Source organism: Anguilla rostrata, chromosome 17, assembly GCF_018555375.3.
Source record: "Anguilla rostrata isolate EN2019 chromosome 17, ASM1855537v3, whole genome shotgun sequence".
NCBI classification, from domain to species: domain Eukaryota; kingdom Metazoa; phylum Chordata; class Actinopteri; order Anguilliformes; family Anguillidae; genus Anguilla; species Anguilla rostrata.
In genome coordinates this window covers 18137160-18704523 of record NC_057949.1, presented here as the reverse complement: position 1 = coordinate 18704523, position 567364 = coordinate 18137160, and the positions used below count along the sequence as shown (strand labels likewise).

General features: G+C 42.2%; 36 protein-coding genes, 5 long non-coding RNA genes and 2 other non-coding genes across 73 annotated transcripts in view; 30 read left to right on the top strand and 13 right to left on the bottom strand.

Annotated features, from left to right (window-relative positions):
- LOC135243096 (casein kinase I) overlaps positions 1-7694 on the top strand; it is an 11871-nt gene extending 4177 nt beyond the window's left edge. The window contains exons 4-11 of the mRNA XM_064314624.1: positions 386-534; positions 772-1000; positions 1719-1889; positions 2281-2429; positions 2918-3113; positions 3611-3750; positions 4082-4153; positions 5368-7694. Of these exons, the coding sequence (XP_064170694.1) occupies positions 386-534; positions 772-1000; positions 1719-1889; positions 2281-2429; positions 2918-3113; positions 3611-3750; positions 4082-4114 (1067 nt within the window). The 3' untranslated portion in view covers positions 4115-4153; positions 5368-7694. The remainder of the gene's footprint in view (positions 1-385; positions 535-771; positions 1001-1718; positions 1890-2280; positions 2430-2917; positions 3114-3610; positions 3751-4081; positions 4154-5367) is intronic.
- Positions 7695-7824: 130 nt separating this feature from the next.
- LOC135243094 (transmembrane protein 184B-like) lies at positions 7825-20708 on the top strand. 2 transcript variants are annotated; one of them, XM_064314620.1, is made up of 11 exons: positions 7825-8604; positions 8695-8771; positions 11952-12194; positions 14337-14502; positions 16092-16182; positions 16620-16695; positions 16898-16989; positions 17197-17366; positions 18098-18292; positions 19003-19029; positions 19425-20708. In XM_064314620.1, exons 3-11 carry the CDS (start codon positions 11952-11954, stop codon positions 19649-19651), a joined length of 1287 nt encoding a protein of 428 aa, XP_064170690.1. In that variant the 5' UTR covers positions 7825-8604; positions 8695-8771; the 3' UTR covers positions 19652-20708. The 2 variants fall into 2 exon arrangements, with proteins under 2 accessions (XP_064170690.1, XP_064170691.1); XM_064314621.1 differs by lacking the exon at positions 19003-19029 and having other exon boundaries at positions 7829-8604.
- Positions 20709-28297: 7589 nt separating this feature from the next.
- LOC135243845 (uncharacterized) lies at positions 28298-37987 on the top strand. Its single transcript, XR_010326811.1, has 3 exons — positions 28298-28375; positions 30484-31072; positions 34093-37987. It is a non-coding gene; the product is annotated as an uncharacterized LOC135243845 (long non-coding RNA).
- An 8724-nt stretch (positions 37988-46711) lies between these two features.
- Positions 46712-49057, top strand: LOC135243890 (uncharacterized). Its single transcript, XR_010326828.1, has 2 exons — positions 46712-47298; positions 48894-49057. It is a non-coding gene; the product is annotated as an uncharacterized LOC135243890 (long non-coding RNA).
- A 7246-nt stretch (positions 49058-56303) lies between these two features.
- LOC135243887 (GTPase IMAP family member 8-like) lies at positions 56304-64071 on the top strand. 4 transcript variants are annotated; one of them, XM_064316014.1, is made up of 7 exons: positions 56304-56442; positions 56620-56704; positions 57394-57460; positions 57735-57797; positions 58669-59316; positions 61314-61358; positions 61866-64071. In XM_064316014.1, exons 3-7 carry the CDS (start codon positions 57436-57438, stop codon positions 63260-63262), a joined length of 2178 nt encoding a protein of 725 aa, XP_064172084.1. In that variant the 5' UTR covers positions 56304-56442; positions 56620-56704; positions 57394-57435; the 3' UTR covers positions 63263-64071. The 4 variants fall into 4 exon arrangements, with proteins under 4 accessions (XP_064172084.1, XP_064172085.1, XP_064172083.1 ...); XM_064316013.1 differs by having other exon boundaries at positions 56337-56442; positions 56651-56704; XM_064316015.1 differs by lacking the exon at positions 56620-56704 and having other exon boundaries at positions 56319-56442.
- On the top strand, positions 56314-80679 carry LOC135243888 (uncharacterized). 2 transcript variants are annotated; one of them, XM_064316016.1, is made up of 9 exons: positions 56314-56442; positions 70299-70373; positions 71055-71118; positions 71784-71846; positions 72309-72377; positions 74251-74880; positions 76057-76095; positions 76783-76827; positions 77067-80679. In XM_064316016.1, the coding sequence occupies exons 3-9, from the start codon at positions 71097-71099 to the stop codon at positions 78050-78052; spliced, it is 1854 nt and encodes a 617-aa protein (XP_064172086.1). In that variant the 5' UTR covers positions 56314-56442; positions 70299-70373; positions 71055-71096; the 3' UTR covers positions 78053-80679. The 2 variants fall into 2 exon arrangements, with proteins under 2 accessions (XP_064172086.1, XP_064172087.1); XM_064316017.1 differs by lacking the exon at positions 76057-76095.
- A 549-nt stretch (positions 80680-81228) lies between these two features.
- LOC135243885 (GTPase IMAP family member 8-like) lies at positions 81229-94454 on the top strand. 2 transcript variants are annotated; one of them, XM_064316007.1, is made up of 7 exons: positions 81229-83016; positions 85145-85208; positions 85408-85476; positions 87239-87886; positions 88136-88192; positions 91729-91770; positions 92105-94454. In XM_064316007.1, exons 2-7 carry the CDS (start codon positions 85187-85189, stop codon positions 93646-93648), a joined length of 2382 nt encoding a protein of 793 aa, XP_064172077.1. In that variant the 5' UTR covers positions 81229-83016; positions 85145-85186; the 3' UTR covers positions 93649-94454. The 2 variants fall into 2 exon arrangements, with proteins under 2 accessions (XP_064172077.1, XP_064172078.1); XM_064316008.1 differs by having other exon boundaries at positions 81229-83165.
- A 2118-nt stretch (positions 94455-96572) lies between these two features.
- LOC135243892 (uncharacterized) lies at positions 96573-102303 on the top strand. The gene is made up of 6 exons (XR_010326830.1): positions 96573-96819; positions 97262-97325; positions 99226-99285; positions 99728-99791; positions 101716-101775; positions 102218-102303. It is a non-coding gene; the product is annotated as an uncharacterized LOC135243892 (long non-coding RNA).
- A 3872-nt stretch (positions 102304-106175) lies between these two features.
- Positions 106176-233157, top strand: LOC135244080 (uncharacterized). The gene is made up of 12 exons (XM_064316278.1): positions 106176-106887; positions 131464-132108; positions 147684-147797; positions 148301-148987; positions 150772-152106; positions 191585-193427; positions 205214-205296; positions 206759-206830; positions 207794-208501; positions 210441-211124; positions 212446-214052; positions 231579-233157. The coding sequence occupies exons 1-12, from the start codon at positions 106191-106193 to the stop codon at positions 231924-231926; spliced, it is 8823 nt and encodes a 2940-aa protein (XP_064172348.1). The 5' UTR covers positions 106176-106190; the 3' UTR covers positions 231927-233157.
- Positions 154618-156792, top strand: LOC135243889 (uncharacterized). Its single transcript, XM_064316018.1, has one exon. The coding sequence runs from the start codon at positions 155023-155025 to the stop codon at positions 155833-155835; it is 813 nt and encodes a 270-aa protein (XP_064172088.1). The 5' UTR covers positions 154618-155022; the 3' UTR covers positions 155836-156792.
- On the top strand, positions 158572-174240 carry LOC135243886 (GTPase IMAP family member 8-like). Of its 2 annotated transcripts, none has more exons than XM_064316010.1 (8): positions 158572-161654; positions 163142-163205; positions 163603-163671; positions 164090-164152; positions 168170-168799; positions 169576-169614; positions 170078-170122; positions 171234-174240. In XM_064316010.1, exons 2-8 carry the CDS (start codon positions 163184-163186, stop codon positions 172661-172663), a joined length of 2298 nt encoding a protein of 765 aa, XP_064172080.1. In that variant the 5' UTR covers positions 158572-161654; positions 163142-163183; the 3' UTR covers positions 172664-174240. The 2 variants fall into 2 exon arrangements, with proteins under 2 accessions (XP_064172080.1, XP_064172081.1); XM_064316011.1 differs by lacking the exon at positions 158572-161654 and adding an exon at positions 161712-162571.
- On the top strand, positions 215844-218031 carry LOC135243891 (uncharacterized). Its single transcript, XR_010326829.1, has 2 exons — positions 215844-217227; positions 217342-218031. It is a non-coding gene; the product is annotated as an uncharacterized LOC135243891 (long non-coding RNA).
- Positions 233158-233924: 767 nt separating the features above from the next.
- LOC135243882 (probable ATP-dependent RNA helicase DDX17) lies at positions 233925-246459 on the top strand. 2 transcript variants are annotated; one of them, XM_064316004.1, is made up of 14 exons: positions 233939-234065; positions 234322-234396; positions 235254-235404; positions 235819-235915; positions 236411-236544; positions 236834-236899; positions 237354-237495; positions 238304-238464; positions 238562-238734; positions 238846-238956; positions 239464-239525; positions 239772-239831; positions 243778-244020; positions 244213-246459. In XM_064316004.1, the coding sequence occupies exons 2-14, from the start codon at positions 234335-234337 to the stop codon at positions 244848-244850; spliced, it is 2100 nt and encodes a 699-aa protein (XP_064172074.1). In that variant the 5' UTR covers positions 233939-234065; positions 234322-234334; the 3' UTR covers positions 244851-246459. The 2 variants fall into 2 exon arrangements, with proteins under 2 accessions (XP_064172073.1, XP_064172074.1); XM_064316003.1 differs by having other exon boundaries at positions 233925-234396.
- A 585-nt stretch (positions 246460-247044) lies between these two features.
- On the bottom strand, positions 247045-258265 carry LOC135243883 (ADP-ribosylation factor-binding protein GGA1-like). 2 transcript variants are annotated; one of them, XM_064316005.1, is made up of 17 exons: positions 258108-258265; positions 255966-256050; positions 255477-255552; positions 255016-255114; positions 254426-254549; positions 254230-254330; positions 253938-254018; positions 253559-253696; positions 253058-253139; positions 252821-252931; positions 251903-252043; positions 251392-251465; positions 251033-251211; positions 249567-249790; positions 248963-249132; positions 248503-248613; positions 247045-248223 (listed from the first exon to the last, which is right to left on the bottom strand). In XM_064316005.1, exons 1-17 carry the CDS (start codon positions 258151-258153, stop codon positions 248113-248115), a joined length of 1953 nt encoding a protein of 650 aa, XP_064172075.1. In that variant the 5' UTR covers positions 258154-258265; the 3' UTR covers positions 247045-248112. The 2 variants fall into 2 exon arrangements, with proteins under 2 accessions (XP_064172075.1, XP_064172076.1); XM_064316006.1 differs by lacking the exon at positions 255016-255114.
- On the top strand, positions 255482-261144 carry LOC135243884 (uncharacterized). Its single transcript, XR_010326827.1, has 2 exons — positions 255482-255606; positions 260862-261144. It is a non-coding gene; the product is annotated as an uncharacterized LOC135243884 (long non-coding RNA).
- A 4592-nt stretch (positions 261145-265736) lies between these two features.
- On the top strand, positions 265737-278334 carry LOC135244079 (MICAL-like protein 1). The gene is made up of 11 exons (XM_064316277.1): positions 265737-266262; positions 266628-266815; positions 267270-268036; positions 268180-268252; positions 269033-269243; positions 276258-276377; positions 276541-276667; positions 277154-277244; positions 277586-277659; positions 277846-277960; positions 278286-278334. The coding sequence occupies exons 1-11, from the start codon at positions 265963-265965 to the stop codon at positions 278332-278334; spliced, it is 2115 nt and encodes a 704-aa protein (XP_064172347.1). The 5' UTR covers positions 265737-265962.
- A 2846-nt stretch (positions 278335-281180) lies between these two features.
- On the top strand, positions 281181-284105 carry LOC135243475 (DNA-directed RNA polymerases I, II, and III subunit RPABC2). Of its 2 annotated transcripts, none has more exons than XM_064315348.1 (5): positions 281181-281364; positions 282226-282295; positions 282444-282574; positions 283079-283150; positions 283349-284105. In XM_064315348.1, the coding sequence occupies exons 1-5, from the start codon at positions 281345-281347 to the stop codon at positions 283437-283439; spliced, it is 384 nt and encodes a 127-aa protein (XP_064171418.1). In that variant the 5' UTR covers positions 281181-281344; the 3' UTR covers positions 283440-284105. The 2 variants fall into 2 exon arrangements, with proteins under 2 accessions (XP_064171418.1, XP_064171417.1); XM_064315347.1 differs by lacking the exon at positions 281181-281364 and adding an exon at positions 281669-281805.
- Positions 284106-285562: 1457 nt separating this feature from the next.
- Positions 285563-347476, top strand: kdelr3 (KDEL endoplasmic reticulum protein retention receptor 3). Of its 2 annotated transcripts, XM_064314219.1 has the most exons (6): positions 285563-285880; positions 334065-334116; positions 343710-343810; positions 344404-344562; positions 344732-344984; positions 345914-347476. In XM_064314219.1, the coding sequence occupies exons 2-6, from the start codon at positions 334086-334088 to the stop codon at positions 345955-345957; spliced, it is 588 nt and encodes a 195-aa protein (XP_064170289.1). In that variant the 5' UTR covers positions 285563-285880; positions 334065-334085; the 3' UTR covers positions 345958-347476. The 2 variants fall into 2 exon arrangements, with proteins under 2 accessions (XP_064170289.1, XP_064170288.1); XM_064314218.1 differs by lacking the exons at positions 285563-285880; positions 334065-334116 and adding an exon at positions 342165-342705.
- LOC135242906 (transcription factor Sox-10-like) lies at positions 289382-301197 on the bottom strand. 2 transcript variants are annotated; one of them, XM_064314216.1, is made up of 4 exons: positions 301056-301197; positions 294695-295592; positions 292823-293091; positions 289382-292516 (listed from the first exon to the last, which is right to left on the bottom strand). In XM_064314216.1, the coding sequence occupies exons 2-4, from the start codon at positions 295126-295128 to the stop codon at positions 291756-291758; spliced, it is 1464 nt and encodes a 487-aa protein (XP_064170286.1). In that variant the 5' UTR covers positions 295129-295592; positions 301056-301197; the 3' UTR covers positions 289382-291755. The 2 variants fall into 2 exon arrangements, with proteins under 2 accessions (XP_064170286.1, XP_064170287.1); XM_064314217.1 differs by lacking the exon at positions 301056-301197 and adding an exon at positions 299289-299627.
- Positions 325050-338218, bottom strand: LOC135242905 (inward rectifier potassium channel 4-like). Of its 2 annotated transcripts, XM_064314213.1 has the most exons (3): positions 337725-338218; positions 330349-330510; positions 325050-329547 (listed from the first exon to the last, which is right to left on the bottom strand). In XM_064314213.1, the coding sequence occupies exons 2-3, from the start codon at positions 330384-330386 to the stop codon at positions 327957-327959; spliced, it is 1629 nt and encodes a 542-aa protein (XP_064170283.1). In that variant the 5' UTR covers positions 330387-330510; positions 337725-338218; the 3' UTR covers positions 325050-327956. The 2 variants fall into 2 exon arrangements, with proteins under 2 accessions (XP_064170283.1, XP_064170285.1); XM_064314215.1 differs by lacking the exon at positions 330349-330510 and having other exon boundaries at positions 337725-338216.
- Positions 347477-349881: 2405 nt separating the features above from the next.
- LOC135243904 (GTPase IMAP family member 4-like) lies at positions 349882-352114 on the bottom strand. Of its 2 annotated transcripts, none has more exons than XM_064316032.1 (2): positions 351785-352114; positions 349882-351340 (listed from the first exon to the last, which is right to left on the bottom strand). In XM_064316032.1, the coding sequence occupies exons 1-2, from the start codon at positions 351816-351818 to the stop codon at positions 350328-350330; spliced, it is 1047 nt and encodes a 348-aa protein (XP_064172102.1). In that variant the 5' UTR covers positions 351819-352114; the 3' UTR covers positions 349882-350327. The 2 variants fall into 2 exon arrangements, with proteins under 2 accessions (XP_064172102.1, XP_064172103.1); XM_064316033.1 differs by having other exon boundaries at positions 349882-351337.
- A 491-nt stretch (positions 352115-352605) lies between these two features.
- On the bottom strand, positions 352606-369138 carry LOC135243553 (ankyrin repeat and fibronectin type-III domain-containing protein 1-like). The gene is made up of 18 exons (XM_064315480.1): positions 368767-369138; positions 366595-366822; positions 365679-365925; positions 362151-362351; positions 361782-361895; positions 360894-360991; positions 360720-360810; positions 360509-360616; positions 360122-360221; positions 359860-359989; positions 359249-359368; positions 358591-358812; positions 356771-356937; positions 356244-356394; positions 355710-355878; positions 355272-355438; positions 354661-354850; positions 352606-354338 (listed from the first exon to the last, which is right to left on the bottom strand). Exons 2-18 carry the CDS (start codon positions 366754-366756, stop codon positions 353662-353664), a joined length of 3114 nt encoding a protein of 1037 aa, XP_064171550.1. The 5' UTR covers positions 366757-366822; positions 368767-369138; the 3' UTR covers positions 352606-353661.
- A 3715-nt stretch (positions 369139-372853) lies between these two features.
- Positions 372854-396525, top strand: LOC135243247 (meiosis inhibitor protein 1). Its single transcript, XM_064314928.1, is given in 32 exon segments — positions 372854-373520; positions 373849-373972; positions 374606-374656; positions 375085-375158; positions 375893-375998; positions 377489-377692; positions 378587-378735; positions 379970-380084; positions 380610-380726; positions 381517-381616; positions 382480-382614; positions 382694-382808; positions 383048-383139; positions 383890-384031; positions 384468-384579; positions 384928-384988; positions 385864-385961; positions 387536-387713; positions 387851-388001; positions 388393-388446; positions 388448-388654; positions 389552-389720; positions 390808-390912; positions 391427-391552; positions 391883-392037; positions 392297-392381; positions 392733-392911; positions 393499-393580; positions 393800-393906; positions 394711-394842; positions 395614-395729; positions 396296-396525. Coding segments are annotated over 32 exon segments (3876 nt in total). The 5' UTR covers positions 372854-373379; the 3' UTR covers positions 396390-396525.
- A 345-nt stretch (positions 396526-396870) lies between these two features.
- LOC135243249 (coiled-coil domain-containing protein 134-like) lies at positions 396871-405340 on the top strand. Its single transcript, XM_064314931.1, has 7 exons — positions 396871-397118; positions 399894-400027; positions 400540-400661; positions 401700-401784; positions 402356-402537; positions 402783-402854; positions 403596-405340. Exons 2-7 carry the CDS (start codon positions 399922-399924, stop codon positions 403719-403721), a joined length of 693 nt encoding a protein of 230 aa, XP_064171001.1. The 5' UTR covers positions 396871-397118; positions 399894-399921; the 3' UTR covers positions 403722-405340.
- Positions 405341-406032: 692 nt separating this feature from the next.
- LOC135243248 (GTPase IMAP family member 2-like) lies at positions 406033-411488 on the top strand. Of its 2 annotated transcripts, XM_064314929.1 has the most exons (5): positions 406033-406295; positions 406466-406612; positions 407645-407803; positions 409321-409503; positions 409593-411488. In XM_064314929.1, exons 2-5 carry the CDS (start codon positions 406477-406479, stop codon positions 410399-410401), a joined length of 1287 nt encoding a protein of 428 aa, XP_064170999.1. In that variant the 5' UTR covers positions 406033-406295; positions 406466-406476; the 3' UTR covers positions 410402-411488. The 2 variants fall into 2 exon arrangements, with proteins under 2 accessions (XP_064170999.1, XP_064171000.1); XM_064314930.1 differs by lacking the exons at positions 406033-406295; positions 406466-406612; positions 407645-407803 and adding an exon at positions 408246-408333.
- A 793-nt stretch (positions 411489-412281) lies between these two features.
- On the top strand, positions 412282-416941 carry LOC135243345 (GTPase IMAP family member 8-like). The gene is made up of 3 exons (XM_064315100.1): positions 412282-412523; positions 413813-414463; positions 414571-416941. Exons 1-3 carry the CDS (start codon positions 412505-412507, stop codon positions 415560-415562), a joined length of 1662 nt encoding a protein of 553 aa, XP_064171170.1. The 5' UTR covers positions 412282-412504; the 3' UTR covers positions 415563-416941.
- Positions 416942-418159: 1218 nt separating this feature from the next.
- Positions 418160-422277, top strand: LOC135243344 (uncharacterized). 2 transcript variants are annotated; one of them, XM_064315097.1, is made up of 2 exons: positions 418160-418321; positions 419158-422277. In XM_064315097.1, exons 1-2 carry the CDS (start codon positions 418300-418302, stop codon positions 421104-421106), a joined length of 1971 nt encoding a protein of 656 aa, XP_064171167.1. In that variant the 5' UTR covers positions 418160-418299; the 3' UTR covers positions 421107-422277. The 2 variants fall into 2 exon arrangements, with proteins under 2 accessions (XP_064171167.1, XP_064171168.1); XM_064315098.1 differs by lacking the exon at positions 418160-418321 and adding an exon at positions 418442-419002.
- Positions 422278-423014: 737 nt separating this feature from the next.
- On the top strand, positions 423015-440593 carry srebf2 (sterol regulatory element binding transcription factor 2). 3 transcript variants are annotated; one of them, XM_064315096.1, is made up of 19 exons: positions 423015-423378; positions 426755-427237; positions 427724-427884; positions 428219-428365; positions 428605-428880; positions 429615-429729; positions 430095-430249; positions 431464-431701; positions 432007-432182; positions 432501-432750; positions 433043-433212; positions 433404-433575; positions 434128-434245; positions 434356-434465; positions 434940-435072; positions 435491-435662; positions 436298-436474; positions 437621-437735; positions 437964-440593. In XM_064315096.1, exons 1-19 carry the CDS (start codon positions 423288-423290, stop codon positions 438179-438181), a joined length of 3477 nt encoding a protein of 1158 aa, XP_064171166.1. In that variant the 5' UTR covers positions 423015-423287; the 3' UTR covers positions 438182-440593. The 3 variants fall into 3 exon arrangements, with proteins under 3 accessions (XP_064171166.1, XP_064171165.1, XP_064171164.1); XM_064315095.1 differs by having other exon boundaries at positions 428219-428371; positions 437967-440593; XM_064315094.1 differs by having other exon boundaries at positions 428219-428371.
- Positions 440594-441359: 766 nt separating this feature from the next.
- On the top strand, positions 441360-444771 carry nol12 (nucleolar protein 12). Its single transcript, XM_064315101.1, has 6 exons — positions 441360-441581; positions 442002-442107; positions 442265-442313; positions 442601-442743; positions 442880-442968; positions 444136-444771. The coding sequence occupies exons 1-6, from the start codon at positions 441391-441393 to the stop codon at positions 444341-444343; spliced, it is 786 nt and encodes a 261-aa protein (XP_064171171.1). The 5' UTR covers positions 441360-441390; the 3' UTR covers positions 444344-444771.
- Positions 444772-447386: 2615 nt separating this feature from the next.
- Positions 447387-467311, top strand: LOC135243342 (TRIO and F-actin-binding protein-like). Of its 3 annotated transcripts, XR_010326613.1 has the most exons (19): positions 447387-447552; positions 449406-449545; positions 450076-450260; positions 450567-453375; positions 453643-453790; positions 454302-454379; positions 458253-458309; positions 458842-458910; positions 459197-459286; positions 459469-459578; positions 459813-460239; positions 460876-461110; positions 461792-461903; positions 463608-463767; positions 464181-464288; positions 465045-465131; positions 465310-465515; positions 465578-465726; positions 466141-467311. XR_010326613.1 is itself a non-coding variant. In XM_064315093.1 (18 exons), the coding sequence occupies exons 1-17, from the start codon at positions 447436-447438 to the stop codon at positions 465469-465471; spliced, it is 5091 nt and encodes a 1696-aa protein (XP_064171163.1). In that variant the 5' UTR covers positions 447387-447435; the 3' UTR covers positions 465472-465482; positions 466141-467311. The 3 variants fall into 3 exon arrangements, 2 of the variants coding, with proteins under 2 accessions (XP_064171163.1, XP_064171162.1); XM_064315093.1 differs by lacking the exon at positions 465578-465726 and having other exon boundaries at positions 459813-460236; positions 465310-465482; XM_064315092.1 differs by lacking the exon at positions 465578-465726 and having other exon boundaries at positions 465310-465482.
- Positions 467312-468583: 1272 nt separating this feature from the next.
- Positions 468584-470312, top strand: ndufa6 (NADH:ubiquinone oxidoreductase subunit A6). Its single transcript, XM_064315618.1, has 3 exons — positions 468584-468782; positions 469773-469888; positions 470094-470312. Exons 1-3 carry the CDS (start codon positions 468644-468646, stop codon positions 470223-470225), a joined length of 387 nt encoding a protein of 128 aa, XP_064171688.1. The 5' UTR covers positions 468584-468643; the 3' UTR covers positions 470226-470312.
- An 879-nt stretch (positions 470313-471191) lies between these two features.
- Positions 471192-473247, bottom strand: LOC135243645 (essential MCU regulator, mitochondrial-like). Its single transcript, XM_064315619.1, has 3 exons — positions 473029-473247; positions 472305-472452; positions 471192-471621 (listed from the first exon to the last, which is right to left on the bottom strand). The coding sequence occupies exons 1-2, from the start codon at positions 473185-473187 to the stop codon at positions 472315-472317; spliced, it is 297 nt and encodes a 98-aa protein (XP_064171689.1). The 5' UTR covers positions 473188-473247; the 3' UTR covers positions 471192-471621; positions 472305-472314.
- Positions 473248-473976: 729 nt separating this feature from the next.
- fam234b (family with sequence similarity 234 member B) lies at positions 473977-482967 on the bottom strand. Its single transcript, XM_064315610.1, has 13 exons — positions 482780-482967; positions 481602-482141; positions 481143-481265; positions 479573-479812; positions 478838-478953; positions 477877-478036; positions 477274-477409; positions 476859-477053; positions 476619-476700; positions 476283-476447; positions 475909-476041; positions 475554-475756; positions 473977-475060 (listed from the first exon to the last, which is right to left on the bottom strand). Exons 1-13 carry the CDS (start codon positions 482814-482816, stop codon positions 475058-475060), a joined length of 2133 nt encoding a protein of 710 aa, XP_064171680.1. The 5' UTR covers positions 482817-482967; the 3' UTR covers positions 473977-475057.
- A 1454-nt stretch (positions 482968-484421) lies between these two features.
- Positions 484422-492235, top strand: LOC135243643 (putative RNA-binding protein Luc7-like 2). 5 transcript variants are annotated; one of them, XM_064315616.1, is made up of 12 exons: positions 484422-485034; positions 485851-485891; positions 486127-486225; positions 486410-486520; positions 487046-487189; positions 487448-487624; positions 487742-487908; positions 488082-488111; positions 488249-488290; positions 488954-489106; positions 490112-490153; positions 491253-492235. In XM_064315616.1, the coding sequence occupies exons 1-12, from the start codon at positions 484974-484976 to the stop codon at positions 491485-491487; spliced, it is 1302 nt and encodes a 433-aa protein (XP_064171686.1). In that variant the 5' UTR covers positions 484422-484973; the 3' UTR covers positions 491488-492235. The 5 variants fall into 5 exon arrangements, with proteins under 5 accessions (XP_064171686.1, XP_064171683.1, XP_064171685.1 ...); XM_064315613.1 differs by having other exon boundaries at positions 485851-485945; XM_064315615.1 differs by lacking the exon at positions 488249-488290 and having other exon boundaries at positions 485851-485945.
- On the bottom strand, positions 490115-490270 carry LOC135244262 (U12 minor spliceosomal RNA). The gene has a single exon (XR_010326926.1). It is a non-coding gene; the product is annotated as a U12 minor spliceosomal RNA (small nuclear RNA).
- Positions 492236-492939: 704 nt separating the features above from the next.
- On the bottom strand, positions 492940-493095 carry LOC135244263 (U12 minor spliceosomal RNA). The gene has a single exon (XR_010326927.1). It is a non-coding gene; the product is annotated as a U12 minor spliceosomal RNA (small nuclear RNA).
- A 459-nt stretch (positions 493096-493554) lies between these two features.
- poldip3 (polymerase (DNA-directed), delta interacting protein 3) lies at positions 493555-501494 on the top strand. Of its 2 annotated transcripts, XM_064315612.1 has the most exons (11): positions 493555-493718; positions 495058-495164; positions 495780-495961; positions 496076-496195; positions 496308-496367; positions 496604-496681; positions 496840-497061; positions 497350-497427; positions 497666-497795; positions 498591-498657; positions 499302-501494. In XM_064315612.1, exons 1-11 carry the CDS (start codon positions 493570-493572, stop codon positions 499516-499518), a joined length of 1410 nt encoding a protein of 469 aa, XP_064171682.1. In that variant the 5' UTR covers positions 493555-493569; the 3' UTR covers positions 499519-501494. The 2 variants fall into 2 exon arrangements, with proteins under 2 accessions (XP_064171682.1, XP_064171681.1); XM_064315611.1 differs by having other exon boundaries at positions 495780-496195.
- A 305-nt stretch (positions 501495-501799) lies between these two features.
- pane1 (proliferation associated nuclear element) lies at positions 501800-509490 on the top strand. 2 transcript variants are annotated; one of them, XM_064314837.1, is made up of 7 exons: positions 501800-502235; positions 502420-502499; positions 503153-503251; positions 508251-508330; positions 508436-508527; positions 508696-508765; positions 508850-509490. In XM_064314837.1, the coding sequence occupies exons 1-7, from the start codon at positions 502182-502184 to the stop codon at positions 508972-508974; spliced, it is 600 nt and encodes a 199-aa protein (XP_064170907.1). In that variant the 5' UTR covers positions 501800-502181; the 3' UTR covers positions 508975-509490. The 2 variants fall into 2 exon arrangements, with proteins under 2 accessions (XP_064170907.1, XP_064170908.1); XM_064314838.1 differs by lacking the exon at positions 508696-508765 and having other exon boundaries at positions 501812-502235.
- A 1129-nt stretch (positions 509491-510619) lies between these two features.
- LOC135243199 (zona pellucida sperm-binding protein 4-like) lies at positions 510620-517697 on the bottom strand. Of its 3 annotated transcripts, none has more exons than XM_064314834.1 (12): positions 517275-517697; positions 516218-516339; positions 516032-516140; positions 515767-515901; positions 515335-515507; positions 514925-515007; positions 514564-514691; positions 514108-514291; positions 513258-513396; positions 511998-512085; positions 511003-511146; positions 510620-510920 (listed from the first exon to the last, which is right to left on the bottom strand). In XM_064314834.1, the coding sequence occupies exons 1-12, from the start codon at positions 517435-517437 to the stop codon at positions 510751-510753; spliced, it is 1638 nt and encodes a 545-aa protein (XP_064170904.1). In that variant the 5' UTR covers positions 517438-517697; the 3' UTR covers positions 510620-510750. The 3 variants fall into 3 exon arrangements, with proteins under 3 accessions (XP_064170904.1, XP_064170905.1, XP_064170906.1); XM_064314835.1 differs by having other exon boundaries at positions 512016-512085; positions 517275-517678; XM_064314836.1 differs by lacking the exon at positions 517275-517697 and adding an exon at positions 517047-517189.
- A 1473-nt stretch (positions 517698-519170) lies between these two features.
- On the bottom strand, positions 519171-527343 carry LOC135243198 (uncharacterized). Of its 2 annotated transcripts, none has more exons than XM_064314833.1 (15): positions 526646-527343; positions 526314-526484; positions 525727-525845; positions 525166-525325; positions 524824-524942; positions 523570-524659; positions 523137-523264; positions 522435-522645; positions 522073-522197; positions 521725-521821; positions 521513-521617; positions 520465-520557; positions 520166-520343; positions 519708-519854; positions 519171-519639 (listed from the first exon to the last, which is right to left on the bottom strand). In XM_064314833.1, coding segments are annotated over exons 1-15 (3357 nt in total). In that variant the 5' UTR covers positions 527259-527343; the 3' UTR covers positions 519171-519638. The 2 variants fall into 2 exon arrangements, with proteins under 2 accessions (XP_064170903.1, XP_064170902.1); XM_064314832.1 differs by having other exon boundaries at positions 519740-519854; positions 526646-527341.
- A 5822-nt stretch (positions 527344-533165) lies between these two features.
- Positions 533166-539850, top strand: LOC135243304 (epithelial membrane protein 2-like). The gene is made up of 6 exons (XM_064315036.1): positions 533166-533421; positions 533682-533726; positions 536149-536231; positions 536730-536832; positions 537041-537181; positions 537940-539850. The coding sequence occupies exons 1-6, from the start codon at positions 533169-533171 to the stop codon at positions 538107-538109; spliced, it is 795 nt and encodes a 264-aa protein (XP_064171106.1). The 5' UTR covers positions 533166-533168; the 3' UTR covers positions 538110-539850.
- Positions 539575-544355, bottom strand: LOC135243303 (germ cell-specific gene 1-like protein). The gene is made up of 5 exons (XM_064315035.1): positions 543646-544355; positions 542287-542334; positions 541884-542048; positions 541477-541588; positions 539575-540676 (listed from the first exon to the last, which is right to left on the bottom strand). The coding sequence occupies exons 1-5, from the start codon at positions 543938-543940 to the stop codon at positions 540307-540309; spliced, it is 990 nt and encodes a 329-aa protein (XP_064171105.1). The 5' UTR covers positions 543941-544355; the 3' UTR covers positions 539575-540306.
- A 2530-nt stretch (positions 544356-546885) lies between these two features.
- tcf20 (transcription factor 20) overlaps positions 546886-567364 on the bottom strand; it is a 23349-nt gene continuing 2870 nt past the window's right edge. Inside the window, exons 2-6 of one of the 2 annotated variants that reach the window (XM_064316108.1) lie at positions 551630-560633; positions 551359-551473; positions 550985-551034; positions 549954-550047; positions 546886-549675 (exon numbers count right to left, since the gene is read on the bottom strand). In XM_064316108.1, coding sequence (XP_064172178.1) covers positions 549988-550047; positions 550985-551034; positions 551359-551473; positions 551630-559339 — 7935 coding nt within the window. In that variant the 5' untranslated portion in view covers positions 559340-560633 and the 3' untranslated portion in view covers positions 546886-549675; positions 549954-549987. The remainder of the gene's footprint in view (positions 549676-549953; positions 550048-550984; positions 551035-551358; positions 551474-551629; positions 560634-567364) is intronic. The other variant, XM_064316109.1, reaches the window with a different exon arrangement.

Below are 567364 nucleotides of genomic sequence, written 5' to 3'. Positions count from 1 at the left end.
CATTATCAGTTGTGCTGAAATGAGCAGCCTATCTTTAAATGGGGAGATTGAGGCCATCATCCCATTCAGAGAGAAGGTTTGAGCATAATTGGAATAATCTTTGTGCACAAAAATAGGTCTATGAGTCTTGAACCAATTTTATGGACTTGAATGATTGGGCAGGTTGCTGTCAGTTTCTTAACTCGAGTTATTTTCAACAAGGTGGAAAGCCTGTTTTAGTCGCTGGTTTGAAAACCCGCATTGTTTTTTAGGTACTTTGGATTTAAAAGGGGTGTAAACCGCGGTCAGATATCAGTTTAATGGCGTGACTGGCGTCGGAATTCGCATGCGCGTCCTTCCTGTGCTCCGCCTGGGTTCGGACCGTGTCTGCCCCTCTGCCCTGCAGTGGGAATCCCCTCCATAAAGTGGTGCGGGGCGGAGGGCGACTACAACGTGATGGTGATGGAGCTGCTGGGTCCCAGCCTGGAGGACCTCTTCAACTTCTGCTCCCGCAAGTTCAGCCTTAAGACTGTGCTTCTACTGGCTGATCAGATGGTATGTGACCTCTTTGCGTTTAAAATAAATAAATAAATAAATAAATAAATAAATAAATAAATAAATAAATAATGTATGTAATGAGCTCCTTCATCCCCCTTGCCACATGCAGTAAAACCTTTGGTAACGCTCGACTGGGCAATGATGTGCAACTTCAGACAACTTTTACATTTCGGTTACTGGAAGAAAATCTTTACGTTCTCTGCCTTCTCTTTTATCCCTAACCACCATCCCCAGATCAGCCGCATAGAATACATCCACTCCAAGAACTTCATCCACCGGGACGTCAAACCCGACAACTTCCTCATGGGCCTGGGCAAGAAAGGAAACCTGGTTTACATCATCGACTTCGGGCTGGCCAAGAAGTACCGCGACGCCCGCACCCACCAGCACATCCCTTACAGGGAGAACAAGAACCTGACGGGCACCGCCCGCTACGCCTCCATCAACACCCACCTGGGCATAGGTATGAACCTGCAAATGCACTTGAGTCACTCTGATTGTTGCTGATCCCCAAGGTTAGGATTGGACGGGGTTTTAGTAAATGACACATCTGGCTGTGCTGTAGATTAGCCCCCCCCCACCCAGGCCATGGCCCACATGCAGCATATTTCCCCAGGTAACCAGTTGGATCTCCTTATCCACTTGCTTCCTGTAACCCAGCGTACCTGTCCAAAATATCCTTCCCTCACCCCATTAAATGCATTGCAGGCTTTTAACAGAGGCTCATATCCAGAGCCACTTTTTTACACTGTATCCATTTATGCTAAAAGCAATTGTGGTTATGTATCTTGCTCAAGGATGTAATGGCAGTGTCCTAACTGGGAATCAAACCTGCAAGCCCAGTTTCCGAACCATAATGCTACATTACCCCCCCCCCCCCACCAATCACATACTCCCTTCTGTGTCTATGAGTGTTCTATACATTCTTCTCTCCCTCTGAATATTCACATCGAACCCATTTTTGCTGCTCGTCCTCGTGGTTTGCTGCTCATTTTTGCCGATATGAACATTTTGCTTGCAAACATTTTCATAAACATGAGACATGAGACATGAAGGCCATTTTTACTGGGTTTTGGGTCTTTGACCCTGTTCTGTTGTCACATGAAGCCCTGAAGAAAAGGGTGTGGCTGTGTCCGTCTCTCAGTGACCCCCGCGCCTCCCTCTTCCCCTCCCCCCTCCAGAGCAGTCCAGGCGGGACGACCTGGAGTCTCTGGGCTACGTGCTCATGTACTTCAACCTGGGCTCCCTGCCGTGGCAGGGCCTCAAAGCAGCCACCAAGAGGCAGAAGTACGAGAGGATCAGCGAGAAGAAGATGTCCACTCCCATCGAGGTGCTCTGCAAGGGCTACCCCTGTAAGTCCGCTTATCCGTGGTTTGCCTGCCCTTCTGTTCGACTCATCTGCCCTCCTGTGTGGTTTATCTGCCCCCCTGTGTGGCTGGTCCACAGGTAGCCAGTGTGTTCCACTCCCTAGCTCCCTTCCTGTAAGGCACTATGCAGAGAGACAGTGGTCTGTACATCACTGTGCATATTAGGCATCCAACACAGGTTATTCACCCCCAGTCAATGAATGTGCCTCTTGGTCGGTCTGTGGAAGTAAACACAATGAAGGAGAGACTGATCAATTAAGAATGGTTTACTTGCATGTATAATGGGTGCAAAAAAAGAAAAAAGCCAAATGAGTAGTATAGAAGCGTCTGGAAATTCTCATGTTAAACACTCACTCTGTTGGGTCTTTGTCTGCAGCGGAGTTCTCCACCTACCTGAATTTCTGCCGCTCCCTGCGTTTCGACGACAAGCCAGACTACTCGTACCTGCGCCAGCTCTTCAGGAATCTGTTCCACAGACAGGGCTTCTCCTACGACTATGTCTTCGACTGGAACATGCTTAAATTTGTGAGTCTAATCCTAAAGAGTTTTCCGTGTAGTATAAAGGTTAGGGAACTGGGCTTGCATCTCCAAGGTTGCTGGTTTGATTCCGGTTTCAGGAACTGCCAGTGTTTCCTTGAGCACTTAAGTCCTTAACTTAAATTTTTTTTTAGTAAATATCCAGGTGCACATAGAGTTTGTATGTTAAAGAATGTGAACTGTGTAAATTGCTCTGGATTAGTGTCTGCCACTGTAAAAGGCATAATGATAACCATGTGCAGTATCTGTTTGTTAACCCTGTTTTTGGTACTTCACGGTTAGTGCAAGCGGTTAGCTCAACTGGTTAAATCTGTTGTGTTCTGTGAAGGACCCTTGACTTGGAAAGTCTTTTCCAGTGTGTGTGCTTTCAGTGTGTGTGCTTCAAGTCCTCCTTAGTGCCAAGTTAATGTTCACTCCCGTTCGGTCCGCTCTGCGTACATCGCGCCCGTATTCTGACGTTTGCCCCTCCGTTTCAGGGCGCGAGCCGGACGGCGGAGGACGGGGAAAGAGAGCGCCGGGCCGGGGAGGAGAGGGATGAGAGGATTGTGGGAGGTCCCCGGGGATTGGCAGCTCGGGCGCTGCCCCCAGGTCCCAACCCGCCGGCCGCCAACAGGGTGCGGAACGGCCCGGAAGCAGCCGTCTCCAACCCCGCTTCCCGGGTACCGCAGTCCGGTGAGTTTAGTCCCTGACGCCAGTGCGTCTCATAGCAATGCCGCCGCCTGTCCCGTTCGTGGAAACTGCGGCTTGGTGGGGTCCTGACATGGATGGCTCAGTGGGCAGGATGGCTTCTGGAAACTCAGGCTCACCTCGCTTCCTGGTGTTCTTGCAGTGCCTTTAGAAAAAAGTACCGATGTGCTACCTAGTAATGTAGAGTTTTTTTGAAGGAGAGTAGTTAAGCTGCCCTTGTATATTTTTGTACCTTTTGTTCTGGTGGGGGTGATTTTGTTGGGGGGGGGGGGTGGGGTGGACTACGCGTGAACATTGGATCGCTGTATGGAAAGTGCTGTGGCAGGGAACGGGACCCCCAGCCACACGGGGGATTTGTAAACAGGTTGAAATTCGGCCGTCGCACGGACCGCACCATGAGGTCTTGCCACGTGGTATGTGAATGGCGGCTGCCGTGTTGCTGATGCTTGTCCGCTTGACTCCGCCCTCTCCCCTGTCTCCAGGCAACGCGTCCCCCCGGGCCGTCTCCCGCGCAGAGAGGGAGAGGAAGGTGAGCATGCGGCTGCACCGCGGGGCCCCCGCCAACGTGTCCTCCTCCGACCTCACCGCCCGCCATGACCAATCCCGCATCTCCACCTCACAGGTACGCCGCCACTTCACCTGCCTGCTCTTCCTGCTTCACCCTACCACGCCCCGACGCACCTCAGCAAGTCTGAACAAAGCGTGCGCGTGTGTGTGTATAGTTTTATGTATGTATGCTTATGTATTTAAAACTGTTATTCTTCCTTGTTGTGTTGTTGTAATTGTTATCCATTAAGGGAATGCTTTATGCACTAATGGGTCTGATGCTTTGCTCAGATGTGTGTAAGCACATACACGAATGCTGACTCACTGTGCAGTTCTTGCACACTCACGTGCTCCCTGTTCTTCAGCGCTGGTTAGCTCTGTGTGCACACTTTCTCCTGTCTCAACAGGTGAGCATGCCATTTGAGCACCTGGGGAAATGATCCCTGCAGCTCTTCTCTCACCTGCTGGACACTTGACAGGTATGGATATCCCTCGCTCTCTAGCTCTCCCACCCTAGCCTGTATGTATACATGTGTTGGCCACACCCACTCTGTTTAATTGCAGTTGCACAGAAGCACTATGTTGAAGCACGCTTTCAAAAGGTGAAAATTATTTTTAAAGCTGGGAAGTTAATCTTTTGTGTCTAGTGTCTAGTAAATTGTTGATAACATGTCTTACATTCATAGCTACTGTTTTGCGGACACTACATTCTTTTACAAAATGAAATGGGTCACAAGGGAACAGACGGTTTGGTTTGAATGAACTTTAAAAGCAAGCTTGTCCTGCATTTTTGTTAACTTTTTGGAGCACATTCACGTGCCATTTGAATTCAAGCCTCTTACAATCTGCTGTCTCATGAGTTTTGTTTCACATTGGTTAAATGCTCTGTTTGCTGATGCTGAGATACGCGTTGCTGGATAAGATTGTGCTGAATCCCATAATGCCCTCAGCTCCTTTGTGGCTCTGAGTTGTCAATAGTGAATATTAAGAACTATTAGTGTGTACAAGCTGTCCATGTAGAATTAGATTAGTTATTGAATAAAATTTATTTTTTAAAAACCTGAATATCTGTAAAAAAAAAAAAAGTATTGGGATGGCATTTTTCCTTGCAGATTGTTGTTTTATCAGCAACGTACCAATAGTGAGGACACGAGCAGATAAAAAGGAATGTGAGCTTTTGTTATTTCTGTTACTGGTGTAGCACAAGCTAAAGGATTTAAATGTATTTTTATTTTATTTATTTATTTATTTATTTATTTATTTATTTATTTATTTATTTATTTATTTATTTGTGTTGTGTGTGTGTGTGTGTGTGTGTTGTGTGTGTGTGTGTGTGGTGTTGTGTGGTGTGTGTGGTGTGTTGTGTGTGTGTTTGTGTGGTGTGTGTGTGTGTTGGGTTGTGTGTTTGTGGTGTGTGTGGTGAGAGAGTGAGAGAGTGAGAGAGTGAGAGAGTGGAAGTGAAAGTGAGAGAGTGAGAGAGTGAGTGATCAATCAATCAATCTGGAACCCCAGTGTGGGTTGGAATGGGAAAAGGCCTCTGCTGCACTTCAGTTAATTGCGTTCGGAGTGCAGACAGTGGTCATTTGACTGCTGACGGTACAAAGTGAAAACTTTGTCAGGTTGAAGGGTTTTTGAACGAAAGGCAAATGATTTGATGAGTAAAAGTCTTCTCTCTGCCCTCCTGTCATTTCAGGGCTTCAAATGATACCCCATCCCCCCTTTTTTAATTGCCAATGAGACAAACCGAGAGAAAGAGACAGAGAGAGAGAAGATGGAGAGATGAAGAAAAAGCAGGTCAAACAGAGGAAGAATGGATGACGGTTAGCTGAGGACAAACATGACAGGCCCCCCGCCTCAAAAATTTGAAAGCCACAAGGAGCCCCTTCAGATCATTCCACTACCATGGTAACCCTGACACACTGCCACCCACACCCTCCGTACCCTGCCCCTGGATAGCGAAGAAGGCTTGGGTGTTCTTTATTTTTGGAGGTGGTGAATGTGGGGGTACAGTTAAGCTAAGTAGGTTGCAGTATTGCTTAAATGGAACGTCGTCATCGGCATATGCATATTCAAGTGGACGTGCAAAGTTGGATTTAATCGGAACTTCATTTTGCTTGGTTTTGTTGTGTACACAGTGGGAGCTGTGGTGTAACCATGGATGTGAAGTTAAGGGAAAAAATTTGTCCACAAATACAGATACGCACTTGCAGGTTACGGACTTCTTATTTTCACCTGCGGTTTTAAACCACCACAGCTCAGTTGCTGTGTATAAAATCATACAAATACCAGCTTTGCAAAATCCTTGTTGGGCGGTTCTTGTTTTGGGGTGGAGCTTATAAAAACGACATTGTCCTTTTAAGATTTGGTTTTATATTTGCAAAAACAAAAAAAAGAAAAAACTGGAGAGACTGTATGTGAGACCGATGGACAGATATGGAAGGTGTGTTACAGAAAGGAGAAGGAATAAGTGAATTTGAGCCATTCTTGTTTTTTCTTCATTGGCTGTTAGGGGACTAGCCGCAATACCACCGGGGGCTTTGGCTCCACTGCTGATGTCTTACTGAAGAATCTTATGTGTGTTTCTGTGCGCTAGGTCTTAGCGGCCTTGTGCAGCTGGGAGATGGTGACCACATGCTGAAGTCACAACTGAGAAAGAGAGAGAGAGAGAGAGAGACTGAGGAAGAGCGTGGTCAACCCACCCGCTCTCCTTGCCATCCCTTTTTCATCCCCCCTTCCCCTCTCCTTCTCTCTTTCACTCCCTCACAGGTGTTGTCGTTCCTGGATTTTAATAACAAATATGAGGGCTGCGGCGGTGGGGGGAGTAAAGGATTTTTTCCGTTTTAATTTCAGAAGATGCCACGTCTCTCCCGGTCTGTGGTTTCGGTGGAAAATTGGGGCTTTCTTACCGTGTCGCCCTGTGATGCCCCTTTCAGTCTGTGCTCATGGTTACATTTTTAAAAATAATTGTTCTTATTGTCAACCTTGTCATTTCAGTGCATTTTTTTTTAGTTTGGGGAGCAGTGGAGTGAGAGAGAGGTCATGGTACACAATGGATTTATGTTTTTATTTTTTATTTTTTAACATCACTGTAAATATATATTTTTTTGATTTCTGTGTAAAGCCAAAACGTGGTTGTTTGTTTTAAGTTGTAATGTAGAACAAGAAAAAAAGTAATTGCATTAAATGGGCTGGGTTATAGAGTAAAATAATAAAAACGGTTCAATACGGTGGGGATATAGATGTAGTTACACTGCCAGTTGGGTCATCCGTTCTCCTTTTTTAAATGTTAAGGCGGTAGATATTGTGATTACCTTCTAACAGCAGAATGTCTGTTTCTCTGAACAAGTGCACAGGCTGTGCAGACTCCCCCGAGACAGGTTCTCCTGATCCTCAAAATATGCATTATCAGATCCGCCTTAAGATTTTAGAGAATGCAAAAAAAAAGTCAGCAAATTCTGTGCTGATTCACTTTGGTTAATCCTCACTCTTGTTTTTACCGTCTTTCCTATGTGAATGCGCATGAGACCAGTTTTTTTTTTTTAACCAATTTGGCCCAGTTACCGATCAACTTTTTCCCAAAAATACGGGTGCTTTTGCACCGCCTGCAGTGACTTATTGTAGTGTCCACAGGTCTCTTCCGCATTACCTGTGAACTTGTGTTCCAGTACGGGAGTTGACTGACAAATTGACTGATTTCATTTGTACAGTGACATCTGGGAAAGGGATGCTGAAGTAATTGTGATGTCATGTCAGCTCCTTGTAATGATGTCATTGCTGATAAACTGGTTACGCCACACGCACGTGGTCTTTGCTTTGCTGACCCAGTGGCAGTGTGACACTATTGTGGGGAGGGTTCCAAACGGGGTGGCTTTTTTTTTCCGGGGGGGGGGGGGGGGCGTTCACTTTATGTATTGTGTACTGATATCTTGTACAGTTCTTTAACACACTTTAACTTTATTTACAACAGTATTTGTGTATATTTTATGAAGTAATAATAAAAAAAGAAAATTATTCCAAGCACTTGATGCTGTTTATGTGGATTTCATGTACATGTTGTACCATACCGTTTTTGGCAGTCAGTGTGTCGCCCTTTAACGAATACCGTTCAAAAAAACCTGATATAGTCTATTAATATAGCTAATATAGTCTACTGTATGTTCATAACAGATTCTTCAGGCTTGATGTATTATGTGCTAATGGATTCAATGTAGTTGCCACCAATCGCTCTTATCGAACTATAACTATAGGACATTTGATCTATCGGGTTGTTTAGCAAATACAGCTAACTACAATGAAGTTTTTCTGGGAGGCGCCGATGTATCACACGGCGTGTTATATACACAAGCGTATGTTCGCACAGCTGGCAGACGCATAGAGAAGGTCGATTACGTCATTTACTTGGGAAAGGAGGTCGGGCCCTGTATGCACATGCGCAGGATCAGAATCCTGGTAGCGGTACTTGCGGACAGTCTGATTTACTGTAGCTAATCCCCAGGGATTGTGCTGGGAAAGAGCGACTGCGTGGATACGCAATATAGGGTAGATGAGCAGACGGTTTTTGGTCATTTTCAACGAACTGGTTTAGGTAAAGGCTGACTGTAGATCAAGGAAGCCGGCAGAATTCAGTTTAGATAAATAACCATCAAGCTGACTACGTTAATGCTGCATCGGGAAGCAGGTGGCTAATGTTAAATAAGGGTGCCTGCGAAACGATTTATTTGTGGATTTAGGACGGCATCATTCCCTTCCATAATCTTCCAAACACAAATTCAACGCCTACAGCTCACTAACCAGAGAGTCGCTAACGTTGCATTTATTTAGTGTGTCGGGAGTGGTGAGCCTACTAGGCTACAGTAACGTTATATGCAGCGGTTGCAGAAAGCAGTTGATCACCACGCGACATCTGTGAGCAAGCAAAAGAAATAAACCTGTGAGTTTCAACGTTGTTTAATGCAGTAAATTTTGTACACTCTAGCTTGCGATGTGAATAATAAATATAGCTACATGTTTTCATTGACAGAAATCCTTGGAAGAAAATTGAATGATTGGAGTCAACCAGTCGCAACGTAAACAAGTTCACGGGCTGCTGCAAAGGAGGTGAGATGCGTTTGATTTAGGATTTCCCACGCCTTGGTTTAAAATGATTCCCATTTTTGCCAAACGTTAGCTTGCGGGTTGTATTTCTAGGGATCTCATTCGCAAATACGAATGATTACGGGGCAATATTCAAGTAGCTAGTCATACATTTTATTTGAAAATAACAGTGGATTCTTTATATTATCATGCCTATAGCTACGTGTAGTTAAGACCTGCGAATCATCAGTATATAACTAACATTAGTGTAACGTAGCGCATCCCTGTAATTGTACCACAGTTAGTTTTTCGTTTATGTTGATATTACATTTTTTACAGGTGTTAATATAATCGTGAGTTGTTTTAACGATTTTTTGAACAAGATGGTGGTATTTAGCGATTTTGACCGTGCCAGTCTCTCGATGCCGTCCAGACCCTGTGACGGACGATGCAGCGTACGTTGGGGTGAAAACATGTCAACTTCAGTCCGACACACCTCCATATTTATGAAAAAACCGACAGCAGCTATTTAAAAAAAAAAAACTACCCTATGTGAGATATTGTTGTGGTTGGTACTTTGTATCGTATCAAAAGTGCCTTTTTGTCGTGGTATTATTGTCGCCTTTAGAGCGCCGTGGCTAAATATGGTAAATTTAACATTTTTTGTTATTTAGATTAGGCCTACTGTACATACCGAGATGGCTTAATATGTAAGACCTTATAACAAATTTTTCCCTTAATCTGTACGTCTGTCTTTTTTTCAAGTCTCACTCGTTATCGACGCCCTTTACCCTTCCAGATAAAATGCGCATTTCCCACGGCAGGTAAACGGAGTCGGCGTCGCTGTCCGCAGGCTGCGTAGAATCTGAGCCTAAACCTCCGTATGTCTGGTTTAAAAAGAATAATTTTTTACACGGATGGTCCTGAGAACGGTATGCTATTAAGAGGAATATCACAAGTATTGAGCACAGATTTTGCGCTCTTGGTACCGGGTCTTCGGAGTTAGGCGGATGCAGTGTCAGATGTATTCTATAAGAAATAAAGGTCCTTGGGTCAGAATGTTCTAAGTATTGCTGTGACTGTCTTTGATGCAGAGAGCGAGTCAGGAATTGGTCGCTGTTTTTAGCCTTGAGATAAACTACATGACCAAACGTATCTGCACACCCCTTGGTCTGCCGCTGTTTTTCATGGTTTGCGCTTCACCCCTTAGTTCTAGTGAAGGCAAAACTTTAAAAAAAATCACATTTTGGATGATTCTGTGCTCCCCCAGCAGTCTTGGGAAGGCCCTTCTCTGTTTCAGCATGACAATGCCCCCAGGGCACACAGGGAGATCCATATGGCAATGTTTTGTCAAGAACGCTGTGGAAGAACTGGACTGGCCCTTACCTCAACACCATCCACCTTTCGGATCAGTTGGAAAGCCAACTGCGAGCCAGGCAAAATCACCCAATCAGAGCCCGACCTCACTAATGCTCTTCTGGCTGAATAGAATCAAATACCAGCAGCAATGTTCCAACATCTAGTATAAAGAAGAGTGGAGGTTGTTATTGTAGTAAAGGGTGGAGCAACTCTATATTAATGCCCATAATTTTGGGTGAGATGTTGGATGCCAGGTGTCCACTTACTTTTGGCTATGTAGTGTAGGTTCTTTTTTTAAAAATTATTATACATTTCTTACTCACTTAGGCCTTCTCTAAAATACAGGTTGGCATCCGTAGTTCTGGGGCAGCAAAGACATACAGTGGCTAATCTTTCAAATTGTGTGGTTCACCTTTGACTGGTGAAAGTGTACCTTAATTTACTCCTTTTTAAAATTACACTATTGTACAGACTCAAATCCTGTTGAGTGAATTGAATTTTCTCAGAGTTTTCCATGGACAGTACAGGAGCTGGTGTTTGTATGATGGAGTGCCCAGGAATCAAGACGGAAGGAAGGATGTAAGACGCATGGCCAGCGTAGGTTCAGAATGATGTATCCTTATGCTGTACCAGCATCACTAGGCCCTGGGGGCTTTGCCTGTAGACATCTGCCTGCTGCTCTGTGAGTTTCTTTCTTATAGTCAGTGAGTGTTGTGTTCGATGAGTGGTCAGTACAAAGTTTGTGTACATGTGATGATCAGCAGTCATGTGTTTGCACTTCAGTCTTCTTGATTTTGCTAAGAGTTGCAATCCTGGATCTGGGGGTTGTTTTTTTTGTTGGTTTTGCCCTTTGGTCATCCCTGATGGATTATTGGCTCTTATTAGGTGATCCTACTGATGCCTTCTGCTCTGTTGTGCCATTTTAATGATGAATGCAAACCGGCGACAAAATACTACACTCATCTGTGTGTGGGTTATCACACTTAAATGTTGACTTTGTAGATACTCATGAATGCTGTCAACCAATTGATTCTTCATGTTATTCTTGTTGTTAAACAGTTTGGCACACAGACCCATGTCTGTCTGTGGTGATTTATATGTATAATTTTGGATATAATTCCCAGACACATACACACACACACACACATACAGACATATCCTCTATCCAGTAGCACACTGTCAACTCATGGGCCACATCCTCTCTTTCTCTCCCTCGCTCTCCTTTCGTCATCTTTCTTTTTCTCTGTCTCTCTCTCTCCCACCCCCCCCCACCCCCACACCCTTCACACATGCAGCGCAGCGTGTGTGAATGCTTTCCTGTTTTTGCCTTAACTGGGCTCGGGGGCTTCCACGACAGCCGTACTAACGGGTGCTTGCAGGCGAAAGGGCGGCTGCCTTTCTATGTGCTAAATGGGGAGAGAGCGGCAAGCGCAGAACACCTACTTAAACGACCACGAAAGATGGCTGGCCGTGGAGAAATGGGTGGGCGGTGGTGGGCGTACGGGCACTCAGACTGGGGGGGTTGAATATCGTGAGCACTGTGGGGGGGTAGAGAGAGTCATCAGCGTCCTCACGCTCACCGGCTCACAGCTTGCTGAAGGAAGGGAAGTGTGTGCTCGTTAAACAGTGCATTAGCCCTGTTGAAATGAAGCCAGGGTATTAAGCACACAGACCGTGCGAATGCGGGGCTGCTAGCGAGTATGAACAGCGACTGTCGTGCAGCGAAGGAGGGCGCTGCATCCGCAGAGCTCGGATTGGTCCTTCCGGACCGGTCCTCTGGCTGACGGGAAGCGTTGGCAGTTTGTGGCGCGTGTAACTACGGAGGCGTTTCCCCCCCCCCTGCAGATGAACGGGCTGTGGAGGCGTGATGTCCCCCTGTCGGAGCGGCTGGGGAGCGACTCTCCCGCGGGAATGGCGCCAGGACCTCCGGCCACCGCGGCCCCCCCGGGCCCCGCGGGGCCCAACATCTCCTGGCTCCCGGAGGCCCCCCTGGTGACCCCAGAGCCACCCATCTTCCTCATGACCACCGCCGCTCAGGCTGTGTCCGGCTTCTTCGTGTGGACTGCCCTGCTGCTCACCTGCCACCAGGTGAGCCTGGACCCATGCACACGCACACATGCACACACACATACACATATGCACACACACACACACACACACACACATGCTTACACACACCCGTACACATATGCACACACACATAGACCCCCGCACACACACATACACATATGCACACACATGTACATAAACACACACATACTGACATCCATACACACATGCACACACACCCTCATATGCATATATACAGGCACGTAGGCATTCACATACACACAATAATATTATTTGTTTGACTTATTGCTTTATTTTATTGCCTTTGAACCTTTGCATTTGTGTTTGCATATCTATTTCCTTTGACAGTGATAATTTACAAGTATTTTTATTCAAACCCCTGGGAAGTTGTTTCCTAGTTAATTTTGGTCAGCAGACCTTATTGAAGTGGATGTTTTTAGTGGTGTTCTGCAGAGATGGGAGTTGCAGGATTCTCTTGAAAAGATTCCCCTCATTGGTACCCTCTGTCCCCTACCTGCGAGGGTCTGTCCTTCTTCTGTTTTCGGCAATGGAAAGGTTAAAACGAGCCGTCACAGGGACAACAGGTGCACCTGCTCTGCAGTGATGTCAGAACTGAGCGGGTTGCTTAGCAACACCTTATAGTTCATGGTCCCCTGTATACGCGTGTTTATTTTCGTGTTTGCTTCGCCAAAACAGTGGCGCAATTCAAGCGAGGTGATGGCTGCCCATTGGACAAAGCAATGGGGGGTGGGGGGGTAACAGGATGTCGCTGACAAAGGGTTCCGACGACAAAAGACGTGCCGATTTGAATGAGACGTAAAGCGCCCAGGGTCACGCCATCTGACGGGCGTTCGACGCTGTTGTGCGCAGCGGTCCGCAGGATGTGGGCTGAACAGCCTCAGGGCCGTGGTGCAGAACTTCCTGTTTTTCATCTCATTTGAAACATTTGCTTTTTTTTTCGTAGATGAAGGAGCCGTGTTGGTGCAGGCTCGTGTTATATTCTTATGATGTTTCCTAGTTTTCAGCGCCTCTAGTGCGGCTTACCCCTGATCGACCGCCGTAAATTATTTACGCTTTCTTCATCTCCCCCAGTTTCTGTGGAACGTCCCTTTTCTGTGTAGCTGAAACACTTGGCGTCTTAATTCCTGTCGGGTTAACACTCCCTTAAATTCACTATATTTTCCCGTTTTCTCCAAAAAGCAGAAATCAATAGCGCAGTCAAGATCCCTGTAAATAGGCTTTGCCAGACATAAGTGCATATGGTTGAATGTTGATGAATGCTCACTGCTTTGCAGTGTAAAAGTACGTTCAAATTTTAAAAAGATAAATATGAGACTTTGAGCCAACTGGGCCCTTTCCAACGGAACATAGCTGGTAAGTTTGTGAGGAGGAAAGTCAAGTTTTATACATGCAGGACATTTGTACTGCTGCTCTTGCCTTGTTATTTAATAATGAAAGTTGACAAGTAGTGTCATGTATTATATAAAACCGAAAGGGTATTAAAAATCTGTATTACAGTGTCTGAGATTCTGTTATTTTTTCATAATTTACGAATGATTGATTGAAAATCGGGACTTTTAGTATGCTCCCCCCCCTTTTTCTCTTCTCAATTTGGAATGCCCAATCGTATTCATGCTGCGACCTCCGCTGCCCAATCAGGAGAGTGCAGACAAGCGTGTTGTCAGCCGCCAGTTCTTATCATGCTGCAGCTCACGCAGATGTGATTCAGAGGATGACACTTCATATAAACTGTAGAGGCAGGCTTGCAAGCACCCGAACCACCAGCCGGGGGCGCCAACGCACGATGAAGTGCTGTCATCCCAGCCGAATGAATCCCGATGCTAGAACCAGCTGGCATTCGCCCTGCACGGCTGCCCGACACGGTGGGCACTGGCACAGTCTGGAGTCGATCTCGGACGTGGGGCCCATCCGCGCATTAGACCAGTGCCACGAGCGCATAGCTGGATGCGCACCCAAACAACCCAAAATTGGTACTTCTTGTACTCTTTTCCATTTTCAAAATGGTCGAGTGGAAGGACTTGATTATGTGGTGTTATCTCGATGGTAAATTTTAAACCCGTGCTGCTGAAAATGGCTAGGTGAGTAAATGTTTGCGGTTTGGCTAACGCGGTCCCGTGCTGGGCCTCCTCCCCGGTACAGATCTACATGCACCTGAGGTACTACAGCGCCCCGAACGAGCAGAGGCACATTGTGAGGATCCTGTTCATCGTGCCCATCTACGCCTTCGACTCCTGGCTCAGCCTGCTGTTCTTCACCAATGAGGAGTACTACGTGTACTTCGACACGGTGCGCGACTGCTACGAGGGTACGGGCCTGCACACTGCACTGCTGTGGGAATGAGTAGCACGGCCCGTATGAGGAGTGTGTGGGTACCCATGTGCAGTATATACACACACAGACACACATGCTCCCGCATGTGCAAGCACACACACCCATACACACACACACACACACACAGAAACGTGCAGTTGCACACATACGCATGCACGAGCTCACACACACACACAAGTACATATACACAAGTACACGCGTGCATGTGTACACGCATATACGTGAGCACACACACACACCTCTACATACCTGATTGAACCCCACATGAAAATGTAAAAAAAAAAAAGGATATGTAATGATGAATATGTAATGAAACACTCATACAAAATACATAAAAGTGTCACTGTAATTAAAAATACGCATGTGTACACACACATGCATGCAGATACACAGGTACACATGTACATATTACTTACAGCTGCCCAGGACTGTGTCACTATAAGAGAACCTTTAATAATGACTGTACACAGACCCTGTGATGCTAACCGTTGTGATATGCTGTAGCCGCTGCAGTGTTACACTGTGCTGCAGCTCTGCGGGAGGTGGCCTTGCTAATGCGACGCAATGTTTGCACAGCCTGTGCTCGTGTGCGTGCGCGCACATGCGTGTGTCCATGTGTGTGTGTGCGTGCATGTGTGTGTGCGTGCACGTGGGAATCTGTTCCTCCCTGATGACAGATGGCCTTCTCTCTCCCCCCTGGCTTTCTGAGGACAGCCATCTTTGTTCTGTTGTTCCAAGGCCTGCTGGGACGGCTGGGCAGGGGGATGTCGGTTGCCTGGCGACCGTGTGCGCACCGCGGCCTCGCGGAGAGGCTTTTTGAAAGCGGCTCACTCAGACAGATAAACTCAGAAATCGGCGGAGCATTGTTATCCGATCTGCTGTATTCCCATAGCAACAACGAATCGTTTCCGGACACTTCTGCAACTGCGAAATGGTTGCAGTGAACGCCTGGATTGCATGGCTAAGCTGTGAGACCATCATCTCAGGCAGTATCTTAGCACTGCCACGCCCTGCTGATGCAGATGAGTTTCCTGATCTATACAGTATGGGCAGATTCACTGTAGGCAGAGTGGGAGGTGGGGGAGTACTGACACACCGCCATCTCTGTCTGTACTGTGCAGTACATAGGGCCTGGTTGCAGATGCAGTGTATCTGCCTGGTGGTAGTTTCCGGAAGGTTCTCTGGAGATCCGAACGGATGCAGCATACATGACATAAGTAGAAGTAAGGATGATGGCGTGTAAGTGATTAGATAATTATTAAGTTTGTTGCAAGTGGGTTTTGAGCTCATAAAATCACAAAATGTGAAGGAAAGGCCTCTGGCCTATAATTATTTCAGTTAGAGATTTACGCTTGAGTGGTGGGCCTTAGGTACACTCTCCACACAGACCCACACATACAAACACACACTCACACACCCACTGTCTCTCACGGTCAGACACACACACACACACACACACACTATCTCTCTCTCTCTCTCTCTCTCTCTCTCATGGCCACGTACACACACACGCTGCATGACAGAGTGCAGAGAACTGAAATGATCTCTGGTTGTTCTCCTCAGCGTTTGTGATCTACAACTTCCTGAGCTTGTGCTACGAGTACCTGGGAGGGGAGAGCTCCATCATGTCTGAGATCAGAGGGAAACCCATCGAGTGAGTCTGCCGCTCTCAGCTGGGGGAAAACACCATGTCCTGCTTCACAGCCTGGCCTGGACAGCTGTTTCAGTTACCCAAAATCTGATTTTACCTTTAAACCACCGTGGGTTTGGAGGGACTTGAGTTCTCTTGCATCCAGCTGAACGGTCTGTTTTCTGACACTGCAGGTGTCCTGTTGGGACTGGGGTACAGGGGATCGGCGGGTACATGAGCAGCATTTGGGAAGCGGTCACGTTACACCCCCACGTTTCTAACCTGCGTGTTCTTCCATACCTGCTCAGTGGGCGGGAAGCCTGCTGAAATCGGAGGCTGAGGGGGGGAGGTGCTGATTTTCGCACTCTGTCCTCACAGGTGTGCTAGCTGGTAAATGTGTGGAAATGGGGCACAGCTGACGCGTGTGAGAGGGTATGACGGGTCTTTCTGTGTTGGGGCAGGTCCAGCTGCATGTACGGGACATGTTGTCTCTGGGGAAAGACGTACTCCATCGGTTTCCTCCGTTTCTGTAAACAGGTATGAACAGCATTCCTCCTGCTCGTCTCCCTTTCTGTCTCTCTGTCTGTTTGTCTCTGTCACACTCATTCTCTGTCTCCCTTTTCATCTGTCTCTCTTTGTCAGTCTGTCTGTCTCTCTATCTCTCTCTCTTTTGGTCTCTCTCTTTCCTGTAGGCTTGCACTAATTTCCCATCTCCCCCCTCCTCTTGTCCCTCCCCCAGGCCACTCTGCAGTTCTGTGTGGTGAAGCCCCTGATGGCCATGATCACAGTCATCCTGCAGGCGTTCGGAAAGTACAGAGACGGAGACTTCAAGTACGTCTGTGCACTGTGACACGGGGCCTGATTTATTCCAGTCTCCGTGTGCTACGTGCTACTTTAGCATTAGCATTTATTGGGCCAGTGTGTGAAGCGTGCTGTGTTCTGTGCTGAAGGGGGTGTGTGGTTAAAGTCAGTGGTGAAGATGCTGAGGGTGTTATTGTTCATGCTGAAGCTCTTCCTGCGGTCTCCTTTCCCTCTCAGCGTGGCCAGCGGGTACCTGTACGTCACCATCGTGTACAACATCTCGGTCAGCCTCTCCCTCTACGCGCTCTTCCTCTTCTACTTTGCCACCCGCGAGCTGCTGGTCCCCTACAGCCCCGTGCTCAAGTTCTTCATGGTCAAGTCCGTCATCTTCCTCTCCTTCTGGCAAGGTCGGTCTCTGTGCACACGGATTACAATTCAAATTCAAAATACGTAGGTAAATGTTGTCAGCGAAGTGAGGATTTAGCAAAATGCATTTAAATGTGTATTGATCGTGTATTTAGTAAATCCCCACACGGCAATAATTAAGGAGTTCTCTTTAAGAGAAATATGTGGAATTTACACGGGTTTTTAATGTGGTTATCTCTGCGATTGTGTTCCCCGTCACTTCTGGTTGCTTCGCCTGCTTGCCTCGCAGCATTCCCAGCATGCCTTGCAGATTGCTGGCGATGCGAGGCAAACCTGCCAAGTGACCAGAGGTGAGGCGGAACACGATGAGATAAGCAGAAGGACTCGTTAATTATTCTGTCAGGATTTCCAAAATATAAGATGGATATATGTTTAACAAACACTGTTTTTAATTTTCCAAATCCAGTGCTTTTAACTGGTAACACTCTCGTTTCATGCCTGCCTCTCTGAATGCCGAACACAAGTGCATCAAAAGTTAAAACACCTCACTTTTCCGACATGTAAAATATATTTATTTGATTTAATTTGATAATTATTATCAAATGATATCGATTATCAATTAAATTGCCAAATAACGAAAAATTGAGAATGGCATCTCTCTTTCACGCTCTAACTCTCATTCTTTCACTCTCTCTCTTTTGATGAGAGGAATCAGTGATACAGTGAGATGACCCCCCACCCCGCCCCCGCCCCTCTGTCCTCCTCCCCGCAGGCATGCTGCTGGCCATCCTGGAGAAGTGCGGGGCCATCCCCCAGATCAGCTCGGCCGAAATGTCTGTGGGCGAGGGCACGGTCGCCGCCGGCTACCAGAACTTCATCATCTGCGTGGAGATGTTCTTCGCCGCCCTGGCCCTCCGCCACGCCTTCACCTACAAGGTGTACATGGACAAGCGGCTGGACTCCCAGGGTGAGGAGGAGGGAGGGAGGGGGGGGAGGGGGAGGGGGAGGAGGGAAGGAGGGAGGGCGGGCGGAGTAGGGAGGGAGGGAGGGGTTCACATGCTCCCCTCAGCTGAAGGCGACCGTTCACCCAGCAGGCCTGCTGTGTTGTGCCCGTGTACGGAAGCAAAAGCCGTCCTGGAAAAGTGACTTTATCTGAGCAGCCGTTGTGTCCGTGCAGTGTTGCGTACAATGCCGGGTTCAGTTGTGTCCCAGCTTAGTTTTTAGCATGATTTTGTGTTTGTAAGAGACTCCGACCTTTAGGCTGTGTTCTGCCTGTGTGTCTCAAACGTGGTCAGCCCTGGTTGTTTTTATACTGGCTTTGGTTGTTATCTCTGAGTTTCTCACTCTTTCTGGTTAACAACTCTGATCTCCTCAATGATCTCTCTCTTTCTTTCCCTTTTTCTCCCCCTCCTCTGCTTTCTCTCTCCCCCTCATTCTTTCTCCAATTTCCTGTATTCCTCTGATTTTTTGTTTTTCTTTTTCTCTCTCCTCTCCATGTCTTTAACGCCTCTTTTTTCACCTCTCTACTGACTGTTTTTTTTATCTTCTTTCCTTCTCACTCCTACCACATTTTCTGTATTCTGTTTATCCCGTATCTCATACCTCTCCTTATCCTTCCCCTCTCCCTCTCTCCCTCTCTCCTTCTCTCCCTCTCTCCCTGTGTGGCGCGCTCTGAAGGGCCTGTTCCCATCTATGGACAGTACGGTGAGTCTGAGACTCCGCCCCTTTCTGCTGCTCCTCCTCTGGCCAGCCTTTATGTGCTTTCGTTTTTTTTTTGTTTTTATTCATCCCGTCTTACGTTTGAGCTCATGCTGCTGTAAACAAAAAGCCCCGCACACATTTAGGTATCCCCCCCCCCCCCTTTCCTTAGCAAGGTTCATTTCTCACACATTTCCGCTGTTTTCCGTTTGCTTATTTGCGTTTTTATTTACATTTGTGCATTTGGCAGATGGCAATGGCAGAATTTATCCAGAGCTACTTAAGAGTGTAGCCACATTCAGCCTGTTTATACTTAGCAAGTCTGTTCATTTCTCTCTCTCCCTCTCCCTCTCTCTCTATCTTTCTCTCTCCCTCACCCCCCCCCCCACCCCCCATCCCAGGCCGCTGTGCCCCCATGAAGAGCATCTCCAGCAGCCTGAAGGAGACCATGAACCCGGGGGACATGGTGCAGGACGCCATCCACAACTTCTCCCCGGCCTACCAGCAGTACACGCAGCAGTCCAGCCTGGAGCAGCGCTCAGGCCCCCCCGTGTCCCGCAGCCACAGCGCCGCCAGCGCCCGCGACAACGAGAAGACCCTGCTGCTCAGCTCCGACGACGAGTTCTGAGCCTCGTCGGGGGGTCGGTGGAGGGTGGGGGGGGGTGTGCCATGGGCGGGGCTTATGAAGGGGACACTGCGCCACAGGAATGCCGTGGTAACCTGTCTCTGAAATTAGGACTTAGATGGACACATTACAGTTACAAGCACACTGTGTTTGTGAAAAAGGCTAGAGTCATCCTACGCACGCACACGCACGCACGCACGCACACACTCTCTCACACACATGCACCCACAAGAATGCGCACACACACACGCACACCCATGTGCGCACACACACAAAATACACAGATACACTCAGCAGAGAGACTTAAAGGTATAACACATTCACACTCAAACACGCAGACATACACGCACACATTCAGTAGAGACAGATAAAATGTATAACACAGTCACTCTGTTTATTTCATGTCAGTTCTCATTCCCCTCATTCATGAGCTCTTCACCAAATTGTTGCCAAATAGTAGAATAAGGACACCTCTGTCCCCCTCAGTTTTTTAAGTATTGTTTATTATTGTTATTATTTTGTTTAATTGGGGACGATTGATTGGGGTGTCTGAAGGGGTCCTAGATATTTGCTGAGAGTTGTTACATATCACATTTGTGTGAAAAAAAGTAATAGTTTTGCGATTGATATTTGAGCTTGTGGGTGACTTTCCTTCTGAACGAAATATGTTAAGTGGTGACGTGTGGATTTCTTTCGTGCTGTAGAGGGGCAGAGGGAGGGCCTCTGTGACTGACAGCTGCCGGTGGGGCTTAGTTGAGGGGGTGACCAATTGAGAGACAAGGGCTCTGGGCTTTGGCGATGGCTATAGCCTGGAGCAGTCTGGATTATAACAGAGTAATTGGGCCGTTGTGGATGGCTATAAGCAGGACATAAGACACTACAGTGTGGCCCTTAACAGACAATGTCGGTTCAATGGCTGTACAAATAATGTAGGTTATATCTCTTGAGACATAAGCAGTGATGGAATACGAGCTGTGGTTTTATGAGAATCACTTTTATTTTGTGATGTGTAATGTGATGCAGAAGGCTTTTAACTGCATTCAGACAAAAAACTTTTGAAGCCTATATGGAAACTACAAGATAACATTAGATGAATGTTTGGTGCCAGTCTTGTCTCTTTGTGTTTTATCATAACCGTGCAGACCATGGTACGCCCCCTGTGCACTGTGTTCAAGGGACGTATGAGAGAGAAGCTGTCAGCCACAGAAGTGCCGTCAGTCGTGTGAATCCACAAGTGCACGTGGTTGTACATAGCATGTGCCACTAGGGGGCGACAGAGTGTTTATTTTTATTATTACTATTCACTTGGCTCCCAGGATGTTTCCATAGAGATATGACACTCGTACTTGTACACAGAGTCCTCAGAGTCCCATAGTAAGATGCGTGTCTGGATTGTGCCATAGTTTCCTTCATTTGGTTTGTTCCCTGTGAATGACAGTGCTCCTGTCCTGAGAATCCTGATCCAGAACCAGTGCCACCACTACATAGGCCTCTTCAGTACAAGGACAATATCACCACGGTACAATGGCTGTGATGTCACCTCAGGAGCTCCACCAATCTTAGAGTAACAACCAAAATAACAATGTTGACATGGATTGTATCCATTAGTCACCACCAGTGTTCTGTTTGTTGTAACTCTGTGATTGGTGGAGCTCCTGAGGTGACATCACAGCCATCTTACAACCATTGGACTGATCGTGCATTCGGACAGTCCTCGTCAACTCGTAAAGTCGGAAATTTATCATGTGACCAAGTCGTATTTACGAGGTGTTCGCGCTTGGGCGGTCATGGCAACTGGTAAATTTATCACATGAACAATACGTATGTCCACTAGGGATGTAAAGGAGGTGGACCAATGAGATCACCCACTGTTGGTCACATGATAAATTTCTAGTTAAAAAAAAAAAAAAAAAATATTGATCATATTTCAATGTTACAATACATTTTGTATAGAAAAATATATATTACAGTTGATCACGTTGAAAGATCATTTTAACATCTTATATTCATACATGAAACAATATCAGAATACATTTCCAGTTGTCCACCACGTGTTGAAAGCAAGGTGAGGTCAGTGAAACGTCACAACTCGTAAACTCGGGTATCATGGAACTAGCCCGAGTTTACCACTGGTATTTACCACCTGGTCGGCCGTTCGAGTGCAACTTCCTGGTGGTAAACTCGGAAATAACCGACTTTACGAGTTGAGGACCGACCGAACGCACCATGAAACTGCTGTAGTGATCCCGGTGGAGATCTGCAGTGTTTTAGCTGCGTTTGTGAGACATGAGGCTTATTAAGCAGTGAGCCTCTGTGTCTGTGGGACCACATTCACATAGCAAATAAAACTGCAGTAAACAGGTTTAAACTGTAGGAAAAAATAAACTGATTTATTTAGCTTATGTGACAACATGGCTGATATGAAAACATGTTGGCATTTGGCACATGTTAGTCACTGCTTTATTTGGAGTTCAATGTTGCAATCCGCTGCCCTATTTCCACTGAATTGCACCTGTCCTCTGAACGTTTCTGGTCAGATTTAGGTCAGTACCAAATGTTACATAAAATTGTGAGAACTAAAAGGAAAGTTGTGTGAGAGTGTGGTTGGTGGGGGGAGTGGGGGGTACTGTCCTTTGTAATACTTAATTTACATTCTCTTTCAGTTGTCTTGACAATAGTGCTCTGACTTTACTACTACCTCCCTAAGTTCTAACTCCTCCACCTCTACCCTCCAAATGTATCCGTTCTTGTCACTTGGGGGGGGGTGGGCGGGGGGGTGGGCGGGCGGGTGGGAGGGGTGTTAATGAAGGGCAACTCTTTAACTTTGCTCATCCTCTTGTTCTTTTCCCTGAACTCTGATGTTCTTAATTATTGTGATACATGAATATATTATTGCTGAATATAAAGGTTATTTGTAAATAAAGTGTAAAAGGAAGTCTTGTAAAAAAAAAACCAATAATAAAAAAAAGTCTTGTTTACCATGCTGATGCTGAGCTGAGAGGAAAAGCGCTTAGTTTTGTACTGTCGTCAGTTTATTTTTTTATTTTCACTTTTTATTTCCTTTCTTTGTATATGGACATAATGCTTTCACAGATTCAGCTTCTATTTTTCCTCATTGTGATGTTCATAGAAATAAAAGGAAACGTGTTGGAATGATGTTTTGTTTTTTTACTTCGTTGATAGCAGTGGTGGCTGCTGAGCTGAAAATTGAGAGGCTGGGAAACCTTCCCTAAAATGGATTATTGGTCTCAAACTGTTTTCAGTCATTTTCCTTGATTAACAACTTTGTCAACAATCGGAACGCCGATTTCATGTATCATGGCGACACTTTCATGATGCAGTGTGTCCTCTTGTCCAGAGTATAGTATTGTTTCGCCAGTGCTGGTTTTTGTAGATCCTGAGCCAGTCCATCTACAGTCGCTTCACTCATCCCCAAGATGTAGCTTGCATCTCGTCAGTTTGTTGGCAACCTGCTCCAACTTTCCAGCTTCAAACATCGTCTGCACATTCCATAGGGTCACATGAGATTTGGGCTCGCTGTTTAATCCTTCCATCTTCATGCCAGCAGTTTACCATTAGCTTTCATTGGTAGTCATCATACAAGTCTGAGACTCTGGGAAAACATCACATCCAGTCAGATTTTGTCTTCTTTGCTGCTGTTTCTGTTGCACAAGGGAGTTTTTACAGGATAGGGTTAGGAGTAGGGTTGCCAGCCCCATGCCTAACCCTGGGCCATTACTGCCTTTGTGATATTTTTGGGGCTGATTTGTTAGTCCTCTTCCCAAGCTGTTGGACCTCCAGGTAATGGATTACAGACTCGCACCACATGAGACCCGACAGGCTTTGAGTTATGTACAAGCTGCCCCAACAAATGAAGCCCAATCAGCTCCTGTTACTGTGTGAGCTGGGAGTTGCCACAGAAAGCCATGCAATCCACAAGGCCTCTATGCAAGCTACCACCACCAGCAAGGGGAAACGGCACTTCAAGATTGTTTAAATGATAAGATCTGCATATTGCTGATCTTTGTCATGAATAATTTGATAAATGAGTGTAAGTGCCAAAGTGCTAAGTAAGTGCTTAGCCAAAGAGTACATGCATCCACAATTTTGAGTATTTATTCTTTTTTTTGGTAAAATTTGTATTTTCTATATCTGTTGGTATTGAGTATTTTGTTACTTCATCGCTGTATTGTTAAACAAAGAAATGATTGAAAACAAGTCGGTACTAATAATCCATTTCAGAGGAAGTTTTCTGCCTCCATTTTCAGCACAGCAGTGATTAATAGGAGATTGTGTGTAAATTATCCGGTGGTGTTTATGTGATGTTAAGGGGAGATTATGTTAAATTGTTAATTGGAGGTTGTGTATGAGTTATTCTGTGTTTATATTGTCATTAATAGAAGATTGTGTATATGTTATTTCTGTGGTGTTTGTGATGTAGTTAATAGAAGATTGTCTACTGCAAGTTATTCTGTGTTCTGTTTCCTCTCATAAAGGGTATTTTTAAGGATCCTGTAGGCTGGCCAGCTAAAACATTTATCCTTGGTGATGCACCCCACCATCCAGGCTGGAATGCAGACTGAGGCAGTGCAAACTAGCTGCCCATGTTGCGTATGAGCCCATCTCCACTAGAAGAATGCGACTGTTGCGGTTTGAGTTTTAATTACCATTTGAATTAATATGTAGGTATGCATATTGTTTCTCTAGCTGTGCTGCTGTATGTGATGTCTTGTGTGTGATTGTATTGTTTTGTGTTTTGGTTAGGGCTGGAATAGTCTGGTGGGTGCAGATTTGAGTCCAAACTGCAAAAAACAGGAAAAACTTAATCCATGGAGCTGATGGGCTGTAGAATCACAGGCCTTGCTTTGAATGATCAATCTTGTGTATGTTGTGTTTGCATGTGCCTCTGGGTTAATGGTTCATCCACATTTTGTTTTATATTCAGATACTTTTCTACATTTTATTGATCTTGTCTGGTGTATTGGAACCAATGAAATACTCTCAAAAAGTGCAAACCCTGCCTTCCAGAACACGTCTCCTGTCTGTTCTGGCCCCACGATGGTGGAATGACCTCCCTGTGGAGGTCAGAACAGCTGAGACACTGACCCATTTCAAACGACGACTGAAGACTCACCTCTTCAGGCTGCACCTCTCCCCCTCCCTCCCTTCCCCCCTGTAAATGACTAAACTTAGGGTTGTAACTAGGCAGCTGTTTCGTAGGTGACTAGGTAAATGGTAAATGGTAAATGGACTGCATTTATATAGCGCTTTTATCCAAAGCGCTTTTACAATTGATGCCTCTCATTCGCCAGAGCAGTTAGGGATTAGGTGTCTTGCTCAAGGACACTTCGACACACCCAGGGCAGGGTTTGAACCGGCAACCCTCCGACTGCCAGACAATCGGTCTTACCTCCTGAGCTATGTCGCAGTGCATTAACTGTCTTAACGACTACTTGTGTTTTTTCCATAGATTGCGTTGTTGCCGTTCTCGTTGTTAGTGTTAATCAGTTTAACCATCAGGGTCCAAGTTGAACTATGCGGTTGTTCCCTGCACTTGGACCGGTACTTCTCTCTAGGGGTTTCGTCATACTTGTTCCTGGTTATGGTTATACACTTTGTTGTACGTCGCTCTGGATAAGAGCGTCTGCCAAATGCCTGTAATGTAATGTAATGGTCAAATTGGCAGGCTCAATTACACCAGGCAAGATCAATAGAACAAAGAAAAGTATTTGAATCTGAAACAAATACGTCTGGTCTGACCCAGGTCTGATATTTATATATAGTGAACTCTGTGAGTGTTTGGGAGGTGTCACAATTTTTGTTGTTTTGCCTCTGCACATTAGATTTAAAATGAAACAATTCATATGAGGTTAAATTACAGACAATCTACTACTACAAACTACATTTTTCACCAATGGTACATTATGCATCTTGTCACTCATCAGTTTAAAAAAAAAGTTTTTTGGCCCATGCAGTAACCCACCCTTACTTTTCCCCACTTCCCCTATATATGACCTCTTCACTTCCTTGATGTAGGTTTCCATTCAGTGAATGCTTAGGTTGACGCTCTCAATTCCCCTTGTTTAAATCCACAACGATACATCCACAGAACCACGCGGTAAAAAATCCAAATGTTTAATAAAACAAACTGTCAAAACAATGATTCTTCCTATGTACAGGTCGATTGTCCATTCCAATTAAATTCAGAAGAGAGAATTATCAAAAATGAGAGAGAAAGAGCGAGAGAGAGATCAAAAGACCATGTGGCTCCACTCTCTACTTGGATTTGACTAACCGGAAATTACTGCCCCAAAACCCCCCCCTTTTTTTACGCAAGACGAGCCAAAAACAATTACATATGCAAATAGATACTTGGATGTAACAGTCACAAAATCCCATCTCCAAAAGTTACAAAAGTAATTGTGAATGAGCCTTTATGCATTTTTAATTATCCGCACACATTTTAAGCACAATAAATCACATTAACTTATTGCATCATTGTAAATATGAACCGTGTAAATACATCAACATGTAAATACTCAATCAAAATATCTTCTGAATCAACCAATCATGTAAATTACTGTAGTTTTACATACAAACTTAAATTATTCTGTGCTAATTAGTCAGATCATTTACTGTCTATCAACAAACTGCATTTAGGCTTCTACACTTAATATTGTGTGGAATTGTTGGCAGCAGTCTGAAGCCCTGAGCAACACTACCTCCATTAGACACAAGAGGGGGCACAATCTCTAATTATTCCAAATGCGTTATGCCATGATGAGAAATTGATTGCAAATAATGTGGCAATCAAAAATTTAGCCCAATAAATAATCAAATGTAACAGTACAGGAGATAAAATAAGTATCAAATAGATCATGCCTGGAACTAGTTAATTAGACGTTTATTCAAAATATCAAATAAAAAATTCTAGCCGGCCTAAATATGTTCATATAATGTAACAGAGAGTGTAAATGCAGTCAGGTATGCCTATAAAAACGTAGCGCTCTGAACTACTTATTGTGATCAAGTTTTGATTATGTTTTTTGGCTCACTCATCATGTCACATGGAAAACGGAACACGGAAAACTGGTAGCCCATGGCACATACCTTTTCTCGGTTAAAAATGGAGGCCCGCATTTTGGCGTCGACAAGGCTACAATAAACAAAATTAAGAACACACTGTCACCGGCCTTTATACACAGGCTTATATCGGTAGTATTTATTAATCGTAAAGATTTTTCAGTCTTATTCCTGAACAGGTTTTTAAGGGGCGACATAGCTCAGGAGGTAAGACCGATTGTCTGGCAATCGGAGGGTTTCCGGTTCAAACCCCGCCCTGGGCGTGTCGAAGTGTCCTTGAGCAAGACACCTAACCCCTAACTCCTAATCCCTAACTGCTCTGGCGAATGAGAGGCATCAATTGTAAAGCGCTTTGGATAAAAGCGCTATATAAATGCAGTCCATTTACCATTTAAGGCGGAGTCTAAAAATTCTTTCACTTTCCATTCCACAAACTCCATTTAATGTGTTTGCTAAATAATTTCTGAAATGGCCACGATCACGTTTACTCCGCCATGGACACAGTGGCTTAATACTCAAATGACTGTTATTCTTGAATATGAGAGTGGTTATATGACAGTCATTAAAATATAGTTTTTCCATGCGATAGGCCTACTTTTTGCTTACAATTGTTGGTAGGATATATATTCCAACAGGTGTAACAGCCTAATTTGAGATCAGCTCACGATAGACGTGATAATTGAGCTTATGTTTGGACTGTGATTTGCAAATCTATTATTGCCGGACCATTTTCTTTTGCTATAGATCCACAATATAAAATACGACAACGGGTCTGTATTTATGAGGTACATTACAGAAGCCTAAAGGCGTTTCTCTTATTGTCTTGAAATATAATTTAATAAATTCAGCAGCCATTGTGTCCAAGTGAATTGCACAGTTATTTATTATACACAAAATTGACAACTTTTAATTTTCAGTTTAACGCTCACTTTTCCTCGATTGTCGACTTTAGACTATCAAACGTTTTGAGTCAATTACAACGGGCTAACAAAGAATATTCGGAAGAAAATATTCAGCCGTTTATTAATCCGTTTGAATGTTTTGGTAGCCTACGTAATATGCTGTCCCAGCACGAATGCTTAGCATTTTATAAAACGAATACTAAAGCAAGAAAAGAACAGAAGAGCACACGTTATAATTCCAAGACGTTGACAGGCTATAACCAAAAGTAGGCTACTGCGCCGCATAACATACAAGTTTGAAGTTATTATGAAAATAAATTGGTTTGCCGCTGCATAAGCCGCGTTTCCACCGCAGGAACTATACCCCGGAACTAGGAACCTTTTGAGGAACTCAGTGCGTTTCCACCGCAGGAACTAGGGTCTAAATTTAGTTCTGGGGGCTTTGTTTTACCCCCCAAAACGTTCCTGCTCGGGGGGTAGTACTTTCCGAAAGTACAGGAACCTTTTGGGTGGAGCTTGCAGCGCTGAACATTTCTGATTGGTCGAGTACTCGTAGCATTTGTGTTGTATTTATTTTCCGGCTATGGGCCAACTTCGAGGGGGAGGGGGGCGGGATAAATATATCAGCGAGAAAGTGAAACTTATGACGTATGGTGTAAATGAGCAGCTGTGTCGGCATTGTTGATGTCGGCAGGAAAGTTTGATACTTCGTCAAAGATACTTTGAAAAGCTTCTAAAATAGGTAAGTTATATTATAAAATATGCTGCAATAGACCTGTCCTATTCTAAGGTAGGAATAAATCCGTATACTGCTGCTTTGACACAAATACTGCGTAACTGCACTGTTTAATGACAACATAAGACCATATATATGTATATATATATGCCTAAATTATATGTATATGTAGGTCTACAGACCTGACTTTGCTTTATAATTCGCACCCCAGGAAGAACAATATAGATAGAATCTAGATGTCTAGAGGGTTGTAAATCTAGGTTGACAGATGTTTTGACATAAACTAGTTAGATAAGTGCAATTTCGCCCTATTTCAGCTCAGGTTTTTCACCTTTATATTGTGAAAATGTTTTCTAACTGGCTAGCACATGGCTAGGCAATATCAGGGTAAAAAACCTGAGCTAAATTGGGGCTGAATTGCGCAAAACACCCGTCAACCTAGATTTCCACCCCTCTAGACGTCTAGATATGGTCTGTATTCGAGTTTGTGCTCACTGGGACAGTTTAATAATTCCTGTGTATCTAATTATAATTAATTGTATAAATAAAACACAGATTAGTTTAAAACATTGAAAAACCGAAAGTATATAACCGAAAGTATAAAACCGAAACTAAACTTAGGGTTGTAACTAGGCAGCTGTTTCATAGGTTACTTAGTTGATGCGCCTGTCTTAACGACTACTTGTGTTTTTTCCATAGATTGCGTTGTTGCCGTTCTCGTTGTTAGTGTTAATCAGTTTAACCATCAGGGTCCAAGTTGAACTATGCGGTTGTTCCCTGTACTTGGACCGGTACTTCTCTCTAGGGTTTTCGTCATACTTGTTCCTGGTTATGGTTATACACTTTGTTGTACGTCGCTCTGGATAAGAGCGTCTGCCAAATGCCTGTAATGTAATGTAATGTAATGTAATATTTTGTGTAAAACGAAAGCTTGAAACCTTCAGCCTACATATTAAATGTGTATGAATATTATTTTTGTTTTATGTATTTTTAATTAGACGAAAACAGTAGAAGATAAATTGTTTCTAGGCCATCAATTCTCCTAGATTAGGCATCCTTCCTGAATTCCCAGTGTTACCTGTTAAGAAAGGCGCCTTCTCTTTTTCATGTTTCTAGACCTGTGATACAACATTCAATAATTATTAGGGGGCCAAGCGCCAAGGGTGCGTAGAACCCTTATTGTTTTTGCTAGAATTCTTATTCTTTCCTCTGGTTCTCCTTACATTTTCACCTCTTTCTCATGCTCAGAAACTCACAAATTTCTTATGCGTGACACAAATGCAACTGGCACTCTAGGTGGCGCTACAACACCACCTGCAAAATTGCAACTTTGAAAAAATTATTACAGCCATGCCACGTGTTTGAGTGCAATATGGCACTTAAAAAAAAAATAATAATTTGCATAGGATCCATAAGGCAAAATTGTATTCAATTTGACTTGAGCCCTCAGAAAGCTTGTCTCCAACAGTCCTGAGAAGTACCTCCCCCTATGAATATGCAAAAATTGTATAAAAGATATTTGACCATATCTACGTTAAATCCAGCCACTGTTCAAATTATGGAAATGTACAACTTGTAAAGGGACCCATGTAGATCATGTCACATTTTGTGCACCTACCACCCAATGTGGCACTACAGTCCCACTTCAAAATTGCAATGTTCAAATCATTGTTTCACATGCACCTTTACATCAAATGAAAACCAAATTTGGTACGGATGATACTTGGATAAGGTTTGCATTAGAGGATATGATGCATTTTGGCTGAACAACAATGAAGAACTCATTTCACATTGAGAGAATGCCTTCTATCTCTTCCTTCTTAGGAATATTTTAAAGATGTATTTTCATGCTGCACTTACATCTGTTTCCATTATATTTCTATATCTGTTTTATATCCATTTCCATTTTTTGGTGTTGTTTGCCACTGTTTTTGAATTAGTGTTGGTGTATGTTTGATGCCTTCCACACATGAAGTTCCTAACCAAAAAAATAAAGCATAGGCAAATATTTGTGGAAATGTTACTGAACTTAAGATGTGAAGCCACTTTAAAATATGTTAACAGCATTCATGTGCACCAACTGTTGTTATAAATTGGTGTTTACTCCTTTACAGTGATACTGGAAATACTGCCCAAAGATGGCACAAGACACATCCAAAGAATTAAGCATAGTCTTACTTGGAAAACCAGGAGCAGGGAAGAGTGCCTCAGGAAATACTATCCTGGGCAAGAATGCTTTTTTGTCTAAAAAATGTTTCAAATCCGTCACCTCAGAAATTGAAGTTGCAAGATCGTGTGTTAATGGAATGATGGTGGCTGTGTATGACACTCCAGGATTTCTTGCCACTGAAGAAGAAAATAAACTAAAATGTCAGCAACTAATCAAAACATGTGAATCTGATCTTTGTGTTCTAGTGGTGGTGAAAATAGACAGATTTACACCAGATGATAAGAAAATTGTTGACAACATTGTAGAACTTTTAGATGAGCAGTTAATGCAGAGTTGGATCCTTTTCACTGGAGGTGACGAACTTGAAGGTGAGAAAATTGAGGACTTCATTAATGAGACAGATAACCTCAAGGAAGTTGTTCAACAATTTGGAAATCGTTACCATGTGTTCAATAACAAGAATAATAATCAAGACGACGTTCAGGTTGGACTACTTCTGAACAAAGCATTCAAGGAATTCCAGATACACTCCAGTAAGTATAAACACTGTTTATTATGCACATGAGACTGTAATGCATGAATGTAGAGACTTGAATTGGTAATGTGATTGAATGTGTGCAATATTGTATAGATGCAATATATTCTAATTAAAGTTCTAATCCTCAATGCCCCGGATTAAGCTATTCTGAATTGTAAGCATTTGGTAAGTAACCATTGTGAGGATAAATAATGGGAAAACTGTATGACAATGGCAGATTTTTCTCTTTGTATATAAGAATGTATATAAGAATCCTTCAAATTTTAGGCGAACTTAATATTTCAGCCTAAATTTGAGGGGTGGGGGGCGGGGAGGGGGGGGGGGGGGTTGGATGAGCGGCAAGTGGAGGGGGAGGCAGAGATTGCGAGACACCAGAGCACCCAGCAAGAACTGCAGGTGTCTTGAACTTACAATTGAACTAGCAAGTCCAGCACATGAACAACCCACATATTCTGTCATTAAATGTTTCACATACAACCTGATGTCTCATTATCACTCAAACAAATTATAAACACAACCCAAATACTTGTCATTCCTGAACAAACAGAAAAACTGAAAGTATTTTGTGTGAAACATTCCTAGCTATAAACCGATACCGAAATAAAGATTCTCCAATCTCCAACACGGATCCAGTTCCTGCTAGATAATAATTTTCTTGGTTGCCTTCAAAGAAGCAAAGGAATAATGTAATAAAAATGAAAAAAAGTAAAAGAACTGTTTCTTGTATGTATCTGCATCTTGCATTTCCCAGATAGGTGGATGATTGAATAAATGCGGCTGGGTGTCTGTGTCACATTCCTTGCAGATCTGCCGCCAACAAAAACTGAAACTGTGAGACAAACATAGCTGGCTCCTTTGTTTTGTAAATGATTAGTGCCAAGATAGTTTGCATCAAACCAAGATAAACACTTCCCTTCAATTGGCTTGTCGATAGAGAAATCTCAGACTGGTTTAGCAACAAAGCAGCAGACTGTTCATGTAGCCACAGAACTTAGTTTCACAGCGCAATTTCAAAAGAAGTTTCCCCATGAAAGGAGAGAAAAGTTATTAATCATTAAACACCATTTCCCCTTTTTTTGTCGCCGACAACTTGGTAGACCTCAGGGGTTTAAGATCGAGGAGAGTCTCATTTAGAACCACCTATGTGCCATTCGTGTATAGCCATCTCGCTACACACTTGCTTTTGCATCTGTTCATTTTTGTCATTACATGCACTGTAAAATAAACTGCATTCACTTTAACCTGGCATTCCTTTTTAACTGTTACCACTGCACATCTAGCAGTTTCAGGGCCCTAACATAAGCATTAAACTCAGGATATCTGCACCCTGTAGTCACGTGCCTATGTACTAGTGCCATGGCAAGATACCATCTATGCAGGCTACACCTGCCAGAGGCACGTCCGCGTTTACCACAATAGATAGCAATCCATATAGAGCTACTACTGGCAGATCACTTGCAGTGTCCTTCTATGCACAACTGTTAGCATACAGGAAAGGTTAAAATGCTATTTTGGAGTCCGATAACCAAGATAAGATTAAATGAATCCTGTTTGAGTAGCAATAGGTAAGAATACACAGGTTACTTCTCCACTCAGATACTTTTTAGTGTATCTGAGGGGTTTCTTACAAAGATTATTAAGCACTTACATTTTTTTATCAGATGTTATACAAACATGCATTTTATCTTGGCCATGGCTAAAATTGTTAAACATTAAAGTACCTCACCTTCATGACGATTACACCAGTTGAAATGTAGCTATACCAAGATTTTACGAACAGTTGCTTTTCATAATGTTAAACTTAGCTTTATAGGAACTAAACAGAAATCTATTTGTAGTTTACAATAGTGCAAATGTAAATTTTAAACTTTTAACTCATTTTACACTAATTTACTAAAAAGTTAATTAAACATTTATATTATATGCATTGATGAACTCCTTTATTTCAAAAATTAGATTACAAGGACCGTAGAAATCCAACATTTTGTTTTCCTATGGCTTCATGTGTATAGAGAACATTGAACTGAATTTAGCATGATTGAAACCCATCACAGTGTTTAGCGTGCCATTTCCTCCTATTTTCTCCCCAGTTTAATCTTTATACCAATTCCCAGTGTGTATCACAGTCCTGGTCGATGCGCTATCCTCTGTCAGTCTGGGGAGGGTGTAGACTATCACATGCCTCCTCCGATACATGTGGAGTCGCCAGCCGCTTCTTTTCACCTGACAGTGAGTTGTTTTACTGGGAGAGCGTAATGCGCACGGAGGTTCTCGCTATCTCCCCCAGATCCCCTCCCTGCCAAACAGGCGCCCCGACCAACCAGTAGGAGTCGCTAATGCAACGATCAGGACTCATACCCTCACTGGCTTCCCACCCGTGAACACAGCTAATTGTGTTCGTAGGAACGTCTGACCAAGCCAGAAGTACCGCTGCCGTGGATTAAACCCAGGTCTCTGCGGTGGTAGGCGAGTGCCAAAAGGCAGATATTCTACTATATTTACCCAATCGATCAAAAGCATAGGTGTCAGTCATTCTATAAAGGAAGTTCCATTGGCAAAACCCTATATATATAGCCAGCAGAGTAGTCATTATTGCGATATGGAACCACACTAATCCAGATGATTTGATTGAAGTGCACGTGCCAATTTAAGTGCATTTCATTGCATTTGCATACCCACCAACCTTATACAGACTGAAAAGCCAAAAAACAGGACATAGTGTGGCCTGAGAATAATGGTGTCAAGTTTGGACGCAGGAGATTTTTATAGGCCAGTGAGCGAATCATTTGCAAGGAATGTGTTTACCTCTCTCCAGCTTTACAATTTGGGCTGTTTTAATGCTAAGAAGAGCATATTGCATACTCAGAGAAAGAAGTTTTAAAAAATTCATCATAAGCCATCTGGATTCAGGGGTGTAGATAAAACAAACCTTAATCCTGCAATCATTCCATCTACTTTTTTCAATCTCACAACCACATAATGTTTCCACTGTTATTTCTCTCCCTTTTTTGACAGGTTTCAACAGGCCCCAAGAAAGCCCAACACATAACCATAATCATCCTGGGAGTAGAATTGTGCTTGGGGAAACTGGACCTGGAAAGAGTGCAACAGATTACAATTTATTTCAATCTGTTACATCCATATTTCCAGCAATAGGAGGCTTTGTGGGAGAAGCATGTGGAGGAAAAGTGGGACAAGCGGTGGGACAAACTGTGGCAGGAGCATTGGTAGGAATACTGAATGCACCAGAGGGAGAACGATTGGAAGGAGCAATAAAAGGAGCAGCAGTAGAAGCAGTGGCAGCAGCTGAAGAAGCAGTGAACGGAAATGTACTGAAAGGAGCAGTGGCAGGAGCAGTGGCAGGAGCAGTGATAGGAGCAGTGAACGCACCAAAGGAAGAACAATTAGAAAGAGCATTGAAAGGAGCATTGAAAGGAGCAGTGGTAAAAGCAGTCAAAGAAGTGATGAGACCAGAGGAAAAAGTACTGAAAAGAGCAGTGGCAGAGGCAGTGATAGGAGCAGTGGAAGGAGCAGTGAATGCACCAAAGGGAGAACAATTAAAAGGCGCAGGGTATGGATCATTGAATGGAGCAATTACCGTAGCAGTGAAAGAAGTAAGGAGAAGAACATTGGAAGTAGCAGTGGGACAAGCTCCAGGAGGAAAAGTGGTAGAAGCAGCGGGAGGAGCAGCAGTGGTAGAAGCAGTGGGAGGAGCAGCAGTGGTAGAAGCAGTAGGAGGAGCAGCAGGGGGAACAGTGGTAGAAGCAGTGGGAGGAGCAGCAGGGGGAGCAGTGGTAGAAGCAGTAGGAGGAGCAGCAGTGGTAGAAGCAGTGGGAGGAGCAGCAGGGGGAGCAGTGGTAGAAGAAGTAGGAGGAGCAGCAGGAGAAGCAGTGGTAGAAGCAGTGGGAGGAGCAGTAGTGGGAACGTTGTTCGAAGCAATGGGAGGAGCAGCAGGAGGAATGGTAGTAGCAGTAGCAGTAACAGTAAAAGCAGCAACAGCAGCCACAGCAAGAAAAGTGTGAGGAACAATGGGTTGGAGTAAATAATCAATGATGGTACTGGTTCAGGCAATCTCAAGAAGGGGAAGGTTCTGCAGACTGTCCTGCTCTTGCCTCTTCTACCCCCATACTTGGTTTGTGTGGGTGCCTTTTAGCTTTGTGTCTTTGCAATTATTCTAATTCCCTGTTTCTGTCCTTTTGTATCCTGTATACTCAATTTTCAAGCTGAGCTTAGAATAAAATAATATCCCTTGTATGGATGCACAGTATAGTATGTATAAGTATGTAGGCTTTTTGGTTTAAATGTACTGTTTTGCACCCTTGAATGCATACAGAAATTGTTACATTGTTTCTGTCTCCAACAATTTCGGTGATTTAACTGTTTATGTTAAATATCTGAAGCATAATATTGCAAAACAGTAACATCAAGAAATAAATTGCATTAAATCTCAAAGATCACAGTTTAAATATGCTCTAACTTATCAGTCACAAAAAGTTCTACAATTGCAATTTGTGCACTGATATTACTGAAGTTAGTATAAAGCATCACTTTGGAGTTTGTATAGGAACAGGAAATAATTATTTAAATAAATTGACTTCAGTTGTCTGTGCAGTTTGATATTGGTCACATGAAACCCATGTCATGTGCATTGTGATTTCTTAATTGTATTGTTTGCTTGTACCAAAGGGCAGATGGTGATCATGTTGGAGGGCCAACATTTTGCTAAATCATTGTATTATTTTCTAATTGCATGTATACCTACTGTAACTATCACTGTAGAAATAAATGTGAATGCAGCATATGAATGGGTTTGCTGTATACAGCTACCAACTGTGTACTAATTACAACATTAAGCAGTTAATATATGAACTATTCAGCTTGAAATAGAATACATTTTACACAATTTTGTTTTTACAAAATGCATTTCTTAAGAGTGCATTTATACATACCTATACATGGCCAATGTTTGTGCATCTGCAAACAAGTGATGTTAATTCATTCTAATTTTGCATTCACATGAAAATATGTTATAATTTCAATATGCACCTGTATCAGACCTGGGTCAAATATGTATTTGTTTTGGATTCAAATACTTTTCTGTGCTCTGTTGATCTTGCCTGGTGTTATTGAGCCTGCCAATATGACCAAAAGGTGGGGTTTGCACTGTTTGAGAGTATTTCATTGGTTCCAATACACCAGACAAGATCAGTAAAGCGTAGAAAAGTATTTGAATCCAAAACAAATACATATTTGGTCTGACCTGTATAAATGGTTCAGCTTGAATACTAAATGTTTTGTGCTGAATTTGAAGAATTCATATGTCAACGGTGAATGGGCAATTACTAGCTGCATTGTACAATCACAATGAGATAACTGTCAATACAAATATTTTAAATTTATGTCAATTATAGCATTAACTGTAGCCTATAACACCTTCATACTGTTGAATGTATATGGAACGCATTGTCTTCATATGGGATGTCATCTGTGAGCAACTTACAGAATCAGGGAATTTTGTTATGCTAAGCAATACTTTATTTGGACTGGATTATGTAAAACAAATAAAATTGCAGTAATCCATTGGATATACACTACATGGACAAAAATATGTGGACAGCTGAACATCGCACCCATATGTGCTTGTTCAACATTTCATTCCAAAACCATGGGCATTACTATGGAGTTGGTCCCCCTTTGTTGCTAGAACAGCCTCCACTATTCTGGGAAGGTTTTCCCTTCAATTTTGGAACATGGCTGTGGGGATTCGCTTCCATTAAGCCACAAGAATATTAGTGAGGTCAGGCACTGATGTTGGGCAATAAGGCCTGGCTCACATTCCAATTCATCTCAAAGGTATGTAATGGGGTTGAGGTCAGGGCTCTGTACAGGCCAGTCAAGTTCTTCCACATCAGCAAACCATTTATTTATTGAACTTGCTTCATTCACGGGAACATTGTCATACTGAAAGGGGCCTAGCCCAAACCATGAGAAACAGCCCCACACCATTATTTCTCCTCCACCAAATTTTCTATTTGGCTCTATGCATTCAGGCAGTTAGCATTCTCCTGCCATTTGCCAAACCAAGATTTGTCCGTGAGACTGCCAGATAGTGCAGCATGATTCATCACTCCAGAGAACGTGTTTCCACTGCTCCAGATTCCAATGGTAGTGTGCTTTACACCAGTCCACCACTACGCTTGACATTGCACAATGTGATCTTAGGCTTGTGTGCTGCTGCTTGGCCTTGGAAACCCATTTTTATAAATCTCTCAATGAACAGTTCTAGTGAGTGTTGCAACCCAGAACAGACCATTTTTACATGCTATGGCACTCAGAACTCCTGTTCTATGAGCTTGTGTGGCCTACCACTTTGTGGCTGAGCTGTTGTTTTTCCTAGACATTTCTACTACACAATATCAGCACTTACTGTTGACCAGGGCAGCTCTAGCAGGGCAGAAATTTGACAAACTGACTTGTTGGAAAGGTGGCATCCTGCGACAGTGCCACGTTGAAAGTCACTGAGCTCTTCAGTATGACCTTTGCAGTATCTACTGCAAATGTTTGTCTATGGAGTTTAGATGGCTATATGCTTGATTATATGCACCCATTAGCAATGAAGTAGCCAAATCTACAAATTTGAAGGGGTGGCCACATACATTTGGCCATGTATGTTCCTTATGTGGCAATGAGTGACATAACCATGGCAAGTGTGGAATATCTGTAAAATAACACTGATTTTTTTAATGAAGAATGTTTTCATATTTGGAGCTATATAGCATCACCATGTCTTTTGATTTGTTTAATTCCTAAGGTCATGATGATTTGTGTGAAAATAAAAATTCCAAGTTTCATCACTTTGTCAAACAATTTATTATCTTGTTCTAATAAACCATTCTGACATGCAAGTTAATTGGTGTCCTACATTTTTTTGCATGGCAACTTTGTTTATGCATTCAGAGCGATTGGTCTGTCAATGTCTGCGGGTAGCGCCATTGCCTCACAGCAAGAAAGTCCTGGGTTTCAGCCTTGCCCCGCCCGGGCCTTTCTGTGTGGAGTTTGCATGTTCTCCCCGTGTCCACGTGGGTTTCCTCCGGGTACTCCAGTTTCCTCCCACAGTCCAAAGACATGCAGGTTAGGTTAATTGGCAGCCCACTACTCCTAAGTAATTTAGATGGGTTAAATGCAGAGGACGAATTTCACTGTCTGTGCATGTATATGCACGTGACAAATAAAGCCTTCTTCTTATTGATCAGACAAACAGTCTAGGAGAACGTGAACTGTGAGTGTTTTTTAATTGATTCAAAATGGTGGTGAATCCATACTGGAAGGCTGGTGGGTCCTTGAAGCAAATTTATTCAGTCTGAAAAGGGGGCCTTGTGACATTAGTTTCAGGTCCCTAAATCAATCAATAAATATATAAAGATGCTCAATCAATAAATTTACATATTCATAATGAGGCGTTAAGTTGCTGTAGCAAATTATAAAGTTCCACCCGGGCCAATTCTTTAGGGGTGGCCTCAGAATGAGAGTCAAAAGATACACCAAATTTCATCACTTCATGTCAAACCATTTTAGATTTATTCTCTTTGGTTAAAAGTCACAGCCACATGCAAACTCATTAGCTAACTGTGGGCACGTCTTCAAACGTAGAATCATAGAATCTTCGTTATACTGGGACGTAAGATATTCATGAGTAGATCCGATATTCCAAGTTGCATAAAGGGATTACTTTGTTCTTTGAGAGAAATCTAGTAAAAATAATTTTGATTCAAGGTCAATACGTTTAGGAGTTATGGACTGCCAGAGTTAGGATTTGAACAGTTTGTTGTAGCACCACCAAATAAGCCACCGCCAAGTCAGTAGGCGTTGCTGCCTCGCCCCCTAATTCATGTCAGTGTGCTCATTTAAATAACTAGGGATCAAATAAAGCTAGACAGTTAGCTACTATGTTTCCAATGCAATTACAATAACTAAGAGTAGAGCTTGCATGTTGACTGTCAGATATGCACCTTTATTAAAGAATGTATTGATTGAAATTGGAACTTCATCCGCTCAAAAAGTTTATCATATGTTGCCAACCACACATATATACACACTCACCGGTCACTTTATTAGGTACACCTTGCTAGTACCGGGTTGGACCCCCTTTTGACTTCAGAACTGCTTTAAGTTTTGACGTGTTGTGCATTCAGAGATGCTCTTCTGCATACGTCGGTAACAAGTGGTTATTTGAGTTACTGTTGCCTTTCTATCTGCTCGAACCAGTCTGGCCATTCTCCTCTGATCTCTGCCATCAACAAGGCATATTTTTGCCCAGAGAACTGCCGCTCACTGGATATTTTCTCTTTTTCGGACCATTCTCTGTAAACCCTAGAGATGGTTGTGCGTGAAAATCCCAATAGATCGGCAGTTTCTGAAGTACTCAAATTAGCCTGTCTGACACCAACAACCATGCCACGTTCAAAGTCACTTAAATCACTTTTCCTCCCCATTCTGATGCTTGGTTTGAACTTCAGCAGATCATCTTGACCATGTCTACATGCCTAAATGCATTGAGTTGCTGCCACGTGATTGGCTAATTAGATATTTGTGTTAACAAGCAGTTGAACAGGTGTACCTAATAAAGTGAGTGTATATTGCCACAGATAGCCAGAGGCTGGGACAGATCTGGCAGTCGCTGGCTAGCTATCAGGCCCTCTCTCTCACTGTGATTTAAACAGGTGTGCCCCATTAAAATCAGCCTAATGCCCATTTACATAACCGAAACCACATGTTTCCAAATGTGAAATATATTTAGACCATATACCAAATGTAGCCTAAGTAGCTTATTAAGCTATGGTTGTTTAGCTATTTTAAGCATACTCACAGCTCATTTCTCCAGAGGCAGTAGACCAAACCATTTTGAGGCAAAGGGCGGGGGGTCGCAATCTTTTGAAACTTAAAAATGCGCTATTAAGTGTCTATAATCAGCACAAGTGCTTTTATTGCGTATTATTAATATTATTGAAATAACATAGTTATGTTTACAGTGATATATTGGGGGGGACAAATCATATTTCCCCAGGATGCGGTGGCGTGTCCCCCCGCCCCCCCTGGGATTTCCGCCTATGGATAGAAGCAATCAAGGCCAATAAAAACTGGACACTTCTTGGTATTTGTCGGAATAAAGAGTTCAGAAAAACATTGTCACGGCTGAGATGTATAAGCGGCCACAGCCTAAACAGGCTAGAGCAAAAAGGCAGACAAAACGGCATCAGGCGAGCGAGATGCTCACTAACCATGAAACGAATACAAAATATTAAATCATTGCTCATCTATAGCCTACATACAAATTTACATATGTCCATAGCTTTACACACAATGAAAGTAAATGAATGTTACTTTTGACTTCAAATAATTAGTGTACGAAACAAGAGCTTAAACCATAACAGGACCCACTTGCTAGTGAGCACAATGTTTGCTATGGCTAGAATGCTAGTGATTGACAGGTTTGCCTTTCAAGTTAGCTAGCTAAGATTGGAAACATACTAACCACAAAACCATTGTTTATTTATACATAAAATATATAAATCAACATATGTACAATTACTATAAAAGTAAAGCTCATTTTGGCACCAAATAATTAGTATATGTGAAACATAAGTTAAAAAGCAGGATTCTCTCACTAGCGAAAATAATGATGGCTACAGCTAGAATGATAGTGACAAGTTCAGCTCGCTTTAAATGTGCTAGCCGGACTGAAACGAATACAAAATATAAAACCGTTGTTTGTCTATGCATAGCAATGTATAAATTACATTACAGGAATTTAGCAGATGCTCTTATCCAGAGCGATTTACATTGTATCTAATTATACAGCTGGATGTATACTGGAGCAATGCAGGTTGAGGTTGAGTACCTTGCTGAAGGGTAGGTCTTACCAGGGAATCGAACCTATGACCTTTAGGGTACAAGACCAACTCCTTAGCCATTATACTACACTGCTTCCCAGATGAACATTAAATACCATAGAAGTACAGCTAATGTTACTAATGACTCTAAATGTTAACATATTATAAAATAATAGCATAAAACCTTAGCTAACATTCAATCGCTAGCAAACATGCTAGCTATAAAGATGAGCATGAGGCCACAGCTAGGATACTAAACTATTTGGATGGAGTGTAGCACAGTGGGTAAGGAACTGGGCTTGTAACCGAAAGGTCACAGGTTTGATTCCCGGGTAAGGACACTGCTGTTGTACCCTTGAGCAAGGTACTTAACCGGAATTGCTTCAGTATATATCCAGCTGTATAAATGGATACAATGTAAAAGTTGTGTAAGTTGCTCTGGATAAGAGCGTCTGCTAAATGCCTGTAATTTGATTAAAAATAACAATGCATTTTTAACGACATTGCAACATTTTAGCTAGGTTACTGGCATTATACTAAAATGTATAAGGGCTTGTGTAACTTCTCAGCCTCGTTTAAAACCTTGAATTTTGCCAAAATTGCTAGAGCTTGCTAGCTATTTAACTTGTTATAACGAGAGGGCAAAAAAATATTTGTCTAAAATGACAACTTTAGAAATACAGGGCTGAGTCAAAGAGAGAAATTGCACAATATTCTAATTAGGAGAGGTTTTGGAGACACTTGGACCCACCTTTGGGAAAATGTGAGACAAATTTTATTGCTTTGTTATATCCATTCAAAACTTTTATCCTAGTGTTGCATACATCCTGGTGTACGATTGGAAAAATTAATCTAATTTAATTCTTACAAATAGCCCTGGGTTTTAAGTGGGGGGTTAAGGGATTAAGGGGGTTAATATGTAAACCAGGGAAGGTTCAGAATTATTGAGCTAACAGGCACCCCTGTCAGGGTTTCGGGGGGTGGAACCCAGGTGCAGAGTGAAAACTCGGAAGACTCAAATGGAAAGTTTTTAATCAAAGACTTTACTTACAAACACAACACAAACAGAGAACAAAGCAAAAGGCCACGAGGTGCAATATCCAGAACAGCTCAAAAACCAAAAACACGCAGAACTTGAGAAACACACAAGGGCCGAAAACAGTCAGGGCAGAATACAGGACAGGCAGCACACAAGGAACCAGCACCCGAGTCAGGTAAACCAAGAACTTAAATAGACAGGACAATAACCAGACACAGATGAACTCAATGCACAATCAATCCAGAGAGGGAAGGGATAACGAGACACAGACAAAAACAATGGTTGAATAAATGAACACAATAATACAATTAAACACAGGGGAAAGCAATGAGGGAAGCAAACTAAAATACAAAACTGAGAAGTGTCGCCATCTGGCGGCCCAAAAAAGGAATAACCGTAACAAATACAGAACAATGACAATCCCATAACACTTCTGAATTCTGATTACAAACTTTTATCTTCTTTTTATGCAAAGAGACTTAAGCCTGGTTTGAATGAAATCATATCTAACACCCAGCCTGGCTTCATGAGGAGCAGACATATATCTCCAATAACATATGCTTAGTCCTAGATATCTTAGAGTATCTTAGATTAGCCTAAGAGTGCATGCCATTGACCCACTGTCATTTTCAACTGTTGTGTAAAATAACAGTGGGTCAGTGGATACCCCTGAAGCATTATCATCTCGTTTGAAGGTACAGTAAATTATGAATATAATATAATCTAAATTAGTATTGTAAATGGTGCACATGTCTTGCTTCATTTAAGCCATTTTTCAAGTCTCTGTGAGGCTTACATCTGGAGTTATAAAGCTTGTAATTCCAACATTAAAATGATACAACAGTGAATCCAAATTGTTGATTTGTAGTGAAATACATGATTATGCTGTGATTTACAGCAATGCAAAATTTAGAGATTTTGGATAGATTTGTAGACACTGGGTACACTGCCAACTTTTTGATTCATAGAGCTTTAGTAGTTCTGCGTATCCACCCTTAGATTTGACACACTTGTGGTCAAGGAGTTTTTAATCCCTGACATGTATAGTTTAACCTGCTGTATATTTGCAATCTCTCTGTATTCCATTGCAAACTAAAAAAGAGAAAAATCATTTTTGATTTTATGCCTAGACAATTGCATTTGTGGCACTTTATATCTTCCTAAATTATGAGTATAAACTAATCGAATGTCTTGCTTCATTTAAGCCATTTTTGAAGTCTCTGTGATGCTCACATCTGGAGTTAGAATGCTTTTAATAGGGTACCCCCTAAATGGGCAAGGATTGGCCAGATTTGGCATGTGCACAAAGGGGTTAATTTGGTCAGGGTAAATTCATAGTTTTGAATGGACTTCAATGGAGAAATTGGCTTTTTGGCACCAGATGCTTACTAAACTGCACTACCTCCAGTAACCACTGGAGTTGATGAGCTTCACGGGGAATTGCAATCCCTGGTCCCCTGGTCAGCATTTGTTGCTCTGACCAAGTCTGAGCGTGCATGCGCAAAGGTGCCGACTGCCAGAACCGTAACACAAATACCAGGTGGAGATTACCCAAAATAAACTAGAAAAAGTTTTTTTGTGAAATTCATAACAGGACGGAGTGTGGCACAGTGGGTAAGGAACTGCGCTCGTAACCGAAAGGTCGCAGGTTCGAATCCCGGGTAAGGACACTGCCGTTGTACCCTTGAGCAAGGTACTTAACCTGCATTGCTTCAGTATATATCCAGCTGTATAAATGGATACAATGTAAAGTGCTATGTAAAAAGTTGTGTAAGTCGCTCTGGATAAGAGCATCTGCTAAATGCCTGTAATGTAATGTAATGTAATGTTGTATTACCATATTACCTGAATACCATCTGCTGTCTATCACACAACTTTATCTTTTTATGTTCACCCATTGATGTCAGAATTTAACAAATGTTATACTCCTTTACACTTACATAATCTAAGTAGTACAAGCTAAGCTGGAAATGATTCAAAATGATGTAATTGTCCAGTGCTTATAAATCTATCCCATCATTTAAAACTGTCCCTGTACATAATGCTTTATGTCTGTGTTTTTTGATTCATTAAATAATATGATTACTTGGTGCAAGTAATCATTGCACCAAGTGAAGCACTTGCCTGACAATATGAAATCAATATTTTACAATGGATGACAGATTCATAATTTCATTTGCTGGTACCACAAAGGTCCAGATGATAATTAAATTTGGATGTGCTGTCTAGGCCAAAATTGTAATAAAACACAATGCAAATCAGTCACATATGGTGAAATACACATCACAGATGTTTGGGGTCACTCGAAACTCCAATATCTGTAAGAAGTTGTAAAATTTCTTGCAGTATTTTCCGGCAGGCCAGACTGCTCAAGAATCTTTGATTGCACAGCTGCCATGATGCAAACAAACAACCGGGTTTAATCTTAGTTGTAGTCATTTAATAATTTCTTCGGTGCTTAACCAGAAATTATTCTCAAGGAAGCAGGGGTCATAAACAAGGCAGGTCAATACATGCTTTCCTCTTTATAAACACTGGAGAGTGCGCACACAGTTCTGGACCAACAGTCATGACAATTATACCAATAAATGTAGCTATGTGGCATTTTTTGTGAGGTAAAATAGCTTGGTCTCATCTAAATAAAATGACAATTTCAAGATGTAGTCTAGTCAGAGCTAAAGGCCGCTGAACTACGTAGACTCTGCTTGATGTTTTACCTCTTGCCTATGCACCCTTATTCAGTCAGGTGTCACTCCCCCCCCCAAAAAAATATAAAAATAAATAAATAAATACATAAACAAAACAAATTTTTTAAACTCCAAACATTCAACAGAGGTGCTCAAACTGCCACTTTATATAGCACTGTTATTTGGTCAAATAATGCCAGATGTGCTCAGTCACCACTGGGCCACAACATCCCTTCCCACACATTGATAAACATTTCTTAAAAGCGGTTTCATTCTTGGGCACTGTATTGGATTTAATTATTTGAAATGTATTTGATAAGTATTTGAAGTATCTGAAAACAGTGGCATCAGTTCACTAAAAGCAAAGGTATGGCCAGGTCAAATGACAACATCAACTCTGACATTATGTCACAACATTAAATATAATCCCCCAAATTCTCATTCCTGGCCATGTAAATATGTAATCTACAGTAGCCATCAAAATATTTTCTAAAACCATCGGTAAACAAGATGCCTTGAGGCATCCCATTTTGAGTAGCAGCTCGACTTGGCTGATTTAATTATTTAAACTAATATCACATGACATGTTGCCCAGTTAAAGTGCAAGCACAGCAGACAGACAGAATCAAAGACAGACAATCAAAACTCAGTCCTAAGGGACCCCTGTGTATACCGGTTTTCATTTTAACCACAATTGCAATCCTAGGATTTCAACAAGCTGTTAATTTCTCTTGATGAGGAGCTTTTCATGCTTAGAGGGATCATTTACCCTCTTAAGCTACATTATGTCAGAAATAGCTATATGCATGCCATGGTGAAAATAATTTCTCATTGTGCTTATTCTGCCATATTTCAAACAATTACAAAAAAACAAGCTAAAAATATAGCCGCAAGCAGTGATTTCAGGGTTCAAGCCAACACGGACCGTTAGAAGGTGAAAGCTGCGAAGTGCAATAAGAACTAGTCAGAATCAGAGTAATTGTAATAGTCAAGTCCATATATACATACAAGGAATTTGACTTGACACAATATGTTCATTCTCAATGAATGAATGAAAAGGTTTAATTGCACAACAAACTAACAGTAGCATAGGACCATCACCATGGCATACAAGAATTATAAGATATAGTCATAATATCATATAAGAACTAAATAAATAAATGACGGTTTGATTGTGTCTGCATGAAAATTATTTAATGATAGGTATTGGGTTTGGGAAAAGGGAGCCTTCAACACACATAATTAATGGATATATTTCTTTGTAGTTGTTATTTAGTTTACTGGTACACTTGAGGTGCCACATAATACCAGGATGTACCCATATATACTCATTTGAGCTAAATCCTGTTCCAGTTTACATTCTTGAATGGTCATTTTTAGATGTGAAGCACCTTTATGACTGGCAATGGCACTAACTCACTCAGTCAGTAACTCAGTCAGTAATTCTGTCAGTTAATTAATGGTTCTTGAGGCAAATTTGTAGAGTGAACATAGATGGATGTCTGTAGCAAGTTTTGTGTAAATCGGACTCACGGCATAGGAGTTATGACCTTCAACCTTTTCCCGTAGACTGGTGGTGCCCCCTATTGGGTTCAACAGTGTTATGAAACTGTAACCCGTTAGAAAAATAGCAACGCTTTAAAAGAGTCCTGTAGCTTTAAGAAAGGGAGGCTCCCTACCTCACTTGTTAGGAGGACTTGTTTTGCACCCCTAATTAGTTTTATTGGCTTTAACAGGCAGTAATGTCTTAAGATTATTCTGGAAAATAGTTAGCCCCGCCCACCCCAGGGACTTGGTTGAGACTGTTTGTCGCACAGGAGAGTGCATAGCAAGAAGGGAGAACGGGAGAGAGAAAAAGACGATCAGAAACAGAAAATCATAATCGCTAATTTAAGCAGTAAACCTAAAGAGTAGCTCCTTAAATGACCCAGGGACCAAATATTTTCCAGATCGCACAGTTCAATCTCTTTCCTTGGGATCTTGGTAAGTTGAAATGTTAAAATTTGCTAAAGTTTGCTAAAGTATCATAACTGTATCAGCAACACCTGTGCTATTAACTCCATGTTTCCTTGAAAATAGCATTAGCCACACGTGGCGCTTAATATTTTTCAGTTTGCACACTTCAGTTTCTTCCTTTGGGATTTCGGTGAGTTTAAATTTGAAATTTAACTGAATTGTAGCCGCAATACGTGTGTTATTAACTCCGCGTTTCCTTGAAAATAGCATTAGCCACACGTGGTATGTATAGCTATTGAGTTTCTCTCATATAAAATTGAATGTTGCTATTTGAAAGCGTGAATGGCACTGTTATAGTAGTTCTATCATACGTGTATGAATGTGCCATGCAATAGCCTTGTGTTGATTTTAAGTAGGTTATAGCTCATTCAAGGTAGCTATTAGTTGAGCCTATGCACTTTAATGAAGTTAGCTAATGCAGTACTGTTAGAAACCATGCACTAGCACTTAGCAAGTGCGCTACATTGGGGTAGCCTATATGATGTAGCCATATCTTCTATTGTGCATGACAATGCAAGAGTGTTAGTTCACATGCATTTAAATGATTTTACAATCAACTAATGATTTACCTGATTGTTAAAGGTTTATTGTCATGTATATGTTTTGAGTTCATGGTTTAAAAATGATTTGCTATAGTTACATGGAAAATACCTTGATCATAATTCATGATTAATGGTTAAAGGAGTACCATGGTGATTTTCACACTTTCTCGGTTTTATGTGCTATTTGCACAAGAGGCATTGAAGAAACACAATGAGCAAAGTATTAAAGGAGGTGGACGGAGGTGGCACAGTGGGTAAGGAACTGCGCTTGTAACCGAAAGGTCGCAGGTTCGATTCCCGGGTAAGGACACTGCCCCGGGAATCGAACCTTGAGCAAGGTACTTAACCTGCATTGCTTCAGTATATATCCTGCTGTATAAATGGATACAATGTATGCTATGTAAAAAGTTGTGTAAGTCGCTCTGGATAAGAGCGTCTGCTAAATGCCTGCATGTAATGTAAATATGTCCGTTATGTATTTTTTGAGAAATATGCGTTTTAAATTCATCGTCCTATTTTCAACCGGTTGAGAAAGTTGTCATTTTGCTACGTCACTAATACAGTAACTACTCCCATTTCCACGCCCCGTAAAGAAATCTGACAGCACACACCGTCCTGCTGTTCAGACGATGCAAATATTTGACTAACGTTAGGTTCACTTAAATTAGAGTGCCTTTAGATTATTTCTGGTTATATTCATTTAGCTAGCTGGCTAACGTTAGCTAGCTAGGAGGTTTGCTTTCATAAGACAATGTTATCGATAACGTTAGCTTGCTAGTTTGCTTTTATGAGGACGCTATAGTTGTGCTTTTATCTTAACTTGGCTAGCTAGATATCAAAAATTATAATTGGATATAAGTCAACGTCCTTACCTTAGCTATCTACCGATACTTGATATACTAGCCCTACTAAGCTAGCTAGCTTGTGAAAATTCAGTCTCCCAAAGAGAGCGCGTATCATGGGGGTAGCTATGGAAATGGGGCACGGTCTGTCAATCATAGCTAACTGACAGTTCTCATTACCACGCCCAGACGGTTCGGGTGAATTTTTATCGTGGGAAATTTAGGCTTAGAAAAATACGTTTTAAAGTGCATTGAAATGACTGAAGAATTTAAAAATTATGCACATTTGTTTTGTTGTTGCCTGAAGACAACTGGGAAGTGTCACGTTCAACCACCATGGTACTCCTTTAAAGAGTGATAGAATATTTGATAAAAGGAAACTGTACAGTTGAACATTTATAAAGTGTACTATTTGGTTTATTAGTAACACTTTTACACTTTTGAGGTTACAATGATGCCTTAAAGAAGAAAACTAAGATTGAGAAAAGTATTCAGTTGTTATAATAGCCTGTTATCATACAGGCTGGGTTTTTTTGGATACCCGAGAAGAAACCTGTGAACCTAGGATTCTCTCCCTGATGAGAGAGATGGCGAGCCGATCAACTTGATTCATCTTCATCCATTTGAGGAAGGACCCTCTGATACCCCTTGTTTCTCCCAACCCCACTCCGGTGTGGTAGGATTGTGACTGAGCAATTACATTTTATTTGATACTTTATTTTTTGTAAAAAGGGTGCACCCAACCAACAAAACTGACTTGAAACTAACTAAATTGAACTTGACTAATTGAACTGAACCAGACTGAACAGAAGACATTCTGAACTTAATGGACAGTGAATACAGTTACAACACTCAGGACATTGATATGAAAACAAATGAATGTGTTTGAATATGATAAGTAAATGGCGGCTTTACCTGTTGTCATTACATTTTCTTTAATACAGTTCTAACCATTTTGCACTTACTTTCTGGCTCCGGTTGTTCATTGTGTCCATCTCTTCATTCATAACCTCTCCTTACGAACCTAGCTTTAACCTGAAAATATTTACCTACTGCTAACTGACCCTTTAGGTGGGTTACAGAAGTAAAAACGTGGCGAGCCAGCCAGGAGAAGTTAATTAGTGTATAAAAGTTGATGATTTGGCACCCCTTTTGATATTGAAATTATCTGGACACTTTGTGAGCGATTGGAGCAGTTGGAAGTGTATTCAATACAAACTGTTTTGTACATTGGAGTATTGAGTGTTAACCCTGTTTTGCCTTACTCTGTCATAGGTATAGGTTAATATTACAACACTAGAAAATGGAGGTTAAGTCAAGTCAGAGCAGGTTAAAATTCCAAATGCAGTGTTAGTTAGTGGGCTAACCAATACTGAGATTGATGAGGAGGTTTTTGACTTCCTGAAACAGTATGGGGCAGTTGCCAGAATAATTGAAATACCTGCCTCAGGGGAAGAGCTCAAGGTCATTGTGGAATTTGAGTATGACGCTGCAGTAAAAGAACTTGAGAAACATTTTTTACCTCACCATAGACCCTGCAATGCCGACCCTCAGGTTATTCATTATATTCAGAGTCTTGCGAGTGTTTACAGCAGCAGTGTAGGCACCAGTGTCACAACTACTTACCTTACAGAGTTAAAAGATTTGGCGATGAAGAGTGGCAGGCAGTTTGAAGACATTTTGAAGGAGAAGCTAGCTAGGATTAGTGGTTCTGTTACACACGAGACCCCAGCTGAGATAAGTGAGACCCCCTTAGATCTTGAGCTATCCCTTCCACCAACTGAGCCTCAAGTCTTGCCTCTCATCTCCACCAAGGTAAGAGTGGAAGATAATCCAGTTCATCATGAACCCCAAACTCATGCAGATGCTACAGAGATTTCTTCTCAGGAAGCAGAGAGAACCAGCCCCCACCATAAGCCCCAACCTCGTGCAGCGGTCACTGATCTTCCTTGTTCGAGACCAGAAAGAACCGACTCTTATCGCTTGCCCTTAAATCAACTGAGAACCCTTGAGGTGCAACGTGTAATTGTGGAACACATTGTCAAGAGCAGTGAAATTGTGTCTCAAGTTCATTCCCCTTGCAAACTTAAACCCTTTTCAGGGAAAGTACCACACCCTACCTTTGAGGTCGACTATGATGCATGGCGCAGCAGCGTGGAATTTTGCCTGAATGATTCTTCAATATCTGAAGCTCGAGTCGTGAGGAAGATTGTTGAAAGCCTCGCACCACCAGCTACAAACATTGTCAGATCCTTAGGCCCTGGGGCCTCCCCCAAAGCATACCTGAACCTTCTTGATTCAGCATACGCCACTGTGGAGGATGATGACGAGCTTTTTGCTCGATTCTTGAATACAAACCAAAATGCTGGAGAGAAACCTTGCGATTGCATAAGGCGTTTAGCTCTGTCATCAGTAGAGGAGGCCTTGCTCTCTGTGACTCTGACAAACAGCTTATCAGACAGTTCTGCTGTGGATGTTGGAACTCCACTTTGATAAACAATCTCCAGCTTGAACACCGTAAGAATGAGCCACCATCTTTTGCTGAGCTGCTGCTGCTTCTCTGCACGGAAGAGGACAAGCAAGCAAATAAGGCCAGTAGGATGCAGCTGCACCTTGGAATCACAAAGACAAAGGTTCTATCGAATATGCAGACCACATGTATATCTTGTATGGAGGGATTTGACTCCCTCACAGAGACTAATGACCCCTCCGTTGCTGCAGCTGATCTCAGAAAACAGATTGTTGACCTTCAGACTCAATTGGCAAAACTCAAAACCAAAAGCACAAAGAAACCTGAAAAAAATAAATCAAAGAGCAAAGAACAGGAACAAAAGGCTGAAGATGGGCAAGAAAAAGGGCAGCTTCTGCAGATCACTGCAAAGGCTTCAAAGCCTAAGCCTTGGTACTGTTTCAGGTGTGGGGAGGCTTGTAGGCAGTAAGTGCACAGCTAACGTAGTTGTGGAGGGCGTGGGGTGTAATTGTCTACTTGACACAGGGTTGCAAGTCACAACAGTAGCTATGTCCTTCTACAAAGACCACTTGTCTGATCAGCCTATCAAACCCTTAAGTGACCTTCTTGAGGTGGAAGGAGCAAATGGTCAGGCTGTCCCATATTTGGGATATGTGGAAACCAGAATCAAGTTCCCTAAAGACATCCTTGAATTGGAGCCTGAAATTCCCACTATGGCTTTGATTGTTCCCGATCTGCACTCCAACTGTGATGTACCACTGTTAATGGGCACCAACACCCTGGATCCTTTGTATGACCAATATTGTGAGAAGCCCTTACCTCACCAAAACTCACCATGCTATGGCTACCAGCAGGTCCTCAAGACCCTGGAGTTCAGGAAGAAACAGGCCGCGAATGGGAAAATTGGTTGAAAATTAGTGAAACTCAGAGGTAGACAACAGGAAATTCTCCCAGCTAAACGGAAAGTGCTGCTGGAGGGCTTTGTGTGTGCCAACACAGAAAACTGGGCATTACTGGAACAGCCATCTAGTTTGTCCTTGCCAGGTGGTGTGTTTGTAGACTGCTGTCTCATATCCTTGCCTGAGCATGGCTGTCACAAACTGCCCGTTCTACTCAGAAATGAAACCAAACATGACATAACTTTGCCTACCAACTGCATCATTGCAGAGTTAGTTGCTGCAGATTCTGTAAACCAGAACACCCCGTCAGAGGATGGGGTTAGTCAGAAGTCTGCTGTTAACTGTGCTAGTCAACAGATGACCTCAGAGAAAAAACCTGATTTGAACTTTGACTTTGGTTCCTCACCTCTCTCAGAAGAATGGAAGGAAAGAGTTACCCAAAAGTTGAATACCTTCTCAGATGTCTTTGTACATCATGATCTTGATTTTGGCCATTCAACTAAAACCCAGCATCACATCAAACTCAAAGATGAGACCCCATTCAAACAGAGATCCCGTCCAATTCACCCACGTGACTTTGAGGCAGTCAAAAAGCATCTTCAAACTCTTCTTGATGCAGGCATCATCCGGGAATCTGAGTCCTCGTTCTCATCACCAATCGTGGTAGTGAGAAAGAAGAATGGGGATGTGCGTCTTTGCGTAGATTACAGAAAGTTGAATCTGCAGACAATCAATGATGCCTATGCGCTGCCAAATTTAGAAGAGTCCTTCTCAACTCTTGCTGGATCACAGTGGTTCTCTGTGATGGACTTAAAGTCTGGGTACTACCAAATCGAGATGAACGAAAGTGACAAGCCAAAAACGGCATTTGTGTGTCCTTTTGGATTCTATGAATTTAATCGTATGCCCCAGGGAGTAACAAACGCTCCAAGCACATTCCAACGGCTTATGGAGAAATGCATGAAGGACATAAACTTGAAAGAGGTTCTTGTCTTTTTAGACGATCTAATTGTGTTCTCAAGTATGTTGGAAGAGCATGAGACCAGACTCAGTCACGTACTCTGTCGTTTGAGAGAGTATGGACTTAAGCTATCACCTGACAAGTGCAAGTTTTTCCAGACGTCCGTCCGCTACTTAGGGCATGTTGTGTCCAGAGATGGAGTGAGCACTGATCCTGAAAAGGTGCAAGCCTTAAAAACCTGGCCAAGACCCCAAACCTTGAAAGAACTCCAATCCTTTTTGGGATTCACTGGCTATTACCGACGTTTTGTAAAAAACTACTCCAAGATAGTCAAACCACTTACCAACCTCGCTGCATATCCTGCAAGTTTTGTAATGAATGGACAAACAATTTTTGATTGATAGTCCGATTTGTATTATATACTTTAAGAAGGCAGAAATCAAGCCACTGCTCAAGAGGTCAAATTTGGATCTGACAGACCTGGCTAACTGTACTGTAGACCTATTTCAAATCTCCCATTTCTATCAAAGATTTTTGAGAAATGTGTAGCTCAACAACTCTTTTCTTTCTTACAGGATAACAATGTGTATGAGAGGTTTCCGTTTGGTTTTAGAAAGCATCACTTGGACAAGGGCTGTACTGAGACAGCCCTTGTCCAAGTATTGAATGATTTGTTTCTCTCCCTGATTCTGGCAGTATCTCTGTTCTTGTTCTGTTTGACCTAGGTGCTGCCTTTGATAGACCACCATATCCTCCTCCATAGGCTAGAAAATAAGTTGGTATCACTGGGCAAGCTTTTATGTGTTAAATCATAACTTGCTACAAGATCTCTGAGGCTGTGATGGTAAACAATAAGTCCTCTGAGTATTCCAGGGTAAACTTTGGAGTACTTCAAGGATCTGTGTTGGGTCCTTTGCTCTTTTCTTTGTCCCCCTTGGGGACATCAAAAGCAGTCATGGTGTTAACTATCACTGCTATGCAGATGAACTTTATATATCTTTTAAACCAGGCAAATTTCATTCACTAGCTAAATTAGAGGCTTATCTTAAAGACGTAAAGGCTTGGATGACCCAAACTTTCCTGATTTTGAATTCTGATAAAATTGAGATGAGATGCTGGTTTTAGCACAAATCTGTTTTTCCTTAAATATAAATGCCTTGTTCTGTCTTCGCCAAATTAGTTGTTAAAAACTTTGGTGTAACCTTTTTCCCACATTAATAATATCATAAGAGTGGCCTTCTCCCACCTAAAGAACATATATATATATATATATATATTAAGGATGTCCCTCCAAGATGCTGAAAAAATGGTTCATACATTTGATTACCGTAATGTTTTATTGTCATTTTGTACCAACTTGGCCCTGAAATGTCTCTAATTTGTACAGAATGCAGCTGCTGGGGTTCTTACTAGAACTAAGAAATGGGAAAAAAATCAGTCCAGTGCTCAAATCTCTTCATTGGCTGCCTGTCAAATCTAGAACTGACTAAGATTTTGCTGTTATTGTATGAAGCATTATTGCATTAAATCTGGAATCCAAAATTTTTGCCTTATATATTATAACCATATTCAGTTATGTCTATGATAATATCTTTGCAGACATTTTCCATATCTGTGCTTCTCTAGATAGATGTGTTCCTCCCCCTGTAGGCCTATTTCTTCTAAAATGTGTTTGGGATGTGTGTGGGGAGGGGAGGGTGTGGCTACGGTTTCAGCAGAGCATTTGTTGCTAGATACTGCAATGGAGGTGAAGCAGCACAAGTACAGTGAAGCGGAACGACAAGTTTTACACTCAACAGTCCACCCTGGAGCAGTACTCAGGCCCCCCCATGTCCCGGAACAAGCACACTGTATTTGTGAAAAGGCTAGAGCACGTACAAGCATGCACACACTCACTCTCACACACACATGCACCCACATGATTGCACACACATGCACACCCATGTGCTCACTTCTATTTTAATGTGATGCAGAAGGCTTTTAACTGCATTCAGACAAAGAATTTTGAAGCCTGTAAGGAAACTACAAGGTAACGTTAGATGAATGTTTGGTGCCAGTCATGTCTTTGTGTTTTATTATAACCGTGCTGACTGTGTTCAAGGGATATATGAGAGAGAAGCCATCAGCCATGTGAATCCACAAGTGCATGTGGTTGTACATAGCATGTGCCACTAGGGGAGCGACAGAGTGTTTATTTTTATCATTACTATCCACTTGGCTCCCAGGATGTTTTTGTGGAGATATGACACTCGTACTTGTACACAGAGTCCTCAGGGTCCCATAGTAAGATACGTGTCTGGATTGTGCCATAGTTTCCTTCGTTTGGTTTGTTCCCTGTGAATGACTGTGCTCCTGTCATGAGAATCCTGATCCAGAACCAGTGCCAACACTACATAGGCCTCTTCAGTACAGGGACAATATCACTGCGGTACAGTGGCTGTGATGTCACCTCAGGAGCTCCACCAACCACAGAGTAACCACCAAAAGAACAATGCCGGCATTGATTGACATTGATCTATTAGTCACCACCAGCGTTCTTTTGGTTGTTACACTGTGATTGGTGGAGCTCCTGCGGTGACATCACAGCTGTCTTACCCCTCTGTCACTGCTGCAGTGATGCCAGTGGAGGTCTGCAGTGTTTGAGCAGCTGTTGTGAGACATGGGGCTAATTAAGCAATGAGCCTCAGTGTCTGTGGGACCACATTCCCTTAGCAAATGAAACACCAATAAACAGGTTCACACTGTAAGAAACAATGAACTGATTTATTTAGCTTGTGTGACAACATGGTTCTCTTTAACGTATCTCCTCCTATCACAAGGGGTTTTTTTAAATGAAAGGAAACTGTTTAACTTTGCTCATCCTCTTATTCTTATTAATTTACCTGAATTCTGATGTATTTTATTATTGCGATATATGAATATATTATTGCTGAAGATGCAGGTTATTTGTAAATAAATTGTAAAAGGAGGTCCTGTGAAAATAGCTTTCGTGTTCACCATGCTGATGTTGAGCTGAGAAAAAAAGTGCTTAGTTTTGTACTATTGCTGTCCGTTTATTTAATTTTCTGTTTTTATTTCTTTGCTTTTTGTATATGGACTTAATGCTTTCACAGATTCTGCTTCTATTTTTTGTCATTGTGATGGTCAGATTAATAAAAGAGCAAATGTGTTTAAATTATCTTTAGTGCATTTTGAGAAGTCATTAATAGGAGATTAGAGTTTTTCTTATTCTGTGTTCTGTTGCCTCACATAAAGGGTGTTTCTAAGAACCCTGCAGACTGGCATTTCCAGCTAAAGCACTCGTTCTTGGAATCCAGATTAAGGCAGTGCTGATTGGCTGGGAGCCCTTCTGGGCAATGTAGTGTTGGCTGCTGGATATCCTGTTCTTGTTGCTCGCCAGTGACCCCTCTGGTCTCTCAGGAGCCTGCGGAGATGGGACAGGCCTACACAAATCATTGGGTATTCCAAATTGGGAGACTGGCGGATAAGGGGCAAACACGTACACTCATAATAATTTGTTACCATTGCCATGATGCAGCATGTAGGCGCTTCCTGTCCAAAATGGGGTAATGGGTGTGACCTCATCCAGAGGAGGGGAAAGGAGTCGTGGAGAAACAGGAGTTGGTGAGAGAACAACAGGTTGTGTTGTCATGGCAGGCGTTGTTTTGAATACCAGCGTTTGGCACGGGTAGACATATTTTTGGTACTGATAGTGGTTACGCATTAACGTACTTTGCGATGAGCCCAGTTGAACAGCATTTTTTAAATTTCACAAGGGAGGGCGTTGATTGGAGCTTTCCCGACAGTGGTGCATAAAATCTGTGATATGCTGAACAACAAGATAGGCAAGTTTTTTTTTTTGCTGCATGATTTTGACCATTGTTGTTTGACAAATGAAGATTGAAGTTCCCCACAGTGCAGTTGGATTCACAGTGTCCATCTGTGACTCGAACTCAGTGTAGGGGGAGCAGAGCGGGACATTATACAGAAGGACAGATCGAGAGAAGCCAAGAGTCCAGGTGAGCCTTAAGCTGGAATTTCTGCTTGGGACAAAGTGAAATGATTAAAATGTGTTTTTAATGTCAATTTTGTGTAAACGGCCACCTTGCTTTTCTCAAATAGTATTTTTGTTATGTCTTACAGAGGTCAATTGTGAAACTAATGTAAGATCAACAGATTCTGTGTTATGATTCCAGGTAATCAGAATTAAGGATTTTTTTTTTCAAGAGCACTGGAACTCACAGGAACTCTGAAGACTGAACACTGAACTTAAGCCAGTCCGTAAGTAGACTTACAAACTACAACTGAAAGACTCATGGTTCATCCCAGTTGACAATAGCTGAAGCTAGTGTTCTTGTCTTTTAATGCGTATGTGTGGCTTATGCACATGTATTCTGCTCTCAGGGAAAGTGTGTTGTCATTGGTACATTTTCATATGGATGAAAAGTCAAAAATTGTTTTTTATGAAGCTAAGCAATTTATTTAAAGGAATTGTATACATTTACAGTATACTCAAAAACTGAAAGAGTGAAAATTTGAAATATTCATACTATTTATATTTTCCTTCTTATGAACTTAATTCTGAAGTTTTTCATCTTTTGATTTCTTTTTAATATAATATTTCAAAGTTTATTCAACATTTGCAGAGTTATGAGAACTTGCATACATACATTGAGTTCCATAATGGGACAAAGACATATGTGGTTGAAGTCCACATTCTCAATTGTTATTTCAGGGTATTTTTTATATGCTTTGGTTTCACCATGTAGAAATTACAGGACTTTTTACACAGGCCATAACCCCCCCTGCCATATTTCAGGTAACCATCATTTTTGGGACATACTGATGTAATGTAAATGAAATTAAACCGTTTCTACTTGCCATTTATAACAATGCTGTGTATTTAAGGTCACATTTAGAGGTGGAGGCTTGTCTTTGAAATATTTAACTTTCAATTTTAATTCCCACAGCACCATTTTGAGTATTTTCTGTCGACAGCAAGTTTTCCTGCGATGACTACACTTTCTATTGATCCCCGTGAGTAGCTGCAGAATTGGGAATTGGCATTGTCTATGACTTGTAGGATTTTATGCAAGGATTGAAAATGAATATGTATTCACCAACAAACAAATGACAAATTAAAATAAAATAATATCTGTTTTCTGAAGATTTAGTATAGGCTAGATCCTGATTTATGATATTATTTATTTAGAGGAAAATAGGATTTTATATTTGTAGTTTCTTATGTGTATTTCATATTTTCCATTGTGTTTATTGTGTATTAAGTAATATTTCACTGTGTTATTAACAGGGGATATTAACAAAGAGAAGGATTCATGTGTAAAGCACAGCCCTGAATTTGTTCGTCCAACCAGTAAGTTAATACCACTGATCTTCACTGTACTGTCTCATGTTTACCATAAAATATGATATAAACATAATTGAAAGAGTGACTGTTTTTCTTCTGAAACATTCTGAATTGGTTTTTGAGGGTGTGAAATAGTTGGTAGGTTGTAAACATTATTTTTAAAAATTATTTTAAATTCTGGTCTTTCACATATTTCATGGAACATTATAATAATGATGAGATGAGTATAATCATATTCAAAAGAGAGCATCCCTCACTAATGGATGGATGTTTAGGGAGGTTAATTCACAAAGTGAAGTTTTATCACTTTTATCACATAAATTAATAAAGCATGAATGACTGTTCATTAAAAAAGTTCAGAGTCACTGAAACATACGTTTTCCCCTTGAGTTATTTGTTTGTTTACCTGGCGTCCTTGAATGTGGATGATGTGTTTCAATGAAAATGACCAGTTATGCAAGTCTTTACCCATAAATCTCACTGTTCTGGAGGTGCTTGTTTATGTGTCAGGATTCAAGCCATCATGAACAACAAAACCTGGATCCTGAGATCAGTCAGTTGTGCAAGTGTCATGAAATTCTATTAAAAACAAACAGTTTGTTGCAGGATGTTGAGAGAATGTTAATTTTTAAGCTGGCTGCATTCATTCAGTTTTATCAGAACAATATTCAGCTCTTTTTGTTGTCTTGTTTGATCTTTTACTTATTTCTTGATACGTCTTTACATCTACTGGCACTCCCAGGTAACTCAAGTCGACATTATCACCTCTGATGAGACAATGCCCACATGGCCATTTAACCAGTCATATTAACCCAAGTGTGTTATTTTACCTTTGACCCCTGGTCTGCTGTATTAACCTAAATGTGTTGTTTTACAGTGTCTAGAATGAGGCAGGTGAGGATTATGCTGATGGGTCAGACTGCAGAAGGACAGAGGTCTGCTGGAAACATAATTTTGGGGACAGAGGCCTTCCCAGTTTCAGAAACACTGAACAGTGAGAGGCATGATGGGTTTGTGGCTGGGAGGAACCTGGCAGTGACCACCACAGCAGATCTGTTTAACTCAAATCTCACTGAAGAGGAACACTCACTGAAGGTTGGGAAGTGTTTAAGCCTGTCTGACCCAGGACCCCATGTGTTCTTGTGGGTGCAGCAGGAGAGGAACATCACACAGGAGGACCACAACGCTTTGAGGAGGTTCAAGAAGTCTTTCGGTGAAGGAGCTTCAAGGTTCTCAATGGTGCTGTTCATGCATGAAGACCACAGGGAATATGTCAGTGTTGGTGATTCAGCTAAACTCGGTTATGATGCTCTGCTGGCCTTTATTCAAGACTGTGGGGGCAGGTATCACTTCCACAGCAAGAGAAACCATACACAAGTAACTGAGCTTCTGGAGAAGATCCAAGAGATTGTGGATGAAAATGGAGGCAGTTACTTCACCAGGGAGATCTTTAAACCATCGGAAGCTGTTCTGAAAGGCTCGGAGAGCACAAAGAAAGAAATGACTTCTGGAGAGGACCTGGAAGGTAGGAGGAATAAACTCTGAAGTAAATCATGATACAACGAGATTAAAATAGAAAGTAGCTGCTTTGGACTAACTTGAAGAACTTTTTTATTTTGACCACAAACGTCCAATTGGTCATATACCAGCCACTGTAAAGCTGACAGGTTGTCAGAAATGTCTGTAAATATCAAAAATGTCCTTCATTACAAACAAAAATCATTTGGGCCAATCAAAGACATACACTATAACTGAAACAATATCAACCCATACGAAAAAAATCACATGAACGCCCAACATGTGAAGAGTACACAAATATCCCACTTATGAGGGCAGAAAAGGGTAGTTTATGTACAAGTAATGTTTGTTTTACAGGTGAAAATTGTAGTTTGTCTGTCTGTCACACATGAAAATGTGGAATTCCCATGTGAAGATGTACATGTGATTTCATGTCCAGTTTTGTTTTTGCATGTGTACCCCTGTAATAATTGAGTCCCCCACAATCACCAACTCCCTTTTCTTCTGGGTGCCCAGTGGCTCGTCAGTCCTCCCACTCGCTGCGCTTGCGCCTTATTGTCACCCAATTATCTCTCCCTGCCTACTCTGGATTGTCCCCACTTCCCAGCTGTGGCGTGCACACCAGTTCATTAAAGGACAATGCTACCCAGTTCCTGAAACTACCGGCTGCGAACTGTGGAGTCTAGCCGGCAACGGTGCCAGACGAACTCCCCCTAGAAATCTCTTTCCAGAAGCGTCATCATCCTCCAACCCTCACACAGCTTTGGCCGTATTTTTTCAACCTATCACCCTATCTTTCCCTAAGTCTAGGCTAAGTTGTCGAGATGGAGACACCAAAACCACAACGTTAAAACACACACTTTTAACTATCTAGCTTCTAGCTATCTATCTAGCTAACTTTAAGTGTTGAATTAATAATACCAAAAAGAATTGACGGGTGTGGAATCAATCAGGTTATAATCAACTATCTTAGCTAGCTTTTACTTAATGGCAAAAACTGAAGGAAACCTAGTACTAGGTAGGCTAATAGTTTATTTATACCTTATGACAAAATACAACCAAAATTTATCCAAATAAACTACAGCTAATGTTAGCAAGTAACAATAAAAGCAAACTAATCACAAGTATATTTTATATTTTGCCCCTGATGGGGGCAAAAAACCGCACAAAAAAAACCTTCCGGTGAACAAGAAGGTGGCCGAATTAGCTAACCAGCTAGTTTGCTAACTGAGCATTTAATGGAGGAAAATTCCCCCGTCCCCTAACGTCAGCAAGGTCTTACCTTACTTATAATATTACTTTTTTTAAAACTCAAACTAATCTGAAATACACACTTGAAAGCACAATACAGTCCTGTCATAAACTTTTCCAAACTCCACCAGACTTCTTCCCCTCACGTATTCCTCTCTCTACTACAAACAGTAAGTACATGTCAGACATAAGGAATCAAGCAAAAGCAAGAGCAGCAGACCAGCAAGAGTTGAAAAAGCCATAAGGCACGGCTCTATGCAATATAACTCACAGGCCAAATGAGTTCTTCATTTTAACTATGTATGGAAATGGGTTAAATCACCACTGTACATATATGTGTGTTACATACATTGCCTTGTTTCCTTTAATGCTTAGTAGACAAGGTATTCATTTTTAAATATTGAGAAGTATAGCCATTATTATATATACATAATAAATGGTTACTACTTTCATAAATATAATTAAGTGCATATACTATATCATACATTAATTTACTACGTTAGATTTTTACTTATTTAAAAGATAATTGCAGTTACATATCCAACATTAATGCAGAAATTTCTTTTTCTGCTTTTTCCCATTTCTACCCATTTTTTGATTAGACTTTGACTGAAAGAGCATATTGGTCATTTCACACATTATCTAGTGTGTAGTAGGAGTGATAATCTGGAAAATATATATTTTATGTCATCAGTAGAAATAAGAAAAAAAACACCATATACTGCCTTATATTTTTATATTTTTAATACACAGGTCCCTTGAGGAGAGAAGTTCCTACCATACTTGGCCATTCAAGAAGTAAGTATGAGATTCCAATATATTGGAACAATAAGATACAAATGCAGTACATAAAACTCATGATTTTAAGAATATTAAAATTTACATTCTTTCAACAAAATTCAACAAACACCAAGCGACTAAGCACACCAGTGCTCTTTTTCTTCTTAATGATGTTCAAACATTTGATTTTGGTAGGCCTAAGGTTTGGCCTATGTCTGTGACTTTTTATTTATTTATTTTTTTACACAGCCTCATAAAGGCTTGACTTTAATTGGCACAACTCTGGTCCTCATTATGACTAAGGCCAGTAACACTCCAGGGGCAATCAACAGCCTAGAATCAAGACTAGATACTAAGAGCTCTCTTATATCTGCTCTAGGGAAGCAATTGACAACTGACTAATCAGAAACACCTGTCAAGTCATTTGTCCTAAATATTATGGTGCACTAAAATGGAGGGGCTATGCATAAAAGTTATACATGGGAATGCCTGAAATATGTTGTTGCAAACTTGTTTCTTTTTCAGGTATGAATTTCAAACAGGACAGCAGAGAGCGTGTGAGGATAGTGCTGGTGGGGAATACTGGTGTAGGGAAGAGTGCCACAGGAAACACCATACTGGGGAGAGAGGCGTTTTCTTCCAAGACCCAAATGAGCTCTGTGACAAAGAAATGCCAGAAAGAGACAGGAACAGTAGCGGGAAGAGGGGTAGCTATAATTGACACTCCAGGCCTGTTTGATAGCACCCTGTCAACTGAGGACGCCCAGCAGGAAATCATGAAATGCATTGGGTTGGCATCTCCTGGACCTCATGTGTTCCTCTTGGTGATATCAGTGGGACGCTTCACGCAAGAGGAGAAAGAAACACTCAGGCTGATCAAAATGACCTTTGGTGACAAAGCTGAGAAGTACACAATGGTCCTCTTCACCAGAGCTGATGACCTTGGTGATCAGTCCATTGAAGAATACATAGCAAATGGTGATCCTGAGGTCAAGAAGCTGACTGAGGACTGTGGAGGCAGGTACCATGTCTTCAGTAACCGAGAAAAGAGGGACAGTTGCCAGGTCATTGACCTGTTTAAAAAGATAGAAATGATGAACTGGGATAATGGAGGAAGCTGCTATACTCATGAGATGTTCCTGGAGGCAGAAATTGTAATGATACGAATGCAGATGTGGAAAGCGAAAGAGGAGGAGGTGAGAGACCTGGAGATGTTACAGGCTAAGTACAAGTCAGAAATTGAAGATCTAGAAAGGGAAAAACAGGAGAGAGAGAGAAATCTGGAAAAATTACAGAGGGAGAAGGACAAATTCATACAACTGGAAGAGCAGGAGAGGACAGAACGAGGGGAGCAACACAGAAAAAGTAATAACCAAGATGAAGAGCAGGGGGAATTACTGGGACACCTGGCACTTCTGGAGAAGAAAGCAGGAAATGAGGAAGGGAGAGAAGGGGCCAGTGGAACATGGAGGCCAGAGCAACATGTTATAGAGAGCCAGGAGGATGGAGAGGAGGAAGAAAAATGCAAACAAGAGAAAAAAGAGGAACAAGATGAAGAAGGGAATGAGAAACTGATTGGAGGAGAGGGGAAAGAGAGAAGGGGGAGCAAATTTAAAATATCACTTAAAATGCCTGAGAAAATGAGGAAAGCAAAACAAAAGAAAAAAAGAAAAGCTAATGATGAAGAGGAAAAGAAAACAAGCGAGACCAATAATGCAGATAAAGAGGCCGAAAAACCAATCAATGATGTAGAAGTGAGTTTGACAGAAGCAGAGTACACAAAACTCATAAATAAAATTACTCAGAAATATCAGGAACTTGCAAAGCAGCAAGCAGACGAGATTGAATCCTTCATGTTGAAATACTCAGATCATTTTGAAGCTGTGCAAAAAAAAAAGGAAAGAGGATGTGTGATACAGTGAGCAGATGCACAGCACATGCACTGCCCAGTTTCAGGAATGTGTGTTGGTGAATGTGGTGACAGCACCATTTCACTTCCAACTAAAACTGGATTTTGGAATAATGATAAAATGTAGTGGAAATCTGGAGGTGTTACGTAGAAGACAGGGATTTTTTAACATTAGCATTTTTTTTTTTTTACAAGACATTAATGCTATACTTGGCTATGTATAAAAGGTGCTGCAATTTTTAAAAGGTGAAATGAAAATGTATGAAATTACCATTTAATAAAAGTTGAGCACATGTGAACTGTTCAGTTACAATCCTCAGATTGTGAAGTACAGAGCCAAATCAAGAAAAAAATATAACTGCAAGCAGTGATTCCTGGGGTCCAACCAGCATAACAACAATTGGCAAACACAGAGAATTGATGAAGGTGGCCCTGAACCAAGAATATGGATCATGGCATCAACTTTGGCACATGTCTGACCTAACAGTTATTTTAATTGAATTTTTGAATATTTTCTTATATTTTGACCTCTAAAGCACCACCATTAGTTGGATTAAGCTTAGATACACATACCAAATTTCATAACTTCATGCCAAACTGCTTTGGAATTATTAGTTTAAGGAGATGCATTTCCAATATCATTGGCTTGTCATTCAGCCATATTTTGACACAGCTACTACAAAGTTCATGTGTGTAAAAAGGTTTGTGAGATGAGGCAAAATGTAAAATTTCATGTAAACTGGTTAATTGTTGTAGAAGGATAAGCACTTTAAGTGTTCTCATAAAACTCAAAATGGTGTGAAATACAATATGGTTCCTTGAGGCAAATTTGTTCTTTGTGAGGAGGGAATTCTACTGAAATTGTTTTCAAGCCTCCAGGTCAAACAATGCAGGAGTTATGATTGCTTAATAATTTCAATTTCAACTGATAGCACCATCAAGTGGCCAATCACCTGCTAATTTAGTATTGGGTTATTGGGTGCCACCATCTAGCAATATGCTAAGTTTCATAAGAATCAACCAAGCCTTTAAGAAAAGTAAAGAGTAAATGTTGTAGAAAATGGTTGCCGATTCAAGATGCCGCTGACCCAGTAAGCACATAGTTACGTTCTGTGTGAAAGCCACACTCACTGCAATTTCATTGGTTCATAATTCAGACATTTTTTGATAGAAACAATAGAAAAGTAATACCTGCATAAAGGTTTGTGAGATGAGCCAAGCTGTGTAAATCCAACTATTTGGATTAAGGGAGGATAAAGGGAGGAGAGTTGCATGCATTTTCAGTGTTTTTCAAAAAATTCAAATTGGTGGAAAATACAATATGGTGATCTCATGGAACCTTATGGCACATTTGTTCTTAGTGAGGAGTGACATCTACTGACTGTGATGAATAGGGGTCTAACACCACACACACACACACACACACGCACACACCGGAGGAAGTGGAAGGAGTCGTGGAGAACAGGAATTGAACTATTGTCGTGTAGAGTATAGTTTTGAAAACCAGATGTATGTTTTATGTGGTAATGGTTGCGAATGCATATAACCATGCTTTTGGGTGAGCCCAGCTGAATAGCCTTTTTTATATTTCATGGCAAAGGAGGGATAGATCAGCCATTGAGCCAGGGGGCACTTTATGGGTACAGGAGCTTGGATAGCAAAGCGTTCGTGGTCGTCTGCCATCCAAAGACACACAACTGCATTACAGATGAGATGATCCGCTCTCCTTTTCCTTGGTTTCAAAACCGCATATTTTGTGCTCATATATTTTTATTTTTTGCTTATATTTTGCCCTTTTTAAAATGAAAATGTACTGCTCCTTTAAAATGGGGGGAAAAAAACAAGAAAATTCCAGGCCCAGGGAAATGGGCTGAGGGCTGGGATGGGATGGGACTGAGGACAGCTTCCTGCAGCTGGGGTGAGTCCACCTGTGGTTTGGTTTTTCGCACATACTCCACACCTTCTCTTTTCATTTTGGCACATGTTTGGGGCCTGAAGAGAGGGATATTGCATTGGATTAAAACAAGTCTAACTCAGCACAACTCTACATAGAAAACGAACAGTATTCTGTCTTTTTGCAGGAACTCTGCAAAAAGACAGATTACTGAATTTAAATCAGACAGTAAGTAGACTTGCTGTCTGATTTAAATTCATAACCCCCAAGGATAATCACAGTTGACAACCGCTGAAGCTACAGTGTTCCTGTCTTTTGATGTGTATATGCGGTTTATACACTTGTGTCTTCTGCTCTCAAGCAAAGTGTGTTGTCAGTGATACATTTACATATGTGTTTTTGAAACAAAGAAAATCAACTGATTTAAAACAATTGTACACATTTATTGTGTATGAAAAAATGAATTAAAGAGTGAATATTTCAAATGTTTCCTTCTGGTGACCTTAATTCAGAAGTTCATCAGCTTTCTGGAGTAATATTTGAAAAACTGTTCAACATTTGCAGACGTATGATAAATCACATCTGCTCTAATGGAGAAGCATCAAGTTTGTATTGAATTAGTTGCTCTCTTGCTCTCAATCTTCTGTGTGGCTCCTGAAGGCGACTGAAAAACACTTTTCATAACATTGCTGTATTTAGGCCATCGGTGAATACCAAAGTATCTCAGTGTATATGGGGTTATTAACTATACCAACCAGAACATATTTTTAATTTGATACTGCTTATATTATTAACATTCATCTGGAAAAAGTTGTGATCTTCAATGCGAAGTGTAGGTGTCTCAGTGGGACTGGTACTAATGCCATTACATGAGTCATTCTCTTGCAATCAGGAAATCAATTTTCTGCTTTTTTCCCTCCAGTAAACAGGGTTTACTACAAATAACATACTGCAAGTGAAATTCAGACGTTTTTTAAATTGATGCAAACTTACACCAGTATTTTAACAATTACCAGCCTCTCTGGAGATAGTGTGGGGATTAACGGAGATACCATGAAGAATTGCTGATCGTATCATCAAAATTACAGTGCTGAATTTAGAAAATGAGCAAAAATCATAAATCATCAATCAGTTGTGCAAGCATCATAAAATTCTATTCTAAACAACAAGGTGCTTCGCCGCATGTTGACAAATGCTTTTTTTTATTTTTATGAGAAACACATTTGTATGTTTTAGCCATAACCTTCAAACACCATTTGCTGACCACTCTCCAATGACACCTACTGGCAGTCCCAGGAATCTCAAGCCCACATGATTACACGAGGCAGGACAAAACCCATCAGGTCAAACATTTTACCTAAATGGGCTGTTTTACAACAATGTATGTTTTTTGAATAAACAAGTAAATTTAGAAAAATGTAAATATATAATAGGACAGTTGTCTAATATTACGAAATGAAGACCTGATGGTCACATAACACGGCAACTAAAAAATGAGCTTACTGTAAATATATTATTCAAACATAGACCTTTTCTGCTTGCCAGTTGTAACTATGCCGTGTATTCTGGTGTACAACAAGAGAATGTACAGGCCTGAATGCTTGACCCCTACAGTGAGGGGGCCCAGGGGTTCTATTATGCCGTGGGGGGCATTTTCCTGGCATGGTTTGGGTCCACTCGTTCCCTTAGAGGGGAGGGTCACTGCAAATCAATAGAAAGTTATTCGGAGTGATCACCTTTACCCTTTGATGAAACATTTCTATCCCGATGGGAGTGGTCTCTTCCAGGATGACAATGCCCCAATCCACAGGGCATGAGGTGCCGCTGAGTGGTTTGGTGAGTATGAAAATAATGTGAATCATTATGCTATGGCCTTTGAAGTCACCAGATCTCAACCCAATTGAGCACCTATGAGAGATTGTTCACCACCACCTTCATCAAAACACCATGTATTTTGAAAGAACGGTATTCAGTAGATTTCCAGAAACAATGCCAATTTTTGTCTTTCAAAAAATGTTATATTGTCTTATTTCAATTTTATTCAAAATATTATATTGTCCAATTTTTTTTTTCCAAAATCACATATTGTTCTTTCACAATCTTACATTGGCATTTCAAATGGCTCAAGGAATTTTCTAATAATTATGAGATGACTGAAATGATATCCAGAAGAAAGAATATACCCTTTCCATACCACACTTACTGAGGTCAATTCACAAAAAGTGAAATTTTATCAGTCCCTATCATAATGCACAGTTGACATTTCAGAATGGCATATTAGTTATTATTTACCATTATAAAGCATTAATGAGAGTGGTTTTCATGCCATTAAAGTTCATAATTAGAATTTCAGCCTTAATTTACACTCATACAGTCAAGAAATCAATTTCCTGAATTTTTTCATATTTGTAAACAGGCTTCACTGGACATAAGTGAAACACGGTGTTTCTGCAACCTTCAGCAACTGGTGTAGCTTTACACCAGTATTTAAACATGTACTCATAACTGAGGATAGTGGTGGGATTGAGTGAGATACCATGAAGACTTTCTGATTTGTCTTATAGTATGCTAAATTAATAAAATTGGTTGGGCAATTGTGTAGGTTATGTCAGTCTGGTGCCTACGTTATTCAAGTTAAATTCAATAGCAGGCAAATGTTTCAGACCAATGAATTGTGCAAGTGTCATAAAATTCAGTTAAAAACAAACAGGTGGGTTACTGTGAGTTGAGCAAATTTTCATTTTTAAGTTGGCCATATTCATTTGATTTAGCCACAACCATGTTCAGCACTTCATGTGCTGATCACTCCCCATTGACACCAACTGACAATCCCAGGCGATTCGATCCCATTTCTAGCGGTGTTCACCAATTCGAAATGATGCACCCGTCCTAGTGTCTATGATGTGGCTGCACAATTCCAAAATGCCAAATTTAGAAGCTGGCATGGTGCAGTGGATAGTACTGTCTCCTCACGACAGGCGGTCCTGGGTTTGAATCCCGGATGGGCTTTTCTGTGTGAGTTTTGTTGTTCTCCTCGTTTTCCAAATATTAGTTTTTTTGTGGGAAAAAATCCCATAGAGAATGAATGGGGAATGAAAAATAAATTGCAACAATGGCAAATGTTGGCTGAACAGCACATGTACTATGACTCAACATTTGCTGTTGAAGGTTATTTCAATTTTACATGGAAACTTCAATCAAGGTTGAGAAGCTTTAATACATGATATCATGGAATGAAATACATCTGTGGTTCTGTGCAGTTCTCTGAAAACTGGCAGTGTACTCAGCAAGTATTATATCTCCTAGACAGACAGAAAAACTTACAGTTTTTGCAAAGAGATAAAAAACAGTAATAATAATAATCTTTCTCTAAGGAAACTCATTGAACATGGGAGATTACACATTTGGCAGCATGCCTGGACTATATGTCAGGCAGCCAGGAAACTACAATAATATTACAAAGTTAGAATGGCATGTCTAGCTTAAAAGCTGAAGGGAAGAGTAGTGTACAGAACTGTAGGCGGAAAGAAAAATAATTCTAATAATTAGAAAAACAATAATGAGTATGCGAGAAAGCAGGCAGTGGGTTGCCAAAGCAATTATCAGTTCCTGATTGGCTTACAAGAGAAACTATTTAACTTTGCTCATCATCTTATTCTTATTCATTTCCTTGAACTCTGATGTATTTTATTTTTCCGATAAATTAATATATTATTGCTGAAGATGTAGGTTTTTTTGTATATGGACATAATGCTTTCACAGATTACGCATCTATTTTTTGTCATTGTGATGTTCAGACAAATAAAAGAGGAAATGTGTTGAAACAATGTTTAGTGCTTTTACGCGAAGTCATTAATAGCAGATTGTCTATAACTTATTCTGTGGAGTTTTTGATGTCGTTAACAGGAGATAGTGTATAAATTATTCTGTGGTGGTTATGTGAAGTCATTAATAGGAGATAGCGTATAAGTTATATTGTGGTGTTTGTGATGTGGTTAATCGGAGGTTGTGTATTTTTAGGCTATTGAGTACAAGTTATTCTGTTGCCTCACATAAAGGGTGTTTCTAAGGACCCTGCAGGCTGGCATTTCTTAGCTAAAGCACTTGTCCTTGGTCCAGTGATGGGCCCCACCATCCTGCCTTGAATCCAGATTGAGGCGGCACTGATTGCCTGGGAGTCCAGCAGGGAGACATAACATTGGCTGTTGGACATCCTTACCTCATTGCTCGCTAGCGATTGTGGTTTAGCATTAATGTGCATCTGGTTGAGCCCAGTTGAACAGCATTCTTTTATTTCACTGCAAAAGAAGGAAATGACTTGAGCTTTCTCGACAGAGATAAAAATCTGTGACATGCGAAGCATCAAGTTGCAGCGTGTTTTTGAACATTATATCCTTACTGTAAACCCTTGACATATCAAAGGTTTACAGTAAGTTCCCCCAAAGGGCAGAGTCACAGAGTCACGGTGACAGTCCGTGTGACTCAAACTCAGTGTAAGGGGAGCAGAGTGGGACCTTAGACAGAAGGACAGATCAAGACAGGCCATGAGTCCAGGTGAGCCTTAATTGCAGCTGGGACAAAGTGGAATGACTAAAATGTGTTTTTACTGTCAATCTTGTGTAAACGGTGACCTTGCTTTTCTCAGATAATATTTTTGTTATGTCTTACAGAGGTCAATTGTGAAACTAATGTAAGCTCAACAGATATTATGATTCCAAGTAATCAGAATTAAGAGGCATATGAATAATTCAAGGTTTTCTTTTTCAAGAGCACTTGTAGCTCTTTTAATATGTTTTTTAATTACCAAAACAGGAAGCATTTGGGGCTTTCCTGACATTTGCATACAATTATTATTATGCTATACAGCAAGTTAGGCAAGTTTTTTTTTTTTCTCTCCCCTGCTTGTTTTCAAATGCTGTGTCCTGGTTTGACAACTCGTGATGGAACAAATTATTGGCTGTGTAGATGTGCAGAATCATGGTGTCTGTCTGTATGACTAAAGAGTGGTGAGAGTTGAATGGGCCATGAGACTGAAAGATGGGGAAAAAGGCGTGAAAAGCCTTCATTGCAGCTGCATGGGGTAATGCAAAGAAGTAAAGAAGGACCTTGCTTTTCTTAAATCTTTTTTTTTCTTCTTTATTTTTACATCCTAAAGAACTTGATCAAGGACACATGAACTCACAAGAATTCACAGGAGCTCTGCAGAAGAAAATTGAATTGAAATCCCACAGTAAGTAGACTCGCAAACTACAATAGAAAAATCCAAGGATAATTGACAACAGCTGAAGCAACAGTGTTCTTGACTTTTGATGTGTATATGTAGTTTTTACACTTGTGTATTCTGCTCTCAAGCAAAGTGTGTTGGCAGTGATACATATGTTTAAAAAGTCCAATATTGGCAAATTAACTGATTTAAAAGAATTGTTTACATTTAGGTCTAGTGCTACAGTATGCAATGTATGAAAAGAATGAAAAAGGAATGAAAGAGTTTCTAACATTTGTGTGTGTATATATGTATGTATGTGTGTATATATATATATATTCCTTTCTTAACTTAATTCTGAGGTTCTTCAACATTCTCATGTAATATTTAAAGATCTGTTTAACATGTGCAGAGGTATGATATGATTTATCTGCTATAATGGACATGAATCTAGTTTGTATTGAATTTGTTTCTCACTCTCAGCTCTCAGTTCTCTGTGTGGCTTCTGAAGGCAGCAACATTTCATTACTGAAAAACATTTTTCAGAACATTTTTGTATGTAGGCCATCAGCGAAAACAAAAAAGCTTGCTGTAAATATAATATTCAAACAAAGACATTTTCTGCTGGCTGTTTGTCACAATGCTGTGCATTCAAGCTCCTCCTGAAGGTGGATGATTGTCTTTGAAATATACTTTTCATTCCCACAGCTCCATTTTGAATATTATCTGTTAAGAAGAAATTCTCCTGAAATGGCTACAACAACTGATCCCCGTGAGTAGCTGCACAAATGTGTGTTGATATTGTCTGTAATCCGTTCCATTAAATGCAAACAATGAAAACGAGTGTCTTCACCATTGATCAAATGATACATTTAAAAAACAATAATCAGATTTTCGAAGATTTAATATAGGCTACTCTTTTAACAGAAACTGAAGATGACTTCAGACTTTAACATTTATTATAACTTGTAATTAAACAACGTTTTTTTTTCTTCTGGGTATTCATATCAGTTCATTTATTGTATGATGGTGTAGTTTAACAGTCAGTAGAGAAAGGGAGGATAAGTTGACATTTGCATTCATTACTTCTGAGAAGTGAAGAGAAGGATCAGGCTAAATGCTGAATTCATAATTAAACTAATTTAAAGAGAGAAAATAACAATAGTATTTGTATAATAATATATAATAAATATAATCTTGAGTTTAGGTACATATTGCCAAAGTGCTTGTGTTTGTTAAGTGACAAGAGACTCTGTATAGCATATATATTGGGGCAGTTTAAACAAAAATTTTATTCTGATGAAAATATTATCGGGAATCCTGATTTCACTTATTTTCAAGTGGAAATAATGTTATATTTGCAGTTTTATATGATTTGTGTAATCCACTTTTTCTATTGTATTTATTGTGTATTAATAAACATTCACTGTGTTATAGGAGATGCAAACACAGAGACGGGTCAATGTAGAAGCACCAGTTCTGAGCATGAGCGTCCAAAATGTAAGTTAATACCACTCATCTTTTTTAAATTTTGTGTAATTTTTATTTAATCAGGAAGTCCCTCCCTTCAATATTGGAAATATCTTTTACAAGGAGACCTGGGTGAGAAAGCAACTATGCAGTACAACTAAAACAAGATTGGCATTGACATACACATAGTACAATTAACATTCTGCATTCATATTTCACCTAAATCAAAGAGAGAATATATGAAGTCTTGAGTACAGGTGAATATTCAGAAGTACTTGTTCTTCAATGACTAAAAACTTTATGTAGCATGTATATAGAAATATATATAGGCAGCTAAAATAACTATATTATCCTGATAACTAAGTTATTTGATCTTGATGTAGTTTACTTGGAAAGAGAAATTATTTTATATTTTCAGTTTTACATGTGTGTATAATTTATTATTATTATTTCTGTTGTGTTTGTTGTGTTTTTAATGACTCACCGTGTTAGTGACAGGGGATGTGACAACAGGGGAGGATTTATGGGGAAATATCAGCCCTGCCTGGAATCGTCCAATGAGTAAGTTAATACCACTCATCTGTTCTGTACGGTGTCATGTTGGCCATAAAACATAATAGTGAATAGTTGAAGGTGCAACTATCCTGATTTGTTTTTCAAGGAAGGAAAATAGCTGGTAGGTTGTAAACATTCTTTCTTTTTGGGTCTTTCAAAAATCTTATATTGTCTTATTTAAATTTAGTTCAGAATCTTATATTGGTCTTTCAGACTCTGATTTTTCAAATAGCTCAATGAACATTGTAATAATTATTCAATGATTGAAATCATATTCAAAAAAAAAAAAAAAAGATTTACATTATATATAAACATACAGAACCATTTTCATACCACACTTTTATCAATCCCTATCTTCAGTTGACATTTCAGAATGGCATATTTGTTATTATTTGCCATGAATGAATGAAGCCTGAATGGGAGTAGGGTTAATGCCATTACATTTAATGATTAGAATTCCAGCCTGAATTCACTCTCATACCATCAAGAAATGGATTTCCTGCATTTTCTCCTAGCTGTAGACGGTCTTCACTGTAAATAAGTGAAACATGGTGTCAACCCTTCTGATGTAGCCTTAAATCAGTATTTAAACATTTACCCACATTTGACTAAGAATAAGGATAGTGGTGGTACTGAATCAGATTTCATGAAGCCTTGCTGAACTAATTGTCAAACTTACAGTATACTGAATTAAGAAAAAGGGTAGAGCAATTGAGTTGGTTCTGGTATTTTGGGGCCTCCTTTATTCAAATTGAATACAAAAGCAGGCAAGCAGATGTTAAAGCATTCAAGTGCTCATCAACAAAATAAGCATAAACAAAAATCCCACATCCTGGGACACGTCAGTTGTGAAAATGTCATAAAATTCTGTTAAAAACATGCAGATGGGATTTGACAGAATTTTCATCCTTATGTTAGCCATGCATGTTTGGTGAACCACAACAACTATGTTCAGCACTTTCATTTTCTGATCACTCTCCAGTGCTGGCAATCCCAGGAGACTCGATCCCACATCGCAGTGTTCACCACTTTCAACCGATGCTCTGATCCAATTGATTAAGATGCAGCTGCATCAATCCTGAAATGCCAAAATTAAGCGGGAAACCGGTCAAAAATCGATATAAAACGGATACATCTGTAAAAATAATACAGACCCTGCTTTTTTGTGCACCACTGTGTGGAAGTGGTGTTGTATTAGGCCTATTATTCAGTGTAAGTAGTGTTATTCCTTGTTTATAATGAATAATGTCACTAGTTGATCTCGACAGGGACGAGAGAGAGTGAACAAACGCAAATTTGAGCTCACGCCAGCTATTTCTAACAGCTCCTCTGACAACACAGATGTTCTTGACAAAATGCATTCTAAATTTAACTATAAGTTAATTTATTGATAAATATGTTGATGGTACTTTTATTATTGCCATATTGACAATGTGACGACAGCATCCACATGGCATTCAATGGGAAGCATGGTAAATGGCCTCTAATGAAGACAATACATGATGGAACATGTGGCAATCAATGTATGTATTGGGCTTACATAGGCTGTGGCATTTTACAGAAGGAACATGGGTACAAATTAGAGCCAGCCGAAATTGCATTTTTAATTGCATAGCTTGAATATGTATTGCAATTATTTGCATTTGTAATGTTAAAACTGAGTTATTGTGTTCCTTAAATGTAACATTAGGCCTCAGCTGTAGTTAGAATTGTTAAAAATTTACTTTTATTTTGTTATAAAGAGTTTGCAAATACAAACCAGTAACATTTTTTTTCAAGGTATGCGAAGGGAATAAATAGCATATTCCCCTATCCTTTATCCCTTGTGGGACGAGGCCCATATGATCTGCTGTATTAACCTGAATGTGTTGTTCTACAGTGTTTAGAATGAGGCAGGTGAGGATTATGCTGATGGGTCAGACTGCAGAAGGACAGAGGTCTGCTGGAAACATCATTTTGGGGAAACAGGCTTTCCAAGTTTCAGAAACACAGAAGAGTGAAAGGCGCAGTCGGTTTGTGGCTGGGAGGAACCTGGCAGTGATCACCACAGCAGATCTGTTTAACTCAAATCTCTCTGTGGAGGAACACTCACTGAAGGTTGGGAAGTGTTTGAGCCTGTCTGACCCAGGACCCCATGTGTTCCTGTGGGTGCAGCAGGAGAGGAACATCACACAGGAGGACCGAAACACTCTGAGGAGGTTCAAGAAGTCTTTCGGTGAAGGAGCTTCAAGGTACTCAATGGTGCTGTTCATGCATGAAGACCACAGGGAATATGTCAGTGTTGGTGATTCAGCTAGACCAGGTGATGATGCTCTGCTGGCCTTTATTCAAGACTGTGGGGGCAGGTATCACTTCCACAGCAAGAGAAACCATACACAAATAACTGAGCTTCTGGAGAAGATCCAGGAGATTGTGGATGAAAATGAAGGCAGTTACTTCACTGGAGAGGTATTTCAATGGTCTGATGTCGCTCTGAAAGGACAGAAAAGCAGAAGTAAAGAACTGCGAGGTAAGAGAAATAAACTCTGAAATAAATCATGATAAAACAAGAAAAAATAAAAAGTATCTGCTTTGGACTTACTTGAAATGTATTTTCTTCTTGCTTTAGACCAGTGTTATGTCATTAGGTAATAGGACATTTTTAAAGCCCCTCCCACATCCTACGTGATGCCTTTTTTCTTTAACTCTCATCTTGCCCCCCTATTGTCTCTGTGCAGCCCTCCTATGGGGCTCATTCTCTACTTTGGGAACCACTGCTTTAGACCATAAATCCCTGAATGCCCCTGTGCCAGCAACACTAAAGTTGGCCGGTTGTCAGTAACGTCTGTAAATATCTAAAATATTGTTCATTGTACAGAAATACTGTTAGGGGCAAATGAAAATCATACAATAAAATGTAATAATAAAATATCAGGAGTTCAGGGGCAATATGTGGATCAAGATGATCCGCTGTGGCGACCTCGAACGAAAGAAAAAGATAAAAATATCAGGAATTGAAATATCCCTTCAAGTAACAATGAAACAATGAAAACCAGCATACTGTGCCATCCTCAAAAACCAGGAATTTTACCTTACCAATTAACTACCCTTTCCACCTCTGAGACCTTGTCTTTGCAGCCATTTTGTATTTTCAGCTATTCATACTTGATCCCCAGGATCACTGCTTCATATATTCATATATTCCTTAAATATATTTAGTTATTTTAATTACCATGAAGTTATAACAGAGAGGAGGGTGGATCCATAATGATTCCATAATGTTTGTGTTGGGGTGCTCATAGGTTTCTATTCGGACAACTGGTAACCTACAAGCACCTGGCATGTGTTTTGGGAGGAATTAAACAGTGGTAACTCTGGGAGCCCTGGTCACCTTAAACCTGAGCTTCCTGGTGAGATGTGATCAGTGTTGGATGGGTCCCTCTAGTGCAAATTATCAGTCAGATTCTGAACTTATGGTGCAGTTCTTCATGGGCTGAACCACTTTGGATTCAGTTTTCAATATTATCTCATGAATTTGCAATCATCTAATAAAAACTGTATACAATGTAAATTATAAATAGCATTGTACAAAAGAAAAACAAATGTAGAGATGAGTTCGGGATGTACACAGTTACACACTTTTATTCATCACAATCCTGGTGATAAATAACTGCTTCCCTTCTTTTTTTTCTCTCTGTGCCTTCAGTTGACGTTAAAATGGTGGTGAGCATAGGACATGCAGAACGTAAGTGTTTTAAATTGAGCTGCCAAATTAGCAACGCTGTTATCAAACAAAAAAAAAAAAATCATCGTTTAGACTGGGCCCGGGATCTTTTAATTGGGAAAATGGGGAATTTTGTGATTTTGGAAGGGTGGGAGGTGCAGCAAAGGTTCCTCCTCTTTGTTTGCTGTCAGTGTACCTGCTCAACACAGTCAAGGAGGCTTACACCTGTTCGAAAAGCAGGCACCTCACACACAAAACTGCTTAAATTCAGCCAACTTGGAAGGTTTTTGAGCACAAACTGCTCATTCCAGATGAGTGTGAGAGACACTTCATGTGCAGCTTTAGTAAGCAGACTGGGGGCGCCTGATTTGTCTACAAAAGGTCACTGGTGAGAAATGAGGCACGGTCATCCCAGCCAACTTAATACCTCTCAGCATGAATGTATTTACTTTAAACAAAGTTTGGTAAAGTCAATAACTTCAACACACAACCTTTAGCCTTTTTTCTAATTGTATGATAATCATTCTGCTTTAGACTGCGATTGAAAGAGCATATTTGTCATTAACCATCTCACCCATTATCCTATATATAGTAGGAAGATATCCATTAAAATAAATATAAATATATCATCAGTAAAAAAGAAAAATAAGCCTGAGAAAAAAAAGCAGTATACTGCCTAATATGTTTGTGTTTTTAATACAAAAACAGGTCCCTTAAAGAAAGAAAGAAGACCTGGACTGAATCGTTTAAGAAGTAAGCATGATGCACCGATATACTGTACTGTAACTATACTATACTAATACAAAAATATGATTTGAGAAACATTATAATATGCACTCTGAACAATTGTATTGTTGTTGTTGTTATTATATTCTTGTTTACCACATAAATAAGAGGAACGTTTAGTATATTGGAAGTCATTTTCTCAGGGGAATGCTTTTAAAATAGCCTGAAAAACAATGATGCAAAGCTTTTCACTTGTTCCTTTTCAGGTATGAATCTCAAACAGGACGACAGAGATCGTGTGAGGATAATGCTGGTGGGGAAGACTGGTGTAGGGAAGAGTGCCACAGGAAACACCATACTGGGGAGAGAGGCGTTTACCGCCAAGGCTCAAAGTAACTCTGTGACAAAGAAATGCCAGAAAGAGACAGCTACTGTACTGGGAAGACGGGTAGCTGTGATTGACACTCCAGGCCTCTATGATACCACCCAGTCTGCTGAAGACACCCACCAGGAGATCATTAAATGCATTGGGTTGGCATCTCCTGGACCTCATTTGATCCTCTTGGTGATGTCAGTGGGACGCTTCACACCAGAGGAGGGCGAGACACTCAGGCTGATCAAAATGACCTTTGGTGACAAAGCTGAGAAGTACACAATGGTCCTCTTCACCAGAGGTGATGACCTTGGTGATCAATCCATTGAAGAATACATAGCAAATGGTGATCCTGAGGTCAAGAAGCTGACTGAGGACTGTGGAGGCAGGTACCATGTCTTCAGTAACAGAGAAAAGAGAGACAGAAACCAAGTCATTGAGCTGTTTAAAAAGATAGAAAAGATGAACTGGGATAATGGAGGAAGCTTCTACACTCATGAGATGTTCCTGGAGGCAGAAAAGGTAATGAAGCAATTTCAGATGATGAAGGAGATGAGCAGAGAACTGACCAAGTACAAATCAGAAATTGAAGCCTTAAAAAGGCAAAAGCAGGAAATGGAAAGAAGGCTGGAAGGAGCACAGAGGGAGAAGGAAGGGGAAAACCAGGCAAGGGCAGAAAGAGAGGAGGAACACAAGAGGACTGACCAAGATAATGTGCTGGGGGAATTATTGAGCGAGATGGAGGTTCTGGTGAGGAGACGGAAAGATTTAGAGGAATGGTTCAAGAATGAAAAGACACCGTCAGAGGACAAGCAGCAAGCAGAAGAGTTCATAAAGAAATACTTGCCAAAAAAGACAAAACGGTGTGTCATACTTTGAGCTGTTAAGAGCTCCCATTTTTCTGGCACCCTGCTGATGCACAGTACATGCACTGCCCCATCTCAGGAGTGTCAGTGGCTGTGGTTACTGCAGCATTTCACTTCCAATTCTTACTGGGTTTAAGAAAGAAAAAAAGGTGGAACTGTTGAAAAAATGTGGACATGCAGTTTTACTATGAGACAAGGACTTTTAGAAAATAATTTGCAGAAATTTATGGTAAGAGAGATGCCTGACATTCATTACATGATAACTAGAGACTATTCCTTATGAGTAATATGTGAAGCATTATGAAACAGTTGATATTTCAACCGACTTGGCACATTACTACTCCTGAACATTGAAAAATGTAATATAGATAATTTATGGCTAAATGGCATTTAAGCAACTATACTCATTTAAAAATAGAAGGCTCTTTATCCTGTTCTTTTACATTGATTGTTCCAAACTTTCATAAGTTATCTATTGTACCATACTGTGAACTATACTTCTACATCAGTTTGTTGATTTTGAACACAAATCTCTGTTCATTGCAATGTTTCATTTTGTATGTGAGATACACAAATTCTATAGATCATGAAACAAAAGGATTTTTTGAATTTTTCTCTGTTTTACATCAATGAAAGTGTATAAAATTTCACGAGTGAGCTCTAGTGTTAATGAACATCTTTCCCTGGAAGGTTGGGGCTTCGTTTGTCTCTAAAACCTTTGACACAGCGCATGGTTCAGCCCCATGGTCTGGTATCTGTTCCAGCACTGTTCTAGTGCATGGATGGACCCCATGTTCTGGTATTTGTTATGAAACAGTTCTTGTGCATGGGCGGGCCTCACGGTCTGGTATCTGTTAAGACACTGTTTTAGTACAAGAATGGGTCCCTTGGTCTGGTATCTGTTAAGGCATTGGTCTAATCCATCCATGCATGGGACCCACAGTCCCACATTCATTTCACCCATGGATTTAGAGCTTCAGAATCCGTTCTGTTTGCCTGCATTTGTCATTCTAATAAGTGTCATGTTTCTGGGCGTCACATGTTTTCTTTGTGGGCTGTATCTGTAAAGCATGTGGCCAGTAGAAGGAGAAGGAGAAGGAAAAGAGAAGAAGAAACGTGTATGGATAGGCAACAGTTTCACGTTTTTAGCTGGGTTAGTGCTGGAATGATGGGGTCACCTTGGTGTCTAACCAGTTGGCTAGTCAGCTTTCGGTGATGGGCTAGGTAGCTGTCATTATTTGCTAACTAAATTTAGGCATGATTAGCTAACATCTATATTCGGAGAGACACATTGCATTTCCCCCCCGCTAACTTCATATTTTGGTGAATGTGCGGGGGTTGCCTGATAGGCCAGAGCCTAGAGATATTGTCGGCTTCTTCCCCAATCTACTGAAGGGGGAACGCGACCTCCCTTCTAGCTACACATCGGATGAGTCAGACGATTTTGCTGCAACAAATACACGAAGATGGACTTTGTAAAATACAAAAATAAAAATTGGCAATGAATTGCGTTTGTGAGTATGCCTGCTTATGTTACCAAATTTTGCCATGCTGCCAAGCAGGCTAGCGCAGATTTAAATCTGCTGGTGCTGTGCTCGCAGTGACTAGCATAGCCCTGTTCCATCTCATAACTACCCTGCATATGACAGCAAAATGGGAGTTCTTGTGACTGCTTGACTGGTATGAATACAGAAATTGCGGTATTTTTGAAAGACATGATTCCAATAGTCTGCAATGTGAGGTTATGAAGCTACCGACATAGCAAGGCACAGAAAAATATCTAGTTGTTTTGTTGGTGATTGTGCTTCATCATCTTCGGGATGTCGGAGGGGTTGAGAATGGAGAAGGTGATTGATTGTAAACACAGGAGCAAAGCAAAGAAACAAATCCTGCATAGTATGCCTTTAAACGTGTCCTGTACCTTGAAATACAGTTATAGTCCCAATATAGGGTTTAATTCTTGTCATGGTACTGTAATCAGTGCGTCGGCTGCTTTTAGTGCTCTTGCTTTGCTCTTAAGGATTTTGGCTCCTTTCTAAAAGCAAATTTCAATTTTACTAGACATTGTCAGTGTACATTGCCTATAGGTATATGCTCCAGCTTGCACATGCACAGATACACCAACATGAGCTGTACTGATGAAAATGTTTAATAGCCTCTAAACCATCTGATTGGGGAATATTTGTGTATAGGCTGGTGAAATCCAGCATGGCTTGGATGTGTATTCTTTTTACAGTGATATTTGTCATCTTACCACCTGAAGAGAATGTGAAAACGTGTTTTTCTTCAGATTAAAAAATGCAGGGCCAAATTACTTAAAATAATTTAGGAAATACTGGGTAGCATTGCTCTGGAATACAGCTTCTTTAATTTGTGTGAGCTAAAATAGCCAATATTATTTCTTGTAACTTGGCCTATCCTGATTTGGATATCAATACATTTAATGGCAGGCCTAGATTTAGCATGTTTCAATTAATTACTTATAGACAGTGCTTTGTACCTGTGAGTAATGACATTTTTCAGATTTCAAATACGTTCTGCCATGTTCCAAATTTGATTGTGTATAAATGACCTTTAAGTAGCTGTTAAACCTAATTGAATGAATAATTTACTTGTAAATTAAAGTTACAGTCTTGAAGATCTCCCTTTTGTTCTTTGTCGGTACCAATGGCGAGAAGTGGTGTGTTTTTGGACATCACTTCCCAGAGATCCAACCGGATCCAACCAGTGCCGCCTGTATGACATCAGTCAGTTGGCACCTGGGCCACGCCAACTATTGCACTTATTATTTACTGAATAAAAAAAGTTTGCTATAAAGGTAACGTTATGTACATACTCATTCATTGTCCAACATTAAGCTAACTTAAGCTGTCTTTACACTGCCGAGCCGGGTTAAAATGCTGTAGCAGACCTGGGGTAGAATTAGTGATGATCAATTTCCACAGATGTTCTTTATCCACCTTTTGCCCGGTAGAACATCTTTTCACTGCTGAGAAGAATCAGCGGGATTCGCTGTGGCTCGTGCAATTATGTATCTCGTGCACAGTAAAAATTGTCTTTCTTGTGAATGATTGTGATTGTGAGTGATATTTTTGGAAACAACTGCCTTGCAAAATGTTACCCCTGGTGTTTCTGGTCTTACTAGCTAAACTGTTCGAGAATAAACCTGTGCTGGGTGATAAATGAGCAATCAGAACAAGAAGAATAAAACAAAAACAAAGAAGATTTCATCAAAAAAGGGCATCGAGGCTGAAGGAACATATGAGGCCTTACATTGTTACACAGAAATCAGACCCGGCTCTTCTCCACCTATACACCGGGGTTAATGCTCTGTGTAAATACGGCTTTATTCCGATCATTATAATATATTGATGAACTTGATGGCAATGTAAATAACGGTAATGTTCCAGTTCAGATCAATGATTTGTAACATGTTTTAGAATGTTACAGAGAAAATTGCAGTGGTGTGAACTGGTTAGTTGCAGAGCATCTGAAGCCGTTGCCTGGGGTCTCAAAAGACCCATCCTGTCAAATTGCCAAGTGCAGTTTTAGAACATTTACAATCAGACGTCTTGGAATTTTGCAAGGTAGCATTGCATTCGAGAGACGGTTTGTGAGGTCGGTAACGGTCGGTAGCATTAGCTAGCGTTAGCTGACATTAGTTTATGTTAATTACATTAGCTAGCTAGCTAACGCAACGTTACCTGATATGAGAGATGGCTACTCTGCGCAACGTTGTCTAAACTAATGTTGCCTTTCTTGACATGGTCCGGTAGCTATCGTTAACTGTGCAAATAGCTATGTAATTTAGTAACGTTACATTGTCATCAAATGTAATATGAAATCTACATCAACAAATAATATGACCTCTCATGTCACACAAAAACTTTAGGGTTCCATAACCCCCCCTTCTCTGTTATTGTAACGCTTGCAGACACTGGGGAAAAAAACAGTACGCCGCTCACACACAAGTGAGTTGAAGACCGAGCCTGTTGTGTTAGCTTCGCCTACCTTCTCTGGCGGACCAACCACTGATGGGTGATGGAAAACGCGTCACTAACTATGCGCCGCTTGTGATTTTTTCCCGGGAATGTCGCCACAGACACCCAGTTCTTTAATCATAAATAATAATAATAATAATAATAATATAAATTAATATAATAATAGGCTCAATCACCATTGTGTTACCTAATTTGGCGATAGATAGTGACTTAACAGACATTTCTTTTAATGAAAATCTTTGAGATTATTACTTTAACATTTAGTAATTAAAATAAGAAAAATATTGAATTTAACCAGCTAATTGTACCTTTATCAATATAAATTATTCTAAAAATAAACAATGTTATTACATTTTGTGTAATTATTTTATGTGAATATTATCGTGTGATAATAAATTCAATACCGGTGAATGAATGCTATGGTAAATATATGCTGTACATAAATACATACAACTTTTGTGTTCTCTGTATACAGTAAATGTGGTGTTGTGGTTGATGTGATAAGGTCAAGAACATATTTTACAATTGGAGTTTCATCAATAAATAATTATTTGTTTTGGAATTGTTAGTTACGTACATTGTCAGGAAGTCAAAGCTATGAATTTGTCTGATGGTTTCCTATCATTAAACATTCCAAAGCACCAGCATGATAGTTATAACCTGCAGCTCATTTAATACTGGAAATATGTTTTTAAATACGAAAACAGGAAGCAGTTGGGGCTTTCCTGGAGGTGTTTCATAACATTTTTGACATGCCGTACAGCAAGTTTGGCAAGTGTTGTTCTTTTCTTCTGCTGCCTGTTTTCTAATACTGTGTCCTGGTTTGACAACTCATAATGAAACAAATTCACTGTAGCGCAGTTAGATTCAGGTGTCTGTCCGTGTGACTAAAATGTGAGAGTAGAGTGGGACATAAGGCAAAATTGAGTAGAAAAAGCTTGAAAAGCCTTAATTGCAGCTTGGATTTCTGCTTGGGGTATGTAAAGAAGTAAAGAAGGCCTTACTTTTCTTAAATATTTTTTTTTTCTTTATTTTTACATCCTAAAGAGGCTGTTCAAGACACAGGAACTCATTAGAATTTGCGGGAACTCTGCTTAAGACAAAATACTGAATTAAAATCTGACAGTAAGTAGACTTGGAAATGAAAAATCGACAAATGAAAAATCATCAAGGATAATCACAGTTGATAACAACTGATGCAACAATGTTCTTGTCTTTTGATGTAGTTTTTATTCTCATGTCTTCTGCGCTCAAGCAAAGTGTGTTGCCAGAGATACATTTTCATATGTATAAAAAGTAAAATATTGTGTTTTTGAAACAAGGCAAATCAACTGATTTAAGAAATAGTTTACAATTAGTAAGAGTGCTTTACACTGTATAGAAAATTAATAAAAGAGTGCCGATTTCAAATAATTATACTGTATACCGTGTCTATCTATATATACATACATAGATTCTGGTGAACTTAATTTTTAAATTCTTCAACTTCCTGATGTAATATTTAAAAATTTGTTCAGCATTTGCCGAAATATGATAAATCACATCTGCTATAATGGAGATGAATCAAGTTTGTATTGAATTAGTTGCTCTCTTGCTTTCAGTTCTCTGTGTGGCTCCTGAAGGCAGGCTCATTTAATTAATGAAAAACATTTTTCAGGACCTTGTTGTATGGAGGCCATCAGTGAATGCCAAAGTATATTTAGTTATTAATTATATACCAATAGTAACATATATTTAATTTGATACTGCTTTAATTATTAACATTCATCTGGAAAATTAAACTGCAATCTTCTATGTAAAGTGTAGGTGCCTCAGAGGGAGTGATACTAATGCCATTACATGTTTTGAATTCCAGAATGCAATCCAGACATACTAGAGTCATACTCTAGTCATGCAATCAGGAAATCAGTTTCCTGCTTTTTTTTCCTTCCAGTAAACAGGGTTCACTATAAATACTGTAAGTGAAAAGTAAAACACGCTGTCAAACTTCCTGCAATGTATGCAGCCTCACACCAGTCTTTCAACGTTTACCAACCATCTCAGGAGATACCATGAATACTTGCTGATCTTATCAAAATTACAGTTTTGAATTTAGAAAATGGATCGGATAAATGGGTAGAGTATGTTACTTTGGTTATGCATTATTCTATACCAACGTGAAATCAATAGCAGGCAAGCAGATGTTTTGGCATCAACAGAATTATCATGAACAAAAATCATACATCTTAAAAACAATCTGTTGTGTAGTGTCATAAAATTCTATTATAAACAGGTTTATTGCTGCATGTTGACAATTGTTCATTTTTATGTGAATACATTCAGTAAGAGGTCACCATGTGCTTATTTATTATTCAGGCTATATGTCTAGATACAGCCAATTAACTTAGCTAAATTGTACTATATATGCTTATGTATTAACCATGTAAATATCAGATATAGAATCATGTGTGTTATTGATGAAACACTTTTTGCTTATGAAAAGCAAGGACTGCCACTTTTCTCTTCAGGTCAGGCTTGTCAGTCTTGTTGTGTGTAAGTGCCAAACTCTTTCTGCAGAATTTTTTTATATGGATATACCTCGTCATGCCTGATTATTCTAATTTTCTCAGCTCAACAATTTGGTTTAACCTCAACTTTCAACACATCATTTGCTGACCTCTCTCCAGTGACATTTACTGGCAGTCACAGGGAAACTCAAGCCCACATTATTACCCCTGGTGGGACAAGGCCCATAAGGTTAAATATTTTTACCTGAATGTGTTGTTTTTCTTTTGACCCCTGGGCTGCTTTATTACTCTGAATGTGTTATTTTACATTTGATGCAAAATTAAAAAAAAAATATATTTGTTGTATATGATTAAACCAGTAACTATTTGGAAAAAATGTAAAATATAATCGTACAGGACATACTGCATTCTAATATTGCAAAATGAAAACCTGATGATCACATAACTCAGCAACTAAAAAAGCTTACTGCAATATATAATTCAAACAAGGACCTTTTCTGCTGCCAATTGGTCACAATGCTACGCATACAAGGTCATATCTGAAGGTGGAGGATTGTCTTTGAAATATAATGCTAATTGCATTTTTCATTTCCACAGCTCCATCTCGAGTGTTATCTGTCGAGAACAAATTCTTCTGAAATGGCTACAACAACTGATCCTCGTGAGTAGCTACATAAATGTGTGTTGATATTGTCTGTAATCTGTTCCATTAAAGGCAAACAATGAAAATTACCATCGATCAAATGATAATTTCAAAAACAGTTTTCTGTATTTATTATAGGCTACTCTTTAAAACAGATCCAAAAAGTGACTTCAGACTTTTATTTTAACTGTAAATAAATGTGTTTTTGCTGTGTTAGTAACAGGGGATGTAAACACAGAGAAAGATCAACGTAGACGATCCAGTGCTGAATTAGACTGTCCAGAGAGTAAGTTCCACTGATCTTCTACAAAAAAATTGACCTTCACTTGTTTGACATTTATTTAACCAGGAAATCTCTTGAGATTGAAAATCTGTTTTCCAAGGGAGACCTGGCCATGAAAGCAATTGTGCAGTACAGTTAAAGTTTGGCAGGACATACACATGGTACAGTTAAAGTGCTGAATTCATATTTCAGTTAAATCAAAGAGAATATTATATGTAGTGAATAGAAAAAATGTAATAATAATCGCCATCATGAAATGGTCATGAGTGTAGGTGGATATTAGCTTGAGTGTAGGGGCGATATAGCTCAGGAGGTAAGACCAATTGTCTGGCAGTCGGAGGGTTGCAGGTTCAAACCCCGCCCTGGGAATGTCGAAGTGTCCTTGAGCAAGACACCTAACCCCTAACCTCTAACTGCTCTGGTGAATGAGAGGCATCAATTGTAAAGCGCTATATAAATGCAGTCCATTTACCATTCTGATATTTATTTTGATGGAGGATTATTCTGTATTTCTAGTTTCACATATGTGTGTTGCATGTTTTTCTGTTGCGTTTGCTGTGCATGGTCAGCTTTTAGATCAACCAGTCCTAGTCATAAACAAGCCAGGTAAGTTATATTATTTCGATATCCTACATTATTCAGGTTGAATTCAATAGCAGGCATGTAGATGGTTCATTATGCAGCGCAATCATAAAAAAAATGATCATATACAAAAATCCACATCCTGTGACCAATCAGGTTGCAGCAAATTTTCTGTTTTATGTTAGCCATATTAATTTGGGTTAACCACAGCCAGATCCAGCAATTAATTTGGTGACATCTGGAAATCAAAGGACACTGAATCCCACATTACTAGCGGTGTTCACCAGTTTAAACCGACGCATCTGTCAAAATGTTTAAGATGTGGTGGCATCAATTCCAAAATGCCATAATTCAGAGGGAATCCAGTCAAAAAGGATATATAAAAACACACATCTGTTATATGAACAGGACTCTGGTTAGAGAATCTGGCTCCAGAGGAGAGATATATTTATTACCATCAAGCCATGAAGAATCCAATTGCCATTAAGACACAGAGACGGGCAATGATAGGTTTAAATGAACGACAGCAACAGTGTTAGATTGGACAGTCATGTGTGTGGTCTGATACATATGGTCATGCATAATCCAATAAGGGAAAGTCATTTCTGATACTCACATAATTTGCATGAACGCACAATCAGCAAGACAAAATTCGGGAAGAAAAGTTTCTGTAAATGCCTAACGCTCAGCCAGCGCACATGCGAATGAAACAGCGATTTGAAGGAAAAACTATGGCAGGACACTCGGCGCCACTGACATGCTTTCTAACACTTCTATTATTGGAATATAATGTTGACGATAGTGTACACATGGAATTTGAAGGGAAGCGGTAACAGAGGTACATGTCGACCTTACATAGGTCTTGACATTTTGCAGAAGGAATATGGGTAGAAATTTGAGCCAGTAGAAATTTTATTTTAATTGCATAACTTGAATATTTTTAGCAATAATTTGCATTTGTTGTGTTTAAACGGAATTATTGTACTATATAAACATAAAATGTGTGGCAACTGCTGTAGTCAGAATTCTCATATATTTGGAGCTCTGTTTTGTTAAAAAAAAAGTTTGCAAATACAAACTGGCAACAATTTTTATTTATTGCACATCACCCCTACACCTCCCATCGCTGGTGGGATGATGCCCGTATGATCTGCTGTATTAACTTAAATGTGTTGTTTTACAGTATCTGGAATAAATCAGGTGAGGATTATGCTGATGGGTCGGACTGCAGAAGGACAGAGGTCTGCTGGAAACATCATTTTGGGGAGACAGGCTTTCCCTGTTTCAGAAACACAGAAGAGTGAGAAGCATTGTGGTTCAGTGGCTGGGAGGAACCTGGCAGTGATCACCACAGCAGATCTGTTTAACTCAAATTTCTCTGAAGAGGAACACTCACAAAGGGTTTGGAGCTGTTTGAGCCTGTCTGACCCAGGACCCCATGTGTTCCTGTGGGTGCAGCAGGAGAGGAACATCACACAGGAGGACCGAAACGCTCTGAGGAGGTTCAAGAAGTCTTTTGGTGAAGGAGCTTCAAGGTTCTCAATGGTGCTGTTCATGCATGAAGACCACAGGGAATATGTCAGTGTTGATGATTCAGCTAAACTCGGTGATGATGCTCTGCTGGCCTTTATTCAAGACTGTGGGGGCAGGTATCACTTCCACAGCCAGAGAAACCATACACAAGTAACTGAGCTTCTGGAGAAGATCCAAGAGATTGTGGATGAAAATGGATGCAGTTACTTCGCCGGGGAGATCTTTAACTGGCCAGATATTGCTTGGAAAGGACTGGAGCGCAAAAAGAAAGAGGTGGCTTCCAGAGATGAACTGGGTGGTAAGAGGAATAAAATCAGAAGCAAAACACCAAAGATTGTGTTACTGAGCCAATACTTTCAGACTGCACTGTAATAAAAATATTAGGACAGTTCAAGTACAAATATTATTCTGCTAATCAAATCATTCGGAATCTTGATATTATTTATTTTGAAAAAAAATACTATTATATTTGTGATTTCATATGATACATCTCTTCTATATTTTCTATTGTGTATATTGTGTATTAAATAATGACTCACTGTGTTAGTTACAGGGGATGTGAAAACAGAGAAGGATCCAAGCCCTGACTTTGAGCGTCAAAACAGTAAGTTAAGACCACTGATCTGTACTGTACTGTACTGTCTCATGTTGGCCATAAAACATAATTGTCTTCAAAGCATGACTGTTCTTTTCTGAAACATCCTGAATTAGCCAATGGTATAATATAGCTAGTAGGTTGTAAACATTATTTTAAAATATCTTTCATGTATTGTCTTTCAAATATATCAAGGAATTTTCTAACAATTATGGGATGACTGAATAATATTCAAAAGAATAGATATAGAAAACTTTCCATTCCATACTTAGTGATGATAATTGGCAAGTGAAGTGAAGTTGAAGTTTGAAGTTTTATCTGTTGCTGAATACATAGTTCACATTTCAGTATAGCATATTTGTTGTTATTTGCCATGAATTAATAAAGCATGAATGATTCATAATTATCTTGTCAATTATATTCAGAAGACCGTGGTACAATTAATAACAGGTTAAGAAGCAATCTAAATCATGAAAAACAAGATTAGAATTAAAAAGTAGCTGCTTTGGACTTACTTGAAGTGTTTTTTCTTTTGACCTCAAACCCCTGAATGTCCACATACCAACCACTGCACATCTGGTTGGTTATCATCTGTAAATATCTAAAATATCTCTTATTGCACAGAAGAACTGTTTGGGCCTATCCAAAACACTAAAACAGAACAATATCAAAACAGTGAACTATCCCTTTAAAACACCAGGAGGTGAACTATCACTTTAAGCCTGAGTAACAATGAAAACCAACACGCCGTGCAGCCCTCCAAAACCAAGGATTTAACCTTACCCAATAACCACCCTTTACTTATTCCACCTTTTACACCAGTCTCGAGTCTTTGCAGCCTTTTTTTGATGATGGCTATTCATGATTGAATCCAAGGAGCACTGCTTGGCATATTCTATATATGTATTTGGATATTTAAATTATCACAAATAACAGAGAGAAAGGAGGATCCTTAACGATATTTAATGTTCGTTCTCGTAGGCTTTCAGTTAGACAACTGGTAACCTACAGGGACCTGAAATTGGGTTTGGGGAGAAATTAAACAGTGATAACTGCAGGAGCCCGGGCCACCTTAAACATTAGCTTCCTGCTAAGATGTAACCAGTGTTGACCACAAACTACACAGTAAAATATCTGGTGTAAATTCCACTCTCACAGAGTACATATGATTCCAATAGGGACCATATGTACTCTGTAAAAGTTGATTTAACACAGAACAATTCACTGTATATCACACAAAAACTACTCTTCTGGTGATGGGCTTCATTGACTGCACCACTTGGGAGCCCTCAAAGTTATTTTCTGAGTCTGATTTAATCTAATGAAGAACTGTATATGATGTAAACTACGCAAAGAACAAAAAAAGAACATTCTATGAACAAAATAAAAACCAACATAGAGAAGATGATGATAAATAGGTTGGGAATGTACTGTGAACGTGCAAACAGGAAAAAGACACATGGAATCAGATATTTTCAGATCTGTTTTGGGCCACATTCATATGAGTAAATAAATCTAATAGGAATCGAATATCTGCCAATGCGACTCATCTAAATGCACAGATCCAGGGCTGTGTCCCAAGACACATACTTCCATGGTTCGGAGTGCGTAGTCCCAAGCATTGCCTGTAGTGCTTATTTCGGAGCACGGTAGTGTGGAGCATGGAAGTTTACGGTTTGGGACACAGCCCTGGTCATTCCGATTCTCATTCAAAATGTCATATTCTCATACTTTTTTCGCATTTGAATGACGCGTAACTTATATCGCATGCACAACCAGTCTCCGCTGGTAACGGCAGTCAAAAAAAATCAGATACAGGCAAAAAAACCGTAACTGGGCATCAAGACCTGTGGTGTAAACATAGCATTTGTCTCTGGGGGGCTCATCTAAAAGAAGAAGGGGAAGTATGTAATTCTGTACATAAGGTAGAGTCAGACTGTAAGATGGCCCAGTTCTTTTTTTATGATGTCTTTTACCCCTTATGATAGTCTGTAGCCTCCTTTTTTGGAGGCTCTTAATCTTCCTCGTCTTCTCCTTTTAACATTACTGCCCGTCAGCAAGAACCTTCTGAGCGTGTACAAAACACTGCACCTAAATCTTAAGCTTCTTTGTGATTTCTCACAGGGAATAACCTTCTTGCCACAATATGTTTACTTGGGCCTTGCATGTCTAATTCCTTCTTTGCTATTTTACTTTTACTACAGGCTAAAGCTATTATGGTACCTGATTTTCTAAAAAAAACCTGAGGTAGATAAGATTTCACTCTATTTAATTAGTAGTGGTTAGCAACATTTGCTATGTACAAGAGCACTCTGATCGATGACTCAGCTAGCCACAGGTCAGCACGGAACAAGCTTCCAGAAATAGAAAGTGGAGGAAAAAACTGTGAGAAAGCAAACAAACAAACTGCTGATTATGAGATCAAAGCAATACATTATGTTTGGAATAAAAATCTAATTTTCTCCTTGATCTTTGCATTATTTTTATGATTCGACTTTCACCCTAGGATTTTTAGGCTATTTTTCCAATCAATTTTCACCCATTTTTAAACATTCAAAACAAACACTGATAAATTCCCAGATTTTATAAATAAATAAATAAATAAATAAAAAACAAAAACAGTGAGCCTTAAAAATACTGTTTCCTATTTTCTAGTGGAAGATGTGCTGAAATGAGCTCACTTTCCCCCTGCCTGTCACCCTTCTCCTCCCTCCCCCCCCCCTTCTCCTTTATCTCCTTGCTCTCATTGCCAGCTGTGGCAGCGCTAGATCTGGAAGACTGTAGAAAATATCTGCATTAGCTATCGAGTTCACTCATCCATTGATTGAGGTCCATTGATTTACGTTTTCTCGTACGTTTTCAGTGTATGTGAAGTGGTTGCATCCCAGCTAACATTGTTCACATACTCGTCTGCTTACTTTTTGTCTGACTGGAAACTCAGGGCTTCTCTTCAAATGATTCCGCCATTCTTCCTGGCTTCCTAGCATCAGTCATGTTGTTAGGCATAAAATGTATAATGCCCCTGCAGTTTACGTGGGTATTGCACCTTACAGACGCGTATTGTTAATTTTTGAGGACGTGCACAAAGGACGCTCTGAATGACCGCTGGTCATGGTGATACGCATGACAGCCATTTTGTGTACATGTTTACGTAGTTTAAATCAAGTCTCCAGCCTAACAGTTTTAATAGCTTTAAAAGTGAACACAAAGTAAAGCGATTCAATGCAATTCCATGTTCACTGAGCTTGCACAAACGTGAGTGAGGGAAACAGTTCATGTGCAACTTTAGCAGGTTGTGGGTGAGCGATGAGGCACGATCATCCAGGCCAACTGAATCCCTCTCAGCAAGAATTTGCTTTAATTGAAGTTTGGTAAAGTAAATAGCTTCAGCACACAACATGTTGCTTATTTTTTGCCAGTTCACTCAACTATCTAGTATGTTGTGGAAATGTTGATCATGAAAATAAATATCAATCAGTAAAAAAAAGAAAAATAGCAGAACCAACTCACTGCCTTATATTTTTTTGGTTTTCATACAATCCTAGGTACCTTGTGGGCAGAACGTAGACACAGACTTCACTCACAAAGTAAGTATGATACACGGATATACTGTAACTAAATACAGTTTGCAAAGCATGATTTTAAGAATATTAACATTCGTACTCCTTTCGACAGTTTCCGAAACATTTTCTAGATGTTTAGTGTGTGTTGAATTGTTTCCTTGTAATAATATCTTGAATAGAAAATAAATGAATCATAGTTGACCATTTAAATATGTATCTTATGTATGTTCACTACACAAACAAGAACATGCAGGCATCATTTATTACCTGGTAAGAAACATTTTACATGGGAAAGCCAATTAGGCAGCCTGATAAAAAAAATTTTCTAAAAACTTTTTTTTGTTGTTGTTTACTTTAGGTTTCAATTGCAAATGGGACCACAGAGATCGTGTGAGGATAGTGCTGGTGGGGAGGACTGGTGTAGGGAAGAGTGCCACAGGAAACACCATACTGGGGAGAGAGGCGTTTGTTTCCAAGGTTCAAAGTAACTCTGTGACAAAGGAATGCCAGAAAGAGACAGGAAGAGTCGCAGGAAGAGGGGTAGCTATAATTGACACTCCAGGCCTGTTTGATACCACCCTGTCTACTGAGGACGTCCAGGAAGAGATCATGAAATGCATGGCATTGGCATGTCCTGGACCTCATGTGATCCTCTTGGTGCTCTCTTTGGGACGCTTCACACAAGAGGAGAGAGAGACACTCAGATTTATCAAAATGATCTTTGGTGACAAAGCTGAAAAGTACACAATGGTCTTGTTCAACAGAGGTGATGACCTTGGTGATCAATCCATTGAAGATTACATTGCAGAAGGTCATCCTGAGGTCAAGAAGCTGACTGAGGGCTGTGGAGGCAGGTACCATGTCTTCAATAACAGAGAAAAGAGGGAGAGACGGCAAGTCATTGACCTGTTTAAAAAGATAGAAAAGATGAACTGGGATAATAAAGGAAGCTGCTGCACACGTGAGATGTTCCTGGAGGCAGAAATGGCAATGATACGAATACAGATGTGGAAAGAGAAAGAGGAGGAGGTGAAGAGAGACCTGGAAATGTGGCAGGCCAAGTACAAATTAGAAATTGAAGATCTACAAAGGGAAAAACAGGAGAGTGAGAAAAATCTGGAAGAACTACAGAGGAAGAAGGATAACCTCAAACAACACGAAGATCAGGAGAGGACAGAAAGAGGAGGGCAACACGAAAGACGAGTAGACCAAGATAAAGAGCTGGGGGAATTACTGGGGCACTGGGCCCTTCTAGAGAGGAAAACAGGAAATGAGGAAGGGAGAGAAGGGGCCAGTGGAACATGGAGGCCAGAGCAACAGGGTGGAGAGAGTCAGGAGGATGGAGAGGAGGAAAAAAAACACAAACAAGAGGGAAAAAAGAAACAAGATGAAGAAGGGAATGAGAAACTGATGGGAATTATGTCGAGGAAAGAGAGAAAAGGGAATAAATTAGACTTTAAAATGCCATTTAAAAGGCTGGAGAAAGAGAAATTCCAAAAGACAAAAGAAAAGAAAAAAAGAGAAGAAAATGATGGAGACGAAAAGAAAAAGAGGAAGAAGAATATTTTGGATAAAAAAGCTGGAAAATCAATTAACGAGAAAGAAACTGCCAAGTTTTATGATGCTGAGAGTCAAGGGGGGCAAGACAGGCCTCTTATGGAGCAACATGATTCAGAGAAAAGACAAGGAGAGGAGGAGGAACAAGAGGGTGAAGATTCTGCCGGAGAAAATGTAGCAGTGAGATTGACAGAAGCAGAGTACAAAAGACTCATAAATGAAATTAAGAAAAATCAGGAACTTGCAAAGCAGCAAGCAGAAGAGTTTAAATCCTTCATGATGAAATATTCACATCATTTTGAAGCCTTGCAAAGAAAAGAGGGAGGCAGATGTGTGATACAGTGAGCTGATAAGAGTTCACATCCTGCTGATGCACAGCACATGCATTGCCTCATCTGAGGAATGTGTCTTAGTGAATGTGGTGATGGCACGATTTCACTTCTAATGTTTCATATTGTATTTCAGATATGTAAATCGGATTAATCATAAAAATAGTTTTTTGCGTTATCCTCTGTTTTCCTTAAATTAAGTGCTTAAAAGTACATAAAACTTCAAGTGAGTTCCAGTTTTAATGAACTTCTTTCCTTTGATCTTTTAAGTTGCATTCTGCTCCATTTGCCTCCACAAAATTTGACAGGGCATGGATGGGACCCACAGTCCATTAAGCACTGTTCTAGAGTATGGATGGGCCCCATGGTCTGGTAACTGTTAAGCACTGTTCTAGTGAATGGATGGGACCTGGGGTCTGGTAGCTGTTAAGCACTGTTCTAGTGAATGGATGGGACCTGGGATCTGGTAGCTGTTAAGCACTGTTCTAGTGAATGGATGGGACCTGGCGTCTGGTATCTGTCAAGGCACTATTCAAGAGCCAAGTCTGTAATGTCAGCACTATATTAAAAAGCATACATTTAATATACAATGCAAGATGTGATGTCTACACTACAGCTAATGTCATGTGTTTAACATGGAAAGCGAATTGTGTTAATTTATGAAAACTTGAACCAGGATGATTTCTGAAGCCATTCACTAATACCTCTATACCAGGATGGTCCCACAGGGATGTGACATTTATGTTTAGTGCTTAAGAATGTCTTAAACATGTCCTGTACCTTGAAGTAGTTATAGTCCCAATATAGGGTTTAATCCTACAACTTGTTGGTCATGGTAATCATTGCTTCGTCCATTTTCCTTGGCTCTTGCTTTGCTCTTGAGGGGTTTTTGGTATGTATATACTCCTTTCTAAAAGCAAATTTCAGCTTTACTGGATGTTAATTCCACAATGAAAGCATTCCTCTAATGACATGAATATAACAGTCTCCTGTCAGCTCAGTGATATTAATGGTAAATACAACAAAATAAAAATCATAATCATAATTGCATTCTAATACATGCTATGCATTAAATTCTAATGCATGCTAAGCAATGCATGCTATGATCTGTGTATACAAATATAAACATTGCTTAGTGTTCAAATTGTCCCCTTACAACCAAAAAGCAGATCATTCTATAAAAGTAGAAATCCTTGGTTATAATAATGCCACACCTAATCTATAATGTTCTGTCCTATATTACCCTTCTTGCACGTCACCAGCTGCAATTGCTCCACTGTGCCACCTGATTAACTCCTGTATTTGTCTCCCAGCAGCAGTACCTCATGAAACCACAGGAGGGGGCTGTCTCCTATGATTTTATCAATTTAATGTATATGTGTACAGTATACAGGAAGAACAGTTTAAAACCACATTAACACCTAAGAGTAGTTATCAGTATCAGTATCAATTTTTCCCTACAGTAAAAAAAAAAAAAGAACATTCTATAAAAGTAGCAATCCTTAAGGTTAATATTATAATACCACACCCAATCTATTAAACAATACAAATGTTAAAATCTCAAGGTAACTTCACAAATTTTAATTTTCAGGTGAACTTAAGTCAAGTTATGCCAACTTACATTCATTAGTTGTTTTGTTTGTAAAATTAAGTTTTAAGTTTTTATAACAATGAATTGAAAGTTTTCTCCACTAAATGAGAAATGTGCATAGAATGCGCAAAGCAAGGTTGGTCAGGAAACTCCATGGTCGGCCTCAGCGATCAAATACTCACGCATCCCCAAAATCAACCAATCACATACACGCATCTTTTCTAATACCCATCAAATCACATGCACACAGCACCAATGGAGTGCCTTTTTAAACCAACGCTCAGATCTCTCCTGTGCTGTGTATTGCCTGCGCTGCTTTGTTTACTATTGCACGAAATTGCACCCCAGCTACCACCTGTTGTTTGGATCTGCTTCTAGGTACTGGGGTGTTTGTGGTATCCCTCCTGTTTACATTTAAACTTATTTATTTAGCAGATGCTTTTATCCAAAGCGACGTACAAAAGTGCATATCATGGTCATTGGAAACACAGGTTAGGTAAGATTTAGTGGTGGATATGTATAGTGCTTCCTGTTAGATAGGGTAGTGCACACTGGTACGTGCGATGTAGTACCTGAAGCAGATCCATTCAGCGCCAAACCAAAAAGTGTACTTTCACATTCATTAAAATATTTTAAATACGTGAGCTGTCCTGACTCAATTAATGTTAATTGTCATAAGTTTACCACAAATTTTTTAAATCTAAGTTAATCTCAAAACTAAAGAAATAGTCAAGTGCGTATTTCAGCTCATTTTTCAGTGTGTTGTTTCCATCTTTTGGAGCTTGGCAGCGGGACCTGTATTAAACAGTGACATGGCAATTTAGAACTCGTAAACATGCAAAGTGACCTCATCTGATGGAACGATATGTTGTTACGACCACTATTGGACAGTCACAACATAGACATACCATGGTTTAAAAAGGAATAACATTGTTTATTACAAAACACAAAAATAATACACTTACAAATCAAAACAAAACTAGTAGTGAAATGTAATGGCATGCCTGGGGTGATATGCAATGTTGCCTGAATGAAAGGTCTGCAAGTAAATATTCTAAATGCATAACAAAACAATAACCCTCGTCCATTGGAGGGAGGACAGCAGGGAACCCGCAGAACCCCCGCCCCAAAAAAACAAAAACCTCACCCCCCCACCAAATCTAGAGCACCATTCTAAAGGCCTCCCAACAGCTGTCCTGAATTCAACCCAACGAGCCCCTTATCTGTCACGCCCCAACTGCACCATGCACCTCGCCTACAGGTGCAAAGTGCACACACACAAGGGTGGGGAAAAGCAATCAAAGGAGATGGGTGTAAAAGCATCAGTATATATCAAAGTTCAGATACAACAGGGAGAGACGACGAACAGAACTTCTTTATTTAGACAGTTTTTTATTTTCCTTTTTTGTGTTTTTAGTCAGATAGTTTAACTTGTATTATCCCAAGATATTTCATGTAGTTGATTTACGCAGAACACATTATAACTGTTTTCTTTTATAATCAGTTTTATAGTAATTTATTTTATTCCTTTTTTAGACATTTGATATGTAAATACATATTAGAAAGCCCACCAAAGTGTGACGGATACAATTATTTGTAAGTATGTTCTCTTTTGTATAATCTACTTGAGTGTAATCATGAAATTTGATCAAGTATAACCACTGCATTTTCTTTCTTGTATATTTTCTTCTTATGTAATGTACAATAGTACAGGAGAGACCGTATTTTAATATTACAAAAAGACATAAAAGACATAGCATAGCAACTAAAAATAAAAAGAACCTTTTTCAATTTAATAAATGCCATGAAATGAAAATGCATTATTATGTTTGTCAGTTCTGGAGAGATGTTGAATGCAAAAACGTATTTGTGAACCAATTATTTTGTTTGTAAGATACAAAAATATTTGTGAATCTAATTGTATTTGTTCAAGGGTTGTCTTATTTATGTAATGATTTATGAGACAATAATACCCACAGACAACTGAAGCTGGAGGCTTGTTTTTGAAATATGTAACTTTCATCTTTCATTCCCACAGCACCATTTTGAGTATTATGTTTTGAGAAAAAATTCCTTTGAAATGGCCACAGCAAGAGATCTCTGTGAGTAGCCATTGATATTGATATGTATTGTCTGTGACCTATGGATTTAATGGAAACATTGAAAGTTAGTATGAGTTCACAATGACACAATTGATGCAATTCAAAATATTACTTTCTTTCTGAATACTTAGTATAGACTACTGTATTTAATAGGTCCAAAAAGGCACTTCACACTTGTTTTAAATGTTATTTTGACTTGAGTTATATAACTTAGCATTATTAGTAATTAATTAATTGTGTGATGAGGTTTAACATTTGGTAGAGGGAGGAAGGAGAGGAGGACATTATATATTTATTCATTCCTTCTTTCAGTGAGGAGGCCTAAATTCTTAATTCACATTATGCTAATAATAATAATAATAATAAATCATAAATAATAAGTACTAGTTTTTATACTTGTGACCAAAGACCTTGCGTAACATCCTGATATTATTCATTTTGAAGCACAAATCTTAGAGTTTTATACAATATGTGTGTTCCAAATTTCCTATTGTGTTTATTGTGTATGAAATAATGACTCATTGTGTTAGTAGCTGAAGGACTACTTTGAATTTTTTCCACCAAAGCCAAAATGTTGCCAGAACAACCTGCTCTGTGCTTGAAGAGAGCACCAGCAGGCCCTGCCAGCCCTGGTTTAGAGACTTTGGACACTGTCATAAACATAGAGCGCGTCTTAATCAATACATCACCTATTACTACCTTTGGGGCACTGGCATTGGCCATGGAGTTTTCCAACATGCACTGTGTGTGTGTGTGTGTGTGTGGTTGTAAAAGGTGGAATCGGGTAGAAGTCAGTGGAGGGTAAAGTTCTTGAGTTCACCTTCAGATAATCTGTGACAAAAGAGCATGTTTAGAAACAACAGAACCATAAATCACAACCGGTCTTTTTCGTTTAATGTTCCTTGGTTTTATACCTTAAAAAACCTTTTCGTCTTATACCTAGACTATATTCTTTCTAAAGATTACAATACATGTTCCAGTGCTTATTTTTGCAAATATGTCAATTAAAATGTATCTTTTCAGTCATGTATTGTTTTAATATCTTTTTGCTCGTATATGAATGAAAAGATTAATTTTGGTTTTCATACATTTAGATCACAAAGTGAAAAATATTTGAAGCTTTTTTTTCCTTATTGATTGGTGTCTGCATGTAAGGGCATATGTATTGTAACCTGTATTAAACAGTGACATGGTAATTTAGAACTCGTAAACATGCAAAGTGACCTTATTTGTTGGAACGATATGTTGTCACGACCACTATTGGACAGTCACAACATAGACATACCATGGTTTAAAAAGGAATAACATAGTTTATTACAATAGACAAAAATAATACACTTACAAATCAAAACAAAAACTAGTAGTGAAATGTAATGGCATGCCTGGGGTGATATGCAATGTTGCCTGAATGAAAGGTCTGCAAGTAAATATTCTAAATGCATAACAAAACAATAACCCTCGTCCATTGGAGGGAGGACAGCAGGGAACCCGCAGTAAGTAGAAACAGCGCCCCCCCCTCCAAATCTAGAGCACCATTCTAAAGGCCTCCCAACAGCTGTCCTGAATTCAACCCAACGAGCCCCTTATCTGTCACGCCCCAACTGCACCATGCACCTCGCCTACAGGTGCAAAGTGCACACACACAAGGGTGGGGAAAAGCAATCAAAGGAGATGGGTGTAAAAGCATCAGTATATATCAAAGTTCAGATACAACAGGGAGAGACGACGAACAGAACTTCTTTATTTAGACAGTTTTTTATTTTCCTTTTTTGTGTTTTTAGTCAGATAGTTTAACTTGTATTATCCCAAGATATTTCATGTAGTTGATTTACGCAGAACACATTATAACTGTTTTCTTTTATAATCAGTTTTATAGTAATTTATTTTATTCCTTTTTTAGACATTTGATATGTAAATACATATTAGAAAGCCCACCAAAGTGTGACGGATACAATTATTTGTAAGTATGTTCTCTTTTGTATAATCTACTTGAGTGTAATCATGAAATTTGATCAAGTATAACCACTGCATTTTCTTTCTTGTATATTTTCTTCTTATGTAATGTACAATAGTACAGGAGAGACCGTATTTTAATATTACAAAAAGACATAAAAGACATAGCATAGCAACTAAAAATAAAAAGAACCTTTTTCAATTTAATAAATGCCATGAAATGAAAATGCATTATTATGTTTGTCAGTTCTGGAGAGATGTTGAATGCAAAAACGTATTTGTGAACCAATTATTTTGTTTGTAAGATACAAAAATATTTGTGAATCTAATTGTATTTGTTCAAGGGTTGTCTTATTTATGTAATGATTTATGAGACAATAATACCCACAGACAACTGAAGCTGGAGGCTTGTTTTTGAAATATGTAACTTTCATCTTTCATTCCCACAGCACCATTTTGAGTATTATGTTTTGAGAAAAAATTCCTTTGAAATGGCCACAGCAAGAGATCTCTGTGAGTAGCCATTGATATTGATATGTATTGTCTGTGACCTATGGATTTAATGGAAACATTGAAAGTTAGTATGAGTTCACAATGACACAATTGATGCAATTCAAAATATTACTTTCTTTCTGAATACTTAGTATAGACTACTGTATTTAATAGGTCCAAAAAGGCACTTCACACTTGTTTTAAATGTTATTTTGACTTGAGTTATATAACTTAGCATTATTAGTAATTAATTAATTGTGTGATGAGGTTTAACATTTGGTAGAGGGAGGAAGGAGAGGAGGACATTATATATTTATTCATTCCTTCTTTCAGTGAGGAGGCCTAAATTCTTAATTCACATTATGCTAATAATAATAATAATAATAAATCATAAATAATAAGTACTAGTTTTTATACTTGTGACCAAAGACCTTGCGTAACATCCTGATATTATTCATTTTGAAGCACAAATCTTAGAGTTTTATACAATATGTGTGTTCCAAATTTCCTATTGTGTTTATTGTGTATGAAATAATGACTCATTGTGTTAGTAGCTGAAGGACTACTTTGAATTTTTTCCACCAAAGCCAAAATGTTGCCAGAACAACCTGCTCTGTGCTTGAAGAGAGCACCAGCAGGCCCTGCCAGCCCTGGTTTAGAGACTTTGGACACTGTCATAAACATAGAGCGCGTCTTAATCAATACATCACCTATTACTACCTTTGGGGCACTGGCATTGGCCATGGAGTTTTCCAACATGCACTGTGTGTGTGTGTGTGTGTGTGGTTGTAAAAGGTGGAATCGGGTAGAAGTCAGTGGAGGGTAAAGTTCTTGAGTTCACCTTCAGATAATCTGTGACAAAAGAGCATGTTTAGAAACAACAGAACCATAAATCACAACCGGTCTTTTTCGTTTAATGTTCCTTGGTTTTATACCTTAAAAAACCTTTTCGTCTTATACCTAGACTATATTCTTTCTAAAGATTACAATACATGTTCCAGTGCTTATTTTTGCAAATATGTCAATTAAAATGTATCTTTTCAGTCATGTATTGTTTTAATATCTTTTTGCTCGTATATGAATGAAAAGATTAATTTTGGTTTTCATACATTTAGATCACAAAGTGAAAAATATTTGAAGCTTTTTTTCCTTATTGATTGGTGTCTGCATGTAAGGGCATATGTATTGTAACCTGTATTAAACAGTGACATGGTAATTTAGAACTCGTAAACATGCAAAGTGACCTTATTTGTTGGAACGATATGTTGTCACGACCACTATTGGACAGTCACAACATAGACATACCATGGTTTAAAAAGGAATAACATAGTTTATTACAATAGACAAAAATAATACACTTACAAATCAAAACAAAAACTAGTAGTGAAATGTGATGGCATGCCTGGGGTGATATGCAATGTTGGCTGAATGAAAGGTCTGCAAGTAAATATTCTAAATGGATAACAAAACAGTAACCTTTGTCCATGGGAGGGAGGACAGCAGGGAACCCGCAGACCCCCCGCCCCCAAAAAAAACAAAAACCTCACCCCCCCACCAAATCTAGAGCACCATTCTAAAGGCCTCCCAACAGCTGTCCTGAATTCAACCCAACGAGCCCCTTATCTGTCACGCCCCAACTGCACCATGCACCTCGCCTACAGGTGCGAAGTCTATACACACAAGGGTGGGGAAAAGCAATCAAAGGAGATGGGTGTAAAAGAGTCAGTACATGGTTTGTCGATCAAAGTTCAGACACAACAGGGAGAGAAGACGAACAGAACTTCTTTATTTAGACAGTTTTTTATTTTCCTTTTTTGTGTTTTTAGTCAGATAGTTTAACTTGTATTATCCCAAGATATTTCATGTAGTTGATTTACGCAGAACACATTATAACTGTTTTCTTTTATAATCAGTTTTATAGTAATTTATTTTATTCCTTTTTTAGACATTTGATATGTAAATACATATTAGAAAGCCCACCAAAGTGTGACGGATACAATTATTTGTAAGTATGTTCTCTTTTGTATAATCTACTTGAGTGTAATCATGAAATTTGATCAAGTATAACCACTGCATTTTCTTTCTTGTATATTTTCTTCTTATGTAATGTACAATAGTACAGGAGAGACCGTATTTTAATATTACAAAAAGACATAAAAGACATAGCATAGCAACTAAAAATAAAAAGAACCTTTTTCAATTTAATAAATGCCATGAAATGAAAATGCATTATTATGTTTGTCAGTTCTGGAGAGATGTTGAATGCAAAAACGTATTTGTGAACCAATTATTTTGTTTGTAAGATACAAAAATATTTGTGAATCTAATTGTATTTGTTCAAGGGTTGTCTTATTTATGTAATGATTTATGAGACAATAATACCCACAGACAACTGAAGCTGGAGGCTTGTTTTTGAAATATGTAACTTTCATCTTTCATTCCCACAGCACCATTTTGAGTATTATGTTTTGAGAAAAAATTCCTTTGAAATGGCCACAGCAAGAGATCTCTGTGAGTAGCCATTGATATTGATATGTATTGTCTGTGACCTATGGATTTAATGGAAACATTGAAAGTTAGTATGAGTTCACAATGACACAATTGATGCAATTCAAAATATTACTTTCTTTCTGAATACTTAGTATAGACTACTGTATTTAATAGGTCCAAAAAGGCACTTCACACTTGTTTTAAATGTTATTTTGACTTGAGTTATATAACTTAGTATTATTAGTAATTAATTAATTGTGTGATGAGGTTTAACATTTGGTAGAGGGAGGAAGGAGAGGAGGACATTATATATTTATTCATTCCTTCTTTCAGTGAGGAGGCCTAAATTCTTAATTCACATTATGCTAATAATAATAATAATAAATCATAAATAATAAGTACTAGTTTTTATACTTGTGACCAAAGACCTTGCGTAACATCCTGATATTATTCAGTTTGAAGCACAAATCTTAGAGTTTTATACAATATGTGTGTTCCAAATTTCCTATTGTGTTTATTGTGTATGAAATAATGACTCATTGTGTTAGTAGCTGAAGGACTACTTTGAATTTTTTCCACCAAAGCCAAAATGTTGCCAGAACAACCTGCTCTGTGCTTGAAGAGAGCACCAGCAGGCCCTGCCAGCCCTGGTTTAGAGACTTTGGACACTGTCATAAACATAGAGCGCGTCTTAATCAATACATCACCTATTACTACCTTTGGGGCACTGGCATTGGCCATGGAGTTTTCCAACATGCACTGTGTGTGTGTGTGTGTGTGTGTGTGGTTGTAAAAGGTGGAATCGGGTAGAAGTCAGTGGAGGGTAAAGTTCTTGAGTTCACCTTCAGATAATCTGTGACAAAAGAGCATGTTTAGAAACAACAGAACCATAAATCACAACCGGTCTTTTTCGTTTAATGTTCCTTGGTTTTATACCTTAAAAAACCTTTTCGTCTTATACCTAGACTATATTCTTTCTAAAGATTACAATACATGTTCCAGTGCTTATTTTTGCAAATATGTCAATTAAAATGTATCTTTTCAGTCATGTATTGTTTTAATATCTTTTTGCTCGTATATGAATGAAAAGATTAATTTTGGTTTTCATACATTTAGATCACAAAGTGAAAAATATTTGAAGCTTTTTTTTCCTTATTGATTGGTGTCTGCATGTAAGGGCATATGTATTGTAACCTGTATTAAACAGTGACATGGTAATTTAGAACTCGTAAACATGCAAAGTGACCTTATTTGTTGGAACGATATGTTGTCACGACCACTATTGGACAGTCACAACATAGACATACCATGGTTTAAAAAGGAATAACATAGTTTATTACAATAGACAAAAATAATACACTTACAAATCAAAACAAAAACTAGTAGTGAAATGTGATGGCATGCCTGGGGTGATATGCAATGTTGGCTGAATGAAAGGTCTGCAAGTAAATATTCTAAATGGATAACAAAACAGTAACCTTTGTCCATGGGAGGGAGGACAGCAGGGAACCCGCAGACCCCCCGCCCCCAAAAAAAACAAAAACCTCACCCCCCCACCAAATCTAGAGCACCATTCTAAAGGCCTCCCAACAGCTGTCCTGAATTCAACCCAACGAGCCCCTTATCTGTCACGCCCCAACTCCACCATGCACCTCGCCTACAGGTGCAAAGTGCACACACACAAGGGTGGGGAAAAGCAATCAAAGGAGATGGGTGTAAAAGCATCAGTATATATCAAAGTTCAGATACAACAGGGAGAGACGACGAACAGAACTTCTTTATTTAGACAGTTTTTTATTTTCCTTTTTTGTGTTTTTAGTCGGATAGTTTAACTTGTATTATCCCAAGATATTTCATGTAGTTGATTTACGCAGAACACATAACTGTTTTCTTTTATAATCAGTTTTATAGTAATTTATTATATTCCTTTTTTAGACATTTGATATGTAAATACATATTAGAAAGCCCACCAAAGTGTGACGGATACAATTATTTGTAAGTATGTTCTCTTTTGTATAATCTACTTGAGTGTAATCATGAAATTTGATCAAGTATAACCACTGCATTTTCTTTCTTGTATATTTTCTTCTTATGTCATGTACAATAGTACAGGAGAGACCGTATTTTAATATTACAAAAAGACCTAAAAGACATAGCATAGCAACTAAAAATAAAAAGAACCTTTTTCAATTTAATAAATGCCATGAAATGAAAATGCATTATTATGTTTGTCAGTTCTGGAGAGATTTGTTTGTTGAATGCAAAAACGTATTTGTGAACCAATTATTTTGTTTGTAAGATACAAAAATATTTGTGAATCTAATTGTATTTGTTCAAGGGTTGTCTTATTTATGTAATGATTTATGAGACAATAATACCCACAGACAACTGAAGCTGGAGGCTTGTTTTTGAAATATGTAACTTTCATCTTTCATTCCCACAGCACCATTTTGAGTATTATGTTTTGAGAAAAAATTCCTTTGAAATGGCCACAGCAACAGATCTCCGTGAGTAGCCGTTGATATTGATATGTATTGTCTGTGACCTATGGATTTAATGGAAACATTGAAAGTTAGTATGAGTTCACAATGACACAATTGATGCAATTCAAAATATTACTTTCTTTCTGAATACTTAGTATAGACTACTGTATTTAATAGGTCCAAAAAGGCACTTCACACTTGTTTTAAATGTTATTTTGACTTGATTTATATAACTTAGCATTATTAGTAATTAATTAATTGTGTGATGAGGTTTAACATTTGGTAGAGGGAGGAAGGAGAGGAGGACATTATATATTTATTCATTCCTTCTTTCAGTGAGGAGGCCTAAATTCTTAATTCACATTATGCTAATAATAATAATAATAATAAATCATAAATAATAAGTACTAGTTTTTATACTTGTGACCAAAGACCTTGCGTAACATCCTGATATTATTCATTTTGAAGCAGAAATCTTAGAGTTTTATACAATATGTGTGTTCCAAATTTCCTATTGTGTTTATTGTGTATGAAATAATGACTCATTGTGTTAGTAACAGGGGCCGTGAAGACAGAGAAGGATCGATGTAAAAGATCCAGTGCAGAATTCGAGCCTCCATACAGTAAGTTAATACCACTGATCTGTACTACACTGTGTCACGCTGGCCATAAAACATGATGGTATTTTGAAGGACTCTTTTCAAAAAGGATCATTTGCTTTCCGATTATCTATTACAGCTGACTCTTTTTAACATGTACAAAATGGAGACAATTTTTATTAATGTGGAAGAAGCACCCATGACTTTGAATATTGAAAAATTTAATATGACTGATCTGATCTGTACATTGTTATGTTGGATGTCTACTGATTCCCCAGCTCCAAGAGCACCTGAGTTTGTTTAGAAAGTGATGTCTGGGCTTTTTTCTCTGATATTTTCATTTTTAAAAATGTCCTATTTCCATCAACTTTTGACCTCTCTCTCGCACTCTTGCATTATCTAGTGTTATAGAACGATTCAGCTATTCTTATTTTATGTATTTTTCTCAACTTAATACATATAACAGACATTTTGCACCTTTGTGACCCGGTCAGGCTTCTTCAAAAGTATCATAAATGGAGGTGACAATGAACACTGATTTATTGAACACTGGGCTGCCTACTGTTACCTGCAGTTGGCTCTATGAAACATAATGCAGCTTATTTATGGAACTGTTATTCTATGAACTGAGGAAGGCCCACAGTATGAGCTGCCAGCCCAGTTAGACTTCCATAAAGGGTGACCACTGGTGCACAGGTAATGTGGTCTGATGTCATATAAGGTGCCATGGTAACGACTTGTGGGATAAAATCCTTGTACATCATCTCAGAGAGAAAATGAATTTAATCTCGTGGACATCCAGTTTGATGTGTATCAAACTGTCTGTGCCTAACACATGCTGGGTTAACATGCTTTCTCTCACAGTAACCCTGATGTCCTACTTTGCAGTGTCTGAGCTGAGGATTGTCCTGCTGGGGAAGTCTGGAGGACTGAAGAGTAAAGTGGGAAATATCATCCTGGGCAGAAAGGTTCTTTCAGTAAAAGATCAGTGTGAGAGAGCAGAAGGTCTGGTGAATGGGAGGCCTGTGGCTCTGATCAACACTCCAGACTTACTGGACCCTGAGCTCCCTGACAGGAAATTATTCTATCAGATAGAGAGATGCGTTACCCTGTCTGGCCCAGGTCCTCATGCATTTCTGCTGGTGCTGGAGAGCAGCACATTTACAAAAGAAGATAGAAAAAGACTAAAGAGAATCCTGGGCTTTTTCAGTGATCAGCCCTTTAAGTACTCAGCGCTACTGCTCCTACAGGGGATAAAAAAATCACAAAAGGATCCCATTGAGAAAGTTGTTGGGAAGTGTAGAACATCGAAAAAAATAGACAAGTGGGATAACACCCTGGTTACTACACTAATGGCGAACATAGAGAAGATGGTGAAAACAAATAATGGAGGTTTCCTCTGCTGTGAGATGTTCAAGGAGCCAGAATCAGCTGCACTAGGAGCGATAGAGGGCTCTCTGATGGGGGCTGAACAGAAGATGGAGAGGAAGCAGAATCCACAGGCACGGTCTAGAGAACAACAGCAAATGGGAAAAGGAGAAAAAGGTAAAAATAGAATCAGGGCAAGAAAAGGCATTATTAAATTAGTTTATGTGACTAATGGTGAGAATTGATTGATAGTTAAGTTAACCCTTAATGCTTTGAAACAAGATAAACAAAGATTAATGAAACCCGAAAAAAAAATCAGGCCTTTTATTGGCTACAGCAAATGTATGCACAACATTCATAACTGATGCACAAGACATTGAAAATGTTCACGCATTATTTAAAAACCGACAACTCAAGGGTGAAAAAAAATCACTGAAATATGAATACATTATTTCATATTTCTTTGTAGTGAGATGTTCAGCTACATTTTATTATTGGCCTACATTTTATTATTCACCAAAATGGCTAAAACGGCTTAAAACAGAAGGGAACTCGCCAGTGGAATTAGGCTTGTGTACTGAATAAAACTGATGATGTACTGATATAGAATCAGGGGAAGTGACTCACACATTGACAATAATAAAATAAGATAATGGTCAGAAGATAACAGACTCTTCCTCTTTATTCCAGTGGCTGAGGGTGACAGACTGAACTTGGTGTTGTTTGGGAGCAGTGGAGCTGGGAAGACTTCTGCAGGAAACGCCATCCTGGGACAGAGGGAGTCCAGTGTGGATCCCAGCTCCTCTTCAGTGTGTGAGAGGAGAGAGGGAGAAGTGTGCGGTCTCCTGGTTACCGTGGTGGAAATGCCAGCTCTGTGTGAATCACAGCTCACTGCATCCACTGTGTCTCGCCTCTGTGCCTCTCTCTGTGGCCCTGGAGTTAATGCCTTCCTCCTGGTCATACCATCTGCTCATCTCACTGATGAAGACAAGGCAGAAATTATAAAGATTCAGGAGATATTTGGCTCAAGAGTCACTGATTACATGATGGCCTTTTTTACCCATGAAAGTCCAACTGCTCAACCTGTTCTTGACATTCTGCAGCAGAATAAAGATACTTGGGAGCTTCTGAAGATCTGCAGCAACAGGTTCTGTGTTTGCAACAACCAGGACATTGTGAATAACCCAATAGTTCCAAAGCTTCTGAAGGCTATAGAGGAGATGAATAGAGCAACAGAAAGCTGTTTTTCCCTGGATATGTACTTGGAGGCACAGCTGGAGAAGGTCCAAAAGCTGGAGGCCAGGTACAAGACTGAGCTAGAGGAGAAGAACAGGAAGATCAGAGAATTAGAGGAAAATATTAGCAGTACATCACTGGGTAAGTTTAGAGGGGTTCATCATTTGTTCATAATTTATCTTATGAAAAGTATTACGTGAAATATAGTGCCCTCAGCAAAGTAACGACGCAATGCATTTCAGAATATTACTGACAATAGCTGACAATTTCACGTTGCAATTGCACTGGAATAGAATGAAAAGATAAAGCTATAGCTGTGTGGCATTCGGTCCGCTGGAGAGGTAGATTGGTCTCGGCTGTGCCGGCTGGTAGAGAGAACACACGCACCTGGGTTGTGTTAGGTAATCAGCCCAGGTGCTTAAAGGTATGCTGCTCTCCACAGGTCAGGCTCGAGACCGGGAGCTAACACTGAGAGCATAGTTATGATTTTCATTTCGTTTTATTTTGAGCACTAAAGAAAAAGAAAGCAATCCTCAGCTGGGATGCTGGAGGAGCTGGACTTGGCCGGGAAGGCGGGCCACACAGCTACAGAGCAGAGAACTGAAAAGTTGCACCTCTGTTTTACTTTCTTTTGCCTTTGTTATTTTAACTTATTGTTTTAGTTTATTGTTTTTGCCCGGAACCTGTGAGGGGCAAGGGTGAAGGTGTCCGTTTATTTTATTTCATGTTTGTGTGGGTGCGCTCTCTCTCTCCACACGACAGACAATGGTGTTCCCCGGCACTGCCGCGTCTCCCTCCCAGGGGTGTCACATTGGCGTGTGACAAGCTTCTTTCCACGTCACTCATTTGACTTTCAAATAAAAATTAAGAATTTGGTTTGACTTGACTTGTGGAAATTAACATTTTGTAATTGACTAAAAAATACAAGGTCTGGTTGTGTTTTGTCCTGACAAAGAAGTTGTCTTACATCAACAAGCCACATGTGCTGGTGTCAGTTGAATAACTTGGCAATAATTGTGACAAACCATTCAGTCACTCTGACTGCAGTGACTGCAGTTTTATCTCCATTATTGGAGGGCCACAGTGCCTGCGGGTTTAACTATAGTAATGGCGGGTCACAGTGTCTACAGGATTAACTCCAGTGCTAGAGGGCTTCAGTTTCTGCAGGTCTAACTGCAATAGTAGAGGGGGGGTAGTGTCTGCTGGAGGGTTGGCTGTTGGTGATTTCTGTTGATTGGCAGCATTCAATGTGTTTCAGCAACAGTGATTTATTTAAGTCATTTATTGGCTCAAGAGTCCACATACTTTGTTCTCAAAGTCCTAATTGGCTGCTGATTGAAAGGAATCCACAAATAGCTACAGACACTATGACCCACCAGGACCTGAGTTTGACACCCCTCAGTCTTTCATAATTTTTTTATGATGTTCTTAATTCTCTAAAGAATTATCTGTAAATTGTACTGTTTCTTCATTCTGCAGGTGGTGAGGGTAAAGATCAGAGCTCAGAATGTCTGAGGATAGTGCTCATGGGGAAGACAGGAAGTGGGAAAAGTGCCACAGGAAACACCATACTGCAGTGGGAGGAGTTCAAGTCTGAGCTCGGTTCAACATCAGTGACGACCTGCTGTCAGAAAGGAGTAGGGGAAGTAAATGGCAGGAGTGTTGCTGTAGTTGACACACCAGGTCTCTTCGACACATCACTTACGAATTATCAAGTCCAGCAGGAAATAGCCAAATGCATCTCCTTTTTGGCCCCAGGACCACACGTGTTTCTGATAGTTCTACAGATTGGAAGATTCACAAAGGAGGAGAAGGACACATTGCATCTCATTAAGACTACCTTTGGTAAAATGGCTGAAATGTTCACCATAATCATGTTCACAAGAGGGGATGATCTTATTGAATCAATTGAAAAATACATTCAAAAAGGTGACCCTACAATACAAAATCTTATTCAAGACTGTGGAAACAGGTTTCATGTCTTCAATAATAAAGACAAGAGCAATCACAATCAAGTGTCTGAGCTGCTGGATAAGATAGACATGATGTTGAGGAAGAACGGAGGTGGCTACTACACCAATGAGATGTTCCAGGAGGCAGAACTAACCATTAAGAAAGAGTGTGAAAGAATACTGAGAGAGAAGGAGGAAGAGATGCAGAGAGAGAAAGAGGTGCTGAAGGCAACATATGAAGAGGAGATTAAAAAAATGCAGAACAGAATCGAAGAGCAGAGACTTAAAGAAGAGGAAGAAAGAAACCGTCGGAAAAAAAAGCTAAAAGAAAAAGAAGAACATATAAGGAAAGAGCATGAAGAGTGGATGAAAAGAGAGCAGGAGGAAAAAGAAAGAAGAGAAGAGGAAGACAAAAAGAAAAAGGAAAGTCAAGAATTGGAATGGAGGAGCAAAATGGACTACATAGAGGAAGAGAAAAGGAGAATGAAAGAGGAATGGAAACATAAGGAAGAGGAAGAGAAGGAAAGGTTTGAAAGAGAGGAGAATCACAGGCAAGAAAAACAAAGAAGAGAACAGGAAGAATTTGAAGAAAAGCAAGCAGAAGAAAAGAAAAAGAGAGATAGAGAGGAGCACGAGAGGAAACAAGCTGAAGAGGAAGAAAGGAGGAAGTGGGAACATAAAATTAAAGAGGCAGAGAAAGAGAAAAAAGAGGTACAGGAAGAGATGAAGAAAAGAGCTGAGGAATGGGAACTGCAAACAGAAAAGAAACGAAAGGAGATGGAGATGAAAGGGAAACAGAAAGAAGAACAAAAAAGGAGAGAGTGGGATGAGGAACAAAAGAAAATAAGGGATGAGTTTGAAAAAGTATTGCAGCAAGAAAGCCAAAGGAGAGAAGAGGAAATCGAGAGGGATCTTGAAGAAAAGAAAAGGCAGTTGAGAGAACAGCAAGAGGAATGGCACAATGAAAGAAAAAATGAGATAGAGAAAAGAGATAAAGAGGATGAGCAGAGAAGAAAGGAGGAGAGGGAAAAGATAGCACAGCTGCAGGAGGAATTTGAGAGGGAACGAAATTCAGAGTGTATTCTAAAAAAGATGCTCGATCAGTCCAGGGAAAATAAATTAAAAGAATGTGAACGAATGCTGGTAATCCTCGAAAGGGAAAATTCCGATATAATGAGGAAATATGGAGAATTAGCAAGATTCTACGCAGAGATATTTGCTGCCTTTAGAATACCATCACTTGACAAAATTGTTAGTAGTTGTGCAATAATGTAATGCTGCAACAGGAATGCTGTGATAGGCATAGGAGCATACCATACAAATTCTAATATGGAATATACCATTTGGACAGAAAACTAGGTTTTAAAACATGTATATTGTGGCCTTTTAAAACATGTATATTGTGGCCTTTTACACTTCCTGGTCGAGTAACAGCTGTTTCCTACGAGCTCCCGCGGTTTTTTATCACTTTTATCTGTTACCTATTCTATCCATTTTCTATCTATTTTGTTTTGCTATTTTATTATAATTTTATTTTATTTTATCAGCCTTCTTAGCCTTTTACTTTTCACTTTTAATTTTTATGAACCTTTTATTGAAAATCAGACGGCGGTCGTCTTTAAACCTTGGTCATCTTTTACTTTATTGTTAACCGGACAAAGGCTTATTTCATCGAACATGGATTTTAAGTTGTTTTTATGAACTATTTCATAGCGGTGGTAATGCTGCTTAGCCTGGCTCGTCTTTAGCCTTGTGGCCCAGCGAACCAACATAATTAAACATGCCCGGTGAGGTCGATGCACTACTTAAAAAAGCGAATAAAGAGATTGCTGACCTGAAAGAGGATATTCGTCGGCTTTCGGATGAGCTACAGAAGAAAAAATTGCTTTTATCCAGTTACATGGACCTTGCTTCCGAACAGTCCAAGCAGATCTCCTCCCTTGGTTTAGCCGTGCAGGACACAGCTCTGTGGGACCCCCCCACTTGTCCTCGGCCTTCATCCTGCTCGACACCGAACCATCGGTCGTCCTGGGCTGAGGTGGTGGTCCGCGATCCCAGGGGGGTTACAAATGGGACCGCCTTATCCCCTCGCCTAAACCGCTCCACCCGCTATGCGGCCCTATCTGAAGATGCTCCGATCTACCCAACTGACGCTCAGGTACGCCCAGCTGATGTTCATGTCCACTCAGCTGATGCCCCGGTCCAACCAGCTGTGGCTCCTGCGGCTCCGATCCGTCCCGATCTGGACCCCTCTCCAGAAATGGCGCCTGCCGTCTCTGCAGCTTTCCCACCGCTGGTGGCTGGCAGCGTTCGGTTGGGTCACCGCTCCACAGTGTCGCCACTTCAACGGCCCCCATCCCGGGAAACGACCGCCGCCTCCCGGCGTAGGATCCTAAAGGAGGCTGTGCTCAGACGCTCTGGAAGTCTCCCGTACCCTATGCCGGTAGGGAATCCTACTCTCAGGTCTGATGTTGCCGCCTCGCCACAACACTCGCCTGCCCGGTCACAGATTCCTCGTCCCCCTTTCCCCCCGACCACTCTAATAGTGGGGGATTCCATAATCAGAAACATCAGTTTCTTCAACGTAGCCACGCACTGCTTCCCTGGAGCCACGGTCCCGGTCATCCTGGGAAAGCTCCCGGGGCTACTGCACTCACTCCCGTCCTCTATTAAGCGAGTGATAGTGCATGTGGGGACAAACGATACAGCTCGTCAGGAGTCTGAGCTGACCAAGAAGGATTTTAGCGAACTTATTAAACAGCTGTGGAAAGTCTGTTTTTATCTCCGGTCCCCTCCCTACGCTGGCCCGTGGATCAGCGCGCTTCAGCCGAATCCTCAGCCTCAACACTTGGCTCCTCTCCGCTTGCAGAACGAACAATATCGGTTTTATTGACAATTTTAATTTGTTTTGGAACCGCTTTTCCTTTTATAGGTCAGGTGGAGTCCACCCAAACAGGCAGGGTAGCCGAATGTTAGCGGCTAATTTGCAGCACGCTGTACAGTCCTCTCCATGTTACTGACTGTTTACCTCTCCTACACACACCCCCGAACCCCCCTCTTCTTCTCAGGTTTTACCCCAGGCCACTGTTTCCAGTACTAGCACCCCCTATCTGTTAGGAGTGCAATGTTTTCCTTCGTCCTCAGTGGCCTTTCCTTCTCCTCCGGTCTGTACCACTGGCTCTCCCTACTCTCGTATCCTTAAACTTAATGTTCAACAGTATATCTCTCCTCCCATCATTCCTACCCGAATCTCTGTTAGATATCCCACTCATTATCCAATCCGTGCTGTTACTGTTTCCAATTTAATTACAATTCCCCTTCAGCCTCCTATCACCAGCTCTGTTCCCATTCTATTTAATCCAACTACCTTTAGAAACAGAAAAGGATTAATAATTATTCACTTAAATATTAGAAGTTTACTTCAGAAATTAGATCATGTAAATATACTAGTCATGCAGACTGACCTGGATATACTGGTTTTAAGTGAAACTTGGCTTAAAAATAGCATCAGTGACTCAGATGTAGCTCTAATGGGTTACAACTTATACAGAGTGGATAGAACTGGTAGGGGAGGAGGGGTGAGTATATATGTTAAAACAGGTTTCTCTGTAACAGTCTTAAAAGCTGTCACAATTCCAAGAAATTTTGAATTCCTTGCACTGAAGGTTCAGCTGGGGCCTAACTCAGTAATTGTGGTTGGGGTCTATAGACCCCCATCTGCCGAGTTAGGCTCCATCGATGCAATAGCCGATCTACTGTCCCATTATTCCGATGCTGAATTGATTGTTATGGGTGATTTTAACTTGAACTGGCTGAAGGATACTTCCAATCATTTCAAGGAGGTTAGTGCTGGCCTTAACTTATTCCAACTAATAACAGAACCCACTAGGCCAAATCTGAAAGACAGCTCAAAATCTACCCTAATTTACCTTATTTTTTCTAATAGGGTTGATAATATCACTGCCTGTGGTGTCTTTGAGCTTGGAGTCAGTGATCATTGCCCTGTTGGCTGCATTAGAAGTACTCGGCTAATGAAAACAAAATCTCACAAGGTTATAAGGAGAAATCCAAGACATTTTAATTAGCAAGCCTTTTTATCTGACGTTTCCCATAGTAATATACAATACACATCTGAGATTACTGATGTCGACTTGGCTCTGGATTTCTTCACAAAGACTCTTCTTTCTGTCATTGACAGACATGCTCCACTGAAAAAACTTAGGATTAAAGATAGAGTCACCCCCTGGTTTTCACCTGAGCTAGCAGCTTTATTCAAAGAAAGGAATAGAGACTGGTCTCTTGCCAGACACTCCGGTGACCCTTCACATTGGGCAGCTTTCAGGCAAATCAGGAATAGATTCACATCTTCGGTAAGAGTAGCCAAATCCAAATATTACCTAGATCTAATTACCTGCTCCTATGCTAACCTGGCTAAATTCTGGAAGGCAGTGAACTCCATCAAAAACAGACCCACTACTTCCCTACCTTCACACATTGATTCTGGCTGACTGATCTTAATGAGGTTTGCCTAGCTTTCAACAAGCACTTTGCTGAGGCTGGGCATTTATTCGAAAAGGAATATACAGCACCCGCACTTATTAGTGATGATTGTGTATATACTATGAACCAGGCCTTTCAGTTTTCCTTTCAGCCCTTCTCTGCTAGTGTTGTTTTTGAGACCTTGCAAACCATTGATCCCAGGAGCGCTACTGGAGAGGATAAATTAGATCCTTTTTTTCTAAAAATGGCTGCTCCATTCATTGCAGAGCAGTTATCACACATATTCAATCTTTCTATTTCAACAGGCATATTCCCTAGCAGAGGTGGGTAGAGTAGCCAAAAACTGTACTCAAGTAAAATTATTGTTACTTTAAAAATAATAATGACTCAAGTAGTAGTAAAAGTAGTCATCCAAATAATTACTTGAGTAAGAGTAAGAAAGTATCTTGTGAAAAGACTACTCAAGTACTAAGTTACTTCATATAATCTGATTTAATGTTGAAATAAGCAGAGCAAGATGAACGTAAAAATCCAAATGTCCAAAATATAAAATTGTAAATGCTTGTCCAATAGAAATAAACAACATATAAAATAGCCATGTGCAAATTCAAATATGGCCTAAATCATATCCCTTTAAATAAAACAATACACAGGAGGTTCGTCAGAAGAGGAGGATTTTCGCTTTCTGTTATACTCTATTAAGTCTGTATACCTCATCAGTTTGTTGGGGTGAACCCTCCGTTGACAGAAAAAATATCAATGAGGCTACAGGGGATTTATCCATTAAAATAGACTCATCATCACAACAAAGAGGAGCCTGCTCAAATTCAAACAGAAACTTTATATGTGGAAAACATAATGCTTTGTCGCACCATTATTGTACCTTATGATGCACTTATCCACAATATTCCAAAGTCCCATGATGCCTTGCGCGGAATGTGCGCAGAACTTCCGGTTTAGCGTAAACAAACTTTATGTATGCTATGCAATGCTATGCAATGTTCCAGCGCTCACATCATGACTGTTGCGTGCTTCACAAAAACTATTACACTACTAACTAACGCTTACATTACAGTGTGAAATATCCACATTAATACCGGTAACCTATTTAAACACACTCAATTTCAAAAATAACGTATATAACCGAAGTATTTTGAACAGTAATAGCCTACTTACATAGCAATGATGAAATCTTATCTGTGTTCAGTAGATGGAGACAGAAACAGTAAATCAGCAGTTCAATCCGCTTCTGTTTTGCTCCAGAAAACGATGTCAGCTAGGTCTATCAGCAAACATGCGGCTTAGCTATGCCCAGAAGTTCTCAATAATAATAGTATTTCCCAAGAAATTACGAATAATAGTTGACCACGTTTCGTGAGTGAATGCATAAGTGAATGCGATGATAAGAAAAATTTCGGTTACGCTGACCTAAAAAACGCTATTCCAAAAGCAAAATTAGACGTTATACATCGTTAGAAAGCTTATACTCTCACCTACTGAATAAATGAATTGTAAATCACGCCAGACTGTACTAAAAAGGGCGACAACGCCGTAAACAAGGCGTGTGGTATTAAGCCGGGCACCCACCGCACGCGTATCGGCCGCGAGCGCACTACGCGCGTATTACGCGCGTAACTGAAGCGTAGTTGAAGTACTGTTATTACAACGGCAGCGGGCGACGTCGTCTCCACCAGATGCGAACGCGTCGCGTACCGGCTGCGAAGCTCGCGCGACACAAGCGAACTGAAGCGTAGTTTTTCGCTTCTGTTCTATTTTTTCGGCTTGTCGCGCGTCACGATGGCCTGTTTATACACAGAAATATGCTCTAACATGCTAGGTATACATGCTCTGATTTATATTTCATCCTTATATTACCTGGGGTGTGTCCCTAGTTACCTCCCATATATTTTATAAGCAGCTAAAAAAAATACAAGCCGTTTCGTTTTGTAAAAATAAATAAATAAATAAATAACTATTGAATGACGTAGAAGTGAATGCACCGAGCAGCCGTTTGTTAGCTCGAGTTTTGGAAGGTAGTTTTTAACCAACCATTGCTCAGCCTATTTGACTTCTCCGATGTCTTCGTTCGCCGTGCTTTCAAAAAGGGCTTGTTAATAAAAATCAGATAATCCACAGATCTTTAAAAAAATCAGATTATTTAGTGGTCTTGCCGATGAAAATGCACCTATTTTATAAATGAAGTTGTAAGCAAGCCTTTATTGCACTTTTACTTCAAAGCTTCCGGTGTTCATGGCGTTGTGTTCATATTCCTTCAAGATTAAACTGTTACTGTCTTTTTCATGATTAGCTGATTTTACTAAATCTGATCCTATAAATGTTTTGACGTGAAAGACAAGACAACACGGGAATTCCCAATGGTTGATTACGGATTATTTATTATTATTATGATCATTACATATTCTTCATGAAATTGGAACGCTTGTTAACCAAGCAAATAAATTAATACAGTTTGAGATTGATTGTTATGCAGGCTACGTTGCGATTTAAGTTTATGGTAATTCTTGAAAGCGTTTACTTTCTCACGTATTTACGAGTTAACGAAATATTACCAAATTAACAAACTGAAAAAGGTCTCTCACCAAAGTATTCACTTAACCCATAATCAACAGTCGTGAACAAACGTGAAATACACGATGTAATCCCACTGCAGACTGCGAGAGCTACTAGCTTTTACGCAAGCCTTTGCGCGACACAAACGGAACCAGTGGAGACACCCTACGCGTCGCGCCGTGCTGCTTCGCCCTGCTGTTTACGCGACGCTTACGCGACGCGTGCGGTGGGTGCCCGGCTTTAGGCACATCTATTTTGGAAGATACCCAGGCGTCACGAATGCACGTATATTTCCCAAACGGATTGTCTAAGACAATATATGACCACTCAGTCAAATAGTTAGCTATCCACAGCCAAAAACTAACCTACAACTTACCGCCACATATTTTCTCAAGTTCGAAGTTGAGTTCTTGTAGGCTGAAATGTCCACATTTCTAGGCAGACAAAGAAGGCAGCGCATAATGTAACTACTGTTTTTGGTAGTCTGTAAGTAAAACATAGTTTTATAGAACGTGAGGCCAGGGGTGTTCTGCCTCCTACGAATCACCCGCCGTTGTTTCAGCCATTGTTGTCACCCGCTCATCCTTCTGTGTGCTGTGACTGGCTACGTTTGATTGGTGAAACGGAGTCATTTGGGGCTGTGACAGAGCCAAAGCAAAGACCAGTCAGCCTCTTTGGCTGAAGTCTCTCTGAGAGAATGAAACAAACAGAACGTGCATTGAATAAAAAATGGGTAAAAAATAAAAGTGACGAGCGGAATGTAGCCGAATATAACGGAGTAAAAGTAACATTTTTTCTTCGCAAATATACTCGAGTAAAAGTGAAAAGTATGTTGCATTAAAACTACTCTTACAAGTACAATTTATTCAAAAAGACTGATTCTGCTCAGCTTGCCATTGAGAAACTGCAGCTTGCTTTTAATGCCCTTCAGGAGCCTCTTGTTAAGCTTAAGCTGGTTCTTAATGCAAGCAAAACAAAATTCATGTTGTTTACTAGGGCCAGAAGCACTGATTATGATAGTATATTTATATCCACTGCAAATAGTCCTAAAATTGAGAGAGTTTCTGAATATAAATATCTTGGCATCTGGCTTGACGAGAAATTCTCATTTAAATTCCATATAGATGATCTTGGCAGCAAACTGAGACAAAAAATTGGCTTCCTTTATAGAAACAGATCTTGCTTCCCTATGATCAGTAGAAAAAGAATTGTTGAAGCAGTTTTCCTTTCAGTGTTAGACTATGGTGACATTATTTATAGAATTGCTGCTCCTTCTTCTCTTAAGCGCTTGGACACAGTCTATCACTCTGCCCTCAGATTTATCACTGGCGATAGTTATGGTACCCACCACTGTGTCCTCTATGCCAAGGTGGGTCTGTTTTCTCTGGCAGTGAGGCGTGATAAACACTGGTTTTTGTTTATCTTTAAGGCCATTGTCGGAATGCTTCCACCTTATATTACAAGGTTGTTAGAGTGGTGCTCTGGACCCTATCAAACCCGATCAAATGGCTTGCTTATGCTTAAGGTCCCTCGGGCTCGATCAGAAATTGGGAAGTCAGCATTCCATTTTAGTGCCCCATCCTCCTGGAATGAGCTCCAACAATTGCTGAAAATCAGCTCTCTACCAACTTATGGGCAGTTTAGATCGCTTGTTTTGAACATTCTTGTCTCTGAGTGTATCTGTTTTTGATCTTATCTGTGCTGATTTTATTTATTTTATTATTTTATTTATATTTTTTTTAAATTATATTTTACTGTATTTTATTCTAGTTATTTTATTATTTACTATGTTAGTTACTGTTGCTATATTCTATGATCTTTTATTACACTTATTGTGTTTTAATTGTGTTTGTAATCTCGCTACATTGAAAATGTGGGCCTGGCCCTCAATTGTACCTCCAAGAATTTAAATAAAGGTTCTGACTGACTGACTAATGCTTTCTCCCAGTCTTCTTCCCAATTTGGATCTCTTTGGGAGCACACAGATGAGCATGTGCAATCCTCCAAAGCATGTGATGACTGCCACTGCTTCTTAAGCCTGATTTATACTTGTGTGTTGAATCTACGTAGAGACTACGCCGTAGCCTACGGAAGTGGCCTACGCCGTTGTGAGCATTTATACTTGCACGCTGGTCTGTCTGTGTCACTCTGCAATACACTGCCAAAATGCTAGTTGGAAATCCGTAGGAGGAAATGCGATGCTACCAAGCGGACCAATCACAGTTGTTGCGGTCTGCACAACGTGTAGTTACATTTCTGGGAAGGTGCACGTCAGGCTACGGCGTAGGGAACGCGGCTACGCCGTTCCTACGCCATACCTATGGCGTAGATTCAATGCAGAAGTATAAATCAGGCTTTATACTGTAGTGCACAAGTCAGGCACACAGACATGAGTCAGAGGAAGATCAGTGATTCTGCTAAGTGATTGTAATGCAATGTATAAGACACTTTACATGTGTGGCTCAACAGGTGAAATTGCTGATACCAAACCATGAACCCCATCCCCACACTAGAGCAGTTCCTAAACAGATACCAAACCGTGTGGCCCAAAACACTAGAACAGTGCCTTAACACAGTGGTTCTCAACCTCGCTCCTGGGGGCCCACTGTGTATGCTGGTTTTCGTTCCAACCACAATTGCAATCCCGGAATTTGAACAAGCTGTTATTTTTCCTTAATTAGGTGCTTCTCATGTCAGAGGGATTATTTGCCCACTTAAGCCACCTTGTGTCAGAAATAGCTATGCATGCCATAAAGAATAAAAGTCCCATATTCACATTGTGCTATATTGTAGACGATTACGTAAAGAGGTTAAAAACCTTTTAACAAATCAAAATAAAGACTGAGGCAAATCAACAGGTTCCTAATTGGGGAAAGTGTGGACACCTGGCCACTAAATGTAATCATTTGAGGGTAAATTAAGAGGGTAAATAATTCCTCTTAACATGAAAAACACCTAATTAAGAAAAATGAACAGCTTGTTAAAATTCTGAGATTGAAATTGTGGTTGGAACGAAAACCAGCATACACAGTGGGTACCCAGGACTGAGGTTGAGAACCACTGCCTTAACAGAATGAGCCACTGAACTGCCCCAAAAGATCCCATGATAAGGATGTAAAAGCTGTTTGCAAAAAAACAATGTGTGTCAGGAACACATCAGATTTTGTCAAGAATATCTACAAATTAACAAATTAATGAAAAAACCTGAGTAAATGAGAGTAGAAACATAATGAATGCAAATGCTTCCATACAGGTGTACTGCATGGTACAATTAAACAATTAACATCCCATCATACTCCGTGGCATGTATAAAAATGCTGAGCAAGCCCAGCTGACCTCAATTTTAGATCAAGATGGCAAGAGGAAAAGATCAAAGTGACTTTGAAAGAGGGTTCATCATTGGAGCATGAATGGCTGAAACTTCAGTCACAAAGACTGCTCAACTGGCTAGTGTTTCGATAGGAACAGTGACTAAAGTGAGATCTACATTTAGATCTATGGGAAAGACATCAGTAAATAGGGTTGGGAATTGTTGCCCAAAGTGTATATTCAATGACCGTGATACTCGTGCATTAGTGCGACATGTAAGGAAAAACAGAAGAGCAACTCTACTACATAGAGAGGGATATTATAGATAGGTTGCAGTGCATAAACCCCTCATTACAAAGACAAATGCATATTTCAGAGTTCAGTGGTACATAAACCATAGGCACTGGTCTCTAGAGATCTGGGAAAAAATTGATATAGTCAGATGAGTCATCCTTCACCATATTCTTGACTAGTGGGCGAGTGCACATGTGGCGTACACCAAGAGAACAGTACTGACCTGTGTTATATGACCCCTGTCGTAAGATTTGTTTACATTTGTCTCTGTTGCTTGTGTTTCATCTTTCTGGTTTGTCATCAGATTGGCCGTTTCCGTCGCTGGTTACCCATATTGAAAAAGTCGCCGTTTTCCACTTACCAGGGAGGCTAGATCTTTGAACTCATGATTGGTGTGTTGCTTCGTTTGACTTTGCGCATTTTGATTCCTGTCTAGCCCTTCTGATTTGTTTGCTGATTAGATTCATGTATAACCACTGACTTGTTCCCTTCGACTCCAATTCTTTCCTTAGCTTGTTTGACCTGTGATTTTGTGGGTCTGACCGTTTGCTCTCGTATTTGATTCCAATTCTCGCCTAGTTCCTTTGCTTTGTTTGCTGATTGGATTTCAAGTTTGATCATTGTTTCGCTTGATTTCAACCTTGACTTTCGGTTGCCCTCTGCTTACCATACAGTGCTCCGGTTAGTTAGTGTGTTCCCAGTTGGACTGCAAATCCTTCCATCCAAACAACTTTGTTATTTTGCTTTGTTATTTTTCCTTTAGAATTTTTGAAAGTACTCTGGGTTGAGCTTTAACTCTCCATTGGGGATACACTATTCAGACTTTTTGTTTCAGACTGTTGACTATCTGTCTGAAGCTCAGCGCTGAAAGCCGCCCTGCGATCAGTACCCTTCGAAGACTAGCCAGTTGTCAGTTATATTTGGATTGGCAGATAAGGACCAGAGTTACTGGTCAGTTTGCAGTACATTTCCCTTACCCATTCCCAACGCATTTCCTTTATCATTTATCCTGTTACAGTCTGACCCTAGAACAGATCGTAACACTTGAATGCTTGACCCCTACAGTGAGGAGATCCAGTGGCAGTCATGCTGTGGGGAGCATTTTGCAGGTATTGTTTGGGTCCACTCATCCCCTTAGAGGGAAGGGTCACTGCAAATAAATACAAAGTTATTCTGAGTGATCACCTTTATCCTATGATGAAGCATTTCTATCCTGATGGGAGTGGTCTCTTCCAGGATGTCCTCATCCACAGGGCACGAGGGGAGATCAGTGCCAGTTCCAGAAATGTCCAGTATGAGGGGATGCCCCACAGCCATAAGCCTCATAGTCCTGCTTCTAACGTGTAGCCTGCTGTTTGCTATGCTTGCTGTGAAGGCTCAAAATATAAACAAAGCAAACAAAATACAACTTGATTGCTTTGTCCTTTGATAATGTTAATATTAATGTTAATAATATTGATGTATAAAACAAAGTTATCATGAGAATAGAAGTGTTTTAAAGCACTGTAAACATATCTAAAGCGTTCATTCTGGCCATTGAAATTCTCCTCTGTGTAGTCCAATTTAAATTTTTAAAATATTTGCTGGCACATAACAGGTTTTGCCATTAAATATACTTATTTTCAGCATGTGAGTTTTGAATACAAATTTTAAATGGATAAAAAAAGTGAATGTATTTGCTGTTCAGCAAAATGGGAAATTTGTCCGAGGGTCTGAATGCTTTTGCAACTAAGTGTATGTAACTGACAGTATGTATATACAGTCACCTCCAAAATACTGATACCATTGATAAAGATGAGCATAACTCAGGAAATGAGCTATATTTTTTGCTCAAAATTTGGTTAAATACGTCTAAACTTTTTTAATCAGTAACAATTTATTTCACAAAAAGATAGGTGTCAAATGTATTGCAGAAAGGAAGTGTTGGTGACAATCAAGCCAGGTATGATCCTTAATTACCAATTTTTAACAGTTTTACACTGTGATACTTACTGTGATAGTGCAGGCTTTATCTTTTGGTCTATAGGCCTGGTGCATACAGTTTATTTGTACAGGAATAAATCCTTGGCCAGTCATTGACTCATGACAGTCCTTGACTATGGACAGATAATTTATGTGCATCCAACTTCCAGAATATTAAAATCACTGGATGTGGTGTGCCACTGTGCAATCCATTTTATAACTGGTGATGGGTTTCTGTCCTATCACTTTCATTTGTACTGGCTGTCTATGTCGACTAGAAGGGCCCAACATTGGTTTCTCATTACAGGATATATAACACTGTAACTTCCATTTTATTTAGCATTTCTTCTGCACCTCAAGTTTCATATGTTTAACCTGAAATAGGTCAATCAGCTTTGAGTTTCTGTGGCCCACGTTCTTGAAATGACCTTTAAATGCATTCAAATTAGGTTCCCGTGTCTTCCTTGGTCAGTTCAAGATGTTAATAAGGGACATGTATTGAGAGGTAGAAAGTCAAGGGGTCATAAAAGAAAAGGTCTGCCATGTCTTTCTTCAACCTATGAAGAATTTAGCTATTTAGAAAATCCAGGTGATTAGAACAAAATACTGTGGAAGGTCTTTATTTTCTGAACCTGGATTTTCCACTTCTGTCTGAATGCTGAAGACTGGACATCTTCATATTTTAAATGCTTTTTTTATTTGTGTAATGTATTTCAGTTAGCAGTTGTAACTTGTAACTCACATAAATTTTAAAACATTTTACAATCAGGGCTTCTCTGTAAAAAAAAAAAAAGAAAAGAAAAAAAGTCTGGTCTCAGTAGGAATATCCAGCATAAATAAAGGTTAATAAATAAATAAATAAATAAAAATCTGCCTCAATCTATCTGCCTTCTTTCCTTGCGGTTTTAAATTGGTACTTTTCATTCTATTTTCTTGTTGTAGTTTGAACAAGAAATATGAAAGAAAAGAGCTGAATTGCACTTTGCTTTGAGCTGAATGAACAACATCCACGTCTCCTGTGTACCTACGTACAATTTCCAATTTAGTCATTTGGCAAGCACTTTTGGCCAAAGCCAAAAAAATAAAGTTCATTTTACATGATAAATAAAGGCACACGAACAAGAGACAGGGGAAATTAGCATCATTGATACTGTCAAGATGCAAGCCACAAGACCTGTGAGTTCAAAGGGTGAGTTAAGCTTTAAAATACAATATTTTATTTGTTTGGGGGGTTAGGCTACACATTAAGTCCTGTCTGTGCAATATACTGTAGACCTGCATCAACAGTTAAAGCTTCTCACTTATCCAACATGTAAAATCTATTTTTATTTAATTTGTTAATTGTTATCAAAGATCTCAAATATAAATTAAATAATCAAATTTGTTGATAGACATTTTAAAATGAAATGAGATTAAAATCAAACAGTTTACTAAGTTACCAGAAGCGTTCAACAATGTTACAGACATAGACAAGTTAGTCACAAAAGAAATTAAGAAAAGAAGATACCAAAACCACAGCTTGTCTCAAGTAATCCCAAGAATGCATCAAAATCAAAGTTAAAAAACCAGCGGAAAGCAGAATATTCCACAAAGACTTGGGCTTACTTCAGCAGTAAGACCTAGAAAGCAAGACCCCACCCAAGACCGAACACCAAAAATTGACAGGTACAGATACAAGATTAAGAAGCCCGTCACCAAATGCCAGCTACCAAAGTAATGACAAACCCACATTTTAAGAGGTTGGAAAAGGGGGAGGGACACCCCCTCTTCCCCTGGCTCATGCAGACTTAATGAAAAATCAGGAGAGGATGCTTGCGCTGATTGGATGAAGCCAAGTTATGGTGTGGAAGGAGGGTGGGACAAGGACTAGCTTATCCAAAATCAGAGAAATTTACTTATTAAAGTGGCCTTGTGTTGTTGCAAGCAGAGTTAAGCACATCATTTTAATTATCAAAAGATTCATGGATCTAACTTCTCTCTTACCTCCAAAAATGTCAATTCCAAACTGGTAGGTCTCAACAAATATCTACATAGACAAAAAGACTTTCAATTGTTGAGTTCGAAGAATCCATGCTCCTTATGGTATTCTGTGGCCACACTGGCCCTGACTCCATGAATAGCTTTGTATTCTGTATCTCTTCAGAGGTAGTTAGATTCTCCAGGAAAGGAGACACAATGACACATTAGATTTGTATCCATAGATAAAGGCCTCGGCATGGCTTCTAGTTGCATAAGGACATTCATTTTTATGCCTGAGGAGGGGAGTGAGATAGAAACAGGCAGCATTCCTATGATCAATTGCATTTCGTTGCTCTGTACTTGTGACATGTGCAATGACAATAAAGTTGAATCTAAAAATCTAAATCAAGAGCTGGCCACTGAATAACAATACAATATTGCATGGACTATGAGCAAGCTTGCCATATCAAACTATGTTGTCGCTATCTGGAATTCCATATTTTGAAAACTAGATATCAGACAAAACCTTTGTTTTGTTTGCTGTGGTCCTTCACATCCCCCAGCCTCTGTTTTTATTAGAGTCATATAGAATAACTACACAACATGGATACATCAGTATGGTGATGCAGTTTATGTTCATTGTTATATAACCTACAGTCTCTTCCATTAGTAAGAAGTGTTAGATTAGCAAAAGACTCCAGAAGCGTTGTCCTGCTTCACGACTATGCAGACTATTAATGCAAATAGCCTGTGGCCAGTTTATTAGGTACCCTGTTTGTTAACGTGAATAGCCTGCTCCTCCAAACAGCAAATGTTGTGGCTACAACTTAAGTTATAAAGCATGCACACATGATGAAGAGCTTTTGTTGTTGTTTGACCAAGCATTAGAATAGGCAATACATGTGACCTAAGCGACTTTGAGTGTGGTATTATTGTTGGTGCCAAATGTGGCGACTCATTATACCATGTGATGCCAGGAAGGGAATTGTGGGCACCACCACCAGGGGGACAGCACTGGCCCTACAGACAGGTATGTCCACAGCTGCAGTTCATTGTAATCACATCAACACATCACATGTACAGTGTGATGAGTTGGTGCCAGTTTGTTTGGTTTTTGTTAATCCTTTGGTTTCGCGCTGTTTGATTGTCAGATTGGCCTTTTCTTGATTTATTTCTGTTGCACTGGAGTTTTGTTCCAATAAAAGGCAGTTAGCCAAACCATTCAGTTGTTTTTCCTGTCTGTTCACTATGTGAGCAGTGGCCACCCCCAGCCTGCCTCAAAGTCATCTCAGAAACAACTGCCCTGTTATATATATATATAAATGGTAGTGAACAAAATGTGCAGCGTCTAACGATTTTGCGTCCAAATTTGTGTTATAAGGGCACACTCACTGACTGCATAGTTAACGATGTAGGGTTGCCGTTAGGTAATAGTACGGCAGTGGAATATATAGTATACCTTTTCCCAAATGTATTTCAAGTAAACGGGCGGCGCGGATAGATTTGTGTATTGTTATTTTCTGAGAGGTCAGCAGTGCTGAGCACATATTCTTGCGGTTTGTGCACTGGGTGGCTACTACCACTTTGAATTCCTACAGCCCCATTTTGAGTATTATCTGTTGAGAACACATTCTTCTGAAATGGCCACGTCATGTTCAATTGATCTCAGTAAGTAGAAATGTGTATTGTGTATATCCCTATTGATATTGTTTGTGACCTGCAAGATTTAATTAACCAGTTATATTATATATTATATTATGTTCACAATCGAACAAACGATAGGCTGCATTTCAAAACGATTAGCTGATTTCTTTCCGAATATTTAGAATAGGAAACTAAATAGGTGACTTACTTGAACGTTCATTATTTTAACTTTATATGACGTTATTATTTGTAGTATTAACATCATTATTAACTTTAGGTATGTTTTGTCCTCGTCTTTTAGTAGGCCGATGCATTTATTATTTGAAAATGTGGTTTAACATTCGGTATAGAGGAAGAACATTTTATTTTTGTTCATTGGTTCTCAGGAGTGCGGAGATAGTTGGGAAGTGCTGAATTCATATTTTTGCTAAATCACTTGTGGGAAAAGGTGAATCTTTTCCGTAAACCTTTACAAATACAAAATTGAGCAAGTTTACCCAACTGGGATTGTTGTTTTTCATTGTGTTTTTGGATAAATCATTCTTAGACACATCCACTGATTTAGATTACTGCTTCGTGGAAACTGGTTTTAGGATATTAAACTGACCCTTTGCAAATCCCCTTTCTTTTCGCTTATCTGAAAAGTGCATGTACCTGGACGATTAGTTTTTAATCTACAAGCTAGGTAATAAAAATGAGTTCATTAAGGAAAAGAGAGCAAAATAAAACAGACCATAACCTGGGTTTATGGTTTCATCAGTCCTGCTAAATCATGGATTTTCTTATCTAACCAGCTGTGAAAATATCGAGTAGCAATTATCTTGCAGTTCTTATGTATTACAATATTTAAAATAATAATAATAATAATAATAATATTTTTTGCATTCATTTCTGAAGGGTGGGACACAGTAAATGTGTTTATTTATAAAGTGGTTGTGGAAACCACTGCCCTAATTTACAACAATTTCCAGAGCACACGTTGAGGCCTGGAAAGTTATGGAATACATTTGCAGTGAAGGAAGCATTTATGCACTGAGATATGCGTGTATGTGCTGTGTATTTCTTGCAGACAAAAATTTACATTTTAAACACCCTGTTGAACACCTAATCGTGATTAATTTGGTCTCTAAATTGTTTAGTCGTGTTTTAGGTGGTAAACCACATATGCCTATATACCACTAGCACAATAAAATGAGAATAATGATCATCATCAAGTAGATCTGAGTCCAGGTGCATATTCTCAGTTGTTCTTGTTAAGTGACAGGCGATCCCGTGTAACATATTAGAGTAGTTCATGGACCCACTTTAATTTGGTTGTCAGTGATTCGGGGGGTTGGTCCCAGGCGCAAGTAAAAAAAACACAGGAGACTCCAAAAGGAAAATTCAAACAAAGACGTTACTTAATGAAAAAACAGGGAACAAACAAAAGGGGCAAAACCACAAACACAAAAAGATACTTAAAGACTGAAAAGAATAGAACATGGGCAGAGCAGAGCACAGGCAGGACAGAATACGGGCAGGCGGAACACACACAAGCAGGAACGCAGGCAGAAACACAAACAGAAACACAAATGAAACGCAAGGACCCAGCACCCGAGTCAGGAAACAAAGAACTTAAATAGACAGGGATAACAAGACACAAGTGAACTCAAAGAGAACAATCAAACCAGAAAAGGAGGGGATAACAAGACACAGGTGGGAAAAATGATAGAATAATTAAAACCGATAATACAATTAACGCAGGGAGGGAGAACGAACTGAAACACAAGACTGAAGTGCCGCCATCTGGCGGCCACAAGGGGGAAAACAGAAACAGAAAATACAGAACCATGACATTGGTAAGCAGATTAAACTGGATCCTGGTGTTTTGAAAGAAAAATCATTTTATACTTGCACTTTTACCTGATGTGTGTATTCCATAGATATGTTTTTGGCTGTGGCAAAGGGTGTGGAGGCATAAGTATAAAAGAGACTTGCACCATCAGAAAATCAACAGAAATGTCCACAGTGTATGTACTTGCTGATTTGACAGCCATCTAACGACATCATTGACAAAATGATCAGCAAGCTCATAGAATTTGAGCTCCCTAGGTTGCAACTTGTGTACCCTTCTGTCCTGCTCTGTTTTCTGTTATTTCATTGAGATGCACCTTCAGTGTTTCTAAGGTTTATAAGGCATTTTGATACGTTTAGCTGTACGTAGGACTCCTCTTTGCTGTTTTGCTTAGCTAGATCACTGACCTTACGTGAGAATTGGAAGCAGTAGAACAGGAAGGAACACTTGACAGTGGAGAATAGCAGCACACGCATATGTCCCAGCAATCTTTGCATATGAGAAAATAACGGTAGTACGAGATAAATGAGGACAAATGATGAAATTGACTAGTTGAAACAATGTTTTTAGCAGAATGAGCATGTAGGTGAAGTCTGACATGATCACAAACTATAGTGCAAAGAAAATAAAGTGACCATGAGCGAGATGAGTTTCCTTATTGAACGGTACATAAAACAGACAGTATTATAAGTTACTAGTTTAATTAGTTGTTGAAGCAATGCGTGAAATTGCACAGGGAAACTGTTGTATAAATGTATTTTTCTCAAATTCAGTACTAGTAGTTATAATTATGAATGAGTCTTGTTTTTAAATGTAATGTTTTAATTACATTTAATTAAACAAACTGACTAGCTGGAGCGACTGGCAATTTTCTTGGATAAAAAGATATGTTGAATAATTTTGAGAGTTATCAGATTAAAAAGCATTAAGTGATGCAGGACACTTGCCAAGCCGTAATTTGTGAGGCTAATTCATGAAGTGTGTATTTTTATCAGTTGATTTTTGAGAGACAATACCTTTTTGTACTGTTATATTGAACAGATTATTTCAAGAAGAAGCCTCTTCTCGTGCAACACATATTTTCCACAAAAGGTTTTAAGCCAGCCAATAGTACTGTTACTTTATTACAAATAAAACATGATCACTGTCTGATTATTATGCATACACTATATAATCCTATAGATTTCTTGTAAAAAGCCAAATAGACACTATTCATCATGCATAGAGTTTAGGTGGCTTATTTCATTACAATATTGAACATGTGGGAGTGTGCTGTACTCTTTCTGTAGAAATAAACCTACCAAGTGTATCTCACTGTGACTGTCTGGTCCTTGGATTAGGGAAATAATTATTTGCCTGACTGTCATAATGCATTGTTCATGTATCATGGTCCTTTGAAATGCTGTAATCTGCCTGTGTAAATAATAATTTTTATAGTGAAATTCACATATTTGCATCAGCTGATGCCCAATATTTGCCCAGTTAAATATATATGATTTATGATATATATGATTAACTGGTAAAATGTATACAGAGTTCTAACAATTTATACAATATACCAAAAGTTAAATGCTTTGACCTTGTTGTAAAAACTGTGTCCAACTTTGCAGTGTCTGAGCTGAGGATTGTGCTGCTGGGGAGGTCTGGAGAACTGAAGAGTAAAGTGGGAAATATCATCCTGGGGAAAGAGGAGCCCTCCTTATTTTCAGTAACACAGCAGTGTGAGAAAGTCAAGGAACTGGTGGATGGGAGATACGTGACTGTGATCAGCACTCCTGACTTACTGCATCCCCAAATCTCTCAAAATGAATTAGATAAGCAAATAGGGCAGTGTGTCTGTCTGTCTGACCCTGGGCCCCATGTGCTTCTGGTGGTGCTGCGTCCTGGGGAATTTACAAAGGATGATAGAGGCAGAATGAAGAGGATTCTGACCACTTTGGGTGATCAGGCCTTTAACCACACAATGGTACTGATCACCCATGAAAACGAAAAAACAGATTATTGTATTGATGAACAAAATGATCCCACTGAAGATTCTATTATTAAAGAATGCAGATATTGCATGTTCAGCAACATATACAACACTGACCGCACCCAGATGACTGAATTTATGGGAAAAATGTACATGGTAGTGAACAAGAATGAAGGACGTTACCTCACCTGTGAGATATATAAGGAGGTAGAAGAAGGTACTACGTCAACTCCAGAGGACTCGCTGACAGTACATGAGCAAGATACAGAGAGAGAAAATAAATCACAGGCCTTGTCTGTAGAAGACCGGGCAGCACAGGAAGAAGAAATTTATATTTCCAGTGAGTATATGTCATTTACAAAATTATATATAACTGAATAAACATTTTTTTAAATTTCATATTATGTCTTGATGCATTTCAGGATGTGTGATACTCTATAAAATCATGTTTTGCTTGGTTGATTGTCTAACAAGTGGCCTCTATTTCCAGCTGATTTTTTCCCATTAATTTCAAACGTGGTTGTATTTTCTTCCACATACTGTGTGTATTCCAAATCTCCTCCTGTTGTAGTCATTTGTGACCTGTAGTGCATCAGACGTGGACATGCTTTGGCTGCAGTGAGGCATGTGTGTGGTGCATTAGTGAGTCAGAAACCTAATCTGAGGATTCTAGAGTGGGGAGAAAAAAAACGTGGGAGATGGTTGGGAGGGCTCCGAACAATGCAAAATAAACCAATATCTCACATATTGTACAAACTCTGATGCATTTTTTCTTTAACAGATATACCCCAGCGGAGGAGAATGAGTATTTCTCAACCCCCAACGAGTGAGTAAAGTTTGCAGAGCTACATGGCATACACACGGGTCTGTGCAGAGAACAGTCAGACTTCTTTCATAGTATCATAAATTGAAGTGACAATGACAAATTGCTTTGGATGATTTATTGAGCAAAACTGTCTACAGCTGGCAAAGGTCGCATTATATGGATACCAGTTACTGAAACAGCATTCAAGTTATTAATGGAACCATTATTCTATGAAATGAGGAAGACCCATTTCAACAGCTGTCACTCTAGGTGGAATTCAGTAAAGTATGGCCACTGATGCTGATAATGGGGCATGTTTTATATATATATATTAATTAAGATTAATGAAACCTGAAAGAAAATCTGGCCTTTTATTGGCTACAGCAAATGTATGCACATCACTCAGAACTGATTGACAAAACATTGAGAATGTTCACGGATTATTTAAAAACTGACAACTCAAGGGTAAAAACAAAGACAATTTCATAATTATTTGTAGTGAGATCTTCGGCTACTTAAAAAAAAAAATTATTGGCATTTACCAAAGTGGCTAAAACGGCTAACAACAGAAGGGAACTCACCAGTGGAATTAGACCTGTGTATTGATGAAAACTGAGGATGTACTGATATGGATTCAGGGGAAGTGACTCACAAATTGACTATAATAAAATAAGATAATGATCACAAGATAACAGACTCTTCCTCTTTATTCCAGTGGCTGAGGGTGACAGACTGAACTTGGTGTTGTTTGGGAGCAGCGGAACTGGGAAGACTTCTGCAGGAAACGCCATCCTGGGACAGAGGGAGTCCAGTGTGGATTCCAGCCCCTCTTCAGTGTGTGAGAGGAGAGAGGGAGAAGTGTGCGGTCGCCTGGTTACTGTGGTGGAAATGCCAGCTCTGTGTGAATCACAGCTCTCTGCATCCACTGTGTCTCGCCTCTTTACCTCTCTCTGTGGCCCTGGAGTTCATGCCTTCCTCCTGGTCACACCAGGTGGTCCTCTCACTGATGAAGACAAGGTGGAAATAACAAAGATTCAGGAGATATTTGGATCAAAAGTCACTGATTACATGGTGGTCCTTTTTACCCAATTAAGTCCAGCTGCTCAGCCTGTTCTTGACTTTCTACAGCAGAATAAAGATACTCAGAAGCTTCTAAAGATGTGTGGCAACAGGTTCTGTGTTTTCAACAACGGAGACATTGTGAATGACCCAATAGTTCCAGAGCTTCTGAATGAGATAGAGGAGATTAATAGAGCATCAGAAAGCTGCTTTTCCCTGGATATGTATTGGGAGGCACAGCTGGAGAAGAAGGACAGGAAAATCAGAGAATTAGAAGAAACTATTAAGGACAAATCACTGGGTAAATTTGGAGGGGTTCCTTATTTGTTTGGTCATATTAACGTAGTACTAATTATGCAACACTGACACAAAATGCAAATTCAACCAGTGGACAGAATTGGTATGGCATGAAAAAAATGCAGCTGATAACTAGTTTCCATGTAAATTCATATGATTCATGAATGACACTTTTCAATTTGCTTTCACTTATCTTATGGAAGTATGTATTTCCATATTTTACTGAGATTTGTCCTGTTAAAGCATAGCTTTATACTGTACCCAGCAAATAAGAACCTAAGAATGTAAGAACTCTTGAAAACAGGCCAGTCAGGCAGTTCAGTCCTTCTAACTTGTCATTAATCTACTGGCTTCTATCCATAGCAGTGAATTCTAACCATGCCAGTGAATTCTAACGTGCAAGTGAATTCCAGCTATGCCAGTGAATTCTACCCATGCCAGCGAATTCCTGTCCTGACTCTGACATGCAGCCTGGCAGGAAATCACAGTTTGTTTTAGCATCACCCAGGGAGTGAAAGACACATTCAACAGTGTTATTGCAGTCTTTATGAGTAAGAGCACCTCTGCTGCCTGATTGAGGTTCTGCAGTCTGTCTGGGTCAGTAGTGTGCAATATGCACTCATCTGATACTGTGATTGTGCACCTCAACTGCTGGAGTGAGTTCCACTAAACATCAAGCATTCTTTGATGGAAATTATTCACTTATTGTTAAGTGTAAGATGTGAGGGTCACCGAAACGACTTGATGTCACCAACAAACCAATTTAGCAACACTCGTCTTAGTAGGTGGTTTCCACCTGCATTTTGTCATGTTTGTTAAATGCACTGCTTACACACTCATAATGAACTTAGTATTTATTTATATGCATCCTTAATGCAGAAATTCTTGAACCTGGTAACTATATATTATGAAATTGTCTGTATAATTGTCATAGGATAGTGCAGGATTTATTTGTGATGCTCTTAACTGTCTGAAATTTCTCTGAGTTATACTGTGTTTCTTCATTTTGCAGATGCTGAGAATAAAGATCAGATCTCTGACCGTGTAAGGATAGTGCTCGTGGGGAAGACAGGAAGTGGGAAAAGTGCCACAGGAAACACCATACTGCAGAGGAAGGAATTCAAGTCTGAGCCCAGTTCATCATCAGTGACGACCCGCTGTAAGAAAAGCGTAGGAAAAGTAGCAGGCAGGCATGTTGCTGTAGTTGATACACCAGGTCTCTTTGACACAGAAGCTACTAATGAGGAGGTCCAGCAGGAAATAGCCAAATGCATCTCCTTTTTGGCCCCAGGACCTCATGTGTTTCTCCTAGTTCTACAGGTTGAAAGAATCACAAAGGAGGAGAAGGACAGATTGCAGCTCATTAAGAGTACCTTTGGTAAAATGGCTGAAATATTCACCATAGTCATATTCACAAGAGGGGATGATCTTACTGAATCAATTGAAAAATACATTCAAAAAGGTGGCTCTACAATACAAAATCTTATTCAAGACTGTGGAAACAGGTTTCATGTCTTCAATAATAAAGAAGAGAACAATCACAATCAAGTGTCTGAACTGCTGGATAAGATAGACGTGATGGTGAAGAAGAATGGAGGTGGCTACTACACCAATGAGATGTTCCAGGAGGCAGAACTAACCATTAAGAAAGAGTGTGAAAGAATACTGAGAGAGAAGGAGGAAGATATGCAAAGAGAGAAAGAGGTGCTGAAGGCAAAACATGAAGAGGAGGTGAAAAAAATGCAGAACAGGATGGAAAAGAAGAGACTTCAAGAAGAGAATGAAAGAAAACATTGGGAAAAAGAGCTGAAAGACAAAGAAGAACATTTAAGGAAAGAGCATGAAGAGTGGAAAAAAAGAGAGCAGGAGGAAAAAGAAAGAAGAGATGAGGAAGAGAAAAAGAAAAAGAAAAAACAAGAATTAGAGTGGAAGGGGGAAATGGATAAGATAGAGAAAGAGAGAACTAGAATGGAAGAGGAGTGGAAACGTAGGGAAGATGAGGAAAAAAAGAGAGTAGAAAGAGAGGAGAATCAGAGACAAGAGATGGTAAAAAAACAAAGCAGAGAAAGGAAAGAATTTGAGGAAAAGCAAGTAGAAGAAAAGAAACAGAGAGATAGAGAGCAGAAGGAGAGGAAAAACCGTGAGAAGAGAGAAAGAAGGGAGTGGGAACAGAAAATGAAAGAGGCAGAAAAAGAGAAAAAAGAGATACAAGAAGACATGAAGAAAAGAGCTGAGGAATGGGAACAGGAAAGAAAAACAGAACAGATAAAGAAAGAGGAAGAAGAGAAGAAAAGGAAACAGAAAGAAGAGCAAGAGAAAAGAGAGTGGGATGAGAAACAAAAGAAAATGAGGGATGAGTTTGAGAAAGAAAGGGAACAAGAAAGACAAAGGAGAGAAAAGGAAAGGAGAGATAAAGAGGAAATGATGGAGAGGGATTTTGAAGAAAAGAAAAGGCAGTTAAAAAAACAAGAAGAGGAATGGGACAAGGAAAGAAAACAGGAGAGAGAGAGAAGAGATAAAGAGGATGAACTGAGAAGAGAGGAGGTGAATCAAAGGCTGGCAAAGCAGCAGAAGGAATTTCTGAAGAAACGAGAAGAAGAATACCAGAAGAGAAATAAGGAAGATGAGGCCAGGAGGCAAAGAGAAGAACAGGAACATAAAAAAATGGAAGAGGACTATGAAAGAACATTTAATGAAATGAAGGGGAAATATGAAGAAGATGCAAGAAAACAAGCAGAAGAATTTAATGAATTTAAAAAGCAGCTTTCAAAATCAAATACAGAGCTTGAAATGAGACTAATCATAGAAAAGGAACAACTTGAAAAGAAACTAAAAACCCTAAGAGAGCTACATGAGAAGCTAACCGAACCAAAAGATGACCATCAGCGCCAGTGTGCCGACACAGCTGATAACAAGATAACCGAACCAAAAGATGACCATCAGCACAGTTGCGACAACAGCTGATAACAAGCTGAATTGTACAAAAGATAACCATCGTACCATGTGCCGACACACTGATAACAAGCATACCGAACCAAAAGATGACTATCAGCACCAGTGTGCCGACACAGCTGATAACAAGCTAACAGAACAAAATAATGCCATCAGCACCAGTGTGCCGACACAGCTGATAACAAGCTAACCGAACCAAAAGATGACCATCAGCACCAGTGTGCCGACACAGCTGATAACAAGCTAACCGAACCAAAAGATGACCATCAGCACCAGTGTGCCGACACAGCTGATAACAAGCTAACCGAACCAAAAGATGACCATCAGCACCATTCCCTGAAAGTTGAAATCGATCAGTTGGAGAAGAAATGTCAAGAAGTAACTAATCGGCTGACAGAATTGAGAAAAAAAAGTAGAAACTGTGTAATACTGTAATGCTGCAACAGGCATACTTTCCTGTGATAGGCACTGGGACATACCATTACTCCAGTGCAGATTAAGATCTTGACGTGGAGTGCCCCATTCGGACACAAAGCCAGCTTTTAAAAACATGAATTTCAGACATTTTTTAATTAATGCTCTTTCTCCCTCTTCCCAATTTGCCAATCATGTCCACACAGCAGGGGTTATCATAACCTCAGCCATCATTTTGGGAGAACACAGACAAACGTGCTCTTCTCTGAAACATGTGATGTCAGCTACCGCTTCTTATACCACAGTTCGCAAGTCAGACTCACGCAGACATGAGTCAGAGGAAGATGAGTGATTCTGCTAAGTGATTGTAAGGTAATGTAAAAGACACTTTACACGTGTGTCTCAATAGGTGCAAATTGCGGCCACCAGACTGTGGGACCCTGCCATGCACCAGTTCAGTGTTTTAACAACATAAGCCACCCAGCAGCCCACATGGAACCCTATTGTTAAAGATGTAAAAGCAGTTTGCAAAAAAAAAAAAAAGTGTCAGAAATACAAGATTTTAAAAAATCAATTAATTTATGCCAATCCAACCATTACTGCCCGTCACTCCTTCACTACCAGTCACAGCGAGGGTGCCCAAATTAATGTTTCTTCTGAACAGCCCCAGGACATTGAATGTGGATGGGCTTCTCCTAGGCAGTGTGTTGGTATTATGTGTACAGAGAGCTCTGTGTCAGTTTTGTTTGAGATCAGTCGCAGTGCCAGAAATGTCCAGTATGAGGAGATGCCCCGCAGATATGAGCCCCAAAGTCCTGCTTCTATTGTGTAGCCTGTTGGTTGTTTTTGCTGTGAGGGTTCAAATGCTAACAAAACAAACAAAATATAGCTTTATTGCTTGGTCATTTGATAATCTTAAAATTGTATAAATGTGACATTGATAAAGTGCATTGTTGCCTATGAAATTCACCTCTGCATGGACCAATAAAAAAAAAATGCAGACATTTAAGCAATTTTGCCTTTAAGTATAGTTGGATTAAGTATGTGCTTTGAATAAAAATATTAAATGGATAAAAATGTGAATGTGTTATTTGTAATTCAACAAAATGTGAACTGCCCGAGAGTCTGATTATGTTCCAAGGGAACGTTTTTCTGTGTATGTGTGTGTGTGTGTGTGTGCGCGCTAGGTTACATTCATTGTCTGTGCATTGCAATACACTGTAGACCATGGTGTAGCAACCTTTGTTGGATCTGCGTGTATGATTTGTTTCTATGTGTTAGTTTGTTTAGGTCCCTCACATCCCTCTCAACTTGTTGCTCAATAGTGACCACTCTGGTCATTTACAAGTCTGCAGTCAGTCTGCCTGGTCTCAGGAGTGAGAAGCAGCATCTAGCCACAGAGATGGGAAAAGACTACACAAATTATTGACTATTACAAATTGGGAGACTGTGATTAATAGGGCTCTAACACAAACAGACACACAAACACACATGCACTCTCTCTCTCTCTCTCTTTCTCTCTCTCTCTTTTATTTTGAGGAAGTGTTGCCTAAGTTTAGAACACTCAAGCACTCCCTGTCCAAAATGGGTTAATGGGTGTGACCTCTGAGGAAATTCCCTAGGAGAACAAGAGTTGTTGAGAGAAGAATGAGTTGTCTAGTAGTTGTGGAAGTTTTGAAAACCAGGCATATGTTTCTGTGGTAATTATTGCAATTGCTTAGCATGCTTTTGGAGAGGTGCAATTGAATTGCATTTTTCTTATTTCACAGCAAATGAAGGATAGATCAGCCAGGGGGCAGGAGCTTGGATAGTAAAGCATTTTATGATTGTCTGCAATGCAAAAGCACGAGCTGCATAACCCAGGAGGTGACCGTTCTCCTTTTCCTTTGTTTCCAAACCCCATGTTTAGTGTCCACAGATTTTTTTGGTTATATTTTGCCCTTTCAAAAATCTAAATGTACTGCATTAAAACAGAAAAGTAAACTGGAATATTACAGGCCCAGAGGAAAAGGACCAAAGGAGTTGTGGGCCTGTGGACAGCTTCCTGCAGCTGGGGTGAGTCCACCTGTGGTTTGGTTTTTATCACATACTTCACACCTTCACTTTTGACAGGAGACCATTTTGCCACATCTTTGGGGCTGGAATAGAGGTATATAATGCAAAAGTACAACAGTTAATATATAATAATCAAATTGTCATATACATTCCCCTACATTACAACAAAATGGAGAAATCCCTGTGCATACAGTGTACTTTATAGCAAGATATAGGCAGTGTAAGCAAAGTGAGGATTAAGTCAAATACATTTAATTTTCTGAATCCTGCAGTTTTAACAGCCAGCACCCCCATGTAATATCCAGCACTGTGTATAATGAACACAAGTGCAATATTTTGAGAATATCGAGAATTTAGTATATTTTCGCAAATTGTTGATGAGGGTGGGGTATTTTGCAAAAACTTAAATATGGACTTCAATCATGGATTAGTAAACTCGACAGTTAACGTATTTGTTTTCTGTAATCTTATTGACCTGCTGCTGCCAGAGTTTGCAAGGGGACAGCAAGGAGGGAGAGTGGAGTGGGGGGGGGGGGGGGGGGTGAGAGGGAAACCACTCAAAAGGGTAGACTCCAAATATTGAATGAAGCAGATTAGTTCTACTAGTAGCTGCCACTACATTTAACCAGTTTCAGAGTCACAGGACATGAACATACCCACACAACAACTGATATAGAAAAAATACCAATATCTTTATTAGAGGACAAAATTCATTGGAGGCAATTTAGAAAGAGGAGGTAAGGTATTTTGGGGCCATGTGGCAGGAGGCTGGCTCAATCACAGCAAATGACACACATTAGGTGCTAAAATGCAATACTCAAAGAGTGCTGTTCAATTATTATATAAGCCCACACTTTAAAATTACACACTCAAGGGTTAACCCAATATTCAATACGTTTCTCACAGTGGAATAATGCAATACACATGGGGGGGCGATAGCCAATACTTAAGACTTTTCTCAGAGTGAAAACACACGGCAGGAACCAGCCCCCTCTATGGCCTAGCTACCCGTATACCCCTCCCCAGCACTGTCCTCCCACCTCCCCTTATTAAAACAGATACATAGTTTAGATATTGTTAAATAAAAATTCATATACAGACAAGGACTATAATGTCACAATGGACATACATAGAACATAGAATGAATGATGATGATTAAAAATGTTACCCCCCCCCCCCCCCCCCCCGGGACGCAGCCACAGAGTTGTGCACTCGAACCCCACAGGCGCTCGCAGTGCAGGTGCACAGATGCAGTTCATGAGGGGTGGACTTCAACTCGGGTTTTGTGCATAAAGGAGTGCGTCCATAACAGGAGAGCAGACAGTAAAACACATACACCGAGCAAGCAGTGTGTGTGACAAATGGCCGAGGGGATTCTACACTCCTAATCAGGAGAATTATCTAACTGTCTTCAACGCCAGCACCAAATGGTAAGTCACTCGCGCCATTAAATACACCTGTGGACAAAGTCTGCCTAACCGCTCCGCTACACAGGAGTAAATAATCCTCTATAATTATCTTCACGTCGGCCACTCCTAGTGAGGGCGGACACCACAACTTAAGTGTTCCAGAAATGAGTGCAAATTCAGACCAGCAGCAGTTCCCCTCAGCTCTGCTTCTGGCCTCCATGGCTCTGCTATTTAAAGTATTTCCCCAGAGTCCAAACAGAGCCCCTGGTGAAACTGATTGCTTCTAATTTGAGAATGCTTGTTCATGTTGGCAGCGATGCTGTGGGTGGCGGTTTAGTCCAACGCCGCCACCCCACAGCTCACTACACTACTTTTAAGGATACTTTCTCCACGAGCATATAGAATGTAATGTACAGAATGTTATACCTCTAAAGATTCATAATTTCTGTTGGTTATCAAGTGTCCTTTTGGTGTCTCCAAATGGCCTTTATGGAAACTGGCCTAGATATAACTTTGAAAAAAAAACTGAATGCTGAATGTTCATTTTTGGTGGTATTGTCATCAAGGATTTCTCCAGTGTTGTGGATGTGGATCCATTGTGTTTCTAAGTCCAGCACGGATAGCCACAAGCTTCAGTATTCACTCAAAAAGAGAGAAAAAAAACTTTTAGGTGAGAAAAAAATATTCCACTGTGCTTGAGCTTCTGTTACATTGTTTCAATAATATTCAGAGTAATTCTGACTTTTGGAAAATAAACTCCCAATTGTTATCTTTCAGAAGAGACTAGGATTATGCCTGTAGTCAAAGGGGGTTTATGATTAGCAACTGCTTTATTTTGGGTATGTTATTCCCAGGCTTGTGTTAAAAAGGGGGCGCTACAGAAGAAGTTAAATGTGGTTAACTCTGCCATCCTTTCTTAACTCTGGCAAGGGCATTAACCCTAAGCACATGCACATTCACTTCAAGCAAACTCTGACACACCACAGCTTGCTCTAGCTGATATTAATTCTCGTAGGGCTGCAATCCAATCTGTGAAATGTTCTATCCTCGCAAGTTTCAAAAGCCTCTCTCTCCCCAGGATGATATTTAGTAGAGGAAAATCAATATTTCTGGATAATAGCTCTAAGGTCTAGGGCACAAGCTTTGGAGATGACCACTTCACCATAATGCACAATTGCCTCTCAGATAGAAATTTCCTCACATGTCTTGCAGCAGTAAAAAAAATAAAAAAAATAAATTCAGAATGAGCAGATGAAAAAATACCAACTCAGAACCACAGTAGCATTAGAATTCAATCTACATAGAAAGAGCAATAGTTGTTTTGATATTCTGCGCATAAAAAAAAATGCCTTGTGGCAAATCGGTTCAAGGCACTTACAGATTTCTTTTAGATGGGATGTTTAATTGAGGTTAAATATGGTTTGTTTTCCTCTAATATAATAAGATATGAAGCCATACTTTTTTGTTAACATACATCTCAAATGTGAACTGACATAAATCCCTTTCTTAATGAAATACTACAAAATAGTAATTGATGCAAAAGACGAACTTTGTATTTCTTTGTATTGTTTATGAAAAAACCGCGGACAGACAGCTATTGCATAATTGGCTAAATAACTTCATACATCAATAGAAGCAGGGACCCGCTTTTAAAAAAAAAAGATTTAGGTGTATTGTAGTAATTGCAGGCTACGTCCCTCCTCGCATTTTTGTGTTCTGTTGTACCGTGTGGCTGTTATGCAATATGTAAAATTGAATATGAGAAAGACTATATATTGTTCTGGAAAATTAAATTTTTAATAAGAAAGAAGTAGCTACTTCTACTTATCACTTCCTCTCATTTCCACCCTCTTTAAAATAAAAACGTTCCCAAACGCATTGTGACCCTGATAAAACTTCCGGATGTCAAACGAGTAACAATTAGCCGGTTAATGATTTTACATAGAAGGCATGTCAGTCGGCATGCGTGGTAAACTACATACAATAAATTAATAAAGACAAATTTGATGTAACTTCAACCTTAAGATCGCCTCAAGTCAAACCTAGCTTGCAAAGCAAATGACAGCTGCTAGCAGACAACCAGCCTGACGTAGGGAAAAAAATGAGATTAACAAATATTTTTCATAACTGACAAATAAAATTGACAAACAAATGTATCCAAACTGATTCACAAGTAAATGTAGCTGATTCACATATAAATGGAGCTGATCCACAAATAAATGTAGCGGGTTCACAGATAAAACCATTATAAAACCAACATTGTTGCACTAACAAACAAATCTCTTCCGGAAAAAGGCCCATTTAAGCACAGTCTGGCTCGTGTGGAATTGCTTGCATTTATTGTGGATTTTTGAGACGATCCTCACAGCAGGGCGTGCTGCGTGCAAATAAATCCACAGGCTTCTTCCACTGAGTCTACTCCAGCCAATCAGATTTTAAGACATGCTTTCAGCAAGTATAGAACTATCAGGTTGTTCCTTTGGAATATTTATACAAATGTATCATATGGCATTAGACAAATGCAAATACATCGACAAATGCAAGTGTATCCACAAATGCATCGCTTTGACTTCCTGAGAATGTAACTCTTTACAATTCCAAGATAAATAACTAAGATAAGTATGTTCTTGACTTTATTACATCAACAACACCACATTATGAAAAATTGGGATGGCAGGTATGCCATCCCGCCAAGTTATTGGGATGGCAGGTATGCCATCCCGCCAAGTTACACCTTGGCGGGGGCATGCCCCATACGTATACAGCACCAAGAGTTTGGCACTTTTCAGGGTTCCCCACAGAAATAACCACAACAGCCACAGACACTCAGCCCTTAAAAACATTAAATTCTGTACATTCTCACCCCATTTCAACAGACAGAATTCATAAACAACTTCACATGTCCACACAATAAAGCCCCAAACTAAGGGGATTTTGCGTTTTCTCCTTCTTCTTCTCCTTCTTCTTCTCATTCTTATTTTTCCTGCCACCTATCCCACAAACAAAATATCTCCCCGTTGGACATTTTACCGACACCAGCCAAATCTTCACCTACACGACCCAATCAAAAACTCACGTACACACGCAAAATACCCATACCTTTTTACTCAGAAACATTTCCAATTTAAACAGCTAGTCTGCCTGTGGCCTAGTGGGCAAGGTTGCAGTCTTGGGAACATGGGGTCTCAGGTTCAAGCCCAGTTAGGAACACATTTCTTTAACCTGCTTTTACCCTCACTAATAATTGTCTACTACTTCTCAATTATTGCTTTTGCACCATATCTACCTGCCGTTCATCGAACGTATACAATGCATTATGACGTACCGTCTGCATGTTCAGTTATTAACCGACTACAATATTGCAAAGCCATATGGATTCAACGGGAGCTCTTCTGTGCTTACTGGCCTGTGTTCTTCTTTAAAACCACAGACAGGTTTGCTAATGATATTTCACGCATTGCATAGCTATGTCATGGTGCTGCACTAACAAAGTCACAGACTGGTAAACCTCCAGTTGAACGATTGAATCCCGCCTCGCTCTCAGGCAGATAATTTCCTCTTTTACACTAACGTTGTCTTACGCTTATATTTGCTTTACCAAAACTCACTCATGGCCACCCATATGCATTTCATGACGGCAAATGTATTCCTTTTATTAAAAAGTTACACCAGTTCACCACTGTGCCATTTCTACTAACTATATTTCTTCACTTGGCTACCGTACAAAACCTTATCAGCAAACACCACGTTTCTACATTCATGTTACCTCGCCCTGTTTCTCTATCTAGCCACATACAAACAATTACTACGTATGTACGTTCTGCAACTCCCCATTAAAACATTACATTTAAAATCATGACTCACTCATAATTATAACTACTAGTACTGAACATGGGAAAAGCACATCAGTGCAATAGATTTCACACGTTACCCTCCACTTTATCAACTAAAGTTATATACCAAATGTTATATATACCGTTCGATAAGAACTGCATTGAATTTATTTGAATATGATAATATTCAAATACAAAAATATGAAATAACATTTTATTGCTTTTTATATTATTAATTTTATAAAAAAAGCACAATTAGTTGGATGAGCACAATTAGGCTCGGTACCAATTACCCTCCTAACCACTCCATCTACACAATCACACTAATTTTACACGGTCACAAGATTCGCCAACTGATACAAGAGTTCTCCGAGAACTGAGTGAGCCGAAAGTTAACAAGGGGTAGTCGCTGTTCCGGCCTCCAACGCTCCCTCGACAAAGAGTAAATTAAAGTGCTGATTTAAAAGCGAGCGCTGACACACCTGGCAGTGCGTTGCTTAATGTTCCGTTACCTTGTGTTGGGCTAGCGGAATCAAAGTCTAACACCTTCCCTAAATGTATTCCCAGTAAACAGACAGTGCCAGATCTGTATGTTGTTAATTCCGCAATGAGTTAGATTGTGTCGGTGTTCCGCATGAACGTCTATTATTCTTTGTACGAGGAAGACGCAGCTTGAAATATTTAACTTTCACTTCTAACTTCCACAGCATTCTCACACCATAAAATGGCCGCAAGAAGTTCGACTGATGCCTGTGAGTAGCTATACAACTGTGTACTTGTTTTGTTAGGTGTAGGATTTAATGCAAACAATTTGAAATATTGAAAATTCGTAAAGGAAACATTCATAATCAAACAAAAGATACATTACAAAAACGATTCTTTGCTCTTTAATAGCCTATAGGCTAGGCCTATTCTTTCTTTAACAGTTCCGGGTTTAAACGGTGACTTCGGGCTTATTTTAAATTCTTATTTTAACTTTCGTGCTATTACAGTTTCTCTTAGAATTTGTAGAATTTTTAATAGTTAATTTATTGTATGATGCTGTAATTTAACATTCGGTCGATGAATGGAGGAGAGGATATTTTATATTTATGAATTCAGAGACAGTTTGGGGGAAAATGTTGAATTCACAATTAACCTAAATTAAAGAGAGATAATAATAATAATAATAATAATAATAATCAAATTGTGTTGAGTGTAAGTGCATATTCTGAAATACTTGTTTTTGGTGACTAAGTACATCTATGTTATGGAAGTTTAATCCTATTCCGATAAATAATATCAATACCCCCTATAATTTGCTCATTTTGAAGGAGGTATTATATTTGCAGGTTTATATGCTATGTGTATTCAATTTTTCTATTATTGTTGTTGTAATAAATAATGATTTACTTTGTTAGTAACAGGGGATGTGAACACAGAGGATGATCCAAGTGGAAGGCACAGCCCTCCAGGGAACCGTCCAAACAGTAAGTTAATACCACTGGTCTGTACTGCACCGTGTCATGTTGGCCATAAAACATGTCTCTTGAGTAACATTTTTTTTTTTAAAGCCTGAATTGGCTTTCAATGTGTAAAATAGCTGATAGAGAGTAAATGTAATTGAAATTCTTATAATCATATTACAAATAGGACAAGGAATATTCTAACAGTTTAAAGATTAATTAATTATTACATTCAAAAGAATCATGAGATTCAAAAGAAGACATACAGAACAATTTTTGCACGACACTTAAAGTTAATTCACCAGAAGTGACAGTTTTTATAGTAAAACTTACATGAGTGCCAGAATGTGGATTTTTAAATAAATGTTTACCTCTTTATAGTTTTTTTTGTTTTGTATTTCATGATTCCCCTACTCAGAAACTAGTTGAGTTTGTTGTGGAACCTGAAGTGCCACCTGTGTTGTATCGCATTCATTTATTTATGAAAGTATTTACATCAGGTGATGCCCAATCTTTGCCCATTTAAATGAAAAATATTTATTTTTATGATATGGCAAAAATGTATTCAAAGTAACTTTGCAGTTAAATTAAAATATAAGGCTTTGACCTTGCCTTATAGCAAAGATTGTGTTTTACTTTGCAGTGTCTGATCTGAGGATCGTGCTGCTGGGGAGGTCTGGAGAACTGAAGAGCAAAGTGGGAAATATCATCCTGGGGAGAGAGGCTTTTGCAACTGAGCCCTCCTTCTTTTCAGTAAAACAGCAGTGTGAGAGAGCCAGTGGACTGGTGGATAGGAGACATGTGACTGTGATCAACACTCCTGACTTACTGCATCCCCAGATCTCTCAGCTTGAAATAGACAAGCAGACTGAGTCGTGTGTCTGTCTATCTGACCCTGGGCCCCATGTGCTTCTGCTGGTGCTGCAGCCTGAGAGATTTACAGAAACAGACAGTAACAGAATGAGGAGGATTCTGCTCAGTTTGGGTGATCAGGCCTTTAACTACACAATGGTACTGATCACCCATGATGGCAAAAAAACAGATGATTGTATTGATGAACAAAGGGATCTTATCGAAAAATGCAGAGGAAGGTATCACAGGTTCGGCAATATAGACAAGACCGACCATGCTCAGATTAGTACATTTATGGAAAGAGTTAACAGAGTAGTGAATAAGAACAAAGGAAGCTACCTCATCTGTGAGATATATAAGGAGGCAGAATCAGATACACATTCAACACCAGTGACTGGAAGTGAGCAAGATATGGAGAGAGCAAGTAGCAAGAGAGAAGACCAGAAAACCCAGGAAGAAAAAATGGACATTTCCCGTGAGTATATGTAATAAACAGTTCAGATAAAACCTAAAAAATAATTTGATTTCTGTAATATTTGGTCGATCACAGCCAGTGTCTTTCTTTATTGAGTTTGCATGTTCTTCCGTGTCTGCGTGGGTTTCCTCTGGGTACTCCTGTTTCCACCCACAGTCGAGAGATATTCAGGTTTGGCTAATTGGAGGCTCTAAGTTGCCTGTAGGTATGAGTGTGTGAGTGAATGGTGCATGTGCCCTAAATGGATTGGGGGCCGGTTTAGAATTTTGTTCCTGTCTCTCGCCCAGTGCATGCTGGGACAGGCTGGAGATCCCCCCCCCCCCCATTGATGGATCATGGATGGATGAATACTAGGTCTTGCTGAATTTCAGCATGTGTAATCTGCTATTAAATCATGTTTTGCTTGGTTGGTTTGCTAGCTGGTGACTTCTATTTCCAGGGTATTTTTTCCACTAATTTCAATTCAATTCAGTTCATTCGAATGACCACACAGGCACAACTGGTGGAATTTCCTCTTGGTACAGCATTAAAATCAAATCAGTTTCTAACAATAGACTAACACAATCTCATGACCTATATTAAACACCAAGTTTGGCTGTATTTATTTCTATACGGTGTGTATTCCATATTTTGTATTATATTTCTTGTGTATTACAACCTTAGAGTTACAAGCCCAATTCCCTACAGTGCTGCCTACCTCACCAGAGCAGGACATGTTTAGGCCAGACAGGGCTCCTCAGGGTACACTGACACTGCAGTAGTTCCTCTCCTCTTAGTTCCTGGTTATCAGTGAGAGATGCGCCTCTCCTCCTGTTGTAGTAATTTGTGACCTGTAGTGCATCAGACGTGGACATGCTTTGGCTGCAGTGAGGCACGTGTGTGGTGCATCAGTGACTCAAAAACAAAATCTGAGGATTATAGAGTGGGGAGAGAAAATGTGGGAGATGGGTGGGAGAGCTCCTAACAATACAAAATAAACCAATATCTCACATAATGAAAAAAAAAAAAACAAAGTTTGTACACTAACAGATATACCCCAGCGGAGGAGAATGAGTATTGATCAACCCCCAATGAGTGAGTAAAGTTAGCAGAGCTACATGGCATACACAGGGGTCTGTGCAGAGAACAGTCAGACTTCTTCCATAGTATCACAAATTGAGTTGACAATGACAAATTGCTTTGGATGATTTATTGAGCAAAACTGTCTACAGCTAGCAATGGTCACATTATATGTACAATATACCACTTACTGAAACAACTTTCAAGTTATTAATGGAACTATTATTCTATGAAATGAGGAAGACCCATTTCAATAGCTATCAGTCTAGGTGGAATTCAGGAAAGTATGGCCACAGATGCTGGTAATGGGGCCTAATGTTATATAATGTGCCATGGTAACAGCTTGGAGAATAAAATCCTTGTACATCATCTCAGAGTGAAAATGAACTTAATCTTAAACTCACAGACATCTAGTCATAATTTCATGTGGATAAAACTTCCTGTGGGTAACACATGCTGGGTTAACATGCTTTCTCACACAGTAACCCTGGTGTCCTACTTTGCAGTTCCTGAGCTGAGGATTGTGCTGCTGGGGAGGTCTGGAGAAGTGAAGAGTAAAGCAGGAAATATCATCCTGGGAAGAGAGGTTCTTTCAGTAAACAATCAGTGTGAGAGAGCTCAAGGTCTGGTGAATGGGAGGCCTGTGACTCTGATCAACACTCCAGACTTACTGGACCCTGAGCTCCCTGACAGGAAATTATTCTGTCAGATAGAGAGGTGTGTTACCCTGTCTGCCCCAGGTCCTCATGCACTTCTGCTGGTGCTGGAGAGCAGCACATTTACAAAGGATGATAAACAAAGACTGAAGAGAATCCTGGGCTTTTTCAGTGATGAGTCCTTTAAGTACTCAGTGGCACTGGTGAGAGAGGAGAGTAAAAGTATTTTTAACATTAAGGATACTATTTATTCAACAATTAGTAAGAGTCCTGTTCATAAAGTTGTTGAGAAGTGCAGTCACACGTTGAATAACACAGAAGAGATTAATTCCACCCAGGTTACTAAATTAATGGAGAAAATAGAGCAGATGGTGGAGAGGAATGGAGGAGGTTTCCTCCGCTGTGAGATGTTCAAGGAGCCAGAATCAGCTGCACTTGGAGCGATAGAGGGCTCACTGATGGGGACGGAACAGAAGATGGAGAGGAAGCAGAAACCACAGGCACGGCCTAGAGAACAACAGCGAATGGGAAAAGGAGAAAAAGGTAAAAATAGAATCACAGCAAGAAAGGTCATTATTATATTAGTTTGTGTGACTAATGGTGAGAACTGATTGATAGTTAAGTTAACCCTTAATGCTTTGAAACAAGATAAACAAAGATTAATGAAACCCGAAAAAAAAATCTGGCCTTTTATTGGCTACAGCAAATGTATGCACATCACTCATAACTGATGCACTAGACATTGAAAATTATTATTTAAAAACCGACAACTCAAGGGTGAAAACAAATCCCTGAAATATGAATACATAATTTCATATTTCTTTGTAGTGAGATGTTCAGCTACATTTTATTTGCCTACATTTTATTATTTACCAAAATGGCTAAAATGGCTTAAAACAGAAGGGAACTCACCAGTGGAATTAGGCCTGTGTATTGAAGAAAACTGAAGATGTACTGATATAGAATCAGGGGAAGTGACTCACACATTGACAATAATAAAATAAGATAATGGTCAGAAGATAACAGACTCTTCCTTTTTATTCCAGTGGCTGAAGGTGACAGACTGAACTTGGTGTTGTTTGGGAGCAGTGGAGCTGGGAAGACTTCTGCAGGAAACGCCATCCTGGGACAGAGCAAGTCCAGTGTGGATCCCAGCTCCTCTTCAGTGTGTGAGAGGAGAGAGGGAGAAGTGTGCGGTCGCCTGGTTACCGTGGTGGAAATGCCAGCTCTGTGTGAATCACAGCTCTCTGCATCCACTGTGTCTTGCCTCTGTGCCTCTCTCTGTGGCCCTGGAGTTCATGCCTTCCTCATGGTCATACCATCTGCTCATCTCACTGATGAAGACAAGGCAGAATTAACAAAGATTCAGGAGATATTTGGCTCAAGAGTCACTGATTACATGATGGCCTTTTTTACCCATGAAAGTCCAACTGCTCAACCTGTTCTTGACATTCTGCAGCAGAATGAAGATACTCGGGAGCTTCTGAAGATCTGCAGCAACAGGTTCTGTGTTTTCAACAACCAGGGCATTGTGAATAACCCAATAGTTCCAAAGCTTCTGGAGGCTATAGAGATGATGAATATAGCAACAGAAAGCTGTTTTTCCCTGGTTATGTACTTGGAGGCACAGCTGGAGAAGGACAGAGAGCTGGAGGCCAGGAACAAGATTGAGCTAGAGGAGAAGGACAGAAAGATCAGAGAATTAGAACAAAATATTAAGGGGACATCACTGGGTAAGTGTGAAGGTGTTCATTATTTGTTTATAATCTTAATAAGTAGCTATTGCTATAAGGTTTTTCTGGGAAAAATAGCCCCTTTTGAATCTTGACATTTGACAATCATAATGTAACCTTGGAGTAATGACCACTGGCATACTTTAGAAAATTTTACAGAAATTTTATTTATTTATTTTTTTTTACAGAAAAACTGTCTATTTTCACTCCACTTTCATATATACAAAAACTGATTTACTTATAGATTAGACCACAATAAAGCACTACAAGAATAAGAACAATGAGAACAATCATCAGCTGCTGTTCATGTCACAAAACGTAACTAAAATGTCAGATTGTGTAAATCCATCCATCCATCCATTATCTATACCGGCTTATCCTGAGCAGGGTCACGGGGGGTGCTGGAGCCTATCCCAGCGTGCATTGGGCGAGAGGCAGGAATACACCCTGTACAGGCCACCAATCTATCACAGGGCACACATACCATTCACTCACACCTATGGGCAATTTAGAGTCTCCAATCAGCCTACCTGCATGGAGAACATGCAAACTCTACACAGAAAGGCCCCAAAATTCAAACCTGCGGCCTTCTTGCTGTGAGGCAACAGCGCTACACACTGCACCACCTGAAATCCTCCTCCAGGGCCTGGGTTAAACCAAACGCCCCCCCCCCCCCCAATTATCTCAAAACAGCTTTGTAATTTTTTACAATTTCTTTTTTTATTATTAAAAAAATGTTTACCTATGTTGTTCTGATGTGTGCACTGCCAAACTACACAGTGGGGTCTCTTGTACTTTTTGTTCAACAGTACTATTAATAGGGGGTGACTGACTGATTAAAGCAAGGGGGGCAAACCCTTGGCCTGGAGCGCTGGTCAGTGTGTTGGTTTTTGTTTCAACCAATTACCTTAGTTTTAGTTTTCTGGCAGCTCTATACACTATACTTGGGCCAGATTTACCAAGTCTTTTCAGATGCAGACATGACATATTCTGCACAAGAAACTACATCTTATGTATCAAACAGGCACACAGGGCTGGAAACGAAGTATGCATGTTATCTACGTGAGTCATTGCCAGGTTCGCTTTTCTCTTTAATGCATATGCATTAAATGGAGGATCGCGCAAATAATGGATGGAGATATCATGTGTAGATGCTTATGTATTCCGCTGAATTTACAAAAGTTCACTTAATTCGGGTCAATTTTTGTGTGAAACTTCTCTGTCTCGATAGGGCTGGTATAAATCACAGCAAAACAGGGACACAGGTATAGGCCTGAAAGACGCACTAAGGGAATCTTTGCAACAAGAATCACTTCTGAATCACTTGACTTCTGAATGTGTAAGATAGGCTTCACAAATGACACACTGACATAGGTCCCTCCTGACAATGCAGCAGTAAACTCCAAGAGAGAATGAAGAGCCTTTTTAATAGACATCCATTTGAGTGCATTTGAGTAAACTATCTCTTTGACAGACAAACATACACTAGTAATTTGTGCTTTGAGAATTAATATGCCTAATAGATCTAAAAATTTTAACATTCTTTTTTATAAAAAGTTCATTGTCCAAGTACTGTTACCTTTTAGAACCACAACAGAAGTTTAGTTGCTGTCATATGGTCACCTTAAGGCCAGTTTGAGGTCTATCGACAGAGTGTCCTGAACCTGCAGGGCTTCAGTTTGAAACCCGTGAGACATACAGTCTGAAACTTTTAATACTTTTTTTATAATGCTCTTAATTCAATGAAACGTCTACCTGAATTTAACAGTTTCTTCATTTTGCAGGTGTTGAGTGTAAAGATCAGAGCTCGGACTGTGTGAGGATAGTGCTCGTGGGGAAGACAGGAAGTGGGAAAAGTGCCACAGGAAACACCATTCTGCACAGAGAGGAGTTCAAGTCTGAGGCCAGTTCAAAATTAGTGACGACCTGCTGTAAGAAAGGAGTAGGAGAAGTAGATGGCAAGTGTGTTGCTGTAGTTGACACGCCGGGTCTCTTTGACACATCATTTACGAATGAGGAGGTCCAGCAGGAAATAGCCAAATGCATTTCCTTTTTGGCCCCAGGACCTCATGTGTTTCTCCTAGTTCTACAAATTGGAAGATTCACAAAGGAGGAAGAGGAAACATTGCAGGTCATTAAGAATACCTTTGGTAAAATGGCTGAAATGTTCACCATGGTCTTGTTCACAAGAGGGGATGATCTTAATGAAGAGTTCATTGAAGAATATATTCAAAGAGGCGACCCTTCAATCCAAAATCTGATTCAAGACTGTGGAAACAGGTTTCATGTCTTCAATAATGAAAACAAGGACAATCGCACCCAATTGTCTGAGCTGCTGAAAAAGATAGACATGATGGTGGAGAAGAATGGAGGAGGCTGCTACACCAATGAGATGTTCCAGGAGGCAGAAAGGACCATAAATAAAGAGTGTGAAAGAATACTGAGAAAGAAAGAGGAAGAGATGCAGAGAGAGAAAGAGGGGCTGAAGGCAAAACATGAAGAGGAGATTAAAAAAATAGAGAGCAGGATGGAAGAGCAGAGACTTAAAGAAGTGGAAGAAAGAAACCGTCGGGAAAAAGAGCTGAAAGACAAAGAAGAACATTTAAGGAAAGAGTGCGAAGAGTGGAAAAAAAGAGAGCAGGAGGAAAAAGAAAGAAGAGATGAGGAAGAGAAAAAGAAAAAGGAAAAACAAGAATTAGAGTGGATGGGGGAAATGGATAAGATAGAGAAAGAGAGAACTAGAATGAAAGAGGAGTGGAAACGTAGGGAAGATGAGGAAAAAAATAGGGTAGAAAGAGAGGAGAAACAGAGACAAGAGATGATAGAAAAACAAATCAGAGAAAGGAAAGAATTTGAGGAAAAGCAAGCAGAAGAAAAGAAAAAGAGAGATAGAGAGAAGCAGGAGAGGAAAAACTGTGAGAAGAGAGAAAGAAGGGAGTGGGAACAGAAAATGAAAGACGCAGAAAAAGAGAAAAAAGAGATACAAGAAGATATGAAGAAACGAGCCGAGGAACAGCTGGAGAAGGTCCGAGAGCTGGAGGCCAGGCACAAGATGGAGCTAGAGGAGAAGGACAGAAAGATCAGAGAATTAGAACAAAATATTAAGGGGACATCACTGGGTAAGTGTGAAGGTGTTCATTATTTGTTTATAATCTTAATAAGTATGATAATTACATCAGAATAATGTAATACCCTTAGCAAAGTAATGACAATGCATTTCAGAGTGTATTACAGACAATGGCTGATAATTTCTCACTGAGATAGTACTGGAATAGAATGAAAAGATGCAGCTATTGCTATAAGGTTTTTCTGGGAAAAATAGCCCCTTTTGAATCTTGACATTTGACACTCATAATGTAATCTTGGAGTAATGACCATTGGCATACTTTAGAAAACATTTTTTAACAGAAACAGTCTATTTTCACTCCACTTTCATATATACAAAAACTGATTTACTTATAGATTAGACCACAATAAAGCACTACAAGAATAAGAACAATGGGAACAATCATCAGCTGCTGTTCATGTCACGAAATGTAACTAAAATGTCAGATTGTGTAAATTCATCCATCCATCCATTATCTATACCTGCTTATCCTGAGCAGGGTCACGGGGGGTGCTGGAGCCTATCCAAGCATGCATTGGGTGAGAGGCAGGAATACACCCTGTACAGGCCACCAATCTATCACAGGGCACACATACCATTCACTCACACCTATGGGCAATTTAGAGTCTCCAATCAGCCTACCTGCATGGAGAACATGCAAACTCTACACAGAAAGGCCCCAAAATTCAAACCTGCGGCCTTCTTGCTGTGAGGCAACAGCGCTACACACTGCACCACCTGAAATCCTCCTCCAGGGCCTGGGTTAAACCAAACGCCCCCCCCCCCCCCAATTATCTCAAAACAGCTTTGTAATTTTTTACAATTTCTTTTTTTATTATTAAAAAAATGTTTACCTATGTTGTTCTGATGTGTGCACTGCCAAACTACACAGTGGGGTCTCTTGTACTTTTTGTTCAACAGTACTATTAATAGGGGGTGACTGACTGATTAAAGCAAGGGGGGCAAACCCTTGGCCTGGAGCGCTGGTCAGTGTGTTGGTTTTTGTTTCAACCAATTACCTTAGTTTTAGTTTTCTGGCAGCTCTATACACTATACTTGGGCCAGATTTACCAAGTCTTTTCAGATGCAGACATGACATATTCTGCACAAGAAACTACATCTTATGTATCAAACAGGCACACAGGGCTGGAAACAAAGTATGCATGTTATCTACGTGAGTCATTGCCAGGTTCGCTTTTCTCTTTAATGCATATGCATTAAATGGAGGATCGCGCAAATAATGGATGGAGATATCATGTGTAGATGCTTATGTATTCCGCTGAATTTACAAAAGTTCACTTAATTCGGGTCAATTTTTTGTGTGAAACTTCTCTGTCTCGATAGGGCTGGTATTAATCACAGCAAAACAGGGACACAGGTATAGGCCTGAAAGACGCACTAAGGGAATCTTTGCAACAAGAATCACTTCTGAATCACTTGACTTCTGAATGTGTAAGATAGGCTTCACAAATGACACACTGACATAGGTCCCTCCTGACAATGCAGCAGTAAACTCCAAGAGAGAATGGAGAGCCTTTTTAATGGACATTCATTTGAGTGCATTTGAGTAAACTATCTATTTGACAGTCAAACATACAATAATAATTTGTGCTTTGAGAATGAATGTGCCTAATAGATCTACAGTACCCATTTTAATATTCTTTTTCATAAAAAGTTCATTGTTCAAGTACTGTTACTTTTCAGAACCTCCACAACAGAAGTTTAGTTGCTGTCATATGGTCACCTTAAGGCCAGTTTGAGGTCCATCGACTGAGTGTCCTGAGCCTGCAGGGCTTGAGTTTGAAACCCGTGAGACATACAGTCTGAAAATATTCATAGTTTTTTATAATGCTCTTAATTCTCTGAAATTCCTCTCTGAATTATGCTGTTTCTTCATTTTGCAGGTGTTGAGTGTAAAGATCAGAACTCGGACTGTGTGAGGATAGTGCTCGTGGGGAAGACAAGCTGTGGGAAAAGTGCCACAGGGAACACCATACTGCAGAGGGAGGTGTTCCTGTCTGAGCCCAGTTCAACATCAGTGACAACCCGCTGTAAGAAAGGAGTAGGAGAAGTAGCAGGCAGGCGTGTTGCTGTAGTTGACACACCAGGTCTCTTTGACACAGAAGTTACTAATGAGGAGGTCCAGCAGGAAATAGCCAAATGCATCTCCTTTTTGGCCCCAGGACCTCATGTGTTCCTCATAGTTCTACAGATTGGAAGAATCACAAAGGAGGAGAAGGAAACATTGCAGCTCATTAAGAGTACCTTTGGTAAAAACGCTGAAATGTTCACCATAGTCATTTTCACAAGAGGGGATGATCTTAATGAATCCATTGAAAAATACATTCAAAAATGTGGCCCTACAATCCAAAATCTTATTCAAGACTGTGGAAACAGGTTTCATGTCTTCAATAATAAAGACAAGAGCAATTGCACCCAAGTGTCTGAGCTGCTGGATAAGATAGACAGCATGGTGAGGAAGAACGGAGGTGGCTGCTACACCAATGAGATGTTCCAGGAGGCATAAATGACCATAAAGAAAGAGTGTGAAAGAATACTGAGAGAGAAGGGGGAAGAGATGCAGAGAGAGAAAGAGGTGCTGAAGGCAAAACACGAAGAGGAGATTAAAGAGATGCAGAGTAGGATGGAAGAGCAAAGACTTCAAGAAGAGGAAGAAAGAAACCGTCGGGAAAAAGAGCTGAAAGACAAAGAAGAATATTTAAGGAAAGAATGCGAAGAGTGGAAAAAAGAGAGCTAGAGGAAAAAGAAAGAAGAGGTGAGGAAGAGAAAAAGAAGGAAAAACAAGAATTAGAGTGGAAGGGGAAAATGGATAAGATAGAGAAAGAGAAATCTAGAATGAAAAAGGAGTTGAAACATAGGGAAGATGAGGAAAAAAATAGGGTAGAAAGAGGAGAAACAGAGACAAGAGATGATAGAAAAACAAAGCAGAGAAAGGAAAGAATTTGAGGACAAGCAAGCAGAAGAAAAGAAAAATAGAGAGAGAGAGGAGCAGGAGAGGAAAAACCGTGAGAAGAGAGAAAGAAGGGAGTGGAAACAGAAAATGAAAGACACAGAAAAGGAGAAAAAAGAGACACAAGAAGACATGAAGAAAAGAACTGAGGAATGGGAACAGGAAAGAAAAACAGAACAGATAAGGAAAGAGGAACAAGAGAAGAAAAGGAAACAGAAAGAAGAGCAAGAAAGAAGAGAGTGGGGTGAGAAACAAAAGAAAATGAGGGATGAGTTTGAGAAAGAAAGGGAACAAGAAAGACAAAAGAGAGAAAAGGAAAGGAGAGATAAAGAGGAAATTGAGAGGGATCTTGAAGAAAAGAAAAGGCAGTTGAAAAAACAAGAAGAGGAATGGGACAAGGAAAGAAAACAGGACAGAGAGAGAAGAGATAAAGAGGATGAGCAGAGAAGAGAGGAGGAGAGAGAAAGGCTGGCAAGACTACAGAAGGAATTTGAGAGGGAACGAGAAGTAGAGTGCCGGAAGAGAAAGATGGAAGATGAGGCCAGGAAAGAAAGAGAAGAAAAAGAACGTAAAGAAATGGAGGAAGACTACAAAAGCAAAATGAAAGAAATGGAGAGGAATTATGAAGAAAAAGCAAGAAAACAAGCAGAGGAATCTAATGATTTTAAAAAGAAATTTAATGACCTGGAAGAGACTTTGAAGAAGTTGAAGGAGAAAGACCAAAAAGAAATTGATGACTTGAAAGCGAGTGGCAATTGTGTAATACTGTAAAGCTGCAACAGGCATGCTTTCCTGTGAAGGGCACTGGAACATAACATTACCCAAATGGTGCATTTCACTAATGTGAAATGTACCAATTGGACAAAAAGCAGGATTTTGAAACAATGAATATCAGGAGATTTTTTTAATTCATGCTTTTTCCCCTAAATAGCTAATCATACCCACACTGCAATGCTCATCATAACCTCATCATGTCGATTTGAGAGAACTCAGACAGAACAGAACAGACACTTTCTGAAGCACGTGTTGCTGTCTTTCGGATGAGGTTCTGACTCACTGTGGTCATTAAAGATCCCATGACACGTATCGCTAAGAGTAGGGGGTTCCCCGGTGTCCTGGCTAAATCCCAGGTCTGGCTTTCACAAACTGCCACCAAAATCATCCCCAGATTTAATTGGCTAAAATATGTTCTCTCCCTCTCCACCTTCGCTAATGTGTGGTGAGCTTTCTGGTGCAAAATGGCTTCCATGCATCACCCAGGTGGGTGCTACGCAATGGTGGTGGGTGAGGTGAGTTCCCCCTGAGTGTAAAGCACTTTGAGCAATCAAAAGGTGCTATATAAATGCTATAAGGATATTGTTATTATATATCAAACCACTGCTTCTTAAGCCACAGTTTGCAAGTTGGGCTCGCTCAAACATGAGCAAGAGGAAAACAGGGTGGCAAACTTTAGTCTTATAGTGATGATAGTATAGTATAGTATTCACAGACTGGGGTGGAGTGGATGGGGGATGGTGTAAGCATGTGATCTCAGTCATTTGAGTGTGGCTCAAGGCAAATAGTTTTTAGTTTTTTAGTTTAGTTTTATTATTTTTGCACAATTTAAAAAATACACAAAAATGACAAAGATAGCAAATCATATACAGTGCAGGGAGAGGCAGAAAACCCAGTGGGCTTATTTGAAGCCTCCACCTAAATAATGTTAAAAATTCACAATATTATAAAGAACATAAACTTCACATACAGAAAATAATATTACTACATAAAAGTGGTGGCAAACTAATAGTAACTAAATATAAATAGCAACAATAACCTTGTATTCAACATTTGGGGGGCAAATATGCCCAGGGTTGGGGTGGAGAGTGAGAGGGTATTTATAACAAAACAAAAAAATCAGATGAACAAACACCTTCACCCTTCCCCCTCACAGGATCTGGGCTAAAACAATAAACTAACACAACAAACTAAAACAAAAAACAAATGACAGCAAAAACACCTATAAGCACCTGGGCTGGTTAGTTAATGCAACCCAGGTGCATGTGCACTCTCCACCACTCGGCGTTCTCAAGACCAGCTTCTCCGGTAAACCAAATGCTACACATATGTACTACAGTCATATAGTGAATGATCTGAGCATTATTTTTGGTGTGACAATCGAACCAGCTCCACTATGTCTCCTGCTAGACCTCCTGGATGTTCAAATCGGACATGACAAATACAAAAAACAAGAGACTGTTTAACATCCTGATATTTTATTTCTTTTTTTATATACATCCTTTGTGTTTTTGATCATGGACTCAGCCTCAACAAAGAAGTCTTGGTATAAGCACATGATTATACTATATTGCATATAAGGACATTATACCAAATGACCTGTGTTCTGAATTCATCCTCGGAAGTTTTCTACAGTGTATGGGATCCCTACCTGAATTTTGTTGGCCCTGTTGTTGCCACCTCACTTCTTTTAAGATTCCCCAACTCAGCCTAGTTTCTCAAACCATAGTGCATTGCTTGTATATTATTATTCAAGTAACCTGTATGTATTCCTGATTAATTAAGGCTGTCTATTCTGTTCTGTGCTACTGCATCTACTTTTTTATTTTAATGTGTGAGGGGGACTATATATATAGAAAGTTCAGTAACATCTATATGGTGAGACCTGTAGAGTAGCAATGCTTTTTTAAAAAAAATTTATTTTATTTTACATTTTAATCTCATGATCTGCGCTGATTCAAGTAGTGGCGTGATTTTATTAGCTGCATCAAATGGTTAGAAAATATGATTTGTCTATAATTGCCCTTTTCAGACAGCAGTTATTCAACGGTCAGAAATGTGTGTTGTTCACATCCCTACTTTAAATATTGTTTATTTCAGCTTGCAAGGTTTGAACAAAATGTGTACAAAATTCAGCAAAATGTGAACTGATTTATTTCCAAGGAAATGGTTATGTCTTTGTGTGTGTGTGTGTGTGTGTGTGTGTGTGTGGATGGGTGGATGGGTGTGTGTTAAGTTGCATTCATCATCTGTGCATTGCATATACAGTAGACCATGGTGTAGTAACCTTTGTAAGATCTGTGTGTATGATTTGTTTGTATGCATTGGTTGTTTGTTCGGGTCCCTCACATCCCTCTCAACTTGTTGCTCACTAGTGACCCCTCTGACCATTTAGGAGCCTGCGGTCAGTCTGCCTGCTGTCAGGAGTGAAAAGCAGCAGCTTGGCCATGGAATCAAACCATGCTTTGCTCAGAGCGTTTCAGAGATAAGACAGGTCTATACAAATCATTCGGCATTTCACATTGGGAGACTGTGATGATTAGGGGTGTAACACAATCACACACACACGCATGTATGCGCGCACCCACACACACTCGTGCACTCTCATTCTCTGTGTTTTTTTATTTTATTTTTTATTTTGAGCAAGCGTTGCCTAAGTTTACCACACTCAAATCTAAATGTATTACTTCTTTAAAAATGAAAAAAAAAAACAGTAAAATTCCAGGTGCAGAGGAAGAGGACTGAAGGCTAGGCCGGCATGGGCCAGACAACAGCTTCCTGCAGCTGGGGTGAGTCCACCTGTGGTTTGGTTTTTCTCACATACTCCGCACCTTCACTTTTCACTTTGGCACCTGTTTGAGGCCTGAAGAGAGGGATATTGCACAGAAGTAAAACAATTCAAAATAATTATTAGTCACATACATGTGTACTGTGGTCTCCATTCTCGTACAGCACAATAAAATAACACATGCTGATTAATTCAAAGGATATTTCTGAGAAAAATCCCATGCTTACATTGTATTTTATGGCAAAATATAGATGCAACTGAGGTGCAAATGAGGAAAGCAAATAATTTATATGTATTATATTTTTCTGCCATGCTAGCAATTCACGCCACAAGTTGTAAACTCTTTTGTGAATACATGTTGTGCAGTTGTTGCAAGAGATGTGGATATACCGTTTAAAGTATAAGATAAAAAATCCAAGAGGATACAAAATACACGATACCCCCAACAAAGATGGAAATGAAGCATTGGAAACTTTACGGTCCATCGAAGATTTAGTAATCAAGTAAATGTGGAGCAGTGGTGGTACAACAAATCTCACTATACCAACAAGAAATTCTCTGACCATTATCAGAGAGTTCTTTTTACAAGCAATTGAGTCAAGATTCCACAACTCTTTTGAAAAAAAGACATCTACACAAATCTTAAAACATTTCTTTATTCGGAGAAATTGGCCAAAGATGAATTTGATTTAATTTACAAATCAATTCCAATTAGGCCAGTTTTCTATACTGTCTAACATCCAGAGAGACTGGGCTCATCGCCCTGGTGCCTCATAGTGGCAGGAATTGGAAGTATCACAGAGAATAAGTAATAGTATGTGGAGTACCATATTGCCCCATTGGTTACAACTCTTCAATCATAACTGGAGGGTACATCAGATTTCTAACAAAAAATAAGGACTCCAGTTAATGCAACAGACCTACTAGTGACACTTGATGTATCTACGCTTTATACTAATATTCCCATGACCTAGGCTTATCTGCATTTTATAAATACTCTGACACGAGATGTCCATTCCCCTATCTACCAAGATGCTATTGTCCTAATCTAGTTTTGACAAGGAATTATTTCCTTTTGTAATCTAATTATTTTCTGCAAATACAGGGCTCTGCCAGAGGGTCAGCAATGGCCCCTAACTATGCCAATGTATTTATGGGCAATTTTGAAGAGAAGTATATTTAGAAAAAAGGTAAATCACTGGTGTTATCTTGATATGTTCAGGTCCAGAAGAACAACTACAGGAGTTTGTCATATTATTTGAAAAGCTGTGTACCATCAATCATATTTAGATGATTCTTCCAGCAAGGAGCAGATCTCTTTTCTGATTAAACTTTTTTTTAAGAACGGAAACAAACTCAGCACAACTCTAGATAGAAAACCAATAGTTAAAAATAATCTCCTCCTAGCAAACAGCTTTCAAGTCTTTCAAAAAAAGGTCATGTCCATCGAGTGAACAGAATCTGTGAAGAGATGAAGACTGTGAAAAACACTGTGGTGAAATGGAGCATTTTACTGTAAGTCAAGGGGCTGCCTAGAGTAAATGAACTGTCCAAAACAAAAGGTCGACTGCAAGATTAAAAATACAAGAAAAACCAAAGAAAAGGGAATTCTCAGTGATTTTTCCTGGGACATATGGGATTGAAAACAACCAGCATCTCTCTCCGCCTTCAGCGATGTGTGGTCAGTGTCCAGGTGCAAAATGGCTGCTGTGCATAACCCAGGTGGGTAGCCAAACAGTTTATTTAAGCAAATCACAATATTCAAGCGCTGAAATGTATAGGCTTTGAATCAGTTCATCTTGGACATTAATGCCAAGAATAAAGTATATAATAAACAGACAGATATGGCAGTGTAACTTGTTTCTGAATAATCAAAATAGTACTTTTGTAACTGTATAGGCTTCACTTTCTTTTGCTAAATGAAATGCGGAATGTAAATAATTTATATGTACCAAGTTTATTTTGACATCATGTTTATAGTATCAACCAAGCAGAACCCACAATTAGTTATCCCATCTTTCCCTACCTATTCATGACGTCTCTATTATCTCTTAGTATTTGCCTTATTATTGGCAGCAGTCTGAAGCCCTGAGCTGCATTACCTCAGTCAGCCACAGGAGCGGGCACAATATCCATTCATTCCAAATACATTCCACCATAATGCGCATTTGATTGCCCATAAATTACCTTTAAATAGTTTAAATAAAAAGATGTAAATTAACACTGATTAATTAAAATAAAACATAATATTAAATGTATGTACTAATTTTGCCTTTATCTATACACATTAACATAAATGCTTTTTATTTTTATTTATTTTATTTGAGTATTGTCACATTATACATTTAATGCTTTTAAATAAATGTTTGAGTAAATACGTCTTGTACAAATACATACAGCCTTTGTGTTCTATATATGCAGTAAATATTATTTTTCATAATAATATGGTGTTGTGGTTGATGTAATAAGGTCAAGATCATATTTTACAACTGGAGCTTCATGAACAAATGTTTATGCAGTTATTTGTCTTGGATTTGTAAGGAGTTACATTCTTAGGAAGCTAAAGTAATGCATTTGTCTTCTGATTTCCTATCTTTAAATATTCCAAAGCAACAACCTGATAGTTCTATACCTGCTGCTGTTTTAATAAATACATTTTTAAATTACAAAACAGGGACCAGTTAGAGCTTTTCTGACAGTGTTGAATAAAACTAATGTAATGCCATACAGCAAGTTAGGCAGGTTTGTTTGCTTATTGTTTTCTAACACTATGTCCTGGTTTGACAACTCATAATTAAACAAATTTGTCGTAGTGCAGTTAGTCATGGTGTCTGTCTGTGTGACTCAAACTCAGAGTGGTGAGAGTTGAGTGGGGCATGAACCTCAAGGATGGAAAAGAAAGCTTAAAAAACCTTATTTGCAGCTGGGATTTCTGCATGGGACAAACTGAACTGTGTAAAAAGAACTTTGCTCTACTCCTGGAATTCACAGAAACCCAGAAGACAGAACACGGAATTAAAATCAGACGGTAAGTAGATTTGAAAACTACAACTGAATGCCCCCCCTCATTCCCCCCCCCCCCCAAGGGTGTCTTGTCGATAATTCAGACAACAGCCAAAGCTACAGTACAATGTTCTTGTATTTTGATGTGTATATGCAGTTTATACACTTGTGTCTTCTGCTCTCAAGCAAAGAGTGTTGTCAGTGATACATTTTCATATTTGAACACAAAGCAAAGCGATTGATTTAAAAATAATTGTATCCATTTTGTTATAGTGCTTTACAATGTATGAAAAAAATAATGAACGAGTGTGAGAATTTCAAATACTTATTTGTATATTGAAATTAATTCTGAAGTTCTTCAGCTCTCTGGAGTAATTTTTAAAAATCGGTTTAATGATAAAGTGATCAATCATATCAGCTATAATAGAGAAGAATCAAGTTTGTATTTTCTCACTTAAGTCTGAAAGCAGCAACATTTCATTATTGAAAAACATTTTTAAAAGGATTGTTGTAATATAGGTCATCAGTGAATACCAAAGCATTTCAGTGCCTAATTGATTATTATTTTTACCAACAGGAACATATTTTTTATTTGATTCTTCTTTTATTATTAAAATGAACCTGGAAATAAATTGTAAACTTCTATGTAAGGTGTAGGTGCCTCAGAGGGAGTGGTTCTAATGCCATTAAATTTCATGTTTTGAATTCTTCAGACTGAGTCACACTCATGCAATCAGGAAATAGATTTCCTTTATTTTCTCTTCCAGTAAAGAAATAAGTGAAATGGAAAGTAAACACGTCTACAATTGCTGCAGCCTTACACCACTATTAAACATTTACTTGCTATCTCTGGATATAGTGGGGAATTAACTGAGATACCATGAAGATCTAATCATCAAAGAGTATGCTGAATGTAGAAAAAGGAGAGGACAATTGGGTTGGGTATGTTATTTTGGTGCCTACATTATTTATATCAATGTGAAATTAATTGCAGGCAAGTTTTTGGCATTAACTGCATGTTGACAAATACAAATTTTTAAGCAGATTCATATGGTTTAACATCAACTGCAACATTTAATTCACTGACCACTCTCCAGTCACACCTATTGGCAGTCCCAGGAAACTCAGGCCAACACTATCACCCCTGGTGGAACAAGACCCAACCTGAATGTATTGTTTTACTTTTGATTGCTGGTCTGCTTTATTAACCTGAATGCGTTATTTTACACTTGAAGTTAATAAGTGTATATTTGTGATTTATTAATAAACAAGTACACAACTATTTGGAAAAATGTGATAAAGTACAGGACAGACCACATTCTAATATGACAAAATATAGACCTGATGGTCACATGACACAGCAGCTAAAAAAATATGAGCTTACTGTGGATATATTATTCAAACATAGAACTTTTCTGTTTGCCAGGTGATTATACAGAATTCTTACAAGGTGAGATTTGAAGGTGGAGGATTGTCTTTGAAATATGTAAATTGCACTTTTCATTCCCGCAGCACCATTTTGAGTACTATCTGTTGAGAACAAATTCTTCTGAAATGGCAGCAGCAAAGGATCCTTGTGAGTAGCTACACAAATGTGTATTAGCATTGTCTGTCACCTGTACACAAAAAAGCAGTTCCAAAAGGCTCCTCTTTCGCCATATGAAGGTCACGGATTCTGTTGGGCAAAATGGTTATTTCTGGGAAGAACCATTTTTTCCTTTGAGGGAGCATTGAATACAAGAAATGAAAATGAGTGTATTCACCATTGATATACAAAAGATAATAATGATTATCTGTTTTTTAACAGAACAAAAAAAATATGTCAGGCTTTAACTTTTATTTGAACTTTAAATAAATTACATTTTTTATATTTTCAAGGGGAGATAATCTTATATTTGCTGTTTTATATAATGTGTGCATTCCACATTTCCTATTGTGTTTATTACGCATTAAATATTGATTCACTGTGTTAGTAACAGGAGATGTGAACACAGAGAAGGATCAACGTAGACGATCCAGTGCTGAATTTGTCCGTCCCAACAGTAAGTTAATACCACTCATCTTTAAAAAAATAAAATAAAAAATAAATCAATTATTATTATTAATAATAATAATAATAATAATAATTAACCTTCACTTATTTAACCAGGGAGTATCTTGAGTTTAAAACTTTCTTTCCGAGGGAGACGTGGCCAAGAAAACTATGTTGATTGGGATGACCTACACATAGTGCAGTTAAAATGCTGACTTCATATTTCAGCTAAATAAAAGCGAGAATTGTATAAAGTGAATAAAAAAAATAAAATAACAATAATCGCCATCATAAAATGGCCCTGGGTACAGGTGCATAGTTTTATTTATTTTGACAGAGAAAATTTTGTATTTCAGGTTTTACATATATGTATTACATTTTTTTCTGTTGTGTTTGTTGTGCATTAAATAGTGACTCTGTGTTAACAGTGGATGTGTACAGAGAGAGGGATCCATGTGGAAGAAGCAGCCCTGACTGGAATCGCCCAATGAGTAAGTTAATACCACTCATCTGTTCTGTACTGGGTCACATTGGCTATAAAACATAATCATCTTAAAAGACGACAGTTTTTTTCTGAAACATCTTGATTTGGGTTTCAATGGTGTAAATAGCTGGTAGGTTGTAAACATTCCTTCTTTGTGGGTCTTTAAAAAATCTTACATTGTCTTGTTTAAATTTTATTTAAAATCTTATATTGGTCTTTCAAAATCTTATATTATTCTTTGAAATGGCTCAAGGAATATTTATGAAATGACTAAAAAACCCGCTTATCCCTGTGACCCTGCCCAGCATAAGTGGGTATAGATAATGGATGGATGGATGGATAATTGTTATTATTTCCCAGGAATTAATAAAGCATTAACCAAGCATCAATTGGAGTGGTTTTAACACCATCAAATTTCATGATTAGAATTCCAGTCTGAAATCAATCCAGGAAATCAATCTCCTGCATTTTATCCTACCTGTAAACAGGCTTCACTGGAAAGAAGTGAAACATGGTGTCCATCCTTCTGCAACTGATGTAGCTTTACACCAGTATTTAAACATTTACCCATAATTGAGGATAGTGGTGGGATTGAGTGAGATACCATGAAAACTTTCTGATCTCATTGTCAAACTTAGTATAGTATACTGAATTAAAAATAAGGTTAGGGCAATTGGGTTGGTTCTGGTATTTTGGTGTCTACTTTATTCAAGTTGAATTCAATAGCAAGAAATCAGATGTTTCAGCATTCAAGTGCTCATCGAGAAAATAATCATAAACAAGAATCCCACATGTGACCTGGGGCCAGTCGATTGTTCAAGTGTCATAAGATTTAATTTTTAAAAAGCAGATGAGTTGAAGCAAGTTGACAGAATTTCCATTTTTTTGTTAGCTATATTCATCTGGTTTAACCAAAACCATGTTCAGCACTTCATTTGCTGATCACTCCCCAGTGATGTCTCCTGGCACTCCCAGTAAACTCAATCCCACATTACTAGCTATAAACAAAACTGAAGCATCTGTCAAAATAACATGAACGCTGCTTTCATTAGTGTGGCACTGTGTCGGAGCGTTGTTGTTTTAGGCCTATTCTTCTGTGTAAATAGTGTGATTCCTTTATACATCACCAGATGATCCCACTAGAAACAAGAGGGAGAGGGCAAACAAACCCCACTTTTTGCTCACGCCAGCTATTTCTAACAGCTCCTCTTATAAAGAGAAACTTCCCCAAAAAATGTATTCCAAATGTAATAATAAGATCATGCATCCATTAATTGGACGAATATGTTGATGGTACTTCTGTCATTGGATTGTTATGTTGATGGCAGTGTACACATGGCATACGATGGGAATAATGGTAAATTACCTATATTAGTGCAAAGATTTAGATTTGGTGGTAACGATGAATAGAAGTTAATCTGATTCCATTGACTTCAAAACCTGCAACACTGGTATGAATACAAGTTCGCATATACATGCATTGACTGGGGTGTGCTAATACAACAGGCAGTAAGACTCTGAACTTCACAGAGCAAAACTATCTACAGCTGCATTCATCTTATTGTTCTCTGACACTAAGACATTCTACCCCAGCAGGTAAAGGTGGTACTCACCCAGGAATCTTGCAAATAATGTTTCCACACCATGAAGTGACTTGTGACCTGAAAAAATGTTTGTCTGAATACCGGAACTAACCCACAGAGCCCTAACTAAGGTTCCTCCATCTGATTAGTGAGGCTAAATATCTAAATATCTCAGACCATGGCCCAATCACTATTTATATTAAATAAACCAGAATCCATCTAGACACTGAAACGAACATCCATCTCGGAGCAGCTACACAACCAGCTAGTGTAACTGTCATTATGCCCAGTGAGTAACCTATTTATGATGTTACCCCTTAAATGAGACCAATACACTGATTGTTTCTCACAGAGATGCACACTCTGGTCAATGTATATGTGAACCACATACTTTAGATGCACTAAAAGAGGGAAACATTTTATAATGACACAATATTACAGTTGGCAATACCCAAGGATGGATGGATGGATGGATGGATAGATAGCTACTTTATTAATCCCAAGGGAAATTCAGGTGTCAAATAGTTCACATTACAAAGCATAGTGCAACAATTCACCAAGAAGTAAAAAGTAAGTAAGTAACAGGGTTGGGTAGTAACAGATTAACAGATGTAATCGGGATTACATAATCAGATTACAAAAAATAAGTAACTATAATCAGCCCAGATTACATGCAATCCTGAGCAAGCCTTTCACATTGCACACTTTCCTTTGTTTGCCCAAAGAAGGTATGGACAGGAATAGACCTGTAACCACCTGCCCCACCGCCAAGAGACCCCCCCTTACTCCTCCAGGAAGAGAGAAACTCCCTCATAATCTAGAGATAGTAATAAGATGCTTTGTACCACAGTGTGTGATTTTATGATTGTACCTATCACTTGTCTAGATACCTTTCTATGGAAGTCCCTCTACAATCCAGATACTTGCGTAGGCACATGCACCTACATATAAATGTACATATGTGTGATCATTACAGCTCAGTGTGCCTGTCTGTGTATAACATAGAGTATCTCCTGCTTTTCAGTTGGTATAATTCACAGTTCACCACATTCATCCACATCTCTTCAATCAACTCTTCTCCCCAGATTCATTATATTATCCTAGATCCATTTCATTACAGTTGACGTTATGTCCCTGGGTCATCCGTCTTGAGGGGTCCTGACCCAGGGATGCCATGTGGAGATGCTGTGGCACTCTATAGCCGCTTTTCCACCGCATGGTACCGGCTCAACTCGACTCGACTCTACTCACTTTTGGAACCAGGTACTTCATTTTCCACTGCAGATAGTACCCCCGTCAATGTAGCTGGGCATCATAGCAACGCCGCATGAAACCGTCATGACGTCATCTTCAACACAACACATACAGGAACAATGTAGGCTATCGAAGGGATGTTGTTCTTGATTCTCGGTATGTGGCTGTTTGTCACAGCAAGGATACAAATTTTGTTTCAGAAGAGGCTGAAGGCAGCAAGACAAAAGAATGCTTAAAAAAACAGGAGAGTTTGGGAAATCCTACATCAAAGCTCAGACGACAAGATGACTCTGGTTGCTCGTTAGCATAAAAGGCAACACAAGAGGGTAAGCTAACTAGTGACGATTCTCTCTGACCAATCAGTGGTCTGCAGTGTTTTCACGTCACCTTTTGGTATCGCCTCAGCTCGCTTGGAACATCGATGGAGGTGATACCAACAAAAAGTACCAGGTACCAGGTACTATCCACAACTTTTGCCCAATGGAAAACCAAAAAAGTCGAGTTGAGTTGAGCTACCATGGTGAAGTGCATTAATGCGGTGCTGTATTCCCTCACTGTACCAGGTGGATCCAAGGGGTATCTGTTGAATATTTTTCATCCTATCACAGGGTGGTGCTTTATACCCATCCACGCTTTGACCCCCCCCCCCCCCACCTTGTCTCGTGGTATTGCCTTTCCAGCCATAGTTTACAACCTGTGGCAATTTGTGGGTCTACTCGTCTACAAAGTGGAATTTGGGTGGAATTCCAGAGAAAAAGAGAAAAAAGGTGCAATTTGGTTAGAACAGTCTCCATGTCATGGAGAAAATGCATGAAAGAATATATGGCAATAGAGGTATAGATTGAGCTTGCATACAGTAGGCCTTGGCATTTTTCAGGAATATGGGTGGAAATTTCTGCCAGCAAAAACTGAATTTAATTGCATAACTTGAATATGTATTGCAATAATTTTCATTTGTAATGTTTAAACTGAATTATTGTATTCCATAAATGTAACAGGGTGTCAGCTGTGGTCAGAATTCTCCTCTATCAAGAACTTTCATTTTGTTAGAAAATGTTTGCAAATACAAACCGGTATTTTTTGCAGGTAAGCGAAGGGAATAAATTGCATAGCACCCCTTTTCTTTATCCCTGGTGGGATGGGGCCTGTATGATCTGCTGTATTAACTTGAATGTGTTGTTTTACAGTGACTAAAATGAGGCAGGTGAGGATTATGCTGATGGGTTCGACTGCAGAAGGACAAAAGTCAGCTGGAAACATCATTTTGGGGAGAAAGGCTTTCCCAGTTTCAGAAACACTGAAGAGTGAGAGGCATGATGGGTTTGTGGCTGGGAGGAGCCTGGCAGTGATCACCACAGCAGATCTGTTTAACCCAAATCTCACTGAAAACGAACGCTCACTGCAGGTTGGGAAGTGTTTGAGCCTGTCTGACCCAGGACCCCATGTGTTCCTGTGGGTGCAGCAGGAGAGGAACATCACACAGGAGGACCGAAACACTCTGAGGAGGTTCAAGAAGTCTTTCGGTGAAGGAGCTTCAAGGTTCTCAATGGTGCTGTTCATGCATGAAGACCACAGGGAATATGCCAGTGTTGGTGATTCAGCTAGACCAGGTGATGATGCTCTGCTGGACTTTATTCAAGACTGTGGGGGCAGGTTTCACTTCCACAGCAAGAGAAAGCATACACAAGTAACTGAGCTTCTGGAGAAGATCCAGGAGATTGTGGATGAAAATGAAGGCAGTTACTTCACTGGAGAGATCTTTAATTGGTCAGATATCACTTGGAAAGGATTGGAGAGCAAAAAGAAAGAGGTGGGAGGTAAGGGGAATAAACTCTGAAGCAAATCATGATAAAACAAGAAACATTTCAAAATAGCCACTTACTTGAAATGTATTTTAAGTAAACCCCCCTTAGAAAATACGATATTTTTAAAGCGGCTCTTCTTCACATACACACGTATTCTAGCCTTTTTCCATTAACCATCATCAGGCCCACCATTGTCTCTATGCACCCCCCTAGGGGTGGAGTATTTGCAGCCATTTTGTATTTACAGATATTCATGCTTGAGCCCCGCTGCTTCATATATTCTTCAAATGTATTTGTTTGTTTAAACTATCACAAAGTAATTACTGAGCAAAAGGAGGATCCCATTTTGCCTATGGGGTGCTCGTAGGCTTCCAGTCAGGCAGCTGGTAAATTATGGGGACCTGGCAGGTGTTTTGGGAGGAATGAATCAGTGGTAACTCTGGGAGCCCTGGTCACCTTAAACCTGAGCTTCCTGGTGAGATGTGATCAGTGTTGGATGGGTCCCTCTAGTGCAAATTATCAGTCAGAATCGAAACTTATGGTGAAGTTCTTCACGGATTGAACCACTTCAGATTCAGTATTTAATATTCTCTCATGAATCTGCATCCATGTAATAGAAACTATATATGATGTAAATTATGTATAGAATCAAAAAAATGCATTGGACAAAAAAAAACAAAAAAACAATTGTAGAGATGACTTCAGGATGTACACAATTACAAACTTTTATTTATCATAATCCTGGTGATAAATAACTGCTTCCCTTCTTTTTTTCTCTGTGCTTTCAGCTGATGTTAAAAGGATGGTGAGCATGAGACATGCAGAACGTAAGTGTTAAATTGAGCTGCCAAATTAGCAACGCTGTTATCAAACCAAAAATCTTGGCCTGAGGTCTCCAAAGTGGTAAAATGGGGATTCTTGTGATTCTGGGGGGGGTGGGAGGAGCAGAGAGGGCTTCTCTTCTTTGGCTGCTGTCATTTAGTCTTCAAGAGGGCCTTAGGACCCGCCCCCCCCCCCCCCCCCCACCTCAGCAACTGTAATATAACTTCTACTGCCCTTTGAGTTTCAATCATTTTAATTTAGTAAACAGACTATGGGCGCCTGATTGGTCAGTAGGGGTCACTGGTGAGAAATGAAGCGCAATGATCCCTGCCAAGAGAAAAAGTGAGAATGTACTTAATCAGTTTAGTAAAGTAAAAGACTGCTACACACAACATGTAGACTGTTACACACAACAATAAAAAAGAATAAAAATAATGTACTAATTTTTATGTTTTTAATACTAAACAGGTCCCCCAATGAACGTAAGCAGACCCAAATTTATCCGTGGAAGAAGTAAGCATGATCCACAAATATACCATAACTATACTGTACAAATGCAAAAATATTATTTGAGGAACATTGATTTGCACTGTTTTTAACAGTTTCAAAAAAATCTTATCAAAATATACAGTGGGGTGCAAAATTTGGGTACCCTTGGTCAAAATGCCTTTTACAATTAATATCTAAGTGAAGAGAAGCTAACCTGATCTCTAAATGGTACAAAGTTAAACATGACACATTTCTTCTTTCTTTTAAAGAAAGATTACTATTTATTTTAATTTTTTACAGTTTCAAAAGTTTACTGTGCAAAAGTTTGGGAACACTGTTAGTTAGTACTTTGTAACTTTTCCTCGGGAAACTATAACAGCTTGCAAATGCTTCCTGTAGCCAGCTGAGAGTCCTTTGATTCTTGCTTTTGGAATTTCTCTCCTCCTGCCAGAACACTTCTAGCTCAGAAATATTCTTTGGCCTTCTTGCATGTATGGCATGTTTTAGATCTCTCCACAGATTTTCAATAATATTTAAGGGGATAATATTGGGGGCTGTGGTGGCTATTCCGAAATCTTCATCCGTCTTTCCTAGAGGTATTTCATTGTTGATTTTGAGGTATGCTTTGGATATTTGTCTTGCTGGAATACCCAACCTCTCTTCAGCGTCAATGTCTGGACTAACTTTCAAACATTAGCCTTTAGAATTTCTTGATATTTGGTGGAATCCATTCTTCCTTCCACCTGCACAATATTTCCTGTGCCCACAGCTGCCACACAACCCCGAACCTTTTGCAGAAAGGTCTTGTGTTTAGTGTTGTACCATTTAGAGTTCAGGTTTACTTTTGATCACTTAGAGTTTAATTGTAACAAACAGTTAAACCAGGGGTGCCCAAATTGTTTGCACCCCACTGTATGTATGTTGAATTGTTTTCTTGTAGAAATATCTTGGACAACAAATTAATCATAATTCTTTATTTATTTAACTACACACAACAATGTGTATTATTATTATTATTATTTTCTTGTTTACTGCATAAACCTGAACATAAGGTCAACATTTATTATATTGTAAGTAATTCTTCCTGAGAATGCATTTAAAACAGCCTGAAAAATGATGATGCAAAACTTTTCAGGTGTGAATGCCAAACGGGACAACAGAGAGTGTGTGAGGATGGTGCTGTTGGGGAGGACTGGTGTAGGGAAGAGTGCCACAGGAAACACCATACTGGGGAGAGAGGTGTTTACCTCCAGGGCTAAAATGACCTCAAATGTTACAAAAAAATGCCTGAAAGAGACAGGTACTGTACTGGGAAGACGGGTAGCTGTGATTGACACTCCAGGCTTCTATGATACCACCCTGTCTACTGAAGACACCCAGCAGGAGATCATTAAATGCATGGGGTTGGCATCTCCTGGACCTCACGTGTTCCTCTTGGTGATATCAGTAGGACACTTCACACAAGAGGAGAAAGAGATACTCAGGTTTATCAAATTGAGCTTTGGTGACAAAGCTGAAAATTACACAATGATCCTGTTCACCAGAGGTGAAGACCTCGGCGAACAGTCCATTGAAGAATACATTGAAGAAGGTCATTCTGAAGTGAAGGAACTAATTCAGATCTGTGGACGCAGGTACCATGTCTTCAATAACAAAGAAAAGAACAGACGCCAAGTCATTGAGCTGTTTAAAAAGATAGAAAAGATGAACTGGGATAATGGAGGAAGCTGCTACACTCATGAGATGTTCTTGGAGGCAGAAAAGGCAATGATGCGAATACAGATGAAGAAAGAGAAAGAGGAGGAGGTGAAGAGAGAACGGGAGATGTTACAGGCTAAGTACAAATCAGACATTGAATATATGAAAAGAAGTATGGCCGAGGAGAGAGAACTGCAGAAAAGAGAGAGGAAGGAGCGGGACAAAGAGCACTGGAGGACAGAAAGAGGGGAACAACACAAAATAAGTAATAACCAAGATGAAGTGCAGGGGGAATTACTGGGACACATGACACTTCTGGAGCGGAAAGCAGGAAATGAGGAAGGGAGAGAAGGGGCCAGTGGAACATGGAGGCCAGAGCAACATGTTATAGAGAGCCAGGAGGATGGAGAGGAGGAAGAAAAATGCAAACAAGAGGAAGAAAAGGAACAAGACAGAGAAGAAAATGAGAAACTGATGGGAATTATGGAGGCTAAAGAGAAAAAAGGAATCACATTTTTACATAAAAAAAAAACAAAGCAATCACCCCAAAAGATTAAAGAAACTAAAAAACGAGAAGAGTTGTATGATATCAAGGGTCAGAGGGGTGAAGATAGGCCTATAAGGGAGAAACGAGATTCAGGGAAAAGGCAAGAAGAGAAGGAAGACCAAGTGGTTAAAGATTCAGCAAGAGAAAAAAATGTGAGATTGACAGAAGAAGAGTACACAAGACTCTTAAATGAAATGAAGGAGAAACGTGAGGAACTTGCAAGGCAGCAAGCAGAAGAGTTAAAATCCTTCATGATAAAACACTCAGATCATTTTGAGGCCTTACCAAGAAAAAAGAACAAAAGATGTGTGATACAGTGAGCTGATAAAAGTTCAAAAGTTCTCACATCCTGCTGATACACAGCACATGCACTGCCCCATGTCAGGAAGGGATGTTCTTGGCTGTTGAGGAAATTTACTAGTAGAAGGCGTGGATTTTTTGGTATTTGAATATTTTATGGAAAGATATCTAGGGGCTATTTCTTATGAGTAACATGAAAATCATTGATTGTAAAACTGCAGATGCTTCAACTGACTTGGCACTTACTACTTATTACTACTCTTGAGCACTGAAATTAAATGGATAATTTATAATTCATTTGTATTTAAGCAACTGTACTCATTTTAAGGGCACACTATAGGCTTGCTGCGGTCCTGTGATTACAATCAAACAAGTCTACTACTCCATCTTCAACCCAGCCCACTCATCGCAAGAACCCCATTTCATGTAGCTAGGTAGATAGATAGAGGCAACATTAGTACTGTTAAATGAAGGACCATGTGCGACAGTAAGAAGGCAGATTTGATTATAGCTTAATTCATTCCATTATGTTGAACGTAAAAGTGGTTTTATTGTTGGAACTTTTATTTTGAAAATTTTAGAAGCCAAATCCACGCTGCTTTTCCTTTCCTTTTGTGAACTTCACCTGATCCCACTGAGGAAAAGCAGTTTCCTGTTTAACTCTTCTTAAATTAGCCCTGCTGAATTGTCTTTTTGCTTCGCTGTGTCTGTACTTCTTCACTAGCTAGCAATAAACTCTTTGCCACATCCACCCACCCCTTTGGTGCTGAGCAGTTTAAGGTTTTTGGCATGCAGCACCTTTTTCCATGAAACTTTTTGTTCGCGTCATGTTTACGTGCAACAACAGCCAAGCAACAGTGCTACAACCAAGCTCATATTCACAACAGGGGTCTACTACAGTGCATGCTTAGTGTATGGAAGAGTTGCTTTCAGTGTCTTTGGAAAAGACTGTGTGTTGAGCAAAGAAGATACTGCATTGTCATCACGTAACTGCTCAAACGGAAGAAGGGACCATAAATTGATGGCAGGTTCCTCCTCAACCATCCAGATGTACCTAATACTGAAACAGAGAATGACAGAGAAGGACTTGAATAGATAGATGTCTTTGCCTGGCACCACTTTTCTGACTACTAGATCCTTTTGGCATCAAAAAAGCAGGCTTGAGTTTTCATAAGAGTATTTATTTTATAGATTGAATAATCTTTTGTGGACTGAAGCCGATACTAATATAATGACATCTGAAGCATTTTCAGACATCCTTATTGCACCTCTCACTCCTTTAAATTTGTGTCCAATTCAACCTATTGTATTTCTGTTTTCAAATTTCATATAAAGATGTAAAACCTGTTTGCAAAACAATGTGTGTCAGAAATACAAGATTCTCTTCAAAAATATCTATTAATTTCTGCAACACAGCGAGGGTAACCCAGATTTATGCTTCTTATAAACAGCTCCAGGACCCTGGATGTGGATGGGCTTCCACTGTGCAGTTTGTTAGTACTATGTGTGCAGCAGAGGGCTCTGTGTCAGTTTTGTTTGAGATCAGTTGCAGTGCCAGAAATGTCCAGTATGAGGGGATGCCCCGCAGATATGAGCCCCAAAGTTGTTTGTTTTTGCTGTGAGGGTTCAAAACACTAACAAAACAAACAAAATACAGCTTTACTGCTAGGTCATTTGATAATCTTAAAATTGTATAAATGTGACATTGATAAAGTGCATTGTCGCCTATGAAATTCACCTCTGCATGGACCAATTTTTAAAAATGCAGACATTTAAGTAATTTTGCCTTTGAGTATAGTTGGTTTGAGCATGTGTTTTGAATAAAAATATTAAATGGATAAAAATGTGAATGTGTTATTTGCAATTCAAAAAAATGTGAACTGCCCAATAGTCTGATTACTTTCCAAGAGAATATTTATGTGTGTGTGTGCGCGTGCATGCGTGCTAGGTTATATTCATTATCTATGAAGTGCAATACACTGTAGACCTTTGTTGGATCTGTGTGTATGATTTGTTTGTGTGTTCGTTTGTTCAGGTCTCTCACATCCCTCTCAACTTGCTGCTCACTAGTGACCCCTCTGGTCATTCAGGAGTCTGCAGTCAGTCTGCCTGGTCTCAGGAGTGAGAAGCAGCATATAGCCACACTGACCGTGGATTCAAATCTTAGCTGGTAGCATGCAGAGATGTGACAGGACTACAGAAATCATTGGCTATTACAAATTGTATGAATAGGGCTCTAACACAAACAGACAAACGGATACACAAACATTTACATTACATTACAGGCATTTAGCAGACGCTCTTATCCAGAGCGACTTACACAACTTTTTACTTAGCATTTACATTGCATCCAGTTCTGCAGCTGGATATATTTTGAAGCAATGCAGGTTAAGTACGCTTTTGGAGAGGCAGAATAGAGTGTTACAGTGATGATGTTAGAGTAGGCCAATCCAGATGTTTCTTCTGCTATGGGTTCCCTCGGCAGTTTTCCAATGCTTTTTCCCCATAGGGATTTCGTTTTCTGCCGAAAAAAAGGTCTGCGGTTAACATTTGCTTTAAAGTTTCACGGTTGAAACAACGGTTGTCGCATGCAGGCAGGCTAGTATGGAAACTGGAGTGGCGGTTGCCAGTATGCAACTATTGTTATAGGTTCAATTTAGCAACTTGTTAGCAACTTACGTTTTAAAATCTTGTAACAGCTTCAAAATCCACCGCTGAGATATTAATGGGTGTCATTTATCTTGAGGAACAAAACGTGAAACTCTTAAGCTTACGTTCACCACAGGCCTTTTTTTTCAGCAGAAAGAAATCCCTATGGGAAAAATGCATTGGAAATTTTCTGAGGGAACGCATGGCTCAAAAATTTCATGGCAATGGAAGGATAGATCACCCAGGAGGCAGGAGCTTGGATAGCACAACATTTATGATCGTCTGCCATGCAAAGGCATGAGCTGCATTACCAAGGAGATGACCGTTCTCCTTTTCCTTTGTTTCCAAACCCCATGTTAAGTGTCCACATACTTTTTGGTTATATTTTTCCCTTTCAAAAACCAAAATGTACTGCTCTGTTAAAATGGAAAAAAACAGGAAAATTCCAGGTGCAGAGGAAGAGGACTGAGGACAGTTTTCTGTAGCTGGGGTGAGTCCACCTGTGGTTTTGTTTTTCTCACTTACACCACACTTTCACTTTTGATAGGAGACCATTTTGTCCCATCATTGGGGCTGGAAGAAAGGCATATAATGCAGAAGTGGAACAGTTAATAAATAATAATCAAATTGTCATATACATACTGTGGTATCCATTCTCCTACAGTACAATAAAATGACACAGACTAATAAATTCAAGGGAAATGCAAAGTGAGGATTAAGTAGAATATGTTTAATATTCTGAATCCCGCAGTTTTAACAGCTAACACCCTCATTTAATGTCAAGCTATCTGAAGACCGAACACAAGTGCATAAGAAGTCAAAACATCTCACTTATTCAAAATATATTTTTACATTACATTACATTACAGGCATTTAGCAGACGCTCTTATCCAGAGCGACGTACAACAAGTGCATCAGTTCAAAGTGCAGAGGTGCAGAAAAACACACTAGAGTGAAGTAAAGATCGTAGTGCCAGAGGTGACCACAGATCAGGACTCCAACCCTGTAGGGTAACCTGTTCAGCAAATAAACAACAATCCTGCCAAGTACAAAACTAGCACTGAAATCACATTTGCCTAATCAGAATCAACAAAACAATCCTGCCAAATACAAAACTAACGAGATCGCATTAGCCTAACTAGGTACATTGAGCCAAACTAGAGGCTAGGGAGGGGTGGGGAGAGGTGCAGCCTGAAGAGAAGAGTCTTTAGTCTGCGCTTGAAGATAGTCAGATTCTCTGCTGTTCTGACCGCCACGGGAAGGTCATTCCACCAGCGAGGGGCCAGGACAGACAGCAGACGCGAACGGGAAGTACAGACACGAAGAGCGGGAGGTGCCAAGCGTCCAGAGGTGGCATCGGCATAACAGTGATAAGACAAACCATGGGCAGAGATTACAGGACCAAGAGATTGGGTGTACAGGGAGAACAGGAGGGGACCAAGGACTGAGCCCTGGGGAACTCCTGTGGCAAGGGGGCGAGGTACCGATTCTGCACCGGCCCAGGCGACTTGGAAGGAGCGACCGGAGAGGTAGGACTCGATCCAGTCTAGTGCTGTGCCACAGATCCCCATAGCTGCCAGGGAGGACAGGATGGGGTGGTCGACTGTGTCAACGGCAGCAGAAAGGTCTAGGAGGATCAGGATGGACAAACGGGAGGCTGCTTGTGTGGTGTGAAGCGACTCACTGACCGAGAGAAGTGCGGTCTCTGTCGAGTGGCCAGGTCTGAAGCCGGACTGGTGGGGGTCTAGGAGGTTGTTCTGCAAGAGAAAAGAGGAGAGTTGGTTAGAAGCAGCTCGTTCAATTGTTTTGGATAAAAAAGGGAGAAGAGAAACAGGACGGTAGTTCTGGATGACGGAGGGATCCAGAGTGGGCTTCTTCAGTGGGCCAGCTTGAAGGAAGAGGGGAAACATCCAGAAGACAAGGGAGGTGACAAACGGGAGGATGTCAGGTGTGATAGTCTGGAGGAGAGAGGAAGGGATAGGGTCAAGAGCACAGGTGGTAGGGCGGTGGGAGAGTAGGAGCTGGGAAACATCAGAGTCAGTGAGGGGAGAGAAAGTAGAGAAACAAGGGGAGGGAACAGAGAGGGGGGAGTGGGGAAGGGTGGCGGTGGACGTGAAGGAGCTGCGGATGTCTGCAATCTTTTCATTGAAGAAAACCGCGAAGTCATCTGCAGCAAGGGAGGACTGAGGTTGGGGAGGAGGAGTGCTGAGGAGAGAAGAGAAAATAGAGAACAGTTGATGAGGGTTAGAGGCAGATTTATGAATTTTTGTTTGATAATAATTAATTTTAGCAGAGGTTACAGCAGTAGAAAATGCAGCTAGCAGAGACTGGTAGGCAGACAGGTCAGATGGAGCCATGGATTTCCTCCACTTCCTCTCCGCTGCACGTAGGCTGGCCTGGTTGGTTCGGAGGGGGTCAGACATCCACGGACTGGAAGGGGACGAGCGTGCCGGCCTGGAGATTAGAGGACAGAGAGAGTTAAGTGCTGAGGAGAGCGAGGAAGACAGAGCGGACGATGCAGTCAGTGGGAAGGTTGGAGAAGGATTCAAGAGGGGGAGTGAAACAGTGACACTAGAAGCGAGAGAGGAGGGAGAGAGGGAGCGGAGGTTACAGCGGACCATGACAGTAGGAGTGGATGGAGGGGAGGGAGGGAGGGGAACAAGAGGGAGGGAGAAGGAAATGAAGTGGTGGTCAGACTGGTGCAGAGGGGTCACCGTGGGATCGGAGGAGGAGCAATTCCTCAGGATGACCAGGTCTAGGAGGTTGCCAGCCTTGTGTGTTGGTGGGGAGTGCATCAGGGAGAGGTCGAATGAGTGGAGTAGGGGCAGGAAGGCTGCAGAGTGGGAGGCATCTAGGTGGATGTTGAAGTCTCCCAGGAGGATCAGTGGGGTGCCATCCTCTGGGAAGGAGCTGAGCAATATTTATTTGATTTAATTTGGTAATTATTATCAAAGACATGAATTATCAATTAAATCGGCAAATTTATACACAGAGTAAACTGTTGGATCATTCTTTATAAAATTGTACAACTAGATTAAACCAGATTAAAATTAAGGTTTTTATTAAGTTACAACAAATATAGATAGATAGATAATTTGTCCTCAAGGAGGAAATTCTTTTCCACAGTAGGTGCATACATAACACAAACAGGTAAGACATACAGAATTATACAAAATACAGGATTTACAGGAACACTTAATTACAGGGGGTCACACAAGGCATGGATTGACACCACACGCCACAGGCTGGATTTCTTGTAACTTAAGAGGAGGTTACTTATTTAAAGCTTGTACGGCTGTGGGAACAAAGCTCCTGCCAAAACGAGCCTTTCTGCACATGGGTAGTCTATACCTACGGCCATAAGGAAGGGGGGTAAAGTGCTGGTGGAGTGGGTGGTCTTGGTCATGTGTGATTGTGAGTGCTTTGCAGATCAGGGATGAGGTGACACAGTCGGATAAGCTGGGGGTGGGAATACCAATGAGTTTGCTGGCTAAATGAGTTATCTTTAATGGTTTATTCTTATTGGTGACTGTAAGCATATGGAAAAAACAGGTGGCACCATACAGAAGAACTGGCTCAATAATGCTACAGTACAGGAGGTTTCATGTCTAATCTAAAGACAAGGTTTAACTTCCTCTGCTCTGCTCTTATCTGTGTAGCCCCGCTCACCCCGCATGCTCTGGCAGTGCTGTGGACATGCAACATGATTGACAGGCAGGCAGGACAAAGAACATTCCTGACTGGTTCTTACATGTAAGATTCAGTCACGGTGAAATTTGGGGAGAATGATTTCAGAGCCTTATTGATATCTGTCAGGATGTGAAGGAAATTTTACCAAATAGGAACAAAAGAGTTCTACAACAAATTTACACAATGCACCTTTAACATAACTATGATGTTCATTTAGTTCCAAAAACATTGCACAAGTCGAGCTCTGAAGCTAGCAAGCAGAGAAGCATCCACACAATGGGAGCATTTCTATAGAGGTATTTTTCCAGCAAAAGCCACAGATCTGTAGAATGGATTCACAGATCTATAAATGGTTTCCCAAATCTGTAGAATGGATTTCGAATCTGTAAATTAATATGAGAATGCACACAAAAAGTTATAAACTTGTACAAAGATGACTCAGTAATTATCACCTGTCAAATCAACTAGAGGAAAGACAACTCAGTAATTACAACCTTTAAAATCAACCTCTTACAACCTCTCAATGTGCTAATGATAATGCTCTGGTGAGGAGGGTTTATGTCAAGCAGACAAGCTGTTTGGATATGATGCTGTACTATTACTTTTGCATTTTAATAAATATTTTCCCCAAACTTCGGGACCAAAAGAACCATTGTTTCACACACTGCTACCCATAATGCAATTTACAATCACAATAAATTTGGCTTATGAGGTACTCTTTGATTGTTAAGTCACCTTGGTTTTCTATATTTGAGTCAGTGGGTAGCAAGGTCTCTTTCCCTCAATATGCGCAGTAGAGGCTGTTTCCCATTACTTCCTAGGCTTCACCCCCTAGCCCCTCCTACCCTCTCCTGTTTATATGTAGGCTCTATGCTCATCAGTGAGGACAGGCATCATGGCGATAGGGAGCATAAAAAGCAGCAGGTGTGTGGGACGCAGTTATGGTCTGCTCCAATTAATCAGAATTTAGGAAAGATTTGAATTAATTGAATTTTCAATTAATTAATTATTAGCAATAATAAATCATCACCACTTAATATCACTTAACAGTTCAGTTGAACCCGGGTTCAATCCCCGGCAGCGGCACTTCCGGCTTGGTCAGACGTTCCTATGAACACAACTGATAGTGTTCGCGGGTGGGAAGCCGGTTGCATTAGCGATTCCTCATCGTAGCGACTCCTACTGGTCGGTCAGGGCGCCTGTTCAGCAGGGAGGGGATCTGGGGGAGATAGCGTGAACCTCCACGCGCGTTATGCTCTACCAGTGAAACTCCTCGCTGTCAGGTGAAAAGAAGCGGCTGGCGTCTCCACATGTATCGGAGGAGCCATGTGGTAGTCTACACCCTCCCCATCGACCAGGACTGTGTGATACACACGGGGAATTGTTATAACGACTAAATTGGGGAGAAAATGGCAACAACAAAAAAAACGTTGGGCACAGTGAGAAACTTTGAACTGCCACATTTGCATTACAAATAATTATTACTGTAATATTGGTGTTATCAGTGAACTTTAATCAACTACTTTATGATGCCAATGTTTTAGCCACAATGGTTCCTTATTTTGTAATGTGGTTCGGCAAAACAAGACTGGGGGGGCCTCTCCTTCTTGGTGTTTTGGAAATCCACAGACAATATGAATCAGTATGCTTATCATGGAAAGAATCCAGCAAACAAAACCCAGAGTAATTTTTAGTCCCAAGAACATGCTAACGTGGAGAAACATAGATAGAATTCCTGTTGTTTACTTAGCAATCCTCCGGAGGAATCATTATTGTCCATTGCGCATAAACACTCAAAGTATTGTGTGCAAATGAATGTTATTGTCTCTGGTTTGTATGGACTCTCTGGAACAAAATGAACCCACCTATAAGCTTCTGTGACCAGTACTGGCCAAGCATCCTCTCACTATAGCCAATTGTGGATTTTTGAGACAATCCTCACAGCAGGGAATGCAAATTAATCCGCTGTTAGGTTATTTTTTCCATTGCGTCTACTCCAGCCAATCAGATTTTAAGACATGATTTCGGCAAGTATAGAACTATCAGGTTGTTCCTTTGGAATATTTATACAAATGCATCGCATTAGACAAATGCAAATGCATCGACAAATGCACCGCATTAGACAAATGCAAATGCATCGACAAATGCATCGCTTTGACTTCCTGAGAATGTAACTCTTTACAATTCCAAGATAAATATGCTCTTGACCTTATTACATCAACAACAACACCACATTATGAAAAATAATATTTACTGTATATAGAGAACACAAAAGTTTATTTATTGTATTTATTTATGTACAGGATTATTTAATCTAACATTTATTAAACTGCATTGAATTTATTTGATAATATTCAAATACAAAAATATGAAATAACATTTTATTGCTTTTTTATATTATTAATTTTATAAAAAGCACAATTAGCTGGATGAATTCAACATTATTATTATTTTAATTATTTACTGTTAATTTACACCTTTTTATTTATTTATTTATTTATTTAAAATAACTATTTAGAGATAATTTATATGCAATAAAAGGCTCGGTACCAATTCCCCTCCTCATCACTCCATCTACACAATAACACTAATTTTACACGGTCACAAGATTCGCCATCTGGTACAAGAGTTCTCCCAGAACTGAGTGAGCCTAAATTTAGCAAGGGGAAGTCGCTGTTTGGGCCTCCAACGCTCACTCGACAATGAGTAAATTAAAGATCTGGGCTGCGTTTCCGAGTTTCGATGTACCTTAACGTTCTACGAAGGTTTCTAAGGTATACATTTAAAAGGGAAACCGCTTTTTTACGAGTGTTTCTTAGACTATACCTTAACAGTTCCCTAAAGGGACACTTCCAAAGGTACGTCGTAAGTTGGAGCTGGCCTTCACTGTGGTGCAGAAAGGTTTATCAATCGATGCCAAGCGAATCAATTGTCTCACTTGTAAAGGCTTATGAATGACGTTTTAATATAACAAGTGTTGTCATAATCATTTTACATCAATCTAATATTGCAGAAGAGGAATCTATACCTACTAAAGATCATAAGCTAATCTCTTTAAGAGTCAAGACGAGACCTTGTGATAGTTTCAATAAAGACGTGCATATAGGCTACAAAAGATAAAATAAAGAGCATCACTCGGGACATATAAGCCATAGTCTGGGACTTCTTGGAAGCCCAGTAAAAAGGACATAGGCTACATATGGGTGAATTATTTTGTTCTTATTGAAACAAAGGTCTATAATGGTCATTTGTTTTTGTCACACAATATATAATCAACTGTAGCAGCATATCCAGTGATTCCCGCGGATTTTTCTCTGCAGTGCAAAAATGATCGTAGATGAAAGACAAAAGCACGTCTGTGGAAATTGATCATGATTAATTCTATACCGGGTATGCCTTATGAATAGGCCTACCTGTTAAAGTGATTGGGTTGTTCACCGAAAATCGGAAAACAACATGGTAAGAAAGAAATGTTCGGTAATGTTGATATTTACCCAGTGCTATTTTGTTCCAATCAGATTGGTTACCGCGACGCGGCGAGGGGGTCAAAGTTGAATTTTTGCCATCTCCCCCGCGGCCTCGCCGCGCCGCCGGCAATCCCAACATGCCTTGCGGGGTCTGGCCGCCACCTCTCATTCGCTTCTGTTCTATTTTTCTGCTTGTCCCGCGTCGTGATGACCTGTTTATACACATAAATATGCTCTAAAATGCTAAGTATACATGCTCTGATTTATATTTCATCCCTCTATTTCATAGTTCCCTCCCAGATATTTTATGAGCAGCTAAAACAAATACAAGCCTTTTCGTTTTTGTATTGTCCTCGCAGAAAAAAAAACAAAAAAACTGGAACCTGGGGAAAAGGCAAACTTAGTTTCGCTATGTTATTTTGCGGAGGGGGTGGGGTAAATTTGAAAATACGCCACAGAAAGATGTAGCCTATTGAATGGTGTAGAAGTGAATGCACCGAGCAGCGATTTGTTAGCTCGAGTGTTGGACGGTAGTTTTTAACCAACCTTGGTCCTAGCATACCAGGCAGTCAAGGGATCAGCCCCAGCATACCTTCACAAGATATTCAAACCCTACATGCCAGCCAGATCCCTCCGTTCTGCTACCTCAGGACGCCTAGCACCTCCCCCTCTTCGCACCTGCACTTCCAGAACACGTCTCCTGTCTGTTCTGGCCCCACGATGGTGGAATGACCTCCCTGTGGAGGTCAGAACAGCTGAGACTGTGACTCATTTCAAACGACGACTGAAGACCCACCTCTTCAGGCTGCACCTCTCCCCATCCCTCCCTTCCCCCCTGTAAATGACTAAACTTAGGGTTGTAACTAGGCAGCTGTTTCATAGGTGACTTAGGTGCATCAACTGTCTTAACGACTACTTGTATTTTTATTTATTTTTATTTTTCCATAGATTGCGTTGTTGCCGTTCTCGTTGTTAGTGTTAATCAGTCTAACCATCAGGGTCCAAGTTGTTACCGGTTGTTCCCTGTACTTGGACCGGTACTTCTCTCTAGGCCCTAGGGTCTAGGGGTTTCGTCATACTTGTTCCTGGTTATGGTTATACACTTTGTTGTACGTCGCTCTGGATAAGAGCGTCTGCCAAATGCCTGTAATGTAATGTAATGTAATGTAACCTCAGCCTATTTGACTTCACCGATGTCTTCGTTCGCCGTGCTTTCAAAAAGGGCTTGTTAATAAAAATCAGATAATCCACAGATCTTTAAAGAATCAGATTATTTAGTGGTCTTGCCGATGAAAATGCACCTATTTTATAAATGAAGTTGTAAGCAAGCCTTTATTGCACTTGTACTTCAAAGCCTCCGGTGTCCATGGCGTTGTGGTGTTCATATCCCTTCAAGATTAAACTGTTACGCTATATTTTTGATGATCAGCTGATTTTACTAAATCTGATCCTATAAATGTTTTGACGTGAATGACAAGACGACACGGGAATTCCCAATGGTTGATTACGGATTATTTATTATTATTATTATTATGATCATTACATATTCTTCATGAAATTGGCACGCTTGTTAACCAAGCAAATAAATTAATACAGTTTGAGATTGATTATTATGCAGGCTACGTTGCGATTTAACCTTATGGTAATTCTTTAAAGCGTTTACTTTCTCACGTATTTACATGAGTTAACGAAATATTACCAAATTAACAAACTGAAAAAGGTCTCTCACCAAGTATTCACTTAACCCATAATCAACAGTCGTGAACAAACGTGAAATACACGATGTAGTCCCACTGCAGACTGCGAGAACTACTAGGAATATAGAGCTTTAAGCAAGCCTTTGCGCGACACAAACGGGACCAGTGTAGACTCGCTACGCGCCGTGCCCTGCTGCTTCGCCGTGCTGCTTACGCTACGCGTGCGATGGGTGCCTGGTGTAACACCTTTCCTGAATGTATTTCCAGTAAACAGACCTGTATGCCAGATCTGTATGTTGTTATTTCCGGAATGAGTTATGTCGGTGTATCTGCATGAACGCCCATTCTTCTTTGTACGAGGGTGACGCAGCTTGAAATATTTGACGTTCACTTTTAATTTCCACAGCATTCTCACACCATAAAATGGCCACAATAAGTTCGACTGATCTCTGTGAGTAGCTACACAATTGTGTACTTGTTTTGTTAGGTGTAGGATTTAATCAAGACAATTTGAAATACTGAAAATTCGTAAACGAAACATTCATAATCAAACAAAAGATACATTTCAAAAACGATTATTTGCTCTCCGGATATTTAGTAGCCTATATGCTAGTCTATTCTTTTTTGACAGTTCCGGGTTTAGACGGCGACTTCGGGCTTATTTTAACTTCTTATTTTAACCTTCGTGCTATTACAGTTTCTCTTGGAAATTTTTAGAATTTTTAATAGTTAATTTATTGCGTGATGCTGTAGTTTGACATTCGATGAATGGAGGAGAGGATATTTTATATTTATGAATTCTCATAAGTGAAGAGAGTTCGGGGGAAAAGTGTTGAATTCACGATTAACATTAATTAAAGAGAGATAATAATAATAATAATAATAATAACAACAACAACAACAATAATAATCAAATAGTGTTGAGTGTAAGTGCATATTCTGAAATACTTGTTTTTGGTGACCAAGTACATCTATGTTATGGAAGTTTAATCCTATTCTGATAAATAATATCAGTATCCCCTATAATTTGCTCATTTTGAAGGATATTATATTTGCAGTTTTATATGCTATGTGTATTCCATTTTTCTGTTATTGTTCTTATAATAAATAATGGCTCACTTAGTAACAGGGGATGTTAAGAGAGAGGAGGGTCCATGTGGAAGACACAGCCCTGAAAAAGAGCGTCCAAACAGTAAGTTAATACCACTGATCTGTATTGCACTGTGTCATGTTGGCCGTAAAACATAATAAGTCTCTTGAGTGACATTTTTTTTCTAACTCATCCTGAATTGTCTTTTGAGATATAAAATAGCTGATAGACAGTAAATGTAATTTATGAAAAATTATTATAATCATATTTCAAATAGTTCAGGGAATATTCTAACAATTTAAAGATTAATTATGACATTCAAAACAATCTATTTTTGCACCACACTTAAAGTTAATTCACCAGAAGTGACAGTTTTTAATTGTAAAACCAGAATGTGGATTTTTAAATCACTTTTTACCTCTTTGTATTTTTTTTTTTTTTTTTGTATTTCATATGATTCCCCTACTCAGTGAATAGTTGAGTTTGTTGTGGAACCCAAAGTGCTTCCTGTGCTGTATCTCATTCGTTTATTTATGAAAGTATTTACATCAGGTGATACCCAATCTTTGCCCATTTAAGTGAAAAATATTTATTTTTATGAACTGGCAAAAATGTATTCAAAGTAAGTTTGCAGTTAAATTAAAATATAAGGCTTTGATGTTGTCTTATAGCAAAGATTGTGTCTTACTTTGCAGTGTCTGATCTGAGGATAATGCTGCTGGGGAGGTCTGGAGAACTGAAGAGCAAAGTGGGAAATATCATCCTGGGGAGAGAGGCTTTTGAAACTGAGCCCTCCTTCTTTTCAGTAAAACAGCAATGTGAGATAGCCAGGGGACTGGTGTACGGGAAACATGTGACTGTGATCAACACTCCTGACTTACTGCATCCCCAGATCTCTCAGCTTGAAATAAACAAGGAGATTGAGTTGTGTGTCTGTCTGTCTAACCCTGGGCCCCATGTGATTCTGCTGGTGCTGCAGCCTGAGAGATTTACAGAAACAGACAGTGACAGAATGAGGAAGATTCTGACCACTTTGGGTGATCAGGCCTTTAACTACACAATGGTACTGATCACCCACGAAGGCAAAAAAACAAATGATTGTACTGATGAACAAAGGGATCCCATTGAGTTGTTTATCAAAGAATGCAGAGTAAGGTTTCACTGGTTCGGCAATATAGACAAGACCGACCATGCTCAGATTAGTACATTTATGGAAAGTGTTAACAGAGTAGTGAAGGAGGACGAAGGAAGATACCTCATCTGTGAGACATATAAGGAGGCAGAATCAGGTACACATTCAACACCAGTGACTGGAAGTGAGCAAGATATGGAGAGAGCAAATAGCAAGAGAGAAGACCAGAAAACCCAGGAAGAAAAAATGGACATTTCCCGTGAGTATATGTAATAAACAGTTTAGGTAAAACCTAAAAAACAATTTGATTTCTGTAATATTCGGTCGATCGCAGCCAGGGTCTTTCTGTATTGAGTTCTCATGTTCTTCCGTGTCTGTGTGGGTTTCCTCTGGGTACTCCTGTTCCCACCCACAGTCGAGAGATATTCAGGTTTGGCTAATTGGAGGCTCTAAGTTGCCTGTAGGTATGAGTGTGAGTGAATGGTGCGTGTGCCCTCAGATGGATTGGCGGCCAGTTTAGAATTTATTCCTGTCTCTCGCCCAGTGCATGCTGGGACAGGCTGTAGATCCCCCCCATTAATGGATCATGGATGGATGAATACTAGGTCTTGCTGCATTTCAGCTTGTGTAATCCGCTATTAAATCATGTTTTGCTTGGTATTTTTTCCACTAATTTCAATTCAATTCAGTTCATTCGAATGACCACACAGGCACAACTGGTGGAATTTCCTCTTGGTACAGCATCAAAATCAAATCAGTTTCTAACAATAGACTAACACAATCTCATGACCTATATTAAACACCAAGTTTGGCTGTATTTCTTTCTATACGGTGTGTATTCCATATTTTGTATGATATTTCTTGCGTATTACAACCTTTGAGTTACAAGCCCAGTTCCTTACAGTGCTGCCTACCTCACCAGAGCAGGACATGTTTAGGCCAGGCAGGGCTCCTCAGGGTAACACTGCAGTAGTTCCTCTCCTATCAGTTTCTGGTTATCAGTGAGTGATGCGCCTCTCCTCCTGTTGTAGTCATTTGTGACCTGTAGTGCATCAGACGTGGACATGCTTTGGCTGCAGTGAGGCATGTGTGTGGTGCATTTGTGAGTCAGAAACCTAATCTGAGGATTCTAGAGTGGGGAGAAAAAAATGTGGGAGATGGGTGGGAGGGCTCCGAACAATACAAAATAAACCAATATCTCACATATTGTACCAACTCTGATGTATTTTTTCTTTAACAGATATACCCCAGCAGAGGAAAATTAGTATTGATGAACCCCCAATGAGTGAGTAAAGTTAGCAGAGCTACATGGCATACACACGGGTCTGTGCAGAGAACAGTCAGACTTCTTCCATAGTATCATAAATTGAAGAGACAATGACAAATTGCTTTGGATGATTTATTGAGCAAAATTGTCTACAGCTGGCAAAGGTTACATTATATGTATACCACTTACTGAAACAGCATTCAAGTCATTAATGGAACTATGAAATTCTATGAAATGAGGAAGACCCATTTCAATAGCTGCCACTGTAGGTGGAATTCATGAAAGTATGGCCACTGATGCTGGTAATGGGGCCTAATGTTATATAAGGTGCCATGGTAACAGCTTGGAGAATAAAATCCTTGCACATCATCGCAGAGCAAAAATGAACTTAAACTCAACTAGCGGGCATTCTTAGTTGACAGAGGAATAGTTCCATGTGTATCAAACTGTCTGTGCCTAACACATGCTGAGTTAACATGCTTTCTCTCACAGTAACCCTGGTGTCCTACTTTGCAGTGTCTGAGCTGAGGATTGTGCTGCTGGGGAGGTCTGGAGAAGTAAAGAGTAAAGTGGGAAATATCATCCTGGGCAGAGAGGTTCTTTCAGTAGGACATCAGTGTGAGAGGGCACGAGGTCTGGTGAATGGGAGGTCTGTGGCTCTAATCAACACTCCAGATTTACTGGACCCTAAGCTCCCTGACAGGAAATTATACTATCAGATAGAGAGGTGTGTTACCCTGTCTGCCCCAGGTCCTCATGCATTTCTGCTGGTGCTGGAGAAGGTGGGGTTTACAGATGGTGATAGAAAAAGACTAGAGAGAATCCTGAACATTTTAAGTGATGAGGCCTTTAAGTACTCAGTGGTACTGCTCATACATGGGAGTAAAAAAAAAAAAAAACTTGTTAATTCTGTTAGTGGAGTTGTCCAAAAGTGTGGTGGAAGGAGTCACAAATTAATCAACACAGAAGAGATTAATTACACCCAGGTTTCTACATTAATGGAGCAAATAGAGCAGATGGTGGAGAAGAATGGAGGAGGTTTCCTCCGCTGTGAGATGTTCAAGGAGCCAGAATCAGCTGCGCTAGGAGCGATAGAGGGCTCACTGATGGGGACTGAACAGAAGATGGAGAGGAAGCAGAAACCACAGGCACGGCCTAGAGAACAACAGCAAATGGGAAAAGGAGAAAAAGGTAAAAATAAAAATAAAAATGTCATTATGAAATTAGTTTGTGTGACTAACGGTGAGACTTGATTAATAGTCACGTTAACCCTTCATGCTTTGAAACAAGATGAATTAAGATTAATGAAACCTGAAAGAAAATCTGGCCTTTTATTGGCTACAGCAAATGTATGCACATCACTCAGAACTGACTTTAATAAAATAAGATAATGGTCACAAGATAACAGACTGTTCCTCTTTATTCCAGTGGCTGAGGGTGACAGACTGAACTTGGTGTTGTTTGGGAGCAGTGGAGCTGGGAAGACTTCTGCAGGAAACGCCATTCTGGGACAGAGGGGGTCCAGTGTGGATCCCAGCCCCTCTTCAGTGTGTGAGAGGAGAGAGGGAGAAGTGTGCGGTCGCCTGGTTACCTTGGTGGAAATGCCAGCTCTGTGTGAATCACAGCTCTCTGCATCCACTGTGTCTCGCCTCTGTGCCTCTCTCTGTGGCCCTGGAGTTCATGCCTTCCTCCTGGTCTCACCATCTGCTCCCCTCACTGGTGAAGACAAGGCAGAAGTAACTAGGATTCAGGAGATATTTGGCTCAAGAGTGACTGATTACATGATGGTCCTTTTTACCCATGAACATCCAGATGCTCAACCTGTTCTTGACATTCTGCAGCAGAATGAAGATACTCGGGAGCTTCTGGAGATCTGCAGCAACAGGTTCTGTGTTTTCAACAGCCAGGACATTGCGAATAACCCAATAGTTCCAAAGCTTCTAAAGGCTGTAGAGGAGATGAAAGGAAGAACAGAAAGCTGCTTTTCCTTGGATATGTACTTGGAGGCACAGCTAGAGAAGGTCCGAGAGCTGGAGGCCATGTACAAGACTGAGCTAGAGGAGAAGGACAGAAAGATCAGAGAATTAGAACAAAATATTAAGGGGACATCACTGGGTAAGTGTGAAGGTGTTCATTATTTGTTTATAATCTTAAGTATGATAATTACATCAGAATAATGTAATACCCTTAGCAAAGTAATGACAATGCATTTCAGAGTGCATTACAGACAATGGCTGATAATTTCTCACTGAGATAGTACTGGAATAGAATGAAAAGTTGCAGCTATTGCTATAAGGTATTTCTGGGAAAAATAGCCCCTTTTGAATCTTGACATTTGACACTCATAATGTAACCTTGGAGTAATGACCATTGGCCTACTTTTGAAAAAAAAAATTACAGAAAAACTATTTTCACTCCACTTTCATATATACAAAAACTGATTTACTTATAGATTAGACCACAATAAAGCATTACAAGAATAAGAACAATGAGAACAATCATCAGCTGCTGTTCATGTCACGAAATGTAAATAAAATGTCAGATTGTGTAAATTCATCCATCCATCCATTATCTATACCTGCTTATCCTGAGCAGGGTCACGGGGGGTGCTGGAGCCTATCCCAGCGTGCGTTGGGTGAGAGGCAGGAACACACCCTGTACAGGCCACCAATCTATCACAGGGCACACATACCATTCACTCACACACTCATACCTATGGGCAATTTAGAGTCTCCAATCAGCCTACCTGCATGGAAAACATGCAAACTCTACACAGAAAGGCCCCAAGATTCAAACCTGCGGCCTTCTTGCTGTGAGGCAACAGCGCTACACACTGCACCATCTGAAATCCTCCTCCAGGGCCTGGGTTTAACCAACCCCCCCCCCCAATTGTCTCAAAACAGCTTTGTAATTTTTTACAATTTCTTTTTTTATTATTTAAAAAATGTTTACCTACGTTGTTCTGATGTGCACTGCCAAACTACACAGTGGGGTCTCTTGTACTTTTTGTTCAACAGTACTATTAATAGGGGGTGACTGACTGATTAAAGCAAGGGGGGCAAACCCTTGTCCTGGAGTGCTGGTCAGTGTGTTGGTTTTTGTTTCAACCAATGACCTTAGTTTTTTCAGATGCAGACATGACATATTCTGCACAAGAAACTACATCTTATGTATCAAACAGGCACACAGGGCTGGAAACAAAGTATGCATGTTATCTACGTGAGTCATTGCCAGGTGCGCTTTTCTCTTTAATGCATATGCATTTAATGGAGGATCGCGCAAATAATGGATGGAGATATCATGTGTGGATGCTTATGTATTCCGCTGAATTTACAAAAGTTCACTTAATTAGGGTCAATTTTTTGTGTGAAACTTCTCTGTCTCGATAGGGCTGGTATAAATCACAGCAAATCAGGGACACAGGTATAGGCCTGAAAGATGCACTAAGGGAATCTTTGCAACAAGAATCACTTCTGAATCACTTGACTTCTGAATGTGTAAGATAGGCTTCACAAATGACACACTGACATAGGTCCCTCCTGACAATGCAGCAGTAAACTCCAAGAGAGAATGGAGAGCCTTTTTAATGGACATTCATTTGAGTGCATTTGAGTAAACTATCTATTTGACAGTCAAACATACAATAATAATTTGTGCTTTGAGAATGAATCTGCCTAATAGATCTACAGTACCAATTTTAACATTCTTTTTCATAAAAAGTTCATTGTTCAAGTACTGTTACTTTTCAGAACCTCCACAACAGAAGTTTAGTTACTGTCATATGGTCACCTTAAGGCCAGTTTGAGGTCCATCGACTGAGTGTCCTGAGCCTACAGGGCTTGAGTTTGAAACCCGTGAGACATACAGTCTGAAAATATTCATAGTTTTTTATAATGCTCTTAATTCTCTGAAATTCCTCTCTGAATTATGCTGTTTCTTCATTTTGCAGGTGTTGAGTGTAAAGATCAGAACTCGGACTGTGTAAGGATAGTGCTCGTGGGGAAGACAGGAAGTGGGAAAAGTGCCACAGGAAACACCATACTGCAGAGGGAGGAATTCAAGTCTGAGCTCGGTTCATCATCAGTGACAACCTGCTGTAAGAAAGGCATAGGAGAAGTAGCAGGCAGGCATGTTGCTGTAGTTGACACACCAGGTCTCTTTGACACAGAAATGACTAATGAGAAGGTCCAGCAGAAAATAGCCGAATGCATCTCCTTTTTGGCCCCAGGACCTCATGTGTTTCTCGTGGTTGTAGAGGTTGGAAGATTCACAAAGGAGGAGAAGGACACATTGCAGCTCATTCAGAGTACCTTTGGTAAAAACGCTGAAATGTTCACCATGGTCTTGTTCACAAAAGGGGATGCTCTTAAAAATGAATCAATTCAAAGTTACGTTGACAGGAGCAATGCTACTGTCCAGAATCTGATTCAAGACTGTGGAAACAGGTTTCATGTCTTCAATAATGAAGACAAGAGCAATCGCTCCCAAGTGTCTGAGCTGCTGGATAAGATAGACATGATGGTGAAGAAGAACGGAGGTGGCTACTACACCAATGAGATGTTCCAGGAGGCAGAACTAACCATTAAGAAAGAGTGTGAAAGAATATTGAGAGAGAAGGAGGAAGAGATGCAGAGAGAGAAAGAACTGTTGAGGGCAAAACATGAAGAGGAGATGAAAAAAATGCAGAACAGAATGGAAGAGCAGAGACTTCAAGAAGAGAATGAAAGAAACCGTCGGGAAAAAGAGCTGAAAGACAAAGAAGAACATTTAAGGAAAGAGCGTGAAGAGTGGAAAAAAAGAGAGCAGGAGGAAAAAGAAAGAAGAGATGAGGAAGAGAAAAAGAAAAAGGAAAAACAAGAATTAGAGTGGAAGGGGGAAATGGATAAGATAGAGAAAGAGAGAACTAGAATGGAAGAGGAGTGGAAACGTAGGGAAGATGAGGAAAAAAAGAGGGTAGAAAGAGAGGAGAAACAGAGACAAGAGATGATAGAAAAACAAAGCAGAGAAAGGAAAGAATTTGAGGAAAAGCAAGCAGAAGAAAAGGAAAAGAGAGATAGAGAGCAGAAGGAGATGAAAAACCGTGAGAAGAAAGAAAGAAGGGAGTGGGCACAGAAAATGAAAGAGGCAGAAAAAGAGAAAAAAGAGATACAAGAAGACATGAAGAAAAGAGCTGAGGAATGGGAACAGGAAAGAAAAATGGAACAGATAAAGAAAGAGGAAGAAGAGAAGAAAAGGAAACAGAAAGAAGAGCAAGAGAGAAGAGAGTGGGATGAGAAACAAAAGAAAATGAGGGATGAGTTTGAGAAAGAAAGGGAACAAGAAAGACAAAAGAGAGAAAAGGAAAGGAGAGGTAAAGAGGAAATCGAGAGGGATCTTGAAGAAAAGAAAAGGCAGTTGAAAAAACAAGAAGAGGAATGGGACAAGGAAAGAAATGCAGAGAGAGAGAAAAGATATAAAGAGGATGAGCAGAGAAGAGAGGATGAGAGGAAAAAGATAGCACAGCTGCAGGAGGAATTTGAGAGGGAACGAGAAGCAGAGAACCGGAAGAGAAAGAAGGATGATCAGGCCAGGAGAGAAAGAGAAGAAAAAGAACGTAAAGAAATGGAGGAAGACTACAAAAGCAAAATGAAAGAAATGGAGAGGAATTATGAAGAAAAAGCAAGAAAACAAGCAGAGGAATCTAATGATTTTAAAAAGAAATTTAATGACCTGGAAGAGACTTTGAAGAAGTTGAAGGAGAAACACCAAAAAGAAATTGATGACTTGAAAGCGAGTGGCAATTGTGTAATACTGTAAAGCTGCAACAGGCATGCTTTCCTGTGAAGGGCACTGAAACATAACATTACCCAAATTGTGCATTTCACTAATGTGAAATGTACCAATTGGACAAAAAGCAGGATTTTGAAACCATGAATATCAGGACATTTTTTTAATTCATGCTTTTTCCCCTAAATAGCTAATCATACCCACACTGCAATGCTCATCATAACCTCATCATATCGATTTGAGAGAACTCAGACAGAACTCAGAACAGACACTTTCTGAAGCATGTGATGCTGTCTTTCAGATGAGATGTTAAACCGAGGTTCTGACTCACTGTGGTCATTAAAGATCCCATGACACGTATCGCTAAGAGTAGGGGGTTCCCCGGTGTCCTGGCTAAATCCCAGGTCTGGCTGTCACAAATTGCCACCAAAATCATCCCCAGATTTAATTGGCTAAAATATGTTCTCTCCCTCTCCACCTTCGCTAATGTGTGGTGAGCTTTCTGGTGCAAAATGGCTTCCATGCATCACCCAGGTGGGTGCTATGCAATGGTGGTGGGTGAGGTGAGTTCCCCCGAGTGTAAAGCACTTTGAGCATTCGAAAGGTGCTATATAAATGCTATAAGGATATTATTATTATATATCAAGCCACTTCTTCTTAAACCACAGTTTGCAAGTTGGGCTCGCTCAAACATGAGCAAGAGGAAAACAGGGTGGCAAACTTCAGTCTTATAGTGATGACAGTATAGTATAGTATGGGTGGAGATTGTTGTCACGGACTGAGGTGGAGCGGATGGGGGATGGTGTAAGCATGTGATCTCAGTCATTTGAGTGTGGCTCAAGTCAAATAGTTTTTAGTTTTTTAGTTTAGTTTTATTATTTTTGCACAATTTAAAAAATACACAAAAATGACGAAGATAACAAATAATATACAGTGCAGGGAGAGGCAGAAAACCCAGTGGGCTTATTTGAAGCCTCCACCTAAATAATGTTAAATATTATAAAGAACATAAACTTCACATACAGAAAATAATATAACTACATAAAAGTGGTGGCAAACTAATAGTAACAAAATATAAATAGCAACAATAACCTTGCATTCGACATTTGGGGGGCAAATATGCCCAGGGTTGGGGTGGAGAGTGAGAGGGTATTTATAACAAAACAAAAAAATCAGATGAACAAACACCTTCACCCTTCCCCCTCACAGGATCTGGGCTAAAAGAACAAACTAAAACAAAAACAAATGACAGCAAAAACACCTATAAGCACCTGGGCTGATTAGTTAATGCAGCCCAGGTGCATGTGCGCTCTCCACCACTCGGCGTTCTCAAGACCAGCTTCTCCGGTAAACCAGATGCTACACATATGCACTAGAGTCATATAGTGAATGATCTGAGCATTATTTTTGGTGTGACAACCGAACCAGCTCCACTGTGTCTCCTGCTAGACCTCCTGGATGTTCAAATCGGACATGACAAATACGAAAAGCAAGAGACTGTTTAACATCCTGATTTTTTATTTCTTTTTTATATACATCCTTTGTGTTCTTGATCATGGACTCAGTCTCAACAAAGAAGTCATGGTATAAGCACATGATTATACTATATTTCATATAAGGACATTATACCAAATGACCTGTGTTCTGCATTCATCCTCGGATGTTTTCTACAGTGTATGGGATCCCTACGTGAATTTTGTTGGCCCTGTTGTTGCCACTTCACTTCTTTTAAGATTCCCCAACTCAGCCTAGCTTCTTAAACCATAGTGCATTGCTTGTATATTATTATTCAAGTAACCTGTATGTATTCCTGATTAATTAAGGCTGTCTATTCTGTTCTGTGCTACTGCATCTACTTTTTTATTTTAATGTGTGAGGGGGACTATATATAAAAAGTTCAGTAACATCTATATGGTGAGACCTGTAGAGTAGCAATGCTTTAAAAATAAAATAAAAAATTATTATTTTACATTTTAATCTCATGAACTGCGCTGATTCAAGTAGTGGCGTGTCTTATTAGCTGCATCAAATGGTTAGAAAATACGATTAGTCTATAATTGCCCTTTTCAGACAGCAGTTATTCAACGGTCAGAAATGTGTGTTGTTCACATCCCTACTTTAAATATTGTTTATTTCAGCTTGCAAGTTTTGAACAAAATGTGTACAAAATTCAACAAAATGTGAACTGATTTATTTCCAAGGAAATGGTTATGTCTTTGTGTGTGTGTGTGTGTGTGTGTGTGTGTGGATGGGTGGTTGGGTGTGTGTTAAGTTGCATTCATCATCTGTGCATTGCATATACAGTAGACCATGGTGTAGTAACCTTTGTAAGATCTGGGTTTATGATTTGTTTGTATGCATTGGTTGTTTGTTCGGGTCCCGATGTAAAACCCTGTCATGACAGAGAAGGCTCCCCTGTGTGGGTGGGGATGGCAGATTTAAGCTGTGCGCAGTGATTACCTCATTACGCACAGGTGCAGCCACTCCTGTTCCTGGGTCCAATTAGCCTGGCCAATTATCTAATTATTAACCAATTATCCAATTGGCCAGGTCTAATTAGCTTGACCCAGGGCAGGTGTGGCTGCTTAAACCAGCCATCCCCACACCACAGAAGCATTGGAAACTTTACGGTCCATCGAAGATTTAGTAATCAAGTAAATGTGGAGCAGTGGTGGTACAACAAATCTCACTATATCGACAAGAAATTCTCTGACCGTTATCAGAGAGTTCTTTATACAGGCAATTGAGTCAAGATTCCGGAACACTTTTGAAAAAAATACATCAACACAAATCTTAAAACATTTTTTGATTCGGGGATCTTGGCCGAACATGAATTTAATTTAATTTATAAAGCAATTCCAATTAGGCCAGTTTTCTATACTGTCTAACATCCAGAGAGACTGGGCTTGCCGCCCTGGCGCCTCTTAGTGGCAGGAATAGGAAGTCTCACAGAGAATAAGTAATAGTATGTGGATTACCATATTGCGCCATTGGTTATGACTCTTCAATCATAACTGGAGGGTACGTCAGATTTCTAACAAAAAATAAAGCAATTGACTCCAGTTAATGCAACAGACCTACTAGTGACACTTGATGTATCTACGCTTTATACTAATATTCCCATGACCTAGGCTTATCTGCATTATAGAAATACTTTCACACGAGATGTCCATTCCCCATCTACCCAGCTGCTATTGTCCTAATCTAGTCTTGACCAAGTATTATATCCTTTTTTAATCTAATTATTTTCTGCAACTACAGAGCTCTGCCAGGGGTTCAGCAATGGCCCCGATCTATGCCATTTATGGGCAATTTTGAAGAAAAGTATGTTTACAAAGACCTCCCCTTCAAACAATACATTAGTTATTGGAGAAGATATATCAATGGTGTTCTCTTGATATGTTCAGTTCCAGAAGAACCACTACAGGAGTTTGTCATCTTATTTTAAAAGCTGTGTACCATCAATCATATTTACAGTAGATATTCCTCCAGGAAGGCGCAGATCTCTTTTTTTGATGACACTTTTTTTCAAGAACAGAAACAAACTCAGCACAACTCTAGATAGAAAACCAGTAGTTAATCTCCTCCTAGCAAACAGCTTTTAAGTCTTTCAAAAAAGGTCATGTCCATCGAGTGAACAGAATCTGTGACAGAGATGAAGACTGTGAAAAACACTGTGGTGAAATGGAGCATTTTACTGTAAGACAAGGGCCTGCCTCTGCCTAGAGTCATGAATGAACTGTGCAAAACAAAAGGTTGACTGCAAGATTAAAAATACAAGAAAAACCAAAGAAAATTGAATTCTCAGTGATTTGTCCTCTAACATATGGTCTTGAAAAGAACCAGCATCTCTCTCCACCTTCACTGATGTGTGTGCGAGTGTTCTGGTACAAAATGGCTGCCGTGCATAACCCAGGTGGGTAGCCAAACATTTTATTCTAGCAAATCACAATATACATGCACTGAAATATATAGGCTTTGAAGCAGTTCATCTTGGACATTAATACAAAGAATAAAGTATATAATAAACAGACAAATATGGCAGTGTAACCTGTTTCTGAATAATCAAAATAGTACTTTAGCCACAGGAGGGGGCACTATCCATTAATTCCAAATATGTTCCGCCTTGATGAGAATTTGATTGCCAATAAATGACCTTTAAATATTTTAAATAAAAAGTTGTAAATTAACATTGATTAATTAAAATAAGAATAATATTGAATGTATCTACTAATTTTGCCTTTATCTGTATACATTAACAAAAATAATGCTTTTAAAATTTATTTTATCTGAATATTGTCATGTTATAAATTTAATACTGTTGAATAGATGTTAGAGTAAATGCATCTTATACGAATACATACAACCTTTGTGTTCTATATATGCAGTAAATATTATTTTTCATAATAATATGGTGTTGTGGTTGATGTAATAAAGTCAAGATCATATTTTACAACTGGAGCCTCATGAACAAATGGTTATGTAGTTATTTGTCTTGGATTTGTAAGGAGTTACATCCTTAGGAAGTTAAAGTAATGCATTTGTCTTCTGATTTCCTATCTTTAAATATTCCAAAGCAACAACCTGGTAGTTCTATACCTGCTGCTCTTTTAATGAATGCATTTTTAAATTCCAAAACAGGGAGCAGTTAGAGCTTTTCTGACAGTGTTGAATAAAACTATTGTAATGCCATACAGCAAGTTAGGCAGGTCTGTTTGCTTATTGTTTTCTAACACTATATCCTGGTTTGACAACTCATCATTAAACAAATTTGCCGTAGCGCAGTTAGTCATGGTGTCTGTCTGTGTGACTAAAACTCAGAGTGGTGAGTGAGAGGAGGGTGGGGCATGAGACTGAAGGATGGGGAAGAAAGCTTGAAAAGCCTTAACTGCAGCTGGGATTTCTGCATGGGACAAACTGAAATGACTAAAATGTGTGTTTTTTATAATTTTTGTGTAAAGAACCCCCCCCCCCCCCAAAGGATGTTTACAGTTCACAGCTGAAGCAACAGCGTTCCTGTATTTTCATGTGTATATGCGGTTTATACTGACTGATTTTAAATAATTGTATCCCTTTTTGTTATAGTGCTTTACAATGTATGAAAATATGAATGAGAGTGAGAATTTTAAATACTAATGTGTATACAGTATTCCCTCAGGTGAATATAATTGTTTAAGTTCTTCAGCTCTCTGCAGTAATTTTAAAAAATCGGATCAATGATAGAGTGATCAATCATATCTGCTATAATTGAGAAGAATCAAGTTTGTATTTAATTCGTTTCTCACTTGATATCTGTTCTGTGTGGCTTCTGAAAGCAGAAAAATTTCATTACTGAAAAACATTTTTAAGAGCTTTGTTGTATGTATTGTCATCAGTGACAAAGCATTTCAGTGCATAATTGATCATTATTTATACCAACAGAAACATATTTTTATTTGATTTCTGCCTTTAATATTAACATGGACCTGGAACTAAAATGTATATTACAGTATGTAAAGTGTAGGTGCCTCAGAGGGAGTGGTTCAAATGGCATTAAATTTCATGTTTTGAATTCTTCAGACTGAGTCACACTCATGCAATCAGGAAATAGATTTCCTGTATTTTCTCTTCCAGTAAAGAAATAAGTGAAATGAAAAGTAAAAACTTTTGCAATTGATGCAGCCTTACACCAGTATTACACATTTACTTTCCATCTCTGGAGATACTGGAGAATTAACTGAGATACCGTTTTGTCATTCTAATATGACAAAATAAAGACCTGATGGTCACATGACACCGCAGCTAAAAAAAGAGCTTACTGTGAATATATTATTCAAACATAGACCTTTTCTGCTTGCCAGGTGAATTTTTATAGATTGTGTAACCTTTTCTGGACTGAAGCTGATACTGATATAATGGCATCTGAAGCATTTTCAGATATCCTTTGTTGCACCTCTCTCTCCTTCATATTTGTGTCCAATTCAACATGTTGTATTTCTGTTTTAATTTCATGCTCTTCAAGATAAATAAGATATTTCAAGACATTTAACTTGTGCTCCTGAAATTCAATGGCCAGCCTTTTGTGGCTAGCCCGTCTATTTTTCCTCATGACAAGTAGAGGCACAAACCTTCCCCCTTGCTTCTGCAGCTGGGGAAGGTAGACCATCTTACTCTTTCAATCTGTATAGATTACTAACCTCTAGTAACAACAAGGATGTTCTTTCAATGCACAGTCTAATATAGTTGGAATGAGGGAAGGAATTCTCAAAGGATGGAAGTGAATTTGGAAGGCAGTCACGTTTCACCAGAACAATACAGGAAGTATCACAGGGGAGAAAGATACAGGCAAAGTGAAATATATTCATGCACCCCACGTAGGTGTGCTTGGTCTCTCACCTGAACCATCCAAAAGGGTCATCATCTGCAACATTCTCCCAATCTGGCTGGCTCTTCATTATTCTTAACAGCAAATAATTTAACTGGTCAGTCTGTTGATTAAGAGATCCTCCACCAGTCTTTAGGCCACTGCTTTTGTCTTTTTAAGGTTGATTTTCATGTCCTTCCACAAGACCTGCATATATTTAATAAGGGTGATTTCATAAAACAGATCTTGTTTAAGTTAATGAAGATGTAACACCCATGTTAAAAAGAGTGTTAAAAGCGTATTATTGTGTGGAATTGAAGGAGGAAAATCAGACAAAACAATGGAAGCATGGGGAACAATGCTTTCCAACAACTTTGTTTGTGCATGTGTTTGTGTATCTGTCCACAGCGAATCTCGCATACTACTGGGTCGATCAGCCTAATACTTGTTGTGCATGCTGGTAGCAGGCCATGGACCCGAATTCTCAAATATTTTGCAAATCGGTCAAAGACAAGTATTTTATTTGAATTCATTTCCATCATTGTTGTTGTCCATTGAAATACATTGAGTTCTAACTCCTCACTCCTCTTAACTGACCGGTAGGGGCCGCAACTGATCAACAACTGCTTCCGTTTGGAATGAAAGACCAGTGATGTAAAATGTCTATTTCAGCGTTATAATGCCTACAAAATAATTTGCCAACTAAGGGAGTACTTTAATGTTTGAATCTGTAGCAGTTATTTTGTTGCCATTTTCACATTGAAATTGATATTTTACCCTGTTGGTCTTTTGGAATTGTTCCCGTCCAGATTTGAAATGGAAGTGCCAGACTATAATGTCAATGTTAGCTCTGTCTAACACATCGTGGCTGATATGAATGAAATTAGCTAACATGTCACCACCTTTAGCGTTACTTCACTGAATCGGCATTTTTGAGATGTTCAAATGGTAAATGGTAAATGGACTGCATTTATATAGCGCTTTTATCCAAAGCGCTTTACAATTGATGCCTCTCATTCACCAGAGCAGTTAGGGGTTAGGTGTCTTGCTCAGGGACACTTCGACACGCCCAGGGCGGGCATCGAACCGTCAATCCTCCGACTGCCAGACAACCGCTCTTACCTCCTGAGCTATGTCGCCCCTGGCACATGGTAAAAACTTGTAATATTATATTTGTCTGGTTGCATTGACTGTGTAGCCACTATTGTTGCATCAGCAAAACTAACATACGTGGTGGAGATCTGCACTCTACTGAGTGCACTCTTCTAGTTATTGAATGAGTTGTTCAGGTGTTCAAGGCGCAAGACTCATTCTTCTATGGGGTAATCTGCCCATGAAAGCACACCTGTAATGACAGGAAGATGACAGACAATCTCCTCTCAGCTCTGTGATATTAATGGTGAATAGTACAAAATAATAATCATTGCCACAATTAAATTCTCCTAGGAATTTTTCCAGGCTCTCAGACTATCCTGTTACATCCCTGCTTCAGTTGATATTGTCTTTTCAATGTTAAATCACATAGGAGTGAAATAGTATTACTCTGTGGAACATACCATATAATATATTGCTATTTTCTGACAAACATATCACAAACATTATAATAGAATGAGTGTTAATAATTTGGCCCGAATGAAAAGCACTCTCCTGTGGTTTAATATAATATATAGTTGTGATAACTGAGAGCTTCTCAGGACTGCAGGAGAGCAACAGCCAGCACTCCAAATCCTGGTATACAGACTTTTGCAATCATGGAGCACATCTTATTCAATGTGTGTGTGTGTGTGTGTGTGTGTGTTGGTAGTGTGAGGTAGAGTCAGGTAGAAGTCAGCTGTGGAGGGCAAAGATTTTACTTGAGCTCTGAGAGAGCTTTTCCCATATCCCGGAAGAGGTTGGGGACATGGAGGCTGAATGGACCCTGTTCAAAACCTCGATTTTGGAAGCAGCTGCAAGGGGTTGTGGTCCAAAGCTGTTTTGTGCATGTCCTGGTGGCAACCCAAGGACCTGCTGGTGGACTACAGCAATGTGGGAGGCTGTCAAGCTGAAGAAAGAAGAATTCTGGGCCTGGTTGGCACAGAGAGCCTCTGATTGAGCAGACAGGTACCAGCAAGTGAAAAGGCTGCAGCTGCTGCAGTTCCAGTAGCAAAGCCGGGGCATGGGAGGAGTTTGGAGAGGCCTCGGAGAAGGACATTCAGTCGGGGCCCAAAGTCATTCTAGAAAACCATTCTGCAGTTCAGGAGGAGAAAGAGGGACACTATCCTGGCTGTTCTCAGCAGTTAATTCAGTTAATTCTCCAGTATCTCCAGAGATGGAAAGTAAATGTGTAATACTGGTATAAGGCTGCATCAATTGCAAAGGTTTTTACTTTCCATTTCACTTATTTCTTTACTGGAAGAGAAAATACAGGAAATCTATTTCCTGATTGCATGAGTGTGACTCAGTCTGAAGAATTCAAAACATGAAATTTAATGCCATTCAAACCACTCCCTCTGAGGCACCTACATTTTATATAGAAATGTACATTTTAGTTCCAGGTCCATGTTAATAATAAAGGCAGAAATCAAATAAAAATATGTTTCTGTTGGTATAAATAATAATCAATTATGCACTGAAATGCTGTGGTATTCACTGATGACCTACATACAACAATGCTCTTAAAAATGTTTTTCAGTAATGAAATTTTGCTGCTTTCAGAAGCCACACAGAGCAGATATCAAGTGAGAAACTAATTAAATACAAACCTGATTCTTCTACAAACAAAATTCTTCTCAATTATAGCAGATATGATTGATCACTCTATCATTGATCCACATTTTTTAAAATTACTGCAGAGAGCTGAAGAACCTAAACAATTATGTTCACCAGAGGGAATGCTGTATACAAATCAGTATTTCAAATTCTCACTCTCATTAATTTTTTCATACATTGTAAAGCACTATAAGTCAGTATAAACCGTATATACACATGAAAAGACGTGGTTGCTTCAGCTGTAGACTGTAAACATAAAAAAGCATCTGGGCTGCTCTCTTTCCAAGGCAACCCTGATCTGGATCAAGCGGTTAGAAAATGGTATGGATGGACTTGATTTTAAGTCTTAAAAACATTTTCTGTCTTATTTATTAAAGATTACATTACATATCTTTGTGCTTATTTTTAACATAGAAATGTATCAATGAAATCAATTACAATGTACCTCCTACCTTTAGGTCTGCTCGTGTATCTGCCTGAATAATTTCATTTATACTTTTTTTCGAACATTTAAATCACAGTCACAGTGAAAAATAAGGTATTGACTGATGTGCATTGCTTCTAATGGTAAATGAATTATAAGTTGTAGTAGACTGTGACGCAGTAATTTATAACTCGTATGCATGTAAAGTGACCTTATCTGACGACCTTATCGGAAAGATGGATGGAAGGATAGTTCTTTTAGTAATGTAATTGTACAAGATAGATTGCATTCCAGTATATTACAAAAGGAAGACCTGATGGTCACATAACATAGCAACTAAAAAAAACAAGTGCTTAGTGTAAATACATACTACTTTGTAAGATACAAAAAATATTTTTCAATCTCATTTTATTTGTGTAAGGTTCATATTATTTATTCGATGATTTATGAGACAATAATATCCCCAATTTTTTGAAGCTGGAAGCTTGTTTTTGAAGTATATCATTTAACTTTTCATTCCCACAGCACCATCTAGAGTATCGTGTTCATTCAACTGGCATAATCCAACCCAGTGATTACTCTCGCTGTCACCATTATTTATGAGAAATGTGACTGCCAACCAATCCATGAATGTTTTGTAATGCTTATTGCTAATGTTAATACCTGCAAGAACCTGTGCAATCAAAATCTGTATAGCTCCATATGAGTACAGTTGGTTTTATTATCCAATTAGAAAATGTGTTGGCCTTAGCAATATTCCAATTGGCTAAGCAGATATTGGTAAATGTGGGGGAGGGGAAAATGTAAAGTGTGAAATTACATAAAGAGGGTTGTTGGTAGTCAGAGCTATAATCTGTCCAGAAAAGCAGAAGGAAATGAGATAAGACACTGACTGAATATCTCCTATAATATGTAAGTATTAATCCATAGATTTAAATTGTGAGAGGAGTTATGTTTACATTTGTATAGAACATGATTGGAAACAGCATTCCACATACTGTCTGGATTCCTGAGATGTATTCTGATCCAATTTATTTAAAATTTGGTTGAAAATGTGAAAGTTTAATGAATTAAGACATGCCACTGATAAGGAATTTGCTGGACCTTTTTCTAATCTTTGTGGGGTTGGTTTTTCCATAAAATATTGTCTAGAACCTTGTCTAGTTGGGAGCTTACATATTTTGGGAATTGTAATGAGGAGAGCTCTATCTAGACTTTTAGCTTTACTAAGAAGCACTCTCCCATAAATAGATATTTCTCTTGTGAACCAGCTATTGAATTTCTTGTTGATTGCAGCAATTACTTTAATACTGGGTTTTAATTATTTCCCTGATACTTTCATAGTTTTGGATATTTTGATCCAAAGGTAGGATAACATTTCCTTTAGAAGAATTTCCCAAATTTCATTAGCTTCTGTATGTTTCGAGAATAATATTTGCCATTTTTTTGTATTGAGTTTTAACCTGATGCTTCAAGGAACTGAGAATGCAGTGTTGATGTTGATGTAATAAAAGAAGAATATATTTTACAACTGGAGAACATATTTTACAACTGGAGCTTCATGAACAAATATATATTTATCTTGGAAATTTGAGGATTTGCATTCTCAGGAAGTGAAAACAAAGAATTTCTTTGCTGTTTTTCAAATATTCCAAAGCTATACCCTGATAGTTATTGTATATACATGCACTTCTTTCAGTACATGTTTTTAAATACCAGAACAGGGAGGAGTTTGTGCTTTCTGGACAGTCTTGCAAAAACATCAGTGATATACCAAATAACAAGTTAGGCCGGTTTTTTAATGCTGCTTGTTTTCTACCATTATATCCTGATTTGACAACTCAAGAGTTCCTTATAGTACAGATAGTCTACTTGGGTAAAGAAGGACCATGATTTTCTGGAATATTTTTTATTTTTACACCTTAAAGAGGTTGAGTGTGTAACTCACGTAAACTCAACACATTCTATTGTATGCTTCTAAATAGTCCTAATTAAGAAGCATATAAATAACCCAAGGCTTTCTTCATTACTTGAAGAATCATGGGCACATGAACTCACTAGAACTCACAGGAACTCTGAAGATGGAACACTGGATTTAAACCAGACAGTAAGTAGACTTGCAAACTTCAACTAAAAAGCCCCCAGTTATAGTCACAGCTAAGTTTTCTTGTCTTTTGATGTGTATGTGTGGCTTATACACTTTTTTGTTCTGTCTCAAGGAAAGTGTGTCATCAGTGATATATTTATAAATATATAGTATAAAAAGTCAAATATTGTGTTTATGATTGTTTATGATAATTAGAGGGAGTTTCTTTGCCGGGAGATCTGAAAGGAATGGAGAGCACGAAGAAAGAAATGGCTTCTGAAGAAGAATTGGGAGGTAGGAGGAATGATGTGATGGGATGCTGAGACGCAGCGTCTATTCGCACTGCAGTCCACAATCTGAGCTACCACAGACGGGATTGTGAGAGACACTTCATGTGCAGCTTTAGTAAGCAGACTGTGGGTATCTGATTGGTCAGCTGGTGAGCAATGAGAAATAATAATCCTGCCAAACTTAACAAAGTTTAGTAAACTAAATAACTTCAGGACACAACAGAGAGAAGTATTGTGGTCTGTCCAGATATTTATATGGGGTGGAGGATGCACCACACCCATTGAATGGACTGCTCTGAAATTTAATGTCTTAAACTCATCCTGGCCCCAAGGGGAAAGATACCCCATTAGTATGTGACTATCATAGTCCGTATGAGAAAAAATACATACAAAATACATTTTATATTTGTTCATTAGTTCTCAAGTGAGTAGGTGGTTTGAACTAAATGCTCAATGAATACAATTTAAAGCTAAATTTAAAGAGAGAAAAAAAGTAAATCATTTCAACTTTTAAGGGAAAGTTAGGATATCAAGCAATGTAATATACAATAGCCATTGCGTGACTCAACTGGAATCATTATTTTGCGTTTATTTATTGGGTAAATTTTTCAGATTAGATTATTGCTTCGTTTTAAGGAAACATTTTAAGACATTAAATTTGCCCATTGCAAATTCCCTTTCTTTTTTTAAAAAAAGTGTATGGAACCTGGACAATTAGTTAACATATGGACTAAATAATAAACATAATAAACATGAGTTGATCTTAGGAAGAGAGTGGAAAAAATAAAACTAATTCCTGCTGAACCAGCTGTGGAAATGCCAGGTGCTGTAGCATTTCCTATACAGCTCTGTATTATAATTTTTTAAAATAAATAAATAAATAATAATAATAATAAAATTAAATTCATTTCTGTGACATTTTTGTATGGGTGTGACACAGAAAACCACTGTCCTAACTAACAAAATTTACATGTTAATGTCTGGAAAGTGATTAAATACAACTGAAGTGCATAAATATACCGTAAATCCATAAGCATGTATACTCTGGGTTTTGCCAGCAGACAGAAACAACCAACTGAAAAATTCTGTTGTATTCCTAATTATGATAAACCTTCCAGAACTGAACCTGGTTTTGTTTTTGTTTATGTTTTTATCGCACTCGGTAAAACACCAGCCCCCGTATACCATTAGAAAACACAGCACAATAAAATAATAACAATAACCACCAAATGGTCTTGAGTGGAGAGGTATTTTCTGAAGTGCTTGTTCTTGTTAAGTGACCAAAGACCCTATTTAGCATAATGGGGCAGTTTAAACATCAATATAATTTTGATTTACAAATTATAGGGGATCCTGATTTTTTATTTATGAAGGAGAAATAATATTATATTTACAGTATTGCATTATATGTGTGTTCCATATTTTCTATTGTGTTTGTTGTGAATTAAATAATGAATCACTGTTAGTTACAGGGGATCTAAACACAGAGTGTTCAGATTCATGTGGAAGACGCAGCCCTGAATTTGAGAATCAAAACAGTAAGTTAATACCACTGATCTGTACTGTCCTGTGTCATGTTGTCACAGTACAGCACAACATAGTAGTCTCTTGAAAAAATTACCTTTTTTGAACAGCCTGAATTAATTTTCTTCTCGTTTTTTTTTACAAATTGGGATTATGTTTGGGTTTCTCAACTGGAATGTGCAGGAGGGCGACACTGTGGTGCAATGGGTAGCACTGTCACCTCACAGCAAGAAGGTTATGGGTTTGAATCTCAGCTTGGGGCCTTTCTGTGCGGAGTTTGATTGTTCAACAACAGGACCTGATCTGGCTGCAGGCTAAGAAACAGCTTCTGTTCTCATGTAGCAAATATTCACCATGAAGGTTCTAAACAAGCCAATTGCAATGTTAGCTCAGTTGAAGTTGCAAAATAAAGATCTCTGTCTAATAGCTATGATTGCATTAGCAAGTATAATAGATCTCTTATTAAAAGGGTGTACAGATGCTATTCATCCTGTATAAACAGAACTTAGGTGCTTCTCTTATTTTCAGTGCAGTGTTCCAGTAGGACTGTGCGATACTGTTTCTGCAGAAAAACACATATCGCATGTATGCCACTGTTTCTGCCTGGTCATTGGATGAGGGAAATAATTTGCCTAATTGTGCCATGATGCATCATTCACTTGTCAGGCATGGGTCATTTTAAATGTATTAATCTGCCTGTTTAAATAACAGTTTTCAAAATCACTTTATTCCTCATTTTTGAAATCATTTTAATGTTTTGGATCTCTTATGATTCCCCTCCAAGAACACCTGTTTTGGAAACTGAAGTGATTCTTTCCTAATACATTTAATCATGAAAATGAGCTATTTGCATCAGCTGATTCCCAATCTTTGTCCGGCTAAATATATATGTTTTATGAACTGGTAAAATAATTTTTACAATATACCAAAAGTTAAATGCTTTGACCTTGTTGTAAAAACTATGTCCAACTTTGCAGTGTCTGAGCTGAGGATTGTGCTGCTGGGGAGGTCCGGAGAACTGAAGCGTAAAGTGGGAAATATCATCCTGGGGAAAGAGGAGCCCTCCTTATTTTCAGTAACACAGCAGTGTGAGGAAGTCAAGGGACAGGTGGATGGGAGATACGTGACTGTGATCAACACTCCTGACTTACTGCATCCCCAAATCTCTAAAGATGAATTAGATGAGCAGATTGAGTCGTGTGTCTGTCTGTCTGACCCTGGGCCCCATGTGCTTCTGCTGGTGCTGCCGCCTGAGGGATTTACACAGAAGGACAGAGACAGAATGAGGTGGATTCTGACCACTTTGGGTGATCAGGCCTTTAACCACACAATGGTACTGATCACCCATGAAAGCAAAAAAACAGATGATTGTATTGATGAACAAAAGGATCCAAATGAAGATCCTATTTTTGAAGAATGCAGAGGACGGCATTACATGTTCAGCAACATAGACAAGACTGACCACACCCAGAAGAATGAATTTATGGAAAAAATGTACATGGTAGTTGAGGAAAATAAAAGCAGATACCTCACCTGTGAGATATATAAGGAGGTAGAAGAAGGTACTACATCAACACCAGAGGAATCAATGACAGGACATGAGCAAGATACAGAGAGAGAGAATAAATCACAGGCCTTGTCTGTAGAAGATCAGAAAGCACAGGAAGAAAAATCAGACATTTTCAGTGAGTATATGGAATAAAAAATTATTAGATATAACCTAATAAACATTTTGTTTACTTGAATATTAGGTCTTGATGCACTTCAGGATGTGTGATACTCTATAAATCATGTTTTGCTTGGTTGATTATCTAACAAGTGACATCTATTTCCAGTTTATTTTTTCCCATTAATTTCAAACTTGGCTGTATTTTTATATATAGATATAGATATATATTTAGATATACCCCAGCGGAGGAGAATGAATATTGATCAACCCTCCATTGAGTGAGTAAAGTTTGCAGAGCTACGTGGCATACACGGGTCTGTGCAGAGAACAGTCAGACTTCTTTCATAGTATCATAAATTGAAGTGACAACAACAAATTCCTTTGAATGATTCATTGAGCAAAATTGTCTACAGCTGGCAAAGGTCACATTATATGTATACCACTTACTGAAACAGCATTCATTTTATTAATTGAACTGTTATTCTATGAAATGAGGAAGACCCATTTCAATAGCTGTCACTGTAGGTGGAATTCAGGATAGTATGGCCACTGATGCTGGTAATGGGGCCTAATGTTATATAAGGTGCCATGGTAACAGCTTGGAGAATAAAATCCTTGCGCATCATTTCAGAGCAAAAATGAACTTAAACTCAACTAGCAGGCATCCTTAGTTGACAGAGGAATAGTTTAATGTGGATAAAACTTTCTGTGGCTAACACATGCTTGGTTAACATGCTTTCTCTCACAGTAACCCTGGTGTCCTACTTTGCAGTGTCTGAGCTGAGGATTGTGCTGCTGGGGAGGTCTGGAGAAGTGAAGAGTAAAGTGGGAAACATCATCCTGGACAGAGAAGTTCTTTCAGTAAAAGATCAGTGTGAGAGGGCACAAGGTCTGGTGAATGGGAGGCCTGTGGCTCTGATCAACACTCCAGACTTACTGGACCCTGAGCTCCCAGACAGGAAATTATTCTATCAGATAAAGAGGTGTGTTACCCTGTCTGCCCCAGGTCCTCATGCACTTCTGCTGGTGCTGGAGAGCAGTACATTTACAAAGGATGATACAAAAAGACTGAAGAGAATCCTGGGCTTTTTCAGTGATGAGTCCTTTAAATACTCAGTGGCACTGGCAGTGGATAAGAGTAAAGTTCGTATTTCTTTTAACCGTAAGAGTCCTGTTCAGAAAGTTGTTGAGAACTGTAGTCGAAGGTGTCACACGTTGAACAACACAGAAGGGATTCATTACACCCAGGTTACTAAATTAATGGAGAAAATAGAGCAGATGGTGAAGAAGAATGGAGGAGGTTTCCTCAGCTGTGAGATATTCAAGGAGGCAGAATCAGCTGCGCTAGAAGTGATAGAGGGCTCACTGATGGGGACGGAACAGAAGATGGAGAGGAAGCAGAATCCACAGGTACAGCCTAGAGAACAACAGCAAATGGGAAAAGGAGAAAAAGGTAAAAATAGAATCAGGGCAAGAAAAGCCATTATGAAATTAGTTTGTGTGACGAATGGTGAGAATTGATTGATAGTTAAGTCAACCCTTAATGCTTTGAAACAAGATAAACAAAATCTGAAAGAAAATCTGGCCTTTTATTGGCTACAGAAAATGTATGCACATCACTCATAACTGATGCACAAGACATTGAAAATGTTCACGCATGATTTAAAAACCAACAACTCAAGGGTGAAAACAAATCCCTGAAATATGAATACATTATTTCATAGTTCTTTGTAGTGAGATGTTCGCCTATATTTTATTATTGGCCTACATTTTATTATTTACCAAAATGGCTAAAACGGCTTTAAACAGAAGGGAACTCACCTGTGGAATTAGGCATGTGTACTGAAGAAAACTGAAGATGTACTGATATAGAATCAGGGGAAGTGACTCACACATTGACAATAATAAAATAAGATAATGGTCAGAAGATAACAGACTCTTCCTCTTTATTCCAGTGGCTGTGGGTGACAGACTGAACTTGGTGTTGTTTGGGAGCAGTGGAGCTGGGAAGACTTCTGCAATAAACGCCATCCTGGGACAGAGGGAGTCCAGTGTGGATTCCAGCCCTTCTTCAGTGTGTGAGAGGAGAGAGGGAGAAGTGTGCGGTCGCCTGGTTACCTTGGTGGAAATGCCAGCTCTGTGTGAATCACAGCTCTCTGCATCCACTGTGTCTCGCCTCTGTGCCTCTCTCTGTGGCCCTGGAGTTCATGCCTTCCTCCTGGTCATACCAGCTGCTCCCCTCACTGATGAAGACAAGGCAGAAATGACCAGGATTCAGGAGATATTTGGCTCAAGAGTGACTGATTACATGATGGTCCTTTTTACCCATGAACATCCAGATGCTCAACCTGTTCGTGACTTTCTGCAGCAACATAAAGATACTCGGGAGCTTCTGGAGATGTGTGGCGACAGGTTCTTTGTTTTCAGTCAGGACATTGTAAAGAACCCAGTAGTTCCAGAGCTTCTAAAGGTTATAGAGAAGATGAATAGAGCAAGAGAAAGTTGCTTTTCCTTGGATATGTACTTGGAGGCACAGCTGGAGAAGTTCAGAGAGCTGGAGGCCATGTACAAGACTAAGCTAGAGGAGCAGTACAAGAGGATCAGAGAATTAGAAGAAAACATTATGGGCACATCACTAGGTAGGTTTGGATGGGTTCATCATTTGTTCATAATTTATCTTGTGAAAAGAATTACGTGAAATATAGTGCCAGCAAAGTAATGACACAATGCATTTCAGAATATTACTGACAATAGCTGACAATTTCACAATTGCACTGGAATAGAATGAAAAGATGCAGCTATAGCTGTGTGGCATTCGGTCTGCTGGAGAGGTGGATTGGTCTTTACTGCGCCGGCTGGTAGAGAGAGCACACGCACCTGGGTTGTGTTAGGTAATCAGTCCAGGTGCTTAAAGGTATGCTGCTCTCCACAGGTCAGGTTCGAGACCGGGAGCTAACACTGAGAGCATAGTTATGATTTTCATTTCGTTTTATTTTGAGCACTAAAGAAAAAGAAAGCAATCCTCAGCTGGGATGCTGGAGGAGCTGGACTTAAGTGGAAGGCGGGCCACACAGCTACAGAGCAGAGAACTGAAAAGTTGCACCTCTGTTTTACTTTATTTTGTTTTTGTTATTTTAACTTATTGTTTTAGTTTATCGTTTTTGCCCGGAACCCATGAGGGGCAAGGGTGAAGGTGTCCGTTCGTTTTATTTCATGTTTGTGTGGGTGCGCTCACACACGACAGACAATAGTGTTCCCCAGCACTGCCGCGTTTCCCGCCCAGGGGTGTCACATTGGCGTGACAAGCTTCTTTCCATGTCACTCATTTGACTTTCAAATAAAAATTCAGAATTTGGTTTGACTTGACTTGTGCAAATTAGCAAATTGTAATTGTCCAAAAAAATACAAGGTCTGGTTGTTTTTTGTCCTGACAAAGAAGTTGTCTTACATCAACAAGCCCCATGTGCTGGTGTCAGTTGAATAACTTGACAATAATTGTGAGGACAAACCATTGTCACTCTGACTGCGGTGACTGCAGTTTTATCTCCATTATTGGAGGGCCACAGTGCCTGCGGGTTTAACTATAGTAATGGTGGGTCACAGTGTCTACAGGTTTAACTCCAGTGCTAGAGGGCTTCAGTTTCTGCAGGTCTAACTGCAATAGTAGAGGGGGGTAATGTCTGCTGGAGGGTTGGCTGTTGGTGATTTCTGTTGATTGGCAGCATTCAATGTGTTTCAGCACCAGTGATTTATTTAAGTAATTTATTGGCTCAAGAGTCCACATACTTTGTTCTCAAAGTCCTAATTGGCTGCTGATTGAAAGGAATCCACAAATAGCTACAGACACTATGGCCCACCAGGACTTGAGTTTGACACCCCTCAGTCTTCAATAATTTTTTTATGATGTTCTTAATTCTCTAAAGAATTATCTGTAAATTGTACTGTTTCTTCATTCTGCAGGTGGTGAGGTTAAAGATCAGAGCTCAGAATGTCTGAGGATAGTGCTCATGGGGAAGACAGGAAGTGGGAAAAGTGCCACAGGAAACACCATACTGCAGAGGGAGGAGTTCAAGTCTGAGCCCAGATCAACATCAGTGACGACCTGCTGTCAGAAAGGAGTAGGGGAAGTAAATGGCAGGCGTGTTGCTGTAGTTGACACACCAGGTCTCTTCGACACATCACTTACGAATGATCAAGTCCAGCAGGAAATAGCCAAATGCATCTCCTTTTTGGCCCCAGGACCTCATGTGTTTCTCCTAGTTCTACAGGTTGGAAGATTAACAAAGGAGGAGAAGGACACATTGCAGCTCATTAAGAGTACCTTTGGTAAAAACGCTGAAATGTTCACCATAGTCATATTCACAAGAGGAGATGATCTTAAAAATGATTCAATTGAAAAATACATTCACAATGGTGATCCAACAATACAAAATCTTATTCAAGACTGTGGAAACAGGTTTCATGTCTTCAATAATAAAGACAAGAGCAATCGCACCCAAGTGTTTGAGCTGCTGGATAAGATAGACATGATGGTGAAGAAGAATGGAGGAGGCTGCTACACCAATGAGATGTTCCAGGAGGCAGAAAGGACCATAAATAAAGAGTGTGAAAGAATACTGAGAAAGAAAGAGGAAGAGATGCAGAGAGAGAAAGAGGTGCTGGAGGCAAAACATGAAGAGGAGATGAAAGAGATGAGGAGGAGGATAGACGAGCAGAGAATTAAAGTTGAGGAAGAAAGAAACTGTAGGGAAAAAGAGCTAAAAGAAAAAGAAGAACATGTAAGGAAAGAGCGTGAAGAGTGGATGAAAAGAGAGCAGGAGGAAAAAGAAAGAAGAGAAGAGGAAGACAAAAAGAAAAAAGAAAGTCAAGAATTAGAATGGATGAGCAAAATGAACTACATAGAGGAAGAGAAAAAAAGAATGACAGAGGAATGGAAACGTAAGGAAGAGGAAGAGAAGGAAAGGTTTGAAAGAGTGGAGAATCAGAGGCAAGCGCTGATAGAAAAACAAAGAATAAAAAATGTAGAATTTGAAGAAAAGCAAGCAGAAGAAAAGAAAGAGAGAGATAGAGAGGAGCAGAAGAGGAAACAAGCTGAAGAGGAAGAAAGGAGGAAGTGGGAACATAAAATTAAAGAGGCAGAGAAAGAGAAAGACGAGGTACAGGAAGAGATGAAGAAAAGAGCTGAGGAATGGGAACTGCAAACAGAAAAGGAACGGAAGGAGATGGAGATGAAAAGGAAACAGAAAGAAGACCAAGAAAGGAGAGAGCGGGATGAGGAACAAAAGAAAATAAGGGATGAGTTTGAAAAAGTATTGCAGCAAGAAAGACAAAGGAGAGAAAAGGAAAGTAGAGAAAAAGAGGAAATGGAGAGGGATCTTGAAGAAAAGAAAAAGCAGTTGAGAAAACAACAAGAGGAATGGGACAATGAAAGAGAAAAGGAAAGAGAGAAAAAACATAAAGAGCATGAGCAGAGAAGAGAGGAGGAAAGAAAAAGGCTGGTAAGGCTGCAGGAGGATTTTGAGAGGGAACGAGAAGAAGAATACCAGAAGAGAAAGAAGGAAGATCAGGCCAGGAGAGAAAAAGAAAAAGAATATGAAGAAATGCTGGAAATCCTCAAAAGGGAAATTGACAATATGTATAGGAAATATGAAGAATATGCAAGACAAAACGCAGAGAGATATAATGGCTTTGGAAAAATATTTCTTGAGAACATTGCTAGCATAATAAGATCCCTTGTGACAGGAGGTAGTTGTGTAATAATGTAATGCTGCAACAAGAATGCTGTGATAGGCATTGGAGCATACCATACAAATTCTAATATGGAATATACCATTTGGGCAGAAAACTAGGTTTTAAAACATGTACATTGTGGCTTTATTTATTAAACTAATGCTTTCCCCCAGTCTTCTTCCCAATTTGGATCTCTTTGGGAACACACAGATGAGCATGTGCAATCCTTCAAAGCATGTGATGACTGCCACTGCTTCTTAAACCTGATTTATACGTTGAATCTACGTAGAGACTACGCCGTAGCCTACGGAAGTGGCCTACGCCATTGTGAGCATTTATACTTGCGCGCTGGTCTGTCTGTGTCGCTCTGCAATGCGCTGCCAAAACGCTAGTTGGAAATCCGTAGGAGGAAACGCGATGCTACCAAGCGGACCAATCACAGTTGTTGCGGTCTGCGCAACGTGTAGTTACATTTCTGGGGAGGTGCACGTCAGGCTACGGCATAGGGAACGTGGCTACACCATTCCTACGCCATACCTATGGCGTAGATTCAATGCAGAAGTATAAATCAGGCTTTATACTGCAGTGCACAAGTCAGGCACACAGACATGAGTCAGAGGAAGATCAGTGATTCTGCTAAGTGATTGTAATGCAATGTATAAGACACTTTACATGTGTGGCTCAACAGGTGAAATTGCTGATACCAAACCATGAACCCCATCCCCACACTAGAGCAGTTCCTAAACAGATACCAAACCGTGTGGCCCAAAACACTAGAACAGTGCCTTAACACAGTGATTCTCAACCTCGCTCCTGGGGGCCCACTGTGTATGCTGGTTTTCGTTCCAACCACAATTGCAATCCCGGAATTTGAACAAGCTGTTATTTTTCCTTAATTAGGTGCTTCTCATGTCAGAGGGATTATTTGCCCACTTAAGCCACCTTGTGTCAGAAATAGCTATGCATGCCATAAAGAATAAAAGTCCCATATTCACATTGTGCTATATTGTAGACGATTACGTAAAGAGGCTAAAAACCTTTTAACAAATCAAAATAAAGACTGAGGCAAATCAACAGGTTCCTAATTGGGGAAAGTGTGGACACCTGGCCACTAAATGTAATCATGTAATAGATAACAAAGAATTCAAAAACAAAGAAAATGATAATGAGTCAAACCTGTATTGTGCTAATTAGTTTAAGGGAAATATTATACACTTAAAGCACTTAAACACATGTGTTCAACAACCTAATTAGGAGCCTATTAATTCCCCTCGTTTATGTGATCTGTTAAAAATGTTACCTCTTTTTAAGTGGTTGTTTGCAATCACTTAAAAAGCAACGCAATAGCACAATGGGATTTTATTCTTCATGCCATGCATAGCAATTTCTGACATAATGTGGCTTAAGAGGGTAAATAATTCCTCTTAACATGAAAAACACCTAATTAAGAAAAATAAACAGCTTGTTAAAATTCTGAGATTGAAATTGTGGTTGGAACAAAACCAGCATACACAGTGGGTCCCCAGGACTGAAGTTGAGAACCACTGCCTTAACAGAATGAGCCACTGAACTGCCCCAAAAGATCCCATGATAAGGATGTAAAAGCTGTTTGCAAAAAAAACTTGTCAAGAATATCTACAAATTAACAAATTAATGGAAAAACCTGAGTAAATGAGCGTAGAAACATAATGAATGCAAATGCTTCCATACAGGTGTACTGCATGGTACAATTAAACAATTAACATCCCATCATACTCTGTGGCATGTATAAAAATGCTGAGCAAGCCCAGCTGACCTCAATTTTAGATCAAGATGGCAGGAGGAAAAGATCAAAGTGACTTTGAAAGAGGGTTCATCATTGGAGCATGAATGGCTGAAACTTCAGTCACAAAGACTGCTCAACTGGCTAGCGTTTCGATAAGAACAGTTACTAAAGTGAGATCTGCATTTAGATCTATGGGAAAGACATCAGTAAATAGGGTTGGGAATTGTTGCCCAAAGTGTATATTCAATGACCGTGATACTCGTGCATTAGTGCGACATGTAAGGAAAAACAGAAGAGCAACTCTACTACATAGAGAGGGATATTATAGATAGGTTGCAGTGCATAAACCCCTCATTACAAAGACAAATGCATATTTCAGAGTTCAGTGGTACATAAACCATAGGCACTGGTCTCTAGAGATCTGGGAAAAAATTGATATAGTCAGATGAGTCATCCTTCACCATATTCTTGACTAGTGGGCGAGTGCACATGTGGCGTACACCAAGAGAACAGTACTGACCTGTGTTATATGACCCCTGTCGTAAGATTTGTTTACATTTGTCTCTGTTGCTTGTGTTTCATCTTTCTGGTTTGTCATCAGATTGGCCGTTTCCGTCGCTGGTTACCCATATTGAAAAAGTCGCCGTTTTCCACTTACCAGGGAGGCTAGATCTTTGAACTCATGATTGGTGTGTTGCTTCGTTTGACTTTGCGCATTTTGATTCCTGTCTAGCCCTTCTGATTTGTTTGCTGATTAGATTCATGTATAACCACTGACTTGTTCCCTTCGACTCCAATTCTTTCCTTAGCTTGTTTGACCTGTGATTTTGTGGGTCTGACCGTTTGCTCTCGTATTTGATTCCAATTCTCGCCTAGTTCCTTTGCTTTGTTTGCTGATTGGATTTCAAGTTTGATCATTGTTTCGCTTGATTTCAACCTTGACTTTCGGTTGCCCTCTGCTTACCATACAGTGCTCCGGTTAGTTAGTGTGTTCCCAGTTGGACTGCAAATCCTTCCATCCAAACAACTTTGTTATTTTGCTTTGTTATTTTCCTTTAGAATTTTTGAAAGTACTCTGGGTTGAGCTTTAACTCTCCATTGGGGATACACTATTCAGACTTTTTGTTTCAGACTGTTGACTATCTGTCTGAAGCTCAGCGCTGAAAGCCGCCCTGCGATCAGTACCCTTCGAAGACTAGCCAGTTGTCAGTTATATTTGGATTGGCAGATAAGGACCAGAGTTACTGGTCAGTTTGCAGTACATTTCCCTTACCCATTCCCAACGCATTTCCTTTATCATTTATCCTGTTACAGTCTGACCCTAGAACAGATCGTAACACTTGAATGCTTGACCCCTACAGTGAGGAGATCCAGTGGCAGTCATGCTGTGGGGAGCATTTTGCAGGTATTGTTTGGGTCCACTCATCCCCTTAGAGGGAAGGGTCACTGCAAATAAATACAAAGTTATTCTGAGTGATCACCTTTATCCTATGATGAAGCATTTCTATCCTGATGGGAGTGGTCTCTTCCAGGATGCCCTCATCCACAGGGCACGAGGGGAGATCAGTGCCAGTTCCAGAAATGTCCAGTATGAGGGGATGCCCCACAGCCATAAGCCTCATAGTCCTGCTTCTAACGTGTAGCCTGCTGTTTGCTATGCTTGCTGTGAAGGCTCAAAATATAAACAAAGCAAACAAAATACAACTTGATTGCTTTGTCCTTTGATAATGTTAATATTAATGTTAATAATATTGATGTATAAAACAAAGTTATCATGAGAATAGAAGTGTTTTAAAGCACTGTAAACATATCTAAAGCGTTCATTCTGGCCATTGAAATTCTCCTCTGTGTAGTCCAATTTAAATTTTTAAAATATTTGCTGGCACATAACAGGTTTTGCCATTAAATATACTTATTTTCAGCATGTGAGTTTTGAATACAAATTTTAAATGGATAAAAAAAGTGAATGTATTTGCTGTTCAGCAAAATGGGAAATTTGTCCGAGGGTCTGAATGCTTTTGCAACTAAGTGTATGTAACTGACAGTATGTATATACAGTCACCTCCAAAATACTGATACCATTGATAAAGATGAGCATAACTCAGGAAATGAGCTATATTTTTTGCTCAAAATTTGGTTAAATACGTCTAAACTTTTTTTAATCAGTAACAATTTATTTCACAAAAAGATAGGTGTCAAATGTATTGCAGAAAGGAAGTGTTGGTGACAATCAAGCCAGGTATGATCCTTAATTACCAATTTTTAACAGTTTTACACTGTGATACTTACTGTGATAGTGCAGGCTTTATCTTTTGGTCTATAGGCCTGGTGCATACAGTTTATTTGTACAGGAATAAATCCTTGGCCAGTCATTGACTCATGACAGTCCTTGACTATGGACAGATAATTTATGTGCATACAACTTCCAGAATATTAAAATCACTGGATGTGGTGTGCCACTGTGCAATCCATTTTATAACTGGTGATGGGTTTCTGTCCTATCACTTTCATTTGTACTGGCTGTCTATGTCGACTAGAAGGGCCCAACATTGGTTTCTCATTACAGGATATATAACACTGTAACTTCCATTTTATTTAGCATTTCTTCTGCACCTCAAGTTTCATATGTTTAACCTGAAATAGGTCAATCAGCTTTGAGTTTCTGTGGCCCACGTTCTTGAAATGACCTTTAAATGCATTCAAATTAGGTTCCCGTGTCTTCCTTGGTCAGTTCAAGATGTTAATAAGGGACATGTATTGAGAGGTAGAAAGTCAAGGGGTCATAAAATAAAAGGTCTGCCATGTTTTTCTTCAACCTATGAAGAATTTAGCTATTTAGAAAATCCAGGTGATTAGAACAAAATACTGTGGAAGGTCTTTATTTTCTGAACCTGGATTTTCCACTTCTGTCTGAATGCTGAAGACTGGACATCTTCATATTTTAAATGCTTTTTTTATTTGTGTAATGTATTTCAGTTGGCAGTTGTAACTTGTAACTCACATAAATTTTAAAACATTTTACAATCAGGGCTTCTCTGTAAAAAAAAAAAAGAAAAGAAAAAAAGTCTGGTCTCAGTAGGAATATCCAGCATAAATAAAGGTTAATAAATAAATAAATAAATAAAAATCTGCCTCAATCTATCTGCCTTCTTTCCTTGCAGTTTTAAATTGGTACTTTTCATTCTATTTTCTTGTTGTAGTTTGAACAAGAAATATGAAAGAAAAGAGCTGAATTGCACTTTGCTTTGAGCTGAATGAACAACATCCACGTCTCCTGTGTACCTACGTACAATTTCCAATTTAGTCATTTGGCAAGCACTTTTGGCCAAAGCCAAAAAAATAAAGTTCATTTTACATGATAAATAAAGGCACACGAACAAGAGACAGGGGAAATTAGCATCATTGATACTGTCAAGATGCAAGCCACAAGACCTGTGAGTTCAAAGGGTGAGTTAAGCTTTAAAATACAATATTTTATTTGTTTGGGGGGTTAGGCTACACATTAAGTCCTGTCTGTGTAATATACTGTAGACCTGCATCAACAGTTAAAGCTTCTCACTTATCCAACATGTAAAATCTATTTTTATTTAATTTGTTAATTGTTATCAAAGATCTCAAATATAAATTAAATAATCAAATTTGTTGATAGACATTTTAAAATGAAATGAGATTAAAATCAAACAGTTTACTAAGTTACCAGAAGCGTTCAACAATGTTACAGACATAGACAAGTTAGTCACAAAAGAAATTAAGAAAAGAAGAAACCAAAACCACAGCTTGTCTCAAGTAATCCCAAGAATGCATCAAAATCAAAGTTAAAAAACCAGCGGAAAGCAGAATATTCCACAAAGACTTGGGCTTACTTCAGCAGTAAGACCTAGAAAGCAAGACCCCACCCAAGACCGAACACCAAAAATTGACAGGTACAGATACAAGATTAAGAAGCCCGTCACCAAATGCCAGCTACCAAAGTAATGACAAACCCACATTTTAAGAGGTTGGAAAAGGGGGAGGGACACCCCCTCTTCCCCTGGCTCATGCAGACTTAATGAAAAATCAGGAGAGGATGCTTGCCCTGATTGGATGAAGCCAAGTTATGGTGTGGAAGGAGGGTGGGACAAGGACTAGCTTATCCAAAATCAGAGAAATTTACTTATTAAAGTGGCCTTGTGTTGTTGCAAGCAGAGTTAAGCACATCATTTTAATTATCAAAAGATTCATGGATCTAACTTCTCTCTTACCTCCAAAAATGTCAATTCCAAACTGGTAGGTCTCAACAAATATCTACATAGACAAAAAGACTTTCAATTGTTGAGTTCGAAGAATCCATGCTCCTTATGGTATTCTGTGGCCACACTGGCCCTGACTCCATGAATAGCTTTGTATTCTGTGTCTCTTCAGAGGTAGTTAGATTCTCCAGGAAAGGAGACACAATGACACATTAGATTTGTATCCATAGATAAAGGCCTCGGCATGGCTTCTAGTTGCATAAGGACATTCATTTTTATGCCTGAGGAGGGGAGTGAGATAGAAACAGGCAGCATTCCTATGATCAATTGCATTTCGTTGCTCTGTACTTGTGACATGTGCAATGACAATAAAGTTGAATCTAAAAATCTAAATCAAGAGCTGGCCACTGAATAACAATACAATATTGCATGGACTATGAGCAAGCTTGCCATATCAAACTATGTTGTCTCTGTCTGGAATTCCATATTTTGAAAACTAGATATCAGACAACACCTTTGTTTTGTTTGCTGTGGTCCTTCACATCCCCCAGCCTCTGTTTTTATTAGAGTCATATAGAATAACCACACAACATGGATACATCAGTATGGTGATGCAGTTTATGTTCATTGTTATAATACCCACAATCTCTTCCATTAGTAAGAAGTGTTAGATTAGCAAAAGACTCCAGCAGCTTTGTCCTGCTTCATGACTACTCAGACTATTAATGCAAATAGCCTGTGGCCAGTTTATTAGGTACCCTGTTTGTTAACGCGAATAGCCTGCTCCTCTAAACCGCGAATATTGTGGCTGCAACTTAAGTTATAAAGCATGCACACATGATGAAGAGCTTTTGTTGTTGTTTGACCAAGCATTAGAATAGGCAATACATGTGACCTAAGCGACTTTGAGTGTGGTATTATTGTTGGTGCCAAATGTGGCGACTCATTATACCATGTGATACCAGGAAGGGAATTGCGGGCACCACCACCAGGGGGACAGCACTGGCCCTACAGACAGGTATGTGCACAGCAGCGGTTCATTGTAATCACATCAACTGCGGCCCATTACCTAATTTTGGGCTCTATAAGAGGCCTAGCTTCCAGGCAGAGTGAGGGGAGTATTTTGAGGGCATTTACGAGCTGGGCTATGTACAGTGTGATGAGTTGGTGCCAGTTTGTTTGGTTTTTGTTAATCCTTTGCTTTTGTGCTGTTTGGTTGCGAGATTTGCAGCCTTTTCTTGATTTATTTCTGTTGCACTGGAGTTTTGTTCCAATAAAAGGCAGTTAGCCAAACCTTTCAGTTGTTTTTCCTGTCTGTTCACTATGTGAGCAGTGGCCACATCCAGCCTGCCTCAGAGTCATCTCAGAAACAGCTGCCCTGTTATATATATATATATATATATATATATATCCTGTGGGCAGAAATACCCTTCTAGTGAGAGAGGTCTGAGGAGAATGTGAAGGCTTATTCAAGCTAGTGGAAAGGCCACAATTTTTCAAATAACAGCTGTTTACAACAGAGGCGTACAGATAGGCTTCTCTGAATGCTCTCTGAATGTGAGATGAAGTGTTACAGTTGCATTTGATGATCAAAACTGTTCTTGAAAATATGGAACTGAAACTGAAAATATGAATGAATGAAGACTGGCAAAAAAATTCCTGATCAGGCAAATCTCAATTTAAGCTGAGATGTGCATACGGTGGGCTGAGAATTTGCAATAAACAGCATAAATCCATGGATCTCTTCTGCTTTGTGTCAGCAGTACTGGTGGTGGTGTAATGGTACATTTAAATTTCTTAATACCAAAAATGCCACAGCATACCTGCTGTGTTGACCATGTGAATCACTTTACATGGCCTATATCTACCCTTTTTCAAATGGATACGTCCAGTAGAATAATGCGCCATGTCACCAAGAACGCATCATCTCAAGCTGGTTCCATGAACAAGAAAATGACTTCAGTTTGCTCCAGTGGCTTGCACTGTCCCCAGATCTCAATCCAGTAGAGCATGAATGTGGGGACGAAAATTCTGTGCGAACTGCATGATGCAATTGAGTCAACATGGACCAAAGTCCCTAAGGAATGTTTCCAGTGGGACAAACAAGTGACTTATTTTGACGCATAAAATGCTGCAAAATTACAAGAAAAACACATTTTTTTGGTTGCTTTAATCAATCAATTAATAGAGTAGAAATTATATTAATATTGTGTTTTCTAGTTTGCTTTCTGTGTGGAAAAATACAAGTTGAAGCTCTGTGACTTTTCAGAAAGCTGCAGGCAGGGAGTGCTGGTGGAGTCCTGACTGGGAACTAAACAATAACAAGACCTGAGCTGGCTGCAGGCAAAGAAACCGCTTATGTTCTCATGTAGCAAATATACCATAGAAGGATAATGTTCTGAACAAGCTAATTGCACTGTTACCTTAGTTGATGTTACAAAATAAAGAAATTATCTCAAATCACTATTTTATAATTATGGTTGCATTAATAAGTATAATCCAATAGATCACTTGTAAAAAGGTGTACAGACACTATTCATCATGTATAGAGCTTAGATGCTACTCTTTCTGCAGAAATACACATATTGAGTGTATGTCACTGAATCTGCCTGGTCATTGAATACGGAAAATAATTTACCCCCCCACTGGACAAACTTGCTTAGGGCCACCAAAATCCTAGGGCCGGCACTGAATATGAAACTGAAACTTGGAACTGAAACTTGAAATATGAAAACCAAAAAATTTCCTGACAAAAATTTAAACTGAGATGGGCATAAGGTTGGGTGAGAATGTGCTGAGCACATATTCTTGCGGTTTGTGCACTGGGTGGACGTGGCTACTACCACTTTTAATTCCTACAGCCCCATTTTGAGTATTATCTGTTGAGAACACATTCTTCTGAAATGGCCACGCCATGTTCAATTGATCCCAGTAAGTAGAAATGTGTATTGTGTAGCCCTATTGATATTGTCTGTGACCTGCAAGATTTAATTAACCAATTATATAGGCCTATTCACAATCGAATAAACGATAGGATAGGCTACATTTCAAAAACGATTAGCCTGCTTTCTTTCCAAATATTTAGTATAGGAGACTAAATAGGTGACGTACTTAAACGTTCATTATTTTAACATTATATGACGTTTATTATTATTAGTATTAACATCATTATTAACTTTAGGTATGTTTGTTCCTCTTATTTTAGTTGGCTAGTGTATTTATTATATGAAAATGTGGTTTAACATTTGGTATAGAGGAAGAACATTTTATTTTTGCTCTTTGGTTCTCAGGAGTGTGGCAATAGTTGGGACTAAATGCTGAATTCATATTTTTGCTAAATAACTTGAGGAAAAAGGTAAATCTTTTCACCATTACAATATAAAATCAAGCAAGTTGACCCAACTAGGATCGTTGTTTTTAATTTTGTTTTTGGATAAATCATGCCCAGTGTGGTGGGTTGGTGCCAGTTTGTTTGGTTTTTGTTAATCCTTTGCTTTTGCACTGTTTGATTGTCAGATTGGCCTTTTCTTGATTTATTTCTGTTGCACTGGAGTTTTGTTCCAATAAAAGGCAGTTAGCCAAACCTTTCAGTTGTTTTCCCTGTCTGTTCACCATGTGAGCAGTGGCCACCCCCAGCCTGCCTCAGAGTCATCTTAGAAACAGCTGCCCTCCTGGAATTTTCATGCACTATAGCCTCTAGAGTTTTCAGAGAATGGTGCAATTAAAAAAATATATATATATATCCAGTTCTGTGGGCAAAAATACCCTTTTAGTGAGGAAGGTCTGAGGAGAATGTGAAGGCTTATTCAAGCTAATGGAAAGGCCACATGTTTTCAAATAACAGCTGTTTACAACAGAGGCGTACAGATGGGCTTCTCTGAATGCTCTCTGAATGTGAGATTAAGTGTTACAGTTGGCATTTGATGATCAAAACTGTTTTTGAAAATATGGAACTGAAACTGAAAATATGAATGAATGAAGACTGGAAAAAAATTCCTGATCAGGCAAATCTCAATTTAAGCTGAGATGTGCATACGGTGGGCTGAGAATTTGCAATAAACAGCATAAATCCATGGATCTCTTCTGCTTTGTGTCAGCAGTACTGGTGGTGGTGTAATGGTACATTTAAATTTCTTAATACCAAAAATGCCACAGCATACCTGCTGTAAGCACTGTTGTTGACCATGTGAATCACTTTACATGGCCTATATCTACCCTTTTTCAAATGGATACGTCCAGTAGAATAATGCGCCATGTCACCAAGAACGCATCATCTCAAGCTGGTTCCATGAACAAGAAAATGACTTCAGTTTGCTCCAGTGGCTTGCACTGTCCCCAGATCTCAATCCAGTAGAGCATGAATCTGGGGACGAAAATTCTGTGCGAACTGCATGATGCAATTGAGTCAACATGGACCAAAGTCCCTAAGGAATGTTTCCAGTGGGACAAACAAGTGACTTATTTTGACGCATAAAATGCTGCAAAATTACAAGAAAACACATCATTTAGCAATTCACTTTTTTGTTAGGATATATCTTAATAAGAATATTTATATTTTATTTTTTAATTCCCTAAATTTATCTTATTTACAAAAAATGTCCCCTTGAGACTTGCCTGTAGTTGCAGAAACACCCTTAAATGGTCGCGAACAAAATGTGCAGCGTCTAACGGTTTTGCGTGCAAATTTGTGTTATAAGGGCACACTCACTGAGTGCATAGTTAACGATGTAGGGTTACCGTTATGTAGTAGTACGACAGTGGAATATGTAGTATACCTTTTCCCAAATGTATTTCAAGTAAACGGGCGGCGCGGATAGATTTGTGTATTGTTATTTTCTGAGAGGTCAGCAGTGCTGAGCACATATTCTTGCGGTTTGTGCACTGGGTGGCTACTACCACTTTTAATTCCTACAGCCCCATTTTGAGTATTATCTGTTGAGAACACATTCTTCTGAAATGGCCACGTCATGTTCAATTGATCCCAGTAAGTAGAAATGTGTATTGTGTATATCCCTATTGATATTGTTTGTGACCTGCAAGATTTAATTAACCAGTTATATTATATATTATATTATGTTCACAATCGAACAAACGATAGGCTGCATTTCAAAACGATTAGCTGATTTCTTTCCGAATATTTAGAATAGGAAACTAAATAGGTGACTTACTTGAACGTTCATTATTTTAACTTTATATGACGTTATTATTTGTAGTATTAACATCATTATTAACTTTAGGTATGTTTTGTCCTCGTCTTTTAGTAGGCCAATGCATTTATTATTTGAAAATGTGGTTTAACATTCGGTATAGAGGAAGAACATTTTATTTTTGTTCATTGGTTCTCAGGAGCGCGGCGATAGTTGGGAAGTGCTGAATTCATATTTTTGCTAAATCACTTGTGGGAAAAGGTGAATCTTTTCCGTAAACCTTTACAAATACAAAATAGAGCAAGTTTACCCAACTGGGATTGTTGTTTTTCATTGTGTTTTTGGATAAATCATTCTTAGACACATCCACTGATTTCGATTACTGCTTCGTGGAAACTGGTTTTAGGATATTAAACTGACCCTTTGCAAATCCCCTTTCTTTTCGCTTATCTGAAAAGTGCATGTACCTGGACGATTAGTTTTTAATCTACAAGCTAGGTAATAAAAATGAGTTCATTAAGGAAAAGAGAGCAAAATAAAACAGACCATAACCTGGGTTTATGGTTTCATCAGTCCTGCTAAATCATGGATTTTCTTATCTAACCAGCTGTGAAAATATCGAGTAGCAATTATCTTGCAGTTCTTATGTATTACAATATTTAAAATATTATTATTATTATTATTATTATTATTATTATTATTATTTGCATTCATTTCTGTGACACTTTGGTAAGGGTGGGACACAGTAAATGTGTTTATTTATAAAGAGGTTGTGGAAACCACTGCCCTAATTTACAACAATTTCCAGAGCACACGTTGAGGCCTGGAAAGTTATGGAATACATTTGCAGTGAAGGAAGCATTTATGCACTGAGATATGCGTGTATGTGCTGTGTATTTCTTGCAGACAAAAATTTACATTTTAAACACCCCGTTGAACACCTAATCGTGATTAATTTGGTCTCTAAATTGTTTAGTCGTGTTTTAGGTGGTAAACCACATATGCCTATATACCACTAGCACAATAAAATGAGAATAATGATCATCATCAAGTAGATCTGAGTCCAGGTGCATATTCTCAGTTGTTCTTGTTAAGTGACAGGCGATCCCGTGTAACATATTAGAGTAGTTCATGGACCCACTTTAATTTGGTTGTCAGTGATTCGGGGGGTTGGTCCCAGGCGCAAGTAAAAAAAAAAACACAGGAGACTCCAAAAGGAAAATTCAAACAAAGACGTTACTTAATGAAAAAACAGGGAACAAACAAAAGGGGCAAAACCACAAACACAAAAAGATACTTAAAAACTGAAAAGAATAGAACATGGGCAGAGCAGAACACAGGCAGGACAGAATACGGGCAGGCGGAACACACACAAGCAGGAACGCAGGCAGAAACACAAACAGAAACGCAAGGACCCAGCACCCGAGTCAGGAAACAAAGAACTTAAATAGACAGGGATAACAAGACACAAGTGAACTCAAAGAGAACAATCAAACCAGAAAAGGAGGGGATAACAAGACACAGGTGGGAAAAATGATAGAATAATTAAAACCGATAATACAATTAACGCAGGGAGGGAGAACGAACTGAAACACAAGACTGAAGTGCCGCCATCTGGCGGCCACAAGGGGAAAAACAGAAACAGAAAATACAGAACCATGACATTGGTAAGCAGATTAAACTGGATCCTGGTGTTTTGAAAGAAAAATCATTTTATACTTGCACTTTTACCTGATGTGTGTATTCCATAGATATGTTTTTGGCTGTGGCAAAGGGTGTGGAGGCATAAGTATAAAAGAGACTTGCACCATCAGAAAATCAACAGAAATGTCCACAGTGTATGTACTTGCTGATTTGACAGCCATCCAACGACATCATTGACAAAATGATCAGCAAGCTCATAGAATTTGAGCTCCCTAGGTTGCAACTTGTGTACCCTTCTGTCCTGCTCTGTTTTCTGTTATTTCATTGAGATGCACCTTCAGTGTTTCTAAGGTTTATAAGGCATTTTGATACGTTTAGCTGTACGTAGGACTCCTCTTTGCTGTTTTGCTTAGCTAGATCACTGACCTTACGTGAGAATTGGAAGCAGTAGAACAGGAAGGAACACTTGACAGTGGAGAATAGCAGCACACGCATATGTCCCAGCAATCTTTGCATATGAGAAAATAACGGTAGTACGAGATAAATGAGGACAAATGATGAAATTGACTAGTTGAAACAATGTTTTTAGCAGAATGAGCATGTAGGTGAAGTCTGACATGATCACAAACTATAGTGCAAAGAAAATAAAGTGACCATGAGCGAGATGAGTTTCCTTATTGAACGGTACATAAAACAGACAGTATTATAAGTTACTAGTTTAATTAGTTGTTAAAGCAATGTGTGAAATTGCACAGGGAAACTGTTGTATAAATGTAATGTTTTAATTACATTTAATTAAACAAACTGACTAGCTGGAGCGACTGGCAATTTTCTTGGATAAAAAGATATGTTGAATAATTTTGAGAGTTATCAGATTAAAAAGCATTAAGTGATGCAGGACACTTGCCAGGCCGTAATTTGTGAGGCTAATTCATGAAGTGTGTATTTTTATCAGTTGATTTTTGAGAGACAATACCTTTTTGTACTGTTATATTGAACAGATTATTTCAAGAAGAAGCCTCTTCTCGTGCAACACATATTTTCCACAAAAGGTTTTAAGCCAGCCAATAGTACTGTTACTTTATTACAAATAAAACATGATCACTGTCTGATTATTATGCATGCACCAATAATCCTATAGATTTCTTGTAAAAAGCCAAATAGACACTATTCACCATGCATAGAGTTTAGGTGGCTTATTTCATTACAATATTGAACATTTCTGTGGGAGTGTGCTGTACTCTTTCTGTAGAAATAAACCTATCAAGTGTATCTGACTGTGACTGTCTGGTCCTTGGATTAGGGAAATAATTATTTGCCTGACTGTCATAATGCATTGTTCACGTATCATGGTCCTTTGAAATGCTGTAATCTGCCTGTGTAAATAATAATTTTTATAGTGAAATTCACATATTTGCACCAGCTGATGCCCAATATTTGCCCAGTTAAATATATATGATTTATGATATATATGATTAACTGGTAAAATGTATACAGAGTTCTAACAATTTATACAATATACCAAAAGTTAAATGCTTTGACCTTGTTGTAAAAACTGTGTCCAACTTTGCAGTGTCTGAGCTGAGGATTGTGCTGCTGGGGAGGTCTGGAGAACTGAAGCGTAAAGTGGGAAATATCATCCTGGGGAAAGAGGAGCCCTCCTTATTTTCAGTAACACAGCAGTGTGAGGAAGTCAAGGGACAGGTGGATGGGAGATACGTGACTGTGATCAGCACTCTTGACTTACTGCATCCCCAAATCTCTCAAGATGAATTAGATAAGCAGATAGGGCAGTGTGTCTGTCTGTCTGACCCTGGGCCCCATGTGCTTCTGCTGGTGCACAAAATTATATATAACTGAATAAACATTTTGTTTAAATTTCATATTATGTCTTGATGCATTTCAGGATGTGTGATACTCTATAAAATCATGTTTTGCTTGGTTGATTGTCTAACAAGTGACCTCTATTTCCAGCTGATTTTTTCACATTAATTTCAAACGTGGCTGTATTTTCTTCCACATACTGTGTGTATTCCAAATCTAGTGTTATGTTCGTTATGTATTATAATCTCAGAGTTACAAGCCCAGTTCCCTACAGCGCTGCCTACCTCACCAGAGCAGGACCTGTTTAAGTCAGGCAGGGCTCCTCAGGGTAACACTGCAGTAGTTCCTCTTCTCTCAGTTTCTGGTTATCAGTGAGAGATGCGCCTCTCCTCCTGTTGTAGTCATTTGTGACCTGTAGTGCATCAGACGTGGATGTGCTTTGGCTGCAGTGAGGCATGTGTGTGGTGCATTAGTGAGTCAGAAACCTAATCTGAGGATTCTAGAGTGGGGAGAAAAAAACGTGGGAGATGGTTGGGAGGGCTCCGAACAATACAAAATAAGCCAACATCTCACATATTGTACAAACTCTGATGCATTTTTTCTTTAACAGATATACCCCAGCGGAGGAGAATGAGTATTTCTCAACCCCCAACGAGTGAGTAAAGTTTGCAGAGCTACATGGCATACACACGGGTCTGTGCAGAGAACAGCCAGACTTCTTTCATAGTATCATAAATTGAAGTGACAATGACAAATTGCTTTGGATGATTTATTGAGCAAAACTGTCTACAGCTGGCAAAGGTCGCATTATATGGATACCACTTACTGAAACAGCATTCAAGTTATTAATGGAACCATTATTCTATGAAATGAGGAAGACCCATTTCAACAGCTGTCACTCTAGGTGGAATTCAGTAAAGTATGGCCACTGATGCTGATAATGGGGCATGTTTTATATATATATTAATTAAGATTAATGAAACCTGAAAGAAAATCTGGCCTTTTATTGGCTACAGCAAATGTATGCACATCACTCAGAACTGATTGACAAAACATTGAGAATGTTCACGGATTATTGAAAATTGACAACTCAAGGGTAAAAACAAAAACAATTTCATAATTATTTGTAGTGAGATATTCGGCTACTTAAAAAAAAAAATGATTGGCATTTACCAAAGTGGCTAAAACGGCTAACAACAGAAGGGAACTCACCAGTGGAATTAGACCTGTGTATTGATGAAAACTGAGGATGTACTGATATGGATTCAGGGGAAGTGACTCACAAATTGACTATAATAAAATAAGATAACGGTCACAAGATAACAGACTCTTCCTCTTTATTCCAGTGGCTGAGGGTGACAGACTGAACTTGGTGTTGTTTGGGAGCAGTGGAGCTGGGAAGACTTCTGCAGGAAACACCATCCTGGGACAGAGGGAGTCCAGTGTAGATTCCAGCCCCTCTTCAGTGTGTGAGAGGAGAGAGGGAGAAGTGTGCGGTCGCCTGGTTACCGTGGTGGAAATGCCAGCTCTGTGTGAATCACAGCTCTCTGCATCCACTGTGTCTCGCCTCTTTACCTCTCTCTGTGGCCCTGGAGTTCATGCCTTCCTCCTGGTCACACCAGCTGGTCCTCTCACTGATGAAGACAAGGTGGAAATAACAAAGATTCAGGAGATATTTGGATCAAAAGTCACTGATTACATGGTGGTCCTTTTTACCCAATTAAGTCCAGCTGCTCAGCCTGTTCTTGACTTTCTGCAGCAGAATAAAGATACTCAGAAGCTTCTAAAGATGTGTGGCAACAGGTTCTGTGTTTTCAACAACGGAGACATTGTGAATGACCCAATAGTTCCAGAGCTTCTGAATGAGATAGAGGAGATTAATAGAGCATCAGAAAGCTGCTTTTCCCTGGATATGTATTGGGAGGCACAGCTGGAGAAGAAGGACAGGAAAATCAGAGAATTAGAAGAAACTATTAAGGACAAATCACTGGGTAAATTTGGAGGGGTTCCTTATTTGTTTGGTCATATTAACGTAGTACTAATTATGCAACACTGACACAAAATGCAAATTCAACCAGTGGACAGAATTGGTATGGGATGAAAAAAATGCAGCTGATAACTAGTTTCCATGTAAATTCATATGATTCATGAATGACACTTTTCAATTTGCTTTCACTTATCTTATGGAAGTATGTATTTCCATATTTTACTGAGATTTGTCCTGTTAAAGCATAGCTTTATACTGTACCCAGCAAATAAGAACCTAAGAATGTAAGGACTCTTGAAAACAGGCCAGTCAGGCAGTTCAGTCCTTCTAACTTGTCATTAATCTACTGGCTTCTATCCATAGCAGTGAATTCTAACCATGCCAGTGAATTCTAACGTGCAAGTGAATTCCAGCTATGCCAGTGAATTCTACCCATGCCAGCAAATTCCTGTCCTGACTCTGACATGCAGCCTGGCAGGAAATCACAGTTTGTTTTAGCATCACCCAGGGAGTGAGGGACACATTGAACAGTGTTATTGCAGTCTTTATGAGTAAGAGCACCTCTGCTGCCTGACTGAGGTTCTGCAGTCTGTCTGGGTCAGTAGTGTGCAATATGCACTCATCTGATACTGTGATTGTGCACCTCAACTGCTGGAGTGAGTTCCACTAAACATCAAGTATTCTTTGATGGAAATTATTCACTTATTGTTAAGGAATTTGAGAGGGAATGAGAAGCAGAGAACCTAAAGAGAAAGAAGGATGATCAGGCCAGGAGAGAAAAAGAAGAAAAAGAACATAAAGAAATGGAGGAACACTATAAAAGGAAAATGGAAGAAATGAAGAGGAAATATGAAGAAGATGCTAGAAAACAAGCTGAGGAATTTAATGACTTTAAAGAGAAATACAGAAGAGAGTTTTTGGCCTTAAGCTTAAAACATGATAATGAGTTATTCAGGCTAAAAGAAGAGCATCAGAAGCAGACTGCTCTCGAAACTGAACTTTATAAATTTAATGAGAAATCCTTGAAAGAGAAAATGGAGCAGTTACATGAGAAACAACAAAAAGAAATTGATGAGCTGAAAGCAAAATGTGAAAGTTTATGTGTAATACTGTAATTCTGTAACAGGCATGCTTTCCTTTGGTAGGCAACATACCATTTTTAGGCAGGGATAATTCTCCATTTATATTGACCATGCAAAACAAGATACATAATGTATACCTGTATAATATTTTATTTTCTGCAGAAAGAGCCCAGCACCTACACATAGCAAACTGGATATATTTGAACTGGGGGATAAGGGCCGTGCCTTCTCCTTATAATCAAAAAGCACTAATGCATGATTGGTTTACTAACAACATGAATAATTATAAATCTGATTGGTAAATGATGCATTCATAAGAATATAGTAAATTCAACAAGGTAAATGATTAGCTATGTCTAACACGTATCATGAATGCTGAATAAGCACGCAAGCACGGTATAGAATTCTCTAGGTCTACACAAACATGCTCAAAATCAGGAACCAGCATTTATTCTTTATGTAACGTGTTTTGGGGTATTGTAGGGAACATGGCCTCAGACGTGGTTCCTCCTGGTATAGCAGCGGGGGTGGGGGGGGGGGAGTGAAAGCGAGAGAGACACACACACCCATACACACACTGTATCTCCTGTCACACCAAGCAATGCCTTGTTAATCTTGGGAAGCTTGGTGCCTGGAGAGCCAGAGGCCCCAGTGGAAGTACATACATTAGTTTTAATAAAGATATTCTCCACCCTTCACCATTACTCAAGTGTAGGTAAAGATCTTGATGTGGAATGTACCATTTGGACAGAAAACTGGCTTTCAGAACATGAATATCAGAGACAATTTTAAAATGAATACTTTTCCCGCTCTTCCCACTTTTGAATGGCTAGTCATGCCCATTACGAAACGAAAACTAGAAATGAAGGGCATTTTTGCTGGAACAAAAAATTAAAAATGAAAATAAAATCAGCATTAGCTACTGTACATTAGCATAAACTTTAAGTTAAAATTTAGGTAACTGTTAATAAAGTGTCCAAGATTGCCTTCAATTAAACTAATCTTTTTGTGTTATTGTGGGTGAAATTTTTCAAAATATTTATGTTTTGTTATTCAATGAATGTGCATGTATTAACTGAATTCTTCTCTACTATTTTTTTTAAACCACAGGTGGCCTATTGCTTTTGGCCTGCACTCTATGCTTTACCATTTTAAAGAAACAGTTGTTTTTGTGTGGAGTCCCCCCATTTTCAGCTGTGCAAAATTAAGTTGATGGATGATTTTGAAAGGAAATTTAAGCAATAAAGTCTTTTATTTGTTTAAATATCCCTTTAATGCAATGTTTTTTCCCCTCTTCAATGCAATGTCTGCATAGCATCTATGACCCAGTGACATCACCTAACGTTGAGCAAGTTAGAAGCAGTTAAGCCACAGATTTCTGCAGTTGAATTTGCTCAACTAACTTTTGCTAAAAAAAAAAAAACCTATGAATACCGTAAATCAACATGTTTAGATGAATCACTGTGTAAACTATTAGAAAAATAAGTAAAACACTTATAACGTCTAACGTCTTTGTTGTTCGTAAAATTCTTCAGTTCAAAGAATGCATTTGCCTATTTGATTAGTATTCATTGCCTGCTGACAAGTAAAAGACTACCTCGTTGCTGGGCATCACGAACGCTGACATTGTAACTGTAACATTTAGGCCTAACATGCAAGTGAATGTGGTAACTTCGTCCTCCTGTATTGTAATTGCCTGAAGTATTATTTTACTAAAGAAAATTCTGTTTCACTATGTTATTATTTAACATACACACAAAACGCGACCGTTATGTCTGCATAGCATACATGTATTGATACAAATTAGATGGAAGTGGTATTGCTGTATTTTCTTAACTTTAACTTTTTATTAATTTCACAATTCGTCTGGACCCAATTGGGGTTTTTTTTTGTTTTTTTTTAAAGTTTTTTTTTAGTTAATAGACTGCGTTATCGTAAGACTGTGGAAGTTGTGATTCGTCAGCCCTGGTTTATTGCGTTGTTGCCATGGAATCCGTCTTCATTTACGCTGATATCGCATCGAATGCGTCTTTGTGGACGGAACCGGCGCCATTTTTTCACTTTAGCGATTGGCTTGGGGGAACGAACTATTGGGAATTGGCTCTGTTCGTTTCGTTTGCTAATTGCATTAATCACAGAATGACCTTACCAGAATAACCTTTTATTGCAAAGGTCTGTTTTGTACTCTGTTTTATTTAAATAAAACGCGCTAGCTAGTTGCTTGCGCTTTTGTGGCAGACACTCGTCGGTACCTATCTGTTTAACGTTAGCAGGCTAGCGCTAACGCCACGGTTTATACGTTGCTGTTCCGACAACATCGTGTCTAGAAAGAAAGCCAGCTGTGTAACTTTGGTTGAAAATTGACAATCTGCGTCTTTAATAAACACTTGGCTAAATATATTTCAACACTAACTGGATTTTGTTAAAGAGATTTCTGGAAAATGAGGGGAGGTTCTTCGTATGGAGACAGAGACCGGGACCGAGACCGTGGACGCGACAGGGGGTAAATTAGTTAAGTTTATTCTGGATTGCATCTATTTTCAAAGAATTTAACTCGAAATATTTCGGACAAATCACATATTGGATTAGTTAACTGGTATTTACAGCAGCGTTACCCAGTGTGCTATTAGCCGGTTTCATCGAGTAGCTTGCTAAACCACTTCTCTAGCCAGCAAGATTAGGTTAGCAATCTAACGGTGGCAGTTTACAGGACGTAAATTTAGCTATTTACTTCATGCACACAGGTATATTAACGACCACGTGCTAATTTATTGTCGTTATAGAAACCGTTTCCCAATGAATTGTACCCTTTTGGGACTTCGAAAAATAGTTTTTGGCTAACTGCCTAATGTTAGCTCAGTCAATCTAAACTAGGCCTCATCTCACGTGCTGAAAGACAAATTGTCTTTCCATTTATTCTTTTATCCAACCATGTCAGGAGTGCTGCACGTTTGCTTGAGGGCCAAAGGCTGATATCCTTATGTACGAGGATTTAAGTAAACCGCTTTATTCCTCACTGAACTCATGCCTGTCTACCGTTCAACCACATATTCGATTTAAGTTAAGTTTGATATTCACAATGAATATTGTAAACATTTTAAGCGGTAATGCTTAATACTATGTGTTAGCTTACTGACTAGTTAGCTATGTCATAACTATTAAACATTAGTGCTTCCTATTCGTTACTACATATTTTGTGAATTTGTTTTGTGGAATTTTTGTGAAGCATGTTATTTGATCTTGACAGGAAGCTGACTAGCTCCATGATTGACTGTAAAGCAACATTTACGTTAGATGCTGAAAGAAAGTACAGTACGTGTCCATGGTGTGCTACAGTTGTAATTGTGCCCTACCCTTTAGCTCTCGTTTTGGATCAAGTCGAGGTTCTCCCCCCAAAAAGTTTGGGAACCCAGGCGACCGACTGCGTAAGAAGAAGTGGGATCTGGACGAGCTTCCCAAGTTTGAGAAGAACTTCTACACAGAACACCCTGAAGTGCAGCGCATGAGTCAGGCAAGTCGTGCCCCCCTCCCCCACACACTCACACTGACTGCCTGGCTAATATTAAGTGAGTTTTGTGTGCGATAGAGAACTAGCAGCAAGCTCTCTTCTCGAGTCCTCCTAAATTTATTGACAATGTCCTTTCTAGTGAAAATGTACATGGGAACATTCTCTCCTTCCTTTTTTCCTCAGGTTTATTTGGTGCAGCTATGAAGCTTTTGGTCCTCAGATTTTTTTCTCACAAGTTCAGACTTGTTTTACATGTTGCATACAAAACGTTAGTTAATTTCAGTGTTTGGGCAGTGATGTTGGACAATATGCAATTCAGTGCAATACAATAAATACACATTGGAAACATAGGGTTTTCATTCTCAGTAGTTTCTGAATTAAAGATGTAATTCTCCTCCTTGTTTTTGGTGTATGCAGTATGAGGTGGAGGAGTTTCGCAGGAAGAAGGAGATCACCATTAGGGGGACTGGCTGCCCCAAGCCCGTCATCAGCTTCAGCCAAGCACAGTTTCCCCGTAAGTATTCTGTACATGTAGTCAAACAATGTGTAGGAGCACCAGGTGCTTTGCAGTTAAGAAACAAGACTGCCTCAGTGTTGTCTATACATTCACACTGCAAGGGTTGTAGCAGGGATGCTGACATTTGTATCTAGTTAAAAGTCCTTGTTTCTTGTTACAGTTACTAATGTTTACTTATACTTTGAATTTTTTAAAATACTTCACATTTTTCTTTCGATAGAATTCTTTTTCTCTTAGAGGTCAACAAGATGACCTGATCTTCAGAAGAGGTCTGAGAAACCATTATTAAGAAAAAAAGGAATGGTTTGCCAAACTTTTTTCTGCTCCAGGTTGATAGAATCTAAAACCTGAAACAGCCCCCTCCCCAAAGTTGGGGTCAGGATTTGGTCATAGGACTGCTCTGCACCCCCAAACTCAAATTGTGCCACACTTTGTGATGAGAAGTAACGAGACCCTGAAAATGATGCTACCGTCTGTTTGCTTCGTCATCAGAGTACGTGATTGACGTGCTGATGCAGCAAAACTTCAAGGAGCCCACGGCCATCCAGGCTCAGGGCTTCCCCCTGGCGCTGAGCGGGCGGGACATGGTGGGCATCGCCCAGACCGGCTCGGGGAAGACGCTGTCGGTGAGAGACCCATGTCTGGCTAGTCATCTGTGTTACACTGGCCACAGGACGCTTCTACTTCCTTTTAGCTGAACAGGGCCTCCATACACACAGTCGCAGAGAGGCAGCCAGGTGGTGTCAGTGCACATGCAGAAATTCACCTATCACACAGAACAGCCTTTGTGCGTGCGTGTGTTAAGATGAGTGCTAGTGCTTAATTCACCCCATTTAATGTTGGAGGGCGTGCCCTGAAGCTCGCCACTTATCTGACACAAGTTGCCTCTCATACATAGTTCTGTTTGTCTCTCAGTATCTCCTGCCTGCTATTGTGCACATCAACCACCAGCCCTACCTGGAGCGAGGCGACGGCCCCATTGTGAGTACTGTGCATCGATTATGAACCTGCAGCTTTCGCACGCTGATGTTAGTGTTTGTTCAGGAGGTTAGGATGTCAGTTCTTGCACCCTGATTGACTCTGGGTCCTTACAGCCTTCCAGGTATTAATGGAGTATAGCTGTGTCTTCCTGGTTATTAATGGAGTACAGCTGTACTTCCTGGTTATGGGGTACAGCTGTGTCTTCCTGGTAATGGGGTACAGCTGTGTCTTCCTGATTATTAATGCAGTACAGCTGTGTCTTCCCTGGTTATTAATGGAGTACAGCTGTGTCTTCCTGGCTGACTGTATTTTATACTGTGTTGTGGGCTGCCTTCATTGATTTGTTTAGGGCTTTCGAACTTGTGACAGCTGGTCTGAAATCTTGCAATGGGACTCCTGTGTGTGCTGCTCTCATTGGTCTAACTTTTGCCTCTCTCTGTCCCTCTGCTGCCAGTGCTTGGTCCTGGCCCCAACACGCGAGCTGGCCCAGCAGGTGCAGCAGGTGGCGTTTGACTACGGGAAGTCCTCTCGCATCAAGAGCACCTGCGTTTATGGTGGGGCCCCCAAAGGCCCCCAGATCAGGGACCTGGAAAGAGGTAAGGAGCAGGATGGGGACAGACTGGATATATCACACCCTCTGAAAAGGCATCTGAATTAATTTAGCCATTTCAGCCACAATCCAGCTACACATTCCGCAGAACTGTAGAATATGGTCACTGTACCGTCTGCATTTATCTCAGTGTAGTTCCTTAGGGTGTTGTATGAATGATTGAATCATTGCATTTTAGCACTTTTCCAGACGCTCAGAGTGCTTTACAGTGATGAGGGGGAACCCACCTGGGTGATGCACGGCAGCCATTTTGTGCCAGAATGCTGACCACACATTAGCTAAGGTGGAGAGGGAGAAAACAATTTTTAGACAATTAATTCAGGGAATGAATAGGTGGCAGATTGAGAGCCAGGTTGGGAATTTAGCCAGGACACTGGGGAACCCCCTACTCTTTGCAACGAGTGTCATGGGGTCTTTAGTGACCACCGTGAGTCAGGATTCGGACCTCGGTTTAACATCTCATCCGAAGGACGGCGTCTCCTACAGCACAGTGTCCCCATCATTGCACGGGGGCACTGGGGTTTATTTTACCAGAGGGAAGATTGTCTGCTTCTGGTTCACCAACACCACTTCCAGCAGCAACTTGGTTTTCTCAGGTGGTCTCCCATCCAAGTACTAACCAAGCCCACACTTTCTTAGCTTCAGCCATTCGGCAGGACCAGGGTGCATGGTTGCATGAAGGTGGATCGGTACAGGTCCCATCACGTTGAAAAATATCGATCAGGAAAAATGGAAAATCCTCAGTGGAGAGATTTGTTGTGCCTTTAGCAGTCTTGTTGTGCATCCTTTCGCAGGAGTGGAGATTTGCATTGCTACCCCGGGGCGTCTCATCGACTTTCTGGAGGCGGGCAAGACCAACCTGCGGCGCTGCACCTACCTGGTGCTGGATGAGGCCGACCGCATGCTGGACATGGGCTTTGAGCCGCAGATCCGCAAGATTGTCGACCAGATCCGGGTGAGTGACTGGAGCAGGGTCTTCGCTTAGGCTGTACCTCGCTGTACATGGGTTGGGTCAGGGCATTTCTTTGATACCGCTCACCCCCACCCCCCAGCCAGATCGGCAGACGCTGATGTGGAGCGCCACCTGGCCCAAGGAGGTGCGGCAGCTGGCGGAGGACTTCCTGCGGGACTACGTGCAGATCAACGTGGGCGCCCTGGAGCTCAGCGCCAACCACAACATCCTGCAGATCGTCGACGTCTGCATGGAGAGCGAGAAGGACAACAAGTGAGGCCAACGCCCGAGCGGTTCGGCTCAGAACGCCCGGACAGCAGTGTAATCGTGAACCCCTCCACACGATGGCGCCGTCTCACCTCTTCCCCCTCTGCCGCTCCGCAGGCTGCTGCAGCTGATGGAGGAGATCATGGCCGAGAAGGAGAACAAGACCATCATCTTCGTGGAGACGAAGAAGCGGTGTGACGACCTCACCCGCAGGATGAGGCGGGACGGGTGAGAGGGCGGGCTGTCCCAGCCACGTCCGTGCAGAATTGGGCCCATGTTCTGCACCTGGACCAGTGGAGCAGACGCACCAGTTCCACACCTAGGCCACTGTTCTGAGGGTCTTCCTCTGTGTCTCTGGCCCTGTGGAATCTTGGGCAAATGTAACTTTTAAAGTTATTTCAGTTACTGCTCATCACTATTGTCAAACAAATTATAAGCCCTGTTGCAACTGTTGGCCCCTCCCACCATTATGACATCCTCAGTCGGTTTAGAAGGACATGTGCAAGCATGCACAGCCCCACAGAGCAGATACAGCCAGCTGAGCTGTGCTGCCCAGGCAGAAGCAGGCTCCTCATTGGTCGTGGGAGGTAGGGATCGCCCTGTGCTGTAGACCTTCCAGAGTGAGGCCGCTTTGACACAGCTTCCAGTGGTACGGTCAAGAATTAATGGCTGCCCTGTGTCCTACTCCTGCTTCACTCCATTCCTTTTAATGCTGTCTTTCGGGTTGTCTTTTAGGTGGCCTGCCATGTGTATCCATGGTGACAAAAGCCAACCAGAGAGAGACTGGGTACTGACTGGTGAGAGATTTGGCATTTTAAACATCCATAATGTGTCTGTAAATGATAGTGAGCATGTAAATCATGGTTTTTGTGGAGGATAAGACTTGCCTATTGGCTTGGGAAATCCAGGTAAATAAATGCTTTCTTGCTGAACATTTCCTGTGATCTCTCTCTCTCCTTCCCTGTCTCTCTCTCTCTCTCTCTCTCTCTCTCCCTCTCCCCCTCCCCCCCTCCCTCTCTCTCCTTCTTTCCCTCCCCTCCCAGAGTTCCGCAGCGGCAAAGCTCCCATCCTCATTGCTACTGACGTGGCCTCCCGCGGTCTGGGTATGTCTCACGCAGTAACTGCAGTCCCATTGTCCTCAGTCACAGATGTGCAGGTGCAGAGGGATGCACGAGAGCTAATGCACTCAAAGGGCTGTCGCTGTGACTTCAACACGATGTTCTGATCCACAGCACCCTTCGTCAGCCGTGCTGTACCCTAAAGCGAGTTTCATACGCGATTCCCTGACTATTACGTATTTTTCCTACGTACGGGAAGTCCGATAGCCCTCATTACTGCCCAGTGATCTCCTTAAACTGATGACACGAGCTCTCTTTTTGCATTAGTGTGCACACTGAAAATGTGTATGATCACTGAAGCCTCTTGATTTCTTGTTGTGTTGGTAATCTTAAGTAGGCTACTTGTGTGTGAGAGACGTGGGCCTGAAATGGAAATGTTGTGTTCATGGTATCCCCAGTCGTGAAAGAAAAGGTCAGAGTCAATGCCCACGCTTAAAAAGTCTGTGTAGAAACTGTGTGTCTGCATTTCAGTTGAAAACTTTGTGTGCAGGTTGAGGGTTTTAAGTGTCAGTGTGACAGAAAAAAAATATATAAAGGGGAGTTAAACCTGAAGCACAGCCCCCTACATGATGAGTCGATTCTTTTAACCAATTTTTTTTTTTCTGTGTTCATTTTATTTTATTTTTCTTTTGTTTGTTTTTTTGTTTTCCAAGTCTCTCTTCCGGCACTAGAAGCACACAGGCACACGGAGCCTGCAGCCGGACCTAGGCATGACTAATCCAAGCCTGAGTGCCGGAAAGACACAGGGGAGAGAGACGGCCTGTTTTATCAATCCCAGATCACAGTCATCTCTCCGAAAACCCAAAACAGCCCTCGAATAAGCTCTTCACCCCCCCCTTTCCAGGAAAACCGGCTGCCTGGGCTGCGAGGGGGGGGGCGGGAGCAGGAGGGGTGCTACTGGGATTCCAAATTTGAACCTGGGGTGGGGCGGGGCAGTGAGCTGAGAGGGGCAAGCAGGGGCGGGGGAAGGCGCCACCTCCTCCCAGGTCTGCGGAAAGCTTGCCGCGATGGTTCCTGACGCGCAGCGAGGGTCTGCAGCGTTGCTTTAGGGAGCGTTACAGGGAAGCCAGCGCGTGCGTTATAGCGGATATCATCACTCCGTTTGAAATTCCTGCCGTGCCACTGCAGGGGAAGTGCTCGGCTCATTTGTCGACACCGCCATCCATCTCCTCATAGCCATCCTCTTGGCTGCTCCGTCTGCCTGGAGGAAAATCCCTGCTGGAACCAAATCTACCAAAGCAGTGATGATTTGACATGCGAGAGTGACTGCTATGTCTGTAGTGCCTGATGTTTAATGCCTTGTGCGGTAGTTTTTGATTTTACTTTTTGAATGGAGTTTTAAACACAGTAGGTTGTTTAGCTGAGCATCGGTGTTTGTAGTATGGATTAGTCTTACTCAATTTAGGATGTAATTGGTCTGCTTCAGTGGTGATTTTGAATTGGAAATTTACAGTGTTAAAAAGTAGTATTATGTATCTTTTCATAGAGCAATGCTTAGTGACAGTCCATGTAAGATTAGGCTTTATCAGGCAGTGTGTTGAGCATGGCTTCAGTGAGGAGTAATGAGTTCAGGGTAGCGGTGCTTAAATTTGAGGAGACGAAGCAAGCAGACAGACTGCCATATGGACAAGCGTGTGGAGGTCCCCTTCTGGACTGCCCCTGTGGTCCCCCCCAATACCAGCCTCGCTGACACCCCCCCACCCCCACGCGTATCTGTGCCGGCCTCTCCCTCTGCGGGCGTCATGTCTGGTCCTGGCTGGCAGGAGTCCTGGCCTGAAGGAGCTGCTCTTTCTCTCCCCTCTCTGTCTCTCACTTCTGCTTTCTGTCTTTCTTTCTATCTCTATCTCACTCCTGCCCTCCTGCTCTCTTCTGCATGTCCACCCCCCTTTCTCCGTTCTCATCTTTCTTTTCCTCTCCCACATTTTCTCACCCTAACACGTTAAACTGCCAGTCTCCTGATCCTTCTCTTTCTGCTTTCCTCCTCTTTTTCTGTGTGCCAAATGCTTTTTTCGTGTGCATAATGCTTAGATGAGCAAAAACAAATGGCAGGTGACCCCCCCCCCCCAAGCCACACCCCCTGCCCTGCCCCCCAGCCCAGCCGTCCCCCCCCAACATATATTTATTTAAAACCCCCCATACCCGACCCTGCCCTCTCACCAGTGTCTAAATATACAAGGTCAGTGTCACTGCCCCATTGTCTGTTTCTTGTTACTGCTGTAAGCAACAACAACCCAAGCCCCCCCAAGCAGTATTACTATAAGCACAATGTGCAGGACTTCTGGATGCACGGCGTCCAAGGGAGGAGCCAGGGGGGCACCTGCAGGACCTCTCATACTTTTCTGTGTGGCGTCAGAACCCAGACACACCTGCCATTCGGGCACTGTTAAAAAGGGAAATCCATCCCATGCTATTCCCCGTTACTTTAACTTTGCTTTCCCTCGTTTCAGTGGTATAAATAGAAGAGCTTTTTATCGTTTTCCCCATCACGTTGGGCTGTAAAGGTTGGCGTCTGCCCTGTTGTGCGATTTTCTTTGTTAGGCTTTAGAAAGGTTGTCAAAAAGACAAGTTTCCAAGAGAGAAGATCCTGCCCGTCCATTTTCCCCGATTCTGTTGGTTCTGACGCACTGTAATTAACTGGAAAAAGGCCCAAGCATCTGACACCAATGTGTGCTCTCTGCCTGAGATGCATCTCGGTGGGGCTAGTTGGGAGAGAGGGGGTATAAGCTTGGTGCCGGATCCAGACTGGTCCAGTTTGTGGGGGTCCGGCAGCTCCAGGCAAGAGGTGCAGGGGGTATGCATGGGGTTGGGGGGGGGGGCTTGTTTGTCCTCCTCCCCCTCCCTGGCCCCTACAAATGACCCAGGACGGGTCAGGGGGTTGACAGAGGGAGCTAACCTTGTAAGGCACCTCTTAAACAGGGTAAGTACCTCCCCCACCCCCGCCCCCCCTTACCTAATAAATACACACTGAAGTCCAGTACATTTTTCAGTCTGCAGCTAAGAAACTGTGAGAAAAGATTATGAAAGCTGTTGTCAAGGATCCACTCTTATCTTCTGTAATGAGAAACAAACTATTGTTTTCAAGTGATACTAGAAAATTTTTCTTTGAACAAAATACTTGCCTCGCCCCATCCCTGACCCTCAATGCCCTTTTTTTTCCCCCCCACTTCATTTTTTGCCAATGGATGCAAAAATACCCCTCAATCCACCCTTGGGCATTTAAGCAAAACCCTTAAAACACATTTTCGTGTTGTACTTTGAGAACGGGCCTCTCTGATCATACTCTGATTTGGCCATAATCTGTCCTCAGCCAGATGGGGTTCCTCCCGGGTCAACACTCGACTCCCGATACCTGTATTTCTCCTTTGTATTTGGAGGATACTGTTGGGTCTGGGGTAAGGAGGAGGGTCATGAAAGGATCGTTTGAACAGTGCCTGCCTTCTGTCATTCAGTGATTTATGGGTATGCAAAGTTCAGATTTGGTTGAGTTGTGATGCTATCACTCGTATTGCTTGAGGTCTTTAGGCTTGGGTGGAGCGTAGCAGGGTATTTAGTGGGGGCAGACCAAATGGTGTCTTTATATTGGGGTATAATCAAGTCTATTGTTTTCATGTTATTAGTAGCCTGTATAAGGTACTTCATTTTCAGGGGCATATTTTCAAGAATAGTCTGACAGGTAAGTGAAGTTGTATATTGGTTCAAAGTGTCCTATTCGTCCAAGTTCCTGGGCGTTTAAGATTCAGGCTTGTAAACTGCACAAAGGTATAATGTCCGCTCTTCCTCATCACCTGTGATGAAACGCAGCGTGAAATTTACTTGCGCGGAACAGGACCTTTGTGCAGATTAATCCGTCCCATTTACTGACTTAGTTCTTCCCTTTTTCCCTCCCCTTCAACAATAAACCCGCCGTCCCCCACCCACTTTGTCATCCAAGATGTGGAGGATGTTAAGTTTGTCATCAACTATGACTACCCCAACTCCTCGGAGGACTACATCCACCGGATCGGCCGCACGGCCCGCAGCACCAACAAGGGCACGGCCTACACCTTCTTCACCCCCGGGAACCTGCGGCAGGCCCGCGAACTCATCCGGGTCCTGGAGGAGGCCCGGCAGGCCATCAACCCCAAGCTGCTCCAGCTGGTGGACTCTGGGCGTGGCGGCGGAGGAGGTGGTGGAGGTGAGCCGGGAGCGGGCGGAGGGGGGTGTGAGTGTGAAGGTGGGGAGAGGAGTGACATCTTTTTATCATCTGTTGTAGGCCTGCCACCCTGTGTTACAGCTCTTGAGGTGCTAGCTTATTGATCTGTTGGGTAACTATGTACCTGGGCCCAGCCTAAGCTCCTTCCCCTCTCTCTCTCTGTGCTCTGCCCAGGTGGCCGTTCTCGTTTCCGTGGCAGCGGCTCCAACTCCAACAACCCCAATTTGATGTACCAGGACGAGTGTGACCGGCGCATGCGCACGGTTGGCGGGGGGAACAGGGACACCCGGGGGGGCAGCAGCGGGGCCACAGGGGGGGGCAGCAGCACCAGCAGCAGCTTCAGCCGTGATGGGAGGGGGGGAGGCGGAAGCCGTGACGGTGACCGGTCTTCCTCCTCCTCCTCTTCCTCCTACAGGGATCGGGGCAGTAGGGATAGCAGAAGCGGCGGGAGCTACAGTAATGGCTCCACCTCCAGCTCCTCCTTCGGGGGTTTGGGAGAGCAGTATCAGAGCTACAGCGGGGGGGCCGGGGGTGGGAGCAGTGGGGGCCAGTACAGCTCCAGGGGCGGGTCTCAGTCTGGGGGCACCACTTCCGGCGGAGGCAGTGGGGGGCAGGACCAGTCCGGTCAGCAGCAGGGACAGTTCGGCAACTTGAGCGGCAGGTCCAGCCAGCCCCCCCCTCCACCGTCGGGACCCCAGCCCCTGATGGCCCAGCAGTTCTCCCCACCTCAGCCCATGATGGGGTTCATGGGACAAGGTCCCTACCAGTTTGCACCCCCACCCCCACCTCCACCACCACCACCTAGAAAGTAAATGCACACCCCCCCCCCTAACATAAGGACATAGAACATCACTTTAGAACTGATACGCAGCCATGTGTGTGCAACAATATGAAGTGTAGATATAGGTATGTCAGGTGAGGGGATGTGGAAGGTAAGGTTTGTGTTTCAACAGGGAATTTGGAGTAATGGAAATCGTCCTGCAACCACCCTTTTCACCTGTAGCTCATTAGAAGTGTATATGTTTGTGTTAAAGGAGCTCATCGTCATTTTTTTCTCGCCTCCTTCTTCCCCTCATCTCAGAGGAGGTAAAGGTCACATGAGCAGGACTGGCTGAAATCAGGAATTACTGGAAGATTAGGCTAAGATTTTTTTGTATGTTGATTACGTGGGGTAATATGTTGTATTTGAGTGTTTCACTAGTGGGTGAGGGTCCTGTGCCTGGAAAACAATTTTCTAGTAGATGCTGTACAACACTGGCACTGTTGGTACTGGAAGATTGTAAGTCTTGCATGACTTGGTTTGGGTGACCTCATTGAGAAGGCGCCACTAAATCTGAAACATTTTTTCACCGTTTGGATTATTGCCCTGGAGAGGATTAGTGCAGCCAAAGAGAAGTAAAGAAAAAATATCTCATTTCAATTATTTTTTGTTCCATCCAATTGGAAATAGATCTCTAGTCTAGAAATGTATAATTTACTGACGACGCCCAACTGTGAAGATTTTTGGTTGTGCATATATTTGATTGTTTTCAGCTTTTGTCTTCAGAGACTTAGTGTAGTCCTTTAGTTTATATTTTTATTTTCTTGTACAAAACCTTTTTTTTTTTTTTGCAGTGTGGGCCTTTTGTTGGATAGATTGCTTTAGCTGATGGACAGTATGCTAATTTACCTTTTTGATCAGTGGAAGAGGTAGGTGCAAGTTTGTTTAAAAAAACTTCTTCAGCTTGCTCACTTGTGATATCTAGTGTAGTTAATGTTTTCTTTTTTTGCCATATATAGGTAATGCTGAATGGCTATTCGCTCTCGAGTGTGACAATCGCACAGTGTTAACGTAGGGGTTTCTATTTTCCAAAGGTAATTTAATTTAATTGGTTTTTAAACTAGTAGAATCTAATCCGATATTTGCTGAAAAGATTCAACTATATTATGTTTTTAGAATGGCAGCTTAGGGGAAACGTTTTGAAATGCTGAACCGAATCTGCTGTTAACATGTAGGAAATAGGGGGAAGGAAAAAAAACTTTAAACCCAAGGAATACACATTTGGTGAAGACATCTTATTTAATCTATTATGACGAATAGATATGACTTCCTTTTTGCAGTAAACGTTGGTCTTTTGGCATGAAAATTGCTGCCTTTAGAAGGAATCCACTAGGTTGTAAATATCCTGCTTGGTTTTTGATTAGTGTAAAATTTAATCTGAAGGGGCATTTGGTAGTTGTAGTCAGTGGATTTTTGTGACCAATTTGGTAACCCCTGGAAAGTCTGTGCGATGTCTCCTACTTATTCTCTGTTTAACACCTCTAAGCAGTCCCAAAAGGATGCTAGCTAATATTAGATGAGCTTTGTGCAACTAAAATGTGACTTTTTTCACTTTTTATACGGTTTGGTTGTTTCAGGCTAAATAAAGATTCTGAACATTAGCGGTCTGAGTGCTTGTGTAATTGTGAGATCCGTGTTGAAAATCGTGTTTGTACGATTGTGTAGCGTGTTCTGCTGCCACTCAAAAGCCTCTTTTTCACTGTTGGGCCGAACGGTTCCAATGGTGTTTCCACCTGGAAACGGATTGGTGTGGAACGCTTACAAACCGTGCCCAGCACAATATTCTTGGCATGGTTAGACAACCGTACTCAGTGCAGCAGAACCGTTCGGGTGGGCGGGCTTAATGACGTAGGTATTCACTGATTGGGTTCACATTTCCGTCAGTTTTGTGACTGGGTGCTGATCCACTGCGTCACTTGCTGTCACTAGTTTTTCTTAGATACATCCTAGTCCTGGTTTTAGCAGCCCGACAGATGGAAACAGAAACGGTAACCGTTCCCACGAGTACCGAGCAGCTCGGAACGGCACGGAGCGCCCCTGGTAACCGTTCGGCCCTACACGGGAAAAGAGGTTAAAAACCTGTTTTGCCCATGAAATGGATCCAGGTTTATTCCAAGCCAGCGGAACAAGTGTAGAACCTAATGGCACGTTCAGCAATCGCCGTTACTCAGTGACAAGCGCCATGGTTTAAACCCAGAGAGAAGAATAATTTTATTTCCCTTAAATACATATTTGCAGTTCATTAATTTCCCCCTCAAGATTTTTCTTTCTCAAATGTACATACTTGCAGTACCAACATTATTTACAAAGTCTGGAGCTGAAATGGGATGGGGGGAACTCTGCCAGAGAATCTGCACATACTGATCAGGTCCAGTTCAGGCGTACGGAGGACGCATATTTGTAGTGCACTGTACACGGTTTGGCTGCCATATGGTAACAATACATCAGAATGAACGGAAACATTATGATACAGGGTTTAGGTAAGTGTGAAGTGTCCTTTATGTGGTTATGTAAAACCACCAGGAATAAGAAGAAATCCCCCCCCCCCCCCCCAATTTCATTTGCATATCAGCCTCCGCGTCCAAACCCCTGAAAAGGATTGCTTAAACAGGATTTTCTACACCAAAACCCAAGACACACTAAGTATTGACTATCGCTATTTAAATACACAAGACAAACGAAACAAATAATACCGTTCAAAGTAGGCACATACGGCAGATTAAGTTAAACACGTTGATAAAGTACAGGAAGCAGAGCTTAATGGTGCAAACCCAACGGGCAGCAGAAAGGCTGGGTAGTTTGTGGTGCAAATTAAACCTTGGAGCAGGCCTTCATTTTAAGAATAATATTTCAAAGAAAATCCTAGACTGAGGGCAAAATTGGTGAAAGTTAATAATGGTCATTTGGGCCTGAGCAAAACCTAATTTGATATACCATTTCCAATATATTAAGGTGGTAGGGTTTCATTGGATAGAGAAAAATCCCAAAACTCTCACCCATAAGAACCTGTTCACAGTACTAAAGGTAAATGCAGGACTGCAACACTCGGTACTGCACTGTATTCTATCGTGCAGTACAAAGTGGCAGCCATACAGAGGATTTCCATTAAAAGTTTAGGATTGTTTCCAAGCCTGCTGTAGTTCGACTCCTATTGAGAGCATAATAATCAGACTTAAAATTCACTGTAGCGAGGTGAAAAGGGGAGTGGGGGAGGTGTATGTCACAGTCCGAGTCCAAAGGAAGTTAAATCACCCCTAAAGGTTGCCCCAGGTCTCTGGTGGGGGAAACTGTTCCACGTCTCCGGTTTCGTCGTGATCTTCCCCGTCCAGAGTGAAGGTAAGCTTGTACCGCAAACGCACCTTCTCCTGGGGGGGGGGGTAAATGAGAGTGACTATACTTGAGTCATCACTATTGACACATGGAAGAAACCATACTGTGAGTGAAGTCAGCAATGGCATCAGTTCAGTGCTAACTACCTTGTGAGGGCTGGTCAGTAGTGTGTATAAGTATGACTACCTTGTGAGGGCTGGTCAGTAGTGTGTATAAGAGTATGACTACCTTGTGAGGGCTGGTCAGTAGCATGTATAAGAGTATGACTACCTTGTGAAGGCTGGTCAGTAGTGTGTATAAGAGTATGACTCTACCTTGTGTGGGTTAGCTAGCAGCAAGACCTGAGTGATGGCTGCTGGGGGCAGGATGGGGTTGAAGGCAGGAAGCTCTGTTCCCGAGGGAGGCTGTAGCTTTACCTTCATCACCTGCAGCAGAAAACACGTTGGAAAACAAAACGATTGCAGATGTACAATAAGGGCACTGGATTTGTAATCTAAAGATGTGGATCTGGAAGATTCTCCTATTTCAGTATGTCTAGGCTGGGATCTATGCTTTCCTTCAAGGCACACACATTACCAGCCACAACCAGTTTTCACTCCATAATCTACCAGTTCAGGGAGGAGCAGCCGCGCAGTGGTTGCGGACAAAATATTCTAGCAGTGTGAGGCATCCAAGACAGTGTGTGGGCCAGACAGAATCTGCGTGCAAGCGTGAAAACCACACCGCATCACTACCTGTAATAGTGATAGAAACAGGAGAGGGGAGGAGCCGTACCTTTGGAACAGCTGACTGGAAGCGAATGTTGGTAACTGGGACAGGAGCGGAAGAGAGCATGGAGATGACCACCACCAGCACATCAGGACGGGATGGGGGAGAGTCTCTTGCGAAGTGGAACAGGACCCGCAAACTGTGCCTGTCAAAAACTGTCACAGGCAGCAAGCTGCCTGAGGAACCAGAGGAGCCTGGTCATTTTCTCTGGGGTACGTACCATATTTAATCAACCAATCAAATCACATCATCCCCATGGAAGCTGCAGCTGCTAGGAATTTGTTTGGAGCTTATTCAAATTTCATGAACGATGACTTAAAACAATAACATTAAGACTATATTGAGAACTTAAAAGTATTGTAACTACTGCTATTCTGAAATGTGCCATTCTCATTTAGAGAGATCAAAAGGCATTTTTAAGCCATATACGGGGCTAGTTCCAATAAACATTAAGTGCCACTAAAATTTATGAGTGACATACAAATATGTACGCAATAATATAAAAATAATGATGCTATGACTACCGTTCAATTCACAATGCATTTATGAATCCAGACTAGTGGAACAATTCCATGTGCAACAAGACAAAAATGACACAAAAGACTCTCACTGGGTTTGATGGACTCCAGGGGCACAGTGACATTAGCCAGGGAGATTTCAGATGGGGAAGCAGCCGCAGTGGGCTTCCCCAGCGAGGGGCCTCCAAGGCTGGGCTGGGAGCTGGGGGAAGCCCCGGAATGCTCAGCAGGGACAGCCGGGGTTAGGCTGGGGCCGGGGCTGGATCTGTGCTGGAGGTCCCGTAACGTGGGTTTAGACTGGGGCGGCTGTTTGTCCCTGTGAGGGACACCGTGTGTTATTTTCTCATTACTGCAGCAACGAAGAGCAGCAGTAACAGGTGGCTGTGGCAGCTCTGGGGCTCTGGCATTATATACTTCAGGAAGGTGCTTAACCATAATTGCTTCAGTAACTATCAAGCTGTATGAATGAACTGTACAAAAAAGAATGAAACCAGTCTAAATCGCACCGGAAAAGAACGTCTGGTAAATGCATAAAATATAGAAGTATAACGTACCTTAAAAAGATTAAATGAATTCAACTTTCATAACTTCTTTCATGCAATAGGAGAGACTGGGGTTGGCTTGGCAGACTTCCCACTATTTGCCGTATTCTCTGGCATAATTAATGGTGGAATATTCTAACCCCACAACAAATGAAAGGTTGAGGTCTCAGGTGTAAATAAATATTTTTATTTAAATATATGTCCAGAAATATTTTCTAAAATTAGGTGATTAATTATTAGAGTAATGTTGTGCACTTGTGCCAAATAGGCCCAAAGCATGAGGCAATCGATTAAATAAAAATATAAAACAGAGTTGAAACCAAACAACACTTTTAACCAGTTCATCAGTAGAAAATGCCGTGTACCTATAGGCCTACTATTCTACTCCATTCTATCTACTTCATTCTTTGTAACTATAGCATTTTAACATTGTGCCAACCAACCCCGCTCACACTGAGACCCACCTCTGGGATAATATGATGTCACCCAACTAACATCACTCATCACAGACTTTCAAATTTTGTATCAACATGTAGCTGATTCCTATCTCTGCTGACTGGAAGAAATACTTTTCCTATATTTAGATCTAAATATTTCTATCTAGTTTTATAATATATTTAGTGTGAAGACCTTTTTCTTTTTTACTTTTAACACTACAAAACAGAAATGTTTGCCTCGCAAAAAATTGAGTGACACTTCAGATGTTTTAGCATAACACGAGTGCACATCAAGAAAACAAACATTTTGATGTTACATGTTTGTGTTTGTGACCTTCAAAGAACCAGAATATACCTGTGTGCCAACCGACCCAGTCTCCCCTACATAATAGCAATTCATAAATCTGACCACTAAATAATATACTGTGTGCATTATTATTGTATTGAAAACATTATGTACTTTGAATGGGACAGTTAGCAGAAGCACTAGTCAGGTTTCTCTGTACAGTGCTGGAGTAAAGCAGCACCTTGACTAAGGCAAAGGCTAATGTGGCCCTAATATAAGACCAGTAGAGTTACCATTTGACCTGCAGTTGCTCAGGGGGCAGGGACTGCTGGAGCAGGGTCTTGCCCAGAAGGTCGAGCTCCTCGAGGGCAGTGTTCCCAGACGGGGGTGGCGTCTGTGACTGTGAGGTCACGCAAGGCTTCAGCAGCGTCCCTGGTATGGACTGGACGGCTGTGTCCAGGCTCTCGGAAGACTGGAACAAAGATTTTACGTTCCGTGTTTTAGCGGGAATACTGGGTTATTTCCCCAACCGCAAAGAGGTTCTCAAAACACATCAACCCGAAGACGCTTTGAATGGCAGACTGAACGCAGCCTCATGGTGACTAGAGCTGTGATGTGTGTGAGCAGCCCGTGGCTTCTGTGCGTTTTTCACCTGGAAGTTGTCCCAGGCACCAGAGTCTCCTGCCTGGGGCGAAGAGGTGGATTTGGGAGTGACATCATTCAGTCCTGCAAGAGAGACGAAAGCACTGCTATTACATAACATAACGATGAGAACAGGCCATTCAGCCCGCCAATGCTTGCCATTGTTGCCATCGCCGTTTCTGCCTGAACTACGTAACCTGGCAGACTATTCCACACATGGACAACTCTCCACGTGAAAAACAATTTCCTAATGTCTATACGCAATTTACCCTTTTCTCATTTCCATTAATGTCCCCTCCTTCTACTAACAGTACTCAACCTGAAGAATCTCTTAGAGGAAATTTTGCCGATCCCCTTTATGAATTTAAAAACCTCAGTTGACGCCCCCCCCCCCCCCATCATGCCTTATGCCAGAGAGCGGGAAGGTAACGGTGTGCAAAAGATTGGCTGAAGAGAACAAACGCCCTTATGGTGAAGGCGCAGTCTGCTGTTCCTTTAAGGGTCTGCATGAAGCCTCTCACCTAGCGACATGAGCTCATCGTCCAGAAGACTGATTCCTGCCTCCTGCAGAGAATCCCCCAGACCTGGGAATGCTGGGTAAGTGGGTGGTGCTGGACTGGAGGTGTCCAATCCTGTTAGGTCTAGCAGGGCAGTGCTGCTTCCTACAGGAATAAGAATAAGTACTTTTCATATAAAAAGAAAAATGTACTTGCTGTGGTTTAAAGACAGAAAAGTACAGCCGAAGGTGTTTATCATATATCTGTTATTATGGTCTTCCACAAAAAGCCACAGGTCTAATGTAGTCCAGAGGTTTTACAGAGAATTTGATCATGAGGTTGCATGTACAGGGAGAGTAGACATGCAGATGCAGGGGTTTATCAGGACAGAGTCCACATGAGGATGAGGGATTGTTCTTCAAAAACTTGTTTCGTTCCAATTTCTGCAGTCTGCTACACTTGTACAGATTTTTACAAACACAGCGTGCGTCTACCTGAAAATAAAATGCTCATCAATCCCTAGAACAGTAGTAACCAATTCCGTTCCTGGAGATCTAACGGTCCTGTATGTTTTCACTCCAACACTAACAAAGCACTCCTCATTCAACAGCCAGAGATCTTATGCTGCTAGTTTGGAGAGTCAGGTGTACCAAATTAGGGCTGAAATGAAAACCAACAGGATGGTAGATCTCCAGGAACAAGGTTGGTTACCACTGCCCTAGAAGACACAGGATCAAGTTAATATAGTGTTACCAATTTGCTAAAATAATTGCGCCTGCTTTTGCAGTTTCTTATTGTCAGTATTTCTAGTGAGAGGAGTGTGGAGGTGTATGGACAAAGTATGGGATGTGTTGTTGTTTCCTTGTGTTCTTTCAAGACAATGTTTTTTTCATGGTATTGTATGCTATTCTATTTTAGTCTACTGTCATTCTCCCTGCTCACCTGCCAGTTTGGGTGTGCCAGTGTCTTCTCCATTCACCTGCTCCCCCTTCACCTGCTGTCTGTACAGGTTGATGACCTGTGTCAGGCTGTCGTTGGCCTGCAGGATCTCCGCTGCCACAGGAAAGCAGGTACAGAAAGAAAAGCACGCAATACGTCACGATCACCATCCCTCGCGAGCCCATCCTGCACCCCACCGGCCGAGATCGTGCCAGCCTGGCGGACCCACTGCGGACTCACCCAGCGCCTCGTCGTTGTCCTCCGTGTCACTCGCCAGTCTGAACAGTGTGGGTCTGAGCTTCTCACAGCGCTGGTACAGATCCTACAACACACAGAAGGCACTGGTATTACCGTGAGAAAATGCTAATGAAAGTGCACACACGTGAACATGCACAGATCGATGTATGCGCAAACTCACACAGATTAACACGTTTTCACCACAACATATTCCACTGTGTATTTGCTGACACCCGGTCTGTAACCTGCTGCTACCACATAAAACACTCTCTCAGCTCTTTACGGTTGCATTTATTTGTGGTCAGTGTACAGATTCTATGACCAGTTCCGTGATTTGTTCAGTGTGGTGGTCCTATATTGCCAAAGTAGTGAGTCTGTTTGTGTTAGCATGGTGGCTAACACTGTGTGATTGTGTGTGTTAGCATGGTGGCTAACACTGTGTGTGTGTGTGTGTGTGCATTAGCTGGGCTCTCTCGCGCTCCCTGCATGTCCAGTGGCACACACCTTCATCAGCTCCTCATTGCTCTGGGCGCCAGCCTCTTTGTCGTAGTCATCCAGGAACTGCGTCAGCAGTCCTACGCTCTCCTTCACATCACGGATGGCATTCACTCGTTTCGACACCTTCTCCGCGCGCTTCTGATCCTGCGCCAAGGCGGAATGAGGGAGAGGAGGATGAAACTGACGGACAGGCACAGGTGAGGTGGGCTGTTTCACAGCCTAGTGCTTTCTCATTCCTGTGCTTTTTTGTGTCTTGAGAAAATGCTGCCCCTAATGGGGAAGCCTGAGAAGTTACTACAGTAACCAATTCAGTTTTAGCTAGAGAAACCTGGATGTGTAGAACATCTAACACTTTGATTAACACACACACACACACACACTTCACCTCCTGAACCATTTCTTTGATGAGTTTATTGGCTGCCCTCAGATCTTCAGGGTGAGTGCTGTTCAGCAGGCGAGACAGCATCTACAAAGACAACAGCAGGGAGGTGTGAAAGATGGAGGGATGACAAGGGAAGATTTGAGAGAATGGAGGAAATTAGCATCTTTTTAAGGGGAAGACAAACAAGGACTGAGACGGAATAACCAGGTTGAATTTACGTTATTCAGAATCTCACAGTTTTTACAGTTTTAAAACATGCCGAATCGCAAGCTGCTTATCCCTTTCGGAAACTTACTTTGGATTTTTCCTCATCCTCAAAGATGGTGCTTTTGGGTCTGGGAGGTGGCAGTAGGAGGAGTTTGTCATCGGGAAGGACAGGGTCCTGTTTCACAATACCTGAGGATGAGAAACACAGCCGAGCCACTTTCCTGAGCAGGTCCTCTCTCTGCACGTCCTCACATATCAGTCGGGTAGAGTGAAAGGCCGCTCACCTTGTTTCTTAAGCATCTGGTAGGCGTCCGATATCTTGGCCTCGTCTGGCAGCCCCAGCGTCCAGCTGTACATCAACTCCAGCACCTTCTTTTTCACCTGCTCAGGGGCTCGAGTGCCCAGATACTGAGAGACAGAGAGAAAGAAAGAGAGGGAGAGAGCAAGGGAGAGGCAGAAGCAACATGGTGTCATGTCATGCCAATAAAAGCAACACAAAGTTGAAAGAGAGGAAAAAGAAGAAAGCGAACACTGCTGGACAACTTCAGCCAAACCGCAGGACTTCAAACCTGAGGACTATACCTCTACACCACAGGAGAACACATATGGACCGGCTATTTTAGGTTGTAAGGCAGTCCTGCGGTCCAATGTTAAAGGTTTTAGCCCTATGTTTGTTGCAGTTGCACTGGCATTAAAGTGTAAGGCAATTCAGGTGGCAGAGGGGTGGTTGCACACCAACCACTGTCACTCAGATAATGAATTTGCAACCAATAAAAACACTGCATGGTGAGATCTGTGCACCTGTACTCTCCCATGCAGTTCTGGAATAACCATACAGGAAAAAAAAGACAGTAATACAACACCAGTGCAGTACCTTGGGAGACACCACCTTGATGAGCTCGTTCAGAAAGCGAAACTTCCCCACCTCACTGTGAAACCTCTTCCCACACGTCTTCATGCAAGTCTCCAGCACCTGTTTACCCAGGGTACGTTTACTGTATCAAATTCTCATTCATAATCGCACAGCATGCACTTATTGTTTTAAAATACTGGATATTCAAGTATGCATTTGTTGTCATTTGCTGTACGAAATGCTCACTCAATCACAAAGCATGCGTTTACTGTATCAAATGCTCATTCGCAATGACACTGGATGCACCCATTGCATTAAATACCTGATCACATTGCACATTTCTACAGACAAAGCCACTGGACATAAACACAGAGTGTGTCTCTACATGACCTGCGTACCACACGGTGCTGTCCGTTAACTGACACAATGCGTGTTTCTTTATGTGCATGTCTGCAAACAACAAACCCCTCTGTCCCTCTCACCATCAGCGCCTGCATGGCCTCCCATTCCTGCGGTGACTGTATCTTGTGGGCCAAAAGCCTGGTGGCCAGCTGGGGGCTTTAAACAAAAACAACACCCTGAAAAATTAGAGAGGGACTGACCTTTGTCCAGGTAAGATTATACGAGGCTTGAGCAGCGAGGAGCGATGGTAACACGTTCACTGAAGCAAGCAGACTCACCAGCCCATGCAAAACCAAACGGGCTCAGGAACATGTTTTTCATTACTCAGAAGCAGGTTGAGTCGCATTTGCATTCAAGTCTGGTATTACTTGTTTTTTCAGACATTATTTTTCAGTGTTTCTTAAGTGAAAAGAGGCTGATGGTTTTTACAGCCTCTGTGGCTATCCAAAACCCCCCAGATCCTTACTAAAGCAAACAATGTTTTTAAAAGTTTAGCATCGATGCAAAGAACAGTCTTTTACATAATCTCAGAACTCCTCCATGCTTTATATTACATAGCTACTCCTCACCCCTCCAGTTCATTGTTGAGCTGATCACAGAAAGCATGTATGCTATCCCAGTCCGTGTCTCTGTTCAATGGGTTTGTGGCTTTGTCTGCAGAGAAAAAGATTAATATGAAGACAAATTTTCAGGCGACATGTTGCACATGCATGTGCACAGCATGACAAGCTAAAGATGACGATCTTGATTGGACCCTAACCAGGGTTCAATAAAATGCTGCCGACACATCAACCTTATGGTACATTTTCATATTAATCCCCTTACGCAAATAAGTTACTGGCAAACCACGATTCCACCACACACTGAAAATAAGTAGGCTATTTAGATCTCCCATTTAAAATAGTGTCAAGCAAATGTGGACTGTATTAGCCAGGAACTTGTCATTTGAATATGCATTCTGCAGTCCAATTGTAGTGTGTTTGATTAATTAATTGTGTTAAAATCCGAACTCATTTGCGATGATAAAAGCCGATGAAATGTACACGACCGTTCAAAAGTTTTAAATCACTAAGAAACTGATACCTTTATTCACCAAGATAGCATTAAATTGATTTTTTTTTTAAATACAGCCAAGACATTGATAATGTTACAAATACTGTATGAAATAACTGTTTTTTTAATTCAGTCTTTACATATGGTTACAAAGCTCCATTTTCAACAGCCAATACTGTAGTGTAGTGACAGCACACTGTTACCTCATCCTTAAGTATTCATGCTAATGAGCTAATTTGGTACTAGAGAAAGTACTCTCATCATATTAAGCACAGCTGAATTGTGCTGTTTAAGACAAAAAAATGATGAAAATGAATTATTACCGTCATCTCATTTATTGCTTTCTCTAGTACCAAACTGGCACATTAGCATGTGTGGCAGCAATGTTGCTGTCAGTACACTGGAATAATGGCTGCTTAAAACGGGGCTTTGCAATTATATGCAAAGACTGAATTAAAACACGGTTATTTCAAACAGTAATAGTCATTTTTAACATTATTAATGTCTTGCCTGTATTTTTTGAAGTATCAGAAGTAATAAAAGTATCAGTTTCTTTCAAAAACATAAAACATTTCTCACAGATTCCAAACTTTAAAACAGTAGTATATGTAATTGTTTTTAACTAGCTACCTAAATAATTGGATATTGCATTGCGATTTCGACTGTCCCCAACTAAAATGCAGCTAGCTACCAATGCAGAGAGGCGAATTTTGCGAGTGTGAAATTACCACTAGTTTGTCAAATTGCTACTTAGCCGCCTCATCAACAAGGCCCAGGACACCCACTGACACTGTCTGTTATCCTGACCCCTACGGACACCAAATAGACATATAGTACTTGTACTTATTCTTATAACACTTTTCCCTTGCACTATGTCTATGTTTATTTTATTTTTATTGTTATGCATCATCAGACCAAAGCAAATTCCTTGTACGTGAAAACCTACTTGGCAATAAACCTGTTTCTGATTCTGATATCAAAGTAACGTTAGATTGCCCGATAGTTCAGTGACAACACTGCAAACACATCCTTACTAAGATACAGTATCATTTTACACCGTCCTTTAAAACTTAACAAGAAAGAAAACTTCATAAAATATTTTAGCAAAATGGAATTGCTTTCTGACAGCAAGCAAGCAGTCGAGCTACCAGCGAAGGTTGTTAACAGTTGACCTGTTGGCTTGCACGCTTCAGTACGGTACTGGCTGTCGATATTATGTTATTTCGCCACCACGTAGCTAATGGTCTTCTCAGATTCCCCAAGTAGGCAGAACACCAAGCAAGGCTGGATTGGCGACGGTTCATTATTGTCAGCTTCAATTTAGCTAGCTAATGCATACTGAAACTTCACCCGGCAACCGCATTTAACGCCATGCTGCTTTTATTTTATAAAACAAAAGGTGAGGTTAGTCAGTAACCAAAAAGACAACATTTCTCTTAAATTTAGGGTCAGGTTTGTTTTCTGCTGTTAACGTTAATGACATACTTTTAGCCAGCTAGCTATGTTCCTGGGATAGCACCATCACATTGAATCGCGCGACTCCTAGTCGGTACCCCTTGTGTACCCCAATTATGTCCCCTCCTCCCTCGACTTCCCCGGTCTACTGTTCCCCACTCCACCACCCTTCACTGGTACCCTAGAAACTTCCACACACTCACTGATACGAGACTCCAAGCTCCCCCCCTCCAGCGGCGCCGCCATCATTCTGGAGATCCCTGCGCCTTGAGAGCGGTGTCTCGCGAGTAGTGCGCACTCAGTTCTCGCGCAATGATTCCCTGTTCCCTAACCTTCTTCCAGGGAACCTGTCATAACTGGATGTGAATATCCCTTTCCCCCCACGGAACTGTTTTTTTTAAACTTGCACAGACAGGGAAAATGATGCGCCAGGCGTTGTAAGCATGTTGTTTTGGGACGCACGAATTGAGTCGAAATAAAGCGTTCATGGGAGTATTTAAATAACCAGAATCACTGAGTTCGCTGGATAACTGCGCCGAGTAAAACACGGAGTATGATTAATCCATGTATTACAAAAAGTAACGTAAGCACTTGGACAGTCGAGTGAATATTTCCTCTCAGCAGTTATTGCTTTGAATAAGAAAAGGCAAAATGACGGGTTAATCAAGTCATATTCAATGTACCTTCCTCCCACCCCACCATCCAAGTCACTGCCCAAACAGCTCTGGAGCTCAGAAAGATTAATATAAATTATCTTAAATTATGGGGATACCCATCAATAAATGTGGTTTGACACAACATTTTGATCACAAAGATTTATAGCAGGCTCTCGGGTCTGAGGACGATCTTGGTGAACAAAATGTTCTGTACATGTCAATAATTCACATTTGTTGATAGTGTCATAGACATCTTTTTCATTTCGGCTTGCCTGTAAAAAAAAAAAAAAAAAAAACTGCACTGCCATATGTTAAGTGAAAACCATTATTTATTTAATCCTTGTTATTCAGTAGTTCTTGATATGAACATTTACATCATGGATGTTTACATCTTTATGTAAAAAGTAAATCGTTTTTCCTCAACTGACATGGCACGCTCCTCCAAACTGAAGGAAGGCTTGTGAGGTAGCATGTAGGAGCAAGGTTATCAAGAGCTTTTTAAGTTAGGAGGAGTTTGAATTCTGTCATAGAATGGGCAGCCAGTAAAGCTGGCTAAGGATGGGAGTGATGTGGGGTTAGGGAGTTGGTTCAGGTCAGTATTTGTGCAACTGAGTTTTGGATGATTTGTACTTTATTGACCAGTTTGGTAAGTAGTACCGTGAGAATGGCACTGCAGTAGTCCAAGCGGGAGATGACAAAGGCATTTATTAAGGTTTCCCAAGAGTGCAGGAGAGGTGACTGATACTGCAAAGGCTGTGTTAATTGTTTTTAGACCATGGATTGGTCTGTGTCATCAGTTGAAAAACTGTAAATGAACAAAAGATTTTCATGACTTAAAATTACTGCCACTATTATTGTACACATGTTCATGTATTATCATATATATAACAAAAACATTCCCCCATCCCCAGGAGAGGTTTGGAGATGACAGCTGCAGACTTAAAGCTTATGAAAAGCATGACAAGGACTCCAATAAGTTATGTTGCAAACCAACCCCCAGTAGAGATAGTTGAGGGAGAGAACAGCTACTTGTTAGGGAGTGGTTTGCGTTATCAGGTAAACCCTATGTAGAGTGAGAGAGATCATCTATCAAAACGTGAGACTGAAAATTTGACAGGAGGCTGACAACAAACCAGATCCGATTTATGTTCCCAAGCATTGAATTAGGTATTCTACCCGACACAATTTTGAATTTTTTTATTTTTGCAATGCATCTCTCTACGTGTACTCTGTGCTTCGCGAATGTTTTTGTCCTCTCCACATCAGATGCAGGCATCTGTGCATTGGCCTTTGCAAATGGAGGTATATTGAGATGCAGGCCAATTTTCTCAATATCTTTCCCTATGAGAAGCCCCTTGTCAGCCATAATGCCATCACCAGGCTCTAGGTAGCCATCCTGAATGAGGCGAGTGAGCTGCTTGGTAATGTAACAATGCTTGAAAATGTCTCTGTCTGATATGGAACCAGTGAAAAGTGGAGAGACAAATATTACAGATCCACGAGGATCACAGGCAATCAACCCTTTAAGACTGTTTGCAGATTTATACTCAGAGTAGCTCTGATTTTGGAGCTGCAGTGATGTTGGCCTTTCAATTTTCAGCTCTGTGCAGGCTAGTATGGCAAATGTGGTTGGGAAATCGTTCTTAAAGTTTTCAGGCATGTTGGCTGAAATGAAATCCCTGTGTGGCCATATTGAAATCTCACCCAGCCTGTGGAACATGTCATTGATGCAGGCATTGAAAATGACACTGACACTCTCCACACTGATGCCGAACTTGAATGCCAGATCTTTCATGTCATAGTTGTTGCGTAACTTCATTAAAGCCAGCAGGAATTGGCTACGTATGGGCAGGTTTATTGTATCCAAGGTTTCTTCTTTGTACGTGAGAGGGACGACTCTTTGTGGGATTGCTCTGTCACTAGGCACCCTGAGGAGAGTGCATAGATTATTAAATTGCTCAAAAGTGAACCCAGTACAATATTCAAAATAATTGGGTATTTTACTATCATTGATTGATTCGGGTGTCACTCTGGTGTGCTTCAAGTCAGACATTCTAAGCTGCTTTCTAAGGTGTTCTATGGTTTCAGCCTGGCTGCTGACCATCTTCCTCAAACGTTCCACTTCGAATTCTGAATTGTTGCACACCCCTATCACTTCTTCTGTAGGGATGACATTGTCTTCACAGGGAATATCTGAAAAAAATGTTTTAGAGGAGGATTAGTTTTTGATAACCACAGGACTGATATGCACATTTGCAGCACTGACAATTTATTATTATTTTTGTGAATTTCTTCAATCAGCGTTCCAGCTGCTCAACAAGAAGATGCCTTGGATTGTGGCGCAATAGACACCCCTACACCCCTGTTCAGTGACATCACCAGGCCCACTCTTCAGCACAAGTGGCTCTTCACACTCATTCAAAGCAAATTCAAAAGGAAACCATCGCCATAGCTCTATGTTTCATGACAAGAATACTTGTGCAAAGTGAATTATGAATGAATGTTTACTTAAAACTTGTACGGCAATTAATGGTAACATGACCACTGATGTAAAATGAAATTAAACTCCCATTTTGAAAAACAATGACCTTACTGACCCATTAGCCTGATTTTATATTTAGTTGTAGTTAGTTTGATTGCAAAGAGTAATAATGGCTAAGAAAGTTGTAGAAATAATCTATAATGGGTAGTTTACACTGTGAAACAAACTTGCCTCTGTATTTGGTTGGTATGGCCTTTGCGCTCATATTGGTGATCCCAGAGCTCTCCTTTTTGGTCTCCAAGTTGTCACATCTCTGCCTATAGACAGACACATGCACACACAGATCAGTTCAAAACCATGGTTCCAAAACTCGATCCTGGGGGACCACTGCGTATGTTGGTTTTCTTTCCAACCTCAACTGCAATCCTAGAATTTTAACAAGCAGTTAATTTTTCTTAATTTGGTCCTTTTTATGCATTGGGGTCCCCAATCCTATCCAGAAAGGGCCAGTGTGGGTGCACACACTTAGCTTCTACTAATCAAGGTGCTTAGCAAGGACTCTAGTGATTGATTAGTAGAATCAGGTGTGTGCACCCACACTGGCCCTTTCTGTATAAGACTGGGGACCCCAGCTCTAAAATACGAAAAGCACCTAATTGAGACGAATTAACAGCTTGTTAAAATACCAGGATTGCAGTTGAGGTTGGAATGAAATCCAGCATACACAGTACCCCAGGACAGAGTTTGAGAACCACTGGTTAAAAATAAGACCTCATTATGATGCAGGGTGGACACTGGTCCTCAAGGACCAGGATTGCCCACCCTGGAGACTAGCTTTCTCTCTGGTTAATAACATCCCAATATCTCTCACTTACCTTTTCTTTGGAGGTCTGAATGGTTTGGGGGTCTTGCCACCGTCGGTAGCACTCATAGGGTTTGGGAACTCCTCATTTGGGCCTCCATTCACAAAGTGCTTTGAGAATGACAACATACATTTGCACAGTGAATGAAAAAAATGACCTGCAAGAAACGCAAAGTGAACCAAGTAGGGCAACGACTCCACCCTGTTAACATTTTTGTGGTGAAACGCCGTCTTGACGTTCAGGGGGAAATACGGCTACATTTATTGAACGTTTTCTAGCCGGCTAGGACTGTAGCCAGTCGATATCCAGGTAAAACCTGAACTATATTAGGGTTAATATTGTCCGTTTAGGTTAAAACGTCTCACAACATAGTACCATTTGAAAAATAGCCTTGGCTAACTATATCGCATAGCATTATAAAGTTTCAGACGCCACATGTGAATGTTGCTGACTTGTTTTGTTTACATTACTCGGAACTCGCTCTTGTCACATGACATTAGCCCTCAGAGGGACTGTACAGAGTAAGTCTTTTGACGAGGCTGGTCTGCAATTGTAAAGGCCAACCACTTGCTAGGTTCGAGTGCCACTTCTACCAAGCCAAGGAAGTTAAACAAGTCATAGCTAGCGGCCAGCACGGGCAAATACGGCGTTAACTAGCAAACGTTCGCTAATGGTAATCATAAAACTTAGTCTAGTAACGTTAACGTTGGCTGACGCTATAGTGCAGTTATAGGATATCAAATAAGCTAACGTTGTCAAATGGCAGACATTAAGCGAGTAAAATAGTTACCTTTGAACAGACGTATGTGTGCCTGGAAATGGTGTAAAAGTTCAGCTCGTGATGAGGTTTCCCACATAGCCGAATCCACTCATGACATTTCTGAAGATCTGTCTTTGGTTTGGGAAAAGGAAAGAACGCCACGCCTTCCACCCGATCGGGGTATCTTGTGTCACTTTTGCAAGTCCCCCACGCACATCTTTTTACCATTTTTGAATGATAAATCTCTCTGATGGCAAAATCTCTAATTACTCATAATTCATTAGAATGTGATCGACGCTTAATTTCACCGAGATTTGTTTTCTGAACTTTGTTAAAAACAACCGATTGCGAACAAGAGACAAACACAAAGCGTCTGTACCGCGAACAGTTCGCAAGCAATTCGCAAACCTCCCCCTGTCTGCGATTGGTCCATCGTAACATCACGTGGTTGGTTACGTCACGGTAGACTGGCCATGGGGAAGAGTTCAACCAAAGATACTAGGGAGATGTGCCGCTCTTTATCTCTTTGAGCGCCCCCTACCACTAGTAATTACAAACAATCTTTGAACATGGTTACTCTAAACACAATTTGAAATAAATGGAAAAGGTAGTTTTTTTCATGTCTGCAGTTTCTGTGGTTTCTTGTACAAATCTGAATAAATAGTAATTCTGAAAATTCCACTCAAACTATCTAAATTGTCTTGAGTAGGTTAATTTTATCAATAAGGATAATGGATCTGGGCCGTATGTGGGCCAGATGAGCTGATCTCTTCTCAGTCAGGCTTGGGCCAGAGCAGACCTTGGTTTACACAGATTTGAAATTGGTCCTCGATCAGAACCAGGAAGTATAATTTTTTTCCCTCAACAGACATGGGCTGCATCTGAAATTGCATAGTACATACTACATAGTATACATGCATACTATAATGGTAAATGGACTGCATTTATATAGCGCTTTTATCCAAAGCGCTTTACAATTGATGCCTCTCATTCGCCAGAGCAGTTAGGGGTTAGGTGTCTTGCTCAAGGACACTTCGACACGCCCAGGGCAGGGTTTGAACCGGCAACCCTCCGACTGCCAGGCAATCGGTCTTACCTCCTGAGCTATGTCGCCCCCATATATCATTGTGAATATAATTCAGCGATACTATGAGTAAAAAGTATTTTTGGACATACTATGTTGCCATAAAAAAACGTTGCACTTTGCACGTTACAACGGTTATAGACTTGTTGACGGCACGCTTGTCCCACCTACCGGTACAACTTACCGTTATATAAGTATAAGTAAATATGATTCAGTATCCCTTTCTCATTTAACAGAGCCAGTAATGTTAATGACAGACTTCATTAATTAGCTGATGTGACTGTGTAAGAAAAACAGAAAAAGTTTTAAAAACCGTAAATATAACCAATTTTCTGCTAAGCTTAGTGAATACATTTAAATTATTCAACTCTTTAATCGTTTTGGCTTAAACCACCCTCTGCCATTAATAGTTCATCTCTGGTTGCTTGGATTGTGAACATATATTGTAGAAAAAGTGTGAATATATAGAAAAATTATGGACCAAGTCACTCTCAACAAGACCAGGACGTGAGCTTCAAAAGCCCAGTTTTGGCTAATTGGTTGTGAACTGCTGCATTGTGGGATACTCATGCCAGTATAGTGGTGAAGTATCTTTTGTAGTGTCCGGTGTTATCATACAAGATATTTCACTGGATGTATTATGACATTCGGGTATTTTCCGCAATACTATTTCATGCATACTATGGTTTAGGACATGCTAAAAACACATACTATTCTGGCGTACTAAATAATAATCTATTTCAGTTCTGTACTCTGAATTGGCTCAATAGTATATGCGTAGGTGTGCTTGTGTGTGTTTATGCAGGTTTTCTGACAGCTGTCAGTATATGTGTTTTACAGCAACTTTTGGCCTCTAAATTACTGGTACCTCACTTCAGGAAGTGGAACATGGGGCTTTGTGGAAACAATGCTTACGGGGCAGGTTATGTATAATTTATATAATATTTATATATTTGTCACACAAGACATTTGCATCAGCCACAGAAGCAGGTATTACTGGTTATGGTATTTCAGGTCCTGTCTGACTTCATGGAAATATAACAGGATCAGGTGTTTAGTACAGTGTGCATTTGAAACCTTTGTGTAGAGGAATTAGAGGACACAGTGCAGGACTGTACATGGCTTTTTCATTTTTTAAGAAGAAATTTGGAAAGGTAAGCTTAAACTGTTATACATATTTACTGGTGATATTCTACACTTCAGTTACTAGTCCAGCCTCTTGGCTATCTCAGTTAAGTCAGTAGTAGCACTTAAAAGAAGAAAGCTACTGTACTTAAATCATTTTTATAGGATTTACCTTCAGAAAAGCACTGATGCCTTAGTGTAATGTAGCTCCTAGCAGTGAAACATGCTGCAATTACATGCACTGTGGATTGTGCTATGCAGTAGTTAATGAACATTTGAATAATATTCATATATATTTACCAGCATCCCTGACATCCAGTTAACAGCTCTGGAATTCACATTATTACACATTGACTTTTTATTTTTACAAATATGCGTTTAAAATGTAGTCTTTGAAATGAGTTGAATGAGTTGATGTTTTTTTTAGGTGTTTTGTATTTTGGACCAATATTAAAGCTGTCACCATCATCTGGTCAGCTACACTGGATTGAGCTCCACTGTAACAAATGACATGGGTGGCTCAATAATACAGGAGAGATAATAGCACGCAGTAGCACACATGCACAGTAGCAGCACACTGTCTCTGCTGTGTACCTGCTGTACCTGTATCTGGTCCTCTCTATCACCTGTGTTGAACGGTTTGTCTTTCAGCATTTCAGAGAGAGAGAGGACAGAGAGTTTCATTTTGAATGCCAAGAGAGGCTTTCTTTAAAGAAACTCTTCTTAGGCTGATTCATAAAGAGTTTGATCCATACATAATTTGTACTCCCCACACATTTGTTGTGACTTATTTATGTACAGTGCTGTTCATCTGCAGATTATGCTCACTTTTCTCCGATCCACTTGGTATTGCTGGTGCAGACTTTCTTGGTTATTTGACTATTTTTCTGAACTATGACCATTTCAAACCCCATCACTGGTTAGCTTAAAATACAAACAGACATTTCTAATGGGATAACAATTACTTTGAAATTGATCTTGGAAAAGTAGATTGCCTTCTAGCCATCTCTTATTCTTATATGCTTAGAACAAACAGATACGTTTCATGAGTTGTGTTTCCTCATACTTCAAACCCAGTTCATTTCAACATGACCTTCGGTAACATGGAAAAACACAGAAGTTGGAGAAGGTGTAGGTGTGGCATGTATCATGTATACCGCTGTGTGTATGCCCCTCCGTCTTCTTTCCAGGTGTTTGAAAAGGTGGAGTCAGAGCTGGGCATTCCTGCCCTGCTGGACCCTGAGGATATGGTGTCCATGAAAGTGCCTCATCGGTTAAGCATAATCACTTATATCTCTCAGTACTACAATGTCCTTACCAACAAGTCTGTGGAAGGTGTGTGGAATTATGTACAGTATGTAAACTTGTGCAAACCTTCGCTCAGATGTGTGTGCATGTATTCCCACTGACACGCATGCTTGCATGCACACTTGACTGAAGATGGAAAAACAGAAAGCAAACAAGAAATTCACCTCATTTTGCTGGAAAAGTTGACATCTGTAAAAAAGGAATTGTGTTGCCATGTCAACAGGCTTATTTATAGCTGGCTATTCACATCTGTCTCCTGCAGTCAACCCTTCTTGCTCAGAAAGGTCAGATGGTACAGTCCAAGCCAAACTTGGCACAAAGAGACCTGAGGCTCATGTCAGTGACCAAGTGTTGGAGTCTAAGGTAAAGGTGAAAAAATTTAAGTAATTAACAAATACCACAGGCCCCATAACAGCACTTGTTTTCCACATTACTGTTTTGGTAGAATTATGTCTGCATCCTTTCATTATTAAACATGGTACTCAAAAATGCCATTTGTGATTTTAAGAAAGACACAAGGGACCAATCCAAATGGGACACTCTGAGCAATACCTGTGCGGTCTGCCAGAAGCAGGTCCACCTGGTGCAGAGGCATCTAGTCAATGAAAAACTGTATCACCGCAGCTGCTTCAGGTAACAGAATTCACCGCGCTACACTTATGTGTTCACCACGGTTCAGTTACAGCACTGTATGTGTTCACCACATTTCAGTTCAGCCATTCCGTATTCTGTATTCTGTAGCAGGCAGTGCTCAGTGTCACTGTACTGAAGCTTTTTATCACTATACCGAAGCTTAGCATCACTGTACTGAAGCTTGGTATCACTATGCTGAAGCTTAGTATTACTATACCGAAGCTTGGTATGTTGCCCTGGAAAGTGTACACAGTACAATTAACAGCTCACACACTCAGCCCTGAGATGTTGGCTTTGCTCTCTTGCTGTAACAGGACCTCAGTCACAGGGATACCCTGCTCCTTCACAACTGTGGAGCCATTTTATTTCGCCTATGTGTTTCTCTTTCTCCGGATTCTCTCTTTCTTCTGTTGTCTTTTTCTTTCTCCTCTCTCTCTCACTTTTGGTTTTGCAGGTGTCAGGAGTGCAGCAGTTATAAAGCAGGAAGTGAGGCGGGCACCCTGATATGCAATCACCACTTTTCCAATCACAGCAACTGCCCAGACCTCAGCAGGCCAGGGGAACCGATGATGACGCTAGGGGGCAAAGCCATAAAATCTGAGACTCTGTCTGCTGCAAAGAGCCAGGAGAAGACTCTTCCCCAGGGCGTGGTCCCTGTGGAACCGTTGATCAGTTCTGAATTTGCTGGAGAGGCAGAACTACCAGAGAAAAATGGACAGAGGAATGGTAGCAGAGAGGAAGAGAATGAAGAGAGAGAAGCTAATAAAAGCACAGAGATGGATGATGGAAGGAGGAATGGTGAGGGATGCAAAGAGAGGGTTAGAATCAGGGAAGAGGATGGAGAGAAAGAAATTATTGTAACCAGAAATGAAAAGGATGATGAATTGAAGGAAGGGGTTGAGAGGAGAGAGATGGAGGACAGAGAGGGGGAAAAGGAGGGGCACAGAGGGACTGATGAAAATGAGGAAGTGAAACTCAAGCCGCTCCTTACTCCCAGTCTTAGTGAACACAGCTCAGAGCGGTACCAGCAGGAGGATTTAGAGGCAAAGAAGCAAACAGGAAACTCTTCCAAGAGATGCCATTTTCCTGTACCTGTCCATCATTTAGGAAGCGGGGACCAGCCAGTGCCTGCACCACGGTGGGCCACTGACTCTCCCTCCACCCTGCACCCAGCACCCAGGACCCGCCCCTCAAAAGTAACAGACAGCACCAAAGCCAATGGTGAGTTGGATGAGCAGTGTTTCATTGACTTATATTCCTGGATTCTGTCCTTGTACCCACAAAGTGACCTGCTGATGTCATTACATAATGAACACTGTTTTGGACAAAACAAATGACCCGCTTCTGTTCTGATTTTTGTGCAGGTGTGCCAGGCAATTCAAGTGATCTGAGGAGAGTCTGTCCTGCCCTCCGAGAAAGACTTCTCCCCACAGGGAGGTGAGAATCTTCTGTATGTTTCAGCTGAAAAAAGGAAAATGGATCAGTAAAAATGCAAATGTAGTGTTTCCTTTTGGGTACAGCAGAGCATTCTGGGTATCAGTCTCGTGATGCATGTGTCACAGTCTCTCAAATCAGCTGAAATTATTTTCCTGTTAGGTAATGTATTTTGTTGCTTTTGGAAAAAAATACAAATGAAGATGGGGATAAAACGGGTATTAGATGTAAAAGACAGGAAAATACAGGTCGCATATTGCAGGGAGAAATGGAACTCACTCTTACTTGACTCATACACAATGATTTTAACATTGGTGAAAAAATGTATTCTGATGAATGGCATGTTTATGTGTTTTGGGCTTTTGACCATCTTATGGATAGACTAAAATCTACACACTGCACAGAGTGAAAAGGAGTTTCTTTCATGCCTGTGTTTATTTAAGAGTTTTTACTCTTATGAAGCTAGTGGGAGAGAGAGGGGTCATAATGCCAGATGAACTGGAGTCTGAAGTGGGTTGGAGTCCTGATCTATGTGGTCACTTCTGGCACTACGATCTTTACTCCACTCTAGTGTGTTTCTTTTGCACCTCTGCACCTTGAACTAATGCACTTATTGTACGTCGCTCTGGATAAGAGCGTCTGCTAAATGCCTGTAATGTAATGTAATGTAATGTAACTGTGTTAATATTCCTTTATCCCTTTGTCTGCCTGGCCCAGCCCAGATTTAAACTCCCATCTTCTTTTCTCCAAATATGCATTTGTGTCCTTCTGTCCCTGTCTCAGTTCTGGCCGTCCCAGTGGAACCTATAAACGCAGAGATCCTCCCTGGATGGATCTGGTGGAGCCGGGCCCATGGAGACGACTGCCCCCTGCCCCCCCAGCCTCCCTCCCCCGCTACAGCTCAGTACCCTGCCTCTGGGGCCGTGGCTCCAGGCTGGCCCTCTCTACCAATCCCTTTGAGGCTAAGAATATGGATGAAGAGTCTGTACAGGAAGTGAGCCCAGTTAGGAGTTCAGTAGGACCCAGTGTAACAACCAATCACCCCTGGTATGGGATCTCTCGAGCAGCCAGTGCAACCAGCATAGGTGGACCAGTGGCCAAAACAATTAGCCAATCCCATTTAGCCAGTGCGGGTAGTCCAGCCAATGGAGTTTCCCACCGTGATTCACCTGGCACAAGTAGTCCAGCTGCTAGTAAACTTAGCCAAACTTACAGAGCCAGATCAAGCAGCTGGAGGGCTAAGGGGAGGCCAGCATGTGGGGTTTCACAGCCCTCTCCCACAGGTCAGTGTCTCTGATTCAGAAACATCTGCTGTTCATTTCTGTGGATTGATCCTACTCTTTTCTTTAAAGGGCACATGAGCCCTTAGTAATATGACTGGTTAATTTGCTTTATACCTTCGATAAGATAACGTCCTGCATTCAAATCTGAAACCAATCTGCATTTGGAAAAAAAATAAAGATCACTTTTTTGCAGAATAGAGCACAGTCATCTTTGAACAAGCTAGGTTATAATGCCACTAAGTTGGTTTATCTCAGCTGCTCAGGCTATTCCTATCACGAAACGGCTAACTTTCAGTGAGCTCTGTGATGAATCTTGAGGAAAAACAAAAATGGAGAAGTCAAGGAGGGTCCTTTTGTATTGCCCTGGACCAAATAAAGTGTATTCATTTTCACAAGCTGCCTCTGACGAGCAGGGCTTGAAAACATACTTTTTTCCCTATCCATTCACTCCGAGCAGAAACAGAATTTTAACGTGTCTGTTCTTTTGTTCCACCCACAACATAATGTTCCTGAACTGGTTAGAACAAAAATTTTTAAAACTTAATTTTGTTCCATTTCTCCTACCTCTCAAACATTGAAACCAGCCTAGTATCCTGTTCATAAACATAGGTAAAGTGAGTTATTTTTTGGTTGTGCAGCAGTCCTTCTATGAGCTGCAAGTGGTTTTTGATGCTGTATTAACCACGACTGCCTACATGGAGCACCCTGGTCCTTGCAGCTGCAAAAAAGCAAACTTTATTTTTATAGCATAAATGGACTATTTCCAGATTTGAATCCTGAGTCATACCTTATCTAATGGAAAAAGCTAATTAACCGGAGTCATATTACCACGTGCTCATGTCCCTTAAATGTGTGGGTCTGAGTGGGTGTGTGTGTGTGTGTTCATTAGCGCCTGAAGTATGATTTCTTTTACCCTGTTAATGTAATCTTTCATGAATTTGATTGAAATGAGTATAGATGCTTGTGCATTCTTTTACTCTTGTTCTCTCCCTCCCTCTCTCTCCCTCTCTCCCCCTTCTCTTTCCTCATTACCTGTTTTGAATGTCCAGCCCTCCCTATCCCTCAGTCCTCCTCTCTCTCATCCCCAGCTGCTGTCAGTAGAGAGAGCCTCTTTACTCCCATAGACTGCAGTTCTGCTGAGCACCTCCCTGTTAGCCCGTCTCACCCGCTTCCCCGGAGTGTATCTCTGCCAGCCATCAGTGGGAGCACTTCCTCCATCCCGAGTTACAAACCAGAACTTCCCACTGGTGCCCCTCTACCACCCTCATTGACCAGCATCAGCTCAGTTCCAGAGGACTTACAGAGCATTGGAAGCAATTGGTTTAATGCCACAAATCCTCCACCTTCAGTTCCCCCATCATGTCCCAACTCTCAGATTTCCGGCAGCCTGTCAATCCCCAGTATCTCACCCATTCGCAACTCCCTATCAATCCCAAACCTCTTATCAATGGAGAGCCCTTCCTCAATCCCCAACTGCAAATCAGTATCCAGCCTTTTACCAGCTGGTAGCCCCTCATCAATCTCCAACTCCCTATCAATTTCTGGCCCCATACCAACGGTTAACCCCTCATCAATTCCCTGTGTTGTATCGACTTTTAGCTACTTGTCAAACTCTAGCTCCTTATCAGTCCCCAGCCTCTTATCGACTGCAAGCTCTCCCTCAATACCTAGTTCCCTATCAATTCCTGATTCCCTATCAGACCCCCATGCCTTACCGATCCCAAGCCCCTCATCAATCCTAAGTTCCCTATCAATTTCTGATTCCCTACCAGAATGCAGTTCCTTATCAATACCAAACCCATCATCAATCCCGGATTCCCTATCAGTTCCCAACATTTTATCAATCCCAAGCCCCTCATTAATCTACAGTTCCCTATCAATTCCTGATTCCGTTTCAAACCCCAGTACCTTAACAATCCCAAACCCCTCACCAAACCTCAATTTGCTATCAATTCCTGATTCCCTATCATTCCCCAACATTTTATCAATCCCAAGCCCCTCAATAATCCTGAGTTCCCTATCAATTCCTGATTCCCTATCAGACCCCAGTGCCTTACCAATCCCAAACCCCTCATCAATCCCCAGTTCCCTACCAATTCCTGATTCCCTATCAGACCCCAATGCCTTACCAACTCCAAGCACCTCAACAATCTTCAGTTCCCTATCGATTCCCAATTCCCTACCAGACCCCAGTACCTTACCAATGCCAAGCCCCTTGTCAATCCCTGATTCCTTATCAATTCCTGATTCCCTTTCAGACCCCAGTGGCTTACCAATCTCAAGCCCCTCATCAATTCTCAGTTCCCTATCAATTCCTGATTCCCTACCAGACCCCAGTACCTTACCAATACTAAGCCGCTCATCAATCCCTGAATCCTTATCAATTCCTAATTCCCTACCAGATCCTAGTGCCTTGCCAATCCCAAACGCCTCATCAATCCTCAGTTCAATATCAATTCCTGATTCCGTATCAGATCCCAGTGCATTACCAACTCCAAGCACCTCAACAATCTTCAGTTCCCTATCGATTCCCATTCCTACAGACACCCATACCTTATCAATGCCAAGCCCGTCATATTCCTGTTCCATATATATCCAACCTTTTTCATTCCAAGACCCTACATCAATCCAGTCCCTATCAATTCCTGATTCCCTATCAACCTAATACTTTACCAATTCCAAGCCCCTCATCAATCCTCAGTTCCCTATCAATTCCTGATTCCCTTTCAGACCCCAGTGCCTTACCAATCCCAAGCCCCTCATCAATCCTCAGTTCCCTATCAATTCCTGATTCCCTATCAGACCTTAATACTTACCAATCCAAGCCCCTCATCAATCCTCAGTTCCCTACCAATTGCTGATTCCCTACCAGACCCCAGTGCCTTACCAATCCCAAACTCCTCAACAATCCTCAGTTCCCTATCAATTCCTGATGCCCTACCAAACCCCAGTGCTTTATCAATCCCAAACCCCTCAGCAATCCTCAGTTCCCTACCAATTCCTGATTCCCTTTCAGACCCCAGTGCCTTACCAATCCCAAGCCCCTCAACAATCCTCAGTTCCCTACCAATTCCTGATTCCCTTTCAGACCCCAGTGCCTTACCAATCCTAAGCCCCTCATCAATCCTCAGTTCCCTACCAATTGCTGATTCCCTACCAGACCCCAGTGCCTTACCAATCCCAAACTCCTCAACAATCCTCAGTTCCCTATCAATTCCTGATGCCCTACCAAACCCCAGTGCTTTATCGATCCCAAACCCCTCATCAATCCTCAGTTCCCTACCAATTCCTGATTCCCTTTCAGATCCTAATGCCTTACCAATCCTAAACCCCTCATCAATCCTCAGTTCCCTATCAATTCTTGATTCCCTATCAGACACCACTACCTTACCAATCCCCAGCCCCTCGTCAATGCTCAGTTCCCTAACAATTCTTGATTCCCTTTCAGACCCATGCCTTACCAACTCCAGCACCTCAACAATCTCAGTTCCCTATCGATTCCCAATTCTACAGACCCCAGTACCTTACCAATGCCAAGCCCCTTGTCAATCCTGAGTTCCCTATCAATTCTGATTCCCTTTCAGACCCCAGTGCTTACCAATCTCAAGCCCCTCATCAATCTCAGTTCCCTATCAATTCCTGATTCCCTACCAGACCCCAGTACCTTACCAATACAAGCACTCATCAATCCCTGATCCTTATCAATTCCTAATTCCCTACCAGATCCTAGTGCCTTGCCAATCCCAAACGCCTCATCAATCCTCAGTTCAATATCAATTCCTGATTCCGTATCAGATCCCAGTGCATTACCAATCCCAAGCCCCTCAACAATCCTAAGTTCCCTATCAATTCCTGATTCCTTATCAGACACCACTACCTTACCAATCCCCAGCCCCTTTTCAGTTTTCAATTCTATATCAATTCCTGATTCTCTACCAGACCCCAGTACCTTATCAATGCCAAGCCCGTCATCAATCCCTGATTCCCTATCATTCCCCAACATTTTATCAATTCCAAGCCCCTCATCAATCCTCAGTTCCCTATCAATTCCTGATTCCCTATCAGACCTTAATACTTTACCAATCCCAAGCCCCTCATCAATCCTCAGTTCCCTATCAATTCCTGATTCCCTATCAGACCTTAATACTTTACCAATCCCAAGCCCCTCATCAATCCTCAGTTCCCTACCAATTGCTGATTCCCTACCAGACCCCAGTGCCTTACCAATCCCAAACTCCTCAACAATCCTCAGTTCCCTATCAATTCCTGATGCCCTACCAAACCCCAGTGCTTTATCAATCCCAAACCCCTCAGCAATCCTCAGTTCCCTACCAATTCCTGATTCCCTTTCAGACCCCAGTGCCTTACCAATCCCAAGCCCCTCAACAATCCTCAGTTCCCTATCAATTTCTGATTCCCTTTCAGACCCCAGTGCCTTACCAATCCCAAGCCCCTCATCAATCCTCAGTTCCCTACCAATTCCTGATTCCCTTTCAGACCCCAGTGCCTTACCAATCCCAAGCCCCTCAACAATCCTCAGTTCCCTATCAATTCCTGATTCCCTTTCAGACCCCAGTGACTTACCAATCCTAAGCCCCTCATCAATCCTCAGTTCCCGACCAATTCCTGATTCCCTTTCAGATCCTAATGCCTTACCAATCCCCAGCCCCTCATCAATGCTCAGTTCCCTAACAATTCTTGATTCCCTTTCAGACCTCAGTGCCTTACCAATCCCAAGCCCCTCATCAATCCTCAGTTCCCTACCAATTCCTGATTCCCTACCAGACCCCAGTGCCTTATCAATCCCAAGCTCCTCAACAATCCTCAGTTCCCTATCAATTCCTGATGTCCTACCAGACCCCAGTGCTTTACCAATCCCAAACCCCTCAACAATCCTCAATTCCCTATCAATTCCTGATTCCCTATCAGACCCCAGTGCCATACCAATCCCAAACTCCTCAACAATCCTCAGTTCTCTAACAATTCCTGATGCCCTACCAAACCCCAGTGCTTTACCAATCCCAAACCCCTCAACAACCCTCAATTCCCTATCAATTCCTGATTCCCTACCAGACCCCAGTGCCTTACCAATCCCAAGCCCCTCATCAATCCCTGATTCCCTATCAGTCCCCAACATTTTATCAATCCCAAACCCCTCACCAATCCTCAGTTCCCTATCAATTCCTGATTCCCTACCAAACCCCAGTGCTTTACCAATCCCAAACCCCTCATCAATCCTCAGTTCCCTATCAATTCCTGATTCTCTACCAGACCCCAATGCCTTACCAATCTCAAGCCCCTCAACAATCCCTGATTCCTTATCAATTTCTGATTCCCTACCAGACCCTAGTGCTTTACCAATCCCAAGCTCCTCATCAAGCCTCAGTTCAATATCAGTTCCTGATTCCGTATCAGACCCCAGTGCCTTATCAATCCCAAGCCCCTCAACAATCCTCAGTTCCCTACCAATTTCTGATTCCCTTTCAGACCCCAGTGCCTTATCAATCCCAAGCTCCTCAACAATCCCCAGTTCCCTATCAATTCCTGATTCCCTACCAGACCCCAGTGCCTTACCAATCCCAAACCCCTCAACAATCCTCAGTTCCCTATCAATTCCTGATCCCCTATCAGACCCCAGTACCTTACCAGTACTAAGCCCCTCATCAATCCCTGATTCCTTATCAATTTCTGATTTCCTACCAGACCCTAGTGCCTTACCAATCCCAAGCCCCTCATCAATCCTCAGTTCACTATCAATTCCTGATTCTCAACTAGACCCCAGTACCTTGCCAGTCCCAAGCCCCACATCAATCCTCAATTTCATTTCATTTCCTGATTCTCAGTCAGATCTCAGTACCCTACCAGTCCTAGGCCCTTCATCAGTACCTGATTCCCTGTCAGTCCCCAAATTTTTATCAAACCCGTCAGTCCCTGATGCCCCATCAGACACTGGAATTTCATCAAACCCAAGCCCCTCATCAATCCTCAGATCCCTGTCAATTCCTGATTCTCTATCAAACCCCAGTACCTTACAAGTCCAAAGCCCCTCATCAATTCCTGATTTCCTACCAGTCGCCAACATTTTACCAATCCTAAACCAATCATCTATCTCTGATTCCCCATCAGTCTTTGATGCCATACCAGACCCTGGAATTTTTTCAACCCCCAGCTCCTCATCAATCCTCAACTACCAAACAATTCCTGATTCCCCAGTGGACCCAACCTTTTTATCAAACCCCAGCCCATCATCAATCCCTGGTTCCCTTTCAGTTCCTGATTCCCCGTCTGTCCCTGATGCCCCATCAGACCCTGGCATTTCATCAATACCAAATGCCTCATCAATCCCCAGTTCCTTATCAATTCCTGATTCCCTGTCAGGCCCAAGCCTCTCATCAATCCCCATTTCCCTATCTATACCCAGCTCCCCGTCTGTTCCCATTTTCCCATCAATCCCCAATGCCCTCTCCAAACCAGGTGCTTCCACTTCAGTGCTGCCCCACTCTCTATGTAAGGTAGGCATAAATGATGACTTAAATGTAAAACCTAACTGTTTTTGTTTTTGTTAACTAAAATGGTGGTGAAAAGCTCACTGTAATGTGGTATATTTGAATGTCATCATGATTATTATGGTGGAATGAATGCTGAGTCTTGTTGTATGGTAATGAATTGTGGGTATGAGTACCTGTTTTATATTCACGCTGATCTGCTTTTCCTTTTCCTGTTAGAGGGCTTGTATGGAGAAGCCTCCCCCTTCCTACACCCCCAAACCCAAGGCCCCTGGAGGCCCCCACCCCACCCAGCCTTCAGTCTCAATACACGGCTTTCCCAATATCAAGAAGAAGAAGGTGTGTGTGTGTGTGTGTGTGTGTGGAAGGGGGAGGGCAGAGTTCACCATATTGATTCATTAAATCATGATATAGCACCATGTTCCATCAGTGCCATCATTCATCAGTATTATAATTTGATCAGTGATCAATAATTTACAAGAATAGAGACTATGTTTGACAGATGCATTCAGCTCACTTGGTCCGAGTGGAGGATATCCAGGTAGAGATGAGGGAGCTGGAGCGCCATCTCAACCTGCTGGAGCTTAGAGGAGTGGAACTGGAGAGGAATTTGAGAGGCTGCCAGAGTGGTGAGTTTATTTTTCCTTTATTTTGCCAGGTGTCCCACTAGCAGCTGCTGCATCTATAGCAGGGATGTTTTACATCTATTTTAATACTACCTCAAATAGTTGCCAGTAATAGCTTTAAGAATCAATAATGGTTTTGCGTTTCTTAAAATGCCACACATTCCATTTACTCCAATTTCTTTAACGATGATGATGACGTTGCATGTGGATTACATTATAATAATCCAGAAACTGTGACTGAAATGTCTGAAGCCCAATTGTGGGTATGAGTATCTGCTATGGATCAGTACTGATCTGCTTCCTCTTCTCCAGTTAGAGGTCCTGTATGGATAAAGTGCATTTTTCTGTGTAAGACTGTGAGGAAACTGCCTGGCTTAAAACCAGAAAATCTCTACCAGTGTGTAGCTATGGTGTGGCAAAGCTGAAGAGAACAGGTGCTTCAGGTGTTTATGCTGGAAGAGTGAGCTCTTAGTAGGCTGTGTTTTTCAGGAGAGCAGGAGGAGACCCTGCTTGTGGACTGGTTCACTCTCATTCACCAGAAGCATGTGATGGTGCGCCGGGAGGCCATGCTGGTCTACACGTGAGTGACCCACCAGTGTCCTTATCGCTTACAGCTCCGTACTCAAGAACTGGCTGTAAGGATGGACTGCTAAAATGGTGTTTGCAATCTGGTGATGACACTATGAATCTGACTCAAAAGAAGATGTATCCTTCATTCTGGTTTACAGTACCTCTGCTGTTGCCTGTTTCCTCAAAAGTTGAAAATGATTCCAAAGGGGATGTGCACGTGTGTGTAATTGAATCACATGTGCAGTATTATATGCATATAAAGCTGGGTGTTTTTGCATGTGAGGGTGCATATGTGTTTGTTTATATGAACATGCAGCATTCCAGTGCATAAGAACAGGTGCATTTTTACAGGGAGAAGCAGCAGAATCTGGAGAAGAGGCAAGCAAATGTGGAGTATGACCTCAGGTGTCTTCTCAACAAACCAGGTCAGTTAGATCTACCATGACCTGCACAAAGCTCTCTGCCTCAGGGCCAAGATCATCTGTACAATGGCTGCTAGCGTTACAGTATGTAATCAGAGAGTTTCACCACTGCAGCAGTCCTACACTACTTCCTTGCTTATTAATAAGCAATAATGATGTGTTATGACCTCTGAACTCTCTCTTGCTCAGAGAGGGAGTGGATTAATGATGATTGGATCAGAGAGCAGCAGCTGATGGCAGAGTTGGTCAAAATTATTGAAGAGAGGGACCACATCGTCAACAGGATGGACCAGGACAAGCAAAGGTAATGAACCATCAATCAAGCAAAGCCATAGCTAGACCACCCGCATTTATGAGTTGTCTGTCAATAAGCTGGAATTGGTCAGATTTCATAAGGAGAGAGTAGACAAAGCTGATGATGACAGTACACATATGGAGATTCTCATTTTATCAAGTTCTTCTGCAACAGGTAATTCCGAAAATGTGGTGATTGTTCCCGTTCTTCATTGTTGTCATTGGTTCTGGACCATCGTCTTCTGTAAATGTGGATGTCAATGGAGTGTTAAGAGAGGGAAACAGAGAAATGGGAATCTGATAGTTTTTGCTAATATTGGTTTTGTGTGTCTTAGGCATGTGGCGGAAGATAAGCTGCTTGCAGCCATGATCGAGAGAAGGTAAGGAGAGACTCTTGTCCCTGTCAGTCACTCTTTCTCTCTGTCTACCTTCCTTTTTATTCTTTACCATTCTTAGGAAATGAGAGAGTCACACACTCAAGTTACTTCTTGCTGTGTTTAATTGGCCAGTATTTCAGCAAAACATGCCTAGGTGACCCTGATGAAGGCATCTTTTACCAAAACGTTGGTCAATTAATCGCAGCAAGTAGGAACTTCAGTGTTCGACTCTGGTTTCTTAATATTTACGCCCCTCTAGTCTGCACTTCTCTAACTTTTGGGTGTGCTCCATTTTGTCTATATCCTTTACCATTTTACTCATCTGTATCTCCCCCTGTAACACTCTTCCCCCTACCTACACCCCCAAACCCAAGTCCCCTGAGGTCTGCCACCCCACCTGGCTACTAGCTCCAGGCCCCGGCTTTCCTCTCATTAAGAGGAAGTGTGTGTGTGTGTGTGTATATGTGTGTACGCATATGTACGTGTGCGTCTATAATGTTCATCAGTCAGCCTACAAAAGTGAATTCCTCACAGAGGGTCTCTCTTCTTGAATTTTTCTTTAATCTTTCTTTACCTCCATACGCTGCTGTGGTCTTGACATGTTCCTCTTTCCCATCGTTAACCCCCTTGTTTCAGACCATTTCTTTGTTTCTGTACAGAGTCCCATAAGGAGTCTGGCAACACATAGAGGAAGAGGGCAGTGAACATCAAAGCACTGAAGATGTTGAGCCAAAAGGTTGAGGGTGGCAAAAGTAAGAGCCGTCATGCAAGCAAAAGCTGAGGGGACGGTGGTTAGTGTAAGAGCCTAGTTTGATCCAGAGTTTGAACTTTTGAGCTGCGGTTGAGCAATGAGGGTACCCCCTCTGACTGCACCCCCCTCGCTGTGTGACACTGGCCAATTATGCAATGTCCCTTGTGACTCCTAGCCACAGTTGGCTCTGGCCTGATCTGGAGCAGATCAGTAATGAACTGTAATGCACCAAGACTCCAATAAATGCATGTCTCCGGAAAAAAAGGGAGCTAAAGCTGAAGATCACTAACAGAAACACTCCGGTGAAACAAACACAGAACTCAGGGACGTTTCATTTACCTGCACTCAGATGCACACTTAATGGTTCAACCTCATTTTTCCTCAGGTACAAATGTTTTTTTTTTATTTTTATTTTAGCTTTACATGCAATTGTGCCTCTCTTTTACTTCGCAATTAGGACTACCATGAAGAGCTTCTAAACATAGAGTAAGACAAATGTTATTAATGTAAGTATTTAAAGCTTAGGTGCATTAACTGTCTTAACTACTGCTTGTATTTTTTCCATAGATTGCGTTGTTGCCCCTCTCGTTGTGTTAGTGTTAATCAGTTTAACCTTCAGGGTCCAAGTTGAACTATGCGGTTGTTCCCTGCACTTGGACCGGTACTTCTCTCTAGGGGTTTTGTCATACTTATACTTATACTTATACACTTTGTTGTACGTCGCTCTGGATAAGAGCATCTGCCAAATGCCTGTAATGTAATGTAATGTAATGTAAAGCACCTAAATATGCTCTAATATTGGTCATAGGCCTATACTGTGAGGTGTGAGCTGTGTTAAATCATCGTGTGAGATGTGGTGGTGGTCATAGACATGTTGGTATGAACATACTCACTCTTTAACATGGTTGTAATAATGAATACCTAGGACCAGTCAGCATCTGACCACTTGGCCTTTGTGTACATATACATGCATGTACATTTATTTGGAAATGTGAATCAATGGGCGCCGTGGTGAGAAGGACCTGGGTTCAAATCCCAGCATGGGCCTTTCTGTGTGGAGTTTGTATGTTCTCCGCTTGTCCGCATGGGTTTCCTCCGGGTACTCCGGTTTCCTCCCACAGCCCAAAGACGTGCAGGTAGGCTAATTGGAGACTCTGAATTGCCCATAGGTATGAGAGTGTGAGTGAGTGGTGAGTGAATGGTGTGTGTGCCTGGCGATAGATTGGCAACGTGTCCAGGGTGTATCCCTGCCTCTCGCCCAATGGACACCGGGATAGGCTACAGCACCCCCTGTGACCCTGACCAGGAATAAGCGGGTATAGATAATGGATGGATTGATGGATGGATGTGAATCAACGATGCAGAATCTTAACACTTTTCTTCAACGCTGGGCTTTTTAAATATTTTTGTTTGAGTGGAAACTAAGAAGAAAGAATAAGCCTTCTAGTAATTTTTTTAAAAGCACTCAGTGTTAAATACATGTAAGTTATGGAAGATCTATAGACAAATTCAAAACTCATGCTTGAAAAAAAAATTGCAGTACCACAAAGAACGATCTCCAGACCCGATTCCAGCCAAACAAACCCAAAAACATCTTTAACTGATGCATATCAGTGGGTACTCCAGTAAAAATAAAACACTAAGAATATACCACAACACTTGGAACATAGTAAGGATAACCCTATCATTTTTATATTATTTTGTATATACATCATTGTATTTTAAAATGCTGTCTATTTGCTTCACTGTACCCTGCCTGTCTTTAAAATTAAATATATTAAATGGAAAAATACAAATGTATGTTTTATTTATTTATCTTTTTAAAGATCTGTAATTATTTATGATTAGATTCTTTGATTATTTGGTTTTGTGTGCATTCTATCCATTCACCCGACAGTATATCACACACCTAGGGGTGTTCAGTTCCTTCTGCTGAAGTGATGGCTACTGCTCGCTACAAACTGGAGATAAATAAATAAATAAATATGTATTTCTTAAACATTGTATTGCGTCGCAAGTCTGCTTTTGCCATTCAGTTTCACACACTTTTAATTAACCAACTGTGGCCCGGAGTACAGAGCGACGACCGGATTAACCTCCGGTCCCGGAAGTAGATGTGTCATTGACGGAAGCAAAATAGTGGGACAGAGCGCATGGTGCAATACAGAATGTCTGCTTCAATTTAACGATATTTTTCCTTCGCTGCGAATTAGAACTATCTGGAATATCATTTACAATTTAAAAGAGAAACCAAGACAGAGGGAAAATGTCGGACAATGAGGATAAGTAAGTTATTTACCAGCCACTTAAGTCCTAATGACGCGAAGTCCGGAGCATAGTTATTAGCGGTAGGAGAGAGGTAGCTATATTTGCCTCAAACTCAAAGCCACACATTAGTTGCTCAACCGCGGCATTTACCCGACTTGACAGCTTAATTTACTCAGCCAGTACTACTAACGGATCTAGCTAGTGGTATCTGCTGGATGCAAGCTACTTTCAAGTTACTCAGTCGGTTTTACGCATTGGAGAATTCGCTAGCTCTATTTTGTTCGCTACCTAGATAACTGCTACGTTAATCTAACAACAGCTGTTTTCCTCCGTTACCATGGCGGAAATTTCAGCTTGGTCCAGCATGATTTTAAGTTGGTCCAGCTGGTTTGGAGATGGTCACACTTGCAATAAGACTGTTGAGAATAGCTACCATGTTGGCAAGACCTTGTTCAGCAGGTGAGCGAGCTTGGTGCAGAAAACGAGACCATCACAAAATTTCAGGTGGAAGCTGGTTCCAGCTATATTCCATTTTAAGCTGATTCTATCTTGAATTTCCACCAGGGTACGCGTATCACGAAAAGGTCTGTGTATTGTTGGCTAACCGCTGTCCTTCAAACAAACATCTGACTATTTTATGGCACAAGTGGACTTAGTCTACTTGCTTACAACCGATAAAAATGTATATATTCAGCTCGGGGTTGTCTCTCCCTGTTTTTGGCATGGTTACATAACGTTAGTTACGTTAAATTCGTTGTTACTCATGTTATTCTGAAGTGTGATTCGCTACATTTAACGATCACAAGTGATCAGCGACATGAAACGATATCATCGCTGGTGACGTCGGCAGTGATGTTTTCCTTGCTGTGACTCCCTCAGTTTCGATGACGGAGATTTCGACGATGTTGAAGAAGATGAAGGACTGGATGACTTGGAAAACGTGGAAGACGTGAGTTCTTTCATAAGAGTTGTTTTCTGTCTATATCCTCCCCTGCATTCTGCTCGTTTGTAGCTCTCTCGTTTCTCGATCCTGCCGCCTGTACTCTTTTACTCTTCCTTCATGTCCCCTTCTCTATTTCTCATTGCCCCCTTCTTAGGAAGACCAGGAGAATGTGCAGATCCTGCCGGCAGGGGAAGGACAGCAGCCCAACCAGAAGAGAATCACCACCCCCTACATGACCAAATACGAGAGAGCCAGGGTCCTGGGGACCCGCGCTCTGCAAATAGCGTGAGTACAGCCTCCTGTGTGTATCTAGTAGTTATGGGCACTTGTTAAGGGGTGTGTAACCAGCTTTCAGTTTTAATCAACTGCCATTAGTGCCTACTTTACCCAGATATTTTGAGTGTTCACCTGCAAGACCTGGAGACGGAGTGTAGCACAGTGGGTAAGGAACTGGGCTTGTAACTGAAAGATCGCTTGTTCAACTCCCGGGTAGGACACTGCCATTGTACCCTTGAGCAAGGTACTTAACCGGAATTGCTTCAGTATATATCCAGCTGTATAAATGGATACAATGTAAAATGCTATGTAAAAAAAGTTGTGTAAGTCGCTCTGGATAAGAGCATCTGCTAAATGCCTGTAATGTAATGCAACAGATGATTAAATATACATGTAAATTATAAGCGTTAAGAAGACTACCTTTAAATCATAGTAGTGGAGGGTTGAGTTATGACAGAGTTTTCATGAGTGGAAGCACAGTTTCTGAATAATCACTATTTGTCTTTGCTGCAGAATGTGTGCCCCAGTTATGGTGGAGTTGGAAGGAGAGACGGACCCTCTGCAAATTGCCATGAAGGAACTCAAGTTAGTAACGCATTTTTCCTTCATTTATCTGATTTACAGCGAGGGTCATGTGACTTGGACCCAGCTGTCATAACTGCTGCTGATTGATGCAGGTTTAGCATGCTCTCAGGTCCAACAGAGCTGTGCGTCCATGTCGCCATGCTGCTCCTGTGTGTGTGTGTGTGTGTGTATGTGACCGTGTCATCACTGATTTTGCAGGAGCAGAAAGATCCCCATCATCATCAGAAGGTACCTGCCAGACGGGAGTTATGAGGACTGGGGCTGTGACGAGCTCATTATCACTGACTGAACAAGTCCCTCCTGAACTGGACCGCCACAGAAACAGAAGCCTGCCACAGATGACATCAAGCTGAACCATAATCAAACCGCTGTACTGGATGTCTAACTGGAGAGACCTGGCTGTCTAACTCAAATGCTCATATCCGTGTAACAAACCACTGAAGAATAGTCCCATTTATACACATAGGCAGAGAGTTGGATGTCAGTACTGCGGTCTTCTCTAGTGCATGACACCTGTGTCAGGCAGTCCTTTTGTAGAGCATTTAGTTGTTATTACAGGAACTGTCCACAAGAGGGTCTTGTAATCCTGGGAAGAAAATATACCCTGCACCTCAATGAACTAAATTTAATGTGCACACCAGGACTGTTTAGTTTATGAGCAGGTTTGAAATACTGTGCTAGTTTGACTCTTTTGTTGTTGTGTTCATTTGATTGAGCATTTTTATAAGATACATTTTTGTTTTTATTTTAATTCAATCCTAAAATTGAGGCTGATGTTTTCTCATGAAAACATCTAAGGCCCTTTTTTATGCACATTTAAAATTTACCAGGTCTATACACTGTACATTTTTCATAACTCAGAATCACTTTTAAAATTGGTTCAAAACCATATGTGTATAAACCATAATGTGTTCGATAATGAAAAATAAACAGCTTTGGGCATTCCTAAAAATAATATTTTTGCATGGTACATCTGATCTGCCTCCCTTGTCCATTTATACATAGTTATTGTTTTCTATTGTCAGTTTTGCTCACACAACATTGGTGTTTTCTACTAATGGCACCTTCCCCCTGTCTGTGTCTCTATTAGATGACTAGGGTAAAGGGCAATAACCTGTTGGCCTGTGCAGGGGACTGTGCTTGTGTACATCTGGCAAAGAATCCCCATAATCTCTGACCCAATGAGCTTTCATCACTAAATCCTGGCCCCATTCCAGTCTAACAGGGATCCCTGCTTATTATAATAAGCTTTGTTTTAAACTGTAATTTCATCATAACAATGCCATTCCCTCAGGAATATCAGACCTTGTAGTCTATTAAATTAGTGGATGATCAGATGGTTCATTTTTGGAAATGTAGATGGGGAATTTAGCCAGAACACCGGTACATAGCTCTACCGTGCCACCCCAGTACCTTGTGATTGTTAAAGTTTCTAAAACAAGGACCTCAGATTATCATCTCACCAAAGGACATACCTTAGTGTTCAATATGTAAGTAGTGAGCTTATGAGTGCACTTATTGAACAAATATGCAAGTCCTGCCAGTGCTAATGTTCTTTTATCTCAATAACCTGAGAATTTGTGACAGTGAAGAATGTCGCCCATTGAAAATTCACCATGCATAACATGTTATTGTAATGGGAAAATTATAAGGCAACTGATTTTTTTAAATGTTGTGCCTCTTGACGATGTACAAATTGATTAAATTTTATATAATACATGGTATATACAGTATATTAACCATCAGGATAAAACACAAGTCACAAGCCTTATTTAGATGTCCCTGGCTTAGGATATATTCAGTACATTGAAACTCTTTGTAGTTTCTAATCATGCTGAAGCCAGAATTGGTATTTAATCTGCTGAGAATCGCAATGCAAACCCTGAAGAATTACAGATATGCCCTCTAGACATAAATGTAGCGTACTTTTTGTGGTATCTCTGTGTTTGCATAATTTGAATAAAACTATCTATTAAAGGTTAAAATACTGACTCACGCTGATGCATACGTCGTGATTCCAGACCGAAGGAATGTGACTGCGTTTTCCCCCGTTCTTCAGCTCCCAATATTCCATACACGCCTGTTTGCACTGGAGGCCGCCGCTAGCGGTTCGGGCTCCGCCCCTTCTGACGCGCCAATCCATTTTTTTAAGAAAAAAAAAATCATGTAATATTCTATTGTGGGCATTTTGTATGTACTTAGGTAAATATGAACAGTAATATATAGTATGAAAAGGTGTTTAAATGTTTGCAATTAAGTATTTTATATTTGGAAATTTCTAAATTTGTTCACTCTACAACGTTACAAAGCCCAAGGACCATCATTTCTTATTGAACCCAGTGGAGTACTGAATATCAAAGAATTGTTTAAGAACCATTGGACGGAAATTATATGCCGTCAATATATACACTACAGTTGCCTCTTTAACCATTAGGTGTCAGTGCTCGTTTTTCTGGTACGCCATTTTCTCTGAAGCAGATAAGACTGATTAATAGAGACATACACAACAAACCACTTTGCAGTTTTAAGTAAGCTTTATGACGCGAAAATCGATGATGGCATCTCCAGCCCCGACTCATTAGAATGGTGATCTAGCTCCAAACAATTGTTGAGCTATTGGGGCAGAACGTTTCCCAAAGGATAAGTTTGGTTTAAAAGCCTATCGAGCGGACATCACGCATCAAACATCAGTCCATGGATCCATCTCCTTGTTCTTTCATTAGGCCTAAGGTAAGTTAACAGTGTTAGATTAATATGATGTAACAATGTGATTGTCGTAATTTTAAAGATTCAATTGAAGTTGCAAGTATCTTGACAAGCAGGTCCATTATGTAAAAAGGTAGCAACTCTGGCCTGAGCGCTGAAGGCAAAATCGTGCCCCCCAGACGCCGGTCGAATGGTCAAGTTTTGAGTTTTATTTGATCTGGGTGTCTTTGACTTCTGTTGACTTGTTCAATCAAAACCAAGAACCATGTAGGCTAACTTGAAAACCAGCTCGTCAACACAACACTGCTTTGGGTGGCACTGGCTAACGTTAGATGTAGATGACCATATTTTGTCTACTTATCTAGAATAAGTCGGTGTATGTCACGTCAATTTATCAGCTGCCTAGCTGATTAGCTATAGGCCTACACCCTTAATGTTAGACTACGGTTCTCCGCAGGCTTTATAAATGTTTACGGATGGCTGTTTATTACGGAATAAAGACATACCTCAACTTGGAAAATGAATTGAACGTCTGGATCATTATAACAGAGTTTTCCATTTTTTCCCTCTGGCTTGAACAAGACTCAGTCTTGTGTCAATCCGACATCTGAAGTGTAGGCCCAATAACCCGGCAATATGATTTTTTTAAAAGTAGGCTAAATTAAGTTTTTCACAACTTCTCTAAATATATTGAGATATATCTGCTCCAATAATCGACAGCAACATATTTATGAATAATCAGGGAACGCTGTGCTCGTGTTAGTGAGCGTGAGGGCATACGCGCTAATATTGGTTCATTGTATTCATTCATAGTAGTGGATTACGTGGTTACACCGTATTTTTCAGGACGGTTGTCATACCGTAATGTTATGCAATGAGCTGAGTGACATGAAACGTGCCAGGGGGAGGGAATAATTTCCGTCAAGCTTAGGGATGTTGGGCAGAGTCAAATTGGTGCCAATGAGATGATGGTAGCCCCAGCCAGTATAAACGTCACCAGAAGTCATTGTTTCTTTTAGTTCCTTAATTTATGAAGGTCATATCAGACACCAACATTAAATGTTTTATTCCAAACTCTGTGCACTCTTCCTCTTAGACACGTTGTCAAAGTCACATGTCACATGTTGTCAAACAGTTGAAATATAATCTCACACATGCACAGCTATTACTGCTACACCGTAAAGAGCTATGATGTAGAGTCTCCTCCCTGTCTTTCCTTTCGTGAAAGGGTGATCATGCACGCTAGACCGTGTGCACTGCGTGGTATCTCTCGTAGACACATCTCGCACCTCTCATACTCGCAGGCACACTAACAAAGGCAACCCATTGTGTATTGGGAGGAAGTGGGTTCCATTCCATGACAACAGGGGAGCCCTGCCCAAAGCCATGTACAGAGAGAGAGAGAGGGAGAAAGAGCAAGCGAGGCACTTCCCTAATTAAGCAGGCTTTTGTGCAGGTGACACTGATACCCAGGCCGATGGTGTTTTCGGGCCCTGTTGCATTCCTGCCTGGGACAGAGTAAGAGGAAGGAAGACTGGTGGTGGGGTGGGGGGGTTGTGCATCATGGCCTAGTTGGCACTTGAAAAAGTGGAAATATTTCTACCTTTCATAATCTGTGGTATGCAGGTACTGCTGGCACAGCCACACTACAGGTAAGGTGATACACGCGCACACGCACAAACACACCTGTGCTCATGAAGCAGGGATACTGTAGAGGAATGCCAAAAGCACATCTATGGCTCATCAGAATAAATGGCTAAGGCCAGGACATGAAACGGAAACTAAATAACTGGATTGCAAAAATCTGTAGGTTTTTTTTTAGTAAACTGAAGGGTGTGGCCCACCTACGCGCTGTTCTACCTGCCGTTATCCCACCCACACGGAGAGGGGGAAGGACAGGCTCATTTCTGTTTCCTCCTCTTCCCCACTCTCCCAGTCTGCCCTTTGTCCTCTCTCAAAGTGAGTATGTCACACAACTCATCTGCTCCATCCATCTCCCGCCCTCTGCACATCCATATTTCCCCTTGCCCCCCCACCCCCCCCTTCTCTCTCCACAGTTTCGGAATGTCTTAATCCCATTAGAGCCTAAATCTAATGAGAGAGGGGGGGGGGACTGCAGTGTGTATGAAAGTCCCTTTGTATCCCTACAAAGCTACAGGCCAGTGCAATTTTGAGTATGGCTCTCTCTCCCTCCCTCCCTCTCTCTCTCTCTCTCTCTCTCTCTCTCTCTCTCTCTCTCTCTCTCTCTCTCTCTCTCTCTATGCCCCCATCCCTCCTCGTCATTCCAAAGCTCAATGGTGCTCTTTGTCTGACCAAGTATCACACAGCCGATTAAAGAGGGAATTAGGAGGTGGCTTAACCCACCACACGCGCGCATGCGCAAACGTACATGCACATGCACGCAAGTACATGTACATGTACAAGTACACACACACACACACACACAGAACGCATGCACATTATAACACACATGTATACCTGGGTGCTCTTGGGATTTTTAGATCGGGTGGTTTGTTGCTGTACTCGGCCTGTAACGGTCTGCTGAATTAAACTGGTCCAAGGACAGCTATGGCCTGCAGTGTCCTAACACTGGTCCTGGCTCTTTACATTGTGTATTAATGCATCATAATATGTGTTCCATATGCAATATATTTTGTGTTTAAATCGAGCAACATTGTATTTGCCTATGCACCTGTCCACAACATGTCGAAATGGTGTCGAAGTCAGAGGATATTTCTGTCCTCATCACCTCTTCACTACCTCCCAAAGGAATAGTTTGGTTAATCTTCATCACTCCCTGAAGAGGATGGTTTAATCTGTATCACTCCCAGATGAGTACCAGAACCCCCCCCCCCGAAAGCTTCCGCACTCTGTACTGTGTATTTGAGGCACACTGCAGTGTGCAGGATGTAATGCTAAAAGATGGCCCTTGTATGATGGATACAGGTCAAGATGGCCCTTGTGTGATGGATACAGTTACGAAGAGCTCAGTAGTGGGTCCACACCTCATGACTTGCCGATCACTGTGTAGCGGTACATTGAGGGGATACTGGCAGGCATAAACCCACACACCTGCCAGGATGAAGCTGATCCATCCCTGTGTTCTCCAGGTTGGTTTATGATGCATCCAGAGTGTGAAATTGTGATGTCTACAGGGCCGAGTCTGACTTTCTAAAGCACCTTCATTGACTGAGCCACCCTGGTATTTCTGTTTGAGTATGTGTTACCTGCCCATGTATGTGTTTGCACCGTACTAAATGGCAACACTTCTGCAGGTGATAAATACCAATGGGATATATATTTGCAAAAGCACGCTTCTGTGAAAACAGAAATATGTATTTATTTAGTCTGAGAGAAGTTAATCAGCCACCAGGTCACTAGGGTTTCAGTCATGCTGATATCTACAGCTTGTTTTGTTCCGCTGACAATGGTAAAACATAAAAGTAAATAAAAACAACAAGAACAACAGTCAAGTGTTTGCAACATGTCGGAGGACAGAGTGTAAGAACACAGTATCAGCAAATATAAATAATTACAGTATTTTTAATATTTAACAATACAAATTTTAACAATAGTAGCAGGTCTAACATTTTCTGTTGTAAAAATTGACTAAAATAATATAAGTTGGAAACACAACTACAATATAAAAAAAGACATCTGCAAACTACAATGCCAAAAAAAATATATGTATATCCAAAACATGACTGGACAGGAAAGCAAGCATATTTTTAACAAGGTAACATTGTTTAAATTAATATAATGATGGAAGGGTCTTATTATAAAAAGTGTACTGTGTATAAATTCGCATACATTTAAGACGATAATTAATATTTAAAGGTGTGCTTCACATTGTGGGGGGGTGGGGGCCATGGCGAGTGATGGAAGAGGAATGCACGGGGGGGGGGGGGGGTTACATTCCCAGCTTCGATTCCCAAGCTGTTGTGCGATGGTGGAAGCCTGCAGTACTTGGCTTTTCCTCTGCGAGACGGATGTACAGGCAAGTCCTTGCATGTCGCATGGAGTATATTTCCCAACAGATTACATTATAATCTCTGTCATAAGCTTTGTATTTTCTACCTACAGTAAGAAACAAAGCTTGGCAATCCCTAAAACGAGCTGTTTGTTGACATATGTAAAAATTCTAATGTGGATTTTGGCCTGTTAAATTGGTGCTTCAATGGCTGTGTAAATCTAATTTAGCCAGTCATCAAGGCCAGTGCACGCAGGACTGTAGACTATTGGCCATGCAGATCAGCGATACGATACTTATTTTAATTACCGAGAGTATTTCCTACTGGACTTGTAATGCTGAAGATGTGTATGTGAATTGTTAACACATGGTACTACACACAAAATGACCAATATCGGGCACCTATATCAGGCCTCTCTCAGCACTGAAACTGATATCTTGTCAATGTTGTCGCATTTCTCACTGTATCTGTTACAACGAGAGCCATGGCATACTTTTCAGAGATGGTCATGTCTTTGATTTGTTGTTATGATTTGGACAGTTTGTTCATCTGTCGATTGGACACAAGTGGTGGATGAGTATTTAGATATTTAGAATTTTATAGTATAAATTATAACAATATTTAATGATCTGAATCTCAGTCTCTCTCTCTCTGTGCGCCCCACACTCACACCTGCTGACTTGCAGACTCACTCGCTCGTTGACTCACTCGCTGACTAGTTTACCGATTCACTCGCTTGCTGATTCGCTCACTGATTCGCTTGTTCACTCACTCAGTCACTTGCGCACTCTGTTCATATTGTCGGACATATTGTCCCTGGCAACTGTGAGTACTACCTTTGAAATACATTTCTTTGAAGTTTGCAAGAAAGCTGCGGAAAAAGGCTAGCGAACGCATATTTTACACGAAATATGTACATTTCAGAAGTCAGTTAAAAATATTTCCAAAAGGGCAGTGGTGCAGGCTTTTCAGTGTAATAATGGCAACAACATAACACAGATGACAAGGGTGATAATGAGGATAACAGTAATAATAACATTGATGACAACAATAAAGATATATTGTTTTATGGTAACAAAAAATAGCCTTCATTTTGGTTAATAGAAAATAATTATTTATATTTAACAATTATCAAGAGTATTAATTATTTTTGTAACCTTTGCATTTCCTTCCTCAAACATTGCGTATTGCTAGGAAACCAGTACTGAACACTGAAGTCATGTTCATGCTGGGGAATATGTGTTGGTTATTTCATTTCTAACTGCCTTGTGCTAAAATAATCTCTGCAGAAAAAAATATTGTGCTATATTTACTGAAACTGAGTTTATCTGTTGGTCTTCAATTTTTTATTTTATTTTTGGCCTCAACACATTTTTGGTGGTGTTCACGACTTAAACTGTTCTGGCGATATCATATTTATAAATATCTTTTTTTAATGGCGGGGTCACTCTGTAGGTACATAACCTGTGGCACTAAGAGATAATGGGAATAATGTGGCCTCACACAGTGCATGAGATGTAGGCAGACTAAGATATGCTGCGTCTTTAAGCATCATAACCTCGCTCCTGTGATTTCCCCTTTCTTCCTGTTGGAAAATATGGTGGAGGACCATCCTGTCTTAATTATTGATAATGCTTGAGTTTTTTTTAATTTTTTTTAAAAATGTACTCCACTTAAGCCTAGAAGTTTTCATAGGATGGTAAGACTGCTCCACATGGAAAAGGGTCACAGGTGCACCATATTGACCTAACAGCCCTTCAAGCTTTGTAGTGTAAACCTCCTTTAACCCCTCTGAGTCTGTCTCCCGACACAGGAGTTTCATCCATCTTGAGGCATGATGTTCCATGACCCAAGCCTACCCCCCAAAATCTGGGACTGTAAATTGAGGCGAAACCGGCATTCCTGCACCCCTCCTCCCCCCATCCCCCTCAGGGGCGGGACAGGGTGGTGTAGACGGGCTGTTCCCAGTGGGGGGGGCTGTGGGACTGTGGCACGCTGGCGGGGTCAGTGATGGCGGTATAGAGGGGCCGCTGCGTGGGGCCCATGTAGGAGAAGGCGGAGTACAGGCCTGAGGGCTGGCCAGAGTGGCTGTAGTAAGAGCTGGAGGCCTGGTGTTCGCCGTAATCAAACTGGGCCCTGGAGGCCAGCGCTGGGAAGGCCGAGCCGTAATGGGGGAGGCTGAGGGGGGTGTAGGTGACGTGGGCCCCGCCCGAGGAGGCCTCGGAGAAATGGGCCCCTGCGCCCGCCCCGCTCTCGCTCTTGATCTGGGCCTTTGAGGAGTCGGAGGCGAGGGCGGGGGACTGGTGCGGCTGCTGTTTGGACAGCCAGGTGGCGGAGTGTCCGCTGGCCGCCGCCAAGGCAGAGGAAATGCCGTAGGCGTAGGGCGAGGCGGAGGACCCCGCCCCTCCTGCCCCCCCGGGGTGCCCGTTGGGCGGCAGGTACTGGTCGAACTCGTTCACGTCAAACGGCTCCATGTTGGCCATCACCTCGTGACTGATCTCGCCGATGTCCATGTTGCCAAAATCTATGTGGGGCTTTCCTCCTGTCCCGGACCCAGATCCCCCTTCCCCTCCACCCACCAGCCCTCCGCGGGACCCCCCTCCACCATCTCTCTTCCCCTCCACGGACTTTCCGGACTGCAGCTCGGTTTTTGGGGTCGTGGGAGGGGTCGGGGGACTGTGACTCTGCCCTGTAAAGAGACACGATTCACATTAGAAGTAATAAAGTGCAGCGTTAGCACAGGGCAGACAGGAGAAGAGCTCAATTAAAACCCTATAAAATGAGGGAGCTTCCTGTGGGATCCTGGCCCACGGGCCTCCCTGGTTGTGTGTGGCTGAAGCCCCACAGCCCACCATGTGAAGGGTGGTAGCCCTGCAGGTAACCTGGCTATCTACTATTTGCTCCTGTTGCTGGTTGCAACAGTGGCACTGGAAGAAGCTTTGGGTAGAATCACCTGGCACATTGATAAAAGGAATGGGCGTGGTCTCAGGCTCACCTGCAGGGTGCGGGTGGGGGTGGTGCCCGTCGGCCAGCGGCGACCCGGCCCCAGGTCCGTGGGCCACGTCCAGGTGGAGGCTCTTAAAGTGCGACTGGCTGTGGCTGACCTCCCCCTCAGAGTGGCCGTCGGCCTCGGACCCCGAGCCGGGCTTGCCGTTCTTGCGGCGGCGGGGCTGGTACTTGTACTCGGGGTAGTCCTTTTTGTGCTGCTTGCGCAACCGCTCGGCCTCCTCGATGAACGGCCGCTTGTCGTTCTCGTTCAGGAGCCTGTGTGTTGGGGGGGGTGGGGGTGGGGGGGTGGGGGTGGGCAGAAGTACAGCGTTTGGCGGAAGGCACCGGAAAATCGGCCGTCGCCTCAGGCGCCTGACCAATGAGAGAGAGGCAGCAGAACGCGCGGGGCTACGTGGCCTTTAAGCACAGCCTGTGTAATGGAATGCGAATGGGGGATAGTTGCATAAGATCTGAGCAGAGTGACGTGTGCAGATCCAGTTCATGGTGCCCATATAAACCGCATCTGCAGGTGAGTGAAGGGGCTGCCGATTTGAAGCACTTTTCATCCAAAGATAACTGATGAACAATGCAACACTTTAGCCACGCAGATGGACAAAACTAGTTCAGCTGTGAGAGAATAAGGTATACATCATTAACTAGACTAGATTATGTGAGAAACTAAATTATTTTTGAGAGGAATGTTTGATTACTGCTGAAAATGTATTTTTGATCCTCTGTAAGGTTTATAATCTCATTCGAAACGGCTCATTTAATCTACAATGATGACAGTGAGGGAAATATATGCATCCATACTGTAGTCTCCTTACAAATATTTATAGAAGAAAATTCTATTCTGTAATTTACAACTTGTTGCATAGACCTTTGTGTGGGGCTGTATATTAGGAAATTCCAGCTACGGGTGCTCTGTGTGAACTACCTGTGCCATAAAATTTATTTGGGAAGGGTATGTAGTATTCCCTGTGTAAATTATAATGTTTACACTGAGTCAGGCAACAAACTAACTTTAATTGCAACACAACTGAATTATAAAATGCCAGGCTGTTGAATATGTAACTGAAGATCAGAATAGTGTTGAGATGAACATGGGAAAACACTCAATTTGTATTTCTTGACCGGCTGCACAATAATATGTGAGCTCAACATTAATCCCTTCATTTGCTAGTGGTCGAAGACTTGATAATTTGCTGACTCACTATGGAGGCCGGCCGTGAAGCACACGCTGCATACTATGCGGTTACGGTTCTGTATTTCCACGCTTTATTAAAAATAAATCCATAAATCTGATGTGTATTTGGAATGTGGGTGATGCGTCTCAGTATTGAATTATATGCCAGATATCTGCACTCACAATTTAAGTCACACACTGGTGCCAGCACTACCTTTAAAACCCGAAGCCTAAATATGTCATAATTTCTATCCTTGAAGCACATGCAGGCAATCATTTTACAAGATTTCACCCCTAACTATTTTAGGTTCTTGCTGTTCACAAGCGTACAAATAAAAAACCAACAGAACAGGGGAAGTTATATACGCAAATAATCAATTTTGCACAAAGAGCCTGAGAATGTTATTTACATATATTTTTAAGTTGCTTATGACTTTATGGTGATGAAGGCAACTTGGCACAGTGCTGAGCAAATGAGAAATAAAATGGTCATCTTGGACAAATAAGCCACAGGTTGGAGCCCATTACACATTCAAAGCCTAAAACACCAAGTGTCACTCAGTAGGAAGTTTTAATTTACAAAAATGGACGGACACTGCGCAGTACTTATTACTGATTTCACCAGTGTGCAGACTTCTTTTTATTTCTGAGATGGAACCATTTTGTAACCACGGGGAGCGATGGCTTTCTTACCTCCAGAGTTTGCCCAGGGTTTTGCTGAGCTCAGCGTTGTGCAGGTGAGGGTACTGGTCCGCCAGCTTCCTGCGAGCGGCCTGCGCCCACACCATGAAGGCGTTCATGGGCCTCTTTACGTGCGGCTTGCTCTTGTTCCCGGAGTTGACGCGCACGGGCATGGGCACCAGAGTCCAGTCGTACCCGTTCAGCACCTGGCTGACCGCCTCGCGGATGCCGATGGGGAAACGCTCGTCTTCGTCGTCCGACTTCACTGCCCTCCCGCCCGCGGCCTCGCCCGCTTCCTCGCCGATTCCAGACAGCTGCGGTCCAACGAGAGGCGAGTCCCGCCCCCCCACGGCCCCGGATGAGTGCCCCGGTGACAGCGAATGGCCGTCGTCCGAGGCTCCAGGACTCATCTCCACTTCAGATAAACTCTGCTCCTCTCCCGACATTTCTGCGATTCTCCTCTTGCTTTATTTACTTATTTTTTTAAAAAGCCCCTCCCTCCGGTGAGCGAAGAAACAAAACGATAAAAACTTATGTGCAGGTAGCTTATTCTGATAAATGGTGCATACATATGCCTATGGCTGTGTCAATCACAGCTTCGCCCTTCCCCGTCACTTCCAAAAGGGGAGCGGTAAATTATTTATTTTTATATACTTTTAATGTGACATTTTTTTTCCCACGGTCCAGCTTATATAAACTCCCACTCTGTTTCAGCTGTAGCCTTTCGCCTCAGTTCTGGAATTCTGTGAGCGGTCCACACCAAAGTTCTTTCCATTCGGGGAAGCACAGTTCCAAGGAAAGTTACTGGGACTCACTATTTATGTCTCGCTCTCTCTCACACCCCACTCTGTCTTAAATTCCAGTGAAATTTTGTCCTCTTCATCCGTTCTTGATATGACTTCGGTCACACCTTGAAAGTGAGAAAGGAACATAACGAAAAGTAAAATTAAAAACCCAGGCAACAGTTAACTGCAGCGTATGTTATTTGCAACAGCAGACCAGTCCCTAGGACCAGGGCAGGTTCTTGGCATAGGGCACCATCCTTCCAGGGAGGTGCCAGACAGGTTCGCAATCACTATCTCCAGCACACACCCCCCCAGAAAGAAAGCCTAGAGCCATCCCTGTCCAGGATTAATATATAAATCTATTGAATGCGCTTATTTTCTCCTCCATTGTAAGTCACTGTGGCTAAGAACATCTGCTAAATGAATGTAATGCAATTATTGTGGAAGAATTGGTCCATCTAATCATTTTATCGGGTTAAATCTGTTAGTATTGTGACGGATGGTAACGGCAGGACCATAGCAGCTGAATGTTTACAGAGGCCAGCTTGACAACTATTGTGTCACACCGAGAACGATTCTGTGACAGTTTTCTCCTGAATACATAAAGACGTCACACAAATTTCAGGGGCTAGGGCTGAATTAAGCTGTCTTTTTAAAAAAAGGGGGTTTAGAGCTGCTGATGAATTTGCATATTAGGCTGTGCAATATTCATATTTGGTAATGATAAGATGCACCAGTATGATCAAACCGTGATGAATGTGATAAGTGTCAATATCACACTTGGAAGAATTCTCTGAGGATAATGCTACAAGAGACGGAGTTAGTTATGTTTGAAACATAATGAGTGTTGGAATATTTTATTTCTCCATTCATAGTTCGGCCTCATTTCACCAGAGCAGTGCAGGCCTCTGTGTGTTATTGCAGCCCAGGCCTCATTCGCGCTAACAAGCTACTGTTTAAGGCTTGGCAGTTATTTCAAGCTCCCCGGAGAGCAAGTGTTGGAATGGCACGAGTCTGTGCCTACACAGGGCTTCGCTTTATACCTCAGAGTTCTTAAATAAACAGGAGCCGGCGCTGGAAATATAAACCGCATGTGGGTCTGTGGGTCTGCGGGTCTGCGCGTGTGTGAATTGGACAGTGTGTATTTGTGAGAGCGTGTATGTTGGTAAAATGTAGGGTTTTGTCCATAGTATCGTTGTGATGCACGGTGGACGTGAAACCGGCATTTTAATTAAGAGAGGGCGTGGACGCCAGTAACAAAAATATACATATTTAGACTGAACGCAGCCTGTAACTGAGTTCGAAAAACAGGAGACCACGCCCCTATTGCATTACACTACTGAGCGCGTTGGCATTTATTGTGAAAAATAATTATTTTAAACAAAAATAACTGCTGCTTTTTGTTTGCTTGCCTAAATTATCGTATAATTCCAGCCTTCTGAACTGTGAAAACGGCACAGGCCATAAAAGGTTCATCGCAGCTCTGGTTTGATTGAGTAGTATCCTATTCTCTATTTTATACGCAGTAATAAACGGTCTTGTCAATCCCCCCATCACAAGTAACTAAGGATCAACTGTACCAGGCAATTGATTTTTAGGCGGCACGTAGCCTACCTGGTCACATATACCCCAAATTGCCTCGGATGTTCTGGTTCTTTTCGCCAAGTCACGAGCCTTGGAGGGTGGTCTGTGTAATTACTACTGCCCCAGTGAATCACAACCCCCCAACACTCCACACAGAAATTGTCATACGTTACGAAAATTAGCGTTTAATTAACATCAAAGCTTTAACAGCACGCGGTGTACTGAGTGGCATGCGGGGTATCTGCTTGTGTAGGCGTATTTCCGCAACATGCCACAGCTCGAAGAGCCGTTGTGTCTATTTGGGTCGTGCGTGCACATACTCCTGTTTTGCCACAAATATGTATCTTAGTGCCTGTATTTTTTTATTTCGGTGTATGTGAGCCGACATTGTTTCAGTTGATTTTCTTAGCTAGGCTACTCATCTAATCTGACTCGTATTAAACCCTAAATCTATGCATTCCATCCGACATATTGTGTCTTCGTTAGTAGGAGACATTTGACCGTTTGATAGTTGGGTGGTAGGACGATGTAACATTAATTGCACCGACGGTCCTGATCCAGCGCGGGCACTCCGGTTCTCCGTGTTTCCAGAACAGAGCGCCTCTGTGTTTCGACCCCGACACGTTCCGTTTTGTCAATGAACACACTGCGCGTACAAAGCGCGCATTCTCCAGCCTGCGCGTCAATTAAGCATAGAACGTCAGTGACACAAATCGCTGTCTGTCTATTAATCCTAAGCAATATAACTATATTTGGAACAATTTTCTATGTATAGATCAATATAATATAGCCTACGCCTGTCCTTCATTTTCAGGGTTAATTTGTCGAATTTCACTTAATTTAATAACGTATTACCCGCTCACCCCCTTTTTTAAAAAACGAAAATCATGCAATATATTTTATATATGTCCATGGTGTTTATATTTCAGTAGATATGCCAAGAACCTAAGCACAAAAAGTTTATTGCTTGACTTCCCAAAAAAAAAAAAAATAAAAATAACCCACGAAAATTTGCAGTTTTTTAACGCCAATATTTCTGTCTACACAAACCATGATTTGCTACTGAAAAGATCCAACTTTTTCGTGTTTAATCTTATCTTAATTTTAAAACGGGGAGAGTGGAAGGGATAAATAGAATTGTTTGAATGTTAAATGCTGATTACAAGACGATTATAGTGTTTCTTAGCTCTCTGGAATGCTTTCAGAGTTGTGTCGAAATATGAAATGAAGGAACCTGTGAAAAAAAAAACGGCCCGTTCAAACCCCTCATTTTGCATTGCACATTCGAATACGTTGACTGTTTCTCAAAGTACGCCATTGGCGTACTATTCTGAGTTGTATATTCGTTAATTGCACGCAATTGTTGTACGTATTAGACATATCCGTGGCAAGACTGAATAGTTTGCGCAGTCGCTCGCATTACATTTCCGCCACACTTATATTTTCAGCTGAAAATATTCATTATTCCGAATGCTTCAAAAGTCGCGCAGCCCACTGTACAGCAGGGCGTAGAATCAGCTCTGATAGACTACTTTACACCGATACACTGAATACTTTTTCTCAAATGTGGACTCGTATAAATCGCGTTAGTGCTGAACATTTCACTGTGCATTAAATTCAGTAATTTGTGTTCAAGGCTATTCGACACTATTTGGTGACAGTGGCCTATTTTATTATTATTGTTTTTTTAATTTTGTTTATCGTTTGGGTCCATGCAAACTCAGTAAAGTAACGACATGGACAATGAATAGATTACTGGGAGCAAGGTGAGCTTAATTTATAGTTTAGTTAGCCGTTTAAAAGATTATTCAAATGAACGCGCAGATCGAGTTTGAGACTAATGTCACGATTATAAATTCTGTTTAAAATGTTCTAAGTGTTTGTATCGTAGCCTCCTTATCAGTGCGGACAAACCGGCTGCCGTTTCCTTCTGAACTTCATGTAATTAGCAAACCATAATTATCATCATTAACAAGTTATGCCTTCATATGAGCCGTACCTGTTACATTACAAATAAATATACTGAAATTGATTTAATTTGTTCAGGTAACCTTTTTTCTGAGGTTAATAATCTTTTTGCCACACCATCAGACTCAAGAATAATGATAAGATACAAATTATTATTAATAATACATAAAATAGCACAGCTATAAACTCTACGTTCATATCCTAATGGCTAGAATAATTCATCTACACATAACCATATGCAGTGCCTTCAGAAAGTAATCATTACCCACCTTGAACCATTTTTCCTCCTTCACCAAAACACATATTTATGATGCAAAAACTATTATTCAAAAATAGTTGATGGCAATAAGCTTTCCACACCCTGCTGCCGACAAGCAGCTCCATAGCCTGATGCTGCCACCACCATACTGGATGATGGTATTACCTGGGTGATGGGCTGTGCTTGGTTTGTGCCAAACATAGCACTTTGCTTTCAGGTGGAAAAAAAAAAAGAATCTTTAGTCTCATCAGACTACAAAATATTCTCCCAGAAAGTCACTGGGTCTGTCACGTGGCTTCTGGAAAATTCCAGGTGTGACTTATCGTTGGCATTTCTCAGAAGTGGCTTGCATGTAGCCAATCTTGCATAAGCCAAATATATGAAGTGCTGAAGAGATTGTTGATCTCTGGACAGCGTCTCCCATTTCAACCAATGAGCTCTGGGTTCTTCCATATTTTTCCATTCTGTTACAGTGGACTTAATGGTGCTTTTAGGAAGGTTCAGAATCTTTTTATGACTTTCTCCAGTTTTTAGCTTCTAACAACTTCATCTCAAAATTCCACAGACATTTCCTTGGTTTTGATGCCAGCATGACTAGTCTAACACGATCTACTGTCTCAAGAGACCTCACAAAGTCAGTGATTTTTATTCCGCAATAATGCAGTTTAATACAGGTGGATTCTAAATCAACATAACTTGTTAAGGTGTTTGGTGTGACCTCAAAAGAAAATGTAATGCTTTATTTCATTATGACATAGAGGTAGGCTACTTACATATAAGTAAAAACCCATTGAAACACTTTATATGTTCATTTCCCATTGCAAAACGAAAAAGAATCAGTGCAAGGTGAAAAAACAGGGTGAAAAGTGAAGGCACTATATTGATTTTGGATGGGGTTCCATTGCGTACACGCTTAAAGTGGGATTTCTACGACTCTTAATTAATTTCCTCCATCGAAGTTTGGTTTCAGAATTGTGATTTTGGCTCCAGGTCCTATAACCCGAATATTTCATGGATTTCTTTCTAGTCTGGCTTACCTGGGCAAGCACAAGACTGAAATAAGTAATTATATCACCTTTTGAAAGGTTGCTACTATAGGCGTGATAGCCACTTTCCCATACTTCCCATCGTACAACATGTGACTGCTCACTACTTTACTTGCTTGTAATTTTGTAATATTACAAATTGATTGTCTGTTTGTGGAAAGCTTATCAACTTCCGCTGGGGAAAAAAGAATAATTTGGAGCCGTACGAATTTCAGTTACTGTTTGAAATCTGTGAATAATGGCCACTTATTACATAAAGTCCAAAAATGTATTTCATTTTCCTACATGGGAATGAAGAATGAAAAACAGCCTACTGCAATTGTTTTAATTAAAATTAAATTCAATGGAAATTTTAAAAATACTATTATCAAGTATTTGGAAAGCAGTAACCGCGGGCAATAACCTACAACACAAAAGTTTCTCTTGTAAAGTCACCGTGATAGAGAACGGCGTAACGAAAGCAAACTCAGAATAAAATATACAAAACATTTGTACTTGTTCATTTTTAAACCGATAGCCTACACAGTATAGATAATAAATGATCATCATCATAGTCGTTATCGCGTCATGAAAGTCATAATAAATGACAAGACAAATTCATCATGAGTTGGGTCGAATAAAATCGTAGTTCCTGATATGCAGTAATGATGAGATGGAGGTTAAGCAGTCTATGATTTAATAACACACTCAGAGAAAGACAGTCAGAGAGAAAGGAGTGGTAAGCGTCTTACTTCTGCCGAGAAAAGGGTCGCCCGCTTAGCACGACAGTCCGTGTGTTCCCAAGTTTCCCGATGTGACGCTCGCGCTCACTCCCCAGCCCCCTCGCTCGCACTGCCCCGCTATGAATGCCTGCTCTGTGTCGCGCGCCGGGGCTTAAAGAGCTCCGTTGTGTGAGCAAAAGAAAAAAAAAGAAAATTGACGAGAAAAATCTTAAAGGAACAGAAACTTACACGGAGGCGACGCTGGTGATTGGACGGTGATTAGTTTTTTCGTTTCCTGCAGGAGGGCGGGATTTATACAGACTATAATTCCACATAAACCATCATCATTAACATTACCCGAATAATACTACAGCTTTGTATCGGAATGTTGTGTGAATTTAGACAATGTATGAATATAGAAGTATAAATAATTGTTTGTTGCCTGTCTGTTTTTTAAATTGTCCTTCAGCTATTATTCAGCATGAAGTTAGGTATTTCAAATATCCCCTATGGTTGTCCCATCTGAGAATCTGAACACAACTTCTGTACATCCCTATTTAGAACTGCTTAACCACCTTATATTTATGATAAAATTGCTGGGACGTCAGCTTTTCAGATATATGAAGAGTGTTATTATGATGCTACAGGTTGCCCTGCTGATAAATTCCAGATAAAACTAGCTGGGATTCAAAGCTTGTTTTAGCTGATATGTGGCTGGTAAAAGCTGGTTAAACCTAGTTTAACTGAGAATAAGCTTGTGGCCAAACTGGTGGACTAGCAGACTATAGACTGATCAGCTGGTGAACAGCTGGTTGACCAGCTAAAACTAGCTAGAAGTTGCGAAGACACAGCTTAAACCAGCTTGACCTGCTTAGGCTGGTTTAAGATGGAATTTTCAGCAGGGTGCTGGTGGTGATATTGATGATGCCACTAATGGAGGGGTAATTTGAGGTTTTACACTGTAGTCCAGTGTTGTTTATAGATTCCTTGTGCACAGGTTGAAAGCTGTTGTACATTTGTTGGTCTTGTCTATGGTTTGGTATGACTCAGGTCAAACAACTGCAAGTTTGGTTTGGATGTAAATACACTTAAGCTATGAGCAGAGAACAATATGATTAAACCCTTGAATTAGTTTACGTCTATGCCATTCCAAAGTTCTCAGACTCCATCTTCCTAACCCAACCCCCATTGCATGTTGCAACCAATATCTTGGTCAGATAATATTGTTCAAAATAGGTTTTACATTGCCCATATATGTTCCCTTAAATCTATTAATGCATTGCCAGTTTTGTTCATTCTCATTTGCATTATCTCTGAAACATTTAGCGTCAATGACCGGGTATCCAAACTTTCATAAGTTAGGAGCCCTCAGATTTCACCAGTCGATCTGTAATTCAGTCACTTAAAAGCAGAGCCTCTTTATAAATGACTAATTTGCCATTAGTAGAACATTATGAAAACTGATGTCATTAATGGTAGCTTAAAAGTGCTGGGATGTGAATACAAAGCCAATATAGTCTTCTTGACAGGTATAGATAGTTCTGGCATTATATTAATACAATTATTATAGGGTAAATCATCCCTCTTTTAGGGGTATGTTAAACAAAATCTCATCTGTGTCTCAGTACACTTTCACCAATTCATTTATAAGTAGTTAGTGTTGTGAATTGTTTCAGTGACTTTGGCTTTTTGTTTTTGTCCATCAATAACGGACAAGAACAGCGAGAAATGCTTGAACACGCTGGCAGATGACGACATCTGCACCGATTCCACCTCACGTCTGAGACTTCACTGCCTGTGATCATCCCCACATGAAATCTCTTTAAGGGGAAGGTCGATTTGATCTATGCAGTACATCCTGTGCCTCAAGAAAAGGCGTAAATAAACCACTGGCGCTAGGGCTCAAAATAGTGTTGTTCACATGGCCGATGTGGTTGTTTTTCATGGCATAGTACAGGCTGTATTCCAGACCGTATTGGAGCAGCAGTCTATACACACACTGCCACAGGCTTAGTCTAAAGTTTGAAGAAAAAGGTAGTGCAAGCATACATTAGAGATGTGCACCACACTGCACATTAGTCACACATTTCATTTAAAGCATACACTTAAAGGTACAGCAATAAGAGCTCGAATATATAAATTCAGTCAATTTGCAGTGCTCTGTTTCACAAATTGAAGTCACTGTTTTTCATTACTCGCATATTTAGAGTTTGATGGTCACTAGTTAGAAACTAACAAGTTTCTCAAAGTAATTTCTCAGAGCTGAGGACAAAACAAGCTCTGGATTTATATTGAATCTGGCACTCAGAAGTCTTAAATCTAATTGTTGTCAAGTGCTAAAATGAGAATAATGGTGACACCAAAAAAAAAAGAAACTTAAAAGCTCAGTTAAACTAAATTTGAAAAGAAGAGGAATGTTAATATATTTTTAAAAACGTGATACAACTGCAGATTTCATCAGATTTTAGAATGAATTGGCACTTGAATGCATGGTCATGGCTGTTCATATTCCTGGATTTAAGCCACATGTCGAAAAAAAAAAATTAATGTAATTAATCATATTCATGTATGTTGAATGTATGTCCTTTTCAGTAAAATCCTTTATTAAAATATTGTTCAGCCTTTATTTTTTTTATTTTACAGCAGTGTGGTGTAGTGGTGTGACTGGGCTTGCAAATAAGAGGGGTGTGGGTTTGATTCTCTGCCCAGACATTGCTGTTCCCTTCAGCAAGGTTCTTAGCCTGAGTGGCTTCTGCAAATAGTTGTATAAATGGATAAATAATACATAAAAAGGCTGTGTTGTGTTAGGAGACTTATAAAGTACTAAATATTTATAACTTCAACCCTCATATTTACTTAGGAAATGTTCTACCCTGTTTGCCTGTCTCTTCTTCGTCTTAAGGGAATGCTTTGCTGAAGACGTTAAATTATTATTGCAGACATTATTTTATTGTATCAGAAATCAGTGTCTGAAATCTTCTAACGTATGTGGTAAATATCTTATAAGATTATTTCAGGGTGGACAGTCTTGGATAACTGTGTGTCTCTAGGTCTCTTAAAGGAGGGGTGCATGGGGGGGGGTGGGGTTTGCGGAGGGGTTTGGGGGTGAGGGTGACTCGACCAGTCCGAAGAGGAACACAGAGCACTTTGAAGTGTCTTTTCTGTCTGTTTTTGAAGTAATGTCCCGAGCCATTGGCTGATTTTGCTGCAGTGAGAACACTGTGGCTCTGTTGCATCTGAGAACCGACCCCCTGCTACCCTCTGCACCCTGGGGGGATGAGAGGAGAGAGAGGTGTGGGGGCAGGTGGGGGTAAGGAGGGTGCCCCCTCACTTTAACCTGCTCCTCAGTACCTGATGTGTACGACTCTGGACCTCAGAGAACTGGTCTTGGATTACTGGGACAGGCTGGTATACAATTATAACCCATTACACCATTTTAATCAGGTCTAGAGGCATTAGATATTTTGCATACCAAATCTAATTTTGAGTTATGTTCCATAAGACCGAGATCCTACCATGTCTCTAACATTGAATATAAGGAAATGTTTTATTTTTTTAAGTTTGTCCCACGTATCATCTGAAATAATTAAATATATAAATAGCAAAAAGTAATTTGTTTTTAAATTTGATGCGGTGAAATAGTGCTGGTTGCTTTCTCATCTTTCTAGAGTAATAAGTTTAAGGCAGTTCAGTTTGCTCAGACAATGTGTACTGCAATACATAAACCTGTGTTCAGTTCAACTGTACTTACACAGTATAATTTCCAGAGTTAAATCAACTCTTCCAGAGTGTGTATGGTCCCAACTGGACTCATATGTACTCTTTAAGAGTTGAATTAACATTGGAGATTTTATTGTGTACCACATACAGATGAATCTATACAGAATGTGACAATAATGCACCATATTTATTATATTTCATTTGCTGGCCTCAGTTGTGCTTCACCATAGTGATACAGACCGAAGTATAGCCATAGTGCACACCATTATTATGTGCTCACATAATGTTATTGTATGGCTGCTTTTTAAATTGCATCAGGCCACTCATTTTGGTCCACAGAGCACACAAATCAAAATGGAGTTTGAGGAAAATAATAAAATGATGGCGGGGTGAATATTGCAGCTCAAATGCACATAAACACACACACTGTATTACAGCTCAAATGCACACAAACACACACACTGTTTCGCTCAACAATAACTCCTTGTTTTTCCATTTTCACTTTCTCTCCTCCCCACCCCAAAAAAAGTCACTTTTTTTCATTATCCATGAATGTTGACTGTGATAAGGGAATCCTTACCATGAGTGAATCTCTCTGTCTGTCTCTCTCTCTCTCTCGTTCCCTCTCTCACATTCCCTCTCTCCTCTCTTTGCTCCCTTTGTTTTTCCTCAGGTGAATTGTAATCATGTGATCAAACGAACACCCCCCCTTCCATTACCCCCCTTAAATGAAAAAATGAGGAACAAAAAGCAGTTTTGTGTATTTAAAAAAAGAACAGAAAAGAGAAAAAGACGTGTGTGTCTTTTTAGTGCGTCTCTTTCTCTGTCCCTCTGCAAACGCACACTTACACAAAAACTGTCCACCACTCTTCTGGACACTTATGGATCTCTGGTCTTTTTGTGTCTCGCTGTTCGTACAACTTCTGTGTCTTTTTTGGGGGGCGGGGGACGCAAAATTTGTGCCCCGTTATACTGGCCGGTACCTCAGGATTTGGCCTGGCCTCAACTTCAGAGTGAGTTTCTGTGTCCCTGTGTGCTTGCGTGTATGTGTGAGAGAATCAGACCGTATTTAGAAGAACCTAGACTGCAGTTATCTCTGTTTCTGAGCTAAGTATCTTGAGACCGAAGTTCCTTGGGGGGTGTGAGAGAGCTCGTTGCTCATTATTGTTTAATTATGCGAAACTAACTTCAGCAAGGTGGTTGTGTGTGTGAGCGCATGCTGTGCATGCTGTCCATAATAAATGGAGGCAGTTGTAGAGATTTCTCTGTGTCTCTTGCAATAACTTGGGAAGTGTCATGGTGTGCAGGCACAAAGATAGAACACAGGAGAGAGTCACTGCAATATCTGCCTTATACCAGCACCTGAGAGCAGCTGTGCGCCTGTTGGTCAAGGTGAATGTGTGCGTGTGATGTAAGAAAAAGAGGAAACATCCAATGTAACACCCAGGGCAGCAAATGATCAATATTTTTATGCTGCAAAACATTAAGCAATTAAAAGGAGACATGACTGTTTAATGTTATTGAAGTAGCAGTTGAAGGTAAAGTCCAGATACCGACAACTTAGCCTCTGCATTCAGCTGTCTGATAACACGTTAAACATATTTAGTTTTTTGGAATTACACGCAAAATGTGCTGTTCTTTCATCTTCTCACCACAATTGTGTATGGACAATTGCAATCTGCACTTATGTATTTATTTAGCTTTTCTCATCAATAATCTTAAAATATTTTGTGTTCTCTAGGATAAATTAATGCCTTAAATGCACACAAAATGTTAGATATCTGCATGGTGTACCTGAAGTGTAATTTTGGGCATTTAATACTGAGAAATGTATTTTTGCTTTTCTTTGTGATATTCTGTAGATGTATTGTTTTGTTTTTGTTTTTTCAAAATAAGAACATTATTATTATTATTATTATTATTATTATTATTATTATTAGCTTGAATAAATATTGTCCTGTGCAGTTATTCTTAATTTAAGATGTTTTCAGCGTTAGTTTTTTTTCTGTAATTCATATATATACCCAGGAAACGGAAACTTTAATTGATCAGTTGGCCAGGTAAACATAATTTACAACATTTGCATTTCCTTTTAAAGTTATGCCTTATCGCAAGGCACGTATTGATTATAAACGTGATTAATCACTTTATCAAATGAGAAATAAATAACGTGGGCTATATTTAACTTGTATTGGATATTTAATTTTCTGCTTAAATGTTATGGGATACATATCGCTCAAATAAGCTACCTTTAAAAAATGATTATAACTGTTTTACTGAATTGCATATAAAATGTAATTGCATATTATTGCGCATTGCGATTTATTTTTCATGTTATTTTGTGTTTCTGACTGACAGAAAAAATATATAAAATATACGAACCTGTTAATAAATTTGTGCTATTTTGATTTATATTTTATGATATATTTTAAGAATAAAAGGCTTTATGAGATCAAGGCAGGGAGGCACACATTAACCGACAATTATTCACACATAAAAGATTCAATTGGCCGTCAGTAAAGATTTAATTTGCCGTCGTTATCATCGCTTCCTAAAGTTACTTATTAAAAAGTAGAAACTGTGCAAAATAAATGTAAAAGAAAGAAATCGATGCAAGCAAACACAACTACACGACTAATTAAGGGAAAAGGCGACTAAAACTGGATACTCACAAAAAAAATGAATAGAAATTATCGTTCAGATTGTAGGGTTACAAAGTCGACAAATTAAGAAAGCAAGTGTGGAGTTTAAGAAGTATTCGTTTTAACAAATATACAATTTTTTACAGAAAATCTGGCTATAAATTTGACGCATATGGGTTATTTGAAATGACAATAATAATACTTTTATTCTTATAATCACAGTATTACCGGTGTTTTTATTTATGATTAAAATCTTTGTTTTTTTATTTTTATTAATTACAATCTCAAATGATAAATGATCATTATCACAAATATAAGTCAATATAAATATACTTTTTTGACTCCAGTACTTATTATATATAGGCAACAATTTAGCTTAGTATCTTTTTGTCTTATCTAATTATCTTTTATTTCCCCAATACACCGCTTTGACTTGCTGACTACATTGTCATTTACAATATTCACAATTATTAGTTATTTATACTGTTGACCTATTTGCGCACTCACAGCTTTGTTTACTTAGTTCATAGATCCCATAAGTAAAACTGTACAGAATTTACGTCTTGCTGTCAGCAGTTTTGTTCTTCAAAATCTAATTTCTTAAACTGGATCTGTTTTGTAGCCTTGGGGCAGCCGGTTTAATTTAGCATTTTCAGTGGTCAGCTCAAAATAATTAGCAAGTTAATTATTGCTTTTGTTTAAGGTGGAAGGGCACGTGATTAGATTATGGGACACATGTAACGATTTTTTGTGTGGCGAGTTTCTTGCAAGATGTTTTTATTTGTATTTTTGAGACATCTATGTATCATAATTTTTTGTCAAAGCAAATGTAGGAACAAACGATTCAAATTGGTCTGCAAAATAGAATATTGGTTGATAATTTATACTTTCTATGGTTGTAGCTGAACTCAAGGCCAAGGGGAACAAATGTCAGCATAACTATTGTGTCACTTTTTGCTTTCGGTATTTAGTAGTATGAACCTATCGTTAGTGCTGGTTTTAACATCTGAGTCAAATAAAACATTTGACATTCGAAATAGTTTCCCATACTCATGTCAAGTAACACCAAGTGATGTTACGTTCGATATGTGGATGCATTTATAGAAGAAGATATCTTAATTATATTTGTCAGCAAATGGTATCCGGGCAGTAAGGTCCAGTCGCCGTATGTAGGCTACTATTTGTTCTTTCATCTGATGGATAATTATTTTGCTGGGGTTCAATACAATGATTGACTGAGGAATTGCCAAGAAATAATTCATCTTGTGAATTAATGGGGTGGGTGTTAACGTACCATATCGATAACTTTTGTTTATTATGCCGAATATTTATTTTGTGTTTCTGTCAAAGATTGATGAAAAACAGTCCCCTGCTTCGCATGCGAGCAATTCAGGCAAATAGCGCTGGTATTATTTAATTCGATTTATCAAGAGGATTGTTTGCTGAGATTGGATTTTTAAACTAATTAAAACATTTCTTACATTGCGTCCAATGTGCACCCTCTTAATTAAACAAAACGTCATGTTTTTCATTAGTGGGGAAACGAGGCAGTCTGTCCTGCTATGGACGTGGTCTGTTGTGAGTAAAATTCACGTGGCGTTTTCTCCTGTCTGGAAATGTTCTCGCGTTGTCAGTAACCTGGCATGTGACAGCGATGATGTAGCCTTTGGTGTCACAGGAAGGGGGCCGGGTGGCTAACGGCTATGGAGAAGGCCTCGTGACCGATAGGGTCGGGGAATCACAAGCCAGGTGGAGGAGGGCAGGCCCTACTTTCCGTTTCTTTTTTATTTTGGTTCTTCTTAACGATTCGTTCCTGGCCTCGTTCGCAGTATTTTGCGGCAAATCTCTCAGGCAATTATAGAAGGCGAGGGAAGGCAAAATGGAAAGATACTAAACTGAAGGAGGGAGAGATGAAGAGACAGAGGGTGGGAGGGAATGCATTGAATATTTTTGTCGGGGATGTGGAAAGTTCTTTTGTCCGAGCTGTAGTTGGCAGAGAAAAAAATCCTCTGCAGATTCCTGAATCCTGACGAAGGAGCGAGAATAGCAGAGAAAAGCACGAGATGAAAAAAGGTCAACGGTCAGAAATTCATGCGCTGGGTCATATTTTGCATAATATGATCTTATACTTTTTGTGAGAGATGGGGAGGATTTATTCGTCAGCACGTCAAATTCCACTTTGTAAACGCATTAGATATGAATAATTATTCGTAAGTGCTTAAGGTGCTTGCACTGTGACAGCAGATGAGATGTGATGTGGCAGACTCAGGGACTGCGTTTAAAAAGCTCTTTTTTGTTGGCATTATAAACCAGGGCTCAAAACTCAAACTGGAGTTAAATATTCCTACACACTGTCTGATAGACCCAGATGTAGCTAGGTAGAATATAATGCCATTTATTAAAGGATTGATTAATTGTGGAAAAGACCAGCCTTAATCAAACTGGGCCATAATACAATCACCAGTGAATAGTGGATACAAAACATCCTCCTGTCAAGATCTAAAGTATTATATTAAGTTCAGAACCATCAATATTTCCACATTGCTATGGTGTCCATGCTGTAATTATATGGACATCTATTACAACTTTGTTATTATATTAATCTATTAATAATAATGCCATTCTGCTCATTTTTTTTGCCCTGACACCTGTTTTAAACATGGAACCCTCAATTTCAATGGCTATATTATTTAATATATGTTAAGTACAAAATGTTTACTTATCTAACCAATCTTGATATTTGTTACTGAGTGAAATATCACAATTATCACAAAAAACGTTATCGAGACTGAAAATTCCTTTCGAATTGCAATTAATAGTCATAATTAAAAACCCATTACAATGTCTTCTCAAGGGGTTAATAAAAATAATTCAGCATTCCATAACCCCTGCTGACCTGTCCTTTCTTTCTTGCTATTTTTTTAATAAATTGGTGCAGCTGCGCGATGCTTAAATAGGTCCCCCTCTCTCCTTGAGTGTCTGTGACCAGCCATGAATCCTGTCTTTGTGTTCCTACCACTGAATTTCCTATTCTTTTGTGTTTTTCTTTTTTTTTTTTTGGGGGGGGGGGAGTCTAAGTCAGTTGGGTGGTAGTGTGTGCGTGCATGGTGGGGGTGGGGGGGGGGCGGAGTGGCTGAGTGGGTGCAGGGGGTTGAAGCTGGACTGGGTTCCAATGCAGCTGGGGAGGGGGGGATGGAGAGAAGGAGAGAAAGAGATGGCTTGGGTGGGGGAGCATAGCATTGCAGGCATCATGAATGCCCTATTGTACGAGTCTGTTCATATCTACACTAACAGGCCAAAGGGAAGAATCCAGTTACTTCAATTGTGCGGGGGAAACATCTAAAGGAAATTAATAGGGGGTGGGGGGTACACACTTAATTGTGTGTGTGGGATGAGGAGGTGGGGGGGGGGGCGGTGTGCAAAAGGTAAAAGTTGGATTTCCAGTGGTATTCTACACTCACCTGTGTTCAACGCATTTGGAGAACCCTGAAAACAGTGTAACCATAGCAACACCAGATTAGTGCATCAACATCTGAGATTTACCTTTGAGCCAGAATCTTTCAAGTGCTGGTTTGCTGTCCTGTGGTTTGCTAAAGTAAAGAATATTCAGTTTACCTTTACATTACATTACATTTATTTGGCAAATGAGGACACACACAGTTGTTTTTAAAAATTATTTTTAAAGGCTTTTTTTTTTTTTTTTTAATCACCGTGTCCTCAGTTTTCATGTCACTTTTAATACAATGATAAATATGTTTTTCTTGTGGGTTGGACATTTACATATGCCGCCAGCTTTATTGGCATCCATTATAATAACATAACATAATGACGAGAACAGGCCATTCAGCCCAACAATGCTCACCATTTTCCTGACTAAATTAATGCTCTGATTACCTACAGATTAGATAGTAGCTAACACTGTGAGTCTGACTGCCTCCAGTCCTCTGTTAGTGTGTGAGTCTGTCTTACCAGTCATGGGGTCAAATGCAAGAAAATTGTAATGGCAGTTGTGTTTACATTCTGAGTGACTCAATAACAATCATGCTGAAATGATTTGGGTCATATTAACATACAATGCAGGGCCGTGGGAATGTGAATAAAGTCACTGTCATGCATCACAAAGAGCCCACAGAGAATCATGCGCTCTTTAAATGTTAAGGAATTACACCCAATGCAGGTGCAATTAGATGTGAGATAAATAAATTATTGCAATTGCAAATTACACAACTGCCACGAACCAAAGTGGGACATTGTTTTGGCTTTCTGTGCCTGCACTTTGCTATTGGTGCAACTGAAATTCATCACGCTCTGTTTAGCAGTCTCAGAAATAAGATCTGTAAATATTTTTGCGAATTATTTCTCCTATTTCCATTTTGTTGTCTCTACACTGACACACCCCACACACGCTCTCACACGTACACACACATGCACATACATATGCACACACACGCTGTCACACGTACACACATGCTCTCACACGTACACACACATGCACATACATATGCACACGCACGCTCTCACACGTACACACACACACACACACACACACACCTTTCCTCCATTACTCCGTCCATCCCCCCTCAGCCGTGTTCCTCCTGCTCTCCCCTCTCAGGTTTACTGTGTCACAGCTGCGCTCAGCCATCCCCCCCTTGCCCCCCACACCTCTCCTTCTCTGTCCTTCTCTCACTCTTTTCTCTCTCTTGGTGTCAGGCTCTGTGCTCCCCAGTACACTGCTGCAGCTGTGTGTGAGGGGAAGGGGAGAGACGGGGGATGCAGCAGGAATAAGGCGCATCAATAGAGCCTTGTGTTTCCACCGGCCTCTCTCTCCCCGTCTCTGCGTCTTCCTCTGGAGGGCAATTAATGACCCACTCCTGTCCTCATAAGTACATTTATGTATGTTATATGTATATGTATGTGTGTGTGTGTGTGTGTGTGTGTGGGTGTGTGTGTGCATGTGTATGCATGCGTGCGCATTCATTTGTGTGTAAGTGTGCGCGTGTGTGTGTGTGTGTGTGTATGCGTTTGCATTTGTGTGTGTGTGCGCGCGTGCATGTGTTGGTATGTGCATGGTATAATGTAATAAGTGTAACCTTGGATATTGGTATGTCAATGAGAGCAATTACAGAAAAGATAGAAAACAATTGGGGGAAAAACAGGGAGAATGAGAGCGATGGAGAGACTGAGTCATGAGCAGTAAAATTCAGAGAATGGTTTAAAAAAAAATTTTTTTAAAGGGACAAAAGTGGCCTTTATCTCCGTGGCTGCGGCTGGCTGCTGGCCGGGGCATAGCTACCAAATAATTTGTGCAGCCAGAAGAGAGAGCCAGCTATCGCTATCTCTCAAAAGCTACACACCAGTATTTATACGAGTTCCACATTCACTCAAGCCAACTGCAGCGCACAACATGTTAACTCCTACTGGGGGGGCAAGGAAGAAATCGGTTGAACCTGGGCTCTAGGGTGGCAGAATTACACCAAATCACTCCATTGTCCAAATATGCAAACACATTGAATCGTAGAAATATGACTTATCATACACTTATTTTTGTTTGTTAGGGTATGTGGTATTCAGGAAAATGGGCTCTGTTTGAAATGTAATTCAACTGACTAGGTTATACCTATTGCAGAGGAATGTTTTATGTAAAAGCAGTAATGGTGAAATTTATTACTGGCTTTGACACACACAAAGTGCATGTCTTGGCACTTAAAATATTTTTTAAATCCCTATTTTGTCCGCGGTCTTTTTGACAATACCATAAACAACATAAACGGAAAAGCTCAATAAGTCAATTAATCAGATGGAAGCGTCGAAGTAGCCAAACTGGCGCTTCAGTTTGACGGTGGGAGATGAAAGATCCGAATAACAGAGTGCGCAGCCTGGTGCACTATTAATCCCTGACAAGTGTGTCCCTGCGTGCGTCTCTCAGACTGACTGTGTCAGTGTGGAGTCGATGCTGACATGTCCTCTGGTAATTACCCACCCGCTATGATCCTCGCTGGCCCACGTAATTAATTCGCCTCGAGCTACCGAAGGGGCTTTGATGGCGCTGTGTAGATAAGGAGTGACCCTCGGGCGCTCTCGGGCTCTACCGCTGGTTCGTAGTCAAGGATGTCATGGAGGTATCCCCGCGCGTTTACGGCGCCAGTTTGGGTAATTTAGAACTGTTCTTCGCCAGAAGAGGCATAAAAAGACTGTTTGTAGCTAATTAGTCGAAGCAAATCTAAATAGTTTCACATAAAGGCTAAACTGCCTATCTAGAAGAGCCGTCACGTTTAACGTCATTTTTGTCTCCTAGTTTCCGTGAGGGGAAAGCATGCAAAATTAGCGAGGATTAATTTTAAAATAGTCGCTCATATTTACATTTAAGGTAGCACGCATATTAAAACTTCTATTTGGTTTAATTTAATCCAGGAAAAGTGCGTTGGTTAAATGTTTTTATTATTATTATTATTATTATTATTATTATTATTATTATTGGTTTGTCTTTTGCTTTCCCCTCCACATTATAATGGTTTGTTCTGAACGCCGAATAATTCTCATTGTTAAATCAGCTCTGACAAAGTTCATGTCCAGCAACAGTCCAGCAGTGATCGATATCTTCTATTCTATCAGAATTGATACTACACTGGGCATTCTGTTGTGTAAGTGTATTAAAAAATAATGTTAACCACACACTGCTGTGCTAAAGGATTGTGCTGGTTCCTTTAGTTTTGCTTATTTTGAATGTGCAGATCTACCACAGCATCACACACTCATATCAGATTGGCAGCTGGATGATATCTCATGCTAGCTTGATGCAGGTAGCCTATGAACCAGTACTTGTAACAATAGCATAGCCAAAGCTCTTCATTGAAAGATGGTGCATTCCCCCTCTGTCCAGGAATCCATGCTGATTATCTAAAACCTGGCCTGCTGAAATCAGCTGACCGTGGTACATCGTACACATGCTGCTTGCTCTATTTCCAGAACACCTCATTTAAACTAAATTATATTATTGAATGCCAGCAAGTTGTTCCTGCAGCGTTTAAGGCTTTACAGCAGTGATGTTCATTTCTGGTCCTGGCAGGCCACAGGGTCTGTTAGTTTATGTTGTTACTTGGCACTTAATTGATCAATTAAAGCAGTCGAATGTGCTGTAACCTTCACCTAGTTTTTTGGGTCTGCATTGGGTGATGATATTAAGGCAAAAATCAAAAACCAGTAGACCAGGAATGAAGATAACTGCCTACAACTACAGTGCCCGGTGAATTGCAGTGTACAAACTCCGGATCTAAATGAATGTATGCAACATTCATTCTTTACTGCCTTGAACCAAGTTTCTCTGCCAAGCCTTGTATGTGTTCCTCTGTGGCTCCCATAATAACTGCATGTATTTCTCCAGTGGTTTGACGGTGAAGCATCAGCTTTGCACTGGCTGTGTCCAGGAGCCGGGTTCCACTCGTGCTGGTGGACATTCCAGCTGTTAGCTTAAGATGGAATCTTGCTGGAACCACCTTGTGTTCCACCTGCATACCATCTGGAACTTGGTGATGGTCTGTGGTCTGTACCAGTCTGACCCACCGCCAGCAGGAGGTGGCCTTGACAGCATGGTTGCTATCTCAATCACCTTGTTGCCGACTTGACCATCTCCAAACCAGCTTTGAAACCAGCTGGACCAGCGTGACACCAGGCTGGAACCTAGCTGGAATCTCAGGCAGGGGAAGCAAACGGCATCCCGCTAAATGGGGCGAGCGGGCGCGAGATTAGGCAGCGGGGCGGTGAGCGGATGCGTTAAGGATTTTACGACACATCGGTCCGTTTCTGCCCTTGGCGTAGGCGGTGATTCACTGCGCTTAGCTGGTCGGCGTCTTTATCCAGGGTGACTGACAGGGCATTAGCCACATGCAGGCGTGGAGCTGAGAACAGAATGCCCAATTAAAATGGCAGAACTGCAGCTGGTGACGTATTGCGCAGTAACCGGTGCGTGTCGCATTGGCCAAAAGGCTGTAACTAACAACACCGTGCAGCCATTAGGGCCATCTAGTCCAGTCAGATCTCCTTCAAAGGAAATTAACTGATTTAGTGGTCGCATCTCAAAGTCTTGCTCCAAGCAAACAGCCCGAGACAGATCAGGGCCTGGTGGATGTATGGACGGGCAGCGACTTTGAATCGCTCCATGAGGCAAGAGCCCCTTTTTGCCGTGTGAGTTTTTATTATCTTTTTTTTTTTTAGCATAAAAATGTCTGGAGAGCAAAAACTGCGACATCTCGTGTGAGATTTCCACACGTTCCTCCGTCGGCTTCTGTGCCACTTCAGTACAAGGGGCAGATGCAGTACCATCCTTATGGGATTATTTCTAATTCAGGTCATTCATTTTTATTTCACAACCAAGTACTCTTGAGGGACATGATTTAAGGAATTTTTTCCTCACGTTTTGGAACGTTGAGCACTGGAAATTATAGTGCATTGTTTCAGCTTTGGTTATGTATGCTGTTTAGCTTTGCTTTTTGCCCCCTTTCTCTCCCTTAGTGTAGTGCCAAGGTCCATATACTGCATGGTAGATGATGACATTGCTGCATGTCTGGACTGTAAAAGTGCTGGTTGTGTGCTCACATCTGACCAAGCTCACAGGTGCCGTGATTATGAAGTTGGAACGATGAGGAAATAAGCCGTAGCCTCACTGCATGGCAGGATCCCAAAACAAATGATCAATTTCATTCAGACATATTAAATACATTTGTATTGTGATCATGTACAGTCTGCAGGTATTTCTTCCCCATCAGTTATTATGCATGCCCATCTCCAGAGTTGGTTGTATGGTTTGCATTTGACTTACTATCCTACTACTACTTCTACTACTACTATTACTACTTTTTCCAACTATTCTTCTACTACCACTACTACTATGATTACTACTACTACTACTTCTACCACCGCCACTACTACTACTACCACTACTATGACTACTACTGCTACTATTCTATTACTACTACTATTACTTCTTCTACAGCAGTTCTATGGTTAAAGATTACTCAGGGATTCTGCCGCAGTGTCAGGAATAGGATTTGAACCTGCATCCTGGTGGGATGTTTTGTTTGTTCTGGCGGTTGCGCCCGTAGGGTGATTCTCACATGTCAGCCAGTCAGCAGACCAGGCTTTCCCAGCAGCTCATAATGATGATGTCATGCATGGCTGAACGAGGTGTTTGGACACAGCTACTGTTTGGAAGCAGGAGTGCTGGTATTTGTCATTTTTAAAGATGTGTGCGGTAGATATCCTCGAGCCCAGCATGGTGTCCACACACTGTGGACCCCAAAGTGTGCTGTGGCATCCATCAAAGGATTAGTTTTTTGTGGGGTTTTTTGACAGATTTGGGTGTACTTTCTGTTTTCAAGTACATAGAAATTCACACAGCATAAAGCATAAAGAGGACAACCTTGGCACTGATCCCCCTACTCCTTGTTCTGAATGTGTGTAATTGCCCAACTAACCCATGTACGGTCATTGGTGTCTGCCACTATGAAGTGGGATCCAGTTCATTTCTTCTCAGCAAGACAGTTATCCCAAACATACTGTTAAAGCAACAAAGGCGGTTTTCAAACCAAAACTGGAAGCTTCCTGACTGGCCAAGTCAGTCACCTGATCTTAATCCAATTGAACATGCATTTCATATGCTGAAGAGGGACAACTAGCCCCTGAAACAAGCAGGAGCTGTAGATGGCTGCAGTACAGGCCTGGTAGAGCATCACCAGCAATGATACTCAGGACACACACGCACACACACAGGAACAAGTGCATTATGGGAGACTGTGGTTTCAGTAAGCTGAACAGGCAGTTGCCAATACATGTATCTCTTACATTCCTACTGCAATAACAGTGAAGGAGAACATACAACAAAGAATATGATAAATTTCAATTGATTTTAGTCATGTCCATCAACTGATATGGTCTATAGTGGCATTAACTAAGCACGTGGAACTGAGAAGGGTTGATTCAGGGTCAGCTATAAACTGGATCAGTAAGTTTGTTCCATTTAGACAGAGGTAGCAAAACCCTGGCCACAGAGAGACTGCATTGTGGAGAGACAGACAGGGTATGGTCTCACTCAATAGTCACATTGAACCATATAAGGATGAAATTCCTGTGCTGCAGTAACTGCGCAGTTTCCTTGTGGACCAGTGCTCAGTTGGAATGAACATCCATTGTGGCTCTGCAGAACAAAGACTGAGCAGACACCTGCATTAATCCCATATCACTGTCTGTACGTTTTCTGCTCCTTATCTGTGCTTGTCTATCCTCTCTCTTCATTCTATTTATGTCCATATCTACTTCTATTGGCTGACCCCCCCCCCCCCCTCCCATGCAGGTGACAACTCCTATTAGCCTATCATGTATGAGTAGTGTAGAGGGGAATATTTACTTTTAAAATATACATGGAATTTTTTCATAGAATTTGCACAGTATTGTCGTCACTCCCCAGACCTGGAATGTGATCACAGCACCATGTTCCTTGCCTTCTGCGTCGTTCCTTGGCGTGATTTCTCATTCAGGTTTCAGGTTACGGCCTATTTTTCTGGTGTTCTGACCGAGAGCAGACCGCATAGTGCAGTTGCAACCAGTTGTACGTTGAAGGTTGACCACTGTTTAATTCTCGCCTGTCTTCTCATTTGGCCAGATGTTGTTTTGATGGGTAAAAGCCAAAAGAAGAAGAACATGGAGAATGGGGTGGGGGTGGGGTGGGGGTGGATGGGGGGGGGGGCTGAAAAACAGGAAAAAAAGTCACTTTGCAATCATGAGTTTTTCTCGGAACATTGAATTAGCTAGCGTGAAAGGGAGGGGGCCTGGGGGGGTCTGAGGGCGGCCACAGAGATGCCCGAATGAAAGAGCCCGTTGTTGGTGGCAGGGAGGGAGATGAAAGGGAGTGAGAGATGGGGAGATCGTCAGCGAACGCCCCCCCCCCGTCCCCCTCCCTCTCTCTGGCCATGTGAGCCTGGGTTCAAACACAGGGTCCGCAGCTGCCCACAGGCAATCGCACGCACGCACGCACATGTGCACGCACGCACTCTCACTCATTCTCACACTCACACACACACTCACACACACACACATGCACACATGTATGCGCACACTTTCACCCATTCGACACATGCGCACACACACACACATGCACACATGTACGCACACACTTTCACTCATTCACACACATGCACACACACACACACACACACATACATGTACGCACACACTCTCACTCATTCACAGGCATGCACACGCACTTACACACAAGGGCGCATGCATATACACACCCACACTCACATGCCAGCACACACACACTCTCTGTCTTGCATTCACACACACGCACGCACACACATGCACACTATCTCTCTTTCTCTCTCTCTCCCTCCCTCTCTCTGTCTCTCTCTCACACATACACACGCCAACTCACTCCCACACACACACGCAGACAGGTGTACATGCATGCACCACCCACTGTCACACACAAGTACATATTAACGTACATACGCATACTCACCCTCACGCTCAAGTACGCATTAATACACACTCCACATACAGATCATTACTCGTTCACACCCTTCCTCATAAAGACACACACACAGGTTTAATGTAACTGCCACTCACATGGCTTGGAAAGATAATTGGGTTTGTGTGCTCTCAAATTTAGGAATCAAGGTGGCACCAACAGTGGGGGCATTAGGAGCACTGATTTATAAAATGAAGGCTCTGCACTGTGATTTGAGTCTGTGTTGTGATTTGGGTCTGTGCTGTTATTTGGGTCAGTACTGTGATTTGTGTATGTGATGTGATTTGGGTTTGTGTTGTGATTTGGGTCTGTGCTGTAATTTGAGTCTGTGCTGTGATTTGAGTCTGTGCTGTGATTTGGGTCTGTGCTGTCGTTTTGGTTTGTGCTATGATTTGGGTCTGTGCTGTAATTTGAGTCTGTGCTGTGATTTGGGTCTGTAATGTCATTTTGGTCTGCGCTGTGATTTGGGTCTGCTCTGTGAATTTGGTCTGTGCTGTGATTTCTGACAACTCTCAGTCCTACAGAATCACACAGAATGTTGGATGATATTGATCTGTAGGTGCGGCACAGGGCCATAGCCCATATCTGCTCTTGTGCATTGTTGAATTCCACTTGCGATGCTAAACTGTTTACAAATGTCATGAAGACGTGAAATGAAAAACTATGGCGTTTCGCACATTCACAGAGGCATCAGGCATATCCACATTGTCACTTTCTCCGGTACATTCTCCTGATTTCCTCATTCCCAGAGAAGTGCTAAAGCCAGCAGTTAGATAGGCAGATCCTGAGTGCCTGTCCCTCAGCCCGGGACAGTATTGACAGCCTCAAAGGTCTGTCTGTCATCTGAAATATTTTTACAGACTCCTCTCACTACTTCCTCATCATATTTGATGTATAGGCTACATCCAGGCTTACCAGCATCCCTTATACTGATCGGTCTACCTGTCACCGTTTGTCATCTGAGCTGCAGGACATTATTAAGTTGCTGAAAACAGACGTCAATATTGACTTGAGTAACTCAAGAAACAGCCATCTTGGGACCTGTCACTGCATGCGAATCGGTGGTTATGAATGCATCTTCCTTCCATTAATGAATGTTTATTTTGACCGATAGTATGCGCGTGATAATTTGCAGCCGCGGACACATTCTTGCAGGGAGATGACTGTGGTGCATATGTATTCAGACATGACAGCTCTCATTTTATTGTGGCACAGGAATAACAATGGCTTGAGTTTTCTGACAACAGAAGATGATGATCTGTCATTTTCAGACAACCTTTGAGTAAAACCACAACTAGGTAATTAGATCTGTGGATATATTTTTCTCAAAGATGGTTCCTTGCAGTATTTACACTGGCCATTTTTGTGACGGTTTCACCTAAATAAACTATGAACTCTCTGCACCCGGTGTAATGTGAAAGTTTGTGCTGCAGCATTGTATAACTGCGACCCAGTGCAACTTTGAAATGAATAGTCTGTGTATTTGCTTGTCACCTGCCTCCTGGGTGGCTGGATTCTCGGTGAGCTTCAGTGAAAATTTGTTTCTCTTGGCGTGACTCGGTCACTGAACCACCCAGGCTCTGTACATTACGAGAGGAGATCCAGCTTCTGATACGGGCCTCATGCACAGCCATGTGTCATTCACATTGCTGCTTGGTTGTGGATCCCACCATCAATTCTTATTTCATGCTATTTTGATCCATATGTTTCATTGACAATCACTGTGTGCAAGTGGCCTTCAGCTGTGCAACTATAACACGTGGTCCATGGGAGTACTGTTCACAATAAGGTCAGTTTCATTACAAATGAGCCCCAGTTCATGGTTGCACAAAATGTATTATTATATGTATGTACGTACGTATGCTGTGTAACTTGGTTTGTGTTTATGCAGTATATTTATGTTTACATAGTATAATACTCAGTGTTTTTTCGATACATTGTACCTGACAGACAAAAAAAGGGAGAGACAGATGGACAGAAAAAGAGAGGGATATTGTGGAAGAGCGAAGTATAATACTTTGTACCTGTTTTTTTTCTGTTTTTTTTGGTCTGTCTGAAAACCAGTTCCCATCAACAGAAGGTATTTACGGAATCTTGTAACTCTAGCCTTTCATTCCGGTGTCTCTTTACAGAGAGTTAGAGAGTGGAGAGAGAAAAAAAACGAGAGAGAGAGAAAGGAGAGAGGAAGGGAGGAGCAAGGGGGGACAGAGAGAGAAAGGAGCGGAGGAGAAGAGCGAAAAAGGACAGAGAGAGAGATGCTCTTGTTGCCTCACAGTTAATGATGAGATGTGGAGAAAGCAGAATGAGAAAAGATGAAGGGAATACATGGCGACTCTATGTGAGAGAACATACAGGAAGCACAACAGGGGGAATGAGGCTGGTGCAAAGGAAAAATGAGACTACATGAGTGCAGGAGGACCTGGGAAAGTCAGAGAGAAGGGCAGAGCAGGAAGAAAAGGGAGAGTGGGGAAAAATTACGAAATGATAGAACTGGTAAAAAAACAAACAGAAAAAGCAAAGGCATGAGAGAGGAAGCAGAAAGATGGATGGAGAGAGAGAGAGAAAAGGAGAGGAATAAACACAAAGGGGGACAGAGCCCAATTAGTGTTGTAGTGGGCTGCCGAAGGCACACAATGGGCCACTGTAATGAGTATGAGCGTTTCACAGCTGGACAATGCACAATAGGGCATTATGGGAGCACCAAGCACATTAATGCCCCCCCCCCGCCCCCTTACCACCCCACTGAACAGACACACTCACCAATAGACCTCATGGCCTTGGGGCTACAACCACTAAACTGTCCCCCGTTCTGGCTGAAAATGCCCCCCCCCCTTTTTAAAAGGCTAAGAGGTCTCCCGCTGCACATTTTTATTGATACTGTTGGAATGTTGTGGGACTTGGGAACGGAGGAAGGGGAGTCTGGAAAGAGAGGGGGTGGGAAAGGAGGAGGAAGAGGAGAAGGAAGAGGAGGACGGTATTAAAGGAAGCTAGAAGGGGTTTTACCTTGTTAGAGGAAAAGAAGGATGATTTTAATTAGATTAAAGTTGGGAGGGTTGAGTGATTTAATTACTGGAACGGGGACATGGAGATAAAACAGGGGGCTTTCCATTCAGACTGATGTACCCATCAACACAAATGCGCACATTTCATGTGGCAAATATGCCAGCTCACTTACATAGTGAATGACACACTGATTTACTGACTCGGGAACTTCTCATCTCACTTGTTCAAAATTTCCTGTGCATGGAAAGTTTAAAAACATAGAATTTGGCTTCGGCAAAAGGTGAATTATTGGTTTCCTTCCGAGCAAAACATGAAAGCTGAGTCACTGTGATATCACGCATCGCAAACCCCAGTAAACAGTGTTTCGACACGTCTTGATCGAGTAACCGTAGCCAGTAGGCTGACGAAACGAATTATAGCTGAACAGGGGAGATGTTTGTCAGAGCAACTGACACACTGGCTCACTGACTGGCTTTGACCGACTGACTGAGTCACTCAATGACTGCACTGTACGCCTCTCTACCGTGCACCGACTTCCTTCGCACTGTTTATTTCCTTACACTAATGCAGGAGAACTACAAGAAGTGATGCCTATTGGCTGAGTATAGGAAGTGATGCCTATTGGCTGAGTATAGGAAGTGATGCTCATTGGCCGAGTACAGGAAGTGATGCTCATTTACCATAGAGTGTACTTAGGGACATATATACAAATCGTAGAGTTCAGTGTCATTTACTGGCAGAGGCATGATGTGACTCCCAACTTGCTTGTTTACTTTCAGATCTTCTCACTTGTGTCAGGTGTCCAGGTGGAGGCCTGCAGTGGTAGGCCCAGCATTTCGCTCTGTTTTCGTAAGACAGAGCGGAAGGTGTTCGCGCACCTGCAGCTTTAGAGGCGATAGGATCCCGCTGCCCTGTCACCATGCCTGTTATTAGGCCAGGAGGTCGGCCTCCCGTTCCAACCTCAAGACTCCTCACCCTGTTGCAGTTGGAAGACAAGACAGATCCTTTTTTTTTTTTTAAACAACAGAACAAAAGTAGTGAGGCCGATACCTTCTTTATGCATTCTTTCACTTTATTCAGATGGGGAAAACAGAGATGGACACAGATGGAGATCACAGTACAGAAAGCACAACAGCTGGGAATAAAACTCCCAGCCATACGGGCAGTGTTGTGTATGGGTTTAAGCCTGATTTATACTTTGTTGCATGACTATTTTGACAAGTGTTGTGTATCAAAAATTAAAGTGTCGCACAATGTTTTGCACTTCGGCATAGGGCTGTGGAGCGGGTTCTATTGTCTATGGTAACGAAACTCCAAACTGCTGATGTTTACGTCTGTGGAAACATTGCAGTGCCCAACGAAATTACTGAGAAATAAGGGAGAAATTAATTTTATATCTACTTTTTTTTTTTTTTAAATGATGCAAACAGAAAAAGGAAGGTGGTCTGTCGCTCAGATAAACCAAAAATAATGATGTTTTCATGACGATGAATTTCAGTGTTCCATTTGGTTGTCCAGTCAACACTGTGCGACAAGTTCTGCAACATAAAATCCTAAAGGTGCGAAAATATATATAATACGTATTTTTTGTCATGTGACATTTGACAAACACTCTCCTTATGCACCCCCCATCAGATGAGCGCCGTATTTTCAGATCAGCACCAGGGGGCGCTCCTGCTGGCAGGTCACCCATGTGCCAAATGGCTCCCACCGCATTCCGGACCCCAGATGGCCTGGGCACTGCCAGAAAGAGCTGTGCAGAGGCACCACGGCCACACCCAGGCACCCGTGTTCTCTAGACCCAGGCACTCTGTACATATAACCATCCCTCCCCCCCCTCACCACCCCACATCCCCACGCCCCCAGGGGCCTAAATGGAAAGTGGGGTGTGACGGATCACTGTAATGTAGCATTTAAACAGGCCCTCTGGATGTTTCCTCCACAGAGCAGCCTGTGCGCTGGATGTCGTGTTCTGCAACGCACCTCCGGGGTCTGTTCTGAGTTGCTGGCACCGTTCTAACAGTCATGGTTGTTGGTCTTGCTGCTCTTAGGACACAGTGTACATCAGCAGTACCTCTTTCTCCCCTGCCTCTACCCTCCATCGGGGACCCCCATATGCCCACCTGGGACCCCCAATCACCCGGAACCTCATCCAACAGAGCCTTTCTTCCCTCCGCATTATCACTTAGCGATTTGAATGGATATTATTTTGGATAGTCCTGCCTAAGGGTGTCCCCTGACCTGCCGCTGACCTAACAAACAGAGAAGCAAACACATCTCAACTGTCCCATTCTGCTGGGATTTAATTGTGCTGCAGTAGCTCATGTAACCACTGGAGGGCTCTGTTTCCAACATCCTGCCTCAATGTAGGCTCTGCCAAAGTGGAAGTCTTCAGAGCCACCTAGTGACGAGGCCTGGGTTTACCAGTGAGGATGTATGTGACCATGCCTCTGCAGGTCTTGCAGCCTGCCCATCTGTCTGTCTTTGTGCCTCTGGCATATGTACACAAACACACACGTGCGCAGATTAATCTTTTTTCCTATCTCCATCGAAGGTCTGTTTTGGATATAAATGTCTGCTTACTGTATCTTAGTGTGTGAATGTGTACTCTTAAGATTACCGAATGAAGCTGCCTCCTTCTGTAGTGCTATAGATTAATGTCCATGTGTCATGTGTGCACATGTGCCTTGGTCTGTAGGTGTACACGTAGCTTCAGTCCATGCACACATGCACACACTTAAATGTGTTAGAGTGGGTTCAAATGTGAGAGCGTTCATTATTGACAGCGGTGTATTTTACAGCCAACCAGGTCAATGGCAAACTGGTGGATTACAATAATTTACCTCCCACTCTCCATCTCTTTCTGTCTTTAGAAATCTTCATTTGCATAAAAAACATGTGGAACATAAGGTTAAGGGCAACCAAAGTGTTCATAAACATGATAAATGAACTAGTGCCAATGCCAAAAACACTACTGTGTGTGTTTATGGCAAATTTACATACAGTATGTACAGCAGAATGGTCAATGCTGGACTTGAATGGTTGACTAATGCAGAACTTGGTGTTACCATGGCTGGTGGTTGTGGTAATGTTAAAATCACTAGTGAGAAATATAAGAAAAACTTTGAAAACAAACGATTTACAATATAATTATTTTATTTAATACTTTACGACAGAAAGACAATGATAGACAAGGATAAAGTGCTTATTCATTTAATTCTTTCTTCAAGTTTGTCCATTTGGGTTTTGTATACCCAGTTCAATAAAACATCTGACTTTGTGTAGTTCTTCCAAAGAGGGATTCATTTATACAGTGCATTAATATTAATATTATTCATAGTATGTTCAACAGGAAAGCATAGCAGTAGGTAAGAAAAGCATGACAGGAAATGCAAAAAGAAAATTAAAACCTGATTTTACCAGCCACACGAAACACCCATATTAGCCTCTTGCTCTGTTGTGGGGTTGTTTAATACTTCCACATGAATAAAATTTCATGTTCTTCTTCATAACTCTCATCATATAAATCATTTCTTTTTTATTATTATTTTATTTTTGTAAACTATCAATATTTTCGAAAAAACTTTATATGACCAGTAAAGTTCAACAGAAAACAAAAAGAAATAGCAGAAATCTGCTCCTGATTCAACATGCATTTTTTTCCTTAAACTATATTATTGGTTGAATTCTGTTCAAATCACTTCCGCACTTAATGCATAAATTATATAATTTTGTAAACATTTAATGTCATTTTGAGAAGTTAATGACAACATATATTGCTCAAATACTTATCTTATTTACACACACAGGTGGGGTATAAAAGACAAAAATAAATTCACATTGGAGGATTAATAAAAATGGAGAGAAGTTTGTTTCACAAAGAACAAAAAGGAACCTGGACTTCAGACAAGACGAACAACAGCAGAAGTGCTTCAAAAATATACTGTATATTATTTTGCATTTTTAAAAACTAATATACATTTTTTTCAGAAATCAAAAACCTCTAGAGACTCCTAGAGACCAGTTTTGACACTTACAGTTTGGTACCAAACAAACAAATAAACCTGATAGGCATACAGTACTTTAATGCAGTCCTATTAATTCCTATATTACACATCCCTATTAAATTTAGCTGAGCGCAAACTACATTCCATGGGCTTAGATTCCGCTCACCATGTTTTTATGGAAATTATTTTTACTGTGCAGTGGTTTGTTATTGTTTTGACTGTGGGTTTCATTATATTTAACTCAGTGTAAACTATGCATACATTAGGAAAGACATACAGTTGCAATTAGTTTAATTTGGTAATGCAGCTTGGTAAAAAAGTCACACAGATGCACAAGGTACCTTTCTATTCATAGATCATCCTCAGAAGGCCAGCTTTTGCATCTGGGAGGAAAGCAGACAGGAGTCAATGAGCAAGTGAGAATAACCATTATGGAGGTATGAAGGTATCCTCTAGCCACCACCCAGTTCTGGGTGCTGTATTTTCAAAATTGAACCAAAAACTGAAATTGTACTGCCACTGCTTTGAATAGGCAGAAAAGCTTTGAACAAAATGTCCATTTGACCTGCTCTAAAATAGGTTGTTGTGTTTAGTCTCTAAACGGTGCTGGGATCCCTTTGTCTGTCAGGTAGGTGGACTGCACTTTCAGGAAGGTGGACTGTGATGAAGTGACACAAAAAATAAAAATGGCAATCCTTAGACATACCTAACAATGTTTTGGAATTGGTGGAATTCTGGGACAACTGATCTTGGCATGTAGTGTCAAAAATACCTTTTCTATGTAATTATTTTCAGAATCTACTAGCTTAAGTAAATGTTGCTGCCATTTTTTGTTTGCTTTTAATTATCAAACAAACTGAAATTTATCCCATTTTAACTCTTATCTGTTAAAGATTTGAAGCTGAAGGTTGTCTGCAGAATGTTTGTAGTTCTTTTATTCCCTTCATGAAAGGAAAATGTTGTAAAGATTGTATTTCCTTTTGTGTTTGTGTGTATGTTTATATGCACATGTAAACATGTCTTAAAAAGGTCTGTCTTAAATCCATGTCCTGATTTACATGAAGAATAGTCCGATTTTTTCAGATTGGCTGACAATACTACAGTACATCTGTATCTGTCGTGTCTCCATGAAATCTGTGGGGTGGTTTTGGGTGCCTCGCTGCCTGGCCATCTCCCACTTATCCTAATGCAGTGATACTGCAGTTATGGGTGTCTTTCCTCTGTCTTCAGAAGGGCCATGAACATGGACCCTCCCGCCCTCCACACCAGTACATCCGCAGTCGGACTGGCCGTCTAGTGATTCTGCCAGATGGACGGGTCCAGTTTTGGGCCGCTGGGCAACTTTTGGGCAGCGATTGTAATCTCTGCCCCACCCCTACCCTGGGCCTGGTTTGTGATTAAAATCTCCAACTAATAGAAGCCTTTGTGCGTATGTCTGTTTGGGGTGAGTGAAAAATGCCAAAACTGAGTATTGCTCCCTGTGTACATCCCATAATATCACTGATACAGCGATACAGGAGGAAAGGAAGGAACCCACATGGTTACTGACTACATATTTGTGCTCAGAATCCCAGTTGCAAATCTCACTGAACTTGGAGTTCTTTCACCATGCTGCAGTTTGGTCAGTAGGGAAGGATTTAGTGCCTCTATAGTGCTTCTCTCCCTGGGGTCTGATGGTCAGCAATGACCTATTTACAGCCACAATACAGCAACTGGCACGACCTGAATGATGACCAAACCTGATGAGTGTGTTAGAGTGTCCACGCCCACCTCTCTGCTGCAGAGAGAAACAGCTGAGCTGCAGGAGCCAATCAGTAGGACAGAAGTAGGGTCAGACAGGCTGAGACTACGGGGTAGGAGAGATGATTTACATCTGTTCCCTGGAAAGAGGGTAGTGTGGGGAAAATACTGGTGAAAGCTTTGGGACACAGACATGCATAAAGTGCAAATTAAGAGCAGGAATGCCCATTTCTTGAGTGAGACCTTCAGATGGGTCTCTGTGGACAAGGGGATGGGGTTTGAGGGGACGAGTTGAGCCTCAGATCTCAGACTCCGCCCTGTAGTTCAGTGGGTCAAGAGGTATGGCGGTCTGCAGCTTGTCGAGCTCCCTCTGGCTGTCCACGTCAAAGACACACAGCATGTCGTTGGCCTCGTCCTTAAACCTCTCCTGGAAATCGACTGCAACAATTGTCCTCTTCCCCCCTTCCCTGCCATCCCTTTCCCCAACCTCATCTTCCCTGCTGCACAAGGCCACCTCATTCTCATAGCAGAAGGCGCTTGGAGAGAGAGGGGGTAAGAGGAGTTGGGAGGTTTTGGGGCTGCCAGGAGATGAGGAGTGGGAGGAGGCAAAGGGGGACCGGCTGGCCATTTCGCTGAGCTCCTTGGCGCTGCAGTGTGGCATGGACGGAACCTCATAGGTCAGGTGGAATCGGGAGTAATCCACCTGGTAGCGGTCACGGTCCTCGTAGACCACAGGCTCAAACCTGCGACCCCAGAGGATCTCCCGGGCAAGGTAGGAGCTGCGGGCCTGGGTGGTCATGGCGGTCGCCTCCACCATCCCTTCCAGGATCACCACAATCTCAAAGTCGTTGCTCTCCAGGTCATCCCGACTCATGCTGTAGAGTGGGCTCTCCTCGTCAATTTCGTGGACAATGATGAGCGGGGAAACGAGGAAGAGTCTGTCTATGCCCTGGTCGTAGCCCACATTCATGTCAGTCTGTTCCAGGGGGATGTACTCTCCCTCCGCCGTGACGTAGGGCTTGATGAACTGGGCACGGACGTGGGCCTCCACGATGTGGCTCTTCCGTAGGTTTCCCACTCGCCACATGAGGCACAGCTTGCCATCCCGCAGGGCGATGACCGCGTTGGTGGAAAACAGCAGGGTCTGGGCCCTCTTCTTGGGTCGCGCCATCTTGGCCATGATGGTGCCAATCATAAAAGATTCAATGATGCAGCCCACGATGGACTGAACCACCACTGTCACTACGGCAACTGGACACTCCTCTGTCACGCACCTCCAACCGTAACCTATGGTGGTCTGGGTCTCAATGGAGAACAGGAAGGCTCCCACAAAACCCTGCACATGAAGGAGACATGGCCTCCACTGCTTTCCGCCTGTTTCACTCGAGACCCCTCCAGGTCCACCTACGCCGCCCTCCCCCAGAATGGGACCCTGACCCGGGTGTAAGTCAAAGTCTCCATGGGCCTTGGACACCCACCAGAACACCACCCCAAAGAAAAACCAGGACACCAGGAATGTGGAGGAGAAGATAAGCATCAGGTACCTCCAGCGGATGTCCACGCATGTGGTGAAGATGTCAGCCAGGTAGCGCCGAGGCTTGTCCTCCATGTTGGTGAAGACCACGTTGCACTGCCCATTCTTCTTGACAAAGCGGTTCCTTGGTTGGCTGGGCCCCGTGGTTGAGATCTTGCCATTGTAGGTGCTCTCCATCCCTCGCAGCGGGATGGACGCCTCCCCTCCACCTTCGCCTCTACCCCCAACGCCTCCACCTCCTTCTCCTCCTGCCCTGCCCAGGGAGTGCTGGTGGCGAGTCTGGGAGCTTTGGCCGTTGTGGAGCCCAAGGGTGGAGATTTTGAGGCCTTCCTCGTCCGTGGACACAATGCTATATCTGTATGGGAGGAAAGGAGAGGAGGGTGTAATTTGAGGTTTAGGGACAAAGAAAACCGACAAATTGTAAGTGCCATAGAATAATTTCTCCTTTTTTTTCATTGTTGTACACAAGTCTTCACTAACCAAATGTACTGTCAAATCTTTGTGGCTTTGTAACTAATAAGTTTATTCAAAACACCATGCATTTAATAGTACACAAATCTAATGCAATATATTTCTTAAACTATTTATTTTGGACATATAAGGCTTTGCCAAGGACATGCAACAGCATGCATTGATTTGAATGAGATTATTTGTGTTTCCATGTTCAAACTAGCATGAAATAACACACTAATGTCACACAGACTAAGAGGAAGATTGGTTAAACCCATATCTCTTTCACTAAGGCATTCTTATGTAAATGCCGACAGACGTTTCACAGTATGGGAAAGAGAGAGATGGAGAAAAGTGATGGTGGAGGAAGAGGTATGTAAATGGGCTTTTCCCACTTTTCCCCTCTATCCTCAACCTCCTACTCGTACCTAGGACTGTGGACCAGACTCTTACTCGGTCCCCTCCACCAGAAAAGGATTACCTGGGACAGAGAGGGGTGTGGATGTGCCAAGGATTATGGTCACTGTGGATTTAAGGATTATACCTGAGCCAATGAGCCTCTCACTCATTCCCGGAACTGATTTAATATGCAGCCATTTATGTTTTTCCAGCTCTGAGGCCGAGAAGAGCAGAACAACAAAAAGTGACGTGGTCTTCCCTTCTGGTGACGTTATGGCACACTGTGTGCCGATAGCCACATCCTCACCTGGTGACTCGTACTGTTCCCATGGCGCCTGTGACCATGGGGCTCTTGCTCTGCTGAAGCAAACTCGGGGGTGGGAGGGAAGGCAACCTCTGACAGCGTAAAGCAAAGATTGGGGGTCAGCATGGAAACCAGCAGCAGGGACAACAACTCCTGAGGACACCACTACAGGCGAGAGAGGGGGAGAGGGAGAGAGAGAGAAGTAGAGAGAGAAGGGTAGAGAGTGGGTAGAAAGCAGATTCAGATCAGTTGTGAGTGCAGCTTTCAGGTGCGACTCCAAACCTCAGATATTCCAGCACAAAAACCTCTCAGCAAGAGGAACAGATCCATCCCGTTTCATTAGGTGTAATAATTAGCCAGTCCATGATTCACGATTGAAACCAGATGGATTCAAACACTGCACACAAGGTGAAGTGGTCACAAGGTAAGGGAAAAGGCAAAGCAGGGGTTGGGGGTGGGGTGGAGTGGGTGGGCAGTCAGTGCCATCTATGGACAACACTTCATTATGTTTCTGCTCACAGGCTGGAGAACTTTGGTGGAAAATTGGTGAAAACTGGCTTTCAGGGAAAGTATGTGATTTGCTGTGATGTCAGTGTTTGTGGTTAGATTAACACACATGATTCAGGCAAGCATGACTGGCACTAACACAACACATGGAGAGGCACAGGCATCCCAGGTGCAGATGTGTATGTAGAACCACAGCCACGCAAACTCCGCTGAGAGACACACACACACACACACACACACACACACACCGTCAAAGTCCCTCCTGTTACCTGTCTAATTGTGCGTCATATTTAAGTGAACAGACACATGCTTAATTAGATTACCAGGGTTTACGTAACATAAAGGCCAGTATAATAATATAGCATGGAGAACTGCAGCAGTAAAGGCTCTTATAACAAATCAGCTCAATAAGATATATTTACAGCCAAATGATTATAACACAAATCCAATGCTTCGTGAATTTCCATTCTTTTGAGGTCACATTCCATGAACAAATGTCTGCTGTACTTGGCTTATCACAGTCAACCAGTACATCTGTCCTACAGCCTGATCGTCCCACCATTTTGAGGTCATTTTTAACTCCTATCCCTCCATGTCCCAGTATAGGTTTTACTGTTGAAGAAGTCAGCATGTCTCCTGTGGACTACCTCATCCCTTCCCTGCACTCCCTAAAGGTTCTCAGTGTGGTGGATTCATTGTAGTGGCATGCGCTGGCTCCCAGGGAGCTGAGCCTGTTGAACTTACACCGCCAAGTAATGACTGTGAGTCTACTTTCCTCAGCTGTGTTTAGAGAAGATGGCTTGGCAGGGCTACAGAAGATGATATTAAAGCCTTCCTTTTTTATTGAAGACAGTTTTTTGAATCTATAACTATTTTTATTATTGTTTGCAGTTGCAGTTGTAGCTGTATTTGTGGTTGTAGTATAGGAAGTAAGGTCCTGCACAGACCTTCAGAAAAGAGGTTTGGCTTTGGCCGGATGAAGAGGCTCTGAACGCATCAACTAAATTTCAGCAGACCAACTCCGGTACCTACGCTCGTGGTCCAGAATCCCTGCATCACAAGCTCCCCTGACTCCTGTGTGATCCAGCCATTAGAGCAAGGGCTGATGGGAGTTCTGCCCTGAGGGCAGCATACTAGCATACATTTCTTTGGACCTATATCTACATTACACCAAACCGACTGCTGGAAACTCAATGGGCTGTCTGCTCTTCATGATAAATTAGTATTTCTGGACCGCTCGGGAGAGGACAGGGGATATTAAAGCTACCTGCCTTGTTCTACTGCCGCCACTGTATGTCAAAAAGATTTAAATAAACACTAGGATGGAAAAACTGACTTTTAAAAATTATTTTGTGGTTAGTTCTGTGAGGAAAGTGAAACTACCAGCAATTATCTCCGACCAAGCACTCCGCTGTGATTTTCTTCAAATACCTTTTTTGTGTGATTTTATATCCTGACAAGGTTCACAGGACCAGGTCTTCCAACTTTTCATTGATCCAAATGTGTAATGTGTAATCCAGTTGCACCTTTCAGTCGGTAATTAATTAGCACTTGGACCAATCTGAGACTAAATCCAGGTTGGCCCTGTGCTTCGGTTCTGTAGTAAATGAACACACAGGATGCACAGGTTTGCAACAGAAACAGACTTTTTTTTTGAGCTCCACAAATCTTCAACTGCCCAGCAATCTTGCATTGTAAGAAATCAGCTCAAGGTTGTTTCTATGATTATGCAACTGTCTAAAAAAATCCCCTTCATAATCCTGGCGACATAATACCTACAATTCACAGAACAGCCCTATGTAGTAAATGCAGCCTTCATCCTTCTATCTCATACTTACACTACAACTGAAATACACACACAGGCATACAGATATATGCAGCCTGTCTGCCAGAGTCAGGGTATCTCATACAGAGGACACCCCCCCCAGGGCTGTTCGTGGATGGCCAGTAATTTGTGGTTTCCATGGGAACCTGGCTCGTGGCAGGTTTGAAATTGCTGGTGGGATGGAGAGAGATGGAGAGGCTCTATAGTCTGTGTGTGTGGGGAGGAGAGAGCACTCCAGAGTGAGTCATGGAGAGGTAAATGAAGGGAGCCGTTAGAGAAACGCACTGTGACTGTGGCTGATGTCACACATCAAGTACAATAAATGGTGGGGGCGGGGGGTTTGGAACATGGCTGCAAGGATGCACTTCCATTCAGCCAGAGCATTAGTGAGGTTGGGCACTGATGTTGGGCGTAAAGCTGGGCTCGCAGTCGGAATTCCAGTTCATCCCAAAGGTGTTTGTTGGGGTAGATGTCAGGGCTCTGTGCAGGCCAGTCAAGTTCCCCACCAAACTCAGCAAATCATTTCTTTAAGGACCTTGCTTTGTGCACAGGAGAATTGTCATGCTGAAACAGGAAAGTGCCTTCTCCAAATTATTCGGGCCAGTATACTTGGCGCTATGCATTCCTCCAAACCCAGATTGATGTGTCAGACTGCCAGATAGTGAAGCATGATTCATCACTCCAGAGAATGCTTTTCCTCTGCTCCACGCTCCAATGGCGGTGTGTTTTACACCACTCCAGCTGATGCTTGGTGATACATGGGCATTCAGGCCTCCACATCCTTTAAATTGCAGATTAATAGTCCTTCTCCTAATCTCAGCTCTCTAACAGAGATATGAAAGGTACATCCCAGTGACATCGCACAGGCCTCTTAAGACCGACCTGAAATTTCAGCAGAAATGTGGGAAAAGAAATAGGTGAACAAAGGGATGTGGATTTAGGATGGCAACCTATTACCCCCCCCCCTCCCCCACCCCACCATCTGCTGTATCCAGCTGTATTCAGCCTAAGCATTCCTAGAGAGTTTGATCGCCTCTTCTGTCATAGCCTGAAATTACCCAGGTCAGAAGAAAGAGCAATCTGCCGAATACAAGATTGACAGGTTGGCTGAATCGATAGTAGAACCTGCACCTGTTAGGGTGCACTACCTGTTCTAGCTGAGGCAGGCGGTAATGCTAGATGTGGCGTAAGAGGACGGTGATGTTGCCGTGACAGTAAATGGTTGTGTTAAGCAAAGTAGCAGTAAAATGCCTACAGCAATCTCTAATCCACTTAATCACGTGGCTTACACAAGAATACGCACCCTAGAATGAACAGAACATCGTTATGGCTCCCTTCTCCAGGGACGCAACTGAAATATTACACATTATTTATTTTTATTTTGCAGGATGTGAAACTTGTGATGTAAATGCCGAAGAACGTCAACATTCACTCTAAGGGTAAGTAGATGTCCATTTTTCTTTCTGTTGTGTTGTGATAAAAAACATTTAAAAAGCTGCAGAGATTAACATTGTGACATCACAGGATGACCTTTGCGCAGGCGTATGGCCGCTTGAGAAATCTGCAATGGCGCGGAGCACATTGCCTCTCAAAGCAAAGCACAAACTAGCCGAATCCATTCGGTGTTATTCACCGAAAGCTCTGCGTCATAATAGCAGCTCAGCCTGCTGTTATAAAACCAACCTTGTGAACTGAAGCACGTTCGCCGCTATATTAAAATGTAATCCATCGCTTGACATCACCAGTAACATCGCCGTAATCAAGATTGTGAACGCAGAGGTCTGACTTGATTCGTGTTCATCTGTATGATACATTTTGGGATTATTTACAATGCAGTGACCTGCAGGGCTCCTATAAATAGCAGGGATCATCGATGGGTGAGTGAGGTATCTTTAGTCGTGAGCTCCCGCAGCTTTAAGCCCGGACGTGTGCGGTGATTTCATATTTCCACAGGGACATAGCCAAGAGTGCTTTCCATTGCACGACCCAGAAAACGTGTGAGGTGAGGACATGTCGCACGATGCCTGTACATTTTTGTGCATTCACCTTGACACGTCAGGCCACCTACAGCGTATGTGAATATAAAGGTCTTTTTCTTTTTTTTTGTTCTGCACAGTAAAATTTGCAGTGTTTAAATTGGCTCTCTGACAGAGTGTTTTTTATGCTGACCGAGCATGGCCCCTCTTAGATTGGTATAGTTTAGTATGAAGTATAGAGCCGCGGTAACCAACCCTGTTCCTGAAAATCTGCCATCCTGTATGTTTTGACTCTATCCCTAAGAAACCACACCTCATTCAACAGCCAGAGATCTCATTGAGCTGCTAATTAGTTGAATGAAGTGAATTGAGCTAAATTAGGGTTGAAATGAAAACCTACAGGATGGTAGCTCTTCAGGAACAGGGGTAGTTGCCACTGGTATAAAGTATAGAGTTAAATGAGGAACTATACTTTTATAGGCACAATATTTCCCGCTAGTATTTCAGCTTCCATTAAATCCAGTTCACGCACTTTGTCCTTAACGGCTGATAGTGTGGGGGGAAAGGTCCACAGGGTCAAGGAATCTTAAAAACAGAAAAATCCATTGGTGTAATAGCTGCTTTCATCGAGCCTGACACAGGATTGCCGTCTTTTTTCTAAAGTTGGATAAATCCAGACTAACGGGAACACAACTGGTAACACCTTTCTAATCCAAGTGGGCTTCGGAAATGTATTATCTGGAGATAACAAGCATTGAGTGGTTCCTATGGTAACAGCTGATGATGCTGATGGCTTCTTGACCTTTCTGCATTTGTGTGTGTGTGTATGCGCGCGTGTGTGTGTGTGTTTGTCAAAGCCGTTGGGTCCATTTCCAGAAATCCTTTCACATAGCTGGTTAAATTACATTTCTAATTCAAATGCATGTTCTGCTGCCAAGACTAGACGCCAATATTAGTCATGAAAATCACCAAACACAGAAGGTAAGTATACGGTATAGAAGGTCAGTACGTAAATTTGGCATCATAGTTTAACATTAAAAAATAATGACTATGCCAGTTACTACTGCATCAAGCATTTGTTGCGCAGAAATTGGTGATTAATCTCATGGTTCTTTGTGGATGTTTATTCCTTTTCATTTTTAATTATTCTTTTTTACACACATCAACTCACCAGTTGTGTTGTTGTTAAACTGTACCTGTGCGTAAAGATAAATTCCTTAATAGATATGTGGGATTTCTTCTGCAATCTGTATGGTTATTAATTTATTTGTTACAGAGTGTTCCTATTCTCATCTGCAATACAATGAATGGATTTCTTATTGACCATCTCAATCTTTGTGTTTGTGTGCGTATAAAATGTGTGCTGTGCATTTAAATGAAATCAATCTCTCTTCAATAGGTCTATCATTATAGAAGGTGCTTTGGTTGTCTCCTGCCTGGCAAATTGGCTGTCCATCTCCTTTGGTTTGCTTATAGCCTACATAGTCTACATTTTCCTAATTCGTCAATCCCCTGCCCTCAAACAGCCCCCACCCCCACCCCCATTTTCCATGGAACATTGGAGGGACCTCTCAATTATTTGCCTATTACCTGGTTGGTCAAACAAACGGTTCGATCCTTTGTTTATCTAAAACATAACCAAATTTCCGCTGAAATTCACACTGCTTTATCCTGTAGGGCTATCATCTGAAAGGTTTACAAACTTAAAAAATAGAAATATTTGCACAAAATATAACTATAGACTTTCCATAGTCTTTCTAGGATACATTGTCTGTCTAATGACGACATCATTTTGCATGAGGCAGTTCCCGTGGAAACACTTTTAGAAATGTAGAGCATGACTCGGTCAGAAGTGGAGTTCAGGATGTGAATATCATTGGAATGGTAAACCGTTCCTGCTTTAGTTTCTAACTATAATCCTGGTCTGACAGCGGCAGACGGACGGGTGCAGATGACGGACAGATGCGGATTGACGGTTACGATGGCTCGGTCAAACAGAGGATTATCCCCCCGCTTCATTATAACATCAACTTTTCTTTCATTTTCAGCCAAGCTGTTCTCCCTGGTTTATTTACTTGTTTATTTATTTATTTGTTCATACTTTACTCCGTCCTTTCCCATGAAGTGCGTTCCTCTCACACAGGATCGTTTACTATCTCCATTTGTCACGAAGCTCTTTATCAATCACTTCATTTTCCTTCTCATTGTCTCATCTTTTCTCTACATCATGTCTTCTTAAGCCTTTCATACTCTCATTGACCCATCTCAGACTTCTTTGTCAACCATTCACCGGTGGTTCACTGCTATAATGCTTTAATGCTCTTATTTTCATATGGCTATATTGAGTCTGGTTCCGCAAGTGAATCATCAGCTAGTTTTCTTCTAAGTTGGAGAGACAAATATGGACAAATGTATGCACATATGATCAGCAGATTAAATTGTATATGTATGGTCAGAAAAGTGAATTGATATATTACAGCGCAGAATTGTACCGCCTTAGTTTTACCAACATCAGTTACATTTCTCGGTTCGTTGCTTTCAGCCTAAAACATTCCTGAGTATTCTGGCAGCAAATTGTGTTTGGAAGGCTTATTGAAGTAATATCAAACCTCATTAAATAAACGACGTCAAATACGGCTCATATTAACTGTCCATCACTGTGGTATTTTCTCGCCATAGAAATAACGACGCTGATCTGGAGACAAAAGTCCTCCTAACTCAACCTGCAGAAATGCTTTTCTCCTCTCGATTTCAGTAAAGCGCGTGAAAAAGTTTTGAGAAGTTAGCCCTTTAATATGCCTACGATAGGATTGTACTATTTCTTGCAGGTACGACATCCGTTACCCTATTTATGGCAACCTATTACTGTAGATATCACCACGATATTATCTGGTTACAGATGACAATTTAACAGCAGATAGGCCGTGACGGATTGCTATTCAAAACTATTTTACAAATAGCTTTATATTGCGAACTTTTTATAATGGCAGGTTAAAGACAATGGTGATGCTCACTGATTGGCCAAGGTAGGTAGTTACCGACAACAGAACATACGAATTATCAACACTCACCTTTCGTGTGCCAAAAGTAGGCTACTTTTCTTTTTTCAGCAAACTGCAATTCGGTTTGATAACTATATTTCCTCTGTTAAATGCCAAAGTCCTACTTCGTATCGGAAGGCAGGTACTGAAGTGCAGCTGCGGTGCGTTAGTTGCTTTATATGAATTCCTTTTTCACATCCGCCTTCTACAAAATTGTCCATGAAATTAGTTCTCTCTTCTCAGCCAGGTCCGCTGCTTATTCACTATTCTTTTTTAGGGGAGGTGTTTTTTTCTTTTTCTTTTCCTTTTCTATTTTTTTCTTTTGTCCTTTGTTGCCCTCCGCTACCTACTCACTGTCTGTCTTCCAAACTGTAATCCCCACTTTTGCGCACTCGCTCCCTTGCGGCGTCTCGCTATGCGCAATCCATCTCCGTCCCTAAGTGTGTGGGTGATGGAGAGAGAGAGGCAGAGAGCGCTCGTCAGTTTGATTATGTCTCAGTTTGGATAATGTTTGTACCTGTCCCTGTGCCTGTGCCTGTGCCTGTGCCTGACGTGTGTCGACGGCTTTTCCCATTAGTTGTGCATTCGCCCTTTCCATCAGTACGGCCCACGTATTTCGTTGTTGCATCACACCCTTCATTAGATATAATAATAATTTATGTGTGTGTAACAGACGAATTGCTGGGTTCTTTTCTCCTAAATAAATGTAGTATTAAAGTATTTATTAGTACAGGTAGATTTTTTTTCTTATAAACCTAAGATCATCCCATCAATTGACTCGAAGGAAAAAATATTTTAATTGAATCTTTTATCGTTGATGCATGTATGCGTGTTACGTTTCTTTTTAGGATGTGACACTTTAAAAAAATGTAAATAAAAAATATCTAATCAATTTATTTTTGAATAGTGCTTTTTCACAGCACACTGTCACAAAGACACTTTACAGAGAGAAGAAGGAAAATTGGCCAGAAACCAGTAGGAATTCCACAAAGCAAGAGAGGTAAAAATTCCCCATGCAGTGGAGAGAAAAAACACTCAAAAAAATGTCATAAAAAAAAAAAAAAAAAAAAAATGTATGTCTTAATAAACCATATAACCTCTGTCCACAGTTGAATTACACAATTTGAGTGTTGTGAATGTATTATGCCCTCAGCTGGCAATGGGTACTACCTGCTGGCTTCATTCATAATTGATGAAGGACAGAACAGGTGTGCACGTGTTTATTTGTAATGGCAATATTAGCATATAGTATATACTTTTTCCATGTACACCAACAGACCGCATTTATACAGGGGTGTGTGCCCAATCTGTGCACGTCCACAGCTTCTTTGCTGTGGTGCAGTTGTGCGTGTTCATGATTGCATTCACAGCAATAGGAAGATACTGGCCCGAGTGAAGATGTAATTCAGTGTAATCATTAGTGTGTGAGATAAGAGTGCATTGTGGCGAAGGGAGCTGATGAGAGACTATAGGATGTATTTGGGGGCTTCAGTGATACAACACAAAAAACTGACATGAATACATGAAAACATCGGCAGAAAAAAAAATCTGACAAATCAGCACTTATTCAACATGCTAAATGGAGGTTGGAAAAATTGAGACTTGATGATTTGCAGGGGAGGAAAGTAAGAGAGGAAGATAAAAACAGCTGGATAAGAGACAGCGGATAGAGGTATCAGGGAATGGGAGAAAGAGAAACTTGAATGACAGGCGAGAAGGGGTGGAGCTATAGTCTGAGATTTCTGGCACAAGCATTGCCTAGCTCACTTTAGGACGGGCCAATGTCAAATGTCAGACGGTGATCTAGGTCTAGACATAAAAAAAGAGTGATGAATATAAAAAAGGAAGAGAAGAGGGAGGCAGTGGTGATAAATTAAGAGGAAGAGCAAGGAGTCAGTTTTATACTGAGAGGAAGTCAGAAGAGTTCATCCTTGAGGAGTCAGAGAGTTAATGACAGGAACAAAGAGCTGAGAGTCAATTTCAAGGTTAGCTATCCTGATAAAATACTGGGCTAGGTTGTTTGCTTAAAACCCTGACTGTTCCCATGCTGTAGGGCGGAGAGAGTACGATTAGCCTTAATGTCACCAGGGTAACTGGTTTCCAGCAGAGGTAGATATGGATACCCAGTCAGAGAGAGAGAGAGAGAGAGAGATAGAGGCAGGCCAGACATTGTGGAGGGTGAGGGTCAGAGACAGGGAGAGTCAGCGTTAGACTTGTTAGCTCCCTGGGTGATGATGACCACGGGTTTCTGTGTGCGTATTAATAGCCAGTAATCTTCCTTGAGTGTCAGATTAGTTCCCACAGCCTTTTACTCATCGTCATGCTTTCATTAGGGCAGCACAGTGTGTCTCTTGCATTGTCCCCCAGTCTCTGTCTCTCTCTCTCTCTGCCACCTGCACTGTCCCTCCCTTTCTCTGATTTGGACACAGTCGACCAATGGACCAGTCAATCAATCAATTATTCATTCAAATAATAACTTATTTAGCATAGTGCCCAGAGTGGACATATAGATCTGGGCTGCGTTTCCCAGCGCCTCCTTAGCGCTACGTGCATCGTAAGGTTTACCTTACGGTCTTCCTTAAGTTGTCAAGCTGTTTCCCAGTGCCTGCTTAGCTAAGGTATACCTTCTGAAATGTATACCTTTAGAAGGGTGGTCTGAGGCACTCTCTTACAGTTTTAGCCTTATTAGGCCGGCATTTTGCTTTTCAAATTGACAGATGTACTACAGTGCGCATCTAGTAGCCTACATCTGCATGCACAAATGACATAGATAGTTTAATATTAACTTCATGAAAATTAATTATCCAAACAACATTTCTGTGCATAGCACATCATGAGAATGTTGTCGTTTCACCATCATGATGGTAATAAAGTATTGGGCCTATCCATAACTGCAGAGAAAAGTGAGCGGGAGTCAGTGCTGCTACCGTTGCCTATGTATTGTGTGACACAAACAAATTAACATTAGACCTTTGTTTCAGTAAGAACAAAATAATTCACCCATATGTAGCCTATATCCTTTTTCCTGGGCTTCCAAGAAGTCCCAGACTATGGCTTATATGTCCCGATTGATGCTCTTTATTTAATCTTTTGTAGCCTATATGTATTTATTGAAACTATCACAAGGTCATCTAGACTCTTAAAGAGATTAGCAGTTGATCTTTAGTAGGCATAGCTTCCTCTTCTGCAATATTATATTGAAGTAAAATGATTATGACAACACTTGTATTAAAACGTCATTCATAAGCCTTTACGAGTAAGACAATCGGTTCGCGTGGCATCGAATGGTACACTTTTAAGCACCACAGTGAAGGCCAGCTCCAACTTATGACGTACCTTTGAAACTATCCCTTAGACAACTGCTAAGGTATAGTCTGGGAAACACTCACAGATAAGCAAGCTCCTTTTGAAAGGTATACCTTAGAAACCTTCGTAGAACGTTAAGGTACATCGAAAACTGGGAAACGCAGCCCCGGACTATGAAAGACAAGGACAGTTAATTATATGCAGTAAAACAAATGGGTGGTAAAGTGCAGGCTACATCAATGATAAGAAAGGGGCTGAAGGAAAAGTGGCCTTTGCATAACTCCCATGTCATACTTGTACTCCTGTAATAAATTACTCCAAAACTTGGAATTTAACTCTTATCACTCAACTAGCCATGTCCCCCCCCCCCCCATTTGCTGAACCTGTTCAATGGGTTGTTCTAAATTTATAGGATTTTACTAGCAGAAGAATTTCAAAATTGGTTATTCATTATTAAGCAGAATTTGAAGGGTGGGTTGTGACCCAACTGTCCTCCTCAAGGGCTACAAAATCACTTCAGTTCCTATTAGTTTTTCAATCTATGTTTTGAATTGCCTTTCTAATAGAAATCAAATTCAATGCATTTAATTTTAAAAAGATCAAACAAGAAAAATGTATATATTGTCAGTGTTTGGAGTGTATCCATATCATACTAAAAAACCAAAAATAATCGTCGCTTTGCTCATAAGTAATCACTGAGGTTGGGCGACATCTAGTGGTTTGAAGTGAGACCTTTCGGGTAATCGACAAGCGTCTATTGCAGCAGTGACTTTGTACTAATTCCCATTCACTTAATTTGAGGGGTTGACTTTGCGAACATTTTATGGTGGACAGCTGTGTGTGTTGTCTGCGTTACATCCACGACACAATGCTTTAACATGCAAAATAGTGCGTGAGGTGGGAGCCATGTTTAAAGTTAGATAAACATCCCGTTTAATTAACATTTATTTGCAAGTTGGTTGACAGTGGGCTACTTTACACCTGTAGGCCTATGTCATTTTAGTTTTGTTAACCAAAATTCACGTGCCTCTTTTCGTATCATTCAATATTAAAATAATACATGCAAATAAATGAATAACTGTGTGCGATACATATTCAGTAGTGCGTTTTCTCTCCTTCCCTTTAAGGCCGGGCCGGTCTTGTATTTGTGTCGGTTGATTCCTCTGACGCGTAGTGTGAAGTCGGCTACCCTCGCGCAGGGGTGTAATTTGAGAGTTCGCTGAACTCACTCTCTGCAACTTTTCAGCCACGTCACCCATCTGCAAACGCTGTGCGATTTAAGTTGTGGAGTGAGAGATGCAGAAAATCTAGAATATTTTTTACGTTTACGTTTGAGTTTAAAAGCTCGGGAAACTGAGTTGGAATTGCCTTTTTTCTTTACAAATCAAACTTTCCGATTTTAAGTTGAGCAGTGTTGGATATCGAAAGGGATATTGGGTTGTGCATATTATTTGAAAAAAATCGTCGCAGTTTTGATTTTAATTTTAGGTGGAGATAGCAAAGGAAAAATATAATTTGCGCCACTGCATGGCAACATTACTTTAGCGGCACTTTGTTTTGTGTTCATTTTTGGCAGCAAGTTTCGTTTTTGCAGAGAAAACAAATCGAGCCAGAATGAACATTTTTCGTCTCTTGGGTGACATGTGTCATCTTGTTGCCATCATCATATTGTTTCTCAAAATTTGGAGGTCGAAGTCATGTGCAGGTATGTAACATGTAACTTTGTAATGTTTTTTTGTTTGTTTTGATCACAGAGTTGTTAATGTGATGTAACCGAAAGCTTTTTTTGTTTGCAACGCCAGTCGCTGTTGCTGGGTGGCTGGGACACCGGTCAGAGTCCGTCTTAATGGAAAGAACTTACTTTTGGTTTGGTGCAAATACAAAAAGGCAAACAAATGTATTTTAAAAACACCGAAACTAATATTATCGCGGTGAATAATAAACGCAGAGTATAGCCTACTACTGCTGTTGAATCTGGATAAGTGGACTACGAATTTGTTTTACGTTCATAAAAAAAAAAAAAACCGTCCATGACAGGTAAAATATCCCAATTCGAGCTTTAGGTGTGCAGTCAGGATGATACTGTGTCTGCTACAATAGGACTGCTACCTACAGCGTTTGAGGCCATAATCCGACACATACAGAACGATTCCCTCGGCGCGAAGAGGGGCTGTACGATTAATTGTGTTCTTAAAATAAGTTCTCATTAACTCATATCTACGGAAATTCGGTCACCCTCGCCCCCTGTGGAAACGTTCTTTGCGTAAGTACCAAACGTTAAAAGTTGAAACATAGATAAACCTACATGACGATCAACACAACTGATTTTTTTATACTGTATGCATGACGACTATCATATTTAATACAACTAAATTAGACCTCTCGTGTGAGCTGTTTTGTAGTGAAGCAGGGCAACATTGATTTTCGAGGAATAGTGAATCTCTTTCACACGGCAGTTCCGTATTTACGTGGCAATTTGGGCGTTTCAGAAGATGACGCGTCGTAACCCCTGCTTTTGACAGTCTGATCTTCATGTTCGGTCCTGTACTGGCAGTCTGTACTGCGAAGGAGAATGGAGTCAGTTTGCCTACCTGGTTAAAATAGAAAACAAAGCATTGGCAGTTCTTGGACTGTAAACTTCTAAGCACTGCGTAGACCATATAAAGGCTATGGTTCAGCATGGATTGTTTGCTTCATTGTGTGTTCCAGGAATTTCAGGGAAGAGCCAGGTTCTGTTTGCACTGGTTTTCACTACCCGATACTTGGACCTGTTCACCAGCTTCATCTCAGTCTACAATACAGTTATGAAGGTGAGGTGAAATATTTTTTTTGCAGAAGGCTACAGCAGCAGTGCTCCAACTGGGAATCAAATCTGCCTCGGACTCACACGTCCAGATCTCTAACCACTCCCATCCTATAGGACACTCCCATCCATGGATGCTTTCCAGAATGTTTTACTGTTATTGTATCCAACTACTTCCAAACGTAATTGTTTGGTTGGTTGTTTGGAAACTGCAGTAATCGTGCATATTTACTGCAGTGTCACAGGCTTGCATACCTGTGTCTACATTTTGAAAATCTGCTGAAAATTTTTGTAAATTCTGGATAGGCGTAGGGTACTGAGGTCTTTGATCTCTTAACGGTAAAAAAACTCAAAATCATTCAGAATGCCGGACATGGTCCAGCACACATTTTGTAAGCACTTTCGGCCATCTGGGTCCCATTGGTGGGTGGAATGGAATGTCTGGGTTGAACAATGTGATTTGGAACAGACCCTCCATAATGCTGGGTTCCAGAATAACAGCGCGAGATAAGTGGTGTAATAACCACAGCGTCTCTCACCATCTCTCTCTCTCTCTCTCTCTCTCTCTCACCCTTACTCTTTCTTATCTTTCTCTCACAGGTTGTGTTCCTGGTTCTGGCCTACGCTACCGTGTATCTGATTTACCTCAGATTCCGAAGTACGTACAACTCTGAGAGCGACTCCTTCCGGGTGGAGTTCCTCCTTGTCCCTGTGGCCGGCCTCTCGTTCCTGGAGAATTACGCCTTCGCCCCTTTGGAGGTAAAGAACTGCGCTCATATGAAATGGGTCAACGCTCCAGGTTCCCCAGAGGGACAGGACTCAGGGGTGGCCCTTTACTGAGCATGTGTTTTCATGGGTTTCCCAACATGACTTGAATTCTGCCTCCCTCACTCTCTCCCCACCCCCCATCTTCTTTGCTGGTGTGCAGATCCTGTGGACGTTCTCCATCTACCTGGAGTCGGTGGCCATCCTGCCGCAGCTATTCATGATCACTAAGACGGGGGAGGCGGAGTCTATCACCACGCACTACCTGTTCTTCCTGGGCCTGTACCGCGCCCTCTACCTGGCCAACTGGGTGTGGCGGTACCACACGGAGGGCTTCTTTGACCAGATCGCCGTGGTGTCCGGCGTGGTTCAGACCATCTTCTACTGTGACTTCTTCTACCTCTACTTCACCAAGGGTGAGTGTGGCAGGAGAGAGCAGCTCTTCTCAGTAGCTTTCTTTAAAAAAATAAATGTTTTTCTAAGGTTCATGATGACTCCCGATGTGGAACGGCCAGTCGTATTCGTAGGCCTCCCTCGGCGGCGCTGGGTTCTCCGTGAGTTCGGGAGAGCGGCGAGAAGCACACATGTACCCCCCCCCCCCCCCCGTGCTGCCGCTCGCTGCTTCCTTCCGTTGCTCAGAGCGCAGTTTCAGCCATGTTTGCGTTGTGTTTGCGGAGTTCTCCTCACGCGCAGCTGCTGGCGTGTAGTGTGGAGGGATGTCACTCGTGCGTGCTGAGGCGTGACCATCCCGCTGACTGGGACGCCCCTCCTTTGCGGACGCTGCAGTCGGTCACAAAGCGTCCCGAGGGGCTGCAGCCGCTGTTTGCCCCAGCATGGCCAGGCTACACTGAGGACAAGTGCTTTAGCAGGACATGCTGGCTGAACCGATAGACTGATAAGTTAATGTAGTATTAAATTGAATTTTTCAGTGTGCATTTTAGCGCGCACACACACACACACACACACACATATATATATATATGCACAATATGACCAAAATTATCTGGACATCCCTTGGTCTGGGGGTGTTTTTCATGGTTTTGGGCTTGGCCACGTAGTTGCAGTGAAGGCAAACCTTAATGCAATGGCCAACTTTGTGGCAACAGTTTGGGAATACCCTTTTCTGTTTCAGCATTATAATAACGGTACTATAAACTTTTTTGAGCAAATGTGTTTCTGCAATGTTGTAGCAGTACTGTATATTCCATGGTTTTCAAACAGAGTTGTTGGGTAGAATAATGACTCCAATGAAAGTTTGTTGTATTTTAATGTTTTTTTTGTTGTCCATGATGCTAACATGCTCTCTCTCTCCCTCTCTCTTCCCCCTCCCTCCCCCCCTCTGTAGTGCTGAGGGGCAGTGGTAAGATGACCCTGCCCATGCCAGTGTGAGGAGCTTTATCCCCACCCCCCCAACGCCGCCACTCTCTTATGGCTCTTCAGTCCCATCCAATCTCGGTACCACATGTTTGGACAAGCCCCACCCACCTTCACTGCAAGTACATACCCCCTCAAGACCTACCTGTCTTATGGGTGCAGTGTGTTGTTGGGTGTAAGTGTTTACCTGCTTTTTGAGTTTTTGTTTTTGAGTTTTTCTGTTTAAGTGTGCAGCTGCGTCTTTTTTTTTCTGTAATGACCAAAGAGGTTTGGCCCTATTCTCTTGTTGGCCTGTGTGAAATTAAAATTCACACCCAGTCTAGTGATGCTAGCGAGATAATTTCATAACATGTCTTTGCCTTATTAGTTTTACAGAGTTAAGTGCAGTTTCGCTGAATGCTATTAGGTTCTTTCTGCTCTGCACATTACATTTTTGCAACTTTTTAAATCACCCAAGCAGAGTGAATACATTAGTATATGTCTGCAAGACATGTATGCGTGGGTCCCCGATTCTGCCTTTTTTTTTGTTTACTTTAGGCCAGGGCTGCCCAGTCCTGTACCTGGATATCTGCCAACCCCTAGGTTTTCATTCCAACCCTAACAAAGTACACCTCATTCAACAGCCAGAGATCTCTTTGTGCTGCTAATTAGTAGAATCAGGTGTGCCAAATTAGGGTTGAAATGAAAACTGGTAGGTCTCCAGGATCAGGACTGGGCTGCCCTGCTTTAGGCTACTCGTATTGTTGCATGTCTCATGGGCACTCCACGTTAACAGACTTGTTTGTGTGTCTGTGTGTGTGTGTGTGTGTGTGTGTGCGCGTGTGTTCCTGTCTGATGGAAATCTTGCCTAAAGTTGTGTTCTGTGGTGGCAGCGCTGTACGCTGGTGCACGGTGGACCACACGTGAGTGCCACATTTATGCAGCTGTTTCTGTACATGAGGTTGCATGTATTTTCAGTTTCAGTTTATGGAGGATTTCTCCGTTAATCAATGTGTTTTTGTGAGCCTGTCAATACCTTTCAGGCTACCTTCTCTTACCGCTCCCCCCATTTTTCTTATTCTTATTATTATATTTTTTTTATTTAAGGTGGTTTGTTACATTTGTTTGTGAACACCCTGCAATTAAAAGGTTTTGCCATTGTGGCTTCCGACAATTGTGTATTGCAAAACATAGCTGACAAAATCCAGTTTTTGAAAGACTACAGTAGATATTACTAAAATGTGGTTTGAGCCTTCACACGTCAACAAAAAATGTTGATACAAAGATTTTAATATAAATATGCATTGAGTATTTTCCTGGACCATGACCCAAATCTTTATTAGCGGTGTACACTCCCAATATCAAGGTGAATTAGGTTTTCAACAATAAAATCTAATGGTATCGATGTTATTTACTACATTATTGTGTATTCAGATGACATGATCTATTGATCAGTTTGTACAAAGACAAAACTATTTTCTGAGTAACTATGATAATGTTTAAAGCACCTTGTAGCATTTGAGATCTGTCAATAAAAATTGTTTTAATACTTTCAGCGTTTGAAAGTTTATCAGATTCTGATGTGGATGCAAGTTGAAATCACCTCAAGGCAACTGGAGAGACTGGGTCTTTAATATTCAATTTATTCCAACAAATACACATTTGTGGGGTTCTCAGACACAATATTGTAATATACTTTGCCAAGTATTACTTTATTGGTGATTTCACACAATGAACACATTGTAGGATTAAAGTATATGCCTGGTTCATTTAAATACAAATCCTATGTTTTGTATACACTTCTTTATGAGGACATTGGTGCACCATTTAAAAAATGTAATCACCCCTTTCTGAAGCTGATGGACTGTTTATTCATGTGAAGAACTTGCTTTGTGGAAGACCTGTACACATTTCTTACAAAGCCCCACAAAAACTCTGACTCCCATAATTCCTACCACCTGCTTCAGATAAATTTGCTTCCTGCTTTCACTGTAACTGTACTGTAACTGCTGAGAAGTGTGCCCAGACTGCAGGGCGTATGGGGTGTGTGTTAGCCGCTGGTTCCTTATTTAATGAGGGACACCCAGTGCTTGCTTACTGGGCGGATGAAACGCCACTGCTTCTGACTGCCCAGTCTTTTTGGGTATATTATCTCAGTTTAGAGCAGGGTTGTTTGCCGTCGGCCTAGGTGTTAAAAGGCCAGCTCCAGATCAGACCAGTCCCTCTCCTAGCCGGACCCTCGGTCTGGCGGTACACGTAGAGTAGCCTACACCTATAGAAGCACTGGCCTCTGACTCCTTAACACCATCCCCACGCAACCCCCCCCCCCCCTTGGACAAACGTTAACTTGACAATCAAACAAAAACCTGCACCTTAAGTGTCCTTGCCATTGCGGACATGAATGTTACTTTTCTTTGTTTATTTTAAGTGATTTGGCAGTAGCTGATCCGGCTGAGGCAGTTCTCATTAGCCACAGGTGTGTTTTCTGCTGTGCACAGTGTAGTTACCATAGTTATCATATACATCCCCCTGCGTTGCTGCTCCCATTTATGTAAATAAATGATGGCAGAACCAGGATCTCGTCTGAATGCGTCAGCAGGTCTGAACTGATAATCTATCTCTGCATGTGCCGTGGCGTTTCGGTTATCCGCACCCTTTTTAGCTCTGCCTCTCCTTTAGAGAGTCAGCCCTTTCTTCTTCGGCAGCGAATCCCTCCCTCTTCCTCCAGCGCTCTGACCCGAGTGTGCTTTTCCCACATCTATTCATTATCACACCCTCTTACCAAGAGAGACGTGCTGATTAACGGATAGGATGAGTAGCACTGCTATAGGTGCAGAAGCCGCCTGTGGCATAATTTTAACGGTGTCACTGTGCATACGTATTAGTGCTGCAGTAAAATAACCATCATGGACTGGTACCTTAGTGATGAACTAAAACAACAGTAATAGATGTATAACAACGAAATAAGGAAAACTACTATAAATCACACCTTGCTGGTTTAAATAAACCGTATGTAGAGCCTGCAGAGGGAAGTGTGCCGGTTCAGCAAGCTAAGGTTGAGTCTGAAAAGCAGGGGCTCTGAAAGATCCCGGGTGGGGCAGTTCTAGGTAGAGTTTTTCAGTGCTGAGAAACAAGAAGAGCTGTGATGGGGATCAGGATCGCCAAAGGGCCGGAGGTTGCTGTGCAAAGAGGCCCGGCAGGGGTGCGAAAGCCTCTTTTTTTGAGAAACTGTGCTTCAGGAACATGGAGTGTGGGACTGCACCATTTTTTCCCAACAGATTATTTACTCAAACACACACCTCTGAAAATTTAAAGTGCACTCAAGGGCCTAAATTTGTGAAAAAGGTCATATTTATATATCACACAGTATGATTGTATAACTGTATGACCACATTGTAAAACATGTACGGGAGTAGGGTTGATGTGAGGGGCCGTGGGCATGTCTGGTCAAGGACGCGCTGCCGAGAACATTTAACAGTTTAGCACTTTCAGTGCGTGTCTGAATATGAGCATTTTGTGGTCTCAGTGTGGGGGCATTCAGCGCTGTCACAGTTGAGCGTTTTGTGATCTCTGTGCAGAAGTGTTTTCTGTTCTCAGTGCAGGAACGTTTAGTGGTCTCAGTGCGGAAGCGTTTAGTGTTGTTTCAGCGTGGAAGCGTTTGGGGGTGTCTGTACAGGAGCATTTAGCGGTCTCAGTGTGGGAGCGTTTAGTAGTGTTTCAGTGTGGGAGCGTTTAGTAGTGTTTCAGTGTGGGAGTATTTAGCGGTCTCAGTGTGGTAGCGTTTAGTAGTGTTTCAGTGTGGGAGTATTTAGCGGTCTCAGTGTGGGAGCGCTTAGCGTGTTTCAGTGTGGGAGCATTTAGCGATCTTTGAGAGCCTTTGTATGTTCATGGTTTCCTCCATGTTGGCAGCGTGTAGGTCAGTGGGAGAAGGGGTGTGGGAGCGTTAGCACACCTTCAGTGTGGGAGTATTTAGCGGTCTCAGTGTGGGAGCGTTTAGTAGTGTTTCAGTGTGGGAGTATTTAGCGGTCTCAGTGTGGGAGCGTTTAGTAGTGTTTCAGTGTGGGAGTATTTAGCGGTCTCAGTGTGGGAGCGTTTAGTAGTGTTTCAGTGTGGGAGTATTTAGCGGTCTCAGTGTGGTAGCGTTTAGTAGTGTTTCAGTGTGGGAGTATTTAGTGGTCTCAGTGTGGAAGCGCTTAGCGGTGTTTCAGTGTGGGAGCGTTTAGTAGTGTTTCAGTGTGGGAGTATTTAGCGGTCTCAGTGTGGGAGCGTTTAGTAGTGTTTCAGTGTGGGAGCGTTTAGTAGTGTTTCAGTGTGGGAGTATTTAGCGGTCTCAGTGTGGGAGCGTTTAGTAGTGTTTCAGTGTGGGAGTATTTAGTGGTCTCAGTGTGGAAGCGCTTAGCGGTGTTTCAGTGTGGGAGCATTTTGCGATGTTTAGAAAGCACTTTGCATCCCTCCCTCATGGCTCCTCCCACCACTTTGGCCGCGGAGGTCAGTGAGAGGGGTGTGGAGGCGACAGCCACCACCTTCTGCACTGCTTTTGTCTTTTTACCCCCTTTACCCAACACACCAGCCCCCTCTGCTGCCCCCTTCCCCATCGCCGTCACCAGCTCACACCAGAACAGCTTTTCAGCTCTCTTTCTCTCCCTCTCTTCCTCCCTTCTCCTCTCCTCCAGCTCCTGCTTCACCCTCTCCGTGTCCTCCCCCTGGCACTTCCTCAACTCCTCCCCCTTTTGGTGTAGCTCCGCCCCCCTCTCTCTCCTCATCCTCTCCTGTTCCTGCCGGATGGCTTGCTCCGCCTCCCGGTACATGACATTGGTGTAGCAGCCCCCTCCGTTCCCCTCCACCATCCTCTCCACCTTCTGCAGCAGCTCTGTGACCTGGTTCCTCTCGCCAGGCGCACTGTTGTCAAAAACGTGATACCCGCCGCCGCAGCTGCCCACAAACTCCAGGAGCTCCTCGCTCTCCTTCAGGAAGTCCTCGATAGTTTTCCCTCTCAGCTGGTCCCCCCATGTGAACAGGGCCATGGTGTACCCCGAGGCACTCTCTCCGAAAGTGGCCCGGACCCACTGCAGGCTGTCCCTGTCCTCCTGTGTGAAGCGGCCCAGCTGCAGAACCACCAGCACGGCATGGGGTCCCGGAGCGGAGAGGACAACGCACCGGGCCATCTCCTCCAGCACCTCCTGGCTAGAGAGACGGGTGTCGAAGAATCCCGGGGTATCTATCACCGTGACGACCCTCCCGGACACATTTCCCCTCTGCCTCTCGCACTGACTGGTCACCGAACGGGGCGACATTTCGGCTCGGAACGCAGCCCGTCCCAGGATGGTGTTCCCCACCGAGCTCTTCCCCACACCGGTCTTCCCAAGCAGCACCAGCCTCAATTCAGGGAGAGAGGGATCCACAGGCACAGCACACTCTGCTGAAACACCGCCACCGTTCACTGTTAAACTTCACGCTGTTAACCTGCATGCTGTTAATCTGCACACTCATATTGTTAACTCCACCGACCAGTCAAACATGCAAAGGTTCTGATCTGTTTACCTGTACAGTTAATATTCTTACAATGTACAGCCCTAATGTTGATAAGAACGAACTGTCAATATTTAAAGGATGTATCCAAATTAATAAAGCACTACACTCATTGCGTCTGATTTGTGTAGTCCTAGTCAGCACAGACATCGAGTTATCCGGCACTATCCCTGCTATTTCTAGACCTTTCGGGGCTGTAGACAGACTCTGGAGATTTAAAAAAAATTTTTTATCTTATGTCGTGAGTCATTTTTAGTGCAAAGGGCAAACGCTGATATAGACGTACGTACTTCGTTAACCTAAGTTGTTTGAGCATGGCAATGTTCTCACTCACCCTCGCTCGGTGTTTCGCCTGCTGGTGACTCCATTATTTCTGCTGCGCCCCAGTTGATGACAACACAAAATGACCCTCCTCACGTATCTAATTCTGACATTCAACTTCTCCTGTTGCGATATATTTTAAATCCGTAAATGTGAAAATAAATAATAATGCGTGCTTTTTAACAGGTTTGACCAGCGCCAGATTGCGCACGAGCTCACAGGCAGCTGCAGACGGTGATGTCACGATGTTGTGGAATTTGCTCACTGGCAGCTACTGAGCTTGTCCCGACTGTCCAACCGTTAGTACCGGAGCGCAATGCTGCGGAGTAAAATAGGCCCAGCACAATCTCGATTAAACCTTATCTGTGAAATCGGTCGACCTGTTTTCGGGTTTAGTATTTTTATGACGGTTTCGCTTGCCGCTCATTGAATGCTTGCAGTAAAAATTATATTCTAATAATTCGAGTGAAAGGAATCTCGATTGTCTTTTTTGTTAAAAAGACATAAGCCCCATTTTAAATAATGTTTTAAAATGATAAAATATGCAGCGATATTAACAGAATATTTTTACAGTTGTACCAGAAAAATTAGCCACTGTCAAAATGGAAGCGTTCAGAGCAGCTCATCAGAAAACTCTTAAAACTCTTTTGACAGTTTATTTAGATGTCAATGCATAATGTGATTTGCATATTTATGTGGACCCAGTATTCGGCTGATATGAATGTATTTTTACAACACGAATGTAGAGAGCAGGCATTAAGTCCCTGAAGATTTTTCTTGACACTGGGAAATTTTTCCTTTTTTATTATTGTAAAGTATTCAAAACAGACCATATACCTGGAAGGGGTACAGATTTATTTATTTTTCTTTCTTTTCATTTTTTAATAAAAAGGTAATCCACTGTGCAAATTTGAAATGTGAGCATAACCACCAACCTCAAGCAATCACAACCGCAATCACACCCACATACAGTATAACAACATATTGCATGAAATGTTCCAAAACCATTTTCTCTGCCAAAAACTACAGTGTAATATGTTCCGGTCACAGATCCAGGTAATTTGACGCAAACTTCAATCCTAATCTCAGCATATTATGTTGAAAACCCTAACCTCAATATTTGTTATTTAAGAAACGTGGAGACGGCGGCCCCCCTGCTGATGAACAGAGTGAGACGCCATATCCGTGTATGCATCTCTTTTGCACCACTGCAAAAAGGGATTTTACAACTGCCCCTCCCCCCTTTCTCCTGCCTGAGCCTCTAGTTAAGGCACTTTGTCCTGAGTGCAGTGGTGCATCCTAAGGCCTGGAACTTCAGTCCGGTGGTCAGTCCTACAGAAACGTGTGTGTTGAAACTATTTGCATAAACTGTTGATGACTCAGGAACAGCTTGCACTAACTATTTGCTAAGTGAATATTTGCACAGTGATTCAAGAACAATTTACGCAGTGACTCTGTTTGCGCAGTGACTCAGGAACAGCTTGCATAGCCACTGTTTGTGCAGTGAATCTGTGCTGTAACAGTTGGTGCTGTGACTGCTTTGTGTGGTGAATAAGGAACTGTTTCCACAATGACTCAGCAACTGTGTGCAGTGACTGTTTGCGTAGTGACTCAGTAACTGCACAGGTACTCATGAGCTGATTGCACAGTGACTGACTGTGCTGTGGTTAAGTAACTGCACAGTGACTGACTGTTTGTGCTGTGGTTCAGTAACTGCACAGTGACTCAGGAACTGCAGCTGGATGACTGCAGCTAGAAAAGAGACGTGTGTCCTAGTGTGTGCCAACCCAAGCTGATGGAGGATATGGTAGCCATGGGAACCTGGGAATTCCCGGAAAAGCATATTTTTAAAAAGGTGAAAGTGACTTAGGGTGAGGAACAGGTGTGTGGTCAGGACTGCTCTGTGGTGGAGCTCACCCACTCCACCAGACTCCTCGCCGGCAGACCGTGAGTCCTGCCGCCAGTGTGAATCGCCACACGCTCTCCTAGCTCGACACCAGCAGGAGCAGTGGGAGGTGGGGGTCCCAGTATGAGCGGCGGAGTGGGCGGGCATTCAAACGGATCCCAAAATCTCGACCCTATGCAGATCCCGTCCCCTAAAACCGCGCAGCCGGCGGCTACGCCAACGTCGTCTTCGTAAGCGAAACTGAAGCAGTCCTTGGGCGCACCGTTTCCGAAGCCACTGAGAGCCTCCCGTTCCGGCTTCGCCAGAGCTAACCCGTCGAAAATGTCTGTCGTGACGCGGACTGACCCGTCCGCGTCCTCGTCCTCCTGCTCCAGCTGTTGGCAGACGTCTGCGTCGGCGCTGGACTGGCTCCCGTCGCTGCGGCTGCAGTGACTGGCGGGATTGTAGCCGCCCGCCCCTGCCTGAGCCGAGCTGTGAGCGGAGAGTTCTGGGAAATCGCAGAACGCCGCTTCCTGGGGGGCCCAGTGACCCCGCCCGGCTCCGTGCCCCTCGCTGGCCCCCTCCCCGGCGACCACATCCGGCTGAATGTCTCCAGGGGCGTCCACCTGCCCAGCGCGGTCGCTCGCGAAAAGCTGACCCACACCGCACGTCTTCACACTCTCTGAAAAGGTAAAGGACGCAGTATGAGTCTAACAGCAGCTGCCACACAGGCAAAGACATTCAGTTGCCATCTCTTGCTCTATTGTTAGTATTAATTCCAGTAATAATATTTCATATTTAATTATAACTAATAAATGTAATAATTTTAATTGTCTCGAGAAAATGCATTAGTAAAGCCTGGAAAATGTGTTACTATCAGACAGATTTTCCTCTGGCTCGGGGGGGGAAACACTGGCACACTTAGTGAGAAAGGAGGTGGATTTGGGGTAAGGCCTAAACACTGTCCCATTGAGCCAGCCAGGCTTGGGCAGGGCTTACTTCACCTGTCTGAGGGTGCAGCAGCTTGCGAGAGGGGAACTCCTTCCCTTCCTCCTCCTCAGGGATGGTTTCGGGGATGGGCGGCTCCCCTCCCATGAGGCGTCCTAGCTGAGCCATCCCGCCGATGTGTTTGAGTCGGACGTACTGCAGGACGTCCGTGATCCAGCGTGCCTCCCGCCACATGGAGTCCAGACTCTGCAGGAGCAACAGAAAGACCTGTAACAGGTATGTAACAGTCCCAGGACAGCCCCCTCACCTGTAACAGGTATGTAACAGTCCCAGGACAGCCCTCTCACCTGTAACAGGTATGTAACAGTCCCAGGACAGCCCTCTCACCTGTAACAGGTATGTAACAGTCCCAGGACAGCCCTCTCACCTGTAACAGGTATGTAACAGTCCCAGGACAGCCCTCTCACCTGTAACAGGTATGTAACAGTCCCAGGACAGCCCTCTCACCTGTAACAGGTATGTAACAGTCCCAGGACAGCCCTCTCACCTGCAACAGGTATGTTAAAGTCCCAGGACAGCCCTCTCACCTGTAACAGGTATGTAACAGTCCCAGGACAGCCCTCTCACCTGTAACAGGTATGTAACAGTCCCAGGACAGCCCTCTCACCTGTAACATCTGTGTGATGTGTTCCAGGCGTTCCTTCGCTTCCTGAACCTCTTTGCTGTCCAGTGCCTCACGCAAGGCCTGCTGAGATAGGTGGGAGTCCAGCTCCAGCCGCACCCAAGCCTGGCAATAGTGGGACAGGAAGTCCCGCTCGTACGCCCAGAAATGCACTGGAGCGAGCGATAGAGAGAGGGAGAGATAGAGGGCGAGAGAAGAAATGGGAGAGAGGGGGTCAGAGAGAGATAGAAAAAAGAGAAATGTGAGTTTTATTTAGAACACTGATTCACAGACCCAGAAACACGCACAAAAGGGTGAAGTTACCTATAAATCATTTGTACTTGTTAACAAAATGGGAAAACCATAGCATAGCACAGCATAGATGCCCTTGTTCAGTCCCACATTTTAACCACCCCCCTTCCCCACCCCCTGTCCCCTCCTTACCCAGCTCAAAGATCTGCAAGGGTAGGGAGAGGGTGGGGTCCTGCACCCAGTCCATTGGGCGGGGGCTGGGGCTGGCGCTGAAGTCTTCACTAGGGGGCAGCAGCAGCAGCATGGACAACTGGTCTCCAAACTGCAGCAGCTCCTGGGTGTACATACGGTACTGATAACCCTAAGGGGGCAGGGGTAAATTGGAAATGGGGGAAAAAATAGTTGTTCAGTAAAAGTGGAGAGGATAAATCTAGAGCAACACAGGAATTCAGTCAAAGGTTGCGTGTGAGGATACCATTTTAAATCCATAGTGAATTATCCAGAATCAGCAGTGGAGGCTAAGCCAGGGTGCCAGCTGGTGAGTTTGATTAGGCATTCCGGACCAGTGGTAAACAGGGGAAAGCATTGGCATATATGAGAGCTGGCTGGGCACAATCTTTCATAACCTTTCCAAATGGCTTGGAGCTGAAACCAGTTACTACAGGAAGGCCAGTGAGGCTGTAAGGTGGTTAACACTCATTTGCTAAGGAGAGGGAGCTCTCTTACCCTGTAGAGGGGAATACTCAGCTTCGTCAGCAGAGTTGTGACCGCCAGCCGCAACGACCTCACAAACTCCTCTGGCACCGCCTGGACCTCCGTGCTGCCAATCACAGGCTGACCAACCACAGTCAGACTCTGTAGCCACGCCCACTCTTCGCTGAAAAATAAAATACAGAACAAAGTCAATACATGATTTACAAGAAATGTTACTTAAAAGAAAGAATTAAGTTAAAAAGATTTATTCAGAAACATCCTGCAAGATTAAGATCTGCAGTATGAACACGTCAGAATATTTACTCTTTTTGGTTTAGGGGGAGAGCCATTTAAATTGTTTTTATTCTTTATTTCAGAGCAACTTAACAGCTGATAATGCTTTTTCAAATAATCCATTTATACAGCTGGGTATTCACCATAGCAATGCAGGTTGAGCACCTCGCTCAAGGGTACAGCAGCAGCCTCCCACCTGGGAATCAAACCTGCAACCTTCGGAGCAGCAAGCCCAGTTCCCAACTATAGCTTGTATAGCATCTTACCGGGAGACGTGGTGATTATGGCGGACCTTGGCGTGACACAGCAGGTTGGGCATCTTCTGGGAAACCAGAACCCTGATCTGATCCACCGAGCTGCTGAGCTTCAGAACCCCGATGTACAGGCCCGTCTGGGCCCTCTGGGTGCCTCGCCGGTGGTAGGACAGCTTGTCCTGTGGTGAGTCAGACAGTGAGGGGTTAATGTGGCCTGAGGGGGTACTGTGAAGAACTAATGTAAGGTTAATAAATAAAGAAGCTCACACACTTTTCCACATCCCTACTGTGCTGCAGGAGCTGTTCATACCTCTACATCCCTCTTCTCCCAAACATCTTCTACAACTAGATGAAAGTTCAGCTGGACACCCAGTGGAATGAGGCATCCGCAAATACTGCAGCGCCCCCCGCTGTGATTTAATTATTAATTTTACACCCACCTGTCCCAGCTGCTGCTATGGTATTCCACAGGGCCCACGTAAGCCCCTCTTATCTGCTCTCTTTCACCGGCATGCAAGCCAGACAAGCGCACCAGGGAATCTCTAACATCATGAGCACAGGCCTAGCATTCTTCTAGTTTACTAACCGGCAGTTTTAATGTAGGTTAGAACATTTAGAATCAACATTCAAGAATGGCATAAATTCAGCACAAGAGAAATGCAGCTCTGAGGGGAATAAACTGTCTGACACTAGCACTGCTCAGTTACAGTGTTCAGAGCATTACCACCTCTATCAGACACTAGCACCGCTCAGTCACAGTGCTCAGAGCATTACCACCTCTATCTGACACTAGCACCGCTCAGTCACAGTGTTCAGAGCATTACCACCTCTATCTGACACTAGCACCGCTTAGTCACAGTGCTCAGAGCATTACCTCCTCTATCAGACACTAGCACCGCTCAGTCACAGTGCTCAGAGCATTACCTCCTCTATCAGACACTAGCACCGCTCAGTCACAGTGCTCAGAGCATTACCTCCTCTATCAGACACTAGCACCGCTCAGTCACAGTGCTCAGAGCATTACCTCCTCTATCAGACACTAGCACCGCTCAGTCACAGTGCTCAGAGCATTACCTGCTCTATCTGACACTAGCACCGCTCAGTCACAGTGCTCAGAGCATTACCTCCTCTATCAGACACTAGCACCGCTCAGTCACAGTGCTCAGAGCATTACCTCCTCTATCTGACACTAGCACCGCTCAGTCACAGTGCCAGAGCATTACCTCCTCTATCAGACACTAGCACCGCTCAGTCACAGTGCTCAGAGCATTACCTCCTCTATCAGACACTAGCACCGCTCAGTCACAGTGTTCAGAGCATTACCTCCTCTATCAGACACTAGCACCGTTCAGTCACAGTGCTCAGAGCATTACCTCCTCTATCTGACACTAGCACCGCTCAGTCACAGTGCTCAGAGCATTACCTCCTCTATGAGACACTAGCACCGCTCAGTCACAGTGCTCAGAGCATTACCTCCTCTATCAGTCACTATGCACCGCTCAGTCACAGTGCTCAGAGCATTACCTCCTCTATCAGTCACTATGCACCGCTCAGTCACAGTGCTCAGAGCTATTACCTGCTCTATGAGACACAGCACCGGCTTCAGTCACAGGGCTCAGGCCTTCCTCCTCAAACCCGTGACACTTGAAGGTACACGCTTCAGTGCACAGTCCAGGCATTCCCTCTATCAACTAGCACCGCTCAGTCACAGTGCTCAGAGCATTACCTGCTCTATCTGACACTAGCACCGCTCAGTCACAGTGCTCAGAGCATTACCTCCTCTATCAGTCACTATGCACCGCTCAGTCACAGTGCTCAGAGCGTAGTCTCACCTTTAGCTGCTCGTTGAGAGTGTCCACAGCCGTGGGTTCGGGCAGCAGGGGTGTCCTGTGCCTGTTCCTGTCCATGCGGGACAGGGCAATCCAGTGCAGAGGGGGGTCTGGGGTGTGGGAAGGGGGTACACACTCCCTCAGTGTCACCAGCAGGACATTCCCATGTCTGTCCTTCAGGGGCTCGTAGTACACCTGTCCCAGATCCACCGTCCCAAGAGAGGACTGCAGAGAGTTTTAGGGGGGGGTGCAATATAGCTTCAATCCAGTACACACAGACAAGACACTACTGTATTGTAATGTATTTGCTGGGGAATCAAAGAAATAAGATTTGTGTAGACTTGAGTAAGATGTTTGCATGTAACTTAGTTAATTGTACATATAAGTGAACTGTTCTTCCACTAAAATTTCCATTATATTTTATTGTAAGTGTATATAATGTGAGGGATTTGTTGTGTTTATTTCCATTGTACTGCTTTAATTATCTCAACCTGTTTGGGGGGAGGGTGGCTTTGATAAGAAGAACAAACATGGGCTGTTAGGTGGAATGAACCAGGAATAGTGTGCATGCATGGTTAGGCTGTTATGCTGAACACTCTCACTGTTTTTGCTCTAGTACTGGTAATACACAGACAGACCCAAGGCAATGAGTTTCCCTCACCTGCAGCTGTGCCACAGCCCGCAGGATGCTGTGTCTGTTCTGAAGGAGGGATGACGAGGAAGACAGGGAGGAGGAGAGAGCCTGCTGGAGCCAGGGTACCTGCTGCCAGGCACAGGACAGCTGAGAGAGAAAGAGAGAGAGAGAAATGGAGGGCGAATGGGAGATAGGAAGACATGGAAAGAGAGCACAGGCAAACAGGAGGGGTAGAGGGACGGGGACAGTTGTTGAACATTATCGTCACGTTACATGCTATTGCGATACACACAAAGTACTGTCATAGCTAGAAGGAATGCATTCGGCAGAGCGCAAACATCTGCCAAGGCACAGCGATCTCCCCCCATGGGAATGCAACCAGCAAATGTCTTGGAAATCCAGTCATTAGTTTTTAAGATATGCTTGGTCTGACGGTGTCACCAAAATCAATAGGTTTCCTGCTAATGGCAATCCAGCCGTCACTTTTCCAGATATGTCTGTCATGGATGGACAGACAGATTGACAAACAGACAGAGATCATTGCATAACCTCCTTGGTAGAGGTAAAAAAAATAGCATTGGTTTCTCCACAGTGCTTACAATGCTGGAATGAATAACCTCAGTCTCTTGACAGCTAACCTTGGCAAACCAAAGGAAGTCCTGGGTGACAGAGGTGGAACAGCTTTGGATCTCAACCAATGGGATCTGGTCGTCCGCAGTGACAAGGATGTTGTCCTTGTGGTAGAACACAGCAGCCAGGTACACGCCTCTAAACACAGACAGAGAGGGAAATGTGATGGGAAGAAGCTGCAGTGTACAGGCTCTCCATGTGAAGGCAGAAAGAGAGAGAGAGAGAGAGAGAGTGAGGAGGCAGAGAAAGGAGGAGTGTGGATCCTCTCACCTCTGCAGCAGGCGGACGAACTTGGTGGCTGACTGGAAGAGCTGCTTCAGGCCGCGGGACACAGACAGACGCTTACTGGGGCTCTGCTGTCTGGAGCTTTCTGTGATGGGACAGAGTACAGATGTCAGCACACTCATGTGCTGACATCACAAGGGATAACAACTGACGATAAGACAGAAGACAGACAGATAAAGGGACACACACACACATACACATACACATACATATATATATATATACACACAAACACACCTCACCACACACACACACCTACACAAACACGTGCATGCACATGTGCTGATATTAAAATGGCTAGCAATTAACAGACAGATAGACAAAAAGAGGGAGATAGACAGACACACACACAGATATGTCTGCACAGGTTACCTATGCAGTATCCCCTGTAGTGTGGCTCTCTGATCTGCTCCAGCAGCCTCCGCACGCCAGCCTCTGGCTGCTTGCTCCTCACTTTGACGCCGACGCATTCCCTCCAGCCTGCAGGGGGAGACAGAGGGCAAGCATGGCCACACTGGGAGAAGAAGCCATTCGGAAGCTGTGCATCCCCTTGCCCCACAGAGCCGCAGTTCCGCCTACTCACTGGAGGGGGCAGCGCTGGCCGGGCTGGAGCTCTGGAATGGACCCCATCCCTTGACATTGTAAGCACTCACTCTCACAAAGTACTGCACCCCCTGTCAAGAAACACAGAGACGGTTCCAGAGTGTATATGCACAATTTACACATAGTTATGCTCATATATAGTGTAGTCTCTTACAGACTGGAGGTCGGTGATGTTGTAGAACAGACTCTTTGTGTCCAGGACAAGGGCAGATCCACACAGGGGCTTGAAATTGGGAGAGATGCTCCATTCCACTGTTGAAACAGAGAGGAAGAGGCACAGGTTACTTTCTCATTATCTTCATCACATTGTCAGCACTGCAGAAGAACAGAAAAACAGTTTTACAAAGTAAAATTTTTTCCAAACTAACACAAACCTATGGCTGCGTCTGCATAATTTCAGTGTTTCTCCCACTAGTGACAGGGCAATGAGCAGTTACTACGTATCTCAAGAACTTGAGTAATTATTCCACTAGAGGGCGCTATAAGGCAAATGTATGCATACATTCTGCAATGAACAGATGTTGTGAGGCAGAGACACCTGATAATGAACTAGGGTTTACCAAATGGAGAAAGGTTGCAAATCCTGCAAATGTCGTTATTCCTTCTGAAAACCACAAGCTTTTTGTTTTAAACTTTTACCGTGTGAATGAAATTACTTTATCTTTGGGAGAGTTTGGGAAGGAGCGCCATTGCTTACAGCTGTTAGGCCCTAAACAGGATCTAAAACTGGCTGAAATATTCTCTGTCTGTCACTATTGTGTTTTTACCTCAGATGAGCTTGGAAAATGAGGGTGCGTTCAGTGTGTAATTCATGAGCGGCAGTGTAATATAATGGCTAAGGTGTTGGTCGTATAACCTAAAGTTTGCAGGTTCGATTCCCTGGTAGGACCCTTGAGCAAGGTACTTAACCTGCATTGCTCCAGTATATATGTAATACAATGTGTATATATACAGAAATATATACAATGTAAGTCGCTCCGGATAAGACCGTCTGCTAAATGCCTGTAATGTAATGTAATGACGGGTGAACACATTTTCACACCTCTGTAGCGGGTAACTAGTCCGGTTCCGCTGCCCTCCGGCTCACTGAAGGACACCGACAGAGAGGTCGCACTGGTCACCAGCAGCGACACGCAGCTAGGAGGTCCAGGAAGGACTGTGAGAAAGAGGGAGCACAATACAATATAGAGACAAAAGTATGAAATTGTAGAAAAAAAAGAAAATACACTAAGCATAAAAATACTAAAATATGTGTGTCAACAACCTGACCCAGAACAGCCTGATGCATTGCGTCACTCATTGGTACGCTATGGCACGTGCTGGTATAGTTAGCCATGCCCCTTCACCTTCATAAGCCACCCCCCGGTACCACAGGCCAGGGTCCAGCCCCCTCTTCTGAGCTGCCTGTTACCTGTGAGGCGGAAGTGGTCCCTCATCTTCCAGTACAGCTGCCGCCGGAGCGTCCAGATGCGGAGCTGCCTCTGGGCGTCAGCTTGTCCCTGCGGCCCCGCCCCCACCCTCTCCAGCACATCCTCCCTGCACTCCTCCACCCTCTGCCCTGCCAGCGCCACCAGTGAGTCCAGCTTCACCAGCCAGTCTGAGGGACGGCACACTGAAAGACGTGGGGAGAGGGAGGGAGGCAGGGAAACAGAGACAGAGAGATGGAAGGAGGGAGGGAGAGACATGGGGAGAGGGAGGGAGTGAGAGAGAAGGAGATAGGGAAAGACTGTGCTCAAACATGGTATTGCCCCCCACATGTATTGTTATGCAGCCAGATGCTCGGCCCTACCCCCACCTCCCTGCTCCTATGGAACTTTGTCTCTGGATCAGGACTCTTCGAGGTTATCTCCACGGCAACGGCCGTGTCCTCGTCATCAGTATCAGACGGCAGAGACAATGTTGAGACTGTGGTGGAGATGAAGTCCATGGACTTACACACACACGCACATGAAGACAACACACACACCACCTCCTACTCAACGCCTTCTTGGCTCCCACCCCCCCTCCCTCCCCCGTTACAGTGCAGTCTGCTGAGGGTTGATGCGCTGCGCCTGAGCGGCTGCGCGCTCCCCCCAGTGTCTGTGCTGCGACACTTCCCCTCCCCGACACCCTACCCCCTACCACATGTGCAAGTCTTCGAGTTTTTTGTTGTAATGTTTGTAATGTTTGTAATGTTTTTATGATGTTGCTATGTGCTGAGGTTTTTTCTTCGTTTCAATGAAACGAGTGCCCTCTCGTTTCATTGAAAGGACTGTTTTTCTTCCTCCTCCTTCCTCCTGTCCTCTCATTTCTCATCTAATAAGTTGGCGCCGCAGATGGCTGCCTCGGTGTGTTGACCAAAGCAAATTCCTCGTATGTGTAAATGTACTTGGCAATAAATTCGATTCTGATTCTGATTCTGATTCTGATGTATCACTACATCACCCAAGAAAAGAAGCGTGAAGACATGTAGGTTCAGGGCAGCCACACTAGAGGGCGCTGTAACATGTCATACATAAGCAGCTTTATGCATCTCTCTTTGATGCATCAGATCATCTCCAACCTGCCTCACTCTTTTCAGCTAAAATTTTATTGTCCTATTTTGAATTTTATTGAATCAAAACGGAACACCACAATAATAAAATATGCACACAGCTTTGCATTTAACCTGATCAGGTGCAAACAACTCCCTGTTTTCACTGCTTTGTTATGGTGATAACGATACCAGTCACCTTGGTGCCAGCCACTTTCTGTCCAATCACAAGGCAGCTCAGGAGCACCCCAGAGGACCAGTGTAACCCTGGAACCTTGCTGAATGGGCACAGTCCATAATGCAAGCTGTGTTTATGCAGGACCAATTTAGCAAAAACAACAAGCTGCTCCGAACTCAAGAGATTAATTATGCAGATAAAGCACTGCTATTTCCCGTTTTTTTTCCCTAAATATTACTTCATTATGCAGTTTCAAGCTCCTGGGTAAATACTGGCATCATAACGAGCAATGGCCCGGGACCTAGAACCGAGACATGGTCGAGGACACCGCTAACATTATCCTGTCTGGGGCAGGGTGCTTTTCATTCAGCCAGAACAGAACTCCTCAGCGGTCCCAGTGGCAGGTCAGGGGCCGTTAAGGTACCATGAGTGCTCAATGATCCACCTTTGCTTCTGTGAGTGCTGCCTGTCTTTCAGTCAGTGCTGCCTCTGCTTCAGTCAGTGTTGCCTCTGCTTCAGTCAGTGCCGCCTCTCCTTTAGTCAGTGCTGCTGCTGCTTCAGTCAGTGTTGCCTCTGCTTCAGTCAGTGCTGCCTCTCCTTTAGTCAGTGCTGCCTCTCCTTCAGTTAGTGTTGCCTCTGCTTCAGTCAGTGTTGCCTCTGCTTCAGGCAGTGCTGCCTCTCCTTCAGTCAGTGTTGCCTCTGCTTCAGTCAGTGCTGCCTCTCCTTCAGTCAGTGTTGCCTCTGCTTCAGTCAGTGCTGCCTCTGCTTCAGTCAGTGTTGCCTCTGCTTCTGTCAGTGCTGCCGCTGCTTCAGTCAGTGTTGCCTCTGCTTCAGTCAGTGCTGCCTCTGCTTTAGTCAGTGCTGCCTCTCCTTCAGTCAGTGCTGCCTCTCCTTCAGTCAGTGCTGCCTCTGCTTCAGTCAGTGCTGCCGCTGCTTCAGTCAGTGTTGCCTCTCCTTCCTGTTGCAGCACTGAAGGCAACCCAGTCGCTGACCCAGCACACATGCAGTTATCTGCACTGCTCCCTCCATGGGGGTGAACAGCACAGCCAAGAAGGGATGGTTAAAAATTTTGGAGGAACAAAAGGCGTATATCAAATAATAATTATGGAACATTCCAAAATCAAGAATAGAAAGACCAGCTAGGGAAAATATTTAGAACCTGCTATGAATCTCCCAAAGGAGGCGTTACTAAGTACTAAACTGACGATGTCCAAACTTTTGCACATTCCATGTTCACATTATTTTATTATTTTGAATCTAATAAATGCAAATAAATCGTAATCATCCATTAGAATATGTAGAAAGTCACGTGTAACTATGTACTATGGAAAGGTCTGGTCAGCTGCTGTTTTATTAGATTCAACATACACTTTGGGACCAGGTGTATCCAAACTTCTACAAACTTCTAAGCTCTTAGAAAATACCTGCAAAAGATCACACTAATTGACTCTTTGGTGTCGCTATAATAATACATTTTGCAAAGTTGTATTAACAAATTGATAAATTTTTTTAATATTTGGAGAATGCAAAATAATGTCATCCAGTATCAACACAAGGACCTTTGGGACTGATTTGGCACATTGGCTCACTGTAGTCTCAGGGTATTCATTGGATTAATTGTCTAAGATTGTTTGGCCCTCACAATGGCTGCATGCAGCTATAGTTATGTTTGGAAACTTGCATACATTGTGTTCAGCTGCCTCGACAGACTACAGTTACGTTTACGGTTAATTTGTGCGCAGATGGGGGCTTCCCAGCCACATTTTCTGACCACACTGTGATAGTGTGCTAAAACAGAGATGGTAGACACTTTCAAGATTCTCAAATTCTAACATGCAGCACATGGAAACAGTTGAACAATGCATCAAACTGACTCTGAGCAAATCTTAATTATTAAATTTGGTGCCAAAAGTGGGGCTGAGCCTCCCGTACCCTGGACGAAGCAATCGCCAATTGCACATTGCCCAATGGAGCTACCAGCCACAGTCGGCACTGGTATGGTCTGGATTTAATTCCAGGCCATGACCCTTATCCTTGCACAATAAAGTGCCTTTCCTTTACATTTTTAATTTCATTGTGTATGGGCGGTATGTACCTGCATCTGCCTTATGATTGACAACCCCCGGTCTTTACCTTGTTCAATAATTTCTTTGTTTTTTATCCACCGACCTACCTTTGACCATTGCAGTGCACCAACGGAACGTAATTTAAAATAGAAAAGGGCCCTGAAGCAGGCTCGTCACACTCACGGTTTGGATTGTGCCTGGCCCCAGCCTTGATGAGGACATGGAGAAGAGGGGAGTTGTGGGTAAGAGCAGCCACGTCGAGGGGCACCAGGCCCTGCTCGCTCATGCTGTTCACACCTTTCTCATGCTCCCTCTCTCTCTCTCTCTTCTCCCGCTTTTCCCCTCCTCCGCCTGCTGCACGGTCCTTAGACAGCAGGCACTGCACTGCCAGCGTGTCCTCGTTCTCCACAGCCTCCCACAGGGACTTATACTGAGGGAGAGAGTGAGTGAGAGAGAGAGAGAGAAGAATATGGAGTGTGCAAAAAGAATGAGAGGGAGAGAGTGTGAGAGAGAGGGACAGTGGGAGGGAGGGAGACAGGAGAGAGAGAGAGGGGGTGCAGTGTTAAGGCATTATTTCATCAGTATGCAAACCACTTCCACTCTTTCTTTTGCTGCCGTATTATGTATTCTGCAGTTATCGAAACTTTTAGATTATTCCAGCACAATTCAAATTGTTAAATGAGCTGGAGATGCAGAGGGAGGGAGCAAGATGGGCGAAGAGAGAAAGATGAATATAAAGAGGGAGAAAAGAAGAGAAACAGAGAGGGAACAAGTGAAGGGGAACAGAAAGGTCTGAAATGTAAACACAGAGGAAGAGCCCACCCTTAAAGCTGTTACCATGTAAAAGCTGTCCTCTCATATTGTTACACAATGCTGATTACACAATCTGCCTGACAGTTTCAGTACACCTAGCAAAACTGAAAAGTGCAGAAAACAGCATTAAACTAAGGGCGTTTTCTACTATCATAAAGACACAGGAAGGCAGAAAAATACAGAATTAAACATCAACGAGTTAAAAAGGGATTCAGTAAATAAGAAAAACCAAGTATTAAAGAAATGTTCAGGCAGCTGAACTAGAAGAGGCAAAATGGTGTCTTACGGCGGGTGTTGCCCTGCTGTGGCGGTTGGGGGACTCTGACTCGCTGGTTGAGTTGGACTCGCCACCCCTTAGCCTGACGGACAGGTTCCTGTAGAGGCGTTTTGGGGACACGGGCCCTAGGGATTTCCGCCTCTGAGGCGGGTTCCTCACAGACACTGACATGGAAGCCGGACGGGAGGGGCTGGGGAGAGGGGGACACACGGGCTAGCGTGGCAGTGGCACTTCACCCTGTAATGGAGAGAGACCGTTAGAAGGTGCAGTATGAATGGCTAGGGGACTGGGCCTGTAACCCAAAAGTTGCGTAAGTCGCTCTGGATAAGAGCGCCTGATGAATACCAGTAATGTAATGTAGCAGAAGTAGGGAGCAGGACATTGTACTGAATAGAAAGAGAAAATGGAATAAAATGAATTATACGAAATATTTTCATTTGCCCAGTCAATAGTGATCACAAAAACTCAAACAAAAATACATGCTTCAACATCGAACTGCTTACACAATACATGCCGCTGCTTTAACTGAAATGGTCTTTATCATCTGTCAGGATGAGATCTATCTGCTTATCGGATCCAAGCTGACTTCCAAATGTACAGTAAGTACAAAATCTACCACTAGATACTGGTATCCAAAGATATCCAAAGCAGGTTATCACTTCAAAGGCAATGGGTGAGGTTATTCAACTGTAACTTTAAATCCTGTTAGTGATGCCATCTTATTGTGTATGCATGGAAAAGGCCATATTCCTACTAATGTGCCCAATTTTGTCTTTTCAGTGCTGCTCTATTACAACCAACATCTTTCTAGACAATATGAATGGACTTCATGAGAGCCAGTTTTTAAACACTTATTCTGCAGATGAAAAATATATTATCGCAGTTGACACGTGCAGAATTAAATCCAATTTAAAAATGCAATCGCAGTCCAGCTTCCCACATCAGCCACCTGTTATCATTCTCTAAAATAAAAAAGTAGAAGGTTCCAGAATATTCTAAATGGTCATATTTGATATAGGATCTTCAGTCCCAGTGTTTACGTTTACATTGGCGTAGGAAAATTTCCTGCTGATTTAACACTAAATTTGAGATTTAATGCTTTTCATATAAGACACCTCAGGACCACCCCTCTTAATTTCACCTGTTAACTTTCCTTGGCATCACTAACCCCCAATCCACCAATCCTGTTTCTTTCATGAATCCGTAAGATCGCACACTACCTGTCCAGTCCTTCCTCTCCCCATCTTTCCCTTTTCTCCTTAAATTCTCACCCCTTCTACACGTGCACCCGCTTGAACATCCCCCATCTTCCACATAATCCCTCCATTCATACAACTACACCTTCCGTCACTGTCTATTTCCATCCCTCAGTCAAATTCTGAAATGACTGTTTATTTGGCTCTGTCCATTCTTTCTTTGTTTAAATAACCAAATCTTCACAAAGCCCACCCAGAGAACATGACATTATGTTGGTTCATGAAAGACAGTCCGTTCCACAGCTTCCAGAGTAAAGCCTACCACTCTATCATAAGCTAACCTTTCACGCCTACTGGAAGTGCTACCCTTTTCAGCACATGAAAACATAGGGGTGGGAAACCTTTCAGGATTATTGAACTCCTACTGTTTGTAGCACTCTTACTTTGGCAGAGTGCAACATCAGGAAACTGGACGAGCTTTGTGTGTGTGTGTGTGTGTGTGTGTGTGTGGACACGTGTGCATCCATTTAGAGAAGTGTCAAACCGAAAAAACCACCAAAAACTTCTGAACTCAGTCAATTTAACTTTGTGAGGTAGAAAGGTATTTTATATTTTTTTATAAGTTTAAAAATATATATGAACAGGATGAATTAAATTAGCAAAGAATATATATTTAATATAGACAGTACCACATCTCATCTTACTTTCTCAGACTGTCGAGCACAAAGTAGGCACAGAATATCCACAAACATTGTAAATAGTTAGTAATTCTTTCATTTCAAGAATAATCTAGCCATGTCATGCGTCTGTTTTGCAAGCCTAAAGCGACGGTGTAGAGGTATTGTGACGTGAAATCTTATTAAAAGTAGACTATCTTGACGACGCGGATATTGATTTTTAATTAAAACTCTATGGCGGAGAGGATAGTAGCAGGAGTAAACAAAGACCACGGATCTGTAAATAATATTTTAATATTGATACTTGCCTTCATATGAATCGTGTTTTCGTGGTTCTCCTAGTCCGCCGAAGTTAGGCAAGATCCTAGACGGTCAGTGAATTTTGCTAGCGCACCCAGAAAAGTTCGCTCCATAATTAAGAGAACATGAAATTACAGTAATGTTGCTTTTCTGTGTACCATGCTATATCCAGTCTTTCCGTGAATGAAAAGCAGAAGTTTCTTTCAGCTATAGCGGCTTCGTACGCGCATCACACTTGTGGAACATCTAAACTATGCTTGAAACGTAATGGAACCACGTAGCACTCCACCTCTCTCTCCCTCGCTCTCTCGCTGTCACTCACTCAGTCTCGTTTCAGTTTAACTCAAATCATGATGCATTACTGGTATCAAATACAAACGCGTAAATATAGGAAAATATTGGATAAATATAAACAATCGCAGTACAATATAGGCCTACAGGCAGTGATACAATAGCAATAAATATAACCTTAGGGTTTAGCAACTGGATTGGGGGAACCCTTTTTCCTCTCCCTGTCTTTCACTGCCTCTAAGGCAAGCCGCAGAAGTTTTATTTTGTAAACAATGCCATTTTAAATATCTGGGTGTGTTTAAAACTTTTTTTGTTTCATTGTCTATTATACTAACTCTGTTTTCAGCATGGATGTTAGGACATCCAGTGTATTTGGCCCAGAATAACCTAAGAGGGAAGTCATCTCTGTATTCCATGGACGGGACGTTGCAAGTAAAACATTTATTTCAGCAAAATAAAAACGCAAAAAAGCAGGGTGAAAGTATGCAATTCATCTTATGGGTGCCAAACATTTTGTGATTATTGTCACAGTTGTGGTATATTAAAATAGTTTATTCAACTTAGGGATGTTTTATCATCACATTGTGAAACTGCAAACAAAATAAGCGTGACTCCACTCGATGCAAACTTTGTTCCATTGGTTTCCTATGAAAATAAATGAGTTGTCTAAAATGCAAATCTTATTATCATTTGCATATTAGACGGCAAAACCAAGAACAAGCAATGCTTAAGTTGAGAGAAAAAAAATAATTAAGATTGAATGAAAGAGGAATCATTGTAACATATCTGAAAACTGAAATTAGAGTGAATGAATCATTGGGATTCCAAACTCCACATTATAATGTCCAAAGCTGCTGACATTAGCCTGTCTACTAAAGCAAGCTGAGCAGGATCAGGTATTGCTGCCACTTTCTCAGATGACTTCATAGCTCTTCCTCCTGTGGTTTTGTGCCGAACGTTTGCTTATTTCTAAATGTATGCCAGAGGAACAGAAGGAATTACCACAGCGATACAGGCCTTGTACCTGGTTTATTTACAGATTGGGTACCTGTGTTTTATGCTGCCTGTTTAAATTATTTTTAAATGTATACTGGAGTAACAGAAATAATGAGTGCATTGATTAAGTCCTTGGAAAATGTTTACTTGGGCATTGGGTACTCATTGCCCCATCCCTAAACAAAACATGGAACAGGGGCGCAGAAGCATAAACAAATAATTGAGGGCCGACAGAGCCCCCGCACCCATGGCCTGGATGAAAATCCGTGTTCATCTTGTAGGGAACGCATACGCCTACCCTAGAGACAGGAAGCAACTGGTTAATAATCCAACCAGTGTGTACTTTCTTTGCCATTTATACTAAACCAAACTGTCAAAGGTTCCTTGAGTGGAAAAAAATAGACTCCTAGTAACAGGGGTCTATGAAAAAGGTCAGTAGTTAAACCACAAGCTCGCAATAATCCCATTATGTATTGAGAGTGAGAAAGTGTGGTGAATAAATAGTATGACTGCATTCACTGTGCAAGCCTTTAAGAAAAAAAGAAGATTAGCAAATGCTCTTATCAATGAGCAACATAAACAGCATTTTACATAGCATTCAGATTGTATCCATATAAATTGCTAATGGCAACGACAGTGCACTACCCGGGAATGAAACCTGTGACCTTTAGGTTACAAGACCAGTTCCCATTATACTACACTGCTGTCTGTATGTTTACAGTTAGCAGATGTCTGCACAGATAAGCATTTCAGAGATATTTCTTTTATGGTGATAACTGAATTGAAGATTTTCCGTATAGAAAACTGACCATTTTAGAGGGCCGCATTTGCATTATCACTTACTTACTGAAAGGGTGGAAAGATTTGTGACCGATAGGGATTTTAAATCCTGATTTCGATGCTGTAGCTTTTGCAACTTGTTCTATTTGTAAAAAGCTGCACATGCCCAGTATCTTTATGATCTCTGAGTTGCTTTGATACGATTTTCAAGCAAGTACACTTGACCGCACTAACGCAGCCGATCCTTTGGGTACTTTATATGTTTGCAGAACCAGTGGGTGTTCGACAGCAACACCCACCTTTTTTCAGTCCCCTTTTTACAGCTTCGTACTGTGCAATGCCGAAGAATGCTTTTGTTTCTTGTTTGTTGTTATTCTAACAACACTGAGGTCTTTTAGTCTTTGTACGTGCTCAACATGTTGCTACTAAAGCAGGCTTTCTGAAGGTCACCACAGCATTGTTTCCTGCCTCAGTTACTGCCGTCAACTGTCTTAGGACAGGAAGCAAAGCGTCACAATGAGAGAGCATCTATATGTGGGCCAGTGACGCAACTCATTCTGTGATCGGGAAAAGACAGCCTTTATATGCAAGCATCAACCCCCATATACGTAGACACCGAGGTGAGAATAGACGCTAACAAGCCACATATACCCAGGCCCCAGACAGCACACAATACCCACAGGATGTGGTTTTAATTGCTAAGCAATAATGAAAGCTAATTTAAAAAAGTAACTAAAGAAGTGGCAAGTAATCCTGCAGTATGAATTTAAAAAATAATTAATACAAATATAATCACTGATTTATTTATTTATTTTGATTAAGCTTCTGAAAGCTTTGGGTTCTTTTGAACACTTAGTTTGAAAAAAAATTGATTACACAGAACACAGCTTCATGTTTTTCCCTTATTGCAACAGATACAAAGTATATTTTGTAATAAGAAAATACTTGGAAATGGCTTTTGTGTGAACTGATTTCAGTTACAGTACAGTAAGATTGTTATTTCAGTGCTGATTGTCCAGTATCAGTTTTTATCTAAACCAAATACTGCAAATTTGTGGAAATATTTTAAGGAAACCCCTTAACCCCTTTAATCTGCCAGTATTCTATTTGGGGAAACCCAAACCGAAAGATGTTTCTGACTGTGGAGTGGCGTTAGGGGCCTGATTTAAAGAACTGAGCACACACAACGTGCATATTTTAATAGATAAAGGGGGGAAAGACAGCTTTGCTTTAACAATGTAGCCTACAATATTATGGCTTATTTGTTTGTCTGTATCATTTGAATAATGCTGCATTCTGTATGGTGGCAGTGTGGTTAGGGGACTGGGCTTGTAACCCAACAGTATGTGTTGTCTGTCTTATCTGGTAAACTAATTGTCCAGTGTGACTTTGATGACTTTAAACAATTTTAAAATGTCATGTAGTCTGGGACGTTCATTAGCTGCTCGGGATAAGAGCATGTGCAAAATGCCTGCGATGTAATTATTAGAAACATTATTTGCCACAATGACTTCACATGCAAACAAGGTATGTTTTTAAAAAAGCTCCATGAACAATGGATTGTATCCATCTGTGTATGCCTTGTGTGTTTGTTACTGTGTGTTTAATGCTGCTTGTGGTGGTGGTGACAGAAACCCCCTCTTCCTGTCTCCATCAGCAGAGGAGAGTTGAGTAAAAAACTTGTTGTCATGGAGATTTGCAAACTGACCTTTAACAACAGAACAGGCTCAGATGCATCGCCCCAAAGCAGAATGAATGTTCACAGGCTCACAGAATGCATGCAAAACATATTGTCAATCAATATGCCAAAACACTGATAAAACAAGTACATTAAAATATCAGAAAAAAACATAGACGTACAGGTAGTACAGTACGATAACCAGACACAGGCAGATGTTGAAAAATGTATTCAGATTTTTATCAAAATGGTTCGCAAGCTGCGTAAACATAGTAGTTAGGGCCTACATGTCGCTTTACGGGCAGTAAAGTTATATTTTCTGGAAAACCTATCGTTTGTCCTCACTAGTGTAGGAACAGTGGCGCCAAAGTTATTTGAGTGACAGCTATCAGACACACACTGTCTGTTGCTCAGTGGCTGGTTTGCCGTAATTTTCGCGCCATTGGTTACTTAAAGGGTTAGCCCAGAGATAAGTTAGTCTATTGGAAGATAGTATTTAGTATGATTTTATTTTAGTCTCTTTATACAGGCTTTGGTTAGCCGTTCACCGACTAGCAGGCTACCTGTGTGTAAGCAAATTGTTTCGCAAAAGAGCCAATTCGCCAGGATATCGTAGTACATACTGAAAACACAGTGTCCAGGAGAACACTGTTAACTAACTATCGCTTTTGTCGTTTTATTAGCATTAGGTGGCTTTAGCGTTGTGTGTACTTTTCCGTTTATGGTGGTACTTACCACCGTATAGGCTATAACGTTGTAAGTGCCGCTGCTGAATAGGTTATACTGTTTTCACAAAACAAAGAGAAAACCCGTGTATTTTGGACGTGTTTGGTGTCTGTGGGACTACGCCCACTAACTAGTCACAGAAGCGGCGAAATGTCGAACCTGAATGTTGTTTACGAGAAGATTCACTACAGACACGACCCGCGGTGGCAGCCGCGCCTGGGCCCGGCGGCTGGTTCCGCCGAGCTCTGCGTGGCCTGCGCTATCGAAATGATGGAGAGCGCCGAGGTGTCGGTGAGAATAACGCAACCCACCGGTGTCATATCAAAGACTTAGCAACTTGCTATTTATTTACACCACACGTAGTGCAAAGTAATGACATTTACCTCGAGCTTGTCGAATTGCTCACATCTAAAATTAAACCCAAGCAGAAATTACTGTTGACACAGCGATGAATAAGTATTTATAAGCATAATAATGACCCACTGTTTATCTGCAGGACTCTTATGTCTGCATGTCACTCGTTAGCAGTTCTTCAACGGGCATTTGCCCAGTGATGTTTACATTAGACAGTATTGGCACACACGTCACGTAAAGCGCATTGTCTGTGTGCCTTCATCAGTCGGTGCGGAAGTCGGTGGCCCTGGTCTGTGTTGGAGGGGTGTTGAAGAGAAGCCCGGGGGTCCTTAAAGACGTGCTACTGCAGGATCACCGGGTCTGCCTACATTTTATTGCCTCCTTAATGGGTAAGAGATGGGCACAGGCCACAAGCGCACTGTTCACAGACAATGAAACAGAAAGACAAGGGAAGGTGAGAAAGTCTGCACACCACATTCATAGCTCCCAAATGGCTTAGAATTCATTTTAAAAATACACCACAAAAATGAAGTCATGATTGTTCAGGAGCTGTTACTGCAGCCTACAGTCTATTACTTTATAACTGCAGAGATATTCCTGCCTACACCTGCATCACTTGTTTGGCTGTGTATGTGTAGTATTTTTATATTACAAGAGAGAAATACAGACATTAGGCCTACATACTGGATCTTAATCAGAGAAACACACCATCACACAGGGAGACAGGTTGATAAATAAACACAAATTCTCACGCATATAATACACAAATACCTTCTCACATACACACAAAAACACAGACACAGAAAGATACACGTGAAAGAAATAGCTTAACATTAAAACTTATTTATTTATTTAAACATTTAGCTGACAGCCTGCTCGCTGTTCTGGCTTCAGTCAAAGCCGTATAACCACAGGAATGGAAATTTCAGTGCGTTCAGTACAAGAGGCTGAAATTACTGCACTGACAGAGCAGAAACGGAGAGAAGCTAATGTTCTCCCCCCCCCCCCCCTCCACTCCATAGGAATGCTCCATGCTGTCAAAGACGAGGCTACCCTGGAGCAGACCATTCAAGGTGAGATGGGGGAGCGGATAGGAGTTAGTGGATAGCACACCTCAGTGCTTGTCTCAAGGTCAAAATGGGGCATCTGAAATTGTAGCAGTAGGTTAAACATCAGGTTTTGAAACCACAGGCCAAAGACCTGCATTATAACCGGAATAATTCATCTCTTACTTACCCCCCCCCCCCCCCCAAATATTTTATTTTTATGTATTTCTTTCTTTTAATTTCATTTTTACGGTTCTGTGTTTCCCTTCTTAGGGCATGTTATGGAGGTAGTCTGTAAGTATGTAGTATGTACTTTGGTTCTTGATTAGCATAGTTGACTTGCACTGGTGCTTTAGTGATGGTGCTTTTCTGTGTGGTCTGGGAATGTTGTTAGTAAAGTCTAGCTCTATTACTCATATGAAACGTGTGTGTGCGTGTGTGTGTTTGTATTTCAGTGTTGGTGCCATTGTTATTGGAGCTGCAGAGTGAGGAGTTTGTGCAGTGTGTGCTGCAGGAGATACACACCCAGGTGAGTTGATGGCCAGTCTGAGCATGTGCCAGGTCAGTCAGTCGGGAAAGTTCATTGAATTGAACTGACGAAATGGCTATAATGTTCAATGGTGATTTTCCTGTTCACTAAATTTCAGTTGACTGAGTTTTAAATGGAACTGAGCCTTAACCTCGCCTTGCGCTGCCTCCCATGTTTGTTGTCCTCTCTCGGCAGTGACGCAGGTATGTTACAGACTGACCGACAGACAGACAGCCCGAGGGAGTTGTGAATCTAGTGTAAATAGCAGTTGTGTAACTGCAAGGCGACGCCCATGTGTTTGGTAAACAGTGAGCCTGTCAGCCCAGTGGTCCGGCAGTCACCTTCGGGGGGGGGGGGGAGGAGGAGAGGAGATCTGTGGCACAGACTCGGGTGTTCGGGACAGGATCCCGGCGACACAGAAGAGGGCAGCGCATTCATACCCCTTTGTGTCTTTGTGGCACATGTACACACCGCATGCTGACGGCCTGTCAGACTCTTCATGCTGGTGTGGGTGCACAGCACACTGCCTTCTATAACAAATACGGTGGAAATAAAATTAACATTCTCTCCCTCCCTTTCTCACTCCCTCCTTTTCTCTCCCTCTTTTTTTCTCTAATTGCTCTCTCTCAAAACTTCCTCTTTTTTCTTTTACTTTCCCCCTCGCTCTCCCAACTCCCACCTTTCCTGTATCCCATCTCCATCTTTTTCTGTCTCTCTCTCGCTCTCTTGTCCAGCTCTGTGAGCAGTCCAGTGTTCGAGGGTTCCTGCCAACCTTCACTTTCCTGGGGAAGCTGATCGATGCTGTACCAGCACTGCCGCAGATCCTGGCCGCTCAGCACGGTAAGCATTCGCTCCCTGTCCTGTCAATCACATTTCCTCTGATTTTAATTTAGGCCCAAAATGAGGTCTGCTGCAAGCACAGGTTTCTCAGTTCAAACCTGGATGGTTGTATCGGAAACCCTGAGAGCTGTCAGGTTTTAGTGCACCCATGTTAGACACACTGAGACAGTCTTATTCTCATTTTATGGAAACTACATATGTACACTTCTATAAACATGTTGTGTACCATTCCATCTCTCTCTCTCTCTCTCTCTGTCTGTCTGTCTCTGCCCCTCTCTTTCCCTCTCTCTTCTCTTTCAGTCTCTCTCTCCCCCATGTCTCTGTAAGCTTGTTTGAGGTTTGCGTACATCAGATGCACTGTATGGATGTCTGGGTGGGCCCCTACTGCGGGTGTGTGGGGATGTGGGCATGGATGTCGGATACTGCTGTTTGTAGTGAAAACAGATATGACAGCAGCAGCGAGCAGCTGTGGACGTGGGTTCAATACGGCACACAGGGTTGACGCAGGTTTTCAGGGATTTTTCACTGACCCCGCTTTTTTGAGCCTCTAAAGCACCTGTAATCCTCTCTAAAGCACCTGTAATGCCCTGTAAAGCACCTGTAACCTTCTCTAAATCACCTGTAACCCTCTCTAAACCACCTGTAACCTTCTCTAAATCACCTGTAACCCTCTCTAAATCGCCTGTAATCCCTGGACAGCATATGTAATGCCCTCTAAATCACCTGTAACCCTCTCTAAATCGCCTGTAATCCCTGGACAGCGTATGTAATGCCCTCTAAATCACCTGTAACCCTCTCTAAATCGCCTGTAATCCCCTGTGAAGTACCTGTAATTTGTATATTTTCTTAACATTTGCAGGCTGCACATCAGATTTTTTATTTTCTGTCCAATTGTTGAATGTTGCTCAACATTTCACACCATTCAGTGTTCCTTTGTGCTCCCAATAAAAATAGAGAAATTGATTGTTATTTTATTGATCCTTATTTTTAGTCATAGTAGACTTTCAGTTTACTTCTCCTGTAATTTGTATTGAAAAATCTAATCCTGTCATACCGTCAATAATATGATTTTCATATTATTGACAGTATGACAGGATTAGATTTTTCAATGCAAATCTGTAGTTTACCATTTTATAATGGTGCCTTTGGAGACCATTAAAGAAAAAAGGAATAGAGCCAGCCATATTGTGTGCGTATATTTAGGCCTATTTATTCTCAAGTGGAATTTTTTATTTTCTGTATAATTTGTTTAAGCTTATCTTGCCTGCTCTGGAATTGCTTTACTGATTTTAAGCCAAACTGGGTGTTCTTGTGTGTAGGCTAGCTGTTGAATCATTTTAAAAGACAAATAACAAAAGATATCTGTATTGGATCAGTATCGGCTGATGCTCAGTGCTACTGTACTCAGATCTGATCTGGAGACAAAAAACCATCACTACCTGTGACCCGCGCTGAAGCACCTGTAACCCCCCTCCCTTCCCCTCCCACAGCCCCGCTCCTGGAGCAGCTGTGTGCGGCGTTCCTGTTCCCGGACGAGGCGCTGAAGTCATCGGTGTGCTACATCTTCAGAGGGGTGTGGGGGTGTGAGGGCGCGGGGCAGTCCCTCCCCCCGGCCCTGAGGGACAGGCTGTGCGCCCTCCTCCTGCAGACCCTGTCCAGCGCCAGCACCCCCCACCTCACTGTCAACTGTCTGGGTGAGTGGCTGTGAAGATGCCAGCGCCCGTGCGGTGATACCGGCAGGCGCTCTCAGAAGCAGCGCAGGTGAACACGATAAGGGGCATGCTGGGGGGGCATGTGTGTGTGTGTGCGTGTGTGTGACTGTGTGGGTGTGTGTGTGTGTATATGTCTGCATGTATGTGTGACTCTCTGTGTGTGATTGTGTGTCTGTGTGTGTGATTGTGTGCGTCGGTGTGTGATTTTGTGTGACTGTGTCTGATGGTGTGTGTCTGTGTGTGTGGCAAACACGCCTGCCACAGGCCACCGAAGTGGCTTTTCTTTGGGGCCCTCCAGCACAGAGACACAGGGAGAAGATGTTCAAACAGTCCACATTTATTCCACGAGGGTTTGGCAAGATGGTATAGCCAAATGAGCAGGGTTAAAACAGTCATGACCGAAGCTCCTGGTGTGGGTGGGGATGGCAGATTTAACCTGTGCGCAGTGATTACCTCACTACGCACAGGTGCAGCCACTCCTGTTCCTGGGTCCAATTAGCCTGGCCAATTATCTAATTCTTCACCAATTATCCAATTGGCCAGGTCTAATTAGCTTGACCCAGGGCAGGTGTGGCTGCTTAAACCAGCCATCCCCACACCACAGTGTGTAACTGTGTCTGTGTGTGTGACTGTGTCTGTGTGATTGTGTGCGCCTGTGTGTGACTGTGTGTCTGATTGTGTGTGTCTGTGTGTCTGATTGTGTGTGTCTGTGTGTGTGACTGTGTGTCTGTGTGTGATTGTGTGTGACTGTGTCTGTGTGATTGTGTGTGTGACTGTGTGTATGTCTGTGCATGTGTGTGTGACTGTGTGTCTGTCTGTGCATGTGTGTGTGACTGTGTGTCTGTGTGTGTGAGCATGCCCGCTGCTGTGTGTCAGGTTTTCTCAAGCAGCTGCTGAAGCTGGGTGAGGTGGTGTCAGTGCTGATGAACTGCCACAGTGAGCCAGACTGTGCTGAGGATCTGGACCTGGAGCAGAACTCGCAGCCCCACCCGAAGCCCTGCTCCCTGCCCCTCATTCTCAAAAAGGTCTGTCTCCCCTGGGTGGGCGTTCACATTGAAGGGGCCCTGGGCTGCGGGGCTGCTGGGCTGCTGGGTGGTGGGTGGTGGGGCGGCTGGTCCTGGTGAAGCACTGTTCCGGTGGGAGGATACGGCACACAACCATTTCTTCCCATTGGAGAGTTTTTTCTCGCCACCATTTGAGGGTTTTCTCCTCAATGGAAGTTTTTTTTTTTTTTACCTTATGTACTTGCCATTTGTGGGTTCAGGCCTGGTGTTTGCTCGGTTTTCATGTTTTGCTCTATCTCTTGCCTTGCTCAAACCCTACATGCCAGCCAGATCCCTCCGTTCTGCTACCTCAGGACGCCTAGCACCTCCCCCTCTTCGCACCTGCACTTCCAGAACACGTCTCCTGTCTGTTCTGGTCCCACGATGGTGGAATGACCTCCCTGTGGAGGTCAGAACAGCTGAGACTGTGAACAATTTCAAACGACGACTGAAGACCCACCTCTTCAGGCTGCACCTCTCTCCATCCCTCCCTTCCCCCCTGTAAATGACTAAACTTAGGGTTGTAACTAGGCAGCTGTTTCATAGGTTAGTTAGTTGATGCACCTGTCTTAACGACTACTTGTACTTTTATTTATTTTTATTTTTCCATAGATTGCGTTGTTGCCGTTCTCGTTGTTAGTGTTAATCAGTTTAACCATCAGGGTCCAAGTTGAACTATGCGGTTGTTCCCTGTACTTGGACCGGTACTTCTCTCTAGGGGTTTCGTCATACTTGTTCCTGGTTATGGTTATACACTTTGTTGTAAGTCGCTCTGGATAAGAGCGTCTGCCAAATGCCTGTAATGTAATGTAATGTACTCTCTAAAGTGCCTTTGTGACAGTTGAACTGAAATCCCTACTGTGCCACTGCTTACCGTGGCCATCAGCCCCACAGGTCTGAATGGCCTATAGTGAGTCAGGCCCCTCCACTGTTCAGTGTAACGCTTGCAGCCTGACTGGCCCAGTCCTTAGTGAAGAGTGCAGTGCTCTCACACGCTGCAGAGATAGAGACACTCTTTCCTGCATCCTCCCACATTAATAGAGTGGGCTGCAAGCGACAAGTCTGGCTGTCAAATGCGGTGAGAAAAAAAAAGATCTGTGTTGAAAGGGTGAGATCAAACCGCCGCCTCTTCGTCTCGCATCACTTCCTGTTTCTTCTGCAAACCCCTATGGGATTGTGAGTTTGTTTGAGCGGCGGTGTTGCGTCTGTGCCTTAGCTGCTGCTGAGCGGTGAGGAGACGCTGCAGGTGGCCAGCGCCCAGTCCGTGGCCGCCGTGCTGGTGCAGTCCCCCAGCCAGTACTGCCCCCTGTTCATCCAGGCCGACATACCGGGTGAGGACGGGCTGGAACGGACAGAGCCTCTCCTTTTATTCCCTCGTTAGTCTGTCTGTCAGGTCTCCCATCCCTCTGTCCTGTCTCTCTCTGTCCCTGTGTGAATTTCAGTGCGGCTGCCTCTCACTGTCTCAAAGCACCCATCCTCTGTTTCTGCTTCCTCTTTTTCACTCGTCTGTTTCTTCCCTTCCTTTCCCCTGCGTTTCTCCACTGTCTGTCTTTCTTTGTGACTAACCGCTGTCTGTCTGTGTCCATCTCACTGCTGTCTATCTGTCCCCCTGTCTCACACTCTTTCTGCCTTTTTGAATCACTGTTGTCTATCCCACCTGTCTCACTGCTGTCTGTCTGTCCCACCTGTCTCACTGCCGTCTGTCTGTGCCACCTGTCTCACTGCCATCTGTCTGTCCCACTGTCTCACTGCCATCTGTCTGTCCCACTGTCTCACTGCCATCTGTCTGTCCCACTGTCTCACTGCTGTCTGTCTGTCCCCCTGCCTCACTGCTGTCTGTCTGTCCCTGTGCTCAGAGTTCCTGTATGAGAGGCTGTGCAGTCGCAGTGAGGTGCTGCTGTGGTCGGTGTACAGCTGCCTGCTGCTGCTGATGGAGGATCCTCTCTTCTTCTCCCAGTGCCACTCTGTCTACGGTGAGGGGAGGGGAGAGAGAGAGCAATTATTACTCACAACACGGCAGCAAAGAATGACGGTGACGGCTGAATTCAGCAGTGACTCCCGAATTTGGCAGTAATTCCTGAATTTGGCAGTGATTGTTTGTGCACTCCCACGTTATTATGTGGAAAAACTGAAGTGAAGGATTCGCAGAATAATGAGGACATTGTCCAATTTGTGCTGTCTGCGTGGGGAAACTCATAATACAGCTGTCTGTACATTGCAGAAAGCCACAGCTGCAGTGTCTCTGGTGAACTGATGTAAATACTGCATCACTGCAGTGCAATAAAGGGAGTCAGTGACTTACTACAGTAAGATAAAGGGAGTCAGTGACAGACTCACTGCAGTGCAATAAAGCGAGTCAGTGACTTACTGCAGTTCATTTTAAGAGCAGAGGAACATTTCACTTCATGGGTTTTTATGGATCTGGTTTATTTTCGAGATTGGCTGAATATAACTGATAGGAAGCGATTACGCTACTGGGAAATAACTATGGCTTGTGAGTGTGTGTGTGTGTGTGTGTGCATGTGCACTCGTTTGCATGTGTTTGCTGTATGTGTGTTGTGTATTTGCATTTGTTTGTGCGCATTTACATGTGTTTGTGTGAGTTTGTGTACATTTGCAAGTGTTTGCTTTGTGTATCTGTTCATTTGCATGTGTTGTGTGTGTGTGTGTGTTTGTGAGTTTGTGTACATTTGCAAGTGTTTGCTTTGTGTATGTGTTCATTTGCATGTGTTGTGTGTGTGTGTGTGTGTGTGTGCATCACAGGTATTGAGTCACTGATCCGCAGCCTGAAGGAGGCCCTGAGGATGAACAACCAGGACGTGCAGAGACAGGGTCTGCTGCTGCTCACAGAGACCCTGGAGAAGTGAGGACCAAGCAGCTGAGCCACAGGATGCAGAATAGGGGAACCAGAATGGAGGGAGGAGGGAGACTTGGGGGGGGGTTAGTAGAGAAAAACGAGAAGTATTGGGACAGGGAGCTAATCTTGCGGGAGATATAAAGTGATGTTTTTACTGTGTTTAGCCAACGCGGGCCAGATGAACTGCAAACAGAGCAGGGTGCTGGCCTTTAGACTGATAACGGTCCTCAGACTCTTGTTCCCCATTAGCAATCGACCGGCGGCCATGGGCGGCTGATTATCTTTAGAGAGCGGTGTGGGAAATGCAAATGCCTTCGCCTCTGTGCCTTTCACATTTAATAATTAATCACAAAAGCCGGGTGCTTTTTGTTCTCGTGCTTCGCGAAGTGCAGAAGGGGGCCCTCTGTGACGTTACGTAATTAGTCATAACCAAGGAGCCGGAGATCGTTAAACTCCTTCTCGTGAAGTGCAGGGAGCGCAGGGCTTGGCGTTGTTTAATGAAGTGAGAGGGAGCCGGCCGCTCCGTGCTCAGAGCGGGCCCGTTAATCACCCCTAAACGCGGGGAGCTCGGCGCCAGCTCTGGATGAGAGGCAGGCTCGCTGCCGCCTGTGTTTGCGGGTCGAGGGCCCGCTGCTGCAGTGTAGGCGGAACGACGGGCCCTCTCACGCTGCGCAGCTCGTGGAGGAACGGGGTTTCCACGCTGTCCCGGCCCGCAGATATTGTGGCAACAAACGGCTTTGCCACATGTGTTGCGAGCTGTGTGTGTGTGTGTGTGTGTGTGTGTGTGCCGTCTTTCTGGTGCCAGGAAGGTGGCCGGGAGCGTTTTTGTGATGGCTCCTCTCCCGTCCCTTTCCCCCCCCCCCCCCCAGACAGCCAGCGGGGGTGCGCCTGTTCCCCAGCGGTCCCGGGTTCGCTGGGGTGGCGGAGGTGGTGGTGGGCGGAGTCTCGTCGCCTTGCCTGCAGGTGGCCACTCAGGCGGCCCACGCCGCCGCCGCCCTCTTCAGGTGAGAGGGAGACGTGCGCCGGACCACACACAGGAGTCCTGATGGGGTCGGGCCTGTCTGACAGTCCGTCTGCTTTCAGGCTCAACCACCAGTCCAGCCCGGTCCTGTACAAGGAACTGAAGGGGTTGGTGGAGACTGTGATTGGCAGGTGTACCGAGTTGCCGTTACCCACAGCAACACACCGCAGGGCCACTGTGAGTTTGTGTGTGTATGTGCGTGTGTTTGCGTATGGGTTTGTGTGTGTATGTGCGTGTGTGTTTGATTTTCTGCCTGCCAGCCTGTCTAGCTCCTTTCCCATGTACAGTACCTCCAAGCGTGTCAGTCTGTCAGTGTCTCACCTGCTGACTCAGTGAGTTGTCTGAGGTGAGCCCATCAGTGGAAGGCGGTTGGGAGCAGGTGTGCTCCTGCTGAGTGCTGTCCCTCCCTCTGTCAGGGGAGCCTCACCGGAGCAGAGCCCAGCACGCAGTACTCCAGAGCGGGAGCGTTTCTACTCCAGGCCCTGGTCTGCTTCAACGCGGCCTGCAGGTCAGATACCTACAGCAGCGGATGGGCACCTACGGCCCACTGACAAATCACAGCCCGTTCAGTCTTTAGACACTAACTTGGGGCTGCCCAACCCTTTTCCTGGAGATCTACCATCCTGCATGTTTTCACCCAAGCGCACCTCATTCAACAGTTATACGTCTTGTTGAGCTGCTGATTGGTAGAATCAGGTGTGGCAAATTAGGGTTGAAATGAAAACCTTCAGGAAGGTAGATCTCCAGGAATGGCATTGGGCAGCCCTGCTCTAACTCTTCAGCCATGAAACAGCCTGCGTGACTCAAGCTTGACCGCTTTATTTGCACACGTTTTCAAACAGTTAAGTTATTTGGTTGCTTACTCCCAATCACTCACTTAGCACCCCCCTCCTTCTCCCGTGCCAATTTAGAGCACAGTGCGCTGGCACTCTTTGAGCCGAGAGCTGTGACTGCCATGAATAGCGATATAACAGTGACAGTGACGTACACCCTTACAGAAGTGGAATACATTGAAATATAATGAAAATGTGTTTAAGGAAATATATTATCAATATGTTGCGACAACTCGCAGTATATTTGGCAAGTATACACGTTTTTGGAGCCTTATGGTACTGCGGTATATTGCACAGCTGTGTAAAACTGCATCATATGTTCTAGAGAGGTGTGCGTACTTGTGGCAGATTTGCGCGTGTTGCTCCTTCGTGCGGGTAGTGTCAGTAGTTTGGCGCGGCTCAGCGATGGCGGTTGCGGTGTGCAGGTTGGCGGAACAGTGCGCGGGCGAGCCGGGCCTGCAGGAGAACGCCTTCACAGCGCCGGACGCGGCGGGCGGGGACTCGCTGCAGTCCTTCTGTCTGTACCTGCTGCACTGCTGCGACTCTGTCTGCATCCCTACTGTCACCGTGAGTCTCTCACACACACGCACACACCTCACACATTCTCACACGCGCTTCATGCACGCACATACACCTTACACACACTCACACACACCTCACACACACACACTCACACCTCACGCACACACACTCACACCTCACGCACTCTCACACGCGTCACGCACGTGCACACACCTCACACACTCACACCTCACGCACTCACTCGCATGCACACACACAGTTAACTGAGTTAAAAATAACTACACCTTTCTTTTTCCTGCTCGTTAATGTTAATCTTCATTTCTTTGCAAGTTCTCCATCCATTTAAGCATAATTGGTTTTGTTATAGAATGTATATGTGTACTGTAATTATGCATGTTGAATATTGTATGGCACCTTAACACAGTGTGAATGGTGTTGTTGTTACTCCCAGTAAATGTGAAATCTCTGTGCCTGTGTGTAGAGACACTGTGAGAGAGCTGCCAGTCCCGCTGTACTCCTGCAGTTCTTCTCTGTGCTCTCCTGCCAGTTCTGCCTCGTCCCCTCCCTGATGCCCCTCTTCTCCAATAAACTGGGTGTGTGGGGGGGATGGAAGTTCGCTGGGCCAAGCCGTGGGGGTAGGGGGTGTGGGGGACACACTCTCCTGTGTATATATTTACATGCTCTAAGGTGGGTGGGGGGGGGGGGGGGGGGGGTACGGGGTATGTGTTGGCTTGTGGTCTTTACCACTGAAAGGGTGTGAATTTTCCGAAAGATGTCATGTGTTTTATTTATTTATTTATTATTGTTTTATGGTGTATTTTTGTTTTATTGTGTGTTTTACTGTGTTTTTTTTATTTATTGTGTTTTATTGCGTGTTTTATAGTGTGTTGCTGTTTTTTATTGTGTTGCTGGATATTGATTTGTTCATCCTCACTTTTCAGCTTCCTCTGGCTTCTTCAGACTGACTCTGGAGCGCAAAGCTGCTTTTTGTGTGGGAAACAGGTAATGTGGGAGTCCAAAATTTAGAGAGTGGCGGCGTGTGGCAGGAATGGGTCCACCGACACCTGTCACAAGACAGAATGTCTCCCTCCTGTGGTGATGTTGGGCGCTGCATCTGCGCCTCCACCTGCACCCAGGGACCTGAGCTGCCTTCCCGTTTGGCCTAGAATTCAATATGTTATTCATGGGAATATTGATCATATGATATGAACCTGTCTAAACCCAGTGCTAAAATAAGGAAGAAGGTGCAGCAATCGAATGTTAAAAAGGCATTCTTAATCAGACCCCAGAATGCTTGCATGTCCTGTTCTGACTTCCTTGTCTCTTTTTCTCCTCAGAAACTCAGCTCTGAACACGGCCTGCTCTGACTTCCTGTCTGTGTGTCTCCTCAGAAACGCGGCTCTGAACACGGCCTGCTCTGACTTCCTGTCTGTGTGTCTCCTCAGAAACGCGGCTCTGAACACAGCCTGCTCTGACTTCCTGTCTCTTTTTCTCCTCAGAAACGCGGCTCTGAACACGGCCTGCTCTGACTTCCTGTCTCTTTTTCTCCTCAGAAACGCAGCTCTGAACACGGCCTGCTCTGACTTCCTGTCACTGTGTCTCCTCAGAAACACGGCTCTGAACACGGCCTGCTCTGACTTCCTGTCTGTGTGTCTCCTCAGAAACACGGCTCTGAACACGGCCTGCTCTGACTTCCTGTCTGTGTGTCTCTTCAGAAACGCGGCTCTGAACACGCTGTGCTCTGACTTCCTGTCTGTGTGTCTCTTCAGAAACGCGGCTCTGAACGTGCTGTGCTCTGACTTCCTGTCTGTGTGTCTCTTCAGAAACACGGCTCTGAACACAGCCTGCTCTGACTTCCTGTCACTGTGTCTCCTCAGAAACACGGCTCTGAACACAGCCTGCTCTGACTTCCTGCGCAGGCTGTGTTTGTCTCTGCTCTCTCAGCTGGACACAAACACAAGCTCTCACCAACAAGGTACAGGCAGCATGGCCAATGTGTGCATCACAGGGTGTGTGTCTGTGCGTGTGTGTGTGTATACAGGTGAAGCACAGCGACATTTCCCATGATATGGGCTCTTTGTCTTGGGGATATAAAAACAATCATGTTCCTGCCGCCAGTTTCCTAAACAACATGCACTGCTTAGAGGTACAGATCTGTAAATACACACCCCTAAAATCCAACTGCTAATGCACCCCTAGACCTCCTCCAGACATGCTCAGCTCTACACTCATTATACATCCCTACTCAGTCGGTGTTTGATGGATTCTGGTCCTTGGGGATTCTGAAGCTCGCGTTGCTGTACTCAGTGTTTGATGGATTGTAGTTCTTGGGGATTCTGAAGCGATGCCTACAGTGCATTGTGCTCCCGTTTTGATAGGAGTGCACAATGTGGAAACTGTGGGTCTGTTATTAATATCCAATATTAGTCCTGCCATATTGACTGATATTGAACCCGATACCTCCCTGTTTTACATTACACAAATGGACAGCACAAATGCAGACTCATTCGTGGAAGAAGCAGACAGGCACAGACGTCAACTTACAAAGGAAAAATGCAACGAATTTAATTTGAATAAAAACCTGCTTACTTTATTATGGAGAAGAGGGTTTGAGTTTAGAGCTACTGAGTGCTGTATAGCTTGTGAATTTGGCTGTTAAAAATAAGTAACAAAATTAAATGAGTCTGCTTGACATTTTAATTAAATTGACAGCATCAGCGGCACATAAGAGGAATCTCCTCTGGCACATGCATGTTGTGGCATCATATCAGCCAGAAGTTTATACTGCCCCCATTACCAACCTGCATTTCCACTCTTCACGCTGTCTGCTGAATCTAGCCATGTTGCTGATCTTACGATAAAGCATTTTTGAAGTTATTCCTTTTGGGTGATTGGCATGAAACCTGAACAGTAATGAAAAAATGAGCCTTTTATATTTCACTCATCTGCTCTGATTCATTTAATTTTTACTTCTATTGCTGTAGTATCATGAAAGTCAGACAGTTTAATGTGAAATCTGCCTCACTCCTTGGGTAGAAACAGAACAGAAGCACAGGACTGGAAAGCCTTTGAAGCCTGAAGGCTACGGGTAGCTGGGTATTTATCCAGACTGGTAGGTTAGTAGGTTAATGAACCCCTTATTTATGACAGCAGTGATTGCATCATCAGCGGTAAGGAAAAGGCAGCGGGTGCCGTGACAGTGGAGGTGCTAGCTGTGCCAACGTTACAGATTAGAGATTAGACCATGTGTGTGATGTGAGTACCATGTGTTCCCCGGTGTTTGGAGCGAGCGCTGATCTCTCTCACTCTGTTGTTCAGTGTTTGGAGCGAGCGCTGATCTCTCTCACTCTGTTGTTCAGTGTTTGGAGCGAGCGCTGATCTCTCTCACTCTGTTGTTCAGTGTTTGGAGCACTGATCTCTCTCTGTTCCTCGCTATTTGGAGTGGTGATCGCTCTCTCTGTTTGGAGAGAGCACTGATCTCTCTCTGTTTGGCGTGAGCACTGATCTTTCTGTTTGGAGTGAGCGCTGATCTCTCTGATCTTTCTCCAGACTGTGAGGAGTTGGCGGGTCTGTTGGAGAGGTGTCTGCCCGCTCTGTGCTGTCGCCCGTCGGAGTGGCCCTCCTTGCTGTGCGAGGCCCCAGGGCCTACGGAGGGGGAGGAGGGGCCCAGGGCCACACAGTACTGCCTGCTCATCCTTCTGTACCTGGCCCTGCAGCATGGGGACAGGTAACCCGCCCCCCCCAGTCACTGGCACAGTGTCACTTTCACACTCTTATATGCATCAGTCTCAAGTGTGCTGTTCCTCCTGTGTGTGTCTGTGTGTGTGCGTGTGTGCATGTGCGCCTATGTGTGTGTACCTGCAGGCTGCTGCCTGATCCTGCTGTGTTCTCCTGTGTGGTGGCGGTGCTGCGCTCTGTTCAGGAGCAGGGGGGCCGCCCCCCTCCCCCCTCAGTGCTGAGAGCCGCTCTCTACCTGCTGTCCATCACCCAGGACCACAGCCCCGAGCTGGACTGGGTAAGACTGAACACACATCGGGCCTGTGTTTGGAGAGCGGGGGCTGGACTGGGTAAGACTGTGCACATGTCGGGCCTGTGTTTGGAGAGCAGGGGCTGGGCTGGGTAAGACTGAGCACACACCAGCACTGTGTTTGGAGAGCGGGGGCTCTGTGTTGGGCAGCGTATCGCCTGCGCCTCAGTTCCAGCTCTTTACCAGTGCTTTATCTCCATCAGCAGCTACACTTTCAGTAACTGCATATTTCTGGCAGTTCCTCTCTCTGTCCTCCCCATGGGAGTAAAGATAGGAGTGCTCAAACCTCTCTCCCTCTCTCTTTATCCCCCCTTCTCTCTCTGTCTCCCCTCCCTCTTCCCCACCCACCTTCCCTCGCCCCCCTCCCTCTCTCTCTCAGGCGTCCCTAAACTGCATCATTGCAGCCGTGTCCACTTGTCCCAGTTTCTCCTCCCCTTCTGCCCCCCCACCCCGCCCTGCTGCACTTCGTGTTCCGCTACCCTGAGCTGGCCGACAGGTTCGGGCCGGCGGTTCTGGAGCTGTGGCTCACTCACAGGCCCGCTCCTGAGGTGCCCGACCCGCGCGGACCGGACCGCAGCCCGGACGTCCCGGTCCTGCTGTCTCTGGTGGAGAAGAACCCGGCCACTCTGCTGAGTCTGCTGGTACCACGGTCCTGTCAGTTCAGCCGTTCTGCAGGCCTCAGACATCCTTCAGTTTGCTTTCACCTTAGAAAGTCAGGCAGGCGTCCTTAAATAGCCCTTAAATCTACGTGTCCTCCCGCCTTTGAAAGGCCACGGATGTTCACTCTTTCAAATAATTAGTCTGAAAAACATTTTTTGTCTGGAGATTTGACGGTAATGTAGCAGCCAGCTTGTGTGCTGAGCCCACGCCCGAACACCGCTGGCGACTGGCGTCTGCGCCAGGAGCTTCTGCCAGACGGTGTGTCCCTGCACAGACAAATTCGCTTTCTGTTGGCTGAAAAGCTTTTTCCTCCTTTAGCCTTGTCTGTGAGGTCAGCCAGTCAGCCAGCAAAATAAATAATTTTTTTAAATCACCACCATCCTTGAAAATCATGCAATTGATCCATGAAATGTGATGGAATAGTCACAGAAAATGAAAAAAAAGTCAGTGGAACAACAGCGTGTTATGCAGCGTTGCACTGTGTTGCACTGTGTGTGTGCCGTGTTACTGTGTGTGTGCCGTGTTACTGTGTGTGTGTCGTGTTACTCTGTGTGTGTGTCGTGTTACTCTGTGTGTGTGCCGTGTTACTCTGTGTGTGTGTCGTGTTACTCTGTGTGTGTGCCGTGTTACTCTGTGTGTGTGCCGTGTTACTCTGTGTGTGTGTCGTGTTACTCTGTGTGTGTGCCGTGTTTACTCTGTGTGTGTGTGTGTCGGTGTTACTCTGTGTGTGTGCCGTGTTACTCTGTGTGTGTGTCGTGTTACTCTGTGTGTGTGTCGTGTTACTCTGTGTGTGTGCCGTGTTACTCTGTGTGTGTGCCGTGTTACACTGCGTCTGCACGCATCCTTCAGTGGGACGTGTGTTCTGAAACCTCTGGCAGGGCGTGATGTGCTCCAGCGAGTCCCGGCTGGCTGGCCACGCCCTCGGGGCGCTGAGAGGCTTCCTATTGGCCCGGCCCAGCTGTGACCCCGCCCTCTCAAAGCTCCTCCGCCCGCTCCTCCTCCAGGTCCTGCAGAGGCTGGCTGTGGAGGGCACCGAGGGGCAGGGAGGTGAGAACAGACTCATGGGAAAAGTAAACATGTGTATGGGCCACAGTGGAGCACAAAAACCCTGCTGCCTTTGTGTTTCTCTAAAATGGCAGGACTGGACCCTCACTGGGATAAATATCACCTGTGTGGCCTCATTAAACAGTTTAACCGATCTGGAGATGTACGTTAAAAACTGATTATGTTATGACTGTTCCTGTGATCATTATCTCAGTTCCCTCTGCAGAGAAAGGGGCCCAGTTATGTGGGACACCTGTTTATCTGTACAGAATCTGCAGCTCTAGGACACCTGGAGTTATTTGTGAGAGGGTGAAGCCCTGGGAATGTGTTCACTGGTTTGTACGTTTGCCAACTGGTCCAACGTCAAGGGGCTTTTGACTTGAGTGTGTGCTCATTTACATTTTATCAGTCTCATCCAGTGCCTCCAGCAAAACTTCGCCTTGGGTTAATTACTGGTGTTTTCCTTAATGTTGTGTTGATACAGTAAATTAATGATACATTTCCAGTTAGATGTTGAGGGGTGTGAGTAATTGTGTTGGGGTGCTCCTGTGCTCTATGGGTGTGTGTGTAATTGTGTTGGGGTGCTCCTGTGCTCTATGGGTGTGTGTGTAATTGTGTTGGGGTGCTCCTGTGCTCTGTGAGTGTGAGTAATTGTGTTGGGGTGCTCCTGTGCTCTATGGTGTGGTTAATTGTGTTGGGGTGCTCCTGTGCTCTGTGAGTGTGAGTTATTGTGTTGGGGTGCTCCTGTGCTCTTTGTGGGTGTGAGTAATTGTGTTGGGGTGCTCCTGTGCTCTTTGTGGGTGTGTGTGTAATTGTGTTGGGGTGCTCCTGCGCTCTTTGTGGGTGTGAGTAATTGTGTTGGGGTGCTCCTGTGCTCTATGGGTGTATGTGTAATTGTGTTGGGGTGTTCCTGTGCTCTGTGGGTGTGAGTAATTGTGTTGGGGTGCTCCTGTGCTCTTTGTGGGTGTGTGTGTAATTGTGTTGGGGTGCTCCTGTGCTCTATGCATGTGTGTATAATTGTGTTGGGGTGCTCCTGTGCTCTGTGGGTGTGTGTAATTGTGTTGGGGTACTCCTCTGCTCTCCCTCACAGTTCTGGGCCCAGTGCCCCTGGTCCTGCAGCTGTTGTGTCTGATCCAGAGCAGTGTCTCAGCGCTGGCAGAGATGGACTGCACTGACTTCAAACTGCTCCACCATGGTGAGCCCATCTCATCTCAGCTTGAGCCTGTCACTCACTGCTATAGCATCACAAACCTACCTCCTCTCTCACACGCTGTCCCTCACTCTCTCACACTCTCCTCCTCTCTCACTCTCACTCACTCCCTCTCTCACTTTCACTCTCTCTCCTTCTGTCACTCTCTCCCTCTCTCTCTTTCTCACTCTCTCTCCCTGTCACACACTTTTGCTCTCCTGCACTCGCCCTCTCTCACACTCTCTCCCCCTCTCATGCTCTCCCCTCTCTTGCAATCTCCCACACTCTAAATTCAATTTCAATTTTCAGTTTCAAGGTGCTTTATTGGCAAAGCAAATGTTACAAAGAACTAAAACAGTAAAAAAAAAATCTCTGACAGTCTGTCTCTCACTTTCTCCTTGCTCACACTCTCTCCCTCTCTTTCACTCTCGCTCTGTAAATGAGTTCAGATGAAAGTGCTTTATTGTGATCAAACTGTATCTGTTTCTCTGTGTCTGACGGTACCTGGCTTCACATTTAGTGAGCAACCTGGCAGGGAAGCTGAAGGCGTCCAATACGGAGTCTCTGCTGCCGGCCCTTAATTACCTGTACTGCAGCGCGGGCCTGTGCCCACCACACTGCGCCAACAGAGGTAGCCAATCAGCAGGTCCGTCCTGGGTCACATGCCCCAGCGTCCATCCATAATGCATCAGACTGAGACTCATTCGCACACTGTAAGGATGTAATGACCTTTGGAGGGTCACACAGTCATGGTCAGGGCCAGATGCAATGAAGCAGACTAAAGAACCCACACATGCACACACATACACACATGTGCACACTCACACGTCCACACACATACACACACACACACAGCGAAGTATGCACACACAGATGCATATGTACGCTCATACAGACACACATACACGGACGTATACGCACACACACACACACAGTGAAATTCATTATTGAAGCTGAATACTGCTGTTTCTCCCAGCCGTGTCCGTACTGCTCTGCAACAACGGGCTGATGGATCAGCTGCAGGCACTGCTCAACCTCTGCCCTGCCTCCTCCTCCTCTTCCTCCCTGCTGTGCTGCTCCCGCCTGCTGCTCTCTACCCTGGTCCACCTGCAGCGTGTTCACTCTGCACAGGTGAGAGAGGCTCATTCAGACTGCCCCTTATTTCAGTCACCTGGTCACAGGTGCAGTAGGCTCACTCAAACTGCCCTTTAGTTCAGAACCTCCTCAGTCTCAGTCACCCAGTCATAGGTCTTTGACCTTCAGGAGTTTATTCATGAAAACGTAGCTAAACCCAGGTCTTCATCTCCTGCTCTGCTCAAATGAAGTCGGACCTCCTGGCTTCCTCTTGAGTAACCACTAGCTATCTCACCCCTCTTCATTTCATTCCCAGGTCCATAAGTGCATTACTCTGAGCCTGGACAACATGATTCAGCTCGTGTGTTTCAGAAAGAGAAAGATGGACAGCCTCTCGCTGGGTACGCCTGTACTACTAAGCACACAAATAAGGGGACAGATAAAATCCCTCCATTTTGCAATTTCTTTGCTCTCTGCTAGTAATTTCTCCTGGTTTTTTTTTGACAGTGATAAATGATTCTTCTCTTTTTAAAAGCCTCTCCTCTCTGAGTTATCGCCTTTCAGAATACGTGACAAAATTTGCAAGAGGAAGAAAAAATAAAGTGGAAGTTTTTAATTTCTTGTCATTTATCCCACAGGCAAGACTGTGGTTCCCCAAAACACTTTTTCACTCCCCTCTTCACCCTGTCCACCCCCCCTTCATCTCTCTTTCCCCGCCCTTTATTTTCTTCTTCCCTCCATTCCTCCTTCAGCCAGTGCTCTCCGGCTGCTGCAGGCAGCCCTGGATGTGGACCTGCAGTCGCCCCTCCTTGCCCTGACCGTCAGTCCCAGCGCACAGCGCCCTCTGCTGGACACGGAGGCAGCCCTGCATCCACTGGGCTCCCACGGGGCACAGTGCCTGATCTCTGCACTCTATGGCCTGCTGCTGGAGGTCAGCAGAGAGCAGCACACAGTATTACAGGGCAGCACAGATCAGCGAAGAACAGCACAGAGCAGCACAGGGCAGCACAGAGCAGCGCAGAGCAGGGCAGAACAGCACAGAGCAGCACAGAGTAGTACAGAGCCACACAGGGGAGCACAGAGGAGTGATGGGCTTCACTACAGGATGCAGAAATGCTTGTTATTAGTTCATTTTCTGTGCTGAATGGATGAAGAGTAAATGATTCTGCATTCTGTGTGAATATCTCATGTTTTACTGAGGTGTTTACAGATATTAATAACAAAGTTCTTAATTATTAGAGTTTTGAGATATGAAGGATTTTGAATATGAAGGATTCCATCCAGCAGGTTAATTGTAAAGCTGACACGTGTCAGAGCCGGTTGCTCTGCACGGCACCGCTGCCACTGGCCTGAGCCCCACACCCTGCTGATACAAAAACCGTGATGTTGAGAAGGAGCTTGTATGGTGCTATCAGACCCTCCTGCTCATCAACCGCTCTTTCTACGTCCTTTCTTCCTCTGTCCCCCTCTCTCCCTTTTTCTCCCTGTTCTCCTGGCTGACTGTTGGTCTCTCCTCAGAAGCAGGAGTTCTTGCTGATTGGCTCAGTCAGCTGTCTGAGGTCCCTGCTGGTATTTCTGGGAAGAAAGAGTCCTGACACAGGTACAGTTACACAGGTACAGGTTAAGTGAACACAGGTGCACAGGTACAGGTACTTAGGTTGCAGGTACAGGTTACAGGTGCACAGTTACAGGCACACGGGTCCAGAGCACATCCAAATAAGGAACAGTAGGGAAAGCATCATTGAGGGCGGGTAGTAGCTGTAGAGGCATAATGCTGCGTGATGTGGGCGTTACCCCTGTGTCTGCCCTCCCTCCCCAGCCCTGCACGCAGTCTGCCAGCCCTGGAGCCGATTCCTGGTCTTCTCCCTTCTGAGCTGTGGAGGGGCCGGCCTCCTGCACCCTGCTGTCCTGCAGCTCCTCGAACTGGTGCGCCTCCATCACCCCTCCCCCACACCCTTACCGCCCAGAGATCCCAGAAACACTGATACTCTGCCCATGGATCCCACACACTGATACTCTGCCCATGGAACCCCCCCACACTGGTACCGCCCAGAGATCCCAGAAACACTGATACTCTGCCCGTGGATCCCACACACTGATACTCTGCCCATAGGTCCCACACACTGATACTCTGCCCATAGGTCTCACACACTGATACTCTGCTCATAGATCTCACACACTGATACTTACTGCCAGTAGATCCTACTAACTGATATAGCCCATATGTCCCCTATACTGTAAATCAGTGCTGTGCAGTTGGTGCGGCTCAGGTTTAAAGTGCTGGGTTTCTGTGCAGTAACGCAGAGCTGTGTTGTTGTGCAGTAAAGCAGAGCTGTGTAGCTGTGCAGTAAAGCAGAGCTGTGTAGCTGTGCAGTAAAGTGGAGCTGTGTTGCTGTGTAGTAAAGTGGAGCTGTGTAGCTGTGCAGTAAAGCGGAGCCGTGTAGTAAAGCGGAGCTGTGTAGCTGTGCAGTAAAGCGGAGATGTGTAGCTGTGCAGTAAAGCGGAGATGTGTAGCTGTGCAGTAAAGCGGAGCTGTGTTGCTGTGTAGTAAAGTGGAGCTGTGTAGCTGTGCAGTAAAGCGGAGCTGTGTTGCTGTGCAGTAAAGCGGAGCTGTGTAGCTGTGCAGTAAAGCGGAGCTGTGTAGCTGTGCAGTAAAGCGGAGCTGTGTAGCTGTGCAGTAAAGCGGAGCTGTGTAGCTGTGCAGTAAAGCAGAGCTGTGTTGCTGTGCAGTTGGTGCGGTTCAGTAGTAAAGCGGTGCTCTGGGAGCCTGACCTGGTGCAGGTGTTGGAGGCAGCAGAGAGCAGAGACCTGAAGGAGCTGGGAGGAGCTGCAGCACAGACCCTGAGCCAGTTACTAACACAGGTATACACACACGCGCGCGCACACACACTTATACTATTTTCAAACATGGCTTCTCTTCTCCTTAATCTCTGTCTGAGCTGATGTATTCATACTGGAGACTCAGGAGATGCTCATAATGATCTGTAGGTCATTGAGCTGAGATTACTAGCAGCATGCCTGCTCTGAAAAACTCAATTCAGTTCAGAACTATGTTATGCTCCTGTTCGCATTGGTCCCTCTGAAATACCCTGAGTATATGAGCATAGGAATGTCACAGTGATTTTATTATATACACATAATATATACAGTGACAGGAAAATATCAACCACTCCGATTATACCATTTCCAAATGTTGACTAATGACAAGGTTGTTTTACCACCTGACAGATTAATGTGTTTGTGTGTATGTGGGTGTATGTATGTGATAAATCAACAGCTGACAACTGATATACTGAATGTCAGTGACAAATAACACTTTATTCTTTATACGTTTGTCCTGTGTATGGCCATTGTGCACACAGACACACACATTTCCAAAAATCAGCTTTTGGAAGTAGAGTGGAAATAGTGTCACCCTGTAGCTGTAGACAATATTTGATCATAAAAGGCTACTCCATCCTTGTACATTTTACAAAATTTAAACACACATCCTAGTCAGTACATCAGCTGCAGAAAACCATTGTGTTTCCGCATGGATGAATATGCTAGTCAGTTCAGCAGCACTGGCTTGAATAATTGGTCAGAATTCAACTGGGTTATCAGTCAGTTCCATCTTCATCTCTCCGCCTCCAGCTCCTGGGCAGCCACTCTCACCAGCCCCCGACACAGAAGCACAGAGAAAGGGTCCAGAGTCTGCTGGACACCCTCGGGTCACTGCCTCCCACAGACTCCCAGGACCACCGCCTTCTGTATCCTTTCACCAACAACGTAGAGATCTACACTCGCGCAGCCTCACACTATCCTGCAGCCTGTACCCACTCCTCTTCCAGAGAAACACACCCACGTCTCTGACTCCAACACATGGGATCCTTTATCCTCCAGGACAGACTGTACAGCACTGAACTGCAGATTTCTCACTCTCTCGCTTACATACATACAGCAACCTCCCACCCAGCCATTACCAATAAATCACTGTAGTGACTAGTAGGATGCACTTGGCCAGTTCCAACCTTGGAGAGCTGGGATTTTCTTTCTCTCTTTAAGACCCTTGCATCAACCAAGTGCAGCTACAATAGTTCAAGAAAGGCCATATTTAATTGAAACCGAGTTAATTGCCCGTACGTCCGTATTTAATGTCTGCAGAAGGTGGAGTGCTTAAAACTTCACAGGCCGTATTTAAGACTGATCGTGTCGCTTCCTCGCTCTGTTGCAGCTCTGTACAGTAAAGTCATTTACGCCCCAGGCTGCAGGACCATACCGCAGAATGCAGCTGTGTCGCAGACAAGCGGTTTCTCCTTAGCCCTCTCTTTGTCAGACGCGTTGGCGAGTTGTCAGTCTGTCTGTCGGACTTCGCAATGAAGACGAGGGACATCGGCGAATGTGACGCCTATACTGAGGCCCGGCAGTAAAGCTAATCAAGTTAATCATCAGTTTCGTCCTCGTGGGTTTCCAGTTGCTGCTGTTTGATATAGTTGCTGTTGTTTCTTATGGTTGCTGTTTATGTTCATTTTCAATCTTTTTTCAGTAAAACAAATTTAAAGCTAACGTAGTTTCAGTGTTTATGTATATGCATACACAAGACGTACTGAACACATTTACAGGGTTTGCAGCTCAAACTATGAACAAAACAATCACATTACAGAACCATCGACGTTATTCTAGTTTGGCGATCAAATTGCCTGTATTTTATCGTTATCTAAGTGTTAATGGCTGAGAACGTCACCACACACGTCCTCGAAGTGCAGTACTTAAATATGAAATACATCGATATTAAGCCACGAGGGACAATTAATCTACGTTAAATGTACCAGTTCGTCTTGTCTTTCTGGTAGAGGGAACAATTAGCGGCGCACCAAATCACGGAATTTTGTGTGCTGCTCAAACTCGTCCGTCTGGAAACCGCGTCACTTCGGTGAAATCGTTAGCTGTCATTCGTCCAAGCCAGCCAGTGTGATCGTGGCGCTGGCGGAGTGGAGGAACGAATAGGAAATGTAAATGATCGTTTTAAACGCAGAATCATCTCCAGAGAATTGTACCAATGCTCAAACACGCGGATGTGTCTTGTTTTAAGAGGCTTGGACGTTAGAGGGAAATCAGTTTTATAACTAACCATCTCGTCCTGTTGCTTTTATTGTAAGGTGAGTGAGCGGCTAGGGTGCATTTAGCGAACCAGCTAGCTAACTGACAGTCGCTGGCCAATTTGCTTTCTGCAAGCTGCATTTACATACAGATGCTCTGTGGAAATGAACGTTTCTGGCATAGCAGATTCGGCGGTTGGCTAGGTACGAGTCATTGAATAAGTCGTTTCTGTCTAGAAAGCTTTAGGATCCAAATGGTAAAATAGTCATTCTGATTATGTTTTCTCGCCGGGCGCTCTGCCAGTCTTGTGATCAATTTTGTGACAACGTGTCTCTAGTTTGTTACCTCAGTAATGTGACAACTGACTTAATAGCTGCGAAGATGCTCTATATTGACCATGTCCCCTCGGACTAAACTGCCATTGGTGCGGTAGAGGTGCGATGGAAGCAACCTAACCTAAACAAGTCGGGTAGGTTTTAGTGATGATTAAGAGGTTAGCTACTCACTTTGACGTGCTAGACATTTGTGTATATGTATTTCTACGGTGTTGCCTGTGTTCTTTTTATTTACGATGGGTGGTTTGAAGAATTCCTGTGAGACATTTACAGCAGTGGTAAAGAAATGTACATAATTAATAATTGCCCCGGTATTATTAATAGTAATTCAGAATGACCCTCCCGATCAGTGTTCATAACCACAGGAGGAGGGGGGAAAAACTAATTGCACCTCAAGCAGGCAGCTTTTCAGTTGTAAGTGATAAATTTAGAGTGTAGATCTTACATAGATTAAGTGTACTGTGCTCTGCATTTGGATTGCAAATACTTCCCTCAAGGGCACCAGAACAGATTTGCCACCCAGTGTGAGAGCCCGATTGCCCCACTTAGGGTACTAGTCCATGTTCAGTTTCTAGCAGTGCACTGATACAGTGCTGATGAAAGATTGCGCCTGCAGAAGAAGATTAGCCATACACGGCTTCTGGGTGGGGGGAGGGGGTTCGCATTGATTAATTCTCTGATAGACTCATCATTGTTGGGACAAGGTTTGTTACAGAAAACGTATGCCGTGCGTGTCTTAAACTCACTGTTTTAGATGCTCTGCATGAAATGATTGATCTGCTCCAGTCTATAACGCCCTACCTAGGGAACGACTGCATTGTCTGTCAGTTAGAAACACTTAAGTGCCATGAGCCAACCGGCGGAATTGCTGGGAGGCAGTTGGAATCCTTCCTCTTTTCAAAATGACATTCTCGTCTCAGAAAATGGGTCAGAGTTTCAGTGAAGTTGGGGGATATTCTTGTGGTTAAGAGACCGTTTAAAGAAGGATCACACTAATTTACGCTTATATTTAATTAGGGAAATGTTTTAATGCACTGTGTGGACGTGTTCACCGTTTTGAAAATCGCTCTCAATCAAACAGCCTTCTGCTGTCATTGGCCTGCCTCTGTTATCTCACATTTGAAACCAGACTGAAATCAGATGTTTGGTTTTATGTTAGAAGCAGAATCACACTCCTAGGAGGATTCTGGTTTCTGAGATTGAAGCTGGGCTGTGCTGTAGATTATAACCTAGAAATCAATTATAACCGAGAAATCTATATCCTCCTCCATTATGGAAGACCGTTTGACTCTGTAATATTATTTGCTAAATCTGTCTCATCCAAGAGTCTGATTATGATATCACGCAATGTAGACTTGATGTACTAACCAATGCATCGAGTGAACTATGTGCTGTCGTCAAACACCATGCTGGGCTCCAACCCAGTCATTTAAATTTGTTGTATTGGTTTCTAATTGGCCTTGATAAAGGATAGTTAATCCGGGACTGCGAAATATTGAAAACCTGCAATGGCTCGGCTTGCCTTAAACTGGGGGGTGGTTCAAGTCAAGAAATTTCACCGCCTGTTGAACTTTCACCTCCAGTTCTGTGCCCCCACCCCAAATGTTTTTGATCTGTGCCTGCTTACTTTATTGTCTTATAGTAAAGGGCAATTAAATATTAATCAGAAAGACTGTCCGTTTCCCCCAGAGTCTCCTCCCCCTTGCCCTCCCCTCTCCCCTCTGATGTTATTGTCGCTGGAGTCTGAACATACAGCATATCATAGAGTTGAGTGAGTCTAAATTATACATTGTATTTGTGTTTCAGAAACAGTGTCTTCCCCTCCAACTTCACTTTTGTTTTCTGTTAATGTTTTCTTAAATGCCAGCAGCATCAGAAATTCATCAGTGACAGAACTATTTTTGGTTCTTATTTGTCTTCTGTCTTTATTTCTGTTTTCACCGCAAAAGGGGTGTGGAGCTGAATCATGTAATGGGAGTCCTATACTCCTTCAGACAAGAGGAAAGTAGGGATAATTCTGGCTTTCTAAATAATAGTAGGCATAATAATAATATTCTCTTTCCTCATCTGTGTTCAAAATGCTTCACTCAAATGACAATAAAAAAGTACATGCAGTGCTAAAATCAGAGGAAGAACTTGAGGGTGAAGGAATGCAAAGATAAAATGAGCAAACTGATAGTAACTAAAAGCAAGCATATAAAATGGCTTTTTGATGGAGCTTTGGAGCCAACCCCTGACCTTCATGTTCAGGCAGGTCATTCCCGAGCCTGTAGAGGTGTTGGTGAAAGCTGAGGGTAGAATATTTCTTGTGCGGTAGGCTGGTTGATGTAGACATTGTTCCAGTGCTGTCTTTCCAGTACTGCTCTTCTGAGGCGAGTCAAAACCGGTAAGACAGCATCCCATGCATATAAGCTGCTGCACTGATTGAAGTTTCTACTGAGCGCACTTCCACTGAATTGCAGCCACCTCAGCACAACCTTTTCTCTGTGTGATTGGCAGATTTGCTCTCTGGCGCCTCCCCCTGGCCATGCTGTGTTTGTGCGCTGCGCTGCTGGTTTTGGCTGCTCCGGCCCTGTCCTCCTCTGCAGACCCGGAGACACACAGGCCCAGACATGACTCTAACCTGGAGATCTGTATCCTGTTACAGCCATGCTCATGGTGTGTGTGTGTGTGTGTGTGTGTGTGTGTGTGTGCATGCATGAGTTCACGTGTGTGTGCATATATGTTTGGTAACATGCATGTGTTTACCTGTGTTTGCATATGTGTTTCTGTGTCTGTGAATTTGTATGTATGTGTGTATGTATATGTGTTTCGGTGTATCTGTGTGTGTGTTTATATATATATATATGTGTGTGTGTGTGTGTGTGTTGTATATATATGTGTGTGTGTGTGTGTCTGTGATGTATATGTTAGTATATGTGTGTGTGTAGTGTACAGTGTGTATGAGGGTTTCGGTGTGTATCTGTGTGTGTGTGTGTGTACAGTGTGTATATCTGTGTGTGTGTGTGTGTGTGTGTGTGTGTATATATATGTGTGTGTGTGTATAGTGTGTATATCTGTGTGTGTGTGTGTACAGTGTGTATATCTGTGTGTGTGTGTGTGTGTGTGTGTGTGTACAGTGTGTTGCCCTTACCTCCCCTCTCAGACAAGCGTCTGTTGGAGACGAAGCGGAAGGACCAGCTGAATGCGCTGAAGAACCTGGTGGAGCTCAATGACATTAACCAGCAGCACAAGATCATTGACATCATGCTGAAGGGACTTTTTAAGGTGCAACATGCCTGCTCACATCTGTCTGTTCACTGTCCATTCACACCGTGCTCACATCCATCAGTCCACTGTTCGTTCACACTGCGCTCACATCTGTCTGTCCACTGTCCATTCACACTGTGTTCACATCCGTCTGTCCACTGTCCATTCACACAGCTCTCACATGCCTGGGCTCTCAGTTTGAAATACTCTGGTCAACCTCACCCAGTAAACATCACTGCTGTGTATCATTATTGTTTTTTACAAGAGCTAAGGACCCCCCTGTAGTGACGCAGTGTGCATCAGAGCTAGGCAGCCAGGCTGATTTAAACATCCCAAAGCAGGATGACATAATCTGTGTCTGTCAAATAAGCCAGGGCGTGATGCTATACTGCCAAAGGCTGTGCCCAAAAGGATGAAATTACTCGCTGGATTCTGGATGAATAAATTCATCACAAGGATAACACCACTTTGGCCATTTCTGCACAAGATTCAGTTTGTCTTCCAATGCAGTTCAAACTGTGTTTTGTTAAGTGTGTACAGTTTCAGGAAAAAAGCCAAAATTCCAGTTGGTTTTTTAGTCCCCACACGTCCGTGCAGAATTAATCCAGTTTGGCTTGAAAAGCCAAATATAGCAACTGTGCATCTCCAGGTTATCAGAACTGCGTCAGAGAACATTCAGAGCCACAGATGAACTAAGGGAACTGGGCATGCTCCCCTCCTCACACTACAGGGTGACAAGACAAACTCCTCACACACTCACCCACTCTGCTGAGCTCTCCTGCACCCACATTTACACACACATGCATGCACTCACATTTGCACATGCATGTACACACAAGAGCACACACATCTGTACACACATGCACGTACATCTGCACACGCATGTACACACGCATATCCGCACGTGCACACACGTACACAAACATGTGCATACACATCTGCACCAACATGTACACATGCCTGCATACACGTACGCACATGTATGCAGACGTGCACACACGTGCGCACTCACAGGCTCAGGTGTGTGTGCTGAGTGCTGTTTGGCCCCTCCCCCAGGTGCTGGAGGACTCCAGAGCGGTTCTCACTGCAGCCAACCTGCAGCCCGATGACCCTTTCCCCCGGGACGACAAAATCAAAGAAGGTCAGCCAGCCCTTCCCTGCTCCCTGCCTGCCCCCTTCCAGCCACTCCCTGCCCCCTTCTGTCCCCAGCTTTCACACACCGGGTCTGTCAACCAGCCCCCAACCTGATTTTTATCTCCCAGTTTCTCTCTGTTTTTCTGTTTCTGTGTTTTATATGTTATATATATATCACGTCAATAATGTAAACATACCTCGGTCCCTCTCTCTCCTTCCTTTTCTCTCCCTTGCTTCTGTCTGTCCCTCACGACCTCTTTCTCTCTGTCCCTCTTTTCCACACTCCTTCTCCCTCCCCCATCTCTCTCTCCCTCCCACCCTCTCATCTCTCTCTCTCCTTCTTTTCCACCCTCCTTCTCCCTCCCTTTCTATCTCTTTCTCCCTCCCACCCTCTCTCTCTCTCTCCCTCCCTCTTTTCCACCCTCCTTCTCTCACCCTCTCTCTCCCCTCCTCTCTCTCCACCCTCCCTCTCTCCCCTCCCCCTCCTTCTCTCACCCTCTCTCTCTCCCCCTCCCTCCCTCTCTCTCCCACCCTCTCTCACTCCCTCTCTCTCTCCATTCTTCCCTCCCTCTCTCCAGCGTACTCCCATGTGATAGAGAACACGGCGTTCTTCGGCGACGTGGCCCTGCGCTTCCCGCGCATCGTGCATCACTACTACGACCGCAACGCCGACTGGGGGGCCCTGCTGCGCTGGGGGCTGCGCTTCTGCAACCTGACGGGCGTCTTCGCCGGGGGCGCCCACCAGCACGTCCTCACGCTGGTTAGACTGCCGGGGTGGGGGCAGGGGCGGGCTTTGGGTACCCTACAGGGCTATTAGTCTTTATACCGCGGATGACAAAATTGATGGCAGCTTCTTTGAGAGCTCTGTTTGTCTCTCCCCACTCCCTGGGATTACGTGGCGTACCTTTTGCAACATTTTCTATCCCGTTTTTCTCTCTGTCTTTCTCTCACTCTCCTCTCCTCTCTCATTTACCCTTTTCCCTCGTCTCTCCTGTCCTGCCTCAGATGTCCCAGGAGTTGGGAATAACGGAGAAATCGCCCGACTTCATCAACCCGTACCGCACTGAGCGAGACGACGTGAGTGCCAGTGGGAGCGTGCTCAGAGAGAGCAGGGCTCTGGTCCTCAGTGAGGGCCGCAGTCTCGCTGTGACCCTGTGCAATCAAAATCAGCCCCAGAATTCGAATCATCCTCTTTTTGTAACCGATTTAATTAATTTGATTAATTTTTGTAGCCAACAACCACCAGCAGAAATCTAATTATATGATGCATAAAGGGCCAAATAAATACAAATACTATGATACTACACCTGTTTTACTTAGTTGAGATTTTAAGTGAGTATTCTTATCTTGAAAGAAATAATGTTCTTATACTGCCCTCTACTGGAGGATTTGGTACTGACCATTAGGAGGTAATTAATATACTATTTATATTTTAACCAACCAGCGGCACTACTGTTTAGCAGACTACCAGTCTATCTTGAAGTAAACATCCATACAGAGTGTACTTGCTGTGCCAGAGCTCCAGCTTTTGTTCTTAGAAATTACATGCAGTGAAATATCTTCGTGTTCATACATCAAAAATAAATATGCATCTTTATCTTACGGCTTAATGAACATCTAAAATGCAAGACAAAAAAAGTGTTATTTGATGAAACGGGGGGGCCTTTTGTTTGCTCTGCTGGGAGCTCGACTGGTGACAAATCAGAGAAAAACTTCACTTTGATTCTTCCTCTTGCCACCTCCTCTTTGCTGCCCTGCCCCTCGCTGCCCTGCCCCACCCCTGCCTGTCCTGCCCCACCCCTCCCTCCCCCACCTCAGGTGCTGCACACTGTAGAAGCCTTCCAGAAAGTCCTGAGGGAAGAAGAGAAGAGGAGGAGGAAGGAGGAGAAGAGGAAAGAGATCAGGAAGGGCCCGCGCATATCCCGCTCTCGCACCGAGCTCTAGCGCCCTGACGCTCGGGGGGGGGGGTCCAGGAGCGGGAGGGGCAGGGGGGCAGCTGGGGAAAGAAGATTGGGTCCGCTTGTGATGCTCTGTACCCCAAGTCCTGTGGTGAACCAGGGGATTGTGGGATATGGAGGAATAAGTGTGGCAGTAGGGGATTGTGGGATATGGAGAAGTAAGGTTGGCAGCAGCAGTGGGCTTTGAAACATGAGAGAACGGCTATGAGAAATGGGAGAGTGAGGGACAGCAGCAGCATTCTGGATGGGGCAGGAGGGAAGGGGAAGGAACATGGGTCTGAGAGTCACAGGAAGCCTCTTCAGTCTGGTCCTTTCAGGTTTGAGGTCATGTCCTTGTTGGGGGGGGGTTAGGGTTAGGGTTGGGTGGGGCATAAAATACAGAGAACCAGGTTGAAGCAGAAAGAGAGCAAATATACAAGTATGACTGTGTTGTATTTTTCTGTGGTAGATACACAAAAAACACAAAGTTTGGCCAGAGAGTCTGACCGAGACTAGTTTTCTATTAGTTTGGGGGTGTACTTCTCTTGATTTTAAAAACAAACAGAAAAGCAATTATATGGTTTGTTAAATTGTAACTAGACTTAATACTTTTTTTGTTCATGATACAGGTTGAGTGCTTCTCTTAAGTTTTAGGCTCTTCAGTTTGTGTACAAACGGTACGTGAAGCTGTCCTCTTTATTTCCATCATTGTGGGTTTTTTTTTGTCTTCTTTCCTTTTTAATTCTGTTACTTTCATGCTTGTATCGTCTGGTCTTATCAGAAATGTTTTCAGATTATATAACCCCATTTTATACTGTGCATTTTATTATTTTGCCCACAACTTTCACTGATGCTGACCTTAGATCAGCCCTAAGCCACCAAACTTTTTCACACGTTACTGGCTTCAGGCATGCTGCACACTGATCCAGGATCTGTGTTTGGGAGCAAGGAGTGGAGCTGAGCATTGGGTCTATGCAGGTTCACATGATGGCCCTTGATTTGGTCATTTCTCTTCTGCTGTTGTTCTTATGTTATGATTTAACATCTTTTGATATTATTACAGGTTTTGTGTTGTTTTTTCACATAATTAACTCTGTGAATCATAAATTCTGTATATACTGTATACTGTACAGCCCAATTATTGCTACATATTATTTAGGATAGGATTAAATGGGTATAAAGCCCGCTAATTACATACCTGGTGCTACATTACCAGCATTTAAATCTTTAAGCAGGCAAAATGGTAGCACAGTGCTTAGAGTTCAGTTATCAGTGGGTCTGGATTTGTGTGGAGTTCATTTGTGACACTCATTGCTCAGGTTGTGTTTGCAATATGTTTTTATTTTGTTTGTTTTGAATTGTGTGCGCTTTTTATTATTATTATTATTATTATTATTATTATTATTATTTGGAACTATTCATAGGGACTTTTATGGATTACTAAAACAAACATTCTATCAGCAGAGTAAGTCAGGGTTGATAAAAAAACGATTACCACGTGGATATGTTTTGTAAATTTGACTGTTATATAAATACATTGAATAAATATGTATATTTGTGGAGTGTCCTGTTACTTAATAGCAGGGAAAATATATATTAATAAATCTTTAATGATATTATGATGAACATTTTCCTTGTTATTTAATTTAGTCCAGTTTAAGAATGTAAATAAGCCAGTTTCTGTTCCTCACAGTATAAGTGGCAGATGGAGAGGATTCCTGACCATATTACCATAACAGTCCTAGTGGCTGCATTGTAAGGGCTGTTGTCTTTCAGTGAACCTGAACACTGTCCTGCGTATAGCAGTCAGCACACACCAGGATACGCAGATTCTCTGGAATACTCTTACAGACTGAGAAATACTGACCACACACTCTTCTCAGTCACTCACCAAACTTCACGTGCACCTCACAGAATGTGTCACGCAGATGATGCTTTGTACATTGTGTCGCGCGTGCACAACCTTACAAACACATTCCTTACAAAAGTGCTCACTCCCACACATGGGCAACTTTAAGACCACCACTTCACACAAAAAAAATCACATCCATTTTTTTTCATTCCAGAAAATGTCAAATATTAATTCAGCTTGTAAACTAGGTTTGTTTACAGTTACTTGTCTGAGAGTTTTATTTATTAATATATTAGATATTTCATCAAAATACTGTGTATTAATATGCATATACATAGAGTATTAGATATGCACAATGCACATGAGATAAAAATTGAAGTACTCACAATATGCATGTAAATGGCCAGTTTGCATTAGAGATGAAATCCCTGTTTAGAGGAACAGCTTTGGTATTACAACATGAAATCACCACAGAATAAGGAAGCTCTTCTCAGAGAGGTATGTATAAAGACATTCAGAGAATGAATAGGATAAAGTGGTCACATGACCCAATGTTTATTACAGAACACTCAGACCAATCAGCCCACAGGCAGAGCTAGATGTATCCTGTGGGTGGAGCTTTGTGGAAATAAATAGGGAAAAATATTTGCACTAGGAAGTAGGAGTTGGTGGACCTCACTGAAGACAAATCGGTTGCCACCCAAACATACACAAAAGCAAGATTTGAATGTAATTGAAAAAAATTGGTGCTTTAGCCAGAGACTTAATCATTTTTAATAACTTCTTGAAATGTGTGTTAATTGAACGTGTCTGTTATTCAAAATGTAAAAGAGAGGATCGGTTGACTAAGGCTGAAAATCATTCCTGCTCTGTTTATTAACATTTTTGTTCTCACTCAGACCTGGGCAGAATGTCAGGCCAGAACTACACCCCAGCACTATTCTGCCCCAGTCAACCGCCAGCCTTATACCAGCCAATGGCAAATTCTACAAGCCTGCTGAATGCCACAGGGACTTCATGGTTTCTGCAAGGAAACACCGTGTTTGGTGAGTTTTGCTTTTTCTGACACAATAATTTGACCATTGACAGGCTTACTGTTAATCATGTCATTCTGGATATTCTGTACACTGCAAGTGATTTATTTAAATCTAGCCACCCATTCTTCAGCTGGAAAATTGAATATTCTACATGCAAAACATGCAGCTGGTGTCCGTGTTCATAACACTTCTGTCACTGACGATAGGGTGTGGAGGCCAGAAAAATTTGTTGATTGGTTGAACTGATAAAATAAAATAATATATATAAAAATATTAAATACATTTATCATAGGGACTGTTGCTCTCTGTGAGTAAAAATGAGCTGTAACTAGTTTCTCCTTCCCCCACTCATTGTTTATTGTGGGGTGCTTTTTTAACTGGTCTGGCCAGTCCTGTACACTAAAAAAACATTAGATTAACTTGAAGGGGAATTCCTCCATAGAAGGAAATTTTCCTTGAAGAAGGGTAGTTGTTCTCCTGAGTAACATGAGCTCTCAGCCAGCTCTCTACCTGACGAAGGCATTAAGCCAGGCAAGGAGAAATGTATGGTGGACGTCATTGACATTCCCTCATACAAGCACTGTACGGATATGCATTCCAATAGATTATCTGACAAAATTATCAAGTTTGTCTCTTGTTCATTCATTGCCATTTTTCGTTGCTTTTCTCTACAGTGAAATTACCTGCTTGACTTGTCATTTTAGTGGAATAAAGACAGAAGTAGCCTTAATAAATCAATTTGCAAATATCACCAGTTCTACTGTCAGTTAAAAACAAAATGATTTCGATGTAGGGTTGTTCACACAATCTAAAAGGTTTGGGTCAGTTACCTCAATTCACACTGTCATTCCACCACAAGCATAACGTTAAATGTTTTCAGTAAATAGTTGTCAAGTCTCTGTGTTGTTCTTTTTAAAACACATGCTTCTGATGCTTGAGTAGTCATCTAAAGCATATGCCTGTTACTCAAAATATAAAAGAGAATCTGTTGACTATAAGGCTGTCCTGCTCTGTGGTATTAACATTGTTCTTCTGACACAGACGTAGGTAGAATCTCAGGCCAGAACTACACCTCAGCACTTACCTGCCCCAATCAACTGCCAGCCTCATATCTGCCAATGGCAAATTCTGTAAGCCCACTGGATGCCACAGGGACTTCATGCCTCCTGCCAAGAGATGCAGGCAGCCAGACTGTGTTTGGTGAGTGTTTAGTTTTCTGGCGTTAATCTCAGCACTGACGGACTTACCGTTAATCATGTCGTCCTCTGAATTATGTACTCTGTGTGTGGTTCCCTTAAAGCTTGCTTCAGCTTCATCAGCTAAAAAACACTGAATATTCTACATGCGAAACATGCCGCTGGTGTGCATGTTCATAATGCTTCTGACACTGATTACGGGGTGCTGAGTGCAGAAGTTTTGTTGAAGTTGTGAGTACGGTGTATCTGTCAGAATGGTTGAACTGAGAGATCTTATATAAATATATATGTATTGTGATGTCAGGAAGGAAATTTGAACACTGTCCACATGGGGGCAGTGTCGACCCAACACCCAGGTATGGCAACTGCTGTAACTTGTTGTAATTATTACAGCTGCTGCCCATTACCTAATCATTGGGTCTTATAAAAGAGGCTGAGGCTTTTTTTTTCTTTGCCTGTGAAGGGTGCTGTTGTCCATTTTCTTCCTGTTTGAAGGTTTTGGTTTTTTTCTGTTCTTGTTCTTAATGAAAGGTGGTAAGCCAACCTTTCCTTTGGATTTTGTTTGTCAGTTTGCTAACACCGCATCTCAATATGTATATACTGTATATGATAGTGGTAACCAACCCTGTTCCTGGAGGTCTGCCGTCCTGAAGGTTTTTATTTCAACCCTAACAAAGCACACCTCATTCAACAGCTATGATCTTGCTGAGCTGCTATTTAGTAGAATCCAAATTAGGGATGAAATGAGAACCTTCAGGATGGTAGATCTCCAGGAACAGGGTTGGGTACCACTGCTGTATAATACAAATATTAATTATGTTTACAGGAACTGCATCTCTCTGAGCAAGCCCTGGTTCTTTTTGTCATTTATCTCACTGTGGGGAGTTTTTTTTTTCTTTAACTGGTCAGGCCAGTTCTGTACCCAGGTCAAAAGTTTGATGTTTTAAACTGATTAATTTAAGCTTTGACAGCGCATGCAGGTAGAAATACATGCCAATAGCATGAGCTAAATACTATACAGCTAACAGGAGCTTAACCCCCCTGCAGATGTGCATAACTTCATATCTTTATGCATATAAAATAAAAAACATTTAAGTGTAAAATATTGCATCAAAATATATATTATATATGCATAAAAAAGAAAACCTGCATATGCAATACTGTGAACTGATTGGTCAGTCACGCCCTCAGGAAAACAGTTTTATTAGTGATTAGCGCTGGCTCATCCTCCCTATCTGCCACTAGCAGTGGTCCCACCTTCAGAGTGTCAGGGGGTTGTGTGGTTGTGGGGGAGACAGTGCTTCCATACAAGCAGTAGCAGACCTTTATAGTCTTCTAAACTGTTAGCATATTTTACCTACCTGGATAACATATTCAACCAACCAGACAAAATATCCGGAGTGACATGAAGCGGTAAAGAAGCACTACAAAAGCAGGTGGGGTAGAGCTTGAGCTAAACATTCTCTTCATTAAGAACTTCTCCTCTCCTCTCCTCTCCTCTTCTTATAACATTTTTTTTAGAAACTATGCAAACAAGACCGTCCTTGAGTCTGAATTATTCCTCTGCCACTCCTAATCCTCTTCCTTCTGAGGAAAGAAGCACGTCTTCTATCAGCAGTGATTTAAATCCATCAATCTGCAGACAAAGAATTGGAAGAGACCGGAAGCCACAAGAGAAACCCCCCTTATCCAATTCCTATGCGCGTAAGTGGGCTCTTTCAGTCTGATGATGATGATGATGATTTATTATGTTAGTGTGCATTATAATCTTATGATGCCAATCGCTTTCACAGATCTAGCAAATCAGTCGAAGCCCACTGCTTCTTCACAACCACAGCTGAGGATGGTGCTGCTGGGGGAGAAAGGGGTGGGGAAGAGTTCCTCTGGGAACACCATCCTGGGACGGGCGGCATTTGGAACCGAGTCCACCTTCATCTCCCGCACCGAGATTCAAACTGGAGAGGAGGCTGGGAGAAGGCTGTCTGTGATCGAGTCCCCCGCTGTGTTCGCCACAGAAACCTCCGCCTTCGGCGACCGGCACGAGATCAGGTGGTGTAAGGATCTGTGTGCGCCAGGGCCACACGTTTTTCTGCTGGTGGTGAGGTTGGACAAGCACGGCAAGAAGGAGAGAGGCGCATGCGAGCAGATACAGGAGGCCTTCGGGCAGCAAGCCCTGGGGTACACCATGGTCTTGTTCACGCATGGAGACCTGCTAGGGGGGCGGCCCGCCGAGGAGCACCTTAGAGAGAGCCTGGAGCTGGTGGGAGAATGTGGTGGCGGCCATCACGTCTTCAACAACAAGGCCAGCGACGACCGTGCCCAGGTCACCGAGCTGCTGCGGAAGATTGACAGAATGGTGCTAGAGAATGGGGGGGAGGGCTACTGTAATGTGTTAGAGAATGGGAGGGGCTTCAACGATATGTCAGCACAAGTCAAAACTGACTGGCTGGATAGGCTAGATAGGCTGGATGATAGGCTGGAATTAGCTCGCCGAAACGGGATGGACAATGAGGGCCTTACAGCTTTTCCACAAGTTTTTGCTGTATTTCTGGCATTAGTGCTGGTGTTTGTAGTGGGGGTATTGTGGAAAAAATTCGGATAGGTAAGTCTAACCACCCCAGTTAAGGAAAAATTAAAATGTACTATATCGCTCCTCTTCCCTCTGGGATGTCAATCACTTTTCTGATGCTAAATTGAGACAGGACAGAAATCATGCTGCTGCACCAAAATCCTGCCTCTCTGCCACTGAATTCTGTCTTGCCATTGATGACATCTCGGTTGTTTCATAAACCAAAATCCGCAATCTTGGAGTAATATTTGATCTTCGCAGCTCACATTAACTATCACAAAAACTGCATTCTTCCGCCTTTGTAACATTGCTCACCTTCTCCCATCTCCCAACCTCACTGAAACTCTCATAAATGATTTCATTTCCACCCACTTAGATTGCTGCAATGTCCTTTTCACCGGGCTCCCACCCAAACATCTCCATTAATAATGACATGTCCAGAACTCTGCTGACAGGGTACTCACACATACCAAAAAAATCAACTCGCATAACCTCTGTTCTCTATCAATTACATTGGTTACATCACACATACATTATAAACTGCTCACCATCACATTCAAAGCACTTCATAGGTCTTTATGCCTTTTACCTCTCTGAATTACTCTTTCTCTCTACTCCCACTTGAACACTTAGGTCCTCTAGCACTGGTCTGCTTGTGGTCCCTATACCAGTTTATCCACCTCTAGAGACCTTTCAATGCCATGGCCCCCAAGCTTTGGAATGCCCTCCTTCAACTCCTCTGTGTAATAGCATTTCCTCATTCAGATTTCAACTAAAAACATGTCTTTTCATGCAACACTACTTCCTTCACAATACACCCTCTCCCCACCACTGGCTTTTCTGCTTTGCTGCTCATAATAATGCTGTTGTTGTATTTACATTTATATGTATAATTTAAAAAAAATCTTTGTATGTATATGTATGTATCTGTATTGTTAGAGATTAGGGTTAGGGGTAAGGTTTAGAAAAATAATATTTCAAAAATTTTCAAATTATTTTATTGTAGTTAAGCAGGTTTTCTAAATCTTTGAGAGGAAAGAAGATGATTTTGTTGGCCTTTTCAACATGGTTGTAATGTACCTCCCGTTCCAAACTCTCCATAAACTTCAATTGATTTCCAGGACTCAGAAATATTTTCACATACCTCCCATTCTCTGTTACCTCATGAACAGGCTTACATTACAAACTGCCCACCATGACCATCAAAGTTCTTCATGGTTAGAGTTAGGGGTATCTGAGCACATCATTCCATATTTTGAGATAAAAACACTGACAACCAGTGATTTACTTTTAATTTATTTTACATAAAAAGCATGTTGGTGTCTTGATAATGACATTTATAACGGAGAACCGTTTACACTTTGTAAACAACTCCAGAAAACCTGTTAGTATGTGGGTTCACTTTCTTGATCCCGGATGTCATATATATGCATGTCTATGATGGCAAAGCTCATATTTCGGTAGCCCAGTCATTTATATGAGCTGAGATCCGCGCTACATTTTTTTAAATGCCAATTGATTACTTCTTTGTATCCCTGTATGAAAGGGTTTAAGAATTTGTTGGTGTGTTGGTATAATTAGCTCAGCCAGGGTAATGGTAGAAACAAAAACTGTATACGTTGCATACATAGCTAAATGTTCAGATTTCTTAAATAAACCTAATTGATAATAAAACCATACAAGTTACCACAATAAAAATGAACAAGACATGAATAATACTCCATCTTCGTTGTAAAAGTAAAAAAAGTGTTTATTTTCAAAGCGTATATGATTTCGTTGACAATATAGCCTATGTGCAGAAAAAAGACTATACAGTTGAAATAAATATGCTTGATAAAACAGAATAAAGGTACCCCCCCCCCCCCCCCCCCCGCTTGGGCATGCTTACTCAGCGGACGTAATCATTGCGAAAATGAAACTACAAATGTCACGAGCGTCGACATGAAATGTTGAGCGGCATAAGATTAACTGATTTTCATTTTTATTTTTTAATTTAATTAACATTTGTATTGCAAAACGAAGTTGTCTTTCTTTGTAACTTTACTAATTTTCTATTTTATTTATTTACTATGATTCAGAAGTTTGGTTTTTAGTAATATCTCGTTTTTTAAAGTAGTCTGTAAGGAGGAACATAAAATGGCTGTGGCTTTATCGGGTGAGTTTCATGACTGCTTTGTTAAAATACGGATTAATGTTTAATGCGGTAATTCAGATTTGCTTTGTTTTTAAGGAAATAACTTTTTGCCATGTCGATGACGGTATTTTCTCAAGAGTTGACCTAACGTTATTTTTTTGACTGCGAGGCTGTGTCCAAGCGCCGTTAAAATACGTCCTTACTCGGCACCGAGAGATTTCAAACCCAAAATCATTTTAAGTAGTATCTGAGCATTAAAGTGCAATATGTCTTATTACATTTGTCACGTTCTTGTTATTCAGATATTGCACTATTCAGATAGTGCTTTGTGACATGGTGCATTATCCTGCTGGAAGTATCCATTTGAAAAAAGGGTAGACTGTGGTTATAAAGGGATGCACAGTTATGATGTGGCTTTCGGATGATGCTCTTGGTTGTGAGGGGCCTAATGTGTACCCAAAAAACATTCCCCACACCATGACACCACCACCAGCCTGCACCGTTGACAGAAGGCAGGATGGGTCCATGCTGTCTATGCCAAATTCTGACCTAATCATCGGCATGTTGCGGCAAAAATCAATTTTCGCAGCAGAAATCGATTTTCTCCGGACCAGGCAATGTTTTTCCAATCTTCAGTCATCCAGTTTTTGTGATCACATGCCCACTATAGCCTCATCATCCAGTTCTAAGTGGAGTGGAATAAGGTGTGGTTCTTCGGTGGCCCATCTGCTTCAAGATACAATCCATTGGGCATTAAGAGATTCCCTTCTGCACAGCACACCGCTGTTGTAAAAACAATTGGCCTTTCTGTTAACTTGAACAAGTCTGCCCATTCTCCCCTGACCTCTCACGTTAACAAGGTGTTTTCGGCCACAAAACTGCCACTCACTGGTTGTTTTTTGTTTATTGCACCATTCTCTGTACACTCTAGGGACTGTAGTATGTAAAAAAGCCCAGAAGTGCAGCTGTATCTGAGATGCTGGAACTGCCATGTCTGACACCAGCAATCATACCATGATCGAAGTTGATTTGAGATTATGCATCTTGCACATTCTGATGTTTGGTCGAACAAAAAATGAAACCTCTTCACCATGTTTGCATACTTTATATATTGAGCTGCTTTAACGAACAGGTGCATCTAATAAAGTGGCCAGTGAGTGTAGATTACATTTAATTAACAGCTCATTTAATTGACATTTAGATTATAAAACAAGACGAGCATGCACATCATGGTCCCCAAAACCAGACTTGGGACATACTCAGCTGAAATGATGAAATCTTTCATTGCGTTTCTCTGTATGGTGTGTTAGGTGAAGGCCAAGCTCTCTCTCCCTCACCGCCGATGAGGATATTGCTGCTTGGGAAGAGCGGGTCTGGGAAGAGTGCATCGGGAAACAGCATTCTGGGAAGGAAGCAGTTCCAGACAGCCAGACGCAAAGAGAAACACGTGACAAAGGAATGTGAGTCCAGTACAACCGAGACTGGCAGGTGGCAGGTGTGTGTGATTGACACTCCAGACCTGCTCGACCCACAGGTTAGCAAGGAAGAGGTTATTGCCCAAAGAAAAACGATTGTCTCTCTCTCTGAACCTGGCCTCCATGCCTTTCTCTTGGTTATCCCCATCGGTGATGATGTGGCAAATGAGCAGGAGGTGCTGGAGTTTATACGGGAGATTTCTGGGGAAGGCGCTCTGGCGTACACCATGGTGCTCTTCACTCAAAGAGGTGACCTGGATGACGAAGAGAGCATCGAAGATTACATCCAAGACCAAGGGGAAGAGTTACAGCGGCTTGTTTTGGACTGTGGGGGCAGGACACATGTGTTTGACAACAAAAACAGTCAAATCATTGGCAGCCAGGTGTCAGATTTGCTAAATAAGATTGATGCTATGGTGAAAGAAAATGGAGGAAAACTCTGCATGCTGAGAACTAAAGGAGACAGCATGAAGAACCTGATTAATTGTAAGGTCATTTTTTAAAATCTATTTTTTATTCTTAATAAAGATTATTGCCTTTTTTTGTTTGCTTTTGTAACCAGGTCAAAATTCTTATGCTCTTTTGTTATTCAGTTTCAGAAGCAACTGCAGCTGGAGTAATATCCGATGCTGGGGACCAACCTTGTGGAAAAGGAGTGCAACTCAGGCTGGTGCTTCTAGGAAAAACCGGGTCAGGAAAGAGTGCTTGTGGGAATACCATTCTTGGTAGAAAATTATTTCAGTCTGATGTTAGTTCTGCTTCACAGACTGCAAATTGTGAGCTGAAAGATGGAATTAGGGCTGGTAAACAAATTGCTGTGGTCGACACCCCAGGGCTGTTCGATACCAAGCTGTCCAATGAGCAGGTTCTTAAGGAGACCTGTAGATGCATTGGCCTGGCCTCCCCTGGGCCACACGCTTTCCTTCTGGTGATAAAGTTAGGGCGTTTCACACCAGAAGAGAGAAGCACAGTTGCAGAGATTAGGAACGCATTTGGAAAAGATGCTGAAAAATATACAATGGTTCTCTTCACACACAAAGAAAAACTTGGTGGTAAAACTATTGAGCAGTTCATCCAAACAGGTGATGATGATCTCAGAAAACTCGTTGAAGAATGTGGAAATAGGTACCACTGTTTAGACAACAGTTCACCTCTAAATTATAGCCAGGTTAAAGATCTACTGACAAAAGTACACATCATGGTGTCTGCCAATGGGGGCAGCTGCTATAGTACTGACATGTTCCGGAGGGTTGAGGCTGTAATTCGTGAAATCCAGGAGGAGAAAATGAAAGAGAAAATCAAGCAGCTAGAAAAATTGCACAAAACTGCAAACAAAACAGAGTGGCAAAATATTTATTCACAGTTATTATCAGAATCACGAAACGAGGCGGTGAAAATTTGGTTTTCTGACAGAGTTATCCTGGCATGTGCAAAGTTCTGTAATAAAATAACAGTCACCCCTGAGGAAGCGGAAGATGCCTTACGGACGGCAGAGGAGCAGGGTATCAGTCGAAGAGAAGCGCTGATTTTGGTCATTAAAGCCTCATGCACATTGGCCAGAACTAAAATGTGCAGTACTCAATAGAACCGTCATGGATATGACATGTCTCCTTGAGATTTCCTCATTACATTTTCTGCCATATGTACTAGTGTGTAAATGTTTGAAGTGGTTAACTTTGCTTTCAGACACTTGGATAGTTCAGCTAGTACATCAAAATACAGCCCTCACTTCATGAAATTACATGACATTACATTACAATCATTTGGCTGATGCCCTCTCCAGAGCAACCTACAGTAGAGGAGAAATTTAGTGTTACTCTCACAAATAAAAAACTGGTATCACCAAGAAGGCACAAAGGCCCATTATTAATCCATCCATCCCTTATTTATACCCACATATCCTATGGGCACTGTCTTCAGTTAGCCTACCTGCATGTCTTTGGACTGAGGGAGGAAACCGGAGGACACCGGGAGAACATGCAAACTCCACACAGAAAGACCCAGGGCAGATTCAAACCCCTTCTTGCTGTGAGGCGACAGTGCCACCCACTGCACCACCGTGCTGCCCCCATTTATAATCACTAAGTGTAATATTTATCTAGAAAACAACAACTTGTATTTTAACAAGGTGTGATTAGACAAACAACCTCTCTTACGCAGCCATACCTCTAACATTATCCGAGAGGAAAAATAAAGAAAGAAAAGGTCTAAAGGGGTCAAGGGAGTCTTGGTGTAATCTGAAGAGATGAGTCTTCAGTCTGTCTGAACACGGGCATTATTTCTGCTGTTCTAAATGTAGTTGGAAGCTAATTAAGATAAATACAAATGATTATACTCCGAAAGGTGTCATTACAGAAAAAAAAATATCCTTGCCCACTGTTTAACTACAGTAATATGTAATTTTGAAAGGTGTTCAACACTGGAAAGGTTACACATGAACTATATGGCCACATCTTTCACTACCATGTATAAAGTTTCTTTTCACTGAATATTTTACTGATGAAATGCTATGTCAATAGTGCTATTGTGCAACCGCGGTGTGAGGTATGTTGATTGTGCTTGAAATATGCTTCATTGTGTAATTCTAGCATGAGTTCTTCATAGTAACGTACATCAATGATTCCCTGGTAAAAAGCTTGGTGGAACTCATTAATGGTGTTGTTTGATACCTTCTGAAGAAATATCATTTGAATTGTGTATATTTGAAATTAAATGTTTTATGTCTGTTTTTATGTTTTTGTAACAATATATCAAAAATACATGAAAAAAGTTGGCATGGCAATTTCATTGAATTTAATTTAATTTAGATAAATAAATAATTTCATTTAATTGAACATCATGCAATTTATCATATGATATAATTCAGCTATTGCAAATTTACTGGTTCAACATTGACAGAGGAAGGGGGTGGTATGTTTGTATATTTTGGTGATTTATTGGTTAGTGAAACTGCCTTCGGGGGTTCAGGTGGTGCATAGTTCTGGTTCTGTTGGAGCAGTATCACTTTCCCAAGGGGAGTGTGTGGGGACAGCGGTGATCTTTTTTAGCTCGCTTCCCTGCTCTGGTGCTACGCAGCTCTTTCACTGAGAACGGCTGCTGGCCAGTCAGCCTCTTTGCCGTATGTACGATCCGCTACAGTCTGTCCTTTGTGCAGACGGACGATGGGCTGAACCACACAGTTATAGATGAAATGAGGATGCACTCAAGGATGGATAAAAAAAAACCAGGGTCAGGACCGGTCTGGAGACATTTAGTTTCCGCGGCTGACGCTGAAAGAACATTCCCTGATGGGCTTTTTTGATAATGGTGGTAGTGATCGATTCAACAACTGAATTTGAATTCATCAGCCATTCTTATTTCAATTCAAAACTGACTGTCATGGTTATGTCTTTTTGTTCCTATTTTTCCTTTTTGGGCCACCAGTTGGCGGCACTTCTCAGGTTTCATATTTCTGTTCATTCCCTCATTGGTTTCACCTGTGTTAATTGTATTATTGTTGGTGGCGAGTTTGTGATTTTGCCTCTTTGTTTGTTCCTGAGTTTTTTTGTATTAAATTCTTTTTGTATATTTACCCTTTCAGTTTTGTGAGTTTTTCCCACTCTGCGTTTGGGTCCATTTCCCCGAAAATCCTGACACTGACACTGAGCTATACACCAGCTTTTCACTCACAAATAGTATGACAACTGTTTGCATAGAATGTACAATTACAGGGGGTTTGGCACTGGTCACCTGGGGACCATATTTATTGTGTAATTAAAATTATATTTATGTTCTAAATGAGATGTGTTACTGCTTAGTGGACTGCCAATCAAGTGCACTTAAAGTTAATATTCATACAAAATGGACACCCTGTGTCAGACCCCCAGTAATCATTTTTGTTTATGACACATTTTAGAGCAAAAGAAAATTGCTCCCACTGGAATATTTGTGTCTGACATCTGTATTTCTACAACACCAGTTGTACTGGCTTCTACTGTTATTCTGTGAGCTGTAGATTATGTTCAATATTACAATAAAATCTCAGTGCACTTTTGGCTATATCATTGCTGTATGAATTGTGAAGGTTTTATTATACAGAGATCTTTCCTGGCTAGATTAGCTTATATCTACCGTCCCATGCTTCCATGTGCAGTTTATTTTACAGACGCACACTGAAAACTGACGTAAACTGAAATGGGCTATTAAGCATATATACCGTGAGATGGCAGCAAAGAACGGGAGAAGGAACAGCACCAGGTTTTTGGGCCGGGTCTGTTGTTTTTTTTTTATTCTTACAGATCCACAGGAAGTAGATGGAGAGTGTACAGTAATAAGGTGTAACAATGGCGCATTTTGCGGAGTCAGGTAATTATTAAAATTATCAAGAACTTTTCCTCCTCACATTTTAGGACAGTTTGCTTGAGTTCATGTTGCTATCCAACTAGCTAAAGGGATATAGCTAACTAGCTAGCTACAGTTACAGTTATACAACACTCCAGACAAAGCACAAGTTAGCTAACTAGCAAGCTACAATTCTAACATGCTACGAACTATAGCAGTAACTTAAATATTTAATATAAGCACGACTGAACAGAAAACGATACTTAAATTACATTTATTTTCAGATATTTACCAAACTATTGTTAAGACAGTGTGCATGCTAACTCGGTAACATGGCGTGTTTATTTAAAGATGTGACGTTTGAGATCGAACCAAACGGGAAAACAAAGTCAAACAGTACAATAAGAAGATTCCTGATTTCTCTGTGGTAACGTCAGAGCCAGCTAGCATTGATGGAAGAATTGGACCGTATTGTGTAGCGAACGTTAGCTAGTTTGTTTGGACGGAGCTGCTTGCGAGCTAATTAGGTATTCATAAAGTCGGCCATATCTCTATAAGAATAGACCTTGCCTCAACTACAGTTAAAATATCGCAGTACTTGAAGACGTAACCGTGCAGTAGCCGGCTATAATATGGTAGGGCAAAAACAGCTAGGAGTTGTGTATTTATCAGCTGCCTGACGAACGTGGAGAATCGGGAACATGGGTCCGTTTTTCTCAAGTTCTGTCTACTTTCAAAAGTACAGTTGATTTGCACAAGTTTACATACAGTGACACGCATTCTTTGAAGAAGCTTATCATTGAAATGTAATGGTTGTGTAATTCAGAGTTTTCTCTTAATATTTCCAACCCTTATTCCAGGAGGGAGACGAACGCAAGACATAAGACCAGGTGAGGATGGAAGCATCAGATCAGAGGAGAGAGAGGAGGGGAAGGGGTGGGACGAATCTTGCAGAATGTCAGAGCTCAGACTGGTGCTGATTGGCAAGACGGGCACTGGGAAGAGCGCCTCTGGCAATACCATCCTGGGCCGCACACACTTCCTGTCGGAGCTGAGCGCTAGTTCTGTGACTCGCGTTTGTGAGCAGGTGAGCATGGATGTACTGGCGGCAGAGGAGAGGAAGAGAGTTACGGTGGTGGACATGCCCGGATTTGGAGACACCCGTTTGGGCGCGGAACAGACCCGGGCGGAGATCGCCAGGTGCGTGGTTCTGACGGCCCCGGGACCCCACGCCTTCCTCTTAGTGGTCCAACTGGGCCGGTTCACGGAAGACGAAGCCAGGGTGGCTGGGGAGATGGCTCAGATTTTCGGGGAGGGGGCGTTGCGCAATCACACCGTGGTCCTTTTCACCAGAGGGGACGAGCTGGAGGGCAGAGGGATTGAGGAGTACCTGCGGGGCACCGCCCCAGAGGAACTGCGGTCGCTGCTGGAAATGTGTGGGGGCCGGTACCACGTCCTCAACAACAGAGACCCTGCTGACCGCCAGCAGGTTCAGCGGCTGCTGGAGAAGGTAGAGAGGATGCTGGAAGGCAGCGGAGGTGCTTTCTACACCAGCGACATGTTCCGAGTAGCAGAAGAAGCCATCAGGGAAGAGCAGGAGAGGATTATGAAGGAGAGAGGTGAGGAAGTCGAAGAGGAAGAGGGAGAGGAGGAAGGAGCGGTGGCCACAGAGGTGAATCTGTCCAAGCGCAGGAAGTGTGATCTCGAAGAGGAGGGTGGGGGAGCACAGAGGAAGGCAGGACCGAGGAAGCGAGACCTGGAGGGCCAACAGGACGTCCTGGGGCCCAGTGAGGACTGGAGGGTGGGGCAGTGGAGTGGAGAGGAGAGGCGTGATCCCTGGAGCTTGTTTGGGGCCCGGGGCCACGACTGGGGGGAGCGCTGGAGGAGGAGGAGAGGGGGAAACGGGAGGATGGTGAGCAGGAGACAGGCCTTCCGCTCGGCCCTCGGAAGGTTCCGGAGAGAGGCTGTCCTCTCTGAGAAAGTTCTGACCAAAGTCAAAATTCTGGTGGCTGCGGGGGCGACAGGGATGGCCGTGGGGGCGGCGTTTGGGGCGGCTGCGCCCTTAGCTGCGGCAGCTGGGGCATCTGTGGTGGGAAACGCTTTGGGGCTGGCGGCGGGACAGCTCGCAGGGGTATCCGTAGCAGGGGGGGTGGGGGTGGGTAAGGCAGTGGGGGCGATAGTGGCGGCAGCAGCAGGGAAGACTGCAGTGGCCCTGGGAGCAGCGACCGGTGGGGTGCTGGGAGGGTCGGTGGGTGCGCTAGCAGGGGCAGAGGCTAACAGCCCAGGAGAGGCAGCTGTGGAGGCACTGGCACAGGTTGGGATGATTGGGGCGACTGCAGTGGGAGTGGCAGCAGGAGTGGGGGGCGCGATGGGTGCAGGGGTGGCCCTCGGGGCCATGCTGGAGGGCACAGCTGCAGGTTCAGCAGCTCTAACAGGGGCAGAAAGTGTGGGCGGGGTGGTACACAGTGTTGGGTCTGTAGCGGTAACAGGCCCACAGGCAGCGGCCACCGGGGGCAGTGTTTCAGGGGTGCTACAAGCCACAGGGGCAGCTGCAGCAGAAGGGGTGGTAACTACTTCCCCAGTGGCTCAGACTGCCCTGGCGACTGGCGGAGGTGTGGCAGGGGCCCTGGAGACCGTGGGGGCGACTGCGCGGATAATGACAGCGGTGGCGGAGATTGGCAAGGCCGCTGCCGGCATCGCTCTGGCCGGGGGCCTGGTTGTGAAAGTGGTAAAAGAGAAAATCCGGAGTGGATCCTCTGACTCGGGCTACACGGAGAGGAAGTCTTATGAGATATACTGGAACAAGTAGATAGAGCCCAGCTACTGAACCGCATGCTGAGGGGGCACCGAAGTTAATGAGCTGTCTGACAGTCATTGTTGCCGTGATTGATATTTTTGGTTCAGAATTGCAGTGTTGATATTCATACTTCAATTAATATAGGAACGCACAGGCCATCATTTCCACCATATTTAGAGGGTTGACAGTAGAACATTCTGTCAATGAAAATTACCTCAAAGACCAGAAAGTTTACCATAATTTTCCTTAGACTGCTTTTAAGGTCTGTAAAAGCAGCAGCCTCTTGGGTCTTCATTTTCACTAAGCTGGAGCTGTGAGGTGTCATTTCAGTTTGGCCAAACATCCAGTAATGTTGTCATGTTTAGGGAGTTGCTTTATGTTATTATTTTCTCAGATGAATTTGTGCAAACTACAAATCAGTATGTCCTGATTTATTTACTGTTCTGAAGTTTCACTTTAGTGCAAACACACAGCCAAATGCATCATTGAGTTGGAGTTTTTGTAAAATGAGTTGTGACCTAAATAACTGTTGAGCTTTAGGTAAAACAGACAATCTATCCCTTTAAATCCAACATTTCATTTTTTCAGACGTCGGATTTATACTGGTAAATATGTTACGGCATGTTCTATTCTAGTCACCTGCAGTTGTAAGTTAGAACGGTTGATTATAAATCTTTAACATTTCAGATGGTTTTATTCTTATTTTGCTCTCTCTCCTTTTGGAAACCCATGTGTAAAGTGAATGAATGAAATAAAATTGACCAAGATTGATCAGTCAGGTCATTAATATGATACAGTGCGCAAAGCAGTATATGGTAAATGGACTGCATTTATATAGCGCTTTTATCCAAAGCACTTTACAATAGATGCTTCTCATTCACCAGAGCAGTTAGGGGTTAGGTGTCTTACTCAAGGACACTTTGACACGCCCAGGGTGGGGATCGAACCGGCAACTGCCAGACAACCGCTCTTACCTCCTGAGCTATGTCACCCCCACAGTATGTTATTCATGCCTTGCTTTTGCTGTTAATATGGTTACAAAATTGATTATTGTGATTTGGTTTTAACTGTCCTTTACAGTTATCTGTTTAAACAAATGTGCCTTTTTGCAAAGAAATGCAATGTTGATGTGTCACTAAATCTTCCTACTGAACTGTGTGAAATAAATATATGATTTTGAAAATATGCATCTTTTTTTATCTGAATGAGTGAGGCTAGAGAATGTGAAGGAGCAAAAAGACACAGATTTGTGTGCAGATTTATCATTAAATAATGAACGTTGTGTATTGGCACTGATAATGACTCGCTGTGCTTATGAAAATACAAATGTGGCACAATCATGATATACATCCCAAAATTGATTTAATATTAATAATGTAAACCGTGCACTGATTATCACAATTTTTTTCATGGTGTTGTTTATAATACTGGGTCATCCTAAATTGTTTTACACGGCACAAAGAATGGCATAATTTCTCAGTGTAAATACGTGAAACGTGACATTGCTAGATTTCTGGACATACAAACATACGAACAAGCAAACGATGACCACCCGTGCTGGATTATGTAAGTTGCAGGTAAGGAAATGAAAAGGGGAAACCTCGCCTATTAAATAAATATACGGACATTGCTCTTGAATAATGGATAACTGTCTGCTGGATCTTGACGTGTGGTCATGAAATATTAATTTATAAATTATTTTATGAATATATTTGGGCGGGGTTTCCATTTGAGGAACCACAGCATTGCTCGGTTTTCAGTGGGCGCGGTCAATTCAAATTATTCGAAAGCTTCTGATCAGTGACGTACTATCAGACCACGCCGTAGAGAGTATTTTAATTGGTTAGTGTTGCCTGGTCTCATGACAACAACAGCCAAGATTTCACCAATCAAGAGCCGTGCTCGTTCATAGACACTGTTTGTAAATGACGTCATCTGTGGCAATCAAGATGGCTACCGTTGGCGTGTAAATGGGTCTTGTAATACAGTTAGACGCCTCGCCGAGGCATTTTAAATCTGTTTCCTCCCTTTGACAGTTTTCCACTTGATTATAACAGTAGGGGATAATCGGATAGCTAAAAGGTGCGCGAATTATTCCAGGCAGCCTAACTTACTGGAGCTCATTTTCTTCTCTTCTTGCTTGAAATCTCCAGTTAAAGCTGGGAAGCGAAGAGTCGCCGAAATTTACCTAGCATGGAGGGCGGGGAGTACATATCCTCAATGGAAAATATGGATCCGACCTTGTCAGAGCTTGGAGACGAATTTACTCTCGGTGACATCGATGGTGAGTTTTGTGAAGCACTTTGGTTAAAGTTATTTGTTGTTTCAGGGCAGATTTGTTTTGACCCATTTCCCATTTCCGCCTTGGTTGCATCCAATCGGTGTCATTTCGCGACGCATCCCCGCAGTTACCATGTGTAAAACTCCTGTAACGTTAAGTTTCTATAACTAGCTACCGTTAATAACGGGACATTAACATTGTCTAACCCAATTTTGACGTATCTGACAGAACGATTTTCGCTGGTTAAAGTTTTTTTTTTAAACTGAAGCATTAGCGACGGTGTTGGTCAATATTATTAATTAGATCCCGCTGTATCTATATTAATGAAACCGTGTTCGGTTGTAGCTTTGTGGCTAGCGAATCAATACTCGCAAGATCAGTTGACTAGTTAGCTTACTAGCTAGCCGACGAATCGGTCAGTGCCATTGAAATGGACGGATAGGTAGTGGGGTATCATGTTAACAATGACACTGATGTTTTGTCTAAGACCCAGGCTCTTTAGGTTGTTCATTAGATGTGTGCAATATTTAGCCAAGATAATTTCATTGTGGAGTTATGGGTAAAAGCTGTTATTTAATTTTAAAGGGATAAACTCATCAGCACGATGTTTTTAATTGTCTTAATGTTTATTTTGTGTGTTATTTCCTTAAAACTGTTCCAAATAAAACTTCCAAAAGCATCTTAATTTTGTCACTTGTAGGCTACTTAAAATGATGTAGCAAAATGATATTGAGCAGAAATGCGTAAAATGCGCTAAAACTCAGACTTGGTGTTATGGTGTCATTAATATCGTAATAACACTATTTCTTATTTTACACGTATGTTTCGGTCATGATTTGCTTTGTCCTCAGTGCAGTGCGTGCTCACTAGTTTTAATTGCATTTTTGTATAGAATGAATGCGTTTCTCAGCAGTTTTTCTTCATCAATATGTGTTGCTGGTTGCGCTTTGTGTTCTGTGTATTGCGCATTTCTGTCATTTGTTTTTTGCTTTTCAAGCTGTAAATTGCATTAGTAGGATTTGTCAACGAATTCCGAAAAAATAGAGACTGACTAATCCCGACCCTCTCTCTCCATCCGGTCTCCCTGTTCGGAACCTGTCTGCATCGCAAATCGTTCTGCCTCAGAGTTCAGAGTTTGGTCACAGCACGCAAGATAAACATCAGTTTGCGTCGCTCCTTATCAAACAAGAGTTTAACCGAAAGGATATGCTTTGCTCTTGGAGCTGTCAGGCGCATATTCCAATTAGCTGGAATTTCAGAGAATGGAATATCATCGTGTTGATCTGCTGTTATGCGAAATAAAGGCACCACAGAGCTCTGAAGTATCTATCCTGTAGCCATGTTATGTAATTCCTTTGTGTGTCAAAAGTTAAGAATGTGAAAAGCAACTAATCGAACAGTCTTGGCACATTTTGCTTATGTGAAAAAGTCGATCAAAAAGCACAAACCATTTTGTGTTGTTAGTAGGCTATACAGAAGAAGTCCATGGGCTACGCAGAGGTGCAATTATATAAAATAAGTAAAGATGAGAGGACAAGACGTGAAAAGTGCTCACTGATGGGGTGTTGGTTTTAACCGAAGTCTATTTGCTCTTTCTTCAGCTTTTAGCCGCATATTAACAGTGAGAAACTTTATACACAAAGGTCATACGCCAAAAATCAAAAGCAGTTATAGTCTGCAAATGTAAAATATGAAACAACGCTAAGGTTATAGGCAAGCATACACGGCGTTTTACAAATATTATTGCTAATGGTGTTTACACGAGCTGGGGCTACAATGTGTTTACACAGTTATTTCAGTGTTTCGATTCCTGGTGGAATTTCCCACTTGCGGTTACATAACGCAGTCTCCATAGTTCTATACCCCGGGAAACGGACTCACGAGACCAGAGACTGTAAAAAAAATACCCGAGACACATTTTCTGCGGGTGCTGGTCTGTTATTCCAATGAGTAGCGTTTGCTGCGTGTGTCATTGTGGTACGATGAAACACCGTAGGGGAGGAAGTTACCTTGAACAAAAATGTCCAAACACCTCTAAGGCGTCTGTCACAAAAAATGCAAGATTCTTGCCTGGGAACATTTTTTGTGACTAAGTTGCGAACGGGGAAGCATATTCTTTCCTCCTTGGGATGCCAGAATGATAACGCTGTACCTGCTCTGTTCAAGGTTGTGCCCACGCGTTCAAGGCCGCTGTTTTCATTGACAAAGTGGAGATAATGATGGCGGTACTGTCGCTTTATCTGTGTGGCTCAGGCCATACGTTTTCGGCCCCCTAGCCTAGATCTAGCGAACCCAAGAGTTCGTGAGATAAAACTTGTAGAACTTAGAAGTGCAGCGAGGACTTGACAAAATGGCTCTCTTGTCCGTTTGTAAATTTAAAGATTGCAAAGTAGCGATATTTTGCTAGTCTTGTTAGTGCATGAATACATTTGTACCATAATAAATGATGGTTATCGAGTGTACTTTATTAAATGTTTTGGCTCGGCCAAATTATTTCTTACCTTAAATCTGACTTGCATTAAAGGTGGTCTAGCCATGTTAGCCTGCTTTGATGGTGACTGTTGAAGCCACCCAATTTGTCAACTGATCAGAGATGAATACTCAGATTTTGCTGAAAGAAAAAGGGCAAGAAAGTAGGACCTAACGAGATATGAAATCTCGGTCTATCACGCAAACTCTGACACAGCCTGTTTTGAATGTGATGTAGGTGTTGAAACATTTCTTTCAGCTTGGAAGCAAAGGCAACAGTAGTGATATTGACTGATCAGAGAAGCAAGGCCTCTAGTCAGAGCGTGTCTTCAAAATGCAGCAGTGAAGTCCTTCATTGGTACTGACAGACTTGTTAATTTTTCATTCTCTCTGTATACCACTATTGGTTTCTTCTTGCCTTTAGCGAATGCTGCATAGCTGTGCAGAATTGTATGCCCCGTCCCTGTTTTGGCAGGCTGCCATTACAGTAGTTAGGACGCTGTTATAAACCTTGCCTTTTTGCCCTCTTTACAGTAATCTCCTCCTGCCAATAAAACGTGCCTCAGCGTCTTTCCCCTCAGTTTCTAGCAGTGTCAGGGTTCATATACTGTAAATTCCTTTTTTCCACTGTTGGCCTTGCAGTGAGCACACTAGCTGAAGGCCACTGTGCTCTTGGGTGTGTTAATTATCTGTAGGTCAGTCAAGATACACGTTTTTTATAACCAAGGGTATGTGGTTCACAGTCCTTCCCTCATACGTGTACAGTTCCTCTCGCCAAAGTATTTAGCATGTATCCTAGTGGATTATGTACTCTTAGGTCGTGACACATGCTACAAAGTCATTGGACACTGGCCAATGGGAGTGAGCCATAACATCCCAGATTGACACCATCATCATGGTCTCCCAACAGAGATGCTCCAGTTTGTCAGTAACCAAGTGGGTGAATTCCCCGACCTGTTTGAAGACCAAATGGCCCAGGGGTCTCTCCAGAGCGCTGCTGGGGGTGCACCTCGTCCGACCCCTCAGGTACCCCAGACTGTCGCCCTCGCCCCAGCAGCTGCACCTGCTGCTCAGTCCCTGCCCCTCACCCCTCCCCAAACCCCCGCCCAGACCACGCCCCAGCTGCGGTCCCCTCCCCTGCTCCAGCCACGCCCTGCGCCAGCCCAGCAGATCCAGCCCACCCAGACCCTGCAGGTCCAGACCCAGGCTGTCCCGATGCAGACCCAGGCTGTCCCAGTCCAGGCCCAGGCCCTCACCGTTCAGACCCAGAGCTTCCCGGTCCAGACCCAGGCCCAGACTGTGATGTTCGCCCCAACCCTCACCACCGCCTCCCCGTCCCGCTTCATCCAGAACCAGGTCATCTGTCACCAGAGTCCCACCACCAGCTTCCAGGGTGAGCGACCCATGGCACCATGTCTCTGCAGTGCTCGTTTAAGACACTCAATCTTATATTTTTCATTTGTTACATTTTTTACCGTATTTATTTATAATGGAGAGTGTTCTTGGGTTGGTAGAGACGTTCAGTCTTTGTAGTATATACACTGTTGTTTATTTGTTCTTAAAGGGGACCTGCACGTTCTGATGCTTCACAATATCTCTACATGCATACCTTTGTTAAAATATAACTAGGACCATAGCAGTATGCAGCTTTGCTTAATTTCCCTTTTAAAATTAAGCGTTTAATTCTTTTTTGTGTTTTCTGAATTGTAATGTTGCATGATAGATAAAAAAGTAGTGATTAGTGTTTGATTAATAATCTCTGCTTCGGCAACCACCAGCAGAACCGAGATCAGCTTTGATCCTCACATCAACCATTATGTTAAAGCGATTAAACTTTCTGTATGCTGTGGTAACACCCCTACCTCCCCTCTTCCCACAGTCCTGCAGCCACAGATGCAGAGCATTATGACATCGCCACAAGTTCAGCCAATGACAATACAGCACCAGCGTGTTCTGACACCAGCGGGCCAGACTATACAGACGCTATCAACGCCCTCTGCTGTACATACAGTGTCACCGCAGATGCAACAGGTCCAGCAGGTGAAGCATTTTCTTTCAGCAGGGCTGAAACTCAAGGCTGCGTCTGTTCATTTGTGACACATTTGGTTATTGTTTTTCACGACTGTGTTTCATTTTCAAACACATATGGATTTTCTGCAAATGAATGTGTTTGTTCAATTTCTTTAGTGCCAGGCTGATATGTTCATCAGCCAGAGTGCATCTCCGTATCTGAGTGTTAATATGCACATTGATTTACTCCTATGTAAACCCTGGGCATTGTAGTGACATTTTCTGTAAGTGTCCCCCTCTGTAATCATAATTACTGTCTCTGTGTGTCTCTCTCTGTCTGTGTGTGTGTCTCTCTGTCTCTCAGGTCCTTGTCCACCAGCCCCAGATTTTGAAGACTGATTCATTGGTGCTGACAACTCTGAAGCCAGATGGGACTCAGGTTCTGTCCACGATGCAGAACCCAGCCAGCATCACCACGCTGACCACGCCCATCCAGACCACCGCCCTACAGGTGCCGGTATGACCTTGTTTTCGTCTGTCTGTCTGTCTGTCTGTCTGTTGGTCCGTCTGTCTGTCTGTCTGTCTGTCAGTTGGTCTGTTTGTTTCCACTGGTGCTTTTCCCTGCCTTGTTTCCCACTCTGGCTTCCTCCTACAGTCTTAATAATGTTTAATCACTTTCATAACTCAGTCTTTGCCTTAATATGGCACTAAATCGTGAATTAACTCCCTATTGCCCTTAATTTTGCTCAGACTCTGATGGGCGGAAACATTCTCACCACTGTACCTGTCATGATGGGAGGCGGAGACAAGCTGCCCATCAAACAGCTGTCATCAGGGGTGTCCCACAGCATGGGTAACAGCAGAGCGGGCCTGGACCAGGGGTTAGGAGTGGGGATGGGTCCCGGGACGGGCATGAAGGAAGGAGAGAGGAGAACCACCCACAACATCATTGAAAAGAGATACCGCTCCTCCATCAACGACAAGATCCTGGAGCTCAGGGACCTGGTGATGGGCAACGACGCCAAGGTGGGTCTCACTTAGGGAGTGGGGGGCTGGTGACAGTACTGGGACCGTCACTTTAAAGGGGTTGTTCACCTGCTGTGGTCTACAGCTTGTACAGTGTCGCTGTGTTTCCGGAGTCTGTACATATGAACACACTTTATTTTATTGCATTTATTCAAACATAAAAATCCATATTCTTATCATACTGGTACTCCTTTCCTGGAGGGCAGTGGTCTAAGGTTGCATGTTCTGTAGGAAATCGTCTGAAATAAAAATAAGGTGAACATAATTTTTTGAAGAATGATCAGGTAGCATACACATGTATAAACTCATACCATCACTCTACAAGTGGCTTTGGAGTTACGTGAAGTGCATTTCTTCCTTTAGAACATGAACCCCCCCAAACGCACCTATACCAGCCATGGTAGGGCCAACAGGTCATCAGAAACCTCTGTAAATACACTGACCTGTTTGAACCATTTGGTAGCTAAGGCAGCCATTTTGGATCTGAGATCTGACCTGCTGAACTAATTGGTACCTTTGCATTGTTAGTAAAGTGGGTTGAATCAGACTGGGTTGAATGATGAAGTGAGAATAGATAAATATTAGTTTTCTGTGTTAATCATGCCAAATACAATCATTATGATGTGTATCAATTATGCAGGTATTGTGAGATTGGATTAAGAAGATTATGCCCTGTGAATAGTTGTGTGTTTTTGGTGCTGTACGTTGACATACGCCCCTGTATCATTGTCTAGATGCACAAGTCGGGAGTGTTGCGAAAGGCTATCGACTACATCAAGTATCTGCAGCAGGTCAACCACAAACTGCGGCAGGAGAACCTGACCCTGAAGATGTCCAACCAGAAGAACAGTATGTTACATTTGTGAGACCTGGAATGTCGACCCTAATCGTCTACATATCCATCCTAAGCTAGGCTTTGTGACATCACTGCTGAAAGAAAGGAAGATAATATTGAGACGAGATGACAGAAATATTTAAATTACCGGAGACTTGTTCATTATTGAAGGCCAAACTTGAGCCCAGCCTGGCCAGGTCTCCCTTGGAAGAAAGATTATTTTTCTCAGTGGGTCTTTCAGCTACCGGGAAGGTTATATAAATAAATGTAAAAATTTGAATAGGGAGACAGGCTTGGTGTATAAGGTTAGAAGGAACTGAAAGTATAACCCATCCTGTCAGAATGCAGGCAGTGCTCACCTCTCGCTTTTCTCTGTCAGAGTCGGTCTGTCTGACGGATGACTCCGTGGAGATGAAGCCCGAGGTGGTGATGATGTCTCCCCCAGCGTCGGACTCGGGTTCCGGCTCCCCCCACCAATTCTCCCCATACTGCATCGACTCGGAACCCGCCAGCCCCTTACTAGAGCACGAGCAGGTACGGAACCGCGTACACCCGCTATACGTACACCCGCTATACGTACACCCGCTATGCATACACCCGCTACGCATACACCCGCTACGCATACACCCGCTATGCGTACACCCGCTATACGTACACCCGCTATACGTACACCCGCTATGCATACACCCGCTACGCGTACACCCGCTACGCATACACCCGCTATACGTACACCCGCTACGCATACACCCGCTGTACGTACACCCGCAGCATACCTGCATGCGTACACCCGCTTACGCATCACCCGCTATGCATACACCCGCTACGCATACACCCGCTATACGTACACCCGCTACGCATACACCCGCTATACGTACACCCGCTATGCATACACCCGCTACGCATACACCCGCTACGCATACACCCGCTATACGTACACCCGCTACGCATACACCCGCTGTACGTACACCCGCTACGCATACACCCGCTATACGTACACCCGCTATGCATACACCCGCTACGCATACACCCGCTATACGTACACCCGCTACGCATACACCCGCTGTACGTACACCCGCTACGCATACACCCGCTATACGTACACCCGCTAGCATACACCCGCTACCATACACCCGCTATACGTACACCCGCTACGCATACACCCGCTATAACTGTACACCCGCTACGCATACACCCGCTATCAACCCCTACGCATACACCCGCTACGTCACTAGCACCCGCTACGTACACGCTACTACACCGCTACGCATACACCCGCTTCGACTAGCATACACCCGCTAGTACACCGTTACACCCGCCTAGTACGACACCGCTATCGCACATACACCCGCTATACGTACACCAGAATATGCAAAAAGCATTTTGCAGCTTATATTTATATATAAATAATAATGGATGCAAAATGGCCAAAGGACTTTTAGATTTCCAAAAATAAAAGCTTGCATTACGAAAAAGAACTAGAGTAACTGCTTGTTTTTATAAATGCTTCACTTTTTAAAAGTTTTTTTAAAAATGTATTTATTTTTACAACAAATGAGTTTCAGGAGTAGTTCAAAGTCATTGACCTGCTTAGCTCTCCTGGTATGTGCTCAGAGCCACTCTGGCTGGCTGGAGCTGCCTCTGATAAGCTGAGTGCAGTAAAGTAACTGACTGATAAAAGCAGGGCAGTCGGTGTATTGATGCTGAAATGGCTGCTGAAAGCTGTGGTGTCTGGCCTGTCTCTCTCTCAGGTGAAGAGCGAGCCGAACTCGCCCTCCTCCGTCGGAGTGATGGACCGCTCCCGTCTCCTCCTCTGCGCCCTTACCTTCCTCTGCCTCTCCCTCAACCCCCTGCCCTCGCTCCTGGGGTCCGAGGCCCGGGGCGGGGTGTCCGATGCCCGCGGGGCGGGGCCCGGCTGGGTGGCCGCGGGAGGAGGGCACGGGCCCACCAGGTCCCTGTTCGGCCTGCCCAGTCAAACCCAGAACTTTGGTGAGTTTCCATTTCCCACATGGCGGGCTCAGGCTTGTGAGTGAGGAGGCAGAGCTCAGCTGTGAAGATGATGCTTCTGTCAGGTTGTCTGGTTGTGTGAAAAGGGCCAGTTGGCTGTGGGGGGTGTTCTGTCACTTCCTTTCCATGCTGGGGGGGAAAAATGAACCGTGATGATAAACACAAACTGTATGCTCATTGGTCTCTCTTCCTCCAACCCTCTTTTTCTCTTTCTCCCTCCCTCCCTTTCTCCCTCTCTCTTCCTCCCCTTCCCCCTCCCCCCTCTCTCTCTCTCCCCACCCCTGCAGCTGGATGGCTGTGGTGCCTGTTGCCCTGGGTGAGTGTGTGGGTATTGAGCGGCGTGGGGGCCGTGTGGGGGTGCGTCAGAGTGCTGTACCTCTGGGAGCCCATCACCCCCCTCCACTCCCCCAAATCCGTCTGCTTCTGGAGACACCGGAAGCAAGCAGACCTCCACTTGCACAGGGTGAGCCTTCTTCTCGTTCCTCCGTCTCCTCTCTTTCAGCTTTAGTTTTTGTCTTGCACCACATCTTGTGTTTATTTTTCGGAGCACTGGTAGCCATGCATTTATGTCCTGTTTTGCTTAACAACCAATCAGAATGGTTCCACTGGAATGAAAACATTAAGCATGGGTGGCAGTATAAATATGACATCACCTTGCTTTTTAAGGGGTGCAGAGGGATTTGTGGGTGTTTATGCGGGCCTTTCTCTCCCCGTTTGGTCTTGGGATTTGAGGATGCCGTGTTTAGAGGAGTAAGGCAGAGGTCTCTCCTGTCCTCCTCAGGGTGATTACGCCGCTGCAGACGCCAGCCTGCAGACCTGCCTGTCTGTCTTGTCCCGGGCCCTGCCGACCTCCGGTCTGGACCTGGCCTGCTCGCTGTCCTGGAACGTGATTCGCTACTGCTTGCATCGGCCCACCCCGCTGGGCTGGCTGGTGCGCCAGATTGGAGGGAGGCACAAGGGGGAGGAGTCTCGGACCAGCGCCCGAGACGCAGCGCTGGTCTACCACCGCCTGAGTCAGCTGCAGCTCACCGGTAAGATCATCGCCGCGATCCGCTGGTGCACCATGGGACTTTCTCTGGGGAAGAAAATTAACTGCACTAATTCCAGAGAAAATGGAAGTGTGTGATAATTAGCTGAGTTTCATAGGTAAAGATGTGTAGCAGATGTACAAAACAGTTATGAGATGTACTGCATTCACAACATTATGGCTCATTTCCAACTGTGTGTATGTGTGTGTGTGCTTGTGTGTGCGCATGTATGTGTGTGTGCGCGTGTATCCGCGTGCGTGTGCGTGTGTGTGTGCGTGTGTTTGTGCGTGTGCAGGGAAGCTGGCTCAGCGCAGCAGTCTGTGGGGCCTGTCTCTGTCTCTCAGTGCGGTGAATCTAAGCGAGAGCGCTCAGGGGAAGATGGCCCCGGCCCAGCAGGCCGAGATCTACGTCACTGCGGCAACGGCACTCAGGGTCCTGCTCGGACACCACCTGTCCTGTCTGCCTGTGAGTCTTCAGTTTAGAACCTCCTGAATATCATTCTCTCCCGCTCTGTCTGTCTCTATTTTTTTTCTCTTGTGTGACTTGCTGATTGTAAGCTTCTGGGGAGAGTGTATAGCAGTGTGTAGTGGCGTCACCCATTTTCAGTTAGTTTCAGTTGGAATTTATTAACTTTATTAACTCTCTCTCCCTCTCAGGGATACCTGTTGAGCTGTGCCGAAGGCGTGGCCTGTCAGTCAGATTCCAGGCCGCTCCCTGAATGGCTGCGCTGGCTCTTCACCCCACTGGGCAGACAGTTCTTCTTGAGCTGTGATTGGTCTGTGAATTCTGAGAGTCGAGAAGGGGTGTACACTTCCCAACGAGATCCAGGTGCTTTACTGTCTCACACATCCCACTCGGGGGAAGTTTTGGAGGGAATTTTACTCAGTTAGGTCCTGAATGCTAACAGTCCTGTGTAGCCTGCATCAGCCACCTCAGTTAGGTCCTGAATGCTAACAGTCCTTTGTAGCCTGCATTAGCCACCTCAGTAGGGTCCTGAATGCTAACTGTCCTTTGTAGCCTGCATTAACCACCTCAGTAGGGTCCTGAATGCTAACTGTCCTTTGTAGCCTGCATTAGCCACCTCAGTTAGGTCCTGAATGCTAACAGTCCTTTGTAGCCTACATTAGCTAGCTCAGTAGGGTCCTGAATGCTAACAGTCCTTTGTAGCCTGCATTAGCCACCTCAGTTAGGTCCTGAATGCTAACTGTCCTTTATTGCCTGCATTAGCCACCTCAGTAGGGTCCTGAATGCTAACTGTCCTTTGTTGCCTGCATTAGCCACCTCAGTTAGGTCCTGAATGCTAACAGTTCTTTGTAGCCTGCATTAGCCACCTCAGTAGGGTCTTGAATGCTAACTGTCCGGTGCGGCCTGTGTTCACAGCGGACCCCATCTCCCAGCTGCATCGCTGTTTCTGTGAGAAGCTACTGGAGAGAGCCGTGCATTCCCTCATACAACCACACTCTAACGCAGGCACCAGCAAGCGCAGGGATGACAACGGGTAACATTCCCGTTCTGTGTGTGTGTGTGTTCATATATATATATATATATATATATATATATATATGCATACATACTGTATGAGTGTTTATTGCCTCCTCTGTCTTGCAGGGAGTTCGCCAGTGCATTGGAGTACCTCCAGCTGCTGAACAGCTGTACTGAAGAGCCGCCCACCCCCACACCCCCTTTCCCTCCCCCGCCCAGTCACAACGCCAGGCCAGGTACCCACCCCCTCAAGCTCCGCCCACGGCAGAGCTCACAAGCAGTAGTGCCTGAGACTCTCAGTCACCCTCCCATCTGTATTTATCATTCTGAATGGCCTTTGAGCACTTCAGCAAGATGGGTGGCAAGGAAGTGCAGAACAGATGCCACGTTTGTGTTTGCATTTGTGACCGTCTGTTTGTAAATTATGAGCCGTCATGCTATAATATATCTGTCCTCCAAAGAGGGGCCAGCAAGTGGGGGGAATAGAAAAAAGAATGTAAAAGGAAACATTAGGGATGGATTTATTTGCAGTGTTTAGGGCACTGTATGTGTGTCTCTGTCATAAATGCATGATTCTTGGGTATTTATAGGGTTTCGTTTGAAATGCATACAGTCCATTTAAACCAGTCAGTCGCAGTTGAATGTACACATGCTCACCTGCACTTGCTCACACTCACAGCTCTTCCTCTATTTGCCCCTGTCATCATCAGTGGGAGACCCTGTGTGTCGCTGGTGGGCGTTGGTCCTGAAGGCAGCTGCCCATTGGCTGCAGGGTGATGATGCGGTGGTGAGGTCACTGCTGGCCGAGGCAGAGCGCATGCCCAGAGCCCTGCACACACTCGAGTCAGTACCTAACTGCTCCTAACTGTTTCCTGTGGCATGAATGGGGTGTGCGTAGTGTGTGTGTTTACTGTGTGTATTGTGCGTGTACAGTGTGTACTGTGTGTGGTGTGTACAGTGTGTACTGCATGTGTACAATGAATTGTGTGTGTACAGTGTGTATTGTGTGCAGTGTACTGTGTGTGTAGTGTATTATGCAGTGTACTGTGTCTGTAGAGTGTATTGTGCAGTGTGTATTGTGTGTACAGTGTGTGTAGTGTGTACAGTATTTATTGCATGTGTAGAGTGTATTGTTTGTGTACAGTGTGTATTGTGTGCAGTGTACAGTGTATGTAATGTGTAGAGTGTGTAGTGCATGTGTAGAGTGTGTACAATGTGTGTACGGCAGAAGCAGTGACTCCTCTCCTGTCCTGTGCTGCAGTCACCCCCTGCCGAAGGCTGTGTCCCTGCTGTGCAAGGCCGTGCAGCTGAGTCTGACCTCCCAAAAGGGGGAGGGGACGCTGTCCTGCCAGGCACACTGTGAGCGGGCCAGCAGCTACCTGAACACCAGCATCTCCCTGCCCCTCGCCCCGCCCTCTAACTGGCTCAACAAGGTACATGCCCACTTCTGCGCCACACTCTGAACACACCTCTCTCGCATGCAACACGTGTGTGTGTGTGTGTGTGTGTGTGTGTGCATGTGTGTGCAGTCTGGAGTGTGTGTGGTCTGGAGGGGGAGGGGTGTGTGTAGTCTGGAGGTGAGTGTGTGTGTGTGTGTGTGTAAAAGTAAAGTAAGTACATGTGTGTGCAGTCTGGAGTGTGTGTGTGCGTGGTCTTGAGGGGGAGGGGTGTGTTTGTGTAGTCTGGAGGTGTGTGTGTGTGTGTGTGTGTGTGTGTGCAGTCCATAGGTGGGGGGGTGTGTGTGCAGTCCGGAGGTGGGGGGTGTGTGCGGTTGGTCCTGAGGGGGAGGGGGGGTTGCTGTGGTGCATTGTCGTTGCATTGCATGACCCTCCGGCCCAGTGCAATGTGTCTGCAGTGCAGCACAGAGACCTCCCGAATCTCTGCTCGCCCATCCGCCCCTCAGCCTCCCGGCCCCTCCCCCACCCCCCACGAGCACCTCTCTGCCAGCTCAGCATCCGTCTCCGCTCCAGCGACACACACCAGTAACGGCCCTGTAACAGTGCATTGGTCCTGATGATTGAGCCTTTATTCCAGTCCCACACTCACTTTCCCTGTCTCTCGACTCAAGGGGGTAGAGCTTCTGGTGTGCGACCTCCTGCTGACCCTGAGGACCAGCCTGTGGCAGCGAGGGGGAGGGGCCAATGGGGAGCCAGGCCCTGTCCTGAGTTCTCAGCTGGCCGGATTCCAGAGGGACCTGAGCTCTCTGCGCAGGATAGGACAGTGCTACAGGCAGGCTCAGCACAAGGTCACCCTCCAATACTCTTACAGTTATTATTTATAATTCACAATGCAGCATGTCTATGTTCCTTTAAAAAAATGTGGGTTACCATGAATTAAACCTGAGCTACATCTCAAAAACAAATGTAAATAATATGAAGGTTTTCTCTAAGCGATGCATTATGATGGCAGGTTCCTCTCAGTGCAGTGTGTAGTATGGTGGGATGTTTCTATCAGTGCAGTGTGTAGTATGAGGGGAGGTTTCTATCAGTGCAGTGTGTACTATCGGGGGAGGTTTCTATCAGTGCAGTGTGTAGTATGGCGGGAGGTTTCTATCAGTGCAGTATGTAGTATGAGGGCAGGTTTCTATCAGTGCAGTATGTAGTATGGTGGGAGGTTTCTATCAGTGCAGTATGTAGTATGAGGGCAGGTTTCTATCAGTGCAGTGTGTAGTATGGTGGGAGGTTTCTCTCAGTGCAGTGTGTAGTATGAGGGGAGGTTTCTATCAGTGCAGTGTGTAGTATGAGGGGAGGTTTCTATCAGTGCAGTGTGTAGTATGAGGGGAGGTTTCTATCAGTGCAGTGTGTAGTATGGTGGGAGGTTTCTCTCAGTGCAGTGTGTAGTATGAGGGGAGGTTTCTATCAGTGCAGTTATGTACTATGAGGGAGGTTTCTGATCAGTGCAATGTTAGTATGGTGGGAGGTTTCTCTCAGTGCAGTGTGTAGTATGAGGGGAGGTTTCTATCAGTGCAGTATGTAGTATGAGGGCAGGTTTCTATCAGTGCAGTGTGTAGTATGAGGGGAGGTTTCTCTCAGTGCAGTGTGTAGTATGAGGGGAGGTTTCTATCAGTGCAGTATGTACTATGAGGGGAGGTTTCTATCAGTGCAGTGTGTAGTATGGCGGGAGGTTTCTCTCAGTTCAGTGTGTAGTATGAGGGCAGGTTTCTATCAGTGCAGTGTGTAGTATGAGGGGAGGTTTCTATCAGTGCAGTGTGTAGTATGAGGGGAGGTTTCTATCAGTGCAGTGTGTAGTATGAGGGCAGGTTTCTATCAGTGCAGTGCGTAGTATGGGAGGGTGGCAGTGGTTGTAACAGACTGCCTGAACACCAGAAACGTAATGTCCAGGTAAGATAGAGCTCCGGTGAGTCTGACCCTGCTTCACCTGCCTCTTTCAGGTGTTCTTGCATGAGACCACGGTGAGGCTGATGGCGGGGGCCAGCCCCACCCGCACTCACCAGCTGCTGGAGCACAGCCTGAGACGTCGCAGTCACAACCCGGAATCTTCCGCAGGTAGGACCCAGAGACCCATTCTGGCGGAGGAGGGTAACTGCACTGTGTTGCGTGTTGTGTTTAATTTACATTCAGAGAATTACAATGTGTATGAACCTGAGTTAAGTGTCTGCATCTCTCTCACTTTTCATACCCCATTTGTCGCTATACCTCCTCCTCAAACTTTGCTGTCTGTCCTCTCCCAAACCGCTCCTCTCTGTCCCATTGTGCTTGCCCTGAACCCTTCAGAAGGGGAGTGCCTGCTGGGAGAGAGGGAGAGGGCTCACGCCATCCTGCTGGCCTGCCGACACCTGCCCCTGCCCCTGCTGACCCCTCCAGGGCACCGCGCCCGCTTGCTGGCAGAGGCCAAGCGCACGCTGGAGCGGGTGGGCGACCGGCGCTCTGTACAGGACTGCCAACAGATCCTGCTCCGGCTGAGTGGAGGAACCACCATCGCAGCCTCCTGAGGAAATGCACACAGTCTACGCACACTTTACACACACTTTATACATAGCCTACACATAGCCTCCTCCCAGACTACACCCAGCGTTCACATAGCCTACACCTACCTTACACATAGCCTACACCCATCTTACACATAGCCTACACCCAGTCTACACATAGTCCAGATCAGCTGAGCTAAATATGACCATACGTGTATACATCCCCACCCATGTACAGGTACACCTCCATAATGTGCATGGCCTCCTCCATGCACTGATATGCACACACATACACACGCACACGCACACACCCATACAGACTGCGTTAATGATACACAGACTGGGCCTCAGTTCACAAACCATGACTGCAGACATGTTTCATACACACTGGAGTGACTGGGAAAGTGATGTAGAAAAGTGAGACCGTGCTTGGATAGGCTATAAGGCAGATTGGGTGAGCAGGCAGACCAGTAGATGCTATATGCTAATAGATTATGTACATGCACTAGACACGTGCAGATATGCACATACATTTGCATCACGCAGGTGTTAACAGGAACAAAGTCAGTCTGTGCTGACGTCTTTGTTTGTTTTTGTCATTGGTGATAGAATGACTCCTGCAGTCACTCACAGTTTGTGTGTGTGTGTACGTGTGCTTAAAAGAGAGAGAAATGTTTGTTTTTTAAAGTGTTTGTATGCATTTGACATCACACTGCAGCTAAACAGGGAATATCCATTACAGGAAGTAATGCAGGAGGCAATTGGAGCGCTTTGGTGCAGTAAGACTTGATGCTGACCCTTTAGCATTTATGATGCAATGTTTATTACTGATTGCAAAAATTCCTCCCCAGGCTAATTTCTCTTAGTTGAGCAGTAGCAGTATGTACCTACCTCATTGACTGTACAGTGCTGGTTTACTGTATCACAGTACAATACTGCATCAACAGGAAATAGAATAGTACAGTGTAAATGGACTGTACCTAAATGCAATGCTCATTGAATAGCATGGTGTAATACTGTTGAAGTTGCACTGCAAAATGCTCATTTTGATTCCATTCGCAGTTGCTTTAGACCAGGGGTAACCAACCCTGTTCCTGGAGATCTACAATCTTGTAGGTTTTCACTCTAACCTTAACAATGCACACCATTCAACAGCTGAAGATCATGTTTCTAATTATTAGAATCAGGTGTGTTAAATTGGGGCTTAAATGAAAACATACAAGAATGGTAGATCTCCAGGAACATGGTTGGTTACCACTGCTTTAGATACACAACCAGACAGCACGTGATTTGTATATAATTGTACAGAACAGTGTAGATTGAAGTCTTAAAACACGGGAAAAGAAAGCAAGATGTTCTCACAATAGAGACAATATAGGGGAAAACATGAGAATCCCCCAAAAAACCCTCCAAAACCAGCTAATTTTAGGGGCCAGATTACAGACAAGCTGCAGAAAACTTAGACTGGTGGGTGAGCTTTGACCATGATCGATCTTTGATCATGCGTTCTTTGACTTGAATGGTCAGAAAATACTGCCGACCAACATTTATGGGGTCCAGCCAAAACGAGTCCGCTACTTGCATTAATGGGTAGTGATAGAAAGACTTTTGATAGAGCTTGTGAGCTTTAAGGCCTTAGTTTAGATTGGATTTCCCCCCCCCCCCCCCATACTATTGTCATGCCTTCTGTAATGACAAATTATTCAAATGCTGTTGTCATTATACTTCTATCATTGTCATCTTTGTCATTTTTATTTAATAATAGTAATATTATTGTATGTGTTTTGCTCAAAGCTGATTGGTAATACTTGGTTTTGGGAAGCGAGTGATATCATTTTGTTATTAGCGTTTTATATTTTAAAGGCAACTTTACAACTCTTCGTGTCAGAAGGGAAGGGTTAGAAACAATAAAGCTGTTCTTTATTATTGAATTGATTTATTTCTTTTGAAAGGTAGTGTGTTGTCTTCACTATAAAATAAATTAGAATCACGATTTTAGATATTTTAGATTTGTTCACATGTACACTCGGACACACAAAGATTCGGTGATCAGCAGATACTGCAACGCTCTTCCAATAGCTGGTTTCCCGGAGATTTATAGGCTTGTGGCAATAAGGTAGAATGCTCATCACGCGGAACGGTCCGACGTTCCTCCACAGATATGGTAGCTTCAGCTGAAGTACTGCTGCGGAAAATTCCACTGGTGTGTCAGTTACTCCATTCACCGATACGAATCTTTTCCAACCAAAAAAAAAAAAAAAACCCTCAATACTGAGCTTGTGTTTACGCTACACAACGGTCCACTGTTGGTAGGGATTTCACTATTGCTATGTTACAATGTTTTGCATTCCCTGTATGTATGTTTTGTTTCGGGCTTGTTAATGTTCATTTTTGTTTTTGTTTTTAATAAAAGCTTATAACAGTGGGAAGCAAAAATGTGTCTTTATACATGCTTATTACACACAAACAAGTATTCAAGGCTACCTAGTTGTTAGAGTAATACGTGGTATATCGTCCTCTGGCCTTTCTGATTTTGCTGAAGGACGCAACACTCTCATAGACGTGTAATATCAGATATGGTGCTTATCTCAATTGTCTCCCCTCTGCAATTTTGTCTGTATTAATATACTGGAGCGGGACGGAAGGAGTGTGTCTCGTACGGTGCACGCGGTGTCCAAAGACGTTTGAGAAGTCTGACCACACAAAAGGTTCAAAAGACCACTGCGGTGAGATCCAATCAGGGGCTAATAAAAGAGCAATACAAAAACGCAGCCCTGGTTGTGCTGACCGCCATAGATTCCCGGCCACGTTTCCAGCATTTTAAAACCAATGAACAGTTCAGTGTTTAAGATACTGGTTTGCACAGCGAACTCCCTAGTTCAGCGCAAATTAAACCGTAACCGACATGTAGGCTAAGTTCAATGCTTAATCGGTTGCAGAGAGATATAATTATGATGTATGCAATATTGTTGACAGTAACACGAACGTGCAACCCCTACGGTTGTAACATAATTACGCCAATCATCGTGATTTCGGTATATTTTGATCAAGTTATGCAGCGGGGTTTTACCTAAATTTCATAAACCAAGAATGCATTGGAAACTGGTGAGTAACACTAGCCTGTCGTTGTTAAAAGCGCTGACAATTTTTTTTGAACTACCCCATCATTGCACTAATTCATAGCCTACATCCTTCAAGTTCTAGAGCGGAACTGAACTTGTAGCACTCAAAACATGTTTCCTAGTCGACCCACCACTTGTGGTACATACAAACAGGAAGTGAATAGTCAGTGGGTTTGTTGGCACGTGTGTGTTCAATCTTTGGCGTTTCAACCGTATTCAATGGCAAAAAAGTCTAAATTAAAGCCAGGAGGCAAAAACAAAGCCACTAAGTGTATCGTCACGTTTAATGAAACGGATCGACAGTAAGTGCGCCCTGCCGTCGTGTCGTCGATTGTCGAACTAATCGTAGTGTTTATCTGTGAATGTTGATAGCTAAATTTAGCCAGCCAGCTAGCTAGCGAACTAATGTACAGTAACTGAACTTACATAATTTGTCTACTGCTTAGCTACCGCCCTACCCACCGTTAACCCAGAAAACTACCCAAAGATTTGTACTGTATGGATAGATAGGACAGTTTTCTAACCTTATGTGTTCTAATGTTAGCGGAAGTTAGGAGCTTAAATGTGTGTCAAATAATGTGGTGATATCTGGCAAAAACCAGGTAGTTATTTTTTTTTTTTAATTATTGTTTATTTTTTGTATACAAAATGTTATATATGAGGCCTACTTACACACGCTCACAAATGAATGGTTAATCGACCGTTTCGCTCATACTCCTCAGAGAATACCTTACTGGCTTCCACAAGAGAAAGGTAGAGAGGCGGAAAGCGGCAGTGGTGGAAATTAAGAACAAACTGAAGGAGGAGCAGAAGAGAGTCCGAGAGGAGGTAAGGGTGAAATGGAGGATGGGGTGATTGGATAGGGGGGATAGTGCTCACGTACAAACACGGAGACTTGTTCAGTAGGTGAGCGGGAAAATAAAATCTGTGGTTGATGGGGGGGATTTGAGGATTGCAAAGAAAATGAATCTGTCATCTCTTCCAGAGACATAAAGAGTATATGAAGATGTTGAAGGAGCGGAAGGAGGCTCTGGGTGAGTCATAATCAAAGGATGGAACTGACGTGCAGCCAAAGGTTTTAGGAAATTACCAACTAACTGCTTACACTTGTTTAACGCTGCTGGTGTGAGGCACTCAGGTGTCAGTGTTAAACCAGCCAGCCTAGGTATCTTTGTGCTTGTCACATTGTTTATACACCTGTTTAGACACCTGTCTGGCATCTGGTGGAAACACAGCTACTAACTGTGTCAGTGGTTTTAACTCCCAGCGTGATAAATGTTGTAGTAATCATATTTCGTACACCTCTTTTGTCATGCTGAAGAAGAGGCAGATGAACTGGAGGATCTGATCACTGGCACATCGGAGTCCACACAGTATGATCATCCCAACCACACGGTCACCGTGACAACCATCAGTGACTTGGACCTTAGTGGAGCTCGTCTCCTGGGACCAGTCGCCAATCAGGTACACACACCCCCCCCCCCCCCCCCGTCCATTTTCTGAGTCAGTAATTTAAACATTTTCTGTTTGGTTCTAAAAATGGTTCTGTTTGTCAGCTCTTTAAAGAGGTTTAGAGGTGACTTTCCGGTGTGTTCTTTAGACAGAGGAGTGCGAGGATGAAACCGAGGAGCGGGAGGAGAACGTGAGCACACTACCGAAGAAAGCTGGACAGCCCATCCTTTCAAAAAAGTATGTTTTTCCTTGTTAATGGCTTAATTGTTTGGCGTCTTAACCCAACCTAATTAACCTACAGTCTACAGTGCATGTTACTCAACTGTTGATCGTGTTAGAAACATTTGAGGTGGATTGTTGAAAGGCAATGTTTATTGCGAAATTGCGAAGGAAAACACTGAGCAGTGCACAGTTCTTGCTGAGCTCACTAGCTATGTTTTAACATCGTTTGTAGGTTATTGTTCTTCACATATAGCAGCCTAGCATATGTTGTTTTTTTTGCCTCGTCATCTACACAAAAAACTTTAATTGCAATCTGTATTGTGTCGGTCCTCTTTAATTTCATACATTTAAATCTTCAAAGAACAGGGAATGTTTAACAGTAAAACTTCCACCCGCTTTCAAATATTAACTTTGTAAAAAGTGTCAAACCTACATTTTTAAATTAAAGAAATGCAATATTTAATAACTTTTCACAATGGCATTTTTGTAGCAATATTTATTCAATGTGTTTGCATTCTGTAATTGCTCCTATATGCTACTTTCCACTGGTGGTGTTGGGTGCAATAATCCCACAAAGTATTCAAATGTGATGACGTACACACAGGAACTTGCATGCCAAAATGCGGAAGAGCTAGCGCCTAAAATTCCAAAAGAAAATTTAGGTTTGATATGTTGCATGATATTGCCGTATCAGACAACGTTGTTGCTTGTATCTAGGTAGTCTTCTTTCTCAAAAATATGCAACCACTGGATCATCTTCTCAGAAGAATAAACATTCAGTGTGCTCCTAGTAATAGTATAGGTTGGAATTGTGAAAACAAACCACCAGTCACCACAGATGTCGTAAATCCTCCAAAACTGAAAAATTAAGGATGGACACTAAGTGGCCTCATTGTACTTGCATGAATTATTTAATCGTTTTTACAGGGCTAAAATTATTTTGGCATCCTGAAATTGCCGCTCACAAGGGTGACGGGGATGCGGGCGGTGCTGAATTTTCTTTTCCGCTGAAGAAGTCGTCATCTGGCAGACAAACTAACTGCCATGTTTCGTTATATGCACAATAGAACAGCATTTATAGCCTTCTCCCCGATCAGTTCTAAAAACAAAGCTCTTCATCTCTTATCTCTGCATGTTCCTGGTCCCTCCTTCCCCTGTTTATTTGGCTTGTCTCTCTGCCAGGCTCTGCTCCCTGACGGCCTCCCTGCACGCTCACACCAAACAGCGCAAGAGGAAAGGGAAGCTCTGGGAAAAGGGGCAGGAAGGACCGGGACGAGGCCGGCTGACCGACAGGAAGCCAGGTGGCACTGACAGGAAGTCCCGACTGGGGAGGACCAGCAAGAAGCAGAGACGCAGACAGACTGGCAGGAATAGACATCCCCGGGACTAGCAGAGGTGGTTGGTTTGTTGGACAGGTTTTTGGGACTCTGAATGTTTTGGTGGATTCACAGAGTAGACCCGGCCAAATTCAGAATGAGCTGTATGTTCCTGTGGATGTGAGCATCGACACCGAACTAAATATTTTAAGGGATTCTTAGAGTGGTAATCACACGGTCTGTTCTGCCCTTATGGTAACTGCAGTGACCTCACATCCAGTCATACAGAGCTTCTGATTAGCTGAGCCTTGGCCAATGGCTGACTCTCCGCTGCTGGGACACAAACCCACCAGTCAACTCCATGCCCATGTCAAGTAACCTGTGATGAGCTGCTGTCTGAGTGCTTTACTGGGTGTATGTTTGTCACATAACATTGTGTTGTATTGTACATGTACATTATTTGTGTGCCATCTAATTAAAGGACGAGTCAACTCATGGTGAACATGCATTCCAAATAAAATAGTATTTTGTCCTTTTCCTATAAAACTTAATTGTTTTCTATTTTTAAACCAAGTAATACTCAAATATCAGATCAACTCTGTCATTTACCAACTTCAGGGTTTCTTTCTTTAATTATTTTGTCCGATCACAGATTCAGAAAGATCTCTGTAGTGTCTGTGTGAGACAAGAAATCACTCCAGGTTATTTTTACTATAGGATGAAAAAAGCTTTATAAATGAGAATGTATTATTACATTTTTCATTTTATTTGGAGCACCGTCATGTTGTTTAGCTGCCTGAAATTATCTAGGAAGGCTGATTTTATTACAAAAATATGGCTTCTTTTCACATCTAATGCCATGTTTTCCAGTATTTGCATGTAAACGGGGGAGTGATTCAAACCCGCTGATGACGTTACTTTTTCATTGGTCCATAATGTCCAATCGCAGCCCTGGTTTTTCAAGAACCATGCCAATGCTTCTGTTTATATTTTGTTATGTTTAGCGTGTGTTTTTCTACTAAAGGGGTTTAATCTCAAAGTAGGTGTTAAAGACAGCTGGAAAATGGTGCTGTGCTGACTTCGGTCTCTGGCAGCCTCTTAACTCAAAGCAACAGTTTACAAAAAAGGAAAACATTTTGGGGCTGCCTTACTGGTGACAAGCCGCTGTGTAATAACTTGACTTGAAATTGTAGAACATGTTCTTTTAATGCACTGAATAAATTGCATGTGTTTCTCTTTCTAAACACGGTAGAGCTTGTACATAACATGATTCCTTGGTCAGATCAGCAGTTGTCAAACCGACCACCTAGTGTTTATAGTTTCCCAATTAACACTCTTGAAACTGTTTAAAAATAATATTGATGTTATGACATCATGGTAGCACACACACAGTTATAGTTGTACTCATGCTGTTTTATACTGTAAAATGAATCTTAATTCTGTCTTGTGGTTACAATATGGTGATTTGGCCAAAATACAGTTTGGTTTTGACACTATTAAAAATGACCAGACCCGGTCTAGCTTGGCTTTTATAGTGTTAAATCCACTGATCACAGGGTCAACTGTAAAAAAAATAAATAAATAAAATCTCCACTATTGCTAGAACTTAGTACAGACCAACATTTTAATGGTTTTAGTTTTTATAGTTTCTTGTTTTAATGAATGAGGCATCACAGTTTCTCATTTTAACACAAAAATAATGAGTGCTTTTATATACCGTATGTAAGACAGGTGTGTACATATATTCAGTAATGTTTTCAAGCACCTTGTTTATATATATAGTGCTTGTATATTTCTAGTGTTACTGTGCGAATGAACAATAAAATATACTTTGGATTAAAGAGAAAAGTTAGATAGCACTTTTGTAACATTTTCAGAACCTTTCCTCAGACTTGTTTATTTATTTAGTATAACTTGAGCTGATGTGTGCCATCTGTTTACTAGCACAAGCACCTCTTTTCCCTTTCTAAAGCAGATGACATTTAATACAGCCCTCGGTGATGGCACTGTCATGCAGCTGACGCCATGTTGGCTCTGGTGAATGTAGAGGGACTTATGCTGTAGAATCTCAGACGGAGCCAACATGGTAGTTGCTGGATCCCTAGTTTCAACCATTGTTCGAATGACCAATGAAATCCTTGTAAGGTTATGTGGACCCCCCCCCCAGGGGGGATTTGATGAGAATTGAGAAGAGCCATGTCTCAGGTCTGATGGACAGTTTATTTTCAGTGCTCAAGTGACAAATGGAAGATGACGGTGACTCACATTTGAGGTATTGTTGAAATATCTTCTACTTTTACTACTTCAATTTCTTTTTGAAGATTGAAAGGGTTTCCTCATTTCCAAAAAAAAAGTATACATCTTTTTAATGTTTATGGTGTGACTATTACTGGTAATTTATCACTTTGAAATTTGACATCTGGAACTTTTTTATATAGCGGTTTTTAGCGTGCAGTGCTAGACAGTGTTTTAAAGGTGTTCTGTTAATACAGTGTAGTGTTTCACTATCATGTTGTGTCATTTAATTTCACTCGGACAGATGATCTGCATTGCGTAGTCCCGTGCTGTCGTAATGTTGAGCACTTGTGAGCGCACTGGTGTCCAGCTTACTGCATGGAGCTGGAGTTACTGCACAGGCAGTAATCTGGACACAGGAGTAGCCGCTGCATTGCCGTTACCGTGATCAGTGCTGTAGTTTTATTAAGTACACACAAAAGGCACAAAATGTTTCACAATGTTGCTGGGAAACTGCAGCTCAGCATCATCTTCCACCACATCCTGCTGCGTTGTTCTGCTTGTGCTCTGTTCTGTTGTTTGTCTGTTTATTCAAATTTAAGAGGTTTTATGCGTTCAACACACGACCGTGGATTGTCCTTTTTCTCTTGACTGTATTCCACATCGGTAATGTGCGCTGTGGTTGTGTCATGTGGTTGCTTTAGGGTTGCTCCTGTGGGGGGTTTAGGCCAGGGCTGTCTGTGAAGCACGACAGTTGTTTGTGAAATGCACCATTTAAATAAATTTGAAATAGATTTGATTTGATTCCTTTGTGCGTGATCTTGTGAAATCGGACACCGCTCGCGGCGTGACGCGGTTCGTGTTTTGCTCCTTCCTGCTCAGCGGTTCCGGAGCGTGATGAGTGGGCGTGTGTGCCCCGCCCGGAGAAGCCATGCCCCTCCTCGAAGAGGAAGTCTGCTGCCAAAAGTTCCAGCCCAACATCTTTGACCCCTCCCGCTGCTTCTCCTGCCTGCGGACGAAAAAGCAGCACTCTGGTGTACCTGCACAGGTGAGCAGAGGACTGCAGAGCTTAACGCAGGTGTTGAGGAATTAAGAATAAATGAGGCGGGCACAGATGAGTGGGCACTGGGAGGAAGATGCAGGGAGGAAGATGATGAGTAAAAATGTACTGATGGGAAGGGTGACATTTCTTTAACTCCAAACTGAGATGAGCCATTGTGGGATATCTGTAGACTGGTACCAACCAACCAATGCTAACCAATCAAAGTTTGTTGTTTTTGTTGTGGACAACATGATTGGTTCAAACAAGCCACTGCTCAAGCAACTCACAGCACATTTTAGCTCCACCCATTCCAAGGTACTGAGTCCTCGCTCACCTCTCTCTCAAGCAGATGGGTGGTTGTGGCAGGGTTTGGTACAGTGATGCTCAAGAAGAATGTGAACAAGGAATATTAATACTACTCCGTCTCTTACATAAGGAGAGCGCGAATAACCAGTATTCATAAAGCTTCTTACAGTAGGAAGGATGTTAGATCTGCAATGAATACAGGCAGATCCTACAAGGTTAAAGTAACAGCAATTTAACCTTGTAATAATAAGTATGATTGTTGCATGTGTTTATAATATGTAGACATCCTTCCTGGCCCTTGAACCCCCTTGAAAATTACAATGGGATTCTTCCCCAGAAAATAAATGTTAAATAAATAGAGAAGAATACAGGTAAATAAAAATATGAGGAGAGCAGGGTGCAGGGAGGAGGGGAAAAGGTAGAGCGTGAAATCTCATTACAAATGAATGAAGAGAGATCAGGTGCAGCTCTTTTTGGGAACAGCCTGTAATGTAATATGAAGGCACAGCATGCATGCAGCAGAATCCTGAGTTACCCTGAACCTCATGAGCACTTGGAAAACACTGTGCTTTTCACCCACAAGTGCTCTGACATCATGCCTTGATGCTAATACTCATGTTCACTCCCAATTAGTTGAACATTTTAATGAGTGCACCAATGTTACTTGAAGCTGTGCTAATAGGTTATTACCTTCCTAAAGCTGCACTGATGTTGGCACCATTAGAAATGTGTCGGATATTCAGACACTGGTGTGTACTGCGTACTGCAGGGGAAGCTTTTGCTCTCCAAGTCGCAGTGAGGTTTTGGTCGGACTAGAAAAGGGGAAGTTGGGAACAGAACGACTGAAGAATTCCTTAAATAAGGCTGGGAAGTGAGGTCATTATGGCCATAACAGAATGGCAAAGCCAATGAAATAATGATGAGGAGAGCCGCGGTCTAGGTTGTGTTACGGTAGTGTAACCCTAATCCTGTGTGACAGATGGAGAAGAGGGGTAGAGGGAGGGAAGGTGAGGGAGGGAAAGAAGAGGTGAAACGGTGTCTGTCTTTCACACAGATCAAAGGATTAACAATGGATTTACAAAGAGGAACCTTGGGTGCTGACTGATGTTAAGTATGTCTGCTTGCAGGTGTAGTTATATAAAAATGCTGTTTAGTTTAATGTGATCTGTGTATTTTGATTTTTTCCCCTGCAACTTTATTTGTCAGTAAGTACTTTCTTGTATGTCAGATACTGTTTTAAGTTAATAAGCTCTGAAATGCAATATGCACTATTTTGCTGCTTAGATAGCTCAGTCTGGCTCTCCCTTGTCTGTTCAGTAATCATTGTATAACTATATGTTATAAGAATCTGTGGAGTGAGTTGAGACCTTTGTCAGATTGTTTCATCCCAATAAATGATCAGACAATTCTTTCTAAAATGAAAATCAGCAGCTTGATAATCACCCAGATTTAACAAAATTTTTAATAGTAATTATCCTAAACTAAACTCTTGGGCCAGTCAGATTTTCTGTAGTTGTGCTGATTGGCTGGTCGTGTCAAATTCCACTTGTCAGGAGGATTCTGACGGCTTGTCAGTGGTGAGCAGCTACTGTGATGTCACCAGGGATCGGCTGGGTTATGAAGACGGCTCTCTCTGCATCCTGAGCCCTGACTGTGCACTTTACATTTGTGACGAAGAGGACAGCACCACCAGGTAAAATTAATGACATGCGTTTTAATAAGGAAAAGTCTCTGCATTGAACACTCTGGGAAGTTCAGCCTTGGTGGTTTGGTGGCTCCTGCCATTTTCATGCTTTTCTAACTGACCGTTGGGTTTGCTTTAATGTCTCTTTCAGGACTGTAGAGTAAATTTTATTTGTATCCATATACAACTTTTTTTGCTTTCTTTGTTCTTCTTTTGACCTCTTCCTTCCCACATCAATCTATACTTCTCTTTTTTCTGTAATATTTATCTCCTTCTTGGCCCTGCTGTTACATTTCCTTCCCTAAATACCATTTTTTCTTTACTTTGTCTCTCCCTACTTTACCTGTGCTGCTGTCATCTCACTCCTTTTCTCCATCTTCCACTTCCCCTACTCACCTGTCATCTCCCTTCCCTCTGTTTCTTTCTCTACTTCCCTTTCTTTTTTGTCTCTCTCCTTATTGTTGTGTGAATTTCTTGCCCTCACTCATTCTCCTCTTTCTTCTTTGCTCTCTCTCTCCCTCCCTCTCTCTCTCACTCAGCACTCGGGATCAGAGTGATTACCCAGAGCTCAGTGGCTCCATTACCTCAGAGGAGGATTATCTGCACCTGCAGGATGCAGAGTCCCACCCCACCATGACCCGCCTGGACCCCCCTCCCCACAGACCCAACCCACGAGCCTGGATGGACGAGCCCAGGGGCAGGGAGAGTTTTAGCAGACACTCAGGTGAGAATCGCACAGGTGAGAATCAGTCAGGGGAGAATTGCACAGGTGAGAATCACACTTTTTCATAATCTGACACATAATCATCAATGTCATTTTGGTTGTCTTCTTTATCTTGTTAAGACCTACTTCCAGTAAAAGGTAATGAGGTATATTGAGGACACATTAACAGTAATTATATACTTACTTTGTGAATCTCCCTCAGGCTTTCACTTAGTCCCTCAGTACACTGGTTTTTTAAATGTTAGTGGGAATGCACAATACACAGTGCTAAACACGTTTGTCACAGCCTCTTTTTTGCTGTCTCAGGGTCAAAAGAAGAGAGGGAGCGAGAGAGTGGCTACTTTTCTCTGGGGAGGGCATCGGGCATCAGAACACCTCGGGAGAAGAGTCCGTCGCCCCCTTTCCGACATGCGGAGGCGGGCCGCCCCCTTCCCAGCACACGCAGCCCGGAACCTAAGGCTACCATTCCCTTCCGGAATCCTGACCTTGGAGTTCCATCTCAGAGGCGGAGCACAGACGTGCAGAGCCCTGACCCACCACCAATCAGCTCCTCTCCACCCCTGCACTCAGAATCCAATTACCGCCAGGGTCAGAGATGCCTCAGCCCCACCCCTTTTAAAGTAGCAGAATCCCTAGGCTCCTCCAACAGGAGGAGTGTCGATAACTCCTACTCCAAAGGCCACACGACCTCTCACTCTCTCTCCCAGCACCAGCAGACAGGACGCTCCAGTTCTATGCAGAGGGGAGGTACCTCACTCTCCCAGTCCACCTCTCCCTCTCGTAGCACCTCTCCATTCAGACGGACGGAGTCCTCAGGCTCCTCCCACAGGCAGAACTTTGACTCTGCGCCCTTTTCCCAGAGGAGCAGTCGGAGGTCCAGAAGCCCCTCCCAAAACTCCTATGGACGTGATGTGGATTCTGGAGGCTTGCACAGAAACCTTAAATCAGCTGTGAGCACGGTTGCTTCCAGAGTGCAGTCCAGCTCATTTGAACACCTGAAGAACTCTCTGAATTTAACTGATACAAAAAACTTGTCAATTAGACATAAGCGCAGTGCCTCTCCTGTCAGGGATGGCTATGGCGGCCCCAATCAGACGCTTTTGTGCAAAACTGAGACAGATACCTTCTCCAATGGTGTTTCCCGAGACAGTTGTAGTTTCTCCCCCTCAAGAAGAGGCTATGACTCACCCAGCCAATCCCTTCTGCGTAAAACTGAGACTAATGCCTCCTCCAATAATCGTGTCCATGACAGTCGTAGCTCCTCCCCCTCCAGGAGAGGCCATGACCCACCCAGCCTATCCCTTCAGCGTAAAACTGAGACTAATGCCTACTCCAATAATCGTGTCCATGACAGTCGTAGCTCCTCCCCCTCCAGGAGAGGCCATGACCCACCCAGCCTATCCCTTCTGCGCAAAACTGAGACTAATGCCTCTTCCAATTATCGTGGTCTTGACAGTCGTAGCTCCTCCCCCTCGAGGAGAAGCTATGACCCACCCAACCAATCCCTTCTACGTAAAACTGAGACCAGTGCCTCCTCCAATAATCGTTTCCATGACAGTCGTAGCTCCTCCCCCTCCAGGAGAGGTCATGACCCACCCAGCCAATCCCTTCTACGCAAAGTTGAGACTAATACCTGTTCCAATTATCATAGTCGTGACAGTCGTAGCTCCTCCCCCTCGAGGAGAGGCTATGACCCACCCAACCAATCCCTTCTGCATAAAACTGAGACTAATGCCTCCTCCAATAATCGTGTCCATGACAGTCGTAGCTCCTCCCCCTCCAGGAGAGGCCATGACCCACTCAGCCAATCCCTTCTACGCAAAGTTGAGACTAATACCTCTTCCAATTATCGTAGTCGTGACAGTCGTAGCTCCTCCCCCTCGAGGAGAAGCTATGACCCACCCAACCAATCCCTTCTGCATAAAACTGAGACTAATGCCTCCTCCAATAATCGTGTCCATGACAGTCGTAGCTCCTCCCCCTCCAGGAGAGGCCATGACCCACCCAGTCAATCCCTTTTGCGCAAAACTGAGACTAATGCCTCCTCCAATTATCGTGGTCATGACAGTCGTAGCTCTTCCCCCTCGAGGAGAGGCTATGACCCACCCAACCAATCCCTTCTGCGTAAAACTGAGACTAATGCCTCCTCCAATAATCGTGTTCATGATAGTCGTAGCTCCTCCCCCTCAAGGAAAAGTTATGACCCACCCAACCAATCCCTTCTGCGTAAAACTGAGACTAATGCCTCCTTCAATAATCGTGCTTGTGACAGTCATTGCTCCTCCCCCCCGAGGAGAGGCTATGACCCACCCAACCAATCCCTTCTGAGCAAAGCTGAGACTAAAGCCTCTTCCAATAATCGTGTCTGTGATAGTCGTAGCTCTACCCCGTCCAGGAAAGGATATGAGCCAGCCAGCCAATCCCTTCTGTGCAAAGCTGAGACTAATGCCCCCTCCAATTGTCATGTCTCTGACCCTCATAGTTCCTCCCCCTCCAGGAAAGGCTATGACATGTCTCTTTTGAGGAACACAGCCAATAGTGAGGCCAGATCCGACTCATCTGATGTGAAGAACACCTGCAGCCAGGGTAGAGCTGACGCCAACCCTGCCTACATGAGGAAAGCCAATCACAAAGACACAAGATCAGACCCAAGCACTTCACCTGGCTCCTGGCGTGGCTCCACCCTTTCCCTCCGTAGCCCTCCCACCTCCCGAAGCTCCTCCCCACCCAGGCGGAACAAGGGGGCAGACGTCCCCACCAACTCCTTGAAATCCAGTAGTCAGTCGACCAATCGGGGCAGCAGCAGGAGCAGAACCAACGGTAGACGAGATCTGGAGGCTCGTAGCCCTTCTCCAGAGTACAGAAGATCATCCAGTCGCAACAGGAGTCCCTCCCCTCAAAGGAGGAGGCGTGCGTCATCCCAGAGTTCCTTGTCTGAGTCTGAGTCCAGCCACATCTCCGGAGGGTCTGGGGCTGTGGGGTTCAACAAGGAGGAGTATGCCATGATGGCTGACCTCCCGAAGGTGAAGACGGTATTCCAGCGGGATGGGCCAGGGCAGCTGCGAAGAGCCCAAAGCCGCAGCCCAGAGAGGGAGGAACGCTATAAACCAGCCAGGTAAACGGGCAGAGCACATAAGGAGAGAGTTCAGTTTGGGGTAAGGGGGGGGGTGTTATTATGTAAGTAGCAGGGTGGAGGCGAGAGCAACTTAGGAAGGGTTAGTAGAAAATGAACTCCTGAAGAAAATGAGTGTGTAGCCATTGTGAAATGATATTAAGGATATCCAGTCTGCCATTTTATCTCTCTTGTGCGCAGTTCGAAATGTTTGGCTGTGCCTCCTAATCTGCTCTGAGTTTGCGTGCATGATGTTCCTGCTTCTGACAGCCACTCTCGGGAGAAGCACAGCTACTGGGAACGGGATGAGTCTGGCGAGCGAGGGAGATTGAATGACAGAGAGAGGGACCCGAGGGATGGGCTGGATGGACTGGGCAGGCTGTCCCGAAGCCACTCCTCCACCTCAGTGCACACGCAGGTACTTTTACTGAACAGAGCTTGGATCATGGAAAAGTGTTCGGCTATATGGGAATTATGTGCAGGTCTGCTTGGAGAATGTGGTGTGCTGAACACATCCAGCGACCTGGGGGCATTGTGCCTAACAACACCCCTGTATTCACAATACAGTGCTGCCTCTCATGCTGTATTGCTTAAATACAGCGCAGTCGTCTGCAGTTAGACATTGGCTCTTTTACAGGGGAAGATATCATGGCAGGAAAAGAGATCAACCCTCGAAAATGCAACTTGAATATCCTCCTGAACTCACCAAAGCACTGGCCTGTCTGTTTGTTGTATCATTGTCTCAGTCAGTACCTGGTTCATTGCTTTTCAATCAGTGTCAATGTACCTGTATTATCTATCATGTATAATCTTGTAATGTGTGTGTGCGCTTGTCTGTCTGTCTGTATGCTTGTCTGAGGGGGAGCGAGAGAGTGCATTTTATGTTCTATTGCTATCTGATGAAAGTTGGGGATATTGTTTGAATACAGGTGTACCTGGCTGACAGACCGGCTGGTAATTTCTCCAGCCTTCAGACTGATGCAGCAGATGGACTACGCACTGGAAAGGCATGTGACCCCGATCTGACCCTGATGCCAACCAAAATACTCCCATTAATGAACCACTATTCAATATATATTATTATTATCATTATTATTATTATGATTATAGTCAAGTACAGTGGAAGAATGCAGAACCTTAAGCTGCAGTAGCCCTGGTGTGAGTGTGGGTGGTACCTGTACTATATAGGAGATTACATTAAGGATGTGAAAAAAAACAACAATATTCAGAAATAAGTGAGAATAAAAGAACAATAACATCTGTAAATGCTGTCAACAACTGATTGTTCTACAGCAACTGTGCTGCTGTAAACACATCATACAGGTGCTCATTTACTGCATCGGGTAACACTCTCAGGTGTGAGTCAGCTAGTTTTCCCGAGCCTGTGCTATGGCAGTAAAAAAAAAAAAAAATTTAAGAGCTTTATTAAAATATTAATGCTAGGGAATTTATAGAACGTATTTTGCCGTTTTGCCTTTGAAATTATAACCGCATGTTGTTGGGGGCAGTGAGATGGAGTATTTATCCTCTCTCTCATCTGTCAATCTCTCAGTCTGTGTTTCTGTCTCTGAGACAGCTGTACTTATCATTAGCGTATGCTTGTGTGACTCAGTATTGTTGTTTATTGTATGGGCACGTCACGTCTGTAAGGAGCGCCTATCAGTAATACCACTGGTGTAGGCATGCATGAGCCAGGGCCGCCTAAATAGTATCCTGATTGGTCCGTTCAGCTAGATGTATTGTTAAAATAATCATTTGACTTCTTGGAGATGCATATTTCAGTTATTGTCTCTGTGCTTCCATCCCAATGTTAATTTCTGCCAATATTTTCAAAACGATGTTTGTAACAAAAGACAAATGTTTAATAAATGGGAGCAGTGAAGTCATCCTTCCTGAATCCTTCAAACTCAGGCGTGAATTTTGCACCATCAGCTCAAAAAGTTACAGCGTGAAGGACATTTTATGGCACATAACCGTGTAGGGTATCAAAAGGGATTGATCTGAGTGCAAGTAGCCGAGTGTCTGGCTTTAGGTTGCTGTTGAATTCATTCAACTTTTTCTTACCCTAGCCCTTTGATTGGTCAGTTGTAATTGTTTGCTTAAAGCTGATTGGTTGCGGACCCGCCCAGGAAGTAGCCGCTTTCGCGAGGGTGGCGGTGCTGCTAACTTTTCTGAAGTCGTGGGAAGTAGAAGAGAAGTGTTCATTTGTCAACGATTGTCTTTAAAATCTGCTTTTGCATGTTCATCTTAACTTTTAACAGAGTAAACCAGAACTGTATCGTAGAATCCTGAAATATTTTAAAACATGCATCTGTTTTAATTTCGACTAGCTGGTTAGCCAGGTAGTAGACATGCTGCGTTGCTATTCTGCCATCCAGAGCTCTCCATGTTAACTGGGAGCTAAAATTATATTTAACGTTAACTTATCCAACCTAACTTACTGAGTCACTGTTGGCTAATCTTTATTTGTGAACAAAATAAAGTTATAGCTAGCTAATATATATACACTTATCTTTTACAATCTGTCTTTTGGATTCAACGAACATGACGGTAAGTTTTGATCAGCTTTCTTACGTTTTTTCTAAGTTGGAGAGCTAACTCGCGCTAGTTAAGGAACTGTGTTAGTTTGGTTTGCCAGCGTGGCTAACTAGATAACGATTATATTGCGTGAAAAGTTCAAATAAAAAGTCATGCTCGTAACATCAGCGTCGCGAGGCTGTTGACAAACATCCAACCAGGTCAAGAAGGTGGTTATGTTAACGTTATAGCTATCGCTTGTTTTTTAGTTTGTATAGCTAGGTCGCTAACTTGGATACATTCGATGGCTATGCTGCTACGGTACTTTGTTAGCTAGCTCTGGCTATCTACGTTTTTCTGATTAGTCGTCCTCGAGATAAAAGGTTTACCCCACTGGCTATGTTAGCATGTTTATGGGTGGGTGTGCCTGCTTTGTTTATGTTGGGGTACTGTCAGTGTGGGATGTTGTATTGTTATTCTAACATTAGTTAATGCAATGCCATTCTTCTACACTTTTATGATGCTTTGGCTCACAAGTAATTTTCAGCACGGTTTTTGGTGCTAGCTAACAGTTAGGACATAGTTACCAGTCTGTTTTGGGTTTGTAAAGTATGGTATAGCGTTAGCTATTTATAACGTTTTATCGTCACCTAGCTAACTTTCCATAAATGTTGTTCCAAGATTAACCGCCTGTTTTATTTACGCATTACAGTACATTGACATATAGATACAAGTTTGCATCATAATTTTTTCAAAGGATAATTTGAAACCGCTGCTTTGGATTTCAGTAATGTTGGGGCCGATAGAAAGAATGCATTCATCCTTCACAGCGGAGTGTGTGTGTTTGCATGTCGACCTGCTTTCAAATGCTGCTGTTTTGATGTTTGCTTGTACTGAAAATGTAAAGCACGTGCAGATGTGACATAAACATCTGCGGTTTCATTTTCATCATATTTCTTTGACCCCCTCCATTTTTCTATCTCTCTTTTTATCCTCCGTTGCCCTGCTTCGTGCCTGCTGGCACAGCATTCTTTTATCATCTCTAGAAGAGCAGGATTTTAAACCTGCAGGCATTGGGACACCGATTTTTCTTTTTGAAAAAACAAAGTGTATCTGACGACACAGGATGGTGATAATTTAGATGTCAGAACGTAAAAATATAGAACTAGTTTTCTTAGGCAACTGTCAAATCATTTCAAATGTGGCAGCTTCTTCATGGCTTGTTTCAAAATATCCCGAAATACCAGTACACTGCAAGCTCATGTTTCAGGCTATCCTGATCTTACCTTTCACCCTCAGCATGTAGAGCGCTGTCAGATAGAGGGGGAATGGTAGAGATCGAGATAAGGGATGTACATAAGAAAGGTCAGTCGATCTTAGACAACAATAATGTTGACTTTTAGACGACAATCATGTTGGTTAAGAACGAAGTTCCATTTCCGCCCTCTGCTTTTTTCCCTGTCCTGGTATCTCTTTCTGTTAGGTAGCAATACTGTGTATTGCAAAGTACAGCGTTAGTGTGTTAACCCTTCCCATTACTGTAATGCCAAACAGGTTTTGTGTCGTCATGTCTCCTCTCTCACTGTGCAGGCAAAGCTGTGTGGATCTCTCTCCTCTGCCTGGTTATCAGTGTATCTGTAATATGCTCTGTTCCCCTGACTAACCACTGTGCATGTTTCTTTGTCTCTTCCATCTTTTCTTTCTCTCTCGCTGTCGCTCACTCTGCCTTCTAAGATGTCTTTGGTGTTTCCTGTTGCTTTTCACACTTCACTAAATTATCTCACTCCACACATCTCCTCTCATGACAACTTATACGCAGGCATCTGCATGTACATGCACGCACACACTCACACAATTACGCACACACACACACTCTCACAAATGCACCATATGCACACACACACATGAATACCAAATGCACAGACAGACTGACACACACACACACACACACACACACACCATATGCACACTCGGACAGTTAAATCAACAAGTGCCCTTGTAAATTGAGGTGACTAACAGTCCAGATGCGCACACTGAGCTATTTATCATAGTGCCCAGTGCTCATTTGGTCTGGCTTGTATTGTGCTGGCGAGGTGATGCTTAGAAGTGCTGTGGAGCAGAATATTGCTTACTGCAGAAGAAACGGTATCAGCTGTACATCATGATAAGCACAATAGTTTTTTTAGGTTTTCACTTTGAACTTGAGTGCAAACCAGTACATTAAAAAAGTGAGAGCAACTTTGTGTGGTCTTTTTTTTTTTACTGGTTCTCTTTATTCTGACGTCTGGGTTTGACACCCTGTCAGTTGTGTCATTTGAATATGGTTAGAGTCATTGAAATAGCCATTTCCCCTTCATTAACAGCCTGACCTCCTTAACTTCAAGAAGGGATGGATGTCAAAACTGGACGAGAATGGAGAGGTAAATTTATTTATTTATCTATTTTTATCTGTGCCATTTGAACTGTTTCTCACCTTCCATTCACAGTTATAAACTTAAATGAATCTAAAAACACGTTTTTAATGTTGTGTGTGTGTGCGTGTGCGCGCGTGCGTGCATGTGTTTGAAGTGATAGTTTCAATTTCCAGGTGTGTGCGCTCTTGAATGACAGAAGGGGTTTAGTGGTTTAACTGGCGGATTTAGCGGTTTAACTGGCGGGTTCTGGTTGTGAATATAAATTTGTGGCTGCATTTTTCCTTTGGTGCGGTGCATTAAACAATTTTTCAAAAAAACCCCAAACAACACGTACCGTAATCTTAAAATTATGGCATGACAACCTTTCATTATCTGGTACATTATCCGGCTCGGTGTTCTGGCTCTCAATGGATCGCATGCGTCTCAGTGAATTTGGAGATGTGTGAAAATAGCGTGCCGTAATTACAGGCCGGTGAATAGGCGGTGTTGTGAAACTGGAGTGGGCTGACTGGCATGTGTGTCCTGTGTGTGTCTGCAGTGGAAGAAGCACTGGTTTGTGCTGACAGAGGCCGGGCTGAGGTACTACAGAGATTCCGGGGCGGAGGAGGTGAGCGTTTGCACACGGCGGTTTGTTTCTGGTACAGCACAGTGCTATCAACTGCTAATTGGCTTGATGATGCCAGGGTCAACAGCGATGCGTAGCTGAGGAAACCTGAGTTTACCAGCCAAAGATAAAGGGCTTATTGGCATTTATTGAATGTTGTGAAGCTTCTAGTTTTCAGTTTTCATTTCTTCTGAATTCCTATCTCAGGTACTGGGTACAAACCAAACTTGGTTTGTGTTGTACCCTAACAGCCTGTCCCGTGTCACTCCTTTGTCTCTCCGCTTGACAGAAAGATGACCTTGACGGAGAGATCGACCTGAAATCCTGCGTGAAGGTGTCCGAGTTTGATGTGGAGAAGAACTACGGCTTCCAGATACAGGTGAGTGAGTTCCAGCGGCTCTGTCTTTACATGAAGTAGGCGTGGGCCGCTCTCTGCCTTTGCATGGTGGGACTTGTTTTGGTTCTGTGTGCGTTAGCCTTTCTCTTCCTCAGTAATGCAGAGTTCTGTGGCGTTTCGCGGTAAGCAGTGTGTTAATTATGGCGATCTCTTATCCACTCCAGACTCGGGAGGCGGTGTTCACGCTGTCGGCCATGACGGCGGGCATCAGGAGGAACTGGATTGAGGTTCTGAGGAAGAGCATTCGGCCCAGCAGTTCCCCTGACCTCACACAGTGAGTGATGAGAACCGCAGCCCTGTGACTGCAGTGTGGATACTGTGACTGCAGTGTGGATACTGTAGTGTGGATACTGTGACTGCAGTGTGGATACTGTAGTGTGGATACTGTACACACACTTCAGCACACCACAGACCTGCACTCTGCAGTAGCAGTAATGCAGGCACCGGCCTCTGCTGCTTGCACAGTGAGTCAGTGCTGATAGGCTTTGTACGCCTCTCTCTTTCTCAGGTTGCCTGACAGCAGTAGTGATAAGGAGAATTCCCACTGCCTGTCCCGCCCACTTTCGTCTCGCTGGTCATCAACCCGGCAACCCCACTGTGACCCCAGTTCAGAGGTCACCACCTCTGCAGCCACACCGCACCGATTTGACTACGTAGAACTGGCTCCCGTGCCAACAGCCTCTCCCCCACCAGCCGCCAATCAGAGGGAGGGGCCAGAGCAGGTCACCGGCAGGGAGACGGGCCACAGCCAATGGGAGGCCCTGTTGCACAGGAAGGAGGCGGGCTCTGGCTCTAACCAGAAGCTGCGAATCGAGGAGGAGATTGAGAAGAAGTGGGCGGAGTTTGAGAAGCTGCCCTTAAAGGAGATGAGATCGCTGCCACTGATTGGCTCTCGTACTGGCCATCAAGCCAACGAGGCGCTGCAGAGGGAGGTAGTGAGTGGAGCTGATTTTCAATTTGCACAAGAGCAAATGAACAAAATGATATAGATTATATACATTTTGTTGCTGCTGAGCTTTGTTACTGTTCAGAGTGGTGAGCAATATGAAGATAATCATTTTATTATACTTGCAGCTCTATAGTGCTATATATTAATTTATATCATGATATCCTGCCAGTAATCATTTTAATATGGGGTGGTAGTCATATACACAAAAATGTGTCATAGTTTTCGGATAATATATTGCTCACCCCTGCCTGTAATTAAAGTTCTGTTGCTTACCTGTCGTTACAGTCTCAGTCTCCAGGACAGAGACGGTTCCTCTGCCCCTGAGGTTGGAACCGTACTTTCCAATAATTGGTCACAGTGCATGAGCGCTCAAAAGCAGATCTAAAAGAACTCTTTCTGAATTCCCTCAGCTGATCTGTGAACATCAGCATTCAGTTGTTATGCAAATTGGATGCATTTTGGTTCCTGTCTCAGGGCGTTGATTTTCATTGCAGAGGAAACGCTGTCGGCATGGTCACTGAGTGCATGCCTGCTTCGCTTTGCTGTGTGTGTGGTGTGTGTGGTGTGCGTGTGCACGCGGTGTGTGGCGTTCTTTAGCGTTCTCCCGGTTTCCCTTCTTCAGGTGGCGTCTCTGAAGCAGCAGCTGGAGAGGTTGAGGAGCGGGGGAGGGGGGGCGGGGGGGAGGGGCGGGGGAGGGTGTGGGCTGGAGGCGCCGTGCGGCCGCAGTCTGGCCGCGATGGAGAAGGCCCACACGCAGGCGCTGGAGGAGATGCAGAAACAGCACGAGCGCGAAACCAGGAAGTTGGAGAGGGACAGAGACAGGCTGCTGTGGGAGGAGACTCAGGCCACTGCACAAGGTCTGCACGCTCTGTCCCTCTGTCCTCCTGTCTGTCTGTTCTGTCTGTCCGTCTGTCCTCCTGTCTGTGCGTCTGTCCCTCTGTCCTCCTGTCTGTCCATTCTGTCTGTCCCTCTGTCCTCCTGTCTGTCTGTTATGTCTGTCCTCCTGTCTGTCTGCCTCTGTCCCTCTGTCTTCCTGTCTGTCCGTGTGTCTGTCCTTCGATCCTTCTGTGCGTCTGTCCCTCTGTCCTCCTGTCTCTGCGTCTGTCCCTCTGTCCTCCTGTCTCCGTGTGTCTGTCCCTCTGCCCTCCTGTCCCCCTGAGTGTCTCTCCCTCCCTCTGTCCACCTGTGCATCTGTCCCTCTTCGCACCTATGCCTCTGTCCCTATATCTGTACCTTTGTCCATCTGTCAGTGTGACCAGTTCTTCGTACACTCAAACATCTTTTTTGATTAAGCCAGTAATTATAAACATACTGGTGTTCAGTCCGTATAGGTCTAAGTCCATGTACATACTGAACGATACTAGGTGATGTTCTGTGTGTCTGCCCGTTTTAAACTCTCTTTGGGCTTGTGATATTCAGTCAATGTGTGAGTGGTTCTCACCCTGTCCAGTTTTAATATATCTTTAATATATCTGATGTTGAGACAGTGTGTATACCTAACTGAATGATGCTGAGTAATTCTCTGTCTGTTTCCGTAGCGATGGAGGTGCTGAAGAAGGCGCACAGGGAGGAGCAGCAGAGGGAGGTGGAGAGGGTCAGGAGGCTGTGCGGAGGAGGTGGTGATACTGAGACTCTGCACGCACAGCATCAGTGAGTCCCCCTGTTCTGCGCAGCTTTCTATATGCCTGCGCAGCTCTCCGTATGCCTGCGCAGCTCTCTGTATGCCTGCGCAGCTCTCTATATGCCTGCGCAGCTCTCCGTATGCCTGCGCAGCTCTCCGTATGCCTGTGCAGCTCTCTATATGCCTGCGCAGCTCTCCGTATGCCTGCGCAGCTCTCTATATGCCTGTGCAGCTCCCTGTATGCCTGCGTAGAGAGGTGTGGAAAAAAAACACGATTCTATTCTTCAGCAGGATCGCTACTCTCTCCCTCTATCCATGTTTCTCTACCCCCCACCCTGTCATTTCTTGCTGTCTCTCCATGTCTTTTTGCTCTCTCTCTCCATCTTTCTCTCTACATCTTCCCCTCTCCCTGTCTCTCCATCTCTATTTTTCAATGTCTCTCGCATTCCCACCTTCTGTCCATCTCTTGCGTTCTCCTCATCACTCGTTGTTTCTCCCTGTCTCTTCGTTTCCCTCTCCCCCTCCCTCATGCCTCTCAGTTATGGCTCTATTGTAGAACGTGGCACAGTAACAGAGTAATTGCTCCCAAATATACTCTGTTGTACTCCCGCACCCTTCTCCTCAGTTAAGCTCATTGAAATGCCACCCAGCTTCACTGTAGCAAACTGTTCTGCATCATACCCTGCTACATGCAAACCGTTCAACACATTTTTCAAAGTCCATGTACATTCTGCCGAGTACGCACTTGTAATCTTTCTGCCAAGTATGCACTCATAATCATTCTGCCAAGTATGCACTCATATAATCACGTATGCACTCTCATACTGCACTGGCTGTGTGGGCATGCTTGCAAGGCACCTCGGGAATGCAGACTTGTTTAGCCACGGATCACGGTTCTGTCAGTTTGCCCAGATAATTCAGGACTGTGGCAAATCTGACATGTTTGCGCTTGGCTGAAGGAACTGTGCCATATTTCATACAAGGCAGTAAAAACGGGTCTTTCATGGATGGCACCAGTGAACATACAGCACTGCACAGTGTATGCACATGCACCAGTGAACAGCCAGTACTGCACAATGCATGCACATGCATATGCACCAGTGAACAGCCAGTACTGCACAGTCCATGCACATGCATATGCACCAGTGAACAGCCAGTACTACACAGTGTATGCACATGCACCAGTGAACAGCCAGTACTGCACAGTGCATGCGCATGCATCATTGAACAGACAGCACTGCGCAGTGTGTGCACATGCACCAGTGAACAGACAGTGTTACACAGTGTATGCACGTGCTGTACGGTATATGGGAGGTAAGCAGGAGCTGCAACACTATCTCTTAAATGGCACTAAGCCCATCTCCCTGTTGTAGCTGGCTTGGTTTGGATCTCAGCTGATGGGAGTCTTGCATGCTGCTCAGCTGCTGTTGTCCCTGAGGCTGTTTTAGAATGGGACCTGTACTCGCCCACATTGTGTTTGTGCACCTCTGTTTCCACTGCAGGCAGCATCTGTTTGATGTGTGACGGACAGCCTGTTTGTGTTTATAGTCACTCCTCCTCTTAAAAGATTATTATAAAATCAGTGCGTATGAGATTGCGTAATGCTAAAAGTGCATATGTACACTTTCTCTCTCACATGCACGCACACAAACATACACACACTTACACACACACTATACACACACTCACGCTCACACACACACTCACACACTCTCATTCTCTTGTCCCCTCAGGTCAGAGATGCGGGACCTACGGAGGGAGCTGGACAGCCTGTCAGAGAGATACTCCCAGAAGTGCCTGCAGCTGAACAGGGCTGAGCAGAGCAGCGGGGAAAGAGAGAGGGAGATCAGCCGCAGGGAGAGAGAGATGGAGCAGCTGAGGAAGGAGAACCAGGTGGAGGAGAGCGGAGAAAAGGGGGGGGGTGTGGAATTTGCACACGTACAGAATACTGTGTAGCAACCTGGGCTGTGAATTCCCAACCTGAGGGTCATTGGTTCAAGTCGCCGCTGGGGCACTGTTGTAAAGCCAGGTGCTTTCTGCAATCGCTCCAGTAAAAATGACAGATGTACACAGTGGCAGTTTATAATTCAGTTACAAGAGCAATTGGCAAATGCAGTAGAGCCAATATTATTGTAGGTGTTTTTGCATTGCCCTGTTCGGAACCCCTATCGTTCTCACTCTGAGCGGATTGCATTGTCAGTTCACTTCCTGTCACTTCCTTTGTCACTATTTCTGTCTGTAGCAGCTGTGAGTGAGTGTCTCAGTGCGTGCGGCTCACTCTCCCCCCTCCCCTCTCTGTCCCATAGGAGCTACAGTCCAGTCTGATGGAGGAGATCAGCCACATGCGCACCAAAGGTCAGGGGTCAGAGGTCATCTCCCCAGACAACTGTGAGCGAAACTCCTGTGAACTAGAGGTGAGTGGGAGAGTTAATGATGAAAGAGACTTTGAGCATGCAGAAACATAGGCCTTAGAGGGCTGTTGTTTTTTATTTATTTAAATAGATTTAGGAAGGCAATTACATTTATAGCGTAAGGGTCTTTATTTCTCTATGGGATTAATTAATTATGATTTATTGAAGCACATAATTTAAATGACATCACAGTCTGGTAATTGTTAATAAAACAAGTGTTCACCTTTTTTTGTTTTGTGTTTTCTTTTGATTGCTTTGTACTTTTTTATTGGATGTTGAATGCACCCTGGCTGGTGAATACCGCACCTCACTGTAAATCCCACATAGTTGAGGATTTGGTGAGGCCTCAATGGGATCCACATTAGTGCATTATGCTGCACAGTGACATCTGGTGGTTGGTCACAGGTACTTTGGTGTCCAAATGGTCAAAGTCATTTGATAAACAAATAGGACCAGAAGGTATCCTGATCTCTGTAAAGGGTGGAGCTGGCAGGTGCTGTCGGACGTTGGCTCTGTTTCGTCATAGCATAACACTATGATTGTTCAAAGTCAGTGAGTCATTCATGGCTCAGGGAAAGCTCCACCCACTCAGGGTCAAGGAAGCCTCACGTGACTTCTTATTGCTCTTATTGTGTGGCTAGTTCTTAAGATTATCTCTGTACCATTGTTCTCCAATGCTGTAATCTCATTGGCTGTTCCATCGTTCTCTGATGCTCTAATGGCATTGGCGATCCGGTGTTGATCTCATTTGTCTTGCAGGTGCTGTTGCGAGTGAAGGAGAAGGAGGCGCAGTACCTGTACAGGGAGATCACCTGCCTCAGGAACGAACTGCAGTCTCTACACATGGTAGTCATTCACTGTGTGCATTCGTATGCTCATGCGTGTCGTGCCTTAAATTGCAAAAGGATATGCTAAGTAGCTTGTTGGTGGTTTGATGAAGTCTGTTCTGTCTCTTGTTGTTTTGCTGGGAATCTGGGATTTCTCTCACTCTGAATGTCTCTGGCTCCCTATGTGGCTGGACCAGGAGAAGCAGACAGCCTGTGACCGCTACAAGGAGGTGTACGCAGAGATGAACCTGATCAAGAGCCGCAGCGAGCAGGAGATAGAGGCCCTGAAGGACCATCTGAAGCTTGCATTAGCTGCACTGCATGAGAGAGAACTGTTTGGGAACAGCCTGGAGCACTGAGACTCACACAGGTACTCAATACTGAAGCACTGAAACTCACACAGGTACTCTACTAAAGCACTGAGACTCACACAGGTACTCTACTAAAGCACTGAGACTCACACAGGTACTTTACTAAAGCACTGAGACACACATGTACGCAATACTGGAGCACAGCTACTCAATGCTGGAGTACGGAGTCTCACACAGGTACTCAATGCTGGAGCACCGAAATTCACACAGGTACTCAATATTGGAGCACTGAGACTCACACAGGTACTCAATACTGGCATACTGGCACTCATGCAGATACAGTAGAGGAGGTCTACTGCTGATATCCTTCACATAATTATCTTAGAGTTGAGTTCTGGGAATGAAATGATTTCTGTGTTTCAAAGCTCTCCAGAACCAATTGTCATGAAGTGGCTGTTTACAATAAAGCTAAACCCTGTTAACATGATTGACATGTTGGACCAATAAGAGCTGCTTTATATACTCAGTGTGGAGTGTGAAATTTTAAGCACAGAATGCCGTAGAAAAAAAAACAAAACTTTCCACGTATTCAGAGAACTCTCAAAGAGGACATCTCTCATAGAGATTTTATAGACTCGCTCTCAGAGAACACCATACTGTTAATCTCATGTGCTCTTAGTAATAATGATTTTTCTCTCTCGTTTTGGTTTCTGTTAGTAACCAGGGCAATGAAGAGATGGTCCCTAAGGAACGAAAAAGCCTTCCAGTGCTGTGGAAGATGCAGATAGTGCCTTAGCTTTCAATCAATCAGCCAATGAGCAGTGAAGACTGGCTGATCAGTTACATACACTGGGTCGCCCAAATATGAATCTGCACTTTTTTATCTTTGGGTTTTTTATTGAGTGTGTGAGCGAGTGTGTGTCTGGGGGGATGGGGTTATTTTTAAGAAATACTTTTTTATGGAATCATTGTGTCTGTCCCGTGGAGAGTGTGTCTAGGTGCAGTGCAATACAGTACGTTTTGGATTTTTAGTTTTTATTTTTTGTTGCCTGTCTGATGAAACCATTTGCATGTCCAATTCACCTGACACAGATCAGATTTATTATACCATTCCGTGAACTATCAAACCTACATGACAAAGGCTTTATTGTCTGTTTAATTCAGTAGCCATGGTTTATGTTAGGTTAGTGGGGTGAGATAATCATGATTTTGGTCAGCAAATCATAGATTATCTTCACGTTTTATTTTTTGATTACTTTTTTTTTTTTTTTTTTTTTAACTTTTTGCAAATGTAAAAGTTTTGAAAATGAGAGACGGGTTGTCTGAGTCTTAAGTAGAGCCACGGAGGAAGAATGTTTTACAGCTGTGCACTTAATGCTGAAATAAGTGGGACATATGGATAAATGCTGTTCCTCATGAAACGCCAGTCACTGGGAGAATCAGAGAACCTAAAGCGGACACAGACGCTGGGGGGAGGAAGAGCTACACTGCTTATCTCATTCTGTGCCTGACAGTCTACAGAGTTGCACCGCAGCTTTCTTACATTGCTCAGCTATGATCCGTCAGGACGGTTGAAATGACCATTTGTACTGTTCACCGCTGACCCCTTCCATTTAAAACTGAAGAGGAGATGGAGGCATAATATTTGACGTGTGTCAGACCAGCTGGATCTGAGTGTGAGTGAGTGTATGAATGCGCCACAATGACCTGGTGTTGCTTCAATGAGCCAATGTTTTTATGTGATGTGTGAAGAGCTATGAGGAGGTGATCAACTGGATATCTGTCTTTCTAAAAAAATGGACAGAATGTGTTTTTTCCCACATATTTAAAGTACACATGTCTATATGTAAAGTACTGTCATTTTACAATCAATAAAATAAAGGTTAAATGTCTGTTGTATTTTTGAAAAGGCCAGTTGCCACAACATGGTATTTGGTGGTATTTACAATTAAATTGTTTTTTTTTTTTTCAATTTTAACTACACCCTTGAAAATAGTGTAGACCTTACTTGATCCATGTCACCTTAGGTTCTCTGCATTTCACTTCACAACAGCCCAGTGCCCAAAAAAGTGAAGGTTGTAGCTTTGCGAACTGTTACATTTGATGAAACATAACACTTGCACCACTGATTTTAAGTACCCAACAATATGCAATTTATGAGTTTTTATAATGAGTAAAATGTATGTACGAGCATTTGGTTTACATCATGTAAAGGTAATGCGAGTGCACATAAAATGGGGGCACTATGTATAAAAGGGGCTATAACTCCTATACGGAATACGCAGTATGGATGCTGACTCAAAGCTGACTCTGCACTTTATCCTCATATTCAGTGCTTTATTTCAAATCAAATGTCCTGGAGTACAGAGCCAAAACAACAAAAATTGTGGCACTGTCCCAATACTTTTGTATTAAAATATATAAATAAAGTAGATAAGACTACAGGAATAATCAATCACTAATTGTGTAATTGCATAGATATGACAGGTAACATGACACTTATAATATTGGTTATTCACCCAATAGCGATATCAAACACACGTTATTTATATAATGCATTTTAAAAAGGCTTTACTAAACACTTTACAGTTTACCCTGGCCTAAACCAGGGTATATTTAATTGGTCAGCAGAATAATTGCATGTATAAAATATAGTTTATCACTTAAATGTAGACCAATTGTGGACACAAGGTATCAAAGACTCTATATGACTAGCAGCTTTACTTTATACATTACCCAATTATAAGTCTAAGATCCAGTCATACAAAAACAAAAAAAAGGTACGTGAGGCTTTATGTTTTGCATAGATTTGTTGTCATATCTGGTTAAATCAAGTGTCATCTATGCACATATATAAGATTTGGTCTTCTTGACATCCCAAATGGTTAAATGTGAGAAAATGCTATTCTTTGCTTACAGGTAAGGAATAATGTATTTTTGCAATACATATTCATGATGTCACATTCCATGCATGACACAAAGTACTATACATAACATCTAACAAAATAAAAAAGTAAACCATAGATGACTGCGCTTTCTTTCCCTCTATAGAGATGAAATATAATACCAGGTGAACTTTTAAGTTGATGGTTCATTATAAAGTTTGGCCCATTGAGTGTATGGAGTCCTGTGGTCTGTAACCATCTGTTTTTCATTTCCGGCTTGCTATGGGAACTGAGCATGCGCAAAGGCCGACAGGGTAGAGAACGCAGCAACAAACATGGCGACTACTGCGGCAACCCGCGGTGCAGCTGGCGCTGTCCGAGTCGTTAAACCAATTTTCAGTCGAGACCTGGATGAGGCCAAGCGACGTGTTCGGGAGCTCTACAGGGCCTGGTACCGAGAAGTGCCAAACACAGGTAAAGATATCTTCCGTGGTCATTTGAACACGGCCAAGCCAAAACTAGACGTCAAGGTCGCAGAGCTAACGTTAGCTAGTGTATATTGCCCCTAGTCTACATGCCAGCTAGGTGGTTTTGTTAACTCTTCCTTTGGGTCTTGTAGCGGAATTGTTAGTTTGATCATTAATGTTTTATATTAGAGTCGCTGGGGTTTTTGCTTCATAATTGCCTCACTACGATTAAGCCTGTAACGCTAGCAATCTAAGTGGCCGGGCTTATCTTGCTTGCTGAGGGTGAGCAGCTGTGTAATTTGCAATGTGTCTTGGCCTAGCCTTTTGTGCATTGATAAAGACAAGTTATGTCAAGATAACTTACTAAATTATCTGTAGATATTTTATTTTGGCCAGCTAGCAAGGTAGCTACTTTGACGTTATTTTCGACGTTAGTTTTACTAGAAATCAACAGGTCTGGGCAGTAACGTCTTAGTGTCCGTTTGATGTAAGGTACATCTTTCATTCTTCAATTGCTTAAGACCTAATCACCTATTTGCTTAATTCAAGTTCTATACTTTGAACTTCTGTACAATATCCATTGTGATAATCCCTCCCCTTCTTGGATTTTGAATGGAATCCCTTATGAACAAATAGTACCCAGTGCAACTATGTGCTGTTTAATTCTGTGAAGAATGTAGCTGTTCACCTAAATCAATTCCAAGAGGGCCTGTGTCTATGCAGGTTTTTGCTCCCAACAGTTGCCCTGGCTCAGTCAGCTAAGTAGTTGTATAGAAAAACCGGTTCACTCCCAGATTAGACTGCAATAAAACACTACACTACAAGTATACAGGCAAAATGGCATTAATCAACTGCTGTTCATATCACAGAATGTTCCTAGAATGTCTGATCATATTAATGATCGGGTTAATTAAGAGCAGCATTTGGACTGAAATGCAGAAACAGATGTGACCCTTCTTGCCCATCTCTGACCTAATCTTGTGCATCTCATTTGTAGTTTCATTATACCAGCTGGACATTACGGTTAAGCAGGGCAGAGACAAAGTGAGAGAGATGTTTAACAAGAATCGACACATCACTGATCCCAGAGTTATTGACATGCTTGTCATCAAGGTAAATTGCCTCTTCAGTTATACGACTTCATTATTATTATTATTAGTAGCATTTGAAGATTAAAAAAATTAGTTTTTTTTATCAACTAGTTACAACACACACAAGTGATTTATTCCGGTTGTTTGTATATGAATGTAATGGGGTTTATACCTTTGCAAGTCATCTGCTATGTCAATATTTTTGACCTACATCTGACTTCCATCAGGGTAAGATGGACCTGCAGGAGACCATACATATTTGGAAGCAGAAGACTCATATCATGCGGTACTTCCATGAGACTGAGACCCCTCGCCCAACAGACTTCCTGTCGAAATTTTACTCTGGGCATGACCCTTGAACTCTGTCACCCCTTCCCCTCATCCTATTTCCAGTGTAACTAGGAGTTTCCAATTGTTGATCTGTAAATATACACCATGATACCCGATTTTTTAAATTGTTTTATTGTGTCTTCATTCTTTACACTTTAAATCTGTCAAGATATTGTGCTGTTAACTCTGAATATTTGCTGCCCGTTGTCAGATGAAATGACCTGATCTTGGTCAGTTAAAGGCATAGTATGCAGGATTTTTTAGCCTGGGTTTACAATTAGAGAAGTCTCCTCTGTCTTCAACCCCGCCCACTCACCTCTGAGTACTTGATTGAGTCACAGACACGTGAATTCATTAGAAACTACTGGTAAATTTCTCCCAACAATTACTTGGACCGGATATTAGACTACATTGGGACAGACCCAACATACAAATATTTTGAAACCCGGACATTCCGTTCAAAAACTGGACATCTAGAAACCATAGCTGCATAGCTAGAGGTAAGGTTGCTTATAGCTCCAACAGAAAAGGCTTGTCTTTTTTTGCTTCACTGTATTTGGGCCATTACAGCGGCTAGCTAGCTATCATAACAAACCCTGTTGAAATCTGACCCCACCCCTCCCCACACAGAAACACGCACCACACCCAGAAACATCCCAAACTAATTGTAGAACAAATACAGGTAAAGGTTCACAAATTCGGCAAAAGTGTAAGGACTGAGATTGCCAAGTGCATCATAGATATGCCTTAGCATGGCTATTTTATGATATTTTCAAGTTTAAAATCCTGTATAGTACACCTTAAAATTTAGCATTTAAGGACATGTGCAGGTAGTTGAAGCCCAGGGAAATAGGTGATATTGCCTCCAGGATTTGGTTCCCTTGTCCAGTAATTTGTTGGCTAGTGAAAACAAGCTATTTACTTTCATACTGCACAAATTTTTTGTTGGACTGCAGTCGTACTGAGCTTACTTAAGAGACAATCCACCCCAGTGGTCTTGGCTTGAATGCTTTATTTTCAGACACTGTTTGAATGACATCACACTCAGAGGTTTCACGCATCTCAAAATCAAATTGCACTTTAATTTCAGTTAATATAGGTCTAAAGAAAACACTATACAGTAGTGTTTTATTGCTATGCTTTTTTTTTCTTATAAAAAGACATTCCAGGAGGTAAAACAAGGTGTCAAAGGAATCTGACATGCACACGGTTCACTTTTTGCTTAAACTGTACACGAAAATTATGAATGACAGAGCAGCACCCCGTATTGCTCTTTCAAATAGAAGGTGTAGGATCCGTGAGGTAAAGGGGAATCGAGGAAGGGAATTCAGCCATGTTCTGGAGGAGTGACTGACGGCTGCCAGATCTTCGTAAGCTGCTCCTCTTCCCCTGATTCCCTCTGGGCTCGGCCATTGTGGAAATACTCTGCAGGGAGAACCGGGGAAAATCCATGACCTTGAGTCAGAAAGCTGCAGATGTGTTGTAGGATTCAGATTTAATGATTTTTTTTTCTTTCTGTAATATACTTTAAAGATGGATATCACTTGACAATCCAAATGTGTAAAATGTAAGTCATTACTCCCCAGTCTCCTTTAATAATTAAGTCATTTGTACAAGAAATCAATTCTGCTAATGGGTGATCTGTACTGTAACTGGAGCAAATAATGAAAAAAGTAAAATCATTACTAGTTCACAACATTTATCACCATTTCTACAGCTTCTTACACTCACTATCTCTAATACTGCCACTGTTCAGTCTATGATGCATAGGCACATCAGGCCAAGGTGTAATGTATACAGAATACTACAATGTAGAGTTGTCGATTACCAACTGACAAACATCTTGATGTCAGGCAAAAAATGTTTTGCACCGACAAATCAATCTTCCTACACCATTTCGTCGCATCCAGTCGCTTTTACCACACTTCATTTGTAAACGAATTCAGTTAAACTTGAACCATACATCATACAGATTGGCATCAATGTATGAAGCACGAAGGTAACTACATGACGGAGTTGCGTATTAACTGTTTAAAGTACGTGGGTATATTAAGTTACTGGGTACGGTGTTCATATCCATGTGTTGCAAGTTGTACGTCGCTGCTTACTGCCGCTAGTTCAGTCGTCGTCGTCGTCATCATCGGGAACGAAGATATCGTGTTCCTCCAGATAGGCAGCGAAATTTTTGCTAATCAATGTCCCCACGTAAAGGAAGGGCACCGTCACCACGGTCATCCGGAAAAGACCGAAGGAGGTCTGAATGACAATTAGGAAGACCACTGTTACTCTATTCAGGATTTCTGTTCTTTACTGGTTTATAACTGGTCTGTCTGGCTGACATACACAAATCAGATACTATTAGCTCCCCGGCACGATAAGGTTGCCTTCGGCCAAGCTTTGTCTCAGTTTCTTGCTTTCCCGGAACAAGCAATGCATTGTGATAAATGTAGCATGTATAACGTAAATGCGTCCATTCAATGTCTACTGATACTAGCCTATTATCAGGGAAATCTGCTAGTAGGTTGCAGTATAGCAGTAACATTATATTGTTAATATTTAACGTAAAGTTCTAACTTCCTGCCTTATCAATTGCAACCGACTGTATTAGCGTATGCCAATTCGCCGCTGTCACTGTCAATTAAACACCTCGAGCTTCCATTTGTATTACGGATCCCGAATAGTAACGCTGTGGTTATCTGTAATTATTTTATTACGCTATTAAATGTACTGCAATTTTTAAGAGAAACCTAGCTACTTGGTCGAGTCTCTCTCTCTCATAGTTTGTTACTTCCAAAGGGCAAGAAGCGATCTCCTTTTTCTATGCACACTTACTTTCACCGGCTGTGGTGGAATGCCGCCAGATGCCGTGGAGACAGTGTTTCGGTACAGTGTTAAACGCGCAGCGGGGCATTTTGTCCCAGTATTTAGTGTTGAAACTCCGGCGCTTTTCAGAGCCGAGAGCCGGGAAAGACGAAACACAGCCGACGCCATCTTTTCCTGAATGTAGTCTGTTAGAGGACTGACGTTTATTTCGGGGCGGGCCCTTGCCTTGCCTGTTTCAGTGCACGCCTTTCACCATGGCGATCTGCAATAAATACATTTTCTCTTGACTGGGAGTTGGATATCTTTTCTCTTAGCTGTCTTACCGAGCGTCAAACCACTCCTCCAGAGATAATATATGGTCAGCACTGGTAACACAGATTGTAGCAGGAGGGAACGCCCTGGTAACGACCTGTGTTGACAAAACAGTTGACAGTTGTACTTGAGGGCGCTTTCCGTTTTGGAAATAGTTGACGCCATACAGTAGTTTTTTTAATCAAACCTTTAAATACCCCCGTCACTCAGTTTTATGTCATTTAATGCATTTTTTTGCATATGTTAAGTTGTTTTATGGACGGGATGATAGTAGTGGGTTCAATGAGTAGGGTGAGGTGACCTATCCAAGAGAATAGATCGATCAGCTGTTGCAGCATTGTGAATGTAGTGACGTCTATTAAAGGGATGGTTTATTTTCTCGAGTATATTGATATTAAATTTTGTTTCCGATTGGCCAAGAGTTTGTTGTGCAACGCAGAGAATTTTAGCTACATGCATCTAGTTTCTGACAACCTGCCAACTTTCAATGACTGTTATGGGGGCATTTGGGGGATTGAAGTTCAAAACATGAAAATAGTAAAACAGAACTAGCAATAACAACAACAAAACTAAAAAAAACTCCGGAAGTTTTTGTAATACTTTCAGTGTTTCAATTTGAATAATCACATATGTATTCAGGTCACCTTTGGCATTTTAAAATATTTTTAATTGTTTTGTCATTTTGTAACACCATCTCAGTTCACTCCAGCATTTTAATATCAGTGTTATTTACAAGTACCTTTTATTAATATTTACAGAACATATAAACATACAATACCAAGTGGCAATGCAATATTCTCTTAAATATTTTAGAAACTATTGTTATTTGCAAGTCCAAAGGAATAACATCCTTCCAGTAAATCAGACAGAACAATGAATACTCTACAACAGTGTTAACCAACCCTGTACCTGGAGTTTTCTTTTCAACCCTAATTTACCACGCCCAAATCTAATAATCAGCAGCTCAATGCAGGTATTTAGCTGTTGAATGAGGCGTGGAGGTATAAATTAGGGTTGAAAAGAAAACCTATAGGATGGTAGATCTCCAGAAACAGGGTTGCTTACCAGTACTGTACAGCAATACAAATATTTACACACCCCATAGATTATACCCCCATACTGAACTGCACAGGGGAGCACATACCACAGAACTATTTGTAGGCTATAGTACTACGCTGCAAGGTGAACTGGGGTAATGTGACCTCGGGGGTCAGTAACTGCATTTTTCTAGTCTGAAAAAGTGCCATACATCAGAGAGGGAAAACTGGATGGCACCATTTTACTGCAAATGGAGCAGATGGTTAGCTTATGAGTTTGTTCTTTTGTGTGTGTGTGCATTTGATTTAATGGTATATGCAAAAAAAAGTTCACAAACTGCAGCTAATGCAGAATGCTTTGCTCAGGGTTTGTGCAGTAGTGCATTTCTTGCTTAAAGTAAATCTGCTTAGATATGGTAAATAAATAAGAATACACCTACAGTTATTTCTCAAAATAAAATAAATATTCTTCCCATATTCCAGATTTCCCACAACATATTACTTAGAGCTCAATTAAAATCACATTTATGGATAGAAATTTAAACTAACATAGAACTGAAGTGTAAACGGTAAGAATGAGTCTCCCTTGCTGAATGAGACAGAATGCGGTTTACTTTTCCCTGGCGTTTCCATGGAGCCCTTCTTCTCAGGTTTCCTTTAGCCAGCTTGAGTGGCATAATATTCTCTGCTCACTAGACACAAAACACACAGCAAAATGATTATTTTTAACATTTCTTGCTCTTGTCTACTCACATCCTTCAGGGCAGTGGGGACATAAAAGCTATGGCACTAAATTTACTGGCTGTCTCCCCTTTCCTGGCTGTCGTGTGCCAGGGCCAACCTGGCTGACCCAGAGCGTGACTGCGTTTGCACTGCCCCTGTACACACAGGTAAAGCTGATGGCCATGCATGGAATGCTAGTTCGCCCAAACGGAGAAGAAGTTCTGGAATTCCTCTGCAGTTTGAGGCTGACAGTTTGTGCATTTTGTCTCCTCTGGTTTTGGTGGCACCAGAAATGTTACGCTTGCGGATAACGCACAGCCCATCTCTAAGGGGGCCTGCATCGAAATGGACTATTAAAGAACACAAAAACTAGCCTGGTTTCACCTTTGTTTTTTTAAAAAAGGAGCATAAATGATCTGTCCCTGTTCCAGCTCTGCAGTGGAACATTTAATGTGTTCTTACCTGATGTTGTCTGAAGGAGAGACTTCTGAAGAACTTGCTGATCTCAAAGGCTCCAGCTCTTCTGTCCTCACCCAGCCTCACAATTTTCGCTCCTCCAATGGAGGCCCTCAAGCTCAGGGTCCTGACCACCTGAGCCCCTGGCTTGGCAGGCCGAGCGGAAATGGTAATGTATGACGCATCTTTCTGCTGTTCCTGGTAACTGACTGTAAGGCAGAGAGAAATTCATTTGTACACTCTGTACCCCAGAGGATATTTACACACATGGGTCCCATACAACAAGTAATACAAGCTAGAAGAGATGCACAAGAGACAATTTGTCAATGTCATTGAAATGCACACAGACACAGTCACAGACCTGCAGCAGCGAGCACGGTGTCTGTGGTGGTCGTAAGCTCCATGAGGACTGTGGGATAGGCAGGATGCAACAAGTACAGCCTTCGGAGGACCGGGTTAGCTGGATCCACAGTTGGAACCACACCTTGAGAAGCCTTCAGATGGAAACAAGATCAAAATTTAAGCAAATGACTATAAAAAAGACAAATACACAACAATAGACAAAATACACTTGTGGTCAACCTAATAATGTAAAGGGAAGTGTTGTGATTTTACCTGAAGACCATATAGGACTACTTAGTTACAATAAATGCCTACAGCTTCAAATTTAAAATACTTTATACATTAGCATATGTGAAGTTCAGATGAACTAGGGGAAATGTGAATTCCACTCACAGGAGCCTTGGTGATGTTCTTTAGTGTCTGGAGCTCTCCAGCCCAGAAGAGAAAAACTGAGATCCCAGAGGAAGTCGCAATGGAAGAGCCCTCTAAATCCAGCTGTGGGCACACAAACTCTGCCTCCCACAGACCCCGCCCACTCGCACCATCAATCAGCTGGACCTGAAGATGAAACAGTAGGTAGGATCATGGCTGAATGAAGTTCCACGCTTTTCAGTCTGACTACTGTGTCACGAATATATGTTCTGGCTAGAACATAGTACTGTCATTACTGCAGTCACATGCAGAAGATATATTGTAAGTTGCTGGGTTATGGGGTATGATCATAATTACCTTTCTTACTCCAGGAGAGACAGACTGCTGGATAAGGAGGTCTGGAATGCCATCTTCATTGAACTGACCTGGGGCAGGACGACTGAGGAACAGCAGATCAAAGATGGGAAGATACTGGTTATACTCGTATGGATTACTTCATCACATTCATAGTGCTCTGTCCCCTTTCAGTGCCAGGAAGATATTCTCCCTTCTTTATGTTTTTTCTCGATCGGTCTTCTTGACCTCTGTATGTCTCACCCGTGTATGTCTGCAGAGTTCACAGTCCACTTGGCGTGGGTGTCGCTTTCTCTCAGCACCGAGAGTTTACTTGACCCACACACCAGCACCCAGTCACTGCGGCTGGAGTTCAGGTTGGAAATAGAGTCGAAGTTGTTGTGGTTGTTGCACAATCCAGCCACAAGAGGGAGCATGAACTCAACTTGTTCACTGTTACTGAAACCATGGAAAAAGGAAAGAAAACCTCATTGGATGCAAAATGATAAACGCACCATCAATCACATCCAATGTAGATCTGTAATATTTGAGTTTTCAAGGGAAGTTATATAAGTTATTTATATCCAAGAGATGTAAACTTACAAAAATGTATTAAAGCATTTAGCCATTAAAAAAAATCATTAAATTGAGGTAAAATTGATAAAGGACTGCTCTCTACCTGGAAATGTGTATGAGAGAGGAGTTTGTTCTCAGTTTTTCCCAACTGGGGTCCTTTATTTTCAGGATGGGCGAAATAGGTGCCCTGCCAGTTGCCTGAATGTATATGTCTTTTAGAGAGGCTGCCTCCACAGTGCCTGAGGGGGGAAAATATGCATGTGAAATTAATTTCACATGCTTTTTCAAATAAAATTGAATAAATAAAATGCCTGTAATGTAATGTAAAATGAACTGTTCAGTCAAACCCAGTTTTAGTTTTAGGTTTTTAATATTGTTACATGAGAGAAAAGTATGAGTGAAATTTACAAATGTGTACACATTTAATGGTGTCCAATATTGACACTCAGTAGGATGCAATGTGGAAAACCCATTGCAGCAGTAGTGATCTCCGGTTTGTGACTGAGTAAATGCTGCCTGTGTAAATAAGCATGTGGTGCAGTGTGCAAGTCTCTTCAGTGGACTTCACAATCCAGCATAACTGCAAACCCCAATGGCCTAGGCAGGCTTGGTGGGTTTTTGGCAGGAATAACTTGAATGGCACAGCGTTGTCTATTTGCACGTTTTGCAATGTTTATTCATACGGAAACATGAAGAGTAGCCTCACCCAGTCCAAGCAGAATGTAGTGCGCCCCCAGGCCGGTCACATGCAAATCAGGCCCAATTGGCTTCCCTCGGGCTGTGAGGTTAAAGGTCACAGAGTGTCCGATTTGATTGCCAGACACTCCTGACAGCAGGAGCAGCGAAAGGCCAAAGGAAGACGAGACCTGCGGGAGAAAGAAAAAAAAAAAACAAGACCAGGTCAAAACCTAGTATACGGCTGGACCGGCCGACCAATGGTGTAACTTCATCACTCAGTCACAGACATTCGCGTTTATAGGGCTGGTCCCACTGTTGCGGTCCAGCCAAAAAGGTGTTAACAGTATGTACTGTGTGTGTACAGTGAGTGTGTCCTGAGTGGACTTTGTCTGTGTAAACAAATACTCTGCTCAAACAGCAGGTCTGAGCAGAAAGACAAGGTTACAGCCTCAAGGGGGAAACCTACATTCGCTTTGCATAAGACTCAAAACAGCTGCGCCTGTACTGACTTTGCGTAAGACTCGGCTGCTAATAATGAAGTCAGACCTCCTGAATGTCTCGGGAGAGAAAACCATCTAGGCATTGGCCAATCTGTAAATGTTCTTCCAGCATTCCATTCATGACACAGCATTGCAAGGTTTACAAGAAATATCGTAGGGGAGACCGTTTGGCCAACTCTCAGCCCATCTATGAATCCCATCGTGTGGTTGCAGTTACGTTTACTGTAATCAGTCTGAACTTGTCTGAAGTGGTTGTCGCGTGAAGAGTATATCAGATTACAGAGAATGCTGCTGTATTGTAGATTATTAATAATTATGGAATATCTGAATGCAATAACAAAATAGTGCACATATTATTTAATGAATTTAAGGTGAAGTAATTATAGGTCTGCCCCCACTTGAAACCATTAGCTTTGACACCACATCTATACGATACTGGAATGATTGACAGTGTACATCTGACGAGACTACTTGTCGATGGGAGCGTACCTGGTCAACAGGTAGAGTGGCAATCAGGAAGTCAGGGACCGAGTCTCCATTGAGGTCCGGTATTAAGACTGCCTGGGACACGATCTTGCCTGGTGAAGCTGACCACAGCTTCTTCCCTGAGGGTGAATATTCAAAATTGCAAATATATTTGAACTGTCAGACTGAAGTACAACAGCACAGAGCTACACCGGTGCTCCTCTGAACACTAGAAAAATGACACAATATGGAGGATACACCCTGTCACAGATACAAACAGAAAGATGAAATGTGATCGACATCCCTCCTGTTCTGATGGCAAATTGTTGGGTGAGAGTAGATCACAGGCAGGGTGGTATGCATTCTGAGTGCTGACACAGAAAACCATCTGCTGCTCTCAAGAGTTCAGCTGAGTTTGAGTTTAGCTGTATCAGTGTCTCAAAAGGAATTTACTATGAATTACATAATACAATAATAATAATAATTATAATAATAATAATTATCATTATTACCATCCAACTCCCAGGGACAGCTTTCTGATGAGCAAACCAAGGGATTCATTCAGAAGGCAAGAGCTGAAGTGAGAACACTGTTTCACACAGTCATGCTCTTTCATACAAAACACTGGCAGATTTAAGAGAAAGAAGGAGCTGAGGTTTTATGAAAGACCAGAGGCACAAAACACCCTTTTTTGCATCCAACAAGGTGAGATTTCCACAGAGGGGGCAGGGGGTAGCGCAGTGACGCTTCGGTTCTAACCGGTGGCTCCGCTGACTGCCGTGATGCGGGACGATCCGATTACGAGGCACAGGGGCCTCTGGGCCCGTCCCGCAGATGCCCCCTCTGGGCCCAGCGAGCCCTGCAGGAAGGCTCGGAGTCTGCCCCCTGCAGGTCGAGCCTGGGGCTGCATGCCGCACTGGATGGATTTCACCGACTCCCTCACGTCCGTCTTCCAAAGCTCCTTCCCGCTGGCCGCAGAGAGAGCCAAGACGCTGTACTCTGAGGGAAGGCAAGTTACATTAGCATTTAGCCATCGCTCTTATCAACTAATACCGCTTTTACATTTATACACACATTTCTATCTGTATGTATATACACCGTTTGTTTATACGCCTGGAATTGGAGCCACATACAGTACTTGCACAAATTATGGAAACACTGTGCTTAAAAGGAGTTTAGTACTCTAAAAACTTTAATCTTTGCCTTTTCTCCAGCCGTTTCTCTTGGAACCATTTTTATCTGTTGAAACTGCTACCTTCTTGAACACAAGTGGTAAGCATTGTGACATGTGACCATCAGTAATTTGAAATTAAGTATACAAGCCAAAAAATGTGGTTTTCTTTACATGAATGTTAATATTTTATCTAGAAAAATAGTGGACAAATAAATACATTTTCAAGCTGATTAAAAATTCCAACATTAAAAATTATTTTGGTATGAACAAATAAATATAGGAAGGTGCAATGATTTTTACTTGTTTACCACAAATAGTCATTATATATTAATTTTTGCTTTGTGTTGATATTACATTTATTACACACCACATTTATAATGCCAAAAAGAGAAATAGTTGCAAAATATTGCATTAATCGTCAAACTGTTTATAAATGCAGTGTCTCCACATTTTGTGCCAGTACTGTTTGTAGACTAGATATTACCACTTACTGAGGGAATAGGTTATCAGTCATCTCTTGGATAACAAAAAGTCAATATGATTGATCTCTCTTAACTGAAGTGATCATAGCTTTATCATGTTATCATGAACTCATATATTCTAAGGTGGCTACAGGAATGTAGTAGATTTCAAATGCTTCAAAATCAGACTGCAGAAAAGACAGGGTCATAATTACAGCACCCTGCACACTGCTTATTATAGCATGCTAATGCTACACTAGAGAACGTAAACAATAACAGTTGAGGTGGCAGTTGTGATTCAGATACAGATGCAAAGCTTCTAGCCCAATGCTTGCCAATGATTCCCAGGTGGGGCTGCACTGTTGTTCACTGTTGCACTGTTGTTCATTTTAATTATGTATAAGAAACAGGACATTTGGTGTGGGAACACACATGTTTGTGTAAGGTCTGGCTTAACAAACAGATATAACTACGCCATGCAGCACTTTGGAATGACCAACACCCCTCTGAGAAAAGCACATTGTTAAACCTGCTAAGGTAAAAAGCAAAGTGTGTCAGCTCTGTCATCAATCCTGTGTAGGGGTATATGCATATTAATGTTTTATCTAAATGTATACATATATTTATTTACCCTGAAAGGGGAGCAGGAGTGGCAGAGTGTTTGGTAATTTTCACATGCTGTGTCTACAGTTACCTTTGCTGTAGACCTGAGAACCAGCAGGCTGGCTTTCATTGGTCTGCTGTGCAACTCCAACTAGCACATCTTCAGTGGCATCACTGTCTACATCCCAGAGTGCTAGAGAAGGGTAGAAACCACCTGGAAAGAAAGCAACACCATGAAGGAGACTATAATTAATTTAACTGTTAACTTTACTTATTTACAAGTGGGTGCTGGACATTCATTCTACAATGCACATCACTATGGTGGTTGGTATTTGTAACTGACGAGTACAAATTAAAAAGCTGCTAGGTAGTTCAGCTAGTCAGCTAATCAGCACCTGGTCCTAATCTGTACAGAGTTACTGTTCTTTACAACAGAAAATGCAGTGAAAGGCACATTTAGCCCTGCTACCCTTTTCCACTGAGTTTCTCAGATCAATGTTGCACCCTTCAGTCCAGCCCAACCCACGTAACCTGCATATCCATGGCTTACCTCCAACTTCACCCAGCTCTCTCTCCCATTGTGGACTCCCATTGTCCAGTTCCCCCTGCTTGCACGGCAATAGAAATGCACACAGGAGCACCAGCAGCACAGCACAGCACAGTGGCACCAGGAAAAAGGCGGTCCGGATAGTCCCTCTCAGCCTGGCAGCCTTCTCATCCAGGTCCGAACCAGAGCCAAGACCCAGCCCTGAGCTCCCTGTAGACCCAGGACCCCCTCCACCGTTGCTCCCTACATCCCTAATGCCCTCCCTCTGACTCCAGTACTGCCTGGTCTTCAGGTCCTCTTTCTCCTGTCTGTTTTTACTTGGGTACTGCTCCCTCCATTCCTCCTCATCCTCCTCCACTTCATCATCTTCCACTAGCCTGCCTGCCCTACCGGTCCGCAGGTCTGTTGCCCCTGCTCCTAAACAGCTTCCCCTTCCCAGTCCGTTGCGAGGGTAATTAAGGACGAGGTCATCTTCCTCACTCTCGTCCTCGCTGTCTGCCTGAGTGAGAGGGTCATATTCCCCCAGCTCGGAGCTCTTCTTTCCTAGAAGGGAAGACGAAAGTTAGCAGAGCATTCCTGGACATACAATTAATTTGACTATCTCGCTGACAAGTAACACGGCTAGCATGCCACAGCCATTTGGATTTTAACATACCTTGAGCTAAGGTTGTTGCACAGATCACTGCAAAGCTATCAAGCTAACTCATTTTAGGACGAATAAATTTTATAATTTAGTAACTGTCGGAAAACACATGAATATTATTTGAATTGGTAATGTTAGCATGTTATCCCGGATGGTGTCCGGGTGAATGTTAGCTTGTGCGTCACGGGTATTTGCAGGTGGTCTAGCAGTGCGCATAGCTATGCGTTACCTAGCCATCTGACATGAAATCTGAAGCACAGCATAAACGATGGAGATACATTTAAATATTTAATCTCTCGAACAAGCAGAAAGTCCTGATGTAATAAATACATCGCGTATAGACACTGTGTTTCCTGACATGCTCGCCTATCTCTAAAATGAATGGCCATTCAAGCTGCATGCTAGCTAGCTACTACTGCATCACAACGCAGCACAAGTACAGTAGGTTTGTTATTACACGTCCACCACATTGTAAATATATTTATGGCTAGCTGTTTTAAATACTAACAATAATTTGCATGCGTATTCCGTGTCTTACCAGGCAATTTCAGTGCTCGAGACAAAGCTGCAGCCATGTTCTCCAGCTTCTATGTGGGGAGTCCCGTTGCAAATTCAAGGCAACGGTATTAATGTTTTTCATGCACCCCCACTCCATACGCATTCTGGGATCCGTAGTTCTTCTTTCTTCAGTTCCGTTACCCATGTCATTATGAAACAACGTTAATCTGTTTAAACAATTATGCTTGTTCATTATTTTAAAATGTTTCGCATTTCGAAGTTATAATGCTGGTTAAACAATGTAACTGATAATTTCTTCTCAGTTATCTGTGTTTGTTCATTAAGACAAATTTTCACAATGCGTCTTCATTGGTTACAAATTTCATAGCATAAAAACACATTCTTAAAAGTCAAGAATTTTCTTTTTTTAAACATGAAGAGAACAAGTTATGCGAAGCTTCAACATCTGAAAAATGTGCTAACTTTCACAGAACAACACGCAAACCAATTTTTTAAAATCAAAAACACCAAATTCATATGCATGAAACACAATACCACAATGACAGGAACATTTAAAAGGTGAACAATTTTGCATTACAAACAATCATGCGCCTGTTTACTTAATTTTAAATTAAATTATCAGGTCCACTGATGTCTTTCGGTAGACTTTGATTTTCCTCATCTCCCACAGGACCTGCTTGATGGAATTGCCTATCCTCCACTGACACTGGAGGGCGATGGACTTGACGATTATTTCTTTCCAGTTGTATGTGCTCATTTAGTCATATGGAGATGGATTTCCATAACATTTTATTATTTGCATGTAACCTTTTTTTTAGGCTAATTGCCCATGGGTGTGTGTGAATGGTGTGTGCCTTGTGATGAACTGGCAACATGTCAAGGGTGTATTCCTGCCTCTAACCCAGTGCATGCTGGGATAGACACCTGCCCCCCACGACCCCTACCAGGAATAAGTGGATTACATACTGGATGGATGGATATAAGTTATAAAGCTGGTTAAACAATGTAACTTATTCTTTTTTCCAGTTGTATGTGCTCGTTTGGTCATACTGAGACCTATTTTCATAATGTTTTATTATTTGCATGTAACCTATTTTAGGCTAATTCCCCAAGGGTGTGAGTGAATGGTGTGTGTGTGCCCTGCAGTGAATTGGTGACTTGTCCAGGTGTATTTCTGCCTTTTCGCCAATGCATACTGGTATCGGCTTCAGTCCACAGCACTAAGGAGGTTGCAAAACAACTGAGTTCCAGCGTCAGTGGAGGATCATCAACACCATAAAATAAGTCCTGTGGGAGACAAGGAACATGAAGGTCTATCAAAGAACATATGTAGACCTAGTCACTCTCCAGAGAATAACAAAATAATGCATAAAACCATAAATAAACCATGAGACATTTAATAATTAAGAAAAAAAATATGATCTTTTTTAGTCTTTTACTAGCTATGTGTTATGTGTGTGCGCTTTCAGCTCATTTTTAAATAATTCCTCTAATGCTTCTAATATAGTGCTTCATATTCTAGGTGGTTCGTATCTTCAATATATTGTACTGTACTGCAATATATACTGTATACGTAGCATTCCTTTTCCGCTTGAAGACGTTGCTCAATGGCTAAAGTGACAGTGTGATGACGTCACACTACATTTAGCCAAGTGAGCGTGCACGATGCTTCCTCGAGCCAGTGAGGGAGAGGGAGCAGAGCGCGTTCTCGAGAGGGGAGAACCTCGAGACACAGGGCCAAAAAGAGAAATAAAGCAGAATAAAGCATAGATATTGTACGCACTAAAGTGATTGATGAATGAAATATAACCGTGTCGTCACAAGTAATACTTATATTTTACTTGAAGAAATAAATATATCCTAACTTTTGATGCATAGCTAGCTTTCCACAGCGCCTGTTTTAAGCCAACTCAACGCCGAGTTGAGATACCTAGCTACCCAGCTAGCCAAGTCAGACAGTGAAAATTAAGAATATATGGAGTGAAGGAGAGGCGTACAGGAGGCGGAATATTTTTGCAGAATATCTCGCAGTTGTGCGTGTCAGAAATTCGCACAACCCTAAAGAAGTTCGTTTCTTTTTTATTCAAAAAGTTGGCTTCCGCTTGGCACAGGCCTGTAGTTGTGGAGTGTCGCGAGCTAACGTTAGTTACTTCGCGCGTGTAACAATCGGCGCGTGGTTCGGCTGTCACGGAACCGCAAAGTCGGTGAGGAAGATGTCGGCTCAAGCTCAAATGCGGGCAATGCTGGACCAGCTGATGGGCACGGGCAGAGATGGTGAGTACGGATGCTTAGACAGCTACTTTAACGTTAGCTAGATTGCTAACATGAAAACATGTTGAACTGTTTTTGAGTGTAACGTTAGCTAGCTAGTGCTAGCATACCTAAACACAAGAACACGCCATCATTCATCAAGCTTGCCAGCTTACCAGTCGCATTAGCTAGCCAAACTGCAAACTACTTTTATTGCAGAATTTCTTGCTACCAGTCGCTCGAGTGTCAGAAGAGGATGTATTCATATTTGCAGCTTTTTTTGCGTCCACAAAATTCAGTTTTTCGCGATCTGACGCCTATTGAAACTGGCAAGGCGGAGTATTGGATTGTGGCTGTCGGCCAATCAAGACGCCACTTTAGTGACGGCCACCTTGCTGGTCCATTCAACAAGTTAGCTTAAAAATGACTGACGAGTGAAGAGGGCGGGACTTGGGACACAGGTGGTTCAATGGTGTAACTGCCATTTTTGTACCCTGCCGGTGATTATTTGAGTAAAGGGACATTTTCTGGGGCTATATATATATATGTTTCTACATTTCAATATATATAAATATCTACATTTCACTGTACACAAGGAGGATATAGATTGCCTTTTGACTTTTTTATTTGGAAAGTGAGTCAGATGAAGTTCCTGTGCAATGCAGCTGTGCTCATCAAAGTATGTGTCAGATCATCCATCCGTCATTTGGTGTCGGTTACTAAGTTTAATTAAAGTAATAATTATCAGCATGGTTATCTGGTGTCTTGCGGTGGGTTGCGAATTTGCGATGGCGTGTGTCTACGCAACTACATTTCCACCTGTGTGGACTGTCATTCCAGGTGACAGCATGCGGCAGAGGATCAAGTTCACAGACGAGAGGGTGTGTAAGAGTCACCTGCTGGACTCCTGTCCTCATGACATACTGTCAGGCACGGTCAGTACGCTGCACGGCAACCTGCTGGATCCCTACTCAAACCCACTAACCTGCATCATCTACATGTACCTTCACTGTAACACACTAATGTTTCCTGAATTATTCTGCACGTCTGAGCCAGCGTTAAGGATTCGAAATTTGCTATTTACTGTACTGACTGATAAATGTGCCCACATTGCAGCGCATGGACTTGGGAGAGTGTGTGAAAGTTCACGACCTGGCTCTCCGGGCAGACTTTGAGATTGCCTCGAAAAAGCAGGAGTACTTCTTTGAACTAGATGTGAGTTATGTTTTTTTGTTCTTTTTTCTTGTCATGTTTAACTTTGTATTTTTCCCCCTCTTCTTGTCACCTATGTTTTAATGATATACTGTGTACGTCCAAGTGCTTTTACAACCTGTGTGTGTTCTGCCTGATTTTCTTCGCCGGTGCATTATTAGCTTCTCTCCCTGCCTTTGTCGCTCAGGCCACGGAGCACCTGCAGTCCTTTATTGCGGACTGCGACCGGCGGACAGAACTTGCGAAGAAGCGTCTGGCTGAGACGCAGGAGGAGATCAGCGCAGAGGTTGCTGCCAAGGTGCGCGCTTGCGTCCTCCGTCACGGCCCGTCCTTCCGCGTGGAGGGGCTCTTATCCCGCCTTCACTTCTATTCTATTTTTTCCCCACATTTTGGGAATGTGTCCTGTGCCCCCTCTGCTCCCACTGTGGGTCAGGGGGGTGAGCAGACAGATGGGACAGTCTCTGGCCTCCCAGGTTTAAAGTCTGTGCTATTCCTTAGGGCTTCCATGGATGCTGAGAATCTTTGAAAATGCTGAGATGCCTTTATTTTGAAATCAAGGATTAAGAAGTAATTCTTAATCACAATCCATATTCTACTCAAAATAGTTGCAGTTTGGATTGGAGCTGAAAGAGCTGGTCTTGGGTTATCATTCATTTCCAGTGACATTGAAGGTTTTTTTGATAGTCCGCAACACTAACCATGTAACCTATGTTGCGGTTTTTCCTGCTTCCTGAATTATGTGGGATGGAATTTTGAAACTCCTTGACCTGGTGGCAGCGGTACAGGCTAGCATGGGGCCCTGATTCCTTTTTCTCCTCTGCAGGCGGAGCGAGTGCATGAGCTGAACGAGGAGATCGGGAAGCTGCTGGCACGGGCGGAGCAGCTGGGGGGCGAGGGGAACGTGGACGAGGCGCAGCAGGTGCTGGAGAAAGTGGAGAAGACTCGCGCCATGAAGAGAGAGGCGGAGGTGAGTGAGCCGTGCAGCCGAGCCGGACCTGTACAGCTTATCAGTCATCAGTCATCGTAGTAATTCGGCTGACTCACTCCCGCATATTAAGCCTTTATTTCAAAATATCTACAAATGCCAGAGAGAAAGTTGTGGTTACTCAGGGTGCACAACAATTAGAGAGAGGTTTTCAGTTGCCAGAGAGTTTGGGTCTCAGTTGTGAAAGTGTGTAAAATTTTCAGTGTCATGTTGTCTCACATCGTGTATTGCTCTTAAAAGGACGTGTACAGGAACTCGATGCCAGCTTCCAGTTTTCAGCAGCAGAAGCTCAGAGTCTGCGAGGTGTGCTCTGCGTACCTGGGTCTCCATGACAATGACCGTCGCTTGGCTGACCACTTTGGTGGGAAACTGCACCTGGGCTTCATTGAGATCCGTGAAAAGCTGGAGAAACTGAGGGTGAGAGAGAAGCTAGAGACGAGATGACCTGTAACTACATATGGATGGGCCACAGTAAACACAGTAATCAAAAATAACCTGGACTGAAATTGCTTCATTTTTCCTCTGTTTCCGAAGAAAACCGTTACTGAAAAACAAGAGCTGATGCGGAGCAGAAGACGGGAGGAACGGGATAGAGAGGAGGAGCGAGAGAGGGAGTGGGAACGAGAGCGCGAGAGGGAGCGGGAGAGGGAACGGGAGAAGGAGCGTGAGAGGGAGAGAGAGCGAGAAAGGGATAGACGAAGGTGAGCAACTGCAATGCCAGTTATAAATATATATCTCATAAAAACATTTGAGATGCCTGTTAATATCTGGGAATTTTGATTAGCTATTAATGACTGTCTTAAAGAGTAATAGAGTGATTTTTGTTTCTAATTCATATTTTAGTAAATATTTTATTTCCCCTCTTTCTTTTCAGGACGAGATCAAGAAGCGGAGAGCGTTACAGGTGTGTAATGAATTTTAAGATGTGTACGTCAGTTTCCATTTCTTCAAAGTATTATGAACTCCATTTGCTCAAGATAGATGTCCAAAGTATTCCCTGCCTTTCAGTCTTTAAATCCTTTATTGAATTGTTTTGCGCAGGAAACAAATTGGAAACCAACAAACCACATGTTTAATTTTGAGGTAAATCTGAGGTGAACTTGAAGAATGTAAGTAACACATAATGATGAGAACTGCCATTCAGCCCATCTAATATTGCCATTTACCTGGCAGTTAACTAAAGAATATCAAGCAATGCTTCAAGCCTCGACCTGAAAGCCACTAGGGTCTGTTTCGATTTCATGTCCCGGCAAGCTTTCACACACATTGACTGTTTAAGAAATACTTCCTGATATTTGTGTTGTAAAAATGTACCTTTTGCTCATTTCTACTTAATGTCCAAGAAAGATAGTCTGTTTCGTTTTCGGAAGTCTAACTCCCCATTGTATCGTTTATTATTTGCAAAACAGTTTTCCACAGAAACATTTTTTTTTAAGTCCAAAACTATAAAGAAGAACACAAACATTTGAAAGACCACCAATTACAAAACAAGGAAACTTCAAAACAAAATCTACGCAACTTTCCATCAGAAAAAAGTGTATTTTTAAAATTTACGAAAGATGTACCATCACCTTTAGCCCAATACCATCACCTTCAAAAATCACTCGAACAGAACTATGTGCAAAAATCCAAGACACAAAAAACAGACAATTGTATGTGAAACGAACCGTGCCAGACAAAGAGAAATGTCACAAAAATTCTGCTGTGTCTGTTGGAGGACTTGTCTAATCCCTCCCTGCCCCTCAGGGATGGTGGGAGCTCCTCCCATCACTCCAGAAGACATCACTCCTCTCGTTCACGGGAAGAAGGAGGAGAGAGAGAGAAGGACAGGGAGAGGAGGCACAGACACAAGGACAGACACCGCTCTCGCTCCCACTCTCATAGGAGCAAAAAGAAGAGGTATGTCCAAATAACAGGCAAAAACTGTCTCGCGCTCTGTTAGGTCTCTGTAGTATATACTGTAGTGTAATGGGTAAGGAACTGGTCTTGTAACCTACAGTTCACAGGTTCAATTCCCAGGTCGTACTGTTGTACCCTTGAGCAAGGTACTTAACCTGCATTTCTTCAGCATATATCCAGCTTTATGCATGGATGCAATGTAAATGCTATGTAAAAAGTTGTGTAAATGGATAAGAGCGTCTGCTAAAAATGCCTGTAATGTAGGTCTCTGTGTTTCATAGTTTTGAGTCACTAGCAGATACTCCTGTTCAGTTGGGTAAAGATTTGCATATTTGTTTTTGAATTGATATTTGACGTTGCTAATTTGTTTTAAGGGTTATATTTTAATGTGTAGTTTAGTGTTCACCTGACTTTCTACTTTTAAAAGTAAGAGACAAAATGCCCCTGAGCCGGATGTGTGGCGGATAGTTTAGGAATGTGTTGTTTCTACGATTACAAAGTATAGATCCGCTACATTTAGGTGTATTTAGTGAATGATACATACAAAACAAAAACTATTATGCTTGCCTATTTTTTTTGGCAGCATACGGATACTATTGTGCGATGATTTAGCCAGCGCTTTCTAGGAGCTCCGTATCACAGACTTTATCTGGCTTATTGTCGTACCATTTAGGACAGGGCAGATCTACATCCCACGAGGCATCTCACAAAGTATCTTTATTGGTTTTTTTACATTTTACATTTTTAAAAGGTCAAAAAGGAACTCAAATACATTCAGACATAGACATTCCCTAGATTTAAAAAAAAATCAAAACACTCAGGAAAAGGAAACCTAATACAAAATAAGTCTACCTATATTTAAACTAATAGTCACAAGACGCAATTGTTTTAAGAATATTTACAATAAATACATTTCTTAAAAAGTAAACAAAAATACGTGCGCTCGGGAGTGGTGTGCAGAGCTCCGTTATTCCTATTAAACTCACTTACTTTTGAACCAAACAGGACAGGGCAGATCTGCAACCTGCGAGGCATCTCACAAAGTAGGTGAGTCACCTACTATAGGCGGACCTGTGCCCTTTCAAAAATTCTTCTCGCAAATCTGGGCGAGGACACAGGCGTCACCCCGCGTCGTTATTTTCCTTACTCATCAGTTTAAGGCATGCCTTCTCCAAGCTACCACTGAACCCACCGGCACTGAACCTATGCGCTTACTATCACGGTGGGCGCCGATGAAAACGTTTATGTATTATGTACTACTTGATTCTTCAAAACAATCCTATTTTAATTCCACCTTATAATATTATTTATATTTTATTAAGTTGAAGTCCACAAAGGTATAGTTTGAGCAGCTTTGTTAATGTTGAGGGGCGCCGCAAAGACTTCTGGGACAGCACACTGAATTGCTTCAGGGTCATTCAAAAGGTAGAGTGTCACAAAACATTCCACAAGGAGCATGATGGAGAGTGGAGTCCAGAGCTTGTCAAACCCGCTTCAAAATCTCAAGCTCAGCTCAGACTTTACCTCCCATTATCAGCATGACCATGTTTACTGCTAGAGTTTTGTCACTGCTAATGTGCTGATGTCAGACAAGGACAGTGCACTATTGGCTGTTCACAGTGTAGAATTATAAGTCTTGTTGTCATCACAAACCCTTTGAGCCTAGACTAAAGTCTTGTGTTAATATTAAACGTTTGATTTTGTTGGAACGGTCAAGACAAGAAAAAGACTGCTCAGACTGAATTCATAACCATTGCACACTAATCGTGTGTCGCGACGGGTGTGCACCAACTGTGGCACGACTGGCGTGATTTTACTCAGACTTGTAAGACTGAAATCACTTAAAATATTGTCTAGTGTAATGTCAGCCAAAGGATAAAAACAGCTCTGTTACCAGTATAACATATTTAGTTCTTCATGAACTTTACATTCAGTGCCTATGTAAATTACACCTTCAGATTCACATGCAGTGATGCAAATGATGCAAATTAGGATTTGAAGCAAAGACTTATGGGGGCTCATGCAGGGCCATCAGATGATACTGTGCCCCCTTTTAGTGATGTCAGTATTGAGGAATTCATATTATTAAAGGGATGGTCAAATGCAGAATGCACGCGTATCTTATGCACTGCTTTCTGTCCCCCAGGTCTTCTCGGGATCGGTCCCCCCACCCCAGAGAGAGGGAGCAGCAGTCACCATCACTGGAGCGAGGGAATGAAGGCAGAGCAGAGTGGCAGAGGGAGGGGTGGATGATAGAGAGGGAGGGGTCCCCTTCGGTGGAGATGCCCAGAAGAGACCCCAGTGAAGAGAGAGAGAGATCTATTTCGGTCGAGAGGGACAGACGCTCTAGTTCTGAAGAGAGGGAATCGGGGGAGCTATAGGGATACTGAGACGGACAGGTGTGGAGTGTACATACCGTATATAAACAGGTTGGGGAGGTGGGTGGGTGGGGGGGGGCTAGTTGGGGTATGATATGGTAGGACGAGATAACAGGAAAATGTGGAGCCAGAAATAACAGAAGTAAAATGGGAGGAAAAATGGGAAATTGTCCCTGGTGAATGTCAGAGAAAATGTGAGGGGGGAGGGGGGTGCTGAAGGAGTGAAGTACAGAAGGAACAAATGGGGAGACAGATGACACCCAAAGGCTGTTTATTTTATTTTAGCATGGCTGTTGGGTTATTGTTTTTTATTTTTATGATGATGATCCTTGTTGTTATCAGTACTAAAAAAGATACTCAATCACTTTTGGACTCTCCGATATAATGTTTGAATAAAAATTTTAAAAAGGATGAAAAAGTGTACACTGCACGAAAGACCCAGCTACCCTGATGTACATGTGATTAATACACAGAGGAGTTTAAATACAAATGCATTCACACAGACTACACCTGTCCCCATAAGACTGCAACAAACACGCACACAAACCTTTATGTAAAACTCATCAGACACAATGTATAGTCTGTAGATGTCAGTAAAGACATGGAAAAATCCTGAGAAATTGAACACAAACACACAACAAAAGAGAAGGACAGCATACTAACTCCAGGTTGTTAGAGTGCTGGGTGCCTGTGCCTTGATGTGCAATTTACACCAAAATTGAATAAAATGAAAGTTTCCATTCAAACACAATGACTCTGCTGCACTTCATTACTGTATGCATGTAGATAATAGGACGGGCTCCCAGACTTTTCTGATGCCACTCCAAATGAATGTTCACAAATTTACACTCCCACACGCATGCCTTATGCCTAACAACACCATTAAGCCGTGACTATTGGCAATATACCACGGCCTCGTGCCTCATTGGTTGTGATGTCCGACGTTGTAGCCTACGTTTACATATTTTACAGAGACGAAAATTTTTAGGCGACCCCGCATGAGGTTACGACCCACTGTTTGGGAACTCCTGTAATAAGGTATACTGTAGCCTGGAGGTGACACTATTATTGGACTTCATGGGTGTAAGTCGGTTAAAATCAGTTAGAGCATATTGCCCTCGTAATAGAACTGATTTACTCCAACACTACTGCACAAGTCTGTAATAACGAAGGAATATTTTTTTTAATGGAAATAGCAGAGATCCATGGTTCTGTGCAAATATAGTGGTGATAGTATGCATTGAATGCATATGCCACTAACAAGGTTAATTGCACAACTTTATTGTCAGTCAATACAATACTATAAAGTTTTCTTACATTTTTCGGCAATATACGCATTCCTCTACACGGGATTACTAGCACTTCATAAAAACTAACAAAATGAAACGCGCGTTTCTTACAATGTCTTTCTCTGTTATTCCTATTAAACTCACTAACTTTTGAACCAAACAGGACAGGGCAGATCAGCAACCTGCGAGGCATCTCACAAAGTAGGCGAGTCACCTCTGACAAGTGGACCTGTGCCCTTTCAAAAATTCCTCTCGCAAATCTGGGCGAGGACACGGGCGTCACCCCGCGTCGTTATTTTCCTTACTCATCAGTTTAAGGCATGCCTTCTCCAAGCTACCACTGAACCCACCGGCATTGAACCTATGCGCTTACTATCACGGTGGGCGCCGATGAAACCGTTCATGTATAATTTTCTACTCGAGTCTTCAAAATAATCCAATTTTAATTCCACTTTCCAATATTATTTATATTTTATTATGTTGAAGTCCACAAACGTCTAGTTAGAGCGGCTTTGTTACTGTTGTAGGGCGGCGCAAAGACTTCTGGGACAGAACACTGAAGCGCTTCTGGGTCATAGTTTTTATATTCTCTTGTGAACGTGAAATGGCTTTTGCATGGTATTGCCTGCCTTATTTTCTACACATGTAATATGATTATTATACGGAGTTGAATATTATATAGAATATTTGTAATATAAAATGCTCGTGAAATTTGAATTTCGCTGCTCGTGTACTGCTGTTATTTTTGAAATCATTAGCAGATTGAGAGGAAGTGGTTCATCTCTTTTGGCCCAATATGACCACCGTCGCCAGTCCCATCCTCTCCTCCCCATTTTTCCCCGTCACACGCGCTTCAGTCAGTCAGATAGTGAACAAGATGGCGGACCTTTCCCTGGACGAACTGATACGCCGACGAGGTTTAAATACTAGAGGGGCCACCAACAGGTATAAAACCAAGTATTTTACATCGCTGACTGGACGAGCGCGTTGAACTCTTGGTTCCCTGTCAGAGGTACCGATACAGTCAGCTTGGAGAGGAAGTAGACTATTTTGTTTTGGCTGGCTATATTGTTAAGAACCGCACAAAGTGAGAGCCCTACCGTCACAATCTCACTTATTGGCTGACGGAGTTCTTTTTTTGCCTAAAGGGGCCCTACGATTGGCTCTGGATTCTGTTACTCAAGTAGCTAGCTGTTAGCTTGCTAATTACTAAACTGTCCTCCGTGTATAGTTTGTGGTGAAGTGTTTTTATTCATGAAATTATTTTGAATTAGCAGTGATTAAATAATGACAAAGTCATGCCACGTCGACAATGCTTTCGGAGTTAGCTAACGTTTGTAAATTGCATGGTAGTTGCAGTAGCTAACGCAAGTTAGCCAGTAAAGCTAAGAAACAAACCCGATAGCTATCACATCACCATTTAATAAAACAATTTTGATGTCTCCTACATTGATACAGTTAGCTGAAATTGCACACCATAGGAAGTCCCCTGAAATCGTGAAATTATGTTGCGGTTTTCGTGAAAACTGCGTAAATAGTGGACGTGGCAGTATAACTATGAAGTTGTGGTAGCTAGCTAGCTAACGTTAGTATTCGTTTTTGCAGACCGCTCAGGTCAACTCAGTTATTACAGCCCTTATCCGGTTAGTATAGTTTCGAGTTCCAGGCTTGAGCTTAGATGATAAATAGCTATCTAGATTGTCATGTGATTTAATTAACAATTGAGAACTAAAGATTATCGGGTACTCGGCGGTGGTGTTGGGGGAGTAATACTAGTAGCTTTAAAGAGCACACATTTTGAAGCTAACTTTATGGGGAAATATTGTACTAGTATTATTAGTATAGCAGAAGAGAGACGAGTAAAGTGGTGGAATTATGTAGCTATTTATTAAAGGGACTGGTAAGGCAAGATGTGAAAAGATAAGTTTTTTTAAATCAAAATTAAGATTATATTTGTGGAGTAGGAAATGTGTTCGCTGACTGGATTGTTTCTTTTTTTGTTATGAACATTTTTTGGCTATGATTTCTGTTCCTCTGAATTCTTGCAGCATGGAATTGAGACTTGTGGGTTTCTTCTTAGGAATCACTCTTGCATTTCTCATTTTTTGTAGATAATTGCCCTCTCAATTCAACATTACTTCCCAGTACTGTTTATGAAATGACGGTTTATCTTAGTCCATTTTATTTAATCTTTGCTGCTCTGAGGATGAGCTCATCCACAGTAAGGAATGACTGCATCATGGAAGTCAGTGTGTTCACAGCCAGTATCCATCTCTGTTCTCAGGCCTGGGTTTCGCAGGGGTGGTGGAGTCCCTGGAAGGACATTCGATGCACGGCAGAAGATTGGAACGAACGACGTCAGACAGAGACTTGGTGGTGGTGGTGGAGGAGGTGAGTATTCATATTTCTGTGCGACTTTAAATCACAAACATCATACAGACATTAATGAAGGTGTATTTTTATGTTCTTATAAATGCTTTTTTTCTTCGCTTCATAACAGTATGAATCAAATGGAGGCTTATTGGAGTTTTCTTTCTTACAATTTAAAATTGTTCTTAAGTCCGACATCCACAGATTAAGTTTGTTAAACCAATATTCTTGCATTAGTTTGAGAATGGTGTCTCAGTCCCTTCGTGGATCCTTCCTTATTGTTTGAGCATAGGTCCTTTTGTTGCACTGTGCACTCAATCATAGAACGAACTTTGGTGTTACATGGTGGTGTGGATTTGCATTTGTGCGTGGAAGTTTCTTCATAGCAATGTGGCTGTAGCCTCCCAGTGTTTGACAGGACGTTTCTGTTCTCAAGTCTGAAATTGATTGAACCATCAGCCTGCTGCTCCTGATAGTTTTTTTTTTCTTTGTGAGAAGTTATTCTACAGTTAAATGGAGCATCCAGGTAATTGTATTTACTCTCTCTCTCTCCCTCCCTCCCTCCCTCCCCCCCTTTTCCCCCCTCCCCCCCCCCCTTTTGCCCCTTGCACCCTCTGTCCACCCTCTGTCCTTTAGCCTTCCAGATAAAAGATGCCAGAGAGAAACTTGGCCAGAAAGATGCTCGTTTTCGAATTAGAGGAGGGGGGGCTGGAGGAGGTGTCCAGGATGCCAGGCAGATGATCAACTCGCGTAAACAACAGCAAGGACACAAACCGTTACAGGGCACCCCACAGCCACAAATGCACAGCCCCACACAGGTGCACTTCAAGACACAAATGCAGCACATACAAATACACAGTAATACCAGCAACACAAACACGAGTGTGTCCTTTTCGAACTCAAATTCAGCCCCATTCTCATCACACCTTCAGCAAGGGGTGGGGTCTCAGAAGGTTATTGACGCACGTGATAGGCTCAGTCTGAAGAGGAGCATTGGAGCCACACCCACACTGGGGTCAGCCACACCTCTCAAGATCACCAAGACAATTCAGGTATGAACAGATTAATGGTCCAGTATGTAAATTTACTGAGAATGAGTGAATTTCTTTTACATGTTCATGTTGTCTTATCTTACTTGTCCATTTTATACTTGTTTCCCATTAGCAAAAGCCAGTGGGAATGACCAGCGGGGTTCGCATCAATGTTCCCACCAGGAACGCTCAGGTGAGGTATCTGGGAATGGGATCTGAGAATGGGAGCTGGGAATGGGATCTGACCCCTGGGTTTTGCAGCAGGAAGAGCAAACTAGGGAAAATGACAAGACATGTTGAATATAAACAGGGAAGAGAGGGGAGGATGAGAGTTGATGGGTGATTTGCTGTGACTTGCTGTGTTTGTAAGTCTCCTGACTCCTCTCCTCTGTGTGCTCTGCAGCGTATTAACTACTCTCTCTCTCTTAGTCTCTCCCAGGTGAAGATGACACCATCCCCAGCAAACAGATGAAGATCACTACTGCCAACAGTTTTCTACACACGCAGGTGAGTGACGCATTCAGCTCTACACCCTTGGGAAAAGAAACATGATTCATTGCAGCGTTGGCACACAGACCTTTCAGGCCCTAATATGAAGGGTCTTTCGTGGACGTACATTAGTTATCGACGTCAATGCTCGTGCAAATTTGTCTTCTCTTCCTCAGCCTGGTGCGTTTTCTGGCCCAATCACGAAAGTGGTCCAGAATGACAGCTACACCGCCCCCGCGCCTCTGCCGTCCCCCGTGGCCCCCAGGGCCAGCCCCAGCCCGGTGGCGCAGCGCTCCAGCCCGGCCGCCCTGCAGCCCGTGTGCCGGACCGTGGCGGGAAGCCAGGCGCCGCACGCGGGAGCCAGCGGGGAGCCGGGCGCACAGCTCACCGCTCCACAGGTGAGCCCGCCAGCGTTAAACTCTTCCCTCCAGATCTGGCGGCCGCGTCAAACGTTTCATCACTGGGAATGGTTATGCTGAAGGAGCCGGCATTGGTGGACATTTTCGGTGTGGAGTTTCTGCTTTGAAATGTTTTAGGTTGTGATCGTGAATGTGATCAGTGAGAACATGACCGTTTTGGGCTCACTCAGTTGGATCTGTAGCATTCTGTTTATCTTGAGTGCTGAAGTGAGTCGATGTACAAATCATGTTAATGTTACCCCCAACCTCTCTCTCCCTTTTTCCCAGCCCGTTTTCAGTCCACTGGAGGGGACCAAGATGATGGTGAACAACCTCCATCCTCGCGTTAGTGAGGAAGACATTGTGGTAAGCGCTTTGAACACTTGCTTAAACAACCAAATGCTGAAACCAGACCCCCCCGCCCCCATTTCCTAGCAGAGTAGCTATGTTCTTGATGGTAGAACTATCAGTCCGCATACTAGAGTATACAATACTACAGTATCATGCGCAGTACTACAGTGTCGTAAGTCATAGTATAAAGTATAGTGTGTAGAATTCTCCAGTAGGCTATGTGCTGACTGTGTGTTTGTGACTGTGTCCACAGGAGCTGTTCTGTGTTTGCGGTGCCTTGAAGCGAGCGAGGCTCCTTAAGGTGGGCGTGGCCGAGGTGGTTTTTGTCAGGAAGGAAGATGCTGTCACTGCTTACAGGAAGTACAACAACCGATGCCTGGATGGTAAGGGGCAGGTGTAATTTGATTGGGAAAGAAAGGTGGTGGTGGTGTGCTAATTTATACTTTGCCGCACAGAACTTTCAACAAGTGTTGCTTGGGAAAAATGACGTATTTTCACCTGGAAAAAAGTGTCGCTTGACACTTCTCAATGTTGCGCACCTCTCGAATTTAATGTCCTGTCACAGACACCCTCATACTTTATTGCCTGATGTGACTGGAGAGTGAGAAGGAACGGCAAAATGCATTGTCATGAATACGTTTTTTTTGCTTCACATCATTATTTTGGTTTTGACTGGCGTTGATAAAACCTTGGAGGTGTTAGAGGAAAAACTATCATAGTATACTAGAACAAGTCACCCGTTCAAGTCATTTTTTCAACAAAAGTAGATTAAAATTGTCTTCCTTCTCTATAATCTCCATTTCATTGGGGCTTTTACAAATGTAAACAAACGTTCCACAGTTTAGCGTCTCGTTACCATAGAGACAACGGTACTCTCCCCGCAGACCTTCATCAAAGTATAAATTCAAAACATTGTGTGACGCCTTCATTTTTGTCAAGTGACACCCTTTGAAAGTGTTGTGTGATAAGTATAAATTGGCTTTTTATCACTGAATTGTGTAAGATGTGGTTTGCTGTCTTAGTAGAGATTAAGAAAATGACTGAGGGAAAAAGCTGAATTGATCATGCACATGAGATTACACATTCCTGGTTGAGCTTTGAGGGCTGAGGACATCGTAAGTTCAGTTGACCCTGTGTATTTGATTCAGTCTTTTTCCCCCCTCTCTGTTTTCCTGTAGGCCAGCCCATGAAGTGCAATCTTCACATACAAGGGAATGTCATCACCTCAGACCAGCCAATTCTACTGTGAGCCTCTGTCCCCTTTTCTGAGTCATGTCTGGCTTTTCTGGGATCAGTTGGTCCTGCTGCTGAATCTGTCTTTCTGCCTCTTATACTTCTTCCCGTATCTGTTTTATACCGTTTTCATTTTTATATCTCTGTTTTTGGAAGCCTGTCCCAAGGTTGACAGATTTGAGTGAGCCCTTTCGGCTTGCCATTTCGCTTCGCTGTACTTGTACTTCTTCACCTCCGATGTTGCGATAGCTAGCTATGTACAAAAGCACTGCTGAAACCTGATCCCATGCCACAGGCTCTGTAACCACACAGAAAAGAGAGTCACGCCCGGAAATGTCCCAAACACATCTTAGAATAAGACATGCGGGCAGAGCTGCATGGATTTGGCGCAAAGACAGAGATTGCCAGTGCATCATAGGCATAACAGAATGGTTATTTTATACTATTTTCAAGTAAAAAATCCTGCGTAGTATGCCTTTAAGAATGTTGACTTATTGCACTCTCAGTCGATATTACATGTACGGTGTGCATGCTGTATTTCTCCCTGGCTTTCTCTTTCCATCTCTGCCTGTCAGCTCTTGCAGTTGTAGATTAGCCTTTCTGTGCATTGGATTTGAGGCAGTGAGTTTTCACAGCAACCCTTTGTCATCTCTCAGGCGTCTCAGTGACACCCCAGGTGGTGGAGGTGGGGGGAGGAAAGATGGCCTTCCCCCCTCCCTGTCCCGCCCCGGTGGCCGCCCCGCTTCCTCCCAGCCGACGCCAGAAGTGGACCCCCAGACCATTCTGAAAGCACTGTTTAAATCGTCCCCTCAGACCCCATCCACCACCGACTCCCCCAGCTCACAGTCAACCGCTTTCCGCATCAAGATTTAACAGCACGCACAGACGCGTACATCCAGCGTACACACATGCGTACATGTAAATTACACATGCACCCCTCCACATATGCATGCACACGCACACACTTGCATACATCCAACACACACACACACTTGCATATAAGCTTACATCAAAAGTACTCACTCACCCCTCCCCATATGCATATAGACACACTAACACCATACGTCCAACAAGCGCATATACATACGCATGCACTCACATACACATAGAAATGCACACTTACACATGCATATATTCAATGTGACAATGGGCACACATACAAAGTACATCAAACAAGCACACACTTATGTCCATTAAATACACACTCACACAAATGTACATCTACATACAAAATTATACACAGGTGATCTGAGTTTCAGATTAATGTATAATGCGCACACTCAAAATGTATCACAGCATTCCATAATCAAATGTAACACAATATGCAACCATAATACTGATGTCCCCATAACCACCCAGCTTACACACACACACGCACACAGTTCAAACACAACTCTAATACTGATGTCCCCATTACAACACAGCTTACACACACAAACACACCTATTCACACACACTACAGACACAACCCTAAAACTGATGTACTCATAACAACATGGCTTACACACACACACACACACACACACACACACACACACACACACACACACACACATTGTACAAATGGCCATTTCACCACGTGTACATAGGTTAACTGGAACTGTTCTGAGCTACAAATACATACAGTGAGGCTGAAAACTGTACGACGCCACACAGACACCACAACGTGAGTTCAACCCGAATCGGCACAAGGCTGAGGTATTCATCAGATACACTTTTCATTCATCCACACCACACTATTCAGTCTACAAGTGTTCCACACATAAGAATAGTACAGAGAATGCTCCCTCGTGTTGAGTACTTCAACAGAAGTGTCAGTGTACGAGGTTGTTAGTCTTCGCTATTGCATTTAAAAAAAATAAATAAATAAATAAAAAAAACTTTATAATTGATAATGCAGTGGTGTCTCAGCCACCACATCATTGAATTTTTCCTCTGCATTAGTAACCTAGTTGGAAGTGTAAGCTCTCCAGTGCGCTGGTGCAGTCAAGACACAGACAGACAGACGTGTAAAAATACTTTGCATACTTGCATACTGTAGATGCGCAAATGCATGTCGAGTGTCTTAGAAAGGACCAATCAAGGAATCGCTCATTTAATGTCAAGAATTTGTTTTTAATAGACTCCAAATGATGTGCATTACTTATATTGACATTTTAGTTTGTGGCTAAGGAGTTTGTATCACATGATTCATTCAGCATTATGTTCAAATTGTTCACATTGAACCCTATCTTTTTGTGAATCATGTGATATTTATTTGATGTGTTCCCAGTGACAGGTGACATACAGCCCTGATGAGTGTGTGCTGTACTGTGACTGTAAAGGGGCTTGGAACACACTGATGTGTCATTTTATACCAGTCGTAAACAGCTCTGTTCCTGGAGATCTATCATCCTTTTGGTTTTCACTCCAACCCTAGCAAAGCACTCCTCATTCAACAGCTAGAGATCTTATTCAGCTGCTAATTGGTTGAGTCAGGTGTAATAAATTAGGGTTGAAATGAAAACCTACAGGATAGTAGATGTCCAGGAACAAAGTTGGTTATCAGTGTTTTATACAACAAGCTGAAAAAAGCAGTTTAGCAGATCTAAGAGAATCTGCTATTTATCTGTTAATATGGGTTCTCCCCCCCCCCACTGCATTCTGGTTGTTCTGTAGTTATTGTGGCTGTTGTTTACTTTGCAGTCTGTGAAGCAACAAACTGGATGATGCCTTGCTTGTTTTTTTTCTCCTTATTTCTCCCAAGCAGTGTGTTAAAAGACTCTGTTGTTACAACAGTTTGTGTCTCACACCAACAGTGTGTTCAAAGCTCTGTACCTCTTCTCCAATAAATGTGTTGCTTTATAAAATGTTTCAGTGCTTTGATTTGCATTAGTATTTATTTAATTTGCGGTGACATTGTAAGTTGAACGTTTAATTTTTCTTACTATGGTACCAAATTAATAGATTAATGGATGTCTCTTAGTGTGATTGTTCCTTGCAAGTAACTTTATTTCCGTGTGTGCAGCGGCAGTGGCACAAAAGTTGATTGATTCGTCACAGCGGAAGGCCACCTGATTGGTTGTCGATGCTGACATGCAAGACGCTCATAGGGAGAGGCTAAATGCAGAACTGCACATGAATTTTGTAATTGTTTCTTTAAACTATTTTTATACAGTCTATGCTTGAAACACATGCTACAGCTTTTACGTCCGAATCGGAAGTCAGATTTCCGTTTTCAATTATTGACGTCGTTACGTTCCACGTCATTTGACGTGCATATGAAAGTTGCCGCGCATGGTTCAGCTAAGTGTGTCCGTGTTATGTTTAGTGGCTGGTTTCGGCCGATGAAAATATAGCGAGATATTTTCCCCTTTATTGTTCTGGTAAAGAAATCTCTGACAAATCTATTCATTTATTGCATGTACTTTGCAAACGATAGCTGCGCGCAGGTTTCAAATTTTTTGGCTAATATTAGCTAGCTAGCTAGATAGCAAATTACTGCGTTGAACGAAGTGTTTTAGGGGAAAATAACGCGACGAACACGAAGTAGCTAAATGTCTTTAAAACCATTTAACAAATTGCCCGAATTGAATACAGCCAACGTATTGGTAAGTAGAGAATGAGCTAAACATTTGTCGAAGAACAAATTGGCATAAAGTGTTTTAATATTCTTACTGCGCTGCTAACACATGGTTAGCCTCAGCTAGCGCTATAGCTATTATAACAATATTTATGTATGTATCATAGAATTACTTTCCAAGTCATTTGCTTTCGTTGTAATGGTCATTCCAGCTTGTGGAGAATGAAGAGCGGTTTCAGAAGAAGTTAGCAGACGCCATCGTCCTCCTAGAAAACAATGTAAACGTAATAGTGTAAGTAACGATAGCATAAATTTGCCAATCCCTGAAATATGTAGCTAGGCTTTTGGAAGTGAAGCTGCCAGTAGTACAGTAGGATCCTAGGTTTTCACAGTCCTGCGAGACAACATTTTTGATTGCACCTCATCAGTTTCATATAACGAGTTGTTTGGGCCGTAGAATATTTGAGCCTTTTCTTTTTTGCTAGTCCATTCTTAACATCTTTTGTATATTCTGACATTTTTGGTTCCAGATCAGTGACATCAGTAAAATCTGTAAGCTAACCGCACGTTAACCGTGCTGTTTGTTATAAGGATGACGTATTTTCTTTACCTGGGTATTATTGACCAGTGCTTATTTTCATATTTTGTTTTCAGATATTAAAGATGACGGTTGCTATCGGAGTTTAGGCATCTAATTGAAGTTTTGCGGTATTTGTACTGCAATTGTTGTCAACATAATTGTCACGGACATACCAGTGCTTTTCCTGTCTGTGTAGATCTGTGCAGTTTCCTAGCTGGGTTAGAAATCAATTAACAATATTCATTCAGATTTCTCTGTTTGCAATGCATACATTTTTTTTCTATCTCTCTTGGACATAAAGTTACTTTTAATTTAGCAGTAAGATGGAACCCTGGTACCAAATAGTGTATTTTTGTCTCTGTCAGGCGTTTGGCCCGGAGTCTTCCATTGCCATTGGAAAATGCAGAGAGTCGGCCACGAATCGATTTAGTGGTTTTTATCGTGCACCTCAACTCTGAACAAAGGTATCTATCTAAATAATGTGCAATAAGCGCGTTATCAGGTTTGTGGTCTGCAACCGAGACCTTGATATTACTGTGGTCATGTAATCCTCACTTGGGAAAAGCGATATCAGACTATTGTTGAATTCTAGTGCACATTCACATTCACATGTGCACTAGGATTGAAAGTGTACACAGGTTGATTGCACAATCAAACATTGTTCAGAAGACACACATTTAGAATTGTAGCTTCCCCCACACTTCTGAATGTAAGGCTTGCGCATTTAATTACTTTTTGCCTAAAATAGGTTTTCCATCATAGATTTCTAAAAACACATTGTATTCAATTAATATCCTCAGTCATCAATTGCATCTCCTCATCCACCTGCATTGAAAAAAACATGTAATACTTTCAAAGTTTTTTTTCACTTTCTGGAATTAACACAAATTTTGAGTATGTTGCAGATTTTCAGGTGTAAAAGGTTTTTGATCACAAATGTATTTTTCCAGTTTCATGGAAAAATGAGTTTTTCATCATGAATGAATAGATATGCACTGCAATCATTTTATTTCTTCATATTCTTTAAATATACATCATTCTTCATCCATAGAAATCATAGAAGCACAGATTTAGGACTTTAACAATTTTCCCCCATTTTGGACATAAGGCTATAGGCTTATGTATTTTGCCAATTTTGTGGAAAAATGAATTTTTCATCATAAATGAATAGAAATTCACTGCAATCATTTTATTTCTTCATATTCTTTAAATATACATCATTCTTCATCCATAGAAATCATAGAAGCACAGATTTAGGACTTTAACAATTTTCCCCCATAAAATACATAAGGCTATAGGCTTATGTATTTTGCCAATTTTGTGGAAAAATGAATTTTTCATCATAATGAATAGAAATTCACTGCAATCATTTTATTTCTTCATATTCCTTAAATATACATCATTCTTCATCCATAGAAATCATAAAAGCACAGATTTAGGACTTTAACAATTTTCCCCCATAAAATACATAAGGCTATAGGCTTATGTATTTTGCCAATTTTGTGGAAAAATGAATTTTTCATCATAAATGAATAGAAATTCACTGCATTCATTTTATTTCTTCATATTCCTTAAATATACATCATTCTCCATCCATAGAAATCATAAAAGCACAGATGTAGGACTTTCACAATTTTCCCCCATAAAATACATAAGGCTATAGGCTTATGTATTTTGCCAATTTTGTGGAAAAATGAGTTTTTCATCATAAATGAATAGAAATTCACTGCAATCATTTTATTTCTTCATATTCCTTAAATATACATCATTCTTCATCCATAGAAATCATAAAAGCACAGATTTAGGACTTTCACAATTTCCCCCCATTTTGGACATAAGGCTATAGGCTTATGTATTTTGCCAATTTTGTGGAAAAATGAGTTTTTCATCATAAATGAATAGAAATTCACTGCAATCATTTTATTTCTTCATATTCCTTAAATATACATCATTCTTCATCCATAGAAATCATAAAAGCACAGATTTAGGACTTAAACAATTTTCCCCCATAAAATACATAAGGCTATAGGCTTATGTATTTTGCCAATTTTGTGGAAAAATGAATTTTTCATCATAAATGAATAGAAATTCACTGCAATCATTTTATTTCTTCATATTCCTTAAATATACATCATTCTTCATCCATAGAAATCATAGAAGCACAGATTTAGGACTTTAACAATTTTCCCCCATAAAATACATAAGGCTATAGGCTTATGTATTTTGCCAATTTTGTGGAAAAATGAGTTTTTCATCATAAATGAATAGAAATTCACTGCAATCATTTTATTTCTTCATATTCCTTAAATATACATCATTCTTCATCCATAGAAATCATAAAAGCACAGATTTAGGACTTTAACAATTTTCCCCCATAAAATACATAAGGCTATAGGCTTATGTATTTTGCCAATTTTGTGGAAAAATGAATTTTTCATCATAAATGAATAGAAATTCACTGCAATCATTTTATTTCTTCATATTCCTTAAATATACATCATTCTCCATCCATAGAAATCATAAAAGCACAGATGTAGGACTTTCACAATTTTCCCCCATAAAATACATAAGGCTATAGGCTTATGTATTTTGCCAATTTTGTGGAAAAATGAGTTTTTCATCATAAATGAATAGAAATTCACTGCAATCATTTTATTTCTTCATATTCTTTAAATATACATCATTCTTCATCCATAGAAATCATAGAAGCACAGATTTAGGACTTTAACAATTTTCCCCCATTTTGGACATAAGGCTATAGGCTTATGTATTTTGCCAATTTTGTGGAAAAATGAATTTTTCATCATAAATGAATAGAAATTCACTGCAATCATTTTATTTCTTCATATTCCTTAAATATACATCATTCTCCATCCATAGAAATCATAAAAGCACAGATTTAGGACTTTCACAATTTCCCCCCATAAAATACATAATGCTATAGGCTTATGTATTTTGCCAATTTTGTGGAAAAATGAGTTTTTCATCATAAATGAATAGAAATTCACTGCAATCATTTTATTTCTTCATATTCCTTAAATATACATCATTCTTCATCCATAGAAATCATAAAAGCACAGATTTAGGACTTTAACAATTTCCCCCCATAAAATACATAAGGCTATAGGCTTATGTATTTTGCCAATTTTGTGGAAAAATGAGTTTTTCATCATAAATGAATAGAAATTCACTGCAATCATTTTATTTCTTCATATTCCTTAAATATACATCATTCTTCATCCATAGAAATCATAAAAGCACAGATTTAGGCTTTAACAATTTTCCCCATAAAATACATAAGGCTATAGCTTATGTATTTTGCCAATTTTGTGGAAAAGTTTTCATCATATATAGAATCACTGCATCATTTTATTCTTCTATTCTTAATATACATCTCTTCATCCATAGAAATCATAAAGCACAGATTTAGGCTTTACAATTTCCCCCATAATACATAAGGCTATAGGCTTATGTTTTTGCCAATTTTGTGGAAACAAGAATTTTTCATAAATGATAGAAATTCATGCATCTTTATTTCTTCAATTCCTAATAACATCTCTCATCATAGAAATCATAAAAGCACAGTTAGACTTACAATTTTCCCCATAAATACATAGCTATAGGCTTATGTATTTTGCCAATTTTGTGAAAAATGTTTTTCATCATAATGATAGAATTCACTGCAGATTTTATGTTCTGCATATTCTTGAAAGGTATATCAGTCTCATCCATAAATATTAGAAGCACGTGTTAGACTTTAATGTCCCCCATTTACTAGGCAAGGCTATGTTTTTGCCAATTGTGGAAAAATGAAGTTTTGCATCATAAATGACTAGAATCACTGCAATCATTTTATTTCTGCTATTCCTTAATAACGTCATTCTGTCATGCCTAGAATCCTAAAACAGTCACTTATTTAGGACTTTAACATTTTCCCCACAAAATACTAAGGCATATGGCTTATGTATTTGCCAATTGTTCTGGGAAAATGAGTTGTTTCAATCAAAATTAATTATTCACTGCATCATTTGATTTCTCATATTCTTAAATTAGCATCATTCTTCATCCTAGAAATCATTAAAGCACAGATGTAGGACTTTCACAATTTTCCCCCCTAAAAACATATGCTATAGGCTATGTATTTTGCCAAGTTTGGTTTTTTTTTTTTTTTTTTTTTTTTTTTTTTTTTTTTTTTTTTTTTTTTTTTTTTTTTTTTTTTTTTTTTTTTTTTTTTTTTTTTTTTTTTTTTTTTGGACTTTAACAATTTTCCCCCATAAAATACATAAGGCTATAGGCTTATGTATTTTGCCAATTTTGTGGAAAAATGAATTTTTCATCATAAATGAATAGAATTCACTGCAATCATTTTATTTCTTCATATTCTTAAATATACATCATTCTTCATCCATAGAAATCATAAAAGCACAGATTTAGGACTTTAACAATTTCCCCCATAAAATACATAAGGCTATAGGCTTATGTATTTGCCAATTTTGTGGAAAAATGAGTTTTTCATCATAAATGAATAGAAATTCACTGCAATCATTTTATTTCTTCATATTCCTTAAATATACATCATTCTTCATCCATAGAAATCATAAAGCACAGATTTAGGACTTTAACAATTTTCCCCCATAAAATACATAAGGCTATAGGCTTATGTATTTTGCCAATTTTGTGGAAAAATGAGTTTTTCATCATAAATGAATAGAAATTCACTGCAATCATTTTATTTCTTCATATTCCTTAAATATACATCATTCTTCATCCATAGAAATCATAAAAGCACAGATTTCGGACTTTCACAATTTTCCCCCATAAAATACATAAGGCTATAGGCTTATGTATTTTGCCAATTTTGTGGAAAAATGAATTTTTCATCATAAATGAATAGAAATTCACTGCAATCATTTTATTTCTTCATATTCCTTAAATATACATCATTCTTCATCCATAGAAATCATAAAAGCACAGATTTCGGACTTTCACAATTTTCCCCCATAAAATACATAAGGCTATAGGCTTATGTATTTTGCCAATTTTGTTGAAAAATCCATTTGACATATTTCTCAATATTTATAAAACATAGATTTTCTTTTCTAATACAGAAAGTATACATTTAGAATTTTTCAGCTTTCATATGCAAAATTCAGTGAAGGTTTACATCTGCATTCTTGTGGATTTTAAAGCTAGTTTGTCAATGCAATTGTAAGTGAGAAGAATGTTTTCCTCCTCCACTATTATGGCAGACTTGCTGTTTGTATTACTGCCAAGTGTGTTGCAGGTGCACATAATTTAAGGTGTAGATTGTTGACTCTGCACTTTTTGGGATACCATGACCACACTGGAAAAATGACCTTGTGGTCTCGTCTAAACACAAAGAATTGGTATTTAATAAGGTCATATCTGTGTGTTAAAGTCCTGACAATACATTTCCTCTATTAAAATGGTCCTCTCTTCCAGTCTTTTGTCAGCAGAGACATCTCTTAAGCATTTGGATTCAGGTTACTTCCTGGGCAAAGTCTGTTTCCTGGTTACTGGTGGTAAGAACAATCTCTAATTATCTGTCACTGTCTTGACCCACTACTGTTGGACACATGCATTTCAATTTCAACATTCATGGTTTCTCATGTGCATTCTATCCTTAGCTCGATGTGGAACGCTTCCTTATGAGCGCCTGACCTCTCTCAAGAAGATGGCTGCAACCTTAAACTCACCCTTGCTGATGACAGAAGACAAGGTCTGTGTCAGCTTCTGTGACTCAGTAGAAAATAGGTTGTAATATAATATCCATCAAAAGTGGGGAACATGCATATTGTGTCTGATACGATAATGATCTTAAATTTACGTAGTGAATAGGTGATGTCCCTCCCTTGATGTTTTATGTTACACCACTCGGAAAATCCAGCCTGCTGCCGACATGACTCGGCTGTACGCGGCTTTGCACTACAACCACAAAAAACGAACATCAACATTCTGCAAGTGCATCACCTGAAATTTATAGTGTAAACATTAGTTTCAAATTCGAATACATCCTCTGATTGGCTCTTGCTTTCCCGCAGACGGCAGAGGGTGTGAACACTGCAGCTCAACGGGTGCTGGCCGTGCTCAGGGTGGCGGCAGGCCTGGTTCCCATGGCGACTGGCCTCTACCTCTCCTCTCTCACTCGCTGCACTGTCCCCAATGACCCGGACTGGCAAAATCAGGACTGACCACACCTTCACCAGCCTCAGCAATGACCAATTCCGAACTACCATTAGTTTCCAGCAGGTCTTTGTCAATTAATTTCACCTGGATCGCTTTCTTTTTTTTTTAAAAACCACGGCATGTGTTCAGATTTCTTTGTTGGTGAAAATGGAAAAACCCTGATTTGACCAGTCCCACATCTTAGATTGTGTTTAGAGAACATGACACCTGATAACCTGTCATTGCTATGTGAGAATCGTGGTTTCTTTGTGCAGCAAGGGATGTAGAATGAGTTGTGCACATTGGAGCTGCTTTACTAGGACTTACAACAAACCAGGCACTGTGCCTTTTCTCCAGCTGCTGACCAAGTCAGGGTCCTGCCCTAGACTACACCGCATCCATCTTGTAGTGGTGGCAGCATTCAACTGTCGCCCCCATCAATTCTCATTATGTTCTTTCCTTGTAAATGTTCATGTTGGTATATGGTTATAAAATTGAATAAAATTTGTCTATTCTCTTATTCCAACACATGCTCACAAACTTTCAGTGACTAGGTGTCCACACATTCAGCAATTAGGACCCCACTGATTTCACCTGTCAGTGTATAATTTAATCATTTGAAAAAATAAACTGTAAAGGAATCAGTTGTCAAGCAGCACATGACAGAAAACTAAAGGATTAGATTGGAATGTGAATATTGACCCTTTATTATTCAGTGTATATCACTACTTGACAATGTGTCCATAAGGTAAAGCATATTTCACACTAAGAACGATTACCAGCTCTCTACAACTATGCAATTATGGTTGGAATGAAAACCAGCATAGAAAGAGGATCCCTAGTATTATGCTTGAAAACCCTTGTTCTAGACAAGCTCAGGAGGTAAGCCCGATTGTCTCGAAGTCGGAGGGTTGCTGGTTCAAAACCCCACCCTGGGCGTGTCCTTGAGCAAGACACCTAACCCCTAACTGCTCTGGCGAATGAGAGGCATCAATTGTAAAGCGCTTTGGATAAAAGCGCTATATAAATGCAGTCCATGTACCATTTACCATTTAGACTTGTGGAAACCAACTCTGTTCCTGGAGATCTACCATCCCTTAGATTTTAATTTCAACCATAATTTAGCATACCTGATGCAACTAAGTAGCAGCTCAGCAAGATCTGTAGCTGTTTATCGACGTGTGCTTTCTTGAAAACCTACAGGACGGTAGATCTCCACAAACAGAGTTGGTTATCACTATTTTAGACTGCTACACCAGGGGAACAGTATGTCTCCCCCATGTGGCTTGTAGGTGTAGTACACGTGAGGTAAAGTAATGCCCATCGTTGGACACTACCTTGCAGCAGTTAACGCCACTTGGAGTGGCCAACAAAGCAGCTCCAAGTCCACAGTCATCAGATACCACTTGTTCTGCTGCTGTGTCACAGGTTCTCTGCAAGAGCCATAATCAGACGTTACCGACTGTGACTGCAATGATCACGGGTGGCCTGGCAGGGCTGATGGATAGTTTGCCCCTGATACATTAGTCTCATTCAATAGTTTAACGTCTTCCATGGGTGAAAATGTACATATACATACGGGACACTAATAAATACATTTCCAAACAAAGAATCAGGATTCAAAGTAAAGATGGCCAAATGACTAGTAAAGAGTAAAGAGCTGGAAATTTATTGAGAGATTGCTTCATTTCTGTCATCTCTAACAAAATGGAAAAAACAAAATTCTATATGCTGAAATTCTTTATTCCTATATTATTACCCAAATTATATCCCACTTTCAGCCAATCACAGAGGCGGCCACCTCCGTTTCCGTGCCGATGCCCGGCTCCCCGTGTGAGCGGCGACTTTGGCGGCTTTGCCTCGCTTTAGACCACACACAAAAGAGGAGGAGGAAAAGAGCGGAGGCACAGGTGACAGAGAGGGAGCATACAGACAACATCTGATACACTGTGGGAGAGAGGGACAGACAGCACGTGTTAACTCCATTTGTACACCAAACTGAGGGATACAAAGTTCCTATTGGACTAACCTATCGCGGCAGGAACTGCAATCTCGGGCCCATGAATTTCTTCCCATCCGCTGCTGTTCTGGCCCAACAGAACCGGGCCAAAGAACACAAGTTGTGAGACTCGATCTGATTTGTACTCCCTCCTCATCCTACCACTGCCATGAGCTTAATAAGAAAAGAAAAATACAGGATCAGTAAACAGGGTTCACCAGCTTCCTCAGCACATCCACAATTGGCCAGCATCTAAAGACAGGAGAAAAAAGGGAATGAAATGGCATTTTTAAAGAACAGCAGGAGATGAGTTACAGCAAGGCTGTGCGATCTGAAAAAGGCCAGCATGGGTGCAGGTTTTTGTTTGAGCCCAGCACTAAGGCACCTATTCAGCTAGAATCAGTCTTCAATCAAAACCTTGATTACTACTTAAGTAGTGAATAACTTGAACCTGTGACTCACTGATTTGAACCAATCATAGGGGTTTAGCTTTTGGAAATCTCGATTGGGCGATGAGGAATAGGGTTGTAGGGTTGTTAGGGTTGTAACTAGGCAGCTGTTTCATAGGTTACTTAGTTGATGCGCCTGTCTTAACGACTACTTGTATTTTTATTTATTTTTATTTTTCCATAGATTGCGTTGTTGCCGTTCTCGTTGTTAGTGTTAATCAGTTTAACCATCAGTCCAAGTTGAACTATGGTTGTTCCTGTACTTGGACGGTACTTCTCTCTAGGGGTTTCGTCATACTTGTTCCTGGTTATGGTTATACACTTTGTTGTACGTCGCTCTGGATAAGAGCGTCTGCCAAATGCCTGTAATGTAATGTAATGAATACGTGATTGACATTCTACAGTAGCTCCACCCATCATGAAAATGATCAAGCTTCACTCTCCCACCACTAAGGCAAAGAACTGAGATGGATGGAGAGGGAAAGAATAATGAGGGAGAGAAATGGAAAACAGAGAAGGAGAGGTAGAGAATAGTGAGAGGGAGAGAGGAAGAGAAAAGTGAGTGAGGGAGCTTACTGAGGATCAGACACTCACACAGGGTTGGGCACTGCTGTTCACATTCTTCTTCCTCTGTACAAATCTCCACCCAGCAGTAGAAATACAACTGAGAAAAAGCACAAAATGATCACTGGGGTTGCTGGACTGCATGCATACAAACTCCATCTATGCAAATTCGTATCATGATCGGATTCTTCTATGAAAAGGGAAGAAACCAAAGTTTGCAACGTGCCCACAAACACACACACAAACGTGACTGCTCATATTTGCTAAGTTCTGAAGAACAAACTTGACGTATTAAACCTGCAGTGTACAGACAGTACTAAACATGTAGGGTACAGAGTGTACTAAACCCAAAGTTTACACTGAGTATTAAATCTGTAGTGTACATACAATATTAAACCTGCAGCATACAGACTGTACCCAACCTAGCGTATACAGTATTAAACCCAGTGTGTATACCATATTAAAGCCACAGACAGCGTCAAACCCCACAGTGTGCAGTGTCAAACCCACAGTGTACAGACAGCGTCAAACCCCACAGTGTGCAGTGTCAAACCCACAGTGTACAGACAGTGTCAGACCCACAGTGTGCACCCGCCAGAGGTGATCGGAGTTTAAGTTTTCTTCCCAAAGTCAACAACCAGAGCACATTCTGGAAAGCTTTTTAGCCATCTTGCCGAGATTCATACGAAAAGGCCGATACCAATTGTGCATATCCACTACAAGTACATTAAACAATATGGGCTGCAAGCCAACAGTGTTAGCGCCATCAATGGCTGCAGATGGATGGCAGCAAGCTAGCTTAGCTCCTACCTGAGGATGTACTCCAATCCATCACTAGCGAGTGAATTAGTCTGGCATTATGTTGATTTAACGCGTTTTCCATAAGAGTTGTCACAATAACTTATGTGCATCAATTCTTTAATGGAAAAGAGGCTAGCTATAGCTAATTTGACAGAATCTCAGTTCCTCATTCATCACAAAATTACAAAAAATTAAGCAATTTAGGCCTTATTTCTTGCCTTTGTTTCAATAAAATTATGTTTTTTAACATTGCGAATCATAAAATAGGACAACTTCCATTTGGCTAGAGCATTTCTTTTTTTAGAATATCTGGAGCTTACTCTTTAAAACAAAAGTGCACACAGTGCAGTGTACGCACAGTATTAAACCTGCAGAGTGCAGTGTTAAATCCACAGTGTACAGGCAGTATCAAACCCTCAATGTACAGACAGTATTAAACCTGTAGTGTGAAGTGTGAAAAAAACCCTTCACCTCTTCCATACTTGGCTCTCCAGTTTTGGGGTCAATGAAGGCAAATGTTTTCACATCAAACCTCCTGACCTGAGACAGAGACTGTCCCCAGCGACCCAGGAGCACAGAGCTCCTCTCACTGTCCAGAGGGTTGGGACACCTGGGAGTAGCACAACCAGCAAGTTAGCTTATCTCATCCCAAAGGCAAGAAAAACACTAACATGTCCCAATTAATATCACTCATACCCCTCCAGCCCTGCCCTGACCAAACCCTTAATGAAGCCCACTGAGCCCCTAATCCATGGACACTCAAATCTGGCCCTCAAATCCAAATACAGCCCTAGTATTCTTTTTCTGCCAAGTAATTAAATGAAAGATAAGTACTACTGATTGGCCAGACTAATTTCACACTAAACGCCCAGGTAAAGGGAGGGTCGAAAACCAGTAGTTCTTGACCCTTAAGGACCATGATTTGAGTCACAGGGCCCTAATTATTCCCACAGATCCCTTACATCAAAGGTGTCAAACTTCATATCTGGAGGTTATCGATTTCCTTTCAATCAGCAGCCAATACGACCTTGAGAACAAGGTGCGTCGACTCACCAATTAATGACTTAACTTGTACTTAACCATGTTGAAAACCAGCACACACTGCAGCCAATGGACTGGAGCTCGACACCTCTGCCTTACATACTCACCTCCTTCAATCCCTCTTCTGATCAGTCATGCTTATGAACCCCACTGTACCCCTCCCTCAGCACAAAAAACCACCCTCTCCTACAATACCCACAAATCCCCCTCACTTAGGACTACAATATCCACTATCCCACTCCCTCAGCAATACCAGACTCCTCCTATTCCCTCCCCTTACCCATTATGCAGCAGTGTCCAGAGTGAGTGCCTGGAAGCTGGGAAGGCAAAGCAGTCTCGCAGGCGTAGAGAGAGTCCAGGATTCTGGGAGGGCCTGGCAAAAGACACCTCCACGTGCACAGGGGTTCGCAGAGACAGCTCCAAAGGCAGCTCGTCCTCAGGTACAAAAGAGGAGAAGGAGCCATCTGAGGAACAGAGGGATGTCAATCATCTTCAAGGACCAACCAGTGACATGAGACTAATTGCAGTTTTCAATCCTGTTTTTTGAGCACAAGCAGAATGAGTTAAAATGCTTTACTGAAAGAACGAATGTAGACATGTGAATGTAGAAGAGTGATATTCCAGTATGAAACATCACACTTCTCACTGACTGACCTCAAACTTTCAAAAAACTTGAACAGAACGAATAATAATATACATTTTTTTTATTGTTTGCCCGCCCAGTCCTGTGCATTACCTCTAGCTATTCTCATCCTCACTTTGGGAGTTCCCACTGCAGAGACAAGAGGGGGTTTAGTGGGGTCCTTGGACAGCAGGCTGGTCTGCAGCCTCACTGACCCAGCGTACAGACACCGGACCTGCAGTCTATGGGACAGGAAGAAGACAGCCTTATACTCTTACATGCACGCATGTACACAAGTGCACACCCGCACTCTTAAACAAAAACTGAGAGTGGAAACATAAATTTCAGTGGACACAGAAGTCTGTTCAAGTATTTGGGGGTTAGATAAATAAAAATCCATTTTACATGCTGTAACCATATGCATTTCATATTCCAGTTGTTTTTGCATTGATCAGATAAAAATGGCAAAGCTTACCTGAAAGGTGAATCTCTGGCTTCAGTCAGAACCAGTGGCAGTGCCTCTACCTCCACTTCATACCTCACCACCTTCCCAAGTACCTGTTTGAGAGTGTGGGCAGGGAGAGGACCAGTACAGATAGACTGTTATAATGGACCATGAGTGCACTGCCAGACAGAAGCCCAAGGAAAGCATTTTATTGACTTGCATAAACAACCTCTACCTTAAGGGCCGTCGGCAAAATGCAATTCCTCTGGGGGTTGTGAAATGTACTTAAAAATATTATACATTTTTACAACCATTACTGAAAATCTCAAACTTTTAAAAGTCATCTTGGTTCCAAAAGGTGCAGAGAGCAGAACGCAGCCAGCTGACAGAAAGAAACATTAAGCAATTTACAGGATACCCCAAAATGGAGTCAGACTCACCACTCTCTTTGCGCCACACTCTGTCACCCCAAATTTGAAGACTGCCTGGTCTGTGCTGGTAGCTACTGGGGTACACTGGGGCTGACCTTTGACCCTGAGGCTGCTGAGGGCAATGGGAAGCTGAAAGTCTGAAGTATTCACTGAGAACACAAAGTTTCCATCCAAGGAGCAGGCTGGCAAAAAACAAAGGGAAGATTGAGAGAGAGCAAGAGAACACACAACAGAGCCTCATGGGTGACTTGACCTTCATGGGTGACAGTAACAATTCCACCTCCATGATTGTGAGCCTCAAGCTTTAAACAATGATTTATTACTGTACATCCATTTCTGGGAAATGTGCAATTGAGACCAAATGCTTAAGGTCCATTCTGTTGCTTCAACCCATGCAACACAAACAAGTACTCATCTACCTCACAAATAGACAGCCATTACCGTCAATTCTGTGATAACAAATGGATTTAAAACGGCAGAAGCAGCATCCAAGTTTCAGACAGGCATCTCGAGAGATGCCCTGGGGTCCACAGGACACCCTCAAGGACTTCTGTATTCTGCAAGTTCCTGAAATCACTGAAATGTAAACAGAGGCACGCTGAAAACAAACTGGGCACCACATTTTCTCCAGTTTTTTTAAATACCTTCAATTAACATTGTCATACAGCCATCCATTTAGGTAAGACAGTAAAACAAAAATACTTACGTTTAAGGTCGGGAGCTTTGTATTGACTAAGAGGACAACTGATGTTCACCCGGTACCACGGACCTTCTTTCCCCACTTGTACCTCCAGAGCCACTAATACTGAGTCACCCTGGAGAGAAGGAGAGGGCTTAGAAGAACTTGATACATACTGGCCACAGCAGAGACCGAACAGAAACCATTTTTCACCTCAATATGAGAATAGCAGCTGTCATAAAGACTGTAGAAGGACAGCTGTCCGTCTTCCTCTTGCACCGATTTCACCCCGCATTTTTCCTTAGTATCATGTACCGGGATCCTGAACTCATCATCTGGGGGAGATAGAGAAGATGAACCTCAAACTGGTGTTACAGCTGGCTGACTAGCAAAGACAAAATTTAGAAACAAATAGTGTTCGTTTGTAGTCTGTGGTGGACGTAGGCCTAAGAGAGCTCCACGTTTTGTTCTACGAAATAAATTACATCCATTAATATCACCACCTTGGATTTCGATGCTGTTAAAAAGTAAGTTGCTAGTAAGTTGGTATATTGAACTACAACAACGGTCGCTTTCTGGCAACCGTCACTCTAGTTTCCATACTAGCCCGTCTGCACGACAACCGTTGTAGTTTCAACATAGCAACTCACTTTTTTAAAGCACATAACGACGGTTGAGATAATGGATGTAATTTATTCCGTGGAACAAAATGTGAAATTGCCTTTGGCATACGTTAACCACAGACCTTATTTTCGACAGAAAACGAAATCCCAATGGGAAAATTAGCATTGTAAATCTACTGAGGGAACCCATGGCGAAAGAAACATCCGGGTTGGCCTACAAAAATACGTCATCAATGCAAACCGCACACATTGAGTTGAACAGTCCCGTAAAGTTAGCTTTATTTAAGAATATATATTATTTTTAACATAAAGCCAAAACGATCGTAATAGCTTTATTTTTTCGACTTGACTGTTTCGCTTTCTTTCGTTCAAGTTGCGCTACCGACGTTCAAATATAGCGGACACGAGAACAACTTTACCGCTGCACATGTAACTTGAGTGAGTAATGGCTACCCTTAGCTGTGCCCTTCCTCTTGAGGTGTCTTAGTACAATGGACTCTGAAATACTCAGTTATGCAATTTATTAAAATAACGGTGGGAAAACAAACTGAAGGTATGCCCAATCAAAGGTTTTCATGCGGAAGGGCCTTCACCCCAAGACCTTACTTGCGCGAAATATTGTAATTACGATCTGAATGAACTCTCACCCTTAACTTGTAGGTTGTTTTGTACAGCTAGGCCGAACTGCGCGTGAATATGGCGGCTGGTGCAGGTGACGGATGGCTTGGCATCCTGGGACCGGAGAGCAAAGTCGCCGCTTTGGACACCCTGCGCTAGGAAAACCAGCATCGCACACACTACCAGCCTCATTTTATTTGTAAAAATGTTTAATATTTTCAATTTGATAAATTGTAAGTCTGCAGGTTTTATTTACCACGGAAAGGAGTGGTAAATAAATAAAGTCTGCCATAAGATTACTTTTCCGACACTAATAACGACGATCCATTTAAATCTTAATTTATAGAACTGAAACGAACGAGTAATTTCTTTGAAAAGAATTTCGTAGATACATCCCAGTAATTTAAACACTGATGACGTAGAAGTCGATTTTAAATTTGATTCCTAATTGGCTGATGGAGACATTGCCACGCCTTGACTAAACATTTCGTATTCTCCTGCCAAAACTTTCAGTATTGTTTTTTCATAACATTCCGTTGTTTTTTCGTCCTGTCCCATCATAATTAGATTGTGAATATAAACTTGGAAGAGCCAAACTACTTTGTATTGTGCTCAGGTGGCTTTCATCTAGATGCTTCCCTCCGAGCATGGCGTCGCCTGGTGGTCGGAGGAAATATTTCCACTACGTTGACATAAGCTAGTGATTGCTGTAATGAGGCCTACTCATAGACCGTATAAAAATAGGGTTTACTGAACTTCCTTATGCGCAGAGCTGTAAATAGCTGTTGGTCTGATAAATTAGAAAGGGTTTCTTTCAGCAAAATGCCAATAATTGGTTAAATCAGTGATTGATATCAAATGTTGGCTTGAGCCATATTTGGTTTCAATCAGCCTCCTTTTCCCCACCCTCATCAATTCCTTTCCAGAGTTAAATGTACTGTTAATAGTCACATATCCTGTTCCAACCATTACAAAATGCTTGGGAAAAAAGTGACATGCACTCGAGTAAAATAATGAAACTCATCAGTGCAATAAAACAAAACAAAAAAAAAACTTGCCAGACTAAACCTGGAATTAAATGTGGCGTGATTTACACTCACACCCTTCAAGCATATAAATCTCTTCCACTCTGAAGTGCAGATGAAAATCACCTCCCCCACCCAGCCCCACCCCTCTCTTTTGCATGCCTGTCACTTTGGCTCTCATTTTGCAATAAGTCCAACAGACATAACTTTCTCCGATTGTTTTTCCCTTTATGTGCCTCTGGCCCTTTGGAGATGGTTGAAAGTCTGCCAACAGTTGCAGCCCTAGTCCCCGTGAGCCAGAGCTGGGCAGACTGCCATTCCTCTGGCCTGTATCAATCCAAAACAAACCCTGTGGAGCTTCCCCCACCCCCGTGCTCAACTGCACATTATCATTAGGGGGGGGGGGGAGAAGAGCAGGGATCTTTGGGCAGTTTTTACAAACACATGACCTATAATTCATGGTAGAAGCAGCCATCACTGTGAATACTATTTCATGAAGAGACTTCAGCTCCACTCCCCTTTGTGCATTCCGTCTTGTTTGTTCATGGGAATAGTGTTCATAGCAAGAGCAAATAAAATGTTTGAGTCAAGCCATAAACAATACAAATGTGCAAATCTAATTATCGGTGACCTCAGCACATCCGGATCACAGTGGATCTGGGCAGTGCCTGCTCTGGACGGATGTTAAGGGAGATCTACGGAGAATCACCCCCACCCACCCTCTCCACAGCCAGCAGAGCCCTGCACCCCTCCTTCTCCACTGGCCCAGTATTTGTCTAGAATCAGCTGAGCCACCACACCCTGCTGAGAGAGATTTGTGCAAAACTGTACACAATGAGACATTCCATTTTGGTCACTTCCCATAGTTGTCATTCTGGTCTCAGCAAAGGCCAGCCAAGGTTTCTTGGATTGTGTTTTTTTTTTTTTTTTTTTTTTTAAACACTGAACTGCCAGTAGGTGCTGAGACCTCATGTGCGTTTAGCTACTTTAATACAAGTGTTTTCATGCACATTTTTAAAACATTTACACTTGGTTGGTTGATAGATTCTTAAAGTTAGCAATATTTGAACATACAATCCTTGAGGGGATTATAAAAATAAAAAACAAAAACAAAAACAATGCCCTCTGGTTTTGGAATAGAAAGGCTACATATGAGAACAAGGTTTTCGCTCCACAAAATCTCAGAACCTCAGCTTTTACGGTCAACATGGGTCCTTTCCTCTTTCCCTGCCCCAGCTCGCGTGTTGGCAGTACAGTTTTTACAGGCGGACCTGGGAGCGTCACACATTTTGGCTTCTCAGATGGTGCAGCCCTCCATGCAGGTTCTCTGGGACGGTGAGCATACCTCTGTGGAGCACCAAAAGTGGATCTGTTGGACAAGGAGAGACAGATCAACAGGTTAAGTATCACAGCATTGCGTGATACTTGCTCGCTTACCACGCGGGTGACATGGTCGGACAGGGTCCCACCTCTTCATCGGGGGAGAAGGGAACCCTCGGTGGCAGGTGCTCGAATGTCGAGATGGTGAGCTTCCTGACGGGACTCGGGGGTACAGGAAGAGGAGGTTGCGGGGGGTATGGGCAGCTGAAAGCAGAAGGCATTAGAACCAGAAAGGACATTCACTGAGCATATTGACGACGATGACGGACGACCACAAAACTGCCATTGGGGACTAGAGGATGCCTACTGGCTGTACCCTGTAGATACAGTCAGGAATCCCAGAAGTACGGTATAGCCAGATTGTACACTATCACTGGCTCTCATTCGGCTTTATTACCACTGTACTCTATGAATGGTTTTATTTGCTTCAGTCCAAAACAAAGGAACAAAGCCATTATAAAAAGAATAAATTTTTAAAAAATCGGCAACAACAAACTGTAAACCACCACACTCACCTGTGGTAGATGATCCAGGGAGTCTGTTCAGATATGGAGTAGGCCAGGCAATAGTGCACCAACAGTGCTAGACCAGGGTCAGGGGCATTCACAAGACCCAGTTCCAGGAAGAGTGGCCGCCCCATATGGTTCTGAAACTTCTGGCTGCTCTTCAGGTAATAGCTGGTATAGTTCTGGTCTGGGAGTGGGCAACACATTGAGTGACAACTGATTATTTGGTTTTGAAAATAGAGGTTCCCTGAAGAGATTATATATATGCAAAACAGAAAGATAGCACCACTGTAAGTAGGTGTACACACCTGTGGCAATCTTCAGATAAACACCCACTGGCCCATCAGTCTGAATGGAGGGGCTTTCCTCTGAATGGGCTGCACCCCCATCTGCCATGTACCCTATAGGAACAGGAGAATAACAAAATGGCCTGAATAAGTAAAACTTTTAAAGTAAATATGCATGAATGCATACAGTTATGGCCATTCGTACCCATGCTGGAAAGCCACATGGTGGCCTGTTATACACAGCCAATTCAGGCACCCGCTTCTCCTTACCAAAGCCAAACAGGCACTTAGTTGTCCAATGAGACCATTCAAAGAAGACCTTTCACACACTAATCTGTGAGCTTTAGAATGCCACTGTCCACTGATTCTACCATTTTTTCCCCACCACCAATACTATTGAGTGTTTATATATATTTAAAAAAAAAAGTATTTCCCAATTTAAAAAGGAGAACTGAAAAAGTGCACAGCTAATAGCTGTAGTCATTTACCATTGGCTATGATTGTAACATTCTTCCAGCATCGCCCTGGCCCAAAATTCAAACAAAACTGGATTGCACGGCGATTTCTCTGTCCCTGAAGGCTCATTTCAATAAAATAAACTGCCATTAATCTTTGTATCCTATCTGCATGTCTGGAAAAGTCCTTGAATGTACCTTAATGCCAATTTTATTTGCATAGCACTTTAACAGAAGCACCATCAAAGATACTTTACAGAAACCAGGACCCAGGAAAAACTGGGCAAAACAGCCTGAACCCCAAAAATCCAGTAAGTATGATTTAAAAAAATGAATGAATTAATAAATAAATAAAAACTCCCCAGGGGAAAGGGGGAAAAAAAAATAAATAAATACTTTGAGGACAGCAAACAGCCAGTATTAATAAACTGGAAACCAAACCAGTTTCTCACGCTTTTCTACTCCTAAATTATGAAATCGGCAACGTCATGGCCTATGGTGATATGCATCAGTTCACATTGGCTCTTCATATCCCCACAGATCTAAAGCTCTGCCTGGGGCCTCTCACCATGTGTGGGGAGGTAACATGCCCCAGTCAGGGCAGGGCCACTCACCGTGTGTGGGGAGGTAGCACGGCCCAGAGTCCGGGCAGGGCCCCTGTCCGACTGGACCACATCCAGGACCACAGAGCTGCCGAGCGTCACCAGGGAAACCGCAGTCTGGGGGTGGGGGGATGGGGACAGGATGTTGCATCACAGGATTAAGTGTGGAGGTGGGCCATATTATACTGACCTTTTGAAACTTCACTTTATGCCTCACAGCTCACCTTGTTTAGAGATGGGTGTCGCAAGAGGACAGGACAGCCATTGTACTTGTGATCCAAGTTTGCTCAGGACTTTAATGCCAAAGGTGTGTTTCTGATCCTGTTTGTAATAAATTCAGTTGTCAAATTACCACTTGTGGATTCATCACTTTCTCTTCAATTCTATGGCGGAGCCTTAAGCTGGTTGGGAAAGTTCTCAACATTCCAAGTTTTTGTAAATATTTTTTTTAATGCCTCATCCTCAATCAATCATATATTATTTTCCCCAACACAAAATTGCATACGCCTTGTATTATATTTATACGGTACAAAGCGGAAAAAACCCGGCAGTGACCCAAGGCAATTACTGACCTGATTAGTCATGTGACAAGATGTAAAGGGGAAGGTCAGAATGGTGCCATCACTACCATGCTTCCTCACTGCATACCCACAATCCTCTGGGGTTTCCAGCAGCCTGATCTCATTCCCCTTTATGTCTGTGGAGTTGCACAGGACACCAAGCCCATTACTAGCCTTCACTCCCTCCAAACTGCACTTCCACATCAACACAGAAAAAGGCATCGACCAAATGTATTCATTATAATATAGTTAATATGTATGTTGCACACAATCCTATCTATATGCAATTCAGTGAAACTTGCCCATTACTGAAACACAAAGAACATTTGGATCCATTCAGGTAAGATGGCATATACACACACACACGCACTTACCCTGAACAAAGACATCCCACACACCAGGTGGCAGTCTCACACTCATGTGATCAGCCATACAATAGACCTGAGGCTTGTAGGCTGTAGGATGTTCTGTGGCTGGAGACTGCGTGGTGGAGCCAGGTGAATACAGACACTTTAAATCCAAAATCTGCAACTGCTGAAGTGCTATGTCCCAGTACCTCACATGCAGAGACAGGACAGAGGGGGACTAGTGGGGGGCGGGTGGGGGCAGGAGAAAGACTGGTTAATGTACACCATCTGCAGGTCCAACAGTTACAAATACTCACTGCAACTGACACCAGACTCTGAGTCAGTTTAGCCAAGTTCACCCTGATCCACATCAAACACCACATTAAACAATAGTAAATACCTGATGCAGGATCAGTGGCTGGGGCCATACACTTCAAAACAGCCAGAGTTAGGTGTCAAAGTGATTAATGCCCCCAACAGGAAATCAAGGGGAGTATTTCACAAAGCACAATTACAGAGTTAGCAGAATAACTGCACTGAGTAAAACCTGGAATGGCTCTTTTTTACTTCAGTCCATGTTACAAATTTGGGAGGATTCTGGGTCAAAGCAGTTATCCAGCTCTGCAATCCTGCTTTCTGAAACAGGGCCTCAGACCAGCTTACCCATCCTTAGCTTACTGGATACAAATATCCAATCCAGGCTCACTGCCTGGTTGCAGGGATACTTACCAAGGTGCAACTGTAGCAGGCAGGGAGAGGTGAGGAGAAAGTCAAAACTCCCAGCTCCCCGATGTACAACGTATAGGAGCAATCAGGATCAGTGCTGCCAAAAGGAATCCACTCTCTGACTCTCTGATCTGCCAGAGCATTCCGGCGTCAGTGCTTATAGTACAGACTGTTGCATAAATGTTCAGGCTATTTTCTGCCTTAAGCATACAGAATGTGAAATGTACGATTAATAACTTAATGCAGCAGTTTGCCCCATGTCCAATGAGGCTATTTGTTCCTTGGCTCATGCATTACGTGCAACGGCGCAGTTTCAACCGATCACACACACTCGTGGCAGTTAGAGATCGATCCATGTCACTGGGCAATGTGTTAAATGCATGTCAAGCCAAATGGCACAGGTGACCTTGGATAAACCGCACAACCGCACACCTACCTTCGACTTCAATGGAGGCCGGGTGAGCAGAAGGTAGAGTGATGGTCATTTTTTTCGGTTTACAGGTTAAGGATGGCAGGGGGAAGAAGGGAGGGACCTGGGGGCCAGCCAGTGGCAGGGTGAGAGGAACTGGGGACACAGATGATTTTAGACGAGACCCTGCTGGGCAGGGATGTACTGGATGGGGATACTTTGCACGGTTAAAGGAAGGGTTTCTGTGGTGATGTGGGAGGAAGGGCAAAGGGTGAGGGGGGGATTTAATTGGACCATGAGGCTTCTGTAAGGAGTCCATAGATGGGTGCAGCAGGTGCTGGTTCAGGCGGCTGTGTTGATAAGAGGGAGGAAGAGGAGGAGGAGGAAGAGGAGATGGACGGACAGCGGGAGTCATAGGCAGTGAGTGAGTATTAAAGTGGTTGTTTGGATTTTGTGAGTTGTGAGGACGAAGCTGGGACACTAAATCATAATACGGGAAAGGGACTGGAGGACCAGCAGGGGGAGACGGGCCCGTGACTGGATGCAAGGGGGGCGGTGGCCTAGCGGAGGTGGGGTCACGGGTCTCACAGTCGTCAGGAACGAGGGTTCGAGCTGTGGGGTTGGCGTGAAGATTAGGGGGTTCATGTGAGTGCAAGACAGGAATCACAAACGAGGGGTCAACAGGAATTTGAGGGGTACGGGAGGTAGAAGCAGGTTTCGGGGGGTACACTGGACGATAGGGAAGAGGGGGATCCTCGGGATGAGTGAGGGGATTTTGGGGGCGCTGAGGGTAGAGAACAGGCACTCTGTGGGAGAGGTGTGGAGAGTCTACAGGGTTAGGATTGTGGGCGGTTTGATCTGGAGGAGTGGCAGCAGGGTAGTGGGGCTGATGCCAGAAAAACATGGGGAATTTGGGGGTGTGCTCAGGGATGGAAGGAGGGCCGGCGGTATTGGGACTGGGAGCAGGGGGTGGCGTCAGAGGGGCGGGGTTGAGTGGGGGATAGGAATATGTGGACAGAAGAGGGGGGGAAGAAGACAATTGGGTAGAAGGTGGAGCTGGACAGGAGAAGGCACTCTCCTTTTCTCCTGACTGAAGGGACAGGATGTACTTCCCATCCTAGGAGAGAAATATAAAACCATTTACACACCACAGACACACACAGACACCTAATATGCAAATTACCACAAAACACATGCTCACACAAAGATTAGCTCATTCCTAGTTTAGTCTCTTACAAAGATGATTTACTATTTTAAATTGTCCCTCTGGCCATAACCAACCTTAAAAGCGACTCCGCAGGTGTTAAAGGGGACAGAGATGACCAGCTTCCCAGGGTTCACCTCCACGATGTACCCACACTGCTGAGCCACTGATGCCAAGGACCTCCACTCATACCCCACTGCAAGAGGGAGACACAGGATGGTAAACTTTGAGGTGGTGGGGCACTCTACAGCGACGACCACCACCACCACCACCACCACCACCACCACCACCCCCCCCCCCCAACACTCAGTCTACAGCCTCTACAGTGACCACTTCCCAACCTAATCACCCCCTCTCCCCAACACACACTTAATTCCAGCAAGGGGTCAAACGCAAAATCACAACCTGCGCAAACTTACTGTCGACGCCAATGTCAGCCGCAGACCCGTTCCCCCCAACTGTTACAGTCATGCCAAAGGGGTTGCAACAGAGGGAGAAGGGTGTGGGGGCCGGCAGGATAGGGCAGGACATCTTCACAGGGGTCCCCCACCAAATCAACGACAAGACATGACTCCCATCCTGACAGAGAGAGAGAAAAAAATGGGGGGGGGGGAATAGGAAGAGATGAGTTTTCTGTGAATATTTGACATTTGGGGCATTTTCATTTCTGCACTTAGTTCAGTTTAACCACAAGACTGGACAGTAACTAGCCAGAGAGACCCATACTGTCTGTGCAGAAACACAGCTGGCCGACTTACTCGATTGATTTTAAAGATAAATGATAAGCCACCTGCCATAAAACATTTAATCACAGACATGAATATTTATCTACTAATATAGGTGACCAAGCCAGGAGGAAACCTTTGTTCTATGTTCCTAGGGGTCTTCGGGGTGTGTGCAGCTACCTCTCATCTGACATATACTGAGAGTCATACTGATAGGCGCTATAGGGGCAGGGTTTTAGGGGGCTGTGGGTGTACCTCTTGCCTGACATGGCAGCCATCATAGAAAGCCGTGAAGACCAGGTCCCTCCATGTGGTCTTCACAGAGTAGCCACAGAGAGAGGGCAGCTGCGACAGAGAGAGGGGGGGTGTCTGTCCTGTGAGGGAGACCGTTAAATGGGATTGTCAGTTCTGCAACAGAGTGTCCTTATGCAGGTTAAACAGGTTTGGTCAATCTAAATCACTCGTAAGAAGCAAAGGGAGCCTAGCTCAGTGGCACTGGATGGAGGCCGATTGGGGAGGGAAATGGGGGGGGGGGGGGGGGGAGGCTCTCCCGCCTCTCCACCAACTGATGTCCATGATAGCAAAACTTCACCCACTACAGAGCCACTGCGGAAAGGCATTGGCTGGCCCACCCATGAAAGAATAAAAAATCAATGCAAGTTTACAGTTTCTATACCACAGTTATGTCCATCTGAATCAAGCCCACATGAAATTCATTGGCCATGCAAGGACTCTATGGCTAGGCACATGCTGCTGCAGTCTCAAAGCACCCCAGTTTGTACAAGGTTCCTACATTACAAACATGTTGGAAAAACTGTATATATCCACCTCTGAAATCTTACCTTGATCTATCATGAGGCGCGCCGATTCACTTTTTCTGACGGTGAGACTCATGTTGTTGTACCCACACTGCACCAAGGCCATCGTCCGCAGCCAGAGCTCATTTACCGGAGAGCCAGAACCAGGCAAAATGCCTGTGACCTCCCCTTGAGACAATCTTCCTTCCTCTACACCTGAAAGAGCATGCAACAACGACAGGGTTCAGTATGAAAAACACCATAAATCCTTAGCTTCAGGAAAAAATAAATAAAAAAAGAAATAATACATCTTTAGGCTACGTCAAAATTCGGCATTGATAACAAAGACCGACAAATCAAAGGTTCCTGCTGTTCACCAGGGAGGGCTGAATCCGACTGATATCCAGCCTGGTACTTCACTGATCCAGAAGACTTGATGTCATCCGTGCTCCTTGAGTTGATTTCCCCAAGAGTACAACCGTTCGATTGAGAGGACCAGCCCTTCGTGCTGACATTGTCGCTTTGATCTGGACTCCCTTCTCGGGCTGCCTTCCCCGGCGATTCTGTGTTTGCTTCCGAATTTTTCAGGGTTCGACTGAAGTTCTGAGGCACAGATACCTGCTGATAAGACTGCCCAGTTGCGTTAGCTGGACCTAGACCTGCCCGTTTCCCGTTCTCCACTCGTTCTTCATTTTCGCCATAGCCGCTGAATTTCTTGTACAGGCCGTCTTCTCTTGCAACATCCAGGCCGACTTTGTTGCGGTAGCTCAATGCTGTGCGGCCAACCACGAGTCTCCCAAACCTTGGGCTGAACTTACCGTCCTTTTTAGTATAAACGTGGTACCCTCCATTTAAGTGGCCGTTTGCCTTCAAATCACGTGCTGTAGCTAAAGTTTTAATGTCTGCCGACTCAAGGCACGCACTTAAAGTAATCAGTTTATGTGCAACAAAAAGAAAGAAAATACATTTCCCCATTTGTTTCCAAAACATCTTAAAGTTTTGCTGTTGCTTTTTTTACGATCAGTCTTTACCGTCTCTGGTCTTTACACGGATCGCGCGAGTCGAAATTCACTATCTTGAAATTGACACTGACAGACCAATAGAATCTGTGTTCTTTTGTTACATTTTCACGCGTTCCAACGTCAATGGATTTGTTAAAATATCAATAGCCTATTAGCAATTCTTCACAATTGTTTAAGGCCTTCTGACCTATTAGGTTGTGATGGTTGGAAATTGATTTTTTTTTTTTTTTAAGATTTGTTTTTTAAAATAACTCTGATGTCGTGTTCAATCTTAAATTTCAAAGGTTGAGCTGCAATACGTAGGCTAGACAATTCTGCCAAATTAAATAATTGCAAGTGTGTAGTTAATTAGCCTACAGATATACAGGCAAGCTAAGCAGAAACGTCTCTCGGTCAGTCAAGAAGTAACTAGGCCTACCAACAACTTTAAATCCAATTCCTTATAGTCAATAATCCACGCTGCTGCTGCTGCTTTTTCATTCCCCATAACCTTGCTCTGCAACATGTTTTTTGTCTTTCTCGCAATAGGTTTTCCATTTCAAGTTTAGTTTATTTATTTATTTAGCTAATCTGGTGTGCTACCAAGGCTAGGCCACAATCAAATAAGGGGTGGACAGGTATATGTGCTGGTTTTTGTTCCAGCTAATTACCTTAGTTTTAGTTTTCTAATAGCTCAGCGTAAACGAAACCGGTTCACTCCTGTACTTAAGTACAGTGAAATATTTAGGATGCACTTGCAGTCTGCGACTGTAGCTGGTACTTATCCAGGACTATACAATGTCAGATAAGTGTATGATTGAATGAATTAAATAATTAAGAGCAGAAGTTGGCACAAATTCCGGAAACGGATCGGCCCTAGTTGTGCACCCCTGATTTAAATCATTTGAATATCTTAGTTACCTTCCAAAACATGTAGGGAATCAGTTAGCGTATTTTCAGTTTAATCCAAAAAAACAACACCTTTATTTTACGAGCTTTCCATATCCTAGACTTTTTTAAAATTTTTTAAAAAAATTTAAGAAAATGGAAGTACGGAAGAGGATTAGGGCCACGTGCAATTTTTTTTTTTGAGTTCTGACTTTAAAGTCAGAACTCAAAAAAAAATTTCACATGTGACCCTAGTCCTCTTCCGTATGGAAGCATGTTAAACTCATTAGGTGTCTTTTTCCGTATTCTGAGAGAGATTGGTGGCTACAAGGTGTAATACAACCATCTCTCATCTAGAGGTCAGCCGTGCATCACATCTGGTTGGTTTTCCCTCTTCCCTTCAGGGTGCCCCTGTCCTGTCTGCACAGCTATTGGAAATCAAAGCTCTCCAATGGCGTAGGAGAGCATTCTACGTGCTGGTACCTGTTCGGGACTTAAGTAAACTGTTATGTAAAAAGCTTGGGGGAATAAAAAAAATGGCGCTGTAAAATGCTAACTCCATTTCATTGTCCCTCTTCGGAGACATAAATGCATGAATTTAAAGCAACGAATGGCATGTCTGCGGGTTAAATTACACATTGTATCCTGTTGATTATGTCTTTTGCGATCATTTCATGGATCGATGTGTGCATTTCGTCATAAAATAAGTGAATGCATCACAACGTGCTACTACAAATAATAATAAAGTTGTTATTTGGTTATTGTCTGGAAAACGGTTCTGGAAAATCACAATGCATGGGTGTTTTTCAGTCAAATGACTCTACGCGTTCAACAGAAGTGCAGCAACTAGCCCTGTGCAACATGAATATTCAGATGGAGCTAAACTACTACAATTACGCCAGTGCTATTACTACTGCTGCCACGACTGCAACACATTTAGCCGCGCTGCAATGTATGAGCCAAGTATACTACACTAAGTATACTACACTAAATTACATAATATCTCCCATTCCCTCTCCCTGTTCGACATCTGCTTTTGAGAGAGTTTGGGGTGGGGGCTAAACAGAATTTTATGCTAAACAGAACAGTATGTACACCGACTGACTGGTCTTCCACTACAATACAAGCAATGCATGAAAAAAGTCAGAGCAGAAGCGGGGGGAAGAGATGGGTGCGGCTCCGTGATGACTCATATTTTGGGTTGCCTAGCAACGGAAAGAAGTTGTTTTCTTTTCAAACGTTTCAAAGCAAAATATGTGTCTGGATTTCATTGAGAGATTGAAAGAGAGAGAGAGAGAAAGAGGGAGAGAGAGACAAGGACAGTGGGAGGAAGAGAAGGAGTGGCAGAGTTCTGTTAAAGAAGAGATGATGTCTAAGAAAAGTTAGTTAACTACAGGGGATCCATCACATCAGTTTAATGTTGATTACATGGTTTACAGCTACATTTAAATCATGAAATAATACAGAAACAGTTTTTAAAACTAATAATACTAAATACATGAGACTGTATGTAATTCTTACAGCACCCCACTGGTCATTTTTATTGGATAAAGACATTCAGTCACAATGGTTTGCTTTATTTCAGAGACATTGCCCTGGGCCAGTTCAGAAAATAGCGCCTAAGCTGCATCCTACATTAATGTTTGAATGATGTCATTATGCAAACTCCAGTGAACAGGTTGCCAGTTACCCTGGGATTTGCATAATAGAAATGGCTGCCCACAAATGAATCCGCAATCTGGAACTAATTTCTCCGAATGTAATGTAAATGACACTCACCTGCCCCCCCACCTCCCCACCCCACCCCACCCCCACCACTTCAGGTAACCTGACATGCCACAATTCTCTACATGTTCCAGCATTCCTCCTAGTAAGTGGTAGTTGCCAGTTTTGCAAACTTTTTTGGCCAACTGAACGTGGGAAAACTTGCATGAACCAAGAAGGGGAGGCTCTATTGACCGCAGATCACGGGCCATCGGAGGGTTGAAGAGCACTGGGGGTTCTGTGAGGACATGCGATGTCCCTGAAACAGAAGCGAATGAGAAACATAACATGCGCAATTAACACGGCTGTTGGTGAAGTTTGCCACAGCTCTTTAGACACTGCGGAAAAAAACAAACAAAAAAACAACAACCGTTCCCTTCAGGAAAGGCAGTTTTGAGCTGCTCACAGTGTCGGCCCTGCCTGCGCGTGTGTGTGCCACGCCCTGAGGAACAGCAGGGTGAAGCCATGTGACTGAGGAACTGGGAGAGGAGGAAGGGGCGTGGTTGGTGTTTCCCAGTATGAGAACCGAGACTGAGATGAAGGATATGTCACACAGGTTCAGGTGCGCGGGGGGGGGGTGGGGGGGGGGGGGGGGGGGGGGGGGAGGCTGTGATTCGCTTCACGTTTATTGGGTCATAACCAAACGGGTATCTCAAACGTCTTTCGCAATTATCCCATCCCTCGTGTGGAGGAAAGGAAACAGTCGTGTAGTTTTTTTAGGTGCGTCAGACGGGGATAAAACCCCACCGAGACGTGTGAGCTGAGCGGCCGCAGACAGATTATTTATACCGTTGTGAGAAATACAGCGGTTATCATCAAGTTTGTGCTTGGCATGTGGGCACAGGCGTTGTGTCACAGACGCATGTGGAAATTCTCTGTCACACACACACACACACATACACACACACATTGAACCCTATGTTGAGTCATTGGGGCAAATTGGTTCAGTCTTTCTCAAGACTCATGCCTTCGGATTAACCCCCTTATTGACCAAAATCTTTTACGGCAAAAGGCATTATCACAGTGTCTGAAAATGCAGAACTTGGAAAGGAGGGTGAAAAGTTGCTAATTCATGGCCTAAGCTTAAATTATGAGGGAAGCTTCCTGGCCTTGTATTACTACCACATAATATGCCACACCTCGGTGTGATTTTATTTCTGCTGTATTTCACTAGAAGCACTTTACTCTGATTCTGTAGCCTCATAGGGCTGTCTGACAGAAGGTAAGGCTGACAGAGACTGCACCTTTATCTTGTGGGCAGTGACTGCATGACAGATTCCTGACTCAATCAGGTTTAACAACATTATCCCCCCCCCTTCTCTGTTCTTTCCCTCTCAATGAGCACGTGCGAAAGAGTGACGATAAGTTCATTTATCTCATCAGCAAGAAGTGTTGTGCAGCTGTTTGAGCTTGACCAGAGGTCAGGCTGGTGCAGTGGCCAAGTGTCGGCACTTGTCCAAGCAAGCGCCCTGGAGCCCAAGACCTGTACCCCAGTGTATTGTGAGTAGCCCTGGCTTTGAGACAGGGCGAGGCAGGCCGGCAGCTGCAGGGTGGGGTGCACATACTGCAAGTCTGCAACCAGTGGAAGTACTACTTGTAGAAATTATTTCCTTTCAAAAGACAACGCCAAAAAATTGGGTTAATAGTAGAATTTCTTGGGGCAAATCTTTATCTCTCGTCGTAATTTTAGGGGACATTTAACAGGCAGGTGTACAATTCTGGTTCCTCGAACCATACAAATGAGTGTGATGCACAGATTAACTGTACATCAAGACATTTGAAATGCTATTGAATAGGCTGATGATGTAAATATTTACAATCACTGGAGAATGTGATGATGTCACTTCTTTGACATGAGTTGGGTCTCACTGCCCCAGCCCAGAGAGCAACACTAGTCGTGGGGGTGGGGGTGAGGGTTGGGGGTGTGTAAAGAACAGCAAGAGTCTGCAGGGCAAAGTCAATTGCCGATTGGATCCAACAATCGGTCCACAGTCCTTTAGATTTTAACTGTTCTATATAACCTCTTGTGCCTCCACTCAGGAGCTACATTGTGCCCGGAGGGCAGAGTGCAGTACTGAAGGACTGCAGTGTCCACACGCAACTTGTTGCCCAGGGACATGGACAGCAGAAGCAGCAGTGTAGCAAGGGTATCCCCAAAATGTAGTATCATGATATGGCCAAGCACCTGCTGACCGAGGAAAGTTCCCAAAGAACTCTCTGGTACCTATGGCTGGGCGGGGTCCCCGTCCCCCACCCCCAACCCTAGATAAAGTTTATCCGATCCAGGCCCCTCCCTCCAGATCTGTGATTTCCCGCTTTGCCCACAGGCAGCAGTGGTACAAACATGCTGGATGATTCCCTCTCCACAAAACCTTGTGGGCTTCAGTACTGCTTGTGAGTGCTACATTTGAGTCTACATTTCTCTTTTTTCATTCCCTCACTCTCTGTCTTTCTTTCTTTCAGGCTGTGACATGCCCTTGTCCTCTCTCTCCTCCTTCCCAACCGACTGCATTCTTTCACTCTGACTCTCCACCCAAAGAGAAAGATGGGAGAGAAAGAGGGTGGAGAAGAGAGTAAACATTGCGGGCCAAATTTGTGTACCAATAGCCATGCTACAACAGCCATTTTGAGCTGAGGGGAAGAAAGACCGAGAGAATGAGAGAGGGGGGAGGGGGGGATGAGAAGTCAGATGGCATGTTGCCATGATAGCACATACTGAATTGATGATAATATTTTGGGAGTTCCTCAAACTTGAATGAGTCATTGTGCCCAGACACAACTTCAAGAAAGGGAAAGAGGATGGAAAAGGCAAAACATACAGAAAAACAAACGCTTTACCACATAGTTTGTGAAATAGAGAGAGAGACAGAGAGAGACAGAGAGACAGGGAGAGAGAGAGTGAGTGAGAGAGAGAGAGAGAGAAAAGTTTGGGTGTGTATTTGGATGCATGAAATACAGGTATTACAGGAAACAAATACGGAGTCCCTCACAATATCATATATGAACCTTTATTGTAAATTTAATAAGGTAAAACTTATTTTACTTGTTTAAATAGGCGGTCTTGCGCCACTTTAACATTACACCCCTCCCTTTTATCATTGCTTCGCCAATGCAAGCCATGGTAAATCAGAAAGACTAGTGAAAGACAACGCTAGATATACTGCATTTCTCTATGAACGTGTAGGACTGAGGGAGAGGGATTTGCGGGTGCGGTGGGGTGGGGTAGAGGCGGTGGGAGGAGAAACAGATGTCTGACTATATGCTCACCCTCTCGACTGGGCGGGTCGGGCCTCCGTTTGAGTTTACAGATTTTGGAACGGAGTTAACCGAAAGAAAAGGGGCGTCAAGAAAGACGCTGTCCTCGAAGATAAACAGAAAACTCCCCACAACTCTCTGGCGGCACTGTAACTTAGCTCGTTCTAGCTCACATCTCTCTTCTCTTGCACAGATCTATCTAGTCTGTTTTTATTTAATTATCCTACTTTTTCCTACGCTGAAAGGTACGGACGCTTATACAAGATACAATAAAAAATAACTAGTGTTTAGACTCTTTTGTTTACTTTTATGCATATTAATTTCTGTAACATATTTAGCTGGGGGCTGCATTAAATTAGATCTTATACAAAACTTCTCTCAAACTGAGTAAGTGTTCATTGAAAAAGGAGACGCATAAATATTTGGTTGTTAGTCTAGAGTACACATAAAACTTCGGAACGTTTTTGCCCGCTCTGATCAGCACCGCTTGCTGCTTTTTAAACAGCAATATCTGACGGACCTCGACTGAACCAAGCGCATTTCTCAGCAGGTAAGAACTGTGGAGCCAGCTGTTATGTGTGTAGGACTGAATACTGTACGGGAGCGTTTTAGCCGTGCTGTTGTGAAGGTTTTAGCGATGTGCTTGCTGGAGTAACTTTACATTCTAGCAGTAGAGAAAAACTAACAACAAAGATAGTTTCAGGCTAACAATGAACACCGTAGATAGTTTTATTTGGCTGTTTATAGTGACTAATGTGTAATTTATGTAAACACAGAAGGGGCGTATCCAGATACATTTAACTTCCATGAAACGATGCAACAAGTATGCTATATTATAGAAGTAAGTGTAGGCTACACATTAACGTTATAATTGTTTTAAAATATTGTCATTTTCTGTTATGTATTGAGTTACAGTAGCCTCAGTAGTTCAGGTGAACGCGGTGTTTACGTGGCTTACGTAGCCTATAGCCGTGCAGTCTGTCTACCGCTTTTTCTTCATTGAAGTTAGTCATTCAGCGACTGTAAATGCCCACGACTGCGAGATTTCCGCATCTTTGCAAATGCATGAAAAGCATGTGTTGGATATTTTCATATTGCACTGTAAAATGTTAATTCGACTAACGTGTTGATACGAGTCAAATTGGGATAAAATGTAGACTACTTTGTCCAATTTTATTTAACACTGAACGTTTTACTATATAAAATTTCAGAATCCCAGTGGTAATTTGAGAAAAACAGAGGGAAGAAAATCTACAGAAATAGTTCTGCTGTTGATCACTAGTGCGAACCCTTCCCCCTACCGGAACATGACTGAACCGCTGGCGCACTCCCTCCCCTTCAGCTATGATGATTTCTGTTAGGGGCGCGCGCGCGGGTAGTGCGAACCCGCTGATTTTCTTGCCTAGTGCTGAGCTCTGGTCCGAGATCCATGTTTCTGATGGAAGTCGGGACCGGATTTGGAATTCAACCCTAAAAACACCTGTGTGTTGAATTCGAATGGGGTGGCGTGCTTTCACATTGGCTGGTATTTTCCCACGGCCTTTAATTTAAAACCCATACATCAGTACATCTATCAATTATTGGTAGGACTTTTCGAGTGACTTTATGGCGATAATGCTGTATTTTATTAAAAAACAAACAAACAAATGATCTCGCCTGGTAAATGATACCCTCCCAATCCTCGTCCTGGGTGGGTGTAGCGCGGGGTGGGGAGCTGGAATTAAAGAAGATTAAGAAACACGTTTTAGTATTGATTCATATTTTTCAAAACACCAAGCACCATAAAAAAGGCAAATGTTTTAAACTAACATATAATCTGTGCCTCGTCGAATCTTTGGATCTGAGTCTCGCTACTGTTAGCACATGGTAGTGCATATAAATATTCCACATGGTCCTCGCTATACTGTTACATCCATTTTCTTAGCGAATGCTAACGTAGCTTGTAGGCCTATCCATTGATAAATCTAGATATTCCGAAGTAATTCCGATTGCGAAAAATAACCGCTGTGCCACACCTGGAATTCACACCTGTCGCTTTGTGCTTTAAAGTCTAGCCTCATAACCACCGTCTACACTGCTGCCTCTGCTTTGCAACAATACTCTGTCATTTCTCACGCAAACCAGGCATTTAAAAGCACATTCACGTCCCTCCAAGGAAAACATTTTTGCACATGATACATTTTTGTGCTCTGACGAGGGCGTCCGCTAAATAGATTAACGGTGGACGAGGCACTTTATGACTAACGTTCCAGATGAACCGCAAACCACAATGACTCGACCAAAAATAAATGCAAACTGTGTTTATTTTCAATAAGTTAATACTTATTGAGAGCAATGTCTGCTCGATTGCGGCGCGTGTTTGTGCGTGTTCGGTTGGAGACAGGAGGCGCTGTGGTAGGGGGGTAGCCGTGAGTAAAGTATTTGGTGCAGTTATTTTTAAGGAGTGGTATCTAGTGAAACGTCAGAGACAAGTTACAACTCATCGGCCGCCTGCACCTCTCTCTTTACTTTTTTCAGAGGTAATGCACGGCAGTGTCCGATGCGACTAATCTTAGTGTGTTTATATGCACCGCATTTTACCTATCTATAAAGAAATCCTTTATTTATTTATTTATTTATTTATTTATTTTTTCACCGTTTTGTACGTCTGCAGGCTAAGTGTGCGTTAGTTTATGAGCGATGAAGTCTCACGTCTTGCCGTACGGGGATCAAGCGTAAGGTTCCACATTAATTGAAGATTGGTGTTCTACCCCGTCACTGCGATTGTAAACCGATTGTGAGCGTCGGTTCTGTTTGCAGATTTGCTTTGAATCCCGCCTCTGAAAACTAGAGGATATCTCCTCTCTGTCACGTTGTGAGCTGGGCTCATGTCCAGAAATCTCTAGTCAATAAAAGCACATTGAATTGTATTAACTACTTCCTTCCCCCTCTCCCTCTCCCTCTCTCTCGGTCTCTCTCTCTCACTCTCTTAGTCACCATGTTGGTTCTCCTGGGCGGAATCTTTGTTCTCCACATCACCACCATAATCATTCTCCTTGTTGCCACTATTGACAATGTGAGTATGGCTTCTCCTGTCTATCCTTGAACACTGTCATGTGTTGGGAGACATCCAGGCTAAAGAAGCACCTGGACGTCTGGTTCTTGTTAGTACAAACCCAAACCATTTGTGTGCCTTTGTTCGCTGTGGAACATTCTTAGGCTTGTTGTCATACCTGACACCTCAGGAGGAAGACAGGTTTGCCCACCTTGCATCACAGCACTGCTGTCATTTTGTGTGTGTGCTTGTGTGTGCGCGCACGTGTCCACGTGTCTTGAGTCTGTGGTATGCTTAAATCTCTTGTCTTTTAAAAGCAGTGCATGCCTGTGTGCACATGTCACATGGAAGAGTTGACCTGTCGAATGTTTACCTCGGAGCATTTCAGCTGTAGGGACATCATTCACATTTTTTGTTTGTTTGTGATCTTCAGTTATCTTCTCTGGAAAACCAAGATTGTGAAACCTCACAGGTGTGCTTGTTTTTGTTAAAAACTGTCTCTCTCTCTCTCTCTCTCAGGCATGGTGGTTCACAAACGATATGTCCACTGACATCTGGGGTCGATGGGTGAAGCTCAACAATGTGTGGAACTACACTGATATGCCCAGTAGTTACCCTCAAGGTAAACCCACTAACACCAATGGGTCATTTCTTTCTGTGCTGAAAAATAAATACTCAAAGCAGTGCCTTCCTCACTGACCTGCTTACTAAATTGCTTCAGCAACACTGCTCTGTGGTCTGAAGACTAGTATGTTGAGCAGTGAACTGAATACTATTGTCTCTGGTGTATGCCAGCACTGCAAAAACTGTTTCTCTGTCTCCCCCTACAGATTATCTGCAGGCAGTGCAGGCCACTTCAGTGCTGTCCTGTATATTTTCCATCCTGGGGCTGTTTGTGTTTGTGGCTCAGCTGTTCACCTTGGCGAAAGGGCAGCGGTTCACCTTCTCCGGCATCTTCCAGTTCATTGCCTGTGAGTCCTGCTCCCGTCCAGAGATGTGTGTGCGTGTGTGTGTTTCCGGCTCCTTCTGCGGACTCCAGACTCCTCATCGCCATGGACTCGTCAGCTCACTACAGTGCTGCTCCAAAAAATTCATTAATATTAAAAAGCATTTAGTAAAGAAAGTGTTACAGCCAGAGAGCTCTTTATTTAATTTTAAACCACAGAAAAATCAGAGGTGCGTTATGTAGAGAAGATGAAACGGTGTGACAACATCCACGCAATTATTCAAATCAGAGTGTGTCTGAAATGAAAGTGTGAGAAAGTGTATTTGTTCAGATAATCTCACTGGTGTTAAGCACTATGTTTCCATTTAATGTGCAGTCGGTAATGCAAAGTACTGTGTAGATCAGCAACTAGAGTGTTAAATATCTGACGAATAGGCAACAATTTTTGTGGAGAAAGGAAACAAATATTTCATAAAAATGATAAAAGGTGACTAACTGCAGAGCAGCATTCAGATGCAGGACAGAAGCACTCTCTGTGCATCTGAATCAAGTCACTGGATCTTAATCAGACACAGTCACGTTGTGTTTATCATTTTTTAACATGCACGATTAATCTGCATTTGGGCGTGCCCGGTGCAAGCAGCTTGGGGACATTTTGATGAATAGACAGGAACCACTACTCAACCACAGCTTTTTTGCTGTGGGATAGATACCTCTCTCTCTCTCTCTCTCTCTCTCTCTCTCTCTCTCTCTCATGCTCTCCCCTCTTTCCTCCCATTCCAGGCCTCTGTATAATGATTGCTGCCTCGATCTACACCGACATATTCCACGAGACTGAGAAGGAGCAGGGCAAAGGGTGGTACGGCCACTCCTACATCCTGGCCTGGATCGCCTTCGTCTTCAGCTTCATCTCCAGCATCATCTATTTTGTCCTACGCAAGAAGACGGCATAAGGCACGGGAAAGCACGCAAGGAAGAGACACACTATGGAGAAAAAGGAAAAAAAAAAAAATGTAGAAATGGCAATTTGGGAGGGGGAAAGATGGGAAGAGAGAAGGAGATAAAAATGTGGGGGTGGGGGGTAGGGGTGGGGGAGGGGGAGTGAGGTTGTACCTTTCTATTTTCTTTACACTTTTAGTGGCTTATTATTTTAATTAAAACAATAACAGGGAGGAAAACCCAATGATAAATAAACAATTATGGCACTCTTAACCAAAAATATATGCATACAGATGAACTGTTTCTTATGGAACTGAGCTTAAAACCCATACATGCGCTATATCTCAATACTGGAATGGAATATTAATACTAACCAAAATTCTAACTGGGCAGCTTTCTGTACTGGGAAACGCTATTCCACTGTGTGCTTGTGTTTTTCTGTGTTTTATCCGACCATAAGGCATCTTATTCCATACCTCCTCGAGCTCAGTCAAATACAGCTGGTTTTCATCTCTTGGAACAGGACAGATGTTATTTAATCTCAAGTTTCCTCATCAAGGTGAAAAACCTAGCCGCCATTGCAGTTAGATACATTTATTTTTGGCTGCAGAAGGTCAAAATAGCAACGGCTTTGGGTATACAAACAAAACATCACTTAGTCAGTGACTCCTGCTGTGGAACTGCGGCTTCTGTCATTTGGATAGGACATATTTGTTGACTGTATGCGCGCATTGCTGTATGTGTCAAATGTTTGACATAATGAATTGTTTGTTCAGTTAAGCTTCATATGTGTAATACTATTGTAATATGATTTTTAATTAACATTGTTTCTCATGATTATAAATATTATTCTTAGTATAAGTTCATTATTTTTGTGGCTCTTGGATTGGATTTAATTTTGTTAAATTAAATTGAGTTTTATTAAGTTACAGTAAATTTGTGAAATTAACAGGAGGGAATAGACAGAAGGGTTTACACAAACAGTGTAACTTTTATGAATATCACCTTACCTTGCACTGCAAATAAATAAATAAAAAAAGTTTGTACGATAACATAAGATGTTAAGTAACTAATAACTTTTTTATGAATTTGTCACACCAGGTCATCTTAAAATAAGAAATCAGCTTTAAATCTTGTATGTAAATCGGGAAACAAGTTTTATTCCAGGTGTGCTCAGGTGGGGCATGCTGCATTGCATTGCCGTCAGGACCCCTTCTCCGTGTCTATCCCCATGACATCGGCATCACTTCTCAAGACACAGATATTATTATAGTCTAACCAGACAGCCAGCCTCCTTAACGGAGAACATTCTGTCTCCCGTCTGTCGATAAAAAAATTCCGATCTGATGGCACTTCTGAAAGATTATTAAGGGGTGTGACCAAGAACACAGCGCGGTTTCAGTGGACGTTTAACCAGGGTTAAAACTAAAAGCAAGATGCTAGGAATGCTGTAGCTGAACTTCTGGTTAGTCTATAATGTTTTAACTCAATATGGAGGTACTAACTCAGATTGATGATAACAGGCCAATTTTAGGGCTTTCCGGTCTTATGGTGCAGTGTGGTGTGCATATCGCACTAGACTAAGCTCCCTTCATAGACCAGCCCTCGGGGAGCTGGGTTTTTGTGTTTTGTTGAATGTGGCCAAGTTGGGAATGATTCCCAGAACAGAATTCCTTGTGACTTTGAGCTGTAAAAGACAAACAATGGAAATAGCATTCCTATGATTTTTTTTAAAATAAAGATTTAAAAATGTGACACTGTGAGAGTTTTGTGTGTTTGCTGCTTGGTTTGGGTGATAGGGAAATTAAACAAATCTGTTATCGCAAAGTTGAGTTCTCTTTATTCTGCACACGTACTGTATGGTACAAACCTCAAGACAAGTACATTGCTGTATTTTTTGCATAGATAAAAGATTTTGAAGTTGGATATTTCACATATTTTGATTTTACGTTGTAATCTGTTTTGCACAGACATAACTGAAGGAGCTCTAGGTCTCCCTGTTTAAAAACTCCTGGCATAAACACAGCAGTTCTATTTGAATGAACAGCATTGCCTAGCTCTCATTTATTTGATTTAAAGCAATAGTGTCCAATTTATGAGCTACCAAATCAGTGATGTTATTGTCATTGCGTTCAATTAAAAACAAATCTAACACAAAAAAATGTCCCTGGCAGCTCAGGGTAGCAGTGGTCATTTAAGGAAGTGACATCATCAGAGAGGGCCGCTCGAATCCTCTTCGCAAAACTGGGGTATGTAGCCATGGGCGGGGCGAGGCAAGGACAGTGATGGAGAGGGAATGGAAGGAGAGTAAAAAGGAGACAGAGAACAAGAGAGAGGTGGAGGAGAAGGCAGGGAGGGAGGTAAGTGGGAGGGGGATTCGGGAATGTAGTAGGGGGATAAAGGGGACAGGGGTGGGGGTGGAATGGGTGGAGGTGGGGGGCAGTAGAAGGGGGCTGGGTGTGGCTGGAGAGGGTACGCCCAAGCCTTGTGCTTCAGCCTCCTCAGCAGCGTGTCTCTGGTGTAGCTGTTTAGGGCGGAGACACCGGAAGACATGCAGACAGAGAAAGCAGCCCATGCCACACTGAGAGAGGGAGGGAGGGACGGAGGGAGAGAGAGAGAGAGAGCAGAGAGCAGAAGAAGGATTGCAAAGAGAAGAGATAAAATGCTAAGAGGAAACATCAATCATACATGTGGATTGTTCAGTAATTGTAATGCACAACAAGCTTTGCTGTGATAAATGATCAGGGAAAATGGGCCAAGTAAAGCTGAGCTAAAATGCAAACGTAAGAGCTGACTGCAAAAAAACTAAATTAAGCAATGTGCATGAGTATCGGCAATAACACACAGTAAAGTACGAGTAAAGATATAAATATTGAAGGAAAGTATGAGTAAAGATAAACATGAGAGTAAAGTATGAGTAAAGATATTAACATTGTAGTAAAGTGTGAGTAAGGATAACAGGATAGTAAAGTATGAGAGTAAAGTAAATATATAAACATTCTAGTAAATAATGAGCAAAGATAATAATCGTATAGTAGTGTGAGAGAGGACAATGAAACACTTAAAAAATGAGTAAAGGTAATAACATTATGGGAACATATGAGTGAAGTTAACACTAGAGTAAAGTATAAGGAAAGGTAATGACATGATAGTAAAGTACGAGTGAAGGTAATAACACTATAGTTGTATATGCAAAGGTAATAACACTATGGTAATATATGAGTAAAGGTAGTAGCACTATAGTTACATATGTAAATTAAACATTATAAAGTATCAGTAAAGGTACTAGAGTATTATAGTAACATGATATGTAAAGGTAATAGTATTATAAAGTAAGATTACTGGCAATAGCACTATTGTAATGTATGAGAAGTAACTCACTAGAAGGCCCATGAGTAACCATAGCTGTGGGGATTAAAATCCTCTGGTCCCATGGAAGCAGTCACCTGGAACACCTGCATAAACATCATATGGGCTACCATCCCCAGCAGTCCTGAGAGAGACAGACAGAGAGAGACAGAGAGAGAGATCAAGCCTCAATGGAGATGGAGACAGAGAGAAATACAGTAAGATAGTAGGAAAGAGAAGAGAGAATAGACATACCATATATATCACACATATTACATGCCTACGGGGAAACACCAATTATATACTTAAATAATTAACATGATTATACACACATGCAACACACACACGCACACAGACATGCAGACATACACATACGCATACATGCACGGAAATGCACGCAGACACGCGCACGTGCGTGACCTCTGTGACCCGGTGTTTACCTCCCAACACAGTGAAGACTGCGGAGAAAGCGTTGAGGAGCATCCCCCACTGCTGGGAGGAGCGCAGCCGTCTGCGCAGCCCCAGCTGCACCAACAGCAGCACACAGCTGATACTCAACAGCGCCACATACATGAGCTCCATGGTCATGCACAACCACCAAATTCCTGCAGATGGAGGCAGGGAGAGAGAGAGGGAGAGAAAGAGAGAGAGAGAGAGAGGGAGAGGGAGAGAGAGAGAGAGAAGGAGGGAGGGAGGGAGAGAGAGAGAGAGAGAGATGTAACATCACTACCAAATAAAGACGGAAAGGCAGGAATTTCAGCCCCCTGCAGGAGATGACACAAGCGGCACCCTGGACTCAACACCTCCACACCTTCCCAGGAGGACACCTGAGCGAGAGCTCACCTTTCTCGGATCTCGGAGTCAGGTCCATGAAATAGCGACACTTTTCCTCTGAAAGACAGAAGAGCGGCAGAGAGGAGAAGGACAGCAGGATCAGCGTCAGCAGCCACACACGCCTTTCAGACACCGCACAACGCATCTGCTTTAAAATTTAATCCCAAGCCGCCCAAACCTGGAAGATTATAGTTTTTAATGAAACCAAACAATTTCACAATATTCAGTTTCACATTTATACAGACATGAACAGTTTGTCACTTTTCAGTGCTAGATTCCTGCCACTTCCCTTCCAAGCCATTGACTCTAATGACACATTTCACTCCTATGCAGACTGGATCATCAGTTGTGGGCAGAGTAAACATCACAAAAGTCTGTCTGTCTTTTGAAATTAGAAATGAGAGGATTTGCAGGGATCGTCTCAGAAAATCAGTTTTGTGGCTGGGGGGTGGGGTGGGGGGGTTGCGCCTGGGGGGAAGAACGAGGGGAAAAAAGATGCGGGGACATCGGGAGGCAGGGGTTGGGGGGGGGTATTTGACATTTTACCTCTATCCACTTCGATCACGATGCAAAAATGTGTACGTCTTTATAACTTTTTCTGAATTTCCTTAAATAAAAATAGGACAAACCCCCTTGACTCCAATAGCGTTGTTAATTCTCAGGCCTCGTGTAGCATTAATGTCCATATGCTAGAGAGTTCAGTCTGCTTGGTAAACGTGTTTGTGCCGAGTTGACCTTTCTCTCTTTCCCTTTATAATCCTTAATTCAATCATGCTATTGGAATTGGAATCCCTGTGAAGAGAGGCCAGATAATCCTCTTTAGGGAAAGTTCGGACTGCACTGCTGCAGCACTACCCTGGCTTAGTTACCTCTACCTGTCTCTCCCTCTGCCTTCTTCTCTGCACCCTCTTTTATCTCAACTCTTTCTCCTTTCCCTTTCCAGTCTTCCTCTCATCAGCTTCTGTTTCTCACCTTGTCTTTCTCATCCTGTTCTAAACCTGACAAACTGAAACTCAGAAAGAAACACACATACACCTAACACCCTACCTACCCACTCCCACAGTAACCCCACTCACACACTAACCCCCCTCCCACAGTAACCCCACTCACACACTAACCCCCCTCCCACAGTAACCCCACTCACACACTAACTGCACCTCCACACTAACCCCCCTCCCACAGTAACCCCACTCACACACTCACCCCACCCTCACACTAACCCCCTCCCACACTAACTCCACCGCCACACTAACCCCAACCCCACACTCACCCCACTCACATACGAACCCCAGAAAATAACCCCAACCCCACACTAACCCCCCTCCCACACTAATCCCACCTCCACACTAACCTCATCCCCACACTCACCCCACTCATCGCTGTAGATGTTCTCTTCGCAGCTGATCCACAGCCCCGAGTGGAAACTGGGGAAGACGAAGCGGTCGTCTCCGGTCTCCCAGGAGAACTGTATGGAGGCGGAGTTGGAGACGCCAGGCACCGGGATGCAGTCGGTGTGCTTGGTCCGAGTGCACAGCGGCTTGGGCACCTTCTGCCGGCCCTCGCACCAATAGGGGGACAGCAGGGCCACCGCGGACAGCAGGAGGGACACCACCGTCTGAAAGAATGTGAGAGGGGGGGACCGCACCACAGCCAACAACGCCATGGCCACCGCACTGAGACCGGGATGCACGGAGGGAAGAAGAGAGAGGGTCAGGCAGACAGCAAAAAGGGTCTAAAGAGAAGGACAGTGAGCAAGTTAAAACCCAGTGTCACAGAGACACTGCAGAATAAATTATTTTGGAGCTTGTGCCAAGTTATTTTCCCCTTCATGAGCTATGCGTGAACACTGCTATGCTAATACATAGCTGCGCTGTTAATTTAGGGAATACACAGCTTATAGCCTAAGCTAAATAGCTTTTATCAGAGGCTGGATAGAAGTGCCGGCTACAGGGCTGTGTTTCCATTAATAGAATGGTAAAAGATACCATTTAACCCCTTCCATTCCACTTTCATCAGAGTACAGGTTACTGTGTATAGTGGAGAGCAAATGGACATTTTTCAGATGGGTGGGGAGAGAACAGGACCACACAGTCCAGACAGCCCCCCCCCCCCCCCCACAGATGAGCAGCAAGGCTGGGCAAATGCCATTTCAAATCAACTAATTCAGGAAATGTAAATGCAAATCAAAATGATAAAAAATAAAGAAATACTAGAGGTTTTCAGCTAATTAGCTGAATTTTGATTGATTTGCTGAACTGATCAAATTAAAATGGATTTCACCCCAAACCAGATGGACATTACATGAATTGACCAGGGAGGCAGTAGATGGTAGAGTAAGATGGAGGGGGCAGTTTAACTGTGATGGCAGGAAGGGATGGTGGATTACTCAGAAAGAGAAGGGCAGAGATGCAGAAGGGTAGACAGCATGGCCTTCATCAGAGCATACACTCGTCTTTCAAAAGACTGATCACCATAGTAACATCGTGGCTCAACTGAACACTACAGAATGCTTTAACAGCACACATTAAACTAAAAACAGGCTCAATTTTAGAAACAATAAGACACGTCAAAGTAGTCATTCCAGTATGACTCACCTTTTCTCCAGTACTCCTCCCGCCTTTTTCTTGTCCTCACAGAATGGATGTGATTTAAGTAATCTCTCTCTCTATTTCCACCACCTTTTTTTGACGTCACAATGCTATTTTGAAACGATGCCCCTGGTTCTAGCCTCACCGTTGTACTCCTCCCATACTGCACTGGCTGGGCCAGTCATTAAGTGTCTGTGTGTGTGTGTATGTGTGCGTGCTCGCGTATCTGTTTGACTGTGTGTCTGTATTATATGACCACATCTCATCCACTCTTTTAATCCATCAGTGCCACACCTAATCCAGAGGACAAACCTGTTCAATCGGTTTTCTTTTACAGTTTTTTTTATCCGTTTGTTCTGCCTGTACACCCATCGCCTAATATCTATGCGCCATTCCATTTAGGTTCGGCATCACGTAAACCAAAGTTACCTGGTAACAGGTACAGGCAACCTTTCTTAATCCATCCTTCAGTCACATCCCTCACATATGAAAACAACAGATGGATTACATTCCTGTGTACATTGATATTATTTTTTTATTTGACCACAGGTGAATTAATGAAAATGACATTTTCAATATTTCAGTAAAGCTGATTAATTGCATATTCAGACGATACATTTAATGTATGGCAGTCGAAAAAAGATTCTGTGTCCTTGGTTTTTGTGGTTATACTGCACACATACACACTATTGTTTTCATTCCAAAATTTTTAGTCTATGTGAATTGCCCCAATTAGGACCACTGTACACTATTAAATTCATTGCACTTTTGTTTATTTTTTAGAAGTTTGTGCTTTTCTTAATACTCCCTTTTTTGTTCTTGAAGTGTTTATTGCGTTGTGCACATTTTGAAACGGAAAATACAGATTAACAAGTGAAAATGAAGCAATCTTGCCGTGCTAACAAGCAGTAGCAACTGCTTTGTGTCTCATCGATTTAGTCTAGTGAACAATCCCACAATCAATCGATTAATCTATCAAAAAAAGAGAAAAAAACGAAAAGCTAAAGAAATGTATATAAAACTGAAACAGCAAATTGCTCAGTGTTACATTCACAGCAAACGGGGGTAGGTGGAGAGACGGTCTGCACGGTGGCTGACATGGTGCTGACTAATCCCACCAATCCCCCTGCGCAGTTGCGGTTGCATTCCCCACCATGGCACTTGCTGCACTGTGATCCCATTTCTGTCCATAACCCCCACTTCTTAGCCCATCTGAATAAAGCGAAGGATACGAAATGAGCGTGGACTGTCTGCAAGAAGCTCCCGACACACACAAACTGATCAAACTTCACTGAGCGGCGTGTATCGCTCGGATGCAAACTGAACAGACTGCTTTGGAAATTACTGGCGTGTTACATCTGACAGAAAGGAGCGCAGTTTTTTTTCTGTTTCTGAAGTTGAGCAGTTATAATAAAAAGTAAATTTGATGAATAAATAAAATTTTATTAATAAATGAATAAAATAAAAGGCCTGACTTCCACAAAGTAGAAAATTAAGTAAAATGAATTGAAACTTACCAACTATTAGAAAGACTTATTTTGGAAAGGGGGAGCTTAAACAGGGCTGGAGACAGACTGAACGATAGGTGGCATTTTATCGTTTAAGTGCCACCATGTTTCTCACTTTGCTGGCTGTACCCTGGCAGTACTGCTCCTTATAAAGAACGCTGAGCGTTGAAAATCAACACGGGCCACAATTTTGGGGTTCTGACAGTAAGCCATGTTTTGTGGGGCAGCAGTGGGCCAGAGCAGGAAGGCTGGAATAGATTAGATTTCTCTTGGTAAAGCTGTTTTTTTTTGGGGGGGGGGGGGGGGGGGGGAGGTTGGTAGGTCCAGTGATATGGAGTCTGTCTGCATCACTGCAAATTCTACAGCATCAATTCATGGACAGCTTGGGTTCCTCTGAACAGACACATAAACACACACACACACAAAAAAACAATTACATCATCAACTACATTTGCCTGTAAACCATTCTGATTGGTTGGGGAGTGGAAAACATAATGGGTTTGAAGGACAGATAGTTGGGGTGGGAGTTTTATTAAAACGTACACACTGGCAGACAAGACTGGACATAACAGGCGATACAGTGAGTACGTACAGACTGTCAGGACAGAACAGCAATACCACAAACTACCGAGGGGTGGGGTGGGGGAAAAAGGATAATAGTTTGAAAACAATATACCACACAAAAAATATTTAACACTCCGCTGACGTTCCAAGCGTTGCAAAGTTGATAAAGCACTAAAACGGCAATTAATGACAGCAACACGACCAATCCGTCACACATCACTGGATATGAAACTTAATCATCAGAAAATGAAAAAAAAATCCAGGATTAATAGCAGTCATCAGCATTAATTGGCACCACCCCATGAACTGCTAATGAATCTGGAGCAATCATTCAGCCTGAATTCGGGAACAGAGAAGAGAGGATGAGAACACAGGCGGACGGCTGTAACTGAATACCTTTTGATGAAAAGTCATGATGCACCGTAAAAAATGTCCATGAATTTTACAGTAAAATTCTGTAAAATCGCAAAGGTACAAAATTGTGAACAGCTGAAATGTAAATATATATGTCAATACTTTATGGTGAAACAGTGTAATACATTTAGCATTTGATACACAGCCTGCTACCGTATGCTTGACGTTCACCCAAAAATGAAGTTAAGGTACATTTCCACTTTCCCAGAGCAGTATCTGTTCATCCAGACAACTCCATATTAACGGCCATGGTTTTGGAATGAGATGTTCCACATGCACATTTGGGTGTGATGCTTGGATGTCTACATACTTTTGACCATGCAGTGTACTTGGGTAGAGATGTTGCTGATGAATTTGTCAAATTTTTGCCGCTTTGATGCCACATGAAGATGGATCTGTGAGGTCTGTTTCATCAGGATGAGCTGCAACCTAGATCTAGAAGACTTGTCACATTCCAGTTAAACTATCTGGATGACAGATACCACGTTGGTACATGGAAACATACCTTAATTTCATTTTTGGTGAACTGCCCCTTGAACATATTGTTACTGCAATTTATACGGTAAAGTTCTAGCAACCCAGTTACCAGTACTTTAGAGTAAAAATTACTATTAGCTTTTTCCTGCATATGTGTTGTGTGTGGATATAAATCATTTATTTGAAATGCCTGCCCTTCTTTCTCTGCTTATACTGCAGATAACAGAGAAAAGCCAGTGACCTAGGGGCATTAGTGAGTGAACTACACAGACAGACAGAGAAAAAACTGATGAATATTTAGAAGCATAACATTTAGAAGATAATGTTCAGATTGGGTACTGACTATATAGTGACCGAATGACTAATAACTAGACAGAAGATTTTAAAGAAAAGGCAAAATTCATGAAATAGCTTTTTTCAATTTTGTAATTATATTTATAATTCATGGTCATAATACGTAATACAACATTTTCAATATTGTCATTTCTTTTCATTTTTCTTGCCAGAATAATAAAAAATGATAGAAATAATAAGGACAGTAATGCGAATAATTGTACATTTTTCATGGATGTTGGCAATGCTTTTTTTGGATGAATAAATGCATCTGTCCATCCACATCCCCTGGCAAAGGCTCAGTTCAGTCTAGACTTACTGAGCCTTTTAAAAGCACTAAAAACACTGACATTCATTCTAGGTGAACCCCTTTCTCGCTTGTACATCAAATACTTTGTCTCATTCACTTGTGAAAGATGGTAGCAATCTTTTCTGGAAATGAGATGATGTCACTCCCTCATTCATGGGTTCAAAACGTCCTTTCACCTGTTACTATCGCTTCACAAAAATAAGATGATATCCGTTTGATCCTATGTATACCATCGCTTTTGTAGAAACCCAAAAATGGAAAAATAAGAACACTTTTCCAAGGACCACAAATCAACACACATGCACACACACACAACCATGCACTCCCCCCCCCCCCCCCGTTTCTCTCTCTCTCACACACACACACACATATGCACACACAAACACTTTCTCAAGGGCAACAATCATCCATTCCCCCAGTCAATAATGTCTCTGTGGCAACTCAACCCTGACATTCCAAAATGATGTCATCCTATTTCTTCCCTTGCTCTTATGTGGTGTAAAAATGGAATCTTTTATCTGATATCCACATATGAATTTAAGTCTTCTCTTTGATAAATTGAAAATTATATTGAGTTAGATCAGAGTGGAAAATACTGATGTTGATATAAATGAAAATAATGATAAATAATAATGATGATATTACTACTGACTACTAATAATAACACTAGTAATAGATGTAGATACATTGCCTCTCATTCTCTTCCTTCAACAAAAGCCTTTTTGTTCTGACATTCTCTGGCTGTCCTTCCATGCTCTCCCTAATTCACTCCTTTAAGGTTTTTGGACTATTAAAAAACATAACAAATAAAGTCATTGTCATGATACAAGAAAAGTGAAGCAGTTCAAAATATGTCCACACATTCAAAATTTGAGAGGAAATCACGTCTTTCTTCTCCCGCTCTTAATCCTCCTGTTCTTAGTGTTTCAGTCTTTCTGTCCAATTTCCCACCTTCCATCCCTCTTCCCCTTCCCCATGTGCTGCTCTGCATTTTAAAATGTCCTTTCAATATTTTCTCTCTCAAAGTGAGGTCAGAAATGTTCTTTCTTCTTTACCAAAAATGTTCTTTTTTAAATGTTCTTCAAAGAGTGTTTTTTTTATTATTAGCAAACTTTTCACTCATTGTTCTTCATTCATGGCCATCTGTTCCCTTCTTTTGACATTTCCACAAAAGTACTGCTCAGCCGTTTCTGTCCCCACTCACCTGAGAGAGAGATAGACAGATGGAAACGGTCCTTAAAATCTTTTCGTCTGAAGCCTTGTCTTATTTAACAGTGAAACCCTTTTTTAAAATGTTATTATTACGTATTACATTGCTGACACAATCATTTCCCTTTGGGGATTAATGAGAAATGAAATGCAGACCAGAAAATATGAAACACTAAAAGCACACTCGAGACTTCAAAAATATACGGCCATTTAAGTACTGGGCATACCGCCCACCACCATCATCATCATCATCATCATCATCATCATCCTCACCAGTCGCAGCCATCAATGTCTCCTCCTTCGCACATCATCCTCTCTCCGACTGTTCAGGACACACTGGCTTCACTGTTGAATTGTTCAGAGGGAACTGAAAAATAAGATGGTGAGGATGGAAGAGAAAAGATTGAGGTGACCAGTGGACAAAGAGGAGAGGGAGAGAGACTGTGTGTGCGTGCGTGAGTGCGTGTGTGTGTTCATGTGCATGTGTTTATGGCCTGCATTTTTAATAATACTCAGGATAAACTGTGCAAGGAAAGGTACAGGTAAGTGTGTGCTAATGCAGAGCTATTAAAGTGCCGACACAGTGACAGTACAGTATGAACATAGTATAAATACAGGGATAACAGGCGCTTACGGCACAAATATAGCACTAATGCACACCTAATACAGTGCTAATGCAACATATTACACTTGCACAGGGAGAGCGACAAGGAGAAGAGAAATTTTAAGCACAGAACAAATTCAGAAAGCCATTTTAGCAGAGACCTTTAGCAGTGCATTGTGAATAAGGTGAAAGGCAGCTCAAAAGTAACTCAACACTCAGAAACCAGCACAATACTCAGAAAGTACCACAGTGAACAGAAGGTCCTGCATTGCTTACAAAGTACAGCGCTCAAACCACAGGGAAGCAAAACTCTTTCCATTCGAGTCGCCCCAAATGGAACAATTACTAAGCTTCAGTTTTGACATTTTGGCTCAACTATTTAACGGTATAATTCTGAACTAACTGCAGGAAAAATGAAAATTTCCACGATGGTAATGATGAGGAAAGAGAAAGATGGTCATTGTTTATTAGTGTGCTTGTGAATGACCGTTGATGCATTTTGACTGGATGCACCTACGTTAAACGAATGATAGTACCACAATTTATTACTACAAAGAATTTATGTTATAAAATGAGTGCTGCGCTTCCACAGAGAGGACGTATGACCCGCTGCAAAGATAACAAGGTGTCACAAGGTGCAACTATAACTAAAGAGCAACATTTTTCCGGTAAATCCCCAAGGAGCAGCGGCTGTCTCTACCTTGTGCTTCAGACATCGCAATGAAAAATTGTCTTCGTTTAGAGAGCAGTCTGGAAACAGAAACATAAAAAAAGATATGGAGACAAATGACACTTGCAGTTTAGCAGAGCCTAACAATTGTAAATTCACAAGTATACACATGCAGAAATTATTTTATAAAAGCCGTTTTGTCTTTCTGAAACTGCCATCAACGGGCCAACTGTTCAGAAGAACAATACCAGTGTCTTATCTGAAACAAACTGTAAACATAAACATAAATCCATATGCCAAACAAACATACATGTATTTTCCAATTTATGAAAAAAGGAAGAATCTAGGTATGATTCTGGTTATTTACAGCGAGAGCTGGGATGGGGAGGGGGGGGTCGTCTCACCTGCTTCCAGGGCACACAGGTAGTGATATCTCAGTGTGCAGCCTTTACTGTAGCAGCCGAGGGTGGAGCCAACTGCCTCACACCGTGAGCAGCGCTGTAACACACACAGTGACGACTGTCACACAACATGAACGCACCAACTGTAAAGCACCAAAACACATAATGAATACAACTGCAGCACTAAATGTAAAAAAAGAAATGCACACTTTTGAATGCTAAAACATCAGATGCAAGACTAAAACACATTTTCACATTTGAACAGGAAACTCACTGTCTCTCTGGCACCATCCAGGGCCTCCTTTAGGCCATACAGCCTTCCGTTGACCAGGTAAACCCCACTGGCCCAGACTATACAACCCTCATGCACCCACAATTCCTCTGGGTCCAGGGGAACCTGAGGAAGCTGGGCTAACTGGGCGAGAGGCTCAGAGGTGTCCTGGTTAAGTGGCTGTGGTGGAGGCTGAAAAGGCAGCAACGCTTTGTTGTTCATGGGTGCAGATTTCGGTAAATCCTCATTGGATTTGTGTCGCCTTTTGAATCGTGGGTGGGAGGTCAGTTTTCTGTGCTGTGGCCTTTGGTGCATTTCTTCTGCTGGCCACTGCTGGTTCTGCAGTTGTGATTCCGGTTTTTCCTCAGGTTCACTTTGTTGTTTTGATTGATTGGTTATGTCTTGGCTCAAGTTCTGCTGTTGCGGTTCTTCACTGTCAGCATCAACACTGCTGATATGGTCTGAGACAGCGTGCATGTCCCTGCTGCCCACTGAACATGCAGTGTCTTTAGCCACAGCAGATACTAAGTCTACATCTTGATTTCCTATATGCTCAGTTTCCATCACAGACTTGGCAGTTTCGGCTTCTAATGGTAGAATGTTCTGTTTTGTTGACTCTGTTGAGACTGTTCCTACAGATACTCCTATGCTACCAGCTCTGCTGGTCAAGAGGCTCTGTCGAGACTGAGAGTGACTCTTAGGAAGTTTAGAAGTGTACTCAGGAGGGTAGTATGGTCCATAGAGGTCTCCAAGATTTTTGTAGTTGGCCCACTTCTTGCACAGACAGCAGAGAAGTTGGCCAAAATGGTCTGATTCGGTAATCGCTGCTCCTGACAGAACATACCCAGATGAGGGAAGCGCTTTACCTGTTGTACAAGACTCGAGAAGTGCAGAACCTACTGGTTCGGTTTCTTTCTTCTCTCTCATGTTTTCCATTTCTCTGTCTCCTTTGGCTCCTTGAGTTGAAGAGGTTGAGGTTAAAATTACATCGGCCCCTCCTTCTCCACTATTTTCTCCCTTCATCAGTTCATCTTCAGCATTCACAATGGTACAAAAAGCTCCCATTTCCTCTTCCTTTCTCTCCACATGAATATAAGGAGCAAATGCAGATGTTCTGTAATCTGGGAAACTTCCACCCACACCAAATTTCCCTCCAACTCCAGTCCCAGTTTGCAGTTCCTCTTTCCCCACCATTCCAACACCTCTCCTTCTCCTTCGTCTCTGTCTGCTGCCTACCCACACTGTATCACCCTCCACACTTTCACCCTTCCTTTGAAGGTGTCCACCAGATTTCAGTTCTATCTCTGGCTGCACATCCTCACTCTCTACATCCGTTTTCACAGTCAGAGATGCAGCAGGAGAAACTGAGGCAGAAGAGATTTTGTTATCAGTTGGCAGAGAAATTTCGGAAGTTGCGGCTGTAGAACTGGCACTAGATACAATCAGTGCTGATTCACTTTGCACAGGTGTATGTGTAGGCGTATGCGCAGGTGTTTGAGTAATATCAACAGTGGGAGTATTAAGAGACACATTGTGGGCTTGGGGCTGGGAACGCTTTTGTTTATTCACACTACCAACAGGTCGTCCCTTTTTCTTCCCAGATGGAAAGTATCCTTTAGGTACTACATTCTCAGAAGGCTTAGGTTCTGGTAACTGGGATAAGCCTGCCATTGAGGAAGCAGCCCTAGCAGAACGAATTAGATGTTGCTGATATGCATGTGGGGCCCTGGTTAGCAGGCAGGCATCTATATTCTGGTTATGGTGAGGTGGTTGGGTCCCAAAGTAGTCATTCCCTGCATAGTCATCCATTCCCAACCCCATGCCACTTTCTTGCAGTTTTTGCCTAAGTAGGTTAGCTGCAGAATGTTCTCCTCTCCGGGTCTCCAGTTGCTGGTATGTATTTGTGAAATGCTGAATATCAGACAAAGCAGAGGAAGAGGGAGGAGGGGAGGCTTGTACAGGACGCGGTAATGGAGGGGGTGGCGGTAAGGGCCCCAAAAGGTCAGAATCTATCTGAAGTTCATCTTTGCCCCTCTCTACCACACTATCCTTTTCAGTCATTTGAGATATTGATGTGTTTATTCCAAAGTCTGGATCCAAATCCCCTATAGCACCCCTTGTAATGTTTCCTGTTGCATCTCTTTTGAGAATTTGTGGATCTTGATGGGGATCACACGGATAGGCAGTAGGAGGAAGGGGCCCTGTTTCCTCAACCCCTCTGTAGTACATAATTTCATCCAAGGAAAGACCTTCACCCAGATAAGGTAAGCAACTCCCAGTCACAGTACCAAGTCTTGGGAAAGTGCTCTCAACACAAGGGTCCTGTTCCGGTGTTTCAGGGTTACAATCAGTGACATGTGCATGAGGCAATCCAGAAGGATGATTTGATGCAGAATTTGTGTGACTGTTATTATTTGAAGTTTTTTTAACATTTGGCGTAATTTTCTGCACAATTGCTTCCAGCTTAAGGCCTCTGCCTTTCCTAGGCGGCAAAATTTTAGTTTTACCATGACCGGGTGAAGGAGCATTTGCAACAGCCATCTTAGTGTGGGATGGATCTGGACTGGATGATGCATCATTTTGGTTCTTGGATTCAGTGTTAGGTAAGGGGGAAGGGTACTGACTAGAAGAACCTCTTTGATGATGTTGAGATAAATCTTGATGCTGCCTCTTTGCAGGAATTGGGGAGATAAAAGAACGAACCCTTCTTCTCATCATTAGTGGGTTGGTGTCCCCAGAACAAACTGTTCTGTTTTGTCCATGACCCTGTTGCACCCCCAAATTAGTACTGCCAGTGCTGCTACTATTACTACAGACAGACTGATTATGGGAACTGGATGCTGGCACTTGATCCAATGATTTGACCAGCTCTTCCCTTGGGGGGTTTGACTGAACACATCGTGTGCCAGATGCTGGAGTAGCAGGAAGAGCTACTGCCCCAGAAGAAGCTGCAGATAGCTGGTTTCTTCGGGAATTGTCACCTTCCATTGTCCCAAGACCATCTCTTTCAGACAATCCCCACATTTTGACAGGGTCATAGTAATTCCCCTGAAGATGATGTGGAGTGGCAGGCAAACTGTTATGAGATCTCTGCCCTGGTGGGCTTTGGTGTTGAGGCCTGCCTGATCTAGGCGACATCATGATATTTTCAGTGGATCTGTTATTGTTTGAAGCTGTCCATTCACATCTGTCATCTAGTACATGTGACTGATTAAGTGAATGAGAGTGGGGATACATTTGTAATTTTAGAGGAGACTTGGCATTTTCTAGTTGAGCCTGCAACGACACATTATGATGGGGGTGGGAAGGGTACTGCGGGTGATAAGAAATTGTTTTTTGGGTCCCCACTCTTGTTTCTCCTAGACCATATCTTCCCAATCCAGTAGAATGACCACTAGCTTCATCTGAACCTTTAAAGTAGGGCTGACATCTTGATGGTGGTGAAGACAGTGGACTAGGATTGGATGACAGGTGTTGGGTAGCTTGTTGGGGATGACAAGCAGTACTACTGATTGAATTACTTTCCCCCTTCCTTCCACTTGAGAATCGCTGAGTATCAAAATTTGAGTCAACAGATGGGCGTGGAGAACGGTTCTGGTGCTGAACAGAAGCTTCCTTAGCGGAAACATGACCTGAATTGGAGGTCGGGTTTTGGGTCTGCTTGGTAGTCTTGGAAATTGACTTTAAATCCACTGCCTTGTTCTCAGCCTCTTCTGCCTTACTGTTTTCTGGTTCTTGCATTACAGAGTGAGTAGAATGTGATTGCTGAATCACAGAGGCTACAGAAGACCCTGTCTGTGGATGGCTTCTTCCATGATCAACTTCTCCATCCCTCTCCCTTTCTGGTGTTGTCCGGCAAGATGGGGAGACATCACAAATTACAGAGCGGCGCTCGGAGGATGACATAGTGGATAATGAAGATGACACATAAGACTGACTTTGGCTTTTAGGTACTCCAATTCCAGCCAGAGGCTCAGTATCCTGAAGTAGTATCTGCTGCACAGCAGAACTGTGAGCGGACAGATTTGAAGAGGGTCTCCTGTGAGGTAGGGAATAATCAGCTAAGTTAATGTGTTTTGGAGGAGGCCTTAATGAAGATTCTGTAGACTGCTCCATGTTTGGAGTGGAATGACTGCCAGATGTTCCAATCTGGTGCTTGTCTGCACTGCAATGTTCTTCTTTTGCTCCTAATCCTCCAGAACCCAAGGAATGTGAAGAAGCATCCTGTCTCCCAACAGGTTCACTCCCCTGGCCCTGGTTTGGAGGGTGACGCTTTCCAGAGGCTGCTGTGTGTGTATGCAAATGATGGCCCCCTCGAATCCCAGATTCTGGGACTAGAACATGGGGTCTTGCACTTTCAGGCATGATATAAGGATGTCTAGAGTGGGACTGGTGAGCTGTATTTTGAGATTGGGAATAGGCGTTTGAGATCTTTTGTGCCGAGTTCTCAGTACGTGCATAACGTCTGTCCAAATGATAACCTTGCAGAACTTCTTGCAACAGACTTGGCTGTTGTAACTGTTGCTGAAGTTGAGAATTGTGTTCCTGTCCCCTACCTGCATCAAATCCATTCCCTCTCCTACTTAGTTCATCAACCCCTGGACCCTTCTTGATCCCAGAATTGTAACTGGGTTGAGGTTGATGATACCCTTGATATTTTACATTTGTTCCCATTCCTCCTCTCCCTCTGTTTTTCAAATCAAGTGCAGTCCCACGGTGTAGCTCTGAGGACTGATATGGGACTTTTTGTGTCTCAGAACTTGGGGGAGGGGGTGACAAGGAATGCTCAGTGCTTAGTTTAAGGGGAACTTTGGTTCCATGATTTGCAGAGTAAGTACACAATCTATCACCATCTTCTCCACTGAGATTATTGGAATCACCCGCAGAACTGTGTGAGAGAGCCTCTTCTGCATAATTTCTAAGATTGTGGGATTGACGAAGACTATGTGGAGCTGCACAGGTGGCAGTTTGTGGTTCTGTTATAGTTCCAGATTGAAGAATCTCAGAACGTGTAGAGACAATGACCCCTACACCTGTATTGTATGTTTCCTCAGTATTCATGTTTTTCCTGGGATCTTCTAAATATTGAGCCTTCTCCTGGTTTTCCTGTTCTTCCTGTTTTCTTTTGGAGGACTGTGAATGCACCTCCATTTCTTCCTTTCCCCCCTGTTTGTCTCTGCCTATTTCTTCCTCAAAGTTCACTTTAGTCTCTTTGCTATGTTTCCATTCTTCTCTTCTCTCTTCATTTTCCTCTTCTTTCTTACTTTTACCTTCCCCTTCTTCCTTTTCCCTCTCTCTACCAGAATTTTGAGAATCAACATCAGCCTTCATAACATGACTGGGGTGAAAAGTTGAAATGAGGGATGGGGAGGGAGAGGAGAAAGTTGGAACCAAAGATACAGATGGGCAGGAAGAAGGTAGATTTGGGCTGGGTTGTGCAGAGGTAGGATGGGAAGATGGGGAGGAAGATGGAGATTTAGGAAAACCACCATGTGCCTCATGTTCAGTTTTTCTTGGTTGAGAGACACTTGGAGATGTCAAATCTTGGTTCTTTTGTGTCACTGCTTCCATTTCTACCTGCAAAGGCAAACTCTGACCACCCTGTTCAGTTTGTGATTGGATCTGGTTCCTGTGATTCAGAGACACAGGATAGTAGGCAGTCGGTTCTGAGCTACTACTAGCACCGCTCATTTGCCTAACTCTCTCACCTTCCCCTCCAGAAAACTGCTCTTCTTCCCTTCCACTTACAGGGCTCTCTGGCACTACAGTAAGACCATCAACCACTCCACCTTCAGAGTTCGCAATATCACAACTGAATGTTCCAATTCCTTCCCTGGCTGCCTTAGTACTAAAAGTATCACTAATACCTCTACTCCTTTGCTGACTAGTTGGCAAAGCATGTGATGACTGTTGCATTAGATGTTCTCTCATATGATCCTGGTATCCACCATCTTTCCCAGTCTTGTGCGACACCAAGGAATCAGACAGTAGCATGTGTTGCACAGTATTGGGCAGATTAGCCACTTGTGATGTCAAAGCATTTAGACTGTTGATTGCCGATTCTGGCATTAGTTTGTCAAGAGGGGAAGAAGGATATAAGGTAGAGGAGGAGTTTTCTTCACGTACACCACCTATTCTCACGGCCATACAAGATCGAACGGATACAGAATTCGTTCCTGAACTTGAATTTAGACCAGCAGAGTTCACATTACCACTACTACTCCCACAACTGCTGATGCTGCTGTTAGAGTTAGGTGTTGGACTAAGTTGAGACACAGTCTGTAACAGCCGACCGTGACTATGACTGTTACGTGTTTTTTGGAGAGGGGGGTGTGATGGTGGGTGTGTTGTGGGCCCTATGGAGTTTCCTGGTTCTGAAATGCCCATCAGTGGGGAGGGAGATGAGCAACAGCTTGGTGACTGGACTGTGGAGGCAGCAGGAGATGGATTAGATATTGGGCTGAAGTTCTGATGAACTTGGGGCGGGTGGGATTGAGAGTGCATGGGAGACTTAGACATTTCTTGAGAAGAAAAGTGTGGCATAGAGGGATTAGTAGATGGGACAGCTGAGGATGTTGCATGATTTTCAGGGTCAGACAGACTTGGAGCAGCGGGTTGGTGAAGCAGACTAGAGGAATGAATTTTGTGAGAGGCATCATAACCCAGTGCTAAATTATGATGAGACCCACGATGTGGATGGCCAGGGTGTTTGTGAAGGGAATGAGATGGCTGGGAATGATATGGAGAGTAACCAGAAGAGGGGTAACTTTGCCCTGCACTATCTAATGGCCCTGTATTGTTTGAATTAGCTGAACTAACAGAGCTAGGATTAGTGTTGGCAGTAGATGAACTATTCACTTTACATTCAAAACCAGCACTGTTACTTCCTCCATGGTATCTCAGCGGGGGGGAGTTATACATCCCTGGTGTCCCAGTAGGTGTATTTGGAGAAGAGTACAGGGAGAACTGAAGGGGCAGCCTGTGTCCTGAGGCGGGATAACTTCGTTGCTGTTGCCCTTGGTGCAAAGCTTGCTGGGAAGAGTAATTCTGAGCTTGTTGACGTGAGTGAATTGGAGGTCCCACTGCAGTTTGGATTGAGGTGTTTTGACTCAAGCTGTACTGGTGGGAAGGTGAAAAGGCTCCAGTGCCACTGCTGCTACCGCTGTTGCTGCTACCACCAGATCCAGCTGCAGCGCTGTAGTCTAACTGATAGTGAGCCATCATCCCAGAAGATCCTGTTCCTGCATGTCGGTACTGATGAGGCATGTGTCCATCCATATTTGGGTATCCAAAACCTAGCCCATATCCCAATCCTTGGCCTCCTCTCCTGTGTCTGTCTTTTCCACTCATTGAAAAGTAATGATCCAACATTTCTTTTCGGTAAGGGTTGTTACTGATGGTACTACCACCACTGTTAGCATGGCTGTGTAATGCTTCACCAGTCCCACTTCCTCTATTTCTACCTCCATAACCCAGAATGTGGGACGTGTGAGTGGGGTGGTGGGCCACTAGCTGGTGCGGGTGCTGGTTTGGTCTCTGAAGATTTTGTTGGGTTTGCTGTTGTACCACTGCATATTCTTCTGCCATCCTTGGGGAGCACTGAGGCGCAGATGACTGTGACAGGTAGGAGGCATTTCCCCCACCTATAGCACTCCCTCCAGAAAACCCTGGAGGAAGAGCAGGGGGAACAGAATTGTTTCGAAAATTCTGCATTTGTTTTGAGGTTTTTCAGTTTCTGTTAGTTTTATCGTTCAAGGTTCTTCCTTCAACTTCTGTTCAAAAATCAGTCTTTGAAGGAAAAAGCAATCCACTTTTCGACAGTAAAAGTTCGTAATAGTGGCCAACGCTGTATGAAGTAATAGCCATGAGTACCACTCACAAGGAACATTAAAGTCAACACTATCACTGGATCTGCAGAAGCAAGTGCAATTTACAGAACTGTAACAGCAAGAGGTGCAATCATTAAAAGGGCAGGAATGCACATTGGCAATGTAAATTCAATAACTGAAGGCTGGAATTTCAAATCATATCTAGCAATTTGGATGGTAGCATTAAAAGCTGCAATTTCCACATTTGCAATAGGTTTTAAAGCATTTTCCAAGCTTGAATAATAAAGAAAACTGCCTTAGATTTTAACACACTGAGCTAAAATGGTAAATTACAGTGAAGTAAAATGAAAAAAGGCTTCAACTGTAGCAGCAGAAACAATTGCAGTGGATATTGCAGTCACCACAATGCACCTGCATCAGTTTGGCACTAGACGTTTCGGCGACTGGAATCAGGGTTACAATAGAAACTAGAGCAGCTGAAGGCCAAACAGTTGTAACTGTGGCTGAGGAAACAGAACTTAGACAATCTTTAACAAAAATCCTTATCATTCCATTATTGGAAACGAGTTAGTCTGTGGACCCTTGAATTGGGAACAAACTGCTGTCACAACAAGTTCTGGCAAAAGAACATGATTCAATTCTTTCCTCTGGCAGTATTGTGTGCGTAGACTTAGCAGCAGTACTGTACAATGCTTTTTACAATTAAAACCAATATTTGTACAATTAATACTTCAGAACCAAACAAGGTAACTGTTTTGATCCAGCAGTAAGTATATTACGCAAGGTCTGATTTCCGGGTTGCTCGTTTTTCTGATGTAAACACTGCATATGCTTTGCGTTTTCTATTTAAAGGCCGTCAGTTTCATTTATTACACTTTTGTTCCATTGTTAAGGTCTCTGGTCCCATCTTTTTTTCATTCTTTTTTTTCTTCCTTTTGTTTTTTTCTTGTCCTGTGTGATTGAATTACTTTGTTACTTTTTATACTGGTGGTCTCTGAATTCCTGCACTAGATTCTTCCATTTCCTTTTCTTTGTCTTCCATGTGTGTTTTTCTTGCCATTATAATATCCAAAGATGACTTTCATCCAAAGAACCTTGGACGTTTCTCACATTCCACTTTTACTGTGTTGCACCATTTAATCTTCCTTTTCATTTGCTAGCAGGAGGGCCGCCAAAATCTGAAAAAATAAAGAAAATAAAAAAATACAAGTAAATACTCATTTGATTATATCATACAGCACATTCACATTTTCCATTACACTGCATTTATTCTGAAACAAAATACCATTTAACTAGCTGAGTCTGCAAGCTAGCGAAAGTAAGAATCAAATATGTTTGTGCCCTGTGAACATATTCTCCAAAGCTTATAATATTTTACTAAAGATTAGATAGCTAGAGGACTCCTGATACTGGTTTACTCTCCTATAGGTGACAAGGTAGCATTAAGGGACGTACAGTAGAATGCGTAAGATTTTAAAAAACTTGGCTACAGAGTGACTGGTCAACCAAAGGGGTGTGAAACTGCAACTAGTATATAATTATGCCTCATCAAACATCCTATCACTTACATACATACTATGTAGCATTTTTAGCCTTGCTGTGGTCCTGTGTTTGCAATAAAAACATTTGCCAAGTCTGTTACATTGGGTACATTTTTTCCTGACGTCAACGATATCTTGGGTACTATGTATTTTCCGTCATCTGGGTGTCATAGACTGGGGGAAACTGACTGCACCAATATCGCCCTCTGTAGATTTTGATTGTTTGAGGACAGCGAAACAGCTGCGTTCTGCCCTGCACCCCCCCAAATGTTCAACAGAAAGTGATGCCCTTGCTCCATACTATGCCTTCAAGTAAAAATGTAAGCATTAAATGGGTCACACTTTCCATTGGTTAAAAAACCAAAATATAATTAGAATACTGTTAATTAGGTGAGGGATGCATCTTAGCACAACTGCTAATGAAGACTATGTGTGAAAGTTAAGAGTGTTTGATATAAAGAAGCAAGACAAAACAAAACTGTTTACAAATTATGCTACTGAACAAACATATTTCGAAAGCAGATGGTGAAAGAAATTAACTGCTGTCATAATGACATTCCTGATTACTGCAGGTTTGCTTATTGGTCATTGACCTCAGCTGTATTGGAGCATTACTACAATTCAATGAAGTTCACACTTGCAGTGTGCAGCTCGCAACCTATTAAAAGGTCTAGTATTACCAGCAGAGCTTTGCATTTTACTTGGTGGTGGATTATCATGACCATGAGAATTTTACTACACTGTACATTCGCACCAAACCACACTATCGAGTTATCCAGACCCCTGTTATTCCCCACCCTGCACAAGCCAGAAAAATAATGGATGAAAGTAGAAACATTGGCGCAACCGTCCCGTTCTGCCCACAGAGTGTAAAGGCATGTGTAACATCACCACAAACTGGCAACATGAACAGGGAGTATTTTTCCCCGTTCAAGTAAACACGAAAGGTTGGTGTGACTGGTTGGAAAGAAATGTATTGAACATTAAACTAAGCACACTTCAAGCTGTCAGTCAGCTAGTGATAGTCGTACCCTGAGTAACTACAATCCCATAGCCAATCCATGTTATAGTGGAGAGGCTTAATTAAGGAGTAAGGCCACCATCACAGAAAGATAACTGAAGATTTCGACCAGTGACACAAAAGTCTTAAACAGAGAAAGCAGCTTCAATTTTCCCCTCAGACAAGCAACAGGTGGGGATGTTAACTACTGTTAATGGTTCTCCCGCCGATCCCATGTGGACCATCATAGTCATGATGTACTGCAATCTCACACTAACCAGATACGATGGCCTGCTACATGCTTAAAATGTCAACAAGACAACTCCTGAGCCATATTTCCTACGCGCGTATATAGGGTTCGAGGCCCGCCATGGCACTCTCAACAGTGGTCCCCTCTACTTTCTTGGTCTGTACACAGCAAATGCTAACGTAGGGCAGGCCATCCCACTCTCCCTTATATACTAAAAAAAGCTTCAATCTTTCTTTAACCAAATGTTTAACATTTGTTGCATTAACCAAAAGGGGATAAAATATCAACAATGAACCTTCTACAGAAATAGCCAAGACAACAATAAAAGTAGCTTGTGTTGTATTTATTTTTTGCAAGAGCTTAGTGTATTTCTTTGATGAACCAGGATATAGGCAAGGGATAGGCTATATGTTAGCGCAAGTGCTGACTTGGTCTACATTGGAGGGCATAAAACAAAAACCGCTTATGATTTGACTAATACATTTTTAGTTACATGCATGCTTTATGATCATAAACAAGGTACACATTAAGTAACATTTACACAGGAAGGAATAAAAGAATGAACAGAGATGCAAGAGAATCGCTTCTGCTGCTGACAGCAGATAGCCTCTCCTCTGTCCTCATCCTCCTCCACCCTCCATCAATGGCAAGGCCCTGGACTGATTTGCGTCCTGCCTCACCTGTCGTGCCTTCCAGGTCACCCAGGGTGGTGCATTACATTACAGGCATTTGGCAGACGCTCTTATCCAGAGCGACGTACAACAAAGTGTATAACCATAACCAGGAACAAGTATGACGAAAACCCTAGAGAGAAGTACCGGTCCAAGTGCAGGGAACCGCATAGTTCAACTTGGACCCTGAAGGTTAAACTGTTTAACACTAACACAAACGAGAACAGCAACAATGCAGCCTATGCAAAAATATAAGCAGTAGTTAAGACATGTGAATTAACTAAGTCACCTACAAACAGCTACCTAGTTACAACCCTAAGCTTACAGTCATTTACAGGGAGGTAGGGAGGGATGGGGAGAGGTGCAGCCTGAAGAGGTGAGTCTTCAGTCGTCGCTTGAAGTGGGTCAGTGTCTCAGCTGTTCTGACCTCCACGGGGAGGTCATTCCACCATTGTGGGGCCAGAACAGACAGGAGACGTGTTCGGGAAGCGCAGGTGCGAAGAGGGGGAGGTGCCAGGCGTCCTGAGGTAGCAGAACGGAGGGGTCTGTCTGGCATGTAGGGTTTGAATATCTTGTGGAGGTATGCTGGGGCTGATCCCTTGACTGCCTGGTATGCTAGGACCAATGTTTTAAATTTGATGCGAGCTGTTTCAACACCCCACAATGGCCTTACAGGGGTCCCCCAAGGCTCTGTTCTTGACCCCCTACTCTTCTCTACACCACATTTCTCAGATCTGTCATCTCTGGTTATGGGTTATAATATTATTGTTATGATGACATTCAACTCTTTCTTTCCTTTCTCAATCTGACCCACGTCAACAGGTGGATCGCGGCTTGCAGAAATGACATCCAGAGCTGGAGGGAAAAAAACCATCTAAAGCACCACCCTGAAAAGACTGAGATCCTCTATCTCCCTGACAATATCCGCCGTCATTTGGCTCCTGCATCCTGAGCGCCATCTCATGGTGAGCGGACACAGCAGTCCGGGCACACATAAAGCAATTTACACTGCAGTGACTAGATCAGTTTCACACACTCCATGCAAAACCTCAGGCAGACAGCTGGGGTCCGACTGAGCAGGAGTCCTTCCACTATGATGAGACGGGGACAGCCCTACCAACGGAAACTCCTCCTCCTTGGGCAAGTCAATGGCCACACTCTACCCGAGGGTCAAGATTTGACACCGAATACTGAAAACAAGAGCAACAGGCAACCCTGACACACAAGTTTTTATTGGCCGACCAATCATTTCAGTCATGATGACGTAGTCCAGTAGGTGGCAACAGATGCTTGCCTGCATGTCCACATCTTTCCCTGAGATTTTACAAAGCAGAAACAGTGTATAGATTTCACGACTTAAAATATCTCAGTAACATACAGAACTTAAGAGTCATTGCAATCAAAGCTCACCTTCTTTCATGCCATTCAGAAAATGAGATTTTATCTAAATATCAGTCTTAACACATTAATGACTGCAACCTTCCAAAATGCCCTTACTAGCCCTCATTGAACCCTGAACATGTTTTGAGTGTGTGCTTAGCTTGACAGACACACTTTACAGATACCATTCCTGTACAATGAGAGACATACATCAGAACCAAATATTACTTCAGACAATATCTGACAATAGAACACAGTCACAGAAAAAGAAATTCAGTGTTTCAAAGTATTTCTCTGAACAGTACAGCCAGATTATTCATTAAAACATCTTTTCTGGGATGGAACGAAATCATGTCAGAACACTTTCGATACATCACCATTTCATGTCATACAAAATGCTAAACTTTAAAGCTTTTTTGCAGACCATTGAGGGTGTCACTGCAAGCAACAAAAGCAGCCATCTAGGCTGTGGACACAAGCGAAAATTAATGACTAGAACGCTTTATCAACTTTTAAAAAATTGTTAATAGTCTAAAAGGCATTTCAAGCGTTTGCAAAAAGATAACAGTTAATCGCACATTAACAATACGATCTTCATCCTTTTTTCAATGGTGTAATATGTTATTGTCTTCAGTGTTCGTCCTTAATGTTTCCAGGTTGTTTCTGATCAGGGTAGTACTGGAACACAATGTAACATCACAGTAAAACCTACTCACCGTGGTTTTTTTTTCTCGATTTGATGTAGCAAGTCATTCTATGCTAATAGTACAGGGTGCCTTTTTATGCAGTTTTCCCAATACCCGCACATGGGGCTGTATGTATTGGGAGTGTGGGCATGTATGCGTGGGCCACCACAATGCACACCATTAAGTCTGGAAAAGTGAAAGGGACACTCCAAATCTGATTCTAATGCATAATCCCATACTTACAAATATGTATATATTTTAAATAGTCAGCTGTATCTTGTATTGTAATGTGATAATCAACATGGTTAGACCCCTTGTACATTTGGTTCCAATTTTTTTAATCTTAAGAGATAAAGTAAATAAAGTAAAAGGAACTAGGCGACTACTTGGTAACTAGCCTACCTTCCTTCCTTTGCTGAGCATCATAGGTTTACATTTCTAGTACAGAATGTATTACCTCAGAGTTTAGTACAGCATGCCTTACCTCAGTAATAAGTACAGCATGCATTGCCTCATGGATAAGCACACCATGCATTACTGCAGGTTTAAGCACAGGAGACCTTACCTCTGGGATAGGTACAGCACACCTAAACTTGGGGTTAAGTACAGCTTGCTTTACTTTGAGGTAAGTACAGCATGTATTACCCCCGGTATACCTACAGCACACCTTACCTCAGGGATAAGTGAACTTGTTTTACCACAGGGATAAGCACAGCATGTCTCAGCCCACATTCTTTTTTTTCTTTTTTTAAGAAGAGAGCTATAGTCCGCCCTCCTTTTGTACGTTTAGCTTTATTTAGGAGGTAGAAAGCAGAGAAGGGATCACAGCTAATAAGGTGTTGCTCCCCACATGGGGGAGGCCATATGGCTCCAGTTGGCTGCCCTACGGACCGCGCCACACGTCTCGCCCCTTACCTCAGGGTTACCTGTAATGAGGGACACAGCAGCTGGTTGAGTGGAGCAGGACTGTATAATTCACACTCCTGATATTGAAAAAAAACTGCAACTGTACAAATCCAAAAGGCTAAACGCTTATAGCAGCTATTAGAAACCAATAATTTTAACTACTACTGAATCACCTGATCACTGAGCTATGTGCCGATAACAACACCTCCAGGCGAGCCTAATCAATTCTAAGGTGCACAATAATTATTATAATAATTATCATTACAAACACCCTGGCAGATTTATCATGCATTTATTTTTATTGTGAAGCACTTTGAGCTGCAATTCAGTAATATATGAACATGTACTATTCAACTAAATGTATTATTATTATTATTATTATTATTACAACAACAATTACAAGCTGTTCATAAAGGATTCATGTGTTCTGGTTTCCTGAGGTAGTAGACTTAGCTTTCTTGTCCTCTCAATGCTTTTTTGGAAAAAGTTTTAGACATGGAATGCTTAATAAAATCCCAGAGGTATCGATAAGTGGAAGCAGCCCATGTTGAACTGGACTGTGGCGTGCGGTTTTTCCCTCTTCGCACACAACACACACTGGACTGTGGTCAAGGCAAAAAAGTCAAAGGCACTATTCTGTCTACAAACGACCAGCTGGAGCAAGGTTTGCGTCGTGTACAAAGTGAAACAGGGCAACAGCTGCATTAACAAGTTTCGCTGCTCGCCCTGTCAATTATTTAACTTGTCTGAAATATTAAAGGCAATACCGCTGCACAACCTGATTCGCCAGTCACAAGACACGCCCCTGTCCTGACCATCTCATTTTCAGACCATTTTCTCTGTTCCTATCCTTGACTCGCTATGATCTCTGGCCCACAAAAAAATAAACGGCTTCTGTCGGGTATGCCTTCTTTTGATTAGTGTTACGGCGTATATTTCATGTTTGCATATGATCTACCAAAATATTTTTGTGATTACTGAAGGAAAAAAGAAAAGAAAATGCATGTTTCAGAAAAGTACAAAGTGTACGAGTGCACTCCCTTTCCCAAATCAGTGTGTTTTTTCTGACACACCAACAGTAACATGGCAGAATACTGCACTTGAATGGAAACAACTCCACATGCACAAATTTTTCATGTTTAAGTCAAGGAGAATCTACAGGCATCCTGTGAAATTTTACCAGCAGTTTACATTCTTTGCTGATAACTTGTGTATCTTATTAGAGCTTGAAATTAACTTGAAATAAACGCGTTGCAAAGTTTAATGAAATCCAGCTGGCAAGCATGGACTTAAACTTGCAATGCACAAAAAACCCATTATAATTTTCCTTCAAGAGCGCTGAAACCAATGAGCTTTACTTTAACACTAGGCTTTCCAAGAAAGATCAAATCTGAAACATATTAGCTACATGGCAATAGCTACATAATGTGAAAATATCAAGCTCCAGAAAGAGGCACTTTTGGGGGGCGTAGAAT

Bases quoted from the DNA above. Each gene is read 5' to 3' on its own strand.
- LOC135243303 (XM_064315035.1), bottom strand. From the start codon at position 543,940: ATGGCGTTGTTGGCTGTGGTGCGGTCCCCCCCTCTCACATTCTTTCAG. The intron at 542,335-543,645 runs GTGAGTGTGGGG...TCTGTCTTTCAG, and splicing joins CATCTACAGCGATGAGTGGG to AGGAAAAGTGTCGCTATTTC. The intron at 542,049-542,286 runs GTGAGCTCTCGC...CTCCATCTGCAG, and splicing joins GACTCCGAGATCCGAGAAAG to GAATTTGGTGGTTGTGCATG.
- LOC135243094 (XM_064314620.1), top strand. From the start codon at position 11,952: ATGAACGGGCTGTGGAGGCGTGATGTCCCCCTGTCGGAGCGGCTGGGG. The intron at 12,195-14,336 runs GTGAGCCTGGAC...TCCCCGGTACAG, and splicing joins TGCTGCTCACCTGCCACCAG to ATCTACATGCACCTGAGGTA. The intron at 14,503-16,091 runs GTACGGGCCTGC...TGTTCTCCTCAG, and splicing joins GGTGCGCGACTGCTACGAGG to CGTTTGTGATCTACAACTTC.
- srebf2 (XM_064315094.1), top strand. From the start codon at position 423,288: ATGGAGGGCGGGGAGTACATATCCTCAATGGAAAATATGGATCCGACC. The intron at 428,881-429,614 runs GTGGGTCTCACT...ATCATTGTCTAG, and splicing joins TGATGGGCAACGACGCCAAG to ATGCACAAGTCGGGAGTGTT. The intron at 431,702-432,006 runs GTGAGTTTCCAT...CCACCCCTGCAG, and splicing joins CAGTCAAACCCAGAACTTTG to CTGGATGGCTGTGGTGCCTG.
- LOC135243345 (XM_064315100.1), top strand. The intron at 414,464-414,570 runs GTAAGGTCATTT...TTTGTTATTCAG, and splicing joins CATGAAGAACCTGATTAATT to TTTCAGAAGCAACTGCAGCT.
- nol12 (XM_064315101.1), top strand. From the start codon at position 441,391: ATGTTTCCTAGTCGACCCACCACTTGTGGTACATACAAACAGGAAGTG. The intron at 441,582-442,001 runs GTAAGTGCGCCC...CATACTCCTCAG, and splicing joins TTTAATGAAACGGATCGACA to AGAATACCTTACTGGCTTCC. The intron at 442,969-444,135 runs GTATGTTTTTCC...TCTCTCTGCCAG, and splicing joins CAGCCCATCCTTTCAAAAAA to GCTCTGCTCCCTGACGGCCT.
- LOC135242905 (XM_064314213.1), bottom strand. From the start codon at position 330,386: ATGGTCACAGGCGCCATGGGAACAGTACGAGTCACCAG. The intron at 329,548-330,348 runs GTGAGGATGTGG...CCTCCCATACAG, and splicing joins GGAACAGTACGAGTCACCAG to ATATAGCATTGTGTCCACGG.
- LOC135243883 (XM_064316005.1), bottom strand. From the start codon at position 258,153: ATGATGGCGGCGCCGCTGGAGGGGGGGAGCTTGGAGTCTCGTATCA. The intron at 254,550-255,015 runs GTACTGCACTGG...TCTGTCTCTCAG, and splicing joins TCAAGGTGGTGTCTCCCAAG to TATCTGGGCACTCGAGCCCC. The intron at 254,019-254,229 runs GTAAGTTTCCGA...TTGTCTTTGTAG, and splicing joins AGGATGAGGAAAAATCCAAA to ATGCTGTCTCGCCTGCTGAA.
- LOC135242906 (XM_064314216.1), bottom strand. From the start codon at position 295,128: ATGTCGGGAGAGGAGCAGAGTTTATCTGAAGTGGAGATGAGTCCTGGA. The intron at 293,092-294,694 runs GTAAGAAAGCCA...CCCAACACACAG, and splicing joins ACCCTGGGCAAACTCTGGAG to GCTCCTGAACGAGAACGACA. The intron at 292,517-292,822 runs GTGAGCCTGAGA...GTCTCTTTACAG, and splicing joins CCCCCACCCGCACCCTGCAG to GGCAGAGTCACAGTCCCCCG.
- LOC135243199 (XM_064314834.1), bottom strand. From the start codon at position 517,437: ATGAGGCTGGTAGTGTGTGCGATGCTGGTTTTCCTAGCGCAGGGTGTC. The intron at 514,692-514,924 runs GTAAGCTTTGCC...CCTGTCCCATAG, and splicing joins GCCAGAGATTCACCTTTCAG to ACTGCAGGTCCGGTGTCTGT. The intron at 510,921-511,002 runs GTTAGTCCAATA...TCTCTCCCACAG, and splicing joins TGCAGTTCCTGCCGCGATAG to TGTATCAGATGTTGTCTGTA.
- LOC135243904 (XM_064316032.1), bottom strand. From the start codon at position 351,818: ATGGAGTCACCAGCAGGCGAAACACCGAGCGAGG. The intron at 351,341-351,784 runs GTGAGTGAGAAC...GCGGTGTTTCAG, and splicing joins AGGCGAAACACCGAGCGAGG to CAGAGTGTGCTGTGCCTGTG.
- LOC135243882 (XM_064316003.1), top strand. From the start codon at position 234,335: ATGAGGGGAGGTTCTTCGTATGGAGACAGAGACCGGGACCGAGACCGT. The intron at 237,496-238,303 runs GTAAGGAGCAGG...ATCCTTTCGCAG, and splicing joins GATCAGGGACCTGGAAAGAG to GAGTGGAGATTTGCATTGCT. The intron at 238,957-239,463 runs GTGAGAGGGCGG...GTTGTCTTTTAG, and splicing joins CGCAGGATGAGGCGGGACGG to GTGGCCTGCCATGTGTATCC.
- LOC135243344 (XM_064315097.1), top strand. From the start codon at position 418,300: ATGGCGCATTTTGCGGAGTCAG. The intron at 418,322-419,157 runs GTAATTATTAAA...CCCTTATTCCAG, and splicing joins GGCGCATTTTGCGGAGTCAG to GAGGGAGACGAACGCAAGAC.
- LOC135243885 (XM_064316007.1), top strand. From the start codon at position 85,187: ATGGCTACAACAACTGATCCTC. The intron at 85,209-85,407 runs GTGAGTAGCTAC...TTGCTGTGTTAG, and splicing joins GGCTACAACAACTGATCCTC to TAACAGGGGATGTAAACACA. The intron at 87,887-88,135 runs GTAAGAGGAATA...TCACTGTGTTAG, and splicing joins TTCCAGAGATGAACTGGGTG to TTACAGGGGATGTGAAAACA.
- LOC135243198 (XM_064314832.1), bottom strand. From the start codon at position 527,258: ATGTTTTGGAAACAAATGGGGAAATGTATTTTCTTTCTTTTTGTTGCA. The intron at 525,846-526,313 runs GTAAGATTTCAG...TCTCCCTCACAG, and splicing joins GCGCCTCATGATAGATCAAG to GACAGACACCCCCCCTCTCT. The intron at 522,198-522,434 runs GTAAGTGCGTGT...GCAACTCCACAG, and splicing joins GTGGGATGTCTTTGTTCAGG to ACATAAAGGGGAATGAGATC.
- LOC135243886 (XM_064316010.1), top strand. From the start codon at position 163,184: ATGGCAGCAGCAAAGGATCCTT. The intron at 163,672-164,089 runs GTAAGTTAATAC...CTGTGTTAACAG, and splicing joins TGAATTTGTCCGTCCCAACA to TGGATGTGTACAGAGAGAGG. The intron at 168,800-169,575 runs GTAAGGGGAATA...CTGTGCTTTCAG, and splicing joins CAAAAAGAAAGAGGTGGGAG to CTGATGTTAAAAGGATGGTG.
- kdelr3 (XM_064314218.1), top strand. From the start codon at position 342,615: ATGAACATTTTTCGTCTCTTGGGTGACATGTGTCATCTTGTTGCCATC. The intron at 343,811-344,403 runs GTGAGGTGAAAT...TTTCTCTCACAG, and splicing joins TCTACAATACAGTTATGAAG to GTTGTGTTCCTGGTTCTGGC. The intron at 344,985-345,913 runs GTGAGTGTGGCA...CCCCCTCTGTAG, and splicing joins CTACCTCTACTTCACCAAGG to TGCTGAGGGGCAGTGGTAAG.
- LOC135243249 (XM_064314931.1), top strand. From the start codon at position 399,922: ATGCTGTGTTTGTGCGCTGCGCTGCTGGTTTTGGCTGCTCCGGCCCTG. The intron at 400,662-401,699 runs GTGCAACATGCC...CCCCTCCCCCAG, and splicing joins TGCTGAAGGGACTTTTTAAG to GTGCTGGAGGACTCCAGAGC. The intron at 401,785-402,355 runs GTCAGCCAGCCC...CCCTCTCTCCAG, and splicing joins GGACGACAAAATCAAAGAAG to CGTACTCCCATGTGATAGAG.
- LOC135243342 (XM_064315092.1), top strand. From the start codon at position 447,436: ATGCCCCTCCTCGAAGAGGAAGTCTGCTGCCAAAAGTTCCAGCCCAAC. The intron at 447,553-449,405 runs GTGAGCAGAGGA...TCCACTTGTCAG, and splicing joins ACTCTGGTGTACCTGCACAG to GAGGATTCTGACGGCTTGTC. The intron at 449,546-450,075 runs GTAAAATTAATG...TCTCTCACTCAG, and splicing joins GAAGAGGACAGCACCACCAG to CACTCGGGATCAGAGTGATT.
- ndufa6 (XM_064315618.1), top strand. From the start codon at position 468,644: ATGGCGACTACTGCGGCAACCCGCGGTGCAGCTGGCGCTGTCCGAGTC. The intron at 468,783-469,772 runs GTAAAGATATCT...TCTCATTTGTAG, and splicing joins CCGAGAAGTGCCAAACACAG to TTTCATTATACCAGCTGGAC. The intron at 469,889-470,093 runs GTAAATTGCCTC...GACTTCCATCAG, and splicing joins TTGACATGCTTGTCATCAAG to GGTAAGATGGACCTGCAGGA.
- LOC135244080 (XM_064316278.1), top strand. From the start codon at position 106,191: ATGCTTTCTCTCACAGTAACCCTGATGTCCTACTTTGCAGTGTCTGAG. The intron at 193,428-205,213 runs GTAAAGCTGCAA...TTGTTTATGATA, and splicing joins AGTGGCAATTGTGTAATACT to ATTAGAGGGAGTTTCTTTGC. The intron at 211,125-212,445 runs GTAGGTTTGGAT...TTCATTCTGCAG, and splicing joins CATTATGGGCACATCACTAG to GTGGTGAGGTTAAAGATCAG.
- LOC135243645 (XM_064315619.1), bottom strand. From the start codon at position 473,187: ATGGCGTCGGCTGTGTTTCGTCTTTCCCGGCTCTCGGCTCTGAAAAGC. The intron at 472,453-473,028 runs GTAAGTGTGCAT...ATTGTCATTCAG, and splicing joins TTCCACCACAGCCGGTGAAA to ACCTCCTTCGGTCTTTTCCG.
- LOC135243887 (XM_064316014.1), top strand. From the start codon at position 57,436: ATGACTACACTTTCTATTGATCCCC. The intron at 57,798-58,668 runs GTAAGTTAATAC...GTTGTTTTACAG, and splicing joins TGAATTTGTTCGTCCAACCA to TGTCTAGAATGAGGCAGGTG. The intron at 61,359-61,865 runs GTAAGTATGAGA...TTTCTTTTTCAG, and splicing joins CATACTTGGCCATTCAAGAA to GTATGAATTTCAAACAGGAC.
- pane1 (XM_064314837.1), top strand. From the start codon at position 502,182: ATGTCTTTAAAACCATTTAACAAATTGCCCGAATTGAATACAGCCAAC. The intron at 502,236-502,419 runs GTAAGTAGAGAA...TGGTCATTCCAG, and splicing joins TGAATACAGCCAACGTATTG to CTTGTGGAGAATGAAGAGCG. The intron at 502,500-503,152 runs GTAAGTAACGAT...TGTCTCTGTCAG, and splicing joins AACAATGTAAACGTAATAGT to GCGTTTGGCCCGGAGTCTTC.
- fam234b (XM_064315610.1), bottom strand. From the start codon at position 482,816: ATGGCTGCAGCTTTGTCTCGAGCACTGAAATTGCCTG. The intron at 479,813-481,142 runs GTAACTGTAGAC...GCCTTCCCTCAG, and splicing joins TTCTCAGGTCTACAGCAAAG to AGTACAGCGTCTTGGCTCTC. The intron at 476,701-476,858 runs GTGAGACATACA...GCTGTTCCTCAG, and splicing joins AACTCTGCAGACATACACGG to TCGTCCTGCCCCAGGTCAGT.
- poldip3 (XM_064315611.1), top strand. From the start codon at position 493,570: ATGACCACCGTCGCCAGTCCCATCCTCTCCTCCCCATTTTTCCCCGTC. The intron at 496,196-496,307 runs GTATGAACAGAT...GTTTCCCATTAG, and splicing joins AGATCACCAAGACAATTCAG to CAAAAGCCAGTGGGAATGAC. The intron at 496,682-496,839 runs GTGAGTGACGCA...TCTCTTCCTCAG, and splicing joins ACAGTTTTCTACACACGCAG to CCTGGTGCGTTTTCTGGCCC.
- LOC135243889 (XM_064316018.1), top strand. From the start codon at position 155,023: ATGATAGAAAAACAAAGCAGAGAAAGGAAAGAATTTGAGGACAAGCAA.
- LOC135243888 (XM_064316016.1), top strand. From the start codon at position 71,097: ATGGCTACAACAACTGATCCCC. The intron at 71,847-72,308 runs GTAAGTTAATAC...TCACCGTGTTAG, and splicing joins TGAGCATGAGCGTCCAAAAT to TGACAGGGGATGTGACAACA. The intron at 76,828-77,066 runs GTAAGCATGATG...GTTCCTTTTCAG, and splicing joins TGGACTGAATCGTTTAAGAA to GTATGAATCTCAAACAGGAC.
- LOC135244079 (XM_064316277.1), top strand. From the start codon at position 265,963: ATGACCTTCGGTAACATGGAAAAACACAGAAGTTGGAGAAGGTGTAGG. The intron at 269,244-276,257 runs GTGAGCCCAGTT...TTTTCCTGTTAG, and splicing joins ATGAAGAGTCTGTACAGGAA to AGGGCTTGTATGGAGAAGCC. The intron at 277,961-278,285 runs GTAATGAACCAT...TGTGTGTCTTAG, and splicing joins ATGGACCAGGACAAGCAAAG to GCATGTGGCGGAAGATAAGC.
- LOC135243475 (XM_064315347.1), top strand. From the start codon at position 281,684: ATGGCGGAAATTTCAGCTTGGTCCAGCATGATTTTAAGTTGGTCCAGC. The intron at 281,806-282,225 runs GTGAGCGAGCTT...TGACTCCCTCAG, and splicing joins GGCAAGACCTTGTTCAGCAG to TTTCGATGACGGAGATTTCG. The intron at 282,296-282,443 runs GTGAGTTCTTTC...CCCCCTTCTTAG, and splicing joins ACTTGGAAAACGTGGAAGAC to GAAGACCAGGAGAATGTGCA.
- LOC135243643 (XM_064315613.1), top strand. From the start codon at position 484,974: ATGTCGGCTCAAGCTCAAATGCGGGCAATGCTGGACCAGCTGATGGGC. The intron at 486,226-486,409 runs GTGAGTTATGTT...TTTGTCGCTCAG, and splicing joins AGTACTTCTTTGAACTAGAT to GCCACGGAGCACCTGCAGTC. The intron at 487,625-487,741 runs GTGAGAGAGAAG...CTGTTTCCGAAG, and splicing joins AAAAGCTGGAGAAACTGAGG to AAAACCGTTACTGAAAAACA.
- LOC135243248 (XM_064314929.1), top strand. From the start codon at position 406,477: ATGTCAGGCCAGAACTACACCCCAGCACTATTCTGCCCCAGTCAACCG. The intron at 406,613-407,644 runs GTGAGTTTTGCT...CTTCTGACACAG, and splicing joins GCAAGGAAACACCGTGTTTG to ACGTAGGTAGAATCTCAGGC. The intron at 409,504-409,592 runs GTAAGTGGGCTC...TCGCTTTCACAG, and splicing joins CTTATCCAATTCCTATGCGC to ATCTAGCAAATCAGTCGAAG.
- LOC135243553 (XM_064315480.1), bottom strand. From the start codon at position 366,756: ATGTCAGTGTCTGTGAGGAACCCGCCTCAGAGGCGGAAATCCCTAGGG. The intron at 361,896-362,150 runs GTAACAGGCAGC...TCTTTCTCACAG, and splicing joins GGACCACTTCCGCCTCACAG to TCCTTCCTGGACCTCCTAGC. The intron at 354,851-355,271 runs GTGAGAGGGCTG...TTGCTCCTGCAG, and splicing joins ACATCACACAGATGTTACAG to AGTCTGGACTCCATGTGGCG.
- LOC135243304 (XM_064315036.1), top strand. From the start codon at position 533,169: ATGTCTGACTATATGCTCACCCTCTCGACTGGGCGGGTCGGGCCTCCG. The intron at 533,727-536,148 runs GTAAGAACTGTG...TCACTCTCTTAG, and splicing joins CCAAGCGCATTTCTCAGCAG to TCACCATGTTGGTTCTCCTG. The intron at 536,232-536,729 runs GTGAGTATGGCT...TCTCTCTCTCAG, and splicing joins TTGTTGCCACTATTGACAAT to GCATGGTGGTTCACAAACGA.